The sequence below is a fragment of the Pseudophryne corroboree genome, chromosome 1 (assembly GCF_028390025.1).
Source record: "Pseudophryne corroboree isolate aPseCor3 chromosome 1, aPseCor3.hap2, whole genome shotgun sequence".
NCBI classification, from domain to species: domain Eukaryota; kingdom Metazoa; phylum Chordata; class Amphibia; order Anura; family Myobatrachidae; genus Pseudophryne; species Pseudophryne corroboree.
Window position 1 is genome coordinate 800,226,507 of NC_086444.1, and position 576,716 is coordinate 800,803,222.

Below are 576,716 nucleotides of genomic sequence, written 5' to 3' on the forward strand. Positions count from 1 at the left end.
AGTGCTTTTTTTCCATTTAATTATAAAACAAACATGCTGCATTGCTGTATAAAAGCAGTTGGTGGTGGACGACAGGGGCATGGGGAGGCCCTGTGATAGAGGAGCCTGGGGGAATGTACCCCCTGTATCCACCCTTAATCCAGCTCTGGTGGTGTGAACTTTGTGAAGTGTTCTGCAGTTGCTGTCAATGGTTGCTGTGGCCTAGGCCCTAGAAAGAGGTGCCTGATGTCAACATCTAGTAGTACTATTGAGGCACTGTTAGAGGGGAGCAGAACATTAGGACAGGAAAGATATTTCTTTTATGGGCCACACTTATGGAATGCAGTGGAGTGCACAACTATAACAGGCACATCTGGGAAAAAGTTATGTGTAGTTGTGCACATCTTTTGTGGGTCATAAATTATGCAAATAAAGTTAGTACAGTATCTAGAGGTCTCTGTGTGTTACAGTTAACACTGCTACTTGATATCTCTTTATATATATATAGATCAGGATGCAATCAATTTGACGGCTGACGGGACCTCGGTGATCAGGATACCGACGCTGGAATCCGACAGCCGGAATCCCAACAGCTGGAAAACACTGGGGCACAGGAGCTATTCCCACTCGTGGGTGTCCACGACACCCTTAGAGTGAGAACAGAACCTGCACGAGCCACCAAGTCCGCAGCGTGATGAGTGCAGTGAGCCCGCAAGGGGACTAATTGTGTTCGTTCTGCTGCCGGCATTCTGGCGGGCGGGATGCCACTGTCAGGATCTTGACAGCTGGCATCCCACCCGCCGGTAAATAGTATGTAACCTTATAGCTCTGCCTGCAGCTTGCTATCTGATTTATCCCAATCAAGGGGCCATACATAGTTTCTTGCTGTGATGACCTGCGTTTTTTGTAGTGATCGTTGGAGTTCTTTGTATCATATGTTCTCTGCATTATATGGCACTCACTGTGATGCACTCTGTATTATATGGTGGTTACTGATATTTTTTGTAATTTATAGCTGACCAAACATTACAGGTTTCACAGGAGTTGGGGAGGGGGGTTAAACAGAGAGTAAAGCCAAATCCTTTACTAGCCGAGTCTTGGGTATCGAACAGCGGCTATGAGACACGCTGAACTGCCAATCCCTAGGGGAACCATCCAGCACATATATTACATACACCATAAAATGGATGTTTATATGTGTTTAATTAAAAAGTAAAACTGAGAGCCCAAACCAGCTCACGCATGCACATCTGAAATGCAGGAAGTTAAACCTTACTGCACTTGTCCAGTATTTCCAATGCAGCTCTTTATTTTTCTAAAAAGACAGCAGCTAAGAAGGCAGTTAACTTATTAATTTAATACAGTGGCTATAAAGCTCTGCAATAAAGTAGTTGAAGGTGTGCACCAGCTATGCCCTCCATAGAGATAGCCACACCCACAGCACAGACCACATCCTCTGTAGACCACACACCCCTAGTACTGGTCACACTCCCACATCAGTAATTTTGCCGCAGCAATTGTCCCACCCCCTGTAGCGGCATACAATAGGCCCTTCATAAATTTCAGCTCCAGGCCCATGTCAACATTAATCTGGCACTGCCGGTATACTGGAAAGCAACTGTAAGTAGAACGATGATTGTGGCTGTGACTTTAAGACAAGGCTGAAGAACACTGCAGCTGGGTCTTTAAGATGAGACTGAAGAATACTGTGGCTGTGGCTTTAACATGAGACTGAAGAATACAGCTGTGTCTTTAAGATGAGACTGTAGAATACTGCCGCTGTGTCTTTAATACAAGACTGTGGAATACTACAGCTGTGGCTTTAAGATGAAACTGTAGAATACTGCAGCTGTGGCTTTAAGATGAGACTGTAGAACACTGCAACTGTGTCTTTAAGACGAGACTGGAGAAATACTGGATATCAATGGTAACACAACTGTAATCCAGACTGGGTAGCAAAAGAGCAGAGTTTTACAGGAACCAAAGTACAAGTGTTACCTTATGGAGCTTGGCTTCTAAGCTCACACAGAGCTGTGTGTGACACAAGGAACTGGCAGAGTCTGCAACTCAAGTCTCCAGACTTATACTTCCTGGTCCTTGATGATTGGTGAGCAGAGACAGGTGATTCAGAGAGTCTCAGGCTGGCTCATGATTGGATAGCTCCAGGTCAGGTGATCAGACCCTGTCACGTCAGTACTTTAGATTAGGCTCTGATGTGGAGTGAGGCCTAGCAGGCCGAAAGAACCCTGAAGCCTGAACTTCTACAAATGAACAGAGGATGCTGGCTTTTAGGCCTAAACTCCAGATTGCTAAGCACAGTGGAGAATGTATCTGGTGACCCCTGGAGTCAGAGAGGCATATAGTAGAATGACAACAATGATTGCTGTGTAGGCACAGCATACAGAGACTTGCTGAATTCACACAGAAGGTTAATCACCACAGGTGGAGCTCATTAACTCTTACCTTCCAGGCAGAGAACTCAGCACACAGGAAACTCATGGTACTGGTAAGCTGTTTTACCCAGTGAGCAGAAAAGACGCAGGATCCAGGACAGATGGCAGAGGTAAGTCACCAAATATGAGAACTAAAGTCAGGATCATGACAGTTAGGAGCTGATTGGCTAATACTTTATCACCGTGCTATTTATCACTCTCCAAGGCTTGATAAATGGGGCCATAGGGCCTTATCCAGAGCAGGATGCATGCACGAAAACCTGAATTACTGCATACTGCATTACATGCATATATTATCTTCAGTGTAACACATCTCATGGTGCATCTAGCTCTGCAACAATAGCATATGTGGCAGGTTTACCTCTGGAGCCACAAGTGTCTATATTATATTACTATAGCATAAATAATACATAATCATGGTTCAGAAATATGGCTTGACAATGTTACCTGTAGTGGTCAATGCAAAAGTCACATTATCCTATTTATATTTAACATAATAATGTAATTAAATGTCTACACAACAGAGAATATAATCTCATGAGACATAAGTGGAATACAATTGGTCAGCTTTAATATTTAATTATAGTATTGTGGTGGTGGAAGAAAAAATGGTCTGGTGATCAGTGGAGCCGAAGATTACCAACCAACCACCCACTGTAAACCTGTAGACACACTCAGACTCTGCCACCACACAACACTAGACAGATCAACTTGACACCACGAACAATCACAAAAAAGAAAACCATAAAATAATAACATTTTACTCACAACATGTCTTAGCCTTGCGGTTTATAGGTCATCACACTTATAAAATCATTATTTTATTTTTACCTCAAAATTGTTATTAATAGTTGCAGGTTGTATTCATCATATTCAATCCAAGCACATATACAGTAAAATTTAAACCCAATTCAATTAACTGAAATTAGATTAAATTTAAATATCTGTTATTTTCCCCTTTACGAGACAAATGTAAATCTTCTAAATGGAAAAGCCAAGTTAATAATGCAAATAGAAAGTTGCATCTTTATATAATATAATACTAGCCCCTGGAATGGTCAATCTACAACCAACTTCATCTAGACAGTGCTGCTGGTTGTCAGCTTGCATATTGTTGCAATGGATCTCCAGCACCTGCAAAATATGGTTCTGAAAGCAATGCATCTGTGTCCATGTCTAATTCATAATTGTGTAAATCCTGCTCTTTTTGCAGATGGTATAAATTTGCATATTATGCCTCTGCAGTCACTATTAGTGGCAGATGCAGATCAAAACTGCGTAATTTAAATAAATGAAACAGACATGCATCTGCACCTCTACATAAGGTCCAGAATTGGAATAAATATGTTTTTATGCTGCATTATCAGTGTGTCTTACTGAAATGTATACCTTTGCTTCATAACTTCCAAACACTTGATAGGAAACAGCTCTATGCACAAATCCCCCCCCCCCCCCAAAAAAAAAAAAATGATTATCCAACGGTGGACATTATTTTCTGTGTAAAAAGTGAGTATATACAGTAGTACCTCATTTTTAAAGACAGTGTTGCATTTATACAAATGACATCATGAGCAAATTACCAACTAAAAATGGGTGGTAACACAGGGCATGATTCAGAGTTGCATTCAAAGTAAAAAAAATAAAAAAAATAAAAAAGGGAGCAAATTTGCACCCTAGCCAACCATGGTGGTCATTCCGAGTTGTTCGCTCGTTGCCGATTTTCGCTATGCTGCGATTTGTTGCTAAATGCGCATGCACATGGTACGCAGAGCACATGCGCTAAGTTATTTTATACAAAACTTAGTAGATTTGCTGGTGTTCGTGCAGCGCTTTTCAGTCGCACTGCTGATCGGTGAATGATTGACAGGAAAGGGGCATCTCTGGGTGGTAACTGAGCGTTTTCCAGGAGTGTGCTAAAAAACGCAGGCGTGTCAGGGAAAAACACGGGAGTGTCTGGAGAAACGGGGGAGTGGCTGGCCGAACGCAGGGCGTGTTTGTGACGTCAAACCAGGAACTAAACGGACCGAGCTGATCGCAATCTAGGAGTAGGTCTGGAGCTACTCAGAAACTGCAAGAAAATATTTAGTAGCAGTTCTGCTAATCTTTCGTTCGCTATTCTGCTAAGCTAAAATACACTCCCAGAGGGCGGTGGCTTAGTGTTTGCAATGCTGCTAAAAGCAGCTAGCGAGCGAATAACTCGGAATGACCCCCCATGTGCAGAGATTAGAGTTGTGAGCTGTGAGTCCTCGCAGAACTTTGCAGAGCATGCACAAAAATAAAGGTAAATACCCTGCAAAGTTCAGCTAGGAGTCTAGGACACACCACTCACAATTGTAATCTCTGCACATTTTAATTCTGCCCCACCTGCAGTGCAATATGATACTACCAAGGTGTAAATTTACTTTCTTTTTGTTTTATTTTTTTGTGCCCCCCAAAGTTGTTAGAAATCTCTTTTGTCCAGAGCTTTTAAGCTATAATTAAGGAGACACATCAAATTAGTATAAACACAAATTAGTATAAACACCCAATAACATAATTATGGAGTTGCTGTCTAGTAATTGCCTAAGGTCACTACTTAATTTGGCCCATCCTTACAAGTTATAACAGAAATTCGTAATTCCTTAGGCACCAAAAATAAACAAAAACACATTGTTGTTCTATTTTTACTCATGAAATAACCCCCTTTTTCCATAAACTGATACAGTATATAGTGAATAATTGTAAAATGAATCCTTATATTTATACACTTGTTTTAAAGAATATTTTCTTTGCACCACTCATTATCTATTTAAAATCAATCATGGATTTTTATTGTATTTTTTCTGTTGTTTAATTATTACTTCTGTTATGTCCATGATCCTGTGGTGTGGACTCAGAAACAAGCAGCAAGATCACAATCCAATTAAGCCACAAAAGTAGGTGGTCAAAGTAATTGAGGATTTGTGTTGGCCATTGGCTTTATCACTTTTCTGGGGAATAGTAGTGTGACTATAAATGATACTATCAACTTTGTACTTGGCCAGTAAAGATACTTGTACCAGCTGCATACTGAATATTACAATTATAAATTATTTCTAAAATGTTTATATTAACTGGATTTCTCAAGATTAAGTTCAATTATTTAAGTTTCTTGATTTTTTAAATTTATTTTTAATTGTATCAAGTATTTGAACCTACGTTTATCATGTTCAAGTTGGTCCACATACTTAATACATTATTGTGTTTTTAAATTGAGGGGTAGTGAAAGTGACCTCATCCAGAAAGTGTTTCCCAAGAGGATAAATAGGTGTTGCTAAAGATGCTATCTTTGTGAGGAAAAAATGTTTCACCCTCTGGTGCCCAGGATTGGTAAACATTGTTTTGCATAGTTTTTCCGTAATTACACCTTGTGGACTAATAACCAGGGCCACATTTTACCCTAAGAAGCTTTCTACACTATAACTGTGACAATTGGCTTCAAGATGGAAACTCTATTTGATACCTATATGTGAAGAAATAGAATTATTAATTAGAGTACAAACTTTGTTCTGCACATCAGTAACCCAGGTCTTGTCATCATTGCATCTAGCCCTTGTTTAGTGATTTCTGAATGGCAGCCCTACACTTCTCATAAATACTTTGTGAAACTCCTGATGTACAGTGTTTATTGAGATTCAGTGTTATCGTTAATTTTTCAGCAGTTGTTTAGTTATGGTATTTTATTGCTGTTATTCTTTGCCATCATGATTTTCAATACTGTTCCTACTTGTAACAGTTTAAACATACAGACATGGACAAATTTGTTGGTACCCTTACAATCATTAAAACAATGCTTAATTCTTCCTGAGGTGGTGGTGAAATTAAAAGCTGTTGTCTCATGTATACCTGCATTTTCTATGTCATGGCATAAAGCAAAGAAATTGTGAAAACAGATAAATTATTGCTAATTGTGCAAATATATTCTAAAATGGCATAGGCAGCTGGGATATTTCAAACTTGAATTAGCATCACACATGTCATCAATATTCTAATCATTCATTCAGCTTATTTAAATGGAGAAAAATAGTCACTCTGATGTTTGGTTTCATTGTGTGCACCAGTCTGAACATAGACCAGAGAAAGAAAGGAGAGAGTTGTCTGAGGATATCAGAATGAAAATTATAAAGAGAGTTGTCTGAGGATATCAGAAAGAAAATTATAGACAAGCACGTTAAAGGTAAAGGCTAAAAGACCATGTCCAAACAGGATGTTGTTCCTGTGACTACAGTTGTGAATATCATTAAGAGATTTAAAGTCCATGGGACTGTAGCCAATCTCTCTGGATGTGGCAACAAGAGGAATATTGACCCCATATTAAACAGAAGAATAGTGAGAATGGTAAAAAAGAGCTAATGTTAACTTTGAAAGAGATGAAAGCGGAAGCCCTAACTCAAGATGTGTCAGTGTCCATCTGATACTTATGAGTAGGTCCTTTGGAACTTAGGAGGACTCCACTTTTGGAAAAACAAATAAACTGGAATTTTCTAAAATTAATATTGACACAATGCTTCTGGGAGAATGTCCTTTAGACAGTTTAGGTAAAAACTGGAGTTTCTGGCAAGTCACATTAGCTCTAGGTTCACAGATTAAAAAAATTAGATTTAAAAGAAAAGAACACCCTACCTATTGTTAAAAACTGGAGGAGGCTCGGTTATATTTTGGGACTGCTGTGCTGCGTCTGGCACAGGGCACCTTCAGTCTCTATGGGGTGCAATGAAATATCAGGACTATCAAGGCATTTTGGAGTGAAACATACTGGCCAGTGTCAGAAAGCTCTGCCTCAGTCTCAGGTTAAAGGTCCTCCAACAGGATAATGACCCAAAACACACTGATAAAAGCACTCAAGAATGGATAAGAACAGAACATTGGAGTGTTCTGAGATGGCATTCTGTGAGCCATGATCCTAATCCTATCGAACATCTATGGAAATATCTGAAACATGCAGACTTGAGAAGGCACCAATCAAACTTGAGCTGGAACAGTTTACTTAGAAAGAATGGGGCAATCTTCTTGTTGACAGGTACAATAGTCTCATTGAGCACTACAGAATAGCTTGATTGCAGTTATTTCCTCTAAAGATTGTGCAACACAATTTAGGGTATGGGTCCCATCATTTTTGTCCATGCCATCTTCATTTGTTTAATTATTTAAAATCTTCTTTTGACTCAAAAATATAATGAAAAATATGATTTCTATTAAATACGGTCTAAACAATGCTGGATGCCAATTATTTTTGTCACTTTCAAGTCTAAATGACTGACACATCAGTAATTAGGGCACTGTCTTTGACCTATAAAAATATTTAACCTTTCTCATGTTGCTTTAGGAAAACACATTTTACTGTTGTTTTTCAGAGGTTTTTAATTTCATATTGTTAATTAGTATTTTAACTAATTTTATAAAACCCATAAGTACATATTTTTAAATTGAAGTTTATGTAATGAATTCATTGTCAGATGATGTTTTAATTACACTGTTTCCTCTTTTCATGAAGAAAGTGGAAGCCTGGGATGCCCATAAAATACTATAGGTTAAACCACTGAAATCTGGACAGAATTTTATGGATCGGAATGCATCCAAGAAAAGGAACCAGTCTTAATGAAATTACCATATTTCTGTATGTACAGTAAATAACAATTTACAATTTAAGTACAGTAAATAACAATTGGAGCAGGCCATTGTTAATCACAAAAGTTTTGTTAGAGAGAGAATAATAAGTATAACCAGTTGTCATTCCGAAACAGACATCCATCATCTGTGAAACAGCAGAGACAACCTTCCTATCACATTTAAGATCCATATTCACTTTAGAATCTATTAGGCTACTTGGAGAAATGAGATTATTAAAGTATCCCTTTGGCTGTAAATCAGCATCTCCGCAATGCTTCCATGTACTATGTATAGGAAGTAAGTCTTGGTTGTGAGTGTGATCTAAATGTCCAGTGCAAAGTGTAAGAACAAGGGCTTCCCACTTCATGTATTCCAGATGGCATTAAGGCAGAGATAAAGCATTCCCACAAGGCACAGCTCACTCTATGTGCTGCAGAAGAACTGCAGTTGAACTCACTACTAAATAACCATGTCATGTGTGATGGGTGTGTGACCTTTTAGAGTCTTAGAAAACTTTATAGAGTTGATGTGTTGTTTGTTTAGTGAGGTTTGTGGGCTTCTGTTTCAAGACCTTTATTGGTGTTATAGGTAACACAATCAGTATGAAAAATAAAATAATAATGTACCTTTTTTGTTTCATGGTGAGTTCACTTTAATATACTGTAGTATATATGAAATTATTTCTTGTACAAGCAAATACTGTTTTTAATATAATAAAGATGTGATGTGATGAATAGTTCATGTGTAGTTATCTTCTGACAAATAGGATGTTGAAAGGTAAGAGAACATGGCAGCAAAGGTAATTATGAATTCTTGATAAAATTATTTATTGACATGTGTCAGTAAACATAAGTGGTAATGTATGATGTCATTTAAGTTTGTATATTCTAAAATATTGTGCAGTCTTAATATGTATATAAGGTTTCTCTAGCATCCATAAGGGATATTGGGGATTCTAGTACGATGGGGTATAGATGGAGTCCAAAAGAGCCAGTGCACTTTAAATTTCATCAACTGGATGTTCTGCAGTTTAGAAAAAAGTCCCCTCAGGAGAGGATGCACATCTCTGAGCTCCAGAAAGTTTTCTTCAATTTCTTTTTTTTTTCTGTTTGTTATTCTGTTTGTTATTTTCGGTATGCTGTCTGGGGGACAGCATACCTGCAACATTGGGAGTTGGGGGGGGGCGGTCACTGGCCTTACGAGGTGCAGAGCCGCTGCCCCGCTGCAGGACCACCGTCCTGAGGGGTTGTTGTTCAGTGGGGCACTGCGCCTTGGCTGTCACAGCATCAGCACGCCGCACACCCCTAACACTGCCTGAAGGTGAGGGGTCCCTCGGTTCAAGTGCGGCTGACCACGAGCGTGGCGTACGGGACCCTCCCGGGGGGTCCCATTAAAACTGGCACAAAACCGCTAGAACTAGCACTTGTTGTGATGTTTTTTAGCTGAAAGGAGACTTTGCCAGTATAATATATATCTGTAGCTCCAGCGCCATTGGACTCATTGGAGCTACATCAGCGCGGGACCTGAGGCATTTTGGATCCTTCCTCTGCTTACTGCAGCCATTCTCAGCACACACAGCGCTTCCTGATTCCTCAGCCACGCTGGATAACTGGTACAGGGTGTAGCAAAGTGGGAGAGCCTCATGTATACACTATCTGGGTCTTCTTTAGGACAGGAATTGTTAGTGTTTACTGTAATATAGTGAGCTGACAGCCTCACTAAGGCTGTACAGCTCAGGGTGTGCTGGTGTCCTCTTTCTCTGTGTCTTATCTCACATACAGTAGGGCAGGCTTGCAATATAACTGTCTGTATGGGTAAACACAAGCTGTGCAGTGTATGTCACACAAGATTCTATCCATTATTTACTGATTCTGTTTCCTGTGAACAATGCAGCCAATCTCCACAAATCAGTGAAGGGGCTGGGGGAGAGGGTCCAGAGCCCCACTGGTTAGGGTCTCTTAAAACTATGATGTCAGATATGTCATCCCAGCTCGCTGCTAATGTGCAGAAGACTCAGCTACTACAAGAAGCTGTTGCAGATTTAGCTGCTGGGGCAGATGCACATGCCCCCCTCTCTCATGCAGGTCCACAAAAGTGTGGGTTACCTGCTCTACTCTACAGATGTTGATATACAGGAGGATGGGGATGACTTGGATCCCATTAGTGGGGATCCTGATTCCGCTCAGGGTATTGAACCCTTAATTCTGGCTATACGGGATGTGTAAAAGCTCCCTCTAGGGGACGCTGCATCACAGCAGTCATTTTTCTTTATTCAAAACAAGCCTAATGTCACTTTACATAGTAACATAGTAACATAGTATCTAAGGTTGAAAAAAGACAAATGTCCATCGGGTTCAACCTATTTGTGGTCTCCTATGCACGATTATTTTGTATAAAATTTTGACTGTAGTTGCTGACTGCCGTTCCGATTAACCCCTCTTTTTTATAATAACCATAGTGCGTGACTATGCCCCGTAACCCTGGATATCCTTATCCATTAGGAATTAATCTAACCCATTCTTAAAGGTGTTGACTGAGTCCGCCATTACAACTCCCTCAGGCAGGGAATTCCAAACACGTATCGTCCTTACCGTAAAAAAGCCTTTACGCCGTATTGTGTGGAATCTCCTCTCCTCTAACCTGAGCGAGTGTCCACGAGTTCTCTGTGTTGATCTAACAAAAACAGGTCCTGCGCAAGATCTGTATATTGTCCCCTTATATATTTGTAAATGTTGATCATGTCCCCTCTTAATCTCCTCTTTTCCAGTGTAAACATGCCTAGTCTTGCAAGCCTTTCCTCGTATTCCAGCGTCTCCATGCCCTTAATTTGTTTGGTCGCCCGCCTTTGAACCTTTTCTAGCTCCAGGATATCCTTTTTGTAGTAAGGTGCCCAGAATTGTACACAGTATTCAAGGTGTGGCCTCACAAGTGATTTATATAACGGGAGTATAATACTCTCGTCCCTAGCATCAATTCCCCGTTTTATGCATGCTAATATCTTATTAACCTTCTTTGCTGTAGTCCTACTTTGGGTACTACTGCTTAGTTTGCTATCTATGAGGACACCAAAGTCCTTTTCCAGTACAGAATCCCCTAATTTTACCCCATTTAGTAGGTAGGTGTTATTTTTGTTGTTACCACAGTGCATTACCTTACACTTGTCTGTATTGAAGCGCATTCTCCATTTCCCTGCCCAAGCTTCTAATTTAACTAAGTCATTCTGAAGCGACTCAGCATCCCCCTCCGCATTTATAACTTTACACAATTTGGTATCATCTGCAAAAATTGACACCATGCTCTCTAGACCTTCTGTTAGGTCCTTAATGAAAATATTGAACAACAGCGGTCCTAATACTGAGCCTTGCGGCACACCACTTAGCACTTCAGTCCAAGTTGAAAAAGATCCATTAACCACAACGCGCTGCTCCCTATTATCTAACCAGTTTTTGACCCAAGTGCATATTGTGCTTCCTAGCCCAGATTCTTGTAGCTTGTAGGATAAGTCTCATGTGTGGTACAGTATCGAACGCTTTGGCAAAATCTAAAAAGATTACATCCACCTCTTTACCCTGATCTAGGTTTGCGCTTACTGTTTCCTAAAAGCCAAGTAAGTTGGTTTGACAGGATCTGTCCTTCATAAACCCATGTTGATTCCTTTTAATGACCTTATTGACTTCAAGGAACTTCTGAATACTATCTCTTAGAATACCTTCCAATACTTTCCCCACTATAGATGTAAGACTAACTGGTCTATAATTACCTGGTTCAGATTTACTTCCCTTTTTGAATATAGGCACTACTTCCGCTATACGCCAGTCTTTGGGAACCATACCTGATATTACTGAATCCTTAAAGATCAAAAATAGTGGTTTTGCAAGTTCAGAATGAAGCTCCATTAGAATCCTTGGGTGAATACCATCGGGACCTGGTGACTTATTAATCTTTAAATGTTTTAATCGGTCACAGACTACTTCCTCGCTTAAATAAGTACCTATCAGTGGGATATTCTCATTATTGAGATTATGTGTTAGTCCCTGAATTGGGTCCTCTCTAGTAAATACTGTTGAAAAAAAATCATTTAGTGTGTCCGCTATGTCATTATCATTTTTGCTTAAGACTCCCAACTTGTCTTTTAAAGGGCCTATACTCTCCTTCTTTAAACTCTTGCTATTAATGTATTTAAATAATTTTTTGGGATTCGCTTTGCTTTCGCTTGCTACTAGTTTTTCAGTTTCTACTTTAGCCGCTCTTATTTCCTTTTTGCATATTTTGTTAACATTCCTTATAGTGCTGAAATGACTCTGCTTCCCCGTCAGATTTGTATTTTTTAAATGCTCGCCTTTTCTTGCCCATAAATTCCTTAATCTTTTTGTTAAGCCACATCGGTTTATGATTTTTATTCCTTTTTTTGCTGCTCGTAGGAATAAATTTGAGTGTATTTTTAGCTAGCAGGAATTTTAGTACCTCCCATTGCTCCGTAGTATTTTTTCCTAAAAACAAGCCTTCCCATTCAATATCCCTGAAAAATACCCTCATCTTTTCAAAATTTGCTTTGCTAAAGTTTAGAGTCCTAGTTGAGCCAGTATAGGGCTGTTTATGGAAACTGATATTGAATGTGACCATATTGTGGTCGCTGTTTCCTATGGGTTCCCCTACTATAATACCTGATACCAAATCCCCATTGTTTGTTAATACCAGGTCTAAGATTGCATTGTACCTAGTTGGTTCCTCAATTAGTTGAACTAAGTAGTTATCATTAAGTGTGTTTAAAAACATATTGCCCCTAGCAGTATCACATGAATCGTTTTTCCAGTTTATCTCTGGATAGTTAAAATCTCCCATCACTACTATGTCTCCTACTCCTGCTGCTCTTACAATTTGCTTTAGTAACAATTCCTCATCAGATGCGTTGATACCAGGCGGCCTATAGCATACACCCAATACTAACTTTTTTTATTCCTTTTTCCCCGCATGCAATTTCTACCCATAATGTCTCGACAGTGTCTACAGTCCCCTCCTGAATATCTTCCCGTATATCAGGTTTTAAAAACGGCTTTACGTAAAGACACACCCCTCCACCCTTTTTATTTAGTCTGTCTCTCCTAAACAGTGTATAGCCCTCTAGATTGACTGTCCAATCATGAGATTCGTACCACCAAGTTTCAGTAATGCCTATAATATCATACTGTTTGCTTGCTGCAAGTATTTCTAGTTCACCCTTTTTACCAGTAATGCTTCTGGCGTTTACATACATACAACTAAGATAAGTATTTTCCATTGCGTTAGGGACATCTTTCACCTTATGTAGCAATGATGATCTGTAATCATCATTGGTTAGTGCTTTGGTAAAATCTCTTTTAGTACCCATGTTAGTAACCTTACCGCCTGCTCTTACCCTCCCCCCAACTTCTCCCCCATTTCGTCTGCAGAATTAGATGACCTAGCCTGGCCTAGAAAAATCCAGACAAAAAATTCCAAGTGTCCTCCTGAAGGTAGGAAATTTTGGGAGAAACCCCCTGGGGTGGATGTATCAGTCTCTCACCTGTCCAAAAAGGGGGTGCTGCCTGCCCTGGGCTCCTTTACTATGAAGGATCCCAGGGATAGGAAGATAGAGACTGCACTCAAATCTATTTACATGGCAGCAGGTGTCTCACAAAGGCCGATCATTGTGGGTTGCTGGATGACCCATGTCAATCATTCCTGGGCCACTGAAATTCGGGGGGGGGGCTCTCGGGGGATATGCCCTTGGTCACTATGGTGACCCTCCTAAAACACATTCAGGACACTACACGTGTCCTCTGTGATTCGCTCAAGGAGATGGGGAACATTAATACTAGGACTTCTGCCATGGCAGTGTTGGCGCGCAGGGATTTGTGGTTGCGTCAGTGGATTGAGGATGCAGAATCCAAATGTAGTGCAGAATCCCTCCCCTTTTCTGGGGAATGGCTCTCTGGGGTTGAATTGGATACCTGGATTTCCAAAGTTATGGCTGGGAAATCTACGTTTCTCCACTCTGGGGCCCCGCCAGCGAGACCCTCCTATCCAGGGCCATCTGTCCAGTCCTTTTGGGCTCACATATTTTGATCTAAGGCCAGAGGTACCTCCAATGCGACTAGAGGCACCAGAGGTAAGTCCAGAAAATCTGCATGCACCAGCTCTCAGGAATAGACCACCAGTTCTGCTCCTGCTAAGGCCTCAGCCTGATGGTGCCCACCCCGAGGTGATCTCGAGGTGGGAGCTTGACTGCATCACTTCAGCCACATCTAGGAGACTTCTTGCCAGGATACCTGGGTCAGAAATCTTGTTTCTCAAGTCTACAAGCTGGAGTTCGACAATACTCCTCCCCAACGATTTTTCAAATCAAGCTTACCAGCTTTGGAGGTTACGTTGCAACAGGCCATCCAAAATTTGGTCCAGTCCCACGTCATTGTTCCAGTACCAATACCGCAATGCGGCAAGGGGTTTTACTCCAACCTATTTGTAATGCCGAAACCGGTTGGTTCGGTAAGACCCATCTTTAATCTAAAATCCTTCAATCCTTATTTTGAAGGTGTTCAAGTTCAAAATGGTATCTTTGCAAGCAGTGATTGCAGGCCTGGAAGAACAGGAACTCATGGTCTCCTTGGATATCAAGAACGCCTACCTCCATATTCCGATTTGTCTGCCTCATTAGGCGTACCTGCGGTTTGCTCTGCTTTACGATCACTTCCAATTAGTCACTACCCATCGGCCTGTCCACAGCCCCGATGGTATTCACGAAGGTGATGGCGGAGATGATGTTCCAACTCTGGGTCCAGGGGTCAATGTTGTCCCTTACCTGGATGATCTTCTGATAAAAGCAAGATCCATGGAGCTTTTATTGCTCCATATCGACCGCACTATCCATCTTCTGTCACACCATGGGTGAATACTCAACTTACAGAAGTCCCACCTGGAGCGAACTCAGATGCTTCTGATCCTGGGGATTTTGCTGGATACTGTGGCCCAGAAGGTGTTCCTACCAGAAGACAAGGCGAGAACACTTCAGGAGATGGTCCACATGGTACTCTGGCCTGCTCTAGTGTCCATCCATCTTTGCATAAGATTGTTGGGGAAGATGGTCACCTCCTATGAGGCGATCCAATATGGCAGGTTCCATGCCAGAACTTTTCAGCTGGATCTCCTGAGCAAATGGTCCAGTTCACATCTTTTGATGCACCGGATGATACAGCTGTTGCCTCAGGCCAGAATTTCCCTCCTGTGGTGGCTGCAGTCCTCCAATCTACTGGAGGGCCGGAGTTTCGGAATTCGGGATTGGACCCTCCTCATGACAGATGCGAGTCTACGAGGATGGGGAGCTGTCACCCAAGAGGCGCAGTTCCAGGGCAGGTGGTCAGCCCATGAAAACCTTCTTCCAATCAACATTCTGGAACTTTGGGCAATCTACAATGCTGTGCTTCAGGCCTCTCCTCTGCTCAAGGATCACGCAATCCAGGTGCAGTCGTACAACGCCACAGCAGTGGCGTACATCATTCGACAAGGAGGGACAAAGAGCAGAGCCTGCATGCAAGAGGTGTTGAAGATACTCCTATGGGCTGAAAGAAATGCAAGAGCAATGTCAACAATCTTCATTCCGGGTGTGGACAACTGGGAAGCGGATTTCCTGAGTCGTCATGATCTCCACCCGGGGGAGTGGGGACTCCACCAGCAGGTGTTCCAGCAGGTCATCAACCGGTGGGGCTGCCCACAAATAGACATGATGGCTTCTCATCTCAACAAGAAGCTTCACTGGAATTTCTCACGAACCAGGGACCCTCAGGCAAGGGCAGTGGACGCACTGACGTCGCCTTGGCCTTACCGGCTGGTCTATCTGTTTTCTGCGATTCCGTTGCTCCCAAGGGTGCTCAAGCGCATCAGACATCACGGAGTCCAGGCAATTCTAATTGCCCCTGATTGGCCTCGGAGGGCGTGGTACGCGGATCTTCTGGACATGTCTGTCGAAGACCCTTGGCCTCTACCACTACGAAGAGATCTTCTTCAACAAGGACCATTCGTCTACCCGGACTTACGGCGACTTTGTTTGACAGCATGGAGGTTGAGCGGAACATCCTAGCTCACAAGGGCCTTTCCAAGAAGGTTATTGCTACCATGGTTCAGGCCAGGAAACCTGTGACGTCAAAATACTATCATCACATCTAGAGGAGATATGTCTCTTGGGGGGTCATTCCGAGTTGATCGCTCGCTAGCAGTTTTTAGCAACCATGCAAATGCTATGCCGCAGCCCACTGGGGAGTATATTTTAGTTTAGCAGAAGTGTGACCCCATGTGCAGCCGAGCGCTACAAAAACAGTTTGTGCAGTTTCTGAGTAGCTCTGAACCTACTCAGCGCTTGCGATCACTTCAGCCTATTCGTGCCCGGATTTGATGTCATACACCTGCCCAGCGAACGCCCATCCACGCCTGTGTTTTTTCAGACACGCCTGCATTCAACACTCCCTGAAACCGGTCAGTTGACACCCAGAAATGCCCCCTTCATGTCAATCTTCTTGCAACCGTCAGTGCGAAGGAAAACTTTGCTAGAACCTGAGCACAGCCACAAAGAGCTTTGTACCCGTACGTCAAGCGTGCACATTGCGGGCCATACGCATGCGCATAAATGCCATTTTTTCACCTGATCGATGCGCTGCAAAAATCGGCAGCGAGCGATCAACTCGGAATGATCCCCTTGGTGTGAGGAATGCACGTTTCCACCTGTTGAATTTCACTTGGGACGTTTTTTACATTTCCTGCAGGCTGGTGTGGATAAGGGCTTACGTCTGGGTTCCATTAAGGTCCAGATTTCAGCCCTCTACATTTTCTTACAGAAGAAATTGGCAGTGTTCACACCTTCTTGCAAGGGGTACTCCACATCCAACCTCCTTTTGTGTCGCCTATGGCACCCTGGGATCTGAATGTAGTGTTAGAATTTCTACAGTCCTCCTGGTTTGAACCTCTGATGATGGTAGAAGACAAGTACCTCACGTGGATGACTGTGATGTTACTGGCCCTGGCTTCTGCTCGACGTGTCTCAGAATTGGGGGCCTTGTTGTGTAAAAGTCTATACTTGGTCTTTTACGAGGACAAAGCAGAGCTCCACACTAGGCAGCAGTTCCTGCCGAAGGTTTTCTCTGCGTTTCACTTTAATCAGCCTATTGTGATTCTGTCCAATTCTGGCGCTTCTGCTCCTCCAGGGGCATTGGATGCTATGAGAGCCTTGAAAATCTATGTCAAGAGAATGACTCGGATCTGAAAGATGGATTCTTTGTTTGTGCTCTATGATGCACAGGAAAAGTGTTGTCCTGCTTCAAAGTAGTCCATTGCTCATTGGATTAGGCTTACTATTCAACAGGCCTATGTGTTAGCAGCCTTACCTAAATCTCTGAAAGCCCACTCTACATGATCAGTGGGTTCTTCCTGGGCAGCTTCCCATGGAATCTCGGCCTTAAACTTTGCAGAGCTGCTACCTGGTCGGGGAAGAACACTTTTGTGAAGAGCTACAAGTTTGATACCCTGGCCAAAGAGGATACCCAGTTTGGGCAGGCGGTGCTGCTGCAGTCTCCACACGTTCCCGCCTGTTCTGGAAGCTTTGGGACGTCCCCATCATACTAGATTCCCCAATATCCCTTATGGATGCTAGAGAAAATACCTACCGGTAAATCCTTTTCTCATAGTCCATAAGGAATATTGGGCGCCCGCCTCAGTGCCTTGACTTTTCTGCAAGTTCTTGTTATATGGTTACCTGTTCAGCTGTTGCTGTTGTTGTTGCCAGCCATTGCTGGTTGTTATATGTTAGTGGTGTGCTGGTATGTAAATCTCACCACTCTTTGTTATCATATTTCCTTCTCTCATATATGTCCTTTCTCCTTCGGGCATGTTTTTACCTATAACTGACTGTGGGAGGGGGCATAGAGGGGAGGAGCCAGCTCCTTTGGGCCCCGTCTATACAGTTTGGGCCCCGTCTTCTTTGGACCACATTGTACTAGATTCCCCAATATCCCTTATGGACTACAAGAAAAGGATTTACCAGTAGGTAATTAAATTCCTATTTTTGTGAGCGCACCTGCAATGCCTTGTATAAATGAGACATTCGTGGATGTCATAATAATAATAATAATAATAATAATAATCTGTAATTTAAGTCCATTTATGACAAATTTTAAAACACATTAACTACATGAATATGCCTGCAGTATTAGTCATTGATTTACTGTGCCACACTCGGAGAGTATTCTATCTATAAAAACTATTAACAAGTAATAGCCTGCTAACAGGGCAGAGAACTAAAGCTATTAGCAAAAACAAAATGCTAAAGAAAAAAATAATCTTTTCCTACCACATACGTCTTTTCTGCACAATAGCTCAATTAAGCCCTATTGCTCTTTAGATTTAAGCAGAGATATATAGTAATGCCACATATATTACACCGCATTAGAATAACATATAGTATGATCACATATAATTCTACATTATACAAAATGCCCAAGGAAAAATAACTATTTCAGTAAGTCTCAGTACACACTAGCCTGCCAATAATAAAAAGGGTATCAAACATATCAGACACTGGTTTGGCTAGGAAGCCTAAGTGCCCCCTCAAGCTGGGGCAATGTTTTCACCTGCTGTTCTGTTATCTGTCTTTATGGTTTCTGGCTACACGCAGCTCTGCAAACCACTGAGCCTGCTGCTATAAATACTGAATCACCAGACTGAAGATTTTTACTGATACACTGTAGCATATTGATAAGCTAATTATCATTCAATCAGAGGATTCTTGAACCTTCAAACTGTAGTCGGCTTACTGTCTACTATTGTATTACAATCATTGTATTAGCACAAACTCAAGAGTGTTACCACTTTTTCAGGGTAGGAGTTCTATAACAGTTACAATAAACTACCATGTTATGCAAAATTAAAAAAAGCTCTTCTAGGGGTACTGATTATAGTACCCCCATTTACATAATTTATTCTTGATCTATTTTTGAGGTCTCCTACCATTAACTTACTTGAGATGGAATATGATCTCAAATTATTTATCTGTTCAGTAGAAACTAAGTAGTCCTAGTACATACTGCACTTATAGTATGTGTTTATCTATTTCTGCAATTGTGGAGATGCGCTGCAGAGAGATAATTTTGCAGATAAGTCAGGGACTTGTTAAGCTCTCAAAACATTTGCATGGGAATTATCCCTGTCATGTGCTAAGTATTTGTTTTGCAGTCACTGGACTAGTGTACTCCAGTAACATAAGTGCTTTGCAATTGTCTTTAGGGAATTCAGGTAGAACACCTTAAAGTGTAGACTAATAGGTTTCGGCACCGCACTGGATTTGAGATCGCAAGGAGTTGTATATATACCCTTGTGAGTGGACCAACAGTGTGTAACAATACACCCTGATAGGGGTGCTTGATGTAAAAGTTGGTGGTGCTCCCAGAGTCAGTGGTATAAATTATAGTGTACAAAGAAAAAAGAAAGACTATGGTGGGGCATACTTGATGGATATAAAATATGCTAAAACTTAACTTTTATTATGGTTAATCATAAAAGAAGAATGGACACAGACTTACATACAAATAACAGTCACCTTAGGTGGAATTGAATTGTATTAGTATAAGGGATTGACATGCCCCATGTTGACACCAAGCAAATTGCTAAGAGGTTGTTGTCTGAAAATTGGCAGCCAAAAGCCAGAAAAGTAGAGGAAGAGTGTCCTGCTTTTATATAGCTAACTCTCTACACTGCAGTCTGTGGGCAAGTACTTTAGAAATTCAGACTATGATTTGGCAACACAGCCTCTCTGAGCCATACAACATTGTGTATTCAAGACACTATTGAGGATACCTCCATCAGGATAACTGAAAGGACTCTATTAACCTGTGGGGTGCCATCCAGGGATTTCCATAATAAAGGTCCTTAAGTATTTTTTTAGAAAATGTCAAGTTCTATACTGAAATCAGAAATGCTATTATCCTTGCCTAGAAAGGGGGCATAGAGGGGAGGAGCCAGCACACCCAGTTGAAGAAATTTAAAGTGCACTGGCTCCTTTGGGTCCTGTCTATACTCCATCGTACTAGAATCCCCAATATCCCTTATGGACTACAAGAAAAGGATCAGGGCCGTTTCTAGACCTTGTGGCGCCCAGGGCGAAAGTCTCCTGTGGCGCTCCCCCCAGGTAAAATAGAGTTGGTGTGCACCAAAAATAGGGGTGTGGCTTCTTCATAGGGAAGGGGCATGGCCACAGTTATCCCCCTGTACTTGTGCCCCCCTGTAGCTGTGCCCCCAGTAGATGTGCCTCCAGTAGCTGTACCCCCAGCAGCTGTGCCCCCTGTAGGTGTGCACCCTGTAGCTGTGCCTCCAGTAGATTTTCCCACAGTAGCTGTGCCCCCTGTAGCAGTGCCCCCAGTAGATTTGCCCCCAGTAGCTGTGCCCCCAACAGCTGTGCCCCCAGCAACTGTGTACCTTGTAGCTGTGCCCCCAGTAGCTGTGCCCCCAGCAGTGCCCCCTGTAGGAGTGCCCCCTAGCTGTGCCCCCCAGTAGATTTTCCCCCAGTAACTTTGCCACCTGTAGCAGTGCCCCCAGTAGTTTTGCTCCCTGTAGCTGTGCCCCCAGTTGATTTGCCCCCCGTAGCTGTGCCCCTTGTATCTGTGCCCCCAGTTGATTTGCCCCCAGTAGATGTGAACCATGTAGTAGTGCTCCCTGTAGTAGTGCCCCCAGTAGTTGTGACCCCTGTAGTAGTGCTGCTTGCAAACACACAAAAAAAAACCTAAAAAACAATACTTACCAGCCCCGCTCCTGCTTCCGGACCGCTGCTGCGCTGTCCTCCATCACCGGCCACCGGGTCCTCTCTATGGGAGAGACATCATGACTGGTAGGTAATTAAAATCCTAGTTTTGTGAGCACACCTGCAATGCCTTGTATAACTGGGACATTCATGGATGTCATAATAATAATAATAATAAGACCTGACACTTCTTGGCTGTTTCTCTCCACTACTGAATTATGACTCTGATTCGGTGTTTGCTAACCAACCACTGTATTAGCACTATTTAGCAGATTGGGTGCCCCTAACAGAATAATTCCTTGCTTTCATTGCTGCATTCTAAAATTTGATTTGCACAAGCTGTAAGAGATGCATGTGTAATGATCAGCACCGTAATGAACTTAAATGAATTTAAATTGGACGGCAGCATGGAGACCTTCCGCTACTATAAAGCGTGTAATAAACTATGCAAAAAGGAAATTAGAGCAGCTAAAATAGAAAATGAAAAACTGATTGCAAAGGAAGTTAAATCTAACCCCAAAATTTTTTTTAAGTATATCAATGGTAAAAGGATAAAAAAAAGACAGCATAGGACCCCTAAAAAATTAACTGGGTGAATTGTTAAATAGTGACTATGAAAAAGCAGAGTTATTGAATAAATTCTTCTTATCGGTATTTACTATAGAGGAAAAAAAATGGTAGGAATAGAACAAGATAAAAGTAAGGTTAAGGACCAAAATTACTTCTAGTGTTTAAGTGAGGATGTAGTCAAAAAATTACTGAATAAAATTAAGATCAATAAATCACCGGGGCCAGATGGACTGCACCCAACGGTTCTCAAGGAGCTAAGCTCAGAGATAGCAAGGCCATTTCATTTAATCTTTAAAGCTTCCATCATGACAGGTGAGGTTCCAAGGGACTGGCGAATTGCAGATGTGGTGCCACGTTTTAAAAAGGGAACTAAATCTAAACCAGGGAATTACAGACCAGTAAGCCTAACATCTATAGTGGGGAAATAACGGAAGGAGTATTAAGGGATAGCATTCAGGAGTATTTGGGATGCCTTAACATAATTAGTGCGAACCAGCATGAGTTTGTGAAAAATAGGTCATGTCAAACTAACTTAATTAACGTCTATGTAAGTGCAAATTTAGACAAGGGAAATGCTGTGGATATGGTCTTTTTAGTTTTAGCAAAAGCCTTCAACACAGTACCTCACTCAAGGTTGTGTCTTAAATTAAGACAGCTGGGGCTTGTTGACAGCATTTGTACTTGGGTCAAAAATTGGTTGGAAAATAGAGAACAGCGAGTGGTAGTCAATGGAACATTTTCGAGTTGGACTACAGTATTAAGTGGTATACCTCAAGGGTCTGTACTACACCCACTGCTGTTTAATATATTTATAATTGATATTGGAAATGGTATTGAGAGTAATGTATAAATTTTTGCGGATGATACTAAACTGTGTAGGATAATTAGATCAGATCAGGACATTGACTTTCTTCAGAATTATTTAAAATGGGGGTTGGGCAACAAAGTGGAATATGAGGTTTAATATAGAGAAATGTAAAGTTATGCTTTTCAGGATCAAAAACAAACAGGCATTCTATACACTGAATGGGGTAATTATTGGGAAATCAATATTGGAGAAAGATTTGGGGGTGATCGTTGACAATAGACCTATCAGTAGTCCGCAATGTCAAGATGCTGCAGTAAAGGCCAATAGGGTATTAGCATGCATAAAACGGGGAATAGAGACCAGGGATGAAAGTTTAATCCTGCCACTGTATAAAGCGTTGGTACAGCCCCATCTAGAATACTGTGTACAATTTTAGACTCCGCACTATAAAAAAGACATAATTGAACTAGAAAGGGTTCAGGAAAGAGCTACAAAATTAGTTAAGGGCCTAGAGTCATTGGATTATGAGGAAAAACTGCTTAGGCTGGATATGTTTACACTGGAAAAAAGGCGCATAAGAGGGGACATGATTAATATCTTCAAATATATCAAGGGGCAATATAAGGAACTTTCAGGCGATTTACTTATTAAGAGCTCTGTGCACAGGACACGTGGTCATCCCCTTAGGTTGGAGGGGAGGAAGTTTAAGACCAAGCGTAGGAAAGGTTTATTCACAGTGCGGACAGTGAGTTTCTGGAATTCACCGCCGGAGAGAGTGGTAATGTCGGATTAACTCGAGGCATTTAAAAAAGGATTAGACAAATTTTTAGCGGAAAATAGCATTGAAGGTTATAAGTAAATTGGAGATAATACAGCATATAGCACTATAGGTAGAACTCGATGGACAATTGTCTTTTTGCAACCTCAACAACAATGCCAATATGTAAATTAACTGAAGAAGAAGAAATTCCAGGGAAGGAACTGATATAAATGAAAGAATAGGTTAATTGTGAGATTATGTAGAGAGTACAATGACTGAAGCAACACAGCTATAGTTGGAGTAAAGACAAGGAGAATTGTCAAACAGACCAGAGTAGTCATAGAGGAGGTCATATTTGGACTTGAATTTGTTTGTGGAACTGGGATCGAGTCTGGGGCTGGAATGGAGTCTGATGCTTATTATGGTAAACTGCGCGGCTTTAAGTAACTTCAACTGAACCCTAAATGTGTATGAAAGCCACGTGGCTGTAGAAAGTGCAAATATATATATATATATATATATAGTGTATGTGTATATATATATATATATATATATATAAAAACAACCAGGTTTCCTCAAACTTGGGGAAGAACATACGGTCCTCAAGGACTACTGAGAAACAAAGAATTTCACTTTAAAGTAAAATTCTTCTGATTCTCAGCAGTCCTGCAGTGCCGTGTGTTATTCCTCAAGTTTGAAGATGGGGAGACCTGGACGTTATATTTTATTTCTACAAGGTCATGCTATACTAGCTGTTCTTTGCACTGGAGTTTCTAATTTTCACGGTTGTAAATATAAATGAGAGTTAAAAATTTGGTAAATCTATAGAGATGTAAATTTGAGATGTCTTAATGTAAGTAAATATTAATCCATGGTTCTTGGCATTACCCGAAGAGCACCCATAGCAGATATGGTAAAAAGTGACATGACCAATTTTGTAGTTTATGAAATTCTACCCACTGGAGGTGCAATCCAATTTTTGATCCGATTGTCCATTTGGGCACTATCGTTCATGCAACGCAAGCCACGCATTGGTAATGTTATCATTATGTCAACACCCTTTTCATCCCCTTAAGGGAGGTTTATTAAAATTCTAAGTACTTTGTTTTCCTATTTCCCACCTGAAGAATACCTAAATTTCATCTTCCTAACATATTGGAAAGTAAGTGAATTAGTGATGAGTCAGTCAGTGAGTGAGTGAGGGCTTTTGCATCTATACATACCTCCAGCACCAGTAATGCATTGGGCAGTTATAATGTTAGGAATTCTGCAGCTATTTGTGTGAGACCCTTAGACCCAGAGAGAGGGTCTTCCACCAATAACAGCCCCCCATTGTTCCCTCAGTACATGACACATACATAGGTACTTAGGTTGCCACCTGGACTCAAACTTCTAGCAGCAGGAGCTCACACAATAGACTTGAGATCATGAGATATGAACTAGGGTTCACACACAGGAGCATGGACAGTAAGGTCAGATCTGGGTCAGGATCTCAGCCAGAACAGGTTTGGTGCTGCAGAAGGGAATAGGGGTACTGTGCAGTGGACTTGCAGGCACTGTACAGATGACATGCAGATGATGTTCAGTTGTATATCTCTGCAGACTGGAGTGGCAAATAAAGGTATAACACACTAGACTGGAGGTAGGTACAGGAAGGGCGGGGACCAGGACATTAATGAGTAGGAAATCTGTCAGAGTATCCACAGGACTAGTAAGGTCAGGAGACAAGACCCAGCACTCATACTGCTAGGCACAAGGTATGGGATCAGTACATAATCCCGCTGGACGGGATCCCGATGGTCGAAATACAGACGCTGGAATCCCGACCACACAATCCCGACAGGGGTGGCAAACGGAACGCAGCCCCTTGCGGGCACGGTGTCTCGCTACGCTTGGCACACTATTATATTCTCCCTCTATGGGTGTCGTGGACACCCACGGAGGGAGAATATGTCGGGATTGTGGCGGTCGGGATTCCGGCGTCGGCATTTTCGACCGCCGGGATCCCGTCCAGCGGGATGTTGACTGCATCCCCAAGGTATAACTGACACAGAGAGCTGGGCTGGCATTTTAACAGTAGTACTAACCAATGGAAAAAGCCAGCCTGAGAGTGCATAACTAATTAACAACTGTACGCAGCTGCAGTGCTGCACAAACATCTCTCACTGACAGCGAGCAGCTGCATTTCTAGGCAACCAGGGGCGCAGTAGCTGAGTGGCGCCCTGGTTTCCTAGAAAAGGGTGGGGACCGGCGGCCCTTCTGGCCAAAAGACTCAACGTCCCGGTTGTAAGGCAACAATGGGACTCAGGAGGGGATGTGGGGAGGGGAGGGGAGGGGGGGAGAAGCCACTCGTTGGCTTGTGACACTGTAAAACACCCTTTCAAGCTTGAAATAATTGAGAGACAGAATTATCTCAATAAGGACCAATAAAAATTTACAGGTAGACCCTGATATTTTTCATTTTTAGATAGGGGTTCTTTAATTGCCACTAATCCTGCTTGATAATGTTTGCAGGTGTATGAACTAGTTACATCTAATGTCACAAGTGTACATTAGTCAGTTGGGAAGATGAAATTATTCACCATATTCAGAAAGCCAGGGATATCATAGTTTAACCAAAGCAATATTTTCACAATAGACTGTAAAATATGCTCCCTATAGCTGTCAGAGGCTGAATTCATGATCATCCTGCTTAGGGCAGCAGTGGAGTTTTTAAATACCTTGCTCCACTTTATTTGAAGAGTGAAAAAGTACCAGCCAATCAGCTCCTAACTGCCATTTTTCAAACACAGCCTGTGACATGGAAGCTAGGACCTGATTGGCTGGCACTTTTTCTTTCTCCATTTTATCACTCTCCAAGCAATGATGCATCTAGCCCTCTGTATGATATTGTATTGTACACCCTACGTGGCATAAGACGCGCGCTTAACATCATATTGCCAATAGGTGTCAATGCTGCTACGACTGGCTTGCGTGGCCGAGCGGTTAATACCAGCGCCTTATGTAGTTGACGTCTTGGGTTCTGCCTCTCCAGATCTTTCCTTAACCCCGTCATCCCCTATTCTATCTCACTGCCTCCAACACAATCCCTCTGTTCATCATTTCTACCACTCCTTCCTTCACTGTCTGCTCCAGGCTGCACATTTCTGTGTCTGTCTCCCTATTTCTCCAATTGTGGGCATTATATGTGTAAGGGGCACTTCTTTTGTCTGTAGGTATTATGTGTAAGGGACACTACAACTGTGGGAACTATGTGGATAACGGCCACTACCAGGGGCTTAGCCAGAACATTATTTGCCCCATAGCAACATTTTTAAGAGGCCTATGTCCCAGCGCTTCTAGAGAGACACCTCTCTGATGCAGTTGTTAATTTTTTTGTCCCATATTAGTGCCATTATTCATTTTCTGAATCATAGAATTGCCTTAGTTAATGTTATGTCTTATAGTAGTGTCTCAGTTTATTTTCTGAACCATAGTAGTGCCCTAGTTCACATTATGTCACATTATAGGGCTATGCAAAACAGTACCCCCAATTCACATTATGACATACATCATTCCACGTTCATATTATGTCACATTACAGTGCCCCAAATTCATATAATGCCACACTATCATGCCTCCACTTCACATTGTGCCACATTACAGTGCCCTATAGTAGTTCATATTATATAACATGCCTTCTAGTTCATTAGATACCACATAACAATGAACAGATCCATGGATGTAACTAAATATATGATAAGTCCCTAGAGAAAGGCCCCTATGTACCACCCATTGGTGAAAAATATATATACTGTAACAATGTAACTTTGATGGAAACGTAGGCCCCTCTCAGCTCTAGGTCCCATAGCAGCTGCACTCCCTGCACCTATGGTAGCTATGCCTTGGGCACTACTACTGTGGGCACTATGGGCCTAATTCAGCATGGCTCACTATTGAGAGTAATCCCAAATCAAGTGATTATCGAGCAACTGCGCATGCATGGCATTTGCATTGTGCATGCACGAGGGGTAATAGCGACAGAAAATGCATACACATCATAATGTAGCCGCTGTTTGACTCACAGGAAGCCAGCGCTTCTGGGCAGAAACCTGCCATTTTCTGGCTGTGTCAGAAGAAACGCCAGCATGCCCAGGCATTTTTAGGGAGGGTATCTGATGTCAGCGCAGACCACTTCCATGCCATCTCAGTTGCAGATTAGTGGCAGCCTCAGAGCTACTCACATTTGCTCAGGTGGCAAAAAATCTTTGATGTTCCGGGAATTGTGAATGCATCTGCGAGTGGATAGCAAACTGCAATGCATTCGCAGTTTTGCACAGGGCATTTTTTCTTCCTGTCAGGGCGGCGCCTTTATACTTGCAGACAACTGCAATTTCTCACAATAACGGTCCATGCTGAATTAGGCCCTATGTGTGTAGGGGGAACTATTACTGTGGGCACTATGTGTATAAGGGAAAAGATTACTGTGAGCACTATGTATGTAAGCACTTCTACTGTGGACACTATATGTGTAAGTGGCACTACTACTGTGGGCATTGTGTGTACAAGCAGCACTACTGGTGTGGGCATTATGTGTAAGGGGCACTACTACTGTGGGTATTATGTGTCTAAGGGGCACTATTAATGTGGGAATTGTGTGTGTAAGTGGCACTACTACTATGGGTATTGTGTGTGCAAGCAGCACTACTACTGGGGGCATTGTGTGTAAGCGGCACTACTACTGTGGGCTTTATATGTGGCACTACTACTGTGGAGATTGTGTGTGTAAGTGGCACTTCTACTGTGGTCATTGTGTAAGTGGCACTACCACCGTGGGTATTGTGTGCAACCTGCGCTACTACTGTGGGCATTGTGTACGTATGCGGCGCTATTACTGTGGGCATTGTGTGTAAGCGTCACAATTGTGGGCATTATATGTGTAAGTGGCACTACTACTGTGGACATTGTGTGTGTAAGTGGCGTTACTACTGTGGGCATTATTTGTAAGCAGCACTACTACTTTGGGCCTTCAGCATGTGCTGTACCTGTACAATGTGTGGGAGGGAGGGCGCAAATTTATAGGACACCCTAGCATCTGCCCTGGTTGCAATGCTAAGAATGTGCAGGGGGTGTCTGATCAAACCTGTTTCTCCAGCATATTTTATAGCTATGTGTCATACTATACATGAACATTACATACACTGCATGTCACTCATTCCTATGGCAGCTACAGCCTTGGACACTAATACTGTGGGCACTATGTGCATAAGGGACACTACTGCTGTGGGTTCAATGTGCATAAGGGGCAATATTACTATGGGCACTATGTGTATAAGGGGCACTACTAGTGTGGTCATTATGTGTAAGGGGCACTACTACTGTGGTTATTATAAGTGTAAGCGGAACTACTACTGTGAGCATTATGTGTATAAGGGGCACTACTACTGTGGTCCTTGTGTGTGTAAGCAGCACTACAATATGGGCATTGTGTGTGTCAGCTGCACTACTACTGGGGGCATTGTGTGTAAGCAGTACTACTACTGTAGGCATTGAATGTGTAAGTGGTGCTACTACTGTGGGAATTGTCTGTGTAAGAAGTGAAACTACTGTGGGCATTGTGTGTAAGCGGCACTACTACAGTGGGCATTATATGTGTAAGTGGTGCTACTAATGTGGGTATTGTGTGTGTAAGTGGCATCATTACTGTGGGTATTGTCTGTGTAAGTGGCAATACATGTAAGTGGCAATACAGTGGGCATTATATATGTAAATGGCGCTACTTCTGTGGGCATTGTGTGTAAGCGGCACTACTACTGTGGGCCTTCAGCGCACACTGGCCCTTTTACAATGTGTGCAGGGGAGAGCGCAAATGTATAGAACACCGTAGCATCGTCCCTGGTTGCAATGCTAAGAATGTGCAGGGGGTATCTAATAAAACCTATTTCTCCAGCATATTACAATATATAGATTTGTGTCATACTATACACGCACATTACATACATCTGCATGTCACTTAGTCTGTATTCCAAAGCAGGAACATACATAGTGCAATATTAAGAAAATTACTTTGATCTGAGGGACACATTGTTTTCCTCACAGTTAGCCTACCAGTATTTAGATAACAGATCTTTGCTGAATAATTTTTATTCTAAGAAACCCTCAAACTCTTGATAATATATTGAAATAAATGTATTTATAATGATTTTAGGATTAAATTTTGCTGACTGAGATGAGATGCAGTGTCCACAATTCATAATATGTCACCAATTGATAATATCAAAAAGTAGTGCCCCCAACTTTTAATATACAACACTAAGCCCCCTACAGTATATCATTCCCCTTTATATGCCAGTGTCACACCTTCTTTAGTCTTGCTCCTTTATATGCAAACCTCAGAGCCTCCTCAGTCAATCCCTTTTATGTGCTCAGAGCCCTCTCATGCTCTAAAATGCCAGCCCAGAACCCCCTAACCATGTCTTACATTTAACATCAAAGTACTCTCCAATGACGGTCCCCAATTGTTGCTTCTTTATGCTTGGCATCTGTGAGACCATCCACAACTGTCCCACACCACTGATTCTAGATATACCTGTGCAATACTCAAAGGAGGCAGTGATGGGGCAGATTGGATGTGGAGCATCAGAGAGGGCCAGCACAGCAGTGAAGTTGTCGGGCTGCTCCAAGTGGCATACCACTTCTCAACAAAGCTGTCTGGAGGAATTCAGCCCCGGACATGGGCCGGAAATACAGTCAGGGTGGGCTGAGTCTGGTCCTCGTGCCCTGCTCCAGAGCTTACTGCAATAGTATATGATCCCAATAATGCTAACACACAGAATTGTTTGTTCACACTGCTAGTAGAATTCCCCTCTTCCCCCTGTTAATAGTGGGCATAACCAGTTCTCTCCTAGCATAAACATGCTCTGTTACCTGTAGCATCACCACAACCCCAACAATCAATTTGGAACCCGAGACTGACATACAGGGTACTAGATGTAACAGGGTGTGAGTTTTTAGTGCGAGTCAAACTCAAACCTTCTAACACATTTATCAAGGTGCGAATTTGCTCCGCAACTCGCATATGTTATAGGGTGTGAGTTTGAAGGGACAAACATAACTTGCATGCAAATTCATCTGTGATGCTGGCGTCACATCGACATCAGCATTCCGGCATTCCACAACTCGGATTGCCGATGTTGGGATCCTGACGTTCGGCATCCCAGGCGTCTGGATCTCATACCAATCCCAAACACAGAACACATACACAGATATACACATACTGTAGAACACACACACACACACACACACACACACACACACACACACACACACACACACACACACACTAACTACTGGAGTCTCCTGCAGAAGGAAGTCATTGATGCAGGGTCTGGGCACTTAGCCACTTAGCACTCGATATATATCCAGACTAAGGGAGCCAGCATGATCAATCTTTGTACTGCTTTGCCAGGATCAAAGATTTTTGATTATGCTGATTGTTTCAGTATGGATCAGCAACATACAATGCACAGACTGGACTCCTGAGGGTCCAGGACCCCCAAGGAATCATGGGGCCCATAACAAGTTTTTCCTTTGACCCCCCCCCCCCTTCCTGTCACAGAGCCTGCCTGCCTCTCACTACTTCCCTCCTCCTCACTCTCAGTCACTGCATGATCCTACGTTGGAGGGATGGGGGCCTGTGCGGAGGAGGAGAGTGAAGATGAATAGCCAGCTGGACCTGCACCCAGGGTGAGGTGCACTGGCATAAATGTCAGGTTCACTTATGAGGAAAACTGCGCTCTGGTCCATGCCATGGTTGCAGTTTTCCCACACCACCTCAGTACCCTGGCACACAAGACACCAGCAACACGGATGAAGGCAGTGTGGCAGCACATATTAGACACAGTAAATGCGGTCAGCTCATGCCGGAGTGATCTGAAGAACATTAAAAATGTTTTAATGACGTGAACAGGGTATTTAAAGCAAAAATATCCAAGGAGCACCGTGAGGCACTAATACACAGTGGCCCATGGAACCGCACCCGGATGGCCAGCAAGATGAATCTCTGGATATTTTAAATTGACAAAAGCCACCAGCCCCCATATGGCATCACCGGTGACTCCCCCGAGGCGTAGTGTACATAAGCGGGTATGTGCACTTATAGGGGCAAGGAGGGGCAGAGACATTTCTGCCTCACAGGAAATTGTTTTATTTTCTCTGTTGTTGCTTTTATGTTTTTTTCCCCAGTTCATGTTCAGTAAACTATTTAAACAAATATTTGTGTCTGTCTTTCGTTTTAAAGTAAGTTAAGTTCTTTGTGAAAATTGCTTTGTAATTTTTGGTAATTTTTTTTATATTGAAGATGTGTGTACACTATTTAGGGGTTCATTAATGTAAACATTTTTACATGTAGGTACATTATTTAGGGGGTACATTATAGGCAATGGCTTTAGGTAATGGGTTTTTAACACTTGCATGTAGGTACACTATTTTTAGAGGTTAAATTATTGTAAATGTTTTTTGTAACTAAGATAACTATTTAGATATGTTTAGTTAGTAAAAATAGGCTTTTACAGTGTATTTTTATTTTTTTAGCAAGTGTCACATTGAACTCGCCTATCTGAACAAGATTACATTTGTTGGCGATTTTTTTTGGTAAGGTTACAGGCATTACTTTGGCTGAGTTGTATGTTTTGCTTTGGAAAACATCTGGATGCGAGTTTGGACATTGCAAGTTTTTGGATTGCAGGAAACATGTGAATTTGCATGTTCTCCCATCCTATTACATTCTCAGGGCCAAATGTAATAGAGTGAGAATTTCATAAAGTGAGAGATTTGGTAAGGTTTTTCAGTTTTTTTAAAGTGGCAATCATTTACAATGCAAAACCAGGTTGATCTTGCTGTGTAAATGACTGCAAAACCTTACCAAATCTCTCACTTTTTGAAACTCTCACTCTATTACATTTGGCCCTCAGAGTTCTAAAAATGTGCTAGTTTTAAGGTAAGCTCGCAAATTTCCTAAACTCAGATCATATTACATTTAGCCCATAGTATTCTGTTAGCTTGGCGCATAGTTTGTGCATCTTGGATGTCATTCATGGAGCAAAGAGGATATTGGTGTTAGTTTCTTACGTTTGTATATGATACTGTTTTTGGTTTGAGTTTTCCTTTAAAATTGTGTTTATTATTGTTTGCTAGTGAAAGTAGGCTGTGTATAGCATAGAACATGTGGCAGTAGATAACTAGGTTACACGTGATATCAATTTTTATCAGTCTATTTATTCTGGGCATTAACTGCAGTAAAACTGTTATAACTACATTTTCACACTGATCCTGGGGATCCAGATTCATCAGAAGAATAATAAGTGCAGTGTCAGAAATGTCTAAATCGGTAGAGGCAAAAAAATGAGACCATCGGGTTTATTGATTTAACTTCAGTGGGTGCAGGGGGTGTTGTTGCCAAGGGAGCCCAAAGCTACAGGGAGCCCGTCTCCCCTTGTTCTGTGTTTGCGTTTGGTAGACAGCATCGCAGAATTCAAGGCACTTTTCCAATTTTGCCCTGAGATCATTTTATTGGGCTTAATTGATTTTTTGGAGGTGTTATTACAGGTTGAGTATCCCTTATCCAAAATGCTTGGGACCAGTGGTATTTTGGATATCGGATTTCTCCGTATTTTGGAATAATTGCATACCATAATGAGATATCATGGTGATTGGACCTAAGTCTAAGCACAGAATGCATTTATGTTTCATATACACCTTATACACACAGCCTGAAGGTAATTTAATACAATATTTTTAATAACTTTGTGTATTAAACAAAGTTTGAGTACATTGAGCCACAGAAAACAAAGATTTCACTATCTCACTCTCACTCAAAAAATTCTGTATTTCGGAATATTCCGTATTTCGGAATATTTGGATATGGGATACTCAACCTGTACTAACATCACTTTTTGAGGAAACACAGTCAGTGGTGGCTTTTATTAGATTAAGAAAATTGAATGAGAGGGTGAGGAGAGAGTACATGTTCCTCCATAAACAATGTATTGTGTGCCAATTGTGTGTTTATTTTTATTACTTTTCTTTTTATAGGTGGGCAGGATGTTGGTACAATGATTTGCTTGCTGCATCACAGTGAGGAGGCTTGTGGTAAGTCCAGTAATATGGATTGTAAGCTCCATTAGAGATGGGACTGATGTGAAGGAAAAAATTATGTGTAAAGCGCTGCAGAGTACAGTATGTGTGCACTAAATAAATTACTGTTAATAAATAAATATAGGGGTAACTGCAAGAGGTCCTATTTATTTAGGTTGTGTTCCCTGCCCCCCACAATAGAAGCACCAGCCTTGCACTGACCAGCCTAGAAACTGTTTTTCATTATTACAGTGAGAAAGCCAACACTTGTTGTTCCCCTGTTATAATGAGAATAACCTGGCTGGCTAGCACTACTATTTATTTTTTCAACAGCGCTGATCCTTTTATTAAAGCAGGATCTGCGATGTGCTCCCCATCCATATTAGGGTTAGTGTTACTAAGTGTTAATATGACTTATTTATAGCTCAGGTTTTTTATACTGATAGTCATTTATTGAAGGCTTTTTCAGAATGACTTCTCTAGCACTAGAGACAATTTGGATCTTGGATAATTAGAGTAAATTAATTAATTAACTGAAAAATGACAGAAAAAAAATGTTAATAAGCAATACAAGTTTCATAAATGAACCCTTTATTGGGAAAACCTGAAAACACAGCAACATTGTAGTGAGAGAACATAGACAGTACATATAAGGGATTTCTTTCCTCATGTGCCTTTCCTTTTCTTACTTATACTATCTTATACTCCATACTCCCTCTGATGGCACCTAACCCCGGGTTTTCTATACCTGTCCTATTATGTCCTGTACTGTAAGTGCTGTTTTCTTGTTTGCTCATTTCATTATGTACTATGTAATGGGCTCTGCGGATCCCTTGTGGCGCCATATAAATAAAGGATAATAATAATAATAATAATAATAATAAAAAAAAAATGTATATTTTACCTGCATAGCTTGCCAAATATTACTTGGCGCATCCTAATTAAATATTACAATCATGAAATAACCCCCCAATGGGTAGACATAGTATATTTAGTGGATCTGCATATTTTTCTGGCATACACCCTATGAGGGTTTTCAGTCATGTGCAATATCAGAGCACAATAATGATATAATATATGTAAGCAATGTGACTGGTAATATATATTGAGTTACTTTAAGTTGTATGTCTTCGGCTGGCTCATACTCCATAGCTTTGAGACTTCTTCCTCATGAAATTCCGTCTCATGTCCTATGTTGAAAGAATGAAGGTACCTTTAAGAAATAAATGGTAAAACGAAAACAAGATATTAAATTACTAAATACAAAGCAAAACACAAGCTGAGAAAGCTAAAAAAATGTGCTGTACTGGAAAGGAAAGGTGCAGGAAAGCTGTCATTTAAAATGTTCTAAATGCTTTAAATCTTTTAGAGGAGATGTCTCTCAATTTTCAGCATAAATTGGCCACTACTCCAGACCTTTTAGTCTTAAAACGACATAAGACTAGCATGTAACAGCAGTTACTGTTGATCTTTTATACTAATTTTGGATTAATTGTGATCTGCAGCAGTGTGTAAACACACTAACCTAGTGCTTCAGCTTCACCACAGATAAACATTAATCCTTCTTAATGCTCTAAGTCAACTTTTAGTCCTTAGCAGAGTTTACCTTAATCTCAGGCTAGGAAGCAAACTGATTTGCAAAACATAATCCCAGGTCTTCCGAAACAGGCGATATAAATGGTCAGCTGCCGGTTTCCATGATGACAGCACTGTGCTCTGCCATGGCAACTGCAATTGTAACAGTCTCTTGTAGTAAAAGAAATGTAACTTCAAATCAAACAGCTATTTTACTCACAAGCTTTATTTTTTCCCCAGTCGCTGATTAGTATTTTACATTTTTAAGTACAATCCGTTTTAGAATGTTTATTATCTAAGCCTGAACCTGTTGCAATTAATCAAAATAATGTAAACTGTAATTACTGTGGGTAGCTTGATACAAAATATAACAAGAAGGTATAAATACTTTGGGTGGCTTATGGGGGAATTAATGAAGTTTATCTATTTTTTTAAATAAAATTATGTGTTGGCATTTTAATGTTATATTAAATTAGTTTTAAAGCTAGTATATCAAGGTCTATGGTTGATGTTTAATATGTGAATTTGGGCATGCTTTGAGTGGTCACTATGGTACTTTGGATGCATATATATCAAAAAAGTATCGCTTGGATGTATGTACATAGGACTGTATCAGGTATCAGAAATAACTTCTGTGGTCCCCCATTTTCTTCCGCAATAGAATTAGCAATAGGGTTTTATGGTGGCTGCTGTAATACCAAATATAACAATAGGGGTCATTCCGAGTTGTTCGCTCGGTAAATTTCTTCGCATCGCAGCGATTTTCCGCTTAGTGCGCATGCGCAATGTCCGCACTGCGACTGCGCCAAGTAAATTTGCTATGCAGTTTGGAATTTTACTCACGGTTTTTTCCTCGTTCTGGTGATCGTAATGTGATTGACAGGAAGTGGGTGTTTCTGGGCGGAAACTGTCCGTTTTATAGGTGTGTGTGAAAAAACGCTACCGTTTCTGTGAAAAACGCGGGAGTGGCTGGAGAAACGGAGGAGTGTCTAGGCGAACGCTGGGTGTGTTTGTGACGTCAAACCAGGAACGACAAGCACTGAACTGATCGCAGATGCCGAGTAAGTCTCGAGTTACTCAGAAACTGCACAGAGATGTCTTATCGCAATATTGCGAATCTTTCGTTCGCAATTTTAATATGCTAAGATTCACTCCCAGTAGGCGGCGGCTTAGCGTGTGCAAAGCTGCTAAAAGCAGCTTGCGAGCGAACAACTCGAAATGAGGGCCAATGTTCAGAGGACGTTAGCCATGGTAACCCACTGGCTATATTCTATAGAGTTTTCCAGAAGATCGATTTGAAAGATCACTCCCTGGCAATGACGACCACACATTGGTTGATTCAATTTGCCATGTTAAGCGAAGATCTAAACATGGGTCACATTAACGCACATTTTACAGGATATTTTCAGCATGCGTGCTGAGATGACCATCGCTATTCGTGGCTTACGATCCCGGAAGTAAAGTGAATGCATTAACTATAGATTTACTCGTAATCCATTACCGGAACAGGCCCCTATCCCTGCATGAGTTAATGGTACATTGGTGCAATATTAAATTTCTTTTTACCACAATGGCCCTCATTCCGAGTTGTTCGCTCGCTAGCTGCTTTTAGCAGCCGTGCAAACGCTAAGTCGCCGCCCTCTGGGAGTGTATCTTAGCTTAGCAGAAGTGCGAACAAAAGGATCGCAGAACGGCACCAAAATATTTTCGAGCAGTTTCAGAGTAGCTCCAGACCTACTCCTAGCTTGCGAACACTGCAGACTATTTAGTTCCTGTTTTGACGTCACAAACACGCCCTGCGTTCGGCCAGCCACTCCCCCTTTTCTCCAGGCACGTCTGCGTTTGTATCTGACATGCCTGCGTTTTTACACACACACCCCGAAAATGGTCAGTTACCTCCCAGAAACACCCACTTCCTGTCAATCACTCACCGATCAGCAGTGCGACTGAAAAGCATCGCTAGACCTTGTGTGAAACTACTTCGTTTGTTGTGAAAGTACATCGCGCGTGCGCATTGCATCCCATATGCATGCGCATAAATGCCGCTTTTTAGCCTGATCGCTGCGCCAATAAGCGGTGATAAAAAAATTCTAATTATTGGTACCAGTTCCTGATAATTAATAAATATGCCTCTTAGACACTTAAGATGAGACTTGTGGCTCTTTCTGAAAAGTGATTGGGCATTAGATATAGGTGTAGTGATGCCTGCTGCTCTGTGTGTTGGGGCAGTGATTTTGATAAGACTATTGGTTTGTGCTATGATTGAAGTAATGGGCTTGGGTTTTGTTTGGGTGGGCATGTCTGCAGGTAGCTCTACTGGTGGAAGTCATTTCAGCATGAAGGATACTGGTAAAAATCAGACTAAAGAGCTGATTCAATTTGCCATGTTAAGCGAAGATTTAAACATGGGTCACATTAACGCACATTTTACAGGATATTTTCAGCAAGCGTGCTGAGATGACCATCGCTATTCAATTACAAAATGCATCTTGTGGAGGTTGTACAGTAAATCTGCATGGTTTTACCCATGTGAGAAGAAGTGGGGAAATCACCCTGAACCCCTAAAAAGTGGTCAATAAGATAGCTAGCTAGAGTAAAAGACTGTTAGCGGGCATACCCAAAATGGAGCTCTTAAAAGGTGTCAAATGGTGATTTTGGCATTTGTTTATTAATAATGGAAAAATCCTATTAAGCAGTGTCGGACTGGGGCATGTAGGGCCCACCGGGGGAATGCAGTGGTAGGGGCCCATGTTTAGGGGTGTGGCCAGTCTTCTGAGGGGGTGTGGTCTGCCACCTCATTGGTTTGATTAACCATTAGAGAGTACAATGTCTGGGCCCCTTCATAAATATATACAGTAAATTCACATGCTGCATGCATGATAATGAACCAGATTAATAACAGATTAATAACAGTAATGCACTGCAGAAAATACACCATAGTCCAGTATAAGGTAACATATGTATAATGTATAATTCATGTGCACAATCTGGAATCTGATCCTTAGAGCAGGAGGTGGGGTCCCAGGCAGTGGGGCCCACCGGTGGTTTCCCCTGTTCCCCTGTGGGCCAGTCCAAGCCTGCTATTAAGCATGTGTTTTTCAGCAAATTAAAATGACTGTAAGGTGATTATGTATTTAAAAACAAGTGCCTTTTAATAATTAGGGTGATGGGGTGGGGGATTGGGAGTGTTGCAGAGGTTCTGAACCAAGTCTTGACATTTTTAGCTTAAAAGAGAGATTTCTTCCTACTTTGCAGCCTCTGTACACAGGAGGTGCAATCTAAAATTAATTTTAGCTTCCACTGAGAACTACATTAACTTAACGCAGACTTCCAATTGAATACGAAAAAGTCGTGGACACAGGTATTTGACCTGCGATAACCCACAATCACTGCCGAACCTACAGCTAATGGAATTTGGGCCTGAAAGTAATGATACAGGGGCTAATTCAGGTTGGATCGCAAATCGCGATCCAACCGGAGTTATTGTGATTACCTTGCGGATGCATGTGCACTGGCAATCAGGCAGAGGTGGTCACGGGGCGGGGTTGGTGTGGCATGAACGGGTCAGCGGCGGACAAAGAGGGGCGTGTCGGGGCATGATCACGGCAGCTGCGTGACATCACACGCAGCTGCTGTGATCAAGATGATGGTGGTGGGCCTCCTGCGAGTGCAGCACCAGCCTTGAAGTGCAGGAGGCTTCACTAATTTCTATGAAGCGATCACAATTTCTGCTTCATCAAGGGGCAAGTCGGCGGTCAGCATGCTGGGTGGCCTTGCCCTGCGATGGGCGGCTGCCAGCATGCTAGGAAAAGGATTGCAAATTCTGCTAATTAGGAGAATTTGCAATCCTTACTGAATTAGGTCCACAATTCCAATCTTTGATTTTGTTAAGGGCGAAGTTTATTTGTGTTTTGGTGAGCCTTTGGGAGCTCAATTAAAGAAAGTATGTAAAGAAAGAATTTAGAAGGCAGAGTACAGTATGATGGAATATTTTGTTTATTGCTACTGGAGAGATTTCATTTGGATAAGAGCAAAAGAGATGAAAGTAGAAAAGTGGAAGAAAAACAAGGGAGACTGTTTAGATTGATTTGTAAAACTTTTGCAAATTAGTTTCAAGCATTTTTAACTTTAGTCAGAATGATAGGGTAAAATCTACCATACACTTAAACACCATTTTTTTTCTTTTGTTTTTGTTATCAGTTGATGACATTAGGGAAGCATAAAAACTTATGTCAGAAAACTAGGCTATGGTATGACTCCATAAAGGAAGAATGCATGGCCTGAGATGAGGTGGGACCATTGTGATATTGCCTTATGGATGAAAGTATTAGTTCCCAATAGGTGTAATTTCAAGCATAGTATGGTATTACTTGGAGCCATTACAGAAAAGTAATGAATGGTACTTAGCTAATCAATTGTGTGGCTGATTGGGACAATCCTGAAAGTGGGACAGCATGTACAGATCAGGAGAGTTGGGAGGTACAGGTACTGCAGAGATACTGTATCAACATGAAACCATAAAAATCAAGGAGGCTTCCAGTGAGCTACTGTATAATGAAATATATTCTTGTGACCAATTTTCTATTCAGATTTTAGTGACCGTTGTGAATACAGAAATCTTTCTTGTGACCATTATACAATGCTAATCTTGTTCTTTAGACCACTACATATTGCAGACATAAGCGGAAATTTGTAGTTAGAGTGATTATATTGAATTTAGGGATCAAATAGACACTTTTGGAGACATTGGAGATATTTATCCACACAAATGAATACTTCAAAATTAAATGAGAGCCTGTTTGGAGGGGAATATAGGCAGAGACTTGTGTCCACCCCCAGAAAATACTTTTAAAAAAAAAAAATAAAAAATAAAAAGATTTTTAATTAAGATTGCAAAAAGTAAAAAAAATACTACTGTTAACTATATTTTTTGTATAAAAATGTTGTAAATAGTGAATATCTTCATAAATAGGATTGCATGAATTAAAACATAACTTTTATTCACATACTTTTAAAACTATTTTCAAGTAGTAATATCTATATTCATTCATCTATGCATATGGGGGATGCAATAGGGTGCAAGAATCAGGAAGTGAGAGATTTTGTTAGAGTTCTTTTTTTTAAAGTGACAATCATTTACATGGCAAATTCAACAAGGTCTTGCCATGTAAATAATTGGCACTTCTCTCACATACTGATTCACACACCCTATTATATTCCCCCCAAAAAAGTATAATGCACACTTTTATAGTGTATTAAAAGGCTGAAAGGCTCAAACTAGCTCAATCGTGGTTGAACTGTCTCGAACATAGTCATATCTGTTTGCACTTCTTGCAATTAGTTTGATTTTTTTTTATTGGTCAGTACTTTAGAGATGTCATTACATTTTGACATTTCTGTACTGATTCATTGAAATAGAGAACATCGGCGGCTATTTGATCAACTCTACTTAGGAGATAGCCATGGTTGCAGCAGAGAGTAAAGACTTACATGGTGATCTAGCTGCTGTACAAGTAAAAACAACTCTGTAACCTGGACAGTGAATTAGAAACAAATTAGGGTTTATTACCAAGCAGTGGTGGCTTCAGAAGTGGGGCTGCAGTGCAGTCCAAACTTCAAATAGGAGAGCCACCCCAACTATCAGTGAGTCCCAGCCAGTGAAATTTGGCATTGTTTGGGATAGCAGTTGGTGTGGTTCCCCTATATGAATTTTGTGCTGCCACTGTTACCAAGAATGGGTAAACCTGGTTAAGTGGTTAAGTCTTGCTCCTGAGTGAGCAAAACTCAAACTGTTGAGATTAATTAAGATGCACATACTGTATTTATGGATATTCTTATAACATGACTTGTAGATGGACCAGAGTTGACAAAACCATAATATCATGAGCTTGTATTATTGCATTTTTTAACTATCACGAAGTAAACTAGAAACTCAAGAAATTGTAAGAATATACTGTAACAAGTGGAGATTGAAAAAGTCCGAACAAAATGTGTTACTCAAACATTATGGATAGGTATTTACTATCTGTTGAAGTTAGTGGTCATCATGATAAATTCTCAATTTTCTCATTTGCCTGTCTGGCAGCCACTGAAAGGGAACATATAGCAACTGAGCCAAGATTTTGATAAAAAAATAGGATCTTTTTCTAAATACTTTATCTGTCATGTAGTGGTTTAGTCTTTCTAAAATTGTTGATATGGATATGCACTGCAGATAAAGGTCACTTCTATACAGACATAAAACAGATATCAGCAGTCAGCAGTAAGGCAGTTGAAAGCTTCACTCCATAATGTGAGGTTTTAAAACTATGATGTCAATAGACTAGACAATACTGTACACTGCTGTAATGCTCAGGCTTCTCTGTCTCGGCGTGAACAGATTACTCTTCCTTTGACAGATTTAAATTAGGTTATACAACTGAAGAGCATCACTTGAACAGAAGTAATGTGGGGTCGGGTCAGGCACGTTTTGCATACTGTGGTGATCACTGTAATAACTATTAAGGTGGAATGTTGATAGGACAAGGTGATTTATTCAATAGCCAAAATAATGATGATTCAAAAAATCCATGGTTGCAACCCTCAGTTATAGGAAATATAATATATTTTTACTATCCACCCTTTAACACCAACTTCTCTTACAGGGCTTGCGTGGTGCGGTACATCCCATCACTTACCGCCACTATACTAATTGCATACGTACTAACATATGCTATTAGTAACGCAGAAGACAACTCTCCTGATAAGAGCTATCCTTTGCGGTGACAGGATTTCTGGGTTTTCAGCCCAGGAGTCCCTATGCGCATGCGCAGACGGACGCAGTGGCTGTGGAGAGTGCTGGGAGGGATTTGTTTGGATCCCTCTCAGGGGGAATGTGAAAAGACGCCCATAGGCTTCTATAGGGTAACGCCATCAAAAGCTGGCATTGCACACCGCAATGAAGCCTTGGGAAGTAGGGCTTAGTACATATGGAAAATGAGTCCAAATTCTGAAAAAGTGAGTTTTCTGGGTTTTTGATGGATTTTCACTTTAGTACATCCCGCCAACAACCAGCTATTTTATGTGCACAGGAGTATATGAGACTGTACTGATATCATTGTATTCCATAATCTCTATAAATAACCTTCTCAATCATTAGTGCTTTGACTAGTGTTTAAAGCTGATGATAAAGAAGACAAATAAGTGGATGTTTTTCGTCTGAATGCATTTAGGTCATTCCATGTCAATTCAACCAGGGGTGTTCACCACCCATCTCAGATTTCTACAAAAAGTTTTTAGTTAAGAGAGGATGTAAAAAAAAATTGTTTCTGCCAAATATATAAAGTGTCTGACAATTAGTTGATTATATACTGATTTTTCAATTTATTAAATAATTTACTAATCGTGGCTTCTTTATACAGTTTATTTGAAGTATCATGGGTGGTTATTTATAAATCACCATAAAATTTGGACCCCTAAGGTAACATTTCCCCCGAATCCAAAAATCTAAACCAAATTAATTTATATGCCTCATGTTTTGTGCTACGGCAAAAACGCATGTTTTTCGAATCAAATTAAAACGCTAGGTTTAGTCGACATTAGGAATCCTATTTTTTGGGGGGTGCTTAAAAAAGGTATACATTACTACCACAAAAAAATCAGCAATGTACTCTGTTTAATAGTGGAGAGAAAAAAATAATGAAGTTGATGTTCGATTACTGTTGTATACATCATTAACACAAGAAACCATGACATTTAAAACCTTTAACATAATTTTAGTCCATAACTGAAGTTGAGTCAACAATCTCTTTATTTTTCCCTTATTTGGAACCTGTTGTAATAGTCTGTAATTTTCCTTAAAGTGTCAGTAGAAACTGTATACTGCCTTCCAGTACTTCCTTGGATAGTAGGCACTTCCGCTACACAAAGAACGTGAATAAAAGGAACAAAACACTTATCTCTTGAAGGCCAGGACAGCATATTTGTTGAATGGTTTCGTTTCATGAAGTATAGCAGCACATCTTGTTCCTCCTCATTACATTTCATAATGCTGATTATCTTTACAGGAATGAAAGCTAAACCTTAAACACACCTTAAATACACTTTAAACCTTTAGCCGCTGCGGCCGCTATACTTAATTCACACTACGCACCTTTTACGCTTTTAGCGTAAAAGGGTTCCGTAGTGTACGGACTTTGCATACAGACGCCGCGCTGACGGTACAAAGTACTCACAGCTCATACACACCCAGAGATACACTTTAAACCTTCTACAGCAATGCTATGCAATAATAGTACACTTTAAACCTTAGCAGGGCAATGAGGACACAACACCAATTGTGATTTTACCGCTGGGTTCCGACACCACAGTGGATTATTTCTGAAAGGGGGTTTACTATACAAATTATACACTACAATACAAGACAATATAACAGAATAATGGCTACAGTCAATGTACATACGTGATTGGAATCGCTTGCGCAACCCGGCCGGTCCCCGGTCATCTGATAGATAACTTTGTGAGTCTTGTGTGTGGCCAGGCTGCAGCAGGCTTTATTTATACAATTCTTCCAAAAGCAATACAATGGATACTGTAATCCCTTTGTCCATTGGACACAGGAATGCACTTTTACAGTACAGGAGAGGTCATAGGTTGATAGGAAAAGGTAGGCAATGTCTTTCTCAACTGCTCTTGTGGGTGGTCTCCTCTGGATTCCCGCCGCATACATAATATACAGTAAATACAGTTTATATCTATATTCTGCTTCTGCACATAACTATCCGCAGGAACATGCGATCTTCCGCAGACCAACACCGGAATGTTACCCTTAAAATACCCTACAGCTGGATACCAAATACCACCTTATAACCTTAGTCTGTCCCCTCTTATCCTGTAAAGGTGAATCCCTTTGTTTTGCAACCATTTAAACAGCTATAACTTTCTGATGTGGTGCAAGGAGACTATGTGTACATTGGGGGTAATTCCAAGTTGATCACAGCAGGACATTTTTTAGCAGTTGGGCAAAACCATGTGCACTGCAGGGGAGGCAGATATAACATGTGCAGAGAGAGTTAGATTTGGGTGGGTTATTTTGTTTCTGTGCAGGGTAAATACTGGCTGCTTTATTTTTACACTGCAATTTAGATTGCAGATTGAACACAGCACACCCAAATCTAACTCTCTCTGCACATGTTGTATCTGCCTCCCCTGCAGTGCACATGGTTTTGCCCAACTGCTAACCAAATTCCTGCTGCGATCAACTTGGAATTACCCCCATTGTGCACTATTTGGATAAACTATGTAATGTGTTCTGATGGCCCTCCATGCGTACACAAACTCTGCCGTAAATACCCATACCACGCGCCGATGCGCAGGACCGCGGGAGCGACCATACGCAAAGTGCATACATGTGCACGCACTGCAGAACAAGTGCACGCGCAGTGGGCATGTGTGTGCAGTTTGTACGTGATGTGTGTTCTGTAATATTTTTCGACTTTGACAGTCCACCCTTTGGCAGTCACCAATAACTGCCATTATCTAATCACTAAACAGAAAAATATCAATACAATATCTACAGACAATTGGATGGTCGGAGGAGAGTTGTAGGCGGGAAATGTATGACCTAGTGGGATAGTAAAAAGCATGTATGTATGAATCCATGTCTGAGGGGCATGTATCATCGTGCCGTATATATTTTAGATAAGCTTCGAGGTATTGCGAAGTATACATTAAATCCTTCTTATCCCGTATTAAGTGTCTGTAAGTGGGCCGACAAACACTACCGAGCTCTTTTCGGCTTCTTGTTTCAACAAATGGGGTGCACATTTAGTTGATGATACATGGAGGGGGAACATATGTGAGTGCTAATATATGTGGATATCACCTGTCGACTATGTGTGTCATTAACTGAAGGTTGTAGAGATGAAGATAAGACACATATCTAAAATACATTCACATAACATTTACATAAACATTCTTGGGTAGGGCTGATGTCTTTTCCGGATGGGTGTATCTGGGCAGAGGGGGAGACAAAGGAAAAACGGGTGAAAGAAACAGGCCATGGAATTCATTTGCAATCCTTATCATAACACTGTCTTTATGGATGGGTCATAAATTAAATCTGCTGCTATGACAATGCCCTCGCTCCTTAAACTCATCAAATTTGTGCCGTGCTTGCGCCGCGTCAGAATTCGAACACACCTAAATATCAAGCCAATAATTATGAAGACTCCCAGGATACAAAGGAGAAATTTCCCTACACTCATAATAACATTTTGAGCCCACTCTCCTAATCCTGAGAACCAATTTCGTGGGTTCAACCATGAGACCCAGCCAGTCAGCTCATTACCCACAGCGGTCAGGGTAAGGTTGTGTCTCCTCCGGAACTCCCACTTCAACTGCAATATATCATCCATCTTTTGATCGATAATCTCTGTGGGGTCGTCAGTGCTGTTTGTAATATACGTACAGCACACCATACTGAGTTGCCAAAGTGACACAGTACCCACCCGTCATGGCTGTGATATAATTAAGGACCATCCTGTGCTGGATCAGTTCCGTCTTGTTAAGGGAAGAGAAGGGAAACAAGAAGGGGGGGGGGGGGAAAGAGAAGGAGGGTAGTGGGAGATGGAGAGAAAAAAAAAGAAAAAAAAAACTGGTGCGACACCCGCTTCTGGTCTTGTTGTTCTCCGCGCTCAGGTGCCATCTCAACAGTCCTGCCTCTCAACCTTCCCAGAACAGACACTCCAGTGATACGATGTTCTCTACACTCTGCTCTTTGTCACGGGTTCTCTCCGGGTCAGCGACCTTCTTACAGTGGGACGAGTGGACCCAAGTCTCTCTTTCGGCAACGTTTAATGCTGTCGTGCTGGTTAGCAAGACTTGGTACGGTCCTTCCCACCTGTCAATGAGGCAACCTGAGCGTAGAAAATTTTGAATCTTTATATATTCCCCAGGTTCAACGTCATGACAATTACTGTTCAGTAGGTCAGGAATCACCAGCTTTAGATTTCTATTTTGATTCCTCAGCTGCTGGCTCATCCTAACCAAATATTTTACAGTCACTTCGTTACTGCATTTCAAATCATCCTGGGGGTCTGTCATTACATGAGGTTGTCGGTCAAAAAGAATCTCAAAGGGTGATAGGTTAAGGGGAGACCTGGGAGTGGTTCTGATGCTGTACAATACTAGTGGCAAAGCTTCTGGCCACAACAATCCAGTCTCAGCCATCACTTTGCTCAGCTTGTTCTTAATAGTGCTGTTCATTCTCTCCACCTTCGCACTTGCCTGTGGTCGGTACGGAGTATGCAGCTTGCTATTAATTCCCATCAGTTTGCACATTACCTGAAAGACTTCACCTGTAAAATGGGTACCCCTATCGCTTTCAATTATTCAAGGGATACCATATCTACACACAAATTCCTGCACAATTTTCTTTGCAGTGAACGTAGCAGTATTTGTGGCAGCAGGGAACGCTTCTACCCAATTGGAAAACACATCATTACAGACTAACACATATTTTAAATTCCTACAGGGTGGTAACTGTATGAAATCAATTTGTATTACCTGAAAAGGGCCGTCTGTCGGAGGGATATGGGATGGCACTGTTGGTATTGACTTTCCAATATTCTTCCTCAAGCAAGTAAGACATGTCATTGCTCTCTTACCCGCATGAGAAGAGAATCCTGGCGCACACCAGTAGGCTCTCACCAGCTTACACATACCCTCTTTACCCAGATGAGTCAGACCGTGTGCAGCCTCAGCTAAGCTTGGAAGATATGCTCTGGGGGCCACTGGCTTACCGTGTCCACCTGTCCAGAGTCCTGAGGACTCCTGGCCCTACCCCTTTGACCTCCAGACTGCCTTTTCCTGGAGAGAACACAAATTTTGCAATTCAATTGTGTTTAACTGTTGTGTATTATCAGTTGTGTGGAGTAAACCATCTGTGGAAAGTGAAAAGAGAGGGGAAATAATAAAAAGAAAATTTGTCGGATTTGCGTTCACCATCAGGCTGTCACACAATCATGTATATCGGTATCTATGCACAGTCTCCCTTCACCAGTATTCCCATTCTCCACCCTTTGTGCATGACCAGGCACACTGATACTGGTGTCCCTATGCTGGTGAGATACTGGATTTGGGCAGAGCTCTGAAAGACCGAGTAGGCATGTGGCGTTTGAACTATAATCCTGTCAGTGAACGTAAGAAATGAAGGGGGAGCTTTTGAAAACCAATCACATAGAGTTTAGTAACAGGTAAGCTTGTAAAGGCAAAGAAGATTTTACAAAGTTTGACATCTGGATTGGGCACTACGGGGATTGATTCCCTAATCGGTCTGTTCCCCTTAAAAAAAATTCTATGTGTGTTATATCTCTACTGGGACTATCCCCGCCATCAATCCAGTGTCCTGTCCATTCTAAGTTCATAGGGAACCCGGTATCTTTGAGATAATTTCCTCTACCTGTGATGGACATGCATCTAAAACAGTGAAATGCAACATTAGTCTTTGTGCTTCCTGGGTGGGAGCACTCAATATGTTTACTATCTCTAACAAAACTCCTGTTAAGTTACTTAGAGGTCACTTCTGCTAGAGAGAGAAGCAGAAGTTTAGAGGCCTCCTCCTAACCCCAGTAGGTTCTGTCAAAAGGGTAAAGTTACATTTATTCTGTTCTTCCCGTTAACCGAATCTGTGTTCTTCTATACTGTATCGTGATTCCTTACTATATGTCCCTTGATCCCGTCTATGTGTTTAATAACGTGGCTTGTTTTCTGTGTCTAGGGGTCTATATTGGCTAAGTGTTCTACTATACCTACAATCTCTGGCAAAATGCCCTTCCTTCCTACAAATGTAGCATTTTCTCGGTCTTTTCCAAACAGCAGGAGTCTGGGGTTTAGGCTGATGAGACTTTGGTGTTCGAGCTAGAGATGAGCGCCTGAAATTTTTCGGGTTTTGTGTTTTGGTTTTGGGTTCGGTTCCGCGGCCGTGTTTTGGGTTCGAACGCGTTTTGGCAAAACCTCACCGAATTATTTTTGTCGGATTCGGGTGTGTTTTGGATTCGGGTGTTTTTTTCCAAAAACACTAAAAAACAGCTTAAATCATAGAATTTGGGGGTCATTTTGATCCCAAAGTATTATTAACCTCAAAAACCATAATTTACACTCATTTTCAGTCTATTCTGAATACCTCACACCTCACAATATTATTTTTAGTCCTAAAATTTGCACAGAGGTCGCTGTGTGAGTAAGATAAGCGACCCTAGTGGCCGACACAAACACCGGGCCCATCTAGGAGTGGCACTGCAGTGTCACGCAGGATGTCCCTTCCAAAAAACCCTCCCCAAACAGCACATGACGCAAAGAAAAAAAGAGGCGCAATGAGGTAGCTGTGTGAGTAAGATTAGCGACCCTAGTGGCCGACACAAACACCGGGCCCATCTAGGAGTGGCACTGCAGTGTCACGCAGGATGGCCCTTCCAAAAAACCCTCCCCAAACAGCACATGACGCAAAGAAAAAAAGAGGCGCAATGAGGTAGCTGACTGTGTGAGTAAGATTAGCGACCCTAGTGGCCGACACAAACACCGGGCCCATCTAGGAGTGGCACTGCAGTGTCACGCAGGATGGCCCTTCCAAAAAACCCTCCCCAAACAGCACATGACGCAAAGAAAAAAAGAGGCGCAATGAGGTAGCTGACTGTGTGAGTAAGATTAGCGACCCTAGTGGCCGACACAAACACCGGGCCCATCTAGGAGTGGCACTGCAGTGTCACGCAGGATGTCCCTTCCAAAAAACCCTCCCCAAACAGCACATGACGCAAAGAAAAAAAGAGGCGCAATGAGGTAGCTGTGTGAGTAAGATTAGCGACCCTAGTGGCCGACACAAACACCGGGCCCATCTAGGAGTGGCACTGCAGTGTCACGCAGGATGTCCCTTCCAAAAAACCCTCCCCAAACAGCACATGACGCAAAGAAAAAAAGAGGCGCAATGAGGTAGCTGACTGTGTGAGTAAGATTAAGACAATTTTATTTTAGGTTTTGGAGTCCTTTTTTTACTGATATTTGGTGTTTTGGTTTTGACATGCTCTGTACTATGCCATTGGGCATCGGCCTTGGCAGACGACGTTGCTGGCATTTCATCGTCTCGGCCATGACTAGTGGCAGCAGCTTCAGCACGAGGTGGAAGTGGATCTTGATCTTTCCCTAATTTTGGAACCTCAACATTTTTGTTCTCCATATTTTAATAGGCACAACTAAAAGGCACCTCAGGTAAACAATGCAGATGGATGGATTGGATACTAGTATACAATTATGGACGGGCTGCCGAGTGCCGACACAGAGGTAGCCACAGCCGTGAACTACCGCACTGTACTGTGTCTGCTGCTAATATATAGACTGGTTGATAAAGAGATAGTATACTCGTAACTAGTATGTATGTATAAAGAAAGAAAAAAAACCACGGTTAGGTCACTGGTATATACAATTATGGACGGGCTGCCGAGTGCCGACACAGAGGTAGCCACAGCCGTGAACTACCGCACTGTACTGTGTCTGCTGCTAATATATAGACTGGTTGATAAAGAGATAGTATACTCGTAACTAGTATGTATGTATAAAGAAAGAAAAAAAACCCACGGTTAGGTCACTGGTATATACAATTATGGACGGGCTGCCGAGTGCCGACACAGAGGTAGCCACAGCCGTGAACTACCGCACTGTACTGTGTCTGCTGCTAATATATAGACTGGTTGATAAAGAGATAGTATACTCGTAACTAGTATGTATGTATAAAGAAAGAAAAAAAAAACACGGTTAGGTCACTGGTATATACAATTATGGATGGGCTGCGGAGTGCCGACACAGAGGTAGCCACAGCTGTGAACTACCGCACTGTACTGTGTCTGCTGCTAATATATAGACTGGTTGATAAAGAGATAGTATACTCGTAACTAGTATGTATGTATAAAGAAAGAAAAAAAAACCACGGTTAGGTGGTATATACAATTATGGACGGGCTGCCGAGTGCCGACACAGAGGTAGCCACAGCCGTGAACTACCGCACTGTACTGTGTCTGCTGCTAATATATAGACTGGTTGATAAAGAGATAGTGTACTCGTAACTAGTATGTATGTATAAAGAAAGAAAAAAAAACCACGGTTAGGTCACTGGTATATACAATTATGGACGGGCTGCCGAGTGCCGACACAGAGGTAGCCACAGCCGTGAACTACCGCACTGTACACTGGTTGATAAAGAGATAGTAGTATACTCGTAACAACTAGTATGACGACGGTATAAAGAATGAAAAAAAAACCACGGTTAGGTGGTATATAATACAATTATGGTTGGACGGACTGCCTGCCGAGTACCGACACAGAGGTAGCCACAGCCGTGAACTACCGCACTGTACACTGGTTGATAAAGAGATAGTAGTATACTCGTAACAACTAGTATGACGACGGTATAAAGAATGAAAAAAAAACCACGGTTAGGTGGTATATAATACAATTATGGTTGGACGGACTGCCTGCCGAGTGCCGACACAGAGGTAGCCACAGCCGTGAACTACCGCACTGTACACTGGTTGATAAAGAGATAGTAGTATACTCGTAACAACTAGTATGACGACGGTATAAAGAACGAAAAAAAAACCACGGTTAGGTGGTATATATTATAATACAATTATGGATGGACGGACTGCCTGCCGAGTTCCGACACAGAGGTAGCCACAGCCGTGAACTACCGCACTGTACACTGGTTGATAAAGAGATAGTAGTATACTCGTAACAACTAGTATGACGACGGTATAAAGAACGAAAAAAAAACCACGGTTAGGTGGTATATATTATAATACAATTATGGATGGACGGACTGCCTGCCGAGTTCCGACACAGAGGTAGCCACAGCCGTGAACTACCGCACTGTACACTGGTTGATAAAGAGATAGTAGTATACTCGTAACAACTAGTATGACTATGACGACGGTATAAAGAAAGAAAAAAAAAACCACGGTTAGGTGGTATATAATACAATTATGGATGGACGGACTGCCTGCCGAGTGCCGACACAGAGGTAGCCACAGCCGTGAACTACCGCACTGTACTGTGTCTGCTGCTAATATAGACTGGTTGATAAAGAGATAGTATACAATACTACTAATATACTGGTGGTCAGGCACTGGTCACCACTAGTCACACTGGCAGTGGCACTCCTGCAGCAAAAGTGTGCACTGTTTAATTTTAATATAATATTATTTATCATGTACTCCTGGCTCCTGCTATAACAACCTGCAGTGCTCCCCAGTCTCCCCCACAATTATAAGCTTTATATACAATACATTGATGTGCAGCACACTGGGCTGAGCAGTGCACACAGACTGAGTCACTGTGTGACTGTGTATCGTTTTTTTCAGGCAGAGAACGGATATATTAAATAAAACAAACAACTGCACTGTCTCTGGTGGTCACTGGTCACTGTGGTCGTCAGTCACTAAACTCTGTCTGCACTCTGCACTCTCTTCTAATCTACAGTATCACAGCAATCTCTCTCTCTCTCTCTCTTCTAAATCTAATCTAAATGGAGAGGACGCCAGCCACGTCCTCTCCCTATCAATCTCAATGCACGTGTGAAAATGGCGGCGACGCGCGGCTCCTTATATAGAATCCGAGTCTCGCGATAGAATCCGAGCCTCGCGAGAATCCGACAGCGTCATGATGACGTTCGGGCGCGCTCGGGTTAACCGAGCAAGGCGGGAAGATCCGAGTCGCTCGGACCCGTGAAAAAAAAAGTGAAGTTCGTGCGGGTTCGGATTCAAAGAAACCGAACCCGCTCATCTCTAGTTCGAGCCTGTATACTTTCAATCCTCAGCCTCTCCTCCTGTTGTTTTCTACGCCTAACAATATTCTTGTGGTGTACAATTGCTCACTCTCTAAGGCAAGCTACTGTGACCCCTCTCCAATTAGGCAAAGATGTTTGTACTCTGTCCCTTACTGTCTTATCGAGTCCGTCCATTAGCACAGAGACAGCCACCTCCCTGTAATTCGTATCGTTCCCTGTATCTGATACCCCAATGTATCTATCCATTATTTGCAGGGCCCAATGGAAATATTCAGATGTCATTTCATTTTCCCTCTGCTTTATGGAGAAAATTCTTCTCCACTTAACAGTTGTGGGGAAATACAACTCTAGTTGCCTGTTAATTTGCTCTAAGTTCTCCTGATTGTGTTTGTCAGGCATAAGACTATCCAACTCTAATCTACAATCAGTGATACATTTTTGGGTGTCAATATTAGGGGGTAGGCACGCTTTCAAAAATATCCGCCAATGTTGGTTTGTCGGTTCATACGCATTACCCAGATCTCTGATAAATTTCTGACATTTGGCTAAATGCTTCCGAGGGTCGGGGAATTCTGAAATGATTGATCGCAGCTCATCTCTGGGCCACGGGCAATACATTGCATTATTCCTGGTGAGGACTACTCCCTGACTATCGGTTCCCCCATTGGGAGTTACTATTTCCAAGACAGGGTGTAATCCTACCGTTCCGTTCCTAATCTGTTTACTGTGTGGTGTTGTTGTCTCTGTGCAATGAACTGTCTCATACTTACCGGTAGCTGTGACCTCACCAGTTCTTTCATTGGGGAATATTGTTACTGCACTACCTGGTTGGACAGGCCCCACCTGATTGTCCTGCAAAGTGACTGCTTGGAGGAGAGCTGCGATTTGGCTGGATCCTTCATCTTCCTGTGACCTATAACCTGGAAAAGACTTCAAAACAGGATACATCTTGCAAAAATTAGGGTTAATACATTGTTTTTGCATACTACTATCGTTTACGGATATATCATTGACTGTAGCCATCTCTTCCCCTTCGACCTGTGTCGACACTGGTGTGTTTGTGTTCTCATTCCTGCTAGGTCTTGAACCTGTTTTGCGAATTTGTTCTCTTTGCATATCCCCCTCCTGTTGCCATAATTTTAAACAATCATTATGTCTAATCCTTTGTTTTCTGGATTGTAGAAGACATATTTTACTGCTTACATTCTGCAGTGCCTCTGGTTCAAAGCTGCCCACCTTAGGGAATGGTTCCCTATCTTTGTCAGTCACACGTTCCCATTCAGACAAAAAGTCTTCAATACTTTTTCCTTTAAACTCCGCTGACCCCATGGGCCGCGGCTCTACAACCTGAACCCTGGTTAAACGTCCCTTACTTGAGCAACTGGCTCCCATAATTGTGGGCCTTTTCCCACAAACACCAATATACTCAATATAAGGTAACGGTGAAAGTTCTCCGAGCGCTCTTCACCCACTCACTGCCCACGTTGGCCAGTACTACCATACACTGTCGATAGCGAAGGCAATGTACCCAACTTATGGCCCTATGTGACCTATATTTATTGGAAGTTTTTAGGAATAACTTACCCTTTCCAGTAAAGTATCTGCCGTTGGAGATTTTCCTGAGAGAGACCAGCGAAAACTCCCTATGCACTTTATTATACACAAATCACGCTTGTGTATGCTCTATACAGCGCTGATGATACCGCGATTTTACGCAAAAGCTCGTAAAAAGGATATCACGTTGCGCTATATATCGCACCCACAAACGCGCGGTCCAATCGCACAGCGTATAGATACTTGTTACTTATCTGCCGTACGACCACTGGAATCGATTTTCAGGCTGTGAAACCTCAGCCAGAGCGTATCAAAAAAAAAACTACATGGGTCACACAGTTCCTAATTCACAATTCCCTACCATGCACCTGTGTAAGTCTCCTCACGACTTACGTATTAAACCTTATACTAAAGTGAGTCAGCCGCCTCACGCCACCAAGTCTCCACTCACTTCATGTACCACACAACGAGATTCCAAATTCCGGGGTTCAAATTTCTACTCGCTCCTACGTTCGCTCACTCAATTACACTTTGATTTTTCTGTACAGAAAATTATCATTCATTCAGACAAGCAGCTTTACTCCCAGAGGCAATACAGTACATAAGAGTTTTATACTAAACTTTGGAAACTGGGCAATTTTGTGCTATTGTAGCGTGGCTACTGTCCCACCTTTAAACTAAACGAACTATCGTGTGGTTTTATTATGCGCACACAACGCTACGCAAGCTTGCGTAATTACACAACCGTGCGTACCTCTATGCCACGTGTGCGGCCTTGCGCTACGTGCACTTTTTTTTTTTTGGTACGCTGTCCTCACGTTCCGTACCATGTATACCAATGTGAATATGCAATAAAACAGATCACACAACTTCTATAAATGTGAGCAATATTAACTATAATCGCTCACTTAACACGCCACACAGTTTCTTTCTGTATAAACCTTTACGCAGAACTGCGTTTGTGTCTTTACGCTTACTTACTCTAGCAATAATCAATAATTTAAATGATATGATTCAAATTGGATAGCTATCTTGCAGAACATACACTGATATAAATATACACATAATTATAATAATTATATATATATACCATTCACTGGTCTCCTGAGACTCTTTTACCCATTCAGTGCTTCTAATTTGCATATGAAAGCTATGTGCTTTTGGCTGCCTGTAAACGTGGTTTTCACTGCTAAGAAAAAGCAGTTACACAAGTTAATTTGCATTTCAATAGCTATCTTATAGCAAGCAGAGTTAACTGAATCCTAGAGGTAGAAGGGGAAAAAAACTTTGTTTTTATCTGTGTGTAATTCTTACATCAAGTATTCATCGTACTATTAACTTTTACTAGACCCCATTGAAACTATTTGTAATTGACTATGGCATGGGTTAAATAATGCATTGGTAACTCATAAATCGTGTTTCATGTGACCAAGGAAAGCTGATTATTCTTGAGCAGACTGAAAATCAGCCATTTAGAAAAATGACCTTCCCAAAATGGCCGCTGCTCCTCCCCCTTCCACATCCATGAGGGTTACACAAAATGGTGGACAGGCCATGCGGTTAGTCCAAAATGGAGGACAGGCCATGCAGCTTCCTTTGTCACAAATAAATCACACACCATGCAAGCACCTGAAGTTATTTTAGGCCTGAGTTAAACATAAAAACTATATCAATGCTATGCAGCAACTTTTAAATGTACTTTTAACCCTACTTAACAGATAAGCAATCCAGTCTGAATCAAACACAATATGACTTATTTGAACCTTGTTTTGCAACAATGTGAGAGAGTATGCAAAGAGTATGGGTGCTGTGTACGCTTTTTTGCACCAAAAAGAATTTCACAGATTTTAAATAGCTTTTTTTTCCTGCTTACCGTACGAGTTCTACCAGCATCTCTACAAACCATACAGAGCAGACTCCATCTAATCAACAATTAAGTAGGGTTTTCAGTGTCTCCACCGACCAAGAAAAGGATACGTAGGATCCCTGTCCACCTTTATGCTGATAGATTAAGTCTGCTTGTGACCTATTAAGCAGTAAAAAATGTGGAAAACCGGATGATGCCCCCAATTGATAATGCTGATTATCTTTACAGGAATGAAAGCTATGCCTTTAATACACTTTAAACCATTAGCCGCTGCGTCCGCTATACTTAATTCACACCACGCACCTTTTACGCTATTAGCGTAAAAGGGTTCCGTAGTGTACGACTTTGCGTACACACACCGCGCTGACGGTACAAAGTACTCACAGCGCATACACACCCAGAGATATACTTTAAACCTTCTACAGCAATGCTATGCAATAATAGTACACTTTAAACCTTAGCAGGGCAATGAGGACACAACACCAACTGTGATTTTACCGCTGGGTTCTGACACCACAGTGGATTATTTCTGAAAGGGGGTTTACAATACAAATTATACACTACAATACAAGACAATATAACAGAATAATGGCTACAGTCAATGTACATACGTGATTGGAATCGCTTGCGCAACCCGGCCGGTCCCCGGTCATCTGATAGATAACTTTGTGAGTCTTGTGTGTGGCCAGGCTGCAGCAGGCTTTATTTATACAATTCTTCCAAAAGCAATACAATGGATACTGTAATCCCTTTGTCCATTGGACACAGGAATGCACTTTTACAGTACAGGAGAGGTCATAGGTTGATAGGAAAAGGTAGGCGATGTCTTTCTCAACTGCTCTTGTGGGTGGTCTCCTCTGGATTCCCGCCGCATACATAATATACAGTAAATACAGTTTATATCTATATTCTGCTTCTGCACATAACTATCCGTAGGAACATGCGATCTTCCGCAGACCAACACCGGAATGTTACCCTTAAAATACCCTACAGCTGGATACCAAATACCACCTTATAACCTTAGTCTGTCCCCTCTTATCCTGTAAAGGTGAATCCCTTTGTACTGCAACCATTTAAACAGCTATAACTTTCTGATGTGGTACAAGGAGACAATGTGTACATTGTGCACTATTTGGATTAAATATGTAATGTGTTCTGATGGCCCTCCATGCGTACACAAACTCTGCCGTAAATACCCATACCACGCGCCGATGCGCAGGACCGCGGGAGCAACCATACGCAAAGTGCGTACATGTGCACGCACTGCAGAACAAGTGCACGCACAGTGGGCATGTGTGTGCAGTTTGTACGTGATGTGTGTTCTGTAATATTTTTCGACTTTGACACATTGAATGATATACCCAATGTATCAGATGTTATCATACACTGATGCTTCCGGGTTGCAGATCACTTTTGTCTACATTTTTTGTGACTTTGGTCATAGTGACTCTAACTCTGTCTGGTTCCTGCTGTCTTCATGTCGTCTGATGACAATCGATATACAGTATGTGTAGCTCATCATTCCAATTATAAAGCACAACGAAATTTGCTGCGAAACAAAAGAAACTGTTAATAAATAATTATTAATATGCCGGATCTGTGATGAGTATGTGTTCCTGCCAGAGTCTTTGCTGTTTCTAGACGGCTATGCAGCTTGGTTTTGCAGTCTTGTATTTTGTTTTATGACCTGTAACAAAACATTATGCAATGTACATTTTCATTTGCCCAGCTATACAGGTCGAAAAATGTCAACATGTGATGGGTTTCCACTGCTTGCAGACTGGTGCGTGTGGCTAGATATTTAACTGGTCCTTCAATGCCATCACACGAACTCACCATGAGATGTGGCAAAAAAATTAATTGTGCTTAAATGTTGAAGTCATCCTTATGGGATCCGGATTGAAAGTCGACAGTAACTAGGTCGACAGGGTGTCTAGGTCGACAGGGTCTTTAGGTCGACATGTTCTAGATCGACAGGTCAAAAGGTCGACATGAGTTTTTCACAATTTTTTTCTTTTTTTGAACCTTTTCATACTTAACGATCCACGTGGACTACGATTGGAATGGTAATCTGTGCCGAGCGAAGCGGTAGCGGAGCGAAGGCACCATGCCCGAAGCATGGCGAGCGAAGCGAGCCATGCGAGGGGACGCGGTGCACTAATTGGGGTTCCCGGTCACTCTACGAAGAAAACGACACCAAAATAACATTAAAAACTCATGTCGACCTTTTGACCTGTCGACCTAGAACATGTCGACCTAAAGACCCTGTCGACCTAGATACCCTGTCGACCTAGTTACTGTCGACCAATAGTTGTCGACCTAGACATTGTCGACCTAGTTACTGTCGACTTTCAATTAGAGATGAGCGGGTTCGGTTTCTCTGAAACCGAACCCGCACGAACTTCATGTTTTTTTTACGGGTCCGAGCAGACTCGGATCCTCCCGCCTTGCTCGGTTAACCCGAGCGCGCCCGAACGTCATCATGACGCTGTCGGATTCTCGCGAGACTCGGATTCTATATAAGGAGCCGCGCGTCGCCGCCATTTTCACACGTGCATTGAGATTGATAGGGAGAGGACGTGGCTGGCGTCCTCTCCATTAGAAATTAGATTAGAAGAGAGAGAGAGATTGTGCAGAGTCAGACAGAGTTTACCACAGTGACCAGTGCAGTTGTTGTTAGTTAACTTTTATTTATTTTAATATAATATATCCGTTCTCTGCTATATCCGTTCTCTGCCTGAAAAAAAACGATACACAGCAGCAGCCAGTCACACAGTGTGCTGCACATCAATGTATAAAAGGCAAAGCTTATAATAATTGTGGGGGAGACTGGGGAGCACTGCAGGTTGTTATAGCAGGAGCCCCCAGGAGTACATAATATTATATTAATTTAAAATTAAACAGTGCACACTTTTGCTGCAGGAGTGCCACTGCCAGTGTGACTAGTGGTGACCAGTGCCTGACCACCAGTATAGTAGTATATTGTTGTATGTATTGTATACTATCTCTTTATCAACCAGTCTATATTAGCAGCAGACACAGTACAGTGCGGTAGTTCACGGCTGTGGCTACCTCTGTGTCGGCAGTCGGAACTCGGCAGGCAGTCCGTCCATCCATAATTGTATTACAATATATACCACCTAACCGTGGTATTTTTTTTTCTTTCTTTATACCGTCGTCATAGTGTCATACTAGTTGTTACGAGTATACTACTATCTCTTTATCAACCAGTGTACAGTGCGGTAGTTCACGGCTGTGGCTACCTCTGTGTCGGCAGTCGGCAGGCAGTCCGTCCATCCATAATTGTATTATTATTATAATATATACCACCTAACCGTGGTTTTTTTTTCATTCTTTATACCGTCATAGTGTCATACTAGTTGTTACGAGTATACTACTATCTCTTTATCAACCAGTGTACAGTGCGGTAGTTCACGGCTGTGGCTACCTCTGTGTCGGCAGTCGGCAGGCAGTCCGTCCATCCATAATTGTATTATTATTATAATATATACCACCTAACCGTGGTTTTTTTTTCATTCTTTATACCGTCGTCATAGTGTCATACTAGTTGTTACGAGTATACTACTATCTCTTTATCAACCAGTGTACAGTGCGGTAGTTCACGGCTGTGGCTACCTCTGTGTCGGCAGTCGGCAGGCAGTCCGTCCATCCATAATTGTATTATTATTATAATATATACCACCTAACTGTGGTATTTTTTTTTCTTTCTTTATACCGTCGTCATAGTGTCATACTAGTTGTTACGAGTATACTACTATCTCTTTATCAACCAGTGTACAGTGCGGTAGTTCACGGCTGTGGCTACCTCTGTGTCGGCAGTCGGCAGGCAGTCCGTCCATCCATAATTGTATTATTATTATAATATATACCACCTAACTGTGGTATTTTTTTTTCTTTCTTTATACCGTCGTCATAGTGTCATACTAGTTGTTACGAGTATACTACTATCTCTTTATCAACCAGTGTACAGTGCGGTAGTTCACGGCTGTGGCTACCTCTGTGTCGGCAGTCGGCAGGCAGTCCGTCCATCCATAATTGTATTATTATTATAATATATACCACCTAACCGTGGTTTTTTTTTCATTCTTTATACCGTCGTCATAGTGTCATACTAGTTGTTACGAGTATACTACTATCTCTTTATCAACCAGTGTACAGTGCGGTAGTTCACGGCTGTGGCTACCTCTGTGTCGGCAGTCGGCAGGCAGTCCGTCCATCCATAATTGTATTATTATTATAATATATACCACCTAACCGTGGTTTTTTTTTCATTCTTTATACCGTCGTCATAGTGTCATACTAGTTGTTACGAGTATACTACTATCTCTTTATCAACCAGTGTACAGTGCGGTAGTTCACGGCTGTGGCTACCTCTGTGTCGGCAGTCGGCAGGCAGTCCGTCCATCCATAATTGTATTATTATTATAATATATACCACCTAACCGTGGTTTTTTTTTCATTCTTTATACCGTCGTCATAGTGTCATACTAGTTGTTACGAGTATACTACTATCTCTTTATCAACCAGTGTACAGTGCGGTAGTTCACGGCTGTGGCTACCTCTGTGTCGGCAGTCGGCAGGCAGTCCGTCCATCCATAATTGTATTATTATTATAATATATACCACCTAACCGTGGTTTTTTTTTCATTCTTTATACCGTCGTCATAGTGTCATACTAGTTGTTACGAGTATACTACTATCTCTTTATCAACCAGTGTACAGTGCGGTAGTTCACGGCTGTGGCTACCTCTGTGTCGGCAGTCGGCAGGCAGTCCGTCCATCCATAATTGTATTATTATTATAATATATACCACCTAACTGTGGTATTTTTTTTTCTTTCTTTATACCGTCGTCATAGTGTCATTCTAGTTGTTACGAGTATACTACTATCTCTTTATCAACCAGTGTACAGTGCGGTAGTTCACGGCTGTGGCTACCTCTGTGTCGGCAGTCGGCAGGCAGTCCGTCCATCCATAATTGTATTATTATTATAATATATACCACCTAACCGTGGTTTTTTTATACCACCTAACCGTGGCAGTCCGTCCATAATTGTATACTAGTATCCAATCCATCCATCTCCATTGTTTACCTGAGGTGCCTTTTAGTTCTGCCTATAAAATATGGAGAACAAAAAAGTTGAGGTTCCAAAATTAGGGAAAGATCAAGATCCACTTCCACCTCGTGCTGAAGCTGCTGCCACTAGTCATGGCCGAGACGATGAAATGCCAGCAACGTCGTCTGCCAAGGCCGATGCCCAATGTCATAGTACAGAGCATGTCAAATCCAAAACACCAAATATCAGAAAAAAAAGGACTCCAAAACCTAAAATAAAATTGTCGGAGGAGAAGCGTAAACTTGCCAATATGCCATTTACCACACGGAGTGGCAAGGAACGGCTGAGGCCCTGGCCTATGTTCATGGCTAGTGGTTCAGCTTCACATGAGGATGGAAGCACTCAGCCTCTCGCTAGAAAAAACTGAAAAGACTCAAGCTGGCAAAAGCACCGCAAAGAACTGTGCGTTCTTTGAAATCCCAAATCCACAAGGAGAGTCCAATTGTGTCGTTTGCGATGCCTGACCTTCCCAACACTGGACGTGAAGAGCATGCGCCTTCCACTATTTGCATGCCCCCTGCAAGTGCTGGAAGGAGCACCCGCAGTCCAGTTCCTGATAGTCAGATTGAAGATGTCAGTGTTGAAGTACACCAGGATGAGGAGGATATGGGTGTTGCTGGCGCTGGGGAGGAAATTGACCAGGAGGATTCTGATGGTGAGGTGGTTTGTTTAAGTCAGGCACCCGGGGAGACACCTGTTGTCCGTGGGAGGAATATGGCCGTTGACATGCCAGGTGAAAATACCAAAAAAATCAGCTCTTCGGTGTGGAGGTATTTCACCAGAAATGCGGACAACAGGTGTCAAGCCGTGTGTTCCCTTTGTCAAGCTGTAATAAGTAGGGGTAAGGACGTTAACCACCTCGGAACATCCTCCCTTATACGTCACCTGCAGCGCATTCATAATAAGTCAGTGACAAGTTCAAAAACTTTGGGTGACAGCGGAAGCAGTCCACTGACCAGTAAATCCCTTCCTCTTGTAACCAAGCTCACGCAAACCACCCCACCAACTCCCTCAGTGTCAATTTCCTCCTTCCCCAGGAATGCCAATAGTCCTGCAGGCCATGTCACTGGCAAGTCTGACGAGTCCTCTCCTGCCTGTGATTCCTCCGATGCATCCTTGCGTGTAACGCCTACTGCTGCTGGCGCTGCTGTTGTTGCCGCTGGGAGTCGATGGTCATCCCAGAGGGGAAGTCGTAAGCCCACTTGTACTACTTCCAGTAAGCAATTGACTGTTCAACAGTCCTTTGCGAGGAAGATGAAATATCACAGCAGTCATCCTACTGCAAAGCGGATAACTGAGTCCTTGACAACTATGTTGGTGTTAGACGTGCGTCCGGTATCCGCCGTTAGTTCACAGGGAACTAGACAATTTATTGAGGCAGTGTGCCCCCGTTACCAAATACCATCTAGGTTCCACTTCTCTAGGCAGGCGATACCGAGAATGTACACGGACGTCAGAAAAAGACTCACCAGTGTCCTAAAAAATGCAGTTGTACCCAATGTCCACTTAACCACGGACATGTGGACAAGTGGAGCAGGGCAGGGTCAGGACTATATGACTGTGACAGCCCACTGGGTAGATGTATGGACTCCCGCCGCAAGAACAGCAGCGGCGGCACCAGTAGCAGCATCTCGCAAACGCCAACTCTTTCCTAGGCAGGCTACGCTTTGTATCACCGCTTTCCAGAATACGCACACAGCTGAAAACCTCTTACGGCAACTGAGGAAGATCATCGCGGAATGGCTTACCCCAATTGGACTCTCCTGTGGATTTGTGGCATCGGACAACGCCAGCAATATTGTGTGTGCATTAAATATGGGCAAATTCCAGCACGTCCCATGTTTTGCACATACCTTGAATTTGGTGGTGCAGAATTTTTTAAAAAACGACAGGGGCGTGCAAGAGATGCTGTCGGTGGCCAGAAAAATTGCGGGACACTTTCGGCGTACAGGCACCACGTACAGAAGACTGGAGCACCACCAAAAACTACTGAACCTGCCCTGCCATCATCTGAAGCAAGAAGTGGTAACGAGGTGGAATTCAACCCTCTATATGCTTCAGAGGTTGGAGGAGCAGCAAAAGGCCATTCAAGCCTATACAATTGAGCACGATATAGGAGATGGAATGCACCTGTCTCAAGTGCAGTGGAGAATGATTTCAACGTTGTGCAAGGTTCTGATGCCCTTTGAACTTGCCACACGTGAAGTCAGTTCAGACACTGCCAGCCTGAGTCAGGTCATTCCCCTCATCAGGCTTTTGCAGAAGAAGCTGGAGGCATTGAAGAAGGAGCTAACACGGAGCGATTCCGCTAGGCATGTGGGACTTGTGGATGCAGCCCTTAATTCGCTTAACAAGGATTCACGGGTGGTCAATCTGTTGAAATCAGAGCACTACATTTTGGCCACCGTGCTCGATCCTAGATTTAAAGCCTACCTTGGATCTCTCTTTCCGGCAGACACAGGTCTGCTGGGGTTGAAAGACCTGCTGGTGACAAAATTGTCAAGTCAAGCGGAACGCGACCTGTCAACATCTCCTCCTTCACATTCTCCCGCAACTGGGGGTGCGAGGAAAAGGCTCAGAATTCCGAGCCCACCCGCTGGCGGTGATGCAGGGCAGTCTGGAGCGACTGCTGATGCTGACATCTGGTCCGGACTGAAGGACCTGACAACGATTACGGACATGTCGTCTACTGTCACTGCATATGATTCTCTCAACATTGATAGAATGGTGGAGGATTATATGAGTGACCGCATCCAAGTAGGCACGTCACACAGTCCATACTTATACTGGCAGGAAAAAGAGGCAATTTGGAGGCCCTTGCACAAACTGGCTTTATTCTACCTAAGTTGCCCTCCCACAAGTGTGTACTCCGAAAGAGTGTTTAGTGCCGCCGCTCACCTTGTCAGCAATCGGCGTACGAGGTTACATCCAGAAAATGTGGAGAAGATGATGTTCATTAAAATGAATTATAATCAATTCCTCCGCGGAGACATTGACCAGCAGCAATTGCCTCCACAAAGTACACAGGGAGCTGAGATGGTGGATTCCAGTGGGGACGAATTGATAATCTGTGAGGAGGGGGATGTACACGGTGATATATCGGAGGGTGAAGATGAGGTGGACATCTTGCCTCTGTAGAGCCAGTTTGTGCAAGGAGAGATTAATTGCTTCTTTTTTGGGGGGGGTCCAAACCAACCCGTCATATCAGTCACAGTCGTGTGGCAGACCCTGTCACTGAAATGATGGGTTGGTTAAAGTGTGCATGTCCTGTTTTGTTTATACAACATAAGGGTGGGTGGGAGGGCCCAAGGATAATTCCATCTTGCACCTCTTTTTTCTTTTCTTTTTCTTTGCATCATGTGCTGATTGGGGAGGGTTTTTTGGAAGGGACATCCTGCGTGACACTGCAGTGCCACTCCTAAATGGGCCCGGTGTTTGTGTCGGCCACTAGGGTCGCTAATCTTACTCACACAGTCAGCTACCTCATTGCGCCTCTTTTTTTCTTTGCGTCATGTGCTGTTTGGGGAGGGTTTTTTGGAAGGGACATCCTGCGTGACACTGCAGTGCCACTCCTAGATGGGCCCGGTGTTTGTGTCGGCCACTAGGGTCGCTAATCTTACTCACACAGCTACCTCATTGCGCCTCTTTTTTTCTTTGCGTCATGTGCTGTTTGGGGAGGGTTTTTTGGAAGGGACATCCTGCGTGACACTGCAGTGCCACTCCTAGATGGGCCCGGTGTTTGTGTCGGCCACTAGGGTCGCTTATCTTACTCACACAGCGACCTCGGTGCAAATTTTAGGACTAAAAATAATATTGTGAGGTGTGATGTGTTCAGAATAGGCTGAAAATGAGTGTAAATTATGTTTTTTGAGGTTAATAATACTTTGGGATCAAAATTACCCCCAAATTCTATGATTTAAGCTGTTTTTTAGGGTTTTTTGAAAAAAACACCCAAATCCAAAACACACCCGAATCCGACAAAAAAAATTCGGTGAGGTTTTGCCAAAACGCGGTCGAACCCAAAACACGGCCGCGGAACCGAACCCAAAACCAAAACACAAAACCCGAAAAATTTCAGGCGCTCATCTCTACTTTCAATACCACACCCCATCCTTATGGTGGTATAAGTTCAAAAAGTTTATGCAGTTCTTATATTGTGCACTAGCACTATTACTAAAGTAGTATAGTAGTAGTATAGTTTTGTTAAGTGTTTCATAACTACCGTAATGAAGGTATGCACAGTTATGGCTACATGGTCATGGGTATCGCTAATAATGCACAGGCTCACACAGTTTAAAGTGTCAAACTCATCTTGCCTAAAATATACAACAAATGGGTGGAGTGTTGCTTTTGAAGTGTCCCAGTGGAATCCTTGAATTGCATCCTGACACACGAATGAATAATTTTCTACAAAATCTAGTAATACAATAGCTTCTGTTTCTGGGTGAATGGTTTCCTTCAGCTGGCGTAGGTATTTAGCCTGTGACTTTGCTGTATACAATTGGGCTGTTGCATCATCAACAGCACTACAAATAACTTCACGGAATGGTTCCACATTATTAGTGATTGTAACCAATTTACTTTGGTCAGTGTGGACCCACTGCTTATAAACAATTGTGTCCTCATTATCCATGTCACTATCATGAAAAAGTTTTTCAACTATTTTCTGAAGTGCTTCCAGACCTGGGCATTTGTCACATCGATGAAGCATACAAGTTTTTGAAACTGAAGAACAAACAAGGATTTCAATTAAGTCTTTGTAGCCCATCTTTAGTGGTAGAGCAGCAACCAATAATTTTTAGTTTTGGTGTGTTTCGCTAACACACACAGAATGCATACCCCTTGCCGCAACATTAACACACCACGTAGGTCGTAAGGAACAAAACCTAGACAATCAAAGTTTAATGTCTGGCAAAAGGGTTTAAATTTCATGATTTTTTGTGTAAATTATGTATGTGGTACACCAGTAATCAAGTGTCAAATTCATGATTTTTTTTCTCCAACCCCCCCCCCCCAAAAAAAATGGGATCCCTAATGTCGATTGAACCTAGCGTTTTTAACGCTATTCGAAAGATGGGTGTTTTTACCCTAACGCAAAACATGAGGCAGATAAAGTAATTTGGTTTGGATTTTTGGATTCAGGAGGATAAGTTACCTTAGGAGTTCAAATTTCATGGTGATTCCCTAATAAACACCCATGATACTTCAACTAAACTGGATAAACAAGCTGTGATTAGTAAATGATTTAATAAATTAAAAAAACAATATTTAATCAACTAATTGTTAGACAGTCGAGATATTTGGCAGAAATAGTTGTTTTGACATCCTCTCTTAATAAAAATTTTTTTGGTAAAAATCTGAGATAGGTGGTGGACATTTAATTTTTTTGGGGGTTGATCTGATGTGGAATGACCCATTTCCTTTTACATTAGTGTTTTCTGCTTCAAAATTCTTAAGAGCTAGGCATCAACTCTAGTGAGCATCATGTACCATTGTTCCAGTTTCCAAGGGGGATATTTGAGTGTTGTTAAGGTATAGGCATCTTCTATCCAAAAAGTAGTTCTAGACAAGGCTTTGGAAGGTGATGTTGGTGTGGGATGTTCAACATAGACCATGAAACAAGGAAATAGCCAATGTACAATGCTGTTTTTACAATCCAATAAAACAATCCTTGGGTTTTTAAACGACAGCTCTGCTAATTTGTGCTTCATTAATGAACTATTTCATTCTTATTTGGTTGTCATTGTGAATACATTCATGTACCTCTTAGTTGTGCAATCCCCTTTAAAACTTCCTGCACATCTTAAACAGACTTAATCCCTGAATTCTTTATAGAATGTTCAGACCCACAAAAAAGGTTTCCCTTGGTTTCTGTATTTAGCTTCAGATGGCAGCTATCAAATGTGTCAAACTACAATCTATACATTTTCTCCCTAAATAACGTCCCGTCTCAGCATTTTTTAGGAATCATTTTCATATGTGTGTCAAATATTATTTATCATTTACTGTATATGTAATTGAATCTCAAAAACACGCCTTACTGATGACAGTACAGCAACCAGATTCTAGACATAATTATAATAAGCGTCATGGTTAGATAATGACCAGAGCCCACTATATTTATGTAGATATTTCTTCCTTTGAGGATTTGAATGTTATAAAAACACATAACATTAGAAATTGATATATATTTGCCTGGAGGTTCTACATTATTGCTTAAAACCTTTAAGGCTTCTTATTGGCGTATTATCCTGACATGAGCTCAGATGCAAACTCTCTTGGTAATCAGGGATGAATCTCTAATAGTGTACTTGGTATTGCTAGAAGATATGCTACGCAGGAGCAGCAGAACGTATCATCAACAGGAACTCTTTATATATAGACAGGATCAAACACGTGCTGCAAATATAACAAGCTGCTTTCAAAATGGAGGAGAGAGAAGAAGGAATGTGTGTGGGTTAACAGATAGACAGTCAATAGGTCAACACCATATGGTCAAAAGTCAATAGGTTGACAACAGAAAAAGTCAAAAGGTCGACATGAAAATTGTTGACACAAAAAATGTTGACACAAGTTAATTTTTAGGTGTTATTTTTTATGTTTAACTATATGTGACCCAAATTAGAAGAAGCATATCCCCTTGCAGGCTTGCTTCGCTTGCCAAGGTTACTAAAGGTAATAGTTTGTGGCATGGATAATAAATTCAGCAAGTGTAAAAACATGAAAAACAAACCCAAAAGCATGCATCAGCCATGCGCGTCAACCATTGTCTCGTCTGCTAGAGTTGAGTAGGTTCGGTTCTCACAGAACCGAACCCCTCTGAACTTCACGATCCAAGCAGGGAACCGAGTCCGGCTTGGGAATTACCCCAAGACTCGAATCCCAAAACGAGGAAAAACGTCATCCTGCTGTCGGATTCTAGCAGGTTTTGGATTCCATATAAACAGCTGTGCGTCACCGCCATTTTCACTCCGGACTTGGAGAGTGAGGGAGACAAACCTCTGTCTCTCTCTGTGGGTGGTGGCGTTGAGTGGGGTCAGTGTGTGCTTTCTAGTGGTGCTGTCCTGTCACTGTGCTGTCCTGTGCTGTTAGGGGTGCTGTCCTGTGACTGTGGTGTCATGTGCTGTTAAGGGTGCTGCAGCTGTACTTGGGTGTTACTGTCCTGGCTGTCCCTGTGCTGTATAGGAGCACTGTCCTGAATGCTTCGTAAGAAGCCACCATTTTCTCCAATAAGCGAATGCATAGATGGACTGAGACCCTTTGAAACTGCAAAACCAGTCGCACCATGGACTGGATTGCAGTAGCCTTTTCCAAAGGAAGGAATACTCGATGCAACACTGTATCGAGGATCATCCCCAGGAATTAGAGTCTCTGAGTCGGTTCCAGATTTGACTTCTGTAAGTTCAGGACCCAACCATGATGTGTCAATAGACTCATTGTTGCATCGATACTGTGCAACAGTTGATTTCTGGACCAGGCTTTTATTAGGAGATCGTCCAGATACGGGACAATGTCCATTCCCTGCAGTCAGAGTTGTACCATAATCTCCACCATCACCTTCATAAAGATTCTTGGAGCTGTTGAAAGTCCCAAAGGTAAGGCCTGAAACTGGTAATGCTCCTCCAGCAAGGCAAACCGCAAATAGGCCTGATGCGGGGCAAGATCGGGATATGGAGATAAGTATAATTGATGTCCAAAGTCATCAGGTATTGGTCTTTTTCCAATCCCGCAACCACTGCTCTCAGGGATTCCATTTTGAATATCTTCAAAAATGGATTCAAAGACTTTAGGTTGAGGATGGGTCTTACAAAACCATCCGGTTTCGGTACCACAGATAGGTTTGAATAGTACCCTTTTGTTCGCAGATGTGAAGGCACTGGGACTATTACCTGAGCCCGAACCAGCCTGTCTATTGCCAAACTTAACGTTGACTGCATTTCTGCAGAAGCTGGCTAGTTTGACTTAAAAAACTTTTGAGGAGGCAGAAACTCAAAGTCCAGTTTGTATCCCTGGGAAATGATGCATTCTACCCAGGCATCCCGACAGGAAACTTCCCAGATATGGCTGAAGCACCTTAACCGGGCTCCAAACGGGATATCCTCCGGGGTTTGAGATCTGGCGTCATGCTGTAGGCTTGGGGGAAGCAGAGGATCCACTCTGATCCTGGCTTCCTGCTGCTGCAGGCTTGCGGCTCTTGTTGCATTAGAGGCACCTCTGCCTTTTGTACGAAACCTGGCTGATCGAAAGGACTGCAAAGAAGGACCCTGAAAGGGTTTTCTAGCTGGCGGATCAGCAGAAGGTAAAAAATTAGATTCCCCCCAGAAGCCACTTACTTAGCTCCTCACCAAATAAGGTCTCTCCAGTGAAAGGCAAACCTTCAACTCCTTTTTTAGAGTCTGCATCTGCTGACCATAGTAGCAGCCAGAGAGCTCTCCTTGCTGACACTGTCATGGATGACATATGCGCATTGAGAGAATCAATTTCTTTAAGGGCTTCACACAGAAATCCTGCAGATTCCCATAAGTGAGCCGCCAATCTGAGAAGTTCTGCTATATCCCTGCTCTCCTGTATACTGGAGCCGAGATCAGCAGCCCATTTCTCCATAGCCTTCATAATCCAGCAACCGGCAATAAGCGGGTGTTGCGACATACCAGCAGCCACGTAGATGGATTTGAGAGTATTATACATTTTCCTATCCACTGGGTCTTTCAGAGATGTTGCACCCGGAACAGGTAACACCATTTTCTTTGAAAGACGTGACACCAAAGCGTCGACAGCGGGAACATTTTCCCATAACTTCCTATCTTCAGGAGGAACCTGAAATTTCTTTTCTGGGTGGTTCCAACACTTTTTTAACATAGCGTTCAATTCTTCAGACACAGGAAACGTAGACTGTTACCTTTGTGGCTTTGCAAAGAACACCGGTGCTGCCTGAACTTCCGAATCAGGAATCTGTAGCACCTCTCTGATAGCAACAACTAGAGCTTCAACCCCCTGGGCCCGGGGTAATATCCCCCGTGTCCTCCACCTCCTCCTCCTCCTCCCCCTCTAACTCAGATAACTCTATTTCAGAGTCTGAGATCAGAATGTGCGACAACCCCAGCTTCTGCGGAGCTGATCTGGGAGTCTGAGTGGTCAGCATCTGACTGGTTGCTAACGCACTAACAGATGCCTGTAACTCTGATCTCTCCTTCTTAGCTATAGCTAATTCTGCAGAGATATCAGCCATAACCCCTTTAAAAGTGAGGAGCCAGGCAGGGACAGACTCATGAGATTTGTTGCTGCTACCTTGCGAGGAGTCATTACATAACCCACACATAAGAATCCCCACCCCAGTTGGTGCAAATTCTTGGTAACATGAAATACATTTAAATGTTTTGCCTGCCATTCTGATACCACAATCACACAGGTAATAGAAATAAAACAGACACAGCCTTATCCCTCCCAACTCTAAGGAAATGGCACACAGGGGAAAGGAAACCAGCACACTGCTCAAAGAGCTGTATAAATGAATATATATATATATATATATATATGCTAGAAACAAATAAGGAGAGCGCACCGGTAAACGTAAAATCATTCACTTTATATAGAAAAAGTAATATCCACATACATTGCAGTAAAAGTATCCAAACTCAGCGAGGTCCACACGACCATCAGAATTGACGAAGACTGTGATAGGTCGAAACGCGTTGGGCGTAGCTATCTGCTGAGGACGTTGTGACGTCACCCGCCGGGTCCGGAGCCGACGAGACAGTTCCAGCTCGGTTGAGCACAATTCTGATGGTCGTGTGGACCTCGCTGAGTTTGGATACTTTTACTGCAATGTATGTGGATATTACTTTTTCTATATAAAGTGAATGATTTTACGTTTACCGGTGCGCTCTCCTTATTTGTTTCTAGCACCAATACCAATTACTCCCTGGCTGGGAGTGGGATCGAGCAGCACTGAAATAACAATTTATAGAGACTCTGGAAACATGGACATGCAGCGCAGGAATTGATTCCTGTTTTTATATATATATATATATATATATATATATATATATATATATATGGACAGAAACGATTCCTTAATAAGGAAACGTTCTCTAGAGCACTCCCCCCTTTATATGTCCCCACTATGCCACCACCGTAGCTTGAGGAACTCCTGGAGGCTCTGTAGCTGTGCTTCTGCAGACACTGTGAGGGATGTGAAATGGCGCGCTGCTTGTCCCGCTCTGAGGAGAAGCCCTTCCCCCAACATTGCACGCTTTCTCCTCAGTCACACTGACTGAAAAAAAGGAGAATTATGGCCCCCTCACCCTCCACGGACATCTAGTGGCCCAGGGTGTTGTTGTTCCCACCCCCCGGTGCAGCGGTGCCTCTGGTGGAACCGTGAGCCGGGGAGCGCCTAATGTGCCAAAATCGCCTGGGGACTTTGCTTGTCGGGGTCCCCAGCACACTCACCAAACATCATCCCTCTGATGGATCTTTGGCTGCTCAGGGTGGCGGTATGGCTCCGTGCCCGTGCACAGTGATGTTTCACACCGCGGTACAGCACCCTCAGGATGAATCCTGTAGCCAGGGTAATGGACATTAACCATGGCTGAGGTTGTCTCAAACCCCTTCCTACGCTCCCTCGGTGTAGCACAGACAGTGTGCCACACTGTCTGGCTGTAACAAAACAAACTAAAATTTTTTTTTTTTAAAGAACTCTGGAGCCCACCAGAGAAGCGACCGGCTCTTAGGGCACATTATTGTAAACTGGCTTGTGGGAGGGGGCATAGAGGGGAGTAGCCTGCACACATACTGTAATTTGAGTTGTTTAAGTGCACTGGCTCCTTTGGACCCATCTATACCCCATCGTTCTAAGAACCAATTCCCAGTATCCCCTAAGGATGTTAGAGAAAGTCATCAAATATGGAGGTAGTATGTTTGTAGTTAGCTATGAATCAGAGAACTTTGCGAGATTTTTCCAGGGGGACCACCTGTCGCTGAAATGATGGGTTTATTAAACTGTGAATGTCCTGTTTAAACAATATAAGGGTGGGTAGGATGGCCCAAGGACAATTCCATCTGGCACCTCTTTTTTTTTCTTTGCAGTATGTGCTCTTTGGGGCCTAGTTTTTAAAACTGCCATCCTGTCTGCCACTGCAGTACCACTCCTAGATGGGCCAGGTGTTTTTGCTGTCCACTTGTGTCGCTTAGCTTAGTCATCCAGCTGCAGTACCTCAGTGCAACCTTTTGGCCTAAAAACAACATTGTGAGGTGTGAGGTGTTCAGAATAGACTAGAAATGACTGGAAATTAGTGGAAATGAATGTTATTGAGGTTAATAATACTGTAGGATCAAAAATGCCTCCAAATTCTTTGATTTTAGCTGTTTTTAATGTTTAAAAAAAAAAAGATCCAAATTCAACACCAAAACTCGAAAGGGTGGTTTTGGCAAAACCAATCCAGAGCCAAAACACGAATGGAGATCCAGATCCAAAACCAAAACACAAAACCAGAAAAGTGTCCGCCGCACTGTCTACATTTGAACCTGCTGACCTAATGTACTTGTTGACCTTTTGTACTATCTAACTTTTGCATGTCGGCCTTTTGACCCTGTCAACCTTTTGTGCATGTTGACCATATGGTGTCGACCTGTTGACTGTAGACCTTTTGACTATCTATCACCCAACACCCAGAAGGAACACCTTCTATATCAGAATATGGATACTCATACCACTTAGCTACCTTCTTTTTTTATCTAACTTTATCAGCAGCTGAACACTGATGGCATCTGCCTGTATATTAAACACTGTTAACAAAAGTGGTTGAAATACCCAAATGACACATATCAAACAGTATACCCCACACACAGTTTAATAGTCATCACTAGTCAACCTTAAAAGTATAATGTCCACTTATATTTGCAAGCAGAAACTCCCATGTGTGGTCAGTAGTCAAATGATCTTAATTAAGAAGCAATGAAGAAGAATAACCCTCCCAAACTTGATTAGATATCAATAGGTTTGTGTTTTAATACAGCTCAAAAATCGGTTCCTCCCTACTGAATAAATGTTTGATCAACTTATTAGTTAAGAGGGAAGATGTACTAACTACTAAGCCTTCAAGAGTGATAAAGTGGAGAGAGATAATCTATCAGCCAATTAGCTCCTAACTGTGTATTTGAAACATGACAATAGCTGGTTGGTTGGTACTTTATCTCTCTCTACTTTATCACATCTGCCCCTAAGTGAATAATGGCTCCTTTGAAAAAAAGCACAGGATATTATCAATAGGTTTCTTATTTTTTGCAGAACTCTAATATCTACTGTATCTATCAACTACTGTATATAAACAATTTAGCATACCTTCTACAGTAAATCCAAGCCCAATTTTATCCATACTTAAGAAGGGCAATAGTAAGAATTACATGCTGGTGTCAATTCTTATGTCTTAATACCCATCATCCAAGTTCTCTGTTCAATTCATACAGGAGAAAGAGATTCACTGCAGATCAAAGAGATAATATTTACATCACTTCCCATTATATGAACATTTCTAAAATGAAAATGTTTAAAGTGAAACTATCAAATAATGAACTGAGGACAGAATATGTCAGCGGGGAATTTGAAGCACAAGGATGGTGACTGGCCTAAAGGTGCATACACACGGTGAGAAATTGTCTATGCCCGATTTTGACTATGTGATTTCCCTTGAACTCCCTCAGAGCCCAGAAGCACTGATATTGTCTATACACACAGTGCGATTTTGACTATGGCATACTTTGAACTAGATAGTCAAGATTGATTTGCCTGCACAGTCTATTTTTTCTTGCGATACCGATCCTGCAGGGTCACACATCGGTATCACAAGCTGTGTACACACGGTGCGATTTGTACTAACTTTCCTTACGATTTTGACTATATAATCAAAATTGTAAGGTTACACTACACCGTGTGTATGCACCTTTAGTGTCACTCACATAGGGTTAGCCAAATTGGTTAAGCCAGTACAGGTAGGTGCTCAAGAGGTGTGGTGCAGTTTGCTGCAGTGGTACTGTAGATCTAGTCCTCTTTATCTGCTGGATCTGACATGCCTGCCCTTACCTGTTTGTTTCTTTTGTGGTTGTTTTTGTTGATTATCATGTTTGGAAGAAAAGTACTGTTCAATGGAGCAGCAAACCAGATGCAACATTACAGTTGCTGTTATTTATTAGTTTGGATACATCCACATTTGTGACTATGAAGTGAGCTGCACCACCTTTATGGGGCAGACACATTCCCCTCACAGAATGGGTAGTTTAGGAGTTTAGGAGGAATAGATGAATATAAATGTTCTTGTTGTCTCAACCCACAATGCGTGTTTGGTTATGGTTAGCATAGACAAACACGGTGGGAGGGGGGGGGGGGGGTCATTGCCTTGAAACCCCCTCTCCAGCTTACACCATCACCTCATAGCAATAGTATATAATACAATTTTACTTGAGCTGCATGTTTTAAAGATCTCCTCCGTATCATAAATTAAATAATAAGCACCATCTGTTGCTCATGATAATAGCACATACAAAAATATAGCTTCCTTTTTAACTTCAGTTTACACAGGAATAGATAAGACATGCATTTGGAGTGCTTGGCGGTTCATATGGTGCCATTTGGGGGACCTGGGGGTGGTTCCTGGCAAGCTGGCTCTCAATTTTGATATTTTTTAAATGTGCTATTATCATGTAGCCTTACAGTAGACAATTATATGGCCTAGAGTGAGTAATGTTATCATGCAATATAGGGACCTTCCAGTGGCGGAACTAGCGAGCGGTGGGCCCAGGTGCGACAAAATGCTTTGCGCCCCCCCCCCACATCCCCCCCACACACACATCCCATCCAAGTCCACCCCCTCACCCCTGGAGAGGATCTGGTGAGGGGGACCTGCTCAGGGCCAGAGAAATGGATACCTAGCAACAGTGCCGTAACTAGACATTTTAGCACTGTGTGCAAGAAACGGCATCGGTGCCCCACCACTGCATGCAAAACAGGGTCAGTGCGCGCCGTAGGCGCGCGCAAAAATACATAGTGGCGTGGCTTCGTGGGGAAGGGGTGTGGCCACAAAATAATACCAATTCATAAAACGGTACACAGTAGTCTCCATTATTCAAATTACGCCGCACAGTAGCACCACTACACCAGGTAGAGACCCTTTTACACCTTACAGCGGACAGATTCCTCTTTTTACACATTACAGCAGACAGCGTGCACTTTTTACACATAACGGCAGACAGCGTGCCCTTTTTACACATAACGGCAGACAGCGTGCACTTTTTACACATAACGGCAGACAGCGTGCCCTTTTTACACATAACGGCAGACAGCGTGCCCTTTTTACACATAACGGCAGACCGCGTGCCCTTGTTACACATAGCGGCAGACAGCGTACACTTTTTACACATAACGGCAGACAGCGTGCCCTTTTTACACATAACGGCAGACCGCGTGCCCTTGTTACACATAGCGGCAGACAGCGTACACTTTTTACACATAACGGCAGAGAGCGTGCCCTTGTTACACATTACGGCAGACAGCGTGCCCTTGTTACACATTACGGCAGACAGCGTCCCCATTTTTACACATTACGGCAGGCAGATTCCCCATTTTTACACATTGCGGCAGGCAGATCACCCATTTTTACACATAGCGGCAGGCAGATTACCCCTTTTTACACATAGCGGCAGGCAGTCCCCCATTTTTACACATTGCGGCAGGCTGATTCCCCCTTTTTAAACATTACGTCAGGCAGTCCCCCCTTTTTACACATTGCGGCAGGCTGATTCCCCCTTTTTACACATTACGTCAGGCAGTCCCCCCTTTTTACACATTGCGGCAGGCTGATTCCCCTTTTTACACATAGCGGCAGGCAGTCCCCCATTTTTACACATAGCGGCAGGCAGGCCCAAGAAAAAAGAAAGAGAAAGAAAGAAAGAAAAAGAGAAAAAGAAAGAAAGAAGAATTATACTTACCCTCTCCGCCGGCTCAGGCTCCTCGGTGCAACCGCGTCAGATGATTCCCGGGCAGTAGAGGAGGTGGAGGACGGAGGTGAAGAAGGGAGCCGCAGCAGCGCTTTGTTACTGGTGGAGGCGCTGCTGCTGCTGCCCCTCTGCTTCCCTATAGGCTGTTCTCGGAAGACAGCCTATAGTGAAGCAGAGGGGCAGCAGCAGCAGCGCCTCAACCAGTAACAAAGCACTGCTGCAGCTCCCTCCTTCTCCTCCCTCCTCCTCCTTCCCCCGTCCGTGCCGCTGCTCCTCTCCTCTCCGGGCGGCTGTGCGCTGCGGGCAGCGGTTGCCTGCAGCGCACAGCGGCATGTAATGAGTCAGTTTGACTCATTACATGCTTGGGCCCCTGGACAGAGGCGGGCCCCAGTGCAACGCACTGCTTGCACTGCCGGTAGTTCCGCCTCTGGGACCTTCAGTATCAGAGAGGCCTCGACGTTTGGCCTGGAGGCTTCCCATATCTTTGCAATTTTATGTAACTAAGATCTTTTAATTATCTACTACCATGTAGTTTTTCAAATCTTAATGCTAATGCCTCTTGGTGTGCTGCAGAAAATCTGTTTTGTGTATCTTTCTAGTCTAGAATAACCCTCACTTTCAGCACCTGGGAGGCATTACTAATTTGACTGAGCAACTTTAATTTTAACTCAATTTTAACTTCATGGAGCCATGATGCTATTTTTAACTACTCAATACCATAGATATATTTTTCCTCCCCCCCCCCCCCCCCCTCTCAGTCCTCAGTACTCACCAGTAACCTGGTCTGTCCTGGAGCCAGGTGCCGGTGCCAGTGTCAGAGAAAACCATGATGCTAACTGGAGGTGGCTGCAAAAACAGGCAGCCCTAAAGGCCATGCTTAGTCCCAAATGAGAAGGAGACACTGCATCTGCCTTAGGATTATGCAAGTGTCGATGGAGAAGGTGATGATGCGCTGATAGTGGATTGTTTAGAACCACCGGCAGAATTACACCCTCCACAGACATTGAAAGTGATCACCTTAGTGCTTGCACATTCCACTGTACACAAGGGTAAAGCCAAAACTATTTGCATAGTAACGCAGTATGTCACTTTCATAGCCAGGTTTTTACGTTGATCACGAGGTGCAAATCATCCACAGATAAACTATATGGACAAAAGTATTTGGATGACTGACCATTGAACCAACAGGGACTGTTATGACATTGTATTCAAATACATATACTTTAATATGGAGTTGGTCCCCCTTTTGCAAATATAACAGCTTCCACTCTTCTTGGAAGGCTTTCCAAGATTTTGGAGCGTTTTTGTGGCAATTTGTGCCCATTAACTCTGTAGATCATTTATGAGGTCAGGCACTAATGTTGGACAAGAAGGCCTGGCTCTCAATGTCCATTCCAGTTCATCCCAAAGGTGCTCGATGAGGTTGAGGTCAGGGCTCTGTGCAGGCCAGTCAAGTTCTTCAACACCAAAGTCATCAAACCATGTTTTTATCACCCTTGCTTTGTGCACTGAAGCACAATTATGTTGCAATAGAAAATTGCCTTCCCCAAACTGTAGTCTCAATTTGGAAGCATAGCATTGTCCAAAATATCTTGCTGAATATGCTGAAGTATTAAGATTTCCCTTCACTGGAGATAAGGGGCCTAGCCCAAACCTGAAAAACAGCCCCATACCACTATCCCTCATCCACCAAACTTCACAGTTGGCATAACGCAGTCAGGCAGTTAACGTTCTCCCAGCATCTGCCAAACCCACTCACCCATCTGACTGCCAAACAGAGACAAGTGATTTGTCACTCCACGGAATATATTTCCACTGCTCCACAGTCCAAAGTTGGTGTGCTTTACACCACTCCATCCGATGCTTGGCAATGCACTTGGTGGTGTGATTGCATGCAGTTGCTCTGCCATGGAAACCCATTCTACTAAGCTCCCACCACACAGTTTTTTTGCATACATTAATGCCAATGTAAGTTCGGAACTCTTCAGCTATGAAATTAGCATTGGCAACTTTTACGCACCATGTGCCTTAGCAGTCGTTGACCCCGCTCTATGATTATACATGCTCTTGTTGCTGTTGTTCCTAAATGCTTCCACTTTCTAATAATCACTTACAGTTTTCCATGGAATATCCAGCAGGGATTAAATTTATTGAACCATCTTATTGCAAAGGTGGCATCCTATCACAGTACCACGTTTAAAAGTCACTGAGCTCTTCAGAACTACCCATTTTTTTGTACCACAAATGTTTGCAAATGGTGACTGCATTGCTGGGTGCTTAATTTTATACACCTGTGGCCATGGGTCTGTTTGAAACACCTGAATTCAATAATTAACTGGTGTAGCCAAATACTTTTGACTATTTAGTGTATTACAGAATTTATCTGGATGGTTGACAGAGGCTCATTTCTTTTCTTAATAGTGAGCTGAAAGAAAAACATGACAAATAAATATTAGGATTCCAAGCAGTCTGCAAATCGTGGCATTTGTCGTGAGGGGGTGGGGCCAAATGACACACAGTGCTGGGCTTCTTCTGAAGGGAAGAGCTGAAAAGTATATAAGTTTGATCTGCACTAAATACTCCTCTCTCCTCCTAGGTCCAACTGGCTGATTCATTTCTCACCTTAATTTGTTACTCAGTATGGTATTATAGTCTGACTCCAAATATAGGGGGATGACAGGCGCCTCTTCCCTGGGTAGGTTACATTGAGGTTATATGCCACAATTCCAACTATCACTGTGTCCTCCATTTAAACCTTAAACCTCCTGGCTCATGCCCTGTTTCCATGGCAACCTTCCCCAGAGTGACCCCTGCTCTATTGGATTAGCATTAACTAAGCAATCTTCAGCACAAAAGGTAATGAAGCCTACATATATATAACTGTAAATACTATTGGGTCAATTCACATAGGTCTGATAGACACAGTACATTGACTCACTGCACAGATGCGCACATATTTGCCTATTATGGGGGGTCATTCCGAGTTGTTCGCTTGGTAAATTTCTTCGCATCGCAGCGAATTTCCGCTGAGTGCGCATGCGCAATGTTCGCACTGCGACTGCGCCAAGTAAATTTGCTATGCAGTTAGGAATTTTACTCACGGCTTTTTCATCGTTCTGGCGATCGTAATGTGATTGACAGGAAGTGGGTGTTACTGGGCGGAAACAGGCCGTTTTATGGGCGTGTGGGAAAAAACGCTACCGTTTCCGGAAAAAACGCAGGAGTGGCTGGAGAAACGGGGGAGTGTCTGGGCGAACGCTGGGTGTGTTTATGACGTCAAACCAGGAACGACAAGCACTGAACTGATCGCAGATGCCGAGTAAGTCTGGAGCTACTCAGAAACTGCTACGAGGTGTGTAATCGCAATATTGCGAATACATTGTTCGCAATTTTAAGAAGCTAAGATTCACTCCCAGTAGGCGGCGGCTTAGCGTGAGCAAATCTGCAAAAATCAGCTTGCGAGCGAACAACTCGGAATGACCCCCCTGGTACCATCTAGATCGCTGATTTTCCTATGCACCTCTGTGGGAGGAAAAAGAGGTGATGTAAACAGACGCAATATGCCATTCTGGTATCGTACATTGCCGTCATTAATTTAATTGACCCTTATTTGTATTGTGTGACATGAACGCACTGCTAAATCACATTACAGTGTTATATACTTATAATATATACTTACCTGTAAACATTTTTTAAATAATAAAAAGAAACCCGGTTAAATAACTTTCCTATAAAAAAGTATCCTGTTTATTTTTTTTTCTCTACTGAAGATATTAGTTTTAAAAATAACATTAACAGTACATTTTGCCTTCTTTTTTTTATTCACCACTGGAGACACTAATCCAATAAGGAGAACGAAATGACAGGCTTGGGAATGGAGAGAGTTAAACCTCCTGTGATGGGTGTGGACCAAATTGTTATGAAAGGTTACAGCCAATGGCATATAGGGGAGGGATCAGCATATATAGGGATGTATAGGTCATCTAGGGGTCTCTGTTAGTTTGCCTTCCCGCCCTCCCACCCTAATTTGTAGATTGTTTGACACGGAGTGTTTTGGCTTTGGGTTGTTAGTTGTGGTTTCTCGTTGGCTATTTGTTGGCGAAAAAGAACGGCAGGTTCTAGTTTGACTTGTTAGTCACAGTTTTTACAGTATTGGTGTGGTTTAGATGCACTCACCTCCATTGACTTTTAAGGCCGCTAGATCACCCAACAGGGGGCAGTGTCATCACCCATCAGGGTGGGCAGTCAGCGTGGAGGTATGAGTCGGGCACCTATTACCTATGTATGGTTTTTGTGGTAGATTAGGATTGTTTGAGTTTTAAGGTTTCTGAGGTTATCTTCAGTGGGTTGTAGCCGTTCTTTTTTCTGACACCATATTTCGGTTGATATGACATGCTAACTTAATATTTCCTTTACAGGTTTTTCTAGTGGTTAGGGTACAATAAATAGCTAACAATTTTCTGCCAAATTCAAGTCTCCGTGTCATTATTTCTTGGTAATAAGGGTATAGTATGTTTTACTTTTAGAATGGAGGTCCACACATTAGCATTAGGAGGTTTACACACATTTAGAGCCACACAATCAGAAATCACATTTGAATCTGTGAATAAAAAAAATACAGAAATGATGGTAATGTAGTCAGTCCTGATACACATTTTCTGATATGTTTACAAAAGTGTCAAAGGACAAGGGCTTTGCATGTTTTTATTAAGTGATTTATATCATCAGTCTTATGTATAAAATAGAACGAAACCCAACACGACTTCAGAGGAAATTTTTCTTGAGCAACAGCTGTCGGCAAAAGTCTATCTGACATATTACACGTACAGTAAATTAGATGAAATTGAGAATAATTGCCTCACCACACAATCTAACATACTGTAAAGTGACTGTGAATTGCTAAAGCAATGGTGCAGAATAGTGTAATTAAATACTTGTACTTGGAAAGAGTTTGTCCACTTCTTTTGTGCTAGCTTTACCTTATTTTATTTTTTATGTCCTTTTTATTCAAGCTTTTAAATATCCATATCTGAAATAGTCTGTCAGAGGAAACAGTATAGGAGGTGGTGTCTTGTGCTGCATCAGTCCAGTCACAGTGGTGGTGCTGTGTGCTGCAATAAGTCCAGTACTGCTGTATAAGTCCAGTCCAGTGGTGCTGTCTTGTGCTGCATCAGTCCAGTGGTGGTGTCCTGTGCTGCCATAAGTCCAGTGGTGGTGTCCTGTGCTGCCATAAGTCCAGTGGTGGTGTCCTGTGCAGCCATAAGTCCAGTGGGGGTGTCCTGTGCTGCCAAAAGTCCAGTGTTGCGGTATAAGTACAGTCCAGTGGTGCTGTCTTGTGCTGCATCAGTCCAGTGGTGGTGTCCTGTACTGCCATAAGTCCAGTGCTGGTGTCCTGTGCTGCCATAAGTCCAGTGGTGCTGTATAAGTCGAGTCCAATGGTGCTGTCTTGTGCTGCATCAGTCCAGTGGTGGTGTCTTGTGCTGCATCAGTCCAGTCACTCCAGTGGTGGTGTCTTGTGCTGCCATATGTCCAGTGGTGCTGCTGTATAAGTCCAGTCCAGTGGTGCTGCCATATAAGTCCAGTCCAGCGGTTCTGCTGTATAAGTCCAGTGATATTGCCGTATAACTCCAGCGGTACTGCCGTATAAGTCCAGTGGTGCTGTATTAGTCCTGTCCAGTGGTGCTGTCTTGTGCTGCAAAAGTCCAGTGTTGGTGTCTTGTGCTGCATCAGTCCAGTCACTCCAGTTGTGGTGCCCTGTGCTGTCATAAGACCAGTGGTGCTGCTGTATAAGTACAGTCCAGTGGTGCTGCCGTACAAGCCCAGCTCAGTGGTGCTGCCGTGTAAGTCCAGTACAGTGGTGCTGCTGTATAAGTCCAGTCCAGTGGTGCTGCCTTATAAGTCCAGTCCAGTGGTGCTGCCATATAAATCCAGTGGTACTGCCGTATAAGTCCAGTGGTGCTGCCGTATAACTCCAGCGGTACTGCCGTATAAGTCCAGTGGTGCTGTCCTGTGCTGTATATTATGTACACCAAATAAAATGGTTCTTATTATTATTTAATCCAAATAATTTTATAGGGTTTGCCCTGTATGGTGTAGGGGTACACTCTCCTGTGACGCATATTGTTATATAACTCCCGAAAAATAATAGAGAACAAAAATTTGGAGGATAAAATAGGGAAAGATCAAGAACCACTTTCTCCTAGTGCTGAAGCTGCTGCCAATAGTCATGACATAGACGATGAAATGCCACCAACGTCGTCTGCCAAGGCCAATGCCTAATGTGATAGTAGTGGGCATGTAAAATCCAAAAAGCAAAAGTTCAGTAAAATGAACCAAAAATAAATACATTTTAATGGTCTGAGGAGAAACGTAAACTTGCCAATATGCCACTTATGACACAGAGTGGCAAGGAACGGCTAAGGTCCTGGCCTATGTTCATGACTGTTGGTTCAGCTTCACATGCCAATGGAAGCCCTCATCCTCCCGCTAGAAAAATGAAAAGAGTTAAGCTGGCAAAAGCACAGCAAAGAACTGTGTGTTCTAAGATGTTATCACAAATCCCCAAGGAGAGTACAAGTGTGTCGGCGGTTGCGATGCCTGATCTTCCCAATACTGGATGGGAAGAGGTGACTCCTTCCACCATTTGCACACCCTCTGAAAGGAGCACCCACAGTCCAGTTTCTGATATTCAAATTGAAGATGTCACTGTTGAAGTACACCAGGATGAGGATATGGGTGTTGCTGGCGTTGAGGAGGAAATTGACGAAAAGGATTCTGATGGTGATGTGGTTTGTTTAAATTAGAGATGAGCGGGTTTGGTTCTCCGAGATCCGAACCTCCCCGAACTCCACGTGTTTTACACGGGTCCGAGGCAGGCTTGGTTGTTCCCGCCTGATTTGGAAAACCCGAATGAGGCAAAACGTCAACATCCCGCTGTTGTTTTCTCGCAATATTCGGATTCCATGTAAAGAGCCGCGTGTCGCCGCCATTTTCACTCGTGCATTGTAGAGAGAGCAGAGAGGACGTGGCTACGTTCTCTCAGTGGCAAATCTCAATATCAGTGCTCAGTATCAGTGCTTATTGCTGCTCAGTAATACAAGTACAGTGTCTCTCTTGTGCTGCATCTTGCTGCTCAGTGTCAGTTCTCAGTAGTATCATCATCAGTGCTCACTATCACTGCTCATTGTCTTGTGCTGCATTGTGGTGCTCAGTAATACTACAGTACATTACTAATACTAGTACAGTGTCTTGTGCTGCATCTTGCTGCTCAGTGTCAGTTCTCAGTAGTAACATCATCAGTGCTCAGTATCACTGCTCATTGTCTTGTGTTGCATTGTGGTGCTTAGTAATACTACAGTACATTACTAATACTAGTACAGTGTCTTGTGCTGCATCTTGCTGCTCAGTGTCAGTTCTCAGTAGTATCATCATCAGTGCTCAGTATCACTGTTCATTGTCTTGTGTTGCATTGTGGTGCTCAGTAATACTACAGTACATTACTAATACTAGTACAGTGTCTTGTGCTGCATCTTGCTGCTCAGTGTCAGTTCTCAGTAGTAACATCATTAGTGCTCAGTATCACTGTTCATTGTCTTGTGTTGCATTGTGGTGCTCAGTAATACTACAGTACATTACTAATACTAGTACAGTGTCTTGTGCTGCATCTTGCTGCTCAGTGTCAGTTCTCAGTAGTAACATCATTAGTGCTCAGTATCACTGCTCATTGTCTTGTGTTGCATTGTGGTGCTCAGTAATACTACAGTACATTACTAATACTAGTACAGTGTTTTGTGCTGCATCGTGCTGCTCAGTGTCAGTTCTCAGTAGAGATGTGCACCGGACATTTTTCGGGTTTTGTGTTTTGGTTTTGGATTCGGTTCCGCGGCCGTGTTTTGGATTCGGACGCGTTTTGGCAAAACCTCCCTGAAAATTTTTTGTCGGATTCGGGTGTGTTTTGGATTCGGGTTTTTTTTTCAAAAACCCCTCAAAAACAGCTTAAATCATAGAATTTGGGGGTAATTTTGATCCTACAGTATTATTAACCTCAATAACCACAATTTCCACTCATTTCCAGTCTATTCTGAACACCTCATACCTCACAATACTATTTTTAGTCCTAAAATTTGCACCAAGATCACTGGATGACTAAGCAAAGCGACCCAAGAGGGCGGCACAAACACCTGGCCCATCTAGGAATGGCACTGCAGTGTCAGACAGGATGGCACTTAAAAAAATTGGCCCCAAACAGCACATGATGCAAAGAAAAGAGAAAAAGAGGTGCACAGTGGTCGCTGGATGGCTAAGCTAAGCGACACAAACACCTCAATATCACAGGAATTATTAGTTCTAATCAATGGTATTATTGGTCCAAATCACTGGAAGAAAATGACAAAATCACTGGAATTATTCGTTCTAATCAATGGTATTATTGGTCCAAATCACTGGAAGAAAATGACAAAATCACTGGAATTATTCGTTCTAATCAATGGTATTATTGGTCCAAATCACTGGAAGAAAATGACAAAATCACTGGAATTATTCGTTCTAATCAATGGTATTATTGGTCCAAATCACTGGAAGAAAATGGAATGGATGAATACCTGCAGTGACACAGAGCTGCAAGATACAGCAATGGCCTACTGTACACAACTATATACTGTTGGGTCACCAAAATGCTGCACTGTAATACTATATATACTGCTCACAAAAGTGCTGCACAGATATGGAATGGATACTTGCAGTGACACAGAGCTGCAAGACACAGCAATGGCCTACTGTACAACTATATACTGTTAGTCACCAAAATGCTGCACTGTAATACTATATATACTGCTCACAAAAATGCCGCAGAGATATGGAATGGATACTTGCAGTGACACAGAGCTGCAAGATACAGCAATGGCCTACTGTACAACTATATACTGTTAGTCACTAAAATGCTGCACTGTAATACAATATATACTTCTCACAAAAATGCCGCACAGATATGGAATGGATACTTGCAGTGACACAGAGCTGCAAGACACAGCAATGGCCTACTGTACTGTACTATTATAATTATTATATAGATGACAGATATAAAGTTACATTGTGGGGGAATCCAGTATACGTTCTGTCACCAGGTACCAGTGAATGACCACATCATGTATATAGGTGACAGATATAAAGTTACATTGTGGGGGAATCCAGTATACGTTCTGTCACCAGGTACCAGTGAATGACCACATCATGTATATAGGTGACAGATATAAAGTTACATTGTGAGGGAATCCAGTATACGTTCTGTCACCAGGTACCAGTGAATGACCACATCATGTATATAGGTGACAGATATAAAGTTACATTGTGTGGAAATCCAGTATACGTTCTGTCACCAGGTACCAGTGAATGACAACATCATGTATATAGGTGACAGATATAAAGTTACATTGTGAGGGAATCCAGAATACGTTCTGTCACCAGGTACCAGTGAATGACCACATCATGTATATAGGTGACAGATATAAAGTTACATTGTGAGGGAATCTAGAATACGTTCTGTCACCAGGTACCAGTGAATGACCACATCATGTATATAGGTGACAGATAAAAAGTTACATTGTGAGGGAATCTAGAATACGTTCTGTCACCAGGTACCAGTGAATGACCACATCATGTATATAGGTGACAGATATAAAGTTACATTGTGGGGGAATCCAGTATACGTTCTGTCACCAGGTACCAGTGAATGACCACATGATGTATATAGGTGACAGATATAAAGTTACATTGTGGGGGAATCCAGTATACGTTCTGTCACCAGGTACCAGTGAATGACCACATCATGTATATAGGTGACAGATATAAAGTTACATTGTGGGGGAATCCAGTATACGTTCTGTCACCAGGTACCAGTGAATGACCACATCATGTATATAGGTGACAGATATAAAGTTACATTGTGGGGGAATCCAGTATACGTTCTGTCACCAGGTACCAGTGAATGGCCACATCATGTACATAGGTGACAGATATAGAGTTACATTGTGAGGGAATCTAGAATATGTTCTGTCACCAGGTACCAGTGAATGACCACATCATGTATATAGGTGACAGATATAAAGTTACATTGTGAGGGAATCCAGTATACGTTCTGTCACCAGGTACCAGTGAATGACCACATCATGTATATAGATGACAGATATAAAGTTACATTGTGGGGGAATCCAGTATACGTTCTGTCACCAGGTACCAGTGAATGGCCACATCATGTATATAGGTGACAGATATAAAGTTACATTGTGAGGGAATCCAGAATACGTTCTGTCACCAGGTACCAGTGAATGACCACATCATGTATATAGGTGACAGATATAAAGTTACATTGTGAGGGAATCCAGTATACGTTCTGTCACCAGGTACCAGTGAATGACCACATCATGTATATAGATGACAGATATAAAGTTACATTGTGGGGGAATCCAGTATACGTTCTGTCACCAGGTACCAGTGAATGGCCACATCATGTATATAGGTGACAGATATAAAGTTACATTGTGGGGGAATCCAGAATACGTTCTGTCCATGTATATAGGTGACAGATATAAAGTTACATTGTGAGGGAATCCAGTATACGTTCTGTCACCAGGTACCAGTGAATGACCACATCATGTATATAGATGACAGATATAAAGTTACATTGTGGGGGAATCCAGTATACGTTCTGTAACCAGGTACCAATGAATGGCCACATCATGTATATAGGTGACTGATATAAAGTTACATTGTGAGGGAATATAGAATACGTTCTGTCACCAGGTACCAGTGAATGACCACATCATGTATATAGGTGACAGATATAAAGTTACATTGTGGGGGAATCCAGTATACGTTCTGTCACCAGGTACCAGTGAATGGCCACATCATGTATATAGGTGACAGATATAAAGTTACATTGTGAGGGAACCCAGAATACGTTCTGTCACCAGGTACCAGTGAATGACCACATCATGTATATAGGTGACATATATAAAGTTACATTGTGGGGGAATCCAGTATACGTTCTGTCACCAGGTACCGGTGAATTACCACATCATGTATATAGGTGACAGACATAAAGTTACATTGTGGGGGAATCCAGTATACGTTCTGTCACCAGGTACCAGTGAATGACCACATCATGTATATAGATTACAGATATAAAGTTACATTGTGGGGGAATCCAGTAGACGTTCTGTCACCAGGTACCAGTGAATGGCCACATCATGTATATAGGTGACAGATATAAAGTTACATAGTGAGGGAATCCAGAATACGTTCTGTCACCAGGTACCAGTGAATGACCACATCATGTATATAGGTGACAGATATAAAGTTACATTGTGAGGGAATCCAGTATACGTTCTGTCACCAGGTACCAGTGAATGACAACATCATGTATATAGTAGAGATGAGCGCCGGAAATTTTTCGGGTTTTGTGTTTTGGTTTTGGGTTCGGTTCCGCGGCCGTGTTTTGGGTTCGACCGCGTTTTGGCAAAACCTCACCGAATTTTTTTTGTCGGATTCGGGTGTGTTTTGGATTCGGGTGTTTTTTTCAAAAAACCTTAAAAAACAGCTTAAATCATAGAATTTGGGGGTAATTTTGATCCCAAAGTATTATTAACCTCAAAAAACATAATTTACACTCATTTTCAGCCTATTCTGAACACATCACACCTCACAATATTATTTTTAGTCCTAAAATTTGCACCGAGGTCGCTGTGTGAGTAAGATAAGCGACCCTAGTGGCCGACACAAACACCGGGCCCATCTAGGAGTGGCACTGCAGTGTCACGCAGGATGTCCCTTCCAAAAAACCCTCCCCAAACAGCACATGACGCAAAGAAAAAAAGAGGCGCAATGAGGTAGCTGTGTGAGTAAGATTAGCGACCCTAGTGGCCGACACAAACACCGGGCCCATCTAGGAGTGGCACTGCAGTGTCACGCAGGATGTCCCTTCCAAAAAACCCTCCCCAAACAGCACATGACGCAAAGAAAAAAAGAGGCGCAATGAGGTAGCTGACTGTGTGAGAAAGATAAGCGACCCTAGTGGCCGACACAAACACCGGGCCCATCTAGGAGTGGCACTGCAGTGTCACGCAGGATGTCCCTTCCAAAAAACCCTCCCCAAACAGCACATGATGCAAAGAAAAAAAGAGGCGCAATGAGGTAGCTGACTGTGTGAGAAAGATAAGCGACCCTAGTGGCCGACACAAACACCGGGCCCATCTAGGAGTGGCACTGCAGTGTCACGCAGGATGTCCCTTCCAAAAAACCCTCCCCAAACAGCACATGACGCAAAGAAAAAAAGAGGCGCAATGAGGTAGCTGTGTGAGTAAGATTAGCGACCCTAGTGGCCGACACAAACACCGGGCCCATCTAGGAGTGGCACTGCAGTGTCACGCAGGATGTCCCTTCCAAAAAACCCTCCCCAATCAGCACATGATGCAAAGAAAAAGAAAAGAAAAAAGAGGTGCAAGATGGAATTATCCTTGGGCCCTCCCACCCACCCTTATGTTGTATAAACAAAACAGGACATGCACACTTTAACCAACCCATCATTTCAGTGACAGGGTCTGCCACACGACTGTGACTGATATGACGGGTTGGTTTGGACCCCCCCCAAAAAAGAAGCAATTAATCTCTCCTTGCACAAACTGGCTCTACAGAGGCAAGATGTCCACCTCATCTTCACCCTCCGATATATCACCGTGTACATCCCCCTCCTCACAGATTATCAATTCGTCCCCACTGGAATCCACCATCTCAGCTCCCTGTGTACTTTGTGGAGGCAATTGCTGCTGGTCAATGTCTCCGCGGAGGAATTGATTATAATTCATTTTAATGAACATCATCTTCTCCACATTTTCTGGATGTAACCTCGTACGCCGATTGCTGACAAGGTGAGCGGCGGCACTAAACACTCTTTCGGAGTACACACTTGTGGGAGGGCAACTTAGGTAGAATAAAGCCAGTTTGTGCAAGGGCCTCCAAATTGCCTCTTTTTCCTGCCAGTATAAGTACGGACTGTGTGACGTGCCTACTTGGATGCGGTCACTCATATAATCCTCCACCATTCTATCAATGTTGAGAGAATCATATGCAGTGACAGTAGACGACATGTCCGTAATCGTTGTCAGGTCCTTCAGTCCGGACCAGATGTCAGCATCAGCAGTCGCTCCAGACTGCCCTGCATCACCGCCAGCGGGTGGGCTCGGAATTCTGAGCCTTTTCCTCGCACCCCCAGTTGCGGGAGAATGTGAAGGAGGAGATGTTGACAGGTCGCGTTCCGCTTGACTTGACAATTTTGTCACCAGCAGGTCTTTCAACCCCAGCAGACCTGTGTCTGCCGGAAAGAGAGATCCAAGGTAGGCTTTAAATCTAGGATTGAGCACGGTGGCCAAAATGTAGTGCTCTGATTTCAACAGATTGACCACCCGTGAATCCTTGTTAAGCGAATTAAGGGCTGCATCCACAAGTCCCACATGCCTAGCGGAATCGCTCCGTGTTAGCTCCTTCTTCAATGCCTCCAGCTTCTTCTGCAAAAGCCTGATGAGGGGAATGACCTGACTCAGGCTGGCAGTGTCTGAACTGACTTCACGTGTGGCAAGTTCAAAGGGCATCAGAACCTTGCACAACGTTGAAATCATTCTCCACTGCACTTGAGACAGGTGCATTCCATCTCCTATATCGTGCTCAATTGTATAGGCTTGAATGGCCTTTTGCTGCTCCTCCAACCTCTGAAGCATATAGAGGGTTGAATTCCACCTCGTTACCACTTCTTGCTTCAGATGATGGCAGGGCAGGTTCAGTAGTTTTTGGTGGTGCTCCAGTCTTCTGTCCGTGGTGCCTGTACGCCGAAAGTGTCCCGCAATTTTTCTGGCCACCGACAGCATCTCTTGCACGCCCCTGTCGTTTTTTAAAAAATTCTGCACCACCAAATTCAAGGTATGTGCAAAACATGGGACGTGCTGGAATTTGCCCATATTTAATGCACACACAATATTGCTGGCGTTGTCCGATGCCACAAATCCACAGGAGAGTCCAATTGGGGTAAGCCATTCCGCGATGATCTTCCTCAGTTGCCGTAAGAGGTTTTCAGCTGTGTGCGTATTCTGGAAAGCGGTGATACAAAGCGTAGCCTGCCTAGGAAAGAGTTGGCGTTTGCGAGATGCTGCTACTGGTGCCGCCGCTGCTGTTCTTGCGGCGGGAGTCCATACATCTACCCAGTGGGCTGTCACAGTCATATAGTCCTGACCCTGCCCTGCTCCACTTGTCCACATGTCCGTGGTTAAGTGGACATTGGGTACAACTGCATTTTTTAGGACACTGGTGAGTCTTTTTCTGACGTCCGTGTACATTCTCGGTATCGCCTGCCTAGAGAAGTGGAACCTAGATGGTATTTGGTAACGGGGGCACACTGCCTCAATAAATTGTCTAGTTCCCTGTGAACTAACGGCGGATACCGGACGCACGTCTAACACCAACATAGTTGTCAAGGACTCAGTTATCCGCTTTGCAGTAGGATGACTGCTGTGATATTTCATCTTCCTCGCAAAGGACTGTTGAACAGTCAATTGCTTACTGGAAGTAGTACAAGTGGGCTTACGACTTCCCCTCTGGGATGACCATCGACTCCCAGCGGCAACAACAGCAGCGCCAGCAGCAGTAGGCGTTACACGCAAGGATGCATCGGAGGAATCCCAGGCAGGAGAGGACTCGTCAGACTTGCCAGTGACATGGCCTGCAGGACTATTGGCATTCCTGGGGAAGGAGGAAATTGACACTGAGGGAGTTGGTGGGGTGGTTTGCGTGAGCTTGGTTACAAGAGGAAGGGATTTACTGGTCAGTGGACTGCTTCCGCTGTCACCCAAAGTTTTTGAACTTGTCACTGACTTATTATGAATGCGCTGCAGGTGACGTATAAGGGAGGATGTTCCGAGGTGGTTAACGTCCTTACCCCTACTTATTACAGCTTGACAAAGGGAACACACGGCTTGACACCTGTTGTCCGCATTTCTGGTGAAATACCTCCACACCGAAGAGCTGATTTTTTTGGTATTTTCACCTGGCATGTCAACGGCCATATTCCTCCCACGGACAACAGGTGTCTCCCCGGGTGCCTGACTTAAACAAACCACCTCACCATCAGAATCCTCCTGGTCAATTTCCTCCCCAGCGCCAGCAACACCCATATCCTCCTCATCCTGGTGTACTTCAACACTGACATCTTCAATCTGACTATCAGGAACTGGACTGCGGGTGCTCCTTCCAGCACTTGCAGGGGGCATGCAAATAGTGGAAGGCGCATGCTCTTCACGTCCAGTGTTGGGAAGGTCAGGCATCGCAACCGACACAATTGGACTCTCCTTGTGGATTTGGGATTTCAAAGAACGCACAGTTCTTTGCGGTGCTTTTGCCAGCTTGAGTCTTTTCAGTTTTCTAGCGAGAGGCTGAGTGCTTCCATCCTCATGTGAAGCTGAACCACTAGCCATGAACATAGGCCAGGGCCTCAGCCGTTCCTTGCCACTCCGTGTGGTAAATGGCATATTGGCAAGTTTACGCTTCTCCTCCGACAATTTTATTTTAGGTTTTGGAGTCCTTTTTTTTCTGATATTTGGTGTTTTGGATTTGACATGCTCTGTACTATGACATTGGGCATCGGCCTTGGCAGACGACGTTGCTGGCATTTCATCGTCTCGGCCATGACTAGTGGCAGCAGCTTCAGCACGAGGTGGAAGTGGATCTTGATCTTTCCCTAATTTTGGAACCTCAACTTTTTTGTTCTCCATATTTTATAGGCAGAACTAAAAGGCACCTCAGGTAAACAATGGAGATGGATGGATTGGATACTAGTATACAATTATGGACGGACTGCCACGGTTAGGTGGTATAAAAAAACCACGGTTAGGTGGTATATATTATAATAATAATACAATTATGGATGGACGGACTGCCTGCCGACTGCCGACACAGAGGTAGCCACAGCCGTGAACTACCGCACTGTACACTGGTTGATAAAGAGATAGTAGTATACTCGTAACAACTAGTATGACACTATGACGACGGTATAAAGAATGAAAAAAAAAACACGGTTAGGTGGTATATATTATAATAATAATACAATTATGGATGGACGGACTGCCTGCCGACTGCCGACACAGAGGTAGCCACAGCCGTGAACTACCGCACTGTACACTGGTTGATAAAGAGATAGTAGTATACTCGTAACAACTAGTATGACACTATGACGACGGTATAAAGAAAGAAAAAAAAATACCACAGTTAGGTGGTATATATTATAATAATAATACAATTATGGATGGACGGACTGCCTGCCGACTGCCGACACAGAGGTAGCCACAGCCGTGAACTACCGCACTGTACACTGGTTGATAAAGAGATAGTAGTATACTCGTAACAACTAGTATGACACTATGACGACGGTATAAAGAATGAAAAAAAAACCACGGTTAGGTGGTATATATTATAATAATAATACAATTATGGATGGAAGGACTGCCTGCCGACTGCCGACACAGAGGTAGCCACAGCCGTGAACTACCGCACTGTACACTGGTTGATAAAGAGATAGTAGTATACTCGTAACAACTAGTATGACACTATGACGACGGTATAAAGAATGAAAAAAAAACCACGGTTAGGTGGTATATATTATAATAATAATACAATTATGGATGGACGGACTGCCTGCCGACTGCCGACACAGAGGTAGCCACAGCCGTGAACTACCGCACTGTACACTGGTTGATAAAGAGATAGTAGTATACTCGTAACAACTAGTATGACACTATGACGACGGTATAAAGAAAGAAAAAAAAATACCACAGTTAGGTGGTATATATTATAATAATAATAATACAATTATGGATGGACGGACTGCCTGCCGACTGCCGACACAGAGGTAGCCACAGCCGTGAACTACCGCACTGTACACTGGTTGATAAAGAGATAGTAGTATACTCGTAACAACTAGTATGACACTATGACGACGGTATAAAGAATGAAAAAAAAACCACGGTTAGGTGGTATATATTATAATAATAATACAATTATGGATGGACGGACTGCCTGCCGACTGCCGACACAGAGGTAGCCACAGCCGTGAACTACCGCACTGTACACTGGTTGATAAAGAGATAGTAGTATACTCGTAACAACTAGTATGACACTATGACGACGGTATAAAGAATGAAAAAAAAACCACGGTTAGGTGGTATATATTATAATAATAATAATACAATTATGGATGGACGGACTGCCTGCCGACTGCCGACACAGAGGTAGCCACAGCCGTGAACTACCGCACTGTACACTGGTTGATAAAGAGATAGTAGTATACTCGTAACAACTAGTATGACACTATGACGACGGTATAAAGAATGAAAAAAAAACCACGGTTAGGTGGTATATATTATAATAATAATACAATTATGGATGGACGGACTGCCTGCCGACTGCCGACACAGAGGTAGCCACAGCCGTGAACTACCGCACTGTACACTGGTTGATAAAGAGATAGTAGTATACTCGTAACAACTAGTATGACACTATGACGACGGTATAAAGAATGAAAAAAAAACCACGGTTAGGTGGTATATATTGTAATACAATTATGGATGGACGGACTGCCTGCCGAGTTCCGACTGCCGACACAGAGGTAGCCACAGCCGTGAACTACCGCACTGTACTGTGTCTGCTGCTAATATAGACTGGTTGATAAAGAGATAGTATACAATACATACAACAATATACTACTATACTGGTGGTCAGGCACTGGTCACCACTAGTCACACTGGCAGTGGCACTCCTGCAGCAAAAGTGTGCACTGTTTAATTTTAAATTAATATAATATTATGTATTCCTGGGGGCTCCTGCTATAACAACCTGCAGTGCTCCCCAGTCTCCCCCACAATTATTATAAGCTTTGCCTTTTATACATTGATGTGCAGCACACTGGGCTGAGCTGAGTGCACACAGACTGAGTCACACTGTGTGACTGGCTGCTGCTGTGTATCGTTTTTTTTCAGGCAGAGAACGGATATAGCAGAGAACGGATATATTATATTAAAATAAATAAAAGTTAACTAACAACAACTGCACTGGTCACTGTGGTAAACTCTGTCTGACTCTGCACAATCTCTCTCTCTCTTCTAATCTAATTTCTAATGGAGAGGACGCCAGCCACGTCCTCTCCCTATCAATCTCAATGCACGTGTGAAAATGGCGGCGACGCGCGGCTCCTTATATAGAATCCGAGTCTCGCGAGAATCCGACAGCGTCATGATGACGTTCGGGCGCGCTCGGGTTAACCGAGCAAGGCGGGAGGATCCGAGTCTGCTCGGACCCGTGAAAAAAACATGAAGTTCGTGCGGGTTCGGTTTCAGAGAAACCGAACCCGCTCATCTCTAGTATATAGGTGACAGATATAAAGTTACATTGTGAGGTAATCCAGAATACGTTCTGTCACCAGGTACCAGTGAATGACCACATCATGTATATAGGTGACAGATATAAAGTTACATTGTGGGGGAATCCAGTATACGTTCTGTCACCAGGTACCAGTGAATGACCACATCATGTATATAGATGACAGATATAAAGTTACATTGTGGGGGAATCCAGTAGACGTTCTGTCACCAGGTACCAGTGAATGGCCACATCATGTATATAGGTGACAGATATAAAGTTACATTGTGAGGGAATACAGAATACGTTCTGTCACCAGGTACCAGTGAATGAACACATCATGTATATAGGTGACAGATATAAAGTTACATTGTGTGGAAATCCAGTATACGTTCTGTCTCCAGGTGCCAGTGAATGACGACATCATGTATATAGGTGACAGATATAAAGTTACATTGTGAGGGAATCCAGTATACTTTCTGTCACCAGGTACCAGTGAATGACCACATCATGTATATATCTGACAGATATAAAGTTACATTGTGGGGGAATCCAGTATACGTTCTGACACCAGGTACCAGTGAATGGCCACATCATGTATATAGGTGACAGATATAAAGTTACATTGTGAGGGAATCCAGAATACGTTCTGTCACCAGGTACCAGTGAATGACCACATCATGTATATAGATGACAGATATAAAGTTACATTGTGGGGGAATCCAGTATATGTTCTGTCACCAGGTACCAGTTAATGACCACATCATGTATATAGATGACAGATATAAAGTTACATTGTGAGGGAATCCAGTATACGTTCCGTCACCAGGTACCAGTGAATGACCACATCATGTATATAGATGACAGATATAAAGTTACATTGTGGGGGAATCCAGTATACGTTCTGTCACCAGGTACCAGTGAATGGCCACATCATGTATATACTTATACTGGTGGTCCCCAGTCCCCACAATGCAGCACACTGATCAGATATTTACAGCACACTGAGCACAGATATGGAGCGTTTTCAGGCAGAGAACGTAGATATTTTCAGCACACTGAGCACAGATTATTAGCAGCACACTGAGCACAGATATTTGCAGCACACTGAGCACATATTACAGAGCTTTTCAGGGAGAGAACGCTGCCACGTCCTCTCCGTTCAATCTCCAAAGCACGAGTGAAAATGGCGGTGACGCGCGGCTCCTTATATAGAATACGAATCTCGCGAGAATCCGACAGCAGGATGATGACGTTCGGGCGCGTTCTTGTTAACCGAGCAAGGCGGGAAGATCCGAGGCTGCCTCAGAACCGTGTAAAATGGGTGAAGTTCGGGAGGGGGGGGGGGGGGGGAGGGTACGGATCCAGAGGAACCGAACCCGCTCATCTCTAGTTCTCAGTAGTATCATCATTAGTGCTCAGTATCACTGCTCATTGTCTTGTGCTGCATTGTGGTGCTCAGTAATACTACATTACTAATACTAGTACAGTATCTTTTGCTGCGTCTTGCTGCTCAGTGTCAGTTCTCAGTAGTATCATCATCAGTGCTCAGTATCACTGCTCATTGTCTTGTGCTGCATTGTGGTGCTCAGTAATACTACATTACTAATACTAGTACAGTGTCTTGTGCTGCATTTTGCTGCTGTAGGGTGCTGTGGTAGTGTCCTGTCACTGTGCATAGGTCATCATCATTTCAGTCACAGTGGTATCTGGTATCTATCTAGTGGTTTCTAATTCCAGACATTACTGCCGTCTAATTCTAGATATATTACTGCCATATAATTCCACAAATTCAAAAATGGAGAACAAAAATGTAGAGGGTAAAATAGGGAAAGATCCACTTCCACCTAGTGCTGAAGCTGCTGCCACTAGTCATGGCAGAGATGATGAAATGCCATCAACGTCGTCTGCCAAGGCCAATGCCCATTGTCATAGTAGAGAGCATGTAAAATCCAAAAAGCAAAAGTTCAGTAAAATGACCCAAAAATCTAAATTAAAATCGTCTAAGGAGAAGCGTAAACTTGTCAATATGCCATTTACGACACGGAGTGGCAAGAAACGGCTAAGGCCCTCTACTATGTTCCTCATGACTAGTGGTTCAGCTTCACATGATGATGGAAGCACTCATCCTCCCGCTAGAAAAATGAAGAGTTAAGCTGGCAAAAGCACAGCAAAGAATTGTGCATTCTAAATCACAAATCCCCAAGGAGAGTCCAAATGTGTCTTCGGGTGCGATGCCTGACCTTCCCAACACTGGACGGGAAGAGGTGGCTCCTTCCACCATTTGCACACCCCCTGCAAGTGCTGGAAGGAGCACCCACAGTCCAGTTCCTGATATTCAAATTGAAGATGTCACTGTTGAAGTACACCAGGATGAGGATATGGGTGTTGCTGGTGCTGAGGAGGTAATTGACGAGGAGTATTCTGATGGTGAGGTGGTTTATTTAAGTCAGGCACCCGGGGAGTCATCTGTTGCCCGTGGGATGAAAAACGCCATTGACATGCCTGGTCAAAATACAAAAAAATCACCTCTTCGGTGTGGAATTATTTCAACAGAAATGCGGACAACAGGTGTCAAGCCGTGTGTTGCCTTTGTCAAGCTGTAATAAGTAGGGGTAAGGATGTTAACCACCTAGGAACATCCTCCCTTATACGTCACCTGGGGCGCATTCATCAGAAGTCATTGACAAGTTCAAAAACTCTGGGTGACAGCGGAAGCAGTCCACTGACAACTAAATCCCTTCTTCCTCTTGTACCCAAGCTCCTGCAAACCACACCACCAACTCCTTCAATGTCAATTTCCTCCTTAGACAGGAACGCCAATAGTCCTGCAGGCCATGTCACTGGCAATTCTGACGAGTCCTCTCCTAACTGGGATTCCTCCGATGGATCCTTGAGTGTAACGCCTACTGCTGCTGTTGCTGCTGCTGGCGCTGCTGTTGTTGCTGCTGGGAGTCGATCGTCATCCCAGAGGGGAAGTCGGAAGACCACTTGTATTACTTCCAGTAAGCAATTGACTGTCCAACTGTCCTTTGCGAGGAAGATGAAATATCACAGCAGTCATCCTGTTGCAAAGCGGATAACTCAGGCTTTGACAACTATCTCAGTGTTAGACGTGCGTCCGGTATCCACCGTTAGTTCACAGGGACTTAGAGAATTACTTGAGGTAGTGTGTCCCCGGTACCATATCCCTTCTTGGTTCCACTTCTCTAGGCAGGCGATACCGAGAATGTACACAGACATCAGAAAGAGTGTCCTCAGTGTCCTAAAAAATGCAGTTGTACCCACTGTCCACTTAACCACGGACATGTGGACAAGTGGAGCAGGGCAGATTAAGGACTATATGACTGTGACAGCCCACTGGGTAGATGTATTGCCTTCCGCAGCAACAGCGGCGGCACCAGTAGCAGCATCTCGCAAAAGCCAACTCGTTCCTAGGCAGGCTACGCTTTGTATCACCGCTTTCCATAAGAGGCACACAGTTGACAACCTCTTACGGAAACTGAGGAACATCATCGCAGATTGGCTTACCCCAATTGGACTCTCCTGGGGATTTGTGATTTCGGATAATTCCACCAATATTTTGTGTGCATTACATGTGGGCAAATTCCAGCACGTCCCATGTTTTGCACATACAATTAATTTGGTGGTGCATAATATTCTGAAAAAATGACAGGGGCGTGCAGGAGATGCTGTCGGTGGCCAAAAAAATTGCGGGCCACTTTCGGCATTCAGCCACCACGTGCCAAAGACTGGAGTGCCAGCAAACACTCATGAACATGCCCTGCCATCAGCTGAAGCAAGCGGTGGTAACGAAGTAAAATTCAACCCTCTATATGCTTCAGAGGATGGAGGAGCAGCAAAAGGCCATTCAAGCCTATACATTTGCCTACGATATAGGCAAAGGAGGGGGAATGCACCAATGTGGAGAAGATGATGTTCATCAAAATGAATTATAAATTCCTCCGTGGAGACATTTACCAGCAATTGCCTCCAGAAAGTACACAGGGACCTGTGATGGTGGATTCCAGTGGGGACGAATTAATACTCTGTGAGGAGGAGGATGTACACACTGAAAGGGGTGAGGAATCAGAGGATGAGGATGAGGTCGACATTTTGCCTCTGTAGAGCCAGTTTGTGTAAGAAGAGATTGATTGCTTCTTTTTGTTGGGGGCCCAAACAAACCAGTCATTTCAGCCACAGTAATGTGGCAGACCCTGTCTCTGAAATGATTGGTTTGTTAAAGTGTGCATGTCCTGTTTATACAACATAAGGGTGGGTGGGAGGGCTCAAGGACAATTCCATCTTGCACCTTTTTATTTTTTATTTTTGCATCATGTGCTGTTTGGGGACTATTTTTTTAAGTGCCATCCTGTCTGACACTGCAGTGCCACTTCTAGATGGGCCAGGTGTTTGTGCCGCCCACTTAGGTCGCTTAGCTTAGTCATCCAGCGACCTTGGTGCAAATTTTAGGACTAAAAATATTATTGTGAGGTGTGAGGTGTTCAGAATAGACTGGAAATGAGTGGAAATTATGGTAATTGAGTTTAATAATACTATAGGATCAAAATGACCCCAAATTCTATGATGTAAGCTGTTTTTGAGGGTTTTTTGAAAAAAAACCCCACCCAAATCCAAAACGCACACGAATCCGACGAAAATACGAAAGGGTGGTTTTGCCAAAATGTGTCCGAATCCAAAACATGACCGCGGAACCGAATCCAAAACCAAAACACAAAACACGAAAAATGCCCGCTGCACATCTCTAGTTTAAATCAGGCACCCGGGGATACAGTAGTTGTCCGTGGGATGAATAAGTCCATTGTCATGCCTGGGCAAAATACCAAAAAGCCTCTTCAGTGTGGAATTATTTCTCCACAAATCTGGACAACAGGTGTCAAGCCATGTGCTGCCTCTGTCAATCTGTAATAAGTAAGGGTAAGCACATTAATCACCTAGGAACATGCTCCCTTATACGTCACCTGTTGATTATTCATCTTAAGTCAGTGTCAAGTTGTGAAACTTTGGGTAAGAGCATAAGCAGTCCACTGACACCTAAATCCCTTCTTCCTCTTGTACCCAAGCTCCTGCAAGCCACACCACCAACTCCCTCAACGTCAATTTCCTCCTCAGTCAGGAAGGTCAGTAGTCCTGCAGGCCATGTCACTGGCAAGACTGAGGAGTCCTCTCCTAGCCGGGGTTCCTTGAGTGGTACGCCTGCTGCTGCAGTTGCTGCTGGGAGTCGATCATCATCCCAGAGGGGAAGTCGGAAGACCACTTGAACTACTTCCAGTAAACAATTGACTATCCAACAGTCCTTTGTGAAGAAGATGAAATATGACAGCAGTCATCCTGTTGCAAAGTGGATAACTGAGGCTTTGACAGCTATGTCAGTGTTAGACGTGCATCCGGTATCGACCATTAGTGCAGTGGGAATTTTACTATTGATGGAGGTAATGTGTCCCTGGTACCAAATCCCATCTAGATTCCACTTTACTAGGAAAGCGATTCCCGGACTGTTCAGGGACATTAAGAAAAGTGTCCTCAGTGTCCTGAAAAATGCGGTTGTACCCAGTGTCCACTTAACCATGGACATGTAAACAAGTGGAGCAGGGCAAACTAATGACTACATGACTGTGACAGCCCACTTTGTAGATATATTGTCTCCTGCAGCAACAACAACAGCGGCACCAGTAGCAGTATCTCACAAACGCTAGCTCATTCCTAGGCAGGCTACGCTGTTTATCACTGGTTTTTGTAAGAGGCACACGGCTGACAACCTCTTATGGATACTGGGTGACATCATCACACAGTGGCTTACCCCACTTAGTCTCTCCTGGGGATTTGTGATATCGGACAACGCCACCAATATTGTGCGTGCATTACATCTGGGCAATTTCCAGCACGTCCCATGTTTTGCACATACAATTAATTTGGTGGTGCAGTATTTTTCAAAAATGACAGAGGTGTGCAGGAGATGCTGTCGGTGGCCCTAAAAATTGCGGGCCACTTTCGACATTCAGTCACTGCGTGCCGAAGACTGGAGCACCAGCAAACACTCTTGAACTTGCCCTGCCATCACCTGAAGCAAGAGGTGGTAATGAGGTGGAATTCAACACTCTACAGTATATGCTTCAGAGGATGGAGGAGCAGCAAAAGGCCATTAAAGCCTGTACATCCACCTATGATATAGGCAAAGGAGGGGGAATGTACCTGACTCAAGCGCAGTGGAGAATGATTTCCGTGTTGTGCAAGGTTCTCCAACCCTTCGAACTTGCCACACATGAAGTCAGATCAGACACTGCCAGCTTGAGTCAGGTCATTCCCCTCATGGGCTGAGGACTGTTTTGGTGAAGCTCTCCAGAGGTCAGATGGTACAGTGGGTATTCGGGGATGCCTGTGACACTGTTTAATAATACGCTTATGTCTACTTTTTACATGGTAGACCATATGACCAGGTGAGAGTCCATCCATAATTTGCTATTTGTACTGTGTTCTTTTTTTTTAATTAAATGTATTACACTATTGGAAGCTTTTCTTTTATTCCATATGCAGTGGATGAGTATTGAAAGAATATTAAAGGAAGGAGGGGATTCATAACAGGCTATAGCCACTCCAGTAAAAGTGTTATTGTCTACTTAGTCAGTAGACCACCAAATTCGGTAGGAGGCTATATTACTAACCCTGTGTGTGAAAATTATTGAAGGGGTGATACACTTTGAGATTTCCTCTTCTTTATCTCTTGAGCATATAGAAGCTGTGAGAATTTGTCCACTTTGGAGAAACACCTGAGGAGGCAGAGTTTAGAAACTGTCATTCATCCGATCTAAAAGCGCCGAAGGATAAAGTGGTGATATTGTTTGTTTGTGTATTGTTTAGTGGTTTGGGTAGAAGCCACTTCACCTGCTTGTCCATTGGGCTGCTGTTGAGCGCACTTGATCTTGTTACACAAAAATTTGTTCTCCATTCCCCTCATTAGGCTTTTGCAAAAGCAGCTGGAGAAATTGAAGGAGGAGCTAAGATGGAGCTATTCCGCTATGCATGTGGGACTTGTAGATTGAGCCCTTCATTCACTTTGCCAAGATTCAAGGGTGGTTAATTTATTGAAATCAGAGCACTACATTTTGTCCACCGTGCTTGAACCTAGGTTTAAAGCCTATGTTGTATCTCTCTTTCCAGAGGACACAAGTCTGCAGAGGTGCAAAGACCTACTGGTGAGAACATTTTTAACTCAAGTGGAACGTGACATGTCATCAGCTCCTCCTTCATTTTCTCCTGCAACTGGGGCTGTGAGGAAAAGGATAAAATTTCCTAGTGCACCCATTGGCGGTGATGCAGGGCAGTCAGGAGCAAGTGTTGACATCTGGTCCGGACTGAAGGACCTGCCAATGATTACTAACATGTCTACTGTCACTTCATATGATACTGTTACCATTGAAAGAATGGTGGAGGATTATATTGGTGGCAGCATCCAAGTAGGCATGTCAGACAGTCTGTATGTATACTGGCAGGATAAAGAGGCAATTTGTAGGCCCTTGCACAACTGGCTTTATTTTACCTAAGTTGCCCCCCATCCAGTGTGTACTCCCAAAGAGTGTTTCGTGCAGCTGGTAACCTTGTCAGCTATCGGCGTAGGAGGTTCCGTCCACAAAATGTGGAGAAGATGATGTTCATCAAAATGAATTATAAATTCCTCCAGGAAGACCTTTACCAGTAATTGCCTCTAGAAAGTACACAGGGACCTGTGATGGTGGATTCCAGTGGGGACAAATTAATACTCTGTCAGGAGAAGGATCAGGATTGGACTGGCCCACAGGGGTACAGGGGAAACCACTGCCCTGGGGGCCCACCTCCTGCTCTAAGGATCAGGTTCTAGACTGTGCACTTGAATTATACATTATACATATGTTACCTTATACTGAACTATGATGTATTTACTACAGTACATTGCTGTTATTAATCTGGTACATTGCCATGCATGCAGCAGCTGTGTTTACTGTATATATTTATGAAGGGGCCCAGACGTTGCACTCTCTAATAGTCAAACCAATGAGGTGGCAGGCCACACACCCTCAGCAGACTGGCCACACCCCTAAACATGGTCCCCTACCACTGCATTTCCCAGGTGGGCCCTACATGCCCCAGTCCGACACTGAGGAGGATGTACACACTGAAAGGGGTGAGGAATCAGAAGATGAAGACGACATCTTGCCTCTGTAGAGACAGTTTGTGCAAGGAGAGATTTATTGCTTCTTTTTGGTGGGGGGATAAATTGCTTCTTTTTTTGTCGGGGCCCAAACAAACCAATAATTTCAGCCACAGTCGTGTGGCAGACCCTGTCACTGAAATTATTGGTTTGTTAAAGTGTGCATGTCCTGTTTATACAACATAAGGGTGGGTGGGAGGGCCCAAGGATTCCATCTTGCACCTCTTATTTTTTTCTTTGCATTATTTGTTGTTTGGGGCTTAGTTTTTAAAAGTGCCATCCTGTCTGACACTGCAGTGCCACTCCTAGATGAGCCAGGTGTTTGTGCCGCCCACTTGTGTCACTTAGCTTAGTCATCCAGCAACCTCATTGCACCTCTTTTTCTTCTTTGCATTATGTGCTCTTTGGGGCCTAGTTTTTGAAAGTGCCATCCTGTCTGACACTGCAGTGCTACTCTTGGATGAGCCAGGTGTTTGTGCCGCCCACTTGGATTGCTTAGCTTAGTCATCCAGCTACCTCATTGCACCTCTTTTTTTTTCTTTGCATTATGTGCTCTTTGGGGCATAGTTTTTAAACTGCGATCCTGTCTGCAACTGCAGTGCCACTCCTAGATGGACCATGTGTTTGTGCCACCCAGTTGGGTCGCTTAGCTTAGTCATCCAGCGACCTCCGTGCAACCTTTTAGCCTAAAAACAATATTGTGAGGTGTGAGGTGTTCAGAATAGACTGGAACTGAGTGAAAATGAATGTTATTGAGGTTAACAATACCGTAGGATCATAATTACTCCCAAATTCCATGATTTTAGCTGTTTTTGTGTTTTTTTCAAAAATCATCCAGATCCAAAACCAAAGCCTGGAAGCAGAGGCGTAACTAGGGATTTTGGAGCCCAGGGCAAGATCAATAATGGTGCACCCCCCACAAAAAAAAAAAGGAAAAACAACCCAAAACAACTAAACCCTACAAAGGAAATAAGTGCGCACGCCACTAGCACGCACTGAAAAAAATGGCCATGGGCACATACCAGAAGGGGGGCGTGGACACTGAAAATTGGATGCGTCAACATGACAGGCCAGCTGTTTCATGTCATACTGGGAACATTCTTTTCAATTCCACATGCACCTTACCATCATCATCTCCTGCACAAATAGGTGTAATTTTTGAAGGAGGGTATGGAAAAGTGGAGGGTGAAATCATGCGCGTGCTCCGGAAAAGGGGGAGTGGCCACTAAACAGGGGGCATGTCCTTCAGTGTAGTAATACCCCTTATACTCTCTAGTACTGGTGCCCCTTTCAAATTTTAGCACACGGTATGAGCCGAAATTCACTTTGTGGCACACTGAATGAGCCGAAATTCACATTATAGCACATTGAATGAGCTGAAAGTCACATTATAGCACACTGAATGAGGCGAAATCCACATTATAGAACACTGAATGAGCCGAAATTCACATTATAGCACACTGAATGAGTTGAAATTCACATTATAGCACACTGAATGAGCCGAAATTCACATTCTACCACACGGTATGAACCGAAATTCACATTCTAGGACACGATATGAACCGAAATTCACATTCTAGGACACGGTATGAACCGAAATTCACATTCTAGTACATGGTATAAACCAAAATTCACATTCTAGAACACGGTATGAACCGAAATTCACATTCTAGGACATGGTATGAACCGAAAGTCACATTCTAGGACACGGTATGAACCGAAATTCACATTCTAGGACACGGTATGAATCAAAATTCACATTCTAAGACACGATATTCTAGAGGGGGGACATATGGGGAGATCGCAAGGGGGCATGGAGAGAGATGGGGCATTGGGAGGGAGAGAGGAGGGGTGCTTGGAAGAGAGGGGCATGAGGAGAAAGAGGCATATGGGGGAGAGAGTGCAAGGGAGAGAGGCAATGGGGAGAGAGAATTCAGCAGCAGCACAATGAGGAGAGGTGCTCTAGAGAGCAGTTACAGACAGTACCTTCAGGTCAGGAGGCAGCTCCGTGGTGTCACAAGCTGGGCGATCCGGTATTTGCAGTACTCTCAAAGGCTTCTAGACCCCGCAGCCCAACAAAACGTTAGGCAGCCATGGGGGGGATATAAGATAAGCGGGAGGAGGAGACGCGGGAGACGGAGACGTGGGAGATTGACGGGGATAGGCAGAGAGAAAGGGAGATTGGCGGGGATAGGCAGAGTTGCGCAGCGGCTGATCCAGGAGTCCAGGACAGACTCTTCAGACTTATACTGTCCTGGACTCCTGGATCAGCCGCTGCGCAACTCTGCCTATCCCCGTCAATCTCCCTTTCTCTCTGCCTATCCCCGCGAAGTGAAGAGGAGCCGAGCCCCAGAGGCGGATTTAGACCTCATGGGGCCCTAAGCAAGATATCAGTTTGGGGCCCCCCTCCCTCAACTGCATGCAATTTTAATCTGCATCTTTGTGTGGTTACCATAGGGAGGCATGCACAGTATGACTCAGGCATTTGAAGACTGAAGATAACGACCGCTTGCATCCAATGCATACACCTCCGAATGAGGATCTATATATATCACTATGCTATCTACCCACACTACATCCCTGCACTAGACCACTGAACTACCTCCCCACACTGCCTCACTATGCTACATTCGCTCACTATATCACTACGCTACCTCCCCACACTACATCCCAGCACTATATCACTGCAAAACCTCTCCACACTACATACTGTTCTACATCTCCACATTATATGAGTGCACTGCCTCCCCACACTACAAGGCCGTCTTAACAGCAGTGTAGGCCGCTGGGCAAGCAATTCACGAGGGCTCCTACCCATCTTCCAGCGGTAGGGGTGAGTGGGGTCTATCAGCAGCAGCTTTGATGTCCCATGGGTGGGAGGGGGTGTTCTATCTTCCGCTCAGCATGTAGGACCTGGAGCAGTAATTTCTGCTTATTACCGTTTTACTGCACAGATGGTGGGAGATGGGGCAGGAGGGAGAACACTAAACTGTAGAAGGGGCATTGGGCTGAATGATGAGGCCACTGTGTATGACTTCCACGGTGGTAGGAGGTGTTTAATGTGCAGGGGAGGGGGCTTAATATTCATAATTTTCTGGTGGGAGGGCAGCTTGCTTGACTGCAGATATCTCCAGTTCCTGGAAATAGTTTTCTTAGCTTTCAATGGAATAAAAAACTAGAGAGTCCCACCTTTCAGGGGGTACTGGGGACTTGGGGATCAGAGTTCAGAAGCCAGAGCAATCTATGAAAATATAAAACTGCATAGCAGGCGTGTGGAGCTGGAGCAGGGACCAGCTGCTGAAAGGCTGATATCTCTGGTTCTGGGCATAGTAGAGACAAGCTGCCAGTGTACACCAAATGGGAAGAGTCTCAGCTTTTGGAGTATACCCTCAGAAAATCTCAAAGTCAGGCAGAACCCGAGATATTCAGCTGGGAAGAACAATTAACAGGCTTGGATGGGGACCACTGCTTTGAAGTCAGATATCTCTTGGTTCCCCAGGGCCGATTTTCCAAAATCTGGTTCCCCTGGAAAAAGGGAACCCTCAGCTATCAGCCTAGGCCCTTATACTCTTGGGGCCCTTGGGCAACTGCCCATTGAGCCCATACAAAAAGAAGGCCCTGCCACACTACAGTACATCAGTACGCTACTTCCATACACTATATCTCTACACTATGGGCCTTATTCAGAGATGGATGCAGATCGCTGCATACGCAGCCAGATTTGCGTACATCTCCTTACATGCTGGGGGCTGCCCAACACAGGGCAAGGCCGCCCAGCATGTTTGAGGCTGCCTCCCGATGCGTCCGCAATTTTGATTGTGGATGCATCGGAACTAAGGTTGACCCCTGTGCCAGAGTCTTTGCTCTTTAGTGCACATCTTCCAAAAGTCACTGGGAAGATGGCGCTGCCGCCAGTGGCCGAGAAGGAGGGACCCGTTTCTGAGTAAGCAAGGTAGGAAGCAGTTGCCCTCCACTGTGCACTACCTGTCTCGTCCCCCCCTCCGCCGGTGTGGTTCTCTACTCTCCTGCCCAGTAGAGAGCATGGGGGGTGGGAAGAGGAGCAGCAAAGACCAAGGGCAGTAGCAGAAGTAGGGTCAGTGGGCACAGACTAGGAATTGCTGTCCATGTCCATGAAAATTTTTTTTGCTGGTGGTCAAAAAAAGCAGGGGAGGGGGGGGGGCAGTGTATATGTTACTACAGCAGCTCTTGCTGCTGTATTATGCTCCACTGTGCCCGCAACCCGCCCCAGACCCTCCTTTCCGCATCCTACGTGGCCGCAGCCTATATGGGGAGGTTGTTGGGGTCTTACCATTCAGCAGCAGCAACATCCAGCAGGGGGAGGGTTGCTGTAGTCCGCAGTTGCTGGGGGAGTGAGGGTGTCACCATTGGCGGCAGTGGCGTAAGTTTGTCCCAGGCGCCCAGAAGCAAGATAAATGTTGGTGCCCCCCTAGATAGACAAAAAGAGAAAGGTGTGGTGGGGGAGTTGAAGGAGATAGAGGAGGAGAAAGGGGAGAATGAAAGAGAGATTGATAAGGTAATTATCAAGGTAGAGAGAGAAGCAAGAGAGAGAAAAAGGGTGTCAGAGAGAGAGAGACAGGGGGGGTCAGAGAATGTGGCGGTAGAAGAGAGGGGGAGATAGCAAGACAGTGTCAGGGATAGAGATGGGGTGAGAGAGAGGGTCTCAGAAAGAGAGACAGAGAGGCATTCAAGAGAGAGGGTGTCAGGGAAAGTGAGGGAATGAGAGAAAGAGAAAGGAAAGCGAGAGTATCAGGGAGAGAGAGAGAGGGGTGTCAGGAAGAGAGAGACCAAGAGAGGAGCGAGAAAGAAAGAAGGTATCAGGGAAAGTGAGAGAATAAGAGATGGCAGAGCAAGAGGGTGTCAGGGATGGAAAGAGAAGAAAGCGCCCTCACTGACTTGTAGGTGGGGGTAGGTGGATCTTGAACACACAAGGGTGGAGACCAGTGGGGGTGGGTTTAATAATCCATATTTTCAGGAGGGGGGTGGTCACTTCTGCAGGGGATAGCTCTGCAGCCTGGGGGGTAAAAAATTTAGATTTCACCGGTTCCTGAATAAGAGGACTTAGCTATCGGATGGTACCTGGGTCAAGTATATCTGGCCGGTGTTTCCAGAGATATCAGGGGTCAAAGGTCAAACAAATGCTACCAAGGAAACTGGACTTATCTCTAGTGTGGAGGCGGAGCTGGCACTAGGACCCGGTGCTTGAAGGAGGATATCTCCGGTTCTATTAGGGGTAGAAACTTGGATCCAGGGTCACCTGGAATCTGAGAGTCTCCTTTAAAGCAAATTCTATGTTTTACAGAACCGGAGATTTCCAGCCAAGACAAGGAATAAATGTTCCACAAACAGAGAGCTCATTTAATTTCCCCATAGATAATGCATGGTCACGCCCACTTTGCAGCCAGATATCTCCACGACCCCTGGTCCTATCAAAAATCAGATAATGGACCATGGTTCCAAACAGCAGGGACTCTCCTCTTTCAGGGGACATCTGGGACACCAGGATCGGACAGGAAATGCCGGAATGGGAAGAGACTGACACGAGGGTCCCCATGGAGCCTGTCTCCGGTCAGGAAAAAATGCGATTTTATAGTTTTGCAGGCAGATATCTCCGCGGCCTATGGGTCTATCAACAAGCTGACAATGGTTCCCAAAATCTGGGATCTTCGGGATCGAACAGGATCAATCAAAATGGCTGGCCTTTCAGTATAGGGGATATCTACGGTCTTATGCCGGTCACTGTTATGCATCCTGTAACCCCTTCACAGCAGGAGCCCCATTGTCTCTGGCATTTCTGCCTCTGATCGGCGTTGTTTGTCCAGGAGGGGAAAGTGGGAAAGGTGACAATGTCCGTGGCTGGAGAAGGTATGTATGAGCATCAGGGGAGGCGGGTGAGCTGGCTGACACTGCTGGCGGGCGTTACACTGGGGAGCATTAGCGAATTTACTCCTAGACAATTAAGCACTGGCCAGGCCCCATGGACCTGCCGGGCCCTAGGCAGCTGCTTTGGTTGCCTAGCGGTAAATCCGCTCCTACCAAGCCCGCTTGCCTGTCCAGCTCCGGGAGCGTGACGCTGTCACTGCGGTCATGCTCCCGGCTCCCAGCAGCAGCACACATGGGATGGAGGCAGGGAGCTGCATAGTGCACCGGCGTGGTGTGGCGCAATGGTAATGGGCGGCAGCAGCGCTATAGTAATGGACGGCAATAGTGGGGGCGGGCGGGCATGATGCCCTGGCCAGCAGCGCCCCCCTCTGCTGGACTTTCTACGATGCCCAGGGCACGTGCCCTGCTCGACCCCACTTAGTTACGCCTCTGCCCGGAAGGGTGGTTTTATCAAAACCAATCCAGATCCAAAACACAAAAAGTGCCTGCTGCACATTTCTAACCTCATTATAGTTTTCTTGTTAATATTATATAAGTTACTACAAGTGCCAGCATGCCTATTGGCACAAGTATATACACATGCTTGAACTTCCCCAATAATGTGCGCTATAAGTATCACCTACCATGTATAAAATAATTCCCCAAATAAATATAGTATTTGCCTCCCATTATGTGCCACCATAGTAAATAAAGAACACTGTTGCCCCCATTATGAATAAAGAAAACTGTGCCCCTGTAAATGAAAAACAAAATCTGTGCCCTTGCCATTAGTAAAGAAATATTTTCCCCCTAAATAATTATTAGTAGGTTTGGAAAGTTTAGACACGGTGAAGACTCAGGGGCGGATTAACAATAGGGCGGATGGAGCTCCATTGAAAATAGGCCCACAGGAGTGACAGCGTTGACAGGAAAACACTTTTTCCTGTTACAGACTGCCAGCGGCTGTCCTCTCTCCCATGCACCTCCTCCTCCGGCTCAAGCAGTGAGCACTCTCTCACCTGAGATTTGTGCAGGCAGTGTAGTGACTGCCCATCCAGACTAGTTTCTCCTTCATTCTGGGTCCTGAGCATGTCCCTCACAGTCCCAAGCTCCACCCCCAGACTATATGGGGAGCTGCTGTATGACGCCTGCTAAGTTTAATGTCTTCTTGATTAGTAGCATTGATTAGTGTGTGTACTGTATGTGTGGTGTGTGTGTGTGTGTGTGTGTGTGTGTGTGTGTGTGTGTGTGTACAATGGCGTCACAATATAGGTGCGGGGGGTGAGGCCCGCACTCGGGTGTGACCCCTGGAGGTGGTCACACCAATATGGTGGGTCCTCCGCAGTGACAGGAGCTAGGTGCTGCAGTGTGAAAGTCTCTTACAGCACCTGACTCCTGTCATAGAAGAGGAGACGACAGCGCAGGAAGACTGTCTCCAGAGGCAGCTCAGTACAGCCCAGCATCTCCGGAGATGTTGGCCACGCACCGGAGTGACAATTTTGGGATCCCAGGGAGGCCACACCCTTTATATATTGTAACACTGCCTTTTCTCCATGATTGCACTACTGCCAAACATACTTTTGCCCCCTGTGAGCAGGTACATTAAGGGTGAGCACCAGGTGTCACCCCACCCGGTGATGCCTCTGTGTGTGTGTACTGTATGTGTGCCTTCTGTATTTGTGGGGTGGCGCATGCATGCTAGAAGCGATGAAAGATATTGGACTCTTGAGTTCACAAGCCGCTACCATGGCAGCATCGGCTCGGCGGGCATTGTGGATTCGCCAGTGGAACGCGGATGCAGATTCCAAAAGAAATATTGAGGCTCTCCCATATAAAGGTGAGGCCTTATTTGGCAATGGACTGGATGCGTTTATTCTCGGCGGCTACCGCAGGTAAGTCAACATTTTTGCCCTCTGCAGCAGCACCGGCAAAAAAGACATATCACCCGCACATGCAGTCCTTTCAGCCCAATAAATACAAAAAAGCGAGAAGTTCCCCCTTCTTTGCGGGTAGGGGAAGGGGAAAGGGAAAGAAGCCCACAGCAGCTTCAGGTTCCCAGGAGCAGAAGTCTACCCCTACTTCTGCCAAATCTTCAGCATGACGCTGGGGCTCCTTTGTGGGAGGCCGCTCGGGTGGGGGCACGTCTCAAACTGTTCAGCCTAGGTTGGATTCTGTCTGGCCTGGATCCCTGGGTGTTGCAAATAGTGTCCCAGGGATACAAGCTGGAGTTTAAAGACGTTCCCCCATGCCGATTTTTCAAATCGACCTTGCCAGCTTCTCTTCCAGAAAGGGAAGCAGTAACAGCGGCATTCCAAAAATTATGTCAGGATCAGGTCATAGTCCTGGTACCTTTGTCACAAGGGGAGGGGTTTTATTCAACCTTTTTTGTAGTTACGAAGCCGGACGGCTCGGTCAGACCGATCCTAAACCTGAAAAATCTGAATCTCTACTTGAAACGATTCAAGTTCAAAATGGAATCACTGAGGGCAGTGATTTCCAGTCTGGAGAAGGGGGGCTACATGGTGTCTGTAGACATAAAAGATGCTTACCTGCATGTTCCCATTTATCCTCCTCACCAGGCTTATCTGAGATTCGCGGTTCAGGATTGCCATTACCAATTCCAGACGTTACCTTTCGGTCTCTCCAAGGCGCCGAGGGTATTCACCAAGGTGATGGCGGAGATGATGGTTCTCCTGCATCAAAAAGGAGTCAATATAATTCCTTATCTAGACGATCTCCTGATAAAGGCAAGATCCAGGGAGCAGTTGTTACAAAACATCACACTCTCCCTGTCAATACTCCAACAACACGGTTGGATCATAAATTATCCAAAATTGAAACCATCGAGTGTGTCGATCCATCAGTGCATTCCGTTGTTGGGGAAGATGGTGGCGGACTACGAGGCCATACAGTTTGGCAGGTTCCATGCCAGGGTATTCCAGTGGGACCTGTTGGACAACTGGTCGGGATCCCACCTACACATGCACCGGAAGATAATTCTGTCGTCAAAAGCCAGGATTTCACTCCTGTGGTGGCTACACAGTTCGCACCTACTAGAGGGACGCAGGTTCGGGATTCAGGACTGGGTCCTGGTAACCACGGATGCAAGTCTCCGAGGCTGGGGAGCTGTCACTCAGGGGGAAAGCTTCCAAGGAAAATGGTCAAGTCAGGAAGCCTGCCTTCACATAAACGTGCTGGAATTGAGAGCCATTTACAACGGCCTTCAACAAGCGGTACATCTTCTTCAAGATCATTCCGTGCAGATCCAGTCCGACAAAGTAACAGCAGTCGCGTACAGAAACAGGCAGGGTGGAACGAAAAGCAGAGCAGCAATGGCAGAGGTGACGAAGAGCCTCCTCTGGGTAGAAAGACATGTAAAGGCTCTGTCGGCAATTTTTATTCCGGGAGTAGACAACTGGGAAGCAGACTTCCTCAGCGGACACGATCTCCATCCAGGAGAGTTGGGCCTCCACCTGAAGTGTTCACAGAGGTGACAAGTCTTTGGGGAGTTCCTCAAGTAGACATGATGGCATCTCGTCTCAACAAGAAGCTTCAGAAATATTGTTCCAGGTCGAGAGACCCTCAAGCAATAGCAATGGATGCACTAGTGGCCCAGTGGTTGTTCCGGTCGGTGTATGTCTTCCCTCCACATCCGCTGATCCCAAAGGTGCTCAGGATCATAAGGAGAACAAGAGTTCAAGCAATCTTCATTGCCCCAGACTGGCCAAGGAGGGCTTGGTACCCAGATCTTCAGGAGTTGCTCATAAAAGATCCTCGGCCTCTTCCTCTTTGCGAGGACCTGCTGCAGCAGGGGCCGTGCGTGTATCAAGACTTACCACGGCTACGTTTGATGGCATGGCTTTTGAGAACCGGATACTAGCCCATAAGGGTATTCCCAAGGAAGTCATCCCCACCCTTATTCAGGCCAGGAAAGGAGTAACGTTGAAACATTACCACTGTATTTGGAGAAAATATGTGTCTTGCTGTGAATCCAAGAAGGCTCCTACGGAAGAGTTTCAGTTGGGACGTTTTCTCCATTTTCTGCAGGCTGGTGTGGAGGCGGACCTCCGATTGGGGTCAATCAAGGTCCAGATTTCGGCCTTGTCAGTGTTCTTCCAAAAACAATTGGCCTCTCTTCCAGAGGTTCAGACCTTCGTGAAAGGGGTTCTGCACATCCAGCCTCCATTTGTGCCTCCAGTGGCACCATGGTACCTTAATGTGGTGTTGCAGTTTCTTCAATCGGATTGTTTGAGCCTCTACAAGAGATAGAGTTGAAGTTTCTCACTTGGAAAGTGGTGATGCTTTTGACATTGGCATCCGCACGGCGGGTGTCTGAGTTGGGGGCCTTGTCTCACAAGAGCCCTTACCTGATCTTCCATGAAGATAGGGCAGAGTTGAGAACTCGTCAACATTTTCTTCCAAAGGTGGTTTCATCTTTCCACATAAACCAACCTATTGTGGTGCCAGTAGTTACTGACACATTCACTGAGTCAAAGTCTGTAGATGTGGTTAGAGCTTTGAAAATTTATGTCGCTAGAACAGTTCGAATACGGAAAGCAGAGTCTTTGTTTGTCCTGTATTCTCCCAACAAGATTGGCTGTCCTGCTTCCAAGCAGACTATTGCGCGTTGGATCAGAAGTACGATTCAGCACGTTCATACTATGGCTGGATTGCCGTTACCGACGTCGGTGAAGGCCCATTCCACTAGGAAGGTGGGCTCATCCTGGGCGGCTGCCCGGGGGGTCTCGGCATTGCAACTTTGCCGAGCAGCTACTTGGCGGATACATTTGCAAAATTCTACAAGTGTGACACCTTGGCCGGTGAAGACCTCAAGTTCGGTCAATCGGTGCTGCAGGGTCATCCGCACTCTCCCGCCCGTACTGGAGCTTTGATATAAACCCCATGGTCATGAAGTGGACCCCAGCATCCTCTAGGACGTATGAGAAAACAGGATTTTGATACCTACAGGTAAATCCTTTTCTCCAAGTCCGTAGAGGATGCTGGGCGCCCGTCCCAGTGCGTACTTTACCTGCAGTTTTGTTTATTTGAGTTACACATGTTGTGTTTTATTAGTTTCAGCATGTTTGCTGTAATTGGTTCATGCCTGTTGGCGTGTGTTATGTTGAATGTCATGTTGTGCGGCATGGTTGATGTGTGAGCTGGTATGTATCTCACCATTAGTATTAAAGTAAATCCTTTTCTCGAAATGTCCGTCTCCCTGGGCACAGTTCCTATAACTGAGGTCTGGAGACGGGGCATAGAGGGAGGAGCCAGTTCACACCCATTGAAAAGTCTTAAGAGTGCCCATGGCTCCTGCGGAACCGTCTATACCCTATGGTCATGAAGGGGACCCAGCATCCTCTGCGGACTAGGAGAAAAGGATTTACCGGTAGGTATAAAAATCCTGTTTTTGTGCGCATTGGGGCTGATTTCAGTCCACGAAGGGTGCAAGATTGGATGCCACTGCCTGCGTTGAAAAGTAGTGGCAACAACACATCGAACCCTTCGCAGCTAATATATTTAAAAGGATGATATCTACTGTAGGGTAACTGAATAAAATGGGTTAAAATTACCTATTTTATTTTTTTATTATTATTATTATTATTATATGACTACCTCTATGACTGTTTGTTATTACTCAGTTTTGTTTTATTATTGTGTACAATTGTAAAGTGCAACGGAATTTGCTGCGCTATATAAAAAACTAATATAGAGTCATATAGCTAAACATAGTAATAGACTAACAATTCAATATAAAAAGGTATAAACAGACAGAAAAAGTGAAAATTCAAATACTGTAGTTACATAACAACAAATGAGAAACAGTTAAAACGTAAACACATTATCACTCAATGGGGGTAATTCAGACCTGATCGCTGTGCTGCTAATGTTGCTGCCCTGCGATCGGATAGTCGCCGCCCAAGGGAGAGTGGAAATTCGCCCGTGCAAGTGTGCGATCGCATGCGGCCAGCTGCAAATCATTTCACAGCTCACTCAGTGTGTGCAGTTTGTGCGCAGCCCAGGACTTATTCCTAGAGTGCGATGAGAACATGCTGATCGGGGCCGGAGCTGACGTCACACACCCTCCCTGAAAACTAGGGATGAGCGGGTTCGGTTTCCTGAGAACCCGCACTCCCTCGAACTTCATGTCCTGAGCCCGGATCCGAGCTCGGAACTTCCCGCCAGACTCGGAAACCAGAACGAGGCAAAACGTCATCATCCCGCTGTTGGATTCTCGCAAGCTTTGGATCCCATATAAACAGCCGTGCGTCGCCGCCATTTTCACTTGGAGAGTGAGGGAGACAGAACTTTGTCTCTCTGTGGGTGGAGCCGTGGGGTTAGTGTGTGCTCTGTTGGGGTGCTGCTGCAGTCACTGTGTTTTATCTGTGCTGTGTTAGGGGTACTGTCCTGGCTGTCCCTGCTGTCCTGGTTGTCACTAGTGTTACTGCCGAGTGCTGCAGCTGTACATGTGTGTTGCTATCCTGGCTGTCACTGTGTTGTACAGGGGGCAGGGGCACTGTGAAATATAGGGGTGCTGCTGATGTCTTAATAACATTACACTGGCCCTGTCTGCTATAAAAATTTGGGTGCAGTTCTTACAAATTAAAAGCACACTGTTCCTGTATGCTGTGAAATATAGGGGTGCTGATGTCTTAATAACATTACACTGGCCCTGTATGTTGTATATATTCAGGGGTGCTGCTTCTGTTAAAATAACATTACACTGGTCCTGTATGCTATAAGAATACAGGGGTGCTGTGAAAATAAAGGGGTGCTGTGAAAATAAAGGGGCACTGTTCTGTGTGCTGTAATAATAAAGGGGCACTGTCCTGTGAAATGGAGAACAACAATTTGAAGGAAAAAATAAAACAAAGGACAGCACTCCTTACTTTGAAAATTTTCTAAAAAGGAAATACACATAACAATAATAATAAAATAGATACCGGCCAGTATCACATTAGAAAAAACAATTGCAGAATCATTTTAAAACATTAAAAAAATCTGTATATACATATATTAGATTTTATACTTTTATGGGATATATCTCTGAAGACAACCACCAAACCTGCTTTCCTATAAACAGGACAATTAAGCATGCAAATCTTTCCTTATTTAGAGCACTTTCCTCAGATGTTTAGCTGAAAGCACATCAACCATGCAAATTAGCAAATGAGTCCAGCACAGACATGGGTCATTTAGTAGATGTTAGTATGGATTAGATCAGCAGTTAGTATGGATTAGATAGTTTTAATAGGCAGTTCATTGCAGACAATTCATAGCCTTATACAGTCCACTTAGAACTCCAGCAAGCAGTTCAATAGAGAAAAGTAGTGGCTTTATAAACGGTGAGTATTCACTCATAAGCACATAGCCATGCAGCCAGTAGCGGATCTTGCCACGGGCAAGCATGACTTTTGCCCGGAGCGCCGCCTTCCGGAGGGCGCCGGCGCCATTCGGAGGTCGCCGCACCACGGCAAGATCCGCTGCTGCTGTGCCCCCCGCTGCCGCTGGCAGCTGTCCCGCTGCCCGCTGTGAAGGGAAACTAGACGCTACGCGTCTAGTTTCCCTTCGTGGAGAGGACCTTTTCTGTAATGATGTGCGGTGCGCGTTGACGTCATCGCGCACCGCACAGCAAAGGTCCTCTCCACGAAGGGAACTAGATTTCAGCGGCGCTACTACTGTACAGAGGGCGTAACTGACCACGCCCCCTTATGAAGCCACGCCCCCTATGGCCGCCCGGGGGGGCAAAAAGACCCTGAGCCGGCCCTGCATGCAGCGCAATTAGAACTCCAGCAAGCCTTTAGAGTACAGTCAACACTGCACTCATAATTTGATACCTTCCTGCCATGTCAGACACATTGGCCCTCATTCCGAGTTGTTCGCTCGCTAGCTGCTATTAGCAGCCATGCAAACGCTAAGCCGCTGCCCTCAGGGAGTGTATCTAAGCTTAGCAGAAGTGCGAACGAAAGGATCGCAGAACGGCACCAAAATATTTTCGAGCAGTTTCTGAGCAGCTCCAGACCTTCTCCTAGCTTGCGATCACTGCAGACTATTTAGTTCCTGTTTTGACGTCACAAACAAGCCCTGCGTTCGGCCAGCCACGTCCCAGCGTTTCCCCAGGCACGCCTGCGTTTGTATCTGACACGCCTGCGTTTTTACACACACTCCCCAAAAATGGTCAGTTGCCTCCCAGAAACACCCACTTCCTGTCAATCACTCTGCGGCCAGCAGTGCGACTGAAAAGCATCGCTGGACCTTGTGTGAAACTGCATAGCTTGCTGTGAAAGTACGTTGCGCGTGCGCACTGCGTCCCATACGCATGCGCAAAATGCTGCTTTTTAGCCTGATCGCTGCGCTGCGAACAACGGCAGCTAGCGATCAACTCGGAATGACCCACATTGTCTACAGCTGCTGTGGAACTACACATACCAGCATAACCTGCTACAGATTAGCTGTTAGGACATGATAAAAACGTGGCAGGGAATGCTGGCATATGTAGTTCTACAGCAGCAGGACTGCCACAAGTTGCTTTCTGTGGTAAAAGCGTATGCACAAACACTGATTCTATAATGTCACCCATACAGACAGATTTGCCTAAATGTTACATAAAATAATTGTTACAACCAGCGGTGACTCCTTACCTCTCTGTCTGCCGCTGATCTCCTCCATGGCTCCCTGCCCTCCTGGTGATTGAATGCTGACCTCACTGGGAGGTGGGCTAAAGGCCGCTTGAAGCAGGGGTGGGGCTTAAGTTCGGTGGCAGCTAGGAAACAGCCTGGCTTCTATGGACTGCATTGGCTGCAGCCGGTAGAAGCCAGAAAGGGTTGCCATATTAGCAGGGGAGTGGCTTCCCATGGGAAGCACTCTCTCTTCTATCGAAGTTGAGATCGGCCTTTCCTGGCACTGTCTGTCTGTGATTAGCAGGGAACGCTTCCAATTGGAAGTCACTGCCACTTCTAGGCAATCCCTGTGGGTGCAAATTTTACAGGGGATTGGGGAGGGGGGGGGGGAATGGGTCGTTGGGTCGACTTAATGTAGGTCGACAGTCATTAGGTCGACCATGGAAGGTCGACATGCATTAGGTTGACAGGGGCAATAGGTCGACATTGTCATTAGGTCAACATGTACTAGTTAGACAGGTCAAAAGGTCGACATGGATTTTTGGACTTTTTTCTGTGTGGTTTTCTTTGTATAGTGATGGGGAACCCCAATTAGTGCACCGTGTCCCCTCGCATTGGACAAGGTGCCTCGCTCCACTACCGCTGTGCTCGGTACAGTTACCATTCCCAATTGTAGTCCACGTGGATCGTCAAGTATGGAAAAGTCCAAAAAATGAAAAGAAATGTGAAAAACTCATGTCAACCTTTTGACTTGTCGACCTAGTACATGTCGACCTAATGACCACGTTGACCTATTGACCATGTTGACCTAATGCATGTCGACCTTCAGGGGTCGACCTAATGACTGTCGACCTAATGACCATATCCCGGAGGGGGGGAGGCTGTGTAAAATATGCCATTGGTCCCTTGCTAGAGAACTTTGCACTGACACACCCATTATGTGCCACACTATAAATTAATTGCTGCCACCGCTGTGCTATAAGGTACCCCTTCATAGTAGCATTAACCCCCTTCATAGTTTCTGTACATATGTAGACCTGCCTATTGTTTGACTGCAGGCTAAACTAAGTTCAGTTATTTATCATTTAAATGTCAACTTTTTGATTGTCGACATAGCCAAACATGGCCAAATTGTCAACAGACAATATATGGGCAAGTCTATATTTGAATATGGACATTTTGACAATATCGACATTTTGAAATGGTCAACATATAAGATATAGACATCTAGGTACAACACGTGGACATGGTTTTTATTGGCACAGCAATACTATCAGTAAATAGTATATGTCTTAGGTTAAATATACAGTAGCTTAAGTACCATACATCCCTCTGCCATAGCTCTTTCCTTGTCCCTTAATTCTATATTTCTATGTTTAATACCCTAACCCTCACCCTCACCCTTAATCCTAAACTTTAACACTAATACCCTAACCTTTACCCTTAATCCTATACCCTAACACTAATACCCTAATCCGCACCATTAATCATAAACCCTTAAGGCCCATATGGACGGGCCGATGCAGGAGAGATGTGTGCTGAGCGAACCGCGGGTGAAGTGAGCGACCCGCTAGATTGCAGGCCAATCTAGCAGCAGCGATAGCGATGCGCAGCTATCGCTGTAGGGTGTACACATGGAGCGATAATGCTGAAATTCTAAGCAATCTAATCAGATCTAATCAGATTGCTTAGAATATCGCTCCGTGAGTACTGTCAAAGTCAGAAAAATATCACGCTACACACTGCCATATATGCACCTCATGCGAGTGCCTGCTGCGTGTGCATGAGCCCTCCCGTGCGTGCGCATACTCTCAGTTGCGTGCACCCGCAGGCGCACGGTATGCGCATTTACGGTAGAGTTTATGTGCGTCTAGCGGGCGACTCAATCGTAACATATTTTAGTCATATAATGTATTTTGTAGATTATGGTCCCTTTGATAGAATCTGAAAGTTTAGTTAATATAGCATGTTCGGGGACAAAGAGATTCCTCTTTGTTTGATACGAAGGGTCAGACAGGGGTTACACAGTGGTGTTTAGTATCCATCGGAAGAGAATATAATTAGCAATATTCCGGTGTTGGTTTGAAGCGGATTACTCGCTCGTGCGTATAGTTATGGACATGAGAAGTTTATGGACATTTACTATATTTGCACTTTATTACCCATGCGGTGGGAAACCCAGTTTCCCTCCCACCTGAGCAGTTTGAAATAGTCACAGCCCACCTGTATGAATCAACCTATGACCTTTTGTTGTAATACAGAGACGAATTCCTGTGTCCAATGAACAATAAGAATGTAGGGACCATTGTACTGTACTGTGTGTAAGTGTATATAAAGACAAGCCGATCTGGGCTAGCTCTCTACTCTCTTCAACGGTTCTCATTGCTGATAATCGGGAGCTGGATATCCAGAAAGGCGCTTGCGATTGTTTCCCCTGGTGCGTAAGTTCTCTGCAACCATATTGTCTCTTATTTAATGTTATAAGCCATTCTCTCTCTCCTTCCCCTCCTTTAAATGTAATTGTATCTTTATTGTATTTTATGTGTAGTTATCCGGTTAGGTATTTTATGTTATCTTGGTAGTATATAACTTGTATTGTATTATTCTTTTTGCGATTGAACGTTCATTCATTTCCTTAAAATGCGTTAGACCCTTAGACCGGTATTTGAGTGTTTATTATATTGCTAAGGGGTTCTCAGAGCGTCACATACGCTCATACAGCTTTTAAACTAACAAGGTTACACTGTGTTGCATTTACACCTTATCACTGCACAAGGGTTTACAGTATAAGTACATTGTTTATGGTATAGTTATAAAGGTTTAACTCTGTGAGCGTCAGCGCCGCTTGTGATCTCCTCGTGGTCCCAAGCGTCCGCTACGCTGATAGCGTATCATTACGTTAGTCGGCAGCCTATAGCGTGCTTGCCTTTACGCTCTAAGCCGTGAGCGAACGTGACGCTCGTGCGTCTCGTCCACGGCTAAGCGTTCGTTACGCTACGTGTGTACTCATACGGTATTCCATACGCCAATTGCGTACTGTGTTCATTAACCTTTTAGAGTGTTTTATACAAGGTATAGAATAGGCATTGTCAATTGGGGACTCGCCCGCTCTTCACATATCTGCACTAGGTAATTCCAGCAGACATTATCGGTCAGCAAAAGGCGGGAGGTAATATTCCTCGTAGTGCTGACCAGATAAGCGTCTGCTTCGCTTAGTAAGGAGTGCTGAAGGAATCCGGAACCAAAAGGTAGGAACAGTACGTTATTGTCTTTTAAAACCTGTTTAGTTTCTGTTTTGAGAACGTAAGCAATAAGCATATACATCTGTATTTCTTGTTTAGTATTGTTTTCGTGCCTCATTCTCCTGATTGCCACGTGTTGAGACATTTGTTGTTATTAATAGTTAAAAGTAATATTTAAGGGAATAATTGTAAAAGGCACGCACACAATCTCGCCTAGAATACAAGGGAGATTTGAGTGGTGGTCAGTGAAGGATTACTGTTAAAAATCATTCACATTGATAAACGTGTAGTGTGTAACTGTGGACGTACTTGGTCTGTGTACACGTGTCCTTACAAGGGCAGGGCGTACGCATCAAGGGTCGACACACGGAGCGTGTATTACGCAACGGAGCGTACGGATACGCCCACATGATACAAACCGCACGATAGTATTGTTTAGTAAGCGATAAGGAAATAACGCGAAAAATAACACAAATTTATCTCAAATCCAAAAGTTTAAAAGTTAAAAGAAAAAGACTTTCTCTGTTGCAATTCTTCTGGGTTAGACTATTACTGAATGAAAGGATTTCTGCGCAGAAATAAAAATTAAAGTGTACATGTGGTAAGAGTGTGTGTATATATAAGATTTCTCTTTTATTACGGAAGTGGGAACCATAGGCCTGTAGAAAGAGATACACCAGCGAGAGTGACATCGTGGGGTGGCTTGGGAGGCGTCCCTTGTTAGACTCGACACATTTATGAGCAGTAGAGTCTGCTGTACATAACAGACCAGGAGGTCACAGACCAGGAGGTCACAGAACAAGAGGTTCAGGTACAGCAGACTAGAAGTAGAGAAGCACAACCGAAGAGGGTTGGTGCTAGACCCATATAGGCCAAAGAAGCTCATTGCTGAAGGAATTCGCAGCCGAAATTTTCGATTCCACTGATCGTTCCGCACATAAGATTAGTTGCTTATGTGCAGATACGATTGTACCGCATGTGATTGTGTGCATTAGCGTGTCTTAAATTCAAAAGAAAGCTACTTGCACATTGTTAACGTGATTTGAGTAATTTTTTTTATTTTAAGGGAAGTAGCCTGATCACTCGGGGACATTCCAGCGACTGACACTTGCTGGGGAGGGTAAGACACTCCCACACGCCCGAGCAAGTAGACGTACTTAGGTGCCCTAGGCTGGGTACGGAACCTCTGGGAACTTTGGTCGCCGTATTGGCCAGCGTGGACGGGAGTTAAGTGGGCGGACTTCGGAGCAAAACCCCCACCGCAGCCTTACCCCGAACATTTTGGTTTTCTGTGAGGGTTGCCGGAGACCCTGATTGGAAGTCAGAGGTAGTGAAAGCAACGCCTGCAGAGATGGGGGCCACTTGTTCAGGTAAGGGGCGATCAACCCAGGTTCAGGTTGATTTGGTAAACCGACCAATCGGGTCGGCAAGGTATATCATGTGTGAGAAATATGGTCATCACACAGAAATGTTGTGCAATGAATGGGAGAGGATGACTGTGCATGACGGGGAAAAGTTTCCCCGGGTAGGTAGTTTTAACCCAGAAGTGTTACAGAATTTAAGGAGAAGAGTTTGTCTGATTAAGTCTTCAAAAAGGCGTATTAGACATTATGATTATTTAACATTGTGGCAACAGGAAGGTGAAATACAAAGGGGGTTGGCGCAAGCCACTGGATCTAACCCTATCAGGAAACTGATAGCCACTGCTCCCCCACCACCATACATACCTGGAGAGAAATTGGTTGCAGAGAATGGCACTCAGGGTCATGTTAAATGTGTAGAAGTTAAGGATAATGTAACCAAAGTGTCATGACTGAGGTTTTTGTGAACCCGGTATAGTGAAGTCTGTGCGGGCAACTGGAGGATTATGTGAATACTACCACTGACCTGGTTTGGAAATGTTGTGGACTCGAGTATTCTTCCGATGACTGGGAAGAGGAACCGCGGCAGAGATGGCCGAATCTAGGCTCTCCTCATACAGGATTAGGTCGGCAGACAGGAAGCACGTGGGGGCGCTGAAGGTCTCCTGAAAGACAGAACTGGAAAGGCGCTGATGAATCAGTGAAGAATACCAGGTTCAACTGTGCTAAAGGGCACGGGATGCTTGGAGACACTGAGGTGCTTGGAGACACTGAGGTGCTTGAGGACACTGAGGTGCTTGAGGACACTGAGGTGCCTGAGGACACCGAGGTGCTTGAGGACACCGAGGTGCTTGAGGACACTGAGGTGCTTGAGGACACTGAGGTGCTTGAGAACACTGAGGTGCTTGGGGACACTGAGGTGCTTGGGGACACTGAGGTGCGTAGAGGCACTGGGATGCGTGGAGGCACAGAGGTACTAAGGCACGGAGGTGCTGAGGCACGGAGGTACTGAGGCACGGAGGTGCTGGAAGCACGGAGGTACTGAGGCACGGAGGTGCTGGCAGCACGGAGGTACTGAGGCACGGAGGTGCTGGAAGCACGGAGGTACTGAGGCACGGAGGTGCTGGAAGCACGGAGGTACTGAGGCACGGAGGTGCTGGAAGCACGGAGGTACTGAGGCACGGAGGTGCTGGAAGAACGGAGGTACTGAGGCACGGAGGTGCTGGAAGCATGAAGGTACTGAGGCACGAGGTGCTGGAAGCACGGAGATGCTGAGGCACGAGGTACTGAGGCACGGAGGTACTGAGGCACGGAGATGATGAGGCACTGAGGTACTGAGTCACGGAGGTGCTGGAAGCACGGAGGTACTGAGGCACGGAGGTGCTGGAAGCATGGAGGTACTGAGGCACGGAGGTACTGAGGCACGGAGATGATGAGGCACTGAGGTACTGAGTCACGGAGGTGCTGGAAGCACGGAGGTACTGAGGCACGAGGTGCTGGAAGCACGGAGATGCTGAGGCACGAGGTACTGAGGCACGGAGGTACTGAGTCACGGAGGTCCCAACTACAACAGTAGTAAAACTGAAACACGACTTCTGTGGTTTTCAGTGGAGAACACGGAATTCAGTACTGTGCCTTTAAGACGAAACATTGCAGCTGTGCCTTTACATTGAGACTCAGGGAAAATGATGAAATCAAATGGCAACACACAAGTAAACCAAACGGTAACAAGGGAACAGAGTTCCCACAGGAACTTAGGTACAAAGGTTACCTTAAGGGAGCTCAGCATAAGACTCACACAAGGCTGTATGTGACATGAGGAACTGGCCCAGATTCCAACTCAGCCTCCTGATTTATACTTCCTGGTCCCTGATGATTGGTGGGCAGGATTAGGTGATGTAGAGAGTCTCAGGCTGGCAGAGGATTGGACAACTCTGGGTCAGGTGAAGTCACTGTCATGTGACTACTCTAGAGGAGGCTGTGAAGTGCAGCGAGGCCTAGCAGGCCGAGAGAACACTGAAGCCTGAACTTCAGATTACTGAATTCAGCCTCACACAGGAGATCACCACAGGTGGAGCTAATTAACTATTACCTCTCAGGCAGAGAACTCAGGAAAACTGACAAGCTGTTTAACTCCGTGAGTGAAAAGACACAGGATCCAGGACAGATGGCAGGGGTAAGTCACCAAATATAAAACCTACAGTCAGGATTGTGACACAAAGTAATTAATGCTAACACTAATCCGTGCAAGTTGTACCCTGTTTTGAACTTTCCCCAGGACTGTGACCAAGAGGATGAGCCCACAACAATATCAGCACTCTCCCTAGCAGCCACCATATCAGAAACAGCAGTAGGCACGACTCAACCCGTAAGATTAGTATCAAAGGCCCCTAGCGGAGGGACAGGTGAGGTCGTATCGACTGGTAAGTACGGCACCATACACTATGCTGAAACCATTTCACCACATGTTGTAGAATCTACTCAGAATGATGTTATTGGACTTAATCCTGTTAGGGTAATAGCAGTGCCAAATGGGAAAACTGAAGCTTCAGGAGCAACTCCTGTCAGGACATCGCCATGCACTGTCCCTTTTCCCAAACGGAATTAAGGTCAATGATGTCTGAATTCCCTGATCCTAGGAAAGACTTAGTTGCATGTCAAAAGTATATTAGGGAACTAGGAAATTCTGCAGAGCCAAATAACAAAGATTGGAGGACAGTTTTGAGGGCATGTTTACCCCCCAGTGTTGATCCGTTAAAGTTTATCGCTGATTGCAAGTTAGATGAGGAAGTACCACTAACAGACGAGTATAATCAGGATAATGTAAAGAGAATCAACTTACAGTTAGGGGTATATTTTCCTGCAGTAGTAAAGTGGAATAAAATCTTTACAATAAAACAAAAAGAAGGTGAATCCACACCAGAGTATTTTCACCGGGCTCTGCAGGATATGGCTAGGTACACTGGTATAGATGACATTAAAACAAATGTACACCACAGGGAAGTAGCTGTTTCAGTATTAATGGACGGTCTAAAAGAGGTTTTAAGGAATAGAATACAAACCACTAGGCCTGATTGGAGAGGTATGTCGGTGGATGCATTGGGAGAGGCTGCTGCTGGGCATGATCGGAATATCATCAGACACAGGGAGTCACAGAGTGATAAGTTAATGGCTGTGAGCATACAGGCCCTCACTACCTGGCCACCTCAGCCCAGAACTGTGACCCCTGTGAGTAAGTCAAGAGGTATAAAATGTTTTAGTTGTCATAGAGAGGGACACATGTCACGTGATTGTAAAGCAAGACAAATACAAAATTCATATCAACCCTATAGACAACGACCTGATACGAGACATTGGGATCAAGGACCGAAGGGGCGGAGCTATGAGCCACATGCAGGGGAAACAAAAAGGTATCTCCAAAGAAGAGAATGGCAAATCTCTGATAGTTCCCATCTACCCCCACCACAAGTAATTGCTGCCAGCGCAATTCAGGGAGGTCACCATACCCAATAGGGGTGTGGCCACACCTGTAATCTGCAGCCAGTGAAATTGATTGCAAGTCTTGGAAGTGAACCCGAGATCACAATTGATGTAGCTGGTAAATCATTAAATTTCCTTGTAGATACGGGGGCGGCCAAATCAGTGATAAATTCGACAGTGGGCATGAGAACCACTAGTAAAACAATTCCAGCCATGGGAGTAACGGGAGTAGTACAACACTACCCTGTTAGCAGACCAGCAGAGATTACAATAGGGCCTTTGCATACCAAGCATTCCTTTTTGCTGGCTGCATCGGCACCGACTAATCTCCTGGTAAGAGATTTACTGTGTAAAATGGGGTGTGTCATTTATTGTACTCCTGAAGGTGTATTCTTAGACATACCTGAGAATCACGCTCAGGAAGTACGAGACATGCTAGACTCCCCATCAAAATTAATGTCACAGACCGTTTTGATAAATAGGAGTTCATCCCAGGTAGAAGAAATGACATCCCAAATACCAGAGTCACTTTGGACTAAAGATGGACAAGACACTGGATTAATGGCAAACGTAGCTCCAGCAGTTGTGCAAGTAAAAGATGGTAGGATAGCTCCAAAAATCCCACAATACCCTCTGAAGCCAGAGGTGGAGTTAGGAGTGTACCCCGTAATAGAGCGCTTGCTACAACAGGGCATTCTGGTAAGAACATCCAGCACTGCCAATAGTCCCATCTTCCCTGTGAAAAAGAGTGGGGGGAGGGGTTACAGGCTAGTGCAGGATCTAAGGGGGATTAATAAAATAGTTGAGAGTCAGTTCCCCGTAGTGCCAAATCCAGCTGTCATCCTTATGCAAATCCCTCCCACTGCGAAATTTTTCACTGTTATTGACCTCTGCTCCGCCTTCTTCTTGGTACCTCTACACCCTGACAGCCAATATTTGTTTGCATTCACATACAGAGGAGTCCAATACACATGAACTCGATTACCACAAGGTTTCATAGACAGCCCAAGTATATTTTCACAGGCTTTGCATGATTGTTTACAGTCTTTCCAACCAGAGAGTGGATCAGTATTGATCCAATATGTGGATGATTTACTACTATGTTCAGATTCACTGGAAGCGTCCCTGAAAGATACGAAACAGCTCCTGTTTCATCTTTCAGACACAGGACACAAGGTTTCCAAAGACAAGTTGCAATTATGCCAGACTAAAGTAAAATATCTGGGACATTGTCTGACACAAGGACTGAGACACCTGACCGCTGATAGAATTCAAGCAATTCAAGACATGACTCTGCCACAAACCCAGCAACAGATCAGAACATTTCTAGGAATGTGTGGGTATTGCCGTAACTGGATCCCAGGTTTTTCCATTCTAGCATTACCTTTGCAGGAGATGGTCTCATCAAACAAACCTGATCGGATTTCGCATACAGACGAATCCGAGATGGCATTTGAGAGACTTAAACAGTGCCTAATGCAGGCACCAGCATTAGGTATGCCAGACTATGGGAAACCCTTTGAGCTGTACGGAACAGAAAGTGCTGGTTGCGCGGCAGGCGTCCTAACCCAAAAGCACGGTGATGCCAGCAGGCCGGTAGCATACTACAGCGCTCAGCTAGATACGGTAGCGCGATCCCTCCCCACATGCTTGCGAAGTGTTGCAGCGATAGCATTGCTAGTTACAAAAAGCGAAGATGTAGTGCTAGGACACAACCTCACAATCCATACACCGCGTGCAGTGTCAGCCTTGCTGAATTCTGCCCAAACCAGGCACGTCTCATCAGCGCGGTTTACAAGATGGGAATTGGCATTAATGGCCCCCGTAAACATCACCATAAAGAGATGCAGTGCATTAAATCCTGCAACATATCTCCCAGGTGTGCCTGGACAGGCACAAAGGGTGGAGGATGAGAGTGATGGGGAAGGAGGATTTAATATAGGAGATGACATGCATGATTGTATGGAGTATTTGACCCAAAATTTCACGGCAAGGCCTGACATCAGTGACAACCCACTGGAAGATGTAGATCTTACTTTCTACACTGATGGTAGTTGTCACAGACAGACGGACTCGGGAGACTTGTGTACTGGACACGCAGTCGTAGATGACCAAGGCACCATAGAAGCAGAACCGCTAGGCCCACCTCACTCAGCCCTGGTTGCTGAACTGGTTGCCCTGACCAGAGCATGTGAATTGGCTAAGGGCAAGTCAGCCAATATCTACACCGATTCTAGATACGCCTTCGGGGTAGTCCATGATTTCGGAGCCCTATGGCGCCTCAGAAATTTCATGACGGCAGCTGGTACACCGGTAGCGCATGCAGCTCACATCAAAAGGCTTCTAACAGCGATACAGGAACCCGACAGAGTGGCTGTTATCAAGTGTAAAGCACATACATATAGCCAAGACCCAATATCACTTGGTAACTGCCGAGCAGACGAGGCTGCTAAGTTAGCAGCTGGTACTCCCAGACAGACAGACACCACACAACTGATGGTATTTAATACCGTCAACACACAGAAATTGTGTGAAATGCAAAATTTGTGTTCCACACAGGAAAAGGCAGTTTGGAGGGCAAAGGGATATGGCCAGGAGTCCTCAGGACTCTGGACAGATGGACAGGGTAAACCAGTGGCACCCAGAGCATACCTTCCAAGTTTGGCTGAAGCAGCACATGGGCTGACTCATCTAGGCAAGGAAGGGATGTGCAAGTTGGTAAGAGCATATTGGTGCGCCCCAGGATTTTCTTCCCATGCGGGAAAGAGAGCAATGTCATGCCTCACCTGCTTGAGGAAGAATATCGGAAAGGCAATACCAACAGAACCATCTCATATCCCACCCACAGGCGGTCCTTTTCAGGTAATTCAGATTGATTTCATACAATTACCCCCTTGTCGAAATTTGAAGTATGTACTAGTTTGTATAGATGTGTTTTCAAATTGGGTCGAAGCATTTCCTGCGGCCACAAATACCGCAATGTTTACTGCTAAGAAAATTGTACAGGAATTTGTGTGTAGATATGGTATCCCTAGAATAATTGAAAGTGATAGGGGTACCCATTTTACAGGTGATGTCTTTCAAGGAATGTGTAAATTGATGGGAATTGATAGTAAGCTGCACACTCCGTACTGCCCCCAGGCGAGTGCGAAAGTAGAAAGAGTGAACAGCACTATTAAAAATAAATTGAGCAAAGTTATGGCGGAAACAGGATTAACATGGCCAGAAGCTTTGCCCCTTGTATTATACAGCATCAGAACCACTCCCAGGTCCCCTCTTAATCTGTCCCCTTTTGAAATTCTGTTTGGTCGACAACCGCATGTCATGATTAACCCTCAGGATGATTTAAAGTGTAACAATGAAGTGACTGTAAAGTATTTGGTTAAGATGAGTAAACAGCTAAAGAATCAGAATGATAATTTGAAGTTAGTGATTCCTGATCTGCCAGATAGTAATTGTCATGACATTGAACCTGGGGATTATGTAATGATACGGAATTTTCTACGCTCAGATTGCCTTATTGACAGATGGGAAGGACCATACGAAGTCTTATTGATTAGCACGACAGCATTGAAGGTTGCCGAGAGAGAGACTTGGGTTCATTCGTCCCATTGTAAGAAGGTTGCTGATCCAGAGAGGTCCCGTGATAAGGAACAGACGGTAGAGGAAGTTGTATCACTGGAGTGTCTATTTCAAGAGGACTGAGACGGCACCTGAGCATTGAGAATAATAAGATCGGAGGCAGTTGTCGATTCCCTGTTCCCTTTTATTGTTTTTCTCCACTTCCCATCCCATCTCCCTCAATTGTTTCTTTCCCCCTTCTCATTCTTCTCCATTTCCTCCTATAAGATGGACTTGCCCCAAGAGACTGTGATCCGGATTTTCCTGTTGACCATGATGTTGACCAGAGCAGTCTGTTCCGGTGAGAGTACCATGGAGGTCGAGAGAGGTTCTGGAATGGGTTCTGATGACAGAGATGGAGGCGTAGATTTCCAAGAACAACATAATCACAGAGTAAAGGCGAGTATCAGAAAACGATCTGGTAGCATTGACAATAGAAGAAATTGTGAAGGATTGTTAGCTGAAGAGAACTGTATCTGTAGACTCTGTGACAGTGTAGTTGAGGATGGGTGTATCAAGAAATGCCAATCCAGTTTTAATATCCACATGGACCGGCATCCATTGAGTGACTATCACTCCTTAGTGGGTAAAGTGTTAAATCAGACAGATTGTTGGGTATGCTCTCAAGTACCTCAAGGCCATAGCAAATCAGGATTAGTGCCCTTCCCTTTAACTATAGGGGAGGTACTTGAGCTAAGTGGTGGGAGGCCGGTGGACAGGAGGTTTAATATCTCCAGTCCTCCTAGTTTGAAGCTCCACCAATATCATGTGGATAGATCCCTAGTATGTTTTAACATTTCCAATCCCCGAAAGCCGGGAAATTGGGAAGTGTCATGGAATAACCAAACCATGACCTTTTCATACAGAGCCGATAGAATGCCTACAGATACAGAACTTATACGCCTCATAGCCGGTAGCGGAAAATATTTCCGATATAGGTATACCCTAGGAAGTAGGACCATGAGAGTTGGAGAGGTATCACCAGGATACTGTGCACATATCGTACAAACTGATACGTGTACTAAACAGATGGGAGAATTAGGGTTAGGAGATTCCATATGGAAAGTGTGTAATATGGTAATGTCCTACTCCATCCCATATGTTCTCCCCGATGATGCATATTTCATATGCGGGAGGAAGGCGTATAAGTGGCTTGCCCCAAACTCAGAAGGGTTATGTTATATTGGAAAAGTACTGTCTGAAGTAATGACCGTATCCCACACTAAAATGAAGGATATTCACCGCAGTGCCCAAGCTCCTTATACTCACATTCATTACGAGCAAATCGTTAAACGGCACCTGATAGAAAGAACAGAGCATCCGGCCTCTGACCTGATCCATGAATCCACCGGGATTCAATTCCTAATCGCGTTAGATATCACTCGTACCGCCAGAGGAGTGATAAATTATAAATATATATCTGCGCTTGCAAATTTATTAGACAATATCACTGAAATGTATGATGACACATTCAGGTATACCGGAAGGGAGCTCCAAGCTTATAAAACAGAACTGGTTCAGCATAGGATGATTCTCAATTATCTCACAGCTGTGACAGGCGGGTATTGTGTTACCCTAGCGACTCAGTATGGAATAAAGTGCTGCACATATATTACAAACAGCACCGAGGACCCGGCCGAGGTCATAGACCAAAAGATGGATGACATTTTGCAATTAAAATGGGAGTTCCGAAGGAAACACAATCTCACCCTTGCCGCTGTGGGTAATGAGCTGACCAGTTGGGTGTCATGGTTGAACCCACGAAATTGGTTCTCTGGTTTAGGAGAATGGACTCAAGGAATTATCATGGATGTAGGGAAATTTCTTTTGTGTATTCTGGGTATCATCATATTGATCGGTCTGATATTTAGATGCGTTCGGGTTTTAACAAAGTGTAAACGTAGCGCACGAGTGATGAGTTTAAGAAGTGAAGATACTGTAATAACAACGACTGATTTGGTTTATGACCCAACGATAGAGACAATGTTGTGATGAAAATGTGATTCCACGGTCCGTTTCTTTCACCCGTTTCTCCTTTGTTTTCCTCCAAGGTACAAAGACATCCGCTTGGAAGAAGAATTTGACAACCTTTTACACAGACAACTGATGGACTATGCCATAGACCCCCATATCCCTAGTACCTTTAATTTTACGCTAGCCCAACATTTTTTGTAAGTCTATGGACATTGAGAAAGCTTTTTGCTTGCATTGTTGGCAAAAGCCTAAGGAGACTACAGTCAACATGTACATCGAGACAAGACAAGACAAGACACAAGACAAGACCTCAATCGGCAAATGTATATTAAACTCACATAGTTTATCACTGCATTTACCATAATTGCTTCTTATCTTCATCTCTACAACCTTCAGGTAATGACACACATAGTCGATAGGGAATATAGGCACAGATATCAGCACTCACATATCCCCCTATTCATGTATCATCAACTAAAATGTGCTCCCCCATTTTGTCGCAACCAAAAGCCGAAAAGAGCTCGGTAAAGTTTGACAGCCCATCCACAGACCCTTAATACGGGATAAGAAGGAATTCAAATGTATACTTCGCAATACCTCGAAGCTTGATTTAAAACACGTACGGCACGATGATACATGACCCCCCAAACATGGATTCATACACACATGCTTCTGCTATCTCACTAGGTTATACCGTTTTCCCACCTTCTCCTCTTCTCCCCTACCCAATCATAGAAATGTATTATACATGACATATATTTTTCTCTTTTGAACTGTTTTAGGGAGTGGCAGTTATTGGTGACTGCCAAAGGGTGGACTGTCAAAGTCAGAAAAATATCACGCTACACACTGCCATATATGCACCTCATGCGAGTGCCTGCTGTGTGTGCATGAGCCCTCCCGTGCGTGCGCATACTCTCAGTTGCGTGCACCCGCAGGCGCACGGTATGCGCATTTACGGTAGAGTTTATGTGCGTCTAGCGGGCGACTCAATCGTAACATATTTTAGTCATATAATGTATTTTGTAGATTATGGTCCCTTTGATAGAATCTGAAAGTTTAGTTAATATAGCATGTTCGGGGACAAAGAGATTCCTCTTTGTTTGATACGAAGGGTCAGACAGGGGTTACACAGTGGTGTTTAGTATCCATCGGAAGAGAATATAATTAGCAATATTCCGGTGTTGGTTTGAAGCGGATTACTCGCTCGTGCGTATAGTTATGGACATGAGAAGTTTATGGACATTTACTATATTTGCACTTTATTACCCATGCGGCGGGAAACCCAGTTTCCCTCCCACCTGAGCAGTTTGAAATAGTCACAGCCCACCTGTATGAATCAACCTATGACCTTTTGTTGTAATACAGAGACGAATTCCTGTGTCCAATGAACAATAAGAATGTAGGGACCATTGTACTGTACTGTGTGTAAGTGTATATAAAGACAAGCCGATCTGGGCCAGCTCTCTACTCTCTTCAACGGTTCTCATTGCTGATAATCGGGAGCTGGATATCCAGAAAGGCGCTTGCGATTGTTTCCCCTGGTGCGTAAGTTCTCTGCAACCATATTGTCTCTTATTTAATGTTATAAGCCATTCTCTCTCTCCTTCCCCTCCTTTAAATGTAATTATATCTTTATTGTATTTTATGTGTAGTTATCCGGTTAGGTATTTTATGTTATCTTGGTAGTATATAACTTGTATTGTATTATTCTTTTTGCGATTGAACGTTCATTCATTTCCTTAAAAGGCGTTAGACCTTTAGACCGGTATTTGAGTGTTTATTATATTGCTAAGGGGTTCTCAGAGCGTCACATACGCTCATACAGCTTTTAAACTAACAAGGTTACACTGTGTTGCATTTACACCTTATCACTGCACAAGGGTTTACAGTATAAGTACATTGTTTATGGTATAGTTATAAAGGTTTAACTCTGTGAGCGTCAGCGCCGCTTGTGATCTCCTCGTGGTCCCAAGCGTCCGCTACGCTGATAGCGTATCATTACGTTAGTCGGAAGCCTATAGCGTGCTTGCCTTTACGCTCTAAGCCGTGAGCGAACGTGACGCTCGTGCGTCTCGTCCACGGCTAAGCGTTCGTTACGCTACGTGCGTACTCATACGGTATTCCATACGCCAATTGCGTACTGTGTTCATTAACCTTTTAGAGTGTTTTATACAAGGTATAGAATAGGCATTGTCAGTACCCCCCCCCAACACAAATACCTAGAGGGCCCAGATGGTTTTTATTTGCCGTCAAATACTGTGTTTCTATGTTACTATTTACAGATTATTGCATTTTAGTCGCAAAATAATAATTTATGTATTTTTTCATGACCTAAAAATACATAAAGAGCCTGAAATAGAGGTACATGTAGTGATGATGTTGGACGTGTTAGATGAGATATCAGGATATCCAGACGTATGTGGCCAATGTTTTCTGGCAGTGCATGCGTCCTTGTCACACTGCGCATGTGTCTCGATGGTTATTCAAGTTTGTAAGCAAATTAACAAAAGCACACAACTGGGTAAAACCATGTGCAGTGCAGGTGGGGCAGATATAACATGTGCAGAGAGAGTTAGATTTGGGTGTGGTGTGTTCAAAATGAAATGTAAATTGCAGTGTAAAAATAAAGCAGCCAGTATTTTACCATGCATAGAAATAATATAACCCACCCAAATCTAACTCTCTCTGCACATGTTACATCTGCTCCACCTGCAGTGCAACATGGATTTTCCCAGTTACTTGCATTTTTGGTTTGCTTCACATCTGAATAACCCCATGAGATACAGAATGAATTTGCCAGGCTAGTGTAAGCTTTGATGTTGTGACTGATGGTGCATCCAAAGCCGGATTAAGGGGGGGGGGGGGCTGGGGGTAAGTACCCTGGGCCCCCCAATCTAAAATAGCCCCCCGCCGCAGATCGGATCTCTCTTCATTCCGATCTGCGGCGCTGCGCTCACGGCCCCGATGCCCTGTCCCTGACTCCCTCCTCCTTCTTCAGTGCAGCCTGCGACACGTCAATGACAGAGCCACAGGCTTGCAGAGCCGGACAGCAATTGGACAGCTGCCCTGACTAAGAGTGCTCTATGGTGGTCATTCCGAGTTGTTCGCTCGCTGCTATTATTAGCAGAATTGCTAATAGGCTAAAATCCGGCAGTTCTACGCATGCGTATGCACCGCAGGGCACACGCGCTAAGCAATTTTACACAAAACTATGCTATTTTACTCACGGGCGAACAAAACTTTTCAGTCGCTCTGTTGATCGGAGAATGATTGACAGGAAGTGGGTGTTTCTGGGCGGAAACTGGCCGTTTTCAGGGAGTGTGCTAAAAAACGCAGGCGTGCCAGCAGAAACCGCAGGAGTGGCTGGAGAAACGGGGGAGTGGCTGGCCGGACGGTGGGCGTGTGTGTGACGTCAAACCAGGAACTAAATGGACTTAGGTGATCGCAATCTAGGAGTAGGTCTGGAGCTACTCAGAAACTGCAAGAAAATACTTAATAGCAGAATTGCTAATCTTTCGTTAGCAATTCTGCTATGCTAAGATACACTCCCAGAGGGCGGCGGCTTTGTGTTTGCATTTCTGCTAAAAGTAGCTAGCGAGCGAACAACTCGGAATGACCACCTAAGAGCGGTCGTCAGGGCAGCTGAGCGACGGCTCAGTTGTCCAATTACTGTCCGGCTCAGCAAAGCCTGCGGCTCAGTCATTGGCGCGCCGCAGGCTGCACTGAAGAAGGAGGAGAGATGCGTGGAGCCCCGGAGGCTGTAGCTGTGACTGTGTTTGCGTCCCTGGAGGAGAGACTGAGAGAAGCCAGCTCTCGGTCTCCAATTGAACAGTACTGCCTGCCAGCAGCATAACCAAAAATGTAAGGCTGGCTATATTTTAATTTATTTTATTCTTGGTCATATGTTATTTTTATATATATATATATATATATATATATATATATTTATTCTATAATCAAATAAAAAAGATGGAGCGCTCCATAGTGCGTATCAGTTTTAAAATTGTAATTTATTACCCCGATTTGACACACATATTGTAAGAACACGTACCGCAGGCGGTGGTATAAACCACCGTAAGTATAACACATGCAAGATCAAAAAACGGACTTCACCGCATATAGAAGGTGCTTCTTGACTGCACGGTGATCCTCACGCTAGGCCACGCCCCTACCGGTTTCGTCACTCAGGACTTCATCAGAGGGCTCTGACGAAGTCCTGAGTGACGAAACTGGTCATATGCACTATGGAGCGCTCCTTCTCATTTATTTGATTACAAAATAAATGATCAACTGTGGATATTGGTGTGTAAAGGAGCTGCCGATTTCAAAAATCTTAGTGCAAAATTTTGGATGGTCTCCTTTTAAACAGCTGAAGCTGGGACTTGTTGTTCCACAAAAAGAACTTGCAAAGAGGACTGGTATTTGTGCATAAACTGTTTCTTGTTGTAATATATATATATATATATATATATATATATATATATAGATATAGATATAGATATAGATATAATATAGATATATATTATAGATATATATATATAGAGAGAGAGAGAGAGAGACTGGAGAGTGCTGCGTCGATCTTTCTATAGTGGAGGTCGCCATACCCAGAGCTGGATTAAGGAGGGACACTAGGGGTATGTACTTTTGGGCAATTTTAGACCTTAGGGCCCCCCTGTCTTAAATACCCCGAGCCCCCCACAGCCTTAGTCCAGCTCTGGGTGCATCGATGGTGCATCTAATAGTGATGTGCGGTAAGGTCAACGGATGCTGAGACACTGGCTAGTATCAGAGCAGAAACTCGGCAAAGAGCGAACAACTCGTCAACTCGGCAACGAGCGAACAACTCGGAATGAGGGCCCATGGCCCTCATTCCGAGTTGTTCGCTCGTTGCCGAGTTTCGCTATATTGCGATTAGTTGCTTACTGCGCATGCGCAAGGTTCGCAGAGCACATGTGCTTAGTTATTTTACTCAAAAGTTAGGTATTTTACTCACGGCATAACGAGGATTTTTCATCGTTTGGTGATCGGAGTGTGATTGACAGGAAGTGGGTGTTTCTGGGCGGAAACTGGCCGTTTTATGGGAGTGTGCGAAAAAACGCTGGCATTTCTGGGAAAAACGCGGGAGTGTCTGAAGAAACGGGGGAGTGTCTGGGCGAACGCTGGGTGTGTTTGTGACGTCAAACCAGGAACGAAACTGACTGAACTGATCGCAATGGCTGAGTAAGTCTGGAGCTACTCAGAAACTGCTAAGAATTTTCTATTCGCAAATCTGCTAATCTTTCGTTCGCAATTCTGCTAAACTAAGATTCACTCCCAGAGGGCGGCGGCCTAGCGTGTGCAATAGAGATGAGCGCCTGAAATTTTTCGGGTTTTGTGTTTTGGTTTTGGGTTCGGTTCCGCGGCCGTGTTTTGGGTTCGAACGCGTTTTGGCAAAACCTCACCGAATTATTTTTGTCGGATTCGGGTGTGTTTTGGATTCGGGTGTTTTTTTCCAAAAACACTAAAAAACAGCTTAAATCATAGAATTTGGGGGTCATTTTGATCCCAAAGTATTATTAACCTCAAAAACCATAATTTACACTCATTTTCAGTCTATTCTGAATACCTCACACCTCACAATATTATTTTTAGTCCTAAAATTTGCACCGAGGTCGCTGTGTGAGTAAGATAAGCGACCCTAGTGGCCGACACAAACACCGGGCCCATCTAGGAGTGGCACTGCAGTGTCACGCAGGATGTCCCTTCCAAAAAACCCTCCCCAAACAGCACATGACGCAAAGAAAAAAAGAGGCGCAATGAGGTAGCTGTGTGAGTAAGATTAGCGACCCTAGTGGCCGACACAAACACCGGGCCCATCTAGGAGTGGCACTGCAGTGTCACGCAGGATGTCCCTTCCAAAAAACCCTCCCCAAACAGCACATGACGCAAAGAAAAAAAGAGGCGCAATGAGGTAGCTGACTGTGTGAGTAAGATTAGCGACCCTAGTGGCCGACACAAACACCGGGCACATCTAGGAGTGGCACTGCAGTGTCACGCAGGATGTCCCTTCCAAAAAACCCTCCCCAAACAGCACATGACGCAAAGAAAAAAAGAGGCGCAATGAGGTAGCTGTGTGAGTAAGATTAGCGACCCTAGTGGCCGACACAAACACCGGGCACATCTAGGAGTGGCACTGCAGTGTCACGCAGGATGTCCCTTCCAAAAAACCCTCCCCAAACAGCACATGACGCAAAGAAAAAAAGAGGCGCAATGAGGTAGCTGTGTGAGTAAGATTAGCGACCCTAGTGGCCGACACAAACACCGGGCCCATCTAGGAGTGGCACTGCAGTGTCACGCAGGATGTCCCTTCCAAAAAACCCTCCCCAATCAGCACATGATGCAAAGAAAAAGAAAAGAAAAAAGAGGTGCAAGATGGAATTATCCTTGGGCCCTCCCACCCACCCTTATGTTGTATAAACAAAACAGGACATGCACACTTTAACCAACCCATCATTTCAGTGACAGGGTCTGCCACACGACTGTGACTGATATGACGGGTTGGTTTGGACCCCCCCCAAAAAAGAAGCAATTAATCTCTCCTTGCACAAACTGGCTCTACAGAGGCAAGATGTCCACCTCATCTTCACCCTCCGATATATCACCGTGTACATCCCCCTCCTCACAGATTATCAATTCGTCCCCACTGGAATCCACCATCTCAGCTCCCTGTGTACTTTGTGGAGGCAATTGCTGCTGGTCAATGTCTCCGCGGAGGAATTGATTATAATTCATTTTAATGAACATCATCTTCTCCACATTTTCTGGATGTAACCTCGTACGCCGATTGCTGACAAGGTGAGCGGCGGCACTAAACACTCTTTCGGAGTACACACTTGTGGGAGGGCAACTTAGGTAGAATAAAGCCAGTTTGTGCAAGGGCCTCCAAATTGCCTCTTTTTCCTGCCAGTATAAGTACGGACTGTGTGACGTGCCTACTTGGATGCGGTCACTCATATAATCCTCCACCATTCTATCAATGTTGAGAGAATCATATGCAGTGACAGTAGACGACATGTCCGTAATCGTTGTCAGGTCCTTCAGTCCGGACCAGATGTCAGCATCAGCAGTCGCTCCAGACTGCCCTGCATCACCGCCAGCGGGTGGGCTCGGAATTCTGAGCCTTTTCCTCGCACCCCCAGTTGCGGGAGAATGTGAAGGAGGAGATGTTGACAGGTCGCGTTCCGCTTGACTTGACAATTTTGTCACCAGCAGGTCTTTCAACCCCAGCAGACCTGTGTCTGCCGGAAAGAGAGATCCAAGGTAGGCTTTAAATCTAGGATCGAGCACGGTGGCCAAAATGTAGTGCTCTGATTTCAACAGATTGACCACCCGTGAATCCTTGTTAAGCGAATTAAGGGCTGCATCCACAAGTCCCACATGCCTAGCGGAATCGCTCCGTGTTAGCTCCTCCTTCAATGCCTCCAGCTTCTTCTGCAAAAGCCTGATGAGGGGAATGACCTGACTCAGGCTGGCAGTGTCTGAACTGACTTCACGTGTGGCAAGTTCAAAGGGCATCAGAACCTTGCACAACGTTGAAATCATTCTCCACTGCACTTGAGACAGGTGCATTCCACCTACTATATCGTGCTCAATTGTATAGGCTTGAATGGCCTTTTGCTGCTCCTCCAACCTCTGAAGCATATAGAGGGTTGAATTCCACCTCGTTACCACTTCTTGCTTCAGATGATGGCAGGGCAGGTTCAGTAGTTTTTGGTGGTGCTCCAGTTTTCTGTACGTGGTGCCTGTACGCCGAAAGTGTCCCGCAATTCTTCTGGCCACCGACAGCATCTCTTGCACGCCCCTGTCGTTTTTTAAAAAATTCTGCACCACCAAATTCAAGGTATGTGCAAAACATGGGACGTGCTGGAATTGGCCCAGATTTAATGCACACACAATATTGCTGGCGTTGTCCGATGCCACAAATCCACAGGAGAGTCCAATTGGGGTAAGCCATTCCGCGATGATCTTCCTCAGTTGCCGTAAGAGGTTTTCAGCTGTGTGCGTATTCTGGAAAGCGGTGATACAAAGCGTAGCCTGCCTAGGAAAGAGTTGGCGTTTGCGCGATGCTGCTACTGGTGCCGCCGCTGCTGTTCTTGCGGCGGGAGTCCATACATCTACCCAGTGGGCTGTCACAGTCATATAGTCCTGACCCTGCCCTGCTCCACTTGTCCACATGTCCGTGGTTAAGTGGACATTGGGTACAGCTGCATTTTTTAGGACACTGGTGACTCTTTTTCTGAGGTCTGTGTACATTTTCGGTATCGCCTGCCTAGAGAAATGGAACCTAGATGGTATTTGGTACCGGGGACACAGTACCTCCAACAAGTCTCTAGTTGGCTCTGCAGTAATGATGGATACCGGAACCACGTTTCTCACCACCCAGGATGCCAAGGCCTCAGTTATCCGCTTTGCAGTAGGATGACTGCTGTGATATTTCATCTTCCTCGCAAAGGACTGTTGAACAGTCAATTGCTTACTGGAAGTAGTACAAGTGGGCTTACGACTTCCCCTCTGGGATGACCATCGACTCCCAGCGGCAACAACAGCAGCGCCAGCAGCAGTAGGCGTTACACGCAAGGATGCATCGGAGGAATCCCAGGCAGGAGAGGACTCGTCAGACTTGCCAGTGACATGGCCTGCAGGACTATTGGCATTCCTGGGGAAGGAGGAAATTGACACTGAGGGAGTTGGTGGGGTGGTTTGCGTGAGCTTGGTTACAAGAGGAAGGGATTTACTGGTCAGTGGACTGCTTCCGCTGTCACCCAAAGTTTTTGAACTTGTCACTGACTTATTATGAATGCGCTGCAGGTGACGTATAAGGGAGGATGTTCCGAGGTGGTTAACGTCCTTACCCCTACTTATTACAGCTTGACAAAGGGAACACACGGCTTGACACCTGTTGTCCGCATTTCTGGTGAAATACCTCCACACCGAAGAGCTGATTTTTTTGGTATTTTCACCTGGCATGTCAACGGCCATATTCCTCCCACGGACAACAGGTGTCTCCCCGGGTGCCTGACTTAAACAAACCACCTCACCATCAGAATCCTCCTGGTCAATTTCCTCCCCAGCGCCAGCAACACCCATATCCTCCTCATCCTGGTGTACTTCAACACTGACATCTTCAATCTGACTATCAGGAACTGGACTGCGGGTGCTCCTTCCAGCACTTGCAGGGGGCGTGCAAATGGTGGAAGGCGCATGCTCTTCACGTCCAGTGTTGGGAAGGTCAGGCATCGCAACCGACACAATTGGACTCTCCTTGTGGATTTGGGATTTCAAAGAACGCACAGTTCTTTGCGGTGCTTTTGCCAGCTTGAGTCTTTTCAGTTTTCTAGCGAGAGGCTGAGTGCTTCCATCCTCATGTGAAGCTGAACCACTAGCCATGAACATAGGCCAGGGCCTCAGCCGTTCCTTGCCACTCCGTGTGGTAAATGGCATATTGGCAAGTTTACGCTTCTCCTCCGACAATTTTATTTTAGGTTTTGGAGTCCTTTTTTTTCTGATATTTGGTGTTTTGGATTTGACATGCTCTGTACTATGACATTGGGCATCGGCCTTGGCAGACGACGTTGCTGGCATTTCATCGTCTCGGCCATGACTAGTGGCAGCAGCTTCAGCACGAGGTGGAAGTGGATCTTGATCTTTCCCTAATTTTGGAACCTCAACTTTTTTGTTCTCCATATTTTATAGGCAGAACTAAAAGGCACCTCAGGTAAACAATGGAGATGGATGGATTGGATACTAGTATACAATTATGGACGGACTGCCACGGTTAGGTGGTATAAAAAAACCACGGTTAGGTGGTATATAATACAATTATGGATGGACGGACTGCCTGCCGAGTGCCGACACAGAGGTAGCCACAGCCGTGAACTACCGCACTGTACACTGGTTGATAAAGAGATAGTAGTATACTCGTAACAACTAGTATGACGACGGTATAAAGAATGAAAAAAAACCACGGTTAGGTGGTATATATTATAATACAATTATGGTTGGACGGACTGCCTGCCGAGTGCCGACACAGAGGTAGCCACAGCCGTGAACTACCGCACTGTACACTGGTTGATAAAGAGATAGTAGTATACTCGTAACAACTAGTATGACGACGGTATAAAGAATGAAAAAAAAACCACGGTTAGGTGGTATATATTATAATACAATTATGGTTGGACGGACTGCCTGCCGAGTGCCGACACAGAGGTAGCCACAGCCGTGAACTACCGCACTGTACACTGGTTGATAAAGAGATAGTAGTATACTCGTAACAACTAGTATGACGACGGTATAAAGAATGAAAAAAAAAACCACGGTTAGGTGGTATATATTATAATACAATTATGGTTGGACGGACTGCCTGCCGAGTGCCGACACAGAGGTAGCCACAGCCGTGAACTACCGCACTGTACACTGGTTGATAAAGAGATAGTAGTATACTCGTAACAACTAGTATGACGACGGTATAAAGAATGAAAAAAAAACCACGGTTAGGTGGTATATATTATAATACAATTATGGTTGGACGAACTGCCTGCCGAGTGCCGACACAGAGGTAGCCACAGCCGTGAACTACCGCACTGTACACTGGTTGATAAAGAGATAGTAGTATACTCGTAACAACTAGTATGACGACGGTATAAAGAATGAAAAAAAAACCACGGTTAGGTGGTATATATTATAATACAATTATGGATGGACGGACTGCCTGCCGAGTGCCGACACAGAGGTAGCCACAGCCGTGAACTACCGCACTGTACACTGGTTGATAAAGAGATAGTAGTATACTCGTAACAACTAGTATGACGACGGTATAAAGAATGAAAAAAAAACCACGGTTAGGTGGTATATATTATAATACAATTATGGTTGGACGGACTGCCTGCCGAGTGCCGACACAGAGGTAGCCACAGCCGTGAACTACCGCACTGTACACTGGTTGATAAAGAGATAGTAGTATACTCGTAACAACTAGTATGACGACGGTATAAAGAATGAAAAAAAAAACACGGTTAGGTGGTATATAATACAATTATGGTTGGACGGACTGCCTGCCGAGTGCCGACACAGAGGTAGCCACAGCCGTGAACTACCGCACTGTACACTGGTTGATAAAGAGATAGTAGTATACTCGTAACAACTAGTATGACGACGGTATAAAGAATGAAAAAAAAACCACGGTTAGGTGGTATATATTATAATACAATTATGGTTGGACGGACTGCCTGCCGAGTGCCGACACAGAGGTAGCCACAGCCGTGAACTACCGCACTGTACACTGGTTGATAAAGAGATAGTAGTATACTCGTAACAACTAGTATGACGACGGTATAAAGAATGAAAAAAAAACCACGGTTAGGTGGTATATATTATAATACAATTATGGATGGACGGACTGCCTGCCGAGTGCCGACACAGAGGTAGCCACAGCCGTGAACTACCGCACTGTACACTGGTTGATAAAGAGATAGTAGTATACTCGTAACAACTAGTATGACGACGGTATAAAGAATGAAAAAAAAACCACGGTTAGGTGGTATATAATACAATTATGGTTGGACGGACTGCCTGCCGAGTGCCGACACAGAGGTAGCCACAGCCGTGAACTACCGCACTGTACACTGGTTGATAAAGAGATAGTAGTATACTCGTAACAACTAGTATGACGACGGTATAAAGAATGAAAAAAAAACCACGGTTAGGTGGTATATATTATAATACAATTATGGATGGACGGACTGCCTGCCGAGTGCCGACACAGAGGTAGCCACAGCCGTGAACTACCGCACTGTACTGTGTCTGCTGCTAATATAGACTGGTTGATAAAGAGATAGTATACAATACTACTAATATACTGGTGGTCAGGCACTGGTCACCACTAGTCACACTGGCAGTGGCACTCCTGCAGCAAAAGTGTGCACTGTTTAATTTTAATATAATATTATTTATCATGTACTCCTGGCTCCTGCTATAACAACCTGCAGTGCTCCCCAGTCTCCCCCACAATTATAAGCTTTATATACAATACATTGATGTGCAGCACACTGGGCTGAGCAGTGCACACAGACTGAGTCACTGTGTGACTGTGTATCGTTTTTTTCAGGCAGAGAACGGATATATTAAATAAAACAAACAACTGCACTGTCTCTGGTGGTCACTGGTCACTGTGGTCGTCAGTCACTAAACTCTGTCTGCACTCTCTTCTAATCTACAGTATCACAGCAATCTCTCTCTCTCTCTCTCTTCTAAATCTAATCTAAATGGAGAGGACGCCAGCCACGTCCTCTCCCTATCAATCTCAATGCACGTGTGAAAATGGCGGCGACGCGCGGCTCCTTATATAGAATCCGAGTCTCGCGAGAATCCGACAGCGTCATGATGACGTTCGGGCGCGCTCGGGTTAACCGAGCAAGGCGGGAAGATCCGAGTCGCTCGGACCCGTGAAAAAAAAAGTGAAGTTCGTGCGGGTTCGGATTCAAAGAAACCGAACCCGCTCATCTCTAGTGTGCAATGCTGCTAAAAGCAGCTAGCGAGCGAACAACTCGGAATGAGGGCCCATGTCCATTGTGTTAGAAGCAATTCTCTGTTCCCGAGTTTCCTGTGTCTGTTCTAGTTCCTCTCTAGTGTTATTCAGAATGCTACTATTTCTGCTACTGATTCTGCTATTCTATAGTAGCCTCTTGCATGCAGTCTCCAACACTATCAGCTAATGCTACCATTGACTGTTAACAGTTCTTCAAATGCCACAGCCGACAAACATGTTCCTAGTGCGTTACAGACTGAATCATCTTGTATTTATAAGCACTCACGTGCTGAAGGTTATATTAGTTTAGCTGCCACTCCCAGATAATGTACTTGCTTTAAACTACTGTAGTTTTGTTCTATTCTCCTGTGTCCAGTCAAGGGTGATACTGAATTAGGAGAATTATGATTCAGAAGTATAATTCTCCTGGTTTCAATCACTCTAGTCCTGGGGCCCTAGTACAGAGTACAATACAAACTCAGAATCTGACACCAGGGATGTTTAGGAGGCAGTATATTATGGTTGTGCTCTCAGGGATATTTGTACCCTAATTTTATATCTTATGTTTTGGTTTTCATTGCCGTCGGCATGCTGTGAAACTTGGAATACTTCAGGTGTTTGGATTTCACTATTTTATAAAGCGTGTTCAGTGGTGACTCTCTCTCTGGCTCAAATTATAATACTGTGTCAGTAACTTGAGGCTGATACTCCAGCTTGCAACTTCAGCTATACATGTGTTCTCAATTCTAAATCCTTAGGTCAGGTGCCTCTTTTTACTCTTGGTCCTTAAAAAATCTTGATCTATCTGTCATCCATGAGGTTATGCACATCCACACTGTCGTCAAGGGCTTATTGGTGATATAATTTTACAGGAGTTTTGAAGACTATAGCATACTTATTAATGTTCCAGAATGTACTTGAGATGCCTGGATTTTGAGGGCTGTCCTGGACTTCCAAGAGAGGAGCCAGCCTCCTGCATGCCTTCCACATCCAGAGTGAAGGGGGTACTCTGGGGTCTGTTGACACATTGAGTTTACATTGAGTTGCATCATCATTGCACCTGATGATGCTATTACAGCAACACCCCCCACCACTCCCACATATATGCCCCTTATGGGATTCTCCCAAAGGTTTTTTTCCAAAGTTGCCATGTATGGGGAACAGGATTCCAATAATATCAAATAACTAATATACTCCCCTTCTAGAGATATACTACATTATATAATCAGCTACTGTACAACTGCCAAGAATACCAGTGCTAATTGAGCAAAAACGTGAGGAGTGGGTCTTGGCGTAAAGGTCCACTAGCAGCCCAAAGGAAGGAAGAATGCAGTAGAAAACTAGTGGAGATCAGTGTGCTGAACCTGAATCTAACCTAATGTGAAGTAATATCTATAGTATACACACATACATAGTCAAGTCACATTATTATGACCACCTTCTACATTTGACGTCGGCAGTGCGTAGCCTACAAAGTACGTCAGGTGTGATGCACTGGCTTGGTGGGAATACAAGGTGTTACAAAAAAGATGATTATCGACTTTCGGGTCAAGGTGGCAGTATTTCTGACAGCGCAGTTTGTGCGCATGCTGCTGTGGTGAAGGTGTATCGTGACTGGACAAATGGCACCATTGTGAATAACTGACGTGGATACTGCGGAGCACCATGTGCCATTGATGTAGGAGGTGAATGTTGGCTATGAAGGTGCGTGAGGGCCGACCAACATGCTACAGTGGAGCAGCTCACCATCAAAATGAACCTGGGGGCTACCAGACATGTGACTAAAATGACAGTTCAGCCTGTCTAGCTGCTGTCCGTGCTGCACACGGCAGTTACTTTGGCTATTAGCTGGTGCTCATAATAATGTGACTTGACCATGTATATTTTATACATATATATATATATATATATACAGCAGCATAAGGGGGCAGCACTCGGAGACTTGTAATGTGTGAAAAAATTTGTGGTTTATTACATGAATGTTTCTGGGATGTACTCCTCTTCTTCAGTATCAAACAAGTGTACAGAGCAAAATGAACAGATTAAATAGCTTACCCTTCTTTCCCCTGCCATCACATCAGTGCCAACTGAACTTAGGGGGTAATTCAGACCTGATCACTGCTGTGTGTTTTCGCACAGCGGGTGCTCAGGCACAAACTGCGCATGCATATGCACCGCAATGCACAGGTGTGTCGCATGGGTACAAAGCGGAAAGCGGCTCAGTGATGGGTATGTGCGACAGATCCGTTACCACGGGCGATCGCAAGGAGATTGACAGGAAGAAGGCATTTGTGAGTGTCAACTGACCGTTTTCAGGGAGTGTCTGGAAAAACGCAGGCGTGTCCATGCGTTTGCAAGGAGGGTTCCTGACATCAATTCCGGTCCTGGACAGGCTGATGTGATCGCAGTGGCTGAGTAAGTACTGGGCTGCGTAGAGACTGCACAAAATCTGTTTGTACAGCTCTGCTATACATGCGTTCACACACTTGCACAATTAAAATACACTCCCCCTGTAGGCGTGACTATCTGATCGCAGCAGTGCAAAAATCGCTTGGTAGCGATCAGGTCTGAGTTAGGCCCTTAGTGACATTGTAATTTAGTGACACTAAATAACCATGGAGATGTTTGCTTATTTTCAGCACCAGCCCTGTGCGCCGGACGGGGCTGGATGACATCACTGCTGGAGTTGGAGCGGGTGATGCGAACGGAAGTTTATGGACAGGAACCAGGGACGGTGTTCAGATGGCGCTGAAGGCAGGGGAAAGGAAAGTAAGCTATTTCAACTTTTCTTTTTGCACTGTACACTTTTTTGATCCTGAAGAAAGGGGAATACATCCTGAAGAAGGGGTATTTGAGATCAGTGTTCACAACTCTGTATAAACCTTGAGTAGTTCAAGTTCCATGAAGGATGGTACCAAGACAGGTTTCATTCCATCTTGACAGAAAAAAAAGTGACACTTGGGGCCGGATGCAATGACACCCGAGTTTGGCAGCCGTGCAGGATGCCAGCCAATCTCAGAAGTTTTTTAAAGGGGCAATCATGCACAAGGCAAAACCATGCCTTGTAAGTGATTGCCCCTTTAAAAAATACCTGAGTTCGACCAGCATCCCGCACGGCTGTAAAACTCAGGTGTCATTATTTCAGGCCCTTGACCTCCAACAACTCTAACACAGGGGGTGATTCCGAGTTGTTCGCTCGCTAGCTGCTTTTAGCAGCATTGCACACACTAAGCCGCCGCCCTCTGGGAGTGTATCTTAGCTTAGCAGAATTTCGAAAGAAAGATTAGCAGAATTGCGAACTTGAAAATTCTTAGCAGTTTCTGAGTAGCTCGAGACTTACTCCTACACTGCGATCAGCTCTGCCCGCTTCGTTCCTGGTTTGACATCACAAACACGCCCTGCGTTCGGCCAGCCACTCCCCCGTTTCTCCAGACACTCCCGCGTTTTATCCTGGCACTTTTTATATACTTGTATATATTCTGAAAGACGCGCATTAGGACCCTTTGTAAATTGTGTGTATATAATAATAATAATAATAATAATAATAATAATACTTTTAGGTGCAGTGCCTTAGATCTCCACTTTTTTACCAGTGCTAATTACGTATGTGTAACTTTACTCAATATACAATGCAAGAACTGTAGCAAAGGTTGTGCTGATGACAAAGATACTGTATGCATGTTTGATGTAATCGTTTTTATATATGATATGGTCGGTCATGACTGCACATAGAGTCAAGTACTTAGAGTGAAATGTTGGTATCATTTAGGGCATGTACAGTATGGCCTTCTACATAATGTCACCTACTTTTACATGCATGTGCGCAGTGGCGGAACAAGCAAGCGGTGGGCCCAGGTGCGACAAAATGCTTTGGCCCCCCCCCCATCCCATCCAAGTCCACCCCATGGGCAGTGCGCGCCGTAGGCGCGCGCAAAAATACATAGTGGCGTGGCTTCGTGGGGAAGGGGTGTGTCCACAAAATAATACCAATTCATAAAACGGTGCACAGTAGTCTCCATTCTTCAAATTACGCCGCACAGTAGCACCACTACACCAGGTAGAGACCCTTTTACACCTTACAGCGAACAGATTCCCCTTTTTACACATAACGGCAGACAGCGTGCACTTTTTACACATAACGGCAGACAGCGTGCCGTCGTTACACATAGCGGCAGACAGCGTGCACTTTTTACACATTACGGCAGACAGCGTCCCCATTTTACACATTACGGCAGACAGCATACACTTTTTACACATAATGGCAGACAGCGTGCCCTTGTTACACATAGCGGCAGACAGCATCCCCTTTTTACACATTACGGCAGACAGCATACACTTTTTACACATAATGGCAGACAGCGTGCCCTCGTTACACATAGCGGCAGACAGCGTGCCCTCGTTACACATAGCGGCAGACAGCGTGCACTTTTTACACATTACGGCAGACAGCGTCCCCATTTTACACATTACGGCAGACAGCATACACTTTTTACACATAACGGCAGACAGCGTGCCCTTTTTACACATTACGGCAGGCAGATTCTACCTTTTTACACATAGCGGCAGGCAGATTCCCCATTTTTATACTTAGCGGCAGGCAGATTCCCCATTTTTACACATTGCGGCAGGCTGATTCCCCCTTTTTACACATTGCGGCAGGCAGATTCCCCATTTTTACATTGCGGCAGGCAGATTCCCCCTTTTTACACATTGCGGCAGGCAGATTCCCCATTTTTATACATAGCGGCAGGCAGATTCCCCATTTTTATACATAGCGGCAGGCAGTCCCCCCTTTTTACACATTGTGGCAGGCTGATTCACCCTTTTTACACATTGCGGCAGGCAGTCCCAACAAATAAAAAAAGAAAGAGAAAGAAAGAAAGAAAGAAAGAAAGAAAGAAAGAAAGAAAGAAAGAAAGAAAGAAAGAAAGAAAGAAAGAAAGAAAGAAAGAAAGAAAAATTATACTTACCCTCTCTGTTGGCTCAGGCTCCTTGTGCAGCTTCCCGGGCAGTAGAGAAGAAGGAGGAGGGAGGTGGAGGAGGGAGCCGCAGCAGCGCTGTGTTATTGGTGGAGGCGCTGCTGCTGCTGCCCCTCTGCTTCACTATAGGCTGTTCTCAGAGACAGCCTATAGTGAAGCAGAGGAGCAGCAGCAGCAGTGCCTCCACCACTAACAAAGCGCTGCTGCGGCTCCCTCCTTCACCTCCGTCCTCCACCTTACCCCGTACCGCTGCAGTGCGCGCCGCTCCTCTCCTCTCTCTCCGGGCGGCTGTGCGCTGCGGGCAGCGGTTGCCCGCAGCGCACAGCGGCATGTAATGAGTCAGTTTGACTCATTACATGCTTGGGCCCTTGAACAGAGGCGGGCCCCAGTGCAACGCACTGCTTGCACTGCCAGTAGTTCCGCCTCTGCATGTGCGTGACAACAGTTCCTTTATCGTTTTCTTTACTGATTGTAAACAAGCTTTGTAATAAATTGCTTGTTTAGTTATTATTTCCTTTAAACTTATTTTCTCATACGTCCTAGAGGATGCTGGGGTCCACTTCATGACCATGGGGTATAGACGGTTCCGCAGGAGCCATGGGCACTCTTAAGACTTTTCAATGGGTGTGAACTGGCTCCTCCCTCTATGCCCCTCCTCCAGACCTCAGTTTTAGAAATGTACCCAGGCAGACTGGATGCACTCCAGAGGAGCTCTACTGAGTTTCTCTGAAAAGAGTTTTTTTTATTTTCAGGGAGAACTGCTGGCAAAAGTCTCCCTGCTTCGTGGGACTGAGGGGGCAGAAGTAGGAACCAACTTCCTGAAGAGTTTAATGGCTCTGCTTCTGGCTGACAGGACACCATTAGCTCCTGAAGGGAACTGAACGCTAGCCGTGTCTAGATGCTCACTCCCACAGCGCGCCGTCACACCCCTCACAGAGCCAGAAGTCAGAAGACAGGTGAGTGTAAGAAGATAAATCTTCAATCAAGTAAAGTGACGGCTGAGGTACAGCGCGGCGCGCTATTGCTGCCCACACACACAGGCGCTGCAGGGTGCAGGGCGTGGGCGGGTGGCGCCCTGGGCAGCAAAATACCTAAATAAACTGGCTAAAAGGGGGCATAAGATGCCCAGGCACAGCCCTACCCCCGCCAGTATAAATATTATGTAAAATCTCTGAGGTAAAAACGCGCCATTGCGGGGGCGGAGCTTCTTCCTCAGGCAGCCAGCACACTGTTCAGCGCCATTTTCTCTCTCTCCTCAGTATCAGGGTGCAAAACGGGGGGGGGGCACAAGCGAATTTGGTGCTTTACAAGCCATTTTAGGGACACAGTCTTGTAATGTGGTGGCGCTGACACTTCAGGAGCCTGCATGGGTGAAAGAAATACGTGATAGTATGCATCATATCAATAGGAGATTAGATAAGTCTGAATCCCATGCAGAATGCTGGAGAAAATCTGTGGAAGATGTGATATTTCAGGGTTCTGTTCTTCCATCCACAGGCGACCCCTCTGGGTCACATAAGAGACTGTTTGCAAATATTGGCAATACTGATACTGACACGGACACTGATTCCTGTGTCGACGATAGTGACTCCAGGGAAATAGATCATAAATTGGAAAAAAATATACAATATATGATTGTTGCTACTATAAGGGAGGTTCTGGAAGTCACGGAAGCCACTCCTGTACATCAGGAGAAGGCCTATTTCTATAAAGAAAATAAATCTATGGTCACTTTCCCTCCTTCCCACGAGCTGAATACTCTCTTTGAAGGGGTGTGGGTGAATCCCGAAAATAAATTTCGTATTCCCAAGAGGATTCAGATAGCTTATCCTTTCCCTGTGGAGGACAGGAAAAAATGGGGGTCACCCCCTGTATTAGACAGTGCACTGTCCAGGTTGACAAAGAAGGTAATTCTCCCTGCACCTGGCACGGCTTCACTAAAGGAGCCGGCAGACCGCAAAATGGAGACTACATTGAAATCCATTTATGTTGCCAATGGTACGCTACTCAGGCCCACAATTGCTTGCGCATGGGTGAGTTGCGCTATTGAAAAATGGTCAGAAAGCCTGTCATCGGAAATTGACACGATTGATAAAGATGAGATACTCCTTAAGTTAGGGAATATCAAAGATGCTGCCGCATACATGCTAGAGGCGATGAAAGATATTGGACTTTTGGGTTCAACTGCCGTTACCATGGCAGTATCGGCTTGGCGGGCGTTTTGGATTCGCCAGTGGAACGCGAATGCAGATTCCAAACGGAACATGGAGGCTCTCTCATATAAAGGTGAGGCCTTATTTGGTGATGGACTAGATGCGTTAGTCTTGGCGGCTACCGCAGGCAAGTCGACTTTTTTGCCCTCTGCTCCTGCACAGGCAAAAAGACATATCACTCTCACATGCAGTCCTTTCGGCCCAATAAATACAAAAAGGCAAAAGGTTCCCCCTTCTTTGCAGGTAGGGGAAGGAGAAAGGGAAAGAAGTCCACAGCGGCTTCAGGATCCAAGGAGCAGAAGTCAACCCCTACTTCTGCCAAATCTGCAGCATGACGTTCAAGACGTTCCCCCATGCCGATTTTTCAAATCGACCTTGCCAGCTTCTCTTCCAGAACGAGAGGCAGTAACAGCGGCAATTCAAAAATTATGTCGGGATCAAGTCGTAGTCCTGGTACCTTTATCACAACAAGGGGAGGAGTTTTATTCAAGCCTCTTTGTAGTTCCGAAGCCGGATGGCTCGGACAGACCGATCCTAAACCTAAAAAATCTGAATCTCTACTTGAAACGGTTCAAGTTCAAGATGGATTCACTCAGGGCAGTGATTTCCAGTCTGGAGAAGGGGGATTACATGGTGTCAGTAGACAAAAAAGGATGCTTACCTGCATGTTCCCATTTATCCTCTTCACCAGGCTTATCTGAGATTCGCGGTTCAGGATTGCCATTACCAGTTCCAGACATTGCCTTTCGGTCTATCCACGGTGCCGAGGGTATTCACCAAGGTGATGGCGGAGATGATGGTCCTCCTTCGTCAAAAAGGAGTCAATATAATTCCTTATCTGGATGATCTCCTGATAAAGGCGAGATCCAGGGAGCAGTTGCTATAGAACTTCTCACTCTCCCTGTCCATACTCGAACAACATGGTTGGATCATACATTTTCCAAAGTCACAGTTGGAACCGATGACAAGATTGTATTTTTTTGGGATGATTCTGGACACAGAAGTTCAGAGAGTATTTCTTCCGGTGGAAAAGGCTCTGGAAATCCAGAAAGTGATAAAACAAATATTGAAACCATCAAGTGTGCCGATCCATCAGTGCATTCGGTTGTTGGGGAAAATGGTGGCGGCCTACGAGGCCATACAGTTTGGCAGGTTCCATGCCAGAGTATTCCAGTGGGACCTGTTGGACAAGTGGTCAGGATCCCACCTACACATTCACCGGAAGATAGTCCTGTCATCAAAAGCCAGTATTTTGCTCCTGTGGTGGCTACACAGTTCGCACCTACAAGAGGGACGCAGGTTTGGGATTCAGAACTGGGTCCTGGTAACCACGGACGCAAGTCTCCAAGGCTGAGGAGCTGTCACTCAGGGGGAAAGCTTCCAAGGAAAATGGTCAAGTCAGGAAGCCTGCCTTCACATAAACGTGCTGGAATTGAGAGCCATTTACAACGGCCATCAACAAGCGGTACATCTTCTTCAACATCATCCCGTGCAGATCCAGTCAGACAAAGTAACAGCAGTCGCATACATAAACAGGCAGGGCGGAACGGAAAGCAGAGCGGCAATGGCAGAGGTGACGAAGATCCTCCTCTGGGCAGAATGACATGTAAAGGCTCTGTCGGCAATTTTCATTCCGGGAGTAGACAACTGGGAAGTAGACTTCCTCAGCAGACACAATCTCCATCCAGGAGAGTTGGGCCTCCACCAAGAAGTCTTCGCAGAGGTGACAAGTCTTTGGGGAGTTCCTCAAGTAGACATGATGGCATCTCGTCTCAACAAGAAGCTTCAGAAATATTGTTCAAGGTCGAAAGACCCTCAAGCAATTGCAGTGGATGCTCTAGTAACCCAGTGGGTATTCCGGTCAGTGTATGTCTTCCCTCCACTTCCGCTGATCCCAAAAGTTCTCAGGATCATAAGAAGAACAAGGGTTCGAGCAATCTTCATTGCCCCACACTGGCCAAGGAGGGCTTGGTACCCAGATCTTCAGGAGTTGCTCATAAAAGATCCTCGGCCTCTTCCTCTTCGCGAGGACCTGCTGCAGCAGAGGCCATGCGTGTATCAAGACTTACCCCGGCTACATTTGACGGCATGGCTGTTGAGCGCCGGATCCTAGCCCGAAAGGGTATTCCAAAGGAAGTCATTCCCACACTTATTCAGGCCAGGAAGGGAGTAATGTCGAAACATTACCACCGTATTTGGAGAAAATATGTGTCTTGGTGTGAGTCCAAGAAGGCTCCTATGGAAGAGTTTCAGTTGGGACGTTTTCTCCATTTTTTGCAGGCTGGTGTGGAGGCGGGCCTTCAATTGGGGTCAATCAAGGTCCAGATTTCGGCCTTGTCAATTTTCTTCCAAAAACAATTGGCCGCTCTTCCAGAGGTTCAGACCTTCGTGAAAGGGGTTCTGCACATCCAGCCTCCATTTGTGCCTCCAGTGGCACCATGGGACCTTAATGTGGTGTTGCAGTTCCTTCAATCGGATTGGTTTGAGCCTCTACAAGAGATAGAGTTGAAGTTTCTCACTTGGAAAGTGGTGATGCTTTTGGCATTGGCATCCGCAAGGCGGGTGTCTGAATTGGGGGCTTTGTCTCACATGAGCCCTTACCTGGTCTTCCATGAATATAGGGCAGAGTTGAGAACTCGCCAACATTTTCTTCCAAAGGTGGTTTCATCTTTCCACATAAACCAACCTATTGTGGTGCCAGTAGTTACTGACACATTCACTGAGTCAAAGTCTCTAGATGTGGTTAGAGCTTTGAAGATTTATGTCACTAGAACAGCTAGGATACGGAAAACAGAGGCTCTGTTTGTCCTCTATGCTCCCAACAGGATTGGGTGTCTTGCTTCCAAGCAGACTATTGCGCGCTGGATCAGAGGTACGATTCAGCATGCACATTCTACGGCTGGATTGCCGTTACCTACGTCGGTGAAGGCCCATTCTACTAGAAAGGTGGGCTCATCCTGGGTGGCTGCCCGGGGGGTCTCGGCAACTTTGCCGAGCAGCTACTTGGTCATGGTCAAACACATTTGCTAAGTTCTGCAAGTTTGACACCTTGGCCGATGAAGACCTCAAGTTCGGTCAATCGGTGCTGCAGGGTCATCCGCACTCTCCCGCCCATATTGGAGCTTTGGTATAAACCCCATAGTCATGATGTGGACCCCAGCATCCTCTAGGACGTATGAGAAAATAGGATTTTTTTTTATAACTACCGGTAAATTCTTTTCTCCTAGTCTGTAGAGGATGCTGGGCGTCCGTCCCAGTGCGTACTTTACCTGCAGTTTTTTGTTCATTAGAATTACACATGTTGTGTTATATTAGTTTCGGCATGTTGCTGTAATTGGTTCATTCCTGTTGGCGTGTGTAATGTTGAAAGTCATGTTGTGCGACATGGTTGATGTGTGAGCTGGTATGTATCTCACCACTAGTACTAAAGTAAATCCTTTCCTCGAAATGTCCGTCTCCCTGGGCACAGTTCCTATAACTGAGGTCTGGAGGAGGGGCATAGAGGGAGGAGCCAGTTCACACCCATTGAAATTTCTTAAGAGTGCCCATGGCTCCTGTGGAACCGTCTATACCCAATGGTCATGAAGTGGACCCCAGCATCCTCTACGGACTAGGAGAAAAGGATTTACCAGTAGGTATCAAAATCCTATTTTCTTATTTATTTACCTATTGTTTTTATCCACCATTATTTAGATCAAACTCTAATGGGTTACCCTAAAATTTAGAAACATTGGCTAATTCTAAATAATATTGACTAGTGTTACAGTGTGAAATCTTCTGCAATGCTCCTCTTAATTGGTGGATGACATAATGAAGTCTGTCCATTCTATGCAAGCTTTAGAATTGTCTGTACCAGTCATATTTCTAGGAATATTCTCTATAGGGTTAGCGGAAACTGATGAGCAGTGATTCACACTATACATTACTCAGACTGGAATTCTCCATCCCTTATCTTCAAACCATCTCAAGATGAAATAGTTTATATGTTGTCTAATCAATCTCTGTTTCCAGTGCTGAGAATATTTTCCTAGCTACACACTGAATTACACACTTCAGTATGATTTTTGTGCAAACCCCACTGCATCACACATCATTAATATGTCAGGCTTCTGCAACAACAATGGCTCATGTCTCTGGGAGCTTTGCAAAGAGATTATGAGAAATCTCACTGTCATCAGTGTGCAAAGGCTACACTCATTTTAATTCTGCTGTAAACCTTCTCTCTGAAAGATGTAGATAATAAGAGAAAGAGTATGGTCACTGGGATGGTAAGCATATAAATTGTATGTCCCAATTAGGTTATTGTTGTAATCTCACCTGAATTTACCATTGGACTGACATAAGGATTCGAGCAGGGTCACATCAATACAGTCACATAGGGGTTCATTCCGAGTTCATCGCTCGCTGCCGATTTTCGCAGCGCAGCGATCAGGTGAAAAAATGGCATTTATGCGCATGCGTATGGGCCGCAATGCGCACGCGTGTCGTACGGGTACAAAGCCCGTTGTAGTTGTGCACAGGTTCTAGCAAAGTTTTTCTTCGCACTGACGGCCGCAAGAAGATTGACAGAAAGAAGGCGTTTCTGGGTGTCAACTTAACGTTTTCAGGGAGTGTTTGTAAAAACGCAGGCGTGTCTGAAAAAATGCAGGCGTGGCTGGGCGTTCGCTGGGCGGGTGTATGACGTCAAATCCGGACACGAATAGGCTGAAGTGATCGCAAGCGCTGAGTAGGTACAGAACTACTCTGAAACTGCACAAACTGTTTTTGTAGAGCTCAGTTGCACATGCGTTCGCACTTCTGCTAAGCTAAAATACACTCCCAGTGGGCGGCGGCATAGCGTTTGCATGGCTACTAAAACTAGTTAGCGAGCGATCAACTCGGAATGACCCCCATAGTCTACTCATATACTTTATACCTGCGCCCAGCTTGTGTGTTGTAAATGTACAGATGTGTAAATACAGTGCTTTATATTTGTATGGTGATTACCTTTTATCTTTTGTTTGGTGATTACAGTGATTGAAAAATATTTCACAAGTTGTTGATGTATTCATTTGCCATTATTGCCCTGGATTTGCAGCTGGTAAATCTATCTAATATAATACATTGGGCAGGATGTAATAAATCTATCTAATAATATATTGGGCGGGATCGCTGGAGTTGCTGGATGCCGCATGATATTGGATGTTTTTTTAAAGGGGCAAACACGTAAAAGGCAAAACCATGCCATGTAAATGATTGCCCATTTAAAAAATGTCTGAGATCGGCCGGCATCCCGCACCTCCGGTGATCTTGGACTCCATTACATCCCGCCCAATAACTATACATAATTCAATATATTAACTTGCACTTTTGTCACAAGCATGGGGTCAATTTAATAATAATAATTGCTAAATTCTCCACTTCACCGGCAGCCAATGTCCCCAATGCCAGGTATAGTGTAACGTCATTTCAAGATGAAGAACAAAGCTTTCTGATGGTTGATTGTGTAAAGCCTCAGTCCTCATTGAGGTATATAGGGATGGAGGTAATTAATGCTAAATAAGTGATAAACTGTGAAAAACTATTTGGTCAGTGAAAACACAGGAGAAAGGTTTTTTCTCAGCTAAATAAATAGATCACAATGTTGTATCATCATTATATTTTTTTATATACCATTATTATAATCCTTTATTTTAGTGGTGCTATAAGGGGTCCGCAACACCTTACAAAGGGTGTCATTCAGGCGTCCGCACCTGAATGACATCGATCAATGTTTTCGCACTGCGCATGCATCTGAGCCACAGTGCGTACGCGTGATTTGCGAATGAGGTCGCAACAAGATTTTAGTCGCAAAGTGAGTGACAGGAAGTCAGTGTTTGGGGGTGGTAACAGGGAGTGTCATGGCCATTCAGATGGCGTTTTCCAGGTGTGATAGATTAGCAGCTGCAAACACATGCTACTGGAGAGGTCTGTGCGTGCTGGGAGAGCAGCTCACCCTGCGTGTCTTCAGAGTCACTCAGGCTCAGTGTGGCGACCTGATGTGCGACAATGTTACCAATGTTTCTACAATCATGCGGCGCCGTACACAAAAGATGCGATTGCAGTGGGCGTCCTGCTGCATGGATTAGCTTCTGCCCATATTAGTATATAAATCGCAATTGCATATGGCAAATCATTGCAACAGAAGTAGGAAAAACAAACGCACCTGATCGCCATCCACAGTGCGCAAGCAGAAACAGAGCAACCCTGACAAGAACAAAATGTAAAAGTCTTGCTATACCATACATTGCAGAGCATGGTATACTAGCTGTATAAACATTTTTAGACGCAGCAGTGGATCAGAGAAATGCCAGAAGGCATCTATTTTCACAAGACACTTCCTCCGGCATTAGCATATTATCTCACAGCCGCTGCATACAAAGACGCAGCTGCTGTGTGATCTGTGTCCATCTCTAAATCAGGCCCAGAGACAAAATATTCACCGAACTGTATGTTTGATTGATATGGCAGTTCATAATGAGAGGCCCAATCTATTAGTATTGCATACCTCCTAACTGTCCCTATTTCACCGAGACAGTCACGATATTCGGATACTGTCCCTCTGTCCCTCCGGGTGGATGTTATGCACAGCAAAGCAGCAGGTGATCTCTGGATGCCATGCGCATACACGCAGTATCAAAACAGTGCATTGTAGTGAGCCAGAGGGCTGCCCAGCTGTTCAGGAAACTCTTGGCACTCCACTAAAATGATTAAAACATTTGAGCGTGATCCGAGACCATGTCCACCCACCCAAAGCCACACCCCTTCTCATCGAAGGCCCTGCCCCCTTTTGGACTCGGGCAGTTTTGCAGCACAAAGGACCGGCATCAAAAAGCTTTGTTTACAGTCTTTAGAGCTCTACAGCATCTCACTCTACAATGCACTGGTGCTGTCTGTATAAACAGAGGGGTTCTTTTTGCTTTAGTTACCTGACTTAGAGGGTCTGTGTACTAAGCCTTGGAGAGAGATAAGTACCAACAAATCAGCTTCTAACTGCCATGTTGCAGCCCGTGTTAGAAAAATGACAGCTAGGAGCTGGTTTGTTGGTAGTTTATGTCTCTCCACTTTTTCTTTCTACAAGGCTTAGTAAATAGACCATTTAATAGGATGGCAGTTACTTGACTACACTGCTACTTGTTAGATTTGTTGCCATGAAGGGTTTTGCAGGGAATGTATGTTGCTGATTCACATTAGCTCTAAAAAAACTGCTCTTAAAAACTTCTGATCTCTCCTTCTCACAGCATGGCTTGGAAAGGTAGACGGCTGTGAACTGCTCTTTCATTTCTCAGTGGTTAGTGCTCAAACTTTAGTCTGACTTTAATAGGCCAGGATGATTTCAGCTTATAAATCTTCAACCGGAGGATAAAGTTCAAGTAGATAAAATCAAACAGATGTTGGTGGGAGGATTTCTTCATGACCCATAAAAGTGCTATCATCAAAGCCTAGAATCATTTGTTTTGAATTATTACATTGTTATCAAAAGGTCTGTAGCGGTCTGCTTGTTAAGAAACTGGATCTGTTTATCTGAAAACAGAGCAAAGATGCCATGCTAAAGAATCCTTGGGAAAATAGAGTCTGACACTATACGGAAGTTGTTAGACTGTACTGATTGACAGCTGTCACGTTATAGAGAACTAGTTTATTTTCTTCAAATAATTGTTTCTTTATTGGTAATAGATGTTTAATTTGAGATCAACATTGTACAGCATTGGGGGTAATTCCAAGTTGATTGCAGCAGGAATTCTGTTAGCAATTGGGCAAAACCATGTGCACTGCAGGGGAGGCAGATATAACATGTGCAGAGAGAGTTAGAGTTGGGTGTGGTGTGTTCAATCTGCAATCTAATTTGCAGTGTAAAAATAAAGCAACCAGTATTTACCCTGCATAGAAATAAAATAACCCACCCAAATCTAACTCTCTCTGCAAATGTTATATCTGCCCCCCCTGCAGTGCACATGGTTTTGCCCAACTGATAAAAAATTTACTGCTGCAATCAACTTGGAATTACCCCCATTATGCACAATGACATTGCTTTATTTTTACCTGGTTCTTGTGTAAGTCTAGGAGATGTTTTATTGTGTGGTCTTCAGTATGCTGCCCGCTGGAATCCCGGCGACCAGCATACCGGCGCTGGGATCCCAACCGCCGACATGCGGACACATATTCTCCCTCTTGGGGGTCCACGACCCCCCTGGAGGGAGAATAAATAACGTGGCCCGCATAGCACGCCACCGTGCCCGCAGTGTGGCGAGTGCAGCGCGCCCACAAGGGGCTCATAAGCACTCGCCTAACTGTCGGTATGCCGGCGGTCGGGATCCCGGTGCCGGTATGCTGGCCGCTGGGATCCCGGCTGCCAGCCACTCATACTACACCCGTTTTATCATTAAATATGTTAGACAGCTGCCATCGCCACTGGCATGATGAGAGGAGTGGGTATGAAATCACCAGTCACCGTTAAAGCTTGCCAGTTTATATGACTCTAACTTGGTAGATACTGTACAAGATCTCAGATGCATCCAAATAATCTATACAGTCTTGTCTACCTTCATTCACACATAGAGGTCCAGCGCTAATATTTTAAAAACAGCATAGTACCCCTGCTTCTCTCATGCTGATCTCACTCTATGGACCGTCATAATGGACATCTATCATCCCAACTGGTAGTCCAATATAGCATAGATGGGGTTCATTTTAGGTCACAGTTAGAGTCATCCATAACTAATTGCATTGGCTGAGTAGTGAAATGGTATAAAGCATTCACAGTGCTGTGTTAGCCCTGTATCCATGTTTTGCTGAACATGACTACCTGTCCTGAAATATAGTAAAGTGTGGTTATTCCAGGGAGCATGGAAGGCTGTAATGTTGATTATAGGTTATATAACTTATAACGTAAGTCGTTTACATTTATTGCAGCTTCAGACAATGGCCCTCATTCCGAGTTGTTCGCTCACTAGCTACTTTTAGCAGCATTGCACACGCTAAGCCGCCGCCCTCTGGGAGTGTATCTTAGCTTAGCAGAATAGGGAACGAAAGGTTAGCAGAACTGCTACTAAATAATTCCCTGCAGTTTCTGAGTAGCTCCAGACCTACTCACAGATTGCGATCATCTCAGTCCGTTTAGTTCCTGGTTTGACGTCACAAACACGCCCTGCGTTCGGCCAGCCACTCCCCCGTTTCTCCAGCCACTCCTGCGTTTTTACCTGGAATGCCTGCGTTTTTTTGGAACACTCCCTGAAAACGGCCAGTTTCCTCCCACAAACACCCACTTCCTGTCAATCACACTACGATCACTCAAGCGATGAAAAAACGTTGCTCGAGCTTGTGTAAATCTACAAAGTTTTGTGTGAAAGTACTTAGCGCATGCGCGCTGCGTACCATGCACATGCGCATTTTTGCAGTTTTTCACTTAATCGCTGCACTGCGAAAATTGGCAGCGAGCAAACAACTCGGAATGACCACCCATGTCTGCAAAATTTTCTTACATTTATAATTTTAGACTCATATTACTGATTATAAGTACACCAACTGTACTAACATTATGTTAAAATGGAAAATATGCTTGGATTAATCTTAAATTTACTTTTTATTTTACTGTTTTACAGTTTTGATTAAAATATTTGTAAAATGGGGCTTGGCCAATATAATAGTTACTTTACATAAATAGTATGAAAGCATACTCACTCTGTATAAATTATATACAGTAAAAAAGACATGTGTGCAACACACATTCACACACACTGTCTTTCTCTCTCCTTTTCACCTGCATATACAGTATGTTAAAAAGCAAAGCGGGATGGAGTATTTTCTTTGCTGCCATCACGAGTTTCAAAAACCAAATTTCTGCAGCATGGAGTGCCGTGTGTTCAGATAAACTTTTCTGTATACCCTTGTTGTAATGTATGGTTATAGGCATTACTGTTGCCAGGGCCATCTTTTAACACTGTTATTAATACATCTCACCTATCAGTGTGTGCGGTGCACATAGGGTCTCGGGGGGGCCTGCACCCATTAATTTAAATACTCACCCTCCGGAATCCCTCAGCGCAGCAGCGCTGCTGCAGAAATCACTGGGTAAATGGTGTGGCATACATGCGCAGTAGGAAAATCACTGGGAAAATGTCCGCCGCTCCATTTCTAGTGACCCTAGTGCCCAGAGCTGTACACTGCTGCCGGCAAGAGAGGAGGGGGCCGAGACAGAGCCTGCACACTAGCCTCCTCCTCTCTAGAAACACCCGTGCTGATGAGGTCACCTGGATATAGTAGGTAGGCCCATACTATTGCCCAAACTTATGCAAAGAACCTCAATTTTACTTGATATTAAATTGCAGAATTTATTAAAATTATTCTGATTAGTAATAAGACTCACCTCTAGTCTCCAAGCCTTTAAACGTTCCCTGAAAACTCACCTCTTCAGACAAGCCTATCAAATTCCAGACCCACTCACATAACATTCAATGCTTCCCTATCTAATTACATCCTCTCTGTACAGTACACATAACCTCACATACAGTATCTTGACTTTCATATAATACAGCCATTAAGAACTTTTGCAAGCTGGTCGACCATTATACAATAGGTAGCATCAATCCTTGTGTATCAATGCCTATTTCCTATAGATTGTAAGCTTGTGAACAGGGCCTTCCTACCTCTATGTCTGACTGTTTTTGCCCAGTTTTGTTCTATTACTGTTGTTCTAACTGTAAACCACAACGGAATATGCTGCGCTATATAAGAAACTGTTACTAAATAAATAAATGTAAATGTTTGGAGTGTGTACCTGCATTCTCTTGTGTGTTTGTGTGTGTGTTTGTGTGTCACTACAAGTCTCAACATGGTAGCTACTCTCATTGTGTTTAAAGTTAGGGTGTGCAGTATTGTAGATCATTATGTAACACTTAATTTAGCATTCTTGATCGCCCAATTTGTTTTTTTTAATCAATGTAATACTTTTAACACTTTTATTAATGTCTCTCACCTATGTAACAGTCTTAACACATAGTAGTGCTTGTTACTTATCTAGCACCTTCTAATACTTTACTTGCTATCTCTCACCAGTGTGGTGCCATGGGGCAGTTTGGTTGGGCTGGCCTGGGGAGTACCATACCCTGTACTTGAACATTAGGAATGTTAGGGACCTACCTGATGAGGTCATCTGGGTGTGGTTGGTAGGCCCATACTATTGGCCAAACTTACTGTATGCAAAGAACCTCAATTTTACTAGATGTTAAATTACATCATTTATTATAATTATTCTGATTAGTAATGTTTGGAGTGTGCATGTGCACTCTCTTTGTGTGTGTGTGTGTGTGTGTGTGTGTGTGTGTGTGTGTGTGTGTGTGTGTGTGTGTGTGTGTGTGTGTGTGGCACCAACAATCATTTCATGGTCAAAGTCACAGATCATATATTTCCCAATTCTAGGATTTGATCTGAACAAATCTGAACTTGAAATCAGAACTGTCTAAAGACAGCACAATATGACAGGCCATCCCTACTGCACTGTTAGTGTAGCTGCAGGTCATACTGCCAGTAACAATAAGCAGTCTCCCAGTACTATAGTCTAGGTGTACTACGATTGGCCGGCTGTCGGGATCCTTGCACCCAGCACACCGCCGCCGGGATCCCGACCTCCGGATTGCCAGCAGTGGGGCAAGCACAAAAGAGCCCCTTGCAGGCTAACTGCGCTTGCCATGCATGGTGTGCTACGCACACCACAGTATTTATTCTCCCAAGAGGGAGAATAGTTGACGGTATCCCGCGCAGTCAGGATGCTGAGTGCCGGGATCCCGACAGCCTGCATATCGAGTGCCGTCTACACCAACCACCTGTAATGCAGTCATGTGCAGGACCATCTTAATGTATAGGCACACTAACCAGCAGCCCAGAGCTGGGGGGGGGGGGAGGGGGCTGGTGTCTCCAGAACATCTTAGGAGGCATGCAGAGAATGCTGACATTTTCAACTATGAATTACGCACACTCAGAGCAACCAGGCATTTTCTACTTGCCTTCCAGCATGCAAACAGACAATTAATGTCTGAAAAAAAGAGAGACATTGTTTCCCTCAGCACCCTGAATGATAACAGTAACCAGATATAAATCCCACATAATATTAGAATTCAGAGATCTTGGTTACACATATTTGTGCAAATGTGTGAATAAGCCCCAAAGCCGCTTAGACATATTGTAGTAAGGAGCCATTATCATGTGGCTCCTTGCTGGTTAATCATAGACCCACATTGGGGTAATGGAGGTGTGGGGTGTGGTGCCTCTGGACTGGCTGAGCTGGATGGCTTTTGTGTGGCATACCTTTACATTCTATTAACACTTTTCACTTATTAATTTTTTAACACTTTTTCTCTATTTTAATTACATTTCATTTTTGTATCACCTTTTTTATAGCTTCAGCTTCCTAAATACTAATTTATAAACACTATAGTTTTTTCACTGGTATGCTGCCCGGGGCTTTCTGGCTTATGCTGGTGTTTTGGGGTGCCAGACGCTGCACCTAGATATAACACTAGGGACCCCTAATATACAGAGATGCCTTGATGCGGCTTTGGGGCTTATTCACACATTTGCGCAAATATGTGTAACCAAGATCTCTGAATTCTAATATTACGTGGGATTTATATCTGGTTACTGTTATCATTCAGGGTGCTGGGGGAAACAATTTCTCTCTTTTTTTCTTGCTTAGAAATACCCCTCCCTTTCAAGCACCTGAATGATATCATTAAGCTGATTGAGCATCTACCATTATATAAGACAATTAATGTCTGTCAGTAGGCTGATTGGTAGATGGCTGGAACATTTCTAGAATGAGGTGAAATATGTTACTACAGAAGTAAGCAGGGTGGGACAATGTGTTACTATAGAGTTGGGTGTAGGAATTGATTACAAGAAACTTGTAGGGTGAAAAAAAATGCATTTTAAAAGGGGATGGGTTACAGGGGACAGATGAGGAAGAAATATGTTACAAAGTTGAAGGGGGCCAAATGTAGTTTGGTTGGGGGGATATGCATGTGGCGTGCCCTATGTGATGCAACCAAGACCTCTTTTGCATAATCCTTAACCAAGTACCTGATGATTTGATGATCTGTTTTCCCAAAAACCGCTCAGAAATTGTTGTGTATTATTTGTACAGCAGAAAGTCTCTCATGCTGAGATAACTACTCTACTTACGATCAGCACTCTGATGCAGGGGCTCTTCTAGAGAGGAGGAGGCCCAGGAAGGAAACAGCAGTGATAGCTACTGCGTCCATATCTGAATTAGCCCCAGTAGTAGGGAAATGCTGGCAGGTTGTGATTTATCACTTTAGTAAAAAGTCAACATCATTAACAGCTTTTATGATGTTACTACTTGGTATAGAACTGTATATAACGGCCACATTTGACTTCTCACACTGTAAGTTAAGCTTGTTTTAACTAGAGATGTGCATCTGACCATTTTTAACTTTAATAACATTAATTTACAGTCATTTCCACTAAATATTGACTACCTCACAACTAACAATATTGTTTTTACCAATATTTGCCAAAGGCTGCAGTGAGCTGGCTGGTTACTAAGCGACAGAGCAGTGGTACAAACACACGGCAGTTTAAAGCATATCTATGAAACATTGCCACACAGTAGTGGAAGAAATGAAAGATGGTGCAAAATAGAATTGTCCTTGGGCCCTCCAACACACCCTTATGTTGGATATTAAAAAGGACATGCAAACTTTAACAGACCGTTCCAGCGACAGGGACTGATACTTTTGTGCTGAAGTGCTTGCTTTGTTTGTGCCCCCACAAAACAAACTACCAATCGGACAGCTTAAGGTAACAGCTCTACAGTGGCAAGATGTCACCATCACTGCCATCCTCATCCTAAACAGTGTCTACATCATCCTCACACAATATAAATTTATCCCCACTGAAATCCACCATTATAGAAGTCTCTATACTTTGACGTAAATTGCCGGGAAAGGTTTTCCTCATGGAATTTTGAGTTCTTTTTGATGTACATAATTTTTTTCACATTTTGAGGAAGTATCCTCCTATGCTGTTTGCTCACAAGGTTCCAGGCTGTGCTGAAAACGCTCTTGGAGTAAATACTGGCAGGTGGGCAGCTTAAGTAAGGCAAAGCAAGTTTATACAAAAACCTTTAGATAGCCTTTTTTTCCTTCCAGTACTCAAAGGGACTCTGTGACATGCCTATTCATACAGTGTCATGAAAATAATCCTCCACCATTCTTTAGATGGTGACCGTATCAGATGGAGTTACGGTGTCGCTAATGTTGGACAATTCTTTGAGACTTGACCATATGTCAGAATGTTGTATTGACTTATCTGCATCACCACTGTGTCATTTTGGGAAAGCTGAATTTTTTCCTCGTTGCTGCTGAAGAAAGTGAAAGAGGAGACGTCGTAGTGCCATGTGTCACTTGAGCTGTGAACTTGTTCACCAGAAACTCATTGTATCTCTTAAGATCTGGGTCACTTGGAAAGAAAGACACAGCATATGACTGTTGCCAAAATGTAGTGATATAATTGGCAATCTTTGGATCTTGGTGAAGCGAATAAAGGACTTGATCTACAAGTCCGGCATACTTTGCGGATTCACTTTGTTTCATCTCCTTCTTCAATTTCTCCAGCTGATTTTCCAAAAGCCTAATTAGGGGAATCGCCCTGACTCAAGCTAGCAATGTTGGAACTCACTTCAGAGGTGGCTACTTTGAAGGCTTTGAGCACTTTGCACAAGACAGAAAGTACTCTCCACTGCACTGGGCTAAGGTTCACTTACCCTCCTCTCCCAATGTCATGGCTTGTTGTATAGCTATGGATGGCTTTTTGCTGTTCCTCCATCCACTGAAGCATATAAAGGGTGAAGTTCCACCATGTTACCATCTCTTGCTTCAGTTGATGGTAGGGAAAATAAAACTGTTGTTGCAGGTGCTGCAATTTCCTGCTTGCTGTTGCTGAATGACGAAAATGACTTGAAATTTGGCTACAGACAGAATCTCCTGCAAGCCCCTGATGTTTTTAAAAAAACCCTATACCACAAAGTTGATCATGTGAGCAAAACATGAGATGTGTTGGAATTCACCCTGCTGTAATGCTATAACAATATTTGTGGCATTAACAGAAATCACAAATCCTGAGGAAAGTCCAAGTGGGGTAAGCCATACTGCTATGACATCCCTTAGTTTATCTAAGAGGTTGTCAGCAGTAAGCCTTTTATTGAAGCTGGTGATTCACAGAGTAGCCTGCATCTGAATGAGTTGGTGTTGTTTGTTAAATACTGCTTCTGCTGCTGCTGATGAAGGTGATTCACCCACCCAGTGGGTTGTCACAGTCATGTAATCTTTAGTTCGCCCACTACCGCTTGTCCACATATCTGCGGTGGACAGTGGGTACAATGGCATTTTGTAGACCAATATATATAGTTTTTTTAACATCCTGGTACAGCCAAGGAATGGCTTATCAGCTCACATGGAACCAAGGTGGAATTTGGTACCGGGGACACAGGACCTCAATTACCTGTGTAAAACCCACTGCATTAATGGTGGATATTGGATGCAGATCTAATACTAGCATAGCCATGATAGTGTCAGTGATCCACTGTGTGACTAGGTGAGAGTTGTAATACTTGCTTCCCCTTGCAAAGGATTGTTTAAAAGTACTTTTTTTTTTACAATACTACTAGTAGTTGTCTTAGTTCCCTTCTGGGATGAAGACCCATCCCCAGAAGCAGAATGCATAGCACTCAAGGATTCTTCTGAGGAATCCTAGAATGGGGAGGAGTCACCTAACCTTAACAAATTGGATCAGGACTACCTCTGATCATTACTGAGGATATTAAGGATGAAGGTGTTAGAGATGTGTCGAGATTGCAGGTGCTAAGTTCTAGTTGAGAAAAGAGAGCTCGCTGATGCTGGACTGTTTGTTGTTATTATCTTAGCACCAGTTTCTGATGTTATAAAAAACTTGTTATGAACTCACTGCAAATTCCATAACAGGGTGGAGGTTAACGTCCCTACCTCTATTTTCTGTGGTTCCAGAAAGGCTACAGATGGCTTGACAAATGTCTGGAATTGGGTAAAAATTATTCCACACATAAGAGGTGGATTTGTTGGTGGGTTATTCTACACTAAATCAACATGGGTTTCAGACTTACTGTTTCAGATTGTAATAAAATTTGGTATAATAAAGGCTGCCATAGGTGTAAAGAAAACCCCAACATTTTAAGCTGATATGTTCAACGGTTTTGAAGTTATTTGCCTTTAAAGCTGCAATTGCTTCACTTAATTGATCTAGAGACTTGGACAAGGTCTCATTTTAAACCTCTTTTTGCAAGTGCAATTTAAAAAAATTGCAGCTTTAAAGGCAACTTCAAAACCGTTGAACATATCAGCCCAAGATTTGGGGGTTTTCTTTACACCCATGGCAGCATTTTTTATACCAAATTTCATTACAATTTCAAATGGTCAGTCTGAAACCTGTGTTGATTTGGTGTGGAACAACCCTGGTCCTATGCCAAGGCATGACAATGGCTATCTTCTTATCATGGCCTGACTTAGACAAACAACATCTTAAACTACAACATCCTCATTAGTAACAGCATCAGCTACACAAATATCCCATTTATCCTCTTGCAATTCCACGGTGGCATCCTCAATTTCTGTGTCATCAGCCATATTTCTGCTGCTCATCCCCACATTTGCAGAGGGAGCAGAAATGTTGAAAGGTGGCTTTTCTGTGACTACTGTATCAGAAAGGTCAGGCTCACACACTGAACTTGAGGACACACTTACAACTCAAGGACACACTTAGACTAGCCCCAGGAATTTCTGTCCCAATAACCCAGTATTTTAACCCAATAACATTAATTTCCAATCATTTCCAGTCAATTTTTGACCACCTCAAAGATCACAATATTGTTTCACCAATATTAACCAAAAGCTGACTGGCAAAACAAAGCAACAGAGCAGCAGCACAAATACATTAGAGTTTAAAAGAATATAACACATCTACAGTAGTGTCTGTTATCAGGGCTGGACTGTCCCACAGGGAAAATCCCCGGTGGGCCCCACTGTCTGTGGGCTCACCCCTTCCTTAGGACTCAGGTTCCAGATTGTGCACTTAAATTAAATATTATACATATGTATGTTACAGTATACTGCACAGGGCTATGGTGTACTTTCCAGTAGTATATACTGCTGCACCTTTGTATAATGCTCACATGAACCCTCATGCTCATATATTGTGTGTAAATCTGGCTCTGGTACTAGCCAGTGCCTCCACAGCCATTTACCTCATTGCGCGTCCCTGCCTTATACACGTTACTCTAGACAGCAGTGCTCCTTATACATATTATGCCACACAGTAGTACTCCTTATACACATTATGCCACACAGTAAAGCCCTTTACGCACATTATGTACTTTAAATCATGACAGCATCTGAATTAGGTTTGTGTAAATTATGGGTGCAGCACAAACATTTGAATATAAAGACAATCCAAAGGGGTTAGATTGGGGGCAAAGGGGTCAGAGTGGGGCCACAGGGGGGATAGTAAGGGGCACATGGGGGAGAGTAGGGGACACAGGGGGGAGATAAGGGAACACAGGGGGGATATATAGTATAAGGATAACACAGAGGGTGGGGATAGTATGAGGATCACACAGAGAAGTTGATCTATAGTATGAGGATCACACATAGGGGTGGAATATATAGTATGAGGATCGCACATGGGGATATATGCAGTATGAGGATTGCACAGAGAGGAAGATCCGGTGCTAGGGAGTCTGGAATTACTTCAGCGGAGTCTCGGGAGACGTGTTGGCTGATGTATCTCAGGGCAGGACTGTGTTTCCCAGGCTCCTCCTCCCTTCGTTGTTTCTCCGCTGTCTCCAACTTCCATCTCCACACACTGAGATCGAGACCCCCATTAATGCACATTGTTCTGTGTCAGTTACAATTAGCAGCCTGTTACTTTGGTAACAGGTCGCTGGTTGGCTGAGAGACAGCCATTCTCAGAGACACAGCTTTCCGAAGCAAAACTCTAGATAGAAGTGGTAAAATGCAGGCAGACTGACATTTATCACCTCAGTAGGCTGATCATGTAAATGGCTAGATAAGCTGAATTTGCTGATAATAATTTGCACAGTGTAACATAAGCTTGATAGATTTGTTAATATCATAGTCTTTGCTTATGAAGTCACTGTTTGGTATAGAACTGTCAGTTATTACCTGTATTTTCTGATTTGCCTTCCCACCTGGATAGTGGCGGATGGCATGACTGATGGAACGATATGTCAGTTGGCCTTTCCCACCAAATTATATATTGCGCGACTGATCAATATATTGTTCAATGTTCACATCCAGGAGCATGCTGTCATTAAAGATCTCATGTGATGAATGATGCACAGGAGAGTGAAGTAGTGTATAAACAATAGACAATGTGGTTGATCTGTTGTTCCAATTTGGCTCAAAATGACAAATTGTCCAATATATTGTCTCATGTGCAGAGGCTAAAGTGAGCTGGAATGGGGCGTAACTGTGTTCTGTCAGTTTCATTTGGAGATGGTAACAGTTCCACCTCTTCCGGCTCATCTAACCCAGTGAGATACCTGGAGCCGCAGGGAGATGCCAGGCACCCGCTGAGATTGTGTTACCAGTGGGCGCCGGCTCCTTCCCCTCAGCGGCAGCCGGAGGCGCTCCTGCTTCTGTCTCAGGCAGTGTGTGTCTGTGCATTATGGGAGAGATGATATTACGTCTCTCCCATTGTTCTAAGGAGCGGACGGCCAGGCGGAGGGCAGTGGTCCGAAAGCAGAAGTGGGGCTGGTGAGTATTGTGTTTTGTTTTTCTATTTGTGTGTGTGTGTGTAAGCGGCGCTACTAGGGTGTGGGGTGAAACCAACTGGGGGCATATATCTACTGGGGGCATAACTACAGCAGCCATATATACTCAGTGGGCATATATACTGGGGTCTTATCTACTGGGGGCATAACTGCAGCTGGCATATCTACTGGAGGCATAACTACAGGGGGCATATCTTCTGGTCGCATATCTACTGGGGGCATAACTACAGGGGACATAACTACAGGGGACATAACTACATGGGGCATATCTACTGGGGACATAACACTAGGGGGCATAACTACTGGGGGCATAACTACAGGGGCATTACTAATGAGGGCATTGCATAGGGGGCACTTAATAAGGGGCATCACTCCTGGGGACATAAAGGGCACTACTGGGGGCAGTGTATAAGGGGTACCAATACTATGGGCTCTACATAAGGGGCACTATAACTGTGGGCACTACCACTACAGTGGGCATTGCATAAGGGGCACTACTACTGAGGACATTGTAAAAGGGGCACTACTGCTGTATGGTAATGTGTATATGGGGTGCTACTACTGTGGGCTTTGTGTATAAGGGGCACTAATGTGTGTCATAACATGAATAAGGGACACTACTATGTGGTGTAATGTGAAAAAGATTGTGCTACTGTGCAACGTAATTTGAATTGGGGATACTGTTGGGTGATCACGTCCATTTCTTTTAGTGACCACGCCCTTTTTTTTTGCATTGCACGCAATCCCTTTATTGCACAAGCATGGGGGGGGGGCACTTTAAGCACTACTCATGTATCCAGCTTTAGGTTCTGTAAGCTTGGATATTTAGATAGATAGATAGATAGATAGATAGATAGATAGATAGAGAGAGAGAGAGAGAGAGAGATAAAATTAGTGGAATGCTGGCAGTTTGTGATTTATCACCTTAGTAACCAGTCACCATGTGACTGGTTAACATCATCACCTTTGTGATGTCACTGCTTGATATGGAACTTGCAGTTGCGTACTTCACTTCTCACACTGTAAGTTAAGCTTGTTTTACCCTAAATGTAGATGGATAGATAGATAGATAGATAGATAGATAGATAGATAGATAGATAGATAGATAGATAGAGGTAGCATGCAGGCAGACTGACAGTTATCACCTCAGTAGGCTGATTATTTGACTGGCTAGCATAATAATCAGCCATTGTTTATGCAGATTGGGATTGAAAACCAGCCCAGGAAATGTATGGAAGCATCCCTAATGGAGGTGGGGTCACTTGAGAGGGTGGGGTCTGTCAAGGGGGGTGGGATTCCTCATAAGGCCCCAATGTTCATCGAAAAAACAAAAATGTGCAACTAATTAAACAGCTCCATAGCACTACATACCCACCAAAAATGCTGCACTATACCACTAAACTACTTCTCTCCCACTATAAGGTCCATTTCTCTTCAAACTTCACCCAATCATTAGCACTGCATCCATTATACTACATCCCACTACAACACGGTGCACTTTATCAGTACTCTACTTCCGCCTTCCCTAAATGCTATACTAGTTCCTTATACAAAGCTTTACCAAAAAAAAACTTCCCCTAAGCTTCAGCTAAACTACCCTACAAACATATACGTTGCCCCAAAACATTACACTTGTAACCTCTGCCTATATGCACTTCTCTACTGCACTACAAGCCAAACACAAAACACTGCACTTCACCATTATACTCCCCCCCCCACACACACACACACTATTCTCTGATCCGCAACAGTGCCTCTACAACTAAAATTAAAATGGATGACCCCAATCCCCCCCACCCTTCCAATCCATCCCTCCCTAGTACACACACTAAAAAGTAGCTGCATTTAATCAGTGCTGCTGGTAGGGTTGCCACCTCATCCCTTTCATTCAGGACACGTATTAATTACACGGGTTCTGTGGCTGATTAATTAAAACCAGGTGAAATTAAGTCTTGAAGTCAGCCAGCCACAGAACCTGTGTAATTAATATGTGTCCAGAATTAAAGGGATGAAGTGGCAACCCTAGCTGCTGGGGTCTGTCTGTCCACTGGGACCCCCGCAAAGTACCTTGGCAGGCGTACCCAAGGCTGGGCATACTCAGCTGCCCTCCCACACCAATCTTACCAAAGGGCACACAGAGTTTCTGCGCACGCGCAGAAGCTGCCCCCTGCTTGGTAAATGGTAGGAGCCAAGCTCTGATCGGGGCATCCAGCTGGCCAGTGGATCATATGGTGAGTGTAGGTCGACCATTGAAGGGACAGTGGGACTGGATGACCGGGGACCGGACTGGCAGACCACACTGCCAATCTGTCCCTGTTGTGATGTCACTGTATGGCGTACAGCTTTCAGTAATCAGTTGTATTTGATATTTTGACTTTGCACAGTATACAATAAGCTTGTTTTAATCTATATGTAAGATAACTAAATAAAGAATATTACTGAAATGCTGCAGAAAGCTGATCACATGATTTGTTTACATCGTAAAATGTCACTGCTTGGTATAGAACTGTCAGTTACAGTGTCACCTGTATTTAATGATTTGACTTAGAGTAAGGTAAGCTTGCTTTAACCTATTAGATAGATAGATAGATAGATAGATAGATAGATAGATAGATAGATGTGGTAAAGCAGGCAGATTGAGATGTATCACCCATAGCCAGATTAAGGGGGGGATGCAGGGCATACTGTAACCCGAGCCCCCCTTTGTGAGGGGGCCCTCTGTCCAGAGCACACTAACATCACTAGCTTTCCCTCTTAAGCAGCAGCAGAACCAGCAGCCAGAATGTGAGCAGGACAGTATGCAGTGCAGGCATAGACACAGGAATATCATGTTTCATGAGCTACCGACAGAGCTTTCTGACCAGAGGAGAGATAGAAGGGTTGAGAGAGCTGTAAGTGGCACAGGGATCCCAGCTTCTCCTCCTCCCCACCTGGGTATCTGAGTCCTGTGTAAACTGTTATGCTACTAAACCATTTGGGTCTAGAGATCGAGACACACACACAGAGTCCTCCTGAGTCCTGTCCCAGTGTGTAAGTAGTACAGAGGCTGCTGCTATTCTTGCATGTGACAAGATAAATTATTTTATTTTTCTATGTGTATTTTAAGGTTAAGTTGTCTTTGTTCCACTACAAGAAAAATTTATAAAATAGTTGTCTTTCTATTAGGTGGAGCTATTAGCAGTACCCAGGCAAAACTAATATACACCATTGGTTTAAATTTAATATACACAATCTATACCTCCCACCATGACCTATTCCAGGAAAGACAAAATGCTCTCTACCTGGACTTCCTTCTTAATTTATAATTGCAATCACCTGTGTTGAAATACCTTTCTTATCAATTAAACAGTTAAACACAGGTGACGCCAATCATATATTAAGTGGGAAGTCCAGGTAGAGAGCATTTTGTCCCTCCTGGAATGGGACATGTTGGCAGGTATGCATAATTTAATATACATCCCCCACCGTCCATAAGAGCCCCCCTGTCTTAAGTGCCCCGGGCACCCCCAAGGCTTAATCTGGTCCTGGTATCACCATAGTAGCCTGCTTATGTGACTGGCTAGCATCATAATCAGCTTTCGTGATGTCACTGTTTGGTATACCACTTTCAGTAATCCACTGTATTTACTGATTTGACTTTGCACAGTGTAAGGTAAGCTTGTTTTAACCTACAGTATTGTAAATTAGCAAGATAGAGAATATTACTGAAATGCTGATAGGTGGTGATTTATCACCTTAGAAAGCTGATCATATTTGTTAACATCATAAACAGTCTTTGGTGGTCATTCTGAGTTGATCACAGCCAGCAACTTTTTGCTGCTGCTGCGATCAACTAGTCCACGCCTATGGGGGAGTGTATTTTAGCTTAGCAGGGCTGCGATCACTTGTGCAGCCCTGCTAAGCTAAAAAAATTTCAAGCACAACATGACTAGCCCTGGACATACTTACCCTGTGCGACGATCTCTGCGATGCTGGAGCCGGCTTTGACGTCAGACATCCGCCCTCCGTTCTCCTGGACACGCCTGCATTTTCCTTACCACTCCCCGAAAACAGCAGCCAACGGTCCGGATCCGCCCAGGAATGCCTTCTTCCTGTCACTCTTCTTGCGGTCGGTTCTTCGACCGCTTTCTTTGCAGGACGCAACGTAACCCGGCGACCGCGAGTAACCTCACCGCTGACCGCAAAGTTCCCACCATTGGATACAATGTAGTGCCTATGCACTACATTGTATCTCTGCCGTGCGCAGCCTGACTGACAGCTCAGGAGCGCACAGGCAATCAGGAGAGTGCCACGACGTGGCAATCCCTGATTGGCTGAAGGGACCCTCTGTGACAGGAGTCACGGGGGGTCTCGGCAGTCGGGGAAAGGGGTCCCATGTGTAAACATGGGACCCCTTTCAGTGCGTGGTTCGGGTTTTTCGGTTTGTTTTTTTGCCAAGTACGTGGATTACAAGCTCAGAAGAGGACCGATCTACACTGGATTTTTGTGAGTATAATTTTATTCACAGGTACCCCATGGATTCTACTTGGAGAAGTGGACCGACCCTCGTGTGAACATAGGTAAGTATGTGTGAATGTAGGTGTGCATGTATGTAATAAAGTTTTACTTTCAAGGTGTGTGAGTTCTGTTTTTATTTGGGTATTTTTTTTGTAGTAGTACTACTACAGGTACCAGCGGGCCCGTTTCCCCCCCGCATGCTGGTACTTGTGGTTCTCCAAGTACCAGCTTGTGGGGGAGACTTGCTGGGACTTGTAGTACTGCTACAAAAAAACAATATTCTTTTTTTTACACATGGCTATCAGCCCCCCATCCGCAGCCCTTGGATGGGGGGGACAGCCTCGGGCTTCACCCCTGGCCCTTGGGTGGCTGGAGGGGGGGGACCCCTTGATTGAAGGGGTCCCCACTCCTCCAGGGTACCCCGGCCAGGGGTGATTAGTTAGTGATTTAATGCCAGGGCCGCACGGACCTATATAAAAGTGTCCCCCGGCTGTGGCATTATCTCTCTGACTAGTAAAGCCCGGTGCTGGTTCAAAAAATATGGGGAACCCCTACGCTTTTTGTCCCCCGTATTTTTGGCACCAGGACCAGGCGCAGAGCCCGGTGCTGGTTGTTCAAATATGGGGGAACCCCTGTCAATTTTTTTCCCATATTTTTGCAACCAGGACCGGCTCAAAGAACCCGAGGCTGGTTTTGCTTTGGAGGGGGGACCCCATGCAATTTTTGTTTTGAATTTTAACACTTTAAAAAAAATTTAAAGGTGCACAATGAAGCCCTGCACGGATCTCACAGATCCAGCCGGGATTCCTTGTGTTTTGTCAGGCAGTGTTTTACTCATCACTCCCGTAAAACACTGCCTGACATTACGAATCACATCGACATCGGAAAAGACGAATGTTGCAAACTCGGCAGATTAGTAAATGACCGTATCAGGATTCAAAAAGTTGCAGTAAAATGCACCCGATACCATTCGAGTTCAAACACCCTTAAAAATGGCAAAAACACGAATATTAGTAAATATACCCCCAAGTGTATCCGAGGTTGCAATGTCTAGGCCTGACCTTCCCAAGACTGTATAGCTCCTACCAACATTTGCATGCCCTCTGCAAGTGCTGGGAGGAGCACCGCCAGTGCAATTACTGATATTGAGATTGAGGATGTCACTGTAGAAGTACACCAGGATGAGGAGGATATTGGTGTAGCTGGTAGTGAGGAGGAAGTTGATAATGATTATTCTGATGGTGATGTGATATGTTTCAATAAGGCACCAGTGGAGACAGTTGTTGTCCATGGGATGAAAAAGCCCATTGTCATGCCTGGGCAAAATATCAAAAGAGCCACCTCTTTGGTGCGGAATTATTTGTCCACAAATCCGGACAACAGGTATCAAGCTGTGAGTTGCCTTTGTCAATCCATAATAAGCAGGGGTAAGGATGTTAACCACCTAGGAACATCCTCCCTTATACGTCCCCTGCAGCGCATTCATCATAAGTCATTGTCAAGTTCAGAAACTTTGGTTAAGAGCGTAAGCAGTCCACTGACACCAAAGTCCCTTTTTCCTGTTGTATCCAAGTTCCTGCAATCCACACCACCAACTCCCTCAACATCAATTTCCTTCTCAGTCAGGATTAGAAGTAGTCCTGCAGGCCATGTCACTGGCATGACTGATGAGTGCTCTCCTATCCGAGATTCCTTCAGAGGATCCTTGAGTGCTATGCCTACTGCTGCCGCTGCTGTTGTTGCTGCTGGGAGTCGATCATCATCCCAGAGAGAAAGTCGGAAGACCACTTGTACTACTTTAACTAAGCAATTGACTGTCCAACAGTCCATTGCAGAGAAGATTAAATATGACAGCAGTCACCCTGTTGCAAAGCGGATTACTGAGGCCATAACAACTATGCTGGTGTTAGACGTGTGTCCGGTATCTACCATTAGTGCAGTGGGATTTAGACAGTTGATGGACATACTGTGTCCCCGGACCAAATCCTGTCTAGATTCCACTTCTCTAGGCAAGTGATTCCCATACTATACAGGGACATTAAGAAAAGTGTCAACAGTGTCCTCAAAAAATGCAGTTGTACCCGCTGTCCACTTAACCACAGACATGTGGACAAGTGGAGCAGGGCAGACTAAGGACTACATGACTGTGACAGCCCACTGGGTAGATGAATTGCTTTCCACAGCAACAACAGCAGTGTCACCAGCAGCAGCATCTCACAAACGCCAACTCTTTCTTAGGCAGGCTACGCTGTGTATCACCGGTTTCCATAAGAGGCACACTGCTGAGAACCTCTTACAGAAACTGAGGGACATCATCGCACAATGGCTTACCCCAATTAGACTCTCCTGGGGATTAGTGTTATCTGACAATGCCACCAATATTTTGTGCGCATTACATCTGGGCAAATTCCAGCATGTCCCATGTTTTGCTCACACAATTAATTTTTTGAAAAATGACAGGGGCGTGCAGAAGATGCTGTCGGTGGCCCGAAAAATTGCGGGCCACTTTCGACTTTTAGTGACTGTGTACCAAAGACTGGAGCACCATCAAAACACTCTTGAACCTGCCCTGTCATCATCTGAAGCAAGAGGTAGTAACGAAGTAGAATTCAACCCTCAATATGCTTCAGAGGATGGAGGAGAAGCAACAGGCCATTCAAGGCTATACATCCACCTATGACACAGGCAAAGGAGGGGGGAATGCACTTGACTCAAGCGCAGTAGAAAATAATTTCCGTCTTGTGCAAGGTTCTCCAACCCTTCGAACTTGCCACACGTGAGGTCAGTTCAGACACTGCCAGCTGGAGTCAGGTCATTTCCTTCATCAGGCTTTTGCAGAAGTAGCTGGAGAGGAGGAGCTAAGACGGAGCGATTCCGCTAAGTATGTGGGACTTGTGGATGGAGCCTTTCATTCGCTTTGCCAGGATTCAAAGGTGGTCAAGCTGTTAAAATCAGATCACTACATTTTGGCCACCATGCTCAATTCTAGGTTTAAAGCCTATGTTGTATCTCTCTTTCCGGTGGACACAAGTCTGCAGAGGTGCAAAGACCTGCTGGTGAGAAAATTGTCAGCTCAAGTGGAACGCGACACGTCAACAGCTCCTCCTTCATTTTTTCTCACAACTGGGGCTCAATAAAATTTCCTAGCCGACCTACTGCAGGACAGTCAGGAGCAAGTTTTGACATCTGCTCAGGACTGAAGGAGCTGCCAACAATTACTGACATGTCTACTGTCCCTGCATATGATGCTGTCACAGTTGAAAGAATGGTGAAGGATTACATTGGTGACAGCATCCAAGTAGGCATGTCAGTATGTATACTGGTAGGAAAAAGAGGCAATTTGGGGGCCCTTGCACAAACTGGCTTTTTTTTTACCTAAGTTGGCCCCCCTCCAGTGTGTACTCCGAAAGAGTGTTTAGTGCAGCCGATCGGCGTAGGAGGTTACTTCCACTAAATGTGGAGATGATGTTCATCAAAATGAATTATATATTCCTCCAGGAATACCTTTGCCAGCAATTGCCTCCAGAAAGTACATGGGGACCTATGATGGTGGATTCCAGCGGGGACGAATTAATACTCTGTGCGGATGAGGATGTAAACACTGAAAGGGGTGAGGAATCGGAGAATGAGGATGAGGATGGCATCTTGCCTCTGTAGAACCAGTTTGTGCAAGGAGAGATTAATTGCTTCTTTTTTGGTGGGGGCCCAAACAAAGCAATAATTTCATCCACGGTCATGTGGCAGACCTTGTTGCTGAAATTATAGTTTTGTTAAAGTGTGCATGTCCTGTTTATACAACATAAGGGTGGGTGGGAGGGCCCAAGGACAATTCCATCTTGCACCTTTTTGTGTGTGCATTTTGTGCTCTTTGGGGCCTAGTTTTTAAAACTGCCATCCTGTCTGCCACTGCAGTGCCACTCCTAGATGGGCCAGGTGTCTGTGCCGCCCACTTGTGTCGCTTAGCTTAGTCATCCAGCTACCTCGGTGCAACCTTTTGGCCTAAAAACAATATTGTGAGGTGTGAGGTGTTCAGAATAAACTGGAAATTAGTGGAAATTAATGTTCTTGAGGTAAATAATACTGTAGGAACTAAAAAAAAAAAATTCTGTGATTTTTATGTTTTTGTCAAGAAAATACAGATCTAAAGCCAAAGCCAAAACCAAAACCCGACAGGGCAGTTTTGGCAAAACCAATCCAGATCCAAATCACAAACGGAGATCCAGATCCAAAACCAAAAAACACAATCTTATCTTACACTGTGCAAAGTCAAATAAGCAAATGCAACAAATTAATGAAAGTTGTATACTGAATAGTGACATCAGAAAGGCTGATTATGATGCTAGCCAGTCACATGATCAGGCTAGTAAGGTGATAAATCTCAATCTATACCAAGCAATGATATCACAAAGAATGTTTATGATGACTAAGGTGATAAATCACAACCTGCCAGCATTTCCCTAATCTATCTATCTATCTATCTATCTATCTATCTATCTATCTATCTATCTATCTATCTATCTATCTATCTATCTATCTATCTATCGAACTGTCTGTCTATTACATACTGGGGGTCATTCCGAGTTGTTCGCTCGTTATTTATTTCTCGCAACGGAGCGATTAGTCGCTAATGCGCATGCGCAATGTCCACAGTGCGACTGCGCCAAGTAAATTTGCTATGCAGTTAGGATTTTTACTCACGGTTTTTTCTTCGTTCTGGTGATCGTAATGTGATTGACAGGAAGTGGGTGTTTCTGGGCGGAAACTGGCCGTTTTATGGGTGTGTGCGAAAAAACGCTACCGTTTCTGGGAAAAACGCGGGAGTGGCTGGAGAAACGGAGGAGTGTCTGGACGAACGCTGGGTGTGTTTGTGACATCAAACCAGGAACGACAAGCACTGAACTGATCGCAGATGCCGAGTAAGTCTGAAGCTACTCAGAAACTGCTAAGAGGTGTGTATTCGCAATTTTGAGAATCTTTCGTTCGCTATTTTAATATGCTAAGATTCACTCCCAGTAGGCGGCGGCTTAGCGTGTGCAAAGCTGCTAAAAGCAGCTTGCGAGCGAACAACTCGGAATGACCCCCACTGTACGTTACAGCAAGCTTACCTTACACGGAGAAGTCAAATCAGCAAATATAGGTGATACTGTAACTGACAGTTCCATACCAAGCAGCAACATATCAAAGACAGTTTATGACGTTAACAGATCCTGTGATCAGCTTTCTGATGTGATAAATCACAACCTGCCAGCATTTCAGTAATATTCCCTATCTAATTATCTCCTATATAGGTTAAAACAAGCTTATTCTACACTATGCAACGTCAAATCATCAAATACAGCTGATTACTGAAAGCTGTGTCAAGACTGATTATTATTCTAGACAGTCAACTAATCAGCCTACTGAGGTGATATGTCAATCTGGCTGCATGCTACTGTCTGTATCATATTACAGTGCACTCCAGTATACATTACGCCACATTACAGTATCCCCAGATCTATCTATCTATCTATCTATCTATCTATCTATCTATCTATCTATCTATCTATCTATCTATCTATCATCTATCTATCTATCTATCTATCTATCTATCTATCTATGTTACTAAAGTAATAACTCACAACCTACGATTATTTCAGTAATATTTTCTCTCTAGCTATCTTACATATACTGTAGGTTAAAACAAGCTTACCTTACACTGTGCAAAGTAAAATCATCAAATACAACTGATTACTGAAAGTGGTATACCAAACAGTGACATCACAAAGACAGATTATGATGTTAGCCAGTCATATGATCAGGGTACTAAGGTGATACACCTGCATTTTACCACATCTATCTATCTATCTATCTATCTATCTATCTATCTATCTATCTATCTATCTATCTATCTATCTTACATTTAGGTTAAAACAAGCTTAACTTAAGGCCCGTATTCTGGCAGATCTGGCGAGAGATGTGTGCTGAGTGATCTGCTCAGCACACATCTCTCCCCCCGCTCAGCACAGCGCGATGTGAGCGTGTGGAGGGGGGGGGGGGGAACACACGCTCATTTCACCCGGCAGCTGAAATGAGTGACCTGCTAGATTGAGTCTGCATGCAGGCCAGTCTAGCACCAGCGATAGCGATGCGCGGGGCTGCGCATCGCTATCGCTGTGGGGGGTACACATGGAGAGATCATGCTTACAATCTAAGCAGTCTGACTCCGTGAGTACCCCCCTGTACAGTATGAGAAGTGAAATAAGCAATTGCAGTTGATTACTGAAAGTACAGTACCAAGCTGTCACATCATAAAGGCAGATAATGATGTTAGGCAGTGGAGAGAAACCGGGGTAAAGGATGTGCCAATGTGGGGAGGGAGGAAGGAAGAAGACACTGGGAGACAAGATGCATGGAGGGAAAGGAGGCATTTGGGAACGTCTTTGCGGTGGTGATTAATATCATCTGGAGCCAGGGGAGAAGCAGCATCAGGGAGAACTGTTCCTGCAGACAGGAGGACAGACCCCGCAATCAGTGCCGGATCCTTGTAATGGAGCTCCAGAGAATCAGGGGATGCATTTCACTCAGGGCCGGTTCCGGGGCTTCTGGCGCCCCGGGCGGCATTAGGGGGCGTGGCTTCGTACAGGGGGCGTGGTCATTTACGCCCCCTGCACAGACTGAAATGATGTGCGGTGCGCGATGACGTCATCGCGCACCGCACAGTAAAGGACCTCTCCACGAAGGGAATCTAGATGCGTACGCTTCTGGTTTTCCTTCCCAGCGGCAGCGGGGGGGCAGCGGCCAGCGGCAGCAGAGGGACAGCGGGCAGCGGGGGCACACAGCAGCAGCGGATCTTGCGCTGGTGCGGTGCCCTCCGGATGGCGCCCTGAGCCCTCTGGAAAGGCGGCGCCCCGGGCAAAAGTCCTGCTTGCCCGTGGCAAGATTCGCTACTGATTTCACTCCTCCAAAAAACTGTCTCTGCAAAAGGACCATCTTTTCGGAAGTGATAATTAAGTACAGGAGGCATGATAAGTTTAATCCTTAATTAGCACAGCACATTTACTAAGCCTTGGATGGAGATAAAGTCACCGGAGATTAATAACCAGCCAATCGGCTCCTGTCATTTTTCAAACACAGCCTGTAACATAGCAGTTAGGAGCCGATTGGCTGGTACTTTATCTCCAGCGTCTTTATCTCCATCCAAGGCTTAGTAAATAGACCCCTTAGTCACATAACAAACTTAATCTTATTTAACCCATACCAACTAAAGGTGCATACACACGGTGCAATGTAACCATATGATTTTGATTATATAGTCAAAATCATAAGGAAAGTTAGTGCAAATTGCACCGTGTGTACACAGCTTGCGATACCGATGCGCGCTCCCGTGGAGTCAGTATCGCAAGAAAAGACAGACTGTGCAGGCAAGTCAATCTTGACTATGAGGGCTGTAACACACGCGCCCGCTTTTGCCGGCCGGGAAAAAGCCGGATATCTTTTTCCCGTGCCGATATTGTAATGAACAGTGTAAGGGGTAGGGTCCTTTCACACTGCACGATCCTGGCCCAGATGCTAGGTTGCAGCCGAAAATATACATTGGAAGGTCCGGCTGCTGAGCCGGGGTCGTGCCGTCTTTGAAGGCAGAAAACTGTGTGTGTGAAGGAGAGCTTTCACACACAACGGGTTTTTTTCAAGCCGTGTCTGCTGCTGCGCATGCGCACAACATTACACACGGCTCAAAGCCGTTGTGTGTGAAAGACTCTGCCGGATGGCAAAAAGCCGGACAAAGTTTGTCTGGCTTTTTGCCATCCGGGGAAAACCGGGTAGTGTGTTACAGCTCTATTGTGTACTATCTAGTACAAAGTAGAGGTATAGTCAAAATTGGCATTTTGTCAAAATCTCAAGTAAAGATAGTCAGTATCGGTGGTTCAGGGCTCCAGGGAGTTCAGGGAAAATCACAAAGTCAAAATCGTAGATAGTCAATATCTCACCGTGTGTCTGCACCTTTATTCTAAATATTACCTTCTGTAAGCTTTATCCCTTACGGCGCTCTCATATGATTTTCCTCTTCTTGCATACATAGCATACAGGAAGCAGATTCCGCCAAAGCTGTGAGGAAGAGGGGCCATCAGAAGAGAAACAGGGGCCATGCAACTTATTGCTGCAGCGCTCATAGGTATTTATAAGATGGATACTGCTGACTGACCGAATCCCTCCATTCCTCGTTCCCCAGTTTGACATTAAATAAAATCCTGATAAACTTTCTATCGGCCGATGTCGGACCGCATGACATCATTGCACAATAACCTTTCTACTAAATATAAACTAACTTAACTTATCTAGAAATAACGACACAGACCACTGAAATGCCATTAAAATCGGTCAACCGTTATTTATTTAATTATAATATTTAAACTAAGTATGGTGGCAATAAGAAAGAATGGCCAGATCAACAGTGACATTGCGACTTATTGCCGCTACGCATGTCCACGACATGACTTTATTTATTTCATTGGCTACGCCAATAAGTACTGAGTCTCCAACTCTCTCCCCAATACACCATAATAGGGCCGGCCAGACAGCCAAGCCCAATGACCCCCGATAATACAATGTATTGGGCAAAGAGTGCACCCAAAAAACAGCGGCGCAATAGCCACTGTAACTGCCGTTCTTTCCCGCCACACACCGGCCCGAAAGAAGCTGGTGCCGCCACCATACTCTAGCTCCTCACTACAACACAACGGACTAAGCGCTAACTAACCTAAACTAAGCTACGAAAAACCTGAAAAATGCATTCCTAACCAGCAACGAACGGAAAGGACGGGCCAGGGGCGGGGAGGGGAACGACCTGTCCCGAAGTGAAAACCTGCAAAACCTGCCACAGAGGGCGCGAGCCAATAGCACCCCCCGGGTTCTCAGGAGAAAAGCAGGGCAAAATCCAACGGGACCCCCACCGTTGAAACGGTGACGAGTTGCCAAAAAAGGCTACAGGTCGAGTCCAGTCGAGGAAAAACGAAAAGACAGGGAAACAAGCTGGAGCCGAGGCACCTCAGCGGAGCACCGCCATAAAAACATAGCGACCAGAGCGAAGGCACCCCAACACCGACCCATTGGCCCGCCCTCCCGTTGCCCCCCGAGCGAACTGAAAAGATAACAAAAGCAGAAAAATTGAGCCAAACAGTGGAGTACCAGACATAGCGGTGGGAGGCATTGGATTTCCAACGAACAAGCGATTAAATCTCAGTCTCGCCAAAAACCCAATGAAGCGGCGAAAGGAATGTGCGCCATACAGTGATGGGGACAATCCCAACACAATGATGCAGTGCTTAAATACCCACCGGAATTGGTACATAGTCAAAGGAGACCCATAGAGGAGGACGAGCCACGCTCTGCCACCACGTGGCTGGGACTCAGCAGACACGTGTGCAAGGTCACGGGACAGGCGCTGGAGTTGGTGCAGGCAGGCAGGGCAAACCAACGCCCACGCCCCAACTGATCCGTCATAGCACTGCACAATATGCTGAGTAAAGCATCCGCCATTAACACTTATACTAAATCAAAGGGGGGGAACAGCTGACCAACGCCACAACAGTTCCAGCAACAAAGGTTGCAGGTTCCGGCCAAGGGGCAGCGGACCATGCACCAGCGAGGTTTGCCCTGAACCCCCGTCGCCCGCTCCAACTAGTGACAAAAATAGTTTACCCCTGGGAATGACCCTGTATGCAAAAGTGGAAAGACTGAGAAGGGACCGGCATCGGCGCCAGGTAACTTTGCCACCTGCCAATGCCCTCTCAATCACCCCCACGCAGTTGGGCAACTTAGTCCAAAGGCAAACGGCAGCAGCCCGCCTCAGTATCAATTTCAATGCCTAGATACAAGAGACGAGTGCAGGTACCCTCACATTTGTCTGGAGCGATCGGTACCCCGAACTCAGAAAACAGTGCTTTTAGGAAAATAGCAGCCGTGCACACCTGTCTGAGTTGGAAGGCCCCGCATGCCTGAAATCGTCCAGGTAGTGGGCGACTCCCGGTTCGCCCATCTCAGCACAAACGCACCAATAGCAATGAACTAAACGCCTAGAAAAATTAAAAGCACAGGAGACGGTAAGCATTTGTCGATGTAAAATCCGTCGTCCAGACGAAATCCCATGAAACGAAACAAATCAGGGTGCAATGGCAAAAAACAAAATGCAGATTCCACATCAACATTACCCAATAACGTACGGGGGCCCGCCGCTCGGACTAATTTCAAAGCATAATAGAACAACTGATACGTAACTGGGAACAGCGCCTAGGGGATAGCATCGCTAGTAATGCCGGAGGATCTGCCACCCGATCCCGCACCGGCAGGCTCGGGACATTCCTTAGCCGGGTGGGACGCTCCGCAGCGCAGGCAGCAGTGTCAGAAATGACATTTGGACCCGGATCCACAATTGCCGTTGTTAAAGGCAAAACAACGACCCTTGGACCTGCTTTCTGTTTCGAGCCAAAAGTCTCGGCCGGAGAGGCTTCCGGAAGCTCGAGGGAGCTCCCTGTAAACTCCAGCCACACCTTAATGTCCTTCGCGCCGAAGGCCATGATGTGCAGCCCGTGTTGCTTGCGCCTAAACTCTGTGTCATACCGAAGCCATGTGAGAGGCCTGTTAGAAAGGAAGAGACCATGAATCATGTGCAGATAGCGCACGATGTTCAGAGCCTCCCCCGGGCGAGTCTCCAGGTAACATGCTGAGAAGGTGTAGAACCCCTTAAGCCAGTTAACGTAGGACCTCACCAATCCCACTCTTTTTCTTGGCCACCACCAACGCCTTGCGGGTCTTGGATGTTAACGCAAAGACATCTACGTACGACCCACTATTGATACGATCTCGTATCCGTGGGCGGAGACCCCGCAAAACCTTGGTGTATGGGCAACGCACAACGTCGCTGGGGCTGCCCTCTTCCGGACTGTTGCTACTGCTCCCGTGCCTATGGCATCGCAAACGCTTACTACGCTTGCGGGAACGCCCATGCCTCCGGCGTTTACCCTTGGAAAGCTCCACATGCCGTTTGCCACGTGCAGCCTCGGCCACCTCACCCAGCAGCCCTAGTGCGCAATCACCATCAGTCTCACCTGACGAGGAGTCTTGGGAGTCCCGTCTCGCGGACTGGTCGCTGTCGCCGGAATCACTCTCCACCATCACTGCTCCCATGCCTATGGCGTCGTGAATGCTTATTACGCTTGCGGGAACGCCCATGCCTCCGGCGTTTACCCTTGGAAAGCTCCGCATGCCGTTTGCCACGTGCAGCCTCGGCCACCTCACCCAGCAGCCCTAGTGCGCAATCACCATCAGCCTCACCCGACGAGGAGTCTTGGGAGCCCCGTCTCGCGGACTAGTCGCTGTCGCCGGAATCACTCTTCGCCATGTCCACCGGATCTGAAACACGAGAGGGAAAAGTAGGTGCCAGCGAAGAGCCTGGCAAGAGGTTATGAGCAGACGCAGGTGCACCGGAGACATCGGTAACCGGCGGTTGCTGTCCTGCAGCAGATGCAGGAGCTGCGCATAGCGACGCCAGTTGAGTGACAAGTGGGGTCAGCGAAGAATGCAAGTCACTGAACCATGCCACCGAGCCACTCGCAGACGCTTGCGCAGTCAATAGAGGTGTCAAAATCCCTATCACGGAGACCAGTAGTGCGGAAACAGCCGCCTCGTCTCCGGCAACAAGCCCGGGTCCTGCCGCTGGCTTAACAGGGAGCACAACGCCAAGAGTCGAAGGTGCACCAACGGCAAAAGGCCCTGCACCACCATCTGGATGTGCAGGGCCGAGATCCGATAGTAGTGAACTACGCCCAGGGACCGGCCAAGGCAGACCGGAATCACAGGCCGACGGGGGGCGCCCGAGCACGGAAACCCGGAGTGGCCGCCGACTCCCGAGAGTCCGCCACAGGGAACTGAACGCTGAGGACACCTCAAAACTGGGAACAACAGCACCACGCCTCCTGACACGCCTAGCCCGGGCCCAGGCGCCGCGTGACCAGAAGGGCGCACGCGCCGTTGCCCCCGCAGGTAAACCACTACCCGGAGAGGACCCATCTACAGCGCCAGTATTAGGGACTGAACCCACGGAGGCCGTCACAGCACGACCTCTAGGGGTCAGCCCCTGCCGTCCCCACGTGGCACCTCTAGCATGTGTGCCCCTACCCCTGGGGGTTGACGCATCAGCACCTCCAGTGGCAGAACACCACTAGTACCGTTCGCAGGACAGACCCTGCCGCTCCCCTGTGGCCCCTACAACATGTGCGGCCAGACCCCTGGAGGCTGCCGCAGCAGCATCGCCAGGGGTCAAACGCCACTGAGCCCCCACAGGGAAAATCCCCTGCCTCCCCCTAGTGGCCCCTACAACAAGTGCGGCCAGACCCCTGGAGGCAGATACAGCAGCATCTCCAGGGGTCAAACGCCGCTGAGGTCCCCGTGGGGACAGCCCCTGCCTGCCCCTTGTGGCCCCCTCAAGCTGCGCGGCCAAACCCCTGGATGCTGACACAGCAGCAGCTCCAGGGGTCAAACTCCGTCGGGATCCACCACGCACTCCCCCCCCCCCGGGCCCGACCCACGCAGCACGTGTGGCAGCGGGGACTGAGGCCAATGTGGGAGCAGCGCTGGTGGTAGCCGGGACCCGCCGGAGGCCACCCGAGCGCGTCGCGGGTCCCCCGGCGGAAGTAGACACAAGACCGCCGGGGGAAGCACCCGCGAGCGCTCCAGCGGCAGCAGGTAACCCTGGAGGGCTGGAGGACTGGCGGCGGCGGCCAGCGGGAGGCTCCGCCGAAGCCGCCCCAGCGGTTAGGAAGCGGGCAGGGGGGAGCGCCCTTCTGCACGGGCGAGCGGCCATTTCAGCAGGGGAGAGAAGAGGGGAGGACAGAAAAGGAAAAATAGGGAGAAAAGGAAGAATAGGGGAATAGCAAAGAAAGCAAAGGTATGAAAGGGGATAGAGAGGATTAAGGAAACAATATAGGGGGTAATTCCAAGTTGATCGCAGCAGGAAATTTTTTAGCAGTTGGGCAAAACCATGTGCACTGCAGGGGGGGGGCAGATATAACATTTGCAGAGAGAGTTAGATTTGGGTGGGTTATTTTGTTTCTGTGCAGGGTAAATACTGGCTGCTTTATTTTTACACTGCAATTTAGATTGCAGATTGAACTCACCACACCCAAATCTAACTCTCTCTGCAAATTGTTATATCTGCCCCTCCTGCAGTGCACATGGTTTTGCCCAACTGCTAAAAAAAATTCTGCTGCGATCAACTTGGAATTACCCCCATAGACAAGAATGCACAAAATTGTAAAAGAAAAGACAAGTGCAGCATAAGTAAGATCCAGTGGATGCTCACAGGCACAACCTTCTCTGGGGAAAATCCTGAGAAAAAGAGACAGAATGAAGCTCCTGTCTCCTCAAAATGTCCGCTAGCTCCTCCCTAACACTCCCACTATTCTAATTAAATCCAACCCCCCAAGCCTATTAACTGTTTGATAACCTACTCATTGTGCAAAGCCCATGCAGTCCTAACCACCTTGAAGTTTACGCTCGCTTGCGCGATTTGCACTCGCTCTTCATTCCCAACTTGGATTGTGACTGGGATTGTGTGCTAACTTTAGGAGAAGTGCATAATAACTTAAAAAAACAACAATCCAGCAGTAGCATGGAGAGTGGGTCAGGGCCGTCTTTTCGTATGGGCTCAATGGGCTCTTGCCCAAGGGCCCCAGGAGTAAAAGGGCCCTAGGATGATAGCTGAGGGTCCCCTCTTTCCAGGGGTACCAGATTTTTGAAAATCGGCCCTGAGGAACCAGAGATATCCGACTTCAAAGCAGTGGTCCCCATCCAAGCCTGTTAATTGCTCTTCCCAGCCAGATATCTCGAGTTCTGTTTGACTTAGAGTTTTTCTGAGGGTATACTCCAAAAGCTGGGACTCTCCTCTTCTGGTGAACAATGTCAGCTTTTCTCTACTATGCTCAGAACCAGAGATATCAGCTTTCAAGCAGCAGGTCCCTGCTCCAGCTCCACATGCCTAATATGCAGTTTTATATTTTCGTCGGTGGATTGCTCTGGTTCCTGAACTCTGATCCCCAAGTCCCCAGTACCTCCTGAAAGGTTGGACTCTCTGGTTTTAAAGTTAGGAAATCTACTTCCAGGAACTGGAGATATCTGCAGTAAAGCAAGCTGCCCTCCCACCAGAAAATTATGAATATTAAGCCCACTCCACTATTGACCCCTCCCCTGTGTATTAAACACCCCTGCCACCCTGGAAATCATGTACCGGGCCCCTTCATTCAGCCCAATGCCCCCTTCTACAGTTTAGTGTTCTCCTTCCTGACCCATCTGTGCAGTAAAGGAGTAATTAGCAGAAATTATTTCTCCAGGTCCCACATACTGAGCGAAAGATAGAACACCCCTTCTGCCCGCGGAACTTCAAAGCTGCTGCTGATAGAACCCCCCACCCCTACCGCTGATGGGTGGGTAGGGGGCCCAGTGCATTGCTGTGCCCAGGGGCCTACACTGCTGTTAAGACGGCTCTGGAGTGGGTCACATGGTATTATTATTATTATTATTATTATTATTATGCCCATGTGCAAGAATGAATTTAAAAAATACCTACATAATTAAAGCAGGATTAGAGTGACAGAGAGTAACAGTTTTGCATCAAGTTTTTTTTCTAGAATAGCATGTGATATGCTGATAACTGTAGATTGCAATTAGTTTTCACACATGTATAGATTATAGAATAAATAATTATGAAATAAAATCTGTTATGCTGCTGAAGGGTAAATTATTTTTAATTATGTCCTTATGTAAAAACACAGGTTTGCAAGAGAGGTACTTTAATTTTCTCATGCCTGTATTAAGATAGATAGATAGATAGATAGATAGATAGATAGATAGATAGATAGATAGATAGATAGATGTTCTGTGCAGACATTCTATAGTTTATATTTCTTGTTATATTTAAGTAAAATATTTTTTTTTTTGTAGATTACAATTACCCTGCAATAAATTCAATCATCTCTTTTTCTGTTGATATTTATCTACAATAATTGATTTGTAATTTTTAGGTGTATTGCTGGGAAATTGTATCGCTTTTTGTCTCACTCAGTAATGGAGAGGCTGCCTTTAATTATGAAATGCATGTGGTGTGTGGCTGGACCCTGTGGTACGCTTATCCTTGATGCTCTTGTCATTATTTCCATTAAGAAATAATGGCTGTTGAAGAGATGTGGATCGTGCAGAAGAGGTTCTAATCTGATTCTGCTGCTGAGTAGATAGATTCTCTGCTAGGTAAAAGTAAATGTGTGTGTGCATGTCAGCTAACTGAGGAGGAGCACGAATGATAACAGGCAGTGCATTGTTCTGTCATGCCTGTTCTGGTGTGAGCAGTTCTTTTTTTTTTCACCTTCTAAAACTACATTATTTAAAAAAAAAAAAAAAAAAGAAATAGTTTCTCCATGAGGAGTTGTTGTAATGGTGGTGAAAATAGAAGCTGGACGGCAAGTTCTTCGGGAAATGTTTTTTAGAGTTCTGACTATATATATATATATATATATATATATTTTGCAGAAAAATGGGGTCCCTTGACGGGGGCCGCAAGCTTAAATGTATTGATCAATATATGAACTAAAACCGCATTGTTTATTATGCACGAGTCTCCGTTATATATTATCAGTGGAAGTCATTAGCTTTCTGTATTGACTCCTTTCCCATATGGAGCAGCCGAAGTATTGTAGGTGTCTGTTTGCCCTCATCTAGCATAGAGGAACCTATTTTCTGAGGCGTCACCAGGTATCACCCCTCACGCGGCCACCCAAAAGGGGGCATGGCCTATCCAAAGAGGGTGTGATCACAGGGGTCTCCGTTTCTTCACTCTATGAGCGTGTCCTGCATCCCAGGAGATGCTGGTTGCCCCCGGAGCCTGGGCTGAGTGTGGTGCCGGCTTCTCATAAGAGACAGGAGCTGAGTGCTGCAGGTGAACATTCCACTGCAGCACTCTGCTCCTGTCACTGCAGAAGAGCCGGCACTTTGGTGTCACCCCTTCCGAGGGTGACACCTGGGTGCGGGCTGACGCCCCATACCCGGCTTGTGATGCCAGTGCCTATTTTTGAAAAAGTAATAAAAGGAAAAAAAAACGTTAATGGGTTTCAGCACATCCAGTGCACTGCATCTAATCTGTAAAATAAATAGTGACACCACTATCACTATATATGTGAATTATATAAAATAAATGAATTTTTCCCTTTTTCAGCCCTGTGACAAATGAAATCTTATGTAAACTTGAAATACTACAAAACAAAAAGAGGATCACCAATAGAGTATTGAATCCTCACTTATCACTTTAGTGAGGCTACTGGCATTCCTATTGGAATTAATTTTTTTCAGTTTTCATCACTTATTTTGCACACAGATGCTTATTATTATATTTATGTTTACACTATTGTTTTTGCTATATTTTATTTGTAGCATTTCAAGTTTATATAAGATTTATTTTGTCACAGCACTGAAAATGGTAAAATGGTATTTATTTTAATTTGGGACCTGTGTGTGTGGGGAGGGGGGTTTGGTCAGAGGTGAGACGAAGAGAATGGTGGCAAAGCATATGTCAGAAGGGGAGAGGGCATATGTCGTACATGCCTTTACCCAGGGGTTAAAGTGGGGGGGAACAAGGTGGAACTGAGTTCCACCACCTGTAATGGTAGGGGGAACTAGTTCCACCATCTCCATTGCCCTGCACAGTAATTCCAACAGAAATGCCTGCCCCATCATCTGCGTCAATCGATGATACAGGCGGCACTAAAGTTGCTGATGAGCTGCAGCCAGCTACTCCTTCCTCAGGTCTTGATGCCTCCATGGTCCTCCTCTATGAGTTCCACCACGTCTCCAGGACCACTTTAAGCCCTGCCTTTACCCTTTCATTTATAGTATTCAACCATTCCCCTTGTCTCACATGAGTAGGATGGCCAACTACAATCATTATACACAGGCCCACTATACTGTATTCATAAAATGTACCTGCATTGTGTACTATATGTTACAGAACTTTCTGTATAGCAGCTAGAAAAAGTAAACATTTCATGATGTGTTTCATTTATTTGTATTTTTCCAACTGCCCTCATGTCAATATACTGTAATTAAAACTAAGTGTTGGAATATTTACATATTTGTCCATTATAGCAATAAAAGCCTTTGCATTAAGATGTAGAGATACTGTGTGATGTTAATTATATGGGTCCAGTATGTTATACCGGCGCTCAGGATCTCGGGTGTCAGCAGACCAACGCCAGAACCTCGACAGCCAGAATCCCGACAGCCGGAATCCCGGCGGTGAGCGTAGTGGTGTAGCGGCGGTGAACTTGCCACGCTTCAGCTGTATATTATATTCCCCCTCGGGTGGTGGCGTGGACCACCACCTGAGTGGGAACTAGGGGCTTTGGTCATGATTCCAACCGTCTGCATTTCGCCAGCTGTCAGGAGTCCGGCGTCAGTCTCCTGATCGCCGGTAAATTAACTGCATCCCAATTATACTTATTGCAGAACACAGTTATAACTTACCATTTAGATAATATTATTCACTAAGTTATATATACGTTATTAAACAGAAATATTTGGCAGTATTCCCTCAATGGTCTATAGTATGATAGAACTTTTTTTCACTTGCCTTCACCAGACTCTTCATTTACTGTAGGTATCTTCTGCTGTTCTACATCTCATGAACATTCACAGTTTTGAGATCTCCATGAAGAGGGGTTATCAGCAAGCAGGAGCTTTGTGGGCTCCATAGCACCATTTTTGAGGGGTCCCAGTCCCAATGCTTCTAGAGAGGCACCTGTAGTAGCTATTTTATGTCTCAAAATAGTGCACTAGTTTATTTTATGAACCGTAGCAGTACCTTAGTTAATGTTATGTCCAATATTAGTGCCCTAGTTTATTTATCAACTATAGTAGTACACTAATTCACATGATGTCTTATTGCAGGGCTCCCACTAAACATTATGCAACACAGTACCCCAAATTAACATTATGACCTACAATATGTCCAGTCCATATATTGTCACATTACAGTGCCCCCATTCATATTATGCCACATTACAGTGCTTTCACTTCATACTGTGCCACATTACAGTGCCCCAGCTCATCTTATAATGCCCTCCAGTTCATTTTATACCACACTACAACGAGCAGGCCCAGGTGCGTAACTAGATATATTGATGGCCCCAAGGAAAAAGTTTATAAGGACCTCTAGGTACCACATGTAACTTGTGACATTGACAGTGAAGATGGGCCCCTCTCAGCTGTGGTCCCCATAGTAGCTGCACTCCATGCACCTATGGTAGCTACGCCCTTGATTTAGACACAGAAGTAGGAAGTGTGGGAGGTAGAGTAAGAGGTATTTAGAAAGTGAGAGAGTGTGCAAGGGAGACAAAGTAGGCAGGAGGGAGGTAGTGTAGGTGGAAAGTATTTAGGGATGGAAGTGTAGGAGGGAATGAAAGAGGGCTGGAGGGATGTAGGCATAAAGAGAGGGATAGTTAGCTAGACTAAGGGAGTGTTGAAGGAAGGGTGGGTAGAATGGAGGGTGGAAGTGTGGGAGGAAGGAAATGTTGGGATTTAGTAAGGGAGGGAGTATGGGAGGGAGGGTTTTAGGGATGGAGAATGGACCTCATTCAGGTCCCGTTGTTTGTGCTCCCTGATGCGCAAAGTACCGAAGTAAGATTTGATCAAAGACATATGTATTTTTGGCCTGTATTGGTGAAAACAACATTGTGAGCTGTGAGGTGGTCAAAATTGACCGGAAATGACTGGAAAGTACTGGTATTAAGGTTAGTAATACTGTAGGAACAAAACAACAACAGGCCCAAATTACACGATTTTACGGGTTTTTAGCATTTAAAAAAAAAAAATACATGTGAGGTTGGTTTTGCAAAACCAGCACCAAGATCAGAATGCAAAAATGAATACAGATCCAAAACCAAAACACATGGGTCAGTGCACATCTCTAGTTAACACATTATATAGTGTTCCAGACTTTAAAGTTGTAATATTGTACATACAGTATAGAGAAAGGTGATCAGGAAAGGTAAGGTTTGGAATGGATTTAGAAGCATATAGCAAAATCATAGGGTTGGTAAATATAATAATGTATGTGCAAAGGAATACGCTGGTGCTATATGAGTAACTTAAAAAATAAATATTTTTTGTTGAGTAAGGCAAAGTTCAACTTGACTCTTGGCCTATCATCATAGTCAGGTAGATCACCTGATGAGAGGCTTCAGTCCATTCAAAGCTCATACTATAAATGTTTTTGTAGTCTTATGATGGATTTTGTCTCTCCAGCTATGTTACATTTGCCCTGCATTACACAGTCATCCTTGCTATTAGAAACATCAGGATGGGTTTATGGGGCTGCTTCCCCAGTTAGCAGTTTTGCAAATCACAGTCATTCATAAGTACATGAAATACGAGGCGCACACAAAGCAGGCCCACAGCTGGATTTGTATAACTGTGAATATCTTCTTCATAAAAACAAAATGCTTTCTACGTTGTCTGGCAGCCTCCGTCAACTTGTCAAGAAAATAGTTATGTCTATTTCTCAGCCTTTAAACGAGAGTGATGAAAACTAACAGTCTCATAGGGAATTTGAATGTCTTTAATGGAAATAGTGAGGAAAAGTAGTTTTGTGTTTGCTTAATTAGGGATTGTTTAAAGAATGTTAAATTGTGTCAAATGCTCTGCGTGAAAAAAAGAAACATGAAATAGTGTCACAATAGTTATTACATCTGGTTATTTAAATAAAAGTTAGGACTTACTAACTGGAAGGATATAAGTGCATTCGGCAACTGACAATGGCGTTTAAGACTATGGCATTATGAAGTTACCATGCCTTGTTACAATTGCCATGTATTAATTTAACACTATTTAGTATAATATAAGCCATATGAGCCATATGATGCAAGACTGCCTGCCCTGTGTCACCTGCTTTTCCCATGTCCAATTACTTCTCCCCTGAGTACCCCCACCTTTCCCTGACACTGATTCTGAGTGGGGGTGTGGATACTCCATTTCAGGTGACTCTAAAGAAAAGTATGCATGCCGAAAAGCGGAGAGGGGTTCATTGCAGTGTCATCTTAAAAGGAAAGGTTACTCCTCCCACAGAGTCTTGGTTACTTTATACCCTCCCCACAGCACCACCCACTACCTCTCCCTCATGTCTCTGCGTTGCTTCACCTTAGTGTTTTCCAAGTGCCTACAGTTCTCTCATCTCTTTTGTGTACATTTTCCCTTATACTGTATACTATATCTCATATTCCTACAGCTTTCCACAATGTCTCCCCTATTTCATCAACTCTGTTTTATGAATTCTTGGTCTGCCGTCTGCTTTTACATTTTTTGTTTCCTCTCTTTGCCTGCTCTGTTATTAAAGCATTAGTTGTGGCTTTATTAAATGGACTCAGGGGATTTATTTTGAGTAGTGTTTCTAAGAACTTAGGGGTAGATGTATGACAGGTTGTTATGGAGGAGAAGCGGTATCAGTGCCGTTATGTGTGCTGATACTGCTTCTCCTCCATGTATGAAGGAGAACATGTGTGCTTAACTATGCGCGCCTGTCTATAACTGAGCTGCTACCTATCAGATAGCACGCCGATATTGCGGGCAATGTATGAACGGTCAGTGCGCACCTGCAGTTATCGATTTCGACAGCTGCAGGTCTCGATGCCCATACACCACTGTCAGGGGCTGCGATGTCCCTGGCTGCGGCGGGTGTCGGCTTCGGCTGCACGTGAGATTGCATGAAAGTAGCAAGATCTCACACATGCATACTGGAGCCGGCAGGGGGAGAGACATGCCATATCAGCACTAAATTGCTCTCTGGAGGGCAAAGTTTTTACTGCCCTACTTAGGTATCTGAGATGTTAATACATCTCGGCACTGCTGCTTCCTGCTTTTCCTCGGTAAAGAGACGAAGCAGGAAGCGTTATACCCGCATGATAAGTGCAGATATAATACATTCCCCCCTGAGTGTTAGTAGGTTATGGCTGATTAACACACTGCGGCCAGGATGTATCCTACATCACATATTACATACGATGCATCCCGCCACTTATCAGCCTATAGATGCCTATGGTCTTCTTTATGCAGAATTCCCCTTTGAAAACCCCTTAGGCTTCTACAGGCAACACCATCTATAGATGACATTGCCTATCGGCTACAAGCTCTTTCAGGTTTTGCTGGGGGGGCATTCTTTTTACTACAGTCTTCATCATCAGTCTTCAAGTCCTGCAGCTCTCCGATTACTTCTAGCCAGATTGTATCAAATCATTGGAATACTCACAACATCGCTAATTATATCTTGAGCATTTTGGGATTGGCCTACCCATGTCTGTAATAAAGGGAGTGAGGATGGTGCTACATCGGAAACAAAGAATGTCATAATGCGAGGAAGTCAAAGGCTGAAATTTAGATAGTGGACAGATCAGGCTCTTCAACAGCAGTGTGAAGGTATAGGTCCTACTGATACACAGAGATTTCAGTGTCATATACAGTACAGTTTCTATGAAATGAGGTTGACATATCCAACATGTTTCTTTCTGAATATCAGATGTATTCTACATGTATTTGCTCCTGACGCTGTTGTTTAAAAAGTTTTACAAACTTGACCATCCCATTACCTGCAACAGCTGTATTGTTACCCTTTAAGGGTTATTCATACAAAGTATGAGAAAGGAAAAATGTCGTCAAAAATTAAAAGTAATGGATTCAAAGTACATTTTTGGTTGGATCAAACCACATAAAAGAATAGAATGTCTGATTAAACAAAAAGTATTTGGCTTAATCAATTATACAATTTTTTTTTTATTGTTTTATATTATTTCACAAACAAATATAGTATCTGTTACCTGTACCACAAGAAAATATATGCCATAAAAGCCTAAAATTTAGTTTTAGCTATTCGTTGTAAGTTAACGTACATCCAACATATTCCTATTGCCATAAATGGCATTTGTGTGTATAACTAAAAAGTCAGAGTTGAGATCTGTCAGACCATTTCTGCTTTTTTTAGGATTGAAATAACTGTTCTGTCATGGCCAGTTTGTGCAGCTGCTTATCTTATTGAGTCTGGGGGCTTAGCAGTTCTAAGAATGTTATTAATAAGCGAGGAACTTAAAAGAATACTAGTCCATATCATGAGTTCTCAAATTTGTTGAAAATCAAAGTATGATTGTTTCAGTCAAATCGCATGTCTAATTGGTAGCGACAATATAAACAAATGTTGTCAGAAAATCTGTAACAAATCGCTTGGGATTGGAAATGCGGGACACTGAATGGGTTAAGAACCAGACTAGTATTTTGTTCACAGAGAGTAATTAAAAGTTTTCATATGCATACCAAGAAGTTAATTTTTGTTTGAGGTGGCAGTAATCAAAGGACTGTCTAGGAAAAAAAGACAAGCACAGACATATGTTGTCCATACAATCAGCTCATAGCAATGAAGAGACTAAACATGGTCAGGGACACTAAGTTCAAGGGTAGTAGATTATTGTGTTACAGCTGGACAGGAAAATCTTTAGAAAAAGACAGCAAAGGTGACGTCAAATATGGGAACCAAAGCTAACAATTAGGCTCAATCAGTTGCATGAGTCGTTCAGTATATTTACAGAGGAAATAAAATGTATCAAATCAAATAAACAAATCTGTCATTTGTCAATAATACCCTTTCACACCGCTAATGCCGATTCGCACTTTGGATTTGTACACAGGTACATCCCGGGTGCAACCTGGCTGAGACCTCTTTCTGACTGATGACCCTGGCTTGTTGCCAGGTCGATGATGTCACCATGTCAAGTGTGGAGGTGGCACTTGGAGATGACATCATCCATTACCCATTCACACTGCACCATGGTCTGGGTTGCTGCACGTTCACGTGCAATAACCCAGGATATTGTTGGCAGTCTGAAAAGGGTATTACCACATGATGTGAAGGGCTTCATGCATGTGGGCCATCCTGTTAAGATGACCTGTTATCTACAGAAAACCATGGCATAAAGCAACATACTGTTATAAAAAAAATGAAACAATCTGTCTCAAGTGTATCATTTGCTGAATTCATACTTGTAAATATCAGTATATAACATTCAAAGAGAATCATCCTGTCTTCAACCATTCATGGTTTTGATGGTATGTTAACAATACTAATTATTATTATTATTATTATTATTATTATTATTATTATCTTTTTTTAATAACAAACCAACATATTGTTCAGCCCTGCATATTGAAGGGATCATAAAGTAAATAAATTAATACCATACAATTGCATGATACAAAAGGTAAAGATGACCCTGTCCAAATGACCTTACAATACTTGTATGACTCAGTGGATACATCAGGTAGGAGAATAACAATTGTAATTGGTTGTTGGGAACCGTATGGATGGCTACCACAGAAGCATTATCAGTCACCAAATCATAAATGGTCATTGGTAACTGCCATTTCTCTACTGTTAGTGGTGGTGTGGTAATGAGGAGGGATGTGAGGAGGTAGAGACATTAAAGATGAACTATAGAAATATTAATATAGATGTTCTTCAATATTTATCTGAACATCTTTACTCTTATGTTTCACGAGAAGGCTTTTACTTTTGTACTGCATATTGGGGGTCATTCCGAGTTGATCGTTAGCTGCCGTTGTTCGATGGGCAGCTATCAGACTAAAAATCTGCATTTCTGCGCATGCGTATGGGCCGCAATGCGCGCCCGTGTTGTACGAGTACAAAGCCCGTTGTGGTTGTGCACAGGTTGTAGCAAAGTTTTCAGTCGCAGTGTATCTTGACAAACGGAAGGATGCTAAGAAAGTGATCAGACGTGCAAAGGCAGAAGCTGAGGAGAAAATGGCCCAGTCAGTAGATAAAGGGGGCATAACTTTTTTTAAGTATATAAGCGAAAGGAGAAAATCAAATGGAGGAATAATAAGACTTAAGACAGAGAGTGAGCATTTGGTGGAGGGAGACAAGGCAATAGCAGATCACCTAAATAATTATTTTTGCTCAGTATTTACTACAGAGGAAGGGATGGGGCCACAGTTAAGTTGCAAGGACATTCATAAAAATAAGGTAGATGAAAGTACATTTACAGAGGAGAAGGTCCAAACAGAACTTTCAAAACTAAAAGTGGATAAATCAATGGGACCAGATGGGATACACCCAAGGATACTCAAAGAGCTAAAAGATGTGCTGGTTACACCTTTAACAGAATTATTTAACCAGTCACTAAATACAGGTGCTATTCCAGAGGACTGGAAAAGAGCAAATGTAGTTCCACTGCACAAAAGTGGAAGCAAGGAAGAAGCAAGTAACTACAGACCAGTAAGCCTTACATCAGTAGTAGGGAAAGTAATGGAAAAACTATTAAAAGAAAGAGTTGTGGAATATCTTAAATCAAACAACTTACAGGATCCAAAACAGCATGGATTTACTGGTGGGAGATCATGCCAAACAAATCTTATTGACTTTTTTTACTCTGTGATGAAAATAATAGATCAAGGGGGAGCTGTAGATGTAGCATATCTAGACTTTAGTAAGGTATTTGAAACGGTTCCACATCGCAGACTGCTAAATAAACTTGAAAGCGTGGGGGTGGATTATAAAACGGTTAAATGGATAAGAACCTGGTTGCAGGATAGGAAACAGACAGTTGTAGTGAATGGAGTTCAATCTATGGAGGGAAATGTTACCAGTGGAGTGCCCCAGGGATTTGGTCCAGTTCTCTTTAATATCTTTGTTGGTGACATTGCAGATGGTATTGAAGGGAAGGTATGCCTTTTTGCAGATGATACAAAGATATGCAACAGGGTGGACACACCGGGAGGGGTAAAACAAATGATTGATGACCTAGGTAGGCTTGAGAAATGGTCAAAAATGTGGCAACTACAGTTTAATGCAAAAAATGCAAAATCATGCACTTGAGTCTCAAAAACCCAAAGGCTAAATATAGTATCAAGGGTACTATAATGGAAACCACTGAGGAGGAAAGGGATTTAGGAGTCACTGTTTCAAGTGACTTGAAGGCAGGAAAACAATGCAACAAAGCAATGAGGAAGGCAAGTCAGATGCTTAGTTGCGTAGGGAGAGGAATCAGTAGCAGGAAAAAAGACGTGATAATGCCACTGTATAGGTCATTGGTGCGTCCCCATCTGGAATACTGTGTCCAGTTCTGGAGACCATATCTCCAGAAAGATATAAATACATTAGAGAGTGTACAAAGAAGGGCAACTAAAAAGGTACATGGCCTACATCACAAAACTTACCCGGAAAGGCTGAAAGATCTTAACATGTATAGTTTGGAGGAGAGAAGGGAAAGGGGAGGCATGATAGAAACTTTCAAATATATCAAGGGTTTTAACAAAGTTCAGGAGGGAAACATTCTTCAAAGGAAGAGAAGTATTAGAACTCGAGGACATACACTGAGACTGGAGGGGGGAGGTTCAGGGGAAATTTAAGGAAAAATTACTTCACAGAAAGGGTAGTGGATAAGTGGAATAGCCTCCCATCAGAGGTGGTAGAGGTTAAGACTGTAGAGCAATTTAAACATGCTTGGGATAGGCATATGAATATCCTTGCAAAGTATTAAGGTTCAAAAAGGGTTGAGATTGCCTAAAGGATAAAAAAGGGGCAGACTAGATGGGCCAAGTGGTTCTTATCTGCCGTCAAATTCTATGTTTCTATGTTTCTATGTTTCTATAAGCGTTTGCTCTTCTGCTAAGCTAAAATACACTCCCCAGTGGGTGGCGGCATAGCATTTGCACTTCTGCTAATACTAGCTAGCGAGTGATCAATTCGGAATGACCCCCATAAACTCTTGTGGTAATCTGCCAATTTATAGTACTTGTGTGTGCCCCATTATTTTCCTTTGACATTATGTTTGCTACTGGACACCGAGGGGTTGTTTCCCATATTCTCAGAAGGAAAGGTGGGAGGAAAAGATACTGCAACAGTGTCAGCTGAACTCACTGGGTCCATCAGATGCACTGAGATGGTATTAAATTAGATCTTTGAAAACATTATGTTCTTAATGTGATGGCACTTTTTGGAATCACTTTGTAGTACTCTCTTGCCTTCACAAGTTAACAACTCCAAACATATCTCTAACTTTGGTTCATGATCTTTGTTGACATTTTCTGAAGTCTTCAAGTGACACAAACTGAAACTGTGAGGTTCTCCTTTTCAGTCATGTCACAATGTGTTTTTATATAGAGTTAAGAGCAAATCCATCTGGAAGGTGCAGTGTTGCAGCTTGGCGAAATAATGCTGAACTGTGCAGTAGATGGGAGGGGCAAATGTATAACGTGCACACCAGTGATGAGCGGTGGGGTGAGGCAGAGCCTTTCCTGTTATACTAACGTTTGTGCCAGAGTTTTGACTGTATAAATTATATGAAATATACAAAGAATTTGTTTGAAATATCTTTACATTATTAAACTCACCAAATGTTCTAGAAGTTTATACTGCTGCACCTGTGTATAATGCCCAGATGCACCCTTTGGGTCATATATTGCATATAAATCTGGCTCTGGTGCTAGCCAGTGTTTCCTGAGGCATTTAGCTCACTGCACGTCCCTGGTGCACACCTACATCCACTCTAAATAAAGCTAGCCAGTAATTCTGTGCTGTATGCAAAAACAAAATTTCCTCCCCTGGTATGTCATAATGATTTCTACATGTGCAAGTTTGCACCCTTTACCTTTACTTGCTTCCAGCTGTAAATGAGACAGTACATGCAGCATATGTATAGCATATAAGGGGCGTGAGGCTCACACTCTCTGGCAACAAATATTGCAGAGGACAGACTGCTGATCTGCTTATACTAGGCCATTTACTGTAGGTATTTGTAGCAACCAGTGGTGCAAGTAGAAATATTTTTTTAGTGGTACTGAGTGACGAAAAATGCAATGTTAGGTAGCTTAGGTTTGCAAACAAATTATCAGAACAGAATCAGGATATTTTTGAGTATTTGGGTATTGGGCAATTCTACCTGCAACATAATTACCTTTTTACAATGATAAACTCTATTCGTCATGCAACTGTCATCAGTAATGTGAACACACAAATCATCAAAAACCAACATCAAAATATTTTAAGTGTTATCTTGTATAAGTTATCCTTGATATCCTTGAAAAATCAACCTACTTTCAAAGTCAGTAATGGAATCACCATTCATGAGACATGTTACTTTGTGTGTGCACACAGAATTGATAAATTCAGATTCCAGAATTAACTTCATTTTCACAATTTTATGCAAAATGAGGACATTCTGGTGATGCATCTATATAGATTTGGTCTGACAAATTGTGTACCCTGGGCACATTCTTTAACAAAGTAACAGAATCACCATGATGTGGTAATGGCAGGGCCGGTGCAAGGTCTCTCTGCACCCTAGGCAAAGCTTCAGCCTAGCGCCCCTTAACCTGCAAACCTCTGCATTTTTTTTTACTTTGTTCACAGCATATTTAACTTTAAAAGTACTTCAGTGCCGTCTATTCTTTATATACTGTAAAATACTGTATTTGGTGTCTGGTGGGGATAATTAATTGGGGTTGGGTATGTGATGCCACGGTCAAAATACCGACAGTGGCATCCTGACCACCACAAAACCAACATTTTCAATGAAATTAATTAACCTTACACTAACCCTTCCTCCCCACAGCCTAACCCTAACCCTCCCCAGCATATTACAATTCAGTATGCCGACTGTCGGGATTCCGGCGTCAGCATTCTGAATGCTGGTATGCCAACATCCCTTTAATTGCATATGTATACATGCATACTGTAACACAGATATGCAGATATTTGTATGCTCCTTATGGTGTTCCATCCCCCCATCTGTAAGTTCATTACTGACTTGCATACAGAGAAATCCGGGTGGTCTTCAGTATGCCAAATGTCGGGATCCCGGCGCACAGTATACCGGCGCCGGAATCCCGACACCCGGCATACAGACAGGTATTCTCCCTCGTGGGGGTCCACGACCCCCCTGGAGGGAGAATAAATAGCGTGGCATGCGTAGCGTGCCACCATGCCCGCAAGGGGCTCATTTGCGCTCGCTATGCTGTCGGTATGCCAGCAGTCAGGCTCCCAGCGCCGGTATGCTGGTTGCCGGGAGCCCGGCCGCCGGCATACCATACTACACCCGAGAAATCCTTTAGTTTTTTGCTGGATAATTTCAGTAGTGCTCTCCAGTGGTCGGCGCCCCTAGGCAGTCGCCTAAAGCTGTCTAATGATAGAGCCGGCCCTGGGTAATGGAATGAGTAATGAGTATGGTAAAGTTGACTGATTTTAATATGTTTGCTACCTAATAATGCAACTACTACTACTTATATTTCCTACTATGTTTTACAAAATATTTGACACAATTTGGAATCTATAACATGGCTTAATACTTGGAATACATATGAATAAAATTTGACATAAACATTCAAACATAGATTCAGATACACAGAAGTGCAAATCAAAAATATTAACTACAAATTGGTACATTCAAAACAAAATCAAGACTAATCAAGTAGTACATTCATGAAATGTAGCCTTTACTGAGCCTCTGGAACTCATCAGAAATATGTTGATATTTATTGACGATAATATAAAACAGGATTATTTAAAAAATGACTCAGCACATTGGGCCTAATTCTGAGTTGATCGCAGCAGCAATTTTGTTAGCAGTTGGGCAAAACCATGGCCCTCATTCCGAGTTGATCGGTCGCAAGGCGATTTTAGCAGAGTTACACACGCTAAGCCGCCGCCTACTGGGAGTGAATCTTAGCTTCTTAAAATTGCGACCGATGTATTCGCAATATTGCGATTACTAACTACTTAGCAGTTTCAGAGTAGCTCCAGACTTACTCTGCCTGTGCGATCATTTCAGTGCTTGTCGTTCCTGGTTGACGTCACAAACACACCCAGCGTTCGCCCAGGCACTCCCACCGTTTCCCCGGCCACTCCTGCGTTTTTTCCGGAAACGGTAGCGTTTTCAGCCACACGCCCCTGAAACGCCGTGTTTCCGCCCAGTAACACCCATTTCCTGTCAATCACATTACGATCGCCGGAGCGAAGAAAAAGCCGTGAGTAAAATTACTTTCTTCATAGTAAAGTTACTTGGCGCAGTCGCAGTGCGAACATTGCGCATGCGTACTAAGCGGATTTTCACTGCGATGCGATGAAAAATACCGAGCGAACAACTCGGAATGAGGGCCCATGTGCACTGCAGGAGGGGCAGATATAACATGTGCTGAGAGAGATAGATTTGGGTGGGGTGTGTTCAATCTGCAATCTAATTTGCAGTGTAAAAATAAAGCAGCCAGTATTTACCCTGCACAGAAACAAAATAACTCACCCAAATCTAACTCTCTGTGCACATGTTATATCTGTCCCCCTGCAGTGCACATGTTTTTGCCCAATTGCTAACAAACTTGCTGCTGCGATCAACCCAGAATTACCCCCATTGTTCATTGCAGCCTGTGTAATAATTGACTGAGATCAACTGTATAAATGGTGGCACTTCCTCTTTAGATCTACAATACTACCTGATCGAAGGAACAACCTACAGGTGTGTCCTTATAAATTATTGATGCAGTCACGCTAAACAGCCCCTTTCGGTGTACCAGGTCCCATGTGATTCTAGCACTGGGCGTATTTTTAGCTGCCTTTTTACCTGAAAAATCAATTCTAGTAAAAATGCAAAACCACTAAGTTCCACCTGGAAACTGATCGGATTAATTTCATATGCGACATTTGTATTTCTTTGAGTGTGACTGAGTCGAAATATGTACACATACTGCAACTCTGCAGCAGCTTTTTCCATGCCAAGTTCCATTGTGCTATGTGTATAGACTCAGTCGTAAACAGATACACAAGTGTTGCATAACAAATTAATCAGCGCAGTCTCCTGGAACATCCAACTTCCATTGCATTATGATTAAGATGCATTTTTTGGTAAATAGATGCCCAGCAGTAGCTCAGCTGCATGGGACTTGGCGGCTCACTTGCGCCAGGTGTCTCGTGTCATATGGCATATTCAGGCAAGTTGATGATGACACATCGGTAATGTAATGTGATTCCTTTACCAAAAATATAGTGATTCCGTTACCTCAAATTACAACCTGGAAAAAAATGTTAGGATCATCTTCTTTTAAAAACGAGCATGTTTTTATAAACTTTAATGTAAAACTGAATTCTGAGGAAATATCCCAAAATCTGAATAAATAATCATACTTTTTTAATCTTTTTTGATAATGGAATTACCTTTACCATTGTACGTTTTAATTTAACCATATCTACCATTTTGGTAACGGATTTACCTTTACTATTATGGGGTATATTCAATTGAAGTCGGATCCATCCCGACATGCATTTGTCGGAAAGGATTCAACAACCCCTATTCAAATCTCATCTCAATTCGACTTTTTCAAGTCGAATTGAGATGAGGGACCCAGAGGAGGAGGGTTCCGGTATGAATGGTCGACCATGTTATGGTCGACAGTCATTAGGTCGACCCCTATTGGTTGACATTGACATGGTCGACATGGACACATGGTCGACACATGAAAATGGTCGACACATGAAAGGTCGACACATGAAAGGTCGACATGAGTTTTTTAACTTTTTTGGTGTCGTTTTTAGCGTAAAGTGACTGGGAACCCCAATTAGTGCACCGCGTCCCCTCGCATGGCTTGCTTCGCTCGCCATGCTTCGGGCATGGTGCCTTCGCTTCGCTCGGCACAGATTACCGTTCCAATCGTAGTCCACGTGGATCGTAAAGTATGGAAAAGTTCCCCAAAAGAAAAAAAAGTTAAAAAACCCATGTCGACATTTTCATGTGTCGACCTTTCATGTGTCGACCATTTTCATGTGTCGACCATGTGTCCATGTCGACCATGTCAATGTCGACCAATAGTGGTCGACCTAATGACTGTCGACCATAACATGGTCGACCATGTGAACGGATACCGAGGAGGAGGGGGGGAGCCGCGGGGAGACCAGCGGGGATAGCCGCCGGCAGACGGAGGAGATCAGCGCTACAGTAGCGCTGCAGGAGGATGTCACACAGCCACCCGACCTCACAGCAGTGTCCACCTGGCTCCAGCAAGCGTGACCTCACTTGCTGGAGTCAGGTGGAAGCTGCCGTGAGCGGCGCGGCTGTGTGACATCCTGCTGCAGCGCTATGCTGTAGCGCTGATCTCCGCTATATGCCCACGGCTGTACCCCGTCTCCCTGCGGCTCCCCCCCCCCCTCCTCTGGGTCCCACATCTCAGTCCGACTTTTTTTATGTCAGACTGAGATGGTTGAAAAGGGGGCCAAACCTGTTGGTTTTGGCCCGTCGTCGACACAAGCATGTGGATCGGCAGCTATTCCGCGATCCACGTGCTTTTCGACAAGTCGAATTTATTGACTTGTCGAAAATTTTTGGGATATATTGAATAGGTCGAATCACGATTCGACCTTAAAAAGTCGAAAACTGCCGTCTTTTCGACAGACGGCAGTTTTCGACTTTAATTGAATAATATACCCCTATATGTTTCAATTTGACCATATCATGGAGAGAGAATTATTTCTGGCTGTTAAATTGCCTTTTTTCCATTATATTAACCCTGATAGTATGTGATAATTTAATCAAACACCTACAGTATAATTTCATTGATTTATATGCAACTGAATGAAAGCCTGTCCATTATATTGTTATCATTCAGTGAACACTGATAGTTTAAACAGTCCTAAGTACTAGATCACAAATCAAAATTAATTTCCTCTATAAGCAGAGCACTTCAACTGATTAATTACACCAACATCTAATAATAAGTGATGGGCACACTGATAAAGCAAAACTACAATGATATGTTTAAACTCATATAATTGTATTGTAATAGAATGTTATTGCTACAACACAGAGACAATGTGAATTGAAGTTGTACAGTGGAATTATTGTACTGTTTGTCAGCTTTCTATATGGGCAATATGTTTTATGTACGCAATGACAGATAATTCAATGCAACCAATGAGATCATGATGTATTGTAAACCAATGAATTTCTCCTACAATAAACCTTGCCAAGTGTGTACTGTGCAATACAGGAGTCTCAATATAATCCATGGATTTATAGGTCAATTTGTTGACTGGCTTTTCCATCAAATGCCATTTTCCAAACCTTAACATTCCTCATTCCTTAAGATCCTTCTGCAAATTAGAAATATTTTGCCATGTGTGGAAGATATAGCATTTCTTAGGTATTTGTATGTGATTTGGTACTATGAAGTGTATTTATTAGTGATATTTCTCTATGCATCTTAATGTACATTTTCATAAAACCAAGAAACAACTAAATAATAAAATATTGGATTAATAGCAATGTTTTATTAGTTGCTGACTGCCGAATGAATTGCAATGCCAGGTAGGTAATACAGTGAGTACACCATGTACTATATGATAAAGCATCACAGTACGCTGCCACACGTTTCTGTTTTAGATTTGTATTTAACTAAGAAAAAGCGAAACTATTTTTATTATACAATGCAGAGTATTTTGTGTTGATTAATAGTAAAAAATTAAGGAATACATATATTTTGATTCTACTGTATGATGATATGAAAAAATAAAATCTAAAATATACCAAAGTAAATACTTTTGATAACCAATGTGCAACAAAAATATCTATTTTTCAATATGCTACCAAAATTAGTCTATATGTTCCTTGAGAAAAAAAACATAACCTGGTAAAGCAGGTAAACGAAAAAAATAAATTGAAGTTATTTCTAATGAAACAAAGGCACTTCTTATAGTACCTAAATACAGGTCCATTCAGGGGCCCCATCAGGGTTCCTCAGCTTCTAGCTGTTTTGCTCCAGGCTCCGCTTCCCTCTGCCATTTTGTCTGAGAACTGCACTGCTCCATTTAAAGGAGAATAGCAAGACATTTTTTAAACAAAACAGAAAAAAAAATATGCATGCGCTCAGTTTTTCCCATATTGTACATGGTAACAGCTGCATGTCAATTTTAATGCTATTTATCAATGCAAAACAGAAAGGCATTTGCTGGCAGCACTAACAACAGTATACTGCAAATCCTGGTGTATGCTGCTATTAAAACAGAGGAAATTTTGTCATATTTTGATAAAAACAATTCAGCTAGCAGCACATCATCAAGGGATCCCAGTTTTCTGCAAGTCCCAACACTAGCATATATGCTCAGCACACCATTACATTTCAGTTAAATCTACTCACTTCCCAAATACAGAGGGAAATATCTATGCACGGATGGGTTTGTGAGTCACACTCAACTAGGGGCGGGATGTACTAACCTCTCCCGCTGCAGTATTAGGGTTATTTCTGCGCTTCCGGTGTTTACTCCTCGATAGCTGTTTTCCGCCCGCTGCCCGGCGCTCCCCAATGTTCCTTGTAGTTTCAGCATCACACTAGCCATCACTGCGGTCTGCCTAATCACCGCCGCTGCCACTGATCTCTCCGCAGCGGATGTTCAGCTCCCCCTGTCAGTGAGTCGCACATGCACAGTAGTTTGTGCTTCCTACTACTGCGACTACTGTCAGAGGCGTCACTGGGAGTGGTGACACCCGGAGCGCACTCTTTATTATCACCCCCGCTCAGACCGCTGGAGCTGTGGGCGTCCAAAAAGGGGGCATGGCCTAATTTAAAAGGGGTCTTGGCCTCGTTGGCCTTTTCTCCTTCGTTCAGGGGGCATGTCCAGCTTCCCCAAAGATGCTGGCTGCCCCCCGAGACAGGTCAGCTTGCAGTGCCGGCTCTTATCTGTGACAGGAGCCGAGTACTGCAGATTATCTCACTGCAGTACTCGGCTCCTGTCACTGCAGAAGAGCTGACACTTTGGTGTCACCCCTTCCGAGGGGGACACCCGGGTGTGGGCCGCACCCTCGCACCCACCTTCTAATGCCACTGACTACTGTGCATGTGCAACTCACTGAGAGGGGGAGCACAGCACTGAACAACCGCTGTGGAGAGATCAGTGGCTGCGGCAGTGATTAGGCGCACCGCAGTGACGGCTAGTGTGACGCGGAAACTACAGGCAGCGTTGGGGAGCGCCGGGCAGTGGGAGGAAAACAGCTAATGAAGAGTAAACACCGGGAGCACAGAGATAACCCTAATACTGCAGTGGGAGAGGTTAGTACATCCCGCCCTAGGCCTGTTATAGCTTTAACTGAAAGCTGCCATGATAACACAAGATAATATTTTTGTTAAACAATTCAGAAAATAATAAGTTCGCACTCAGTTTTAGACATGGTACCAGCTGTATGGCTCTTTTATTTACTACATACACACAATTTGCAGTATACTATTGTTAACACAGATAGCAAAAGTCTATTTAGAATAGCAAAAGGCTTAATGAGTACTGACACTGTAAGTATTGGAAACCCCATAATTATTATTATTATTATCCTTTTTTTATATGGCGCCACAAGGGATCTGCAGCGCCCATTACACAGTACATAATCAAATGAGCAAACAAGAAAATAGCACTTACAGTACAAGACAATATAGGACACGTATTGAAAACCTGGGGTTAGGTGCCATCAAAGGGAGTATGGAGTATAAGATAGTGTAAGTAAGAAAAGGAAAGGCACATGAGGAAAGAAGTCCCTGCTCTTGCGAGCTTACAATCTAAAAGATGAGGGGCTAACAGACCAGAGTGACAAAGAAGGGGTAGATAGTGAGCATAGACAAGAGGGTTAGGAGGAGAGTTGGTTGGGTTTGGTGAAGAAGTGGGTCTTGAGAGCCCGTTTCAAGTTTTGTAGAGAGGTGGAGAGTTGAATGGGGAGAGGTAGAGCATTCCAGAGATAGGGAGCAGCACGTGCAAAATCTTGTAGGTAGGAGTGGGAGGAGATAATCAGTTGGCAGGAGAGATGGCGTGCATTAGCAGAGCGAAGAGTACGGGTGGGAATGTAAAGAGAGATAAGGTCAGAGATGTAAGAGGGAGAAGAGTGGATGAAGGCTTTGTAGGTGAGTGTGAGAAGCTTGAATTGGATTCCTAATTGGAAGGTTATCCAGTGAAGGTCCTGCAAGAGAAGGGATGTGGATGTAGTACGTTTGGTGAGGAAGATGAGTCGGGCAGCCGCATTAAGGATAGATTGAAGTGGAGATAATGTTGTGCACATGAGCCATCATTCTAGAGTTAGAAACTAAAAGTCTGCTCAGAGGGAAAATGGGACTCAGATATGGCATGCTAAAGGTTAACTCTGTAGTTTGGTTCCAGAGAGTATTATTTTCCATTGCATGTTTTAAATTACTATTTCACCAAGCTTTACAGACTTATTATGTTAAATTCTACAAATTTTTTTTCTTGGGTTCTTCAAGGGTTAGATTTAAGGTGCCAATCAGTAGATGAGTAAAGTCCAATATCCAAGACCCCAGGAGTATGAGATTCCATGGAGACTCTGTACACACTTTTGTCTCTGGGTCAAACGGCTATATCACAACTAAAATATACACTGCACACAGCTTACCTTCAATCACTTTTAAGCAGGTAGAACTGAAGACAGTTTGGGTGAAGACATCAACAAGGTTGATGATCTCCCAGGCCTCCTGAGTATGACACCACCATATTCTCCTCTGGAATAAATGTCTTTGTCTATTAGTATCAACTAAAATATATTTTTAATAAATTGATATATCAAGAGTCTCTGATTTAAGAAGCATTCTTTATCCATCAGAAAAGACTCTATAAAATATGTCAGTAGAATGATACATGGCATGCACTGTCATATCCTAAAATCCATGGGATATTTAGATAATTCTGTAGACTAACTGCTTGAAAGCAGTACATCTCTGGTGTTACTGGACACAAAGCGAAAAAAACAACAATTTTCAATTAAATTATCTGTCTGCAGGATTGAAGAGGCATTTTATTATGACTTATGCTATTCCTATAGCTCTTTGATCCTCTATGAATTGGAACTATATTCTACAGACAGCAAAAATAATAAAAAAAATGATATAAAGTTCTAGTCAGTGTATTTATCTAGACTATTACTGAATACTGTACGGTGTCCAAATGTATCTGTGAATAAATCTGTTCATATTTTTTAACAGTTCTATGTAATTTATTTGATTTCATTTTATTTATGCTTTTAGTAACTAACCACACATTTATAATTCCTCTTTTGCTATAACAATACTTTTACATTAATTGTATTGTTTTATTTTTCTTTACATTGATTTCACAGTTAATGAAATGTGTTATATATGAAGTTTTAGAAATTTTGTGATTCACTATTATATTCAATTTATTAAAAACAAATGTATTGACGCTAAGATGACATGTAATTATGAAAAAATACATGTGGATGTTGCCGTTTGTGCACATCAGTTTCAAGATTGTTGGTGTGTGCTCATGGGAGCCCATTGCCTTTACAAAAATCATGTTTTTTACAGGGCAGCAAGGTGCAACTGAAGGATGAAAAAGGAGCTATTTAATCAACTGTGTGACCTGTACTTACCTGTATATACAATTGGTATTTTCTGAAAAGTTTTATATTTTATGTTTGATTTACATAACTTTTTCCCCAGTTGGCGGATCTGTGTCTGTATCCAACATTCGTTCAGCTCAGTAAAACAAAATAATAATAATAATAAAAAAAATATTATTTAAATATTACCTAATCTATGTGTTCCAGACAAATTCAGAACTGGCAAACTGAAGGATCATACACCTTGAGAAACTAACACTCTTGTGATCTGGATAAAAGAGTAAATTTGGACCTTGGCAAAACCATATTGCACTGCAGGCGGGCCTGGTTTAAAATGTGCAGCGGGATCAGAGTTAGGAGGGGCATGTTCTAGCTCAACTCTAAATCACATTGTAAAAGTAAAGCTGGCCAGCGTATAGATATAGTGCCTTGCTAAAGTATTCACCCCCTTTGCATTTTTCATGTTTTGTTGCCTCACAATCTGGAATTAAAATGGATTGTTTGAAGGTTTGCATCATTTCAGAACATGCCTACAACTTTATAGATGTTTTTTGTTTTTTTTATTATTGTGAAGCAAACAACAAAGAGGACAAAATAACAGAAAACTTCAGCGTGCATAACTATTCACCCCCCTAAAGTCAGTACTTTATGGAGCCACTTTTTGCGGCAATTACAACTGCAAGTCGCTTTGGATAGGTCTCTATGAGCACATCTTGCCACTGGGTTTTTTGCTCATTCCTCAAGGCATTCCTCAAGGCAAAACTGCTCTAGCTCCTTCATGTTGGATGGTTTCCGCTTGTGAACAGCAATCTTCAAGTCTGACCACAGGTTCTCAATTGGATTGAGATCTGGGCTTTGACTAGGCCATTACCACACATTTAAATGTTTTCCCTTAAACCACTGAGTGTTGCTTTAGCAGTATGCTTTGGGCCATTGTCCTGATGGAAGGCGAACCTCCATCCCAGTCTCAAATCACAGGCAGACTGAAACAGGTTTTGTTGAAGAATATCCCTGTAGCACCATCCATCTTTCCCTCGACTTGAAACAGTTTCCCAGTCCCTGCTCCTGAAAAACATCCCCACTGTATGATGCTGTCACCACCATGTTTCACTGTGGAGGTGGATTTCTTGGAGTGATGGGATGTGTTGGATTTTGCGACAGACATAGCATTTTCCTTGGTGGACAAAAAGTAAAATTTTAGTCTCATCTGACCAGAGCACCTTCCTCCATACATTTGGGGAGTGGTCCACATGCCTTTTGGCAAACTCAAAACGTCCCTTCTTATTTTTAAAACTAAGTAATGGCTGTTTTCTGACCACTCTGCCATAAAGCCCAGCTCTATGTTGTGTACGGCTTATTGTGGTCACATGCGCAGATACACCAGTCTTTGCTGTGGAACTCTGCAGCTCCTTCAGGGTTACCTTTGGTCTCTGTGATGCCTCTCTGATTAATGCCCTCCTTGCTTGGTCTGTGAGTTTTGGTGGCCGGAACTCTCTTGGCAGGTTTGTTGTGGTACCATGTTCTTTCCATTTGAAGATGATGGATTTAATGGTGCTCTGGGGGATCATCAAAGATTTGGATATTTTTTTATAACCCAACCCTGACTTGTACTTCTCAACAACTTTGTCCCTGACTTGTTTGGAGAGCTCCTTGATCTTCTTGGTGTGATGCCTCTTGCTTAGTGGTGTTGCAGCCTCTGGGGCCTTTCAGAAAAGGTGTGTTTATACTGACAGATCATGTGACACTTAGATTGCACACAAGTGGACTTCATTTCATTATATGACTTCTGAAGGTAATTGGTTGCACCAGAACTTTTGAGGGGCTTTATAGCAAAGGGGGTGAATACATATGCACATGCCAATTTTAAAATTTTTATTTCTAAAAAATATTTTTTACAGTATATACATTTTTCTCATTTCACTCCACCAACTTAGACTATTTTGCATATATCCATAACATAAAATTCAGATAAATAAAATTTCATAAATTAAATTACAGTTTGTAATGTAACAAAATAGGTAAAAAGTCAAGGGGGTTAATACTTTAGCAAGGCACTGTGTATATATATATTTATAAATGAATAAATGTTTTTTTTCTCCCCTTAAATTGCTAACATTTCATTGCCCCCACCCCCCCACCCCTCACCCCCACCCCTTGGTGCATTTAATGCACATTCAAATGTACGTATATTCTAATGGCACCATACAACATAGTATACTTGGAATCAATAATAACAAAACATATAGCTCAATTTATGTATTCACTTCAGTTTTTTATGTTACGCGTTGGAAGCTTATAGCCATATTTTCATTTGATCATTTATTAAACTAAATAAAATAAAGTTTCTGTGCTTAGTGTACAAGAATAACGCATGACTGAGGGGATAAATGATATTTTATTACCTTTCTTATGTCTACTGATTATGTTAATGTTAAGTAGGGGGAACTCACTGTGTTATACAATTCAACGCTGTCATTGTACATATATTTCTATTTCACACATAGTATTGAGATGCTGGTAGGAAACAGGCTTCTCAAATACCTAATCCAGAGAACAAACATACATTAGAGCTTTTCCACAGAATGAGCTGAACCAGAAGCTCAAATGGAAGTTTTGTGATTCACTGGACAATATCATGTTTAGCTGATGCTTGCGCAGGTCTCATAAAACGTTTAGCAGAGTTTTATAAAATGCTCCCTCTGCAAACACACATAGAAAAGTATAATAAATAGTGAAAATTGAAGTCCTTCTACTGCTGCTTTACTTCAGATTCTGAACAACTTTCATTTTGAGGTGAAATTAACCTCTTAGCCTAATAAGTGACCTTGACCTTTCAATTTTCAGTTTCCCCCCTTGGGAATACTGTTAGGTCAACCATTTATTTACAGGTCACTTTCAAAACACAAATGTCACTAGGACATTTTTTTTTAATCGACTCTGTTCTGTGGCACCAGAATTTATTAAATATCTACAATTCTGCAATATTTTTTTCTCTAGTAGATGTATTCTTAATATATCCAAATAACATCAGTATTATCCTTGCACTTTTAGTTAACTGGCAACTATATTCCACCTACTGGAAAACACAGGAGATGGGAGTAGGAACGTTTGAGTGTCACTGTTTTAGACCTGCTTTGTTGTGAGATTTTCTTTAAAAAATCCTCAAAATCACTAATTATACATGAAGATTTTAATCTTTTGCTGATCTTAGTCTTAACCCTAATACTGTAGTTATCCCAGCTGTATATAAATTTGTATTAGATATCTTCCCAATGGATTACATTTATTGATAGACATGTTGAGTAATGCAACATTATAAGTATAATGTCAGCCTTATCCACAACATTATTACAACAAATACAGACATTCATATAAGATAGCATTAGTGGAGTAATTTTATAAAGGCACAACTTTCATGCAAAAATTCTGTTTTTTCAGAAAAACATTTTGAAAGTCTATTGAAAAAACAATGGTCGGCCTTATAACATGAATTTGTTGAGGCAATTTAAAATGTATGCCTTTTGTAAATATCGCAATAAGTCCTTAATGTGAGATCTCTGTTGGAAAATCTGTGGCCCACTATGAAATATTGTAGAGATCATAGTACATTCATCATTTCAGCTGTCATTATAACAGAGATGCTTCCCTGGGTGTTACATAATCACTGGAAAACGCTAATAGCTTCTGTTATGGTTGTATTGACATATAATATATCCGATAGCTGCCCAACACAGTCTGTAAGGGTCACAGCCAGTTAGAGTTGACTTTGTCTTTAACCAATTAACATAACATTAGATGTCATGCCACTGTGCAATACAATTAGATAATGTCACTTATTCTTAGTTTTTAAATGTGTTCTGTCAGCAACACTGGGGGAAATTTCTGCAGGTGGACAACATATTGTGTTATGTAAGGTGAACTTAACAGTATCTACTGTATATTGTATACTGTATATTGTTCTTTTAGTGAATGAAATAACTGCATCCTGGTGCTAAGAGCAGTGTATTGCACACACACACACACACACACACACACACACACACACACACACACACACACACACATTCATGCAACTATATATATATATATATTTACAGTATATACATTAAATACATATTACCATTTAATAATGCAATCAGATAGGGTTGATCTCCTTAAAATAAGTGAACAAATGAATGGATGAGCAAGTGAATGGTGGAGTTGTAGAATCATTTTGTTGTTTTACTACAATTTACAAAGCACCAATTATGGTATACATTGATTAAAGTTTAAGAGTGTTTCATTGGAGGAAAGAAAAGTGAATGTGGAATGTTTGTGAAAGAGCAGAACCAAACATGTTACCTGGGCAGCAAGATCGAGAGGTAAGCCAAATTGATGAGAGAGTCAAGTGGTATTGTACAGTTATTATTAAACAGTTTGTGCCTTAAGATTTTTAAGGTCCATGATCCAGATATATAACAAACACAGAGTAATTCACAGAAGTGCCACTAAAGGACAAATTATTAAAGACACAAAAAGTACCAGTGATCAGCCACTGAAAGATCTAAACATAGATTAACTCTCGGGTCGATTGGCCATAGGAAAGTCATCGATGACCTGTATGAAAGCAGTTTCTCTTGAGTGACATGTGAAATTAGAGAAGGTCAAGTAAGCTATCGGAGTTCTGAAAAGTTAGCGGTATGTGAGTAACTGAAGTTTAGAGCAAATAATTGAGCGTATTTCCCTGTGCTCTTTGGTGTGATCCTTATCAGCAACTGTGTAGTCACTGACTTAAGCTGTGGCATGTGAATTTGGTGTTTCTAATGTATGAGGCAGAGAATCATATTAGATTTGGATGTGTAATGCAATAAGATATTTCACTAATGGGATGAGATGTTGCTGGTGCACAAAAGCAATACCCTGTGCACTGTTATTGGCTGGCCCTAGCAGGATTCTCCTAGCTGCATTTAAAAGTACCTGATTACACTAGCACCCAAGGGTGCACTATCTGTAATTTGATTATGTAAGTGTGAGATTAAACACTATCTTTTAACATTATACAACATGTATGAAAATGTCACTTATGGCTTTTTATGCCTTTAACAAGCTAATACGAATCCTGTTCACAAGAGGAAAACATGTTACATCTTTATTATTATTACTTGAATTGAGCTTATACGATATTAAGAAATACAAGATACCAGGTTACAATTTAATAATACTGTGTTTTTCATTCTGATTCTCTTAGCGCAATATTCTTATGCATGAGAAAGACTCTTTTTGTTTTCCTATGACTTCTGATCCACAAAAAGAGAAAATAAAAGTGATAACTTTATTATTTTTATCACTAAGTTTTATAACCTTTAAAGAGTATTAAATAGTACATACTAAAATAAAGTCACTCATATTGATCTTCCCCTGGGAAAGTCTTCAATTTAAGAAACTTTTTTTTCATTAAAGATTGGTATTGCAAATAACATCTATCATGACTATATGTAGACCTGTTAAAAAAAAGAAAAAAAATATTATTATTAAAACGGGACCTTGCCCTGTTTTTTTCCAATCATTCTATGAGATATTAAACTGCATAAGCAGCAGCTGTACGAAATAGAGGAAGGGATTTTGAAAGGGATTTGTGTCTCCCTGTCTCACTGCCTATAGTGATCATATTATCATACCTATCACACATAACAAAGCTCTAAATCTGGAATTCAGATAAACTAGTCGGATCTTTGAAATACAAAAATCCAAACATATGCTGCTACATTACTTGTCTGCGCTAGCTTCTTTAACACGGATTTTGCAAAATAGGAGATAGGTGATCAGCAGACTTTGTACACAACACACGTTAAATAAAAATTATTATCTCCCTATGTTGACACAGACTAAAATTAAGGTGGGCGGAGGGCATTCTAGTTATTTTTTTCTCCATCGGTTCTATAAAACAAGCACTCCAGAAACTAGAAATCAAATGATCATCATAATACAAAAAAAGGTTAATGAGTGTGAGGTTAGAGGCTTGTTTAAAATGAGTAATGGAGACTGCTGCGGTGGTGTGGAAATAATATCTATGTACTTCTCTATTCCTGAAGACACAGCTCATTACCAAGTGCTTTGTTTAACATGGTAAGTGATGAACAGCAAGTTCACTTTAAATAGCTTGCCATTTCAGATGGAAAAAAATAGATCATACACAGATTGTGTTGTGGGCGGAAAAGGGTCTTCATAACACTGGCAATATCTCTTGTTACATTACTATGTTATGGGGAAGAAGAGTACAAACAGCTAATAAACATTTTCTATTCTTATGGTATAAGTGATTTGCCATAAACTACTTTATTTCCTTGTAAATACATTATGTTACTGTATAAAGTTACTGTAACAGTGCCTTCTGCTGGTCATCTTTCATTTATTATTTGAGTACATCTTTTATTATATGTTTGAGTTTTGCAGCCTGAATCAAATCTTAGGATGCATATATTAAAAAGAAGAGGGAGTGCATACATTTTCCTTCTTTTCTGTTTAGATGGTCCAGTAGCTCTGCACCTGATTAATGCATTAATTATGTAATAACATTACACAAATGAATACTTTTATTTTGTTGTCTTTTTTATATGCATTTTATATATTTTATAACTGTAATATAAAGCTTTATATTGTGCTGTATATTTTGCATTTACAGTATATTTCAGTGTGCTCAGACAGGAAAGAATAAAATAATTAAAGTATAGAAGCACATGGAAAAAAAAACATTTAATTATCAGAGAATATTTAATTGAATTGAAATTTCTGAACTTTATTTGCAAACTTTTACATTTTAAAGATAGTGAAGAGGATAGTCAAAACTATTGCAAATTCTAAATTCTTGCACTGTTATGTTAAGATGGTCTGAAAACATCATTTTAAATAAATAGGACAATATAATTAGTACAACTTTGATTTCAAGAAGGAGAATTTTTGAATTTTTTAATAAGTGTAGTCGAATTGTAGTTAGACACTTTAAGTTATCTAAAATATGTGAACATTTTCTTTTTTGAACCTCTGCATTTGGAACAGTATTGCATGCATCTATACTGCCCGTAGCAGAATTAATTAGTGATTGCATTCAGTAGCGTGGGAAAAAAAATTCACTTTGTTTTTCCTCTACAAGTCAAACTTTGGATACATTGCCTAAGGCAAAATTTTAAAGCACCCCTATCATGAAAGAATTGAAAATAAGCACTTGGTATCACAGACAATGAATTAAAAAAGTACATTGGTTTAAAAATTAAAACCATAATTCCCCAGTAGGTTTTTATTCTGCTTGATATGTATACATAAATAATGAAGCTACAAGACATTGTTTTAAAATATGTGCATATTAATATTAATTTTCCCTGTTTATTTTAGTTAAAGTTATAATTAGAAAGAAAAACTGCATACTTTTTTATCTTTGTCAATATATCTAAAAAAAATTGTAGCAGGTTTAAATATGTTATAGGTCTAACAAACATTTATAGCAATAATAATATGTATATTGTAATACATGTATTGCATATTTTTGGGACTATATTTTGGGTGTCAGCCAAGAAAAAACACTTTTGATATGAAATAAACTTATATTAGCTGGTAAAAACATACATCTCCTTTGCTATAAACACAAAACATAGTCTCATTCCCCCATCTCTCTTTGTTTTTCTCTCTACATCTTGTTCCAAATCTTAGCAATTTATGTCTATATTCATACTTATCTAAGCAGCACATTAGTTATACCTTGCTAACACTGAGACACACCCTGATGTTATGCAGACTGTACATATGTTTTGTATGCACATGCTAATTTTAGCCCCATATTTATTCTCACATAGTTGCGACCAGTTATTACAATGGATTTAAAAATGATGTGACACAAGTTTATTCATTTTATAAAAATGATGTGTTTTCAATATACAATTCCTATGTAATCATTAGGAAAGGCTAATTGCTTGGTTTGTACTTTGTTTGGGTTTTTCTTCAGTCTTAATTGGATTGACTTTCCAGATGTACAGTAACTGTTGTGTAGACCATGAATATGCTATAAATAGTTAATTGCATCTGTCTGCAGTTTTGGTGAAGCTGTCTATTATGTTGTCAGAGCTGCAATGTACAAGATAGATAGATAGATAGATAGATAGATAGATAGATAGATAGATAGATAGATAGATAGATAGATAGATAGATAAAAAGATAGATAGATAGATAGATAGATAGATAGATTAGATAGATAGTTGATAATCCAAATTAGAAAATATAATTTTATTAACTAAACAAAACATATGTTTCTGTGGAATTCTGACCTGAAAGGTGATCCTGAAATCTCTGTCCCTCTACCTGTCACACTGATTGTTATCTTTACCTTCTGAATATGTACAGGTTTTCAATTTATTTTACTTTTTTCACATCTATTGCATAAAATGTATGTTATTTTATGTTAACCCAAAATAATTATCTATCTATCTATCTATCTATCTATCTATCTATCTATCTATCTATCTATCTATCTATCTATCCTAGGCTAGTATCTATTATAAACATGTAAAAAAAATGTACACATTAATAAACAAAATATCACAGTTTGAGATGGTTCGACTAGGAATCTGTGAGGATATTCTAAGACGATATTTGATTGCTTGTACTTCAATTCAGCCTACCTATCATGTAACAATTTGAATAGGTAAGTAACACTGATTTAATACTGGTTATAAATAACAACATAAAACTATATACAAATATTACAATATCGAAATATTTACTGTATATACTGTTCTTTGTTGATTGGTAGAATATTTTATATTTTATAAACTGCTCTTAGTTTCAAATGCCACATGACCCATGGAGTAGCTGTATATAATATACAGTAAATTAATGAGGACACATAATGTCTTAAACAAATAGTAAAGTATATAGCAGTAGGTACTCTGTTAATAATATTCTTATTTCATATTGCATGTGGAATTACCAGGGAATTTATATCTGAACAGGTGGATTAGATAATAGGTAAATAAATCAATAATTTATAAATATAAAGGGATGCCCTGTTGATGCCATTTACAATAAAGAGTGGTGCCAATTATTATAAGTATAAGAGAAGTATATTACAAACAATTTTCATACTGAGTAATACAGTATGTAGATATTTAAGGAGATATGCATATTCATTCAGTTAACTCATAGCCAAACTATACATCTTGATAATAAAAACTAAATTTTTTGGAAAAGTGACATGTCGAAGTGGTACCACTATTAGAGATGTGCAGGTTCTGATTAACTCGGTTCTTAACGCCAAAATTACCGCGAGTTCGGATTTATCTGGATTTTTCTTATTGGCTATCCGAAACACGTGACATCTGAGATCCAATAAGATGTCATTTTGAGATCCGGGTAAATCCGGGTAAAACCTGGTAAAACCAAACCCGCACATCTCTAACCAGTATACATTTATTTTTATTCATTAGATTTTTTATATGATATCTTTGATTATGCCTTCTATGCTTGAGCAAGTAATTGCTTACTCTATCATAATCAGTCAAATTCAAATTGGTAAGAAACACATTCATCCAAATGTATAACAATTTACCAGGTCATTATCAAAGCTACTGTGTTATACAAGTGAAAGTTCAGTAAATCTAATTTACTCTCCTTACCAGTTTCACTTTAGTATGAAACTGAAACTGAAATTAGTTTGATATGACAGTGGAAACACTGTGGTTGCCTGACGTATTTAACTTGTTTGCTGCCCTGTTATTCTTTATAGCTCAGTTACTTTTTACAAGCCACTGCTGGCTTCTCAAAGTCATTCATTTCTTATGTTAAGACATAATTTGAGCCATGCTGGTTCTTATTTCCATCATCTTAATCACTTTATACTGACAAAAAAAAACAATTCCCACCTAATTTCTTGAAATGTTCATGTGTGTTATGTTAGTACAAGTATCGTTGACTGTTTCTATAATAATATGCAAAGAAAATGAGCAATGTTTCTCAGACTAGTATGAGAGCAGCTACGTTATAGGGCTACAGGAAAGTTGCAGTCATTGACAGATCATGAACATAACTGTCGTGACGATTGTTAGATAGGTATTTTTAAACAGTCAGTTTCAGGTTTGTCTTGAACAACACAAATGCTTTTGCGCCACGTCTTAAAGCTTCAAGGATAAAATGAGTTGTGACATAGCAGTGAAGATTAAATTTGTAACAGATACAACCGCGCTAAAGAACTGGCTTATGATTTCACAGTGGTATTACCAGACTTAGTGCAGTATTTAAGTGGATGGAATGAAAGCCCATTACTAGCGGTTGCTTTTTATATTAGAGTACTGTAATTTCTTTGAAAAGCCAAAGCAGCAATTGGGTTTTATGCCTATACTTTTGGTTTTATGACCATTTTACGTTGTTATAAGTGCACATTTTCATCGTTTTATTTAGATCTTTATTTCATAATTTCAATTTCATCCCTCTCCTACTTCCTTTGTAAATGGCTGTTTGGTTGTATGCCCTCGTAGAAATACTTTCTGTAGTAATCGTGCCATGGAAAGTGACTATTTGCATTTGCAGCATTTATTATGAGACTATTAGAGAGTCAATTAAAGGATCAGATGGATTTTGGACTTGTGTGGTGCCATCTTAATGTGCTGTGATTTGTAATATTACAAATACTGTATTTATATTTTGTAACTCTTCATTAGAAACAATGCGTACTTTTCATTTATTACATATATTGTTTTTATCTTGCTGAATAAACCTTCTGTTAAGTTTATAAAGGATTTATTGCAAAATTTTTTCACAGTACAAGACTCAACTATTATAAAAGAGTCATACACATTATGGATTATTTACTAACATTGCATTTTTTTGCAAAACTTGTACAGAATTACAGTGTCCTGTCAACAGTTAGCTGTTTACTATGTAGGGCAAGATAAACAATAAAACCAATTATCTGGTTTGGTGGAACTACTACAAAATATTTATTTATTTATTTATTTAATTATTACCAGATATTTATATAGTGAACACATATTCCGCAGCGCTTTACAGAGAATGCTATAGCTGAAATAACTCAGTATTTTCACATTTGATAATGTAAACAAATATAAATAAAAACAACATTAAATCATAAAACTAGATACAACTTAAGGCATAAATTTATCTCTTTGATCGGATTATACTTGTAACGGAGTTCAGTATATTACTTTGCATACCGTATGTCACTAGTTATTTCTTACTAATGTAGTGTTTAGTTATCCAGCACAACCAACAATCAGCAATTAATGGACTTTAGGCAACTAAAGCTGATGTTAGATTTGGTTCTTTGGGTTCATACATTTTACTTTATTAGTATAGAAACCTCACTGTATAATGGCTTGAGTATGGGAGGTTGACACTCACAATATGTATGCCGGTGCTGCGATCTTGATTTAGATGTAATGTTACGTAGTGCATTTTATCTGTGCAATTGTTATAAATAAAACATGTCAGTAAGCAGCATGTTTGAAAGTATAACACTAAGTAGCATTACACCAATGTCGGGATCTCGGTGCTGGCATGGTTTGGGGGACATACTCATTGGTGACTTTGTGAGCGTCGACCTCCTGACTGCATACCTGTTGACCTTCTGACTGCATCCCATATATAACAATTATGATGTCTAGAGCTGACTATAGGCAGCAGTAGAGCTGAGTGACATTGCAACTGAATTTTAGGTGAATCAAATTTTGCAATCAAAGAGAAGGTTTGAAGATTTAATCTTTGAGTTCTGATTTTGGTTGGCATTCAGTGGAATTGCCATTTGGAACTGTATTTATCAATTTCACATTCCGAAGAATTTGCAGTCCATAAATAGAACTGGGATGATGACAATGTCAATTCATTCTGCACTGTGGTGTGGTTTAAATTTTGTGTGGAACAAAAATGATTGGAGGAATTCCATCAACAACACATAAACCAAGTGCCACTGGAGCTATACACAATATTTGGGGAGCAAATTCAATGAAAAGTTTTGAAAACTTGCTGGCTGTGATAACAGATGAAAGGCATAACTCTACCCTAAATATATACACAATAATAAGGTATTATATAAATGTTTATTTACTTTTACATTTTATTTTCTTCTTTCAAAGTTATGATTGCTGCTTTTCACACTGCTCTTTCTGAGCCTATAACTGCTTAATGGCTGCTTTGGTTGGCAGCCTCCTGCCCGATTTAAAATCAGCTAGAGTGGTATTTGACTCCTTCCTTCGTGAGTCACTTCATGGAAGCAGTTTCTCCATATCTGTGATGCATGCCAAGAGTTGTAGTGCTCAGAAGAGTAGGCAGCAACCAACCCACACCATCAACATTTCAAATTGAGTGTTTGATGAAGGCTAGCAAAATAGCTTTAAAAAAAATCATTGTTTTACATTATAACATTACAGTAGACTGTATAAATAATTTTGTTTGAAAACAATTTAGAGTGAAATTAGATTTAAAAGCAAATACAATTTAAAAACTAACCGTTAGGACTTAATTCAATTAGCCGTGAGTCCATAGTGTAAAGTCCCATATTAATATAGCAAGCAGTTTGCAAGATATTTTCAGTGCTGTCTGGATAACTCCACAATTCAATAACTAGCGGCAAGTCGCACACACTGCAGCAATGTCATGCATTAACTCTGCCATGCATGACCTATTTGAAGTGCATGAAAGAGTGGGGAAATCAGATTGAAAAACAGTGTAGAAAGCTGTTAGTTGTCATAAGCAACATACTGGTGACAGTTAAATGGTGTCAATTGGTTGATTTTGCAACTTTATAAATTATGAAATATGGTTGTGAGTGTATTTCTGCAAATAAAAATGTTTAGATTATTTTGGGACACAATAAAATGCCTCTCTAGTGATCTCTATATGTTTATGTAGAAGTTTGTAAAAAGTTGCAAAGAACACTTGCAACTCCCTTCTGCAATAAAAAATAATAATTTTCCATCAGAAAATGACATGGCCATACAGGATATGCACAATTAAAAACCTATAAATAAACTATTATTCATTGGGAGTGGTGTATCAGAGTTACTGCATTGTTCCCTGACATTTTTATAAATAAGGATTTTTTTTCTAGATTTATGGGTATATTCAATTAAAGTCAGATCCATTCCGACATGTATTTGTCTGAATGGATCCGACAACCCCTATTCAATCCCATCTTAATTCGACTTTTTCAAGTAGAATTTAGATGGGATGCAGAGGAGGAGAAGGGGGGCGAGCCGCGGGTAGACCAGCGAGGGGACAGCCGGCAGGCATACAGGGAGATCAGCGCTACAGTAGCGCTGCAGCAGGATGTCACACAGCCACCCGACCTCACGGCAGCTTCCACCCGGCTCCAGCAGCGTCCCATCTAAATTCGACCCTGTATGCCCGCCGGCTGTCCCCCCGTCTCCCTGCGGCTCCCCCCGCTCACCTCCTCTGGGTCGGCATCTCAGTCCGACATCATTTTGATGTCGGACAGAGATGGTCGAAAAGGGGGACAAAACCGGTTTTGGCCCCATTTTCGACACAAGCACGTGGATCGGCAGCTATTCCGCCGATCCACGTGCTTTTCGATAAGTAAAATTAATTGAAAAATTTACGGAAATATTGAATAGGTCGAATCAAGATTCGACCTTAAAAAGTCGAAAACTGACGTCTTTTCGACAGACGGCAGTTTTCGACTTCAATTGTATATACCCCTTCACCTATTTTGGAGATTCAGTCTAAAGATGTTATAACTCCTATTAATTTGATTTAGATTTCTAATTGAATAGCAAAGCTTGGTGGCAGTGGTGTATCTATAATGGGTGCAGAGTGTGCTGTGCACACCGGCCACACTGCATTCCCTGCCCCCATTTTTGTAATACAGCGCTGCAGAAATCACTGGGAAAATTTTCCGGCATTTTGCGCATGTGCAGTAGATAAATTGCTGGGAAAATGGAGACCTACGCATGTGCAGTAAACTCTGGCATAGTGCCAGAGTCTACTAGCACTCATTACTGCGCTGCCAGCTGAAGAGGAAGCGGCCAAGTTGAAGACTGCACAGGGTCCCCACCTCTCTTAATACGCTCATGCTTGGAAGATTTTACCAGCGTTATAAAGTTGTGCAACTTATTTATCTGCTAATAGAATTGGCCCCATGAGCTTTAAAATAGCCCTTATAAGGAACTCATTATGATGTAAATGCTAAACCTTTATGGCACAAATATAATAATAATATACAAAACACGTTACCTGTATCTCTAAAAAGATTTCCTGTCGTGCACTCTGCATAGTTCTGAAGACCATATAGCCAAAAATACATTAATAAAATCATAGTTACTATAATTAGAGCTGGTGCCTTCGTTAGACAGCTTTAGGCAGATAGTTAGGGTGCCAGGACCTGAGGGGTGGCAATGGAAGAGACATGCTTCTACCTAATGCTTCTTTGGGCGGAAGATCTTATAAGTCAGAGTGTGTGATACAGTATGCAGGCAATCACCCCACCCACAGCACAGATTTATGGTGAGTGCTGCTGTCAGGAAGCCTCACTCCTCATTTGGTAACTCCGCCTCCCTGAAAACCTATACAAGCCCATGGAAGTATGGCTCGCAGTTCATCTTAGATGGCAGAGCTGAGTGAGATACCTCAGACCATCTAGCAATTTGTCCAATAACCCCATATTCTGGCTCATTCTCATCATCCATTGGTTATTCTGCAGTGTTAAAGCCCTCTTTTTGATCGGTGTCATATTCTGAAATAATCCCCACTTTCTGCAGGCTTTAGCATAATCCATCGTATAGTCTCTTTTAACCTCTCCCTGTCCATCAGCCTCTAAAGGTATACATGTTCTTCTAGATTCCCTACCTCCTGGACACACACAATAGGGTTCATTTTGTCAGAACCAATTAACCTACCTATTATGTTTTTTGTAATGTGGATGGAAACAGACACAAACACTGTAAAAACATACAAACTCCAAATAGTAGGGGCTTTTTTTCCAAATCAAACACATGACCCCAGTGCTATTAGGCAGCAATGCAAACAACCATGTCAAAGTCAAGTGTATGAGGGTATTGGGAGGAGGGGGTGCTAGGCTGAAGTATTGCCAAGGGTGCCAGAAATCAGCTCTGACTAATATGTACTCATTAGGAAGACTTCAAGAGCTGAACATGGACAGCTTAAGGAGAGAAATGAACAGATGTGAAATGATGACAGAAACATTCAAATGTATTAATAGCGTTGAGGAAGGCAGAATGTTTAAAAATAAGACCTTAGAAAAAGACACACCTTGAATTTGGGGGGCAAAATAATGAGTAGTAATGAAGACATTTTTCTGTTCACAGAGGTGGTGATAGATAATGGAATTGTCTCCTTGGGACATCCTGCCTCCCACCATGTTGTTCTATGCAAACAGTATTTAAATAAATCATTTGTGTCCCCTTTCTCATTCACTTCAATTCACTTTTAACAACAGAATTAATCACAACAACAAATGTGATCTGTGTCACAATAAATAAATTGCACTTGCTTTATTTACTATAAGTCTATCCTCCGGTTATTTTATATTGGCTTGATTTATTTCAACATACAAACTGTAATAAGCTTTTAAATTAAAATATATCACAAGAATAAATGGGGTTTATATATTAACTGTGGTTTCCTATAAATGATTAGAAAACACATTTGCGTAATATAAGTTTTAGTTCATGCATGCTTTTTCTTATTCATGTTTGGGATCTGTGAGTCTGCTTGTATGAATGATTTCAGTTTAAATACTGGAACATGCGTTTTAAAACATTTCTTGTCAAGTGTAAAATCTACCGCACATTCCTGGAAAATGCATACAGTTTGGTGATTTGCTTATATCTGTCACTTGCTGCTTGTGCCTGAAGAGGCAGAACAGGGGAGCAAAGGAATATTCTATGTAGGCTGAGTACAGTAAATTCATGTTCCTGTAATTTACAAACATGTACAGCCAGGGCTTAAAGTGGTCATGGAGAGGGGGTGGAACTCCTTTCCCCCGCCACTTACCCCCCCCCCCTTCCTCTTCATTAGGTGGAGCCAAAGCTAGTGCTAGGGTTTTTGGCACCCCCCTGCAAACTATAAATTTGTGCCCTACCTCTCATACTTTATAAAGGGACAGTGGTCTCACAAGTAAGGGGCGTGGTAAACAATAGTAGCCCCAATTCAAATTATACCACACAGTAGCACAATCTTATTCATAATACACCCCACGTAGCATATTACATAACATAGTACCCCATCTTCACATTACATCACTCAGTAGTGCCCCTTATTCATATTATGACACTCAGTCGTGCCGCTTAATCACATTACGCTACACAGTGGCACCGATTATACATGTTATGCCACACAGTAGGGTTAGGGTTAGGTTGTGGGAGTGAAGGTTCAGTTTAGGTTGTGGAAAGGGAGGGTTAGGTTTAGGCTGCGGAGAGGGAGGGTTAGGGTCATGCAGCAGCCATGGGAGATTAGGGTTAGGCTGCAGGGAAGGAGGTTAGATTTAGGTTAGGGGGAGGGAGAGAATTAGGGTTTGCTGCCTCCTGTGCCTCTGCCAGGATTTCAAACAGTCAGGATGCCGGTGTTTAAAGGAGCCGCATCCAGGATCTCAGCGCGATTGCATGCCCTTTGCCACAATGTCTGCAATAAAGTGGAAATATGTTGAATTAATACAAAAATTAGTTGTGTATATTGGTAAAAAAAACATTTACATGGTACTACATAGCTTGCATAAAGCTGGATGAAGCGGAACCTTCTTCAGGTCGAACATTACTTTCAGGAACTGATCCTACATTGACGCTGAAAGTAATCTGTACAGATGATTACAGAATCTACAAATATATATTGTACATAATCCATATATTGGATTCCTCTTTGTGCCCCGAAACGTCACATTAAAGCAGCCCTGCGGGGCTTGTTCACTGTTCAACCAGCGTGTGAAAGTCTCTGAGTGCCACCCAATATATGGATTATATACAGCAGGAATTGGACTGATGGGAAGGCACCCGAGCAAGGTGACACGTAAGACCTGAGTACCAGGGTCCTATTTTGGAAACAATATATATTGTACAATATATATTTTTAATTGTTTGTACTGTGGTCAAAATTGCCTGGAAATGCCTGGAAATTAATGTTGAAGTTAATAATACTTCAGGAACAAAAAAAGGCCAAATCATGTGATTTTAGCTGTCTTTGTAAATTTTGAAAAAAAAATAAAGGAAACCAAAATCAGCAAAAATGGACTGACACAGATCTTTATCAATAACTAGATTAGGGGCACAATGGAGGTAGAGTATGTATCTAGTGGAAGGAAGGATTGATTAGTCATTTCATTTTATTTGTTTGTTTTTAAAAATGTAAATTAATCATTGGGGGCATCGGTAACGGTCTTTAATGCATAGACAATAATTTTTATTGGTTATATTATTGCACTAATCTGACTTTTACTAATCCGACTTCTACTTTTTCTTTGGTTTTACATGCACTGACTAAAGCCGTCTATGCCTCTCCTCTCAGTTGTTTATCCTCCATATTTATCAACAAACACGTACCAAGTGGGGTACAGCACAAACCGCAATATGTACAAAGCATGTACCACCTTTAGTGTCACATTACGTGTATGAGACAGAGATAATGATCGAACGCTACAGTTTAATTTCACCAACAGTGTCGAACAACACGTGTATGAGTAGGAAATAAAATGTATTACTGTGGTACTACCTTCACCCACCACGTCACACAATACGTGTATGAGTACAAAATAAAATATACTACACTGCGTTTAAACTTCACCAACAGTGTTGCACAATAAGCGTATGAGTCAGAGATAATAATCTAACGCTACAGTTTAATTTCACCAACAGTATCGCACAATATGTGTATGAGTAGGAAATAAAATATATTACTGTGGTACCACCTTCACCCACAGCGACACACAATACGTGTGTGCATCAGAAATAGTAATCGAACACTGCGTTTGACCTTCACCAACAGTGTGGCACAATACGTGTGTGACTATGAAATAATAATATACTGCAGTCTGACCAGCAGTGTCAAAGTACTTAAGAAACTAAAATAAAAATTCTATAGTACACTGGGGTACAGCACAAAAAATATATATATATTTTAAATTGTATTTGTAAGCTTTTTGTTTTTAGGTTTTATTATTTTCATTTTACACTGGGGCGGAGCCCCAGGATGGATGCACAGAGCTGGTATGAACTTCTGCCCCTACAATGAGAGGTAGATTTGGGTGGGATGTGTTCAAACTAAAATCTAAATTGACGAGTAAAAATAAAAGTGTCTAACATTTGTGGCCTACATGCAAAAGCAACCAGTACTTAGCCTGCACAGAAAAATATAAACCGCCCAAATCTAAATCTCTCTGCACGTTACATCTGAACCCCCCACCCCTTTCTTCTGCAGTGCAAAATGGTTTTGCCCGGTTGCATGCTTCTTTGCTTTACTTACAAAACATGAATCAGGCCTATTGTATGCACTAAGCAATATTCACCCGTATGCAGAGCAGTACTCATCCCAGCAGTGCACCTGCCTATTATCAGTACACTTAGGGTAAATTTACTAAAAGCTTCTAAGACAGAGGATCGGTGATGTTGCCCATAGCAACCAATCAGATGCTGTCTATTATTTTATACAAGGTCAAGGCAATAGAGAAATGATAGAGAGCATCTGATTGGTTGCTATGGGCAACATCACCAATTCTCTGTTTTAGAAGCTTTAGTAAATTTACCCCTTAGGGGCTGAATTGGAAGCAAAACAAAAAGAGAGCAAGTAACATTTGTGTCTAGAAGAAACCATGTCACACTGCAAGGTGTGCAAATACATTTATAATAGTATTTTTTTGCATGCAGGGCAAATCATCATCATGGAGCTGTTGCACAAACCTGCAGATTATCCAAAGGAAAATGTGACTAAAATTCATATAACCCTGTGTTGCCCATACAGTACTTGTGTGCCCTAGTTCTGGAGCATACTGCACATATTGTGGAAATACGCAAGGAATGCACTGCACATGGGTGAAGTTTAGGATTCTAAATTTGGGGAAAGTAATTCATGTTTTCATTTATTAATGTGTAAACATTCATGTGCATCCATACAAAAACATAGATAAACATCTGTGGTGGTGGTGGTGGTGGTATGTGTGTGTGTGGGGGGGTAAGGTTCAGTAGTATCTGTCTTGTTTTACTCGAACTGTATGTTTTACGGATCTCTTCAGTATCACAAATGAAATGATTAGCAACACCTGTGAATCTTTAAAAATGTAATGTTTACACATGTGCACCTACTAGGAGATCTGAAAAACATGTACTGTACACTACTGTAGACCAGTGGCAGAACTGGCGAGTGGTGGGCCCATGTGCAACAATATGCATTGGGCCCCCCATGTACACAATTATATAAACATATAGCATTTCCATTAAGTTGTTTCAGCGGGTTGCTGCACCCTGCCCAATTTAAAGCACTAAAATGCTTCCTGCCCTTATGGATGTGCCAAGTTGATAATACAATGACCTCGACAGCTCCTAGCTGGTACGCATGTACAATATTGCCGCATACACAGTAGCACCCGCAATTCACATTACACCACACAGTAGTGCCCATAATCATATTACATCACACAGTGGTGCCCACAATTCATGTTATATCACACAGTGGTGGCCACAATTTACGTTACATCACACATTGGTGCCCACAAACATATTACATCACACAGTGGTGCCCAGAATTCACGTTACGTCACACAGTGGTACCCACACCACACAGTGGTGCCCCCAATAATGTTATGCCACACAGAGGTGCCCACAGTCAGGTTACGCCACACAGGGGTACCCACAATCATGTTACACCAGACGGGGTGCCCACAATCACGTTAAATCACACAGGGTTGCACACAATCACGTTACATCACACAGGGGTGCCCACAATCATGTTACACCACACAGGGGTGCCAACAATCAGGTTGTGCCACACAGGGGTGCACACAATCATGTTACGCCCCACAGGGGTGCCCACAATCATGTTACAGCACATAAGGGTGCCCACAATCACATTACGCCACACAGGGGTGCCCACAATCATGTTACGCCACACAGGGGTGCCCACAATCACGTTATGCCACACAGGGGTGCCCACAATCACGTTATGCCACACAGTGGTGCCGCTTATTCACACTTCACACCAGACTGGAAAGGAGTTGCGGTGAGGACAGAAGTGACAGTGATGGCTGGCTGGCAGGTGCCTGGATATGATGGAGGACAAAGAAATTAAAGCCACAATGCAGAAGACCCACCCCTCCCTATCCCCTGGAGGTCCCTGTCTTTACTTTTACAACAGGATGGCTCCACAGAAGCATAATTTCCTCAAGAGCATGGTTCCAAGTCAGGGTGCATTCAGGCAGCAGCATGCAGGATGGCTCCTCTCCTCCCTCCTGTTTTTCATGCCGCGGGCGCCTGGGACGTCAGTAGATTAGCAGCAGCAACAGCAGGAGAACCACCCCAGGGAGAAAAAGCCAGTATAGAGATGGGGGAGGGGCCCCTCTCTCCTCCAGCAGGACCACCTCCTACCTCTACTATGTCCGTGACGTGTCATGACCCTTGTTGCGCGGCAGCCACTGGTGTGCTATAATGAGTCAGCATTGCAGTTCTCCGGTAATGCTGTAAGCATTGGTACCCTTAACTGTGGCGGGCCTCGGAGCACTGCACCGCCTGCACCACCACAAGTTCCACTACTGCTGTAGACCATCAATATTGTTAATTATTAATACTGTATAACACACTATCCAGTGTATAAGGAGCCCAATGTGTACATATATGTTCAGGATCTTCTGCTGTTCCAATGTCCCACAGAGCAGGTAACTAGGATTGTGGAATGGTGTCCACTTACAGAAAAATACATTCAGCATGGGCAGGATGTCCCTACTGCCATATCTAATGGCTTACTGTGATCTTTGGTCCTGTAAATGTCTGAAGTACTGCAGATGATAGCTGGTTAAGTGGTAATTATGCCCATTTCATGGGTGGCCACACTCACTCTAAAATCAAGCATTTGCAATCCCTCCTCCCAAGAAAATTTGCATTTGTCCATGAACAATATTACAAGGTCCTCTTGCTTGACATTGCTAAAATGCATCCACATCCAGTAATGACACCTACAGTATGTGTTTACAAATAAAATATGCCTTTAGGAGAATATTCAAAATAAAAGCATCTATCCATATTGGTGCAAGTACGTTAACAAATTAGTTTTATATTGAGTTACAGTGGTATTCAGCAGGTATTCATTTTTATCTGTTCATATGTCCATAGCCTTGGATAGACATGGGTTGTCTTGCCCTGTCTACTGTGCCAGAGAGATAGAGTTTCAGCCTTTTGAAAACCAATCATATCTCACTTGAGGACACGGCGGTGTGAATTTCATACCAGACCCATTGTCGTAAAAGTAACTGGTGCGGCTGTGCTTTGAATATAACTTCATAGAGGTTAAAAAAAGCTTCTGTTCAGAATATTTTTTTCTGTTTCACAGACAGTGTACAGTACAGTTTGCAGCTGTCTGACATTCGACAGTGATATAGATCTGGCTACATACATTGTATTGGGGCCCATGGATGCAGCTGTAATGAAGACTGTACATTTGAAAAACAATGCAGTGTTCTGCTCATTAATTGGTGACTAATAAAAGAAAAATTCAATGGTTCCTAACTGTGGGAGCCTGTGTCACTGTATCTGATATCACAAATCCATAAACATCACACAGTTTCAGTGATTCAGACCACAACTAATGGAAATATGAAGCATACTGATCAAATTTAGTGTTACCAGCATGCTCTCTGTTTGGGGACTTTATGGTAGCAAGGTAGAATGTATTACTTCTCTGTAGCATAGTGATTTAAATAGCTAACCATGTTGTCATTGAGGCCCAGCTGTGTAGTAGTACATTCAGCGAATCATTACATAGCGGTTGGGTACATTTTCACTTACTGAACCAAACAGATGCCTTTATTTGAAATCTGAAAGACTTCTTAAAGGTTTGCCAACACTTAATTAAGAGACAGAAATCAAAAGAATTCAAAATACACAGTAGTCAATTCTAGCTGAATTTTAAGACACATAAACAGAAAGTATATATATATATATATATATATATATATATATATATATATATACACACACACAGTATATGACAGCAGATCCCCGGCACTCTGGACTTATCATGTACTTGCTCCAGTGCCCTCCCTGTGGATGGTTAGCAATCCCACCAATTTATCCAGACAGCAAATCGGGCCGCACTCAGAAACTCAACAACTAGGTGAAATGCATAAAACTCCTTAGGGTGTGCTTTTTAATGGAAGTGACATTTTGGGGTCTTGCCCCTTCTTCAGGATTAATGAAGTTAAAATTTTAAGACACAAAAACAAATATATATATATATATATATATATATATATAAATGAGATGTATATTGCTGCAGTGCCCTCCGAGTGATATAGTATCACAATGCAGAAGTGATGTAGTATAGCGGCGGCACTCGTCAGACTCAATAGTAGTTAATAAAGCTGTGTGGTTTTATTCAGCATTGGCTGCTATGCTGAATAAAACCACACAGCTTTATTAACTACTATTGAGTCTGATGAGCGCCGCCGCTATACTACATCACTTCTGCATTGTGATATTATATCAGTCGGAGGGCACTGCAGCAATATACATCAGGGGCATTAGTAGTGGCGGGTTACATTGGACTCTCTCTAATATATATATATATATATATATATATATATATATATATATATATATATATATATATACGTACGTTGATCCTGCACTCTCATCTCATTAGATCCAACGTTGCGGGTGCTCCTAATGAACCCAGGTAGGTCCACTCAAACAACAGAAATTCCACAAAGTGGAAGGTGCACTCTCGCTATAATGAATGAAGTCCGTTCATAAAAAAGACTTTTATTGGGAAAGTCGAAAACCCTTATGTGTCGACGTTTCGGTCCGTATAACGAACCTTTCTCAAGACTAGTTACTCTTTAGGTAAACATCGTTCATCAATTCGTAATCAAATGTCTATAAGATAAACAAAGTACAGACAAATTCACATATACAGGGAACTAAGCCTCCCAGGCCAAATAACATCTGATCAACACTACATAGTGTATTAAGTGTCATGGATGAGTATAATAATATCCATTATTATACTCATCCATGACACTTATGGCTGTGTCCGGAATTGCTACCCTTGTTGTGCTAGAAAGTTTTTGATGACATGAATCTGACCTTAGGTGAGCTGTTTTACATTATATGGTGTTGAGTTTGAGTAGCTATGTCACAGGTGACGGTGGTATATTCTTGTAAAGTAACTTGGTCACACACACTGGAATAGGGTGACATGGTGAATCCATGGAATTTAATACACCATGTAGTGTTGATCAGATGTTATTTGGCCTGGGAGGCTTAGTTCCCTGTATATGTGAATTTGTCTGTACTTTGTTTATCTTATATACATTTGATTACGAATTGATGAACGATGTTTACCTAAAGAGTAACTAGTCTTGAGAAAGGTTCGTTATACGGACCGAAACGTCGACACATAAGGCTTTTCGACTTTCCCAATAAAAGTCTTTTTTATGAACGGACTTCATTCATTATAGCGAGAGTGCACCTTCCACTTTGTGGAATTTCTGTTATATATATATATATATATATATTTATATATATATTAGAGATAAGCAGGTCCAGTTCTCCGAGATCCGGACCAACCCGAACCTAGCATTCCATGCCTGGATCCGAGACCGGCTTAGGTTTTCCCACCTGACTTACAGTAGATCCCAAAACGAGGTAAAACGTCATCCTTCTGCTGTCAGGTTCTCAAGTTTTGGATTCTAGGCCCTCGGGGATCGCGCCATTTCACTACTGCTATAGAACATGTATTGAATTGTTCTACAAAAAAAAAAAAATCAGAAAAAGAGCTAAAATCAAAGAATTTGGGGGTGTTTTTGTTCCAACGATATTATTAACCTCAATAACATTAATTTCCACTCATTTCCCAGTCTATTTGAATACCTCACAGCTCACAATATTGTTTTTATCCAGTTTAGGCCAAAAGGTTGCACCGAGGTAGCTGGATGACTAAGCTAAGTGACAGAAGTAGGTGGCACAAACACCTGGCACATCTAGGAGTGGCACTGCAGTGGCAGACAGCATGGCAGTTTTGTAAACTATGCCCAAAAAATGCTCCAAAGAGCACATAACACAAATAAATAATATGCAAAATGGAATTGTCCTTGGGCCCCCCTCCCACCCTTATGTTGTATATATTAAACAGGACATGCACAGTTTAACAAAGCAGTCATTTCAGCAACAGGGACCAATACTTGTTGCTAAAATGACTGGTTTGTTTGGGCCCCCACAAAACATTTTTTTTAGAAGGACTTTCTTTGTTAAGTAATTACTCCGAGGATGTTGATAATGAGGTGTTAATTATATTATAATCTTGTACAATACATTTTTATGTCTTCGCCACAAATGATGTAACATGGAGGATGTGCCTAGATGAGTAATGTTCCTACCTCTACTAAATTGGCCTCACGAATGGAGCAGATGCTTTCATAAACATTGTCAGGTTTGGGGTAACAAAATCCCACACCCAAGAGGTGGCTTTTTCGGTCTTATGCCCAGGCATTTCAGTGGCTTTCTTTTTATCATGGTCAAAATCTGGTGGCTGACTCACACAAACAACATCATCTTCAACATACTCACTGTCAGATAGTACACACATATCCCCCTTCATCCTGTCCCACTTCCACACATGAATCCTCAATTTGTATTATGTCCTCCTCATCAGATTCATCACCCTCCTCATCAGATTCATAACCATCTTTACTTGTATTGCTTCCCACATGTGCAGATGGTTCAGAAATGGTGGAAGGAGGTGAAAGAGGCTTCTCTATGAGGACTGTGTGAGAAATATCAGACAGACATAGCTGACATGGACACCCCTAAATGTTCCTCATGAATGTCTGATGGTTCTGATTCTGAATACTCAGTTTGTCTCGCTGCCTTTGCAGCTAACTTTCCTTTTGATTTTTCTTTCTTTACTACTCTAAAATTAAATGATTTTATATACCCTGACTTAATCCCTCTATGCCCCTGGGCATCTGCATTAGCAGATTACGTTGATAGACTTGCATTGTCAATGTCATGACTAGTGGCAGCAGCTTCAGCACTAGTAGTAGCCTCCATTTTTTACAACACAAAGTGGGGTTGACTTCACCAACAGCGTCACACAAATTAGTCAGAAATATGTATAATAATTATACACTGCGGTTGATTTCACAGATAGCATTGCACAAATGAGTCAACTATATATAATAATAGTTACACACTGCGGTTGACTTCACTATCAACATTGTACAAATGAGTCAGAAATATATATAATAATAATTACACACTGTGGTTGACTTCACTGACAGCGTCGCACAATATGTGCATGAGTAGGAAATAATATACTACGGTCTGACCAGCAGTGTCACAGTACTCATGAAAATAAAATAAAAATTGTATAGTACACTGGGGTAAAGCACAAACAAAAACAATTAAAAAAATAATAAGTTTAGGCTTTTTGTTTTAGATTTATCATTTTCATTTTACACTGAGGCAGATCACCTGGATGGATGGACAGATCACGGCCCCTTTCAGATACAGCAGACAGAGGGCAACCCTTTTTCAGATACAGCAGACAGAGAGCGCACCCCTTTTTCAGATACAGCAGACAGAGAGAGCACCCCTTTTTGAGATACAGCAGAGAGCACCCCTTTTCAGATACAGCAGACAGAGAGAGCACCCACTTTAGATACAGCAGACAGAGCACCCACACCACACCATGCCACACAGTACTGAGACAGACACGTCCATTCAGTACACTATCCAATGCCGGAGTGAAGATGGCGCCGATCACCGGGGGCTTTATATAGAATCCAAAACTTGCGAGAATCCGACTGCGGGATGATGACGATTTGCCTTGTTTTGGGATCCGAGTAAGGCGGGAAGTCCTGAGCTGTACTCATATCCCGGCTCGGATCAGGAAGTTCGTGGGGGGGGGGTTTAGTTTCCCGCCGGGAAACCAGACCCGCTTATCCCTAATATATATATATATATATATATATATAAATATTCAAGGATGGCTGGCACTCCGTAATACTTGTCCAATATTTGCCCAGGTGCCTTCCTTACCACTCAAAGTGGAAATGTATAGATGGAAGATGCTGGCGGCACTCATAGGACTTAGTAATAGTAGTAATAAGCAAGGCTTGCACGCCTATGTAGATCAACGTTTCAGTTTTATTTTGAAAACTTTCGTCAGGATACATAACAAATGAAAAACACATACCTTTATAGATAAAGACCACACAGTGTTAACTCGTGGTTCCAGAGCCGCGGTCGACAGCGGCTGACGTCACATGCAATGCGACGGGTGCCCGGTCTGCACCACCTGACCGCCAGCCGTTGCCTGGAGACTGGTGTAAACAAATTGTGTAGAGAAAAAAAAAAAAAACATACAAACTATAATCTAAAGAAAGTACTTGTTAATCCAATGGAATAAAGTAGAATAGCAAAAATACCGTACATTCCACATATAAATGTTTAAACCAATATGCTAAATAATATGCTAGGGTATGAAAATACGTGGAGAACAAAAAGGGATCCTAAAGCGGTGTGCCAGCATACGGACTGTACTACAAGCAAATGGACAGTTTACTTATTCATGTCACATAAAGGAACAATCAAAAGAACACAGCAATATGTGATCAAATCCAGTCCACATGTGTTGTAAATACATCGACCCTGTAAAGGGCGTCTCAGGTATGGGTAGCGCCATTTCATGTCACAGTCTAGTGCAACCTGTCCGTAATAATATGCCATCAGACCGCATATTCCTTTATGTGACATGAATAAGTAAACTGTCCATTTGCTTGTAGTACAGTCCGTATGCTGGCACACCGCTTTAGGATCCCTTTTTGTTCTCCACGTATTTTCATACCCTAGCATATTATTTAGCATATTGGTTTAAACATTTATATGTGGAATGTACGGTATTTTTGCTATTCTACTTTATACCATTGGATTAACAAGTACTTTCTTTAGATTATAGTTTGTATGTTTGGGTTTTTTTTCTCTACACAATTTGTTTACACCAGTCTCCAGGCAACGGCTGGCGGTCAGGTGGTGCAGACCGGGCACCCGTCGCATTGCATGTGACGTCAGCCGCCGTCGACCGCGGCTCTGGAACCACGAGTTAACACTGTGTGGTCTTTATCTATAAAGGTATGTGTTTTTCATTTGTTATGTATCCTGACGAAAGTTTTCAAAATAAAACTGAAACGTTGATCTACATAGGCGTGCAAGCCTTGCTTATTACTACTATTACTAAGTCCTATGAGTGCCGCCAGCATCTTCCATCTATATATATATATATATATAAAATACATTCTGGTCTGGCACTCCCATCAACGGAACTTCACCTGCACGGGTGCCTTCATACAGTCACTATGCACTCCTTGAAGATGCGGTACTCAGGTTCACTTAAAAAATGAAGACGGACGTGGACTCCGATAGACTGTCAACGTTTCAATATTTATTCATATTGTCATTAGGATAAGTCACAATAAACCAGAACATACCTTTATAGTGAACCTGCACCACGTGGATGCCGGCGTTGGGAGCGGGACCGCTCACCCGTCCCATAGCCGCGTTAAAAACTGACGTCACAGACAAGGGCCACATCCGTCCACAACATTAGCACCATGGCAACACATAAACCTTTGATACAAACAAAGCACAATGTATAAACTTAAGCAGCTATGCTATGTAAAGCTCAATTACCCCCTCTAATATTAAGCGAAACCGTATCTATCATACGGTATCGGAGACTGTTTAAGCGGTGTTTCAAGGGTGCAAAATGACGGGCTACTGACTGGTCACTAGTACCGGATAAAGTAGCCACACATATAGCGGCTCGATGGTTACCCATTCGTTCTTTAAATTTACTTTCAGTTTTGCCGATATACGACAATCTACAAGGGCATAGATTTGGTACACAACAAAAGTTGAATTACATGTAAAATAGGGTCTAATGCTAAACTTTTTCCTGGAATGGGGATGGAAAAAGAAATCTCCCGTGAGGAGAAATTGACATGTAGTGCATGTACATTTGAAGCAGCCCACCCTAGTATCAGACAAAAACGTAGTTTTCTTGATTATGGATGTCACAGTTATAACTAATGAGTCCTTTAGATTACGACCCCTTGAAAATCTTGGCATTAGATCATGGTCACTTAAATTAAGTTTGTCATCATTTTGAATGATCGGCCATAATTCTTTAGCCGTACTCATGATAACAGGTGACATATCATTATATTTATTTACCTAGGAAGTTTGTTCTTTTTACGCTGTTGCCTGGGAGTAACAGAATTAGACAGAAGAGTTGCTCGATCAAGCGCCAGGACCTTATTTTTACACTCCAACAGCAATTTAAGATTATAGCCTTGTTCCAAAAAACTCTTAATCATTATATCCAATTGCTCTTCTGCTATCAACCTGTCATTATTGATCCTAACAACTCTAATCATCTGTAAAATAGGGAAGGCCGTTAATCAGGGACCTGGGGTGACAACTCTGGGGCTTCAATAGCATATTCCTGTCTGTTTCCTTTGCAAAAAGTTTGGTGTGGAACCGCCCGTTCTGTATCGATATGTTAACATCCAAAATATTGATGCTGTCTCTACTGTAACTGTATGTTGTAAATTTGATAGGGTTATCAGAACCATTGTGGGTATTGATAACTTTGATCAAGGCAGACACATCCCCTTTCCACAAAGAAACAAGTCGTCTATATACCTAACAAACAAAATAGTTTTTGAAGCAATGAATTCATCAGAAAAAAATACCAACTGTTCAATCAAGAACATTACCACATTGGCATACGACGGGGCCATAGAGCTACCCATCGCAAATCCTTTTGTTTGTAAGTAGAACCTGTTGTCATACAAAAAGAAGTTATTGTGCAAAATGAGACTAAACATGTGCAAAATCAATTCGACCACTTCATTAGAATAATTGCTCTTAGCATGCAGAAATCTCTTTAATGACTCCAGGCCCAGACTGTGCGGGATAGACGTGTAAAGGCTAACTACATCTGCCCCCACCAGCCAACAATCTTCCGGGACCTCCAAGAAAGCATCTAGAAGTCTAGAAAAGGAAGTGCCCTGATCAAAGTTATCGATATCCACAATGGTTCTGATAACCCTAACAAATTTACATAGTTACAGTAGAGACAGCATCAATTTCTTGGATGTTAACATATCGATACAGAACAGGCGGTTCCACACCAAACTTTTTGCAAAGGAAACAGACAGGAATATACTATTGAAGCCCCAGAGTTGTCACCCCAGGTCCCTGATTAACGGCCTTCCCTATTCACAGATGATTAGAGTTGTTAGGATCAATAATGACAGGTTGATAGCAGAAGAGCAATTGGATATAATGATTAAGAGTTTTTTGGAGCAAGGCTATAATCTTAAATTGCTGTTGGAGTGTAAAAGTAAGATCCTGGCGCTTGATCGAGCAACTCTTCTGTCTAATTCTATTACTCCCAGGCAATAGCGTAAAAAGAACAAACTTCCCTAGGTAAATAAATATAATGATATGTCACCTGTTATCATGAGTAAGGCTAAAGAATTATGGCCGATCATTCAAAGTGATGACAAACTTAATTTAAATGACCATAATCTAATGCCAAGTTTTTCAAGGGGTCGTAATTTAAAGGACTCATTAGTTAAAATTGTGAAATCCATAAACAAGAAATCTACGTTTTTGTCTAATACTAGGGTGGGGTGCTTCAAATGTACATGCACTACATGTCAATTTCTCCTCACGGGAGATTTCTTTTTCTATCCGCACTCCGGGGAAAAGTTTAGCATTAGACACAATTTTACATGTAATTCAACTTTTGTTGTGTACCAAATTCTATGCCCTTGTGGATTGTCGTATATCGGCAAAACTGAAAGTAAATTTAAAGAACGAATGGGTAATGTAAGCACATAAACTGTGCAGTGGGAGCTTAATGGAATGGGTTCCATGGCTGAGCAGATGCATGCATGCCTCACATCACCAAGTCCAATGTTAAGCGTCGGATGGAGTGTTGTAAAGCACAACGACACTGGACTGTGGAGCAGTGGAAATGTGTTGTGTGGAGTGACAAATCACGCTTCTCTGTTTAGCAGATGGGTAAGTTGGGGTTTGGCAGATGCCGGAAGAACATTACCTGCCTGACTGCACTATGCCAACTGGCAAAAAAGACACCTGACTTTAACAGTTGCATGGGACATGGTGTTTCACTCTACCCAAGCATCTTGCACTGCATGGCTTATTGCTGCTAAATGTATGAGGACACATATGCAAGTGGGCAGAATCCTGAGTCAGAAGGCGGGGTGGTAAGCTAGAATGGAAAGTATTTTTTTTCATGCAGGTTTGAAGCTTGGGAGGCTGAAGGAAAGTCTATTAGAGTATGGGAGTGCAATACAAACGTTAGATACAACTTGGAAAAAATTCTAAACATGAGAATGGAAAGTTGGGGTCATCAGCATAGTGATGAAGATGGGAAGAAAAAAGGTTAAGCAATGATGCTGTACATGTAAGCAGTAGTGGTGAGGTTAAGAGCTTTGTAGTTGAGATAGATAAGTTTATTTCACATTTTTAGTGGCATACGGAAAAAATGGGGTGATTGGCAAAGACTGAAAACAACAGAAGAGGTAGAGCACCAGAGGGGTCAGTTGAGGAAAAACAAGAATGGGATGGGAATAGAGTTTGCAAGGCCAGAGATGAGCCGATTACAGTAATCAAGTCAAGTAATAATGACTGCATGAATGAGAGTTTTCGTAGCTTCCAGGGAATTTGTTAAAAGCAAATAACTTTGCACATGGTCAAACTATGTTGCAATGCATAATAATAATTACTGGTTGCTTTGTGTGTAGCCCACAAATGCCATATAGGTTTATTTTTACACTGCAATTTCAATTTAAACTAGAACACCCACTACCAAATCTAAATCTCACACATTCTAAATCTGCCCCACCTGCAGTGCAAAATGGTTTTAGCAAGGTGCAACTCAGAATCAGCCCCAATGAAATCAGTTTTTGAAATTTTGAGTTTCAGGGGAGCACAGAGGGAGAGAGGTAAATTTGTCTATCATTGGCATGGTGGTGGTACCAAAGGCCGGAGAGACTAACAAGCTTGCTAATGGAAGATGTGTAGAAGGAGAAGAGAAAGGGTCCATTGACATAACTTTGGGGAACCATGATGGTAAGGGGAGGTAGAGGGGAGATGAAGGTGGATGTAGATACTGAGGAGTGATTTGACAAGTATGAGGTGAAGGAGGGCTGAGACATAAAATGCAGTGGAGTGGAGTTTTTGGAGGAGGAAGGGGTAGTCAGTGGTGTCAAATGCCATTGTGAAATCAAGTATTCTGAGAATAGAGAACTGGCTATTGGACTTGGTTTACCGGAGGTTACAGTGACATTGGCGGGAGCAGTTTTGGTGGAATTAAAAAACCAAAATCAAGGTTGGCATGGGTTTAGGGGAGAGTGGGTGGTCGTACTGCTTCTGCTGAAACAAAAGGGAGAAGTGATATGGGATGGTGGTTAGAGGGAGAAAGGGTAAAGGGAGACATGAAGCAGACCAGGGTATGCTTGAAGGATTAAGGGAAGGTGCCAGATATGAGAGATAAGTTGACTAGGTGAGAAATATGGTAACATGCTCAAGGGGAATGTATATAAAGAGGAGAGAGGGGATTATGGCAAATGGGTTGGAGGAGAGGAGGTCCTGGATTTCAGTCCCGTAGACCAGGGCAAAGGAGGACAAGGCTGGACGTACTGAGGGAATATTCTTTGGAGGAGACAACTTGGTCAGGACAGGTGAAGGTAGTGATGAAGAAAAAAAGGGAGTCTAGAGAGTAGGAGAAACTATACGGGCAAGGGCATCAAGATTCAGCCTAGTAAAAGTGTTGACGGATTGATGTGGGAAAATAGCACAATACACTGACTACACTGGACTGGACAGCACAACACAGCACCACTTTATACAGCTACACTGGATATATGGCAGCAGAGGACACCAACACTGTGACTGGCTGGACTGATGCCGCACAATACACTGACTACACTGGACAGCACAACACAGCACAAGACTCGCCACCCCACTTTCCCGCCCCCACACAGATACTAAACACTGAGGACACGTCCTCTCAATACACTCTCCGAGACTGGAGTGAAAATGGCCGCGACGCATGGCTCCTTATATAGAATCCAAATCCCAAGAGAATCCGACAGCGGGATGATGACGTTTTGCTGCGTTTGGGTTTCCGAGTCAGGCAGGAAAACCCGAGCCTGGCTCGGAACCGAACTCCGAAGGCAAAGTCCGGTAGGGTTTGGTTCTCTGAGAACCGAACCCGCTCATCTCTAATAAAAACAGCTAAAATCAAGTAAACTCAAACCACTCGGACCACTCAGATCCCCAAACGTTTGGGTATGTTTGTTTTCAACAAAACGTAACCGCTCATATCTACGGCCAACATTCACAATATCGCATAATGACCATGTCAACATTATGTCCATGTTGACACTGTGAATGTTGACAAAATCACTGTCAAAATAATGTCCATAATGATATTTCAAATGTTAGATTTCAGACCATGTCAACATCTTAGTGTTGACATTGTGAATGTCAACATAATGACTACATACGGCACCTTTGTGCAGTGTACAATAATCAAGGGGGTCATTCAGAGTTGATCGCACGTAGCAACTTTTTGTTGCTCGTGTGATCAACTTGACGCCGCCTATGGGGGAGTGTATTTTAGCATAGCAGGGCTGCGATCACTTGTGCAGCCCTGCTATGCTAATAAAGTTTACTGCAAAACAAGACCAGGGTCAGACTTACTTACCCTGTGCGACGGATCCAGCAACAAAGGTCCCGGGATTGATGTCAGACATCTGCCCTCCAAACGCCTGGACACGCCTGTGTTCGGATCTCTACTCCCAGAAAACGGTGAGTAGACACCCCGGAACGCCTCCCCGCCGTCAATCTTCTTGTGATCGCCGCTGCGATCACTTTCAGTGCTGGCAGGCAGCCGCAGTCCCGATCCATTCGCACCACAGCGAAGAACTGCTGCGTGTGAACGGGTCGGAATCACACCCCATGTGCCACATCAACTGCAAGTGTATATACTTGAAAAGCAGGAGTGAATAGGATTCCGAAAGCAATATGGAAAAATGGGGTTCACTACGGCTGGCCGGCGGTCGGGCTCCCGGCGACCAGCATCCCGGCGCCGGGAGCCCGACCGCCGGCTTACCGACAGCTTGGCGAGCGCAAATGAGCCCCTTGCGGGCTCGCTGCGCTCGCCACGCTACGGGCACGGTGGCGCGCTACGCGCGCCACACTATTTTATTCTCCCTCTATGGGGGTCGTGGACCCCCACGAGGGAAAATAAGTGTCGGTATGCCGGCTGTCGGGCTCCCGGCACCGGTATACTGAGCGCCGGGAGCCCAACCGCCGGCAAACAGAAGACCACCCGGAAAAATGTACAGTATATAATAGATATTCCCAATGCAAACATTAAGAGGGGTATTTATCAAAGCTTGAAGAGAGATAAAATTGTGAGAGCTAAAGTACCAGCCAATCAGCTTCTGCGTTACATTTTATAGACTGTGGAGGTTATGCAGAGATTGACGCAGATCTTGCTTCTGCAGCAAAATCTGTACCCATATACTCAGATTCTGGGGGGCCGCCCAGCACAGAGCAAGGCCACCCAGCATGTGTGGCACCGCCCCGCAATGCGTTCGCATTTGAATTGTCTGGTTCGTTATCACCTTCCACTTAGCACTTCTTTATCACTGCTTTATCACTTCTCCAGGCCTAATACATGTGGCCCTATGTTTGAAAAACTACAGTTAGGAGCTGAGTGGTTGGTACTTTAGGGTCTATTCATAAAGCAGTGAAAACTGTGGAGAAGTGAGCTAGTGGAAAACAACCAATCAGTATTGAAGTAACATTTGTAATTTGCATACTATAAAATCATATAGAGCAGCTGATTGGTTGCCATGGGCAACTTCTCCACTGGCTCACTTCTCCACTCTTGTCACTGCTTCATGAATAGACCCCTTTATCTCTTACGGGTCTATTCACTAAGAAAACGAAAACGGAATTGCTACTTATATCACTATACATCGCATCGCTTCGATGCAATGTATAACTGTAATAAGTAGCAATTCATGTATACTCACCCTTCCGACGATGAGCTGCGGTGTCTTGGGCTCCTGCAGTGAGGTAATCTCCAGCGGTCCCTTCCTGCGATGCGCGGAGTCTGGTGGCGGGTCCCTTTGCGCATGTGCGGCTTGTTGAACTCCTGGTAGGCTACAGTGGCTGCTGGGAGGTTGGGGGGCGGAGCCAGCACCGGGTGCCGAGCAGAGAGCAGGGAAGCATTGAGCTTCCATGCCGTCTCCGCACCATAGTTCAAGTTACGCCATCCTGAGATGGCGAACCTAAACCCCATGGAGAAGCAGAAAGCAGAGCTTTCCGCAACTTCATGAATCGCACTCACCATACAAAGGTACGGTGATGCGATTCAGGCAGAGAGCGGGGGTACCGCTGGAGAAGTCAGAGACTCTGTGAATTGCGCTAGGCAGAGAAAAGCCCTGTGTAATGCAAAACAGGGCTTTTCACTGCTACATGAATAGACCCCATACAATTTTATATATTCAAACTTTGATAAATACCCGCTAAAGCAGTCTCTGAGGCAATCTATAAAATTGAACACAATGACTGACAAATCTGTTGCAACAACAGAGTAATTGATAAGCAAAAGATGTAAAGATATTCTGACCATCACCAAAATAGCACAAATATTCAATTCTATAAAAAGGTAAGGGAGCACGGAGAACAGAATATCTGGTTACAATAAGCAGACAGTATATGGACATACAGTATGAATTCTTTGCAGGCTCTGGAAATAACACCCATTATTGTGAACACCCTTATGGCAGGTGTTAGGGGATATTTGGACTAATAAAGTTAAACACAACAATTTTCAAGTCCTAAACAATTAAGGGCTTTTATTCTGGTCAATCGATTACAGAATGGGTTATAATAACTTAGAAATGGGTTATTTTATAATACAATTTTTCTTCTAAGGGGCCTATTTATCAGCATCCGCATCCAGGAAGCGGATGACAGGTGATAAAATTGGCCCAACTCGCACTGCGATAATTGATTACATCGCAGGGATGTATAAATTATCGCGTGCAGGGACAGAGCTTGCGGTCAAGCTCTGTCCCTGCGATGATACTCCGCAGCATCATCGGGGTATTTTTCGGAAAAAATACCCGATGTCCTGCTACGCATGCGCCGCCCCCGCCGACATCGCCGCTACCCCCGCCGCCCGGTCGCCCCCCCCCCCATCCAGACTACCCCCGCGCGCCGCAGCCCCCTCCAGGAGATCAATATACTCACCTGTCCAGGGAGCCGGTCCGCGCTGTTCCTGTTGGGCTGCCGGGTGCCGAATCCTGTGTGCCGCGGTGACCCCCGGTGCTGTAAAGTGCGCTGCCGCTTTGCAGAGTCACTTTACTGCACCGGGGTTACTGTGCAGCACATGGGGGACCCTGCGCCCAGCAGCGCTCACCGGAGCAGCGGACACCGGCTTCCTGGACAGGTGAGTATTAGAGATGAGCGGGTTCGGTTCCTCGGAATCCGAACCCCCCCGAATTTTAGCCTTTTTACACGGGTCCGAGGCAGACTCGGATCTTCCCGCCTTGCTCGGTTAACCAGAGCGCGACCGAACGTCATCATCCCGCTGTCGGATTCTCGCGAGGCTCGGATTCTATCGCGAGACTCGGATTCTATATAAGGAGCCGCACGTTGCCGCCATTTTCACACGTGCATTGAGATTGATAGGGAGAGGACGTGGCTGGCGTCCTCTCCGTGTAGAATAGATTAGAGAGACACTTGATTTACTACTTGGGGAGCATTAGGAGTACTCAGTACAGTGCAGAGTTTTGCTGATAGTGACCAGTGACCACCAGTTTTATTTATAATCCGTTCTCTGCCAGAAAAAAAACGATACACAGTCACATACCATATCTGTGCTCAGCCTCAGTGTGCTGCATGATAATATCATCTATGTATATCTGACTGTGCTGAGTGCTCACTTCTCACACAGCTGAATTGTGGGGGAGACTGGGGTGCAGTTAATAGCAGGAGTACAGGTCACACTTTTGCTGCCAGTGTGACTGACCAGTGACCACCAGTATATTGTCTGCCTGAAAAAGTTAAACAAACACTCCTGTGGTGTTTTTTTTTTTATTCTATAAACGCATTCTGCTGACAGTGTCCAGCAGGTCCGTCATTCATTATATTATATAAATATTTACCTGCAGTAGTGTTATATTTTTTTTGTTCATCTCTATCATCTTTATCATCTCTATATTAGCAGATGCAGTACGGTAGTCCACGGCTGTGGCTACCTCTGTGTCGTCAGTGCTCGTCCATAATTGTATACCTACCTGTGGTGGGTTTTTTTTTTCTATCTTCTTCATACTAGTAGTTTAGGAGTCTGCTGACAGTGTCCAGCAGGTACGTCATTATATTATATATACCTGCAGTAGTGATATATATATATTTTTTATATCATTATCATCTCTATACTAGCAGACGCAGTACGGTAGTCCACGGCTGTAGCTACCTCTGTGTCGTCAGTGCTCGTCCATAATTGTATACCTACCTGTGGTGGGGTTTTTTTTCTATCTTCTTCATACTAGTAGTTTAGGAGTCTGCTGACAGTGTCCAGCAGGTCCGTCATTATATTATATATACCTGCAGTAGTGATATATATATATTTTTTATATCATTATCATCTCTATACTAGCAGACGCAGTACGGTAGTCCACGGCTGTAGCTACCTCTGTGTCGTCAGTGCTCGTCCATAATTGTATACCTACCTGTGGTGGTTTTTTTTTTTCTATCTTCTTCATACTAGTAGTTTAGGAGTCTGCTGACAGTGTCCAGCAGGTCCGTCATTATATTATATATACCTGCAGTAGTGATATATATATATTTTTTATATCATTATCATCTCTATACTAGCAGACGCAGTACGGTAGTCCGCGGCTGTAGCTACCTCTGTGTCGTCAGTGCTCGTCCATAATTGTATACCTACCTGTGGTGGTTTTTTTTTTTCTATCTTCTTCATACTAGTAGTTTAGGAGTCTGCTGACAGTGTCCAGCAGGTCCGTCATTATATTATATATACCTGCAGTAGTGATATATATATATTTTTTATATCATTATCATCTCTATACTAGCAGACGCAGTACGGTAGTCCACGGCTGTAGCTACCTCTGTGTCGTCAGTGCTCGTCCATAATTGTATACCTACCTGTGGTGGGTTTTTTTTTCTATCTTCTTCATACTAGTAGTTTAGGAGTCTGCTGACAGTGTCCAGCAGGTCCGTCATTATATTATATATACCTGCAGTAGTGATATATATATATTTTTTATATCATTATCATCTCTATACTAGCAGACGCAGTACGGTAGTCCACGGCTGTAGCTACCTCTGTGTCGTCAGTGCTCGTCCATAATTGTATACCTACCTGTGGTGGTTTTTTTTTTTCTATCTTCTTCATACTAGTAGTTTAGGAGTCTGCTGACAGTGTCCAGCAGGTCCGTCATTATATTATATATACCTGCAGTAGTGATATATATATATTTTTTATATCATTATCATCTCTATACTAGCAGACGCAGTACGGTAGTCCGCGGCTGAAGCTACCTCTGTGTCGTCAGTGCTCGTCCATAATTGTATACCTACCTGTGGTGGTTTTTTTTTTTCTATCTTCTTCATACTAGTAGTTTAGGAGTCTGCTGACAGTGTCCAGCAGGTCCGTCATTATATTATATATACCTGCAGTAGTGATATATATATATTTTTTATATCATTATCATCTCTATACTAGCAGACGCAGTACGGTAGTCCACGGCTGTAGCTACCTCTGTGTCGTCAGTGCTCGTCCATAATTGTATACCTACCTGTGGTGGGGTTTTTTTTTCTATCTTCTTCATACTAGTAGTTTAGGAGTCTGCTGACAGTGTCCAGCAGGTCCGTCATTATATTATATATACCTGCAGTAGTGATATATATATATTTTTTATATCATTATCATCTCTATACTAGCAGACGCAGTATGGTAGTCCGTGGCTGTAGCTACCTCTGTGTCGTCAGTGCTCGTTTATAATTGTATACCTACCTGTGGTGGGTTTTTTTTTCTATCTTCTTCATACTAGTAGTTTAGGAGTCTGCTGACAGTGTCCAGCAGGTCCGTCATTATATTATATATACCTGCAGTAGTGATATATATATATTTTTTATATCATTATCATCTCTATACTAGCAGACGCAGTACGGTAGTCCACGGCTGTAGCTACCTCTGTGTCGTCAGTGCTCGTCCATAATTGTATACCTACCTGTGGTGGGGTTTTTTTTTCTATCTTCTTCATACTAGTAGTTTAGGAGTCTGCTGACAGTGTCCAGCAGGTCCGTCATTATATTATATATACCTGCAGTAGTGATATATATATATATTTTATATCATTATCATCTCTATACTAGCAGACGCAGTACGGTAGTCCACGGCTGTAGCTACCTCTGTGTCGTCAGTGCTCGTCCATAATTGTATACCTACCTGTGGTGGTTTTTTTTTTCTATCTTCTTCATACTAGTAGTTTAGGAGTCTGCTGACAGTGTCCAGCAGGTCCGTCATTATATTATATATACCTGCAGTAGTGATATATATATATATTTTTTATATCATTATCATCTCTATACTAGCAGACGCAGTACGGTAGTCCACGGCTGTAGCTACCTCTGTGTCGTCAGTGCCTCGTCATCCATAAGTATACTAGTATCAATCCATCTCCATTGTTTACCTGAGGTGCCTTTTAGTTGTGCCTATTAAAATATGGAGAACAAAAATGTTGAGGTTCCAAAAATAGGAAAAGATCAAGATCCACTTCCACCTCGTGCTGAAGCTGCTGCCACTAGTCATGGCCGAGACGATGAAATTCCATCAACGTCATCTGCCAAGGCCGATGCCCAATGTCATAGTACAGAGCATGTAAAATCCAAAACACAAAATATCAGTAAAAAAAGGACTCAAAAATCTAAAATAAAATCGTCGGAGTAGAAGCGTAAACTTGCCAATATGCCATTTACCACACGGAGTGGCAAGGAACAGCTGAGGCCCTGGCCTATGTTCATGGCTAGTGGTTCAGCTTCACATGAGGATGGAAGCACTCAGCCTCTCGCTAGAAAAATGAAAAGACTTAAGCTGGCAAAAGCACAGCAAAGAACTGTGCGTTCTTTGAAATCACAAATCCACAAGGAGAGTCCAATTGTGTCGTTTGCGATGCCTGACCTTCCCAACACTGGACGTGAAGAGCATGCGCCTTCCACCATTTGCATGCCCCCTGCAAGTGCTGGAAGGAGCACCCGCAGTCCAGTTCCTGATAGTCAGATTGAAGATGTCAGTGTTGAAGTACACCAGGATGAGGAGGATATGGGTGTTGCTGGCGCTGGGGAGGAAATTGACAAGGAGGATTCTGATGGTGAGGTGGTTTGTTTAAGTCACGCACCCGGGGAGACACCTGTTGTCCGTGGGAGGAATATGGCCATTGACATGCCTGGTGAAAATACCAAAAAAATCAGCTCTTCGGTGTGGAAGTATTTCAACAGAAATGCGGACAACAGGTGTCAAGCCGTGTGTTGCCTTTGTCAAGCTGTAATAAGTAGGGGTAAGGACGTTAACCACCTCGGAACATCCTCCCTTATACGTCACCTGCAGCGCATTCATCATAAGTCAGTGACAAGTTCAAAAACTTTGGGCGACAGCGGAAGCAGTTCACTGACCAGTAAATCCCTTCCTCTTGTAACCAAGCTCACGCAAACCACCCCACCAACTCCCTCAGTGTCAATTTCCTCCTTCCCCAGGAATGCCAATAGTCCTGCAGGCCATGTCACTGGCAATTCTGACGAGTCCTCTCCTGCCTGGGATTCCTCCGATGCATCCTTGCGTGTAACGCCTACTGCTGCTGGCGCTGCTGCTGTTGTTGCTGCTGGGAGTCGATGGTCATCCCAGAGGGGAAGTCGTAAGACCACTTTTACTACTTCCACCAAGCAATTGACTGTCCAACAGTCCTTTGCGAGGAAGATGAAATATCACAGCAGTCATCCTGCTGCAAAGCGGATAACTGAGGCCTTGGCATCCTGGGCGGTGAGAAACGTGGTTCCGGTATCCATCATTACTGCAGAGCCAACTATAGACTTGTTTGAGGTACTGTGTCCCCGGTACCAAATACCATCTAGGTTCCATTTCTCTAGGCAGGCGATACCGAAAATGTACACAGACCTCAGAAAAAGACTCACCAGTGTCCTAAAAAATGCAGTTGTACCCAATGTCCACTTAACCACGGACATGTGGACAAGTGGAGCAGGGCAGACTCAGGACTATATGACTGTGACAGCCCACTGGGTAGATGTATTGACTCCCGCCGCAAGAACAGCAGCGGCGGCACCAGTAGCAGCATCTCGCAAACGCCAACTCTTTCCTAGGCAGGCTACGCTTTGTATCACCGCTTTCCAGAATACGCACACAGCTGAAAACCTCTTACGGCAACTGAGGAAGATCATCGCAGAATGGCTTACCCCAATTGGACTCTCCTGTGGATTTGTGGCATCGGACAACGCCAGCATTATTGTGTGTGCATTAAATCTGGGCAAATTCCAGCATGTCCCATGTTTTGCACATACCTTGAATTTGGTGGTGCAGAATTATTTAAAAAACAACAGGGGCGTGCAAGAGATGCTGTCGGTGGCAAGAAGAATTGCGGGACACTTTCGGCGTACAGGCACCACGTACAGAAGACTGGAGCAACACCAAAAACGCCTGAACCTGCCCTGCCATCATCTGAAGCAAGAAGTGGTAACGAGGTGGAATTCAACCCTCTATATGCTTCAGAGGTTGGAGGAGCAGCAAAAGGCCATTCAAGCCTATACAACTGAGCACGATATAGGAGGTGGAATGCACCTGTCTCAAGCGCAGTGGAGAATGATTTCAACGTTGTGCAAGGTTCTGCAACCTTTTGAACTTGCCACACGTGAAGTCAGTTCAGACACTGCCAGCCTGAGTCAGGTCATTCCCCTCATCAGGCTTTTGCAGAAGAAGCTGGAGACATTGAAGGAGGAGCTAACACAGAGCGATTCCGCTAGGCATGTGGGACTTGTGGATGGAGCCCTTAATTCGCTTAACAAGGATTCACGGGTGGTCAATCTGTTGAAATCAGAGCACTACATTTTGGCCACCGTGCTCGATCCTAGATTTAAAACCTACGTTGTATCTCTCTTTCCGGCAGACACAAGTCTGCAGGGGTTCAAAGAACTGCTGGTGAGAAAATTGTCAAGTCAAGCGGAACGCGACCTGTCAACATCTCCTCCTTCACATTCTCCCGCAACTGGGGGTGCGAGGAAAAGGCTCAGAATTCCGAGCCCACCCGCTGGCGGTGATGCAGGGCAGTCTGGAGCGACTGCTGATGCTGACATCTGGTCCGGACTGAAGGACCTGCCAACGATTATGGACATGTCGTCTACTGTCACTGCATATGATTCTCTCACCATTGAAAGAATGGTGGAGGATTATATGAGTGACCGCATCCAAGTAGGCACGTCAGACAGTCTGTACGTATACTGGCAGGAAAAAGAGGCAATTTGGAGGCCCTTGCACAAACTGGCTTTATTCTACCTAAGTTGCCCTCCCACAAGTGTGTACTCCGAAAGAGTGTTTAGTGCCACCGCTCACCTTGTCAGCAATCGGCGTACGAGGTTACTTCCAGAAAATGTGGAGAAGATGATGTTCATTAAAATGAATTATAATCAATTCCTCCGTGGAGACATTGACCAGCAGCAAATGCCTCCACAAAGTACACAGGGAGCTGAGATGGTGGATTCCAGTGGGGACGAATTGATAATCTGTGAGGAGGGGGATGTACACGGTGATGAATGGATGATGATGAGGTGGACATCTTGCCTCTGTAGAGCCAGTTTGTGCAAGGAGAGATTAATTGCTTCTTTTTTGGTGGGGGTCCAAACCAACCCGTCATTTCAGTCACAGTCGTGTGGCAGACCCTGTCACTGAAATGATGGGTTGGTTAAAGTGTGCATGTCCTGTTTATACAACATAAGGGTGGGTGGGAGGGCCCAAGGACAATTCCATCTTGCACCTCTTTTTTCTTTCATTTTTCTTTGCGTCATGTGCTGTTTGGGGAGTGTTTTTTGGAAGGGCCATCCTGCGTGACACTGCAGTGCCACTCCTAGATGGGCCAGGTGTTTGTGTCGGCCACTAGGGTCGCTTATCTTAGTCACACAGCTACCTCATTGCGCCTCTTTTTTTTCTTCTTTGCGTCATGTGCTGTTTGGGGAGTATTTTTTGGAAGGGCCATCCTGCGTGACACTGCAGTGCCACTCCTAGATGGACCAGGTGTTTGTGTCGGCCACTAGGGTCACCTATCTTAGTCACACAGCTACCTCATAGCGCCTCTTTTTTTTCTTCTTTGCGTTATGTGCTGTTTGGGGAGTATTTTTTGGAAGGGCCATCCGGCCTGACACTGCAGTGCCACTCCTAGATGGGCCAGGTGTTTGTGTCGGCCACTAGGGTCGCTTCGCTTACTCACACAGCTACCTCATTGCGCCTCTTTTTTTCTTTGCGTCATGTGCTGTTTGGGGGGTGTTTTTTGGAAGGGCCATCCTGCGTGACACTGCAGTGCCACTCCTAGATGGGCCAGGTGTTTGTGTCGGCCACTTGGGTCGCTGAGCTTAGCCATCCAGCGACCTTGGTGCACCTCTTTTTTTCTTTGCATCATGTGCTGTTTGGGGACTATTTTTTTAAGTGCCATCCTGCGTGACACTGCAGTGCCACTCCTAGATGGGCCAGGTGTTTGTGTCGTCCACTTGGGTCGCTTAGCTTAGTCATCCAGCGACCTCGGTGCAAATTGTAGGACTAAAAATAATATTGTGAGGTGTGAGGTGTTCAGAATAGACTGAAAATGAGTGGAAATTATGGTTATTGAGGTTAATAATACTTTGGGATCAAAATGACCCCCAAATTCTATGATTTAAGCTGTTTTTTAGGGTTTTTTGAAAAAAACACCCGAATCCAAAACACACCCGAATCCGACAAAAAATATTCGGTGAGGTTTTGCCAAAACGCGTTCGAACCCAAAACACGGCCGCGGAACCGAACCCAAAATCAAAACACAAAACACGAAAAATTTCCGGTGCACATCCCTAGTGAGTATGGGTTTTTCTTTTTTTTTTTCTTGTTACACATTGATCAGCTTGTGTGTCCATTGGACACACAGAGCTGATCACTGGAGCCGGGTCCCGCTCAGCTTTTCCTGCCAGGTACAGAGAAAGCTGGGCAAAACGGTGCTTTTCACAGTTTTTTTTTAAAGTAAATCTGGCCACATCACATTTCCCATTATAAGTATGGGGAATGCGATGGGGGTTACTAAAAAAAAAGTTAATTAAAGGGTTTGGAGCAGTTTTTCATGAAAACTGCTCCAAATGCCCTTTAATACATTCAAGTGATACTAAAATAATGTGAAAAAGGGTGTTTTAACACCCTTTTCACATTATTTTAGTAAAAATAATTTTAATAGATAGACCCCTTAGTCTTTATCTGTGAGTTAAAGCAAACCTGAGGATTTTTTTAATCCATCTTGTAATAGAAAAAAAAAATGGAATGATCATCAGTTCAGGATAGTCAGGTTTGACGATTTGATTTAACGTAAATCATCCTATGTAGGGACCATGTAGTGTCAGACTGGGACATGAAGGGCCCACTAGGAGCATGCAGTGCGGGGGGGGGGGGAGGGTAGAGGGGGTGGAAAGTCTCCCGAGGGGATGTGGCCAGAGCAACATTGGTTTACCTAACCATGAAAGAGTTCATGGTCTGGGCCTTTTGATAAATATATATAGCAAATACTGCTAGTACATGCATGATAATGTATCAGATTATTAACAGCAATGCCCTGTAAAAAATAAACCATAGTCCTGTGCAGTATGAGGTAATATATATAGTTCAAGTACACAGTCTAGAACCGGATTCCTAGAGAAGGAGGTGTGGGCCCCAGGCAGCGGGGCCCACTGGGGGTTTTCCCTGTGGGCCAGTCCAACCTGGGACCATGCAATCTGTTGCCGCAGTGCACAACCTCTATTTCCTCAGTGACACTTACTTGCCAGACATGAGATAGACAACAGATTATCACTCTGTCCCAGAGGTGGCTCATGAAATGTGGTGAGTAATGAAGTAAATTGGTACTGGTCAATAGTGATGGGGACAGTGAGATGAATGGCCAGTGAATGACATTAGGATAAATGTTAGGGATGGGGCCACTGACATAAATGAGCAGCAATCGAGACTCAGTTGTAAATGGACAGTAATGGTGACAGCGGTGTAAATGGGCAGTGATGGTGGCAGTGAAGTGACTGGGAAGTGATGGGAGCACTAGGCTGAATGGAGGTTAGTGGAGTCAGTGAAGTTATTGAAAATGATGGAGCAATGGGATGAATTTCCAGTGAAAGAAGCAGTGAGGTAAGCGATCAGTGATGTGGACAATGAGCTGAATGAGTAATGATGGAGGGCAGTGAGGTGAATGGCTGATGATGCAGACAGTGATTTGAATGAGCCAGATAGGTATTCAGTAAAGTACATTAGGAGTGATGGGGACATTGTGGTGTAGAGCTAGTCATGGGGACAGTGAGCTGAATAGCCACTAATGTCTTTATTGAAATCACTTGGCAGTGAGGTGAATAATGAAGGATTGGGCCAGAGATGAGAATCGGCAGTGATTAATAATCTCTTTGTTTTCTCTTGCATTAATAATTTTTCTCTGTTTTGTATGGTAGTCACTGTGATCTCTATATTATACAGTATATTGTTCACTGGGATGCTTTGTGTACTGTATATACTTAACTAGGATGTTTTCTGTATTGTACAGAAGTCACTAGTATGCACTCTGATATGTATGACAGTCAATAGAATGTTCCCTGGATTGTATGCAACTAGGATGCTCTTTGCTTTGGGTATAGGTAGGCAAAGGCAATGTGATTTATGTTTTTGTTTACACTAGGGGCGGATTGGGAACAAAAATCGGCCCTGGAAAAATTTGTACTAGTAGCCCCACATGGGCAGCACCAGAGGTGTACGGTCTAGCCATGGGCCATGGCAGCAGCACCCTCCCCCCAAGACTTTCCAGATAGTGGGCATGTCCAGTATCAAGGGGGAAGTTAAAAAGAAATAAAATTAAATATTATGAGCACATTATATGATATACCTTCAGAATTTAGGAAACTATATAATTCTTTAGAAAGATATATTTTCTTGCTTATTACACCAACCGTATCCCAATCACTATTCACTCAATCTTATATGTCAGCCAAGCAGGCAGACAGAGCAAACACTAGTTCATCTGCAATCACAGGCTAAGTGGCAAGGTAATTTTCATATATGCAAATTATTTTGCATCTTATTCATTATGTCTATAAAAAGGACCACATGTCCTCAACAAAACAGGCCCTGCGGGTGTGCCGGCCCACCGGGAATCTTCTCTGTAAACCCTATGGCCAATCCGCCTCTGGTTTACACTGCTAGGGCTGTTTTAAGTTCCCAGTCCATCCCTTCTATGAGTATGACATATAATCAGTTGTCTGGCCCGCCACACACAGCTGTAACTTGCCAACAAGTTTATTTCTTCATTACAACTGTAGAAGGTGTCTGCTCTTTATGTTAATCAGTACAAAGGTGTTAAATTTGAGAAAATGGGAGTTACCGCACATGTCCTGCCGCAGCAACTCATCCCATCGACCATTGTGAAGCTTAAATGTAATGCATGAGGCACAGTTAGAGAGGCTAGTAATAGTTCTCTGCTGTCCAAAATACCCCCTCTAACAACTATAATATAATGGTTACAAATGTCCAAGTAGCAGTTGTGCACTAGAGCTGAAAGAGAGGCCCCATCCACTCACAACTCTCATTGGCTGTTAGGGACAAGTTGGTGTGAGTCCCAGCTCCCTACTCACATACACTAAAGGATGGGGCAGTGAAAGATATATGGAGATGACTGTGCACACCTCCTCTCCCCTCCCCTCCGAGCTTTCACTAGCCTCCACAATGGAGGTACAGGAGGTGATAAATGTGAAGGGTACAGATGAGAGAGGTGAGTAGGAAAATACTGGAAGGGGAGAGAGATTAAAGAGGCATGGGGGACAGACATGAGACAGAGAAGGGACATAGATGAGAGAGACGGAGGGTAGGGATGTGGACAGGGAAGAGAAAGACTGCGGGAGAGGGGATCAAATATGAGAGCGATAGAGTGACAGATGGGGAAGTGGATGAAGATGAGAGAGAGAGAGAGAGAGAGTAATGGGAAGGTGGATAAAGGTGAGATAGAGAGAGAGAGACAGACAAAAGGGTGAGAGAAACAGAGATGAGAAATATGTGGGAACGGAGGACACATGAGAGAAAGATACAGGTGGAGGAGACAAAGATGAAAGAAAGACAGAGGGGGAGAGGGACAGAGATGAGAAAGAAAGAAAGAAAGAAAGAAAGAAAGAAAGAAAGAAAGAAAGAAAGAAAGAAAGAAAGAAAGAAAGAAAGAAAGAAAGAAAGAAAGAAAGAAAGAAAGAGACTGAGGGAGGGGGTCAGAAATGGAAAGGTGGAGGAAGACAGAGGAGAAAAAAATACAAGCTCTATTGCTAGTGCCTCTGCAAATGATGGGTCCAAGATGTTATCATTTCTTTGTTGCATTCTAGAAAATGATAGAAGCAGGGGTGTAACTAGATATTTGTAGGCCCAATAGCAAAAGTTGTAAGGGCCCCTATGTACTAACTAATAGTGATAAATGTATATTACACATGTAACTTTCACAGGGAAGATGGGCCCCATAGCAGCTGTACCTCCTGCACCTATGGTAAATGCATCCTTGGACAAATCTGAGTGGTTGCTATGGACAACACCACCAGTTATCTGTTTTAGAAGCTTTAGTAAATCTACACATCAAAATCTAATGATGAGTTCCTTGGTATGATCAGATATGTATGAGGATATACACTATAACAAAATGTAGATGCAATAAAAGCTTTAATGGCTGATTTGTTTTCTTTTTACAAAACACAAATTTATTTTCCAATATTATACTGTAATTCAAAATGTTCCTTTCCAGCAACAAAAAAGTAAAAAATAAAAATAAAATAACCAGCCTATGTTTTTCTTTTCTTTTTTGGATTTGGGGTTTGTAAATTGGTAGGAAAAGAGTTGCCAGCCTTCTTATATGAGATGTGATTGGTAAATTAGAGCTGTACTGATTATATGTTCAAAGTATTGAATAAGTATGGCATTATTCAAATCAAAATAATATGTTAAGAGAAATTGGGTTGATCCTGTTACTAAAAAATAAAAGTATAGGGTTGCTAGATTTTTGCATAAAAAGTGGCACTTGCAGTTTCAACAATGAAAGAAAAAATGTTAAATGAAGTTAAGCAAAAGCTGTAATCTAAATAACTGCTATGAGATTCTTCCAATACATCACAATTTGTCCTGCTTTTCTCTCAGATTACACGTGTGTTGCATGTTTGCATGGGGAAGCTGTGACAACTTTACTATATCCGGTTACTTTATAATCGGATATTCCATAAGGAAGCTTTTCCTTCAATAAAATCCCTCAAAGTATTCTTCATATTCCTTTTGAGCACGGCAATCATATTAAGCTGGTGATGGAGTGGTCCTAATGTACTTTTCATCCAAAAAGTTTTGCTGTTGCAATCCAAAGAACATAAAAAAATATCAGCTGTGGCATTTTCAGTCATATTAGGTTTCACATTGCTTTTTATTTGGTGGTTTTATGAGCAGTTGCTTGACAATAATAAATATTGCAGCTCAATATGAGCAATCCTTTGTACATTTGGTGCTACAGCCATCCCATTTTCATACCATATGTAGATATGTAGACAGTAGTTTCCAACTGAGACAGAATTTTATTGCTTTGTATTTTTATAGGTTGAAATGGTGTTTACATTAAATGCTCCATATGATACACTCCTCTTCTATGACTGAAACTATTTAAAGATGTTTTACAGTCTTGGTAGACTACATTACATTTTGCAATCAATATATGCCTACACAGAAAAACTATATCATAGTACATCTCTGCCCTGGGAACCTATTGGTCATACAAGAATTTCCCAGGCTCTTATGTATAGTTTATCAATGGCAAGACGTACAGTACCTTTTACAAAACCAAGATATGTGTGGTTTGTTTGCTTTCAATTAATATCTACTTGCATCAATAAATCATCCTGAATTTCATTATAATGTATAATATATATATATATATATTAGAGATGAGCGGGTTCGGTTCTCTGGTTTCCGCCAGACTCGGAAACGAGGCACAACGTCATCATCCCGCTGTCGGATTCTCGTGGGTTTTGGATTCCATATAAGGAGCCGCAAGTCGCCGCCATTTTCACTCCAGTCCTGGAGAGTGTAGCGATAGGACATGTCTCTCTCCTCAGTGTCTCTCTGTGCAGGAAAGTGGTGTGGCGACCTGCTCTGTCTTATATGTGTCATTCCAGAGCTGTCTTGTTCTGCATCACTCAGTGGTAGTGCCTTGTGCTTCATCAGTACAGTCACAGTGGTGGTGTCCTCTGCTGCCATATGTCCAGTGCTGCTGTATAAGTGCAAACCAGTGGTGCTGTGTTGTGCTGTATCAGTCCAGTGGTGGTGTCTTGTGCTGCATCAGTCCACTCATAGTGGTGGTGTCCTCTGCTTCCATATGTCCAGTGCAGCTGTATTAGTCCAGTCCAGTGGTGCTGTGTTGTGCTGCATCAGTCCAGTGGTGGTGTCCATGTGCTGCTGTATGAGTCCAGTGGTACTGTCGTATAAGTCCAGTGATACTGCCGTATATGTCCAGTGGTACTGCCGTATAAGTCCAGTGATACTGCCGTATAAATTCAGTCCAGTGGTACTGCCGTATATGTCCAGTGATACTGCCATATATGTCCAGTGGTACTGCCGTATATGTCCCGTGGTACTGCCGTATAAGTCCAGTGATACTGCCGTATATGTCCAATGGTACTGCCATATAAGTCCAGTGATACTGTCGTAAAAGTCCAGTGATACTGCCATATAAGTCCAGTCCAGTGGTACTGCTGTATAAATCCAGTGATACTGTCATATAAGTCCAGTGATACTGCCGTAAATGTCCAGTGGTACTGCCGTAAAAGTTCAGTGATACTGTCATGTAAATCCAGTCCAGTGCTACTGCCGTATAAGTGCAGCGAAATTGCCATATAAGTCCATTGGTACTGCCGTATAAATCCAGTCCAGTGGTTCTGCCATATAAATCCAGTGGTACTGCCGTATAAGTCCATTGATACTGCCACATATGTCCAGTGGTACTGCCGTATAAGTCCAGTGATACTGCCGTATATGTCCAGTGGTACTGCCTTTTAAGTCCAGTAATACTGCCGTATAAATCCTGTCCAGTGGAACTGCCATATAAATCCAGTGGTACTGCATTATAAATACAATGGTCTTGCCAAATAAATTCAGTGATACTGCCGTATATGTCCAGTGATACTGCCGTATAAGTCCAGTGATACTGCCGTATATGTGACCAGTGGTACTGCCGTATAAGTCCAGTGATACTGCCATATACAGTATGTCCACTGGTACTGCCATATAAGTCAGTGAAACTGCCATATATGTCCAGTGGTACTGCCGTATAAATCCAGTGATAATGCTGTATAAGTCCACTGTTACTGCCGTATAAGTCCAGTCCAATGGTACTGACATGTAAGTCCAGTGGTACTGCCGTATAAGTCCAGTGATACTACCGTATAAGTCCAGTGATACTGCCGTATATGTTCAGTCCAGTTGTACTGCCGTATAAGTCCAGTGATACTGCCATATAAGTCAATTGATACTAGAGATGAGCGCCTGAAATTTTTCGGGTTTTGTGTTTTGGTTTTGGGTTCGGTTCCGCGGCCGTGTTTTGGGTTCGACCGCGTTTTGGCAAAACCTCACCGAATTTTTTTTGTCGGATTCGGGTGTGTTTTGGATTCGGGTGTTTTTTTCAAAAAACACTAAAAAACAGCTTAAATCATAGAATTTGGGGGTCATTTTGATCCCATATTATTATTAACCTCAAAAACCATAATTTCCACTCATTTTCAGTCTATTCTGAATACCTCACACCTCACAATATTATTTTTAGTCCTAAAATTTGCACCAAGGTCGCTGGATGACTAAGCTAAGCGACACTAGTGGCCGACACAAACACCTGGCCCATCTAGGAGTGGCACTGCAGTGTCACGCAGGATGTCCCTTCCAAAAAACCCTCCCCAATCAGCACATGACGCAAAGAAAAAAAGAGGCGCAATGAGGTAGCTGACTGTGTGAGTAAGATAAGCGACCCTAGTGGCCGACACAAACACCGGGCCCATTTAGGAGTGGCACTGCAGTGTCACGCAGGATGTCCCTTCCAAAAAACCCTCCCCAATCAGCACATGACGCAAAGAAAAAAAGAGGCGCAATGAGGTAGCTGACTGTGTGAGTAAGATTAGCGACCCTAGTGGCCGACACAAACACCGGGCCCATTTAGGAGTGGCACTGCAGTGTCACGCAGGATGTCCCTTCCAAAAAACCCTCCCCAATCAGCACATGACGCAAAGAAAAAAAGAGGCGCAATGAGGTAGCTGACTGTGTGAGTAAGATAAGCGACCCTAGTGGCCGACACAAACACCGGGCCCATTTAGGAGTGGCACTGCAGTGTCACGCAGGATGTCCCTTCCAAAAAACCCTCCCCAATCAGCACATGACGCAAAGAAAAAAAGAGGCGTAATGAGGTAGCTGACTGTGTGAGTAAGATTAGCGACCCTAGTGGCCGACACAAACACCGGGCCCATTTAGGAGTGGCACTGCAGTGTCACGCAGGATGGCCCTTCCAAAAAACCCTCCCCAATCAGCACATGACGCAAAGAAAAAAAGAGGCGCAATGAGGTAGCTGACTGTGTGAGTAAGATTAGCGACCCTAGTGGCCGACACAAACACCGGGCCCATTTAGGAGTGGCACTGCAGTGTCACGCAGGATGTCCCTTCCAAAAAACCCTCCCCAATCAGCACATGACGCAAAGAAAAAAAGAGGCGCAATGAGGTAGCTGACTGTGTGAGTAAGATTAGCGACCCTAGTGGCCGACACAAACACCGGGCCCATTTAGGAGTGGCACTGCAGTGTCACGCAGGATGTCCCTTCCAAAAAACCCTCCCCAATCAGCACATGATGCAAAGAAAAATAAAAGAAAAAAGAGGTGCAAGATGGAATTGTCCTTGGGCCCTCCCACCCACCCTTATGTTGTATAAACAAAACAGGACATGCACACTTTAACCAACCCATCATTTCAGTGACAGGGTCTGCCACACGACTGTGACTGATATGACGGGTTGGTTTGGACCCCCCCAAAAAAAGAAGCAATTAATCTCTCCTTGCACAAACTGGCTCTACAGAGGCAAGATGTCCACCTCATCATCACCCTCCGATATATCACCGTGTACATCCCCTTCCTCACAGATTATCAATTCGTCCCCACTGGAATCCACCATCTCAGCTCCCTGTGTACTTTGTGGAGGCAATTGCTGCTGGTCAATGTCTCCACGGAGGAATTGATTATAATTCATTTTAATGAACATCATCTTCTCCACATTTTCTGGATGTAACCTCGTACGCCGATTGCTGACAAGGTGAGCGGCGGCACTAAACACTCTTTCGGAGTACACACTTGTGGGAGGGCAACTTAGGTAGAATAAAGCCAGTTTGTGCAATGGCCTCCAAATTGCCTCTTTTTCCTGCCAGTATAAGTATGGACTGTGTGACGTGCCTACTTGGATGCGGTCACTCATATAATCCTCCACCATTCTTTCAATGGTGAGAGAATCATATGCAGTGACAGTAGACGACATGTCCGTAATCGTTGTCAGGTCCTTCAGTCCGGACCAGATGTCAGCATCAGCAGTCGCTCCAGACTGCCCTGCATCACAGCCAGCGGGTGGGCTCGGAATTCTGAGCCTTTTCCTCGCACCCCCAGTTGCGGGAGAATGTGAAGGAGGAGATGTTGACAGGTCGCGTTCCGCTTGACTTGACAATTTTCTCACCAGCAGGTCTTTCAACCCCAGCAGACTTGTGTCTGCCGGAAAGAGAGATCCAAGGTAGGCTTTAAATCTAGGATCGAGCACGGTGGCCAAAATGTAGTGCTCTGATTTCAACAGATTGACCACCCGTGAATCCTTGTTAAGCGAATTAAGGGCTCCATCCACAAGTCCCACATGCCTAGCGGAATCGCTCCGTGTTAGCTCCTCCTTCAATGTCTCCAGCTTCTTCTGCAAAAGCCTGATGAGGGGAATGACCTGACTCAGGCTGGCAGTGTCTGAACTGACTTCACGTGTGGCAAGTTCAAAGGGCATCAGAACCTTGCACAACGTTGAAATCATTCTCCACTGCGCTTGAGACAGGTGCATTCCACCTCCTATATCGTGCTCAATTGTATAGGCTTGAATGGCCTTTTGCTGCTCCTCCAACCTCTGAAGCATATAGAGGGTTGAATTCCACCTCGTTACCACTTCTTGCTTCAGATGATGGCAGGGCAGGTTCAGTAGTTTTTGGTGGTGCTCCAGTCTTCTGTACGTGGTGCCTGTACGCCGAAAGTGTCCCGCAATTTTTCTGGCCACCGACAGCATCTCTTGCACGCCCCTGTCGTTTTTTAAATAATTCTGCACCACCAAATTCAAGGTATGTGCAAAACATGGGACGTGCTGGAATTTGCCCATATTTAATGCACACACAATATTGCTGGCGTTGTCCGATGCCACAAATCCACAGGAGAGTCCAATTGGGGTAAGCCATTCCGCGATGATCTTCCTCAGTTGCCGTAAGAGGTTTTCAGCTGTGTGCGTATTCTGGAAACCGGTGATACAAAGCGTAGCCTGCCTAGGAAAGAGTTGGCGTTTGCGAGATGCTTCTACTGGTGCCGCCGCTGCTGTTCTTGCGGCGGGAGTCCATACATCTACCCAGTGGGCTGTCACAGTCATATAGTCCTGACCCTGCCCTGCTCCACTTGTCCACATGTCCGTGGTTAAGTGGACATTGGGTACAACTGCATTTTTTAGGACACTGGTGAGTCTTTTTCTGACGTCCGTGTACATTCTCGGTATCGCCTGCCTAGAGAAGTGGAACCTAGATGGTATTTGGTAACGGGGGCACACTGCCTCAATAAATTGTCTAGTTCCCTGTGAACTAACGGCGGATACCGGACGCACGTCTAACACCAACATAGTTGTCAAGGCCTCAGTTATCCGCTTTGCAGCAGGATGACTGCTGTGATATTTCATCTTCCTCGCAAAGGACTGTTGAACAGTCAATTGCTTACTGGAAGTAGTACAAGTGGGCTTACGACTTCCCCTCTGGGATGACCATCGACTCCCAGCAGCAACAACAGCAGCGCCAGCAGCAGTAGGCGTTACACGCAAGGATGCATCGGAGGAATCCCAGGCAGGAGAGGACTCGTCAGAATTGCCAGTGACATTGCCTGCAGGACTATTGGCATTCCTGGGGAAGGAGGAAATTGACACTGAGGGAGTTGGTGGGGTGGTTTGCGTGAGCTTGGTTACAAGAGGAAGGGATTTACTGGTCAGTGGACTGCTTCCGCTGTCACCCAAAGTTTTTGAACTTGTCACTGACTTATTATGAATGCGCTGCAGGTGACGTATAAGGGAGGATGTTCCGAGGTGGTTAACGTCCTTACCCCTACTTATTACAGCTTGACAAAGGGAACACCCGGCTTGACACCTGTTGTCCGCATTTCTGTTGAAATAGTTCCACACCGAAGAGCTGATTTTTTTGGTATTTTCACCAGGCATGTCAACGGCCATATTCCTCCCACGGACAACAGGTGTCTCCCCGGGTGCCTGACTTAAACAAACCACCTCACCATCAGAATCCTCCTGGTCAATTTCCTCCCCAGCGCCAGCAACACCCATATCCTCCTCATCCTGGTGTACTTCAACACTGACATCTTCAATCTGACTATCAGGAACTGGACTGCGGGTGCTCCTTCCAGCACTTGCAGGGGGCGTGCAAATGGTTGAAGGCGCATGCTCTTCACGTCCAGTGTTGGGAAGGTCAGGCATCGCAACCGACACAATTGGACTCTCCTTGTGGATTTGGGATTTCGAAGAACGCACAGTTCTTTGCGGTGCTACTGCTTTTGCCAGCTTGAGTCTTTTCATTTTTCTAGCGAGAGGCTGAGTGCCTCCATCCTCATGTGAAGCTGAACCACTAGCCATGAACATAGGCCAGGGCCTCAGCCGTTCCTTGCCACTCCGTGTGGTAAATGGCATATTGGCAAGTTTACGCTTCTCCTCCGACAATTTTATTTTAGGTTTTGGAGTCCTTTTTTTACTGATATTTGGTGTTTTGGATTTGACATGCTCTGTACTATGACATTGGGCATCGGCCTTGGCAGACGACGTTGCTGGCATTTCATCGTCTCGGCCATGACTAGTGGCAGCAGCTTCAGCACGAGGTGGAAGTGGATCTTGATCTTTCCCTAATTTTGGAACCTCAACATTTTTGTTCTCCATATTTTAATAGGCACAACTAAAAGGCACCTCAGGTAAACAATGGAGATGGATGGATACTAGTATACAATTATGGACGGACTGCCGAGTGCCGACACAGAGGTAGCTACAGCCGTGAACTACCGTACTGTGTCTGCTGCTAATATAAACTGGTTGATAAAGAGATGTCGTAGTATGTATGTATGAAGAAGAAAGAAAAAAAAACCACGGTTAGGTGGTATACAATTATGGACGGACTGCCGAGTGCCGACACAGAGGTAGCCACAGCCGTGAACTACCGTACTGTACTGTGTCTGCTGCTAATATAGACTGGTTGATAAAGAAATGTCGTAGTATGTATGTATGAAGAAGAAAGAAAAAAAAACCACGGGTAGGTGGTATACAATTATGGACGGACTGCCGAGTGCCGACACAGAGGTAGCCACAGCCGTGAACTACCGTACTGTACTGTGTCTGCTGCTAATATAGACTGGTTGATAAAGAGATGTCGTAGTATGTATGTATGAAGAAGAAAGAAAAAAAAACCACGGTTAGGTGGAATACAATTATGGACGGACTGCCGAGTGCCGACACAGAGGTAGCCACAGCCGTGAACTACCGTACTGTACTGTGTCTGCTGCTAATATAGACTGGTTGATAAAGAGATGTCGTAGTATGTATGTATAAAGAAGAAAGAAAAAAAAACCACGGTTAGGTGGTATACAATTATGGACGGACTGCCGAGTGCCGACACAGAGGTAGCCACAGCCGTGAACTACCGTACTGTACTGTGTCTGCTGCTAATATAGACTGGTTGATAAAGAGATGTCGTAGTATGTATGTATGAAGAAGAAAGAAAAAAAAACCACGGTTAGGTGGTATACAATTATGGACGGACTGCCGAGTGCCGACACAGAGGTAGCCACAGCCGTGAACTACCGTACTGTACTGTGTCTGCTGCTAATATAGACTGGTTGATAAAGAGATGTCGTAGTATGTATGTATAAAGAAGAAAGAAAAAAAAACCACGGTTAGGTGGTATACAATTATGGACGGACTGCCGAGTGCCGACACAGAGGTAGCCACAGCCGTGAACTACCGTACTGTACTGTGTCTGCTGCTAATATAGACTGGTTGATAAAGAGATGTAGTAGTATGTATGTATAAAGAAGAAAGAAAAAAAAACCACGGGTAGGTGGTATACAATTATGGATGGACTGCCGAGTGCCGACACAGAGGTAGCTACAGCCGTGAACTACCGTACTGTGTCTGCTGCGACTGGATGATAAATAATGATATAAAAAATATATATATATCACTACTGCAGCCGGACAGGTATATATATTATATAATGACGGACCTGCTGGACACTGTCTGTCAGCAGAATGAGTTTTTTATAGAATAAAAAAAAAAACACCACACAAGTGAAGTCACACGACGAGTGTTTAACTTTTTCAGGCAATCACAATATAGTATACTACTAACTATACTGGTGGTCAGTGTGGTCAGGTCACTGGTCAGTCACACTGGCAGTGGCACTCCTGCAGCAAAAGTGTGCACTGTTTAATTTTAATATAATATGTACTCCTGGCTCCTGCTATAACCTATAACTGGCACTGCAGTGCTCCCCAGTCTCCCCCACAATTATAAGCTGTGTGAGCTGAGCACAGTCAGATATATAATATATACATAGATGATGCAGCACACTGGGCTGAGCAGTGCACACAGATATGGTATGTGACTGTCTTGTACTCCTGGCTCCTGCTATAACCTATAACTGGCACTGCAGTGCTCCCCAGTCTCCCCCACAATTATAAGCTGTGTGAGCTGAGCACAGTCAGATATATAATATATACATAGATGATGCAGGCATGCAGCACACTGGGCTGAGCAGTGCACACAGATATGGTATGTGACTGAGTCACTGTGTGTACCGTTTTTTTCAGGCAGAGAACGGATATATTAAATAAAACAACTGCACTGCTGGTGGTCACTGTGGTCAGTCACTAAACTCTGCACTCTCTTCTACAGTATCAGCCTCAGGTCAATCTCTCTCTCTCTCTCCTTATCTAAATGGAGAGGACGCCAGCCACGTCCTCTCCCTATCAATCTCAATGCACATGTGAAAATGGCGGCGACGCGCGGCTCCTTATATAGAATCTTCGTCTCGCGAGAATCCGACAGCGTCATGATGACGTTCGGGCGCGCTCGGGTTAACCGAGCAAGGCGGGAAGATCCGAGTCGCTCGGACCCGTGAAAAAAAACATGAAGTTCGTGCGGGTTCGGATTCAGAGAAACCGAACCCGCTCATCTCTAATTGATACTGCCATTTATGTCCAGTGGTACTGCCGTAAAAGTCCAGTGATACTGCCTTATAAGTCCAGTGGTATTGCCATATAAATCTAGTGATACTGTCGTATAAGTCCAGTGGTACTGCCATATAAATCCAGTGATACTGTCGTATAAGTCCAGTGATACTGTCGTATATGTCTAGTGTTACTGCCAAATAAGTCCAGCAATACTGCCGTATAAATCCAGTCCAGTGGTACTGCCATATAAATCCAGTAGTACTGCATTATAAATACAATGGTAATGCCATATAAAGCCGGTGATACTGCCGTATATGTCCAGTGATACTGCCATATAAGTCCAGTGATACTGCCGTATATGACCAGTGATACTGCCGTATAAGTCCAGTGATACTGCCGTATAGGTCCAGTGTTACTGCCATATAAGTCAGAGAAACTCCCGTATATGTTCAGTGGTACTGCTGTATAAGTCCAGTGATACTGCCGTATTAGTCCAGTGTTTATGCTGTATAAGTCCTGTCCAGTGGTAGTGCCATATAAGTACAGTGGTCCTGCTGTATAAGTCCGGTGATACTGCTGTATAAGTCCAGTGATACTGCCGTATATGTCCAGTGGCACTGCCATATAAGTCCAGTGATACTGTCGTATAAGTCCAGTGATACTGCCGTATAAGTCCAGTCCAGTGGGACTGCCTTTTAAGTGCAGTGATACTGCAGCATAAGTCCAGTGATAATGCCGTATATGACCAGTGATACTGCCGTATAAGTCCAGTGATACTGCCGTATATGTCCAATGGTACTGCTATATAAGTCAGAGAAAATGCCGTATATACAGTATGTCCAGTGGCACTCCCATATAAGTCCAGTGATACTGTCGTATAAGTCCAGTGATACTGCCGTATAAGTCCAGTCCAGTGGTACTGTCTTTTAAGTGCAGTGATACTGCAGCATAAGTCCAGTGATAATACCGTATATGACCAGTGATACTGCCGTATAAGTCCAGTGATACTGCCATACATGTCCAGTTGTACTTCCATATAAGTCCAGTGATACTGTCGTATAAGTCCAGTGATACTGCCGCATAAGTCCAGTCCAGTGGTACTGCCATCTAAGTCCAGTAATACTGCCATATAAGCCCAGTGATACTGCTGCATAAATCCAGTGATACTGTCACATATGTCCAGTAATACTGCCGTATAAATCCAGTCCAGTGATACTGTCGTATAAGTCCAGTCATACTGCCATGTAAATCAAATCCAGTGGTAGTGACCTATATGTCCACTGATACTGCTGTATAAATCCAGTCCAGCGGTGCTGCCGTATATATGTCCAGGGTTACGGCCGCATATATCTAGTGGTTCTGCAGTAGAAGTCTAGTGATAGCTGTATAAATCCAGTGATACTGCCATATAAGTCCAGTGATGCTGCCGTATATGTCCAGTGGTACTGCCGCATAAGTCCAGTGATACTGCTGTATTAATCCAGTCCAGTGGTACTGCCGTATAAATCTAGTGGTACTGCCATATAATTCCAGCGATACTGCAGTATATGTCCAGTGGCAATTCCGTATAAGTCCAGTGATACTGCCGTATAAGTCCAGTCCAGTGGTACTGCCGTATAAGTCCAGTGATAATGCCGTATATGTCCAGTGATACTGCCGTATATGTCCAGTGGTACTTCCGTATAAGTCAAGTTGTACTGCCCTATAAGACCAGTGATACTGCCGTATATGTCCAGTAGTACTGCCAAATATGTCCAGTGATACAGTCATATAAGTGCAGTGTTACTGCCGTATAAGTCAAGTCCAGTGATACTGCCGTATAAGTCCATTTATACTGCCGTATATGTCCAGTGGTACTGCCGTGTAAGTCCAGTGGTACTGCCGTATATGTCTAGTGGTACTGCCGTAAAAGTCAAGTGATTCTTCCATATATGTCCAGTGGCACTGCCGAATAAGTCCAATGATACTGCCGTACAAGTCCAGTGTTACTGCCGAATAAGTCCAATGATACTGCCGTATAAGTCCAGTGTTACTGCCGTATAAGTCCAGTGGTACTGCTGTATAAGTCCAGTGATACTGCCATATATGTAAAGTGGTACTGCAGTATAAGTCCAGTCCAGTGGTACTGCCATATAAGTCCAGTGATACTGTGTTATGCACACCAGTGCCAGCAGGAAAGTACTGGTGTCAGAACTGTTATGCACTCCAGTGTCTGCAGGAATGTACTGGTGTTTGAACTGTTATGCAAAACAGATGGACTCACAGACAAACTGGGGGATATGACATAACGTACACAGAAGGTGATAGGGTAACAAAATACACACAAAGTGAACAGAGAAGCCCAGAGGCTAAGGAACTGGGTATCTCCCTTGTATTAGAACTGCTAAGATGGAAAAAGCAAGATGTTGTGTTTTAATACGTAGAGTACCCGAAATGCTGTTGCTAAGGGCAACAGCAAAACCCTAAAGGGTTACCAACGGGTGTGGCAGTAAACTCCTTGGTCAGAGATGGAATGATAGACACAAGGAGAATCTCCACAATCCAAATTCTCACTTGCAGTGCACAGGTTTTAGCTTACTGCCACTAAACTGACCCCTGACACCTAGCACAGTGAGACAGGATTAGACAGGCAAGTCTTAGAATACAGCCGCAAACTTGCTAAGTTCACAGAGTAGTAACAGAACCCCAGCAAGCTAAACGACTGACTCCAGTCTTACTGCTAGGTCTGGATTGGCAGAGTGTAATACCAAATTCCCAGGCCTATTTGCAGTAAGCAACAAACAAATACAAAGCTACACAGTACTGGCTAACGTTCATGAACTGACTAACCAACAAAGATTCAGCAGCATCTGCTTACCCTGAAAAGAGGCCTTATAAAGCAGGTGCTGTCCACGCCCCACTCAGACCTCACAGACTGTGAGCACAAAAACCAGCACCGGATCCCCTGCCGTGCACAGAGCCTATAACCACTGCACAGCAAAAGACCCGAACCGGAGTATCAGCTGCGCTCAGGTTACTCCACTAGCACTTGTCTCCCGGTTGCCATGACGACGTGGCAGCACAGGGCAGGAGACCCTAACATACTGCTGTATACGTCCAGTGATACTGCCGTATATGTCCAGTGGTACTGCCATAAATGTCCAGTGGTAATGCCGTATGTCAAGTGGTACTGCCCTTTAAGTCCAGTGATATTGCCGTATATGTCCAGTGGTACTGCCGTAAAAATCCAGTGATACTGCCGTATATGTCCATTGGTACTGCCGTATAAGTCTAGTGATTCTTTCGTATAAGTCAATTGATACTGCCGTATAAGCCCAGTCCATTGGAACTGCCATATAAGTCCAGTGAAACCGCTGTATAAGTCCAATGATACTGCCGTATATGTCCACTGGTACTGCTGTGTAAGTCCAGTGGTACTGCTGTAAAAGTCCAGTGATACTGCTGTTTATGTCCAGTGATACTGCCATATAAGTCCAGTGATACTGCCGTATATGTCCAGTGGCACTGCCGTATAAGTACAGTGATACTGACATATATGTCCAGTGGCACTGCTGTATAAGTCCAGTGATACTGCCGTATAAGCCCAGTGTTACTGCCGTGTAAGTCCAGTGGTACTGCTGTATAAGTCCAGTTATAGTGCTGTACATGTCCACTTTTTCTGACAAATAAGTCCAGTGATACTGCCGTATAAATCTTGTCCAGTGGAACTGACATTTAAGTCCATTGATACTGCCGTATAAGTCCAGTGATACTGCCTTAGATGTACAGTGGTACTGCTGTACAAGTCCAGTGATACTGCTGTAAAAATCCAGTCCAGTGGTACTGCCATATAAATCCAGTGGTACTGCCAGATATATCCAGTGGTACTGCCATATAAGTCCAGTGATACCGCCGTATATGTGCAGTGGTACTGCCATATAAGTCCAGTGATAATGCAGTATATGTCAGTGATACTGCTGTATAAGTCCATTCCAGTGTTACTACCAAAGAAGTCCACTGGTACTGCCGTATAAGTCCAGTGATACTGCCATATATGTCCAGTGTTACTACCGTAATAGCCTAGTGATACTGCCGTAAAAATCTAGTCCAGTGTTACTGCCGTATAAGTCCAGTGAAACTGCCATATACGTCCACTGATACTGCCGTATAAACCCAGTGCAGTGGTACTGCTGTATATGTCCAGTGGTACTGCCGTACAAATCTAGTGATTCTGCTGTATAAGCCAAGTGATGCTGCCATATATGTCCACTGGTACTGCCATATAAGTCCAGTGATACTGCCTTATATGTACAGTGGTACTGCTGTACAAGTCCAGTCTTACTGCTGTAAAAATCGAGTCCAGTGGTACTGCCATATAAATCCAGTGGTACTGCCAAATATATCCAGTGGTACTGCCATATAAGTCCAGTGATACTGCCATATATGTCCAGTGATACTGCCTTATTAGTCCAGTCCAGTGATACTGACATATATGTCAAGTGGTACTGCCGTATAAGTCCAGTAATTCTGCCATATAAATCCAGTCCAGTGATACTGCCGTATAAATCCAGTCCAGTGGTACTGCCATATAAATCCAGTGGTACTACCGGAGGCGGAACTCCGGGAGACAACGGAGTCTTTTGCCGCCGGGCTCCAGGAGTGTAGGGGCACTTCCTCCATTGTACCCCAGCGCTGCGCACACATCAACATGCAGCCCGAATCCCAACACTCACTATCTCACTCAGCACGGCTGTCAGAAACTATCCCCGTGGTCCCTTGCCTTGGATCAGCCCTGCATGCAGTGAGAGCAGAAAGTGAAAGTAAACTCTCTCTCAGTCTCTGCACTTCTGTTTCTCTTATCTCCACAGTGTTGTCTGCAGCCCAGCACTGTCACACAGTGGTGAGTTAACCCTTCAAAACATTTGACATTGTCAAAAGTAATTGATTATATATAATTCTGCTGCAAGGGTGTCCCTCCAATGTATATTTACAGTGTTTTTTTTAATTTTCTTATTTGCCAGAGTTATGTGTGTGCATATAATATATACATGTGTCTGTGTAGAGGGGTGTGTGTGTGTGTGTGTGTGTGTGTGTGTGTGTGTGTGTCCTCGGAATCCTAACCCTCCCGAACTTCACCCATTTTACACGGGTCCGAGGCAGACTCGGATCCTCCCGCATTGCTCGGTTAACCCGAGCGCGCCCTAACGTCATCATCCTGCTGTTGTATTCTCGCGAGATTCGTATTCTATATAAGGAGCCGATCGTCGCCGCCATTTTCACTCGTGCATTGGAGATGATAGAGAGAGGACGTGTGCAGCGTTCTCTCAGTTGTGTTCAGTGTGCTGCAAATATCTGTGCTCAGTGTGCTTGCAAATATCTGTGCTCAGTGTGCTGAAAATATCTACGTTCTCTGCCTGAAAAACGCTCCATATCTGTGCTCAGTGTGCTGCAAATATCTGTGCTCAGTGTGCTTTATTGTGGGGACTGGGGACCACTAGTATTATATAGTAGGAGGACAGTGCAGAGTTTTGCTGACAGTAGTTCACTGCTCTACCTACCTCTGTGTCATCAAGTATACTATCCATCCATACCTGTGGTGCATTTTAGTTGTTGTGCGCAGTAGTAGGAGGACAGTGCATAATTTTGCTGACCACCAATATATAATATATAGCAGTACGGTACAGTAGTCCACTGCTCTACCTACCTCTGTGTCATCAAGTATACTATCCATCCATACCTGTGGTGCATTTTAGTTGTTGTGCGCAGTAGTAGGAGGACAGTGCATAATTTTGCTAACCACCAGTAAATAATATATAGCAGTACGGTACAGTAGTCCACTGCTCTACCTACCTCTGTGTCGTCAAGTATACTATCCATCCATACCTGTGCTGCATTTTAGTTGTGCGCAGTATATAGTAGGAGGACAGTGCATAATTTTGCTGAACACCAGTATATAATATATAGCAGTACGGTACAGTAGTCCACTGCTCTACCTACCTCTGTGTCGTCAAGTATACTATCCATCCATACCTGTGGTGCATTTTAGTTGTGCGCAGTAGTAGGACAGTGCATAATTTTGCTGACCACCAGTATATAATATATAGCAGTACAGTACAGTAGTCCACTGCTCTACCTACCTCTGTGTAGTCAAGTATACTATCCATCCATACCTGTGGTGCATTTTAGTTGTTGTGCGCAGTAGTAGGGGGACAGTGCATAATTTTGCTGAACACCAGTTTATAATATATAGCAGTACGGTACAGTAGTCCACTGCTCTACCTACCTCTGTGTCATCAAGTATACTATCCATCCATACCTGTGGTGCATTTTAGTTGTTGTGCGCAGTAGTAGGAGGACAGTGCATAATTTTGCTGACCACCAGTATATAATATATAGCAGTATGGTACAGTAGTCCACTTCTCTACCTACCTCTGTGTCGTCAAGTATACTATCCATTCATACCTGTGGTGCATTTTAGTTGTTGTGCGCAGTAGTAGGAGGACAGTGCATAATTTTGCTGACCACCAGTATATAATATATAGCAGTACGGTACAGTAGTCCACTGCTCTACCTACCTCTGTGTCATCAAGTATACGATCCATCCAGCGACCTTGGTGCACCTCTTTTTTTCTTTGCATCATGTGCTGTTTGGAGACTATTTTTTGATGTGCCATCCTGTCTGACACTGCAGTGCCACTCCTAGATGGGCCAGTAGTTTGTCGGCCACTTGGGTCGCTTAGCTTAACCATCCAGCAACCTTGGTGCACCTCTTTTTTTTCTTTGCATCATGTGCTGTTTGGGGACTATTTTTTAAATCTGCCATCCAGTCTGACACTGCAGTGCCACTCCTAGATGGGCCAGGTGTTTGTGTCGGCCACTTGGGTCGCTTAGCTTAGCCACACAGCTACCTCATTGCACCTCTTTTTTTCTTTGCATCATGTGCTGTTTGGGGACTATTTTTTAAATCTGCCATCCTGTCTGACACTGCAGTGCCACTCCTAGATGGGCCAGTTGTTTGTGTCGGCCACTTGGGTCGCTTAGCTTAACTATCCAGCGACCTTGGTGCACCTCTTTTTTTCTTTGCATCATGTGCTGTTTGGGGACTATTTTTTAAATCTACCATCCTGTCTGACACTGCAGTGCCACTCCTAGATGGGCCAGGTGTTTGTGTCGACCACTTGGGTCGCTTAGTTTAGCCACACAGCTACCTCATTGCACCTCTTTTTTTCTTTGCATCATGTGCTGTTTGGGGACTATTTTTTAAATCTGCCATCCTGTCTGACACTGCAGTGACACTCCTAGATGGGCCAGGTGTTTGTGTCGGCCACTTGGGTCGCTTAGCTTAGTCACACAGCGACCCTGGTGCACCTCTTTTTTTCTTTGCATCATGTGCTGTTTGGGACTATTTTTTGAAGTGCCATCCTGTCTGACACTGCAGTGCCACTCCTAGATGGGCCAGGTGTTTGTGTCGGCCTCTTGGGTCGCTTAGCTTAGTCATTCAGCGACCTCGGTGCAAATTTTAGGACTAAAAATAATATTGTGAGGTGTGAGGTGTTCAGAATAGACTGGAAATGAGTGGAAATTATGGTTATTAAGGTTAATAATACTATGGGATCAAAATTACCCCCAAATTCTGTGATTTAAGATGTTTTTGAGGGTTTTTTGTAAAAACCCATCCAAATCCAAAACACACCCGAATCCGACAAAAAAATTTCAGGGAGGTTTTGCCAAAACGCGTCCGAATCCAAAACACGGCCACGGAACCGAATCCAAAACCAAAACACAAAACCCGAAAAATGTCCGGTGCACATCTCTAATTAAAAACCATGTCCACGTGTTGTACCTAGATGTCTATATCTTATATGTTGACCATTTCAAAATGTCGATATTGTCAAAATGTCCATATTCAAATATAGACTTGCCCATATATTGCCTGTTGACAATTTGGCCATGTTTGGCTATGTCGACAAACAAAAAGTTGACATTTAAATGATAAATAACTGAACTTAGTTTAGCCTGCAGTCAAACAATGGGCAGGTCTACATATGTATAGCAAATATGAAGGGGGTTAATGCTACTATGAAGGGGTACATTATAGCACAGCGGTGGCAGCAATTAATTTATGGTGTGGCACATAATGGGTGTGTCAGTGCAAAGTTCTCTAGCAAGGGACCAATGGCATATTTTACACAGCCTCCCCCCCTCCGGGATACGGTCATTAGGTCGACAGTCATTAGGTCGACCCCTGAAGGTTGACATGTATTAGGTCGACATGGTCAATGGGTCAACGTGGTCATTAGGTCGACATGTACTAGGTCGACAAGTCAAAAGGTTGACATGAGTTTTTCACATTTCTTTTCATTTTTTGGACTTTTCCATACTTGACGATCCACGTGGACTACAATTGGGAATGGTAACTGTACCGAGCACAGCGGTAGTGGAGCGAGGAACCTTGTCCAATGCGAGGGGACACGGTGCACTAACTGGGGTTCCCCATCACTATACAAAGAAAACAACACCAAAAAAAGTCCAAAAACCCATGTCGACCTTTTGACCTGTCGAACTAGTACATGTCGACCTAATGACAATGTTGACCTATTGCCCCTGTCGACCTAATGCATGTCGACCTTCCATGGTCGACCTAGCGACTGTCGACCTACATTGAGTCGACCCAACGACCCCCCCCCCCCCCCCCATCCCCTGTAAAATTTGCACCCACAGGGATTGCCTAGAAGTGGCAGTGATTTCCAATTGGAAGCGTTTCCTGCTAATCACAGACAGACAGTGCCAGGGAAGGCCGATCTCAACTTCGATAGAAGAGAGAGTGCTTCCCATGGGAAGCCACTCCCCTGCTAATATGGCAACCCTTTCTGGCTTCTACCGGCTGCAGCCAATGCAGTCCATAGAGGCCAGGCTTTTTCCTAGCTGCCACCGAACTTAAGCCCCACCCCTGCTTCAAGCGGCCTTTAGCCCACCTCCCAGTGAGGTCAGCATTCAATCACCAGGAGGGCAGGGAGCCATGGAGGAGATCAGCGGCAGACAGACAGGTAAGGAGTCACCGCTGGTTGTAACAATTATTTTATGTAACATTTAGGCAAATCTGTCTGTATGGGTGACATTATAGAATCAGTGTTTGTGCATACGCTTTTACCACAGAAAGCAACTTGTGGCAGTCCTGCTGCTGTGGAACTACATATGCCAGCATTCCCTGCCACATTTTTATCATGTCCTAACAGCAAATCTGTAGCAGGTTATGCTGGTATGTGTAGTTCCACAGCAGCTGTAGACAATGGGGGTCATTCCGAGTTGATCGCTAGCTGCCGTTGTTCGAAGCGCAGCGATCAGGCTAAAAAGCAACATTTCTGCGCATGCGTATGGGACGCAATGCGCACGCGCGACGTACTTTCACAACAAGCTATGCAGTTTCACACAAGGTCTAGCGATGCTTTTCAGTCGCACTGCTGCCAGCAGAGTGATTGACAGGAAGTGGGTGTTTCTAGGAGGCAACTGACCGTTTTTGGGGAGTGTGTGTAAAAACGCAGGTGTGTCAGATACAAACGCAGGCGTTCCTGTGGAAACGCGGGGACGTGGCTGGCCGAACGCAGGGCTTTTTTGTGACGTCAAAACACGAACTAAATAGTCTGCAGTGATCGCAAGCTAGGAGTAGGTCTGGAGCTACTCAGAAACTGCTCGAAAATATTTTGGTGCCGTTATCCGATCCTTTCGTTCGCACTTCTGCTAAGCTAAGATACACTCCCAGAGGGCAGCGGCTTAGCGTTTGCACGGCTGCTAAAAACAGCTAGCGAGCGAACAACTCGGAATGAGGGCCAATGTGTCTGACATGGCAGGAAGGTATCAAATTATGAGTGCAGTGTTGACTGTACTCTAAAGGCATGCTGGAGTTCTAGTTGCGCTGCATGGCTATGTGCTTATGAGTGAATACTCTCCGTTTATAAAGCCACTACTTTTCTCTAATGAACTGCTTGCTGGAGTTCTAAGTGGACTGTACTGCATTTGTGCATATAAGTGATATTTATGCAGGCTTGCCTACCCTCCCGCATTTAGCGGGAGGCTCCTGTTTTTTAATTTACCCTCCCGCCGCTCCGCAAACCTTGCTTAGCCTCCCGATTTTTAACAGGTCCCTCTGTGAAAATATGGACTGCGCATGAGCGAGTCCAGAACGGCTGAGGGGCGGGGCCTGCATGAGATCCATCCTATAGGCAGTGGACCGATGGCTGAGTGACTGACTGTCCTGCAGAGACAGTCAAACACTCTTAACTGCAGCCGTCATGGGTGCAGGACAGAAGCTTCACGCACAGACTGTATCCTGCCACAGCTTTGCAAGGTGAGCTTTGGTCCCAGCAGTGTGGGAACTATCAGCTGCTGCAGAACAGCAGTCTCAGTGCTGATCTCCCTGGCCGTATCTCCACTCACCCTTTCAAAGATGGTAAAAGGGATTTTTCCTGATACAGCTGCAGTAGCCATCCCACTGCCGAGGACCGGCCCTCTCCTGCGATCTTCCTCCTCCCCTCAGAGACAGGAACAGAATTCCCTGCTGCAGCAGGCAGCCAGAAGCAGAGGTCCCGCCCATCTCACTGGCCCTGCCCCTAGAGCAATCCTCCTCCTCCTCTCAGAGACAGGAACAGAATTCCTGCTGCAGCAGGCAGCCAGAAGCAGAGGCCCCGCCCATCTCACTGGCCCCGCCCCAGCGATCTTCCTCCTCCCCTCAGAGACAGTAACAGATTTATTCCCTGCTACAGCTGCAGCAGGCAGCCAGAAGCCGAGACCCCGCCCATCTCATATGCCCCCACCCCCTTCCAGCCCCAGCTATGCAGATCCTGCACAGAGATACTACAGGTAAGAGCTCTCAGTACTTTTTATTTTCAAAGCTCTGCCACCAATATATTAGAGCATGACAAGCCTAGAAAACATAATATTGTCACTGAATGGGTCCAATATTTTTCTTTCAAAATAACCTGACACCAGTGGTGCCGACAGTTCTGCCGCTCCCGGTAATGAGAGGGGACGTGGTCAATGGGGGAGGTGTGGCCAGACCCTGCTTTTTCAAAAATATTTTAAAAAAAAATTCTGTGTGGCGACGTAGTGGGCATGTGCTGCACAAGGTGGGAGCACCAGTGTCAGAATCAGGCGCGATCGCTCTCCTTCCTCTCATGCAGGGAGAGAGGACTGACTGCTGCTGCAGCCTCCTCCCCAGTACACAGCAGCCTGTGCAGTGCTGGGCTGGGGAGAGAGGCTGCTGCTGCAGGAGCAGTCAGTCCCCTATCCCTGCCCTACGTTTAGCTGTCAGCAAAGGGGGAGGGTAGCAGGACCCAGGCCCCTCCAACGAGCCCGGGTAAAAAGTACCCGCTCCCCCACCTCTCGGCGCCACTGCCTGACATAGGATGGAGCACTAAGTAACTCAAACAGCACATACCGGAAAGTGATTTACAGACCATGTAGACAGGGCCGGAGTGATGTGCTCAGCAAGGGCAGCAATGCACTTTGCTGTAGAGGCATTCTCCCCACTCTGCTGCTATCCCAGGCTTGCCTACCCTCCCCGTATTGAGCAGGAGGCTCCCAGTTTTTAATATAGCCTTCCACTGCCCCACAAATCTTACTTGTCCTCCCGGTTTTTCACTGTCCCCATGAGAATCTGGACTGCACATGCGCAAGTCCGGAAATGTCGGAGGCAGTGCCTGTATGGGAGACATCATGACACATGACGTCATGTTACTTAAAGGCCGATCACCGCAGGTTGTGGGTAGCGGTGGCCGTCTAGCAGTGCACGTTCAGAAAGGCACAACTCACAGTCACTGCCATTGCCATGTCTAACTCCGCTCTGAGCCTCACTGCGGCAGCCTCATCAGAGAGAGCCACTCTGCCAGTCTCAGATGCCGCTAAGCTGCCTACATTGTCCTTGAGCACCAGCTTCAGACCCTACTACTGTCCAAATGCAGCATCAGATCACTCTCAACTGCTCTCTCCTGCCGACCACTGCACTGTAAGCACTGTGAGATTAGCAGTAGCAGCAGAGTTAAGTCTAAATCCTATCTGGCTAAAGCACCCCTGACATCACAAGCATGTGACACTCAGCAACAGGGGGAGGATCAAGGTCCAAACATGGGAGCCCAAATGCATTCATGTAGGCTTGCTTCGCTCGCCACGCTTTGGGCACAGTGGCTCACTTTGCTCTCCACCTGGTTACCAAAGGCAATAGGTGGTGACGCGGATAGTGACAATGCTATCCAAACTTCCTTGCCCCTTCCACTGCCGGCAGGTGTCACGTGGTTGAGAAGCCAGAGGTACTTTAGCCCACTTGGATTTAGCAACAACGGTAGCAGCAGCTTCTATTCTTACACTAGCTTCCTGGGTCTGCATGCACCACTTTCAATCACTCTTTGCGGGAATCCACAGGTGCCATATAACCAGTCCTGGCAAAGTAAATCATCTGATCATTAACAGCATCAGGGCTTGGCTGTGCAGGTGAGCAGTTTATTTGTGTCCCATGACTAAACAGGGAGACTTGGCACACTGGTCAGAGGGGATGTAGTCCGCATTCCGACAGAATGCCAACAGTCACAATACTGACAGTGGCATCCGGACTGTCATAATCTTGACACATTCCACCAATAAGCATTAGGGTTAGGGTGAGGCTGCGGGAAGGGGAGGGATGGAATAGGGTTATGCTGTGGGAGGGTTAGGGTTAGGCTGCGGGAAGGGTGGATGGGAGGGTTAGGCTGTGGGAGGGGAGGGTTAGTGTTAGCACTAGGAGGAGGGTTAGGCTGTGGGAGGGGAGGGTTAGTGTTAGCACTAGGAGGAGGGTTAGGCTGTGGGAGGGGAGGGTTAGGTTAAGGCACTAGGAGGAGGGTTAGGCTGTGAGAGGGTTAGGGTTAGGTTAAGGCACTAGGAGGAGGGTTAGGCTGTGGGAGGAGAGGGTTAATGTTAGCACTAGGAGGAGGGTTAGGCTGTGGGAGGGGAGGGTTAGGGTTAGGCTGTGGGAAGGGTGGATGGGGGGGTTAGGCTGTGTGAGGGGAGGGTTAGGTTAAGGCACTAGGAGGAGGGTTAGGCTGTGGAGGGGAGGGCTAATGTTAGCACTAGGAGGAGGGTTAGACTGTGGGAGGGGAGGGTTAATGTAAGCACTAGGAGGAGGGTTAGGCTGTGGGAGGGGAGGGTTAGTGTTAGGCTGTGGGAAGGGTGGATGGGAGGGTTAGGCTGTGTGAGGGGAGGGTTAGGTTAAGGCACTAGGAGGAGGGTTAGGCTGTGAGAGGGTTAGTGTTAGGTTAAGGCACTAGGAGGAGGGTTAGGCTGTGGGAGGGGAGGGTTAATGTTAGCACTAGGAGGAGGGTTAGGCTGTGGGAGGGGAGGGTTAGGGTTAGGCTGTGGGAAGGGTGGATGGGAGGGTTAGGCTGTGTGAGGGGAGGGTTAGGTTAAGGCACTAGGAGGAGGGTTAGGCTGTGGGAGGGTAGGGTTAATGTTAGCACTAGGAGGAGGGTTAGACTGTGGGAGGGGAGGGTTAATGTTAGCACTAGGAGGAGGGTTAGGCTGTGGGAGGGGAGTGTTAGGGTTAGGCTACGGGAAGGGTGGATGGGAGGGTTAGGCTGTGAGAGGGGAGGGCTAGGCACTAGGAAGAGGGTTATGCTGTGGGTGGAGGAGGTTAGAGTTAAGCTGCGGAAAGGGTGGATGGGAGGGGAGAGTTAGTGTTAGCACTAGGATGAGGGTTAGGCTGTGTGAGGAGAGGGTTAGGGGAAGGCACTAGGAGGAGGGTTATGCTGTGGGAGGGGAGGGTTAATGTTAGCACTAGGAGGAGGGTCAGGCTGTGGGACGGGAGGGGAGGGTTAGGGTTAGCACTAGGAGGAGGGTTAGGCTGTGGGAGGGTTAGGGTTAGGCTGTGGGAAAGGTGGATGGGAGGGTTAGGCTGTGGGAGAGGAGGGTTAGGGTTAGCACTAGGAGGAGGGTTAGGCTGTGGAAGGGGAGGGTTAGGCACTAGGAAGAGGGTTAGGCTGTGGGAGGGGAGGGTTAGGTTAAGGCACTATGAGGAGGGTTAGGCTGTGAGAGGGTTAGGGTTAGGTTAAGGCACTAGGAGGAGGGTTAGGCTGTGGGAGGGGAGGGTTAATGTTAGCACTAGGAGGAGGGTTAGGCTGTGGGAGGGGAGGGTTAGGGTTAGGCTGTGGGAAGGGTGGATGGGAGGGTTAGGCTGTGTGAGGGGAGGGTTAGGTTAAGGCACTAGGAGGAGGGTTAGGCTGTGGGAGGGGAGGACTAATGTTAGCACTAGGAGGAGGGTTAGACTGTGGGAGGGGAGGGTTAATGTTAGCACTAGGAGGAGGGTTAGGCTGTGGGAGGGGAGGGTTAGTGTTAGGCTGTGGGAAGGGAGGATGGGAGGGTTAGGCTGTGTGAGGGGAGGGTTAGGTTAAGGCACTAGGAGGAGGGTTAGGCTGTGAGAGGGTTAGTGTTAGGTTAAGGCACTAGGAGGAGGGTTAGGCTGTGGGAGGGGAGGGTTAATGTTAGCACTAGGAGGAGGGTTAGGCTGTGGGAGGGGAGGGTTAGGGTTAGGCTGTGGGAAGGGTGGATGGGAGGGTTAGGCTGTGTGAGGGGAGGGTTAGGTTAAGGCACTAGGAGGAGGGTTAGGCTGTGGGAGGGCAGGGTTAATGTTAGCACTAGGAGGAGGGTTAGACTGTGGGAGGGGAGGGTTAATGTTAGCACTAGGAGGAGGGTTAGGCTGTGGGAGGGGAGTGTTAGGGTTAGGCTACGGGAAGGGTGGATGGGAGGGTTAGGCTGTGAGAGGGGAGGGCTAGGCACTAGGAAGAGGGTTATGCTGTGGGTGGAGGAGGTTAGAGTTAAGCTGCGGAAAGGGTGGATGGGAGGGGAGAGTTAGTGTTAGCACTAGGATGAGGGTTAGGCTGTGTGAGGAGAGGGTTAGGGGAAGGCACTAGGAGGAGGGTTATGCTGTGGGAGGGGAGGGTTAATGTTAGCACTAGGAGGAGGGTCAGGCTGTGGGACGGGAGGGGAGGGTTAGGGTTAGCACTAGGAGGAGGGTTAGGCTGTGGGAGGGTTAGGGTTAGGCTGTGGGAAAGGTGGATGGGAGGGTTAGGCTGTGGGAGAGGAGGGTTAGGGTTAGCACTAGGAGGAGGGTTAGGCTGTGGAAGGGGAGGGTTAGGCACTAGGAAGAGGGTTAGGCTGTGAGAGGGGAAGGTTAGGGTTTGGCTGCGAGAAGGGTGGATGGGAGAGTTAGGCTGTGGGAGGGGAGGGTTAGGGTTAGGCTGCGGGAAGGGTGGATGGGAGAGTTAGGCTGTGGGAGGGGAGGGTTAGTGTTAGGCTGCGGGAAGGGAGGGTTAGGGGTAGGGTAAGGGTTACAGTACCAAAATGTGTAAGGATTATGACTGTCGGGATCCTCTACCCAACCTGGCCACAGCTTTTTAGACTATTGAAACTAATGTGCAGTGCTTTTAGCTAATTACTATCTTTAAGGAGAACTCTTCATTGGATTACAGGCCTCTTCTCTAATTGTTTACTGCACTCTTTCTTATATAGTCCTACTTACCCGGTCTGTTGGTTGGACTTTCAAAGACGCTTTTTTTATTCAGTTAAACCTGAATAGATATTCTATATTTGTAGTGGTCACAAATGTGTAAGTTGGTTGCAACTATGTAGCATACAACTATTTTGATGGATGGGAATATGGTACATGTTGCATTGTAACTTTTTCGATTTTTTTATAGACTAATCTTGTTCAGGTACCAGCAGTTTACATCTGATTAATACATTTATGTTGTTTTTCTGTTTAAATAAATTGCTATATCTACTTAAATAATAGAGTTGAATTGAATTTTATTTAATTTTTATGCAAATGTCGGTGCTGCTTAAATTGTTTGTTTTGTTTTGTTGTTACCATTTATTGGGACTAGTATCCCTTTCAGCAGCTGCTGTATAAGCATATTTCCCAGTGGCAGCAATGTGGAAGGTTTGTGGGCAAGGTGAGGTCACTTAAATTAATTTAAAAATTACCCTTTGCTCCCTTCTATAATTACGCTGGTAAATTATACACAACAAATGAGAATTTGCATATACGACTGTACAAATAACATTTATTCATTTTAAGTTGGGCCACTGTGAGATTGGCTTCCATTGTACCCTAACCCAAGACCCAAATGCTGACAGATGAAAGGAAAGAAACTGGGTGCCGAGTGTCACAGGCATTACCCAGAGAAAGCACTCACTGATAGCCATGGATGACTGTCAGTCACTGCCCTTTCAGAGTGCAGTTAATGCCTGTGACACTCCGCACCCAGTCCCTTCCCTTTCTCCTGCCCAACCACCACGGACCGTATGATGCAGTTCTGGTTTACTTAATTCCCTTACATTCTAACAGACCACCGTGTGGGGAGAAGAGGCCACCACTACAGCTGACACTGACACTACCATAAAGCACACTAGCCTCCGCTTAGGCTGCACACTAGAAGATATGAAATAATTCCAGGCACACAGCAATCCACACAGATGCTAAACTCAGCAGCTCTGCTGCAGGACACACCCCTGAGTGGCAATAGATACGCCCATAGGCGGATCTAGGCACGCCCTTTGGGTTGTACATGACACACCCCCTCAACAGCACGCTACACATTCTGCTACCACTTGCAATCTCCCTGAAACTAGTTTTCAAAAGTAGGCAAGTATGTATTTATGGCTTATAAGGCTATGAATTGTCTGGAATGAACTGCCTATTAAAACTATCTAATCCATACTAACTGCTGATCTAATCCATACTAACATCAACTAAATGACCCATGTCTGTGCTGGACTCATTTGCTAATTTGCATGGTTGATGTGCTTTCAGCTAAACATCTGAGGAAAGTGCTCTAAATAAGGAAAGATTTGCATGCTTAATTGTCCTGTTTATAGGAAAGCAGGTTTGGTGGTTGTCTTCAGAGATATATCCCATAAAAGTATAAAATCTAATATATGTATATACAGATTTTTTTAATGTTTTAAAATGTTTCTGTAATTGTTTTTTCTAATGTGATACTGGCCGGTATCTATTTTATTATTATTGTTATGTGTATTTCCTTTTTATAAAATTTTCAAAGTAAGGAGTGCTGTCCTTTGTTTTATTTTTTCCTTCAAATTGTTGTTCTCCATTTCACAGGACAGTGCCCCTTTATTATTACAGCACACAGAACAGTGCCCCTTTATTTTCACAGCACCCCTGTATTCATATAGCATACAGGACCAGTGTAATGTTATTTTAACAGCAGCAGCACCCCTGAATATATTAGTGATGTGCACCGGACATTTTTCGGGTTTTGTGTTTTGGTTTTGGATTCGGTTCCACGGCCGTGTTTTGGATTCGGACGCGTTTTGGCAAAACCTCACCGAAATTTTTTTTATCGGATTCGGGTGTGTTTTGGATTTGGGTGTTTTTTACAAAAACCCCTAAAAACAGCTTAAATCATAGAATTTGGGGGTCATTTTGATCCCATAGTTTTATTAACCTCAATAACCATAATTTCCACTCATTTCCAGTCTATTCTGAACACCTCACACCTCACAATATTATTTTTAGTCCTAAAATTTGCACCGAGGTCGCTGGATGGCTAAGCTAAGCGACAAAGTGGCCGACACAAACACCTAGCCCATCTAGGAGTGGCACTGCAGTGTCAGGCAGGATGGCACTTCAAAAAAATAGTCCCCAAACAGCACATGATGCAAAGAAAAAAAGAGGCGCACCAAGGTCGCTGTGTGACTAAGCTAAGCGACACAAGTGGCCGACACAAACACCTGGCCCATCTAGGAGTGGCACTGCAGTGTCAGGCAGGATGGCACTTCAAAAAAATTGTCCCCAAACAGCACATGATGCAAAGAAAAATGAAAGAAAAAAGAGGTGCAAGATGGAATTGTTCTTGGGCCCTCCCACCCACCCTTATGTTGTATAAACAGGACATGCACACTTTAACGAACCCATCATTTCAGCGACAGGGTCTGCCACACGACTGTGACTGAAATGACTGGTTGGTTTGGGCCCCCACCAAAAAAAGAAGCAATCAATCTCTCCTTGCACAAACTGGCTCTACAGAGGCAAGATGTCCACCTCATCATCATCCTCCGATACCTCACCCCTTTCACTGTGTACATCCCCCTCCTCACAGATTATTAATTTCGTCCCCACTGGAATCCACCATCTCAGGTCCCTGTGTACTTTGTGGAGGCAATTGCTGCTGGTGAATGTCTCCACGGAGGAATTGATTATAATTCATTTTGATGAACATCATCTTCTCCACATTTTCTGGAAGTAACCTCGTACACCGATTGCTGACAAGGTGAGCGGCTGCACTAAACACTCTTTCGGAGTACACACTGGAGGGAGGGCAACTTAGGTAGAATAAAGCCAGTTTGTGCAAGGGCCTCCAAATTGCCTCTTTTTCCTGCCAGTATACGTACGGATTGTCTGACGTGCCTACTTGGATGCGGTCACTCATATAATCCTCCACCATTCTTTCAATGGTGAGAGAATCATATGAAGTGACAGTAGACGACATGTCAGTAATCGTTGGCAGGTCCTTCAGTCCGAACCAGATGTCAGCACTCGCTCCAGACTGCCCTGCATCACTGCCAGCGGGTGGGCTCGGAATTCTTAGCCTTTTCCTCGCACCCCCAGTTGCGGGAGAATGTGAAGGAGAAGATGTTTACGGGTCACGTTCCGCTTGACTTGACAATTTTCTCACCAGCAGGTCTTTGAACCTCTGCAGACTTGTGTCTGCCGGAAAGAGAGATACAACGTAGGTTTTAAATCTAGGATCAAGCACGGTGGCCAAAATGTAGTGCTCTGATTTCAACAGATTGACCACCCGTGAATCCTGGTTAAGCGAATTAAGGGCTCCATCCACAAGTCCCACATGCCTAGCGGAATCGCTCTGTTTTAGCTCCTCCTTCAATGTCTCCAGCTTCTTCTGCAAAAGCCTGATGAGGGAAATGACCTGACTCAGGCTGGCAGTGTCTGAACTGACTTCACGTGTGGCAAGTTCAAAGGGTTGCAGAACCTTGCACAACGTTGAAATCATTCTCCACTGCGCTTGAGTCAGGTGCATTCCCCCTCCTTTGCCTATATCGTGGCCAGATGTATAGGCTTGAATGGCCTTTTGCTGTTCCTCCATCCTCTGAAGCATATAGAGGGTTGAATTCCACCTCGTTACCACCTCTTGCTTCAGATGATGGCAGGGCAGGTTCAGGATTGCTTGGTGGTGCTCCAGTCTTCTGTACGCGGTGGCTGAATGCCGAAAGTGGCCCGCAATTCTTTGGGCCACCGACAGCATCTCTTGCACGCCCCTGTCGTTTTTTAAATAATTCTGCACCACCAAATTCAATGTATGTGCAAAACATGGGACGTGCTGGAATTTGCCCAGATGTAATGCATGCACAATATCGCTGGCGTTGTCCGATGTCACAAATCCCCAGGAGAGTCCAATTGGGGTAAGCCATTCTGCGATGATCTTCCTCAGTTTCCGTAAGAGGTTGTCAGCTGTGTGCCTCTTCTGGAAAGCGGTTATACAAAGCGTAGCCTGCCTAGGAACGAGTTGGCGTTTGCGAGATGCTGCTACTGGTGCCGCCGCTGCTGTTCTTGCTGCGGGAGGCAATACATCTACCCAGTGGGCTGTCACAGTCATATAGTCCTGAGTCTGCCCTGCTCCACTTGTCCACATGTCCGTGGTTAAGTGGACATTGGGTACAACTGCATTTTTTAGGACACTGGTGAGTCTTTTTCTGAGGTCTGTGTACATTTTCGGTATCGCCTGCCTAGAGAAATGGAACCTAGATGGTATTTGGTACCGGGGACACAGTACCTCAATCAAGTCTCTAGTTGCCTTTGAATTAACGGTGGATATCGGTACCACGTTTCTCACCGCCCAGGCTGCCAAGGCCTGAGTTATCTACTTTGCAGCAGGATGACTGCTGTGATATTTCATCTTCCTCGCAAAGGACTGTTGGACAGTCAATTGCTTACTGGAAGTAGTACAAGTGGTCTTCCGACTTCCCCTCTGGGATGACCATCGACTCCCAGCAGCTACAACAGCAGCGCCAGCAGCAGTAGGCGTTACACTCAAGGATGCATCGGAGGAATCCCAGGCAGGGGAGGACTCGTCAGACTTGCCAGTGACATGGCCTGCAGGACTATTGGCTTTCCTGGGTAAGGAGGAAATTGACACTGAGGGAGTTGGTGGTGTGGTTTGCAGGAGCTTGGTTACAAGAGGAAGGGATTTAGTGGTCAGTGGACTGCTTCCACTGTCACCCAAAGTTTTTGAACTTGTCACTGACTTATGATGAATGCGCTGCAGGTGACGTATAAGGGAGGATGTTCCGAGGTGGTTAACGTCCTTACCCCTACTTATTACAGCTTGACAAAGGCAACACACGGCTTGACACCTGTTGTCCGCATTTCTGTTGAAATAATTCCACACCGAAGAGCTGATTTTTTTTGTATTTTGACCAGGCATGTCAATGGCCATATTCGTCCCACGGACAACAGGTGTCTCCCCGGGTGCCTGACTTAAACAAACCACCTCACCATCAGAATCCTCCTTGTCAATTTCCTCCCCAGCGCCAGCAACACCCATATCCTCCTCATCCTGGTGTACTTCAACACTGACATCTTAAATTTGACTATCAGGAACTGGACTGCGGGTGCTCCTTCCAGCACTTGCAGGGGGCGTGCAAATGGTGGAAGGCGCAAGCTCTTCCCGTCCAGTGTTGGGAAGGTCAGACACAATTGGACTCTCCTTGGGTATTTGTGATTTAGAAGAACGCACAGTTCTTTGCTGTGCTTTTGCCAGCTTAAGTCTTTTCATTTTTCTAGCGAGAGGATGAGTGCTTCCATCCTCATGTGAAGCTGAACCACTAGCCATGAACATAGGCCAGGGCCTCAGCCGTTCCTTGCCACTCCGTGTTGTAAATGGCATATTGGCAAGTTTACGCTTCTCCTCAGACGCTTTTAATTTTGATTTTTGGGTCATGTTACTGAACTTTTGTTTTTTGTATTTTACATGCTCTCTACTATGACATTGGGCATCGGCCTTGGCAGACGACGTTGATGGCATTTCATCGTCTCGGCCATGACTAGTGGCAGCAGCTTCAGCACGAGGTGGAAGTGGATCTTGATCTTTCCCTATTTTAACCTCCACATTTTTGTTCTCCATTTTTTAATGTGTGGAATTATATGCCAGTAACTATCAATAGCAATGCCCTACTATTATATATAACACACTATTACTATTATATATGCACAACTGAAATGCACCACAGGTATGGATGGATAGTATACTTGACGACACAGAGGTAGGTAGAGCAGTGGCCTTCCGTACCGTACTGCTATATATACTGGTGGTCACTGTCAGCAATCTGCAAAACTAAAATGCACCACAGGTATAGAATGTAGATGGATAGTATACTTAATGACGACACAGAGGTAGGTACAGCAGTGGCCTTCCGTACTGCTATATATAGTATACTGGTGGTCACTGTGTCAGCAAACTGCAAAACTAAAATGCACCACAGGTATAGAATGTAGATGGATAGTATACTTAATGACGACACAGAGGTAGGTACAGCAGTGGCCTTCCGTACTGCTATATATAGTATACTGGTGGTCACTGTGTCAGCAAACTGCAAAACTAAAATGCACCACAGGTATAGAATGTAGATGGATAGTATACTTAATGACGACACAGAGGTAGGTACAGCAGTGGCTTTCCGTACGATACTACTATATATAGTATACTGGTGGTCATTGTGTCAGCAAACTGCAAAACTAAAATGCACCACAGGTATAGAATGTAGATGGATAGTATACTTAATGACGACACAGAGGTAGGTACAGCAGTAGCCTTCCGTACCGTACTGCTATATATAGTATACTGGTGGTCACTGTGTCAGCAAACTGCAAAACTAAAATGCATTACAGGTATAGAATGTAGATGGATAGTATACTTAATGACGACACAGAGGTAGGTACAGCAGTGGCCTTCCGTACCGTACTGCTATATATACTGGTGGTCACTGTGTCAGCAAACTGCACAACTGAAATGCACCACAGGTATAGAATCTAGATGGATAGTATACTTAATGACGACACAGAGGTAGGGTACAGCAGTGGCCTACTGTACCGTAATGCTATATATTATATACTGGTGGTCACTGGTCAGCAAAACTCTGCACTGTACTCCTCCTATATAATATTATACTGGTGGTCCCCAGTCCCCACAATAAAGCAGCACACTGAGCACAGATATGGAGTGTTTTTCAGGCAGACAACGTATACTGGTGGTCACTGTCAGCAAAACTCTGCACTGTACTCCTGCTATATAATACAGCTGCTTCCCAGTCCCCACAATTAAGCAGTGTGAGCACAGATATATGCAGCACACTGAGCACAGATATGGAGCGTTTTTTTCAGGCAGAGAACGGATAACTGGTGGTCACTGATCAGCAAAACTCTGCACTGTACTCCTCCTATATTATACAGCTGCTCCCCAGCCCTCCCCACAATTAAGCAATAGTGCACAATCAAGGTCAACAATAACGGAGAGGACGCCAGCCACGTCCTCTCCCTAACATTTCCAATGCACGAGTGAAAATGGTGGCGACGCGCGGCTGCTTATATAGAATCCGAATCTCGCGAGAATCCGACAGCGGGATGATGACGTTCGGGCGCGCACGGGTTACCCGAGCCATACGGGAGAATCCGAGTATGGCTCGGACCCGTGTAAAAAGGGTGAAGTCCGGGGGGGTTCGGTTTCCGAGAAACCGAACCCGCTCATCACTAGAATATATACAACATACAGGGCCAGTGTAATGTTATTAAGACATCAGCACCCCTATATTTCACAGCATACAGGAACAGTGTGCTTTTAATTTGTAAGAACTGCACCCAAATTTTTATAGCAGACAGGGCCAGTGTAATGTTATTAAGACATCAGCAGCACCCCTATATTTCACAGTGCCCCTGACCCCTGTACAACACAGTGACAGCCAGGACAGCAACACACATGTGCAGCTGCAGCACTCGGCAGTAACACTAGTGTCAGCCAGGACAGCAGGGACAGCCAGGACAGTACCCCTAACACAGCACAGATAAAACACAGTGACTGCAGCAGCACCCCAACAGAGCACACACTAACCCCACGGCTCCACCCACAGAGAGACAAAGTTCTGTCTCCCTCACTCTCCAAGTGAAAATGGCGGCGACGCACGGCTGTTTATATGGGATCCAAAGCCCGCGAGAATCCAACAGCGGGATGATGACGTTTTGCCTCGTTCTGGTTTCTGAGTCTGGCGGGAAGTTCCGAGCTCGGATCCGGGCTCAGGACATGAAGTTTGAGAGAGTTCGGGTTCTCAGGAAACCGAACCCGCTCATCCCTAGTTTTCAGGGAGGGTGTGTGACGTCAGCTCCGGCCCCGATCAGCATGTTCTCATCGCACTCAATAAGTCCTGGGCTGTGCACAAACTGCACACACTGAGTGAGCTGCGAAATGATTTGCAGCTGGCCGCATGCGATCGCACACTTGCACGGGCGAATTTCCACTCCCCCTTGGGCGGCGACTATCCGATCGCAGGGCAGCAACATTAGCAGCACAGCGATCAGGTCTGAATTACCCCCATTGAGTGATAATGTGTTTACGTTTTAACTGTTTCTCATTTGTTGTTATGTAACTACAGTATTTGAATTTTCACTTTTTCTGTCTGTTTATAACTTTTTATATTGAATTGTTAGTCTATTACTATGTTTAGCTATATGACTCTATATTAGTTTTTTATATAGCGCAGCAAATTCCGTTGCGCTTTACAATTGTACACAATGATAAAACAAAACTGAGTAATAACAAGCAGTCATAGAGGTAGTCATATTATAATAATAATAATAATAATAATAATAATAATAATAATAATAATAATAAAATAAGTAATTTTAACCCATTTTATTTAGTTACCCTACAGTAGATATCATCCTTTTAAATATATTAGCTGCAAAGGGTTCGATGTGTCATTGCCACTACTTTTCAACGCAGACAGTGGCATCCAATCTTGCACCCTTTGTGGACTGAAATCAGCCCCAATGCGCACAAAAACAGGATTTTTATACCTACCGGTAAATCCTTTTCTCCTAGTCTGCAGAGGATGCTGGGGTCCACTTCATGACCATAGGGTATAGACGGTTCCGCAGGAGCCATGGGCACTCTTTTCAATGGGTGTGAACTGGCTCCTCCCTCTATGCCCCTCCTACAGACCTCAGTTAAAGGAACTGTGCCCAGGGAGACGGACATTTCGAGGAAAGGATTTTCTTTAATACTAATGGTGAGATACATACCAGCTCACACCTCAACCATGTCGCACAAAATGGCATTCAACATAACACACGCCAACAGGCATGAACCAATTACAGCAAACATGCTGAAACTAATAAAAAAACGACATGTGTAACTCTAATAAACAAAACTGCAGGTAAAGTACGCACTGGGACGGGCGCCCAGCATCCTCTACGGACTAGGAGAAAAGGATTTACCTGTAGGTATCAAAATCCTACGTCCTAGAGGATGCTGGGGTCCACTTCATGACCATGGGGTTTATACCAAAGCTCCAGTATGGGCGGGAGAGTGTGAATGGCCCTGCAGCACTGATTGACCGAACTAGAGGTCTTCACCGGCCAAGGTGTCACACTTGTAGAATTTAGCAAATGTGTCCGCCAAGTAGCTTCTCGGCAAAGTTGCAATGCCGAGACCCCCCGGGCAGCCGCCCAGGATGAGCCCACCTTCCTAGTGGAATGGGCCTTTACCGATGTCGGTAACGGCAATCCAGCCGTAGTATGAGCGTGCTGAATCGTACTTCTGATCCAACGCGCAATAGTCTGCTTGGAAGCAGGACACCCAATCTTGTTGGGAGAATACAGGACAAACAAAGACTCTGTTTTCCGTATTCGAGCTGTTCTAGCGATATAAATTTTCAAAGCTCTAACCACATCTCGAGACTTTGACTCAGTGAATGTGTCAGTAACTACTGGCACCACAATAGGTTGGTTTATGTGGAAAGATGAAACCAGCTTTGGAAGAAAATGTTGACGAGTTCTCAACTCTTCATGGAAGATCAGGTAAGGGCTCTTGTGAGACAAGGCCCCCAACTCAGACACCCGCCGTGCAGATGCCAATGCCAAAAGCATCACCACTTTCCAAGTGAGAAACTTCAACTCTATCTCTTGTAGAGGCTCAAACCAATCCGATTGAAGAAACTGCAACACCACATTAAGGTCCAATGGTGCCACTGGAGGCACAAATGGAGGCTGGATGTGCAGAACCCCTTTCACGAAGGTCTGAACCTCTGGAAGAGAGGCCAATTGTTTTTGGAAGAACACTGACAAGGCCGAATCTAGACCTTGATTGACCCCAATCGGAGGCCCGCCTCCACACCAGCCTGCAGAAAATGGAGAAAATGTCCCAACTGAAACTCTTCCGTAGGAGCCTTCTTGGATTCACAGCAAGAAACATTTTCTCCAAATACGGTGGTAATGTTTCAACGTTACTCCTTTCCTGGCCTGAATAAGGGTGGGGATGACTTCCTTGGGAATACCCTTATGGGCTAGTATCCGGTTCTCAACAGCCATGCCATCAAACGTAGCCACGGTAAGTCTTGATACACGCACGGCCCCTGCCGCAGCAGGTCCTCGCAAAGAGGAAGAGGCCGAGGATCTTCTATGAGCAACTCCTGAATATCTGGGTACCAAGCCCTCCTTGGCCAGTCTGGGGCAATGAAGATTGCTTGAACTCTTGTTCTCCTTATGATCCTGAGCACCTTTGGGATCAGCGGATGTGGAGGGAAGACATACACCGACCGGAACAACCACTGGGCCACTAGCGCATCCATTGCTATTGCTTGAGGGTCTCTCGACCTGGAACAATATTTCTGAAGCTTCTTGTTGAGATGAGATGCCATCATGTCTACTTGCGGAACTCCCCAAAGATTTGTCACCTCTGTGAAGACTTCAGTTGGAGGCCCAACTCTCCTGGATGGAGATCGTGTCTGCTGAGGAAGTCTGCTTCCCAGTTGTCTACTCCCGGAATGAAAATTGCAGACAGAGCCTTTACATGTCTTTCTGCCCAGAGGAGGCTCTTCGTCACCACTGCCATTTCTGCTCTGCTTTTTCGTTCCACCCTGCCTGTTTATGTACGCGACTGCTGTTACATTGTCTGACTGGATCTGCACGGAATGATCTTGAAGAAGATGTTGAAGGCCGTTGTAAATGGCTCTCAATTCCAGCACGTTTATGTGAAGGCAGGCTTCCTGACTTGACCATTTTCCTTGGAAGCTTTCTCCCTGAGTGACAGCTCCCCAGCCTCGGAGACTTGCATCTGTGGTTACCAGGACCCAGTCCTGAATCCCGAACCTGCGTCCCTCTAGTAGGTGCGAACTGTGTAGCCACCACAGGAGTGAAATCCTGGCTTATCTTCCGGTGCATGTGTAGGAGGGATCCCGACCACTTGTCCAACAGGTCCCACTGGAATACCCTGGCATGGAACCTGCCAAACTGTATGGCCTCGTAGGCCGCCACCATCTTCCCCAACAACTGAATGCACTGATGGAACGACACACTCGATGGTTTCAATTTTGGATAATTTTTGATCCAACTGTGTTGTTGCAGTATTGACAGGGAGAGTGTGATGTTTTGTAACAACTGCTCCCTGGATCTTACCTTTATCAGGAGATCGTCTAGATAAGGAATTATATTGACTCCTTTTTGATGCAGGAGAACCATCATCTCCGCCATCACCTTCGTGAATACCCTCGGCGCCGTGGAGAGACCGAAAGGAAACGTCTGGAATTGGTAATGGCAATCCTGAACCGCGAATCTCAGATAAGCCTGGTGAGGAGGATAAATGGGAACATGCAGGTAAGCATCTTTTATGTCTACAGACACCATGTAGCCCCCCTTCTCCAGACTGGAAATCACTGCCCTCAGTGATTCCATTTTTAACTTGAATCATTTCAAGTAGAGATTCAGATTTTTCAGGTTTAGAATCGGTCTGACCGAGCCGTCTGGCTTTGGAACTACAAAAAGGCTTGACTTAAACCCCTCCCCTTGTGACAAAGGTACCAGGACTATGACCTGATCCTGACATAATTTTTGGATTGCCGCTGTTACTGCTTCCCTTTCTGGAAGAGAAGCTGGCAAGGTCGATTTGATAAATTGGCATGTGGGAACGTCTTTAAACTCCAGCTTGTATCCCTGGGACACTACTTGCAACACCAAGGGATCCAGGCCAGACAGAATCCAACCTTGGCTGAACAGTTTGAGACGTGCCCCCACCCGAGCGGCCTCACGCAAAGGAGCCCCAGCGTCATGCTGAAGATTTGGCAGAAGTAGGGGTAGACTTCTGCTCCTGGGAACCTGAAGCTGCTGTGGACTTCTTTCCCTTTCCCCTTCCCCTACCCGCAAAGAAGGGGGAACCTCTCGCTTTTTTGTATTTATTGGGCCGAAAGGACTGCATGTGCGGGTGATATGTCTTTTTTGCCGGTACAGGTGCAGAGGGCAAAAATGTTGACTTACCTGCGGTAGCCGCCGAGACGAACGCATCCAGTCCATTGCCAAATAAGGCCTCACCTTTATATGGGAGAGCCTCAATATTTCTTTTGGAATCTGCATCCGGGTTCCACTGGCGAATCCACAATGCCCGCCGAGCCGATGCTGCCATGGTAGCGGCTTGTGAACTCAAGAGCCCAATATCTTTCATCGCTTCTAGCATGTATGCGTCAGCATCTTTGATATTCCCTAACTTAAGGAGTATCTCATCTTTATCAATCGTGTCAATTTCTGATGACACGCTATCTGACCATTTTGCAATAGCACGACTCACCCACGTGCAAGCAATTGTGGGCCTGAGCAGCGTACCATTGGCAACATAAATGGATTTCAATGTAGTTTCCATCTTTCTGTCTGCCGGCTCTTTTAGTGAAGCCGTGCCAGGTGCAGGGAGAATTACCTTCTTTGTCAACCTGGACAGTGCACTGTCTAACACAGGAGGTGACTCCCATTTTTTCCTGTCCTCCACCGGGAAAGGATAAGCTATCTGAATTCTCTTGGGAATACGAAAAAATTTTTCGGGATTCACCCACATCCCTTCAAAGAGTGTATTAAGCTCGTGGGAAGGAGGGAAAGTGACCATAGATTTCTTTTCTTTATAGAAATAAGCCTTCTCCTGAGGTACAGGAGTGGCTTCCATGACTTCCAGAACTTCCATTATAGCCACAATCATATATTGTATATTTTTTTCCAATTTATGATCTATTTCTCTGGAGTCACTATCGTCGACACAAGAATCAGTGTTGGTATCAGTATTCACAATATTCGCAAATGGTCTCTTATGTGACCCAGAGGGGTCGCCTGCAGATGGAAGAACAGAGCCCTGAAAAATCACATCCTCCACAGATTTTCTCCAGCACTCAGCATGAGATTCAGACTTATCTAATCTCTTATTGATATGATGCATACTATCATGTATTTCTTTCACCCATACAGGCTCTTGGTGTGCCGGCAGCGCCACCACATTACACTTCTGTGTCCCTAAAATGGTTTCCTCCAGGGAGGAACTCCCTGCCTCTGACATGTCTTACACACGTGTACAACACCACACAGACACACTGGGACTTATAGGGGACAGACCCAGAGTAAAATCTGTCAGGGGGACACAGTTTAGGAGCAGCCAGTTCACAACCCCAGCGCCAGTATCTAATGCCTGTGAACACAGAATGCCCACTGACATGCAGCGCTTTTTACACAGTAAAATACACTTGTAAAGCACCAAATTCGCTTGTGCCCCCTCCTATTTTGCACTCTGATACTTGTACTCAGAAGTGAAGGAGGACCAGCGATGTCTCTACAGCCTGAGGAGAGAGAAAATGGCACTGAGCAGTGTGCTGGCTGCCTCAGGAAGAAGCTCCGCCCTTTTTACCTCAGAAACTTTTCATAATATTTATACAGGCGGGGTATGGGCTGTGCCTGGGCATCTTATGCCCCCTTTTTGCCAGTTTATAGAGGTGTTTTTGCTGCCCAGGGCGCCCCCCCCCCCCCCCCGCGCCCTGCACCCTGCAGTGCCTGTGTGTGTGGGCAGCAATGGCGCACTGCGCTCCCGCCAGCCGCGCTGTACCTCAGCCGTCACTTTTATTGATAGAAGATCTGTCTTCTTCTTCTCACCTGTCTTCTGACTTCTGGCTCTGTGAGGGGGGTAACGGCGTGCTGTGGGAGTGAGCATCTAGACACGGCTAGCGTTCAGTACCCTTCAGGAGCTAATGGTGTCCTGTCAGCCAGAAGCAAGCTATGAAACTGTTCCTACTTCTGCCCCCTCAGTCCCACGAAGCAGGAAGACTGCTGCCAGCAGTTCTCCCTGAAAACAAAAAACCTATCATAAGTCTTTTCAGAGACACATAAAGTACACACACACACACACACACACACACACACACACACACACACACACAGTACATACTACACATACATACAGTATACTGTATACACACACACACACACACACACACACACACACAGTACACACACATACAGCCCACACAGCACACAAATAGTATACACACACATACAGAACACACACAGTACACACACATACAGTACACACACCACACAGTACACACACATACAGTACACACGACACAGAGTACACATACATACAGTGCACACACACACACACACACACACACACACACACACCATATAGAGTATACACACACACATCCAGTACACACACCCCACAAATAAAGAAGACACACATACAGTACACACACACAGAGGCATCACCGGGTGGCGTGACACCTGGTACTCACCCTTAATGTACATGCTCACAGGGGGCAAAAGTATGAGTGGCAGTAGTGCAATCATGGAGAAAAGGCAGTGTTACAATATATAAAGGGTGTGGCCTCCCTGGGATCCCAAAATTGTCACTCCGGGGGCGTGCCCAACATATCCGGAGATGCTGGGCTGCACTGGGCTGCCTCTGGAGACAGTCTTCCTGCACTGTCATCTCCTCTTCTATGACAGGAGTCGGGTGCTGTAAGAGACTTTCACACTGCAGCACCTAGCTCCTGTCACTGCGGAGGCCCACCATATTGGTGGAACCACCTCCAGGGGTCACACCCGAGTGCGGGCCGCACACCCCGCACCTATATTGTGATGCCATTGTACACACACACACACACCACACATACAGTACACACACTAATCAATTAGAGATGAGCGCCTGAAATTTTTCGGGTTTTGTGTTTTGGTTTTGGGTTCGGTTCCGCGGCCGTGTTTTGGGTTCGAACGCGTTTTGGCAAAACCTCACCGAATTATTTTTGTCGGATTCGGGTGTGTTTTGGATTCGGGTGTTTTTTTCAAAAAACCCTAAAAAACAGCTTAAATCATAGAATTTGGGGGTAATTTTGATCCCAAAGTATTATTAACCTCAAAAACCATAATTTACACTCATTTTCAGCCTATTCTGAACACATCACACCTCACAATATTATTTTTAGTCCTAAAATTTGCACCGAGGTCGCTGTGTGAGTAAGATAAGCGACCCTAGTGGCCGACACAAACACCGGGCCCATCTAGGAGTGGCACTGCAGTGTCACGCAGGATGTCCCTTCCAAAAAACCCTCCCCAAACAGCACATGACGCAAAGAAAAAAAGAGGCGCAATGAGGTAGCTGTGTGAGTAAGATTAGCGACCCTAGTGGCCGACACAAACACCGGGCCCATCTAGGAGTGGCACTGCAGTGTCACGCAGGATGTCCCTTCCAAAAAACCCTCCCCAAACAGCACATGACGCAAAGAAAAAAAGAGGCGCAATGAGGTAGCTGACTGTGTGAGAAAGATAAGCGACCCTAGTGGCCGACACAAACACCGGGCCCATCTAGGAGTGGCACTGCAGTGTCACGCAGGATGGCCCTTCCAAAAAACCCTCCCCAAACAGCACATGACGCAAAGAAAAAAAGAGGCGCAATGAGGTAGCTGACTGTGTGAGTAAGATTAGCGACCCTAGTGGCCGACACAAACACCGGGCACATCTAGGAGTGGCACTGCAGTGTCACGCAGGATGTCCCTTCCAAAAAACCCTCCCCAAACAGCACATGACGCAAAGAAAAAAAGAGGCGCAATGAGGTAGCTGTGTGAGTAAGATTAGCGACCCTAGTGGCCGACACAAACACCGGGCCCATCTAGGAGTGGCACTGCAGTGTCACGCAGGATGTCCCTTCCAAAAAACCCTCCCCAATCAGCACATGATGCAAAGAAAAAGAAAAGAAAAAAGAGGTGCAAGATGGAATTATCCTTGGGCCCTCCCACCCACCCTTATGTTGTATAAACAAAACAGGACATGCACACTTTAACCAACCCATCATTTCAGTGACAGGGTCTGCCACACGACTGTGACTGATATGACGGGTTGGTTTGGACCCCCCCCCAAAAAAGAAGCAATTAATCTCTCCTTGCACAAACTGGCTCTACAGAGGCAAGATGTCCACCTCATCTTCACCCTCCGATATATCATCGTGTACATCCCCCTCCTCACAGATTATCAATTCGTCCCCACTGGAATCCACCATCTCAGCTCCCTGTGTACTTTGTGGAGGCAATTGCTGCTGGTCAATGTCTCCGCGGAGGAATTGATTATAATTCATTTTAATGAACATCATCTTCTCCACATTTTCTGGATGTAACCTCGTACGCCGATTGCTGACAAGGTGAGCGGCGGCACTAAACACTCTTTCGGAGTACACACTTGTGGGAGGGCAACTTAGGTAGAATAAAGCCAGTTTGTGCAAGGGCCTCCAAATTGCCTCTTTTTCCTGCCAGTATAAGTACGGACTGTGTGACGTGCCTACTTGGATGCGGTCACTCATATAATCCTCCACCATTCTATCAATGTTGAGAGAATCATATGCAGTGACAGTAGACGACATGTCCGTAATCGTTGTCAGGTCCTTCAGTCCGGACCAGATGTCAGCATCAGCAGTCGCTCCAGACTGCCCTGCATCACCGCCAGCGGGTGGGCTCGGAATTCTGAGCCTTTTCCTCGCACCCCCAGTTGCGGGAGAATGTGAAGGAGGAGATGTTGACAGGTCGCGTTCCGCTTGACTTGACAATTTTGTCACCAGCAGGTCTTTCAACCCCAGCAGACCTGTGTCTGCCGGAAAGAGAGATCCAAGGTAGGCTTTAAATCTAGGATCGAGCACGGTGGCCAAAATGTAGTGCTCTGATTTCAACAGATTGACCACCCGTGAATCCTTGTTAAGCGAATTAAGGGCTGCATCCACAAGTCCCACATGCCTAGCGGAATCGCTCCGTGTTAGCTCCTTCTTCAATGCCTCCAGCTTCTTCTGCAAAAGCCTGATGAGGGGAATGACCTGACTCAGGCTGGCAGTGTCTGAACTGACTTCACGTGTGGCAAGTTCAAAGGGCATCAGAACCTTGCACAACGTTGAAATCATTCTCCACTGCACTTGAGACAGGTGCATTCCACCTACTATATCGTGCTCAATTGTATAGGCTTGAATGGCCTTTTGCTGCTCCTCCAACCTCTGAAGCATATAGAGGGTTGAATTCCACCTCGTTACCACTTCTTGCTTCAGATGATGGCAGGGCAGGTTCAGTAGTTTTTGGTGGTGCTCCAGTTTTCTGTACGTGGTGCCTGTACGCCGAAAGTGTCCCGCAATTCTTCTGGCCACCGACAGCATCTCTTGCACGCCCCTGTCGTTTTTTAAAAAATTCTGCACCACCAAATTCAAGGTATGTGCAAAACATGGGACGTGCTGGAATTGGCCCAGATTTAATGCACACACAATATTGCTGGCGTTGTCCGATGCCACAAATCCACAGGAGAGTCCAATTGGGGTAAGCCATTCCGCGATGATCTTCCTCAGTTGCCGTAAGAGGTTTTCAGCTGTGTGCGTATTCTGGAAAGCGGTGATACAAAGCGTAGCCTGCCTAGGAAAGAGTTGGCGTTTGCGAGATGCTGCTACTGGTGCCGCCGCTGCTGTTCTTGCGGCGGGAGTCCATACATCTACCCAGTGGGCTGTCACAGTCATATAGTCCTGACCCTGCCCTGCTCCACTTGTCCACATGTCCGTGGTTAAGTGGACATTGGGTACAGCTGCATTTTTTAGGACACTGGTGACTCTTTTTCTGAGGTCTGTGTACATTTTCGGTATCGCCTGCCTAGAGAAATGGAACCTAGATGGTATTTGGTACCGGGGACACAGTACCTCCAACAAGTCTCTAGTTGGCTCTGCAGTAATGATGGATACCGGAACCACGTTTCTCACCACCCAGGATGCCAAGGCCTCAGTTATCCGCTTTGCAGTAGGATGACTGCTGTGATATTTCATCTTCCTCGCAAAGGACTGTTGAACAGTCAATTGCTTACTGGAAGTAGTACAAGTGGGCTTACGACTTCCCCTCTGGGATGACCATCGACTCCCAGCGGCAACAACAGCAGCGCCAGCAGCAGTAGGCGTTACACGCAAGGATGCATCGGAGGAATCCCAGGCAGGAGAGGACTCGTCAGACTTGCCAGTGACATGGCCTGCAGGACTATTGGCATTCCTGGGGAAGGAGGAAATTGACACTGAGGGAGTTGGTGGGGTGGTTTGCGTGAGCTTGGTTACAAGAGGAAGGGATTTACTGGTCAGTGGACTGCTTCCGCTGTCACCCAAAGTTTTTGAACTTGTCACTGACTTATTATGAATGCGCTGCAGGTGACGTATAAGGGAGGATGTTCCGAGGTGGTTAACGTCCTTACCCCTACTTATTACAGCTTGACAAAGGGAACACACGGCTTGACACCTGTTGTCCGCATTTCTGGTGAAATACCTCCACACCGAAGAGCTGATTTTTTTGGTATTTTCACCTGGCATGTCAACGGCCATATTCCTCCCACGGACAACAGGTGTCTCCCCGGGTGCCTGACTTAAACAAACCACCTCACCATCAGAATCCTCCTGGTCAATTTCCTCCCCAGCGCCAGCAACACCCATATCCTCCTCATCCTGGTGTACTTCAACACTGACATCTTCAATCTGACTATCAGGAACTGGACTGCGGGTGCTCCTTCCAGCACTTGCAGGGGGCGTGCAAATGGTGGAAGGCGCATGCTCTTCACCTCCAGTGTTGGGAAGGTCAGGCATCGCAACCGACACAATTGGACTCTCCTTGTGGATTTGGGATTTCGAAGAACGCACAGTTCTTTGCGGTGCTTTTGCCAGCTTGAGTCTTTTCAGTTTTCTAGCGAGAGGCTGAGTGCTTCCATCCTCATGTGAAGCTGAACCACTAGCCATGAACATAGGCCAGGGCCTCAGCCGTTCCTTGCCACTCCGTGTGGTAAATGGCATATTGGCAAGTTTACGCTTCTCCTCCGACAATTTTATTTTAGGTTTTGGAGTCCTTTTTTTTCTGATATTTGGTGTTTTGGATTTGACATGCTCTGTACTATGACATTGGGCATCGGCCTTGGCAGACGACGTTGCTGGCATTTCATCGTCTCGGCCATGACTAGTGGCAGCAGCTTCAGCACGAGGTGGAAGTGGATCTTGATCTTTCCCTAATTTTGGAACCTCAACTTTTTTGTTCTCCATATTTTATAGGCAGAACTAAAAGGCACCTCAGGTAAACAATGGAGATGGATGGATTGGATACTAGTATTGGATACCTGCCGACTGCCGACACAGAGGTAGCCACAGCCGTGAACTACCGCACTGTACACTGGTTGATAAAGAGATAGTAGTATACTCGTAACAACTAGTATGACACTATGACGACGGTATAAAGAATGAAAAAAAAACCACGGTTAGGTGGTATATATTATAATAATAATACAATTATGGATGGACGGACTGCCTGCCGACTGCCGACACAGAGGTAGCCACAGCCGTGAACTACCGCACTGTACACTGGTTGATAAAGAGATAGTAGTATACTCGTAACAACTAGTATGACACTATGACGACGGTATAAAGAATGAAAAAAAAACCACGGTTAGGTGGTATATATTATAATAATAATACAATTATGGATGGACGGACTGCCTGCCGACTGCCGACACAGAGGTAGCCACAGCCGTGAACTACCGCACTGTACACTGGTTGATAAAGAGATAGTAGTATACTCGTAACAACTAGTATGACACTATGACGACGGTATAAAGAATGAAAAAAAAACCACGGTTAGGTGGTATATATTATAATAATAATACAATTATGGATGGACGGACTGCCTGCCGACTGCCGACACAGAGGTAGCCACAGCCGTGAACTACCGCACTGTACACTGGTTGATAAAGAGATAGTAGTATACTCGTAACAACTAGTATGACACTATGACGACGGTATAAAGAATGAAAAAAAAACCACGGTTAGGTGGTATATATTATAATAATAATACAATTATGGATGGACGGACTGCCTGCCGACTGCCGACACAGAGGTAGCCACAGCCGTGAACTACCGCACTGTACACTGGTTGATAAAGAGATAGTAGTATACTCGTAACAACTAGTATGACACTATGACGACGGTATAAAGAATGAAAAAAAAACCACGGTTAGGTGGTATATATTATAATAATAATACAATTATGGATGGACGGACTGCCTGCCGACTGCCGACACAGAGGTAGCCACAGCCGTGAACTACCGCACTGTACACTGGTTGATAAAGAGATAGTAGTATACTCGTAACAACTAGTATGACACTATGACGACGGTATAAAGAATGAAAAAAAAACCACGGTTAGGTGGTATATATTATAATAATAATACAATTATGGATGGACGGACTGCCTGCCGACTGCCGACACAGAGGTAGCCACAGCCGTGAACTACCGCACTGTACACTGGTTGATAAAGAGATAGTAGTATACTCGTAACAACTAGTATGACACTATGACGACGGTATAAAGAATGAAAAAAAAACCACGGTTAGGTGGTATATATTATAATAATAATACAATTATGGATGGACGGACTGCCTGCCGACTGCCGACACAGAGGTAGCCACAGCCGTGAACTACCGCACTGTACACTGGTTGATAAAGAGATAGTAGTATACTCGTAACAACTAGTATGACACTATGACGACGGTATAAAGAATGAAAAAAAAACCACGGTTAGGTGGTATATATTATAATAATAATACAATTATGGATGGACGGACTGCCTGCCGACTGCCGACACAGAGGTAGCCACAGCCGTGAACTACCGCACTGTACACTGGTTGATAAAGAGATAGTAGTATACTCGTAACAACTAGTATGACACTATGACGACGGTATAAAGAAAGAAAAAAAAATACCACGGTTAGGTGGTATATATTGTAATACAATTATGGATGGACGGACTGCCTGCCGAGTTCCGACTGCCGACACAGAGGTAGCCACAGCCGTGAACTACCGCACTGTACTGTGTCTGCTGCTAATATAGACTGGTTGATAAAGAGATAGTATACAATACATACAACAATATACTACTATACTGGTGGTCAGGCACTGGTCACCACTAGTCACACTGGCAGTGGCACTCCTGCAGCAAAAGTGTGCACTGTTTAATTTTAAATTAATATAATATTATGTACTCCTGGGGGCTCCTGCTATAACAACCTGCAGTGCTCCCCAGTCTCCCCCACAATTATTATAAGCTTTGCCTTTTATACATTGATGTGCAGCACACTGGGCTGAGCTGAGTGCACACAGACTGAGTCACACTGTGTGACTGGCTGCTGCTGTGTATCGTTTTTTTTCAGGCAGAGAACGGATATAGCAGAGAACGGATATATTAAAATAAATAAAAGTTAACTAACAACAACTGCACTGGTCACTGTGGTAAACTCTGTCTGACTCTGCACAATCTCTCTCTCTCTTCTAATCTAATTTCTAATGGAGAGGACGCCAGCCACGTCCTCTCCCTATCAATCTCAATGCACGTGTGAAAATGGCGGCGACGCGCGGCTCCTTATATAGAATCCGAGTCTCGCGAGAATCCGACAGCGTCATGATGACGTTCGGGCGCGCTCGGGTTAACCGAGCAAGGCGGGAGGATCCGAGTCTGCTCGGACCCGTGAAAAAAACATGAAGTTCGTGCGGGTTCGGTTTCAGAGAAACCGAACCCGCTCATCTCTATAATCAATGCTACTAATCAAGAAGCCATTAAACTTAGCAGGCGTCATACAGCAGCTCCCCGTATAGTCTGGGGGTGGAGCTTGGGACTGTGAGGGACATGCTCAGGACCCAGAATGAAGGAGAAACTAGTCTGGATGGGCAGTCACTACACTGCCTGCACAAATCTCAGGTGAGAGTGCTCACTGCTTGAGCAGGAGGAGGAGGTGCATGGGAGAGATGACAGCCGCTGGCAGTCTGTGACAGGAAAAAGTTTTTTCCTGTCAACGCTGTCACTCCTGTGGGCCTATTTTCAATGGAGCTCCATCCGCCCTATTGTTAATCCGCCCCTGAGTCTTCACCTTGTCTAAACTTTCCAAACCTACTAATTATTATTTAGGGGGAAAATATTTCTTTACTAATGGCAAGGGCACAGATTTTGTTTTTCATTTACAGGGGCACAGTTTTCTTTATTCATAATGGGGGGGGGGGGGCAACAGTGTTCTTTATTTACTATGGTGGCACATAATGGGAGGCAAATACTATATTTATTTGGGGAATTATTTTATACATGGTAGGTGACACTTATAGCGCACATTATTGGGGAAGTTCAAGCATGTGTATATACTTGTGCCAATAGGCATGCTGGCACTTCTAGTAACTTATATAATATTAACAAGAAAACTATAATGAGGTTAGAGATGTGCGGCGGGCACTTTTTGTGTTTTGGTTTTGGATCTGGATCCCCGCTCGTGTTTTGGATCTGGATTGGTTTTGCTAAAACCACCCTTCCGGGCAGAGGCGTAACTAAGAGGGGTCGAGCAGGGCACGTGCCCTGGGCTTCGTAGCAAGCCCAGCAGAGGGGGGTGCTGCTGGCCAGGGCATCATGCCCGCCCACCCCTGCTATTGCCGCACATTACCATAGCGCTGCCTCAATCCCATGTGTGCTGCTACTGGGAGCCGGGAGCATGACCGCAGTGACAGCGTCACGCTCCCGGAGCTGGACAGGCAAGCGGGCTTGGTAGGAGCGGATTTACCGCTAGGCACCCAAAGCAGCTACCTAGGGCCCGACAGGTCTAGGGGGCCTGGCCAGTGCTTAATTGTCTAGGAGTAAATTCGCTAATGCTCCCCAGTGTAACGCCCGCCAGCAGTGTCAGCCAGCTCACCCGCCTCCCCTGATGCTCATACATACCTTCTCCAGCCACGGACATTGTCACCTTTCCCACTTCCCCCTCCTGGACAAACAACGCCGATCAGAGGCAGAAATGCCAGAGGCAATGGGGCTCCTGCTGTGAAGGGGGTACAGGATGCATAACAGTGACCGGCATAAGACCGTAGATATCCCCTATACTGAAAGGCCAGACATTTTGAATGATCCTGTTCGATCCCGAAGACCCAGGTGTCCCCTGAAAGGTGAGATTTCCAGCTTTTGGGAACCATTGTCAGCTTGTTGATAGACCTATAGGCCGCGGAGATATCTGCCTGCAAAACCATAAAACCGTATTTTTTCCTGACCGGAGACCGGCTCCATGGGGACCCTCGTGTCAGTCTCTTCCCATTCCGGCATTTCCAGTCCGATCCTGGCGTCCCAGATGTCCCCTGAAAGAGGAGAGTCCCTGCTCTTTGGAACCCTGGTCCATTATCTGATTTTTGATAGGACCAGGGGTCGTGGAGATATCTGGCTGCAAAGTCGGCGTGACCATGCATTATCTATGGGGAAATTAAATGAGATCTCTGTTTGTGGAACATTTAATCCTTGTCTTGGCTGGAAATCTCCGGTTCTGTAAAACATAGAATTTGCTTTAAAGGAGACTCTGAGATTCCAGGTGACCCTGGATCCAAGTTTCTACCCCTAATAGAACTGGAGATATCCTGCTTCAAGCACCGGGTCCTAGTGCCAGCTCCACACTAGAGATAAGTCCAGTTTCCTTGGTCGCATTTGTTTGACCTTTGACCCCTGATATCTCTGGAAACACCGGCCAGATCTACTTGACCCAGGTACCATCCGATAGCTGAGTCTCTCTTATTCAGGAACCACCCCCCAGGCTGCAGACCTATCCCCCGCAGAAGTGACCACCCCCCTCCTGAAAATATGGATTATTAAACCCACCCCCACTGGTCTCCACCCTTGTGTGTTCAAGATCCACCTACCCCCACCTACAAGTCAGTGAGGGCGCTTATCTTCTCTTTCCATCCCTGACACCCTCTTGCTCTGCCATCTCTTATTCTCTCACTTTCCCTGATACCTTCTTTCTTTCTTTCTTTCTTTCTTTCTTTCTTTCTTTCTTTCTTTCTTTCTTTCTTTCTTTCTTTCTTTCTTTCTTTCTTTCTTTCTCGCTCCTCTCTTGGTCTCTCTCTTCCTGACACCCCTCTCTCTCTATCCCTGATACTCTCTCGCTCTCCTTTTCCCATTTCTCTCATTCCCTCACTTTCCCTGACACCCTCTCTCTTGCGTGCCTCTCTGTCTCTCTTCCTGACACCCTCTCTCACCCCATCTCTATCCCTGACACTGTCTCGCTATCTCCCCCTCTCTTCTTATCCCACATTCTCTGACCCCCCTGTCTCTCTCTCTCTCTGACACCCTTTTTCTCTCTCTTGCTTCTCTCTCTACCTTGATACTTTATCTCTTTTTCATTCCCCCCCGTTCTCCTCCTCTCTCTCCCTCAACTCCCCCACCACACCTTTCTCTTTTTGTCTATCTAGGGGGGCACCAACATTTATCTTGCTTCTGGGCGCCTGGGACAAACTTACGCCACTGGGTACTGCCATATAAATTCAGTGATATTGCCGTATAAGTCCAGTGAAATTGCCGTATATATATGCCCAGTGGTACTGCTGTATAAGTCCATTGGTACTGCCGTAGAAATCCAGTGGTACTTTCATGTAAATACAGTGGTACTGCCATATAAATCCAGTGATACTGCCGTATATGTCCAGTGGTACTGCCGTATAAGTCCAGTGATACTGCCGTATAAGTCCATTGGTACTGCCGTATAAGTCCATTTGTACTGCCTTATAAGTCCAGTGATTCTGTCATATAATTCAAGTGATACTGCCGTATAAGCCCAGTCCAGTGGAAATGCCATATAAGTCCAGTGAAACCGCCGTATAAGTCCAGTGATACTGCCGTATATGTCCACTGGTACTGCTGTGTAAGTCCAGTGGTACTGCTGTAAAAGTCCAGTGATACTGCCATATAAGTCCAGTGATACTGCTGTATATGTCCAGTGGCACTGCCATATATGTCCAGTGATACTGCCGTATATGTCCAGTGGCACTGCCGTATAAGCCTAGTGTTACTGCCGTGTAAGTCCAGTGGTACTGCTGTATAAGTCCAGTTATAGTGCCAAACATGCCCATTGGTTCTGCCAAATGAGTTCAGTGATACTGCCGTATAAATCTAGTCCAGTGGTACTGCTATGTAAGTCCAGTGATACTGCCGTATAAGTCCAGTGATACTGCCTTATATGTACAGTGGTACTGCTGTACAAGTCCAGTGATACTGCTGTAAAAATCCAGTCCAGGGGTACTGCCAGATAAATCCAGTGGTACTGCCAGATATATCCAGTGGTACTGTTATATACGTCCAGTGATACTGCTGTATATGTCCAGTGGTACTGCCATATAAGTCCAGTGATAATGCCGTATATGTCAGTGATACTGCTTTATACGTCCAGTCCAGTGTTACTACCATAGAAGTCCAGTGGTACTGCCGTATAAGTACAGTGATACTGCCGTATATGTCCAGTGGTAATGCCGTATAAGCCTAGTGATACTGCCGTAAAAATCTAGTCCAGTGGTACTGTAATACCCTGGAACTGCAAGCACAAATCAACTGTGGCACTACAGGTGCCAGCATGGCTGTGTAATATAGAACAGAGCCAGCAGCCTACAGCTTGCAGTACAGAAGGAGTTAGCAGCCCAGCTCACAGCAATACAGATCAGTCTGCAAAATGCAAAGGGCATGACTCACCCATTTGCAAACTGAGAGCGGGAAACTCAGAGCGGGAGATCCCAGATGGAATGTGTCCCTGGGAATGCAAGGTTATAAAAAGGTTGTCCTGCAGTGAGAGAGGACACAACTACAGCAGAGAACAGAGAGCAGACAGACAGTGAGGAGACAGTGAGGAGAAGCACGTGTATTAGCTAGCAGAAGTGTGGTGGATTAGCTAGAAAGATGTAGCCCCAGTGAGGGCTCCCCACATGTTTTGGTGGGGAGTGATGTCAGCCACAGCAAGGCACTTGACAGAGGGAGACATCGCAGTGTGAGAGCAGCAGTATTCAGAATGCAGTGAAAGGGTGATGCCAGGAGAAAAGTGTGCTAAAGGTGTGAGTCTCGAGAGGTATCTGGGTGAAGTGGCCGGAAGCCACGCGGCGTGATTAAAAGCCCCCATGGAAAAGAATCTCGAGAGGTATCTGGGTGAAGTGGTCGGAAAGCCACGCGGTGTGATTAGAAGCCCCCCATGGAAAAGAATCCTCGCTAAGTAGGAGAGAGAGAGAGAGACGGCAACCTGATGTGTAGCACTACTGATCACAGAATGCCCTGGTACGTAATGCTGTTCGCCATGTTTATGCCGCTGCGACTAAGCGATGCGCTGGAGGAGGTGCCCTGATATGGGATCCACTGTAACTGTTATACTTTGTGCTGGAGGAGTGTTCACAAGTTTTCCCTGCAATATCCCAGTTTGATGTTAAAATAAACTTTATGCTGTTTTTCTGAGATGGCCTGGCGCCCAATTCTTTATGCGCTGCACCGACACCTGTAGTCCACACCCACAATGCACATGTAATTAAACACCTGATTATTCAGGGCACCCTCTGGTATCCGTGCCTGAACCCATGACCAGCCGGGGCAGAGTAAGTGTGATGCACTATACGCAGTGACTGCAGATTTTGCATACCTAAGAATCCAGTGGGGTGTTACAGTACTGCCGTATAAGTCCAGTGATACTGCCGTATAAGTCCAGTGATACTGCCGTATATGTCCAGTGATACTGCCGTATATGTCAAGTGGTACTGGCCTATAAGTCCAGTGATACTGCTGTATATGTCCAGTGGTACTGCTCTATAAGTCCAGTGATGCTGCCGTATAAGTCCAGTGTTACTGCTGTATAAGTCCAGTCCAGTGGCAGTGCCATATAAGTACAGTGGTACTGCCATATAAGTCCGGTGATACTGCTGTACAAGTCCAGTGATACTGCCATATATGTTAAGTGGTACTGCCATAAAAGTCCAGTGATACTGTCGTGTAAGACCAGTGATACTGCCGTTTAAGTACAGTGATACTGCCATATATGTCCAGTTGTACTTCCATATAAGTCCAGTGATACTGTCGTATAAGTCCAGTGATACTGCTGTATAAGTCCAGTCCAGTGGTACTGCCATCTAAGTCCAGTAATACTGCCATATAAGTCCAGTGATACTGCCACATAAGACCAGTGATACTGCCGTATAAATCCAGTCGTCGTACTGCCGTATAAGTCCAGTGATACTGTCGTGTAAGTCCAGTCATACTGCCATATAAATCCAGTCCAGTGGTACTGACCTATATGTCCACTGATACTGCTATATAAATCCAGTCCAGCGGTACTGCCGTATATATGTCCAGTGTTACGGCTGCATATATCTAGTGGTACTGCAGTATAAGTCTAGTGATAGCTGTATAAATCCAATGATACTGCCGTATAAGTCCAGTGATGCTGCCGTATATGTCCAGTGGTACTGCCGCATAAGTCCAGTGAAACTGCAGTATAAGTCAAGTGATACTGCCGTATATGTCCTGTGGTACTGCTGTATAAGTCCAGTGATACTGCTGTATAAATCCAATCTAGTGGTACTGCCGTATAAATCTAGTGGTACTGCCATATAAGTCCAGCGATACTGCAGTACATGTCAAGTGGTAATGCCGTATAAGTCCAGTGATACTGCTGTACAAGTCCAGTCCAGTGGTACTGCCGTATAAGTCCAGTGATACTGCCGTATATGTCCAGTGATACTGCCGTATATGTCCAGTGGTACTGCCGTATAAGTCAAGTGGTACTGCCCTATAAGTCCAGTGATACTGCCGTATATGTCCAGTAGTACTGCCATATATGTCCAGTGATACAGTCATATAAGTCCAGTGTTACTGCCGTATCAGTCCAGTCCAGTGGTACTGCCATATAAGTCCAGTGATACTGCCCTATAAGTCCAGTGATACTGATGTATAAGTCCATTTATACTGCCGTGTATGTCCAGTGGTACTGCCGTGTAAGTCCAGTGGTACCGCCGTATATGTCTAGTGGTGCTACCGTAAAAGTCAAGTGATTCTGCCATATATGTCCAGTGGCACTGCCATATTGTTAGGTTCCTGGTGCTCAGAACAAGGGAGATGTTATGAAGAGAGTCCAGAGCACCAGGACGTAATGCTGAATTAGGTGAAATGGAACAGGAATTGCCCCTGGCACCCTACCTCCGTTGTTTTACCCGTGTTGTCAATTCACGCTTGCATGACTATGGTTTCTTGGGCCCATGGCAGCCACGTTTGAAGGGCGGATTAGGTCTGCCCAACTCCGATGCCCCCTCAGGTCTTAAAGAGAGACAAAGCGTGAACTGAGACAGGGTAATAACAAGGGGCCCTCTAACTGAAACAACCAAAGCCAGGGGCTACTGACTAGCCTAAAACTAAATGTATGTGCGGCTTGCCGCCAAAGGAAAAGAACAACAAAGGAAATGCTGTCCACACGCCGACACAATACTTTTGTGTACCGGCGGTGACAGCATAAGCAGAACCCTCTGCAAAACACCAGTGACAGATATAACCAAGGAATACAGCGGTCTAGGCCGACGGACGCGGCAGAGCCGCTACTCACGGAACCGGTACAAATACTGTCAAACGGACAGGAACCCCCAATGCTGCCGACACAGACTCTCAGAACTGGAGGACAGGCAGAATCCCAAACGACAGACCGGTGGACACCAAGAAGCTAGAAACTCGACCAGGCACAGGCAAAGCCACAGGACTTCTGGACAGGAACGCTTCATGGCAGGACACGGGATCAGACACAGGAACTGACAGAGGAATCGACACAGGAACTGACACAGGAATCGACACAGGAAGCAGCTAGACAAACACTGCTAGACAGGAGCTCAGGAACTGGCAGGAACACGCTCAGAACTCAAGCACTCTGGAAGACTGGAAACCTAGAAGTATCACCAGCGTCTGTGAATTGCACTGAGCCAGCATATAACAGAGAGGCCTAATTAATTATGTCGTGCAGCTGCCCTGTTGCATGACTCCAAACTGACAAGATGCAATTAGCAGACAGGTGAGGCCAACCACATGGAAACAGGCTGCAATTACACAGACTCACCACTAACAGCAAACAATAATCTTCTAAACCAGAGCAAAGGGAAATCCTGACCTGCAAGAGAACTATAAACATAAAATAGGAATGAACCACTACCTGTGGTTCATAACAGTATCCTCTCCTTAAGGGTGAGCTCCGAGCACCCCATGACACCCACGGGGAACATAAACAGAAGTATAAACATAAAATACAAAACAGGAATGAGCCACAGCCGTGGCTCATAACACGTATAAGTCCAATGATACTGCCGTATAAGTCCAGTGTTACTGCCGTATAAGTCCAGTGTTACTGCCGTATATGTCCAGTGGTACTGCAGTATAAGTCCAGTCCAGTGGTACTGCCATATAAGTCCAGTGATACTGCTGTATACGTCCAGTGATACTGCCTTATATGTCCAGTGATACTGCCATAAATGTCCAGTGGTAATGCCGTATGTCAAGTGGTACTGCCTTTTAATCCAGTCATTCTGCCGTATATATCCAGTGGTACTGCCGTATAAGTCCAGTGATACTGCTGTATAAGTCCATTGGTACTGCCGTATAAGTCCAGTCCAGTGGAACTGCCATATAAGTCCAGTGAAACCGTCATATAAGTCCAGTGAGACGGCCATATATTTCCACTGGTACTGCTGTGTAAGTCCATTTGTACTACTGTAAAGGTACAGTGATACTGCTGTATATGTCCAGTGATACTGCCAAATAAGTCCAGTGATACTGCCGTATATATGTCCAGTGGCACTGCCGTATAAGTCCAGTGATACTGCCGTATATGTCCAGTGGCACTTCTGTATAAGTCCAGTGATACTGCCGTATAAGCCCAGTGTTACTGCCGTGTAAGTCCAGTGGTACTGCTGTATAAGTCCAGTTATAGGGCCGTACATGTCCACTGGTTCTGCCAAATAAGTCCAGTGATACTGCCGTATAAATTTAGTCCAGTGGTACTGCCATATAAGTCCAGTGATACTGCCGTATAAGTCCAGTGATACTGCCTTATATGTACAGTGCTACTGCTGTACATGTCCAGTGATACTGCTGTAAAAATCCAGTCCAGTGGTACTGTGATATAAATCCAGTGGTACTGCCAGATATATCCAGTGGTACTGCCATATAAGTCCAGTGATACTGCCGTATATATGCAGTGGTGCTGCAATATAAGTCCAGTGATAATGCCGTATATGTAAGTGATACTGCCGTATAAGTCCAGTGTTACTACCAAAGAAGTCCAGTGGTATTGCCGTATAAGTCCAGTGATACTGCCGTATATGTCCAGTGGTACTGCCGTATAAGCCTAGTGTTACTGCCGTAAAAATCTAGTCCAGTGGTACTGCCGTATAAGTCCAGTGAAACTGCCATATACGTCCACTGATACTGCCGTATAATCCAGTGCAGTGGTGCTGCCGTATATGTCCAGTGGTACTGCCACATAAGTCCAGTGATGTTGCTGTATAAATCTAGTGATTCTGCTGTATAAGCCAAGTGATGCTGCCATATATGTCCACTGGTACTGCCATATAAGTTCAGTGATACTGCCTTATATGTACAGTGGTACTACTGTACAAGTCCAGTGATTCTGCTGTAAAAACCCAGTCCAGTGGTACTGCCATATAAATACAGTTGTACTGCCATATTTATCCAGTGGTACTGCCATATATGTCCAGTGATACTGCCGTATATGTCCAGTGGTACTGCCATATAAGTCCAGTGATAATGCCGTATATGTCCAGTGATACTGCCGTATAAATCCAGTCCAGTGATACTGCCATATATGTTAAGTTGTACTGCCGTATAAGTCCAGTCATTCTGCCATATAAATCCAGTCCAGTGATACTGCTGTATAAAACCAGTCCAGTGGTACTGCCATATAAATCCAGTGGTACTGCCATATAAATCCAGTGATATTGCTGTATAAGTTCAGTGATAATGCCGTATATATGTGCAGTGGTACTGCTGTATAAGTCCATTGGTACTGCCGTAGCAATCCAGTGGTACTTCCGTGTAAATCCAGTGGTCCTGCCATATAAATCCAGTGATACTGCTGTTTAAGTCCAGTGATACTGCCGTATAATTCCAGTGACACTGCCATATATGACCAGTGGTACTTCTCTATTAGTCCAGTGGTCCTGCCTGATAATGTCGATATTATCTTACACCATAAAGCTATACCTTTAAACACACTCTTACCATGGAGCCACTACGGCCGCTATACTTAAGATACACGCTACGCACTTTGTACGCTATTTGCGTACAGAGTCCCATGCGTTGTATGGACTTAGCGTACACACGCCGCTCTGGGGTACAAAGTACGCACAGCGTGCGCACACACTCTTGATAAACTTTAAACCTTGTTAGTAATGCAATGCAATGATGTTAACCTTAAACCTTACGCAGCGCTGATGGTATAAAGTACCCGCAGTGCGTACACACCTTATCAATACACTCTTAAACCTTATACAGTTAAATAAACTTTAAACCTTAGCAGGGAAATGAGGACACAACACTGATACGTAGTTAACCGCTGGGTTCTAACGCCACAGTGGATTATTTGAAAGGGGATAACAATACAAATTATACTCTACAAGGCTAACAAGATAAATCTACAACAGAATAATGGCTACAGTCAATGTACATACGTGAGAATATTCGCTTGCGCAACCTGGACCAGTCCTCCGCTCATCAGGTAGATAGCGTTCAGAGTCTTCTGACCGGCCAGGCAGCAATGGGCTTTTTATACACAACTTCCATAAACAATACAATGGTTACAGTAATCCCTTTTTTCATTGGACACAGAGATGCATCTTTACATTACAGGAGAGGTCATAGGTTGATTTGAAAAGGTGGGCGATGTCTTTCCCAACTTCTCTTGTGGGTGGTCTCCTCTGGATTCCCGCCGCATACATAATATACAGTAAATACAGTTTATATCTATATTCTACTTCTACACATAACTATACGCAGGAACATGCAATCTTTCTCTAACCAACACCGGAATGTTACCCTTAAAATACCCTACAGCTGGATACTAGACATCACCCGATAACCTTTGTCTGTCCCTTCCTATCATGCAAAGGTGAATCCCTTAGTCCTGGAATCATTTAAACTGTTGATACTTGCTGATGTGGTGCAGGGTGGCTATGTGTACAATGTGAACTATTTGGGTTAAATATGTAATGTTCTGATAACCCTCTATGCGCTCACAAACTCCGCCGTAAATACCCATACCACGCGCAGGAACGCGGGAGCGACCATACGCAAATTGCGGATATGTGCACGCACGGCGGAACAAGTGCACGCACAGCGGGCATGTGTGCGTGGTTAGTACATGATGTATGCATTACAATATTTTTCGACTTTGACAGTCCACCCTTTGGCAGTCAACAATAACTGCCACTATCTAAACATTAAACAGAAAAATATACAATACAATATCTACAGATGATTGGATGGTAGGAGGAGAGGTGTAGGTGGGAAATGTATGACCTAGTGGGATAGCAAAAGCATGTGTGTATGAATTCATGTCTGAGGGGCATGTATCATCGTGCCGTATATGTTCTAGATAAGCTTCGAGGTATTGCGAAGTATACATTAAATCCTTCTCATCCCGTATTAAGGGTCTGTAAGTGGGCCAACAAACACTACCGAGCTCTTTTCGGCTTCTTGTTCCAACAAATGGGGTGCACATTTAGTTGATGATACATGGAGGGGGAACATATGTGAATGCTAATATATATGGATATCACCTGTCGACTATGTGTGTCATTAACTGAAGGTTGTAGAGAAGAAGATAAGACACATATCAAAAATACATTCACATAACATTTGCGTAATCATTCTTTGGTGTTGATCGAAGTCTTCTCCGGATGGGTGTATTTTTGCTGAGGGGGAAACAAAGGAAAAACGGGTGAAAGAAATGGGTCGTGGAATTCATTTGCAATCCTTATCACAACATTGTCTCTATGGATGGGTCGTAAATTAAATCTGCTGCTGTAACAATGCCCCCGCTCCTTAGACTCCGCAATTTTGTGCCGCGCTTGCGCCGCGTTAGAATTCGAACACACCTAAATATCAAACCAATAATTATGACGACTCCCAGGATACAAAGGAGAAACTTTCCTACACTCATAATAACATTTTGAGCCCATTCTCCTAAACCTGAGAACCAATTGCGTGGGTTCAACCATGAGACCCAGCCGGTCAGTTCATTACTCACAGCAGTCAGGGTAAGGTTGTGTCTCCTTCGGAACTCCCACTTCAACTGCAAGATATTGTCCATCTTTTGATCAATGATCTCGGTTGGGTCATCAGTGCTGTTTGTAATATACGTGCAGCACTTCACACCATATTGAGTTGCCAAAGTGACACAGTACCCACCCGTCACGGCTGTGATATAATTGAGGACCATCCTGTGCTGGATCAGTTCCGTTTTGTAAGCTTGCAACTCCCTACCCGTATACCTGAAGGTGTCGTCATACATCTCAGTGATATTATCTATCAGGTTCGCTAGCGCATGGATGTACCTATAATTTATAATTCCTCTGGCAGTACGGGTGATGTCTAATGCGAGAAGGAATTGAATCCCGGTGGATTCGTGGATCAAATCAGAGGCTACGTGCTCTGTTTTATCTATGAGGTGTCTCTTAGCAATGTGTTCATAATGAGTATGAGTATTAGGAGCTTGAGCACTGCGGTGAACGTCTTTCATCTTATCATGGATTATGGTCATGACCTCTGGCAACACTCTTCCAATGTAACACAATCCCTCTGAGTTTGGGGCAAGCCACTTATACGCCTTCCTCCCACATATGAAATAGGCATCATCGGGGAGAACATATGGGACAGAATATGACATTACCATATTACAAACTTTCCAAGTGAAAAACCCTATCCCTAGTTCTCTCATCTGTTCAGTATAAGTATCAGGCTGTATGATATGCGCACAGTACCCTGGTGATACTTCTCCAACCCGCATGGTCTTACTTCCTTGAGTATACCTATACCAAAAATACCTTCCACTGTTGGCTATTTGGCGTATAAGTTCAGAGTCTACGGGTATCCTATCAGCTCTGTGCGAAAATGCCATGGTCTGGTTATTCCATGTCACCTCCCAATTTCCCGGCTTTCGGGAATTGGAAATGTTGAAACACACTAAGGATCTATCTACATGATACTGGTGGAGCTTCAAACTAGGGGGCCTAGAAATATTAAATTTCTTGTCCACCGGTCTCCCACCCCGTAATTCGAGTACCTCATCTATTGCTAAAGGGTACGGTACTAATCCTGACTTGCTCTGACCTTGAGGTACTTGTGACACACCCAGCATTCTGTCTGGTTTAAGACCTTACCCATTAGTGAGTGGTAATCACTCAATGGATGACTGTCCATGTTGATATTAAGGCTGGACTGACATCTCTGGATGCACCCATCCTCAACTATGTTTTCACAATTCCTACAAATGCAATTTTCCTCAGCCAATAACCCTTCACAGTGCCTCCTAGTTTCCTGACTACCAGATCGTTTTCTGATACTCGCCTTTGCTCGATTGATGTGTTGCTCTTGGAATTCTACAAATCCGTCCTTGCCATCAGAACCTATTCCAGATCCTTTGTCGACCTCTCTGGTACTCTCACCGAAACAGACTGCTCTGGTCAACAACAGGGTTAACAGGAAAACCCGGAACGCAGTCTCTTGGGGTAAGTCCATCTTGTTAAGGGAAGAGAAAGGGAACAAGAAGGGGGAGGAAAGGAGGGTAATGGGAGATGGAGAAAATAATAATAAGGGAAAAAGAAAACTGGTGCGACAACCGCCTCTGGTCTTGTTGTTCTCCGTGCTCAGGTGCCATCTCAACAGTACTGCCTCTCAGCCTTCCCGGAACAGACACTCCAGTGATACAATGTTCTCGACACTCTGATCTTTGTTACGGGTTCTCTCTGGGTCAGTGACCTTCTTACAGTGAGACGAGTGGACCCAAGTCTCTCTTTCGGCAACCTTTAATGCTGTCGTGCTGGTTAGTAAGTCTTGGTACGGTCCTTCCCACCTGTCAATGAGGCCACCTGAGCGTAGAAAACTTTGAATCATTACATAATCCCCAGGTTCAATGTCATGACAATTACTGTTCGGTAGGTCAGGAATCACCAGCTTTAGATTTCTATTTTGATTCCTCAGCTGCTGGCTCATTTAACCAAATATTTTACAGTCACTTCGTTATTGCATTTCAAATCATCCTGGGGGTCTATCATTACATGGGGTTGTCGACCAAAAAGAATCTCAAAAGGAGATAGGTTAAGTGGGGACCTGGGAGTGGTTCTGATGCTATACAATACAAGTGGCAAAGCTTCTGGCCACAACAATCCAGTTTCAGCCATCACTTTGCTCAGCTTGTTCTTAATAGTGCTGTTCACTCTCTCCACCTTCGCACTCGCCTGTGGGCGGTACAGAGTATGCAGCTTGCTATTAATTCCCATCAGTTTGCACATAACCTGAAAGACTTCACCTGTAAAATGGGTACCCCTATCGCTTTCAATTATTCTAGGGATACCATATCTGCACACAAATTCCTGCACAATTTTCTTTGCAGTGAACGTAGCAGTATTTGTGGCAGCAGGGAACGCTTCTACCCAATTGGAAAACACATCTATACAGACTAACACATATTTTAAATTTCTGCAGGGTGGTAACTGTATGAAATCAATCTGTATTACCTGGAAAGGGCCATCTGTCGGTGGGATATGGAATGGTTCTGTTGGTATTGACTTTCCAATATTCTTCCTCAAGCAGATAAGACATGTCATTGCTCTCTTACCCGTATGAGAAGAGAATCCTGGCGCACACCAGTAGGCTCTCACCAGCTTACACATACCCTCTTTACCCAGATGAGTCAGACCGTGTGCCGCCTCAGCTAAGCTAGGAAGATATGCTCTGGGGGCTACTGGCTTACCCTGTCCATCTGTCCAGAGTGCTGAGGACTCCTGGCCATACCCCTTTGACCTCCAGACTGCCTTTTCCTGTGGAGAACACAAATTTTGCATTTCACTTAATTTTTGTGTGTTGACGGTGTTGAATATCATCAGTGATGTGATATCTGTTTGTATGGGGGTGCTGGCTGCTGATTTAGCAGCTTCGTCTGCCCGGCTGGTCTGCCCGGCTGTTACCAAGTGACACTGGGTCTTGACTGTAAGTGTGGGCTTTGCATTTGATAACAGCCACTCTGTCTGGTTCTTGTATCGCTGTTAGAAGCCTTTTTATGTGGGATGCATGCGCTACAGGTGTGCCAGCTGCCGTCATGAAATTTCTGAGGCGCCATAGGGCCCCGAAATCTTGCACTACTCCAAAGGCATACCTAGAATCTGTATATATATTGGCTGACTTACCCTTGGCCAATTCACACGCTCTGGTTAGGGCAACCAGCTCAGCAACTTGTGCTGAGTGCAGTGGGCCCAGGGGTTCAGCTTCTATGATACCTCTGTCATCTAGGACTGCGTATCCAGTACACAGGTCTAACGAGTCTGTCTGTGGCAACTACCGTCATTGTAAAAAGTAAAATCTACGCCTTCCAGTGGGTTGTCACTAATGTCGGGTCTTGCAGTGAAAGTTTGGTCAGATATTCCATACAATCATGTGTGTCAGTGTCTGTACTAAATCCTCCTTCACCATCATTCTCATCCTCCACCCTTTGTGCCTGTCCAGGCACACCTGGCAGATATGTTGCAGGATTTAGTGCGCTGCATCTCTTTATGGTGATGTTTACAGGGGCCATTAGTGCTAATTCCCACCTTGTAAACCGTGCTGATGAGACATGTCTGGTTTGGGCAGAGTTCAGTAAGGCTGACACTGCATGAGGTGTATGAATGGTCAGGTTGTGTCCTAATACTACGTCTTCGCTTTTACTCACTAGCAAAGCTATCGCTGCAACACTTCGCAAGCATGTGGGGAGAGACCGCGCTACGGTGTCCAACTGTGCACTGTAGTAAGCTACCGGCCTGCTGGCATCACCATGTCTCTGGGTTAGGACACCTGCCGCGCACCCAGCACTTTCCGTACCGTACATTTCAAAGGGTTTCCCATAATCTGGCATGCCTAATGCAGGTGCCTGTGATAGGCACTGTTTAGGTTTCTCAAATGCCAGTTCGGACTCATCTGTGTGAGAGATCCGATCTGGTTTGTTCGAGGAGACCATTTCCTGCAAAGGTAAAGCCAGTATGGAGAACCCTGGGATCCAGTTTCGGCAGTACCCACACATTCCAAGGAAAGTGCGGATCTGTTGCTGGGTTTGTGGCAGAGTCATGTCGCAAATTGCCTGTATTCTATCAGCGGTGAGGTGTCTAAGTCCTTGTGTCAAGCAATGTCCCAAATATTTTACCTTGGTCTGGCACAACTGCAACTTGTCCCTTGAAACCTTGTGTCCCGTATTAGAAAGGTGAAACAGAAGCTGTTTCATGTCTTTCAAGGACGATTCGAGTGAATCAGAACACAGCAGTAAGTCATCTACATACTGTATTAATACTGATCCGCTCTCAGGTTGAAAGGATTGTAAACAGTCATGCAAAGCCTGGGAGAAAATACTTGGGCTTGGGGTAGGAAACCTTGGGGTAGGCGAGTCCAGGTGTACTGTACTCCCCTGTATGTGAATGCAAACAGGTATTGGCTGTCAGGGTGCAGAGGGACCGAAAAGAAAGCAGAACAGAGGTCAATGACAGTGAAAAATTTTGCAGTAGGGGGGATTTGCATGAGAATGACAGCTGGATTTGGCACTACGGGAAATTGGCTCTCAACTATCTTGTTTATCCCCCTTAGATCCTGCACTAGCCTGTAACCCCTCCCCCCACTCTTTTTCACGGGGAAGATGGGACTATTGGCAGTGCTGGACGTCCTAACTAGGATGCCCTGTTGTACCAAGCACTCTATGACTGGGTACACTCCTAATTCCACCTCTGGCTTCAGAGGATACTGTGGGATTTTTGGAGCTATCCTACCATCTTTTACTTGCACTACTACAGGAGTTACATTTGCCATCAATCCAGTGTCTTGTCCATCTTTGGTCCAGAGGGATTCCGGTATCTGGAAGATCATTGCCTCTACCTTGGATGGACACTTGTCTATAACAGCAGAGTGTGACATTAACCTTTGTGGGGTATCCAACATATCCTGCACTTCCTGAACGTGATTCTCGGGTATATCCAAGAAGACACCCTCAGGAGTACAATATATGACACACCTCATTTTACACAATAAATCTCTCCCAAGTAGATTAGTCGGAGCCAATGCAGCTAGCAAAAAGGAATGCTTGGTCTGCAAAGGCCCTATCGTAATCTCCGCTGGTCTACTTAAAGGGTAGTATTGCACTATTCCTGTTACTCCCATTGCTGAAATTGTTTTACCCGTGGTTTTCATACCTACCCTTGAATTTAACACTGACCTGGCCGCCCCTGTATCTACAAGAAAAGGTAGTGATCTACCAGCTACATCAACTGTGACCTCAGGTTCACTACCTAGGCTAGCAATCAACTTCACTGGCTGCAGACTACAGGTGCGGCCTAAGCCCTATTGTATATTGTGACCCTCCTGCAGCGCGCTGGCAGCTACAATATGTGAGGGGGGTAGCTGGGATTTTTCAGAGGTCTGCCAGTCCCTCCTAGGTGGGTACCTCCTTGTTTCCCCTGCATGCGGCTCATAACTCCTCCTATGCGATCCCTGATCCCTATTATGTGTGTTATAATGTGGTTCATATCCTGGTCTAGGGGGTCGATATACCTTATGTGTGCCTTTATAATTACAGTTCCGTGCAAAATGTCCTTCCCTCTGGCAGTTATAACATACTACTACATGCGACTTACCATCAGGGGTCTGGGGTTTTGGCTGATGCGGTTTGGCTGTAAGGGCACTTATACTTACTGTCATCAGCTTATCCCCCTGTGACTCCCTGTACTTAACGATGTTCCGATCGTGCTCGATAGCAGACTCTCTTAATGCAGCCACCGAGATACCTCTCCAATTAGGTAGAGAGGTTTGTACCCTGGTTCTTAGTGTGTCTTTTAACCCGTCCATTAATACTGACACAGCTACCTCCCTGTGATGTACATTTTCCTTAATGTCCTCGACCCCTGTGTATCTAGCCATTTCCTGCAGTGCTCTATGGAAATATTCAGACGCCGTTTCACCTTCTTTTTGTCTTATGGAAAAGATTTTATTCCATTTGACAACAGTAGGGAAATATACTCCTAATTGCAGATTGATCTGTCGTACATTCTCCTGAGTGTATTCATCAGTGAGAGGTACTTCTACGTCCAATTTACAATCAGTAATGAATTTTGCGGGGTCAATATTGGAGGGTAAACATGCCTGTAGCACTGTTCGCCAATCTTTGTTTGTGGGTTCGGTGGCATTACCTAATTCTTTAATAAACCTCTGACATGCGGCTAGATCCTTTCTGGGATCGGGAAATTCAGACATAATTGTCCTCAATTCTGTCCGGGACCAGGGACAGTGCATAGCAATGTTTCTGATGGGAGTGATTCCCTGAGCGTCAGTCCTCCCATTGGGGACTGCGATCACCCTGACAGGATTTAGTTCAATTACATCATTCTGAGTTGACTCTACAATCTGAGGTGCTATTGTCTCTGCATAATGTACAGTACCGTACTTACCTGTGGACACGACCTCACCTATCCCTCCGCTAGGGGCCTTAGCTACTGCTCTTACTGGTTGGGCCGTGCCCACCTGGGTGTCTTGTATGGTGGCTGCTAGAGAGAGTGCCGATATCGTTCTGGGCTCATCTTCTTGCTCGCAGTCCTGAGGGAAGTTTAAAATGGGATACAACTTGCACGGGTTAGCATTAGTACATTTATCAACTTTACTCTTATCATATACCAGTATGCCATTGTCTGTAGCCACTTTCTTCCGTACAATATATGGTGGTGGTGGTGCGGTTGCCATCAGTTTCCTGCTAGGTTTGGAACCTCTGCATATCGCCCTCTTGCTGCCATAAATTTAAACAGTTTGTGTGTCTGACCCTTTGTTTTCGGGATTTTATCAGACATATCCTAACCCTTAAATTCTGCAATACCTCTGGTTCAAAACTGCCTACCTTAGGGAATGGTTCCCTATCTTCCGCAGTCATACGTTCCCATTCATTGCATAAAACCTCTGTGTGTGATCCATACTTCTCACACATTATGTACCGAGCTGACCCCCTGGGTCTCGGAATGTCAACCTGAACCCTGGTTGACCGTCCCTTACTTGAGCAACTGGCCCCCATATTTTGCAGGTATTGCCTTCTCAGCTAATTCCCACAAAAAAACAAAATACTCAATATAAGGCAACAGTGAAAGTTCAACGAGTGCTTTCACCCACTTACCGCCCACGTTGGCCAATACTACCAAATACTGTTGTCAGCGAAGTTAGTACCCAACCTAGGGCCCCTATGTAACCTCTATTCACTGGAAGTATATGGGAGTGACTTACCCTTTCCAGTAAATATTGGTTGTTGGAGATTTCCTGAGTGACCAGCGAAACTCCCTTAAAACAAAAAAAATGTTACACAAATCACGCTTGCGTATGCTACACCCAGCGCTAATGATCCCGCGATTTTACGCAAAGCTCGTAAAAAGGGTATCACCTTGCGCTAAGTATTGCACTCAGAAACGCGCGGTCCAATCGCACAGCGTATAGGTAACTGTTACTTATCCGCCGTACGACCAATGGAATCGATTTTTCAGGCTGCGAAACCTCAGCCGGAGCGTATCAAAACGGGCCTATATGGGTTTCCTCGCTAACCCCCTGGGCTGCGGTCTCTAAACAAAACCTCGCTGACCTTTGGTCTGCGGTACTCTAAACCTTCGCTGACCTTTGGTCTGCGATATCTAATACTTTGCTCCTTTGTACTTTAATCTATGTTAACGTGAGCAAGCTACTCTCACGCCACCAAGTTTTCACTCACCTGGTGGGATCCCGAATTCCCTGGGTCCACAAAACCTTTATTATGTTTGCACACTCACGTTCGTTCACTCAAATACACTTTGGTTTTTCTGTACAGAAAATTAACTTTCATTCAGATAAACAGCCTTAGTACCAGAGGTAATACAGTAAAAAAGGTTTTATTTAAACTAAAATCTTGGACACTGAGCAATTTGTGCTATTATCGCGTGGCTACCGTCCCGCGCCTAAACTAAACAATGCTATTGTGTAATTTGTACTTAGCGGCCGTACCCTTTACGCACGTTGCTTAAACACGCGACCGTGCGTATGTCTTCACGTTGCGTACGCAGTCCCGTACTTTGTCCGAGGAGAGGGTCATGTTGAGAGGTATGCATTATGGAAGTTATTGATGTGCAGCAATCTCTCTGGGTGGTGATGGGAGATTTCGACAGAGACGTGGACTAAAAGACCAGGGGATCGATAGGCATTGAGTCAAACCGTAATCCGGTACGCAATATTATTCTTGCGTGTGACAAAAACTAATTTAAAGGATACTACACTATAGGCGCTCTGTTGTTTCTTCCTCTATTTTCAGATTCCCCTTTGGACTACGCATACCTAGTGGCACTTTTTGAAGAACTGAGCAGCCACCCATTACAACGGGGAAAGTGTGGACTGTTTGGCAATTAAACCAAACACGAGTTTTGGAAGAACTCATTTATTGGACTGGTCATTTGACCAAATTTATTTGTGACTTTAGATTGCACTTTTACAGTAAGGAACTTTGCATAATTTGGACAAGCGCACTGATTTACTCATTTACAATATATATATATGTATATAGAGAGATATGTATATATATATTAAAGATGCTGTCTTAAGAGATATATATAATCAAACATGCCCAAAGAGACATGAGTATACTGGGTCCTAGAGTCAAAGCTATGTCGATTTCTGCTTGACGTGTCCTGTAGAATATGCAATGGACAGATGATGCCAACTTAAGTGGCATATGGAAGGCTGAGGATTGTGTGGAGAAGGGTTCTCGGACCTGGTCTCCACGGCTATAGCTGGTAATTTGGATATTTTGCCTTATATTCCTACACAGCCTAGGAAAGCATGTCATTATCAAATGCAGCTTTTCGAACAAAGAAACAAGAAAGTCCGAGGTGCGTCCTTTCTTGCCAGAGGCGGGGCCAGAGGAAAGAAGCTGCACAGCACAACTAGTTCCCAGGAACAGAAGTCCTCCCCGGCCTCTATGAAAATCCACCGCATGTCGCTGGGGCTCCACAGACGGAGCTAGGCCCGGTGGGGGCACGCTTTCGTAAGTTCTGCAACAAGTGGGTTCACTCCCTGTTAGATCCCTGGGCAATAGATATTGTGTCTCAGGGATACAAGCTGGACTTTGAGAAGATGCCTCCTCACTGACGGCTCTGACGGCTTCACCCCACGAGAGGGAAACAGGGTTAACTGCAATTCACAAATTGTATCTTCAACAGGTGGTGGTCAAGGTTCCCCTCCTTCGACAAGGAGGGGGTTATTATTCGACCATGTGGTAGTCCCGAAACAAGACGGTTCGGTCAGACCCATATTGAATTTAAAATCCCTGAACATATACCTGAAAAGGTTCAAGTTCAAGATGGAACCGCCAAGAGCGGTCGTTACAAGCCTGAAAGGGGGAGATTTTATCGTGACTCGGGACATAAAGGAGGCATACCTTCATGTCCCCATTTATCCACCTCATCAGGCGTACCTCAGAATTGCGGTACGGGATTGTCATTACCAATTTCAGACGTTGCCGTTTGGTCTCTCCACGCAAGGTAATGGCGGAAATGATGGTGCTCCTGCGGAAGCAAGGTGTCACTATTATCACGTACTTGGACGATCTCCTCATAAAAGCGAGATCAAGAGAGCAGTGGCTGAACAGCGTATCACTTTCTCTGGAAGTGTAACGGCAACACGGCTGTATTCTATATATTCCAAAGTCGCAGTTGGTTCCTACAGCTCATCTGCCTCTCCTAGGCATGATCCTAGACACAGACCAGAAAAGGGGTTTATCTCCCGATAGAGAGAGCTCAGGAGCTCATGACACTGGTCAGGAATCTATTAAAACCAAAACAGGTATCAGTGCATCACTGCACTCGAGTCCTGGGAAGGATGGTGGCATCATACGAGGCCATTCCTTTCGGCAGGTTCCATGAGAGGACCTTCTAATGGGACTTACTGGAGTTTCCAAGGGCTGTGGTCAAGTCAGGAGACTTGCCTTCACATCAATATCCTGGAACTAAGGGTCATATACAACGCCCTAAGTCAAGTGGAGACCCTGCTTCGCAACCAATCGGTGCTGATCCAATCAGACATCACCGCAGTGGCTCATGTAAACCACCAAGGCGGCACAAGGAGCAGGGTGGCGATGGCGTAAGCCACCAGAATTCTTCGATGGGCGGAGAATCACGTACGAGCACTGTCAGCAGTGTTCATTCCGGGAGTGGACAACTGGGAAGCAGACTTCCTCAGCAGGCACGACCTCCACCCGGGAGAGGGGGGACTTCATCAAGAAGTCTTTGCGCAGATTGTAGGTCGGTGGGAACTGCCACAGGTGGACATGATGGCATCCCGCCTCAACAAAAAGCTACAGAGGTATTGCGCCAGGTCAAGAGACTCTCAGGCGATAGCTGTAGACGCACTGGTGACACCGTGGATGTTCCAGTCAGTTTATGTGTTTCCTCCTCTTCCTCTCTTACCCAAGGTGCTGAGAATCATAAGGAAAAGAGGAGTGAGAACAATACTCATTGTTCCGGATTGGCCAAGAAGGACTTGGTATCCAGAGCTGCAAGAAATGCTCACAGAGGACCCATGGCCTCTGCCTCTAGGGCAGGAGCTGTTGCAGCAGGGACCTTGTCTGTTCCAAGACTTACCGCAGCTGCATTTGACGGCATGGCGGTTGAACGCCGGATCCTAGAAAAAAAAAAGGGATTCCGGATGAGGTTATTCCTACGCGGATAAAGGCTAGAAGGACGTGACGGCTAAACATTATCACCGTATACGGTGAAAATATGTTGCTGGGTGTGAGGCCAGGAATGCCTCTACAGAGGAATTCCAGCTGGGCCGTTTCCTTCACTTCCTACAGTCGGGAGTGACTTTGGGCCTAGAATTGGGGTCCATTAAGGTCCAGATTTCGGCCCTATCCATTTTCTTTCATAAAAAACTAGCTTCTCTACCTGAAGTTCAGACGTTTGTAAAGGGAGTGCTGCATATTCAGCCCCCTTTTGTGCCACCAGTGGCACCTTGGGATCTTAACGTGGTGTTGAGTTTCCTGAAATCTCACTGGTTTGAGCCGCTTAAGACCGTGGAGTTAAAATATCTCACGTGGAAAGTGGTCATGCTATTGGCCTTAGCTTCGGCTAGGCGTGTGTCAGAATTGGCGGCTTTGTCATGTAAAAGCCCCTATCTGGTTTTCCATATGGACAGGGCAGAATTACGGACTTGTCCGCAATTTCTGCCAAAGGTGGTGTCATCTTTTCATTTGAACCAACCTATTGTGGTGCCTGCGGCTAATCGTGACTTGGAGGATTCCAAGTTACTAGATGTAGTCAGGGCTTTCAAGATTTATGTAGCCAGAACGGCTGGAGTCAGGAAAACTGACTCGCTGTTTATCCTGTATGCATCCAACAAGCTGGGTGCTCCTGCTTCAAAGCAAACTATTGCTCGCTGGATCTGTAACACGATTCAGCAGGCTCATTCTGCGGCTGGCTTGCCGCCTCCAAAATCAGTAAAAGCCCAATCCACAAGGAAGGTGGGCTCTTCTTGGGCGGCTGCCCGAGGAGTCTCGGCATTACAGCTTTGCCGAGCAGCTACTTGGTTGGGTTCAAACACTTTTGCAAAGTTCTACAAGTTTGATACCCTGGCTGAGGAGGACCTTGTGTTTGCTCATTCGGTGCTGCAGAGTCATCCACACTCTTCCGCCCGTTTGGGAGCTTTGGTATAATCCCCATGGTCCTTACGGAGTCCCCAGCATCCACTAGGACGTTAGAGAAAATAAGATTTTACTCACCGGTAAATCTATTTCTCGTAGTCCGTAGTGGATGCTGGGCGCCCTTCCCAAGTGCGGACTTCTTTTGCAATAGTTGTATATAGTTATTGCTTAAATAAGGGTTATGTTATGGTTGCATCAGGTTTGTCTGATGCTCTGTTGTTGTTCATACTGTTGACTGAGTATGTTATCACAAGTTATACGGTGTGATTGGTGTGGCTGGTATGAGTCTTACCCTGGATTCCAAAATCCTTTCCTTGTAATGTCAGCTCTTCCGGGCACAGTTTCCTTAACTGAGGTCAGGAGGAGGGGCATAGAGGTAGGAGCCAGTGCACACCAGTAGTACTAAATCTTTCTTAGAGTGCCCAGTCTCCTGCGGAGCCTGTCTATTCCCCATGGTCCTTACAGAGTCCCAAGCATCCACTACGGACTACGAGAAATAGATTTACCCGTGAGTAAATCTTATTTTTTCGACATTGACATGCCGTATTAGTCCATTGGTACTGCCGTAGAAATCCAGTGGTTCTTCCGTGTAAATCCAGTGGTCCTGCCATATAAATCCAGTGATACTGCTGTATAAGTCCAGTGATACTGCCGTATAAGTCCAGTGACACTGCCATATATGACCAGTGGTACTTCTCTATTAGTCCAGTGGTCCTGCCGTATAAATTCAGTGGTACTCCCATGTAAATCCAGTAGTACTGCCATATAAGTCCAGTGATACTGCCGTATAAGTCCAGTGATACTGCCGTATAAGTCCAGTGACACTGCCATATATGACCAGTGGTACTTCTCTATTAGTCCATTTGTACTGCCGTATAAGTCCAGTGATTCTGCCGTATATGTCCAGTGAAACTGCCGTATATGTCCAGTGATACTGCCGTATAAGTCCAGTGATACTACCGTATATGTCCAGTGGTACTGCCATATAAGTCCAGTCCATTGGTGCTGCCATATAAGTTCAGTGGTGCTGTCCTGTGCTGTATATTATTTACTCCAAATAAAGGGGTTATTAATATTTAATCCAAATAATTTTTATGGGGTTTGCCCTGTGTGGTGTAGAGGTGTGCTCTCATGTGCTCCATTTTGTTATATAACTCCAGAAAAAAAAATGGAGGACACAAATTTGGAGGCTTAAATAGGGAAAGATCAAGAACCACTTCCTCCTACTGCTGCTGCTGCTGTGAGTCGATCGTCATCCCAGAGGGGAAGTTGGAAGACTACTTGTACTACTTCAACTAAGCAAATGACTGTCCAACAGTCTTTTGCGAGGAATATAAAATATGACAGCAGTCATCCTGTTGCAAAGCGGATAATTAAGGCCTTGACAGCTATGTTGGTGTTAGACATGCCTCCGGTATCCGCCATTAGTGCAGTGGGACTGCAGTCCCACTCCTAGATAGGCCAGGTGTTTGTCCCGCACACTTGTGTCACTTAGCTTAGTCATATAGCTATCTCATTGCACCACTTTTGCTTCTTTGCATGATGTGCTGTGTGGGGCCTAGTTTTTTTAAAGTGCCATCCTGTCTACCACTGCAGTGCCACTCTTAGATGGGCCAGATGTTTGTGCCGCACAATTGTGTCGCTTAGCTTCACCATACAGCTACCTCATTGCACCTCTTTTACTTCTTTGCATTATGTGCTGTTTTGGGACTGTTTTTTTTTTAAGTGCCATCCTTTCTGTCACTGCAGTGCCACTCCTAGATGGGCCAGGTATTTGTGGCGTACACTTGTTTTGCTTAGCTTAATCATACAGCGACCTCGGTGCAACTTTTAGGCCTTAAAACAATTTTGTGAGGTGTGAGGTGTTCAGAATAGACTGGAAATGAGTGAAAATGAATGTAATTGAGGTTAATAATACTGCGTAGGATCAAAATTACCCCCAAATTCTGTGATTTTAGCTATTTTTATGTTTATTTCAAAAATCAAACAAAAACCCAAAAAGGGTGGTTTTGGCAAAACCTATCCAGATCCAAAACACAAGCAGGGATCCAGATCCAAAACCAAAATACAAAACATGTTAACATATATATATATATATATATATATATATATATACACACACTGGTCAAAAAAATAAAGGGAACACTTAAACAACACAATGTAACTCCAAGTCAATCACACTTCTGTGAAATCAAACTGTCCACTTAGGAAGCAACACTGATTGACAATCAATTTCACATGCTGTTGTGCAAATGGAATATACAACAGTTGGAAATTAAATGCAATTAGCAAGACACCCCCAATAAAGGAGTTGTTCTGCAGGTGGTGACCACAGACCATTTCTGAGCTCCTATGCTTTCTGGCTGATGTTTTGGTCACTTTTGAAAGCTGGCGGTGCTTTCACTCTAGTGGTAGCATGAGACGGAGTCTACAACCCACACAAGTGGCTCAGGTAGTGCAGCTCATCCAGGATGGCACATCAATGCGAGCTGTGGCAAGAAGGTTTGCTGTGTCTGTCAGCGTAGTGTCCAGAACATGGAGGCACTACAAGGAGACAGGCCAGTACATCAGGAGACATGGAGGAGGCCGTAGGAGGGCAACAATCCAGCCGCAGGACCGCTACCTCCGCCTTTGTGCAAGGAGGAACAGGAGGAGCACTGCCAGAGCAATGCAAAATGACCTCCAGCAAGCCACAAATGTGCATGTGTTTACTCAAACGATCAGAAACAGACACCATGAGGGTGGTATGAGGGCCCGACATCCACAGGTGGGGGTTGTGCTTACAGCCCAACACTGTGCAGGATGTTCGGCATTTGCCAGAGAACACCAAGATTGGCAAATTCGCACTGGCACCCTGTGCTCTTCACAGATGAAAGCAGGTTCTCACTGAGCACATGTGACAGAGTCTGGAGACGCCAAGGAGAACGTTCTGCTGCCTGCAACATCCTCCAGCATGACCAGTTTGGCAGTGGGTCAGTAATGGTGTGGGGTGGCATTTCTTTGGGGGGCCGCACAGCCCTCCATGTGCTCGCCAGAGGTAGCCTGACTGCCATTAGGTACCGAGATGAGATTCTCAGACCCCTTGTGAGACCATATGCTGGTGCGGTTGGCCCTGGGTTCCTCCTAATGCAAAACAATGCTAGACCTCATATGGCTGGAGTGTGTCAGCAGTTCCTGCAAGACGAAGGCATTGATGCTATGGACTGGCCCGCCCGTTCCCCAGACCTGAATCCAATTGAGCACATCTGGGACATCATGTCTCGCTCCATCCACCAACGCCACGTTGCACCACAGACTGTACAGGAGTTGGCGGATGCTTTAGTCCAGGTCTGGGAGGAGATCCCTCAGGAGACCATCCGCCAACTCATCAGGAGCATGCCCAGGAGTTGTAGGGAGGTCATACAGGCACGTGGAGGCCACACACTCTACTGAGCCTCATTTTGACTTGTTTTAAGGACATTACATCAAATTTGGATCAGCCTGTAGTGTTTTTCCACTTTCATTTTGAGTGTGACTCCAAATCCAGACCTCCATGGGTTAATAAATTAGATTTCCATTGATAATTTTTGTGTGATTTTGTTGTCAGCACATTCAACTATGTAAAGAACAAAGTATTTAATAAGAATATTTCATTCATTCAGATCTAGGATGTGTTATTTTAGTGTTCCATTTATTTTTTTGAGCAGTGTATATATATATATATATATATATATATATAGTCTGCAACAAGTCCGGCACTCACTGTTACTTGATATGCTGTCCCTGTTGCCTTCCGTGAAATACAGCTCACACTGTTAATGTAACGAAGATAGGTGACGGCGGCACTCAGGAATAAAGACACAACCACAGCCAGTAGTATCAGCCAACGTTTCAAAGCATGTGCTTTTTCGTCAGGGCAATAACAAACATTAAAAGAAACTCACGTTTATATGTGCTCCCCCTCACCGTCAAAGTCCGCGCCTCAGGCTCCACTTCCGCTATACAGGCGCTCACTTATGATGTAACCCAGTGCGCCCATCACCATAACAACCAAATCAACATGAATACATCCAATTCTGCACATAATCCTTTGCATAAGAAATCTACGTATCAGCTACTACATTTTAGCATGCGTCCTGTGTCTTACATAGCTACGATATTTACTGCAGTAATGCATATGACTTTATGGACAAATCTAACCAGAGAATCAAATAAAGCAATTATAACCAGTTTGTTCATTGAGCCCACGTGGACTTAGTGTGTCCAAACGGAATATCCAGCGTGACTCACACTAAGTCCACGTGGGCTCAATGAACAAACTGGTTATAATTGCTTTATTTGATTCTCTGGTTAGATTTGTCCATAAAGTCATATGCATTACTGCAGTAAATATCGTAGCTATGTAAGACACAGGACGCATGCTAAAATGTAGTAGCTGATACGTAGATTTCTTATGCAAAGGATTATGTGCAGAATTGGATGTATTCATGTTGATTTGGTTGTTATGGTGATGGGCGCACTGGGTTACATCATAAGTGAGCGCCTGTATAGCGGAAGTGGAGCCTGAGGCGCGGACTTTGACGGTGAGGGGGAGCACATATAAACGTGAGTTTCTTTTAATGTTTGTTATTGCCCTGACGAAAAAGCACATGCTTTGAAACGTTGGCTGATACTACTGGCTGTGGTTGTGTCTTTATTCCTGAGTGCCGCCGTCACCTATCTTCGTTACATTAACAGTGTGAGCTGTATTTCACGGAAGGCAACAGGGACAGCATATCAAGTAACAGTGAGTGCCGGACTTGTTGCAGACTTTGTATCGTGTGAACGTCCTAGTGCTAAGGGACTTATCACACCTTTCAGTCAAGGCACCCTGCAAAAAAATTTGTACATTGTATTGTGGCTTTCGTCTTGCTGTTTTATTATTTTTTATCTTTCGACTCATAAGGTGTATACGCCTGAGTGGTGATACTACAACATCCAATTATTGAGTTTGATTTTATGACCACTGAATAATTTCAAATCAATATGAATGAACAATTCACACGTGTTGCACTTGATATTGGAGAGACATTGTCATTTTCTGATATAGATGCTGCAAGCATAGTATACAAAGGTGCCATTTTCTCTGACGTGACCAGTATTCCTGCTAAAGATATTTACAGGGACTTATTCAGATTGAAGAAACGGGAGGTTGATTTTTATTATCATGGTGCAACACTTTCAGAATACTTTAAAGAAAAGAAAATACCCCGGGGGTTTCGAGTCAGGAACATACCGACCATTGGTCGACACAATGTGGCCTTTTGTAAAAGATGGTGTGCCATTTTAAACAAATGCTCCCTTGATTTGGTACTTCTGGTAATAGAGGAGGCCACTAGAGAAATGAATATTACCAAAGCCAAGGTTGAGGCCTTTGAAGCATTGCACACACAGACACTTGTGGATGACAAATCTTGTAATTGGATAGAAAAATTGTCCAAACAAATTGAAGATTACAAACGTGATTTACTCAAATATAAACGTGAGAAATTCACTAAAGTTAATAATGACTATGAGTCGAATAATGTCTACGGCTGGTTAACTGGTGGAGCCCAAACATCCCAGCAGACTCTGAGGGGAGGTCGACGCTATGGACGCAATTCCAACTATAAATCTACCCAAGACACTATCACTTCTGCCAGTGATAGTGATCAAGGGTCTAGAAGAGGAAAGCGGTTCAAATCACTCCCTTTAGGGATGAAGACAAGGGCCAAATACCGTGCAGCAAACGTAAATACAACAGACGAGGAGGCCAGTGGAAGCGAAGCACGCAAAAAACCGCCACTGCCAACCAGGAATTAATATTCAATTTATCTTCAGTCCCACTCACTGTTGAAGAAACCCAAGTATTAATGAAAGGACTCAGTTTTGTACCAACTACGACTTTTGATCCATTCTTATGGAAAACGGAAGTATTCAAACTTAATCGGCAATTAAAGCTCCAGGAATATTTTGGATCACGTCCGCCTATAGAAGGGGAGAACCCGATACCAAGTGAATTAAAGAAATTAAGTCCAAGATCGAACTTTGATCCCAATTCGAACAATGCTTCTATAAAGAGCTTTATTAGGATGTTGGATACCACTGTTGACACTGCTGACACCAGATCCTATAAGGGACATTCCAATCTAACAGGAGCAGAGTTTAAAGCACTAAAGGCATTAAGTGCAAGAAAAGATATAGTTATCCGCTCTGCGGATAAAGGGGGATCAGTGGTTATACAGGACCTAGTAGATTACCGACAGGAGATATTACGTCAGTTATCTGATTGCTCCGTATACCGTCCCTTAACCACTGATCCTACCCTAGAATACAAAAAATTGCTTGATCAAATGTTGCAAGATGCTGTAGATGTGGGGGTTATTTCGAGTGATATAGCTAAATTACTTAAAACTGATTTTCCTGTTAAACCCTTACTTTACACGCTCCCAAAGGTGCATAAAGATTTGGAGCACCCTCCCGGTCGGCCGATCATATCGGCCAGAGGGTCTATTTTTCAGCCAGTGTCCATATACCTTGACACCTATTTACAGCCGTGTGTCCAGAACTCAGAGTGTGTTTTAAAAGACACCACTGATCTTCTGATTAAATTGAATAATCTAACCAACATTCCCCCTGAGTGCATCTTATGCAGTATAGATGTGAGCTCGTTATACACCTGCATCCCTCATGGTGAGGGGATTGCAGCTACTAGGAGATTGATTACCGATAATGTGTGGTATAAGGGGCCCAATATTGATTTCTTTTGTGCTTTGCTAGAGATGGTTTTGAGTAAAAATTATTTCTATTTTGATGGAAAACATTATCTCCAGGTATCTGGGTGTGCCATGGGGGCGTCGGTCGCCCCGGCATACGCTAATGCATATATGATTTCAGTGGAGAGAGACATTTTTTTCATTGACCCCGAAATTCAGCAGAATGTCGTCTATTATACTCGGTTTATAGACGACATGCTGCTATTGTGGAAAGGCGACGTTGAATCTTTGGAAAGTATATTGTCACATCATAATTGCAGTAATAGTCCCGTTAAACTTACTTATAAAATCAACAAATCAACGATTGATTTTCTTGATGTAAGAATTAGTTTGATGCAGGGAGTTATTAAAACTTCACTCTTTGTTAAGCTAACGGACCGCAATACGTTGCTTAGTGCACAGAGTCACCATCCAATTACTATTCAAAAGGGGCTGCCCTTTTCCCAGTTCTTACGGGTGAGACGCATCTGCACAGATGAATGCGATGCCTCCGCCCAACTAGATCTCATGATAGAGAAATTTGTTGTTCGAGGGTATAATAAACAAACTCTCATTGAACTTAAAAATAAGGTCATGTCTATACCCAGAGAAAGCACTTTAAAACCTAAAGGTAAAAAGAATGTTACCAATAAAATAATTTGGCCCAATAGATACAATGTTGCGAGCAGTAAGGTGAGAAAAGCGATTCGTTCCCACTGGCCCATTGTATCCAGTGATAAAGAATTACCCAGTATAACTAACAAGCGGATCATGTGTGGTTATTCAAGGGGAAAAAACATACGTGATTATGTCGTACACAATGATATAACTAATTTTGACAAAAAAATCCCTGCAACATTTCTGGGGAGACCAAAAAATGGTTGCTACAAGTGCACTGGTTGTGTCACTTGTGGATACATGCAAACAGGAGATACGATTAAAAATCCGTTCACTGGTCAGATCTTTAAAATCAAACACAGACTCTCTTGCATGTCTAAATTCATTGTGTATGTGTTAATTTGCCCATGTGGCAAATATTATACCGGGAAAACAGAATGTGCCTTTAAAGTTAGAATGGGTCAACACCGATATGCAATAAGGGAAGCTGTGCTAGCTGGAAATAGTGACCAACCAGTGGCAAGACATTTTGCCCTGGCTGGTCATTCACCGACTGCATTAAAACATATGATCATTGATCACATACCGCCGCTGGTGAGAGGTGGGAATAGATCCAAACGCTTACTACAGTGTGAGTCACGCTGGATATTCCGTTTGGACACACTAAGTCCACGTGGGCTCAATGAACAAACTGGTTATAATTGCTTTATTTGATTCTCTGGTTAGATTTGTCCATAAAGTCATATGCATTACTGCAGTAAATATCGTAGCTATGTAAGACACAGGACGCATGCTAAAATGTAGTAGCTGATACGTAGATTTCTTATGCAAAGGATTATGTGCAGAATTGGATGTATTCATGTTGATTTGGTTGTTATGGTGATGGGCGCACTGGGTTACATCATAAGTGAGCGCCTGTATAGCGGAAGTGGAGCCTGAGGCGCGGACTTTGACGGTGAGGGGGAGCACATATAAACGTGAGTTTCTTTTAATGTTTGTTATTGCCCTGACGAAAAAGCACATGCTTTGAAACGTTGGCTGATACTACTGGCTGTGGTTGTGTCTTTATTCCTGAGTGCCGCCGTCACCTATCTTCGTTATATATATATATATATATATTAGTATCTTAGTAACAGTCACTTAGGAAAGTGCAAATCATATTTTATGCACCTGCATATTTCGTAGTCCATAGATGGCTTAAGTGATGGAAAAACACCTCCAAATATAAAGGTCAACTCATAAAAACAATTTGTAAAACAGAAATGAAGAAAAAGAGACGCTCATTGCAGAAGAGAAATACACTCACTCATTGCAGAAGAGAAATAAGTAGGAAAATAAGGACTGTTTAATTTTTTTTTTTTAAGTAACAAATGTGTAGTTAGCATTGCAATGGTTCCAATGCTGAACCTTTTAGTGTTAGTAAATCAGTCAGCAGCTGTCAGCAGGGCACCTTTCTTTTTTTTTATTATTCTTGTAAGTTGCAAGGGAATGAAGTTTCTCCAAGTAGAGTTGCCAGACTGTCCACGTCATGCCTGTATTCCCAGTTCCTTTCTAGACTTCTTACTACCTGACCGAATGTGGATAGTTAGACTCTCCTACTGTGCATGTGTATCAGTTGTAAACTTGTAAGTCACTTTTTGTCATTGGCTATTAAATCAGATGCTGCACTGTGCACCAGTAAAGTTGGACTCGATGGGCCAAATGTAAAAGCCTACTGCGGGTTGAACTGCTGAGATTTCAGTAATGTATCTGCAACATTTAAACCTGGTATTGCTGCTTTGTTATGCAGCTAAATCACTGAAATCTCTGCTCTTGGCTAAACTTGCAGGCTTTTCATTTTGGCCATTCATAAAATGCACTGTGAAAAAGCATCAATGGCAAACTTACTGTACACTGCCTATTGGAGAAACAACGATATATAAAATTATTATTAGTGATGTGCACCGGAAATTTGTCGGGTTTTGTGTTTTGGTTTTGATTCGGTTCCGCGGCCGTGTTTTGGATTCGAACGCGTTTTGGCATAACCTCCCTGAAATTTTTTTGTCGGATTCGGGTGTGTTTTGGATTCGGGTGTTTTTTTTTCAAAAACCTCTAAAAAACAGCTTAAATCATAGAATTTGGGGGTCATTTTGATCCCATAGTATTATTAACCTCAATAACCATAATTTCCACTCATTTCCAGTCTATTCTGAACACCTCACACCTCACAATATTATTTTTAGTCCTAAAATTTGCACCGAGGTCGCTGGATGACTAAGCTAAGCGACCCAAGTGGCCGACACAAACACCTGGCCCATCTAGGAGTGGCACTGCAGTGTCAGACAGGATGGCACTTAAAAAAATAGTCCCCAAACATCACATGATGCAAAGATAAATTAAAGAAAAAAGAGGTGCAAGATGGAATTGTCCTTGGGCCCTCCCATCCACCCTTATGTTGTATAAACAGGACATGCACACTTTAACAAACCCATCATTTCAGCGACAGGGTCTGCCACACGACTGTGACTGAAATGACTGGTTGGTTTGGGCCTCCACCAAAAAAGAAGCAATCAATCTCTCCTTGCACAAACTGGCTCTACAGAGGCAAGATGTCCACCTCCTCCGAGTCCTCCGAGTCCTCACCCTTTTCACTGTGTACATCCCCCTCCTCACAGATTATTAATTCGTCCCCACTGGAATCCACCATCTCAGGTCCTTGTGTACTTTGTGGAGGCAATTGCTGCTGGTGAATGTCTCCACGGAGGAATTGATTATAATTCATTTTGATGAACATCATCTTCTCCACATTTTCTGGAAGTAACCTCATACGCCAATTGCTGACAAGGTGAGCGGCTGCACTAAACACTCTTTCGGAGTACACACTGGAGGGGGGGCAACTTAGGTAAAATAAAGCCAGTTTGTGCAAGGGCCTCCAAATTGCCTCTTTTTCCTGCCAGTATACGTACGGACTGTCTGACGTGCCTACTTGGATGCGGTCACTCATATAATCCTCCACCATTCTTTCAATGCTGACAGAATCATATGCAGTGACAGTAGACGACATGTCAGTAATCGTTGGCAGGTCCTTCAGTCCGGACCAGATGTCAGCATTCGCTCCAGACTGCCCTGCATCACCGCCAGCGGGTGGGCTCGGAATTCTTAGCCTTTTCCTCACAGCCCCAGTTGCGGGAGAGTGTGTAGGAGGAGCTGTTGACGGGTCACGTTCCGATGGAGTTGACAAGTGTCTCACCAGCAGGTCTTTGCACCTCTGCAGACTTGTGTCTGCCGGAAAGAGAGATACAACGTAGGCTTTAAACCTAGGATCGAGCACGGTGGCCAAAATGTAGTGCTCTGATTTCAACAGATTAACCACCCTTGAATCCTGGTTAAGCGAATGAAGGGCTCCATCCACAAGTCCCACATGCCTAGCGGAATCGCTCCGTTTTAGCTCCTCCTTCAATCTCTCCAGCTGCTTCTGCAAAAGCCTGATGAGGGGAATGACCTGACTCAGGCTGGCAGTGTCTGAACTGACTTCACGTGTGGCAAGTTCAAAGGGTTGCAGAACCTTGCACAGCATTGAAATAATTCTCCACTGCGCTTGAGCAGGTGCATTCCCCCTCCTTTGCCTATATCGTTGGCAGATGTATAGCCTTGAATGGCCTTTTGCTGCTCCTCCATCCTCTGAAGCATATAGAGGGTTGAATTCCACCTCGTTACCACCTTTTGCTTCAGATGATGGCGGGGCAGGTTCAGGAGTGTTTGCTGGTGCTCCAGTCTTCGGCATGTGGTGGCTGAATGCCGAAAGTGGCCCGCAATTCTTCGGGCCACCGACAGCATCTCTTGCACGCCGCCTGTCGTTTTTAAAAAAATTCTGCACCACCAAATTCAATGTATGTGCAAAACATGGAATGTGCTGGAATTTGCCCACATGTAATGCACGCACAATATTGGTGGCGTTGTCCAATGTCACAAATCCCCAGGAGAGTCCAATTGGGGTAAGCCATTCTGCGATGATGTTCCTCAGTTTCCGTAAGAGGTTGTCAGCTGTGTGCCTCTTATGGAAAGTGGTGATACAAAGCATAGCCTGCCTAGGAATGAGTTGGCGTTTGCGATATGCTGCTACTGGTGCCACCACTGCTGTTCTTGCTGCGGGAGGCAATATATCTACCCAGTGGGCTGTCACAGTCATATAGTCCTTAGTCTTCACTGCTCCACTTGTCCACATGTCCGTGGTTAAGTGGACATTGGGTACAACTGCATTTTTTAGGACAATGATGACTCTTTTTCTGAGGTCTGTGTACATTCTCGGTATCGCCTGCTTAGAGAAATGGAACCCAGATAGTATTTGGTACCGGGGACACAGTACCTCAATCAATTGTCTGATTCCCTGTGAATTAACGGTGGATACCGGACACACGTTTAACACCACCGCAGCTGCCAAGGCCTGAGTTATCCACTTTGCAGCAGGATGACTGCTGTGATATTTCATCTTCCTCGCAAAGGACTGTTGGACAGTCAATTGCTTACTGGAAGTAGTACAAGTGGTCTTCCGACTTCCCCTCTGGGATGACGATCGACTCCCAGCAGCAACAACAGCAGTGCTAGCAGCAGTAGGCGTTACACTCAAGGATGCATCAGAGGAATCCCATTTAGGAGAGGACTCGTCAGACTTGCCAGTGACATGGCCTGCTGGACTATTGGCTTTCCTGTCTAAGGAGGAAATTGACACTGAGGGAGTTGGTGGTGTGGTTTGCAGGAGCTTGGTTACAAGAGGAAGGGATTTAGTTGTTAGTGGACTGCTTCCGCTGTCACCCAAAGTTTTTGAACTTGTCACTGACTTATGATGAATGCGCTCCAGGTGACGTATAAGGGAGGATGTTCCTAGGTGGTTACCCCTACTTATTACAGCTTGACAAAGGCAACACATGGCTTGACACCTGTTGTCTGCATTTCTGTTAAAATAATTCCACACCGAAGAGGTGATTTTTTTTGTAATTTGGCCAGGCATGTCAATGGCCATATTCATCCCACGGACAACAGGTGTCTCCCCGGGTGCCTGACTTAAACAAACCACCTCACCATCAGAATCCTCCTTGTCAATTTCCTCCTCAGCACCAGCAACACCCATATCCTCATCCTGGTGTACTTCAACAGTGACATCTTCAATTTGACTATCAGGAACTGGACTGCGGGTGCTCCTTCCAGCACTTGCAGGGGGCGTGCAAATGGTGGTAGGCACCACCTCTTCCCTTCCAGTGTTGGGAAGGTCAGGCATCGCAACCGACACAATTGGACTCTCCTTGGGGATTTGTGATTTAGAAGAACGCATAGTTCTTTGCTGTGCTTTTGCCAGCTTAAGTCTTTTAATTTTTCTAGCGAGAGGATGAGTGCTTCCATCCTCATGTGAAGCTGAACCACTAGCCATGAACATAGGCCAGGGCCTCAGCCATTTCTCTCCACTCCGTGTCGTAAATGGCATATTGGCAAGTTTACGCTTCTCATCAGACGCTTTTAATTTTGATTTTTGGGTCATTTTACTGAACTTTAGTTTTTTGGATTTTACATGCTCTCTACTATGACATTGGGCATCGGCCTTGGCAGACGACGTTGATGGCATTTCATCGTCTCGGCCATGACTAGTGGCAGTAGCTTCAGCACGAGGTGGAAGTGGATCTTGATCTTTCCCTATTTTACCCTCCACATTTTTGTTCTCCATTTTTTAATTTGTGGAATTATATGCCAGTAATATATCAATAGCAATGGCCTACTGTACCATACTGCTATATATATACTGGTGGTCAGCAAAATTCTGCACTGTCCTCCTACTATATACTGCGCACAACTACAGTGCAGCACAGGTATGGATGGATAGTATACTTGACGACACAGAGGTAGGGCAATGGACTACTGTACCATACTGCTATATATATATATATATATATATATATATACATACTGGTGGTCAGCTAAATTTTGCACTGTCCTCCTACTATATACTGCGCACAACTAAAATGCAGCACAGGTATGGATGGATAGTATACTTGACGACACAGAGGTAGAGCAATGGACTACTGTACCATACTGCTATATATATATATACTGGTGGTCAGCTAAATTCTGCACTGTCCTCCTACTATATACTGCGCACAACTACAATGCAGCACAGGTATGGATGGATAGTATACTTGACGACACAGAGGTAGAGCAATGGACTACTGTACCATACTGCTATATATATACTGGTGGTCAGCTAAATTCTGCACTGTCCTCCTACTATATACTGCGCACAACAACAATGCAGCACAGGTATGGATGGATAGTATACTTAACGACACAGAGGTAGAGCAATGGACTACTGTACCGTACTGCTATATATATACTGGTGGTCAGCAAAATTCTGCACTATCCTCCTACTATATACTGCGCACAACTACAATGCAGCACAGGTATGGATGGATAGTATACTTGACGACACAGTGGTAGAGCAATGGACTACTGTACCGTACTGCTATATATATACTGGTGGTCAGCAAAATTCTGCACTGTCCTCCTACTATATACTGTGCACAACTAAAATGCAGCACAGGTATGGATGGATAGTATACTTGACGACACAGAGGTAGAGCAATGGACTACTGTACCGTACTGCTATATATATACTGGTGGTCAGCAAAATTCTGCACTGTCCTCCTACTATATACTGCGCACAACTAAAATGCAGCACAGGTATGGATGGATAGTATACTTGACGACACAGAGGTAGAGCAATGGACTACTGTACCGTACTGCTATATATATACTGGTGGTCAGCAAAATTCTGCACTGTCCTCCTACTATATACTGCGCACAACTACAATGCAGCACAGGTATGGATGGTAAGTATACTTGACGACACAGAGGTAGAGCAATGGACTACTCTACCGTAATGCTATATATATACTGGTGGTCAGCAAAATTCTGCACTGTTCTCCTACTATATACTGCGCACAACTAAAATGCAGCACAGGTATGGATGGATCGTATACTTGACGACACAGAGGTAGAGCAATGGACTACTCTACCGTACTGCTATATATATACTGGTGGTCAGCAAAATTCTGCACTGTCCTCCTACTATATACTGCACACACAAAAAATGCAGCACAGGTATGGATGGATAGTATACTAGACGACACAGAGATAGAGCAATGGACTACTGTACCATACTGCTATATATATACTGGTGGTCAGCAATAGTCTGCACTGTTCTCCTACTATATACTGCGCACAACTAAAATGCAGCACAGGTATGGATGGATAGTATACTTGACAACACAGAGGTAGAGCAATGGACTACTGTACCGTACTGCTATATATATACTGGTGGTCAGCAAAATTCTGCACTGTCCTCCTACTATATACTGCACACAACTAAAATGCAGCACAGGTATGGATGGATAGTATACTTGACGACACAGAGGAATAGCAATGGACTACTGTACCATACTGCTATATATATACTGGTGGTCAGCAAAATTCTGCACTGTCCTCCTACTATATACTGCGCACAACTACAATGCAGCACAGGTATGGATGGATGGTATACTTGACGACACAGAGGTAGAGCAATGGACTACTGTACCGTACTGCTATATATATACTGGTGGTCAGCAAAATACTGCACTGTTCTCCTACTATATACTGCGCACAACTAAAATGCAGCACAGGTATGGATGGATAGTATACTTGACGACCCAGAGATAGAGCAATGGACTACTGTACCTTACTGCTATATATATACTGGTTGTCAGCAAAATTCTGCACTGTCCTCCTACTATATACTGCGCACAACTAAAATGCAGCACAGGTATGGATGGATAGTATACTTGACGACACAGAGGTAGAGCAATGGACTTCTGTACCATACTGCTATATATATTCTGGTGGTCAGCAAAATTCTGCACTGTCCTCCTACTATATACTGTGCACAACTAAAATGCAGCACAGGTATGGATGGATCGTATACTTGACGACACAGAGGTAGAGCAATGGACTACTGTACCATACTGCTATATATATGCTGGTGGTCAGCAAAATTCTGCAATGTCCTCCTACTATATACTGCGCACAACTAAAATGCAGCACAGGTATGGATGGATAGTATACTTGACGACACAGAGGTAGAGCAATGGAGTACTGTACCATACTGCTATATATGTATACTGGTGGTCAGCAAAATTCTGCACTGTCCTCCTACTATATACTACAATGCAGTACAGATATGGAGCGTTTTTCAGGCAGAGAACGTAGATATTTGCAGCACACTGAGCACAGATATTTGCAGCACACTGAGCACAGATATTTGCAGCACACTGAACACAGAAACTGAGAGAACGCAGCCACGTCCTCTCGCTGTCATCTCCAATGTACGAGTGAAAATGGCAGCGACGCACGGCTCCTTATATAGAATACGAATCTCACGAGAATCCGACAGCAGGATGATGACGTTCGGGCGCGCTCGGGTTAACCGAGCAAGGCAGGAGGATCCGAGGCTGTCTCGGAACCGTGTAAAATGGGTGAAGTACGGGGGTGGGGGGTGGGGGGTTTCAGATCTCAGCGAACCGAACCCGCTCATCTCTAATTATTATTATTATTATTATTGTTATTACAGAGACACATACATTGTAGAGAGATACATAGTATGCAAGCAAATACTGTAGTACAACGGGATATGGTTACAATACCGCTAATTGGGATCCCGGACGTCGCAATGGCGATGCAGGAATCCCAGAGCCGCAGGCTTTTCTCCCTATATAGGTATTCACGACAAAAACCTGCCAGAATTACTTATGACATATTTTTGGTGGATTATTAGCTATCTTTGTAGTGGATGTTCACACATGAATCAGTACAGGAATCAAAACAATGCAACTGCATTGTAAAAAGACATGATTTAAGAACAAAATACAATCACAAAGAAAAGTTAAATACTTTGGTTATCATTTTCTAACAGAATGCAAGTTTACCTAGATCTCAATCAAGCAAACCATATATTAATAGGCATGATATTTAGAAAATTAAAACAATGTAAGTTACCAGTACCCTTTCTTTTTGGCACGTGTTTCACATAGAGGAAAATTTATAAAATATTGTCAAGAGATAAAGCTGTCGGTACTTTATCTCTCTCCAAGATTTTATAAAAATCCCCAATATAAGCTTATATACACGGCTGCCAAGAGAAATCCTGGGCCCCGGTACAACAACTTCCAGCCCAGCCCCCACCCCCCAGAGTGGGTGTGGCCACAGTATGTATATTTATCTATTTCTATATATAGCTAAATATATATATATATATATATATATATATTTATATATACAGTATATAATACTAACACTACTGGTAATGTATGGATGCATGTATTATAGAATATTTATATAGAATTTATAAGACATAGTGCTGTGTCTGTCACTCACAGTCACAGTTCTCAGCTCAGTGTCACAGCCTAACAGGGTAGCTCACGACAAGGTGACCAGCCCTGCTGCTGATTCTTACAGCTGAGCTGAGCTGCGCCACTTCTTAAACAGACGGGCCACGCCCAGCCAGGTGAATGCCAGTCCCTGCCCACCTCCCGGAGCTTTCTTATACTGAAGAGGCCATCCAGAGCCGGCTGCAGAGATTGACTCACAAAAAGATGATATCATCTCACGAGATCTTAGCAGAGGTGCAACGGCTGAAAGTGGCTGTGAGGGACGTCCACAACAAGTGACTAACAGCCAGGTGACACACACATACATCCCCCCTCCTGGCGCCCCGCCCCACCGCTTGCACGCACGCACGCCCACTAATTTATAATAAAGGGGAAAAAAGTATCCACCAAAAAAAATGGCTCTGGTCTGCTCTGGCCCGGGCCCCATGGGTAATCTGTACCTCCCCCCCCCCTCTCTCACAACACCACTGCTTATATATAGTGCACACTTGGTATTGAATTAAATATACATTGGTCACCCTTTTACAATTGTCTACAACAGTAGAGCTCAATGAACCCTGTGCCTGCAATTTTCTCATTCCAATTTAATTCCATGTCTGTCCTGCATAGAACAGTACATAAAGCTCATGGATGATCTGACGACACATACTTCACTTGTAACACTTGTCTAAGCTAAGACACAGAAAAAAACTGCTCAATGCAAGATCTTGATGACTACACTATTTGGTTATCCTGATATATCCTGTATATTTTGTCATCTTGACGGCATCATCATAAGCATATACAGTATGTGTGGCTACACAATGCAGAAAGTACCAGCATTTATGCCATATTTTTATCCATTCATAAATTACCCTAGTAAGATGCTTGTGTGAAACTATAAAAGCATTTATGAATGGAGGCCAAACTGACGTTCAGCGGTTCAAATTATGAAGTGATTTTCAAATATGAGATTGGGAACATTCTTCTAGTTTGTGAAACTGATGTTTTAATGTATTGCATTGGTATCATAAAAGTTGCTAGCAGCATTAACTCATTTAAAGAGAACTTTGGCCACAGAATTACAGTATATATAGCACCTATCTCTTGTCTATATAACGCCAATTAATCATAGTAAAATGTAATATTTAATCACCCAAATACATCTATATTATTATACTGTCTACTTGCTTGTGAACATCAAATTTGCATACATAAACCGTGAAATTCGACAAGGTGCTGCAGAAGTCTTGTAATATTCCCAGAGTGTTTAAACCATGCCTTGCCAACCGGTGGCTCTCCAGCTGTTGTGAAATTACAAGTCCCAGCATGCCCTGCCACAGTCTTGCTATTGGGGAATGATAAAACTGTGGCAGGGCATGCTGGGATGTGTAGTTTCACAACAGCTGGTGAGCCACAGGTTGACCAAGCCTGGTTTAAACTAATAGCAGCAAATATACACAGTAACTATTTACGGTATGAGCCACAGCAACTGCTTCTGGTTTGTCTAGAACGTTCCACTGATTTGGATATTATTGATGACTAATGCCTTGATTAATTGATTAATTTTATGACTTCAACCTAATTTATAAATATCAACCCAGTTTAACCAAGGGAATGCCCACAAATTCACAGTAAAGCTACTGTAGGTACACACTATACAATTATCTGGCAGATTATCTGCCAGATCTAGCTGGTTGGAATGGAAAGCTGGTAATGGATGAGAGCAAATGACAATATGCCAGTTGCTCCCAAACACTGCAAAACGGACAAAACCAGTTGTTCATACAAGTTGGTTAAGTTTGCGTTTAACCAATTTGTCTGAACGACAGGTTTTGTTTGTTTTCCAGTGTTTGGGAGGAAATGGTTGATTGTCATTTGCTCTCATCCATTACCAGATTTTCATTACAACCATCCAGATAATTGTATAGTGTCTACCTAGTTTAAAGCAAATATCTGTCTATGACCAACCTCAAACCCATGTAGCAAATGTATGAGGCATTCATGTTTACTTTCAATATTAGAGAAGTGGTTCCCTAACTATCTGCCATGGGGGAACCATGGGTGTCACATGTTGGTGGTCTAGAAGCAAATTTTATTATTTATGGTCAATGTTATAGGCCAAAGTTTCCCAAACTATGCCATTACAATCCTGGTTTTAATGATTTCCATGCTTGAGCATTAAAGCGCAACGGAATTTGCTGCGCTATATAAGAAACTGTTAATAAATAAATAAATTGAGCACTGGTGACTTAATTGGTAGAGATGTGCAGTTCGGTTCTCCAGAAATCCGAATCCATCGAATCCTGTGGATCCAAACCGAACCAAAACTCCAGAGGAGATCCAATCTGAACCGAGTCCCGGTTCAAATCTTCCTGCATTTTGGAATTCGGATTTTACATTCTTATATCAGATTTTCGATTGCAAAAATGACTGTAAAATTTTGTTTTTGTTTTTACAGCTATTTGTTACTGTTACTCTTTTAAAAAGGATTTAATCTTAACAAAAGAACATTGCAACATTGACATTCTTATTATTTCTTATGAAAAGTAAAGATTAACTTTTATGTATTTTGCAGAATACATAAAATCTTGAGTATTTATGATAAATATCACAAGTCAGGTGGTATATATTTAGAAGGTAACATGAATTATCAACAGGAATATGGAATAAACAGAAATATATAAAATAAGAATGTACAATATTAAATAAGTATTCTTTCTGAAAAATCCACTTGATAATGAATAATGCTACTGAGTAATTTAAGAGCCAAATATAATATGCATGAAACTTGTTATTACATGGTTTAACCATTTATAAATAATCTGGTCAAGATTTGGTCAAGCTTTGCAGGAATGAAATGCTTTATCATACTTTGTCAACTAGTTTTTGCACGGTTGTAAGCAGGTTTCTTGTTAAATACCAATTGCTTTCACCATTATCAGCCATAATTAGTACTGAACTAAATTAGCGAACAAAGAGGTATAGGGGGTCATTCCGAGTTGATCGCTCGCTAGCTAGTTTTAGCAGCCGTGCAAACGCTATGCCGCCGCCCACTGGGGAGTGTATTTTAGCTTAGCAGAAGTGCGAACGCTTGTGCAGCCGAGCTCTACAAAAACAGGTTGTGCAGTTTCAGAGTAGCTCTGAACCTACTCAGCGCTTGCGATCACTTCAGACTATTCGTGTCCGGATTTGACGTCACACACCCACCCACCCAGCGAACGCCCAGCCACGCCAGTGTTTTTTCAGACACGCCTGCGTTTTTGCAAACACTCCCTGAAAACGGTCAGTTGACACCCAGAAATGTCCCCTTCCTGTCAATCTTCTTGCGGCCGTCAGTGCGAAGGAAAACTTCGCTAGAACCTGTGCACAACCACAACGGGCTTTGTACCCATACGATGCGTGTGCGCATTGCGGCCCATATGCATGCGCAGAAATGTAGCATTTTCACCTGATCGCTGCGTTGCTAAAATCGGCAGCGAGCGATCAACTCGGAATGACCCCCATAAGGGTTTGATTAAAACTAGGGCCTCATCTGTGTTCAGTTTATATGTTCTCATTATATTTACATGGGTCTCCTCCCATACTCTGTGTGTGTTTGTGTGTCCTGGTGGTAGGCAATATAGACTAGTAGCTGCTCTTAATCAGGTACTGATTTGAGTAACTATACTCTGTAATGCACTAATATGTAGTCACTACTTGAAGAACTGTTAATAAATAATCTGTTACATTTGAAACTCATATATTTCAAATGCTGAAAGGCCAAATACAATACATTCAGTATTCTACAGGGGAAATCACTTGGCTACTTTCTATTATGTGTGACAGTAATAGGACCATTATCATTCATATCGCTCAATTTGTAGGCACCAACGATGAACGATTCCCGGGCTCCCCGTTTATACATGCAAGCCAATATTGACAATATTGTCCATATTAGCATGCAGGGCAATGGGGCTGGGTGACATCACGGAGTGAAAAAACTTCACTCCCCCCTTTACCCCCCCTCCGCCACCAGGTTGTCTGTCGGCTGTATCGGTCATCGAGCACCTCGGCGGAAAATGGCCAGTGCATAGGGCCCTTAAGTATGGAAAGAAAATCACAAAAACTGCTGGACATAACAGATCAGCAGGAAATTAATAACAAAATGGTCTAATTTATAAACTTGCACTGCCAAATTTAATAAAGGCATATCCAACAGCACCTTACTGTATTTGCACAGAAGATATAGGTTCACATTAATTCACATACAATTAAGTTAGTTTATGAAGTACATATCATGGGCACAGGAAAGCACCTTTGCTTTGCGTCTGTGCGCCAATTCATTACTTTAAGATAGTAGCCTGCAATAATCTCAACAAGGTAGACGTCCAAAGAAGTAGAACTTTCTAAAGTTTACCCGACAACCTTTTGTAACTGTCAACCTAATGCCAACCATATGGTGTCGACCTGTTGACTGTCTAACTAGACAGTGGAGATCTATCATCCGAAATCCATACTGACTGGCCAGGGAAAATCCAGAACATGTTTAGACAAGAAATTAAATCTTAAATTGGGACTACAAAGGAATTAAGTGGTTTCTTGACAATTTTTAATAGTTGGATATAAGTTTTCTCAACTAGAACTTTGTTTCACACCCTTCAAGAAAGTAGCTCAACAGCAAATAAATAGGTATACATTGTTATTAAATGATAAAATACAATATAATTACATGATTTTTAAAACAGTCTCAAAATGAAATATGTTACCAGAAAATCACAAGCCGGGTCTTAAATAAGGACAGACACATTTTAGGACTTCTTTCTCAAGGGGTGACAATAACATTCAGGAATTTGAAGCATCGCTTTAACAGAAGCCTCCCGCGGTTTTTCTGTCTTAGGCCTGATAAATGTCTGCACGTGTGTAAATGCGTAATTATGATGTCATTATTTTAACACTTAAAAGATTAAACAATGGCGTAACATATCAAAATACCCTTTTGCAAATGATGGCTCCACCCCAGTCTTGCTTTTTTTGCTCACTGCCAATACCACTCTGCTGACAGTTCTAAATTATACTTACAGAAAAATGTCTTTTTCAAACCATCCTCCAATATGAAAAGAATGCAAACAAAAACAGAGATGGAATCAAACCAAAGGCAGAGCTGTAAAATAACTTTTTTTTCCAGCAGCAGTTGTTTGAGTCCAGCACTTCTTTGAGAGACAGTCCCTGCATCTGTTTGCATTCTTCAAATTGTGCTGTGCGGGTGACCTGGATATTGTTCCACATTAAAGAATTCTTTGCCAGAGCATAAAAGCATATTTGTCTTTCTTGTCCCAAAATAATTTTGCTCTTCTAAAGAAATACTGCCATACAGGTCAGAATGCAGTAGATTTATACAAATGAAAAAAGAGATGAAGGTTGTATGTAGAGAAATGATATATACAGTACATGGAGGACTGTCTGCCCCATGATGACAGATGTAAGCAATATACTCCTGATTACAAATACATGTGTGAAACCCTACATATAAAGGACAGCATTCAAGCGAAATGTTAGTGACACTTTATGTTTGCTTACAGGTTACATATAGTGCCCACTACAAATTCACATGTATTTTTATGTATTTACATATTATTTAAATAATAAACTTTATTGTTTAAATAATACGCTTTTTTTATTTTAGAAAATGTGTTTCTTGCACTGCTTCCTGGCAACACTAGGCAGTGACAGTCAGAGTAGTCTTGCCGCTAGCCAAGTCAGTTAGGTGTTAAACAGGACATGAATGATTTGGCGGATTGCCTCCAGCATATGCACTGGGACTGCACTATGTGAAAACAAAATCAATAATATCTTTATTTTAATAATAAAACCTTTTATTCTAAGAGCACCCCCATCTTGATATAGCATTAGCAAGCTGAGGACAGCTACAGTACTAATCCACAATAAACAGACTTTTCCATGCATGGGGAAGCATTGCAGAATGCCCCTCCAGGAAGGATGGCCCTCATTCCGAGTTGTTTGCTCGCTATCTGCTTTTAGCAGCATTGCACACGCTAGGCCGCCGCCCTCTGGGAGTGTATCTTAGCTTAGCAGAATAGCGAACTAAAGATTAGCAGAACTGCTACTAAAAAAATTAATGCAGTTTCTGAGTAGCTCCAGACCTACTCCTAGACTGCGATCACCTCAGTCCGTTTAGTTCCTGGTTTGAAGTCACAAACACGCCCTGCGTTCGGCCAGCCACTCCCCCGTTTCTCCAGCCACTCCTGCGTTTTTACCTGGCACGCCTGCGTTTTTTAGCACACTCCCTGAAACGGCCAGTTTCTGCCCAGAAACACCCACTTCCTCTCAATCACACTCCGATCACTCGAGTGTTGAAAAAACGTTGCCCGAGCTTGTGTAAATCTCCAAAGTTTTTTGTTAAATTACTTAGCGCATGCACGCTGCGTACCATGCACATGCGCATTTTCCACCTAATTGCTGCGCTACGAAAAACGGCAACGAGCGAACAACTCGGAATGACCACCGAAATTCTGTAGGATATACGGCGATGGAGTTTGATATATATGTTCCTTAATACTTGAGTCAATAGTACAGAACATGGAAAATTCTGCCTTTGAAATTATGATGATGATGATGATGATGATGATGATGTTGTATTATTTATATGGCACCACAAATGATCTGCAGTACTGTACATATGGGCAAAACTTACAACAAAGCGTATAAATACAGTATGATACAGACAATGACATAACATTACGTACATTACATAATTGCAGTGCTCAGATTACGTAATGATAGTAGAGAATATAGAGAGGAGAGGGCTTGTGAGCACCTAAAGTTCTAGAGTAGCTGTAGGCATACATATAAATGGGACGGTTCAGATGTAGCTTTCTGAACCACGTAGAAAAAGTACACAAAGTTAAAATGTAATGAGCAGTATACGCTCTCAAAAGCATGTAGCATACAGAGCAATATACCTTATACTGTACCTCTTACACTGATATTCTGTTGTTACCATGAATTGTTCTAGGCTATTTAATTACTGGCAGCTGTTGGTTGTTTTCATTTTCTAAGGATCTGCAATGCTTTATTAACCTGTGTGATCAATGTGTTCCTTAATCCACACGATATGTATGATGATTTTTGGGCCATGAGTTTCAGGTAATTACAGTATGGCCATTTTCTTTAAGACTCATGTGAAATTCATGACGTGAAAATGTAAAGCATCTCATGAGCAACATGTTTGAAAATTACTATCTATGCATATATGTGGACTACAATACAAATCTATGTAAAGGTATGGAGGAGCTTTAGTAGTTGCAGAGTAAAACTGAATAATGCAAAGCTGTTTCTATGACAACAGAATGACCAGCTGTTTAAAACAATGATACATTTTGTACACCAACTCCATTCATTGAGCTGCTGTTGAATTATTACTAGAAATGTGCGGCGGCCCATGTCATGGGCTTTGGTTTTGGATCTATATCTCCTTCGTGTTTTAGATCAGTATTTGGTTTTGCCAAAACTGACCTTGTGGGTTTTTGTTTTGGATCTGTATTTTTTTTATAAAACTCATAAAAACAGCTAAAATTACAACATTTGGGCCTGTTTGTGTTCCTACATTAATATTAACCTCAATAACATTAATTTCCACTCATTTCCAGTAAAATTTGATCAGCTCACAATGGGCCTAATTCAGACCTGATCGCAGCAGCAAATTTGTTAGCTAATAGGCAAAACCATGTGTACTGCAGGTGGGGCAGATATAACATGTGCAGAGAGAGTTAGAAATGGATGGTTTATATTGTTTCTGTGCAGGGTAAATACTGGCTGCTTTATTTTTACACTGCAATTTAGATTTTAGTTTGAACAGACCCCACCCTAATCTAACTCTCTCTGCACATGTTATATCTGCCTCCCCTGCAGTGCACATTGGTGGTCATTCCGAGTTGTTCGCTCGTTGCCGATTTTCTCTATATTGCGATTAGTCGCTTACTGCGCATGCGCAAGGTTCGCAGAGCGCATGCGCTTAGTTATTTTACACAAAAGTAAGGTATTTTACTCACGGAATAACGAGGATTTTTCATCGTTCTGGTGATCGGAGTGTGATTGACAGGAAGTGGGTGTTTCTGGGCGGAAACTGGCCGTTTTCTGGGCGTGTGCGAAAAAACGCTGGCGTTTCTGGGAAAAACGCGGGAGTGTCTGCAGAAACGGGGGAGTGTCTGGGTGAACGCTGGGTGTGTTTGTGACGTCAAACCAGAAACTAAACTGACTGAACTGATCGCAATGGCTGAGTAAGTCTGGAGCTACTCAGAAACTGCTAAGAATTTTCTATTCGCAATTCTGCTAATCTTTCATACGCAATTCTGCTAAGCTAAGATTCACTCCCAGTAGGCGGCGGCTTAGCATGTGCAATGCTGCTAAAAGCAGCTAGCGAGCGAACAACTCGGAATGAGGGCCATGGTTTTGCCCATTAGCTAACAAATTTGCTGCTGCAATCAGATCTGAATTAGGCACAATTTTGTTTTCATCTAGTTTAGGCCAAAAGTTTGCACCGAGGTAGCTGAATTACTAAGCTGAGCGACAGCAGTGGGCGACACAAACATGTGGCACTTAAACTTTCAACAAGGCACATCTAGGAAACAGAGTGGCACTGCTGTGACAGACAGGATGGTAGTTTAATAAACTATGAAATTGTCATCTACAGAAGAAGACAGTCAGCAGTGCTCCAAACAATGCATAATGCAAAGAAAACAGGTGCAAGATGGAATTGTACTTGGGCCCTCCCACCCACTCTTCTGTTGTATGTACTGTATCACAAATCCTGAGGAGAGACCATTTTGCAATGACTTCCCTGAGTTTTTCTAAGACGTGTTCTGCAGTATGCCTCTCAGTGAAACCGCTGCTATAGGCCCACATTTGGATGGCCTGCCTACCCTGTGGTTAAGTGGACAGTTGGTACTATACAACGGCATTTCAAAGGACACTAATAAGGTTTTTTTTAATGTCCTTGTACAGACCGGTAATCACTTTTCTAGTGAAGTGGAATCCAGATGGGATTTGGTATAGGGGACACAGAACCTCAATTAAATGTCTAAAACCCACTGCATTAATGGCGGATACTGTATGCACATCTAATAGCATCATAGCTGTTATGGCATCAGTAACCCGCTGTGCAACTGGGTGACAGCTGTCATACTTGCTCAACCTTGCAAAGGATTGTTTAACAGTCAACTGTTTTGTTAAACTACTGCAAGTAGTCTTCCTTGTCCCCTTTCTGGGATGAAGATCTGCTCACAGCAGCAGCCGAAGTCATAGTGCTCAAGGATCCTTCTGAGGAAGCCCAGATAGGAGAAAAGTCAGTCATGCTTATGAAATTGGATGCAGGACAATATGAGGAAATTGACGATGAAGGTGTTGCTGGTGGAAATTGCAGGCACTTGGATCTAACAGAACTAAGGGAACTAGGTGACGCTTGACTTGCTGTCACATTTTAGCCAATGTTTCTGAATTTGTCAAAAACTTTTGATGAATGTGCTGCAAGTGATGTAACAAGGTGGAGGTTCCTAGATGGTTACAATCCCTACCTCTACTTAATATGGCTTTACAAAAGGTACAGATGGATTAGCACTTATTGTCTGGAATTGGGTAGAAATAAATCCACACATAAGAGGTGAATTTTTTTGTCTTTTGCCCAGTCATGACAATGAGCTTTTTTCATATCATGGGCAACAACTGTTTCCACTGCTGCCTGATTTACACAAACAACATCCTCATCATCAACATCCTTATTAGCGCCAGCTACACAAATATACTCCTCAGTCTTGTGCAGTTCCACAGAAGCACCCTCAATTTCTATTTTAGCATGTTGACTTGTGCTGCTCATCCGCACATTTGAAGAAGGCACACAAATGGCGGAAGAAGCCTCCTTTTCGAGTACAGTATTGGAAAGGTCAGGCTCACACATGGCACCCGTGGACATACTTGGACTCTCCCCAGGGATTTTTGAGGTTTCTGAGCACACACTTGGTTCCTGTGCCTTAACAAGTTAAATTTTTTTGACACTTCCACAGAGAGAAGGGCTTACATCATCATAAGAGGCAGAACCACCAGTCATAAATAAAGGCCAAGGCCTTAGCCTTTCCTTGCCACATCGTGTGGTGAATTGCATATTGGCAATTTTATATTTCTCTGTAACTAACTTGACTTTTGATGCTTTTTTCTTTACCACTGTAAAATTATGTTGCTTTTTTGATTTTACATGCCCTGACGTAAGCCCTCTATGCCCTTGGGCATCGGTCTCAGTAGATGATGTTGATGGACTTTTATCATCATGACTGGTGGCAGCATCTGCACCACTAGTATGTGCTATCTGCTCTACTCTCAAATGTTCATCCTTCATATCTATTACCAAACACGAACGAAGTGGGGTACAGCACACCACAATTTGAACAAAAAATATACCACCTACAGTGTCACAATATGTGTATGAGTCAGACAATAATATAATACAGCTGTTCACTTCTACCTACAGTGCCACACAATACGTGTATGTGTCAGAAATAATAAAATAACTCTGCAAGGGACCAGTGAATGGAGGGCTGCCGGTCTTCGGATCCACTTTCTCCTGTGACCCCCTGTACTGTAAAGTGAGCTGTCGTTTTCTAGGAAATGTGATCTGACTTTTTTTTTAAAGGGGCAAACACTTACAAGGCAAAACCATGCCTTGTAAGTAATTGCCCCTAGAAAAAAAAAGTACGAGATCGGCCAGCATCCCGCACCTCCGGCAATCTCGAACTCCATTTTATCCTGATTGTCTTAAAAATCTGCAAACATATAAGTTTGTTTTCTTTTTTTTTAGAATCTCACAAAAAGATGATTCTTTGTAGATCAGGCTGTATTCAATATAATGTTTCTTTTAATATAGTTACACCATTTTAACTTGTCTTTTCATCACCTGCAGATGTTTTGTACATGTAAATAATACCAACCCTACTGATAATGAGCGTAATTTATCTGCCAATCTCAGCAGCATTATCTATCCAAACTACCATTGCCAGCTCACAAATCCCGTCATAAATACATCTCTGAACTGTATCACCATCGCGGATTCCCATTTTAAAGATAGATAGATAGATAGATAGATAGATAGATAGATAGATAGATAGATAGATAGATAGATAGATAGATAGAACAGACAGACAGACAGCACATTGATGTTCTAATGAGTTACAGCCTGCAGTAACAGATTCTGCAACACATTATTATGCCATATGAATTTGTATAGACAGTAGTATCTGACATAAGAAGTCGTTGTCTTACAATCATACATAATATAAGGCTAGTCGGCAACAGTTTGCTTTCAGTCATACTATACTAAGCTCTCAGGTGAAGGATTACTTTTGCTGGGCAAAAAAGATGTATATAGGACACAGCTGTTATTCCCACTGAGCTAAACAGTCGTGAAAAGCTTTAAACACAATTATGTGATATGTAATTTAAAGATCAACTTTAAAGCATAGGGACGCTATTAATAACCCCTCTGCCAACCATAATCTTTAAAATGTCAAATTTTAAAAAAATGATACTTATGAAAGCCTAAGTTCTGTTTAATTTATCAAATGTAAGTAAACTAATTTTTTTATAACAATAAAAAGTATATTTTTACATATTAATTAAGAACTTTAGGTACATGTTAGTGATGCTGTTAGCAACACTGAAATGATTTTTTAATTTGCATTTTTTTAACATACAGTATAAATATATAGTTGATAAAGACATGGCCCTGCACTTCCATGCCATCTGCTTTAGTGTCCTTCCTATCTTGTCCCTTGTTTCAAGTTATACTCTTTGTATCTCACTTTGGTATGGTTGTGCCTGTTTCCTATATCCCCAACATTATGTCACAATATTTTATGCTCCAGGTTTTTGTTTACATATTTTTTTTTCACAGTGTTTTTTTCCATGTTTTTTTTTGTAGCTGGTTTCAAAATATCTGCCTGTTTTTGTACATTATGGTACCTTCATAACTGCACTGTGTTGCCTGAAATGGCGCTGTTTTTTTGTGTGCTTGGTGTTGCTTTTTCAACTAGAATGCAGTGTCTTCTTTGAACCTCATGTTTTTATTCATCTAGCACCCAGGAATTATATATGTGTGCAGGAGCAGATTGGGATGGAAAACCAGTGGGGGTGCGGTTTGATGAGGGGGTGGGTTTGGTTGAGAGGAGCAGGATCCCTCCTCATAAGGCCTGATTCTATGCCATTGTGGCCTTTCTCACGTCTTTTGCTTCAGTTGTGTCTGAGACAAGGGGCAGATTGGGAACTAAAAGTGACCCTGTAAGTTTTTATAGAAGTTGCCCGACATGGGTAGCACAAGAGGTATAACATACCGTGTAACCGTGGCAGCATAACTGGATGGCAGAGTTTCTGTACTGCAGAGATGGAATAACAGAATGAATGAGAATAATGCAGTGTACTGAGTGTGGTGGGCTGTCTGTCATGTGGGTGGTGGCCCCAAAACAGACCCCATAAACATGTCAGCCTACCAGGAAACTTCCTGGTGAGGCCTATGGCCAATCAACCCCTGTATGTGTGTGTCTCTGTGGAGGATGTAAAGTGTGTAAAGATTGTATAAGATTGTGCTGCAACACTCATGAGGAAGTCACAGATACAATGAAAGGCGTTGGGTGATACGGGTGGATGAACATCATATACAGTACAGCAGAGGATCCACAGGGAGCATACACACTTTAGGGGTTTCTTGTGGTTTTTAGTCAATGCTGTGGGTGTTCACTTCTGTGCAGACAAAAAAAAAATATAAATAAGAGTACATAAGCTGTTTTTATAAAGTGTATTTATTATACTGCACAATGATTGGCTGCGGCCCTTATTTATATTAGGTTCATTTGGTGTATATATGTGTACACACACATACACTCTATATACTAGTATGATATTCTCCCCATTTAGCCCCACCCCCTCTCTGGCTCTCTATGCTATTCCTCACCCCCCCCCTTTTCTGCCTTCCAGTTCCGTCACCCCCAACAGCTCCATCCCGACCCTTCCAGGGCTCCGACTCTACCCCTCTGACCCTGCTCCCATACTTACTTCAGCGGCCGGACTCATCTTCCAGGTCTGTCCTTTCTCTCTCTCGCAGTGAGAGCCATTGGGACCTGCGCCCAGGCTTCCACGGTTCACGTATTGTGAAAAAATGGGACAGCCTTACACATTTTATATATATATATATATATATATATTCAATTGAATGAGAAAGTGTGTCCAAACTTTTGACTGGTACTGTATATATATATATACACATATATACTTTTACATTGTTTCTGTATGCACTCATCTGCTTCATCATAATTGTCTTAATGTTTTGTAATCACACGTTTCCGTTCTCAGGTTTAACTGTGCTACTTTTATTATCGAGCATATTAAAATGTTTTCTACTTTTCTAGTTACACAGAAGCACGTCTCAGCTTGTAAAAATGATTCACACAAAAGGGCATGCACAAACTATCCAATCTATAATTACATGCTGTCACTGATATCCTAGATCTTTTTATGAAGCAGTTTTTTGATGATAAAATGAGTCTATGCAAGCATTAAATGTTGTGGCAACAGAACAACAGGCCACATAAAATATAAGTTAGGTTAGCAGAAACTTTTTCTTACTTAAAGACCATAGCTAAACTAAGGTACAAATAGACTTTGTTATAAACTTTTTCTGACTTGGAAATTTATATTAGGTATAAATGAAACTTTTTTATAAAGTATATTAAAATTTTAGATGTGTTGGCCCATTTTTATTCTAATTCATCGACGGGTTTTGATTTGGTTTTGCCAATACCGCCTCACTGGTTTTAGTTTTGGATCTATTTTTTTTTTTTACATGATTAAAAAACAAACAATTCCTAAAATTGCAGAATACAACCTTTATAACATTCAAATTAATTTCCAGCATTTTCCAGCTCAAAAATAAGATTTTACTCACCGGTAAATCTATTTCTCGTAGTCCGTAGTGGATGCTGGGTACTCCGTAAGGACCATGGGGAATAGACGGGCTCCGCAGGAGACTGGGCTCTCTTAAAAGAAAGATTAGGTACTACATCTGGTGTGCACTAGCTCCTCCCTCTATGCCCCTCCTCCAGACCTCAGTTAAGGAAACTGTGCCCGGAAGAGCTGACATTACTAGGAAAGGATTTGGAATCCAGGGTAAGACTCATACCAGCCATACCAATCACACTGTACACCTTGTGATAACTATACCCAGTTAACAGTATGAACAACAACTGAGCCTCATTTAACAGATGGCTCATAACAAAACCCTATAGTTAAGCAATAACTATATACATGTATTGCAGAAAGTCCGCACTTGGGACGGGCTCCCAGCATCCACTACGGGCTACGAGAAATAGATTTACCGGTGAGTAAAATCTTATTTTCTCTGACGTCCTAGTGGATGCTGGGTACTCCGTAAGGACCATGGGGATTATACCAAAGCTCCCAAACGGGCGGGAGAGTGCGGATGACTCTGCAGCACCGAATGAGCAAACTCAAGGTCCTCCTCAGCCAGGGTATCAAACTTGTAGAATTTTGCAAAAGTGTTTGATCTCGACCAAGTAGCAGCTCGGCAAAGTTGTAAAGCCGAGACCCCTCGGGCAGCCGCCCAAGAAGAGCCCACCTTCCTCGTGGAATGGGCTTTTACTGATTTAGGATGCGGCAGTCCAGCCACAGAATGAGCCTGCTGAATCGTGCTACAGATCCAGCGAGCAATAGTCTGCTTAGAAGCAGGAGCACCCAGCTTGTTGGGTGCATGCAGGATAAACAGCAAGTCGGTTTTCCTGACTCTAGCCGTCCTGGAAACATAGATTTTTAGGCCCCGGACTACGTCCAGCAACTTGGAATCCTCCAAGTCCCGAGTAGCCGCAGGCACCACAATAGGTTGGTTTAAATGAAACGCTGATACCACCTTTGGGAGAAATTGGGGACGAGTCCTCAATTCTGCCCTGTCCATATGGAAAAGCAGATAATTGCTTTTACAGGACAAAGCCGCCAATTCTGACACACGCCTAGCTGAGGCCAAGGCCAACAGCATGACTACCTTCCACGCGAGATACTTCAACTCCACGGTCTGAAGTGGCTCAAACCAATGTGATTTTAGGAAATTCAACACTACGTTGAGATCCCAAGGTGCCACCGGAGGCACAAAAGGGGGCTGAATATGCAGCACTCCCTTAACAAACGTCTGAACTTCAGGCAGTGAAGCCAGTTCTTTTTGAAAGAAAATAGACAGGGCCAAAATCTGGACTTTAATGGATCCCAATTTTAGGCCCAAAGACACTCCTGACTGTAGGAAGTGCAGAAATTGACCCAGCTGAAATTCCTCTGTTGGGGCCTTCATGGCCTCACACCAAGCAACATATTTTCGCCATATGCGGTGATAATGTTTTGCTGTCACATCCTTCCTAGCCTTTATCAGCGTAGGAATGACTTCAACCGGAATACCCTTTTCCATTAGGATCCGGCGTTCAACCGCCATGCCGTCAAACGCAGCCGCGGTAAGTCTTGGAACAGACAGGGCCCCTGCTGTAGCAGGTCCTGTCGGAGCGGCAGAGGCTAAGGGTCCTCTGAGATCATTTCTTGTAGTTCCGGGTACCAAGTTCTTCTTGGCCAATCCGAAATGATGAGTATAGTTCTTACTCCTCTCTTTCTTATTATCCTCAGCATCTTTGGTATGAGAGGAAGAGGAGGGAACACATAAACCGACTGGTACACCCACGGTGTCACTAGAGCGTCCACAGCTATCGCCTGAGGGTCCCTTGACCTGGCGCAATATCTTTTTAGCTTTTTGTTGAGGCGGGACGCCATCATGTCCACCTGTGGCCTTTCCCAACAATTTACAATCAGCTGGAAGACTTCTGGATGAAGTCCCCACTCTCCCGGGTGGAGGTCGTGCCTGCTGAGGAAGTCTGCTTCCCAGTTGTCCACTCCCGGAATGAACACTGCTGACAGTGCTAGCACGTGATTCTCCGCCCATCGGAGAATCCTTGTGGCTTCTGCCATCGCCATCCTGCTTCTTGTGCCGCCCTGTCGGTTTACATGGGCGACAGCCGTGATGTTGTCTGACTGAATCAGCACCGGCTGGTTTTGAAGCAGGGGTTCTGCTTGACTTAGGGCATTGTAAATGGCCCTTAGTTCCAGAATATTTATGTGTAGGGAAGTCTCCTGACTCGACCATTGTCCTTGGAAGTTTCTTCCCTGAGTGACTGCCCCCCAACCTCTGAGGCTTGCATCCGTGGTCACCAGGACCCAGTCCTGAATGCCGAATCTGTGGCCCTCGAGAAGATGAGCACTCTGCAGCCACCACAGCAGAGACACCCTGGCCCTCGGGGACAGGGTGATCAGCCGATGCATCTGAAGATGCGATCCGGACCACTTGTCTAACAGATCCCACTGAAAGATCCTTGCATGGAACCTGCCGAAGGGAATTGCTTCGAAAGAAGCTACCATCTTTCCCAGGACTCGCGTGCAGTGATGCACCGACACCTGTTTTGGTTTCAGGAGGTCTCTGACCAGAGAGGACAACTCCTTGGCCTTCTCCTCCGGGAGAAACACCTTCTTCTGTCCTGTGTCCAGAATCATGCCCAAGAACAGCAGACGCGTCGTAGGAACCAGCTGCGACTTTGGGATATTCAGAATCCAGCCGTGCTGTTGTAGCACTTCCTGAGATAGTGCTACTCCGACCAGCAACTGCTCCTTGGACCTTGCCTTTATAAGGAGATCGTCCAAGTATGGGATTATTATAACTCCCTTCTTTCGAAGGAGTATCATCATTTCAGCCATTACTTTGGTAAATACCCTCGATGCCGTGGACAGACCAAACGGCAATGTCTGGAATTGGTAATGGCAGTCCTGTACCACAAACCTGAGGTACTCCTGGTGAGGTGGGTAAATGGGGACATGTAGTTAAGCATCCTTGATGTCCAGTGACACCATAAAATCCCCCTCTTCCAGGCTTGCAATAACCGCCCTGAGCGATTCCATTTTGAACTTGAACTTCCTTATATAAGTGTTCAAGGATTTCAAATTTAGAATGGGTCTTACCGAACCGTCTGGTTTCGGTACCACAAACATTGTGGAATAGTAACCCCGTCCCTGCTGAAGGAGGGGAACTTTGATTATCACCTGCTGAAGGTAAAGCTTGTGAATTGCAGCCAGTACTACCTCCCTTTCCATGGGAGCAGCTGGCAAGGCTGATTTGAGGTAACGGCGAGGGGGAGACGTCTCGAACTCCAGCTTTTATCCCTGAGATACTACTTGTAGAACCCAGAGATCCACCTGTGAGCGAACCCACTGGTCGCTGAAGTTCCGGAGACGGGCCCCCACCGCACCTGGCTCCACCTGTGGAGCCCCAGCGTCATGCGGTGGACTTAGTGGAAGCAGGGGAGGATTTTTGTTCCTGGGAACTGGCTGTCTGGTGCAGCTTTTTCCCTCTACCCCTGCCTCTGGGCAGAAAGGACGCGCCTCTGACCCGCTTGCCTTTCTGAGGCGGAAAGGACTGTACTTGATAATACAGTGCTTTCTTAGGCTGTGAGGGAACCTGAGGTAAAAAAGTCGACTTCCCAGCTGTTGCTGTGGATACGAGGTCCGAGAGACCGTCCCCAAACAATTCCTCACCCTTATAAGGCAAAACTTCCATGTGCCTTTTAGAATCTGCATCACCTGTCCACTGCCGAGTCCATAATACTCTCCTGGCAGAAATGGACATTGCATTAATTCTAGATGCCAGTCGGCAAATGTCCCTCTGTGCATCCCTCATATATAAGACTACATCTTTAATATGCTCTATGGTTAGCAAATTAGTATCCCTGTCAAGGGAATCAATGTTATCTGACAGGGAATCAGACCAAGCTGCTGCAGCACTACACATCCATGCTGAAGCAATAGCAGGTCTCAGTATAGTACCTGAGTGTGTATACACAGACTTCAGGATAGCCTCATGCTTTCTATCTGCAGGCTCCTTTAAGGCGGCCGTATCCTGAGACGGCAGTGCCACCTTTTTTGATAAGCGTGTGAGCGCCTTGTCCACCCTAGGGGATGTTTCCCAATGCAACCTGTCCGTTGGCGGGAAAGGGTACGCCATCAGTAACCTCTTAGAAATCACTAATTTCTTATCTGGGGAACACCACGCTTCTTCACACAATTCATTTAACTCATCAGATGGGGGAAAAGTCACTGGCTGCTTTTTCTCCCCAAACATAATACCCTTTTTAGTGGTAACCGGGTTAATATCAGAAATGTGCAACACATTTTTCATTGCCGTAATCATGCATCGGATGGCCCTTGTGGATTGTACATTTGTCTCATCCTCGTCGATACTGGAGTCAGACTCCGTGTCGACATCTGTGTCTGCCATCTGAGGTAGCGGGCGTTTTTGAGCCCCTGATGGCCTCTGAGACGCCTGGGCAGGCGCGGGCTGAGATGCCGGCTGTCCCAAAGCTGCGTCATCGAACCTTTTATGCAAGGAGTTGACACTGTCGGTTAATACCTTCCACATATCCATCCACTCTGGTGTCGGCCCCGCAGGGGGCGACATCACACTTATCGGCACCTGCTCCTCCTCCACGTAAGCGTCCTCCTCAAACATGTCGACACAGCCGTACCGACACACCGCACACACACACAGGGAATGCTCTGACTGAGGACAGGACCCCACAAAGTCCTTTGGGGAGACAGAGAGGGAGTATGCCAGCACACACCAGAGCGCTATTTATAACAGAGGGATTTACACTAATACAAAGTGAAATTTCCCCCAATAGCTGCTTATATTACCTTTTGCGCCTAAATTTATGTGCCCCCCCCTCTCTTTTTTACCCTTCTCGTAGTGAATACGGCAGGGGAGAGCCTGGGGAGCGTCCTTCCAGCGGAGCTGTGAAGAGAAAATGGCGCTGGCTGTGCTGAGGAAGATAGCCCCTTCAGCGGCGGGCTTCTCCCGCTTTTTTAATAATATTTATGGCGGGGGATTAGGCACATATACAGTTTATAACTGTATTATGTGCATTTTGCCAACCAAGGTATACATATTGCAGCCCAGGGCGCCCCCCCCCCCCCCCCCCAGCGCCCTGCACCCACCAGTGACCGGAGCGTGTGGTGTGCTGTGGGAGCAATGGCGCACAGCTGCAGTGCTGTGCGCTACCTTATTGAAGACCGGAGTCTTCAGCCGCCGATTTTCTCCTGGAATCTTCCGTCTTCTGGCTCTGCAATTGGGACGGCGGCGCGGCTCCGGGAACGGACGATCGAGGTCGGGCCCTGTGTTTGATCCCTCTGGAGCTAATGGTGTCCAGTAGCCTTAGAAGCACAAGCTAGCTGCAAGCAGGTAGGTTTGCTTCTCTCCCCTCAGTCCCTTGTAGCAGTGAGTCTGTTGCCAGCAGATCTCACTGAAAATAAAAAACCTAACAAATACTTTCTTTTTTAGCGAGCTCAGGAGAGCCCACTAAGTGCATCCAGCTCTGGCCGGGCACAGATTCTAACTGAGGTCTGGAGGAGAGGCATAGAGGGAGGAGCCAGTGCACACCAGATGTAGTACCTAATCTTTCTTTTAAGAGTGCCCAGTCTCCTACGGAGCCCGTCTATTCCCCATGGTCCTTACGGAGTACCCAGCATCCACTAGGACGTCAGAGAAATATTGTTTTTATCTAGTTTAGGCCACATTGCAGCAAACTGGCTGGTTACCAAGCGACAAGGCAGCAGTACAAACACATGGCAGTTTATAGCACATCTATGAATCATTGCCACACAGCAGTGGCAAAAATGAAAATGTCCTTGGGCCCACCCTTATCCAGTGTATATATATTGGTGTGGTGCACACGGGCCCCTGGGTCCAGAGGGGGCCCACACTGCACCCATTGCACCCATTTTAATACTTACCTTTCTGGAGTCCAGTGCCGGGAGCTGTGATCGCGCCGGAAATCGCAGCCAGAATGGCTGCCACGCATGCGCGCTAGCCAAATTGGTCTCCGAATCATGGTGGGCACCATGTTTCTGGAGACCTGCGCATGCACAGTAGACTCCGGCACAATGCCACAGTCTACAGCACCGTGCAGAGGAGGGGGACCACCCGGAGGTGCGCACGGGCCCCCTCCTCTGTAGAAATGCCCCTGTGTATGTATATATATATAGTAATAGCTATATTAAGTTTGAACAATTATGAGTATATTATTTGCAGAGATGTAAAAACTTAGCTTCATTTATCTTAAATATTTATTTCCTTTTGCTGATGCCATATTTTTTGTAAGTCCACTAAACAATAAAAACATTTAATAAAGTAAAGGCATCTCTATAAAAGAATGCAATATACCGTTTTATTTGTACAGTATGTGCTGGCATTAGAAAAAATGTCTGTAATTTGCGTGCTTGTCCCAGTGGAGAGTATGGTGAATTTGCATATAGTGGGCGAGATTCAATAGTTTTTGCTACTGACAGCCAGTAGATGGCGTCCAGTAGAGCAATTACATTTTTTCTTGGTACGGGTGTGATTAGCTGCTGGGGGTAGTCCACCGAAATGACCGAAAATTGATCCGTTTGGGCGCCCAAATGGGACTTTTCATGTCAAGCCCATTACATTGGTCGGGTTTAGCTGTTTTAGGCGGTTAAACATCTCTGGGCGCGTTAACCTTGATAAAAACCCCCATTGATTATCACCCTCCTGTGTGTTGATTTACAGTGCGGCAAATGTTATGAGCTTCATTCCCTCGTAATGTTGACTAACCTTTCTGTTCACTTAACTATTGCTATGTTATCTATGTCACTTAAAAAATGTCTAAACCAACTTACAGTATTTTACCTTGCAATTATGAATAGCCTTGCTTCTCATGTGTAGTTGGTGGGGCAGGCAATTTATTTAGGCTTGATACAACATTGAAAGCAGTTTCTGAAGATAAGAAAAATTGTTGCGATGCCATTTTGTGAAATGGCATTGCTACAATAAGCGAATACAGATTGCTATGCATTGCACACAACTGATAGATGTTTTCCACCTATTACTGCAAATTTCAATAACTACTAAGTGGGAATTCAATTAACCACAGTAAATTACTATCCAATTAGCCCTGAATGCTGGCTGCTTGCAGCTGTTATCAGTGTTTTTTTGGGACCTCAGCAGGCTCCGAAAAAATACCCATTAACTAGCCCATTTTTGCGTTGTCAGCAGTGTTAACACATACTGTAGGTCCCTGAACGTATCACAGACTCTGGGGGTAATTCCAAGTTGATCGCAGCAAGATTTTTGTTAGCAGTTGGGCAAAACCATGTGCACTGCAGGGGAGGCAGATTTAACATGTGCAGAGAGAGTTAGATTTGGGTGTGGTGTGTTCAATCTGCAATCTAATTCGCAGTGTAAAAATAAAGCAGCCAGTATTTACCCTGCACAGAAATAAAATAACACACCCTAACTCTTTCTGCACATGTTATATCTGCCTCCCCTGCAGTGCACATGGTTTTGCCCAACTGCTAACAAAAATCCTGCTGCGATCAACTTGGAATTACCCCCTCTATGGGGTAAATTTACTAAGATGGGAGTTCTATTTAAGATGGGATGTTGCCCATTGCAACCAATCAGATTCTAATTCTCATTTATCTAGCACCTTCTAGAAGATAATACCTGTATTCTGATTGGTTGCTATGGGCAACATCCCATCTTAAATAGAACTTCCATCTTAGTAAATTTACCCCTATGTGTTAACATATGAAAACAGAAAATTTAACAGGCACCATAACAGGCTTTAATTGAAAGGCCCAAAGCTAAAAAGTGGGAAAAAGCTCAAGGCTACCCCTATTTTTCGAGGCTAATTAAATTCCCTACTAATTGTTGTTGTTTTTTTTTAAATATGGATCAGGATGCAGCAGCAATTATCTTTGCTTCATTACTGCTTTATACTATATTAAGGGATGTTTTGTCAACTTAGCATATTTGCAGTTTTTTAGAGAATGCCAGATTTAAACTTATCACTATTTATTACATTTCAGTCCTCTGGGGATATCACACTGTATTACTATTGTCTTATCATGTTCTTCAAATTCAACTGTAATTTCAGTTGCACTTTTTCGTCTCTGCCAGGATCTGCATACTATCCTCTAAGAGGATCAGATGCCCTTGAGCGGGAATTGTCAGTATACATTAGAACGAGATTAATGAAGGACGGAACGATCATGTTCCATCCTTCATTAGCATAAACAATGTTGCTAGCGTTATCACTGGGTTTGATGTGCAACACATTAAACCTAGCAACGATCGCTAGTGACCATAGGAGTGCACAATCACACTCATCGAGCAATGTAGGCAATTTGTCGGTATGAAATGGTAAAATGGCCCAACATCGCTCCAGTAGGTACCCAGCTAAAGATTGTGTTTATCTGTATATTGCACGCTTGTTTACTCTGTTTTAAATGGTTAGAGAGTATATTAGTGAGTATGGCTTTCATCGTTAACAGATGTATGGTTACTTATTGGCTGATTGACTGGTAATTTGTTTTTTCAAAAATATATTGGGTGTGGGGTTGCTAATTTTTTTTTACTGAGAGTGATTTGGGAAATGAGTAATGTTTAATAGGGGTCTGATATGACACAGCCTTATGGGGAGTGTTATCTTAGGGATCTACTGTATTTATGAAGCAGTGAAAAGAGTTGCGAAACAGACTAGTGTCAACCAATCAGCATATCCCTTACATCTTATAGAATGTACTTGATAAAGGCTTCTTTCAAAGCTGATTGGTTACCATAGGCAACTTCTCCACTGGTCCTTTTCTCCACTCTTTTCACTGCTTCATGAATAGACCCCTTTGAGAGGAATAAACAAAAGCAAATATTGTCCCTCACCACCCAATTGAACCTAAAGATGACATATAAAACACAATTTACTTAAGAAATTGACTTAATTTAACATTTCTTTCTAAATTTCTCAATAAGAAACTTCAAAAAAAATTCTGATACTCTTGGGCACTATGGTTCAAAAAAGTTTCAGAACCACTGATTTATGAAATGATAGAAAGTGTTGCTGTGGACAACTCCTTCCCCTTAAAGAGTACTTGTCAGCAGAGGCGGTTTGGCCATAGGGCTTACAGGGAAGATCCCCGGTGGGCCGACGCACCCGTGGGGCCTGTTTTGTTTGAGGACATGTGGTCCTATTTATAGACATAACGAATAAGATGCAAAATAATTTGCATATATGAAAATTTCTTTGCCACTTGCCTGTGATTGCAGATGATCTAGTGTATGCTCTGTCTGCCTCCTTGGCTGACATATAAGATTAAGTGAATAATGATTGGGATACGCGGTTAGTGTAATAAGCAAGAAAATATATCTTTCTAAAGAATTCTATAGTTTCCTAAATTCTAAAGGTGTATCATATAATGTGCTCATAATATTTAATTTTATTTCCTTTTAACTTCCCCCTTGATGCTGGACATGCCCACTATCTGGAAAGTCTTGGGGGGAGGGTGCTGCTGCCATGGCCCATTTCTAGACCTTACACCTCTGGTGCTGCCTATGTGGGGCCACTAGTACAAATTTTTCCAGGGCCGCTTTTTGTTCCCAATCTGCCCCTGCTTGTCAGTAATAACCACGTTGATCATATTGTCCCCTATAAAGTCTGCACAATTTTCCCAAACTTAATAAATACAGATGTATAGATGGACTAAGGCAAATATAAGGGGGACTCTCACAGAACCAAATTTACCAAGAAAAAGTATAATGACCTTGATACACATCAAGAATCCTGCAGTTTTCATAAAGAAAAGCTTAGAAGGCCAACAAAAATACTGTGTACCTTTGTAATAAAAAATTGTTTGTTTAATATTTTTCTCTAATTAGCTGCCTAAAGCCTAATATATATATATAAAAAAAAATATATATATATATATAATATAAATACTTTCTGTTAAATGTAACCAGTGAATGTTTCATTGATTGATTGATTAATTGCTGAAGAAGTAAAGTAACACATTTTCTATCAAAGTATTTCTCTTTGCTTTTAAAATGAAGCAATGGGTGTTCTTTTTAAATGCAGTTATTTCAAATAATATATTTCTTTAAAAATTCCATACTTTTTTTTAGTTTCTATATTTGTAATAAACATTAAACTAATAAAGTATCATCTCCTACTCTATAATAAATACCCTTGAAAACGTGCAGTATAGGTAGAGATGTGCACCGGACATTTTTCGGGTTTTGTGTTTTGGTTTTGGATTCGGTTCCGCGGCCGTGTTTTGGGTTCGAACGCGTTTTGGCAAAACCTCACCGAAATTTTTTTGTCGGATTCGGGTGTGTTTTGGATTCGGGTGTTTTTTTCAAAAAACCCTAAAAAACAGCTTAAATCATAGAATTTGGGGGTCATTTTGATCCCAAAGTATTATTAACCTCAATAACCATAATTTCCACTCATTTTCAGTCTATTCTGAACACCTCACACCTCACAATATTATTTTTAGTCATAAAATTTGCACCGAGGTCGCTGGATGACTAAGCTCAGCGACCCAAGTGGCCGACACAAACACCTGGCCCATCTAGGAGTGGCACTGCAGTGTCACGCAGGATGGCCCTTCCAAAAAACACTCCCCAAACAGCACATGACGCAAAGAAAAAAAGAGGCGCAATGAGGTAGCTGTGTGAGTAAGCTAAGCGACCCTAGTGGCCGACACAAACACCTGGCCCATCTAGGAGTGGCACTGCAGTGTCAGGCCGGATGGCCCTTCCAAAAAATACTCCCCATACAGCACATGACGCAAAGAAGAAAAAAAAAGAGGCGCAATGAGGTAGCTGTGTGACTAAGATAAGCGACCTTAGTGGCCGACACAAACACCTGGCCCATCTAGGAGTGGCACTGCAGTGTCACGCAGGATGGCCCATCCAAAAAACACTCCCCAAACAGCACATGATGCAAAGAAAAAAAGAGGCGCAATGAGGTAGCTGTGTGAGTAAGCTAAGCGACCCTAGTGGCCGACACAAACACCTGGCCCATCTAGGAGTGGCACTGCAGTGTCACGCAGGATGGCCCTTCCAAAAAACACTCCCAAACAGCACATGACGCAAAGAAAAAAAGAGGCGCAATGAGGTAGCTGTGTGACTAAGCTCAGCGACCCTAGTGGCCGACACAAACACCTGGCCCATCTAGGAGTGGCACTGCAGTGTCACGCAGGATGGCCCTTCCAAAAAACACTCCCCAAACAGCACATGACGCAAAGAAAAAAAGAGGCGCAATGAGGTAGCTGTGTGAGTAAGCTAAGCGACCCTAGTGGCCGACACAAACACCTGGCCCATCTAGGAGTGGCACTGCAGTGTCAGGCCGGATGGCCCTTCCAAAAAATACTCCCCATACAGCACATGACGCAAAGAAGAAAAAAAAGAGGCGCAATGAGGTAGCTGTGTGACTAAGATAAGTGACCTTAGTGGCCGACACAAACACCTGGCCCATCTAGGAGTGGCACTGCAGTGTCACGCAGGATGGCCCATCCAAAAAACACTCCCCAAACAGCACATGATGCAAAGAAAAAAAGAGGCGCAATGAGGTAGCTGTGTGAGTAAGCCAAGCGACCCTAGTGGCCGACACAAACACCTGGCCCATCTAGGAGTGGCACTGCAGTGTCACGCAGGATGGCCCTTCCAAAAAACACTCCCAAACAGCACAAGACGCAAAGAAAAAAAGAGGCGCAATGAGGTAGCTGTGTGAGTAAGCTAAGCGACCCTAGTGGCCGACACAAACACCTGGCCCATCTAGGAGTGGCACTGCAGTGTCACGCAGGATGGCCCTTCCAAAAAATACTCCCCAAACAGCACATGACGCAAAGAAGAAAAAAAAGAGGCGCAATGAGGTAGCTGTGTGACTAAGATAAGTGACCCTAGTGGCCGACACAAACACCTGGCCCATCTAGGAGTGGCACTGCAGTGTCACGCAGGATGGCCCTTCCAAAAAACACTCCCCAAACAGCACATGATGCAAAGAAAAAAAGAGGCGCAATGAGGTAGCTGTGTGAGTAAGCTAAGCGACCCTAGTGGCCGACACAAACACCTGGCCCATCTAGGAGTGGCACTGCAGTGTCACGCAGGATGGCCCTTCCAAAAAACACTCCCCAAACAGCACATGACGCAAAGAAAAAAAGAGGCGCAATGAGGTAGCTGTGTGAGTAAGCTAAGCGACCCTAGTGGCCGACACAAACACCTGGCCTATCTAGGAGTGGCACTGCAGTGTCACGCAGGATGGCCCTTCCAAAAAACACTCCCCAAACAGCACATGACGCAAAGAAAAAAAGAGGCGCAATGAGGTAGCTGTGTGAGTAAGCTAAGCGACCCTAGTGGCCGACACAAACACCTGGCCCATCTAGGAGTGGCACTGCAGTGTCACGCAGGATGGCCCTTCCAAAAAACACTCCCCAAACAGCACATGACGCAAAGAAAAAAGGCGCAATGAGGTAGCTGTGTGAGTAAGCTAAGCGACCCTAGTGGCCAACACAAACACCTGGCCCATCTTGGAGTGGCACTGCAGTGTCACGCAGGATGGCCCTTCCAAAAAACACTCCCCAAACAGCACATGACGCAAAGAAAAAAAGAGGCGCAATGAGGTAGCTGTGTAAGTAAGCTAAGCGACCCTAGTGGCCGACACAAACACCTGGCCCATCTAGGAGTGGCACTGCAGTGTCACGCAGGATGGCCCTTCCAAAAAACACTCCCCAAACAGCACATGACGCAAAGAAAAAAAGAGGCGCAATGAGGTAGCTGTGTGAGTAAGCTAAGCGACCCTAGTGGCCGACACAAACACCTGGCCCATCTAGGAGTGGCACTGCAGTGTCACGCAGGATGGCCCTTCCAAAAAACACTCCCCAAACAGCACATGACGCAAAGAAAAAAAGAGGCGCAATGAGGTAGCTGTGTGAGTAAGCTAAGCGACCCTAGTGGCCGACACAAACACCTGGCCCATCTAGGAGTGGCACTGCAGTGTCACGCAGGATGGCCCTTCCAAAAAACACTCCCCAAACAGCACATGACGCAAAGAAAAAAAGAGGCGCAATGAGGTAGCTGTGTGAGTAAGCTAAGCGACCCTAGTGGCCGACACAAACACCTGGCCTATCTAGGAGTGGCACTGCAGTGTCACGCAGGATGGCCCTTCCAAAAAACACTCCCCAAACAGCACATGACGCAAAGAAAAAAAGAGGCGCAATGAGGTAGCTGTGTGAGTAAGCTAAGCGACCCTAGTGGCCGACACAAACACCTGGCCTATCTAGGAGTGGCACTGCAGTGTCACGCAGGATGGCCCTTCCAAAAAACACTCCCCAAACAGCACATGACGCAAAGAAAAAAGGCGCAATGAGGTAGCTGTGTGAGTAAGCTAAGCGACCCTAGTGGCCAACACAAACACCTGGCCCATCTAGGAGTGGCACTGCAGTGTCACGCAGGATGGCCCTTCCAAAAAACACTCCCCAAACAGCACATGACGCAAAGAAAAAAAGAGGCGCAATGAGGTAGCTGTGTAAGTAAGCTAAGCGACCCTAGTGGCCGACACAAACACCTGGCCCATCTAGGAGTGGCACTGCAGTGTCACGCAGGATGGCCCTTCCAAAAAACACTCCCCAAACAGCACATGACGCAAAGAAAAAAAGAGGCGCAATGAGGTAGCTGTGTGAGTAAGCTAAGCGACCCTAGTGGCCGACACAAACACCTGGCCCATCTAGGAGTGGCACTGCAGTGTCACGCAGGATGGCCCTTCCAAAAAACACTCCCCAAACAGCACATGACGCAAAGAAAAAAAGAGGCGCAATGAGGTAGCTGTGTGAGTAAGCTAAGCGACCCTAGTGGCCGACACAAACACCTGGCCCATCTAGGAGTGGCACTGCAGTGTCACGCAGGATGGCCCTTCCAAAAAACACTCCCCAAACAGCACATGACGCAAAGAAAAAAAGAGGCGCAATGAGGTAGCTGTGTGAGTAAGCTAAGCGACCCTAGTGGCCGACACAAACACCTGGCCTATCTAGGAGTGGCACTGCAGTGTCACGCAGGATGGCCCTTCCAAAAAACACTCCCCAAACAGCACATGACGCAAAGAAAAAAAGAGGCGCAATGAGGTAGCTGTGTGAGTAAGCTAAGCGACCCTAGTGGCCGACACAAACACCTGGCCCATCTAGGAGTGGCACTGCAGTGTCACGCAGGATGGCCCTTCCAAAAAACACTCCCCAAACAGCACATGACGCAAAGAAAAAAGGCGCAATGAGGTAGCTGTGTGAGTAAGCTAAGCGACCCTAGTGGCCAACACAAACACCTGGCCCATCTAGGAGTGGCACTGCAGTGTCACGCAGGATGGCCCTTCCAAAAAACACTCCCCAAACAGCACATGACGCAAAGAAAAAAAGAGGCGCAATGAGGTAGCTGTGTAAGTAAGCTAAGCGACCCTCGTGGCCGACACAAACACCTGGCCCATCTAGGAGTGGCACTGCAGTGTCACGCAGGATGGCCCTTCCAAAAAACACTCCCCAAACAGCACATGACGCAAAGAAAAAAAGAGGCGCAATGAGGTAGCTGTGTGAGTAAGCCAAGCGACCCTAGTGGCCGACACAAACACCTGGCCCATCTAGGAGTGGCACTGCAGTGTCACGCAGGATGGCCCTTCCAAAAAACACTCCCCAAACAGCACATGACGCAAAGAAAAAAGGCGCAATGAGGGAGCTGTGTGAGTAAGCTAAGCGACCCTAGTGGCCAACACAAACACCTGGCCCATCTAGGAGTGGCACTGCAGTGTCACGCAGGATGGCCCTTCCAAAAAACACTCCCCAAACAGCACATGACGCAAAGAAAAAAAGAGGCGCAATGAGGTAGCTGTGTAAGTAAGCTAAGCGACCCTAGTGGCCGACACAAACACCTGGCCCATCTAGGAGTGGCACTGCAGTGTCACGCAGGATGGCCCTTCCAAAAAACACTCCCCAAACAGCACATGACGCAAAGAAAAAAAGAGGCGCAATGAGGTAGCTGTGTGAGTAAGCTAAGCGACCCTAGTGGCCGACACAAACACCTGGCCCATCTAGGAGTGGCACTGCAGTGTCACGCAGGATGGCCCTTCCAAAAAACACTCCCCAAACAGCACATGACGCAAAGAAAAAAAGAGGCGCAATGAGGTAGCTGTGTGAGTAAGCTAAGCGACCCTAGTGGCCGACACAAACACCTGGCCCATCTAGGAGTGGCACTGCAGTGTCACGCAGGATGGCCCTTCCAAAAAACACTCCCCAAACAGCACATGACGCAAAGAAAAAAAGAGGCGCAATGAGGTAGCTGTGTGAGTAAGCTAAGCGACCCTAGTGGCCGACACAAACACCTGGCCCATCTAGGAGTGGCACTGCAGTGTCACGCAGGATGGCCCTTCCAAAAAACACTCCCCAAACAGCACATGACGCAAAGAAAAATGAAAGAAAAAAGAGGTGCAAGATGGAATTGTCCTTGGGCCCTCCCACCCACCCTTATGTTGTATAAACAGGACATGCACACTTTAACCAACCCATCATTTCAGTGACAGGGTCTGCCACACGACTGTGACTGAAATGACGGGTTGGTTTGGACCCCCACCAAAAAAGAAGCAATTAATCTCTCCTTGCACAAACTGGCTCTACAGAGGCAAGATGTCCACCTCATCATCATCCTCCGATATATCACCGTGTACATCCCCCTCCTCACAGATTATCAATTCGTCCCCACTGGAATCCACCATCTCAGCTCCCTGTGTTCTTTGTGGAGGCAATTGCTGCTGGTCAATGTCTCCACGGAGGAATTGATTATAATTCATTTTAATGAACATCATCTTCTCCACATTTTCTGGATGTAACCTCGTACGCCGATTGCTGACAAGGTGAGCGGCGGCACTAAACACTCTTTCGGAGTACACACTTGTGGGAGGGCAACTTAGGTAGAATAAAGCCAGTTTGTGCAAGGGCCTCCAAATTGCCTCTTTTTCCTGCCAGTATAAGTACGGACTGTCTGACGTGCCTACTTGGATGCGGTCACTCATATAATCCTCCACCATTCTTTCAATGGGGAGAGAATCATATGCAGTGACAGTAGACGACATGTCCGTAATCGTTGTCAGGTCCTTCAGTCCGGACCAGATGTCAGCATCAGCAGTCGCTCCAGACTGCCCTGCATCACCGCCAGCGGGTGGGCTCGGAATTCTGAGCCTTTTCCTCGCACCCCTAGTTGCGGGAGAATGTGAAGGAGGAGATGTTGACAGGTCGCGTTCCGCTTGACTTGACAATTTTGTCACCAGCAGTTCTTTGAACCCCAGCAGACTTGTGTCTGCCGGAAAGAGAGATCCAAGGTAGGTTTTAAATCTAGGATCGAGCACGGTGGCCAAAATGTAGTGCTCTGATTTCAACAGATTGACCACCCGTGAATCCTTGTTAAGCGAATTAAGGGCTCCATCCACAAGTCCCACATGCCTAGCGCAATCGCTCTGTGTTAGCTGCTCCTTCAATGTCTCCAGCTTCTTCTGCAAAAGCCTGATGAGGGGAATGACCTGACTCAGGCTGGCAGTGTCTGAACTGACTTCACGTGTGGCAAGTTCAAAAGGTTGCAGAACCTTGCACAACGTTGAAATCATTCTCCACTGCGCTTGAGACAGGTGCATTCCACCTCCTATATCGTGCTCAGTTGTATAGGCTTGAATGGCCTATTGCTGCTCCTCCAACCTCTGAAGCATATAGAGGGTTGAATTCCACCTCCTTACCACTTCTTGCTTCAGATGATGGCAGGGCAGGTTCAGGCGTTTTTGGTGGTGCTCCAGTCTTCTGCACGTGGTGCCTGTACGCCGAAAGTGTCCCGCAATTCTTCTGGCCACCGACAGCATCTCTTGCACGCCCCTCTCGTTTTTTAAATAATTCTGCACCACCAAATTCAAGGTATGTGCAAAACATGGGACGTGCTGGAATTTGCCCATATTTAATGCACACACAATATTGCTGGCGTTGTCCGATGCCACAAATCCACAGGAGAGTCCAATTGGGGTAAGCCATTCTGCGATGATCTTCCTCAGTTGCCGTAAGAGGTTTTTAGCTGTGTGCGTATTCTGGAAAGCGGTGATACAAAGCGTAGCCTGCCTAGGAAAGAGTTGGCGTTTGCGAGATGCTGCTACTGGTGCCGTCGCTGCTGTTCTTGCGGCGGGAGTCCATACATCTACCCAGTGGGCTGTCACAGTCATATAGTCCTGAGCCTGCCCTGCTCCACTTGTCCACATGTCCGTGGTTAAGTGGACATTGGGTACAACTGCATTTTTTAGGACACTGGTGAGTCTTTTTCTGAGGTCTGTGTACATTTTCGGTATCGCCTGCCTAGAGAAATGGAACCTAGATGGTATTTGGTACCGGGGACACAGTACCTCCAACAAGTCTCTAGTTGCCTCTGCAGTAATGATGGATACCGGAACCACGTTTCTCACCGCCCAGGATGCCAAGGCCTCAGTTATCCGCTTTGCTGCAGGATGACTGCTGTGATATTTCATCTTCCTCGCAAAGGACTGTTGGACAGTCAATTGCTTGGTGGAAGTAGTAAAAGTGGTCTTACGAGTACGACTTCCCCTCTGGGATGACCATCGACTCCCAGCAGCAACAACAGCAGCGCCAGCAGCAGTAGGCGTTACACGCAAGGATGCATCGGAGGAATCCCAGGCAGGAGAGGACTCGTCAGAATTGCCAGTGACATGGCCTGCAGGACTATTGGCATTCCTGGGGAAGGAGGAAATTGACACTGAGGGAGTTGGTGGGGTGGTTTGCGTGTGCTTGGTTACAAGAGGAAGGGATTTACTGGTCAGTGGACTGCTTCCGCTGTCGCCCAAAGTTTTTGAACTTGTCACTGACTTATGATGAATGCGCTGCAGGTGACGTATAAGGGAGGATGTTCCGAGGTGGTTAACGTCCTTACCCCTACTTATTACAGCTTGACAAAGGCAACACACGGCTTGACAAATGTTGTCCGCATTTCTGTTGAAATACTTCCACACCGAAGAGCTGATTTTTTTGGTATTTTCACCAGGCATGTCAATGGCCCTATTCCTCCCACGGACAACAGGTGTCTCCCCGGGTGCCTGACTTAAACAAACCACCTCACCATCAGAATCCTCCTGGTCAATTTCCTCCCCAGCGCCAGCAACACCCATATCCTCCTCATCCTGGTGTACTTCAACACTGACATCTTCAATCTGTCTATCAGGAACTGGACTGCGGGTGCTCCTTCCAGCACTTGCAGGGGGCGTGCAAATGGTGGAAGGCGCATGCACTTCACGTCCAGTGTTGGGAAGGTCAGGCATCGCAAACGACACAATTGGACTCTCCTTGTGGATTTGTGATTTCGAAGAACGCACAGTTCTTTGCTGTGCTTTTGCCAGCTTGAGTCTTTTCATTTTTCTAGCGAGAGGCTGAGTGCTTCCATCCTCATGTGAAGCTGAACCACTAGCCATGAACATAGGCCAGGGCCTCAGCCGTTCCTTGCCACTCCGTGTGGTAAATGGCATATTGGCAAATTTACGCTTCTCCTCCGACGATTTTATTTTAGATTTTTTAGTCCTTTTTTTACTGATATTTGGTGTTTTGGATTTTACATGCTCTGTACTATGACATTGTGCATCGGCCTTGGCAGACGACGTTGCTGGCATTTCATCGTCTCGGCCATGACTAGTGGCAGCAGCTTCAGCACGAGGTGGAAGTCGATCTTGATCTTTCCCTATTTTTGGAACCTCAACATTTTTGTTCTCCATATTTTAATAGGCACAACTAAAAGGCACCTCAGGTAAACAATGGAGATGGATGGATACTAGTATACTTATGGATTGACGAGCGACTGCCGACACAGAGGTAGCTACAGCCGTGGACTACCGTACTGCGTCTGCTGCTAATATAGACTGGATGATAATGATATAAAAAATATATATATATATCACTACTGCAGCCTGACAGGTATATATTATATAATGACAGACCTGCTGGACACTGTCAGCTCAGCACTGCAGACTCCTAAAGTAAGCTACTAGTATCAAGAAGATAGAAAAAAAAAAACACCACGGGTAGGTGGTATACAATTATGGATGGACGAGCGACTGCCGACACAGAGGTAGCTACAGCCGTGGACTACCGTACTGCGTCTGCTGCTAATATAGACTGGATGATAATGAGATATAAAATATATATATATCACTACTGCAGCCGGACAGGTATATATTATATAATGACGGACCTGCTGGACACTGTCAGCTCAGCACTGCAGACTCCTAAAGTAAGCTACTAGTATCAAGAAGATAGAAAAAAGAAAAAAACACCACGGGTAGGTGGTATACAATTATGGATGGACGAGCGACTGCCGACACAGAGGTAGCTACAGCCGTGGACTACCGTACTGCGTCTGCTGCTAATATAGACTGGATGATAATGATATAAAAAATATATATATATATCACTACTGCAGCCGGACAGGTATATATTATATAATGACGGACCTGCTGGACACTGTCAGCTCAGCACTGCAGACTCCTAAAGTAAGCTACTAGTATCAAGAAGATAGAAAAAAGAAAAAAACACCACGGGTAGGTGGTATACAATTATGGATGGACGAGCGACTGCCGACACAGAGGTAGCTACAGCCGTGGACTACCGTACTGCGTCTGCTGCTAATATAGACTGGATAATAATGATATAAAAAATATATATATATATCACTACTGCAGCCGGACAGGTATATATTATATAATGACGGACCTGCTGGACACTGTCAGTTCAGCACTGCAGACTCCTAAAGTAAGCTACTAGTATCAAGAAGATAGAAAAAAGAAAAAAACACCACGGGTAGGTGGTATACAATTATGGATGGACGAGCGACTGCCGACACAGAGGTAGCTACAGCCGTGGACTACCGTACTGCGTCTGCTGCTAATATAGACTGGATGATAATGAGATATAAAATATATATATATCACTACTGCAGCCGGACAGGTATATATTATATAATGACGGACCTGCTGGACACTGTCAGCTCAGCACTGCAGACTCCTAAAGTAAGCTACTAGTATCAAGAAGATAGAAAAAAGAAAAAAACACCACGGGTAGGTGGTATACAATTATGGATGGACGAGCGACTGCCGACACAGAGGTAGCTACAGCCGTGGACTACCGTACTGCGTCTGCTGCTAATATAGACTGGATGATAATGATATAAAAAATATATATATATCACTACTGCAGCCGGACAGGTATATATTATATAATGACGGACCTGCTGGACACTGTCAGCTCAGCACTGCAGACTCCTAAAGTAAGCTACTAGTATCAAGAAGATAGAAAAAAGAAAAAAACACCACGGGTAGGTGGTATACAATTATGGATGGACGAGCGACTGCCGACACAGAGGTAGCTACAGCCATGGACTACCGTACTGCGTCTGCTGCTAATATAGACTGGATGATAATGATATAAAAAATATATATATATATATCACTACTGCAGCCGGACAGGTATATATTATATAATGACGGACCTGCTGGACACTGTCAGCTCAGCACTGCAGACTCCTAAAGTAAGCTACTAGTATCAAGAAGATAGAAAAAAAAAAAACACCACGGGTAGGTGGTATACAATTATGGATGGACGAGCGACTGCCGACACAGAGGTAGCTACAGCCATGGACTACCGTACTGCGCTTGCTGCAGTGCTAATATAGACTGGATGATAATGATATAAAAAATATATATATATCACTACTGCAGCCGGACAGGTATATATTATATAATGACGGACCTGCTGGACACTGTCAGCTCAGCACTGCAGACTCCTAAAGTAAGCTACTAGTATCAAGAAGATAGAAAAAAAAAAAACACCACGGGTAGGTGGTATACAATTATGGATGGACGAGCGACTGCCGACACAGAGGTAGCTACAGCCATGGACTACCGTACTGCGTCTGCTGCAGTGCTAATATAGACTGGATGATAATGATATAAAAAATATATATATATCACTACTGCAGCCGGACAGGTATATATTATATAATGATGGACCTGCTGGACACTGTCAGCAGAATGCGTTTATAGAATAAAAAAAAACACCACACGACGAGTGTTTAACTTTTTCAGGCAGACAATCACAATATACTGGTAGTCAGTGGTCACTGGTCAGTCACACTGGCACTGGCAGTGGCACTCTGGCAGCAAAAGTGTGCACTGTTAAAAATATGTACTCCTACTATAACTGCTCCCCAGTCTCCCCCACAATTAAGCTGTGTGAGCAGTGAGCATTCAGCACAGTCAGATATACAGTATTACATAGATGGTGCAGCACACTGAGGGCACACTGAGGCTGAGCACAGATATGGTATGTGACTGTGTCACACTGTGTATCGTTTTTTTTCAGGCAGAGAACGGATTAATTAAACTGGTGGTCACTGGTCACACTATCAGCAAGTAGTACTCCTAATATGCTCCCCAAAATTAGTAAATCAAGTGTCACTCTCTACTACTCTCTAGTCTACTCTAAACGGAGAGGACGCCAGCCACGTCCTCTCCCTATCAATCTCAATGCACGTGTGAAAATGGCGGCGACGCGCGGCTCCTTATATAGAATCCGAGTCTCGCGATAGAATCCGAGCCTCGCGAGAATCCGACAGCGGGATGATGACGTTCGGGCGCGCTCGGGTTAACCGAGCAAGGCGGGAAGATCCGAGTCTGCCTCGGACCTGTGTAAAAAGCGTGAAGTTCGGGGGGGTTCGGTTTCCGAGAAACCGAACCCGCTCATCACTAGTGTTGATGCGGGTTGGTGAGCGCAGTGGGAAAGGGGGCTGAGCACGGGCCGCAGCCGGGTAGCAGTAGTGGAAAAGAGGTATTAGTAATCAGTGTATATGCTGGCACATGGGATCCCAGTGCTCATAATACTGATACCGGGATCCCGATGAATGAAATCCTGACAGGGGTGAGTAGAGACTATTTCCCTCTGTCGCCAACCCCCTAACCCTAACGATCTGTTCCCGCAGCCTAACTCTGACTTCCCCCCTTAGTGCCTGAACCTAACAACCCGCCGCAGGCGCCTAAACCTAACACCGCATCCCTGCTGCCTAAACCTAACCCCTCCCTCCCCCGCAGCATGACCCTATTTACTAGAGATGAGCGGGTTCGGTTCTCAGAGAACCGAACCCTAACGGACTTCACGGCACGAACCAGAATCCGAGTCAGGCTCGGGTATTCCCGACTGACTCGGAAACCAGAACGATGCAAAACATCATCATCCCGCTGTCTGATTCTCGCGGGATTTGGATTCCATATAAGGAGCTGCGCGTCGCGGCCATTTTCACTCCAGTTTCGGAGAGTGTAGTGAGAGAACGTGTCTCCGTCTTCAGTGTCTGTGTGGGCGGGAAAGTGGGGTGGCGATTCTAGTGCTGTCTTGTGCTGCTCAGTCCAGTGTAGTCAGTATCTTATGCTGCATCAGTCCAACCAATCACAGTGTTGGTGTCCTCTGCTGCTATATGTCCCCAGTGCTGCTATATAAGTCCCTTGCAGTTTTGCTGTGTTGTCTTGCATCAGACCAGGGGTAGTGTCTCTCTTGTGCAGCATCAGTCCAGTGACCAGTCACAGTGATGGTGTCCTCTGCTGCCATATATCCAGTGTTACTGGCGTATACAGGTTGAGTATCCCTTATCCAAAATGCTTGGGACCAGAGGTATTTTGGATATTGGATTTTTCCTTATTTTGGAATAATTGCATACCATAATGAGATATCATGGCGATGGGACCTAAATCTAAGCACAGAATGCATTTATGTTACATATACACCTTATACACACAGCCTGAAGGTCATTTTAGCCAATATTTTTTATAACTTTGTGCATTAAACAAAGTGTGTGTACATTCACACAATTCATTTATGTTTCATATACACCTTATACACACAGCCTGAAGGACATTTAATACAATATTTTTATAACTTTGTGTATTAAACAAAGTTTGTGTACATTGAGTCATCAAAAAACAAAGGTTTCACTATCTCACTCTCACTCAAAAAAGTCCGTATTTCAGAATATTTGGATATGGGATACTCAACCTGTAATACCAGTGATATTGCCGTATAATTCCCGTGATATTGCCGTATAATTCCCGTGATACTGGCATATAATTACAGTGATATTGCCGTTTAATTCTCGGGATACTGGCGCATAATTCCCGTGATATTGCCATATAATTCCCGTGATACTGGCATATAATTACAGTGATATTGCCGTATAATTCCAGTGATATTGCTGTATAATTCCTGTAATACTGGCGTATAATTCCTGTGATACTGCCGTATAATTCCAGTGATACTGCCGTATAATTCCAGTGATATTGTCGTATAATTCCCGTGATACTGGCGTATAATTACAGTGATATTGCTGTATAAATCTCGGGATACTGGTGTATAAATCCTGTGATAATGCCGCATAATTCCAGTGATATTGCTGTATAATTCCAGTGATATTGCCGTATAATTCCTGTGATACTGGCGTATAATTCCTGTGATACTGCCGTATAATTCCAGTGATACTGCCGTATATATATATACCCTGTTGCAAAGCGGATTACTGAGGCCATAACAACTATGCTGGTGCTAGACGTGCATCCAGTATCCGCTATAAGTGCAGTGGGACTGCAGTGCCAACCCTAGATGGGCCAGGTGTTTGTTGCGCACACTTGTGTCACTTAGCTTAGTCATACAGCTACATCATTGCACCTCTTTTTCATCTTTGCATGATGTGCTGTTTGGGGCCTTTTTTTTATATCTGCCCTCCTGTCTGACACTACAGTGAACCTCCTAGATGGGCCAATTGTTTGTGTCGCTTAGCTTAGTCATACAGCTACCTCATTGCACCTCTTTTACATCTTTGCATGATGTGCTGTTTGGGGCCTTTTTTTATATCTGCCCTCCTGTCTGACACGACAGTGCCACTCCTAGATGGGCCAGGTGTTGGTGCCGCACACTTGTGTCGCTTCGCTTAGTCATACAGCAACCTTGGTTCACCTCTTTTTCATCTTTTCATCATGTGCTGTTTGGGGCATGGTTTTTTAAAGTGCCATCCTGTCTGACACTGCTGTATAAGTCCAGGGGTACTGTTGTATTAGTCCAGGGGTACTGCCGTATAAGTCCACCAATTGAAGATTTTTTTAAAAATCACAGGGGCATGCAGGAGATGCTGTCAGTGAACTGGAAAATTGCGGGCCACTTTCGACATTCAGCCACTGCATGCCACTACTAGATGGGCCAGGTGGTTGTGTCGCTTAGCTTAGTCATACAGCAACCTCGGTGCACTTCTTTTTCTTCTTTGCATCATGTGCTGTTTGGCGACTAGTTTTTTAAAGTGCCATCCTGTCTGCAATTGCAGTGCCACTCCTAGATGGGCCAGGTGTTTGTGCCGCACACTTGTGTCGCTTAGCTTAGTCATACAGCTACTTAATTGCACCTCTTTTTCTTCTTTGCATGATGTGCTGTTTGGGGCCTATTTTTTAAATCTGCCATCCTGTCTGCCACTGCAGTGCCACTCCTAGATGGGCCAGGTGTTTGTGCCGCACACTTGTGTCGCTTAGCTTAGTCATATACTGTAGCTACCTCGGTGCAACTTTTAGGCCTAAAAACAATATTGTGAGGTGTGAGGTATTCAGAATAGACTGGAAATGAGTGGGAATGTATGTTATTGAGGTTAATAATACCACAGGAGCAAAATTACCCCCAAATTATGTGATTTTAGCTGTTTTTATGTTTTCCCCCCAAAAAAATCATCCAGATCCAAAACCAAAACACGAAAGGGTGGTTTTGGCAAAACCAAGCCAAAACCAAAACACGAGCGGGAAATTAGAACCAAAACCAAAACACAAAACATGAAAAGTGCCCGCCACACATCTCTACTATTTACCCACCCCCGCAGCCTAACCCTAACCCCTCGTGTGGTGCCTAAACTTAACTCCCCCCTTCCTGTCCCTAAACCCAACACACCGGCTGTACGTACGGTCGAGATGCCGGCAGTCGGGATTCCAGCATTGGTACCCTGGCCCTTTCAGAGTTCCGGAGGCAGGATCCCAACAGCCGGCATCTTGACTGAATTCCATTATTTATTACTGGCGCTAGCCAAAGTTTCAGAAAATGAAGTCAAGTAAGGGATCATACTTTTGAAATCCAGTCCAAACTTTATTGTCATCAGCAATTCACATACATGAATAGTCAACAAAAAGAATGCATGTGCATAAGAGAAATATAAATCATGTGAGTACTGTAAATGTGCTTTATATACTGTATATATTCTTTCTCCACTGCGGTCCTTAAAACATCATTTTTTGCTAAAGTCTTTTTGCAGTCTAAACCCTCCCTCTGGAATGAACTTCTATAAACCAAAATGAAATAAAATAAAGGTGAGTAAAAATAAATAGATTTTCCTATTGAATGTTATTACTTCAGAATGAAGGAGATGGATATTGATCTGTACCATCTTTTACCATTACAGTCAGGTCCACAAAGAGAGCTCGGGCACACTGTTCTAGGAAGACAGCTGTTTTGCTTTAGTTTTCATTGAGAATGAAAACATTTTTTTAAATTGTAATTCACACTGACTAATAATGTTTAGGATTATGATCTAGTAGCATGACTGACACTATGGGGGAAATTGAGCAAAGCTTGGAGAGAGATAAAGTACCGACTAATCGGCTCTTAGTTGTCATTTTTCAAACAGCCTGTCACATGACAGTTAGAAGATGATTGGTTGGTCCTATTTCACTCTCCACTTTATCTCTCTCCAAGCTTTGATAAATATCCCCTATGTTTTTCTATGTTACAGTACCTGTTTTTGCATATCCGGTTATGTGTGTCCATCAGGTCTGGAGGCTCTCTGTGTCCTGCAGGCGAAGGTTGGGGAACCTTTGATCACTGCTGCTCTGTACAGCAAAGCAGCGGGTGATCCCTGAATAGATGGTGGGGGTAATTCCAAGTTGATCGCAGCAGGATTTTTGATAGCAATTGGGCAAAACCATGTGCACTGCAGGGGGTGGCAGATATAACATTTGCAGAAAGAGTTAGATTTGGGTGGGTTATTTTATTTCTGTGCAGGGTAAATACTGGCTGCTTTATTTTTACACAGCAATTTAGATTGCAGATTGAACTCACCACACCCACATCTAACTCTCTCTGCACATGTTATATCTGCCTCCCCTGCAGTGCACATGGTTTTGCCCAATTGCTATCAAAAATCCTGCTGCGATCAACTTGGAATTACCCCCGGTGTGCGCATGTGCATGGCATCTTAACAGCGCAGAGAAGAGATCCTGTGGACAGTCCAGCTGCTTAGGGAGCACCAGGCATACCACTAAAGTGACTTAAATGGGGGATGTGCTGCAAAGCCACACCCCCTTTCCCCCAAGGCCATGCTCCAAGTTTTGGGATGTATGATACACTTGTGGTTTGAGGGATCAGAGGACCGTACAGTGAATTTCCATACACCAGGTGCAAGTGATTATGGCGTAAATAGAACAAATTGATTTCAATCCCATTTACATGCTTTTACTAGCATTGTACATACATTTTAAATAAAAGTATGATTTTTACGCCAGTAAGTAAGGTACCTTAAAAACTACTGAAACAAAAGTACTAAAATGTAAAATAAAGTATGTTGGACACAAAATCGGAAGTTACAGTTAAACACTGAGTCAAAATGGTGATATGATATGAATAATGGCAGAGTAAAGGGTTCTGAGGGTCAATTTACTAATTAAACTAAGGGTTTGGCGTAATTTAAATACTGAATGGCATCACAGTTTGGGATGTCAGAATACAGTGTTTACAAACCATCGGTTTTGACTGTTTTGACAGCCGACCGCGATGCACACAGATTTATAAGCCTCTATCCCACCACAAACCAGCAGTAAATCTGCAATAGTTTGCAAGCACTGCACAGATCCAAAGTATTAAGTGCGTATCTTGCGATTATTCTCTGGAGCCAAGCGTCTGCAAGCACAGGCGATACAGTGAGGTGTGTTGATGGAACGGTGGGCTTTGTGAACTTAGACATAAGTGTAAGTACACTTACATGTACATTTCTGCATACTGATGAGTATACGCATTTATTTCTGCATTTATTTAACGGTTATTTTTGGGGTATAGTACGCACATATTCTGCAGCACATTACAGAGAATATTAGTCGTTCACATCAGTCCCTGCCCAGGTGGAGCTTACAATCAATATTACCTATCACATGTACTCACACATTTGGGCCATGACTTGGAACTGACCTCATGACCTCAGTGTTGTGAGGCTTTAATGCTAACCACTGTGCCACCCATGCTTCCCAACTCAGCATCAGGCACAATATCTTCAAAAATATATGTTTCAAATGGAAAACATTAGAACGGTCACTAAAATTGTGTATTAGCCATTTATATTGTCCCATCATCAGTTGTAAGATGGCAGTGATGGTGAAAACATGGACAAACATTGAGGTGCGTAGTGTGATCAGATTTCTGCATCTAAAGAGCACATCGGCAACTGTAGTTCATCGCCAGCTTGTCGAGGTATAGGGTGATAACTAGAGATGAGCGCCGGAAATTTTTCGGGTTTTGTGTTTTGGTTTTGGGTTCGGTTCTGCGGCCGTGTTTTGGGTTCGACCGCGTTTTGGCAAAACCTCACCGAATTTTTTTTGTCGGATTCGGGTGTGTTTAGGATTCGGGTGTTTTTTTCAAAAAACACTAAAAAACAGCTTAAATCATAGAATTTGGGGGTCATTTTGATCCCAAAGTATTATTAACCTCAAAAACCATAATTTACACTCATTTTCAGTCTATTCTGAATACCTCACACCTCACAATATTATTTTTAGTCCTAAAATTTGCACCTAGGTCGCTGGATGACTAAGCTAAGCGACCCTAGTGGCCGACACAAACACCGGGCCCATCTACGAGTGTCACTGCAGTGTCACGCAGGATGTCCCTTCCAAAAAACCCTCCCCAAACAGCACATGACGCAAAGAAAAAAAGAGGCGCAATGAGGTAGCTGTGTGAGTAAGATAAGCGACCCTAGTGGCCGACACAAACACCGGGCCCATCTAGGAGTGTCACTGCAGTGTCACGCAGGATGTCCCTTCCAAAAAACCCTCCCCAAACAGCACATGACGCAAAGAAAAAAAGAGGCGCAATGAGGTAGCTGTGTGAGTAAGATAAGCGACCCTAGTGGCCGACACAAACACCGGGCCCATCTAGGAGTGTCACTGCAGTGTCACGCAGGATGTCCCTTCCAAAAAACCCTCCCCAAACAGCACATGACGCAAAGAAAAAAAGAGGCGCAATGAGGTAGCTGTGTGAGTAAGATAAGCGACCCTAGTGGCCGACACAAACACCGGGCCCATCTAGGAGTGTCACTGCAGTGTCACGCAGGATGTCCCTTCCAAAAAACCCTCCCCAAACAGCACATGACGCAAAGAAAAAAAGAGGCGCAATGAGGTAGCTGTGTGAGTAAGATAAGCGACCCTAGTGGCCGACACAAACACCGGGCCCATCTAGGAGTGTCACTGCAGTGTCACGCAGGATGTCCCTTCCAAAAAACCCTCCCCAAACAGCACATGACGCAAAGAAAAAAAGAGGCGCAATGAGGTAGCTGTGTGAGTAAGATAAGCGACCCTAGTGGCCGACACAAACACCGGGCCCATCTAGGAGTGTCACTGCAGTGTCACGCAGGATGTCCCTTCCAAAAAACCCTCCCCAAACAGCACATGACGCAAAGAAAAAAAGAGGCGCAATGAGGTAGCTGTGTGAGTAAGATAAGCGACCCTAGTGGCCGACACAAACACCGGGCCCATCTAGGAGTGTCACTGCAGTGTCACGCAGGATGTCCCTTCCAAAAAACCCTCCCCAAACAGCACATGACGCAAAGAAAAAAAGAGGCGCAATGAGGTAGCTGTGTGAGTAAGATAAGCGACCCTAGTGGCCGACACAAACACCGGGCCCATCTAGGAGTGTCACTGCAGTGTCACGCAGGATGTCCCTTCCAAAAAACCCTCCCCAAACAGCACATGACGCAAAGAAAAAAAGAGGCGCAATGAGGTAGCTGTGTGAGTAAGATAAGCGACCCTAGTGGCCGACACAAACACCGGGCCCATCTAGGAGTGTCACTGCAGTGTCACGCAGGATGTCCCTTCCAAAAAACCCTCCCCAAACAGCACATGACGCAAAGAAAAAAAGAGGCGCAATGAGGTAGCTGTGTGAGTAAGATAAGCGACCCTAGTGGCCGACACAAACACCGGGCCCATCTAGGAGTGGCACTGCAGTGTCACGCAGGATGTCCCTTCCAAAAAACCCTCCCCAAACAGCACATGACGCAAAGAAAAATTAAAGAAAAAAGAGGTGCAAGATGGAATTGTCCTTGGGCCCTCCCACCCACCCTTATGTTGTATAAACAGGACATGCACACTTTAACCAACCCATCATTTCAGTGACAGGGTCTGCCTCACGACTGTGACTGAAATGACGGGTTGGTTTGGAACCCCACCAAAAAAGAAGCAATTAATCTCTCCTTGCACAAACTGGCTCTACAGAGGCAAGATGTCCACCTCATCATCATCCTCCGATATATCACCGTGTACATCCCCCTCCTCACAGATTATAAATTCGTCCCCACTGGAATCCACCATCTCAGCTCCCTGTGTACTTTGTGGAGGCAATTGCTGCTGGTCAATGTCTCCACGGAGGAATTGATTATAATTCATTTTAATGAACATCATCTTCTCCACATTTTCTGGATGTAACCTCGTACGCCGATTGCTGACAAGGTGAGCGGCGGCACTAAACACTCTTTCGGAGTACACACTTGTGGGAGGGCAACTTAGGTAGAATAAAGCCAGTTTGTGCAAGGGCCTCCAAATTGCCTCTTTTTCCTGCCAGTATAAGTACGGACTGTGTGACGTGCCTACTTGGATGCGGTCACTCATATAATCCTCCACCATTCTTTCAATGGTGAGAGAATCATATGCAGTGACAGTAGACGACATGTCCGTAATCGTTGTCAGGTCCTTCAGTCCGGACCAGATGTCAGCATCAGCAGTCGCTCCAGACTGCCCTGCATCACCGCCAGCGGGTGGGCTCGGAATTCTGAGCCTTTTCCTCGCACCCCCAGTTGCGGGAGAATGTGAAGGAGGAGATGTTGACAGGTCGCGTTCCGCTTGACTTGACAATTTTCTCACCAGCAGGTCTTTCAACCCCAGCAGACTTGTGTCTGCCGGAAAGAGAGATCCAAGGTAGGCTTTAAATCTAGGATCGAGCACGGTGGCCAAAATGTAGTGCTCTGATTTCAACAGATTGACCACCCGTGAATCCTTGTTAAGCGAATTAAGGGCTCCATCCACAAGTCCCACATGCCTAGCGGAATCGCTCCGTGTTAGCTCCTCCTTCAATGTCTCCAGCTTCTTCTGCAAAAGCCTAATGAGGGGAATGACCTGACTCAGGCTGGCAGTGTCTGAACTGACTTCACGTGTGGCAAGTTCAAAGGGCATCAGAACCTTGCACAACATTGAAATCATTCTCCACTGCGCTTGAGACAGGTGCATTCCACCTCCTATATCGTGCTCAATTGTATAGGCTTGAATGGCCTTTTGCTGCTCCTCCAACCTCTGAAGCATATAGAGGGTTGAATTCCACCTCGTTACCACTTCTTGCTTCAGATGATGGCAGGGCAGGTTCAGTAGTTTTTGGTGGTGCTCCAGTCTTCTGTACGTGGTGCCTGTACGCCGAAAGTGTCCCGCAATTCTTCTGGCCACCGACAGCATCTCTTGCACGCCCCTGTCGTTTTTTAAAAAATTCTGCACCACCAAATTCAAGGTATGTGCAAAACATGGGACGTGCTGGAATTTGCCCATATTTAATGCACACACAATATTGCTGGCGTTGTCTGATGCCACAAATCCACAGGAGAGTCCAATTGGGGTAAGCCATTCCGCGATGATCTTCCTCAGTTGCCGTAAGAGGTTTTCAGCTGTGTGCGTATTCTGGAAAGCGGTGATACAAAGCGTAGCCTGCCTAGGAAAGAGTTGGCGTTTGCGAGATGCTGCTACTGGTGCCGCCGCTGCTGTTCTTGCGGCGGGAGTCCATACATCTACCCAGTGGGCTGTCACAGTCATATAGTCCTGACCCTGCCCTGCTCCACTTGTCCACATGTCCGTGGTTAAGTGGACATTGGGTACAGCTGCATTTTTTAGGACACTGGTGAGTCTTTTTCTGAGGTCTGTGTACATTTTCGGTATCGCCTGCCTAGAGAAGTGGAACCTAGATGGTATTTGGTAACGGGGGCACACTACCTCAAGAAATTGTGTAGTTCCCTGTGAACTAACGGCGGATACCGGACGCACGTCTAACACCAACATAGTTGTCAAGGCCTCAGTTATCCGCTTTGCAGCAGGATGACTGCTGTGATATTTCATCTTCCTCGCAAAGGACTGTTGGACAGTCAATTGCTTACTGGAAGTAGTACAAGTGGTCTTCCGACTTCCCCTCTGGGATGACCATCGACTCCCAGCAGCAACAACAGCAGCGCCAGCAGCAGTAGGCGTTACACGCAAGGATGCATCGGAGGAATCCCAGGCAGGAGAGGAATCGTCAGAATTGCCAGTGACATGGCCTGCAGGACTATTGGCATTCCTGGGGAAGGAGGAAATTGACACTGAGGGAGTTGGTGGGGTGGTTTGCGTGAGCTTGGTTACAAGAGGAAGGGATTTACTGGTCAGTGGACTGCTTCCGCTGTCACCCAAAGTTTTTGAACTTGTCACTGACTTATTATGAATGCGCTGCAGGTGACGTATAAGGGAGGATGTTCCGAGGTGGTTAACGTCCTTACCCCTACTTATTACAGCTTGACAAAGGCAACACACGGCTTGACACCTGTTGTCCGCTTTTCTGTTGAAATACCTCCACACTGAAGAGCTGATTTTTTTGGTATTTTCACCAGGCATGTCAACGGCCATATTCCTCCCACGGACAACAGGTGTCTCCCCGGGTGCCTGACTTAAACAAACCACCTCACCATCAGAATCCTCCTGGTCAATTTCCTCCCCAGCGCCAGCAACACCCATATCCTCCTCATCCTGGTGTACTTCAACACTGACATCTTCAATCTGACTATCAGGAACTGGACTGCGGGTGCTCCTTCCAGCACTTGCAGGGGGCGTGCAAATGGTGGAAGGCGCATGCTCTTCACGTCCAGTGTTGGGAAGGTCAGGCATCGCAACCGACACAATTGGACTCTCCTTGTGGATTTGGGATTTCGAAGAACGCACAGTTCTTTGCGGTGCTTTTGCCAGCTTGAGTCTTTTCAGTTTTCTAGCGAGAGGCTGAGTGCTTCCATCCTCATGTGAAGCTGAACCACTAGCCATGAACATAGGCCAGGGCCTCAGCCGTTCCTTGCCACTCCGTGTGGTAAATGGCATATTGGCAAGTTTACGCTTCTCCTCCGACAATTTTATTTTAGGTTTTGGAGTCCTTTTTTTACTGATATTTGGTGTTTTGGATTTGACATGCTCTGAACTATGACATTGGGCATCGGCCTTGGCAGACGACGTTGCTGATATTTCATCGTCTCGGCCATGACTAGTGGCAGCAGCTTCAGCACGAGGTGGAAGTGGATCTTGATCTTTCCCTAATTTTGGAACCTCAACATTTTTGTTCTCCATATTTTAATAGGCACAACTAAAAGGCACCTCAGGTAAACAATGGAGATGGATGGATACTAGTATACTTATGGATGGACTGCCGAGTGCCGACACAGAGGTAGCTACAGCCGTGGACTACCGTACTGTGTCTGCTGCTAATATAGACTGGATGATAATGAGATGAAATCAATATATATATATGTATGTATATATAATATCACTAGTACTGCAGCCGGACAGGTAGATAATATATTTATTAGGTAATGATGACTGATGACGGACCTGCTGGACACTGTCAGCTCAGCAGCACCGCAGACTGCTACAGTAAGCTACTATACTATAGTAGTATGTACAAAGAAGAAAGAAAAAAAAAACCACGGGTAGGTGGTATACAATTATGGATGGACTGCCGAGTGCCGACACAGAGGTAGCTACAGCCGTGGACTAACGTACTGTGTCTGCTGCTAATATAGACTGGATGATTGATAATGAGATGAAATCAATATATATATGTATGTATATATAATATCACTAGTACTGCAGCCGGACAGGTAGATAATATATTTATTAGGTAATGATGACTGATGACGGACCTGCTGGACACTGTCAGCTCAGCAGCACCGCAGACTGCTACAGTAAGCTACTATACTATAGTAGTATGTACAAAGAAGAAATAAAAAAAAAACCACGGGTAGGTGGTATACAATTATGGATGGACTGCTGAGTGCCGACACAGAGGTAGCTACTGCCGTGGACTAACGTACTGTGTCTGCTGCTAATATAGACTGGATGATTGATTAATGAGATGAAATCAATATATATATGTATGTATATATAATATCACTAGTACTGCAGCCGGACAGGTAGATAATATATTTATTAGGTAATGATGACTGATGACGGACCTGCTGGACACTGTCAGCTCAGCAGCACCGCAGACTGCTACAGTAAGCTACTATACTCTATAGTAGTATGTACAAAGAAGAAAGATAAAAAAAAAACCACGGGTAGGTGGTATACAATTATGGATGCACTGCCGAGTGCCGACACAGAGGTAGCTACAGCCGTGGACTAACGTACTGTGTCTGCTGCTAATATAGACTGGATGATTGATAATGAGATGAAATCAATATATATATGTATGTATATATAATATCACTAGTACTGCAGCCGGACAGGTAGATAATATATTTATTAGGTAATGATGACTGATGACGGACCTGCTGGACACTGTCAGCTCAGCAGCACCGCAGACTGCTACAGTAAGCTACTATACTATAGTAGTATGTACAAAGAAGAAAGAAAAAAAAAAAACCACGGGTAGGTGGTATACAATTATGGATGGACTGCCGAGTGCCGACACAGAGGTAGCTACAGCCGTGGACTAACGTACTGTGTCTGCTGCTAATATAGACTGGATGATTGATAATGAGATGAAATCAATATATATATGTATGTATATATAATATCACTAGTACTGCAGCCGGACAGGTAGATAATATATTTATTAGGTAACGATGACTGATGACGGACCTGCTGGACACTGTCAGCTCAGCAGCACCGCAGACTGCTACAGTAAGCTACTATACTCTATAGTAGTATGTACAAAGAAGAAAGAAAAAAAAAAAAACACGGGTAGGTGGTATACAATTATGGATGGACTGCCGAGTGCCGACACAGAGGTAGCTACAGCCGTGGACTAACGTACTGTGTCTGCTGCTAATATAGAGTCTAGACTGGATGATAAATTATTGATAATGAGATGAAATCAATATAATATCACTAGTACTGCAGCCGGACAGGTACTATATATATTTATTATGTAATGACTGATGACGGACCTGCTGGACACTGTCAGGTCAGCACAGCACCGCAGACTGCTACAGTAAGCTACTATAGTAGTATGTATAAAGAAGAATGAAAAAAAAAAAAACACGGGTAGGTGGTATACAATATTATATATATATATATATATATATATATATATATATTATATACAATTATATATATATATATATATATATATATATATTAAACTGGTGGTGATTGATTATTAAACTGGTGGTCACTTCAGGTCACGTTGCAACTTGCAACTAGTACTCCGAGGCCTAAGCAGACAATCACAAAATATATTATTATTATACTGGTGGTCAGTGTGGTCACAACAATGGCAGTGTGGCACTGACTCTGGCAGCAAAAGTGTGCACTGTACGTTATATGTACTCCTGAGTCCTGCTCTCAGACTCTAACTGCTCCCCACTGTCAGTGTCTCCCCCACAAGTCAGATAATACACTTACAGTCACACTATCTAATCTATAAATATCACTTCAGCAAGTAGTATAGTAGTATACAGTATAGTAGTACTCCTAATAATGCTCCCCAAAATACTGTGTCTCTCTCTTCTCTAAACGGAGAGGACGCCAGCCACGTCCTCTCCCTATGACTCTCAATGCACGTGTAAAAATGGCGGCGACGCGCGGCTCCTTATATAGAATCCGAGTCTCGCGATAGAATCCGAGCCTCGCGAGAATCCGACAGCGTGATGATGACGTTCGGGCGCGCTCGGGTTAGCCGAGCAAGGCGGGAAGATCCGAGCCTGCTCGGACCCGTGTAAAAAACCTGAAGTTCGGGCGGGTTCGGATTCAGAGGAACCGAACCCGCTCATCTCTAGTGATAACATCATGTCATGGAAACAGGTTTTGGCCGGCCGGATTGCTGCTCATCTTGTATGTCTGCAACCCGTTATTACTAGAAACCTTTTCAAGCAGACTTCATTCTAATAGCTAGTTCTCAAAACAGGAAGAAATCATTTCAGAAATAAATAAAAGAAACATCTGAAGTCTGACGTGGTAATTCAGACCTGCTTGCTCCTCTGCGAATTTGCAGGTTTGCGATCAGATAGTCGCCTCCCAGAGTGAAAACCCGCCCCATGCAAGTCTGCGTACGCCTTGCAAAAATCCCTGGGAACGCTGGTCAGCTGTGAATCCGTTCGCAGCTCACTCACCATTGAATGATTCTTCCAGTCTGTGCAGTCTCTGCGTAGCCCAGGACTTACTCCTACCGTGTGAAAGAAATAGGCTGATCGTTTTTCCTGAGGCTCCCAGAAAACGTCCAGTAACCACCCCAAACGTCTGCTTCCTGTCAATCAATTTGCGTACGCCTAGCGATCAAAAAATATGCTGGACTTTTTCACAGTTTGGCCTCGCGTGTGTGCACTATGGCCCTCATTCCAAGTTGTTCGCTCGCTAGCTGCTTTTAGCAGCATTGCAAACGCTAGGCCGCCGCCCTCTGGGAGTGTATCTTAGTTTAGCAGAATAGCGAGCGAAAGATTAGCAGAGCTGCTACTAAATAATTCCTTGCAGTTTCTGAGTAGCTCCAGACCTACTCCTAGACTGCGATCACCTCGGTCCGTTTAGTTCCTGGTTTGACGTCACAAACACGCCCTGCGTTTGGCCAGCCACTCCCCCGTTTCTCCAGCCACTCCCCCGTTTCTCCAGCCACTCCTGCGTTTTTACCTGGCACGCCTGTGTTTTTTAGCACACTCCCTGAAAACGGCCAGTTTCCGCCCAGAAACACCCACTTCCTGTCAATCACACTACGATCACTCGAGCGTTGAATAAACGTCGCTCGAGCTTGTGTACATCTCCAAAGTTTTGTTAAATTACTTAACGCATGCGCGCTGCGTACCTGTTAGGTTCCTGGTGCTCAGAACAAGGGAGATGTTGCGTAGTGAGTCCTGAGCACCAGAACGTGACGCTGAAATAAGTTGTGGTGTGGAAATAGCCCCTAGCACCCTACCTCTGTTGTTTTACCCGTGTGGTCAGTTCACGCCTGAGTGACTATGGTTTCTTGGGCCCACGGCAGCCGCGTTTGAAGGGCGGATTATGTCTGCCCAACTCCGATGCCCCCAGGTCTTAGCGTGAGACAAGGCGTGAACCGAGACAGGATAATAACAAGGGGACCTCTGACTAAAACAACAGAAAGCTAGGGGCTACTAACTACCCTAAAACTAAATATATGTGCGGCACGCCGCCAAAGGAAAAGAACAACCAAGGAAATGCTGTCCACTCGCCGACACAACACCGTTGTGTTCCGGCGGGGACAGCACAAGCAGAACCCTCTGCAAAACACCAGTAACAAAATATAACCAAAGAATACTGCGGCCTAGGCCGACGGACGCGTCAAAGCCGCTACTCACGGAACCGGTACAAACACTGGCAAACGGACAGGAACCCCCAATGTAGCCGACACAGACTCTCAGAACCGGAGGACAGGCAGAATCCCAAACGACAGACCGGTGGACACCAAGAAGCCAGAAACTCGACTAGGCACAGACAAAGCCACAGGACTTCTGGACAGGAACACTTCACGGCAGGACACAGGAACCGACACAGGAATCGACACAGGAACCAACACTGGAAGCAGCTAGACAGACACTGCTAGACAGGAGCTCAGGAACTGGCAGGGACTAGCTCAGAACGCAAGAACTCTGGAAGTCTAGAAACCTGGAAATATCACCAGCGTCTGTGAATTGCACTGAGCCAGCATATAACAGAGAGTCTTAATTAATTATGTCGTGCAGCTGCCCTGCTGCACAACTGAGAGGTGCAATCAACAGACAGGTGAGGCTGAACACATGGGAACAAGCTGCAATTACACAGACTCACCACTGGCAGCAAACAAGAATATTCTTAAACCAGAGCAACGGGAAAACCTGGCCTGCAAGACAACTATAAACATAAAATAGGAATGAACCACTACCTGTGGTTCATAACAGTACCATGTGAATGCGCATTTTCCACCTAATCACTGCGTTGCGAAAAACGGCAATGAGCAAACAACTCGGAATGACCCCCTATGATCCGTACGCAGTCGATCGATAATCGACCGCATTGCAAATTCGCACAACAGTGATCAGGTCTGGATCGGGCCCTGAGAGTGGAAGCAACTATAAAACTTGTATCCACATCTAACTTTAGATAAGTATTGGCACCTTACTGCATAAGAGAAAAGCATTGATCATAGCAATTTTTAAAAGATATACTATGTTCATATAACTTTTAGAACCATTACAATGTTGTATCCGTGTTGTGAATTACTAGTGTTTTCCATCATCTCAATTTCCTGTATACAGTATTTGCAAATCTATTATTCTGTGTTCTATGGTCTTGCCAGTTCATTTGATATAAAGCCCTATAGCTTTACGTTTTAAAGGATAAAAACATGATACAAACAGCTAAGGATTAAATGATCATCTGAACAATTAGATTCCTCCCGATGTAGCTAAGTACAGATATTCTTATAATGATATCCAATATTCCATCTTACTTATTCTGCTGTGAGTACATTCATCTTAAGGCCAGTACTCACCAGCCGATGTCAGAGAGATGTGTGCTGAGCGAACCGCTCAGCACACATCTCTCCCGGCGCTCAGCACAGCGCGATCTGTGCTGAGCGTGCGGGGGGAGACGGGGGGGGCCGCTCACTTCACCCAGCGGGTGAAGTGAGCGACCCGCTAGATTGGCCTGCATGCAGGCCAATCTAGCAGCAGCGATAGCGATGCGCGGGGCTGCGCATCGCTATCGCTGAGGGGGCTACACACGGAGCGATCGTGCTTAAAATCTAAGCAATCTAGTCAGATTGCTTAGATTTTAAGCAGCGATCGCTCCGTGAGTACCCCCCTTTATAGTACCAAGATAAGGAAGGGTATTTATTCCTTTATGTGCATATTACTGTATAATTACCAAGATTAAGGGGATCATTTTTGTAGCTCTATAATTTTGCAACCAAAATCACTTAAATAATTACCTTTTCTGACCAGTTTTATTGACTATGTAGTAGGATAAAAAGTAATCTTTTTTATTTTGAATGGCATAAAGCAGCCCCAAACACCGTTAACAGAGTGTTACATTTCCTATTTCGCGAAGATTGTGGAAGCTTAAAGGAATAGATAAAATAAATGTATGAATTCATAAACACTGTGTAGAAATATTCCAAATCATTGCCAGTTGACTCTTACTTCCCCCTGCCAAAATATGTGGAAGCATGCATGGATTGTGCTAGATTAGTGAAAGGGGTTCGCTCCTGCAACATTAGCCAGGTAACCTAGCAACAGGATCATGCTAGATTTTCCCAGGTTTCTATGGTGCTGTATGTAATATCTTGGACATAATCTGTCTTTTAATTTTCTTTGGCTTGTAGTAATATTACAGATACATGTGTTCAGTTACAGATCTTTATTTAATAAGAAGAATGCCTTAGCAGGAGATTTGTTCTATGTCAGAAGTGGGAAGATAGCAATAAAGTTCTTTCAGGTTTAGCCCAGAAACATCCTTGTATCAATTTTCAGATTGACAGGGAAACTTAGAGCCTTCATTAAGAAGTATTTGGTAGTTCATGTCTTGATGCTGTTAAAATGAAAATGCTGCCATAATTCATAACAACGGGAACGTTATATAATGTCAGATAGGATGCAAATTGCTAGTACAATTGAAATGTCATCTAAAACATGCCATCATATGCAAAACCACTTTATTAAAGTCACCTGAGCAACATCTTAAATTTTGGATTGCTTTAAACTCTCATCTGCTTTTTCTTTACCTTTGATCTTTCATAGAGATGCTGAATTTACTTTCAGATAAAATTTGCATGTTATGACTGTCGATTGTCTGATACAATGTGGAATAATAAAAAGCAGCTTCCTTTGTCTAGTCAATTCCCTAGCCATGTTATTCATACCTCTTGCAAAGATATATCTGTTATCCAAGTGGGAAAACATATTTATTTGCAGCGCTTTTGTAAATCACAGTATTTATCATATGTAGTTTATTGACTTTTGAAAAAAATAAAAATAATAATAATAACAACAATATGTAAGGCTTTAAATGTAAAAAAACATTATTTTCTACTCAAAATTTTGCATGTCTACGGTCAGCCACCCTGACATACGGGGGGACGCCCAGCACAGGGCTAGTCCTCCCCGCATGTCTCGCTCTCTCCCCTGCCACACAGGTACAAAAGCATTGCACGGCGCTGCCGCCCAAAATGGCGGCCTAACGCACAGCAGCGGTCAGGTCTGAATTAGCCCCAATGTGTGCAAGACCTGTAATTATTTGGCATTGATTATTATTATGTCACTATTAAATATTTGAATATTTATGCATCACTCAAATGCAAATTAGTCAAAATTGGACTCATTCCTTGAACAAAGCAAAAACAAGGCACATGATATCAAGAAACATAATTTATCCTATGTTCCCACAGTTTTGCTTTTTAACGCCATATCTTCATCAGTTTTGACCGCTGGATTTTAACAGCCATAATATTAAATATAACACATGACTGGTTTTCTATTTAATATTATTGCTCCTTTAAATTTAAATTATTATTGGCCAACAATGTCAAAGGCACTTGACAAGTGCTGTATAGTACATTTACCTCTTATTGTTCATTTAAATTATTTAGAACTCATAGATTTATATATATATAATGGTAAATAGAGCATTTAGGGGCTCATTTACACTTGAACACATTTGTTCTTACAGTGAAAGTCCATTCATATGGTGTTATCTCAGTATGGGTCCATCTGAAAACCGGGTGCATATCTTACATCCCATGATAGCACAGGGGTAGCATACATAAAGTGGAGACAATGTAATTAAGTTAAATCAGAAACACTGGTAATTTTCCTCTTTCAAATTCCAATGGCAATTGACTTTTCTGCCATAGCATCCTGTAGACCAAATATAAATGTCAATGATGTAATGCAAATTGATGTTCATCGTTTTATATAATATAGGTGCAACATTGATTAATCTGCTGCATATTATTCAATGGCCTATCTTAGGTAACTAGACAGTGTCACTGGTAGTCAGCACAGTTATTACTATTTGTTCCAGTCCCCTAGCAGTGACAAGAGATAGTTTTATTGGTGTGGAAGTTATCTAGTCAAACTGTTGACACATGAATGTTTACATGATCTGAATGTTGACATTCAGAATGTTATATTGACAGTCAAAGTGTTGTGACACTGACATTGGTGGTCATTCCGAGTTGATCGCTAGCTGCATTCATTCGCTGTGCAGCGATGAGGCTAAAAAATGGCACTTCTGTGCATGCGTATGCGGCGCAATGCGCACGCGCGATGTACTACTACAATGAACGATGTTGTTTCACACAGGGTCTAGCGAAGCTTTTCAGTCGCACTGCTGGCCGCAGAGTGATTGACATCAACTGGGCGTTTCTGGTTGGCAACTAACCGTTTCCCGGGAGTGTTCGGAAAAACACAGGCGTGCCAGGAAAAACGCAGGCGTGGCTGGCTGAACACAGGGCGTGTTTATGACGTCAAACCAGGAATTGAATAGTCTGAAGTGATCGCAAGCGCTGAGTAGGTATTGAGCTACTCTAAAACTGCACACAAAAAAATTGCCGCCGCCGCTCTGCGATCCATTCGTTCGCACTTCTGCTAAGCTAAAATACACTCCCAGTGGGAGGCGGAATAGCGTTTGAACGGCTGCCAAAAAACTGCTAGCGAACGAACAACTCGGAATGACCACCATAGTGTCTTTATTGTTAGACTGGCAATTATGTGACTGTCAACAGTCGGCTTGTTGACATAGCGCTTTCAGCACATTTTCAGTCCTAACCCTACCCTAAAGGCAGCCTAACTATAACCCTAACCATATTGTGAATGTCAACAGGCAAAATGACTGACAGGTCATTTTAGGGTAGGAGTTAAACTTTAGTTAGGGTTGAAATGCATTGAAAATGCTATGTTTATAAGCTGGTTGTCAACATTCGCAATGTTGACGTTCTCTCAATCTCTATATTTCACATGTCGCAATATGTCCACGTTGACATTCTGAACGCCAGCAGTCAGACCAAGTTGACATTCTGGTGTCAACATTCGGAATTTGCATCACACCCATGCTTAACCGTGGTTTTTACGGTCATTTTAAAAAAGTGCAAAAATGTTCACACATTGGGGGTAATTCTGAGTTGATCGCAGCAGGAACTTTGATAGCAGTTGGGCAAAACCATGTGCACTGCAGGGGAGGCAGATGTAACATGTGCAGAGAGAGTTAGATTTGGGTGGGTTATATTGTTTCTGTGCAGGGTAAATACTGGCTGCTTTATTTTTACACTGAAATTTAGATTTCAGATTGAACACACCACACCCAAATCTAACTCTCTCTGCACATGTTATATCTGCCTCCCCTGCAGTGCACATGGTTTTGCCCAATTGCTAACAAATTTCCTGCTGCGATCAACTCAGAATTACCCCCATTATTTGTCCAAACACATTTATTTATTGGCCTTGCACATACACACGTGCACAACTGTGGATTTAGGTAATGCCATAATGAAATCATACTGTGTTTACTTCTGTAAGTTATGGGTCTGGCTGAAACAGTAAAACTGCAAACTTATCACTACTAGGGAGGCCAATCCCGTATCGGTTTTTTTAACCCCGGGATTCGGGACTGAAATATGCTAAATCCCGGGTGTTGAACTGTACTTCGATTTACACCCACCCCCCCCCCCCTTCCATTTCAAGTTCAGCATAGAAAAATATAAAAAAAGAACATATTAAATATGGATAGGGTTCAGAGGCAGGCAGCAGCACAGTCTGGCGTCCTCCTCCGCTTAAAATGATGGTGGGCGGGCTGGAGGGCAGGCGCGCTAAATGGCAGACGTGGCTGGCCGGAGGGCAGGCATGGGGCTGTGCAGCGTGAACTCACTGATGTCATGGCGTGGGCAGCAGGGGCATCTGAGACTGAGCCCAGTGCTAATGCTCAGCGGCACTACCCGGCCAAAAAAAAACATTTAAACATTCAAATAATGCATGTGCAGCTTAACCCCATGATTCCAATCCCAGCATTTTTGGCCTGAAATCCCAGGATCCTGCCACCCTAACCATTACAAAGCCTACCTGCCATTTAGTATTATCTCCATCGCCCTTTTCAACATTTTGTTTTTTATTCTTACAAATAACTTATAGGACTCACATTTTATGCCTTCAAATATTTATGAGAATGATTGAATAAGACCCTAGGCCCAATGGCATAGCCAGCTTTTCACATAAGGGTGGCAAGCATGGTAAATTAGGCTTCTGTGGTCCAGCATTTTTTGCAGCAAGCCATGTTGCACCACGCTGCATCACAGCAAAGGTGAGCATTGCTACATCTGTAAGTATATTTCTACTTAAAGTGTAATTAGAGCCTATAAAATCTATTGATCCCCCTTCCCCCTTGATATTATTCGTAATACTGCAGGAGTTGTCCAAATTTAGGGTGACTCAGAAAAGTAGATTTAGGCTGTGCTGTTACTCTTGACATGTCTGAAAATATATTGTTGATCTTTTCTAAGCAAAAGAAATATATCAGGAGTAGGAATTTCAGAACAGCGGTGAAGTGTGAATAAATAAATTTATATTTTCAGCCAGCTTGTCATAAATTACTGAAACAAAAACATTTGATTAAAGTAAATTGTGTGTCTATTGTTGTCAAAAGAACATTTCAGTTGCTTATGATACAGGCCGAATATCCCATATTCGGAATGCTCAGGACTGGTTGCATTCCGGATATGGGATTTCTCTGGATAACAGAATACCTGTTATCCGGATGGGCAGATAGGATCCACAGTGGGTCTGGGGGGTCAGTGGCGAGTTCTGCCATGTAGGCGGGAGTCTGCGGCGGGTCCTGGGAATAGTGACAGTGAGAGAATGGCTCCAGAGCCACTCCCCACCTGTCTGTGATTGGGCACGGACTCCATTGGCGTCATGCCGGTTGTGTCATGAAGCCGCTACAGGGCTGAAATATTCCAGTTTTTGGAATATTTTGGTTAACGGGTATCCGGATAATGGATCGCATTTGCAAACAGTTTCTGGTAAACATGTTGGGGGAGGCTGGCAAGGATAGCAGGGATCCACTAACAAACTGGGCCACTGTCCCCCCATCATATTAGTGCTATGCATTCCTATGAACTGTCTTGACTGCCTCCCGGCATGAAATGACCCTGAGCAGCCATGGCTGCCATTTACTGTACATTTAGGGCAATAAACTAGGTCAGCCATTATTAGGAGGGATTATATTACAGCCATGTCTATTACTGCTGTGATCCTATATTTTATGGGCAATGCCACTTTACAGAAAAGATCAATGAGTCAGGCTATTCATTATATTTATTATCTGAGTAATTTCCTGTTTGTGCCAACACAATTTTTTGCATTAAAAATTTGTTGGCCATTCATGCCATTGTGTCACAATATACAGTTGTGATTTTGATGCAGTCTGTGTCAAATATTTCACTATATTTCCTCATGCTCAGAAACATGCCAATTATCTTCATTATATACACACAGCTGTTTCAAAGCACATGCCTTTATCCTCATTGCAAAATTCCCAATGCAGTATCACAGATATTTAAAATAAAATGACATCACAAGAACAGTATATACAGGTAATGACATTACACCAAAACAATTAGTTAAAGCAGAATGAAGAATAATGTAGACTAGCTGATGTGCCCGATTTCAGTCGGGCAAAGGTTTGCTGGATGGAAAATTTTAACACTTTTCAACCCCTTGGAAGCAGAATTTTGAAAAATCTCTGCTTAGCGGGTGGCTACAAATAATTTTCACAGTTTCCAGATCACCCAGAAGGTCACATATTCCAGGTCACCCAGCAGGTGCACAGGCAGAGTTCATCAACTCTCACATTTTCCAGAGCACAATGGTGGTGCATTGGCAGGTGGACGTTTTGCCACATAACTCCGAAACAAAGCAATCAAATACAATGCCAATATTTTTCGGCAAATCTATGGGCTAAGACATTTAAATTGGTATATGATGTGCCCATGACAATGCCATCATAGAAATATGTCACTCATAAAAGTCATCATTTGCTAATACTTTATAGATTAGCACCACATAAATCAAAAGCATTGTAAATTATGAAAGTTCCATTAGAAACCTGAATCAAAGGCCCATGGCAAACCATGCAAACAAATGGACCATCAATCACATGATAATGATAATAAAGACATATAAGGGGATGTGTATCAAACCTTGGAGAGAGATAAAGTGGAGATAAGTACCAGCCAATCAGCTCCCAACTGTCATTTTGCCGCATGTGTTTGAAAAATGACAGGAGCTGATTAAAAGTCCTGTGACCTGCTGCTGCTTGACAGTTCCTTCATATCTCCAACACTGACATCTGTTCCTTTCTGAGGAATGTCACCTTCATACTGCTTGTGTCCAATAATACCTAGTGATCCATGCATGGCCTTCTGTGTTATATACTGTAGCTATGCTTCTGATATAACATTATAAGTAGAGGGTTGGTAAGAGTAGAACTGTCAACCCATGCCTGAACTTTTGTCAACCAAATCATGTGAAAATTATATTTTGTTTAGCAATTCCTTGTCCCAGAGGTCAACAACCAACCTCTGTATTGTGTCTGTAAAAGCCCCAGTTGTCACTGTATATTTTGGCTTTGTATCACACAAAATGAAATACCAAGTCAGAGAGAAAATTTAATTTGTACAAATTCAAAAAGCACAGAGAGCCCACTCACCAACTATTGGTTTGCAAACCTCTAAGACTATAACACAAGGGAATATATTTACTAAAAGTCAATTTGGGTCAATGTTGATCAATTTTTTGTAGATGTTGGATCAATTGTTGATACATTTTGTGTTTCAGGGTCTAAATCACACTTTTACTAACATATGTGTTTTGACATCCTTTTAAAAAAATATGTCAAAAATCATCTGTTAGTAAATGTGGGATTTAGGGGTATATTCACTAAAAATCAATCTGGGTCGAGTTGTGGTCAATATTTGGTAGATTTTGTATTTTAGGGTCTAAATCTCAAATTCCCTAACAATATTTTTTATTTTTTTTAAACAATTGCAAAAATCATCTGATGGTAAATGTGTGATTTAGACCCTGAAACACAAAATCGATCAATAATCAGCTAAATATCCACCAAAATCGACTTTTAGTAAATATACTCCAATATGTCTCTGTGGTTTCTCTTTCCATGTAGATAGATATGGGACAAAAAACCTCAGTCTTCTGACAATGCAGGTTATCAAGTCCATTTTCAAAGAGGTTTATAAATTCCAGATGAGAAAGAGGATGGCATTCTCGTAAATCAACAATGTTGTCTACTTTCACAGAATTTCACAAAGCAATGAATTAGGTATGTGATTATGGAAACTGTTACGTATAACTTAATGTGAAAAGCAAAATAGGGTATAAGTAGCTCAAAGTGACCGGTTTCCGATGCTCTATTGTCTTCTAAAATAACATTTATTAGACTGGGAATCTGTAAACTCCTTGGTAATGTATCAGCAACCTAATTACGTAAATAAATAGTCCAAACCCCAGAAATGCTGACTTTCAGAAACTCGATATGTGGCTCACAGAATGATCCATAACAATGAACTTTAGGGACATCCAGATTACAGCCCATCACATATTTCCCCAGGTACTCTCTGTAATGGATATTGAAATGTCCACTAAAAATGTACAGATGCTAAAAGTACTTGGATACAGTTATCTTATTTTTTTCTGCTGATGGTACCAATGAAGATAAGATGGCCTGGAAAAGTCTACAGCATTAATGCCTAATGTACATCTCAAAAGCAAGTACAAATATTTTAATAGTCTCTATGATCTATGCATGTAAATATGTTCTGTTTTCAAAGAAATAGGTAAAACCTTAAATATGTCATGTTTTTGGTGAGTCAACTCTTAAGGTCATGGATTGATTTGGAGGGTCCTCACAGAAGAAACTTGTATTGCTGCACATACTAAAATATTTCATCTTAGTTGAACATAAACATAAGACAGCTACACCACACTTACTACAGCAGGTATCTAAGATTATTTAAAACATTTTTGCAATCCAAAATAGGCTGCAGAGGACCTCAAGTTTTTTGGCAACCAAAGAGACCCTAAATCTGTATGCAACTATAGACCTTATGGTTGTTATATATGCCCAAGATTATGGTTATTCTGTGGGAAGAAATGTAATTGTCCTTTGCATACTTGGTGGTTTATCGCCTTCCTATAAATACAAGACCTGTTTAGCATTTGTTCCGTTCATTCAGGAATAGACTTATTCTACCTTTCTATAGCAGCACATACAGAATAGTGTATAATAATGTTTAGTTTCAAACTACCAACTTGCAAAATATACTCTAAAATGTGTTTGCAAATATAACCCCAGTAACCCTTTAACATATACACTTTCAAAATGTTTATAGCACTGTAGCTCTTATACTCCTACAACTACTGTCATCATCACTTTGCTGGCCTTACTGAGCCCACTGCATCATTTTAACGACATCATCAAGTGATGTTAGGATTGTCAAGTGGATGTGGCCTTTAGAATATTTAAGAGCTGTATTCTGTACATTCTACTAGATAGTAACAGTATATACAGGGACAAACACAGCATTTTTAGACAACGTTTTAAAAATGCTTGATTTTAGTGCGAGTATGACCATACCATCAAGAGGGTCATTTTAGCACTTAACAAGCTTTAGTCTGACTCATATAGGTGCAATAATACATCGATCAGACATATACAGGGCCAGTGATCTCAGTAAGGAAACAGGTTAAAGGTTATACTATACTATAGGATCATGCCGTGCAAGTCTAATTTTTAAGGGAGTCATGCAACGTTGACTACCTGGGGCATTTTTTGAAAAACACATTTAAGCACATTTAAGAACCTTAAAATTTTGAAACATTATAATTTTAGCTATATTTATAGCTGTCATTTTTTATACAACAGAAACATTTTTATTGTTCAATATTATAACTGGAAATATTGTCATGAACTCTCACATTATATATACTTGATAAACCTGCTACTTTTTGTGTGTTGATCATTTGAACACAAATACTAAAGTGATGTCTCTTTTGGTGCAATGTTTTTCATATAAGCAATGAAACCGTATGTGGATCCAAGTTCCAACCTCCCCCGTATCCATTGGGTATCATCTGTGCAAATATCAACAGAGTGTTCCCATGTGAACTCTTGTGCAATCACATATAAATTAGTATTCTGAGGATTTCCCTGCTGCAATTCGAGATACTGTATGTATATTAGCAAGTCTTATGTGTCAAAATGCAAGCACAATAAGTAAACCTCTATAGATTTCTACTGTCATATAAAAACAAAAAATTCAGATACCTTTCTTAAGGGCCCTACACATTGGCCGAGGTGCCCGATGGCCGATACGGCTGACAGATGATGCGGCGGGAAAAGGGGGGGATGGGGTGACGGGGGAGTGAAGTATCTTCACACCCTGATGTCACCTGGCCCCATAGCCCTGCCTGCTAATATGGACGAGATTGTCCATATTGGCTCGCTTGTATAAACAAGCCGACTCCAACGATGAATGAGTGCGGGACCACTCATCGTTCATTGTTGGTGCCTACACACTCAGCGATATGAACGATATCACGTTAATTAATGAACGAGATCATTCATATTGCTCAGTGTAATCGGTAAGTGTGTAGGGCCCTTTAGCCTATTTTTGTACTAATGATTACAATTCCTCATATTGTTACTTCTTATACAGTTCTCTTTAAAGTACATTAATCAGTTGTTTTATTTGCATTAGGTGTATTTTTCAGTAGAAGCTACATTAGAATGCTTTTGTCATGAACATTCTAATTTACCCATCACTGTAAATGATGATGTACTTTATAAACTAAGGTCCTGATTTAGAGATGGACACAATGTACATGTACGCAGAGGAGCGATTTTCTGTTACTGCATCTGAGCCGCACTTGGCATGTGCCGCAATGGTCTTGAGACGGCAGGCACAGTGAGTATTTATTTGCAAAGTGATTGACAGAGCGCGTTTGTTGGAGGTAAAAAGGGAGTGGCGTCTCAAACGCAGGATTGTCGCAGCCATTTTGGCAGCATGTCACAGCATGAGACTGCAATTCTGTATGCAGTTATGATACAGTAGCTCCGCATTCTTACTTCTGATGACCATGCTGCGCGACCATTGGGTTACTCTGATATCTGCATCTTCATACATAAGTGATGGATCTCAGACGCCTTCAGTGGGCATCTAAACACAAGTCTCAGCAGGTGCAACATTTGCATATTTTCGCACTAAATCGCAGGCAAAGGCATTTGTGTCTATCTTTGAGTCTCTGCCTTGCAGGTTCTGTCCAACCCATAAAAGAATTGTCCTTCAGTTTTCATGTTATGTTATACTGCTTTTTGCAAGACCAGTTGATTGTATGTTCTGTACATGTTGAGTTAAATTTTTTTTTAAAGAATATTTTAAATACAGTTATACTTCTGGGGGGAAGTGGAGGCTTCAGGCGTTTTGGTTACTGAAATGTGCTTGGCTTTCAAAAAATACTCTCTCATCTTTTATGTCATGAAAGCAATGTACTGTATTTAACCCATTTAGAAGATGAGTTTTAAAGACCAACATTTGTTTTAGTATCTACTCACATCAGGTACGAGCAGTCAGGGGAGGCAGGGGACAGGAGCGGTTCTTGGTGCGGGCAAGCAGTGCCTGTGCATGGGGCGCTACGGCCTGGGGGCACGGCCGCAGTCACCCCGCAGGCGCCCACCCCCTACCCGCACCCCGCTCCTCGGCTACACCAGACACTGTGGGATGTGTGGGCGCCCACTGCAGCCGGCGCACCTGTCAAATGCTAGAGGTCATTATTGACCTCTAGTGTCTGTGCGGCGCTGCTATGGGAGAGACGTCATGACGTCTTCCCATAGAGAGGAGCCGCGGGCAGCCAGGCGGAGCAGCAGCAGCAGCAACAGTTGGGAAGCAGGAGCGGGGCTGGTAAGTATTGGTTTGGTTTTTTTTGTGTGTGTTTGTAAGCTGCTACTAAGGGGCACAGCAACAGGGGGCACAACTACTGGGGGCACAGCGACAGGGGGCACAACTACTGGGGAAAATCTACTGGGGGTATAGCTATAGGGGCACAACTACTGGGGCAAATCTACTTGGGCATAGCTATAGGGGCAAATCAACTGGGGCACAACTACTTTGGGCACAGCTACAGGGGGCACAACTGTGGCCACACCCCTCCCCTATGAAGCCCCTCCCCTATTTTTTGCCACGTGACAAGGGCGCTCACTGTTTTACCACTGGGGGGGGGTGCCAGTGGAAACTTTCGCACTGGGCGCCTCAAGGTGTAGAACCGGCCCTGGAAGGAGAAGCAATGCCTCCCCTGTCATGAATGATTAAAATAATAGGAAGAATATACTTATATGACACATATTATGTGTTATAAGAATGTGCATCAGCCTTTATATTATGTTAATCATCTTTTCTGTTTCAATAAAACTGTTTTACATGTGAATCAGAGGCACCGCTCTCGGTGCCTCCAGCTGTCTATGTGAAAGTGCCGGCAGCGGTGGGTGGGGCCAGGCATCAGGCAGTAAAAGCCCATAAAAAAAGCCCTGCAAGTTCCACCTAGTATAAGTGCCTCTTTGACAAGGGTCATGATTTTAGCTCATTTGAGAGCATGCCCCTGTCACTGAGGCTTATTATGATTGGGCAATGGGCAGATCAAAACTGTGCTCGGCGGCAGGGGTGGATTGTTCTGGCAGGACACCAAACCACCCCTCTCCTGGGATGACTGCCGTGAACAATAGCCACCCCCTCACCCCGCTGATCTTACACCAGTGGCGGCCGATAGTGCTCTCCACTTGCCCCCCTCCCCCCGCTGCAGCTGGAGATTACAGCTGTGGCATATTTAGGGAGAGCAGGACTGCAGCAGCGCCCAAACCACCTTTCCAGGGTCGCACACCGACGCCAATTGTCATGCAGGGAACTGGGACAGACAGCACCAGTGACGTGGAGGGCACTGCTGCGGGCAGCCAGGAATCATGAAGAGCCTTATGTACAGCTGGTGTGGAGGTCCGGCCCTGACCCCACACCCAACCCGATCGCAGGCCACCTCCATGCTCCCCTAGACTATTCAGAGAACAGACTGGTGCGAGCTACCAGAGGAGCAGAACCCATAACTTCTACTCAGGCTGTCTGTTCGTGCTGTGTGAGCTTGCATGAAAGTAGCAATGGTGGCTGGGACCCGGGAGCTGCCTAAGAGGAGGTGAGATCCCATACTGCCCACTTTTTTCCACCACTACTCCCATCCTGCCCTTCCCCTTTCTATTACTCCCTGCCTGTCCCCCTATTCTGCACTACTGTTACTCCAATCCTGTACCCCACTCTCCACTACTACTCTCAGTCTGCCCGCCTGCTCCTCCTCCCCCTCTCTATCTAGTCTCCCCTTATTCCTCCTCTCTTTCTCTGCCATATGCCTCTATTCCTCTCTCTCCTGTTTCCTCGCTACTCCTCTTTCCCGTATACCCCTATTTCTCCTCTCTCTTTGCCATCTCCTCTATTCCTCCTCTCCCATCTCCCCCTATTCCGTCTCTCTTCCTTCTCACCCTATTCCTCTCTCTCTGTCTGCCGTCTTCCCCATTCCTCCTCTCTCCCTCTGCGTTGTCTCCCCCCTATTCCTCCTCTCTCTGCCATCTCCCCCTATTCCTACTCTCTCATATCCCTATTCCTCCTGTCTCCATATTTCTCCTCTCTCTCCCATCTCCCCATATTTCTCTTCTCTCTCCCATCTCCCCATATTTCACCTCTCTCCCATAAATTTATAAAAATTGACAATATATTAGCCGCCTGCTCATCACAAGTTTGATGAGCAGGAAGGCTTCAGGCACTGGTGGCATCAGACTGGTGGTCGGACAGCTGATGGCGATTTTGTAGGCCATTGGCAGGGCCGGCACCCATTAGTTGCGGCAGTAGTGGGCATTGGCACGGCAGAGGTAGATGACATTGACGGGACTCCACAGAGATAATGGCTGCAGTGCCTCACCAGCCACTGACCTCACCGCACGCCACTGACTCACACCACATGGGACTGCAAATACTGTACATGCATTGCCTATTTCACCTATATAAGAAACTGGACATGACATGTTTGGGGAAGGGATATTATTGGGAAGGGTAAAAAGTTCTGAAGGATATAGCATATAAAAAAACATATATTAAAGAATTCTATTAAGGTTATTATATAACACAATAGAGACTTGCAGGCTAAGTACAATGTCAAACAATATATTAAAGAGATAGGTAGTTTTTTTTTGTCTATAAATCAATACAGCATATACAACAAGTAATAAAAAGCAGGGTATAAGGACCATCTGATTTGCTGGGTTTTTTTTTTAGAAGAAATTTATGTCCAGCATTCATAAACGTGATGAGTGAATTAACAGATAGTGGGCTCACTGATATGCTTCAGACATTATTCAAGCAATTGACAGAATGGGTCTGTGGCAAGCAGCAGTCCAAGTTATCAAGTGAGCCCTCTGCTGAGGTTCTTGCACATAGTTTGATGTATCCCGGCTAGGGCCGGCCTGAGCTTATTTTTTTGGATAAGCAAATCTAAATTTTGGTGCCCCTTGATGGGATAAACTTCTTAAAGGGACTTTGCCCGCCTTCAGCATGCATTGCAAAAAGTAGTGTAGTCACACAATAATGGGGCATGGTCACACAATTGTACCCCAGCCCAAGGGAACAGGGAGATAGTAGGTAATTGAGGAGGCAGGGATGGCAGGTAGATAGTGGGTGACTGATGAGTCAGGGGTGACAGGGGGATAGTGGGTGACTGGAGAGACAGGTAAATAGTGGGTGACTGGTGAGACAGGGATGACAGGGAGATAGTGGGTGACCGGTGTGGCAGGGGTGACAGGGAGATAGTGGGTGACTGATGAGGCAGGGGTGACAGGGGGATAGTGGGTGATTGGGGAGACAGGTGTGACAGGTAAATAGTGGGTGACTGGGGATGCAGGGGTGATAGGGAGATAGGTGACTGGTGAGACAGGGATGACAGGGAGATAGTGGGTGACCGGTGTGGCAGGGGTGACAATGAGATATGTGACTGGTGAAGCAGGGGTGACAGGGAGATAGTGGGTGACTGAGGCAGAGGTGACAGGGAGATAGTGGGTGACTGAGGAGGCAGGGGTTACAGGGAGATAGTGGGTGACTAATGCAAAGGTGACAGTGGACGTCAGTCCCTTGTTGAAGTTAGATATGACCTGTTTCCCTCTCTGTGTGAGGTGCAGTACCCATGGTCTGTGCTTTTCAATGTGGCTGCAGATACACACATGTCACATAAAGTACACAACAGGCAGCAGGCACTCACCTCAGACCGGGAGCAGGCAGCAGAAGCACAATGCCCAGATGAGCTCTTATGTTCTTTTCCTTCCTCCTTCCCGGCTCTGTCTGCTCTCTTTGTCCAGCAGCTCCGAGTCCAGCCACACGGATGCAGCGCCCTCATCATCCTCATCAGTCTGGTGCTCTACACAGCCACGTACCATCACATATGCGTTAGGCCGGCCCTGATCCCTGCAGAAACTGGTGAGCAGTAAACCATGAAGATTGGTGTAAAGGTGTATGGTCCAGTATGTGCAACTATTCTGGTCAATACAAACAGCAGCGGGCATGAGAGCCAAAAAATGTCCACCCCCTCCATCGCAGCAGATGTGACAAATATAGTCCATAATGAATTTGCTTGTTGGAACTAGGAGGTGTACCATCATCTGCACAGTTATAGATTCACATTTCTGTTTCTTGTCGTGACTGTCGCATTTTTAAAATAAAAAATAAATACTAAATAATAAAAAATGAAGGCTGCATGTTGTCATGTAATACTCTCCATAGACGTTGCCATCAACAACCTGATCCCCCACTCAACCCCACCCCGAGAGGGGGGGGGGAGTTATTCCAGGTGCTGACATCCAAAGATCTATAGAGCATTGCACAAGCAGCATGAAGCTTTTGTTTTTAAGAAAATGAGTAAGGGGTGGGGCTGCAAGGTGAGAGGACTATTCTCACAAGTCTGCAGCAAAGTCGAACATTATTAATCCTTGCTGATGATGATGCCCATAATAAAGACTTGGTCCCCCAATGGGAAGACAAGCAAAAGGTATGAAGGTGACTACAAGGGTACGACAAACTGGACAAAGACAAGACAATTACTGTTACTGTGTACAGACAGTGTCTACAATATGATGATCTGGTCATTCATTCTGCAAGTACAAGTAGCAAATAAAAATGATCATTTGAAAATTGATTTACAAATGGAAAAAAAATATTTACCACAAAATAATCCAGCCAATAATGTTTTAGACTTTTTTCTTTTTACTAACTGATAAGGATAATGGCCACAATGTGTCTTAGCACCTTGTGTGTGTGTGATTTATCATCTGCCTCTTTTTTTTTTTGTTCTTCAAATCAGTCTCAGCCCTTGAGGCAATTTTTTTTTTTAAACATACATCATACAGCCAGAAAATAGGAAGGTTGCTGCTGGTACCAGCTAACCTGGACCACCAATTAGTTCTTTTGAGAGGATTTAAGTGCCCTAATTTTGATTACTAGCATTATGCTGACATGTGGTGTCATTCTTTTTATTGGTCTTAGGACCGGACTGGGAGGAGCTACATCCCCTATCAGCTAGTTAACTGCAGACATTTTAATTTATGCTAAGCAAAAGATGGGGAGTGGGGAAGGGAATGGACTACAGCCAAAAAGTTGTCTGCCCAATTGGCGCCAGCTGCACTGGAGTCTGAACCACCATTTTAATCTTCTTTCTTATTTTCAATGATGATTATTTTTCTTTTATATTTATTAATTAACATATAGTGTTAAATATTTAATATCATACAGAGAAATTTTGGCTTTTCACATCAGTCCCAGCACATGAGGAGTAAAAACATGCATCCAATAAATAGAAATGCTGCTTCTGGCACCAGCCTTCCACTAATAGATGCTCTTTACTGGGTTTATATTGTCCTACTGTAATTCTGACCACTGTCCATAATTTCTTGTCAGTGCCAGGGAGTGGAGACATACAGCCAAAACAGTCTATCACGGTTTTACTAGCTGAAGCTGGTGATTCCGAGCTGGGTTCGGGTTGAGAAGCGGACTCAACGGGCTGGAAGTGAGCTGGCTGAATAACGTTCCTTTGCATGAAGTGAGACAGTACTCAGGAATAGTGTGGTTTGAGAGTTGGGAAGAATATAAGAAGATAGCATTAGGCAGTGCATTCCAACTGGGCTTTGTCCTTGGCCTTGCGAGTTACAAGTCTTACTGGAGCTGGTATACCATGATCCTAGGTGACGCCGGGTGCCTACGGCCTGACACGGTTAGCGGAGGCAGTTAGACTGAGGCTGTAGCTGACAGTTATGGCAGCTGAATGAGAATTGGAGTAACAGCAGACACCCGGGGGTGCGTAAGCATACGGGGTGAATGCCTTCAACAGAGCTGAGAAATACGAGCAGAACCAGGTTCTATGAGCAGAACTCTAGATTCTGGGAGCACGGAGCACTAGAATACAGGCTAGCTGTGGCAGACGTTGCACTTGCGTCTGACTGCACAGAGCAGGACACAGAAATAACCTGCCCTCACCTGAGATTGGCCACCAGAGTTGGTTGGATGAGCTGCCACTGGATTGGTCACATTGATCATGAGATCAGCATCCAAGGTGGTGTTGCCCAAACCCCGGAGTTGCCGGAGCTACAGCACACACAGCACTACACCCCCGCACCCCTCTGACCCCCCTCCTGGCCGCTGAACCTCCCGCTGACGCACAAACCGCTGCCCGCCAGCCACCCACACTCACCGCCCGCCAGCTGCCGCAGAAACATAAATTAATTGTGTGAATGTACACACACTTTTGTTTAATGCACAAAATTATTAAAAATATTGGCTAAAATTACCTTCAGGCGGTGTGTATAAGGTGTATATGAAACATAAATGCATTCTGTGCTTAGACTTGGGTCCCATCACCATGATATCTCATTATGATATGCAATTATTCCAAAATACGGAAAAATCCAATATCCAAAATACTTTTGGTCCCAAGCATTTTGGATAAGGGATACTCAACCTGTAATGATAAGCATTTAACTTCAGTTGTCACCACACAAAGCATACAATGAGATTTAATAATACATTTGGGAACACTTTAGTTTGAGAGGTAACCTGTTTACCCACTTGGAATGAATGTTTATTAAACATTTACCAGTATAAGACATTTGACCTAGTCCATGGATAGAGTCATTTCATTCAAATGCATAATTCATAGACACCATCAGTTTTACATCAGCTTGTAGGGTTGGTGTGTGATATTGGGAGTAACAAGGGGTAACAAATTAATAAGTTAACATCAACACTACATAAATTACAGTGTATAAGGAAAATAATGACCCAATTTGAAAAAGGAAGAAGAGTACATAAGAGTACATCATAGTACATAAGGCCTAATTCATAGTTACATGGTATTGCCTACAGGTTCCTCAGAAAAGGAAGGTTTTGTCCTTGAGAGTGCCTTCTGATCTGGACTCCTTCTGTGACTCTCTTGCCATTCCTAAGATGAACATCTCTGGCAGGTTTTCTTTCTGCTCCAAATTGGATGTCCCTCCTCTTCCTTCTTGGGGAGAGCAATAGTAAACAGTGTCTAAAGTGGTAGCTAATCTGTTTTCCTGCATACATCTATTGACTAACATTTCTTCCATATTCTCAAAGAAGGCAGAGGATTATTGCTCACTTGTTCTATATTTAATACAGATTTTATCGTTGTGTCCCTCTAAGCTCCAAAACAGGACCAACCCTCCTTCTTTTCCCATGTCCTGGAGAGAGTGGATGAACAAAGGTATCCAGAACCCAGGTGGTGATCTGAACTGGCCTCTGTAACCAATCTTGGATACTTCTAGGGGACACTCCAGGACTGCCTTTCAGGTTCATCGCAAAGTACGACTCTGGGGCTCGCAACTCCCACATGATAGGTAATACAACCTATTGTCTGCCCCCCACAAATTATATTGCTGCATTGACTACTTGTTTGAAATCTTCACTTCTTCCGTGACTCCTCAATTGGTCGGGTTATCTGGTCAGACCATGCCCCAATTTCAGGTGTAATAGACATCCCAGATTCTACCCCCAATCAGTGGTAATGGCGGTTTAACAAACTTCTCCTACAAGACTCATCAAGCAAACTTGAATTGGAGGAGACTTTGGCCGACCATATGTCAACAAATTATACTCATGTGATCTCTCTCACCTCTATTTGGGAAGCACATAAATGCATGGTGCGGGACAAGTGTATGCAAATAGGCTTATGCCTTAAAAAAATAGAAGGTGATACAAATCAGGGAAACGCAGGACCAAGGAAACACAGTGGACGTGGACGTGGTGTATTGAGATTTTGCTAAGCCTTTGACACAGTGCCACATAAGAGACTGATCTTCAAATTAAGAGAGCTTGGTTTAGGAAACACTATCTGTACTTGGGTAAGTAATTGGCCGGATAACAGGGCACAGCATGTGGTGGTTAATGGGATGTTTTCTGACTGGACATTAGTGCTTAGTGGAATACCGCAAGGGTCAGTACTCGGGCCGTTACTGTTTAACATATTTATTAATGACCTAGGAGTGGGTCTGGAAATCACAGTGTCAATTTTCGCAGATGATACTAGACTGTATAGCATAATTAATTCAGACATGGATGTTGAGTCTCTACAGAATGACTTATTTAAACTGGAGGTTTGGGCAGACAAATGGAGAATGAGGTTCAGTATAGAAAAATTTAAAGTTACACACCTTGGGACTAAGAACTATTGGGCAGCCTATAAATTAAATGGGGAAATTGTAGGGGAAACAGTAGTTGAAAATGATTTGGGGGTGCTCATTGATAATAGACTTAGTAGCAGATCCCAATGTCATAGTGCAGCAACAATCCTGCCACTGTACAAATCATTGGTACGGCCACACCTTCAATATTGTGTACAGTTCTGTGCACCACACTATAAAAAAGATATCTTGGAATTTGAAAGGGATCAGAGGCGAGCCACCAAACTGATCAAGGGATTAGAGGCCCTAAACTATGAGGAAAGGCTTACTAGGTTAGATATGTTTACACCTGAAAAGAGGCGTCTAAGAGTAGACATTATTATTTACAAATATATAAAGCGACAATACTTGTACAAGGATCTATCAGGCAATTAGTTTATCGAAAAAGGCTCTATACAGGACACGTGGGCACCCTCTGAGGTTGGAGGAGTGAAAGTTTCATACCGAATGAAGAAAAGAGTTCTTTACAGTAAGGGCAGTAAGAATGTGGAATTCTCTGCCAGAGAAGGTAGTCATGGTGGACTCAGTTAATATGTTTAAAAATGGATTAGATAAATTCCTAGCTGAACAAAATATCCAAGTATGTAGCATTTAAAGGAAGAGAATATTAGAAAAAGCATGAATTATAGCTGTTATTTAGACTTATAAACATAACTTAATTTGGGTTATTATAGTTAACTAGTTATATACAAAGTAGTGTAAGAATTATAAAACAGGTTGAACTTGATGGACATTTTGTCTTTTTTCAACCTCATCTACTCTGTTACTAAATAACTCTCAGATAAATTCAAGGCCCTTGCATGCACAAGCAATCTCTGACTTTTAGCCAGAGCTCTCTATAAGCAGAGAAGCCTGTCTTATACTAAAAAATGAAAAATGCCACAGGCATTCACTTCAGGTGAAATAATGGCCTTTTTTCAGCGATAATTTGAGGGTTTGTACAATCTACCCTTGCCTCCCTCCTCTCAAAACATTGTTGATCAGCAAATTACCTCTTAGCTCGATGAGGTCTCCTTCCCTTGATAACCAAAGAAATCTGCAGTTCTGTTAGACAGGCCTTTTATGATGAAGGGATTGATTGTAATTTTCTTTCAAGATTAAATTAATAATATTTTGATCTGTTGTGCAGGGCCCTTAAAAGACGCGGGCCCATAGGCAGGTGCCGACTCTGCCTATTTGGTAATCCAGCACTGTCCATATGCAAAGCTGCATGCATCTATGCAACTGCACTGCCTCATATCCAAATGCCACAGAGGAGACAGGTTGGATATGACCTGATCACAAGTTGCTACAGTACATTCTTTAACAAGATGAGAGAGCATACTGTTATGGCAATGCACAATGCTAATTATGAAGTTACACTTTTTGCCTTTACTATACAGGATAAATGGCTCATACAGTAAGTCATTTTCAGAATTTACAAATGCATTTACAGTTATACACAAATGTAAGTGAAATCACAAGTATGTCACTGCTCATTCACTCTCATCTTCCTTCTTCTTTATTCTTTCTTTCTACTGCACTGTTATTCACAATTTTTATTTTCTTTCTTTGGCATTTTAACTGTTTCTTTATACCTACATTTGCACATTTCTTACAGTAGCAGCCAGTAAGGCAGAGCTTGTTATAGTGTGCGACACATGATACATCAAGTAAAACAGAATAAAGGAAAGTCTGGATGGAACAAAAATGTACTGCAGATTCCACGTTGAAAACGAAAGTATTCCACCAAAGAAACATGTAGATTTCTGCAGCGAAATGTATAAAACAAATATACTACAGAATAACTTAAAAAAGGATCATCTTTAATATAACCAAATTCATAAAATTCCCCTATAACAATATTATTATTTTACGAAACAAAACAAAAAAATTAATTTGTAACCCTTCGGCAATTGTACATCCACATTTTTTTTGTTTGATGGCTGATACAGTATACAGAGAGAAATGTTAATCTATGGACAGTAAAAATGGTACAACATCTTTCTGGAGCATGATGTTTGTCCATTACATTTGTGTCTCCAACAACAATTCCCAGAGAAGAACATCACAGAGTAGCTATATGCAATTAAAAAGCAACTTTTATGACTGGTCAGCGGTGATCTACCTATGCCACATAAATGACATACAGTACATCCAAGCCCCTGTACAACAATGACAAAATGGGGTAAATTTACTAACACTCTTGTTAGTGACCTCAATTAACCTTGCGGCCTACCGCAGACAACTGGTTCCCACCATAGGCTATAATGGGGATTTATTTCCCTATTACTGCCTATGCGCTCTGCTTGATTGGCAGGCCGGGAGCACACAGCCAATAAAGAGAGCACTATGATGTGGTGCTCCCTGATTGGCTGGCGGGTCTCCAAGGGACAAAGAGTCATGAGGGGTCCCGCCATTTGGGGATAGGGGATCCATGTGTATACATGAATTCCTTTAAGTTGCTTGGATCAGGTTTTTTTCCATGTTTTTTTTAACCCCTGGATGCCTACATGGAACGAAGAGGACCAATCTCCACCGGATTAAGTGAGTATAATTTTTTTATTTACAGGTAGAAACACAGAAACATAGAATTTGATAGCAAATAAGAACCACTTGGCCCATCTAGTCTGCCCCTTTTTTTACTCTTTAGTTAATCTTAACTCTTTTTGAACCTTAGTTCTTTGTAAGGATATTCATATGCCTATCCCAAGCATGTTTAAATTGCTCTACAGTCTTAGCCTCTACCACCTCTATAGAAACATAGAATTTAACGGCAGATAAGATACCCTGTAGATTCTACTTGAGAAGGTGCCCGAGGGGCTCAGTGGGACACTAGGTAAGTATGTGTGATTGTGTAAGTGTGCATGTATGGTTAAATAAAATTTCACTTTCATGGTGTGGGTGTATTGTGTTTTTTTATATTTATTTTACTGTGGAACTACAAGTACCAGCGGGCCCTTTAATGCCCCGCATGCTGGTTCTTGTGGTTATCCAAGTACCAGCATGTGGGTGAAGCTTGCTGGGACTAGTAGTTCCACCGCAAAAGACAATATTCATTAATAAAATTTCTACATGTTTAACGGCTATCAGCCTGCCATCCACAGCCCACAGATGGCAGGGACAGCCCCAGGCTTCATCCCTGGCCCTTGGGTGCCTAAAGGGGGGGGGACACTCCCCCAGGGAACCCCAGCCAGGGGTGACTAGTTGGGGGAGTGAGGAGGACCTGTATAAAAGTGTCCCCTGGCTGTGGCATTACCTCCCTGACTAGTGAGGCATGGTGCTGGTTCAAAAAATACAGGGGACACCTACGTCTTTTCCACCACATATTTTTTGAACCAGGACTGATCCAAGAGCCCGGTGCTGGTTGGTAAAATACTAGGAACCCCTACGCAATTTCTCCCAGTATTTTAACAACCAGGGCTGGTTGAAAGAGCCCGTGGCTGGTTATGTTCAAGAGGGAGGACCCCAAGAAATTTTTTATTTTTAACTCTTTAATTTAAAATAGAGAAGCATGCATGGCTCTCACTGATACATGCATGATTCTACAAACCAGCCAGCCCAAGCAGCTCTATTTGAAATTTCTATTTCTGTATGAATTCCATGCTTTTCCAGCAGTGTATGGCTATTGTTGGCAGTTATTGAGAATAACATTTTTTAGTAAATTCCCATGTTGTATGAGGTGTATGTGAACAAACAACTTTGACCGATGGTCTATTGATTTGTATTTGTGTGGATGGCAGTGTATCTCAATACGAATTTGCCCAACACTGCCGAGAATTGTGTTTAGTAAATTTCTGAGTTGCATTTTCAGGGTGCAGCTAAATTGCTGACAGTTAGGATCCTGGCGGTCAGGATACCAACACCAAAATCCTGACTGCTGACAATGCCACCAGCCGGAATCCCAGCTCACAGGGGCTATTCCTACTCGTGGGTGCCACAACACTCATAGAGTGTGAATAGAACCTGTGGAAAGCGCAGTGAGGGAAACTCATAGCGCTCTCCCTGCTGCCAGCATTCTGACAGCCGGGATGCCGTTGTCTGTAAACTGATGGCCGGCATCCTGACCATCGGTATTTCATAATGATCCCGCATTTTTGTATGAAAATGCAGTCTTTAATCAAATCGGGACTTTAGTAAATTTCCACCATTGTCAGAAAAGGCATGATATTGTACAGTAGTTTTGTTTTTTTTAGATGCTGTAGACCAGTGGTTTTCAACCTCGGCCCTCAAGCACCCCCAACAGTTCATGTTTTCCAGGTCACCTAGCAGGTGCACAGGTGTATTCATTACTCCCTGACACATTTTAAAAGACCCACAGGTGGAGCAAATTATTTCACTTGCAATCCTGTGAGGAGACCTGGAAAACATGAACTGTTGGGGGTACTTGAGGACCGCGGTTGAGAACCACTGCTGTAGACTATCCCAAATCCCCTTCATCTTCTCAAAAATAAATGGTGGGGAAATCATGCACACCAGTGGAAGGTGCAAGCAGCACTATAACCTGTTGACAGGACGAGACAGCTGGACAGTTCCCACATACAGATGGGTCCATGTTTATCTTGACCTTTAATAGGATTAATTGAGACTGGGCAGTCAGACTTAATCCCCTTCTGTATTGTTCTCTGTATTGTATTGCTGCTGAGAACAATAGATGAAGGGTTTATATTAATAAACCATGTTGTGCCTAGGCGCAGCAAACTTGCCAAGATAACCGTGGACTTTTCTGTATCTGAACTACTGTATACTTCTAAAGTGAGATGTCTGGGAGATTTGAAAATAGCAGTTGCTCTCTGTGGCATTCACAATTTAAATTAACAGTAGATTGGCGGAATTGCCCCCAAACAGTACTGTACTGTTGTGCACTGTCACACATATTATCTTCCACCACTCTCCTGATTTTAGGCAAAGGACCCAAAAATAATTAGTTACAGAAATGTACCCACTGATAGACACAATGCTCTTTTTTAGTTAACAGTTAACACACCAGCATTCAAAAGGTTAACACACCAAGTACTAAGGGTGTGTACACACGGTGAGATATTTTCTTTTGATTTTGACTTTATAGTCAAAATCGCAAGAAAAGTTAGTGCAGATCGCAAGGTGAAAGTCACCATGCGATCCCGATTCGATCCCGATGCGCGGTCCCACCAGGTCGGCATCGCAAGAAAAGATAGACTGTGCAGGCAAGTCAATCCTTGCTAGATCTGTGTACTATCTAGTTCATCTCACATGTCAATGACATCTCACATAAGCCAAAATCTCACATAAGCCAAAATCGTAAGCACACATTGTCCATATCTCAAGAAAAGTTAGTCAAAATCGGTGCTGCTGGGCTCCAGGGAGTTCAAGGGAAATCGCAAGTGAAAATCGGGCATAGCAAGGATCTCACCGTGTGTACACACCCTAAGAGTTAGTGCAGTCAAGTAATAATAATAATAATAATAATAATAATAATAATAATAATAATAATGGTAGCATGGTCAAGCATTCATTCTTTTCATAAAAGACCTGCAGATTCTCAAGAGCAACAAGGACAAAAATCCTTACATTTCAGATTTTGTATAAGGTACAGGGCATTGGATGTAATTTAAAAGAAAATAACAAACGACATGCAAAAGTACAAATGCAATAATTAACCAAAGTTTAAAAAAATGAAATGAATGTTCCTGGACAAGGCAGAATAAAATGAACAGTTCTTCAATTTGGAGTGCATCCACAGATCTGCCAAAATGACATTTTATCCACATGATATGTAAACATTTTACATTAGTCAGTCAATAAAAAAAATAATTATATATGATAATTGCCACTACTATTTTCCAAATCCTGAAATTTACAGAAATGTACATGTATAGGTTCATATTAGGGAGGCCAATCCCGGGCCGTTTTTTCAATCCCGGGAATCGGGATTGAAAAACGGTCAATCCCGGGATTCCCGGGATCCCGTGATTGCAGTAGGGATCAGAGAAAGTTGTAGGGACAGCGCTGGAGGGAGGGTGTAGGTAGCGGTGCGGGAGGTAGGGAGGGGGTAGTTAGCAGTGCGGGAGGTAGGGAGCGTGTAGGTAGCGGTGCGGGAGGTAGGGAGGGTGTATGTAGCGGTGCGGGAGGTAGGGAGGGTGTAGGTAGCGGTGCGGGACTCAGGAGGGAGGGTGTAGGTCGCGGCAGGGAGGGTTTGTAGCGGTGCGGCAGGGAGGAAGGCTGTAGGGAGCACCACTAAATGCACGGAGGGAGGGAGAGAGGGTGGGTGTAAGTAATAGTACTTACTATTAGATGGGCGGCAACCATTAACACACTGAACGCGGCGGCATTTCAAATGAAGCGCCGGCAGCCAGCCAACCAGAGCTGGCGGACCGGCAGCCAATCAGGGAAGCTCCTGATTGGCTGCTGCTGCAGCTTCCCTGATTGGCTGCCGGTCCGCCAGCTCTGATTGGCTGGCGGCCGGCGCTACATTTGAAGTGCCGCCGCATTCAACTTGTCCATGGCTGCCGCCCGTCTAATATTAGTAAGTACTATTACTTACACACCCACCCTCCCACTGCCGCGCATGCGCAGTATAATCCCGTGAATCCCGGGATTGGATGCTCCAATCCCGGGATTCAAATCCCGGCATTTTTGGGCCCAAATCCTGGGATCCCGCTGATCCCGATCCCGGGATTGGCATCCCTAGTTCATATTTCTGTGCTAACTGTATAAAGCACTGTATTATGAGTGTTTTCTCTGAGTCACATCTTCTTGTTTATAGGAAGAAATGACCCCTGCTGAAAGTCCTCTCATTGTAGACTAGGGGAAATTGATATGAAATTCATAGGCCTGTGGTTATATGGCAATTGACACAAATATGTTAAGATAATTATCTGACCATTTGTTCCCTTTGAAATGACTAAATTATAGCTGGGGGAGAATTAGACTTGATGACTCTTGTTGGTATTGTGACATTCATATGTTAATCTGATTTCCTAAAAGACATTCAACTGAGCTCGTTGGGAGTATTTAGCATTCTACTACTACTACTCTATTACTCCTGATTTACTAGAAAATAGCTGAAAGAATATCTACAGCATGAGAAGGAAAAAATGTTTTATACACTTATCTACTGAGACAGAATAAGTAATTGCTGGACAGATTTTTTATTTTTTATTCTTTAATTGGACCTTTCCTCACAGCAATAGTGATAGCAAATATAGGACAAGAGCCTACATGCACAATAAAACTCGAGATGAGCGGTTTGTATTTACTCTGTTCTTTTCGCCAAAACTAGAGCAAATTCGGATTTTCTTATTGGCTATCGAAAACATGTGACAACCAGATAGCCCATTAGATGCCATTTTCAGAAATTAGATACATGCCAGTTATGAGTATAGCTTATACAATTATTAGCCCCAATAAGCATGATTGGACTGCTTGCAAAAAAGACCTGGGCCCACCCACTGATGAAGTCCCAAGTGTGATAAAACCCGTTTGGAGTGAGGATTGCTAGGCGGAAGTGGAAGTGACGCTTATGGCACCTAAAACGAGGCTTGGACTGCATCTTCTTCCAGATTGATCTGGAGTTGCTCAGAAAAGGTGGCTCGAATTATGTTACAACTTCTGATACATATGCAGACAAGTTTTTTATATGAGTCTTTTATTACAGTAAAGTGTTGCTTTTACTACGTTCACCTTTGTGCGTCATCTATGTTCTTATATCCCATGTGCAGATATGGCCCCTGAGGAGGGAAAGAGGAGTGCTGCACTACAAGTGTGTGCGAACTGGTTCCAGAAACTTGGACTGATTGACTTAAATAAAATCAATTAAATATATACATAGGCAGTTATGAATTATTCATGAGATCGATCTGTCTATCTATCTATCTATCTATCTATCTATCTATCTATCTATCTATCTATATGCAGCTTTATCAGACAGTGGACCTGGTTCAGAGGTGGATGTAGTGTGTACACAGCGGCGCAAGTATGCTGGTACGCTTGGGTACGGAGTACCCTTAAGAATTTGGCAGCAGGTACGCAGTACCACCTGCCACACACTTTGCCATTACCACAATTATAATGTGCCACAAAGCAACAAGACCATGGTGCTTGGCAGCATGATGGCTCCTCCCACTTTGTCAGGGTTACTGGGAGTGCGACAGTGGCTGCATTTGCCTGTTATAATGGAGGCCACTCCCACTAGCAGCATGTGGCCACACACCCTCACAACACATGGTCACGCCCATTTTAGGCACTCAGTACCACTAAGAAAATATTTCTACTTGCACTACTGTGTGCAATTGTGATAATTCAGCAGACGGCATCTATTTACTACAAACTTCTGTGATCAGCTGTGCATCCAAAGCTGCAGTATCGGATCACTTTGAAAGAATATCATCCATCTGAGTAGTCAGAATGGGTCTCTCAGATCCATAGTCAAAGCTAGTAAGTCTGGATTGGAAGATGCAGACACTGTCCTTGGCAATCCCAGAATACGGGGGCTACATTTACAGGAACACTGCTCAGCGCCACCCTGTCTCAGACACCAAGTGGCTGCAGCATGTCAATCGACTGTGTATGATGACACAGGACCTGTTCTACCCATGCACGGAATGGGTCCTGCGCAGTTCTCCCTCCATCGTTGTTGTACGCAACTCATCTGATTTGCATACTAAACTGAATTATACCCCAATGTTAAAATATCTATAGCTCAAATGCACTATGTACAGAATTATGAATCTAAATTGAATAATCTCAATCTAAATTGAATTGCAAAATAAATTAGCTCACAGGAAATCTCTAAAATTCAGTCTAATCGAATAGCTCCATCACTAGTTAATAAGAGATTCTAACAGTAATAACATGACTGCAACTGTGGGCTCATAAAGACAATCCATTTCTAAAGCCATCTGAAAAGCTGCACTACATAAATTAAGCCTGTATATTGCGGCTATTGAGGCTATTATGGGATTTGAAATAAAATCTGATTGCTGAAATGTATAAATAATTAGATTATCATTTAAACATATATTATAAACATGATTGCTTATTAAAAACATAGACTACATTGAATGTTTGTTGATTTGTGTTACTTGTCCTCTGTCAGAATATTAATGCATATTGTTTTATAGAGATCAAAACAAGCTTGCAAGCATCTTTCACTTTTTTATGAAGTGTACAGCACTGTTTGATTTGTGGGTGGCACATAGTCCTTGTACAAAATATATATCCATAAGATAGACTATATGAGAAAGTTGACTTTAGGGACCCATTTATTCCAACGGCAAATGCAACTTTCATGTTTTCTAATATAACTGTGACAGCTGTGATTTCAGATTAAAGATTTTTCATTCACATTCCCATCCTGATTGCTCTGCATGGTCCTTATATTACCTTATTGTCAATAGCAAGTGTTGATCCAACTGGGAGTCATGTAATAACCAGCTGCCACTTAATGTGTAGACAGAACATTTGTCTCAGCCAGCTCAAGTCTAGTTTCCCCTCATGGAGAACTGGGACTTCTTCAAGAAAAACAACAGCTGGATCCCAATACTGTCCTCTTCTTCACATCTTTAGTAGCGGTCCAGATAAAATAAACATTTTGCACCCTTTGCAGGAATGGGTTAGGCGAGGGTGCTGTATGTTTTGTAAGGAGATATGGCTTTTGTAGCTCAAACACTCTTATCCTGCAATATCATTTTCTTTCATCTAAATATTTATCTCTATGTTTTTTGGTTTATTTCTCTTAATTGAAGCATTAAGCATTCAACAGATACAACCTATTTAACATTGTTTCGTCAAGATGTATGATGTACTCATGTAGATTCAAAATGACAGTTAATCTGTTATTTTTTTTCTTAAGGAAAAATATACATTTTTTTTGTTTGATATAAAGAATACTTTAAATTCCTTATTATGTGTTCTCAAAATACAGATACTATAGTTATTTCCTAGCAAATGCTAACTGAATAAAAAAAGAGTGATTTTTGTTGTACAGGGAAAAAGATTGCCCATTATTGTAAATATTTTGTTTAATTATTTTAAAATACACTTAATTCAGGATTGACTACAAAACCAAAATCTTCCTGTAATGGGCAAATCCATGTGCACTGCAGGTGGGGCAGATATAATGTGCAGAGAGAGTTAGATTTGGGTGGGGTGTGTTCAAACTGAAATATAAATTGCAGAGTAAAAATAAAGCAGCCTGCACTATTTACCCTGCACAGAAACAATATAACCCACCCAAATCTAATTCTCTCTGCACATGTAATATGGCCACCCCTGCATTGCACATGGTTGTGCCCATTAGAGGAAGATTTTGCTTTTACAATCAGCCTTGAATTAGGCCCAATTTATGCAGTATTTGAAGTTGCCTGTCACTGTCTGCATTCAAACTTTAAAGAACTTATTATTATTATTATTATTATTATTATCCTTTATTTATATGGCACCACAAGGGTTCCGCAGCGCCCAATTACAGAGTACATAAACAAATAATCAAACAGGAAAACAGCAACTTACAGTTGATGACAGTATAGGACAAGTACAGGGTAAATAAACATAGTTACATCAGCAGATGACACTGGAATAAGTATCAGGTGGCAGAAGACTGCTGGAGTTGGTGCAGTTGAAGATTATTAAAGTAAGGAAGGATAAGCACATGAGGGAAGAGGGCCCTGCTCGTGAGAGCTTACATTCTAAACTTAGGTGGTCATTCCGAGTTGTTCGCTCGCTAGCAGTTTTTAGCAGCCGTGCAAACGCTATGCTGCCCCAAACTGGGAGTGTATTTTAGCATAGCAGAAGTGCGGATGAAAGGATCGCAGAGCGGCTACAAAGTTTTTTTGTGCAGTTTTAGAGTAGCTTGCGATCACTTCAGACTGTTCAGTTCCTGTTTTGAAGTCACAAACACGCCCTGCGTTTGCCCAGCCACGCCTGCGATTTTCCTGGCAAACCTGCGTTTTTTTGAACACTCCCTGAAAACGATCAGTTGACACCCAGAAACGCCCACTTCATGTCAATCACTCTGCGGCAACCAGTGCGACTGAAATGCTTCGCTAGACCCTGTGTGAAACTATATCGTTCGTAGTAATAGTACATCGCACGTGCGCATTGCGCCGCATACGCATGCGCAGAAGTGCCGTTTGTTCGCCTCATCGCTGCACAGCGAATGAATGCAGCTAGCGAACTACTCGGCATGACCACCTTAGACAGTGACTTTGCATCTTTATATGGTTATATGGCTACCCAGATTATCTATTATTATACATAACAAAAGAGCTACATTATCCCACATAACTAGAGATGAGTGCAGCTTTCAAAACTTTTCAGCTGATTATCCGCCTCAGTCTGCTTTTGGATGTAAAATTAGGCACACATAAATTTCTCTTTAAATGTTCTTCCCCGACAAAAACACACAGAAGAATCAATTAGACAATTTTAAATTAGACTTTAAAATCTGAGAAAGCTGAAAATAATAAAATTAGCACATTTGCACAACCTGTTTCTTTGCTATGATTTCAGTCATCACTAAATGTTAAAATTTTCTGTTAATGATAAAATGTAGGTAAATGGCTGACTGGACATGTTTCTGTGATCTATAAACTATATTTATTTTTCACTTTATGTGCAGCAAATCATATAGCTACATAAGCAAACACGTGGAGTGCGGGTGGGGGTGTTTAGGTTTGTTTCCAGTTTCACAGAAACTCACTTCCTCTCAGCCCATTACTCAAGTAATGACCACAATAGCAGCATATACTGTATAATACAATTCAAGCTGCTGCACATGCCGAATGGTAGTAGATTCTTCTACTAAGTTTGCTGTTTGTGTGTGGATTTGAGAGCTCAATCAGTACACTTGGCCAAAGAGTAGATGCCAGGAAAAAGAGACAGGCACCTTACCATGAGGTGGGAGAATATGTGCTTAGAAAGTGCAGTTCTGTCTCTTACTGGTTCTATTATGTTTGTGTATATATTTATTAGAGATCAGCGGGTTCGGTTCGTCGAGATCCGAACCCCCACGAACTTCACCTATTTTACACAGGTCCGAGGCAGCCTCAGATCTTCCCGCCTTGCTCGGTTAACCCGAACGCGGCCGAACGTCATCATCCTGCTGTCGGATTCTCGCGAGATTCGTATTCTATATAAAGAGCCGCGCGTCGCCGCCATTTTCACTTGTGCATTGGAGATTGAACGGAGAGGACGTGGCTACATTCTCTGTCTGAAAAGCTCCATATCTGTACTCAGTGTGCTGCAAATATCTGTGCTCAGTGTGCTGCAAATATCTACGTTCCCTGCCTGAAAAGCTCCATATCTGTGCTCAGTGTGCTGCAAATATCTGTGCTCAGTGTGCTGCATTTTGGTGACCAACAGTATATAGTTGTACAGTACAGTAGGCCATTGCTGTATCTTACAGCTCTGTGTCACTGCAAGTATCCATTCCATATCTGTGCTGCATTTTTGTGAGCAGTATATATAATAGTACAGTGCAGCATTTTGGTGACCAACAGTAAATAGTTGTACAGTACAGTAGGCCATTGCTGTATATTGCAGCTCTGTGTCACTGCAAGTATCCATTCAATATCTGTGCTGCATTTTTGTGAGCAGTATATATATAGTAGTACAGTGCAGCATTTTGGTGACCAACAGTATATAGTTGTACAGTACAGTAGGCCATTGCTGTATCTTGCAGCTCTGTGTCACTGCAAGTATCCATTCCCTATCTGTGCTGCATTTTTGTGAGCAGTATATATAGTAGTACAGTGCAGTATTTTGCTGACCAACAGCATATAGTTGTACAGTACAGTAGGCCATTGCTGTATCTTGCAGCTCTGTGTCACTGTTACACAAAGGGGGCGACCCGGCACCGGTCTGAAAATAGTTTTTGATTACAGAAAAACCAAATTTGGACAATTTTCAAGTAAAATCTTTAATATAATGTCCAGTTTGGGGGTGCGCCCAGAGCCAGTGACATATGCATAAACAAAAGGGAGAAAGAAGAAGGCTCTTGTGTGGGCGCACTCATTAATGGTAGTTAAATAACTAGAATGAATAACACTAGGTTGATTAGTCAGCAGATAAAACAAAATTTATTTGGAAATATTAAGAATATAATTGCCCCTGGTTGAGGAGATGTGAATAATCCCAGATAAAAATGTTCTGGTCCTGCCTCAGGAAATGAGATGGAGAGGGGTAGAGACACTGCAAGTCATAAACCCTTTCTCACCCGGCCAGTACAGATGATCTGTATTAATGAGATCAATTAAGTCAATTGATTTTAGATTCTGTCATAATCCTAATGAAGGAATAACAGCTGTTTGGCAATAAGTAATAATAGAAACAAATCAAAGGATATACCAGGGTAAAGAAAGAAAAGGATAGGAACAAATGGTGATGCTGCTGTTGGAGTCACATACCACACATCATATGCAATGATTGATGTTCTACAACACTGAGTATTCCCTGTGAGTCTCCACCTCAGGTACTAACTCAGCCCACACTGTTTCGCTTCCAAGATCGGACGAGATCGGGCATTAGCAGTGTGGTTTGATAGTAGAAGGATTTGGTCAGACGTCCAATGAGAGTGCACCTATATAGGGGGGGATAATTAGCTGGGTCTTATAGATATAGTGTGGATCTGCTTTTTGTGTTAGGCAGGAGACATCAAGTCCCACACCGGTGGTATTGTGTCCCTGGATCACAAATGAGAGTCCACGAAAAAGGAAGATATATGGATTTATGAGAAAAAAACGAAGATATATAGATTTAGGAAAAAAAAAAAAAAAAAAAAACCCTAAAAAGGATAATGGAGATCAATTAGGCTGTAGTTATTAGGAACGGGTAATAAAAATTACCCGTCCGTATAGATACAAATGGATAAAGAAACACGGATCAATTTTTTTTTTTTTTTTTTTATATATATGTGTACATTGGTACTGGTGTAAGGAACAGAAAATATGTCAAAGATAATTGTAGATACAAATAAATAGTACTGGTATATGCAATGAAATAATCACTAGTGACATGGGTGTCATTAGAAACACTTTGTGTGAATTGGAGCTGTTATAATCATTAGGATATAGGGAAATAGACATGAAATTCTCATATAACCCATGCAGCAATATGACAACAGGATCTGCAGGAGGAAAGTCAAAGAAGAATGCAGTATTTCTTTCCTATAAAATGCAGTTTTTAATCCTGATGAAATAAACTAAGATGCATAAGCCTGGAAAAAGGCATAAATGAAGCTGCACGGATATAGATACAATTTCTATGACAGCTGGGCAAAAATTAGCCCAAAATGGCAGGATGGAATGATCTGACCTGAGGCTAGGAGTGAATCACTTGCAGTTGGACAAAACAGGACCCATTGGAATGGAAAACATGTTTCACCCCTGTGGGGCTTGCTCACTTCCTGTATCCATTCGATATCTGTGCTGCATTTTTGTGAGCAGTATATAAAGTAGTACAGTGCAGCATGTTGGTGACCGACAGTATATAGTTGTACAATACAGTAGGCCATTGCTGGATCTTGCAGCTCTGTGTCACTGCAAGTATCCATTCCATATCTGTGCTGCATTTTTGTGAGCAGTATATATAGTAGTACAGTGCAGCATTGTGGTGACCAACAGTATATAGTTGTACAGTACAGTAGGCCATTGCTGTATCTTGCAGCTCCGTGTCACTGCAAGTATCCATTCCATATCTGTGCTGCATTTTTGTGAGCAGTATATATAGTAGTAGTACAGTGCAGCATTTTGGTGACCAACAGTATATAGTTGTACAGTACAGTAGGCCATTGCTATTGATATAATAATATTACTGGGTAAAATTCCACACATTAAAAAATGGAGAACAAAAATGTGGAGGGTGAAATAGGAAAAGATCAAGATCCACTTCCACCTAGTGCTGAAGCTGCTGCCACTAGTCATGGCAGAGACGATGAAATGCCATCAACGTCGTCTGCCAAGGCCGATGCCCAATGTCATAGTAGAGAGCATGTAAAATCCAAAAAACTAAAGTTCAGTAAAATGACCCATAAATCGAAATTAAAAGTGTCTGAGGAGAAGCGTAAACTTGCCAATATGCCATTTACGACACGGAGTGGCAAGGAACGGCTGAGGCCCTGGCCTATGTTCATGGCTAGTGGTTCAGATTCACATGAGGATGGAAGCACTCATCCTCCCGCTAGAAAACTGAAAAGAGTTAAGATGGCAAAAGCACAGAAAAGAACTGTGCATTCTTCTAAATCACAAAGCCCCAAGGAGAGTCCAATTGTGTCGGTTGCGATGCCTGACCTTCCCAACACTTGACAGGAAGAGTTGGCTCCTTCCACCATTTGCACTCCCCCTGGAAGTGCTGGAAGGAGCACCCACAGTCCAGTTCCTGATAGTCAAATTGAAGATGTCACTGTTGAAGTACACCAGGATGAGGATATGGGTGTTGCTGGCACTGAGGAGGAAATTGACAAGGAGTATTCTGATGGTGAGGTGGTTTGTTTAAGTCAGGCACCCGGGGAGACACCTGTTGTCCGTGGGACGAATATAGCCATTGACATGCATGGTCAAATTACAAAAAAAATCACCTCTTCGGTGTGGAATTATTTTAACACAAATGCGGACAACAGGTGTCAACAAGCCATGTGTTGCCTTTGTCAAGCTGTAATAAGTAGGGGTAAGGACGTTAACCACCTAGGAACATCCTCCCTTATACGTCACTTGGAGAGCATTCATCAGAAGTCATTGACAAGTTCAAAAACTTTGGGTGACAGCGGAAGCAGTCCACTGACAACTAAATCCCTTCCTCTTGTACACAAGCTCCTGCAAACCACACCACCAACTCCCTCAGTGTCAATTTCCTCCTTAGACAGGAAAGCCAATAGTCCTGCAGGCCATGTCACTAGCAAGACTGACGAGTCCTCTCCTGACTTGGATTCCTCCGATGGATCCTTGAGTGTAACGTCTACTGCTGCTGGCGCTGCTGTTGTTGCTGCTGGGAGTCGATCATCATCCCAGAGGGGAAGTCGGAAGACCACTTGTACTACTTCCAGTAAGCAATTGACTGTCCAACAGTCCATTGCGAGGAAAATGAAATATCACAGCAGTCATCCTGTTGCAAAGCGTATAACCCAGGCCTTGGCAGCTGTGTTGGTGTTAGATGTGCGTCCGATATCCAGCGTTAGTTCACAGGGACTTAGAGAATTTCTTGAGGTAGTGTTTCCCCGGTACCAAATACCATCTAGGTTCTACTTCTCTAGGTAGGCGATAGCGAGATTTTACCAATTAATATCAGTGATTTATAAGTAATTATTAATTACAGTGATCTTGTCAAATGATTCCAGTGATTTTGTCATTTTCTTCCAGTGATTTGGACCAATAATACCATTGATTAAAACGAATAATTCCTGTGATTTTGTCAGTTTCTTCCAGTGATTTGGACTATAATACCATTGATTAGAATGAATAATTCCAGTGATATTGAGGTGTTTGTGTCGCTTAGCTTAGCCGTCCAGTGACCACAGTGCACCTCTTTTTCTCTTTTCTTTGCATCATGTGCTGTTTGGGGCCAATTTTTTTTAAGTGCCATCCTGTCTGACACTGCAGTGCCACTCCTAGATGGTCCAGGTGCTTGTGCCGCCCACTTGGGTCGCTTAGCTTAGTCATCCAGCGACCTCGGTGCAAATTTTAGGGCTAAAAATAATATTGTGAGGTGTGAGGTGCTCACAATAGACTGGAAATGAGTGGAAATTGTGGTTATTGAGGTTAATAATACTATAGGATCAAAATTACCCCAAAATTCTATGATTTAAGCTGTTTTTGAGGGGATTTAAAAAAAAAAACACCCGAATCCAAAACACACCCGAATCCGACAAAAATTTTTCAGGGAGGTTTTGCCAAAACGCGTCCGATTCCAAAACACGGCCGCGGAACCGAATCCAAAACCAAAACACAAAACCCGAAAAATTTCCGGTGCACATCTCTATTATTTATAATGGGATGTTTAACATTGTCCTGACCACTTACAGTATGTTATTTTTATTAGTTAAATATGCTTGATATAGCCTATACTATAGACCATCTGTAGTGTTAATTCAATGTGTACATAAATGTCCAGGGTCAGTCCTAGTTTTTTCTACTGCTTCCCCAGACTGCCAAACTTTTCCACAAATATTTTCTACAGAGCAGCAGACTGTGAATTACATTTGGCAACTCCTCTTTAGAAATCCCCCCCCCTGCCCCCTGAAATCTTGGGGAAAGACAGTGGGGAAGAGTGGACAGGAGCAGACTAAGGTGACTGTAAATATGTTGGTCCCTTTACTAGTCTTTACAATAATTGGCTAAATCTGACCTGTCTCTGACATGCTCCATAGGTGTTGGAACTCCCATATAATGACATCACTGATACTGGACGAGATCAAAGCTCAGATCAAATGCCAGTTACTTTAATGTAGATGTTACTTAGTAAAGGTGTTGCACTGTGACTCCCCAGGCCATACACCACTGCATTCACTTAAATAATATAAGTACTGTCCCTCCACTGTGTGAATTGTACAATTTGTGTTCATTGTACCCCACTGGTAATTTGTTCACACAGTTGGAATTTGCAAAAAGTTTTAAAAATTATTCTTTTTTTGTACAACTTGTGTACGCTGCACCCTACTGCAACTTTGTTCACTTAAATATTAGTGGTGTGATCCCTGCAGTGCGAGTTACTTACTAAAAATGTTTTCATTTTTTTTTTACTTTTTGGGCACAACTTATGTGTGCAGTACCCCACTGCATTCACATGACATAAGCAGTGTGAGTGGTTTTTTTTAAAGTTCATGTAAATAAATAATACTGTTATATTAAACTTTTATTTTGGTATAACTTGTGTGTGCTGTACCCCACTGCGTTCACGTCACATAAGCATTGTGAATTATCATTTTTGAAAAAAAAGTTCAAGCAAATAAGTAATACTATTATACTATACTTGTTTTTTGTACAACTTGTTTGTGCTGTACATGCTGTACCTCACTGCATTTACATAAATATAAGTGTGAATATGGATTACGATCAGTCGATAAAAGAGCAAGAGCAGCAACCAAGTACTACTGCCGCATCAGTCATGATAGTACTACAACATCTAGTAAAAGTGGTCCAGGAGGCCAAAAGTTTAAAAATAGGCACCTGAAATAAAAAAAATTCACACTGTGTGTTCAAAAATCCCTGAGTCTAGGGGTGTTCACATTAGCTATGTGTGAGTCTGACAGTTCTCAGACTGTACTCATAGAGAAGCCTCCTTCACCTCCTTCCACTATTTATGCGCCATCTGCAAATGTGGGGATGAGCAATACAAGTAAAGATGGAGATGATTATGATATAATAGAAATTGAGGATGCTACTGTGGAAGTGGAACAGTATGAAGGGGTATTTGTATACTAACTGATGCTACTGAAGATTATGAGGATGTTGATGATATTGTTTGTGTAAGTCAACCACCAGTGGCAGCAGTTCTTGCCTGGGAAAAAAAGAAATCCATTGTTGTGCCTGGTCAAAAGACCAAAAAAGCCAACTCTTGGGTGTGGGATTATTTTTACCCAAATCCTGAATTTTTAAATGCACCTGATACATTTGTGATTCCAAAATTAGTAGAAGTAGGGACATTAACCATCTAGCAACCTCCTCCATGTTATGTCATTTGCGGCGAGTTCATTACATTTATTTTGCAAAATGGGAATTTGTTGTAACTAACATCTGCATCATCAACCTCCTCATTAGTGATCAGAGGTAGTTCTTCATAAAAATTGGAAGTCGCTGTTATTGAAGTGTTTGGTTTGTTAAACTGTGCATGTTCTTCATAACAGTGGATGAGATGTCTCAAGGAAAATTAAATCTGGCAAAACTTTAGTTTTCATAATGGGCTGTATTTTGGGGAGAAAATTGGGGATGTTCTTTGCATTACAAATTTGCAACACATTATTAACAAGAAATTATGTGGTGCCTCACACTTGTTAAATTTAATTAATCAATCAATTAGTTAATCGATCATTCTTGTATTTTATTACCTTTTTTCCACTTGCCAAACAGACTACAGCTCTTGATGGAAGCCTTACACATGTTAATTTAATCAATCAATTGATCATTGTATTATTTTATGTTTTTTTCTCCTTACTTGCTTCATACAGAAGGTCGATCTAGCACTCATCTTAATTTTTTTTAGTAATCAATCAATCAATCAATCATTCGTGCATTCTTTTATGGCCTTTTCTATCCTGGCTTTTTTTTTAAATAATCAATCTATCATTCTTTTACATACCTTTCACTATTTACCCCACCTCCATTTCCCTGTACTTTTCTCAGGTCTCTGAGCTAGTCCTTCATTAATGAAAACATTTCTAGTTACTTTATATGGGGTCATATAGTTTATTTACCTGTCATCCTGTATGCCACTGCAGTAACACTCTGCTTCCTAGCTGTACCATGTTTGAAGTGGAACTGGCACATGTTTGTGCTGTCCATTTCTGTCGCTTAGCTTATTCAGCCAGCTAGTTTGATGCAACCTTTTGGCCTAAACTGGATGAAAACAATATTGTGAAGTTTGAGTTGGGCAAAATTGAGTAGAAATGGCTGGAAATTAAAGTTTTTGAGGTTAATAATACTGTACGAAAAAAGTGGCCAAATTCTGTGACTTTAGCTGTTTTTACAGATCCAAAACACCTATATATATGTGCAGAGGGAAATTGGCGGGACTCGCAGGACTTATTAAAATTATTAATAACGTGGAGGCAACAAGTGCCTACTATGGATCAACGTTTCAGTTTTATTAAGCAAAACTTTTCGTCCAAAATATGGGATTTGATGCACATCTCTAATAAACAAATAAATAAATATATATATATATATATATATATATATATATATAGGATCAGTATGTAAATCCGACAGTCAGGATTCCGGCCATCAGTATACCAACAATGGGATCCTGACCACAAGTATGCCGGTAGTGGGGCAAGCGCTAGCCAGCCCCTTGTGGGCTTGCTGCGCTCACCATGCTGTGGGCATGGTGGCTCGCTTTGCTTGCCACAGGATTTATTTTCCCTCTATGGGTGTCGTGGACACCCATAAAGGGAGGAAAGCCTGTGGCGCCTGGATACCGGCATCTGTATCTTCCTGCTAGTCGGGATTCCAACGTCAGCATTGTGATGTTCGGGATCCCGACTAGCGGTATGGTGACCGCTTCCCATATATATATTTATATATATATATATATATATATATATATATATATATATATATATATACATATATATATATATATATATATATATCTATCCCTGTGGAGTGCTCTTATTTGTCAATATGTTCAATTTATTTTTATATAGATATAAAACGAGGATGACTTTATCTGTACCTCATAAATATACACCCAGATGTTAAAAAACACACCTTTTTATTAAAAAATAAAAAACAATAATACATTTCTGTACTTCTTTCTTTTATAAAACAATATTGATCATTAAGTAAACATATGTTTGTTCAGTTTTTGTTCATACAATAAAAACATTAAATTTTGTTTGTTTCCCCCATCGCATTTCGTCTTATAGCGACTTCTTCAGGGGTGTTTATTTGAGCAACAATAATTTTCTTAAAGTAACGCCCAAGTGATTTTAGGATGAATTTTCTTCTTAATTGGTGACTAAATAAATGTAGTCATGAGTAAATCCAATTATTTTACTGGAAACATATTTGAAATGAGCTTGATTGAATTCTACAATCTGAGATCAAAGATTTCACTACTGGAATCCCATGCATACAGACGTATGGGACTGCTGCTGGAAAAGAAACTCTGATAGCAATCAAAAGCTGTTTTGATACTAATATAAGTGCTCAGAGTTTTCAAAAAATAGTCCTACCCAGTCATATCCGTTACTAAGGTGTGGAAACCAATTAAGACTATCTCATTAAGTTGTAGAATTCAATCAAGCTCATTTCAAATATGTTTCCAGTAAAATAATTGGATTTACTCATGACTACATTTATTGAGTCACCAATTAAGAAGAAAATTCATCCTAAAATCACTTGGGCGCTACTTTAAGAAAATTATTGTTGCTCAAATAAACACCCCTGAAGAAGTCGCTATAAGACTAAATGCGATGGGGGAAAACAAACAAAATGTAATGTTTTTATTGTATGAACAAAAACTGAACACCCCTTGATGAAGTCCAGATAGGACGAAACGCGTTGGGTGCTGCCTTGATCTAAACCTGAACTACTAAGTTAAGACATTTTACTCCTCTATTTTCTTAATTTTTTACTTTTTTGGTTTTTTATTCCTATATATATTTTAATATCCTATGTACCGTTTTTTATGGTGTTTATGTTATTTTGTAATCTTTTAAGCGCTTTTTACCCCCTTGTGCATGTTATTTTTATCTTATCAACTTCCATCTTTTTACTCGGGCTTGTTTTAGTGCTTCACAGTTTAAATAAATTTTATTTACTTTTTATATAACTGCCTATTCTTTACATTCGATTGACACCAGTGGTCGCCTTTATCACCTCATTCTTCGTCCAAACATATGTTTACTTAATGATCAATATTGTTTTATAAAAGAAAGACGTACAGAAATGTATTATTGTTTTTTATTTTTTAATAAAAATATATATGTTTTTTAACATCTGGGTGTATATTTATGAGGTACAGATAAAGTCACCCTCATTTTATATCTATATAAAAATAAATTGAACATATTGACAAATAAGAGTGCTCCACAGGGATATATATATTTTGTGTATCTATCTTACTTTTGGTCCTTATCGGCAAGGGATCTTTTTCCTGTGTTGAAGCTGCCCAAAGAGAGTAGTGTTAAATTATATGAAATAAAATAATTGATCTCAAATTTATAATTTTATAATTCTACAATTAGAGCGCATTAAGGAACTTCTTTGATATATATATATATATATATGTTAGAGATGAGTGGGTCTGAACCACAGAGAACCTGACACACCTGAACATTGCGAAACTAAGGGGGATCCGAGTACAACTTGGGTTTTCCCGCTTTACTTGAAACCCAAAATGAGGCGAAACGTCATCCTCCCACTGTCGAATACTCATGGGTTTTGGATTGCATAAAGGTCCCCGGTGATCGGCGTTTAACTTCACTCCAGCTGTGGAGCTTCAACAGTGCCGTATGTCCAGGTGTGCTGTGTCCATCCAGGGGTGCTATGTCCAACCAGGGGTGCTGCGTTGTTCATCCTGGGGCTTTGTTGTCCTCCATGGGCTGCTGTGTCCATCCAATTGCTGCTGTGTCCATCCAGGGGCTGCTGTGTCCTCCAGGGGCTGCTGTGTACATCCAGGGGCTATAGGCTGTGTCCGTCCAAGGGGTTTGCTGTGTCTGTCCAGGGGCTCAGCTCCAGTGTAAAAAAAGGAAAAATATAAGTTCAAAAAGGTTGTACATTTTTTTGTGCTGTACCGGCAGTCTAATATTCATACAAGTACTGTACACACATATTGTGACGCTGCAGGTCAGACTGCAGTGTAATATTCATGCACACATTGTGACGCTGTAGGTAGTACCCCAATTTCATATTACAGTATTGTGACACTGGTTATACTGCACATTGTGCACTGGATCCATATGGTAACACACTGGTTATATCGCTACACTTTTGTATAATAGCTTTGATACTAGCTAGTGACTCCCCAGCCATTGACCTCACCCAGGCCCAGCAACAGGGGGGACAATGTGGACACCCGTATAGTGCCCCGTGGGTCAGAGGGGCCCCAATGTACAGTAACACAAAACTGCTCAACACTTTTTAAAGTACCCACTCTGTCCACCTACTAAATAACTAAAAAACTACCATCCTGCTGGAGCATCCCTCAATGCGCAACCTCTGAATACCTGTTACTTGGTTTATTCCCTGTGGTGTCTGCATCACGACGCTGACACCATGCTGCACCAGTACTTCCTTGTCTCCACCACCACCGAGGAGCAGAGCTGAGTCCAACAGGTGTGCTGCCCAGCCTCCCACAGGACACACTATCAGTGTCACAGACTCGGTGAGTGATGGGGGATTTACAGACAGTAGCAGACACCTTGGCTATTTTTCCTTGCACCCTCACCACTCTGACAGTCTATAATGGTTTCATTATACAATATAAATCACTTGAACGATGTGTGTGCGTGTGTGTATATATATATATACTGTATATCTATATATCTATATATATATATTTGTATATCTATGTCTGTATATGTGTATATGTATGTACTGTATGTATACTGTATATGTATGTATATAGATAGATGTATGTATATAGATTGTATGCTTGCGAGCAGGGCCTTCCTACCTCTATGTCTGTCTGTTTTTGACCAGTTTTGTTCTATTACTGTTGTTCTAATTGTACAGCGCAATGGAATATGTTGTGCTATATAATAAACTGTTAATAATAATAATAATAATATTAATGTACATAGGGATACTTGGAAGAGGCCCAGAGATATCAGTGTACCGGGCTCCAAGATTCTGTTGCCGACCCTGACCTCACCATACATCACTGAGACATAGTGCACCAGACCTAGGACAATTTGTCAAAAAGTAAAAAAGTCAATACATTGACCTCCAAAGAGCACAATATGTTCATCAAGTAAGGCACCTTACAAGTTGAGAACCTGAGTCTAAGTGCACAAAATTCCTATGCAAATAACAGAAGTTACAACAAAAAACACACCTGCTGCAAAAGAAACAGTGAAAAAACAGGGCCCAATGGTAAGTATTTTACATTAATGGGTGATGGACAGTCATACAGTAAATAAATCCAACACATTGCATTTAAATGCCATATTATGACCTCCTGGAATACAAGAACCTCTCAAAATACAAATTGCTGATTAACTGCTCCTGAAATATAGTATAATGTTCATCCTTTGGTAAAATATGAAGTACAGTATGTTGGCTATCAATCAGAATAATCACTGGACTAGCATTTAGATAAATCACGGTTTGTGGAGCAACATTACAGTGGTTCTCTAACTATACCTATTGCAGACTGTCGTCTTAGTATAGGAATGGAGTTGTTTAACATAGCAACCAATCAGCTTTTAGCTGTCATTTTCAGAAATGTACTTTATAAATGATAGCTAAAATTATATTTGTTACTATTACCATCACCTACATGCAGGGGCGGATTTAAAGGTCAGGCCACCCCTAGGCACATTATTGGCCATCCCTGCCCCATCACGTCACTACTCCTTCATTTCTGGTCCAGTCCGGATGCCTCAAAACTGGCTATGGTGCCTCTTGGACCACAGTCTGCTGCCCATTGTCACACTCCCGTCAGTTGCAAAATTAAATATTTAAAAGAAAAGTCGTAATGACAAAAAAAAATCACCTGACCTCATCAGTCTGGTGTGCCACCCTCCAGTAAGTGCCCCCCCCCCCCCCCCCGTGGCACATGCATCACATGACTAGTTGGAAATCCACCACTGCCTCCATGTTTCTTTTTTAGAAATTTTTATATATCTACACCTTAACCCCCAGCTTGAGGACTGCTTCTTGGCATCTAAGAGGCTCCAGATGAAGCTTCCGCAACTCCCATTACTATAGCAGCACAACTCATGGATTACACTCTTCTACCAGTTTTCTTTCCCTCCTTGATTCTTTTTTTTCCATATCCTAATATGTTTCATTCTAGATTTTTATAGTAATATCTGTTTCAAACTATCTGTACAAAATATCACAAATAACAGTACTGTTATAATTTTGGTTGTGGAACTTACATAATAAAGATGAACAGACAAACAATTTGGCAGCTGCTCAATCATTCCTGGAGATAATTATATATCAGGTGCTGGAAGGGGGAGGGGTCACAGACAAACAACAGACAAAGAGGGGGCATGTGCAAATCCCCACCCCTAAATTCCCTTCCGCACACTGAAAATTACCTGTAACCATCCCTGAACCTATCTGGTAATAAAATTCAGAGAATTAGTCACAAATGTTTGCAAACACATGTTTAGCTGCTGGCCACTTCACGGCTTCTCTGATACAGCAGTCCTAACCTACATAATAGCAGTGCCCACATAGGGCCATCTAATTTGTCACAGTAGGCCTCATGATAAAGGCTAATAAATATAAATAAATAATAAAGATGAAATAAAACAATGACACATTTATTAAGAAAAACTGCACAATTTACTTTGCAACAACTCATCAATGTAAATAAAATAAAATACATAAGTATTACAACAATAATGCAGTTTTCATAGTGTGCAACGCATTTTACTACAAGTCTCTCTTTTGACTTAATACTCCTTTTATTGCATGGGACTAGTGGTGTGGAACACAACTTTTGTCCTGTCAGTAAATCAGGACAACAAATCAGCCAGCTGGGATATCTGATGGTTTTACTGCTTCTTGTTTCGCTCTCAATGTGTATACAACTTGTATTGATGCATAGAATATTTTTAAGTTGATTTTAGCTTCCTTTAATCTATAATATTGATTACATTTAGTCAAACGCCTAACAAGGCTTTGATTATATATAGTATGTTTGTAGAAAGTTTAGTGGAACACGCATTAGAATGGTTATATGGATGGTTACACTTAATTTTGAAAATAAATGTAACTAAATGTGTAGGAAGTGTTGTGTTTGTGTGTGTAATGGCGTCTTAGCACTCTAAATAAATACATTACATACAGTATTTAATTGGAATGAGAGAATTTGAACATTTATGTGGTGACAATTTGCATAAAGTTATAAATGTGTCTATGATTACAAATGTATTAAATGCTTTTATTTATCATTTAAATATGTATAACATGCAGGAAAGTCATCATCATATTTTCAAACATTTCCAACATTTACAGAGCATTTTTATACTATGTATGACATAGCAGAAAATGAATATAAATGTACACTGATTATTTTTTGCAATATGACTAAGTAATAATACTATATGCTTATAAAGAAACCTAGCAGCCAAAATGCAAAAAAAAAAAATAATTTGCACTAAGAACCCACACTATTGACTATGATTTATAGCCTTAAAATGTTACCAATTCCACAAATAATATCTTAAATTGGTTGCTTTAAATAATTATTTTTATTTTCTAAAAGTGATCTCTTAAGTATTGCTAATATTTGATATGTATGAAGCATATGATATCTTAACTGTTAACAAAGGGGCATACAGTATACAAATTAAACCTATGTAAAAACATTTGTATATAGATATAGAATATCATAAAATATAGACTAATCATTATGAATCCTTAACCACAACAGTTTGTATGTATTAATATTAAGGAAATGTAATCAAAACCAAAGATTTAAGAAACCATTGCAATATGAACAAATACGTATGTCATCCATGAATTAATATGTTTAGTGGCCTGAGAAATTTAGCTTATTAGAAAAGGATTACAGGGCTAGTTAAGCACAAGGACGGAATTAGTCGGAGATAGATTTCCAACTGGGAATTTAAAAACTGTCAATCTCTTCAAAATGAGACAGCCTGATGCAATTTGAATTACATGTTGTCAGCTAGCCTTTTTGTGCTTGCCTTGAATAAAAATGTCAAATTTGCTTTGATCTCTATATCTGTAATAAGAATATTGATTCTTAGGCCATGTTTCAAAGTATGCTTTTACAAAATCACAAATTTAAATTGCACATCAAGAAGTCATGTTTTAAACTGGAAGATCACACACCACATTAAGGGTCTGATTCATAGGTTAGACAAAATGCTGATGTTAAGCAATTTTAAGCTACTGCACATGCAAGAGAAATCAAGAATACTCCTACTGTACATGCATTCCCATGACCATACACAATGGGGGTTATTCAGAGTTGTTAGCAAACCAAAAAAGTTAGCAATTTGACAAAACCATCTGCAGGTGGGGCAGATGTAACATGTGCAGAGAGATTTAGATTTGGGTGGGTTATATTGTTTCTGTGCAGGGTAAATACTGTCTGCTTTATTTTTACACCGCAATTTAGATTTCAATTTGAACACACCCCACCCAAATCTAACTATCTCTGCACATGTTGTATCTGCCCCCCTTGCAGTGCCCATGGTTTTGCGCAATTGCTAACTTTTTTGGTTTGCTAACAACTCTGAATAACCCCCAAAGACCACTGTTGCATATAGAGTTGCTGGCATTAGAAATGGTGGCCCAAAACCATGAGCGTTTCTGTGCGATGACTGGGAGGGCCTAATGTGAATGTAAAAAAAAGCATCTCATGGGCGTGTCATGGGAGTGTCAGGGGTATTTCAGTGAATGCAGCTATGTTCCCAAATGCAGATCCATAGTCACAGAGACCACATTAAGAAGAAGAGACACTGCGTCTGCCATAGGCTGGTGCAAGTGTTAATAGTGCACATTATTTTGTGCCAATGGTGGAGTATTCAGAACTGCTGGCCCCAAGTGTCAGTTTGTAAGCTGCATGGAAGACCCACCAGAATTGTGATTAGAATGCACCAAATATATTGCAATTTGATTATAATACCTTAAAAGGATTCTTATTAGATATGTGCAGGTTCGGATTTACTCAGTTCTTAACGCCAGAATTAACGCAAGTTCGGATTTTTCTTATTGGCTAACCAAAGCACATGACATTCGAGAGCCAATAAGATGCCATTTTGAGAACCGGGTAAATCCAAGTAAATCCGGATAAATCCGAACCTGCTCATCTCTAATTCTTATATAAAGTTGTTGGTAAAAATGTGTCCCAAAAGTTGCAGCATGAAACAGTGTGGACATGTACAGTACATCAAGATATGTGTGAGCCAAAAAAGCATGGCAAAGCGGTGTGGTTAACTATTGTCTGCATGCCCTTACCTTACTGCACTTACATGCGAATACCCCCTATCTGTCATTTACAAGTATAAGATATGCTAAACTCAAATTCCTGGGTCATAAGCAGCATGACAAAATTGATGAGACATACAATTTGTGCTGCACAGATTGTACATAACCCTTTATGTCTGGCACAAGCAGACTTTATATGACATTCTGTTCGGAAAACAGCAGTTTACTCTAAACTGAATGCTGTTAGCTACAGTTTGCATGTGATTTACTATAATACGGTAGTTTGCTATAGAATACATATAGTTTGTATCTCTTAAAACTGCCAGGTACAATTTTATGCAAACTGTACTTAAATAAATTACGAGGTTTGAGTGTATAAACCACAATGTTGCACAGTGGCACATCCCTGGGTTAGGCACATAAAGAAATCCATATATCAAATAATGTGGACATCCACTGCTTTCTTATTGTTTTGCAGGTTATAGATGCATCTGACTAACCTTGTAAGCATTTTGTATGTTTTATTTAAAAAATCTATCATATTTACAGCTACAGCAGTTCTATAATGATGCTTTCTTTTTATATATATTTACTAATATTAGGCAAATGTCAACATTGTTTATTTTTAGTACTTTAAAAAATGTTTTCTCCTTTTCCTGACATACAGTTGCTTCCCAATTGGTCTGTTATATTGTCCCATTATAACAACATTGTTATCTGCACTGGCAGCAGCAATGACAATAACTTTGTTCCAGATACTGTAGCGTTTATTCAGGTCACGTACATGCCAGACACAGAAGTGATATATTAGTTTTGGTTGCAACCTTATGTCATCATGGATACATTGCAGATTGTACAGGTTTACCTAAAACCTATGATCAGCATCTATGCAGCAATACGACTATTGGCAAAATTATTGGCTGTGTTTGAGATGTACTAAGCAGTGATAAAAGTGGAGAAGTGAGCCAGTGGAGAAGTTGCCCATGGCAACCAATCGGCTGCTGTATATACTTTTGTAGTATGTAAATTATAAATGTTACATCAACGCTGACTGGTTGCCATGGGCAACTTCTCCACTGGCTCACTTCTCCACTTTCATCACTGCTTAGTACATCTCCCCCTATGCTCCTAAATCATTTCAGACCATAGAAGCTATTATGGCAGTAAAGTACAATACTGATTTCATTGGGGTACTCAAACTAAGTAATGCTGGCATTCCTATCATATATCAACCAGTTTATCGTAACTCAGTGATTCTCAAACTCAGTGCTCAGGACCTCAAATAGTTCATGTTTTTCAGGTCACCTGGGGATCTTTACGGTGTGATAGTTATGTCCCCCATACATTTAATCCAATTTACTCAACCCAACCGGAACATCCGATCAGCCATTGATGACCTGCTGTCCATTGGGAAATTGTGGAAATTCTTCATTTTAAAAATTCACAATTTTCTGACCCAGAACATTTTTGGTCAAGATTGGGGAATCGAGATTTTTAATCATGTTTAATATTCCAGATTCCCAGACCTACCCATTGGTGGATAGTAAAATAGAGGCAATCCATATCTAATATACAAGTGCCTTGCTTAAGTATTCACCCCCTTGGCTTTTTACCTGTTTTGTTACATTACAACCTGTAATTTAATTTTTTTTTATCTGAATTTTTTATGTGATGGATATGCACAAAATAGTCTAAATTGGTGAAGTGAAAAGAGAAAAATGTATCTAAAAAATATTTTTTATAAATACAACTTTGAAAATTGGCATGTGCATATGTATTCACCCCCTTTGCTATGAATCCCCTCAAAAGTTCTGGTGCAACCAATTACCTTTAAAAGTCACATAATATGTGAAATGAAGACCACCTGTGTGCAATCTAAGTGTCACATAATCTGTCAGTATAAACACACTTTTTCTGAAAGGCCCCAGAGGCTGCAATACCACTAAGTAAGAGGCATCACACCATGAAGACCAAGGAGCTCTCCAAAGAAGTCAGGGACAAAGTTGTTGAGAAGTATAAGTCAGGGTTGGGTTATAAAAAAAAATGTCCAAATCTTTGATGATCCCCCGGAGCACCATCAAATCCATCATCTTCAAATGGAAAGAACATGGTACCACAACAAACCTGCCAAGAGAGAGGGCCGGCCACCAAAACTCACAGACCGGGCAAGGAGTGCATTAATCAGAGAGGCATCACAGAGAACCCTGAAGGAGCTGCAGAGTTCCACAGCAGAGACTGGTGTATCTGCGCATGTGACCACAATAAGCCGTACACTTCATAGAGCTGGGCTTTATGGGAGAGTGGCCAGAAAAAAGCCATTACTTAGTGTTAAAAATAAGAAGGCACGTTTTGAGTTTGCCAAAAGGCATGTGAATGACTCCTCAAATGTATGGAGTAAGGTGCTCTGGTCAGATGAGACTAAAATTTAACTTTTCGGCCACCAAGGAAAACGCTATGTCTGGTGCAAACACATCCAACATCATCCCAAGAACAACATATCCACAGTGAAACATGGTGGTGGCAGCATCATGCTGTGAGCATGTTTTTCAGCAGCAGCAGGGACTGGGAAACTGTTTCAAGTCAAGGGAGAGATGGATGGTGCTAAATAAAGGGATATTCTTGAGCAAAACCTGTTTCAGTCTGCCTGTGATTTGAGACTGGGACAAAGGTTCACCTTCCAGCAGGACAATGACCTGACGCATACTGCTAAAGCAACACTCAAGTGGTTTAAGGGGAAACATTTAAATGTGTTGGAATGGCCTAGTCAAAGCCCAGATCTCAATCCAATTGAGAATCTGTGGCCAGACTTGAAGAGTGCTGTTCACAAGCGGAAACCATCCAACATGAATGAGCTGGAGCAGTTTTGCTTTGAGGAATGGGCAAAAATCCCAGTGGCAAGATGTGGCAAGCTCATAGAGACTTATACAAAGCGACTTGCAGCTGTAATTGCCAAAAAGGTGGCTCTACAAAGTACTGACTTTAGGGGGGGTGAATAGTTATGCACGCTGAAGTTTTATTATTTTGTCCTATTTGTTGTTTGCTTCACAATAAAAAAAAAAAATCTTCAATGTTGTAGCCATGTTCTGTGAATTAAATGATGCAAACCTTCAAACAATCCATTGTAATTCCAGGTTGTGAGGCAACAAAACATGAAAAATGCAAAGGGTGGTGAATACTTTAGCAAGGCACTGTATGGGTAATACTGCTGTACACCTTCTGGGTGGTCTATAAAATGTGAACTGTTAGGAGTCATGAGGACCAAGATTAGAAAAGACCAGGCTAGTTAACACAGTGTGTATATGGGCACAGGCATATTACCAAGTGTCACAATTTAAAGATCAGAAAAAACACAAAATTTCCCCAGCACTCTGTAATTGACTGGTAAATGAGATTTACATCCTATATAATAGCAGAAAAGTCGAGTTCTCAGTTACATATATTTTTGTAAAGATATAAATAAGCCACCAGCCACTTCATCTCTGATATGTTGGTAACACTGTATGATAATTAGACACACTCACTTTGGATCATACAGTTGTGTATTGCTACATTATAATAGCACATACATTTATATTGTATATTTATAAATTGAGAGCTAACTCACCTTGTATAGGCTTTATATTGTAAGCCTATACAGTAATTGATGATGATTATATAATTTAAAAGGGTACAGGCAATACAAAATATATATAGAAAACCCCAGTCCTATTTAGCAAAATGATGTATGTAGCGTGCAGTTATGGAATATTTAATTAGTGAACAGGCAATACAAAATATATATAGAAAACCCCAGTCCTATTTAGAAAAATGATGTATGTAGCGTGCAGTTATGGAATATTTAATTAGTGAAAATAAATATTCATTTGAAATATATAATATTGAAACAATATTTTTTTTTTCCAGATCCACAGATGTGCTGAAAAGAAATTCCTTTTAGCTACAAAATTAAAAAAAGAGTCAGGTAAACCTGGATTGTCTGCACCAGTAAATTAGCACCACAAATGACAAACCTAGATTTGAATGAACCAAGCCTTTAAAATGTTACACTTAACTGACAATTTTTCCCTTCAAAACTGTTAATAACATTGTTTTTTAAAATTTATTTTATTTAATAAAGTTTAAAAAGTATTTTTCTAAATATTTAAACATTATATTATGCACATTTGCAGAATGGATCTCCTCATCAAAAACGGGGGGACAGGGTGGGACGGTGCAGTCGCATGAAATCTGACCATGCCAGTTAAGTGGTTAAAATATATATTTTTTGTTAAAAATATTTCTTGTTCAAATACTGCTATTTTTTTTAAACAATTGTACTTTGGAGAAGAAATAATACAGACATTAATTAGAACAATAGTTCAGAACATGGACATATTTTTACATGCAATTACAAAGGAAAAAGCTCATGGCTTGATTCAGTGGTGGACACTGTTGCCGGAGAGCCAGCTGCAGTAATTTGCAAATTCTAGTGTCAGCCTTCCCCTTGTGTACTTGTATGCCTGAATGTGCAAGCAGTGAGACACCTACTTTTAGTGCCTGTGTATGATGTAACGCCATCGGTGGTTATAGGTAGTCCACCATCGGCGCACCATTGCATGCATCATCGATGCAGCTGCAATTTCTCCATCTAAACATGACCTTTGTGGACCTAAGATAACACTGTCACTTTCACTGACACGTACATGACACTCCCATAACACACCTATGAGATGGATATTTTTACTTCAGGCCACCTCTCAGTGCAAAGGAACGCCAATCGCTTAACCACTCCATTTCTAATACCATAGGTCCTGTACACAATAGCACCTTTGAGCATACACTCAGGGTAATGAATGTGCCATAGGTAGCGCCGGACTGGGACTACAAATAGGTCCTGGCATTTAAAGCACATAGGCCAACCTTAGTGTCAGAATCTGTTTCCTGGCATAGACTCATCCCTTTACTATTAGTGACTCCTACTTCTTAGTCTATGTTCTTACAAATATAATGATATTAGAATAATATTCAAGTGTACATCATTCTCTATATTCCCTTATACACATTATATCACACAGTAATAGTGCCCATTATACCACATTATGCAATGCAGTAGTAGAGCCCCCTATACATTATGCCTCAAACTAATGCCCCTTACACATTACACCACACACAGTAATGCCCCTCACACATTATGTTGCACACAGTAATGCCCCTTACACATTATGTTACAAAGTACTGCCCTTACAAATTGACATGCAGTAGTAGTGCCCTCTATAACACAATATGGCAAACAATAGAAGTGCAGTACTCTTCTGTTCCCCTGTGTCTCTGCAGCAGCCTTCTCCCCTCCTGTGTCTCTGCAGCAGCTTCTATTCCCCTGTATCTCTGCAGCAGACCTCTTGTGTTTCTACAGCAGCCTCTTTTCCTCAGCCTCACTTTCCTGGATCTTTCCCTTGCTCCTCCTCATGACAGCTGCATGTTCCTCTAGTCTTGGTGGCTCACTCTGTGCTATGGCACACTCTATATCATGACATCACACACACACACACACACACACACACACACACATATCAGGGAATACTTTTTTTATTGTGCCGGGTTATCCTGGCTTCTCCATGCCTGTGCTCTGTTGATTACGCCAGCAGTTGCGGCATGGGGACCGGACAGCAGCAGCAGCCAGAGCTGACCCCTCCCCCCTTAATCCCGTGCTCTTTGACCGAGCACAGCACCAGGAATTTTATGTGCTCAGCCGGCATCTCAGCCCTACCAGAACTGCCAGATAGACTGCGTTTGGCAGTAGGGCTTTTCTAGATGTGCAGTAGCAAATAATCGCTCAGCTAGTGCTACAGGAACATTTAAGTAATGGGTGCAGTGGCAAACGCAGGATTTGCATGGGGGGTTTTTCAGAACTGGGTGGAGCCAAGCATGGGGGTGGGGACTGAGGTGACCCAGTATATGCTGGGTCCTTAAAACTAGTGTGTCTGTGTGTGTATATATATAAAGGCCAAGCTCTTAGATTCTTGGCAATTAGCGTAGTTAAATCACACACAAAATAGCAACACTACAATGAGTAGTGCAGTGAGCATTAGTGCTGTTGGTTTTCACCAGGGACAGCTTTGACAAAAGCGAGAGTGTTTTCCTATGAGTAGAGCCATCCTTGCCTTTCCACCTCTAGCTAATGTTGATTGAGCTCTAGATTTAGCTGCACTAGAGAGTTGGAAACTGAAAATCTCCATTTGCGTCAGATATAGTGTGTTGTAAGTTTTATGTAAATGTATGTTGATGTCTTATATTTTTATTATGCTTGTTTTATCACATATTTGCTTGTTTTTATTGACACACTCTAGCTCTGTGTGAGCGCTTTTGAGATGTGTGTCGTTTTTATGACACATTGCTACTTTTGATGTTTGATAAGTGCTGTTTTGTCTTTGTTTACATGCACAGTGCTCCCTGCGCATTGCCATGGTGACCGGTGAAGCCTGAACGTGTCACTTCCGGTCGGGCTGTGACGTCAAGACCGGAAGTGCGGGACGGGGGACGCCGAGACACGCCGTGGTCCGCGCAGCTGGGAGTCGTGATTGCGGGGGTAAGTGGGGTCAATGTATGTTATTTATACACGTTTTTTTGCACTATTGAATTGTCTGAGGAAGGGGACACGTCCCCGAAACGTTACCTGTTTTTCATTAAAAATCTTCACGGGGTGAAGTTTGTTTCTATCCAGCTACAAATCTGTGAGTGCCACCTGATTTTGTTTGGTATATATATATACACATATACATATCTACACACATTTATATATATATATATATATATATATATATAAATAAATATACATACATATACACATATACATATACACATAGCATATTAAACATGCATACATATATATATATATATATATACACAGTATATTTACATACATACATACAGTACACGTATATATGCATGTGTATATATATCATATGTGTGTTCATATGTATGTATATACATGTGTATATATGTATGCACATGGATATATATGTACTATAATTAAAATAAAGTAAACTTTTATTAAGCACTTACAAGTGCCACCAGCAAGACACCAGGACGCTAGACAGCCATTAATAATACTCATGCAGCCAAAAAAAGAATATATATTTTTTTTTTCAAGGTGGAGGGGGGTTTCTGGGTGCTCGGACCCCCCCCCCCCCCCCGCGTGCGCCACTGCTGGTTTGTGTGCGCCTCTGAATTAAGCTCTCAGTGTCTTAACTTAAAATGAGTGAAAGAATACCAAGTCAAATGTTTGACAAATGAGCATTGTAAAGAACAACATAAACAAAAAAAGTACTTTGAAACAATAAAGGCGAGCATGAGGGAAAATAAGAGGATAGTGGTATGTATCTGTTGTACTCCCACTCTGTAAATCTGATTATACAGGTATGCATTGTAGGAGAAAGGAGTCGGGGGAGGGCTCTCTTTAGGGGAGCACCTTTTGCATGCGGCTCTACCTCATGTGTCCCCAGCTTATATTAACGAGAAGGCTTTTTCAATCACTCAGTGCTCCACTATGCATTATCTCAGCTTAGTGACGTTGAAGTCAAAGGGTTAAATATTAACCTCAAGAGCTTTACTGAGAAACATAGTGCAGCACAACTGTACACAATATAATTTCCAGATCAATTCATTTTAAGCACATCCTAATTTCATGCAGGTTTAAAAATACTGTGTATCACAATTACAAGGACAAGTAAATTATATGGATGTATGAAACTATTCATTATGATGTAGAATATTGGTAGCCTTAGTTTTTGTGAAAAAAAGAAAGTCGTTTTAGAGCATGGCTGACATGTTTACAAAGGATGAATGGAGGATAATAGACTTTACAGGGATTATTTCAGTAAGTAGCACGGTTAAGGAAGGTTTGAAGTAAGGATGTCTCACAGCAAAGAGACGAGAGCCATATGTTTGAGTTTGGGAATAAGCAGTTTGTAGCATAAAATCATTTGGTATTAGGGGAAATAAGTGAGAAAAAGTTCTGGATGGAAACCATGGTCAGGGGAAGAGGTGGTATACTTAGGGTTACCAAAATTTTTTACATAATAGACCCATGGCTGAGAGTAGTCACAGCCTAGTGGATCATAGTGCTGCCACAATGTGTGTGCCCATGCATATGCCCGCACTGTAAAAGGACACATCTGTATATAAGACAGTTTTTGCCTGGAAGTACATATAGAAATAAAGACGCAAATGCGAAATAAAAGTACTAAAACTATTTTATGGAAAAAAAAAACCATACTCACATCCAACTGTACCTCAGGCCTTGAGTTACAGTATTAGCTAATAGCATGTTGATTCCTCATTTGCCCTTAGAACTACCTGACTTTGGACCTAATTCAGACCTGAGTGCAGCAGCAAATTTGTTAGCTAATGGGCAAAACCATGGGCCTGATTCAGACTGGATCGCTGCAGCGGCAGCGATCACAGTCTGAAGCCCTTGCTGGAGTGCGAATGCTCACCCTGGGAGCCCAGCGAGATGCTAAAAGCATCTCTGGGCAGCGATCGCCTCTGCAGAGGCAGTTGCAGGGCAGGAGGGAGCATGCCAAAGGCGTTAGAATGCCGTCGTTGGGGTGCAGTCCGGACAACGCAGGTGTGTCTGGGCCATTGAGGGGGCAGGCCACGGTGTCTACGTGACGTCACATGCAGACGCTGCGACCCGAGATGCGGTGGGTAGTGGCCTGCCAGCGAGCAGAGGCTGTGCTGGTATGCAGCTACTAGCCAGGTGCAAAAGCTTTGCCGCTGTGTGATGCTTTTGCACCTGTGTGGGGGGTGTAGTACTGACATGCGGGGCAGACTAGCCCTGTGCTAGGCTTCCCCCTGCATGTCAGAGTAAATGATCGTAGATGTGCTAAATTTAGCAAATCTACAATCAGATCTGAATCACCCCCATGTGCACTGCAGGTGGGACAGATATAATATTTGCAGAGAGAGTTAGATTTGGGTGGGTTAAATTGTTTCTGTGCAGGGTAAATACTGGCTGCTTTATTTTTACACTGCAATTTAGATTTACACACCCCACCCAAATCTAACTCTCTCTGCACATGTTATATTTGCCCCCCTCCGCAGTGCACCATGGGCCCTCATTCCGAGTTGATCGCTAAGATTCATCGCATCGCAAATGTACGAAAACTAAGTGTCTGCGCATGCGCAAAAGCGTAAATACGCATGCGCGAGTACATACGTACGACATTAGTGCAAAACTGCCAAATTTAAACCAACACGTAACTGGCAAACGAAAACGAGGAGTGGCGGAGGCGTGGCGGAGGCGTGGCGGAGGCGAGACTTCGCAATGCTCCGACATGGGCGTGAAAGTGGGCGTACAGTGTGGGAGTATGCAACTCGCAATGGGCGTGTTTTTCGCAATTATACCTTGTCGCTGTTAAATCTAACATAGGAAACCGTAGCAACCTTCATGCAGCAGCCGAGTAGGTCTGCAGTTACTCTACATTTGCGAAGTACTGTTACCAAGTGTGTATGCAGTAATTAGCTGTTAATTGGAGAGCACATTCATCTGATGGACAATTACTAGCTAATTACTGCGCAGATGAAAGTTAGCAAATAGCAATTGTCTGAACCCACATTACATGTTTATTCTACTCACATATAAATCACACACACTGCCAAATAAGGTTGTTTGTAGTGTTATTGTTGGTGTGTAAACTTTTTTTTTTTTATTAAAAATGTTTGTAAGAATAACAAATACAAACAAGTGAAATAAAAATTTAAATGTAAAGCTGCAACATTTTTGCTAAAGAAACCGACAACCAAATAATGCAGCATACTCTTTCATTTTGTCAGAAATGTAACATTATTTTGGGTTTATAATATTTGACAATGTTTTAAATGATGTCCTGTTGATCAATACATAAATCTAAAAAGTGTTGTGTCAGTTTACTTAATATGGACATTAAAGTGTGGTGCAAAGCATACCTGTATTTGTTGGATGATGCAATTTTGTTGGCGAAATTGCAGATTGGTCCACAAGTGTCTATATGCTGACCTAATTTTTCGGGAACTAACATTTACCTGATGCATTACCTTGAAGAAATAGCACAATTTTTGTTTTTTGTTTTTTTTTATTAATGTAGTAAGATTTAACAACATGAAAACATGGATACACGTGAGTCTCACAGGCAGAGATGGACCAAGCAGCAAGCATATGGCACTGACACAAATGATAGAGCAGAACTTAGTACTCTGCAAAAATCAGCTTCTGACTAAATTATAATTTGTAATCATAAATAATACATATTACACACCCTGCCACACAAACATTTTGACACAACTGAGAAAGAATTAGGATCCACCACACAAACACAACAATACATAGCACACTAGTAAGAGGAAGATGGCTCAGGTGTTTATACCCAAAAACTCACAGGCTACAATACCTCCAAACATAAATAATACATTTCACTAAGAGGGAGTTATCCATTCTGGCCACACAAGCCAACTCCAAAATAACATAGAGGCAACATCAAAAACATGGGTGCTGGCCATCTGGAGAGACATCACTTTCTTTTTTTTCTCCCCGCCTGAGGCTGTTCTTCTTGACTTGGTCTGCGGAGCGACCTTCGTTGGGCCTGCCCAGTGGCCTGTTCTTCCTGGGCAGGGGCAGGGGAGGGCGCCGATGTGGGTGGCTCTCTGCCACTGTGGGCAAGGGAGACAGCGATGGCCTGGAGCCCTTGCAAGATGTTATTTGCAAGGGTTTGGAATGAGGAGGCAAGTTGTTCTTGGCCCTGCCTGATCTCTGCCAGACCTTGGCAGAGTTGAGCAACACCTTGCTCAACACTGGTTCGGTGCTCAGTGAGCCAGACAGCTATCTGGCTTACCTCCCGGAGGATCCCGTCTTAAAACGCATTTAGGCTCTCACCATACCTAGCGATTTCAAGCAGGATCTCCGGGATAGCAGAGGGTTGGGTGGGGGGGCCAGTAGGAACCTGCAGAGGTGGGATTTGTGTCCCCACACTGCCAGACCCACTAGGTCCCTCCACCTCAGCCTCAGCCACATAACCCTCCTGTGACTCAAACTGATCATCCCCCTGTGCTGTGTTTAGTGGCAAGCAAATAGAAGAATGTGTGGGAAAAGAGTACAATAAAAAATTAGATTTAAGTTTATAAATACTGTTTAAATTGCAGACAAATACATCTGTAAACTTACCTGGCAAGTCATGTCCCGTCAGGATCTCAGGCAGGTCCGTGTCCATATTAGACACCCCTTGGCCCTCCTCATAACTGACACAGGCCATCGCCATCTCCTCCAAGTCTGTAAACTCCACAGCGACAGATGGTCCTCCCCCTGTAGCCCTTGAGGCATTCCACTTCGCAGACCTCTTTGCCTTCAGGCGGGATTTGAAGTCGGCCCACCTACATATGTATTGTGAAAGAGGGGCAAAGTAGAGTATTATTATTTGTGTATGTAAATATCTAGGACACATGTTCTGCTTCTGTTTGCTATACATAACATCACATGTCACTACATTTTTAAGACAACTTAGCACCGAAAAAGGACTGGCAAGATGCACTTACCGTCGTCTAACTTCCTGCGAGGTTCTGACGACAGAGCCAACTTCATTCACAGAATGTGTGATGTCCCTCCAGATGATATCTTTTGTAGCAGCACCCATGTTTTTGGGGCCTCTATGTACTTTGGACATGGCTTGCGTGACCAAGACACGCAACTCCCTCTTAGTGAATGCTGGCTGTCTTTTCTTACGTCTGGAGGTAGCCTGTGAGGTTTCTTCCTGCTGCTCCTCACCATCTTCCTCCTCACTAGCAGCTTCTGTCTGTTGTGTTTGTGTGGCTAATGCTGATTCCTCCTCAGTTTGTCCAGTATGTGTGTGTGGCAGGGTATCCCCACTCAATTGTTGGGGCTCAGAAGCAGACATTTGCAGAGTACTAGGTCCTGCCTCTTCACAATCCGCAGAGGCGTATTCCATCATCCGTTTCTGGCACTCTAGGCGTTTTTTCGCCAATGCCATCTGCTGCTCTGCAATGCGGGCCATCTCTGCTGCTATTTCCTCATGAGAAGCCATGTTTGCGATGACGTGTGTACGCCGAGGTGTGTGCTTATTTATACCTACGGGCGGGGCGTTCATTCACACAGGTGTACAGTGTTAATCTTGGTAATGATTGCACTGCTTATTTAAGGGCCTACTTTGCACGCTGTGAGTGTTGGTAGTTTGGAGTTTGTATTTGTCAGTTTGGAGTTTGTTGTGCTGTGCGTTAAGGTGCTATTGTGCTTTTCAGAGTGAGTAATTGTCAAGCATACATTTGTCCGTTTGTTCGCGTTTAGAATATAGACGGTATAGCAGTATTTTTGCGAAAATCCGTTTGTGAGTATTCGTGCATTCGTCTGGTTCCTAATGTTTTTTACAAATTATATTTTTGAAGATTATTTGTAAATATTTTTTACACATATATATTTGGTTTCTCCATTTTTTAAACTAAACCTGTGCTTCAGTGTTGCTGTTGTGTGGACTAATGTTAGTATGTTGTTTTTAATGTCATTTTTGTTCTCTTGTAGGTGTATTTATCTGGGTGAAGTAACCCCTTTTTTTTGTTTTCAAAGAGTGTGATTTAGAACACAAATTTGACTGTTGTTTTCTTTGGAGCAGGTAAGTGCCCTTGGCCTGTGTTGGTGCCTGTTTGTGTTAATGGTCTCTATGTTGTTTTTAATGTCATTTTTGTTCTCTTGTAGGTGTATTTATCTGGGTGAAGTAACCCTTTCTTTTTTGTTTTCAAAGAGTGTGATTTAGAACACAAATTTGACTGTTGTTTTCTTTGGAGCAGGTAAGTGCCCTTGGCCTGTGTTGGTGCCTGTTTGTGTTAATGGTCTCTATGTTGTTTTTAATGTCATTTTTGTTCTCTTGTAGGTGTATTTATCTGGGTGAAGTAACCCCTTTTTTTGGTTTTCAAAGAGTGTGATTTAGAACACAAATTTGACTGTTGTTTTCTTTGGAGCAGGTAAGTGCCCTTGGCCTGTGTTGGTGCCTGTTTGTGTTAATGGTCTCTATGTTGTTTTTAATGTCATTTTTGTTCTCTTGTAGGTGTATTTATCTGGGTGAAGTAACCCCTTTTTTTTGTTTTCAAAGAGTGTGATTTAGAACACAAATTTGACTGTTGTTTTCTTTGGAGCAGGTAAGTGCCCTTGGCCTGTGTTGGTGCCTGTTTGTGTTTGTTCAAAGTGTTTTGCTTATGTTTGTCTGCCATCTTGATAAGAAATGTTAAATATATTTCATGGATTGTTGGGCAAAGTAGTGCTGTTCTTGCCTGTACTAGCTACTAAAGGGATAACTTTGGTTGTTGTGTTGTAATGTTTTTTTTGCCTATTTTGCTTTATTTGTTTGAAGGTGTTTGTGATGTGTTTGATGCTCTGAGTATATTGTTTTTTGATATTTATATTAAAATGTTTTTAAAATATGTAGCTTTCTAACTTTTATATTTTTTATACCCTTTTTGTTAACATTTTCATTTGGATCCGGAATTGAACACAGAAAATATGTCTTATGCTCCTGCAGTAAGTTGACACTCCCTTTTTAAAAAAATGTTTTGTTGTATATTTTTTGAGGTTTGCTTTTGTCTTATTCAACATATCTGTTATATTTTTTTAAAGTGTGTGATGTCAGTGTTTATCGCAGCAGAAGCCCTACCTCCCCAACCCACGGCAGCACTCCCACCCCAACCGCCAGCCCCACAACCACAACCGGCTCCTCATCAACCAAGGCAACGGAGGCGTGCTAGGCCACCAATTTTCCAACCCCGTGTCCTACTTTTTGGGATGCCAGATGATGTTGTTGTGCGTAGATACAGGCTGCCACCACATCTAATCCTAGACACTCTCTCCATAATAGAGAGTGATCTGGAGTCTTCAATTCGGTATCCTACAGCAATACCACCATTGACACAATTCCTTGCTGTGTTACATTTTTTGGCTACAGGCTCTTATCAGCATGTGGTTGGAGACCTGGCTGGCATGTCGCAGGGCCAGTTCAGTAAGGTCCTGCGGCGTGTCTGCCAGGCTTTCCTAAAGCGTGTGAAGCAATTTATTGCTATGCCTTTGGATGTTGGTGCCCTAGATGTGGTGAAGCGGCAATTTGAGGAAGGTGGTAGTCGCTTCCCACATGTTATTGGGGTTGTGGATGGCACACATGTAGCTATTCAGCCACCAAGACATAATGAAGAAATTTTTAGAAACAGGAAACTGTTTCATTCTCTGAATGTAATGGTTGTTTGTGGGCCATCCCTCCAGATCCTTTCCCTGAATGCAAAGTTTCCCAGAAACTCCCATGATGCGTATGTCATTAGACAATCAGGGATATGGCACAGATTAAGATCAAGTCAACGAGCAGACATGTGGTTATTGGGTGAGTTGGCCCACTATTTTTGGCCTGAAATTACTAATTTTAAAAAAATATACTCTTTCTAATTTGTTATTCTCATCAAACAGGAGACCGTGGATATCCTTGCACCCCCTGGCTCATGACTCCTTACCGTAATCCCAGGCCAGGACCACAGACGGCATTTAACTCCGCGCTTACTGCCACTAGGCAGCTGGTGGAGCGCACAATTGGGGTCCTTAAAGGGCGGTTTCGTGTGCTCCACCGCACTGGTGGCGACATCATGTATTCGCCGGAGATGGCAAGTAAACTAGTGGTCCTGTGCGCTATACTACACAACATCGCGGTAAGGAGTAGCGTAGAGCTTCCTCAGACAGAGGAATTGCCTGATGAGGAGCCAGGGGTTGTCCGACACTTCGGTGGGGGGAGTGTTACACGGAAGGGGAGCCAAGTCAGGGCAAGCATTGTTGCGGAATATTTCAGGTATGGTGTTTTAAGATTCTCTTTTTTAATCAAAATAAAACCACAGTATGCTTTTGTTTTTTGAATAATTTTGTCATTTTGTTTGCTATTGTAAGGCCATTGTGTAATTAATTTTTTGCGTTGGAATATGTAATATTTATTTGCCACAAAATCCGTTAACACGTTAAGCTTACAATGTGTTATTTGCAAAAACAATACTGTGATGTTGCTAAATAGTGTCCTTATTTGTTTTCTATCCTAAAATCCTGTTTATTTCAACAAACACACAAACAAATGAAACTTAATGTTGTCCACTTTGTGACTGTCCAGCTGAATGATCACACAAACTGTGGTGAGTACACAGATATGAATCTAAATTTACCCAAAACTGTGTGTGTGTCTGTGTCTGTTTGTTTTGTTTTATGTTTTAATTTTTTTTAAATTCCTTCTGCGAATGCGTATTTCCGCTCGTGCTAATTAACACTCTGCTCTTCCCAGCATTGCAAAGATCAATAAAGTTATTAGAAATTACAGCATAGATTTTGGACCAATCACATGCTAGCAGACACTATAAATATATGCCCAAATAAGGAAAACGCCATTGCCATGATGCGTGCGGCACCTTTCACCCGGCGGGAGCTCCACGTCCTGGTTGCGGTGATGGACCGCCGCGTAGGCCGCGTTGGGCGATTCATCCCAAATCGGGTTAAGCGCAAGGCCTACGCGGAGGTCCACCACCTACTGCGTTCTCGCGTCCGCAGCAGGCGGACAATCATCCAGCTGGAGAGGAGATGGAGTGATCTCCGCAGGAGGACTCCAGAGCTGTTGGCGGAGATCCGCCAGCAAATCCGGGAAATGCATGCACGCAGTAAGTTACATTACATAAGATTATTTGCATAATTTGTGCAAATTTACACTAAGTGGTAGGCTAATTGCAACACTGAGTGAACAAATTAAAAAAATAGGACAGTGTGTGTGGTTAGGGCAAACAGTACTGACTGTAGCAAAGTGTCACCAAACAAGTGCATGTTGTCCTGAATTAATACCCAGGCAGGAAACTGAACACAAAAACTTGATTAGTGGTGTCTAGATAATAGGGTGGATTGAAGCGTGATCTGGTGATGTTGCCTAGACCAATCAATATGACTCTATGGAATAGATTAAGGAATGAGCGTCCCAAAAATAGTTTGAACTCATTTTGGTTGCTCTGGCCAACATGAAGAGGTTTTTAAAATGTATTTTGTAAAAAAAAACAAAAAAAAAACAGTGTCTTTTACATGGAACAGAACAGTGAATTTTACATCTGTTTAGTATGTAATTTAACATGCAAATTAAAATTTGTCTTAAATATCATTATAGGACGACCACAACGGCAACGAACACAACAGGCACCTTCTCAGCCCCCTTCCCCTTCTCACTCCCCCACCACTTCCCAGTCCCCCTCCCATTCTCACTCCACCTCCACTTCCCAGTCCCCCTCAGCTTCCCAGTCCCCCTCAGCTTCCCAATCCCCCTCAGCTTCCCAGTCCCCCTCAGCTTCCCAGTCCCCCTCAGCTTCCCAGGCACCCTCAGCTTCCCAGGCCCCCTCAGCTTCCCAGGCCCACTCCACTTTCCACTCCCCTTCTCAGGCCACCTCTCCTTCTCTTTCTGTGACCCCTTCTCCTCCTTCCCATTCCCCTTCTCCTTCTACTTCCAACTCCCCTTCTCAGCCCCCCTCACCCTCTAATGGCCTAACATTCTCTCCGCCCCCCTCGCCCTCTCAATCAGACCCTCCCTCAGAAATTAGATTACCAAACCCTCCTCCTTACCCCATCTCTCCTCCTTCCCCAAACCCTCCTCCTTCACTCATCCAGCCTCCTTCCCACATCCCTCCTCCTTCCCCAATCCCTCCTCCTTCCCCCATCCAGCTGCCTTCACCACCCACAGAATGGGCAGAAGAAGCCCCTGATGGGGCCAGTGGTGACCCTAATGTTGCTTTGGAAAGTAAGTGTTTTTAATTTTCAAATCAAAATATGACCTACTTACACTTACAATGTACAAACATGCACTGCTGTACTGTTGCAAATCATCTAGCAAGGTACACATTTTGAGCTCTTATTGCTGGTGTTCATGTTGCCTTGATAATTTTGAGAGTATCATTATATGTAGTGTTTATGTGTGCAATGTGTTGTGTGTCCACTCTAGGTCGACACTAATTCGTTGGACAGGGTTGCCAGGACTACATAGTTTAATCTGTTTATTTAAATCTAAAAAACATTTATAGATGAGTGCAGTTTAGTATGTTGTTAGTCTTTTACAATTGTGCCTCTCTATTCATAATGTTTGCACTTTCAAAACACATGCTTCACTTTGTTAGCCAGCAGAACAACACAATGATTTGTGGTGTTAAAGTAACACTCAGAAAATGCAAAATTACAAATAATAAACCTGTTTGACCTTATTTTTGGAACTGGATTTACATGGATTGTGGGCATGCTAGGATATGTAGTCCTTCGGAAGATGTTGATATGCTGTGTGATCATGCAGGAACAAACCTCCTTAAAATTATTTTTCAACAGTCCAGATGTGAATGAATGACAACATAGTGTTACATTTACTAAGATGGAAGTTATGTTTAACATGGGATGTTGACCATAGCAACCAATCAGATTAACTATTAAATTATGTCCACTTTTACAAGATAACATGTTTAATTTGTTTGTTTGCTATGGTCTACTTCCCATCTTAAATTGAACTCCCGTAGTAGTAAATGGACAACATGGTGTGGTTCACTTTCTAGTGAAATTAAAAAACATTGCTGAGCAGGATTGTGTATTATGCTACTGATTTAGCCTTAAAGCAGCCATGATGTAGTCACTTAGGCATTAAAGCAGGCCTGGCCAAACTGCGTCCCTCATGCTGGAGAAATAATAAACATCCCAGCATGCCCTGACACACATTTTGCATTCTCTGACCACAAAACAGGGAAAAGACATGCTGGTAGATGTAGTTTAACAACAGCTGGAGGCCAGCTGTTTTGACATGCCTGCATTTAAGTGTGCTTTGTGCCTTTATTGGATAATAAGTCATGTAATTCAGTTATTAATGTTTCTGTTGCATCTTAATTTCAGATGTTGCAGTTGGAGATCCTGGAAGTTTCCGAGGCATTATTGGCACAATGCGTCAACACCTTGCTGGATTAATACGGTGTTTGGACGAATTAGAAAAATTTGCATGAATTTCTTTTATTGTAAAGAATTATTAATGTTTTAAAAACAAAATCAAAATAAAAATAAATGTTTCAAGTTAACCGGGGGTTGTGCTTATTAATGCAAAAAATGATCAGCAGAATGGCAGGCCAAAATAGTTTTCATTAAACATTACTCACATGTCACGTTAGTTTTTTATAAAACAAACAGTTAGGAGATTATTGTGTTAATAAACATGTAAACACCTTCATTCCCAAACAACATCTTTTAAAAAAGAAAAATGTTTTTAGAAAATGTTCAAAAATTATTCATACAACACTTTTACATGTTGATGGCCAATTAGGGCAACAAAGTGTTAATCAGGTTCTTTGGCCTGACTTAATTGTTTAGGAACATTAACAATCATTACACTAATTGGATTCGTAATTGACAAGGGCTTGTTGACTATAAAATGAAAGGGGTAAGTTCACTTAATGGGCAAAAAAAAAAAAAAAAAAAGCGTTTTACCCTAAAAGTGTGCAATTTAAAGGAAAAATGAGTAAATGTACTACAACTTAGTATTTTTACGATTAAATATGTATTTTTGCGAAGGCTTCGCAATGCTGCGATGGTTTCGCACTACTGCGATGTCATTTTGCGTACGCCCACTTTGTGTAATACTGCGTACGAATGTGCAAAAATACGTTGGGGGCGGATGTTCGCAAATTTACTATACTAACGCAACTTTGCGAATATGTTGTGCGTACGAAAAACTGAGCGATCAACTCGGAATGAGTTTTGGTTTTGCCCATTAGCTAACAAACTTGCTGCTGCGATCAGGTCTGAATTAGGCTCTTTATCCATTACATAATGAAGAGATAGAAGTGGAGGGAGCTGATCCTTATCTGTTAGAAATTATCTGGTCATGGATCTGGTCAGTGGCGTCACTAGGGCATTGCGGGGGATGCAGACTTCACCGGGTAACATCATCTGAGGATGTCTCACCAAAATAACAGAGCTGCTCCGCTATTTTGATGTCAACCCCTTGGATGTGTCACCTAGCAGCGGTGATAGCTGTGATGGATGAAGTACACATGTCTGCTTTATCCAGTGGCGTGCGGTGAGGTCATTGGCTGGTGAGGCACTGCAGCCATAATGATCCGCAAAGTCCGGCGATGAACCTTACCGCCACTTGTGATGTCATGGAAGTAGGCTGACAGTGCCTGCCTACTTCTATTTTTTTATTTAAACATTTATTTATTTTTTGCAAATATGTGTTTTAGGTAGCCCTTGAGTTGAAATAGTTGGGCATTGGGATCAGAGTTAGGTACCCCTTTTTTACACATTACGGCAGACAGCGTCCCTTTTTACACATTACAGCAGACAGCGTCCCTTTTTTACACATTACAGCAGACAGCGTCCCCTTTTTTACACATTACGGCAGACAGACCCCCTCTTTTACTCATTACGGCAGACAGCGTCCCCCTTTGTTACACATTACGGCAGACAGCGTCCCCCTTTTTTACACATTACGGCAGACAGCATCCCCTTTTCTCTGACGTCCTAGTGGATGCTGGTAACTCCGTAAGGACCATGGGGAATAGCGGCTCCGCAGGAGACTGGGCACATCTAAAGAAAGCTTTAGGACTATCTGGTGTGCACTGGCTCCTCCCCCTATGACCCTCCTCCAAGCCTCAGTTAGATTTTTGTGCCCGACCGAGCAGGGTGCAATCTAGGAGCTCTCCTGAGCTTCTTAGAAAAAGTTAGTTTTAGGTTTTTTATTTTCAGTGAGACCTGCTGGCAACAGGCTCACTGCATCGAGGGACTAAGGGGAGAAGAAGCGAACCTGCCTGCTTGCAGCCAGCTTGGGCTTCTTAGGTTACTGGACACCATTAGCTCCAGAGGGACCGAACACAGGCCCAGCCTCGGAGTCCGGTCCCAGAGCCGCGCCGCCGGCCCCCTTACAGAGCCAGAAGCAAGAAGAGGTCCGGAAAATTGGCGGCAGAAGACATCAGTCTTCACCAAGGTAGCGCACAGCACTGCAGCTGTGCGCCATTGCTCCTCATGCACACCACACACTCCGGTCACTGAGGGTGCAGGGCGCTGGGGGGGGGGCGCCCTGAGCAGCAATATAAACACCTTGGCTGGCAAAAATACATCACATATAACCCCCAGGGCTATATGGATGTATATTAACCCCTGCCAGATTCCATAAAAATGCGGGAGAAAAGTCAGCGAAAAAGGGGCGGAGCCTATCTCCTCAGCACACTGGCGCCATTTTTCCCTCACAGCTCCGTTGGAGGGAAGCTCCCTGGCTCTCCCCTGCAGTTAATACACTACAGAAAGGGTTAAAAAAAGAGGGGGGGGCACAATTTAGGCGCAGTATACAACATATAGGCAGCTATAAGGGAAAACACTTTTTTATAGGTGCTATCCCTGTGATATATAGCGCCCTGGTGTGTGCTGGCATACTCTCCCTCTGTCTCCCCAAAGGGCTTTGTGGGGTCCTGTCCTCTATCAGAGCATTCCCTGTGTGTGTGCTGTGTGTCGGTACTGCTGTGTCGACAGGTATGTGGAGGATAATGAGGTGGAGGCGGAGCGAATGCCTGTAAATATGTTGTCACCCCCTGGGGGGTCGACACCGGTGTGGTTGAACTTATGGAAGGATTACGTGAAAGTGTCAACTCCTTACATAAAAGGCCGACGACACGGAACTGCCGGCTACTCAGCTTGTGCCTGTTCCAACGTCTCAAATGTCATGGGGGGCTCTAAAATCGCCCGCTACCTCAGATAACAGACACAGATGTCGACACGGACACTGACTCCAGTGTCGACATCGATGAGACTGGTGTACCCTCTAAATAGGTCCACCCGTTACAGGATTGAGACAATGAAAAATGTATTACACATTTATGATTATACCCCAGGTACCACATAAAAGGGTATTGTGTTTGGTGAGAGAAAACTATTAGTAGTTTTTCCTGCATCTGAGAAATTAAATGAGGTGTGTGAGGAAGAGTGGTCTTCCCCCGGTAAGAAATTGATAATTTCTACAACGGTTATTGGCAGCGTACCCTTTCCCGCCAGAGGATAGGTCACGCGGGGAAACACCCCATAGGGTAGATACAGCGCTTACACGCTTATCAGAAAAGGTGGCACTACCGTCTTCGGGTACGGCCGCCCTGAAGGAACCTGCTGATAGAAAGCAGGAGGTTACCCTATAAGAAAAAACAAAGAAAAAGCGCCCTACTGAGCCTAAGTTGAAAATGCTGCCTGCTGCTCTCAAGGGAAAAGGGTATTAGCACACCCTAAACAATTGGAAGAAAAAAAGAAGAAGAGAGAGCGCAAGCAGACTACATGTACATTTGAACAAATTTATTCATAAAATAAGTTAAATCACAATCAGTTAAAAAGTGACATTAGTTAGAACTAATAATATATTCAATTCAACAAAGAATCCACACTCGGCATATGATATATAATAGTCCCACAGTACTAGTGCACTAGTAAATGATGCAATATTCGGTATACGTTCTTTGTTAGAACCAATGATCCATCAGTCTGGTTTGATTAATAGTGGCTGATAATTTGATATGCAAATTTTAAAAAAAATATATAGCACTTTAGAAACAGTTCCAAAATGAATGTTTTCCTTTATTCTATATAGTAGTGATATTCTTGCTATTGGATAAACCGGTTTGGTAAAGGTATCATACTGGAATTAGGTTAAGTAAAGTGCATGAGCTCCGTCTGTCACTCTCTCACTGTGACTAGTATCCGGAGCTGAATTGCTTACCGCTTCCACAGATGTCCCAGCGGTACTGACCATAAACCGGGCGCCGCTCTTTCTAGCGGCTCGACCTCCCGTTCTCCTGCCGGACCAGTATGGCAGGATATCTCTTTCACTGCCGCCTCCAAAACGGATCGCTGGTGCTCCAGATGATTTGAGCACTGTAGATTCCGAATGAATCAAATGAAAGCCACGGTCCCCGTATAGCAAGCGGGACCAATGCAGGTGGCTACGGAGCTGGTCAATCAATTCCGGCAGAGATTGAGGGTATAGAATAAATAAACTCGCAGGACTGACGAGTGCCTGGATCCTTTGAGCCCTGACGCGTTTCTCGACCGACAACGCTGGTCGTTTCCTCAGAGGGTTGAAGGGTCTTTGTTGAATTGAATATATTATTAGTTCTAACTAATGTCACTTTTTAACTGATTGTGATTTAACTTATTTTATGAATAAATTTGTTCAAATGTACATGTAGTCTGCTTGCGCTCTCTCTTCTTCTTTTTTTTTTTTACCCTATAAGATATGGTCACACACTAGGGCACTATATTGCGACCAGCCGTTGCTTCGGCATGGATGGGCAGTGCTCCCGCTGCGTGGTCAGATTCCCTGTCGGAAAATAACTATGGATAGGGACAATATTTTGCTGAAAATAGAGCATATAAAAGACGTGGTCTTATACATGCGTGATGCACAGAGGGATATTTGCCGGCTGGCATCAAAAATAAGCGCTAGGTCCATTGCCGCCAGACGGGGGTTATGGACTTGGCAATGGTCAGGCGATGCCGACTCGAATCGGCACATGGAAGTTGCCCTATAAGGAGGTAAAACTGTTTGGGGATAGTTTTTCAGACCTCGTTTCCACAGCTACTGCTGGGAAATGAATTTTTTTTGCCACAGGCTACCCCACAACAAAAGAAAGCACCGTATCATCAAGTACAGTCCTTTCGGCCCCAGAAAAACAAGTGGGCTAGAGGCTCATCCTTTCTGCCGAGAGGCAAAGGTAGAGGAAAAAAGCTGCAACACACAGCTAGTTCCCAAGAGCAGAAGTCCTCCCTGCGTCCGGTAGGGCCACAGCATGGTGCTGGGGCTGCTCAGGCGGACCCGGGTACGGTGGGGGCCCGTCTCAGATATTTCAGCGGACAGTGGGCTCTCTCACATAGATCCCTGGGTCCTTCAAGTAGTATCTCAGGGGTACAGGCTGGAGTTCGAGACGTTCTTCCCCCCGCCGTTTCCTAAAATCTGCCTTACCGGCACCTCCCTCTGCCAGGGAGACGGTGTTGGTGGATATTCAACACTATAATCACAACAAGTGATTGTCAAGGTGCACCTCCTTCAGCAAGGAAGGGGTTACTATTCCACAGTGGTTGTGGTACCGCAACGGTTCGGTGAGACCCATCTTGAAATTAAAATACTTGAACTTTTATATCAGAAGATTCAAGTTCAAGATGGAATCGCTCAGGGCGCTTATTACGAGCCTGGACGAGGGGGATTACAGGGTCTCCCTGGACATCAAGGATGCGTACCTGCATGTCCCCATTCCCCCCCCCCTCACCAGGAGTACCTCAGATATGTGGTACAGGACTGTCACTATCAGTTCCAGACGCGTCCGTTGGAGTTGTCCACGGCACCGAAGGTCTTTACCTAGGTAATGGCAGAAGTGATGATACTCCTTCACAAGAAGGAAGTTTTTATTATCCCGTACTTGGACGATCTCCTGATAAAGGCGAGGTCCAAAGAACAGTTGGTAGTGGGGGTAGCACTCTCTCTGGAAGTGCTACAACAGCACGACTGGATTCTCAATATTCCAAAGTCACAGCTGGTCCCGACGACACGTCTTCTGTTCCTGGGAATGTTTCTGAACGCAGACCAGAAAAGAGTGTTTCTTCCAGTGGAAAAAGCCGAGGAGTTGTCATCTCTAGTCAGAGACATCCTAAAACCAGGACAGGTGCCGGTACATCAATGCACACGAGTCCTGGGAAAAATGGTAGCTTCGTACGAAGCATAATTCCATTCGGAAGACTCCACGCAAGGACGTTCCAGTGGGACCTGTGGGACTAATGGTCCGGGTCCCATGTACAGATACAACAGCGGATAACCCTGTCAGCAAGAAACAGGGTGTCGCTGCTGTGGTGGCTGCAGAGGGCTCATCTACTAGTGGGCCGCAGATTCGGAATACAGGACTGGGTCCTGGTGACCACGGATGCCAGCCTTCGGGGCTGGGGTGCAGTCACACAGGGAAGAAATTTCCAAGGAGATTTCACTTCACATAAATATTCTGCAGCTAAGGGCCATTTACAATGCCCTAAGACAAGCAAGGCCCCTGCTTCAGAACCAGCCGGTACTGATCCAATCAGACGACATCACGGCGGTCGCCCATGTACACAGACAAGGCGGCACAAGAAGCAGGATGGCGATGGCAGAAGCCACAAGGATTCTCCGATGGGCGACCTACACCCAGGAGAATGGGGACTTCATCCAGAAGTTTTCCAAATGCGGGTAAACCGTTGGGAATGACCACGGGTGGACATGATGGCGTCCTGCCTCAACAAGAAGTTGAAAAGATATTGCGCCAGGTCAAGGGACCCTCAGGCGATCGCTGGGGACGCTCTAGTGACACCGTGGGTGTACCAGTCGGTTTATGTGTCTCCTCCTATACCTCTCATACCCAAGGTACTGAGAATAATAAGAAGGCGAGGAGTGAAAACCATACTCGGGGTTCCGGATTGGCCATGAAGAGCTTGGTACCCGGAACTTCAAGAGATGCTGGCAGAGGACCCTTGGCCTCTGCCGCTCAGACAAGACCTGCTGCAGCAGGGACCCTGTCTGTTCCAAGACTTACCGCGGCTGCGTTTGACGGCATGGCGGTAGAACACCGGATCCTAAAGGAAAAGGGTATTCCGAAGGAAGTCATCCCTACCCTGATCATAGCCAGGAAGGATGTCACCGCAAGACATTATCGCCGCGTTTGGCAAAAATTTGTTGCTTGGTGGGAGGCCATGAAGGCCCCGACGGAGGAATTTCAACTATGTCGATTCCTGCACTTCCGGCAAGCAGGGGTGACGTTTGGGCCTCAAATTGGGGTCCATCAAGGTCCAGATTTCGGCTCTGTCGATTTTCTTCCAGAAAAAACTGGCTTCACTGCCTGAAGTTCAGACTTTGGTTAAAGGAGTACTACATATTCAGCCTCCTTTTGAGCCTCCTGTGGCACTTTTTGGATCTCAACGTGGTGTTGGATTTCCTAATGTCACATTGGTTGAGCCACTTAAAACCATGGAGCTAAAGTATCTCGCGTGGAAAGTGGTCATGCTGTTGGCCTTGGCCAGGCGTGTGTCAGAATTGGCGGCTTTGTCATGTAAAAGGCCTTATCTGATTTTCTGTATGGATAGGGCAGAGTTGAGGACTCGTCCTCAGTTTCTCCCGAAGGTGGTCTCAGGTTTTCACTTGAACCAACCTATTGTGGTGCCTGCGGCTACTGGGGACTTGGAGGATTCCAAGTTGCTGGACGTAGTCAGAGCCCTGTAAATTTTATTTTTCCAGGACGGCTGGAGTCAGGAAAACTGACTCGCTGTTTATCCTGATGGCACCCAACAAGCTGGGTGCTCCTGCTTCTAGGCAGTCTATTGCGCGCTGGTTTTGTAGCACTATTCAGCTGGCGCATTCTGCGGTAGGATTACCGCAGCCTAAATCAATAAAAGCCCATTCCACAAGGACGGTGGGCTCATCTTGGGCGGCTGCCCGAGGGGTCTCGGCTTTACAACTTTGCCGAGCAGCTACTTGGTCAGGGGAAAACACGTTTGCAAAATTCTACGAATTGATACCCTGGCTGAGGAGGACCTGGAGTTCTCTCATTCGGTGCTGCAGAGTCATCCGCACTCTCCCGCCCGTTTGGGAGCTTTGGTATAATCCCCATGGTCCTTACGGAGTTCCCAGCATCCACTAGGACGTCAGAGAAAATAAGAATTTACTTACCGATAATTCTATTTCTCGTAGTCCGTAGTGGATGCTGGGCGCCCATCCCAAGTGCGGATTGTCTGCAATACTTGTACATAGTTATTGTTAACTAATCGGGTTCTTGTTGTGAGCCATCTATTCAGAGGCTCCTCTGTTATCATGCTGTTAACTGGGTTTCATATCACAAGTTGTACGGTGTGATTGGTGTGGCTGGTATGAGTCTTACCCGGGATTCAAAATCCTTCCTTATTGTGTACGCTCGTCCGGGCACAGTATCCTAACTGAGGCTTGGAGGAGGGTCATAGGGGGAGGAGCCAGTGCACACCAGATAGTCCTAAAGCTTTCTTTAGATGTGCCCAGTCTCCTGCGGAGCCGCTATTCCCCATGGTCCTTACGGAGTTCCCAGCATCCACTACGGACTACGAGAAATAGAATTATCGGTAAGTAAATTCTTATTTTTACACATTACGGCAGACAGTCCCCATCTTTTACACATTACGGCAGAGAGCGTCCCCCTTTTTTACACATTACGGTAGACAGCGTCCCCTTTTTACACATTACGGCAGACAGTCCCCATCTTTTACACATTACGGTAAACAGCATCCCCTTTTTACACATTACAGCAGACAGACCCCCTCTTTTACTCATTACGGCATACAGCATCCCCCTTTTTTTTACACATTACGCCAGACAGCGTCCACCTTTTTTTTACACATTACGGCAGACAGACCCCCTCTTTTACTCATTACGTCAGACAGCGTCCCCCTGTTACACACTACGGCAGACAGCGTCCCCCTTTTTTACACATTACGGCAGACAGCGTCCCCTTTTTACACATTACGGCAGACAGACCCCCTCTTTTACTCATTACGGCAGACAGCGTCCCCCTTTTTACACATTGCGGCAGCCAGTCCCCCTTTTTTACACATTGCAGCAGACAGTGTCCCCCTTTGTTACACATTACGGCATATATTTTTTTTACACATTATATCAGCAGAGTCGAGAGAGAGAGAGAGGAGAGAGAGAGTGAGTGAGTGAGTGTGTGTGTGAGTGTGTGTGTGTGTGTGTGGTACTCGCCTTGTAGGGGGGGTACGATCCACCAGCCACAGACACACTCTCCTCGGGTCCTGGCAGCTGCGGCGACGCTCCGGAGTGGACAGCCGGCGGCAGCAGGAAGAACCAGGTCTCAGGTGCTGAGTAGGTATGGCGGCGGCGAGATTCAGGTGCGACAGTGGCGGCGGGACAAGGGGAAGGCGCACCTCACACTTGTTACAGCGGCGGGACAGAGACCGGGACTCGCAGCTCCCCTCCTGCTCTGTGGATTCCGGCCTGACAGAGGCAGCCGGCAGGTTCCCGCTCCACCGCTGCTGCTGCTGCTGGTCAGTCTTGGCGACAGGGGCGTGCTATGGGTTGAAAACACGCCCCTGTCATTCCCTGTCAAAGCGGCACTTCCACTAAGTGCCGCTTCAGCTTCATTTTTTAATGGGCTTTTACTGCCCAATTCTTAGTCCTGCCTCCCCGCTTCCTGCCCTTTTGCACTGAAAGCGGGAGGCACCGACAGCGGTGCCTCCTAAACTCATTTAAACTAATATTTTAGACACTAGGAATCATTAAAATAATATAAAGCCTAACGCATATACTTATGACACAAAATATGTGTCATAAGTATTTTCTTTATATTATTTTAATGATTATGACAGGGGAGGCACTGCCTCCCCTGACTGCACATCCCTGGCTTTATCCACACTGTGCCAAGCATAGGCGCCGATTCCATGGGTGCTCCCGGGCCCAAGCACCCACGGACAATGAGGAGCACCCTCTGAACCAGCCACCTAGTAGCGCTAGCCGCCGCAGCCCCCACAGTAGATTGAGTCGCGCTGGGAGCTGTGGAAGCACTTCCGTACATTGCAGTGTAAAAAGACCCACGAAAATGGCCGCTGCCAAGGAGGAGACAGATGCTAGAGGTCACATTTGGCATTTTAAGGTTTTTTATTTCACTGCAATGTACGGAAGTGCTTCCGCAGCCCCACTGCACATCTTAATCCACTGCGGGGGCTGCGGGGGCTAGCAGTAGAGTTAATGATGCCCGCACCCACCCTCTTATACTTTACTGGGGCTGAGGCCAGGAGACCCCTGGAAACGCACATTAAACCCCTGGCAACGTTCATGAAACCCCTGTCAATGCACATTAAACCACTGGCAATGCACATGAAATCCCTGGCAACGTGCAGGAGACCCCTGACAATGTGCATGAAACCCCTGGCAATGTGCTGGAGACCCCTGGCAATGCACAGGAGACCCCAGCAAGCATGGAACCCAGAGCATGAAACCCCTGAAAACGTGCATGAATCCCTTGGAAACGAACATGAGACCCCTGACAACAGGCATGTAATTTAAAAGTAATTAGAAACCTTACTGTGTGGCATTATTTGTAAGGGGCATTCTTTTGTATGGGGCATAAAATGGTGTCTGACCATAATTGTGTGTGGCATAAAATGTAATTGATGTTACAGTGTGTGTCATAATGCATAATGGGTGTTATGGTGTGTAGCATAACGTGTAATAGACATTACGGTGTGTGGCATAATGTGTAATAGGCATTATGGTATATGGCATATTGCATAATGGGCATTAAGGTGTGTGGCATAATGTGTAATAGGCATTACGGTGTGTGGCATAATGTTTTATGGGCATTACGGTGTGTTGCATAATGTGTAATAAGCATTATGGTGTATGACATAATGTGTAATAGACATTGCGGTGTATGGTATATTGTGTAATGGGCATTACGTTGTGTGGCATAATGTGTAAAAGGCATTATGGTGTGTGGCATAATGTGTAATGGGCATTACGGTCTGTTGCATAATGGGCACTACAGTGTGTTGCATAATATGTAATGGGTATTACGGTGTGTTGCATAATGTGTAATGGGCGTTAGTCACTGCCGTGGCCGCCCGTTCATTCCCGCTGCCGCCTCCCGCCGAGCACACAGCAGCAAAAACATGAATCGGCACCTATGGTGCCGTAAGAGGCTGGGGGTTACCAAGCAGCTACTGAAGTGTTGGGAAAGCCCCAACTTGAAACATCATACACCAGGAGGTGTGGCCTTGCTGACACAAGGTCATGCTCCCTTTAGTGCACACAATCCTCCAATGCATGTGCAATGCGCATTGGGTGACACCAACCCCAGTGATGCCACTGGATTTGTGCAACAAATAGCTTGTTTTACCTTACACAAGCTTAATTGGTCAAATATTATTTGCCTGGGGACTCTTCTAGTTTCTGACATTTGTTGTCCCTTTGCAAAGCTATGCACTGTTGCCATTAAGGATGCATCTGATCAACAACAATGTTCTGATATCCTGTATCATTTAAACATTGGTTAGTTAAATGTGTGTCACTAAAACACACACTGTGCCATCATTCTGCCAGCCTGTATTGTTGCCATATTGAAGGTTGGAACCATGGAGCTGTGCAATTGTCACTGTATCCTGATGCTTACTTCAATGTAAGACAGCAGCAACTGCAATTGAATTGGCTTGACTATGTGATACCCCGTTAGTGTAATCATCTGTAAATACACTGCTCAAAAAAATAAAGGGAACACTTAAACAACACAATGTAACTCCAAGTCAATCACACTTCTGTGAAATCAAACTGTCCACTTAGTAAGCAACACTGATTGACAATACATTTCACATGCTGTTGTGCAAATGGAATAGACAACAGGTGGAAATTATAGGCAATTAGCAAGACACCCCAAATAAAGGAGTTGTTCTGCAGGTGGTGACCACAGACCACTTCTCAGCTCCTATGCTTTCTGGTTGATGTTTTGGTCACTTTTGAAAGCTGGCGGTGCTTTCACTCTAGTGGTAGCATGAGACGGAGTCTACAACCCACACAAGTGGCTCAGGTAGTGCAGTTCATCCAGGATGTCACATCAATGCGAGCTGTGGCAAGAAGGTTTGCTGTGTCTGTCAGCGTAGTGTCCAGAGCATGGAGGCGCTACCAGGAGACAGGCCAGTACATCAGGAGACGTGGAGGAGGCCGTAGGAGGGCAACAACCCAGCAGCAGGAACTCCGCCTTTCTGCAAGGAGGAACCGGAGGAGCACTGCCAGAGCCCTGCAAAATGACCTCCAGCAAGCCACAAATGTGCATGTGTCTACTCAAACGATCAGAAACAGACTCCATGAGGGTGGTATGAGGGTCTGACGTCCACAGGTGGGGGTTGTGCTTACAGCCCAACACCATGCAGGACGCTTGGCATTTGCCAGAGAACACCAAGATTGGCAAATTCACCACTGGCGCCCCGTGCTCTTCACAGATGAAAGCAGGTTCTCACTAAGCACATGTGACAGGCGTGACAGAGTCTGGAGACGACAAGGAGAATGTTCTGCTGCCTGCAACATCCTCCAGCATTACCGGTTTGGCAGTGGGTCAGTAATGGTGTGCGGTGGCATTTCTTTGGGGGGCCGCACAGCTCTCCATGTGCTCGCCAGAGGTAGCCTGACTGCCATTAGGTACCGAGATTAGATCCTCAGACCCCTTGTGAGACCATATGCTGGTGCGGTTGGCCCTAGGTTCCTCCTAATGCAAGACAATGCTAGACCTCATGTGGCTAGAGTGTGTCAGCAGTTCCTGTAAGATGAAGGAATTGATGCTATGGACTGGCCCGCCCATTCCCCAGACCTGAATCCAATTGAGCACATCTGGGAAATCATGTCTCGCTCCATCCACCAACATTGCACCACAGACTGTCCAGGAGTTGGCGGATGCTTTAGTCCAGGTCTGGGAGGAGATCCCATCAGGAGACCATCCGCCACCTCATCAGGAGCATGCCCAGGCATTGTAGGGAGGTCATACAGGCACGTGGAGGCCACACACACTACTGAGCCTCATTTTGACTTGTTTTAAGGATGTTACATCAAAGTTGGATCAGCCTGTAGTGTGTTTTTCCACTTTAATTTTGAGTGTAGCTCCAAATCCAGACCTCCATGGGTTAATAAATTTGATTTCCATTGATAATTTTTGTGTGATTTTGTTGTCAGCACATTAAACTATGTAAAGAACAAAGTATTTAATAAGAATATTTCATTCATTCAGATCTAGGATGTGTTATTTTAGTGTACCCTTTATTTTGTTGAGCAGTGTATATACAGTACGTGGGACATTACTGTGCATATATGAACATTTGTTTAAAAAAAAACAACTGTTAGGACACTAAAGTTCCTGGAGACATACAGGTATCCCTTGAAGAGGGGAGATTGAGGGGTGGAGTTACAGAGTGCAGGGTGTGATCGGTCTCTGAGGAGAGTGATTTGATTCGGAGGGTGTGGGAGCTGCACTGTGAAGTACTGCAGCACTGACGGGCTCCGTAAGTGCTGTGAGGTGGATCTCTCCCTATGAAGGACAGACCTGAGGTGGCTCCTAACCTCGTATAAGGAAAGTAGTGGGCAGCAGCTGAGGAAAAGCCCACAGGATTAGACACAGGATCCCACTTTGAGAATTGCTGACAGACTACTGGAAAGGTATCATAGCTATACATCCTGACACCACATAATAGCTGCAGTTTATCACAGCAAATAGAGACTGGTCATATAAAAGTGCAGACTATTCTGAAAAACTGTATACAAGTGGATTAGTTTCACTGCAACACCCCTTTCTCATTTATTGACAGCCACCGTTATAGTCCAGCTGGGTCGATATCTGAGTCAGGTCTGGAATGTACCACCCAGCAGAGCCCTTAGCCCTAGTACACAGAGTATATTAAACCTCTACAGACCCCAATAGTAGGGGTCCTTATTCTCCTACCCACTGTAAAGAACATACACCCCATAGTCAGCTGCAGTCTCCGTTATATTAGCTACAAGGATAAACAGCAGAGCAGATGTTCAGAGCTCTTAATATTGCAGGAGAAAGTATTCCGCTAGGTTACAGACATAAAAAGGAACTCTACTGTAACTTGAAGAAGAAAGTCATTTTGCAGGCTGCAAGATAGTAAAAACATTCCTTCACCTTTTCTTTAACCTGGTCAACAATTTACATGGGAGCTCATATCAGCAGTCATTACATTACCATTGACTAGGCAAAAGAGACAGCACCAAGTATCTATGTGCACTGACTGTAAGGGACATAATAAACTTATTGCTAGCAATAGTTGCATGCATGCTAAGCCTGGGGTAAAAGCAAAATTCTAAATACAATCAGATCTTAAAACATTGTTTAAGGTTATTGGTTAAATCATTTAGTTAAGGTTAAAGACATACAGTATCTGCACAAAGTGACACTTTAAGGGTGATGTACATTTAATGTTATTTATAATGTACTGTGTTTTATTTCATTCTCTGCAATGTTGTAATAGTTAAATTCTTTAGAAAACCGCTTTGATCTTATGATACCAAATTTTCGGGAAAACTAACTTTAATTTCAGGTGTTTCAAATAGCCCTCAGAAGCGACATTTCTTCCCAAGTTTCCAATGTAATAAAGTTGTATGTTTTTTTTTTGCCATTTACTACTGTTATAAGATTGGAGAGTAATCAAGCTTATTCTTCAAAGGACAACCAGTGATTTATCTTATTCAGTAAACTGAATTCCATTTCAAATTTCCTGTTATTCATTCCCTGATATTGGACTCCTCCCTTTACCTCTCCTACTTACTTCACACAACCTAAATCAGGACAGCAAGTTCTTTCAAGCCTGGTAAGAGGGAAAAGTATTCTATTGTACATGTCTATACTTACCTGGGTGTTACTCCTATGCTTTTCCATTCCTACAGTGTTTAATGTTTAGTATATGTTTGCCTCATTAACTGTACCAACACCTGCTTGCTTTGCATAGACTGGATTTGATCTCACAAGGGTAACTATACACATCTGGACAAGATAAGAAAAGTTGTGTATTGTAATAAAACTCCTTTCAACAACAATTTTATTTCCAAAAGTAGGACTGCTATTCAATGGGATGTGGTTATGTGACCGGAGGACGGGAGACCGCCGGTCACCATACCAACTGCAAAATCCAGAGCGGAGGAAAGCCCAACAGTCAGCATGCTGACTAACAGGGACTATTCTGACGCCTGGGTGTCCACAACACCCATAAAGTGGGAATAGAACCTGTGGTGAGCGCAGCTAGCCACCAAGCCAGCTGCGTGGCTAGCGCAGCAAACCTGTAAGGGGCTTAATTGAACTCCCCCCCCTCCCCCCCTTGCCAGCAATCTGGAGAACGGGATCCCGGGGTCGGTATGGTGACCTTCGGGATCCCAAACATCAGTCTCACAATATCAACCCATTCAATGACCACGTCTGTTGGTACACACTGGACACCACGGACACTGACGAAGAAACATGCTGCCGATTTTAGCACACTTGGCCACCAGTCTGATAATGCAAGTCCATATAGACCAAGGACACCTTGCAGCTCCGCGCCGGTCTCTTTTCCCTAGAGATATGCGGCGGGCACTTTTCGTGTTTTGTGTTTTGGTTTTGGTTCTGGTTCCATGCTTCTGTTTTGGATCCGGATTGGTTTTGCCAAAAACACCCTTGCGTGTTTTGGTTTGGATCTGGATGATTTTTGAAAAAAAACATAAAAACAGCTAAAATAACAGAATTTGGGGGTAATTTTGATCCTACGGTATTATTAACCTCAATAACATTCATTTCCACTTATTTCCAGTCTATTCTGAACACCTCACACCTCACAATATTGTTTTTAGGCCAAAAGGTTACACCAAGGTGGCTAGATGACTAAGCTAAGCGACACAAGTGTGCGGCACAAACACCTGGCCCATCTAGGAGCTGCACTGCAGTGGCAGACATGATGGCAGATTTAATAAATAGGCCCCAAACAGCACATGTTGAAAAAAAAAAAGAGATGCAATGCGGTAGCTAGATGGCTAAGCTAAGTGACACAAGTGTGCGGCACAAACACCTGGACCATCTAGGAGTGGCACCGCAATGGCAGAAAGGATGGCAATTAAAAAAAACTAGGCCCCAAACAGCACATCATGCAAAGAAGAAAAAGAGGTGCAATGAGGTAGCTGTATGACTAAGCTAAGCGACACAAGTGTGTGGCACAAACAACATGGGACATGTTGGAATTTTCCCAGATATAATACACACACAATATTGGTGGCACAGGAGAGCATACCCCTAAACTACACACACACACACACACACACACACACACACACACACACACACACACACACACACACACACACACACACAGCAAAGCATATAAAATTTATTTGGATAATAATAACCCTTTTATTTGGAGCTATTATAATAATATGTTACACAGGCAAGCGTACGCTTACACCACACAGGGCAAACATTGTAAAAATGATTTGGATAATAACATAAGTACTGTATATAACCCTTTTATTTAGAGTAAATAATATACAGCACAGAACACCACAACTGGACTTATGGCAGCATAAAACACCACCACTGGACTGATGCAGCGCAAGACAGCATCACCGGACTGGACTTATACGGCAATAACCCAGGACTTATACGACAGTACCCCTGGAGTTGTATGGCAGAGTCAGACAGGATGGTACTTTAAAAAACTAGTCCCCAAATAGCACATGATGCAAAGCAGAAAAAGAGGTGTAAGATGGAATTGTCCTTGGGCCCTCCCTCCCACCCTTATGTCATATAAACAGGACATGCACACTTTAACAAACCAATTATTTCAGCGATAGGGTCTGCCACATGACTGTGGCTGAAATGACTGGTTTGTTTGGGCCCCCTCCAAAAAAGAAGCAATCAATCTCTCCTTGCACAAAGTGGCTCTACAGAGGCAAGATGTCGATCTCATCCTCATTCTCTGATTCCTCACCCCTTTCAGTGTGTACATCCTCCTAATCACAGAGTATTAATTCGTCCCCACTGGAATCAACCATCACAGGTCCCTCTGTACTTTCTGGAGGCAATTGCTGGTATAGGTCTTCCCGGAGGTATTTATAATTCATTTTGATGAGCATCATCTTCTCCACATTTTGTGGAAGTAACCTCCTATGCCGATCACTGACAAGGTTACCGGCTGCACTAAACAATCTTTCGGAGTACACACTGGAGGGGGGCAACTTAGGTAAAATAAAGCCATTTTTTGCAAGGGCATCCAAATTGCCTCTTTTTCCTGCCAGTACACATATGGACTGTCTAACAAGCCTACTTAGATGCTGTCACTCATATAATCCTCCACCATTCTTTCAATGGTGACAGAATCATATGCAGTGACAGTAGACATGTCAGTAATCATTGGCAGTTCATTCAGTCCGGACCAGATGTCAGCACTCACTCCTGACTGCCCTGCATCACCGCCAGCAGGTGGGCTAGGAAATATTATCCTTTTCTTCGCAGCCCCAGTTGTGGGAGACAATGAATGAGGAGCTGTTGATGTGTAACATTCCACTTGAGTTAACAATTTTCTCACCAGCAGGTCTTTGAACCTCTGCAGACTTGTGTCTGCCGGAAAGAGAGATACAATGTAGGCTTTAAACCTAGGATCGAGCACGGTGGCCAAAATGTAGTGCTCTGATTTCCACAGTCCCACATACTTTGCGGAATCGCTCCATCTTAGCTCCTCCTTCAATTTCTCCAGCTGTTTCTGCAAAAGCCTGATGAGGGGAATGACCTGACTCAAGCTGGCAGTGTCTGAACTGACTTCATGTGTGGCAAGTTCGAAGGGTTTGAGAACCTTGCACAAGGCGGAAATCATTCTCCACTGCGCTTGAGTCAGGTGCATTCCCCCTCCTTTGCCTATATCATAGGTGGATGTATAGGCTTAAATGGCCTTTTGCTACTCCTCCATTCTCTAAAGCAGTGATTTTCAACCTTTTTTTACTCGCGGCACACCGAACAATATTTTAAAATTGCCAAGGCACACCATCAGTTCACCCACAGGAAAAACAAAAACAAAACACACATTGGCCCTCACAGCAAAAATAAAAATAAAAAAATCCATACATACATTGGCCTACACAGAAAATACAAGGAGAAATAACATAACAAATATTAGCCGCTACCGGTCAGCTGTCCTCCTCCCTGTCCATCAGTAGCGGGGGTTATTCATAGTGGAGTGCTGCAAATACTGAGCAGCGGGCGGTCGGGCAGGTGTGGATGTGGGTGGGCAAGGAAAGCTGTGGATGCAGGCGGGAACTGGAAGTTGTATATGCAGGCGGGTGGGCTGACTGAGTGATGAGACGCGGTGGCCGTGACCTAGGATATCATGCCGCCGCGTCACAAAGGCATAGGTCATGGCTGGAGCATGACTGATCCTCTAAGAAGAGCCCGGGCCAACAGTTCATTCTGAAGGTGCAGGAAGCTGCTCTGGCTCCGCGGCACACCTTGCAACTGGTCGCGGCACACTAGTGTGCCACGGCACACTGGTTGAAAAAGACTGCTCTAAAGCATATAGAGTGTTGAATTCCACCTCGTTACCACCTCTTGCTTCAGGTGATGGTAGGGCAGGTTCAGGAGTGTTTGCTGGCGCTCCAGTCTTCGGCACGCGGGGTGATTGAATGTCGAAAGTGGCCACAATTTTTTTGCCCACCGACAGCATCTCCTGCACGCCCCTGTCATTTAAAAAAAATTCTGCACCACCAAATTAATTGTATGTGCAAAACATGGGCCAGCTGTAATGCACGAACAATATTGGTGGCATTGTCTGATATCACAAATCCCCAGGAGAGTCATTGTGCGATGATGTCCCTCAGTTTCCGTAAGAGGTTGTCAGCGGTGTGCCGCTTACGGAAAGCGGTGATACATAGCGTAGCCTGCCTTGGAATGAGTTGGCATTTGTTAGATGCTGCTACTGTTGCTGCTGCTGTTGTTGTTGCTGCGGGAGGCCATACATCTACCCAGTGGGCTGTCACAGTCATATAGTTCTTAGACTGCCCTGTTCCACTTTTCCACATGTCCGTGGTTAAGTGGACAGTGGGTACAACTGCATTTTTTAGGACACTGAGGACACTTTTTCTGACGTCTCTTTACATTCTCGGTATCGCCTGCCTAGTGAAGTGGAACCTAGATGGGATTTGGTACTGGGGGGACACTACCTCAATCAATTCTCTAAGTCCCACTGAACTAATGGCGGATACCGGATGTACATCTAACACTAACATAGCTGCCAAGGCCTGAGTTATCCGCTTTATAACAGGATGACTGCTGTCATATTTCATCATCCTCACAAAGGACTGTTAGACAGTCAATTGCTTACTGGAAGTAGTACAAGTGGTCTTCTGAGTTCCCCTCTGGGATGACGATCGACTCCCAGCAGCAGCAGTAGGCGTACCACTCAAGGATCCTCCGGAGGAATTCCAGTTAGGAGAGGACTCCTCAGTCTTGCCGGTGACATGGCCTGCAGGACTACTGATGTTCTTGACTGAGGAGGAAGTTGATGTTAAGGGAGTTGGTGGTGTCGCTTGCAGGAGCTTAGGTACAAGAGGAAGAAGGGATTTAGGTGTCAGTGGACTGCTTACGTTCTTTCCCAAAGTTTCACAACTTGACTTCTGATGAATCCGCAGCAGGTGACGTATAAGGGAGGATGTTCCTGGGTGATTAACTTCCTTACCTCTACTTATTACAGATTGACAGAGGCAACACATGGCTTGACATCTGTTGTCCGGATTTGTGGAGAAATAATTCCACACCGAAGAGGTGGCTTTTTTGGTATTTTGCCCAGGCATCACAATGGGCTTCTTCATCCCATGAACAACAGGTGTCTCTTCCAGTGCCTGATTTAAACAAACCACATCACCATCAGAATCCTCCTCATCAACTTCCTCTTCAGCTCCAGCAACACCCATAACATTTTGTGCAGTTTCAGAGTACCTGTATGACTGGACTTACTCAGCCCTTGCGATCACTTCAGCCTGTTCGTGTCCAAAATTGACGTCAGACACCCGCCCTGCACACGCTTGGACACGCCTGCATTTTTCCAAACACTCCCAGAAGACGGCCAGTTGACACCCATAAACGCCTTCTTCCTGTCAGTTTCCTTACGATCAGCTGTGTGAATGGAATCTTTGTTAAATCCATCGCCCAGCACCGATCCTCTATGTACCTGTACGATGAGCCTGCGCATTGCAGTGCATATGCATGCGCAGTTTTTCTGGGTTTTTTACCTGATTGCTGCGCTGCGAAAATCGGCAGCGAGCGATCAACTCGGAATGACCCCAGTGTTGGGAAGGTCAGGCATCGCAACCGCCGACACACTTGGACTCTTCTTGGGGATTTGTGATACCATCTTAGAACGCACAGTTCTTTGCTGTGCTTTTGCCAGCTTAACTCTTATCAATTTTCTAGCAGGAAGATGAGGGCTTCCATCGACATGTGAAGCTGAACCACTAGTCATAAAAACATAGGCCAGGGCCTTAGCCATTCCTTGCCACTCCATGTCCTAAATGGCATATAGGCAAGTTTATGTTTCTCCTCAGACCATTTCAATTTATTTTATTGGGTCTTTTTACTGAACTTTGGCATTTTGGATTTTACATACCCTCTACTATCACATTGGGCATTTGGCCGTGGCAGACGACATTGATGGCATTTCATCATCTATATGATGACCAGTGGCAGCAACTTCAGCACTAGGAGGAAGTGGTTCTTGTACTTTCCCTATTTTATCCTCCAAATTTTTGTTCTCCATTATTTTTATGGAGATATATAACAATATGCTGTATAGGTTGGTGTACCTCTACACCACACAGGGCAAACCCTATGAAAATGATTTGGATTAAATATTAATAACCCCTTTATTTGGAGTAAATAATATACAGCACAGGACAGCACCACTGAACTTATATGGCAGCACCACTGGACCGAACTTATAAGGCAGTACCACTGGAATTATACGGCAGTATCACTGGAATTATATGCCAGTATCACTGGAATTATACGGCAGTATTACTGGAATTATACAGCAGTACCACTGGACTTATACGGCAGTACCACTGGACTGGATTTATACGGCAGTATCACTGGACTTATACGCCAGTACCACTGGAATTATACGGTAGTATCACTGGAATTATATGGCAGTAGCACTGGAATTATACGGCAGTACAACTGGACTTATACGGCAGTACCACTGGACTGGATTTATACGGCAGTATCACCGGAATTATATGGCAGTACCACTGGACATATATAGCAGTATCACTGGATTTATACGGCAGTACCACTGGACATATACGGCAGTATCACTGGATATATATGGCAGTATCACTGGACATATACGGCAGTACCACTGGACATATACAGCAGCATGTGGATACCACCACTGGACTGATGCAGGATAACACAGCACCACTGCAATGGACTGGACTTATACAGCAGCATTGGACATATGACAGCAGAGGACACCACCACTGTGACTGGACTGATGCAGCATAAGACACCACCACTGGACTGATGCAGCACAACACAGCACCACTGGACTGGATTTATACAGCAGCACTGGACATATGACAGCAGAGGACACCACCACTGTGACTGGACTGATGCAGCACAAAACACTACCACTGTACTGATGCAGGACAACACAGCACCACTGTAATGGACTGGACTTATACAGCAGCACTGGACATATGACAGCAGAGGACACAACCACTGTGACTGGACTGATGCATCACAAGACACCACCACTGTACTGATGCAGGACAACACAGCACCACTGTAATGGACTGGACTTATACAGCAGCACTGGACATATGGCAGCAGAGGACACCACTACTATGACTGGACTGATGCAGCACAATACACCACCACTGAACTGATACAGCACAAGACAGCACCACTGGACTGGACTTATACAGCAGCACTGGACATATGGCAGCAGAGGACACCACCACTGTGACTGGACTGATGCAGCACAAGACACTAACACTGAACTGATGCAGGACACTGAGGACAGAGACACGTCCTCTCGCTACACTCTCAATGAGTGAAAATGGTGGTGACGTGCAGATCTTTATATGGAATCCAAACCCCACGAGAATACGACAGCGGGAGGATGACGTTTTGCCTTGTTCTGGTTTCCGAGTCAGGCGGAAAAACCCGAGCCTGACTCGGATCCGGGCTCAGGTAGTGAAGTTAGGGGGAACCGAACCCGCTCATCTCTACTTTTTTCATTGTCAAACTGCCACTAAAGGTCAGTGCAGCCCCTTTTATCTCCTTCTCTCCCATGAGCTTTTTACTGCTGCCAGGAACCTCAAGGTGCTGACACTGCTCACTGTCACCAATGTAAATGAAGCAAAAAAGTACACTATGACTTTAAATAAATATACATGAATTGGTTGGTACTCTTAGTGAGGTGCCACATAATAACAGACACTTCAAGTATCATATAACATACACAGATAAATCAAATATGTTATGTACAAATTGAATATGTAGACAACTGTTATGTGATAAGCTGATCAGGTTTTCTGCCACCTGTGGTAAAGAATCACTTTAGCGTGTCACAAAGAAAAAAAAATAGGACCTGCTCCAGCCAATCAGCAAAGCAAGGGGATGAGAGTGTTCTTTCACGGTCCCTCTCCTGCTCCACTGACTACTGCGTGGACTTGTAAAAACAAAGGGCCTAGGCCCTCATTCCGAGTTGATCACACGTAGCAACTTTTTGCTGCTCGTGCGATCAACTAGACTCCGCCTATGGGGGAGTGTATTTTAGCATAGCAGGGCTGCGTTCACTTGTGCAGCCCTGCTATGCTAAAAAAGTTTTCTGCAAAACAAGACCAGGGTCAGACTGACTTACCCTGTGCGACGGATCCAGCGACGAAGGTCTCGGAATTGATGTCAGACATCCACTCTCCAAACGCCTGGACACGCCTGCGTTTGCCTCACCATGCCTGGAAAATGGGCAGTTGACTCCCCGAAACGCCTCCCGCCTGTCAGTCTTCTTGCGATCGCCGCTGAGATCACTTTTTCCGCTGGCAACGCCGCGCGTGCACAATGCGTCCGCTGCGTATGCACAGTTCCGACCCGTTCGCACCGATGCGACAAACTGCAGTACGCAAACAGGTCGGAATGACCCCCCTAATTCAGACCTGATCACAGCAGCAAATTTGTGCACTGCAGGTGTAGCAGATATAATATTTGCAGGGAGAGTTAGATTTGGGTGTGTTATATTGTTTCTGTGCAGGGTAAATACTGGCTGCTTTATTTTTACACTGCAATTTAGATTTCAGTTTGAACACACCCCACCCAAATCTAACTCTCTCTGCACATGTTATATCTGCCCCCCTGCAGTGCACATGGGGGTTCATTCCGAGTTGATCGCTCGCTAGCTAGAATTAGCAGCCGTGCAAACGCTATACTGCCGCCCACTGGGGAATGTATTTTAGCTTAGCAGAAGTACGAATGCATGTGCAGCCGAGCCCTGCAAAAAAAATTTTGTGCAGTGTCAGAGTAGCTCTGAACCTACTCAGCGCTTGCATTCACTTCAGCCTATTCGTGTCCGGATTTGACGTCATACACCTGCCCAGCGAACGCCTAGCCACGCCTGGGTTTTTTCAGACACGCCTGCATTTTTGCAAACACTCCCTGGAAACGGTCAGTTGACACCCAGAAACGCCCCCTTCCTGTCAATCTTCTTGCGGCCGTCAGTGCAACTGAAAACTTTGCTAGAACCTGTGCAAAACAACAAATGCCTTTGCATACGCATGCACAGAAATGCCAATTTCTAGCCTGATCGCTGCGCTGCGAACAACGACAGCTAGCGATCAGCTCGGAATGACCCCCATGGTTTTGCCCATTAGCTAACAAATTTGCTGCTGCGATCATGTCTGAATTAGGAACAAGGTCCCATCTGCTCCCTGGATTCCGCAGCAGGCAACCACAGCAGCAGGAAAGGAGACCTAAGATAAGTAAAGTACAATGTTTAAATATAACAGAGGGAAAATGGCTTGGTATGTGAAGAACTACAGAGGAATTTGTTTTTTCTTAGCCTCTAACAGTTTACTGCTTGCCTTTGTACCATTTCACTGGACTGAAATTGCTTCATTTTTAACAAAAACTGAAAAAATACGGGTGTTCTAAACTTTGTGGCTGGTAGTGTATATACATTTCCCATGTAGGGTTCCTGCATCATGTAAATCTTCAAATGTAGTTTTCTTTTAACTCCGTTGGAGGTATACAGTATAAAAGATGGTCTAGACATGACAATGGATTAAAAAATAACTAGCTACTTGATTAGGCCAAAAGAAAGGAAATCTTAATCTCCAGAATACTTTGTTGGGCTTACTTTTTAAATCATATGTCAACTGTTTCCTTGGATAGCTTGTTAAAACAAATGTTCTATTCATGGTTAAATCTTGACTTTGCATGAAACAATTTAAAAGGTAGAATTCATTGGCTATTAAAGGGTGTGCCCAAACTGTCAAAGAAAATGTAAATACTAAACTCAACCTTTCTAGACAAATAATGACATCTTGTAAATGTTTTAAAATAAATAATACAATTTGTTAAGTTTTATTATTTTGCTGTTTACTTTTTCTTTTTTCTGAGCAATGCACAGGTCACCAGGCAAATGTAATTATTTGTTTATTGTGCATATAGTAAAAAGCCACACCCAAGTACCATCCTGATTCTTAGGGGAATTCCAAATCTTGGACTAAATCTGGCCACACATTCACAATTATCGTTCCTAACCAGCCAAATAGCTGGCTGGTTGGAAAGGTAATCATGTAATATATGGTACCAAGTTGTCTGGTTGCTAAAACCGCTCAGAAATGTTGCAACAACATGTTTCATTTGGATGTGATACGAGTGACGGGTGTTAAGGATGCCGTCAGTCAGAAGACCGATAGCACCATCACGATGGAGGGAATCCCGATTATATACTTAGTATACTTACTCTACCACCTATCCTACTAACCCTTCCTTCTTGTAGCCTAAACCTAACCCCCTCCCCACAGCCTAACCTTCACTGGTGATACCTAAACCTAACCCTCTTTTCCACAGCCTAACTCTAACCCTCCCTTCCCAGTTGCCTAACCCTATCCCTCATCGTTGGTGTCTAAACCTAACCTCCACCCCCCGTGGACTAACCCTTACAGTCCTCTGCATACTAATGTTTAGGATGACGGCTATCGGGATTCCAGCCTCTGCATTTCGACTGATGTTGGTATTTCCGCACCGGTGTTTGTGCCACGTGTCGGGATGCTGGTGCTGGGATTTTGAATGCATTCTAAACATATCCCTTTCATTTAACTGCCTACTTCTGCATATTTAAAAGAAAATGTAAAGAAAATGCTGATTACCCCAAAATTGGGAGATTACCCCTGCTGACTGGTGCAACCGCGTATGGGTACTATCAGATAAAAAAAACCACTTTAATAAATCAGAGACAGTTTAGTTATAAAACATATTTCATTAAATTCTTACCTAGTCTCAAGGTCCAAATGGTACAGTACCTGTCAACCCCCACTTTTTTTTTTTTTTCATTGGCATACTACTGGCCCTGATGCCATATCTAACCTCATCAGCCATTTTGGCAAATGGGACCAAAAACAAAATTATTTTAATCTATTTTTATACTTTATTACATCCTACTCACATCCTTAGTGTATTTAGAAGAGCCCTGATGCTATTGGCACCAGGGCTGGTTATACCCAGGAAGGGGGCCCACTCACATTTTTGCAGAGCTGACTGCCCATAGTAAACTAGCCCAGGTACTAACTGACCTGGGGCTGGATGGAATCATGATAGTTTAACCCACACATTGCAGGTACTACCTCTTTAGTGCCACCCAATGGTGGGTTTTCCTATGGGCTGCAGGACTGTAGCTAGCCCCAGGTAAAATCTACAACCTCAATCGGTGTCGGTGAAGCCAGATGCAGTCTATGACAGCACTAGCTTCACTGTGACTGGCAGTGACTTCCTATTGGAAGTCCTACCTGTCAGTCACAGACACTAAGGTGTTTCCTCTCCCTGGGACTGCCAGACTGGGCTGCGATATGCAGATAGCTGACTTCTTATAGGAAGCAACTCCCTGCCTTTGGTGCAGCTCAATCTGATCCAGCTTCTATGGGCTGCAGCCGAGGGTTTGCGTCTGCGCAGTCACACTGTGGCATCTGCGCATGTGCTGATCCCGGCACCCATATCACTTTTTCTCTTGATGTTAGTGTATACTTACTGTATAAGTATATGAAGAAAAACAATGGTTAGAAAAACTTCCTTATAAAATAGCAACTAACAAATGGAATTGAACATCCAGACATTTTGTCCAGAGTCAAAGTCTGTATGGAAAAGGAAATTGCTATTTAATTTATGTTTCCTGGAACATAAAGGGCTTTTAACATTTTTTGATACCGTATTGCCCTGAGTCGAATCTGTAGAGCTTCTTGTATAGAATAATGGAACGGGAACTTCACATCCTGCTAATGTATAATATTGGGGCATATTGTTTACAAAAAGTATGATAAGATAGGGAACTTGGAACCATAGACTGGAGAGTTACTTGTTTGCTTTGAGATTTAATACATTTACATGAAGCTGGGATTATTTTAGAGACTGTTCTTCCCTTATGGATCTGTCCTGAGTGATAGCTCCCCAACCCCAAAACTCTAGTTGTGATTGTGAGATTTTGAAAGGGAACTATGGGGGTCATTCCGAGTTGATCGCACATAGCAACTTTTTGCTGCCCGTGCGATCAACTAGACGCCGCCTATGGGGGAGTGTATTTTAGCATAGCAGGGCTGCATTCGCTTGTGCAGTCCTGCTATGCTAAAAAAGTTTCCTGCAAAACAAGACCAGGGTCAGACTTGCTTACCATGTGTGACGGATCCAGCGACGAAGGTCCCGGAATTGACGTCAGACATCCGCCCTCCAAACGCCTGGACATGCCTGCATTCACCTCACCACGCATGGAAAGCGGTGAGTTGACAACCCAGAACGCCTCCCGCCTGTTCTTGCGATCGCCGCTGCGATCACTATTTTTGCTGGCATTTTCGCATTTGCATTTCTGACCCATTCGCACCACAGCGATGAACCGCTGCGTGCGAACCGGTCGGAATGACCCCCTATAAGTGATTTGCATTGTAGGACAGGATGGGGGATATTCAATTGTTTAAAAAGTCAGTTGGGTGTCTGTTTTTCCCCATCTATTAGATAGGGAAAAAACAGACAACCAACTGACTTTTAAAACAATTGAATATCCCCCGAAGATTGCACCAATGGAAATCTCCAAAATAACCTGTGGAGTCCTATGTATTGCATTTGACCAAGTGTAGATTTATGTATTGCATTTGACCAAGTGTCCAAACTTAAAGGGGCTTTCTAGCGCTCTCTCCACTACCGGCATACTGGCAGCCGAGATGACGCTGTCAGTATACTGACGGCCAACATCCCGCCCGCTGGCAAATAGCGTGTATTCCATTGGTATATCTATCCCCCTCTATTTGTTTTCTTTTTTTTCTTTTAAAGTGCCTCAAACAAATCCTCTGATATCTCCTTAAAATGGCCTTGGGAGTACCTCATTAGGCTTGTCATTTTAGACCACAACTCTCTTTCGCTTCATTCCGTTTAATATTACAATGAAACAGATTTAAATTTAATTATCTGTCTCTTATATATTAGAACCAATCGTAAGTGTTCCTACTCATCTTATCACTATAAACCTGTCTATATTTCCTTGGCCTTAAGACGGTACAGTATATTACAACAAGAGATGTGTCCAGGCCATTTTTGCTGGTTTTGGCTCTTCTAATTCATCATCCTATTTTGGTTTTGCCTAAACGCCGTGACTGGTTTTGGTTTTGTATTTCTTCAAAAATATAGAAAAAAAATAAAATTACAGAATTTTTGTTCCCACAGTATTAATAACCTGATTAACATTAATTTCCAGTCATTTCCAGTCTATTTTGACTACCTCACAGCTCACAATATTGTTTTCATCCAGTTTAGATAAAAGACTGCAACGAACTGGCTGGTTACTAGGCGACAGAGCTGCGGCACAAACAAGTGGCAATTTATAGCACATCTAGGAAAAATTGCCACAAAGCAGTGGCAGAAATTAAAAATGGTGCAAGATGGAATTGTCCTTGGGCACTCCCACTCACCATTATGTTGGATATTTTAAACCAAACACTTCAGCATCAGGGACTAGCACTTTTGTGGCAGATGTGCTTGGTTTGTTTGGGTCCCCACAAAACCATCTACCAATGGGCTTAAGGCAGCTAAGCTAACAGATCTGCAGTGGCAAGATGTCATTGTCACTACCATCCTCATCAATGTGTACATTATCCTCATGCAATTTCAATTCATCCCTGCTGGTCTCTGTACTTTAATGTAATTGCTGGTAAAGGTTTTCCTTGTGGAATTTGTAGTTAGTTTTGGTAAACATCATCTATTCCACATCTTATGGAATTAGCCTCCTACGCCGATTGCTGACAAGGTTCCTGGCTGTGCTGGAAACTCTGAGTACACACTGGAGGGTGGGCAGCTTAAGTAATGCAAGGGTCTCGAAATTGCCTTTTTTTCCTTCCAGTATTCAAAGGGACTCTGTGACATGCCTATTTGTATAGTGTCATGAAAACAATCCTCCACCATTCTTTGGATGGTGACCATATCAGATGAAGTTACGGTAGAAGTGTCACTAATTTTTGGCAATTCTTTTAGACCTGACTAGATGTCAAAATTATACAACAATAATTTTGGTTCTTTTTTCTTTTTTTAACTGTCAGCTTGCCTCACAATGGCCCTCATTCCGAGTTGTTCGCTCGCAAGCTGCTTTTAGCAGCATTGCACACGCTAAGCCGCCGCCTACTGGGAGTGAATCTTAGCTTAGCAAAATTGCGAACGAAAGATTCTCAAAATTGCGAATAGAAATTTCTAAGCAGTTTCTGAGTAGCTCGCCACTTCCTCTGCCACTGCAATCAGTTCAGTCAGTTTAGTTCCTGGTTTGACGTCACAAACACACCCAGCGTTCGCCCAGACACTCCCCCGTTTCTCCAGCCACTCCCGCGTTTTTCCCAGAAACTGCAGCGTTTTTTCACACTCTCCCATAAAACGTCCCGTTTCCACCCAGAAACACCCACTTCCTGTCAATCACACAACGATCACCAGAACGAAGAAAGAACCTTGTAATGCCGTGAGTAAAATACCAAACTTCTTAGCAAATTTACTTGGCGCAGCCGCAGTGCAAACATTGCACATGTGCAGTTTGCGGAAAATCGCTGCGATGCGATGAAAAAGAATGAGCAAACAACTCGGAATGAAGTCACAGGGCTTACATGTGCGAAGTCACAGGGCTTACATGAAGTGAAGTCACAGGGCTTACATGAAGTCACAGGGCTTACATGAAGTGTGTGAAGTCACAGGGCTTACATGAAGTGAACAAAGCACACTAGGGTACAGACTATATGGGGGTAGGTAGAGTTAAAAGAAAGTATAAACAAATTAGACAATATATTTTGATTTTTTTTTCACTGGCAGCTGTGCTCACACTGTAGTCTACATGAACTGGGGTTCAGAGTGTACTGGGGTAGGTAGAGTGCACAGTACAGTACAAACAAATTAGACAATATATTTAGATTGTTTTCACTGGCAGCTTTGCTCACAGTGTAGAGTCACAGTACCTACATGAACTGGGGTACACAGTGTACTGGGGTAGGTAGAGTGCACAGAACAGTACAAACAAGTTAGACAAGCTCAGCTTACACTGCATGGAGTTAGACCACTTTTATATGTGTACGTGAATAGGCCAAAGCCCACTAATACAGCTCACACAGGTTGTATAAAATGTAAAAAAAAATATATATATTTTGTGTCTAATTTTTATTTTTTTCACTTATTTTAAGTGTTTTTAATATTGTAACTTTTTATTTTTCATTTACATTTTTTCACAACTGACAATACGGTCACACTGCTTTTATGTGAATGCAGTGGGTGGGGTATGGTCTGCGGAGTCAGTGCAGAACCACTTTAACAGAAATGTAATTACCCACCACTTCATGGACACAGCAGAACCACTTCTCCATGGACACCTCACAGTCACTTTTGGATGGACCCAGTGACAGCAGCACAGCCACTTGTGGATACACACAGTGACAGCAGCACAGCCACTTCTACATGGATACTTTGCAGCTACTTTAAGTATAATTACATAACAGTACAGCCACTTGTGGATTAACACAGTGACAGCAGCACAGCCACTTGTGGATGGACACGGTGACAGCAGCACAGCCAATTGTGGATGAACACAGTGACAGCAGCACAGCCACTTCTGCATGGACACCTCACAGCACAGCCACTAAGTTGTGGATGGACAGCAGAGCACATTGCAGCACACCTCAGCATGCCTGGACTGGAGTAAAATGGCACTGGCTCACCGCCGTGGCGTCTTTATATGCAATCCAAAACTCACGAGAATTTGGTGCCAGGAGGATAATGTTTTGCCTTGATGTAGAAATCCAAGCCGCCAGGAGGATTAACTCAGATCCCAGAAGTTCAGGCAGACTTGGATTTCAGGTGATCCGAATATTTTATCTCTAATTCCAGCTATTATCATTACAATGAAACCCCAATTTGCCTTCACTCTCATTCATTCTCTACCCCATAGGTTCTCAAACTTGGCCCTCAGGACCCCAAATGGTTCATGTTTTCCATGTCTCCTCATAGAATCACAAGTTAAATAATAAGCTCTACCTGGGTGTTCTTAGAATGGAAAGGTAATAATAGCTTTGATGTCCTGATTCCTTTTTAATTCTCCATGCTATTTTAAAGGTCACTTTCCCTGACCCTTTTTGCTTTCATAGTCTGTTAAAACTATTGTTAAATTTAATAGAATATTGAGAGAATTTTCCCTTAAGGGTATCGTTCCTGTGACTGTTAGAGATTATGGTAAAAATATAAGTAGCTGGAGTAGAACTAATTTACAGCATATAGGCTAACATAAAATATAGTATGAACAATGAGTTTATCTGATGCTGCAATCCCGACACCACTCGGGAGACCGATTCTGGGGAACCGACACCTGACATCCTCAAGGTAAGTATCGAGGTCTCTGTTAGGGTTAGGGCCTGGGAGAGGAAGGTTAGGCACAAGTGGGAGTTAGCCCTAGCTGCAACCACCCATGGGTTTTCCCTAGCCACCAGCCCAGATGGTTAGTCCTAGCCACCACAACCAGAGAGTTAGGTTTAGGGTAGGGGAGAGGGGGTTAAAAATACTTACCCTCTCAAACATTTAGATCGTCAATGTTGGGATGCCGGTGTTGGTCATGTGACCGCTGGCATATCATACCAAACCTGTCTATCCATAGCATATTTCCTTAAAGTAAATACATGCAACTTATTAGATATAACATCTTAACTTGCATGAGGGGTGATGTGTAGTGCAGATAACTTACAGACCACTCACAATGGTCTCCAGAACCCAATGCCTGGATATTGCAACAGACCAGTTCTCAGCAATGCTCAATTCCTATAGCAGAGGAGCCTAGGTATTCCCCCGGACCCTAGAGCAACTGCAAGGGGTCATACCCATCTCTAAATCTCCTCCCCAGCAGTCACAGCTGACGTACTCTCAGCTGCACCTCCTGGGCTGTGCCCTGAATCACTGCTGACATGCCAAAAGAACAGCTGAGCAAAGTGGGGGGTCTGTCTTTGTACTCCAACACAGCAGCAGGTATGATCTAGTGCTCTAATAAGTTACTTCATGCTAAACTACCATCTCTGCCCTCAGGTATTACCTTATATCTGTTCTCCTTCAAGGCTCCTATCTTGATCACGAACCTCCTCTTCCAAGGCTGCAGACCTGGTGCAAGGGCTTCTTGAAGCACCGAGAAGTCTCTCACACAGTAACACCATTAACAAAGTCCTAATACACCTATACAGCACAATAAAACTAATGCCTAATATTTTTATTATTACAATGCATCAAATTTCTCTTAATATAGCTGTGGCTCCCATTTTTTTTAAGGGTATCTCAAGGGGTAAATAGTTTTTCTTAATGTAAGGTCATTGAGGACAGGTGATCTGAATGTCTTTAGTTTATTTGTATCTTATAGTGCCCCTGGAAGGTTTTTATTGGCGTGTATTGTAAGTCACACTCAGAAACCTTAAGGGTGAGCAGGACAAAGTTATTTTCTGGACAGGACATGGGTAAACTTAGCCTTTTGTCTAGGCATGTATATAGATTTGTTGAAGATCTGTAGCTGGCATCTAGACTTATGGTTTCAGAGAAAGGAGGTTTCTACACAAGCAAGCATCACCAAACAGTCACCTTTGCACTCATATTATAACTTTAATAATAGAGATTAATATGAGCATGCCATATTTCATGTAGCTACTACATGGAGGAAATTATGTACAGTTATTTGTACTGAAGTTAAAAGTTACATGGATTGATCTGATGTGTTCCCTGAGTTAATCACTAGATCAGCCAGTCATCAGAGACTTGGTCAAGAACGGTAGGTGAAACTTTTTGTTGTAGGTCAAATTTTGGGGTAAATCTAATAGATAGACTGCACCTTTTCCAACTGTGCAGCCAGTCGGAATAGGCTGTACATTGTATTCTGTGAGTTTTTTTTTCTTTTTCTTTTAAATTGCAACACCTTTGTGTGGCTGTCTACTTGCAATAATAAACCCAGCCAGACATTACAGAAGTTTGGACCTAAGTATATTGGGCCTTTCCTGATTGTCAAGCAGGTGAATCTCAAATTGGCCAAATACTTGAGATTTCCAAACACCTTTCATTGCTCTTTATTAAAACCTGTGGTTATTTCCAAGAGATTCAGGTCAGTTCGCCCCAGAAGACCTTCTCCAGTTTTGATTCAAGGTCATCAAGAATATGTTGTGGAAAAAAAACCTGGACTCTAAGCTGAAGAAAGAGCCTGATTAAACAGGGTCTAGGGGTTATAAGGAATGCATGGTGTCGGCGATACCAAGTCGTGGAGGGGGGAGTACACAATGCTCCGTTCCTGGACTTCCTTGACAGTGGCAGTTGCAGAGCAGTCCATTATACAAATAGGGGAGCCACATTAACTGCCACCTATATGTCAAACATTGCTGGGTGTGAATATTATATGACTAATGGACTGCTGTGTAACTGCCACTGGCAAGGAAGTCCAGCCTTATGTTTCAGTAGATTTTGTGATGAGTCAATGGTATTTGCCTTTTATATAGATTTCAGATATAAGTACTTAACCAACCTAATTCCAGTCAGGAGAGGAAAGTGTCTCAATTATCAGAGGTTAACTTGTCACTTGAACTAAATTTTGCCGAACCTCTCAGTGAGCAATAGGAGGAAAGGAGACATAGATATTTTGACTTTTAAATGCATTAAAGGAACGCTTGAGAGTCAGAAACTGCTTATCTGCTGTGTAAAGGGTACCGACAGCTCTCACAGTGACCTTAAGTGTTGTGTGAAAATATTTACCTTTTTACCAAAGGAGTTAAAACTCTAGAGGTCTAATATAATTGTTCAGGTGTTTCATATCATTGGGTTAGCATAACAATTGTTTTCATTATATCACAGTATTGTTAGAATTTGTGCTGGTGACCCCTGTTTCTTTCTATATTATTTATTATCAACATATGTACTGGTGTTTCATTGGTGGCTGCCATCTTGTATTATTGTTTTTCATCTACTGAAATATCACATTTAATTTATTTAACACTTATCACTAAGCACTGTAGCCTATTCTATTTTTATGTATACAGCTCATGTTCATAAATGCACAGTAAGACCTGTATTTTCCAAGAGTATGCTGGATGCCATTTTTAGTACCTAATATCAATATACAGTATAGGCCTGCTTCAGAGATGGTCACAATGCCAATGCTTATACAGTATGTACAAAAGTTTTATATTTTTCTACTGCTCATACGTCTGATTCGCACAGCGCTTGTACCACAATGGATTGCAAATGTTGCTTGCAGAGAGGATTTGGATGCAGAGTTATTGACAGGGAGGACTTGTGGGAGATAATATGGGATGGTTGGATGCAGAGTTATTGACAGGGAGGACTTGTGGGAGATAATATGGGATGGCAACAGAAGTCAGACGTGCCATGATCATTTGGGGGGTGACACAGATGACTGCATCTTTGGACACAGTTCCACTGGCCTCAGCATTTTAGTTGTGTAAGCATATGGTTTCTCAGAAGACCGAACGTGCCACTGATGGTTGCAACTGATTATTGCATCAGATCTGAAAAGCGGTAGATCTGCAAAGCCGCTGGTGGTGGTTTCATTATAAATCCTGGTGGCTGCAACTTCATATTTTCGCACAGTGGAGCTGATTCAGATTTGGAAGCAAGGCAGAAAAACCACATAAGTTTGTATTGGTAACAAATGATTTTGCAATGCAAGGGTAAGAAATATATTTATATTTTTTCTGTGCAGGGTAAATACTGGTTGCTTTTGCATGTAGCCCACAAATGTTAGGCAGCTTTATTTTTAAACTGCAATTTAGATTTCAGTTTGAACACACCCAACCCAAATCTAACTCTCTCTGCACATGTTACATCTGCCCCACCTGCAGTGCAACATGGTTTTGTCCAGTTGCCCCCATCCCCCCGTATTTGCGTACAAAGACGCAGTAGCATCTGTTACAACCAACTCTAAATCAGGCCATGTGTTCACTGCATAAGACAACTTATCTTAATTTGTGTTCTGCATATTGTTCTCAGTATGTCTTTTTTATACTGTATTTGTGCAATACCACATCTCTTGTTTAGTAAGCTGGAAATATGTACTGGCAATATACAAGAGTTGGACCAGAGCAGTTCAGAATATATACCATGTATGCCTCTCATTCCTGTTATGTAAGCTCATTGTCCATTTGCACACCCAGTGTGCATGATCTGAGAACACTTTGTGCATCTGAAAACTCATGATAACTGATAATATTATGTTTCAATCTACTTTAATCAGATGCATGACATATTATGCATGACACTATTAACTATTAATATTTTTGATCATGGTTTTTGGAATACCTAAAATCATTGTAAAACAAAAAGAATGCATTCATTAATTTAAACCAAAGGAAAATGGATATGTAGTATTTATCAAGGATTAATTGTGCATGTAGTTTTATCATAGCTAGCTGCTGACAGTGTTCCCTGATTGTAATTTCATACCAACCAATCATTCATTAGATCAGCCTCGGATATCTGTACAAACATTTGTCATCCTTCCTGTGACTTGGTGTAAGTTAATAGAGGTGAACCTGAAGTTAACAGAACAATATTGTAGCTATTGTCAAGCCATCACTCCAGAACCAAAGTGGACATCAAAGGGAGAAACACATATGGTTTTGATATTTAAAAATATGGTAGGTGCATATGAAAAAGATATTTGGAAATTTATATCCAAGGAATGAAACAGGAGTCTTTACAAAAGTATGAGAAGGAATAATCATTTTTAATTTAGAATTAAATGAAAATTAAACAGTTTTTTAAAATACCCAAAAAAAATTTGAAGGACATCTAGTAATGTTTACTAGAGGATCTTTATGGAGATCCTGGAAAGTGCTCGGTAGCTTGGAATGTTCGGTCGGGACACCCAGTTGTTATTGTGCAGAACAAATCCTGATGACATCCCTGAATGGGGGGAGCTTATTGATGCGTTCTCAGCCTATTCTCTATGGCTGTTTCAACAGAATTAGATCTCTTGGCCCTGAGACTCTCTTTTAGACATCAGATAACCAATCCGGAGCCAGTCTTTTTGATTATTAAACCTACAATATACCAGCTGCATTTTTCCTTTAGTCTAATTTATAGTTTTAATACTATAATAAAATATATTTAGCACTATGAATACCTAAACTCAGTGCATATTCAGTAGGTGAACCGATGCAGTGCATAGAAGCCAGGGTTTTACATATACGCAGTACCGCCACCACTACTGCACATGCGCTGGTCCTGGCACCTGTCAGCTATGTTGTGCAGGTGCAGGGACCCAGCCGGCAGCGGGAGCAGGTGGTGGGGACAAGGCTGCGGAGACCAAGCAGCATGGCCACTTACAAACCCCCTCTTCCATCCAGGTAGGAGCCACTGCTGTGATTGTTGGTGAGTCATTGCAATGTCCCTCAACCAAGTGCTTCAAGCTAGGAACCTAATAGCAGATTTATACTGTTATATTGCCCCACCTCAAACAGTACCACAATTAAGGTACTAATTTACATTTAACATCATTACAAGTGGTGCAAGGTAACTAGGCTGCCAGCCCCAGCATAGGGATGTAAGATTCAAAGCTTGCGAGCAGGGCCTTCCTACCTCTATGTCTGTATGTTTTTACTAGAGATGTGTGGCTGGCACTTTTCGTGTTATGTGTTTTGGTTTTGGTTCTAATTCCACTTTCGTGTTTTGGTTTTGGCTTGGTTTTGCCAAAACCACCCTTTCATGTTTTGGTTTTGGTTTTGGATCTGGATGATTTTTGAAAAAAACAAACATAAAAACAGCTAAAATCACAGAATTTGGGGGTAATTTTGCTCCTACGGTATTATTAACCTGAATAACATTCATTTCCACTCATTTCCAGTCTATTCTGAACACCTCACACCTCACAATATTGTTTTTAGGCCTAAAAGTTGCACCGAGGTGGCTGTATGACCAAGCTAAGCGACACAAGTGTGCGGCACAAACACCTGGCCCATCTAGGAGTGGCACTGCAGTTGCAGACAAGATGGCACTATTCAAAAACTAGTCCCCAAACAGCACATAATGCAAAGAAGAAAAAAAGGTGCACTGAGGTTGCTGTATGACTAAGCTAAGCGACACAACTGCCTGGCCCATCTAGTAGTGTCACGCAGTGGCTGAATGTCGAGAGTGAGCCGCAATTGTTTAATCTACTGACAGCATCTTCAGCATGCCCCTGTCATTTAAAAAAAAATCTGCAATATGGCAGTACCCCAGGACTAATACAGCAGTACCCCTGGACTCATACGGCAGTGTTAGACAGGATGGCACTTTTCAAAAACTAGGCCCCAAACAGCACCTCGTGCAAAGATGTCGAAGAGGTGCAATGAGGTAGCTGTATGACTAAGCCAAGTGACACAAACAATTCCCACTGAAATTATACGTCCAAATCACTGGAATTATACGTCCAAATCACTGGAATTAAATGGCAAAATCACTGGAATTAAATGGCAATATCACTGGAATTATACGTCCAAATCACTGGAATTAAATGGCAGGACCACTGGAAATATACGGAAGTGTTACACAGGATGGCACTTAAAAAAAAAATAGTACCCAAACTAGAGATGTGCACCGGAAAGTTTTTGGATTTTGTGTTTTGGTTTTGGATTCGGTTCTGCGGCCGTAATTTGGATTCGGACGCGTTTTGGCAAAACCTCCCTTAACATTTTTTGTCGGATTCCGGTGTGTTTTGGATTCGGGTGTTTTTTTCCAAAAAAAAACTCAAAAACAGCTTAAATCATAGAATTTGGGGGTATTTTGATCCCATAGTATTATTAACCTCAATAACCATAATTTCCACTCATTTCCAGTCTATTCTGAACACCTCACATCTCACAATATTATTTTTAGTCCTAAAATTTGCACCGAGGTCGCTGGATGACTAAGCTAAGCGACCCAGGTGGGTGGCACAAACATCTGGCCCATCTAGGAGTGGCACTGCAGTGTCAGACAGGATGGTACTTAAAAAAATAGTCCCCAAACATCACATGATGCACAGAAAAAAAGAGGTGCACCAAGGTTGCTGAATGGCGGTCGCTGGATGGCTAAGCTAAGCGACCCAAGTGACCGGCACAAACACCTGGCCCATCTAGGAGTGGCACTGCAGTGTCAGACAGGATGGCACTTAAAAAAATAGTCCCCAAACAGCACATAAAGCAAAGAAAAAAAGAGGTGCACCAAGGTCGCTGGATGGCGGTCGCTGGATGGCTAAGCTAAGCGACCCAAGTGGCCGGCACAAACACCTGGCCCATCTAGGAGTGACACTGCAGTGTCAGACAGGATTGCGCTTAAAAAAATAGTCCCCAAACAGCACATGATGCAAAGAAAAAAAGAGGTGCACCAAGGTCGCTGGATGGCAGTCGCTGGATGGCTAAGCTAGGCGACACAAACACCTCAATATCACAGGAATTATTCGTTCTAATCAATAGTATTATTTATTGGTCCAAATCACTGGAAGAAAATGACAAAATCCCTAGAATGAAAAGCCACTATCACAGGAATTATTCGTTTTAATAAATGGTAATATTGGTCCAAATCACTGGAAGAAAATAACAAAATCACTGGAATTAAATGGCAGTAATGTCGGGAATTATATCAAATGGCAGTACCACTGGACATATATGGAAGTGTCAGACATGATGGCACTTTAAAAAAACTTTTTTTTTTATATGACAGGGACAAACCCACTGTCCTAACAATTGGCAGGGCTGATTAAACAAACATGAGGGGGAAACTCCTGAATCCAGTTTGTAACCCTTGGTAATAATTTTTATTACCCGGGATATAATTATAATCACTAAGGCTCCCCTGTAGTGATGTAGATGAGATCCCCCCCAGTGGACCCCCACATGGGAGTTCTTCCGCGTCACGCTGAGGACGCTAAGGGAGTAGAATCCAACCTCTGAACGCGTGCACCTGTAGAGGGTGCAGACTTTCTGCTCTTTCTATGGCCTAGCCTCGTGCATAAGTAGGCCCTCCTGAATTTTCTTGATCTGGCAGCCCAAGGGGACTGCATCAGAGAAGCAGAGTTATGTCTTCTCACAGGTGGTGCTGCGGAAGGATTTGTATTCAGAGTGTCCCCAAGCGGTGTCTCACCTGCGAAAGGGAGGTACCTCTTGGATTTGGCTTCTGCGTTCCATTGGCGGATCCAGAGACCTCTGCGAGCCGCTACTGCCATGGAGGATGCTCTAGAATTTATCAGCCCAATGTCCCTCATGGCTTTCACCATGAATTTAGCCGAATCCTTTATGTGACCTAGAATCAAGACAACATCGTCCCTATGGATTGTATCAAGGTCTTCTATTAAATTGTCTGACCATTTTAACATAGCCCTATCTACCCAAGTGCATGCAATAGTGGGCCTAAGGGCGGCTCCAGTAGCCGTGTAAATGGATTTTAGAGTTGTCTCTAACTTGCGGTCAGTCAGCTCCTTTAACGAGGCCGAGTCTGGTACAGGTAATGTAATTACCCCTGATGGCCTGGACACCGAAATGTCCATTATGGGAGGAATCTCCCATCTCCTTCTATCCTCCTCAGGAAGGGGATATGTCTTAAGTACTTTATTGGGGATGTGAAAAACCTCTTCTGGGTTTAACCAGGATCTTTCAATAGGGTATTCAACTCTTCCGAAATCGGGAATGTCACTAATGATTTTGCAGGTAGCATACAAGAATTTTCCTCTATTTGTATAGGTATTTCTAACACATCCCTAATGGCATTGATAAATTGCTGAATTTTATATTCCAATCTATCATAGTGCCCCCCTCTAACTTCTGTGTTGAATCCTGTGTCGGCATCAATGTCCGTGTTGGCCTGCAAGACCTGTGTATCAGGAGCTGAGGGGGTCCTAGATGAAATGGACAGATTCATATCTAGAGCATTCTTCGTAGCTTTTTTCCAGCAACTTAATAGAGTATGCCCTAATGAACTCTGAGGAATCTTATTTCCTAGGCTATCCAGCCATTCTGTCTCCATCCTAATGGGATGAAACCACTCAAGGCAATCCTGAGTACCTGGTACAGACTCCTCTGAGGAAGACACCTCCACAACCTCCAAAACATTTTGTTCTGACATGACACTGACCAGTGATACTGAGCACTGTTCAGGATACTAGAAGTGACATGGAGCTGCAAGATACAGCAATGGCCTACTGTACTGTACTACTATATACTGGTGGTCACCAAAATGCTGCACTGTACTACTATATACTGCTCACAACAATGCAGCACAGATATGGTTACTTGAAGTGACATGGAGCTGCAAGATACAGCAATGGCCTACTGTACTGTACTACTATATATACTGGTGGTCACCAAAATGCTGCACTGTACTACTATATACTGCTCACAACAATGCAGCACAGATATGGATACTTGAAGTGACATGGAGCTGCAAGATACAGCAATGGCCTACTGTACTGTACTACTATATATACTGGTGGTCACCAAAATGCTGCACTGTACTACTATATACTGCTCACAATAATGCAGCACAGATATGGATACTTGAAGTGACACGGAGCTGCAAGATACAGCAATGGCCTACTGTACTGTACTACTATATATACTGGTGGTCACCAAAATGCTGCACTGTACTACTATATACTGCTCACAACAATGCAGCACAGATATGGATACTTGAAGTGACACGGAGCTGCAAGATACAGCAATGGCCTACTGTACTGTACTACTATACTGGAGGTCACCAATGCTGCACTGTACTACTATATAGTATATACTGGTCACACAACAATGCAGCAGATATTGAGCACTGATCAGGATACTGTCTATAACTGAGTCTGACACAGAGCTGCAAGATACAGCAATGGCCTACTGTACTGTACTACTATAATATACTGGTGGTCACCACAATGCAGCACACTGAGCACAGATATTTGCAGCACACTGAGCACAGATATTGAGCTTTTCAGGCAGAGAATGTAGTCACGTCCTCTCCGCTCAATCTCCAATGCACGAGTGAAAATGGCGGCGACGCATGGCTCCTTATATGGATTACGAATCTCGCGAGAATCTGACAGCGGGATGATGACGTTTTGCCTTGTTTGGGTTAACCGAGCAAGGCGGGAAGATCCGAGGCTCCCTCGGACCCGCGTAAAACACGTGAAGTTCGGGGGGGGGGGGGTGGGTTCGGATCTCGACGAACCGAACCCGCTCATCTCTAACCCAAACAGCACATGATGATAAGAATAAAAAGAGATGCAAGATCGAATTGTCCTTGGTCCCTCCCACCCACCCTTATGTTGTATCAAAAGGACATGCACACTTTAACAAACCAATCTTTTCAGTGACAGGGTCTGCCACACGACTGTGGCTGAAATGATTGGTTTGTTTGGGCCCCCACAAAAAAAGAAGCAATTAATCCCCCCACCAAAAAGAAGCAATCAATCTCTCCTTGCACAAACTGGAACTACAGAGGCAAGATGTCGACCTCATCCTCATCCTCCGATTCCTCACCCCTTTCACTGTGTACATCCTCCTCCTCCTCACAGAGTATTAATTCGTCCCCACTGGAATCCACCATCACAGGTCCCTCTGTACTGTCTGGAGTCAATTGCTGGTAAAGGTCTTCCTGAGGGAATTTATAATTCATTTTGATGAACATCATCTTCTCCACATTTTGTGGAAGTAACCTCCTACGCCCATCGCTGACAAGGTTACCGGCTGCACTAAACACTCTTTCGGAGTACACACTGGAGGGGGGGGCAACTTAGGTAAAATAAAGCCAGTTTGTGCAAGGGCATCCAAATTGCGGCTTTTTCCTGCCAGTATACATACGGACTGTCTGACATGCCTACTTGGATGCTGTCAGTCATATAATCCTCCACCATTCTTTCAAAGGTGACAGAATCATATGCAGTGACAGTAGACATGTCAGTAATTGTTGGCAGGACCTTCAGTCCAGACCAGATGTCAGCACTCGCTCCAGACTGCCCTGCATCACCGCCAGCGAGTGGGCTAGGAAATCTAATAATTTTCCTTGCAGCCACAGTGGAGGGAGAAATTGAAGGACGAGCTGTTGACGGGTCACGTTCCACTTGAGTTGACAATTTACTCACCAGCAGGTCTTTTCACCTCTGCAGTCTTGTGTCTGTCGGAAAGAGAGATACAATATAGGCTTTAAACCTAGGATCGAGCACGTTGGCAAAAATGTAGTGCTCTGATTTCAACAGATTGACCACCCGTGAATCCTGGCAAAGCGAATGAAGGGCTCCATCCACAAGTCCCACATACTTAGCGGAATCGCTCCGTCTTAGCTCCTCCTTCAATTTATCCAGCTGTTTCTGCAAAAGCCTGTTGAGGGGAATGACCTGACTCAAGCTGGCAGTGTCTGAACTGACTTCACGTGTGGCAAGTTCGAAGGGTTGGAGAACCTTGCACAAGACAGAAATCATTCTCCACTGCGCTTGAGTCAGGTGCATTTGCCTTTATCATAGGTGGATGTATAGGCTTTAATGGCCTTTTGCTGCTCCTCCATCCTCTGAAGCATATAGAGTGTTGAATTCCACCTCGTTACCACCTCTAGCTTCAGGTGATGGCAGGGCAGGGTCAAGAGTGTTTGCTGTCTTATACTCACTTCTCTGCACCTCACCAACATTACTCTCGGATCGATATGATCCAAGTGTCTCAATCACTCACGACAATGATTTCTGATACAGGTATCACCCCTTGCTCATGGACAGACCATGCGGGGGTCTATGTCCTCATAGAAATCTATAGATCCCCTAATAAAACACGTAAATGGTGTCTAGATGACACCCTTCTTACACATTCCTCCACTCTTTTAGACACCAAATCAACTTTGGAATTTTTTTTTAAGGAAAACGCCTCCCCAGAAGTCTCTCCTAGTCTGGTTTGGGAAGCACACAAAGCCACTATCCGTGGTCACTTCATGTCCAAGGCCTCTGCTATACGTAAGAAGGCAGCACAGGAAATTTCCTCATTAGAATCAAAAATTTCTGCGCTCTTAACCCAACATAAAAGTACCCCAAGCGACTCCCTACGCTCCCAGATTGATAGCTTCAGAGGTCAGTTAAATGCCCTTTTATCGCGACGCGCAGCTGCTATACTACAGAAGCTCCGTCAGAAATTCTATGATAAAGCGGATAAAATTGATAGTCTCTTGGCCAACAAATTGAGAAGCAAGCGTGCTACGGGAATGATAGAAAAACTTCACTCCAATACATTGAATATGCCTACTTATGACCCAAGACAGATGGTAGAAGAATTTCGGGAGTTTTATAGTTACTTATATAACCTTCCTGCCCCTCCTCTCTCCTCTGATGGTCCAGAGGGTATATGCTCATACCTATTAAACACCACCCTGCCACGTCTGACAGAGAGACAGATCTCTCTTCTTAACGAGTCTATCTCGTTGGAAGAGACAGTTGCCGCTATCAAATCCATGCGTTCGTCTGCCGCACCTGGCCCAGATGGCTTCACCGCCCAGTATTACAAAACTTTCCACGCAGAATTGGCCCCTTACCTTACCTCGCTCTTTTATAAAGTTTTAGAGGGGGCATCGTTTGCGCCGGCAACTGTGCACGCTGACATTATCGTGATCCCGAAACCGGAGAGAGACCCCACACAATGTTCCAATTATCGCCCGATATCATTACTAAATGTTGATCTTAAGATCTACGCAAAAATCTTGGCCAACCGACTAGCTCCCCTGCTTACACAATTGATACACCCAGACCAAGTGGGCTTTATTCCTGGCCGACAAGCCTCCGATAATACCAGGAGAGCTATAGATCTGATATGTTCTATTCATAAACAAAAACTACCCTCATTGTTACTAGCACTAGATGCCGAGAAGGCATTTGACAGGATATCTTGGTCCTTCACCTTCTCGGTACTCCGAAAGATGGGCTTCTCTGGCAAATTTCTGGAAGGTGTCTCGGCGCTTTATAGATCCCATACTGCCACGGTTTCTGTCAACCGCCTCACCTCCGCCGTTTTCGGAATCACTAATGGCACCAGACAGGGATGCCCACTCTCCCCCCTATTATTTGCCCTGGTTATGGAACCACTAGCAGCAAGGATCCGAACTAATACAGACATAGCTGGAGTGCGGGTAGGCCAATCTGAGCATAAAATTGCATTATACGCAGACGACGTCCTCTTGTCCCTTGGATCCCCGACTCAGTCGCTGCAGCCGCTTCTCTCTGAAATTGACCTCTACTCTAAGCACTCAGGCTACAAAATCAACGCGAGTAAAACCGAAGTATTGAATTTTTACATTCCTGGCCCGGTTAAGCTCTCTTTAGAAAAATCCTTTCCATTTCAGTGGCACAAACAAAAGATTAAATATTTAGGCATTTTCCTAACACATAGCCACCACCAACTATACCAGGCTAATTTCCCTAGACTTTTAGACCGCATAAAATCGGATTTATCCTCTTGGTCCGGCCTTTTTATCTCTTGGATAGGTAGAGTGAATTCTGTAAAGATGAACGTGCTCCCTCGGATACTATACCTATTCCAAACTCTCCCGATATTTATCCCCCCATCTGCCTTCAAATTCCTACAGTTTCACACATCACAATTTATATGGGCGAATAAGCGTCCCCGAGTCAGACTGAAACTATTACAACGCCCCTCATGTAGTGGCGGTTTGGGCATCCCAGATTTTAGAAGATACTACTTAGCCGCGCAGCTCTCACACTGTGTGCAATGGTGTAATCCAGAGTCACAGAGGGTCTGGGTATCTATAGAAGCTGCTGAATTGGGTCTCTCTACTCTCTCTTCTCTCCTTTGGCTCCCGAAACCCCGCCGCCCTAAAACTGTGGCCTCTCACCCTTTGGTGTCTCGCTCACTCACGATTTGGGACTTTGCCAATAAAAAATACAGCTTGGCCCCGGCCCCCTCCCCCATCATCCCTATATTACACAACCCAGCATTTACCCCTGGTACACACAAATCACTATTTGCCCCTTGGCAAGATTGAGGTATTCTATATCTGAATGATATCACCAAAGACACTAGTTTTCCTCAGTTTTCCCAGATTCAGGAAGATATTGATATCCCGCCCAAATATTTTTACCAATATTTACAACTTCGGCACTTTCATTCCGCAATGAGCCACATCCTCTCTAGCAGACCTCTGACCACGTTCGAGGCAGTGTGTTTCAGACGTCACTCAACAAAAGGTTTAACTTCCCTCCTATATGCCGCCCTCGACAGAGAACCACCCTCTCAACGTGATCCTCACGAGAGAGCATGGGAACTGGATCTGGGCTCGGCCTTAGATGATGAGGAATGGACTGAGGCCTGGGGTAACGCCGCATCTAGCTCCATTTGCGTCCGAATCAAAGAAAACGTCTACAAATTATTATATAGATGGTACTACGTGCCGTCTCGCCTAAGCAAAATGTACCCGGATACATCGGATAGATGCTGGAGAGGATGTGGCGCAGAGGGCTCTTTCCTACATATATGGTGGTCGTGCCCTAAAATTGTAAATGTTTGGAGAGAGGTGATTGATCTCATTACTAATTTGCTACAGATTTCCATCCCTTATGATCCTAAATACATTCTACTCCCCCTAAACCTGCCAACGCTGTCAAGCCACCAAAATAAACTACTGCGGCATATAGTTTCGGCAATGACATGTCAATTAGCCGCGGATTGGAAGAACCCCACTCCACCTTCCGTGCAGTCTATAATTACCCGCATATGGTACGTTTACCGCATGGACTATATGACTAGTATCATTAATTGCTCCTCCAAGTCATTTGATAAAATATGGGGTCCTTGGCTGACTACACAACACGCCCCTTCACCTTTCAACTAATACCCCATGTTATACCTGATGGAACCCTCCCGGGGATCCCAATCTACCATACTCTACCCCTCTGTATCTTCCTCTTTCTCTTCTCCTTCTATCTCTCTTTTCATATCTTATCCTATACTATTTCTCAGTATTAGTCGGTTAGACTGCTGGCCGACTGCTATTCTATATGTCTTATTATACCCGCTTTCAGGGTCAAAAATAGATCATTTTTTCTTGATTCTCTGTTTGTACCAACTGTTAGGTTATACCTGTACTGTATTACGCTATAATTGCCATCTGTTGGTTTCTGTTTGCTGTCTATGATCTCAAGAATAAAAATTACATTTAAAAAAAAAAAAAAAGAGTGTTTGCTGTCGCTCCAGTCTTCGGCATGTGGTGGCAGAATGTCGAAAGTGGCCCGCAATTTTTTGGGCCACCGACAGCATCTCCTGTACGCCCCTGTCATTTAAAAAAAAATTCTGCACCACCAAATGAATTGTATGTGCAAAACATGGGCCGTGCTGGAATTTGCCCGCACAATATTGGTGGCGTTGTCCGATATCACAAATCCCCAGGAGAGTCCATTTTAGGTAAGCCATTCTGCGATGATGTTTCTCAGTTTCTGTAAGAGGTTGTCAGCTGTGTGCGTATTCTGGAAAGCTGTGAAACATAGCGTAACCTGCCTAGGAACGAGTTGGCATTTGCGAGATGCTGCTACTGTTGCCGCTGCTGTTGTTGCTGCTGGAGGCCATACATTTACCCAGTGGGCTGTTACAGTCATATAGTCCTTACTCTGTCCTGTTCCACTTGTCCACAAGCCCGTGGTTAAGTGGACACTGGATACAACCACATTTTGTAGAACACTGGTGACTCTTTTTCTGACGTCTTTGTACATTCTCGCTATCACCTGCCTAGAGAAGTGGAACCTAGATGGGATTTGATACCGGGAAAACACTATCTCCATCAATTCTCTAAGTCCCACTGAACTAATGGCAGATACCGGACGCACGTCTAACACCAACAGGACACAGCCCTTACTTGGTTCTCATCCTACCTATCTAATCGATCTTTCAGTGTTCACTTCCCTGATTCTACCTACCTATTCTCTACCTCTATCAGTTGGAGTACCGCAAGGCTCAGTCTTAGGTCCTCTGCTTTTCTCAATCTATACCTCCTCTCTTGGTAAACTAATCAGCTCCTTCGGATTTCAGTATCATTTGTACGCTGATGATACTGAAATCTACCTATCCTCCCCAGATTTATCACCATCTGTATTGGCTCGTGTCACTGGAAGCCTGTCTGCCATTTCATCTTGGATGTCATCTTGCCACCTCAAACTCAACATTTCCAAAACAGAATTAATTATTTTCTTACCAGCTAAGGGTAGTTACCAACCTGATATTGCCATAACTGTTGACAATGCAACTATCCACCCTACCCCACAAGCTCGCTGCCTAGGTGTCATCCTTGACTCTGAACTGTCGTTTGTTCCACACTTTCAATCTGTCTCTAAATCATGTTACATGCACCTTAAAAACATATCCAAAATACGCCCTTATCTTACACAAGACACTGCAAAAACTCTAATCCATGCACTCATCATCTCCCGCATTGATTATTGTAATAGTCTCCTTACTGGTCTTCCCAAACATAGGCTCTCACCACTTCCACTTCAATCCATTTTAAATGCAGCTGCGAGGCTAATCTTCCTCGCCAGATGTACTTCATCTGCTGAACCGCTCTGTCAGTCCCTCCATTGGTTACCGGTATTCTACCGTGTCAAAAAATAAAATACTTTTACTTACATACAAGGATTTTAATCAAACTGCACCATCATACATCTCCTCACTCATCTCAAAATATCGCCCTACCAGACCCCTCCGCTCTGCACAAGATCTGTGTCTCTCATCCAGATGTATTACCTGTTCCCACTCACAATTACAGGACTTTACCCGAGCTTCACCCACTCTGTGGAATGCCCTCCCATGCACAATAAGACTCTCCACTAGTCTCCAAACCTTTAAACGTTCCCTGAAAACTCATCTCTTCAGACAAGCCTACCAAATTTCTGACCCACCCACATAACCTTCAATGCTTCCCTATCCAGTTACATCCCCTCTGTACAGTCCCTATAACCTCACATTTTGTCTTCCAACATTGCTGGGTGATCATATCATACAACCCACTAAGAACCTGGCAATCTGGTGAACCATTATGTAACAGGTTGCATCTATCCTTGTGTATCAATGCCTATTTCCCTATAGATTGTAAGCTTGCGAGCAGGGCCTTCCTACCTCTATGTCTGTCTTTGCCCAGTTTTGTTCTATAACTGTTATTCTAATTGTAAAGCGCAACGGAATATGCTGCGCTATATAAGAAATTGCTAATAAATAAATAATAAATAATAGCTGTCAAGGCCTCAGTTATCCACTTTGCAACAGGATGACTGCTGTCATATTTCATATTCCTCACAAAGGACTGTTGGACAGTCAATTGCTTACTGGAAGTAGAACAAGTGGTCTTCCGACTTCCCCTCTGGGATGATGATCGACTCCCAGCAGCAACAACAGCAGCGGCAGCAACAGCAGGTGTACCACTCAAGGATCCTCCGAAGGAATACCGGTTAGGAGAGGACTCCTCAGTCTTGCTTAGTGATGTGCACCGGAAATTTTTCGGGTTTTGTGTTTTGGTTTTGGGTTCGGTTCCGCGGCCGTGTTTTGAGTTCGGACGCGTTTTGGCAAAACCTCACCGAAATTTTTTTGTCGGATTCGGGTGTGTTTTGGATTCGGGTGTTTTTTTCAAAAAAACCTAAAAAACAGCTTAAATCATAGAATTTGGGGGTCATTTTGATCCCATAGTATTATTAACCTCAATAACCATAATTTCCACTCATTTTCAGTCTATTCTGAACACCTCACATCTCACAATATTATTTTTAGTCCTAAAATTTGCACCGAGGTCGCTGGATGGCTAAGCTAAGCGACCCAAGTGGCCGACACAAACACCTGGCCCATCTAGGAGTGGCACTGCAGTGTCAGACAGGATGGCCCTTCCAAAAAATTGTCCCCAAACAGCACATGATGCAAAGAAAAAAAGAGGTGCAATGAGGTAGCTGTGTGACTAAGCTAAGTGACCCAAGTGGCCAACACAAACACCTGGCCCATCTAGGAGTGGCACTGCAGTGTCAGACAGGATGGTACTTCAAAAAAATACTCCCTAAACAGCACAAGATGCAAAGAAAAAAAGAGGCGCACCAAGGTCGCTGTGTGACTAAGCTAAGCGACACAAGTGGCCGACACAAACACCTGGCCCATCTAGGAGTGGCACTGCAGTGTCACACAGGATGGCCCTTCAAAAAAATACTCCCCAAACAGCACATGATGCAAAGAAAAAAAGAGGCGCAATGAGGTAGCTGTGTGACTAAGATAAGCGACCCAAGTGGCCGACACAAACATCTGGCCCATCTAGGAGTGGCACTGCAGTGTCAGACAGGATGGCACTTAAAAAAAATACTCCCCAAACAGCACATGATGCAAAGAAAAAAAGAGGCGCACCAAGGTCGCTGTGTGACTAAGCTAAGCGACACAAGTGGCCGACACAAACACCTGGCCCATCTAGGAGTGGCACTGCAGTGTCACGCAGGATGGCCCTTCAAAAAAATACTCCCCAAACAGCACATGATGCAAAGAAAAAAGAGGCGCAATGAGGTAGCTGTGTGACTAAGATAAGCGACCCAAGTGGCCGACACAAACATCTGGCCCATCTAGGAGTGGCACTGCAGTGTCAGACAGGATGGCACTTCAAAAAAATACTCCCCAAACAGCACATGATGCAAAGAAAAATGAAAGAAAAAAGAGGTGCAAGATGGAATTGTCCTTGGGCCCTCCCACCCACTCTTATGTTGTATAAACAGGACATGCACACTTTAACGAACCCATCATTTCAGTGACAGGGTCTGCCACACGACTGTGACTGAATTGACTGGTTGGTTTGGGCCCCCACCAAAAAAGAAGCAATCAATCTCTCCTTGCACAAACTGGCTCTACAGAGGCAAGATGTCCACCTCCTCCTCATCGTCCGATTCATCACCCCTTTCACTGTGTACATCCCCCTCCTCACAGATTATTAATTCGTCCCCACTGGAATCCACTATCTCAGGTCCCCGTGTACTTTCTGGAGGCAATTGCTGCTGGTGAATGTCTCCACGGAGGAATTGATTATAATTCATTTTAATGAACATCATCTTCTCCACATTTTCTGGAAGTAACCTCGTACGCCGATTGCTGACAAGGTGAGCGGCTGCACTAAACACTCTTTCAGAGTACACACTGGAGGGAGGGCAATTTAGGTAGAATAAAGCCAGTTTCTGCAAGGGCCTCCAAATTGCCTCTTTTTCCTGCCAGTATACGTACGGACTGTCTGACGTGCCTACTTGGATGCGGTCACTCATATAATCCTCCACCATTCTTTCAATGGTGAGAGAATCATATGCAGTGACAGTAGACGACATGTCAGTAATCGTTGGCAGGTCCTTCAGTCCGGACCAGATGTCAGCACTCGCTCCAGACTGCCCTGCATCACCGCCAGCGGGTGGGCTCGGAATTCTTAGCCTTTTCCTCGCACCCCCAGTTGCGGGAGATTGTGAAGGAGGAGCTGTTGACGGGTCACGTTCCGCTTGACTTGACAATTTTCTCACCAGCAGGTCTTTGAACCCCTGCAGACTTGTGTCTGCCGGAAAGAGAGATACAATATAGGCTTTAAACCTAGGATCGAGCACGTTGGCAAAAATGTAGTGCTCTGATTTCAACAGATTGACCACCCGTGAATCCTGGTTAAGCGAATGAAGGGCTCCATCCACAAGTCCCACATGCCTAGCGGAATCGCTCTGTTTTAGCTCCTCCTTCAATGTCTCAAGCTTCTTCTGCAAAAGCCTGATGAGGGGAATGACCTGACTCAGGCTGGCAGTGTCTGAACTGACTTCACGTGTGGCAAGTTCAAAGGGTTGCAGAACCTTGCACAACGTTGAAATCATTCTCCACTGCGCTTGAGACAGGTGCATTCCACCTCCTTTGCCTATATCGTGGCCAGATGTATAGGCTTGAATGGCCTTTTGCTGCTCCTCCATCCTCTGAAGCATATAGAGGGTTGAATTCCACCTCGTTACCACCTCCTGCTTCAGATGATGGCAGGGCAGGTTGAGGTGTGTTTGGTGGTGCTCCAGTCTTCTGTACGCGGTGCCTGAACGCCGAAAGTGGCCCGCAATTCTTCGGGCCACCGACAGCATCTCTTGCACGCCCCTGTCGTTTTTTAAATAATTCTGCACCACCAAATTCAAGGTATGTGCAAAACATGGGACGTGCTGGAATTTGCCCAGATGTAATGCACGCACAATATTGCTGGCGTTGTCCGATGTCACAAATCCCCAGGAGAGTCCAACTGGGGTAAGCCATTCTGCGATGATCTTCCTCAGTTGCCGTAAGAGGTTTTCAGCTGTGTGCGTATTCTGGAAAGCGGTGATACAAAGCGTAGCCTGCCTAGGAACGATTTGGCGTTTGCGAGATGCTGCTACTGGTGCCACCGCTGCTGTTCTTGCAGCGGGAGGCAATACATCTACCCAGTGGGCTGTCACAGTCATATAGTCCTGAGTCTGCCCTGCTCCACTTGTCCACATGTCCGTGGTTAAGTGGACATTGGGTACAACTGCATTTTTTAGGACACTGGTGACTCTTTTTCTGAGGTCTGTGTACATTTTCAGTATCGCCTGCCTAGAGAAATGGAACCTAGATGGTATTTGGTACCGGGGACACAGTACCTCAATCAAGTCTATAGTTGGCTCTGAATTAACGATGGATACCGGAACCACGTTTCTCACCGCCCAGGCTGCCAAGGCCTCAGTTATCCGCTTTGCAGCAGGATGACTGCTGTGATATTTCATCTTCCTCGCAAAGGACTGTTGGACAGTCAATTGCTTACTGGAAGTAGTACAAGTGGTCTTCCGACTTCCCCTCTGGGATGACGATCGACTCCCAGCAGCAACAACAGCAGCGCCAGCAGCAGTAGGCGTTACACTCAAGGATGCATCGGAGGAATCCCAGGCAGGAGAGGACTCGTCAGACTTGCCAGTGACATGGCCTGCAGGACTATTGGCTTTCCTGGGTAAGGAGGAAATTGACACTGAGGGAGTTGGTGGTGTGGTTTGCAGGAGCTTGGTTACAAGAGGAAGGGATTTAGTGGTCAGTGGACTGCTTCTGCTGTCGCCCAAAGTTTTTGAACTTGTCACTGACTTATGATGAATGCGCTGCAGGTGACGTATAAGGGAGGATGTTCAGAGGTGGTTAACGTCCTTACCCCTACTTATTACAGCTTGACAAAGGCAACACACGGCTTGACACCTGTTGTCCGCATTTGTGTTGAAATAATTCCACACCGAAGAGCTGATTTTTTTTGTATTTTGACCAGGCATGTCAATGGCCATATTCCTCCCACGGACAACAGGCGTCTCCCCGGGTGCCTGACTTAAACAAACCACCTCACCATCAGAATCCTCCTTGTCAATTTCCTCCCCAGCGCCAGCAGCACCCATATCCTCATCCTGGTGTACTTCAACTGTGACATCTTCAATTTGACTATCAGGAACTGGACTGTGGGTGCTCCTTCCAGCACTTGCAGGGGTCGTGCAAATGGTGGAAGGCGCAAGCTCTTTCCGTCCAGTGTTGGGAAGGTCAGGCATCGCAACCGACACAATTGGACTCTCCTTGGGGATTTGTGATTTCGAAGAACGCACAGTTCTTTGCTGTGCTTTTGCCAGCTTAAGTCTTTTCTTTTTTCTAGCGAGAGGATGAGTGCTTCCATCCTCATGTGAAGCTGAACCACTAGCCATGAACATAGGCCAGGGCCTCAGCCGTTCCTTGCCACTCCGTGTCGTAAATGGCATATTGGCAAGTTTACGCTTCTCCTCAGACGCTTTTAATTTTGATTTTTGGGTCATTTTACTGATCTTTTGTGTTTTGGATTTTACATGCTCTGTACTATGACATTGGGCATCGGCCTTGGCAGACGACGTTGATGGCATTTCATCGTCTCGGCCATGACTAGTGGCAGCAGCTTCAGCACGAGGTGGAAGTGGATCTTGATCTTTCCCTATTTTTTTAACCTACACATTTTTGTTCTCCATATTTTAATGCGCACAACTAAAAGGCACCACAGGTATACAATGTAGATGGATGGATACTAGTATACTTATGGATGACGAGTGACGACACAGAGGTAGGTACAGCAGTGGCCTACCGTACTGCTATATACAGTATAATGGACCTGGTGGACACTGTCAGCAGACTGCGTTTATACTTAGTATAAAGAAAAAAAGACACCACAGGTATACAATGTAGATGGATGGATACTTAGTATACTTATGGACGACGAGTGATGACACAGAGGTAGGTACAGCAGTGGCCTACCGTACTGCTATATACAGTATAATGGACCTGGTGGACACTGTCAGCAGACTGCGTTTATAGTATAAAGATAAAAAGACACCGCAGGTATACAATGTAGATGGATGGATACTTAGTATACTTATGGACGACGAGTGACGACACAGAGGTTGGTACAGCAGTGGCCTACCGTACTGCTATATACAGTATAATGGACCTGGTGGACACTGTCAGCAGACTGCGTTTATAGTATAAAGAAAAAAAGACACCACAGGTATACAATGTAGATGGATGAATACTTAGTATACTTATGGACGACGAGTGACGACACAGAGGTAGGTACAGCAGTGGCCTACCGTACTGCTATATACAGTACAATGGACCTGGTGGACACTGTCAGCAGACTGCGTTTATACTTAATATAAAGAAAAAAAGACACCACAGGTATACAATGTAGATGGATGGATACTCAGTATACTTATGGACGACGAGTGACGACACAGAGGTAGGTACAGCAGTGGCCTACCGTACTGCTATATACAGTATAATGGACCTGGTGGACACTGTCAGCAGACTGCGTTTATACTTAGTATAAAGAAAAAAAGACACCACAGGTATACAATGTAGATGGATGGATACTCAGTATACTTATGGACGACGAGTGACGACACAGAGGTAGGTACAGCAGTGGCCTACCGTACTGCTATATACAGTATAATGGACCTGGTGGACACTGTCAGCAGACTGCGTTTATACTTAGTATAAAGAAAAAAAGACACCACAGGTATACAATGTAGATGGATGGATACTTAGTATACTTATGGACGACGAGTGACGACACAGAGGTAGGTACAGCAGTGGCCTACCGTACTGCTATATACAGTATAATGGACCTGGTGGACACTGTCAGCAGACTGCGTTTATACTTAGTATAAAGAAAAAAAGACACCACAGGTATACAATGTAGATGGATGGATACTTAGTATACTTATGGACGACGAGTGACGACACAGAGGTAGGTACAGCAGTGGCCTACCGTACTGCTATATACAGTATTATGGACCTGGTGGACACTGTCAGCAGACTGCGTTTATAGTATAAAAAAAAGACACCACAGGTATACAATGTAGATGGATGGATACTAGTATACTTATGGACGACGAGTGACGACACAGAGGTAGGTACAGCAGTGGCCTACCGTACTGCTATATACAGTATAATGGACCTGGTGGACACTGTCAGCAGACTGCGTTTATAGTATAAAAAAAAAGACACCACAGGAGTGTTTTTCAGGCAGACAAACTTATACTGGTGGTCACTGTCAGCAAAACTGTGCACTGTACTCCTGCTATAGCTGCTCCCCGGTCCCCACAATTAAGCAGTGTGAGCACTCAGCACAGATATATCATGCAGCACTGCACACTGAGCACAGATATGGTATGGAGCGTTTTTTTCAGGCAGAGAACGGATAAAAAACTGGTGGTCACTATTAGCAAAACTCTGCACTGTATTCCTCCTAACAGCTGCTCCCTAGTCCTCCCCACAATAAGCTAAGCAATCAGATCAACTGTGTAGTATATAACTAGTATATAAACGGAGAGGACGCCAGCCACGTCCTCTCCCTATCAATCTCAATGCACGTGTGGAAAATGGCGGCGACGCGCAGCTGCTTATATAGAATCCGAATCTCGCGAGAATCCGACAGCGGGATTATGACGTTCGGGCGCGCTCGGGTTAGCCGAGCAAGGCGGGAGGATCCGAGTCTGCTCGGACCCGTGTAAAAAAGGTAAAGCTCGGGTGGGTTCGGTTTCTCGGAAACCGAACCCGCTCATCACTAGTCTTGCTAGTGACATGGCCTGCAGGACTACTGACATTCCTGACTGAGAAGGAAGTTGACGTTGAGGGAGTTGGTGGTGTGGCTTGCAGGAGCTTGGGTACAAGAGGAAGAAGGGATTTAGGTGTCACTAGACTGCTTACTCACTTACCCAAATTTTCACAATTTGACACTGACTAATGATGACGTATAAAGGAGGATGTTCCTAGATGGTTAACATCCTTACCCCTACTTATTACAGATTGACAGAGGCAACACACGGCTTGACACCTGTTGTCCAGATTTGTGGAGAAATAATTCCACACCGAATAGGTGGATTTTTTGGTAGTTTGCCCAGACATTACAATGAGCTTCTTCATCCCATGGACAACAGATGTCTTCCCCGGTGCCTGACTTAAACAAACCACATCACCATCAGAATCCTCATCGTCAACTTCCTCCTCAGCGCCAGCAACACCCATATCCTCATCCAGGTGTACTTCAACAGTGACATCTTCAATTTCAATATCAGGAACTGGACTTTGGGTGCTCCTTCCAGCACTTGCAGGGGTGTGTGCAAATGGTGGAAGGAGCCACCTATTCCCGTCCAGTGTTGGGAAGGTCAGGCATCGCAACTGCCGACACACTTGGACTCTCCTTGGGGATTTGTGATACCATCTCAGAACGCACAGTTCTTTTCTGTGCTTTTTCCAGCTTAACACTTTTAATTTTTCTAGCGGGAGGATGAGGGCTTCCATCGTCATGTGAAGCTGAACCACTAGTCAAGAACATAGGCCAGGGCCTCAGCCGTTCCTTGCCACTCCGTGTCATAAATGGCATATTGGCAAGAGTACGTTTCTCCTCATACCATTTAAATTTATTTTTTTGTGTCTTTTTACTGATATTTGGCTTTTTGGATTTTACATGCCCTCTACTATCACATTGGGCATCAGCCTTGGCAGACGACGTTGATGGCATTTCATTGTCTATGTCATGCTAGTGGCAGCAGCTTCAGCACTAGGAGGAAGTGGTTCTTGATCTTTAATAACTAATATAATTTATATAATTAGACCACATAAGAGAGCGCATTAATAAATGACAATTTATTCTGATTTTAAAAAATGGGATATATAATATCCAAACATGAATAAAAACAATTGTATCATATAACAAAACCACAACGATAAGTCCTTGATTACCACATGTATAGACCACCAGAAATGTATGGACAATGGAATCCCTATTGGAGCGTGCTTATAGTGTCCAAAGTTCCAAAAAATATATAGATGAATTTGTATTTCAGCGTAATTCCCGCTGACAGATGGACTTCAGAAATTGTATATATTTAATGGCAATGATGGAACATAGTTCTCCTTAGTAGTAAATCACAAATGTGTGACAGATTGTATCAAGTTGTCCGCCTGGAGGTGCAGCTGTCCCAATGCTGTGGATTATCACCAGGGCTATCAAAGATATGGTTCAACCCTTTGATAGCCCTGGTGATAATCCATAGCATTGGGACAGCTGCAACGCTGAAATATCACCACCGTCATCAGCCGCGTCCTCCCACCCCGAGACCTGCATCACGGTCACCGCCGCTCCAGTTACTGCCGCTTCGTCCCGCTGCAGGGGGACACTGCAGTTAAGTCCACATCTACGGTGAGCAACGCTGCCTTGGCGGCGGGGGGGTCGTAGCACAACGCCGACCGGGAGGTGATGTCCTTACCACCTCCAGGCGGACAACTTGATACAATCTGTCACACATTTGTGATTTACTACTAAGGAGAACTATGTTCCATCATTGCCATTAAATATATACAATTTCTGAAGTCCATCTGTCAGCGGGAATTACGCTGAAATACAAATTCATCTATATATTTTTTGGAACTTTGGACACTATAAGCACGCTCCAATAGGGATTCCATTGTCCATACATTTCTGGTGGTCTATACATGTGGTAATCAAGGACATCGTTGTGGTTTTGTTATATGATACAATTGTTTTTATTCATGTTTGGATATTATATATCCCATTTTTTAAAATCAGAATAAATTGTAATTTATTAATGCGCTCTCTTATGTGGTCTAATTATATGGATTATATTAGTTATTAAAGATCAAGAACCACTTCCTCCTAGTGCTGAAGCTGCTGCCACTAGCATGACATAGACAATGAAATGCCATCAACGTCGTCTGCCAAGGCTGATGCCCAATGTGATAGTAGAGGGTATGTAAAATCCAAAAAGCCAAATATCAGTAAAAAGACACCAAAAAATAAATTTAAATGGTATGAGGAGAAACGTACCCTTGCCAATATGCCATTTATGACACGGAGTGGCAAGGAACGGCTGAGGCCCTGGCCTATGTTCTTGACTAGTGGTTCAGCTTCACATGACGATGGAAGCCCTCATCCTCCCGCTAGAAAAATTAAAAGTGTTAAGCTGGAAAAAGCACAGAAAAGAACTGTGCGTTCTGAGATGGTATCACAAATCCCCAAGGAGAGTCCAAGTGTGTCAGCAGTTGCGATGCCTGACCTTCCCAACACTGGACGGGAATAGGTGGCTCCTTCCACCATTTGCACACCCCCCTGCAAGTGCTGGAAGGAGCACCCAAAGTCCAGTTCCTGATATTGAAATTGAAGATGTCACTGTTGAAGTACACCAGGATGAGGATATGGGTGTTGCTGGCGCTTAGGAGGAAGTTGACGATGAGGATTCTGATGGTGATGTGGTTTGTTTAAGTCAGGCACCGGGGGAGACACCTGTTGTCCATGGGATGAAGAAGCCCATTGTGATATCTGGGCAAACTACAAAAAAATCCACCTATTCGCCTATTCGGTGTGGAATTATTGTGGTTTTGTTATATGATACAATTGTTTTTATTCATGTTTGGATATTATATATCCCATTTTTTAAAATCAGAATAAATTGTCATTTATTAATGCGCTCTCTTATATGGTCTAATTATATGGATTATATTAGTTCTTAGTTTTTCTTATTGGGTATATCAGAATACCTCATGAGAGCTGCTAATTGCACATTATATAGGTTGCAATATTTTATTAGTATGGTTTATTGATTTTTGGAGTGCCTGATTAATATCTATTTTTGGTATTATATCTTACGTTCTTGATCTTTCCCTATTTTATCCTCTAAATTTTTGTTCTCCATTATGTTTATGGAGTTATATAACACAATATGCGGCACAGGAATAACTGATGGCTGATGGCCAGGACACTATCACTGGTCTGATGCAGCACAACACAGCAACACTGTGAGGGACTTGTTGTTGTTGTTATTATTATTATTATACGGCAGCAGTGGACATATAGCAGCAGCGTATACCACTGTGATTGCCTGGGTACTGGAATGACTGATGGGCAGGACACTACTACTGGTTTGATACAGCACAACACAGCAACACTGTGAGGGACTTGTGGTTGTTATTATTATTATTATTATTATTATACTGTAGCAGTGGACATATAGCAGCAGCGTATACCACTGTGACTGCCTGGTCACTGGAATGACTGATGGCCAGGACACTACCACTGGTCTGATGCAGCACAACACAGCAACACTGTGAGGGACTTGTAGTTATTATTATTATTATTATTATTATTATTATTATTATAATACTGTAGCAGTGGACATATAGCAGCATCATATACCACTGTGACTGCCTGGTCACTGGAATGACTGATGGCCAGGGCACTACCACTGGTCTGATGCAGCACAACACAGCAACACTGTAAGGGACTTATTATACAGCAGCACTGGACATATGACAGCAGAGGACACCACCACTGTGAATGGACACTGGACTGACTGATGCACAGGACACTAGCACTGGTCTGATGCAGGACAACACAGATAATTATACAGCAGCACTGGGCATATGGCAGCATATGACACCACCACTGTGAATGGTCACTGGACTGACTGATTCCCAGGACTAGAACAGGTGATGGTAATCTGCGCACTGAGGTGTTAGGTGTAGCTGGGTCGGGGTGTGCTGCAAGTTCAGGGGATGTCCAGTCCCTATTGTAACAGTCTTAAAGAATGGGTACACATTGCAAGAACACAATGTGAGAAATTTAACTGCGCTCTACCCCTGATGTTCATATGTCTCAATCTGTTTAAATCGGAAATACCTGTGCTGTTTCTTAGCTTGAGATCAATAATACCAGTGAGTGGAAAAGTATAACTAAAAGGTGTTTTATTGATTGCTAATTGGACAGGGTATGCGTTCCAAACAAAGTCCAAATGCTGTCCTTCTCTTAAGTGAAAGTCCAACAAGCTCTTTCTATTACTGAAAGTGCCCTTTTTGATGCAAGGAGTAATAACTTCAAAACGTCCTTTTCCTAGTAATAGTTCACATTGAATTGACAGTCTTTGATCCTTAATGAAGTAACAGAGACCGGCGTCCCATGTCTCTGTTGAGGTCTAGTGGATTAAAGTCCTTACCGTTGTGGCCGTGTTCATGAGGAGTCCGGGTGCGGGTCTGCGCCGAGATTCTGGAGGGGCTCTGGACCGGTCAGCTAACGGCGATCAGCACTTGCTCGCTCGGTTCGTCCATGAACAGATTCACCGTGAGCCTGCTGTCTTCACCGTGCCGATCCTGTGTCCATGGAGAAGGTGCGCCGCTGTGGAACCTGTCCGGGAATCCACAGCGAGGCACACCAGTCCACTTGTCGAGCCGCACCTGCAGTCTCCCTCCTCGCCGCCCGTCCGCCTGCACTCACTTACCCGTCTTGCTGCGCTGTTACTGCAAGCTCCAAGGAAAGCAAACTCCAAGGAAAGCAACTACATCAAAGCGGTCAGTGGATGCAAGAGGAACCCCGGAGCACCGACGACGAGCTTGCAGTAACAGCGCAGCAAGACGGGTAAGTGAGTGCAGGTGGACGGGCGGCGAGGAGGGAGACTGCAGGTGCGGCTCAACAAGTGGACTGGTGTGCCTCGCTGTGGATTCCCGGACAGGTTCCATAGTGGCGCACCCTCTCCATGGACACAGGATCGGCACGGTGAAGACAGCAGGCTCACGGTGAATCCGTTCAAGGACGAACCGAGCGAGCAAGTGCTGATCGCCGTTAGCTGACCGGTCCAGAGCCCCTCCAGAATCTCGGCGCAGACCCGCACCCGGACTCCTCATGAACACGGCCACAACGGTAAGGACTTTAATCCACTAGACCTCAACAGAGACACGGGACGCCGGTCTCTGTTACTTCATTAAGGATCAAAGACTGTCAATTCAATGTGAACTATTACTAGGAAAAGGACGTTTTGAAGTTATTACTCCTTGCATCAAAAAGGGCACTTTCAGTAATAGAAAGAGCTTGTTGGACTTTCACTTAAGAGAAGGACAGCATTTGGACTTTGTTTGGAACGCATACCCTGTCCAATTAGCAATCAATAAAACACCTTTTAGTTATACTTTTCCACTCACTGGTATTATTGATCTCAAGCTAAGAAACTGCACAGGTATTTCCGATTTAAACAGATTGAGACATATGAACATCAGGGGTAGAGCGCAATTAAATTTCTCACATTGTGTTCTTGCATTGTGTACCCATTCTTTAAGACTGATTCCCAGGACACTACCACTGGTCTGATGCAGGACAACACAGCAACACTGTAAGGGACTTATTATACAGCAACACTGGACATATGGCAGCAAAGGACACCACTACTATGACTGATGCAGCACAACACACCACCACTGAACTGATGCAGCACAACACACCACCACTGGACAGCACTGGACATATGACAGCAGAGGACACAAGCACTGTGACTGGTCAGATTCAGCACAAGCCACGGACACTGAGAACACTGAGAGAATGGAGACACGTCCTCTCTGTACACTCTCCAATGCCGGAGTGAAAATGGCGGGGACGCGCGGCTCCTTATATGGAATCCAAATCCCGCGAGAATCCGACAGCGGGATGATGAAGTTTTGCCTCGTTCTGGTTTCCGAGTCAGGCGGGAAAACCCGAGCCGGGCTCGGAACCGGGTTCAGTGCGTGACGTTCGGTACGGTTCGGTTCTCTGAGACCCGAACCCGCTCATCTCTAGTTTGTACCCAGTTTTGTTCTATTACTGTTGTTCTAATTGTAAAGCATAACGGAATGTGCTGTGCTATATAAGAAACTGTTAATAAATAAATATTAAATAGGGATCATTGCACTGAGCTATCATTTACCGTATGATGGGTGAAGGGGGGGGGGGCTACAATTTCATTCTAATTCCATTCAACTACTATCTATTTTATTGTATCCATGCCCTATGTCACACTGCAAGAGCCAGAAATTGTTCAGGTCCTTTGGAATTTACCTGGCTACCCATCAGCTAAGGTTTTCAGCAATAGAAGTGGCATCATATTTGTATTTTATATTATATATTGTGGCGGTGCTACTCACTTTCTTGCTTTGGCAACTAGACAACATCTCAGTTTAATAAGAAGAGCAACAGAATATGTTTTTCACTTACCAACAGTGTTTAAAACAGCACACCATGTTTTCATCTAACTGCAGTATGTATTGTCAGACAACCCTTGGCCACTGTTTTATTGTACACTTCTTTGAGTGATGTACTGTACTATACCTGTCAATCAATGACTAGGCGCTATTGCTATTTCTCTGACGTCCAAAGTGGATGCTGGGGACTCCGTCAGGACCATGGGGAATAGCGGCTCCGCAGGAGACAGGGCACAAAAGTAAAAGCTTTAGGATCAGGTGGTGTGCACTGGCTCCTCCCCCTATGACCCTCCTCCAAGCCTCAGTTAGGTTTTTGTGCCCGGCCGAGAAGGGTGCAATCTAGGTGGCTCTCCTAAAGAGCTGCTTAGAGTAAAAGTTTTGTTAGGTTTTTTATTTTCAGTGAGTCCTGCTGGCAACAGGCTCACTGCAACGAGGGACTTAGGGGAGAAGAAGTGAACTCACCTGCGTGCAGGATGGATTGGCTTCTTAGGCTACTGGACACTAGCTCCAGAGGGACGATCACAGGTACAGCCTGGATGGGTCACCGGAGCCGCGCCGCTGACCCCCTTGCAGATGCTGAAGAGAGAAGAGGTCCAGAAATCGGCGGCTGAAGACTTCTCAGTCTTCATGAGGTAGCGCACAGCACTGCAGCTGTGCGCCATTGCTCTCAGCACACTTCACACCAACGGTCACTGAGGGTGCAGGGCGCTTGGGGGGGCGCCCTGGGCAGCAATGAAAGTACCTATGCTGGCTAAAAATACATCACATATAGCCCCTGGGGCTATATGGATGTATTTAACCCCTGCCAGGTTGTCAGAAAAACGGGAGAAGAAGCCCGCCGAAAAGGGGGCGGGGCCTATTCTCCTCAGCACACAGCGCCATTTTCCTACACAGCTCCGCTGCTAGGAAGGCTCCCAGGCTCTCCCCTGCACTGCACTACAGAAACAGGGTTAAAACAGAGAGGGGGGGCACTTATTTGGCGATATTATTATATATTAAGATGCTATAAGGGAAAACACTTATATAAGGTTGTCCCTGTATAATATAGCGTTTTGGTGTGTGCTGGCAAACTCTCCCTCTGTCTCCCCAAAGGGCTAGTGGGGTCCTGTCCTCTATCAGAGCATTCCCTGTGTGTGTGCTGTGTGTCGGTACGTGTGTGTCGACATATATGAGGACGATGTTGGTGAGGAGGCGGAGCAATTGCCTGTAATGGTGATGTCACTCTCTAGGGAGTCGACACCGGAATGGATGGCTTATTTAGGGAATTACGTGATAATGTCAACACGCTGCAAGGTCAGTTGACGACATGAGACAGCCGGCAAACTAATTAGTACCTGTCCAGGCGTCTCAAACACCGTCAGGGGCTTTAAAACGCCCATTTACCTCAGTCGGTCGACACAGACACAGACACGGACACTGACTCCAGTGTCGACGGTGAAGAAACAAACGTATTTTCCATTTGGGCCACACGTTACATGTTAAGGGCAATGAAGGAGGTGTTACATATTTCTGATACTACAAGTACCACAAAAGAGGGTATTATGTGGGGTGTGAAAAAACTACCTGTAGTTTTTCCTGAATCAGATAAATTAAATGAAGTGTGTGATGATGCGTGGGTTTCCCCCGATAGAAAATTATTGGCGTTATACCCTTTCCCGCCAGAAGTTAGGGCGCGTTGGGAAACACCCCTTAGGGTGGATAAGGCGCTCACACGCTTATCAAAACAAGTGGCGTTACCGTCTCCAGATACGGCCGCCCTCAAGGAGCCAGCTGATAGGAGGCTGGAAAATATCCTAAAAAGTATATACACACATACTGGTGTTATACTGCGACCAGCGATCGCCTCAGCCTGGATGTGCAGCGCTGGGGTGGCTTGGTCGGATTCCCTGACTAAAAATATTGATACCCTTGACAGGGACAGTATTTTATTGACTATAGAGCATTTAAAGGATGCATTTCTATATATGCGAGATGCACAGAGGGATATTTGCACTCTGGCATCAAGAGTAAGTGCGATGTCCATATCTGCCAGAAGATGTTTATGGACACGACAGTGGTCAGGTGATGCAGATTCCAAACGGCACATGGAAGTATTGCCGTATAAAGGGGAGGAGTTATTTGGGGTCGGTCCATCGGACCTGGTGGCCACGGCAACAGCTGGAAAATCCACCTTTTTTACCCCAAGTCACATCTCAGCAGAAAAAGACACCGTCTTTTCAGCCTCAGTCCTTTCGTCCCCATAAGGGCAAGCAGGCAAAAGGCCAGTCATATCTGCCCAGGGATAGAGGAAAGGGAAGAAGACTGCAGCAGGCAGCCCATTCCCAGGAACAGAAGCCCTCCACCGCTTTTGCCAAGTCCTCAGCATGACGCTGGGGCCATACAAGCGGACTCAGGTGCGGTGGGGGGTCGTCTCAAGAGTTTCAGCGCGCAGTGGGCTCACTCGCAAGTGGACCCCTGGATCCTACAAGTAGTATCCCAGGGGTACAGATTGGAAATTCGAGACGTCTCCCCCTCGCAGGTTCCTGAAGTCTGCTTTACCAACGTCTCCCTCCGACAGGGAGGCAGTATTGGAAACAATTCACAAGCTGTATTCCCAGCAGGTGATAATCAAAGTACCCCTCCTACAACAAGGAAAGGGGTATTATTCCACACTATATTGTGGTACTGAAGCCAGACGGCTCGGTGAGACCTATTCTAAATCTGAAATATTTGAACACTTACATACAAAGGTTCAAATCAAGATGGAGTCACTCAGAGCAGTGATAGCGAACCAGGAAGAAGGGGACTATATGGTGTCCCTGGACATCAAGGATGCTTACCTCCATGTCCCAATTTGCCCTTCTCACCAAGGGTACCTCAGGTTCGTGGTACAAAACTGTCACTATCAGTTTCAGACGCTGCCGTTTGGATTGTCCACGGCACCCCGGGTCTTTACCAAGGTAATGGCCGAAATGAGGATTCTTCTTCAAAGAAAAGGCGTCTTAATTATCCCTTACTTGGACGATCTCCTGATAAGGGCAAGGTCCAGAGAACAGTTGGAGGTCGGAGTAGCACTATCTCAAGTAGTTCTACGACAGCACGGGTGGATTCTAAATATTCCAAAATCGCAGCTGTCTCCGACGACACGTCTGCTGTTCCTAGGTATGATTCTGGACACAGTCCAGAAAAAGGTGTTTCTCCCGGAGGAGAAAGCCAGGGAGTTATCCGAGCTAGTCAGGAACCTCCTAAAACCAGGAAAAGTGTCAGTGCATCATTGCACAAGGGTCCTGGGAAAAATGGTGGCTTCTTACGAAGCGATTCCATTCGGCAGTTTTCACGCAAGAACTTTTCAGTGGGATCTGCTGGAAAAATGGTCCGGATCGCATCTTCAGATGCATCAGCGGATAACCCTGTCTCCAAGGACAAGGGTGTCTCTTCTGTGGTGGCTGCATCTACTAAAGGGCCACAGATTCGGCATTCAGGACTGGGTCCTGGTGACCACGGATGCCAGCCTGAAAGGCTGGGGAGCAGTCACACAAGGAAAAAATTTCCAGGGAGTGTGATCAAGTCTGGAGACTTCTCTCCACATAAATATACTGGAGCTAAGAGCAATTTACAATGCTCTAAGCTTAGCAAGACCTCTGCTTCAAGGTCAGCCGGTATTGATCCAGTGGGACAACATCACGGCAGTCGCCCACGTAAACAGACAGGGCGGCACAAGAAGCAGGAGGGCAATGGCAGAAACTGCAAGGATTCTTCGCTGGGCGGAAAATCATGTGATAGCACTGTCAGCAGTGTTCATTCCGGGAGTGGACAACTGGGAAGCAGACTTCCTCAGCACGACCTCCACCCGGGAGAGTGGGGACTTCATCGGGAAGTCTTCCACATGATTGTGAACCGTTGGGAAAGACCAAAGGTGGACATGATGGCGTCCCGCCTGAACAAAAAACTGGACAGGTATTGCGCCAGGTCAAGAGACCCTCAGGCAATAGCTGTGGACGTTCTGGTAACACCGTGGGTGTACCAGTCGGTGTATGTGTTCCCTCCTCTGCTTCTCATACCTAAGGTACTGAGAATTATAAGACGTAGAGGAGTAAGAACTATACTCGTGGCTCCGGATTGGCCAAGAAGGACTTGGTACCCGGAACTTCAAGAGATGCTCACAGAGGACTCATGGCCTCTGCCGCTAAGAAGGGACTTGCTTCAGCAAGTACCATGTCTGTTCCAAGACTTACCGCGGCTGCGTTTGACGGCATGGCGGTTGAACGCCGGATCCTAAGGGAAAAAGGCATTCCGGAAGAGGTCATTCCTACCCTGGTCAAAGCCAGGAAGGAGGCGACCGCACAACATTATCACCACATGTGGCGAAAATATGTTGCGTGGTGTGAGGCCAGGAAGGCCCCACGAAGAAATTTCAACTCGGTCAATTCCTGCATTTCCTGCAAACAGGAGTGTCTATGGGCCTCAAATTGGGGTCCATTAAGGTTCAAATTTCGGCCCTGTCGATTTTCTTCCAGAAAGAATTGGCTTCAGTTCCTGAAGTCCAGAAGTTTGTCAAGGGAGTACTGCATATACAACCCCCTGTTGTGCCTCCAGTGGCACTGTGGGATCTCAACGTAGTTCTGGGATTCCTCAAATCACATTGGTTTAAACCGCTCAAATCTGTGGATTTGAAATATCTCACATGGAAAGTGACCATGATGTTGGCCCTGGCCTCGGCCAGGCGAGTGTCAGAATTGGCGGCTTTGTCTCACAAAAGCCCATATCTGATTGTCCATTCGGACAGGGCAGAGCTGCGGACTCGTCCCCAGTTTCTCCCTAAGGTGGTGTCAGCGTTTCACCTGAACCAGCTTATTGTGGTACCTGCAGCTACTAGGGACTTGGAGGACTCCAAGTTGCTAGATGTTGTCAGGGCCCTGAAAATATAGGTTTCCAGGACGGCTGGAGTCAGGAAAACTGACTTGCTGTTATCCTGTATGCACCCAACAAACTGGGTGCTCTTGCTTCTAAGCAGACGATTGCTAGTTGGATGTGTAGTACAATTCAGCTTGCACATTCTGTGGCAGGCCTGCCACAGCCAAAATATGAAAATGCCCATTCCACAAGGAAGGTGGGCTCATCTTGGGCGGCTGCCCGAGGGGTCTCGGCTTTACAACTTTGCCGAGCTGCTACTTGGTCAGGGGCACACCCTGGCTGAGGAGGACCTGGAGTTCTCTCACTCGGTGCTGCAGAGTCATCCGCACTCTCCCGCCCGTTTGGGAGCTTTGGTTTAATCCCCATGGTCCTGACGGAGTCCCCAGCATCCACTTAGGACGTCAGAGAAAATAAGAATTTACTTACCGATAATTCTATTTCTCGTAGTCCGTAGTGGATGCTGGGCGCCCATCCCAAGTGCGGATTGTCTGCAATACTTGTACATAGTTATTGGTACAAAAATCGGGTTATTATTGTTGTGAGCCATCTTTTCAGAGGCTCCGCTGTTATCATGCTGTTAACTGGGTTCAGATCACAGGTTGTACAGTGTGATTGGTGTGGCTGGTATGAGTCTTACCCGGAATTCAAAATCCTTCCTTATTGTGTACGCTCGTCCGGGCACAGTATCCTAACTGAGGCTTGGAGGAGGGTCATAGGGGGAGGAGCCAGTGCACACCACCTGATCCTAAAGCTTTTACTTTTGTGCCCTGTCTCCTGCGGAGCCGCTATTCCCCATGGTCCTGACGGAGTCCCCAGCATCCACTACGGACTACGAGAAATAGAATTATCGGTAAGTAAATTCTTATTATTACCCGTATTATAGTAATAGGACATCTTAATGACACATTAAATTTTAATCACGAAACCAACAGTGGCTGCTGTTTTTATTAGAGTATCGATGGTGAGATTTCTTTGCAGATCACTTTCATATAAACAAAGTAAATGTCAGTAAAGTAGTTTGTAGTTAAACTACAAATTAAAGATGTGCGCATCACCATTTTCGCTGGTTTTGCTTTTAATTCATCGCCCAGTTTTGGTTTTGGTTTTGCAAAAATGTTGTCATTGGTTTTGCATTTTTTTTCCAAAAATTTACAAAAAAAGCTAAAATCACATAATTTGGACCTTTTTAGTTTCTCAATTTTAACCACCCACAGCTCACAATATTGTTTTCATCAAGTTTAGGCCAAAAGGCTGCTCAGAGCTAGCAGGGTGAGTAAGCTACAGTAAGTGACAGTGAGGTGAGGCCCAGCGGCAAAAAGACAATAAAAGAATTTAAAGAAATTGATTGATTAATTGATTATGGTAGACAACTGTGTGGTTGATGTTATCCATATAGATCAACATATAGACTCAACATACACAAGTTGTACAATTAAAAATAGCAATTCTTTTTACTTTTTTTTTTACAAATGACAACTCAGAGCAGCGAATCATCTGTCTTGTATTTATTATGTCAACAATAAAAGAATAATAATAAAAAAATATTGATTGATTGTGGTCAGGCATTGGCAACTGTATGGTCTACTAGGGAAGACACTGATGTGAATGAACTTTTCTCTGTGAGGCCTAGCAGCAAAAAGACAATTAAAAAAGAATAAAAGTGGCATTGACACTGTATGGTCCACTAGGGAAGAGACAGATGTGAATAAATGAATAGTCACTGCGAGGTGAGGCCTAGCAGCAAAAAGGCAATAAAATAATTTAAAAAAAGGATTGATTGGGGTAGGCACAGGCAAAAGTATGCTCCTTATTCTCTGTGAGGTGATGCCAAAAAAATATTGATTGATTGATTGATTGTGGTAAGCAACTGAATGGTCCATATTCTTTGTGAGGTGAGGTCTAGTGGCAAAAAGACTATAAAAGAACAAAACAGTCACAAAATCCCTCTAAAATGGAGTCCATAATTAACATAGAGCTATAACCAATTAAAATATCTATGCAAAAAAGACCATCCATAATGCCCCTACAGCCCATTTTGAAAAGAAAAGTGGTGTAAGATGGAATTGTCCTTGGTTCCTCCCACCCACCCATATGTTGGATATGAAAAAGGACATGTGCTATTTAACAAACCAAGCACTTCAGCAACAGAGACTGTCACTTTTGTAGCTGAAGTGCTTGGTTTGCTTGGGCCCCCACAAAACAAGCTACCAATGGGCTTAAAGCAGCGATGCTAACAGCTATGCAATGGCAAGATGTAATTGCCACTACCATTCTTACCCGCATCAGTATGTACATTATCCTCACACAATATCAAGTCATCCCCACTGGACTCCACCATTACAGAAGTCTCTGTACTTTAATGTAATTGCTCATGGAATTTGTAATTCATTTTGATGAACATCATATTTTTCACATTTTGAGGAAGAAGCCTCCTACACTGATCGCTGACAAGGTTCCTGGCTGTGCTGAAAACTCTGAGTACACAATGGAGGGTGGACAGCTTAAGTAATGCAAAGCCAGTTAGTATAAGGGCCACCAAATTGCCTTTTTTTCTTTCCAGTAGTCAAAAGGACTCTGTGACATGCCTATTTATATGGTGTCATGAAAATAATTCTCAACCATTCTTTGGATGTGACCATATCAGATGGAGTTATGGTAGAGGTGTCACTAATTTTGTTTAATTCTTTTAGACCCAGCAAAATGTCAAAATGTTATGTTGACTCAAACTCATCACCATTGGGTCTTTTGGGAAAGCTGAGTTTTTTCCTGGCAGTCGCAGTTGCAAAAGAAACTGAAGGAGGAGATGTTGTCATGTGCCACTTGACCTGCCAACTTGCTCACAAGGAGCACTTTGCATCTCTTAAAATCTGTGTCAGTTGGAAAGGAAGACATTACATACAACTTAAACCTTAGATCAAGCATGGTCGCCAAAATGTAGTGATCCGATTTCAAAATATTTGCAATCCTTGGATCCTGTCACAGCGAATTAAGGACTTGATTTACAAGTATGAAATACTTAGGGGAATAACTTTGTTTCATCACCTCCTTCAATGTCTTCAGCTGTTTTTCCAAAAGTCTAACTAAGGGAATCACCTGATTCAAACTGTCAGTGTCCGAACTCACTTCACAGGTGGCTACTTTAAAAGGGTTTTCAGCAGCACGCACAACGCAGAAAGCATTGTCCATATTTCATGGCTTGTTGTATAGCTCTGGATGGCATTTTGCTGTTCCTCCATCTGCTGAAGCATATAAAGGGTGTAATTACACCTTTTTATCACCTCTTGCTTCAGTTGGTGCAAGGAAAATTTAACGGTTCTTGCAGGTGCTGCAAACTCCTGCATGCTGTTGCTAAATGCCAAAAATGGTAAGTATACAGATGTGGATAAATCCACAGGGAACCAGCGCTCAAACCCTATTTGTAGTGGTGAATGATACGGGTATAAAGTGAAACTAAAATCAATAATGAAAAAGCAGGTAATATACTTAAGGTTGTTTATTCTAAGATGCTGAGATACTTTCTTTCCCAACAGGTATAAATTCGGTTTAAAAGTCAATCAGTGATTGGGGCACGCTCCTGGTTTGAGCTTAAATTCTGAAGTGCATGGTTCAATTGAAAGAACAAATGCTGTAATCTTTGTAAAGTCGAAAAAAAGAAAAAGAAAAACAAAAATGCCACAAAAAAATATTAATGATAATATGTACTAAAGTCCAAACGGTTTACAAGTCTATACAGACAGCGGCGTCCCGCTAATCTGTGCTCTGAAGTGAAGGATTCTCTTGTGAAGTGATGAACAGTTGACAGCGGTAGTGTATGCTTTGGTTAGAGTGGAGAATAAGGACCCTGGACTGGCGCTATTCCTCCTGCAGCACGTCCCACAGTAGAGCGCCCGAATCAGGCCCGCTCTGTGGGGCCGCTGACCTGGGGTGTGCGCCTGTCACAGAGGCGAAGTGGACCCGGCCGGAGCTCTCCGAGCGGCTGGCCGCCCCTCTCTTCCTCCTACAGGGACTTACCTCCTCCCTTCCCCTCCGCCTTCCACTCTCCACTGTCTCGGGCTTCTTCCGTCGCCTGGCAACCGGTTGCTTCCGGAACTCCGGATCACGTGACCGGATGGTTTGCGGAAAGGATTAGCAGTACTGTCCTTCTTTGTAGTGAATATTCGTCCTCAGTCCAATGTAGTATAGATGGGAAGACCCTAACAGGTCGAAACGCGTTTGCGCTACCCATCTATACTACATTGGACTGAGGATGAATATTCACTACAAAGAAGGACAGTACTGCTAATCCTTTCCGCAAACCATCCGGTCACGTGATCCGGAGTTCCGGAAGCAACCGGTTGCCAGGCGACGGAAGAAGCCCGAGACAGCGGAGAGTGGAAGGCGGAGGGGAAGGGAGAAGGTAAGTCCCTGTAGGAGGAAGAGAGGCGCGGCCAGCCACTCGGAGAGCTCCGGCCGGGTCCACTTCACCTCTGTGACAGGCGCACACCCCAGGTCAGCGGCCCCACAGAGCGGGCCTGATTCGGGCGCTCTACTGTGGGACGTGCTGCAGGAGGAATAGCGCCAGTCCAGGGTCCTTATTCTCCACTCTAACCAAAGCATACACTACCGCTGTCAACTGTTCATCACTTCACAAGAGAATCCTTCACTTCAGAGCACAGATTAGCGGGACGCCGCTGTCTGTATAGACTTGTAAACCGTTTGGACTTTAGTACATATTATCATTAATATTTTTTTGTGGCATTTTTGTTTTTCTTTTTCTTTTTTTCGACTTTAGCATTTGTTCTTTCAATTGAACCTTGCACTTCAGAATTTAAGCTCAAACCGGGAGCGTGCCCCAATCACTGATTGACTTTTAAACTGAATTTATACCTGTTGGGAAAGAAAGTATCTCAGCATCTTAGAATAAACAACCTTAAGTATATTACCTGCTTTTTCATTATTGATTTTAGTTTCACTTTATAACCGTATCATTCACCACTACAAATAGGGTTTGAGCGCTGGTTCCCTGTGGATTTATCCACATCTGTATACTTACCATTTAAGGGGGGGTGGGACACCCCTCATTACCAGCAGCACACCCCGCCTCAGATTAACACCTCAGTGCGCAGAGAACCCATTTCTGTATAAATGCCAAAAATGTCAAAATTTTTTCACCGCATAGACAGTATGGCCTACATGCCCTTGTTGTTTTTGAAAAACCCAGCACCAGAAAGTTGATTGTGTGAGCAAACTTGCAGCAAGTTGGAATTCAACCATCTATAATGCTTTCACTATATTTTTGGCATTATCAGAAATCACAAAGCCTGAGGAAGGTCCAAGTTAGGTAGGCCCTTTTTATAATGACATCCCTTAGTTTTTCTAAGAAGCTGTCAGTGGTATGCCTCTTAGTGAAGCCAGTTGTACACAGAGTAGCCTGCCTCTGAATGAGCTGGTGTTCATTGTTAGATAATTTTCCTGCTGAAGGCAATCCACCCACCCAATGGGCTGTCACAGTAATGTAATATTTAGTTTGCCCACTAACGATTGACCACATATCTGTTATTAAGTGGACAATGGGTACAAACGCATTTTTTAGGCCAATAATTAGTTTTTTTTTATTATGTCCTGGTACAGCTAAGGAATGGCTTTTTGGGTAAAATGGAACAGAAATGAAATTTGGTACCAGGAACACAGGACCTCAATTAACTGTGAAGCTGTGTGCAGATCTAAAACTAGTATAGCCTTGATGGCGTCAGTGATCCACTGTGTAACTGAGTGTCGTACTTGCTTCCCCTTACAAATGATTATTTCACAGTATTTCATTTTTAAATAGTCTGCTTGGTCCCCTTCTGGCATGAAAATCAATTCCCAGCAGCAGCAGCAGCAGCAGGTCTTGTACTAAAGGATTCTTCTGAGGAATCCTTGATAGGGGAGGATTCACCGAGCCTTAACAAATTGGATATAGGACTACCTCCAATCATTAGTGAGGATTCTGAGGATGACGGTGTTGGCGGTGAAGATTGCAGGTGCTGGGATCTAGTTTAAAGAAAGGAACTAGCTTATGCTGGACTGTTTGTTGGTATTTTTAACACCATTTTCTGATTTTGTTAAAATCTTTTAATGAGCTTGCTGCAAATGACAAGGAGGAGGTTCCTAGATGGTTAACGTCCCTACCTCTACTTACTGTGGTTTTACAAATGCTACAGATGGCTTGACAATTGTTTTCGGGGTTTGGGCAAAAACAATTCCTCACATAAGAGGTGGATTTGTTGGTCTTATGCCAAGGTATGACAATGACCATCTTCTTAGCATGGCCAAGAGCTGCTTCCACTGGTGCCTGACTTACACAAACAACATCCACATTCTAAACATCCTCATTAGTGCTGGCATCAGCTACACAAATATCCCCCTCATCCTCTTGCACTTCTGTAGTGGCATCCTCAATTTTTATGTCAACAACTCTATTTCTGCTGTGAATCCCCACATGTGCAGGGGGTGCAGATATGATGGAAAGCGGCTTCTCTGCAAGAACAGTATCACAGAGGTCAGACTCACATATAGCACTTGTGGACACACTTAGACTCAATGCAGGGACTTGTGACATTTCTGTTTCTGAATGCAGTTTGTTCTACTACCCTAGTTCTACTACCTTTTCATTTTTTTACACCTCTTCTAGTTTCTGAGTGAAAAGGTCTTGCATCATCATGAGAGGCAGAAGATGCCTCACTGACAGTTGCTGAACCACCACCCATAAATAAAGGCCAAGGCCTGAGTCTTTACTTACCACTGCGTGTGATGAATTCCATGTCCTTGCCACTATGTGTGGTGAATGGCATGTTGCCAATTTTATAGTATGTTTTTCTGCCCTAGACTTTCCCTTTAATAGAGGGTTTTTTCCACTGTGTATATATTCACTCACTCACTGACTGACTCATCACTAAGTCTCTTACTTCTCGATATGTTAGGAAGATGAAATTTAACATAGATATTCCGCAGATGGGAAATAGAAAAACTACATAATTCAAACTTTAATAAACCTCCCCTAAGGGGATGAAAAGTGAGTTGACATAACGGTGTCATTAACAATGTGTGGATTGCGTAAATTTGGATTGCACCTCCAGTGTGTAGAGTGTGTAGAATTTAATAAACTAAAATTGGTCCTGTCACTTCTTACTGTATCTGCTACACACTGGCGCAGTTATAATGGGTGCAGTGTGTGTGGTGCACATGGGCCCCCTAAGTCCAGGGTGGGCCCACACTACACACCCAGCACCAATTATTTTTCATACTTACCCTCTGAAGTCCCGCAGCACAGCAGCAGTACTGCAGAAATCACTGAGAAATAGCGTGGAACCATTTTCCCGGTGTTTTGCACAGTAGGAAAATCACTGGTTAAATGAATGCCACACCATTTTCCTGGAGACTTGCACATGCGCTCTAGACTCAGGGACAGCGCTAGGGTCCCCTAGGGACCCTAGTGCCCAGAGCAATGGGATACAGTTGTTAGGTCAACACAAATTAGGTTAACAGTCATTAGGTCGACCACTAAAGGTCGACATGCATTAGGTCGACAGGAACACTAGGTCGACATGCACTAGGTCGACAGGTCAAAAGGTCGACATGAGATTTTCACTTTTTTCAATGTTTGGACTTTTTCATACTTTACGATCCACGTGGACAACAATTGGAACCAGTAGCCTATGCCGAGCGCAGCGGAGTGAGGCACCTTGCCCGAAGCATGGTGAGCGAAGCGAGCCATGCGAGGAGACATGGTGCACTAACTGGGGTTCCCAATCACTTTACGTAGAAAACGAAACCAGAAAAAGTCCAAAAACACATGTCGTCCTTTTGACCTGTCGAGCTAGTACATGATAACTACTTAGTCCAACTAATTGAGGAACCAACTAGGTACAATGCAATCTTAGACCTGGTATTAACAAACAATCAGGATTTGGTATCGGGTATTATAGTAGGGGAACCCATAGGAAACAGCGACCATAATATGGTCACATTCAATATCAGTTTCTACAAACAGCCCTATACTGGCTCAACTAGGACTTTAAATTTTAGCAAGGCAAATTTTGAAAAGTTGAGGGTATTTTTCAGGGATATTGAATGGGAAGGTTTGTTTTTAGGAAAAAATACTACGGAGAAATGGGAGGTACTAAAATTCCTGCTAGCTAAAAATACACTCAAATATATTCCTATGAGTAGCAAAAAAGGGAATAAAAATCATAAACCGATGTGGCTTAACAAAAAGATTAAGGAACTTATGGGCAAGAAAAGGCGAGCATTTAAAAAATACAAATCTGACGGGGAAGCAGAGTCATTTCAGCACTATAAGGAATGTAACAAAAATTGCAAAAAGGAAATAAGAGCGGCTAAAGTAGAAACTGAAAAACTAGTAGCAAAGGAAAGCAAAGCAAATCCCAAAAAATTCTTTAAATACATCAATAGCAAGAGATTAAAAAAGGAGAGTATAGGCCCTTTGAAGGACACGTTGGGAGTCTTAAGCAAAAATGATAATGACATAGCGGACACACTAAATGAGTTTTTTTCAACAGTATTCACTAGAGAGGACCCAATTCAGGGACTGACACACAATCTCAATAAGGACAATATCACACTGATAGGTACTTATTTAAGCGAGGAAGTAGTCTGTCAACGATTAAAACATTTAAAGATTAATAAATCACCAGGGCCCGATGGTATTCATCCAAGGGTTCTAATGGAGCTTCACTCTGAACTGGCAAAACCGCTATCTCTGATCTTTGAGGATTCAGTTATATCAGGTATGGTTCCCAAAGACTGGCGTATAGCGGAAGTAGTGCCTATATTCAAAAAGGGAAGTAAAGCTGAACCAGGTAATTATAGACCAGTTAGTCTTACATCTATAGTGGGGAAAGTATTGGAAGGTATTCTAAGAGATAGTATTCAGAAGTTCCTTGAAACCAATAAGGTCATTAAAAGGAATCAACATGGGTTTATGAAGGACAGATCCTGTCAAACCAACTTACTTGGCTTTTATGAAACAGTAAGCGCAAACCTAGATCAGGGTAAAGACGTGGATGTAATCTTTTTAGACTTTGCCAAAGCGTTTGATACTGTACCACACATGAGACTTATATACAAGCTACAAGAATCAGGGCTAGGAAGCACAATATGCACTTGGGTCAAAAACTGGTTAGATAATAGGAAGCAGCGCGTTGTGGTTAATGGATATTTTTCAACTTGGACTGAAGTGCTAAGTGGTGTGCCGCAAGGCTCAGTATTAGGACCGCTATTGTTCAATATTTTCATTAACGACCTAACAGAAGGTCTAGAGAGCATGGTGTCAATTTTTGCAGATGATACCAAATTGTGTAAGGCTATAAATACAGAGGAGGATGCCGAGTCTCTTCAGAACGACTTAGTTAAATTAGAAGCATGGGCAGCCAAATGGAGAATGCGCTTCAACACAGATAAGTGTAAGGTAATGCACTGTGGTAACAAGAACAAAAATTACACCTACCTACTAAATGGGGTAAAACTAGGGGATTCTGTACTGGAAAAGGACTTAGGTGTCCTCATAGATAGCAAGCTAAGCAGTAGTACCCAAAGTAGGACTGCAGCAAAGAAGGCTAATAAGATATTAGCATGCATAAAACGGGGTATTGATGCTAGGGACGAGAGTATTATACTCCCATTATATAAATCACTAGTGAGGCCACACCTTGAATACTGTGTACAGTTCTGGGCACCGTACTACAAAAAGGATATACTGGAGCTTGAAAAGGTACAAAGGAGGGCGACCAAACTAATTAAGGGCATGGGGACGATGGAATACAAGGAAAGGCTTGAAAGACTAGGCATGTTTACATTGGAAAAGCGGAGACTAAGAGGGGATATGATCAACATCTACAAATATATAAGGGGACAATACACAGAGCTTGCGCGGGACCTGTTTTTGGTTAGATCAACACAGAGGACTCGTGGACACTCGCTCAGGTTAGAGGAGAGGAGATTCCGCACAATACGGCGTAAAGGCTTTTTCACGGTAAGGACAATACGTGTTTGGAATTCCCTGCCCGAGGGAGTTGTAATGGCGGAATCTGTCAACACCTTTAAGAATGGGTTAGATAAATTCCTATTGGATAAGGATATCCAGGGGTATGGTGCATAGTCATACATTATAGTTACTATTTAGTCAAATCATCATGCAGAGGACACCACAAATAGGTTGAACTCGATGGACAATTGTCTTTTTTCAACCTCAGATACTATGTTACATGTCGACCTATTGACCATGTCGACCTAGTCTCTCTGTCGACCTAATGCATGTTGACCTTTAATGGTCGACCTAATGACTGTCGACCTAAGTTGGGTCAACCCAACGACCTATACCCCAGAGCAACAGTGCTGTTGGCTAGAGAGGAGGGGGCCCAGATGGATCCTGCACACGGGAATACTCCTCTCTAGATACACCCTTGCAGTTATGGGCGCTCCTCGAGTAATGCCAAGAACCATAGATTAATATTTACTTACATTAAGACATCTCAAATTTAACATCTCTATAGATTTACCAAATTTGTAACACTCATTTATATTTACAACCATGAAAATCATAAACTCCCGTGTGTAGAACTAGTAGAACAGCTAGTGTGTTTTACTATGAATATACTGTAAGAATGTTATCAATTTTACTTGTGAATGAATGTCCTAAATATCATTTTCTATGATTGTAGATGTACACCTGATGAAGTCTTGGCATGAGATGAAACGCGTTGGATTTTTCTATGCATTTATCGTGACCTCTAATAAAAGGAGGAGATTATAAAGAAATATCTTTACATCTGTACATCAACATATATGGGGATTTTCAAACTGTGTCAATACTGGGAAGGATTTTTTTTCCTGTGTGATTATGGACATGTGTTTTATGCTTTGTGAATTTTAATAAATTGTTAAAAAAGACACATTATATACCATTACTCTCCTTGTTAAAGGTTTTATTTCCCTTTGTACTTATGGGAATCCATTCGTGGATGTGACATTCAATTTGGCGTAGATTGAACCCCTAGGCGCCAATCTCACTATTTTTGTGTGTGTGTGTGTGTGTGTGTGTGTGTGTGTGTGTGTGTGTATGTATATATATATATATATATATATATATATAATGTCTGTATATCGTTTGCCACATGGATAAAACATACTATACATGGATTTTACTTTTTTTCCATATTGCCGTTAATCTGAGTTTTCTTTGAAATAAAACACAAAGGTGCTTATATAGAGTTGTAAATTATATGATTTGTTTCCCACCTGTAAAATGTGTATTTTAGTATTGCGCTTGCACAGTAGAATGGAGTACATCTCAGTCTGCATGTAGGCTGAGCTGTATTTCCCTTTTGTGAAGCTCTGCGCTTATAGAGGCAGAATGGTGGATGTAATGGACAGGCTGATTTACTCTACCCTGAATATAGTAGATGATTTTTCCACTCTGTATGTTCGATTTAGAATGAAAGCATACACAGTCACACCTTTTAGTAGGAGTTTGTTGTGGCTGCCTCTCTTTTTGTGATGATGACCACCAGCATGGACCTTGCTTTACATGTAAAAAAAAAACACTTATAAAATGTGTGCAACCACCCCACCTAAAAGCATGGGGTCTCCCAGAAATGTCCACTACCAACCGTGCTATTCTTTGTCATGCAGGGTTGGTGCACTATAGTAGGAAAATGTGAAGTGTGGGGTCCCCTCACCGTAGATCCAACCAGCACTACTCCGGTCAGTATGGGTCTGTATACTCTAGGTTGACCAGGCCTGCATCCCCTCATTGACTAACATTCGATTTGCAAATCAAATTCAAATCGAACTCAAAATCGAACTTCAAATTCCCTAATGAATAGAATAATAAGAGACAGGAAATTTGGGCTTCTAAACAGCATTCTATTGTTTGGAAATTGATTGTGATGCCTTTAAAAGTTCCCAAAAGCATGCTGGCCAGTGTGGCTGTAGGAATAATGGCTTTCCAAAGCTATGCTATGCTGTGCACCTACCTGCAGTATGCAAATCACCACCAGACTCCGATAACCCAGGAGCACCAATCAGAGCAACATCAGCAGCTTCATGAGGTACCCCGCAACCTACGCAGGTCTAAGTTCTTTCATTGTCAAATAAACCTGAATTCATTTTCTTCTGGTAAGGTCATTCAGATGTTTTGACTCTCACGTACCAACATAATGATGCTGTATGACCTCATCAGACACTGCATGGTCACATGGTCACATGCCGTGTCAGGTCTGCACGGCATGAAAGCATACACAGTCACACCTTTTAGTAGGAGTTTGTTGTGGCTGCCTCTCTTTTTGTGATGATGACCACCAGCATGGACCTTGCTTTACATGTAAAAAAAAACACTTATAAAATGTGTGCAACCACCCCACCTAAAAGCATGGGGTCTCCCAGAAATGTCCACTACCAACCGTGCTATTCTTTGTCATGCAGGGTTGGTGCACTATAGTAGGAACTATAAAAAAAACACTTATAAAATGTGTGCAACCACCCCACCTAAAAGCATGAAGTGTGGGGTCCCCTCACCGTAGATCCAACCAGCACTACACCGGTCAGTATGGGTCTGTATACTCTAGGTTGACCAGGCCTGCATCCCCTCATTGACTAACATTTGATTTGCAAATCAAATTCAAATCGAACTCAAAATCGAACTTCAAATTCCCTAATGAATAGAATAATAAGAGACAGGAAATTTGGGCTTCTAAACAGCATTCTATTGTTTGGAAATTGATTGTGATGCCTTTAAAAGTTCCCAAAAGCATGCTGGCCAGTGTGGCTGTAGGAATAATGGCTTTCCAAAGCTATGCTGTGCACCTACCTGCAGTATGCAAATCACCACCAGACTCCGATAACCCAGGAGCACCAATCAGAGCAACATCAGCAGCTTCATGAGGTACCCCGCAACCTACGCAGGTCTAAGTTCCTTCATTGTCAAACAAACCTGAATTCATTTTCTTCTGGTAAGGTCATTCAGATGTTTTGACTCTCACGTACCAACATAATGATGCTGTATGACCTCATCAGACACTGCATGGTCACATGGTCACATGCCGTGTCAGGTCTGCACGGCATGAAAGCATACACAGTCACACCTTTTAGTAGGAGTTTGTTGTGGCTGCCTCTCTTTTTGTGATGATGACCACCAGCATGGACCTTGCTTTACATGTAAAAAAAAACACTTATAAAATGTGTGCAACCACCCCACCTAAAAGCATGGGGTCTCCCAGAAATGTCCACTACCAACCGTGCTATTCTTTGTCATGCAGGGTTGGTGCACTATAGTAGGAACTATAAAAAAAACACTTATAAAATGTGTGCAACCACCCCACCTAAAAGCATGAAGTGTGGGGTCCCCTCACCGTAGATCCAACCAGCACTACACCGGTCAGTATGGGTCTGTATACTCTAGGTTGACCAGGCCTGCATCCCCTTATTGACTAACATTTGATTTGCAAATCAAATTCAAATCGAACTCAAAATCGAACTTCAAATTCCCTAATGAATAGAATAATAAGGGACAGGAAATTTGGGCTTCTAAACAGCATTCTATTGTTTGGAAATTGATTGTGATGCCTTTAAAAGTTCCCAAAAGCATGCTGGCCAGTGTGGCTGTAGGAATAATGGCTTTCCAAAGCTATGCTGTGCACCTACCTGCAGTATGCAAATCACCACCAGACTCCGATAACCCAGGAGCACCAATCAGAGCAACATCAGCAGCTTCATGAGGTACCCCGCAACCTACGCAGGTCTAAGTTCCTTCATTGTCAAACAAACCTGAATTCATTTTCTTCTGGTAAGGTCATTCAGATGTTTTGACTCTCACGTACCAACATAATGATGCTGTATGACCTCATCAGACACTGCATGGTCACATGGTCACATGCCGTGTCAGGTCTGCACGGCATGAAAGCATACACAGTCACACCTTTTAGTAGGAGTTTGTTGTGGCTGCCTCTCTTTTTGTGATGATGACCACCAGCATGGACCTTGCTTTACATGTAAAAAAAAACACTTATAAAATGTGTGCAACCACCCCACCTAAAAGCATGGGGTCTCCCAGAAATGTCCACTACCAACCGTGCTATTCTTTATCATGCAGGGTTGGTGCACTATAGTAGGAACTATAAAAAAAACACTTATAAAATGTGTGCAACCACCCCACCTAAAAGCATGAAGTGTGGGGTCCCCTCACCGTAGATCCAACCAGCACTACACCGGTCAGTATGGGTCTGTATACTCTAGGTTGACCACGCCTGCATCCCCTCATTGACTAACATTCGATTTGCAAATCAAATTCAAATCGAACTCAAAATCGAACTTCAAATTCCCTAATGAATAGAATAATAAGAGACAGGAAATTTGGGCTTCTAAACAGCATTCTATTGTTTGGAAATTGATTGTGATGCCTTTAAAAGTTCCCAAAAGCATGCTGGCCAGTGTGGCTGTAGGAATAATGGCTTTCCAAAGCTATGCTATGCTGTGCACCTACCTGCAGTATGCAAATCACCACCAGACTCCGATAACCCAGGAGCACCAATCAGAGCAACATCAGCAGCTTCATGAGGTACCCCGCAACCTACGCAGGTCTAAGTTCTTTCATTGTCAAATAAACCTGAATTCATTTTCTTCTGGTAAGGTCATTCAGATGTTTTGACTCTCACGTACCAACATAATGATGCTGTATGACCTCATCAGACACTGCATGGTCACATGGTCACATGCCGTGTCAGGTCTGCAGAAGCTGCTGTGTACTTTGCATTTCTTTGCTATGGGCTCCTTTCAGTCAGTTTCATGTAGAGTGCTAGGCATGTCCAAGCCTATCTTTAGCAGGCATCTGACCCAAGTAATGAGGGCATTGATCCCCCTGTGCAACACCTACAACAGCTTTCCCAGCCAGGAGTCACAGTGGCATGAACTTATGGTAGCTTCCTATAGTCTCTCAGGCATGCCTAATATTGTGGGAACTATAGATTGCACACACATTGTCCTAAGACTACCCAGGAATACTGCACATGTATATACGAACAGACATCATACATATTCCATGAATGTGAAGGTGGTCTGTGACAAAACTAAAAATTATGTGACTGGCTTTCCTGGTTCGTGCCATGATGCCTACATCCTCAGCAATTTGTCTGCAAAATTTGAGACGGGACAAATTTGAGGCGGGACAAATATCAATATGGTTGTTGGGTAAATTATTTTTTTGTGTTAATGAAGCCCCCCAACAGGTGATTTAGACTATGGCTGTTGCTCCTCGCTTCTGACTCCATTGTCAGATCTACAAACTTCTACAAGGTTTGTTACCAACAACTGACTATGTGAGCACAGAAAGTGGAAGACAGATTAGGGCTACACTTTTTGCCAACTACTGTATTTCAGCTGTAATTATTTTTCTTTTTTACAATGAAATAACACGAAATATGAATAATTATATTCTACAGTAAAGTGTTCATGTATAAAACAGTGTAAAGACAGATTTAGATTTTTTGGGGTAATTTTCTAATTTTGTATGGGCAAAAATCAGCCACTTTAAAGTTATATGCTTATCTAAAATTAATCAACAAACATTAGTTTTGTAACACGCAATCCTTATTTGTTGTCACAAGCAATCCTTATTTGATGATTTATGAAGCCAGAGTGCCCCACATGCTTCTCTCCCATGTTTTTGCCAACATATTGAGGCTTCAGATAATTCCACATGATTTAAAATCAATTAGAACTATTTCTGAAGGTTCTATTAAAAATGGTGATTTGTGGTCGATTTTGAGTCGATTTCCAAATCGACTATTAGTAAATATGGGTTAGGAATTGAAGTCTATGTTAAAGTATTGAAGTTTCTATAGTAGTTATAGTTAAGTGTAAAGTTCTATTACAGTAAATTTTGAGTCGATTTTATTGTTAGTAAATACCTGATTGTCAAATGCACCACCAAATCACCTCAAAATGGACTGAAACTGTAAATTGACTTTTATGAAATATACCCCCATGTTCCTGTGCCTTCCTGTTATATGCATCTCTACTAGAGGTGAGCAGGCCCGATACTCTGAAAACTGAGCACACCTACTTTCCGAGGAAATCTGAGTGCCGGCTAAGGTTTTCCCACCTTGCTCGAATTTCAAAATGAGACAAAATGTCATCTTCCAGACATCAGATATTGTGTGTTTTGGATTCGATATAAGTCACTCCCGTGTTGATACAGGTACTATATCACATATGACCACTGGAGAACTGTGTGCTGCTGAGCTAGATAATTTATAGGCAGTTAACAAAACATTTATTTTTATTTTTATATTGCAGGAACTTACATCTATATTGTTTGAGTGTGTCACACTGATGCTGTAACACTAAGTGTGTCACACTGGTGCTTAGCATTAATCATTTATGCAACTGCACACTGGTGTTTTTTGTGCACAATGAAGTTTTGGTGAAGTTGTCATTTGTGAAAAAACAGATTTTTTTTGTACAACGTGTGTGTGTGTGTTCAATAAAGCTCAGTAGGTGTCATGCCACTGCAATAATAAATATGAGCACTGAGTCCACAGTGTGAAGTTGTAGTTTGTGAAGTAACTGAAATAGTTGGTTGTTTTTTTACAACTTGTGTGTGTTCAACAAAGCTCAGTAGGTGCCATGCTACTGCATTAACATATATACGTACTGTGAGTCTGCAATATGAAGTTGTCATTTGTGAAAAAATAAGTATAAAACGACAAAAAATATAAAAAAACACATAAAAAAAAGTGTGTGTTTTAAGGGCCAAGCCATGAAATCGCATTAATAATATTTAAGTGATCTTAAAGTAGCAGTGTGAAGTTATCATTTGTTAAAAAAAAGGTGTTTTTAAACAAAAAAAAAAACTTGTGTGTGTTCAGGGCCAAGCTGTACCACCGCATTAATAATACAAGTGCAGTGAGCGGATGATCAGTTGATGGAAGAGCAGGAGCATCAATCAAGTACTAGTGCTGTGGCTACTGACAATAATGATGTTCCTTATATTAATACTTTAACATCTACTAAAGTCAGTTCTCAAGGGCATAGAGGCAGAGCCGGTGCTACCCACTCAGCAAGGGTAAGCAATGCAGGGAGGCATCCGGCTGCGGAGGTGCTCTGCCTGCTTTGATACCCTGCTACTGCTGCCGGCTGCTGTTGCACCTGTCAAACTGTTTGACAGGCAGTGGTGCCGGCAGAGGGAAGTGCGACTCTGGGCTCCCTGTGTTAGATCTCTCTGGCTCCCTCCTCTTTCCTCCCTGCTGCTCTCCCCCCCCCCCCCTACACCGCTGGCCAGAGCACACTGCTGCTGACAGCATGGTGGAAGAGGCTGGACACAACACAAGCTGTGCCTGCTTTGATACCCTGCTACTGCTGCCGGCTGCTGTTGCACCTGTCAAACTGTTTGACAGGTAGTGGTGCCGGCAGTGGGAAGTGCGACTCTGTGCTCCCTGTGTTAGATCTCTCTGGCTCCCTCCTCTTTCCTCCCCGCTGCTCTCCCCCCCCCCCTACACCGCTGGCCAGAGCACACTGCTGCTGACAGCCTGGTGGAAGAGGCTGGACACAACACTAGCTTTGCCAGAGCTTGGAGCGGAGCTGCAGTGCTCCAACTGCGGTGGCCTGAGCATATCCGGTCCGCCCCAACTCATCGTCCTGTCCAAACTCTGCCAGCAAAACAAGGCATGCTGGTGGACAAAGTTTAAGAAATTCAGAGGGACTGTGTCCCTACTGAGCTTCAATGGGGCAAAGTATTGGTATGCAGGGGACTCCCTTAAGGGGGGATCCCAGGGAAAGAAGGAATTACAGTATAGGGTGGTTGGGTGCACAGAGCATTATATGGCCGGTTCCTAGTGATGGATGCTAAACTATCCCTGCAACTCTGTGGTAATGGGCCCAATTCAGATCTGATCGCTGTTGTGCAAAATCACAAAGCGGGCGATTATCGAATGACTGCGCATGCCTATGCACCACAATGTGCTGGCGCATCACCAAACAGCGACGGGATGGTGAAAAATTTTTGATCGCAATGCGTTCACAAGGTGATTAACAGGAAGGGGATGTTTGGGGGTGGTAACTGGCCTTTTCTGGGTGTGTCAGGAAAAACACAGGCATTCCCAAGTATTTTCAGAGAGGGTGTGTGACGTCAACTCCAGTCCTGATCAGCCTGTTTGTATCGCACTGTAGGAGTAAGTCCTGGGTTACGCACAGACTGGAAGTTGCGATTAGATTTGCAGCTGTCCACTGTGTGGCGGAATTTTCGCACGGTGTATACATGCATTTGCACGCTTGCACGGGGCTGGTTTTCACTCTCTATGGGCAGCGGCTATCTGATTGCACAATAACGAGCAAATCTGAATTAGGCCCAATGTTTGGGATCAATTGATTTTATACTATATAGAAGGGATTTTCCATATTGTACTGTATATTACATTTCAAGAGTGATCATTCCGTTTCAGACCCTTTGGTGTTATATAGGGCACTCTTTTATCTGTTGTTCAGAAGGGTGTTTGTCAAGTGAATGTGCGTGTTAATGGGGTGTTCGCTGGATTATTGCAAATACTGTGAGATTCTGGTTGGCCAGTACAGTCAGCTTAACAGATTGTCTTAACATTGGGCTTGATTCAGAGGTTTATGCAGTAGCACAGTTTGTGAATCTTTGTAAGCAGCGGCAGCGCCGAAATATGTTAATTCTGCAAGAGACTTCAGAGCCCAGTTTTCTGGAACATGGTCATTGTGGGCCCTTCCTGCCCCCAAATGGCTGCAGCATATCAGTCATGCTGTGGCTTAAGGAGTAATGTGACCATCGTCGCAGACACAGATCTGCCCATGCACAGTACAGATCCTGCATTTACATTGATTTGAAAACATAAGTTATTTATGCAAACCATCAGGTTTGTGTATATCTCTGACTCTGAAAAAGAGTTTGTGTACTCAGCGCTAGTTGTGTACTGTAAAAATTTTTTATTGTTTAAACCTGAAATATAAATAAAAATACAACTAAAGTGTGCGGTCTGTCATATCGAATGATTGACTCAGTAAACTGTATGAATAAATATCAATAAGTACTTTATCAAATGATTGTTAAAAATAACATTACAAACGACACAAGCAGCATTTACTTAATAACAATTACTCAGTTATTTTACCGATAAATATGGCAAACAATATAATGAGGTTTCTTAGTTATAATACTGTATAAAATACAATTGCACTAGCGTCCCAGTGTTTAGTAAAAATAGTCCCGCAAGAATTTATAACAGTCTTATTGGAGGTGGACTTCAGATATGTAAGAACATATAATTACCCGTGTGCTGATTCCTTTTGTTGGGCACGGCTGCACTCCAGATAATTGGAGGCTTTTTGATGTTCTTAAGATATAACTTCACAGACTCGCTTACTTGTCACGGATATTTAGACCCCTCTGCGGAGGTCAGCAGCATTCAATCAGTGCGGGTAAGCAAATTACCGGACATTAGCGGCACAGCACTGCGGGAATCAGCAGCATTCAATCGGTGCAGGTAAGCAGATTACCGGACATTAGCGGCACAGCACTGCGGGGATCAGCAGCATTCAATCGGTGCAGGTAGGCAGATTACCGGACATCAGCGGCACAGCACTGCGGGGATCAGCAGCATTCAATCGGTGCAGGTAAGCAGAGTACCGGACATCAGCGGCACAGCACGAAGATCGATGTCTGTGCTCCTGGTGAAAAGCCGCCGGCTGCAGCGCCTGGCGTCTGGCAGATCGTAGAGTATTGTAGTATGGAAAGCCGTTAGCCGGATCAGACAACGGGTAATACTGTTCGGTAATTATATGTTCTTACATATCTGAAGTCCACCTCCAATAAGACTGTTATAAATTCTTGCGGGACTATTTTTACTAAACACTGGGACGCCAGTGCAATTGTATTTTATACAGTATTATAACTAAGAAACCTCATTATATTGTTTGCCATATTTATCGGTAAAATAACTGAGTAATTGTTATTAAGTAAATGCTGCTTGTGTCGTTTGTAATGTTATTTTTAACAATCATTTGATAAAGTACTTATTGATATTTATTCATACAGTTTACTGAGTCAATCATTCGATATGACAGACCGCACACTTTAGTTGTATTTTTATTTATATTTCAGGTTTAAACAATAAAAAATTTTTACAGTACACAACTAGCGCTGAGTACACAAACTCTTTTTCTGTCCTATAAAGTCGGCAACCTAGCTAGTTGCCGTACTCAGCTGCTGTTGTTACACAATTAATTAATTCCTTTTTTAAATTAGCGCCGGTTGAATATCCGATAGGGACAGGTGTCCTGATTTGGTTGTTCTTGGAAATCTTATTTATATCTCTGACTCTGGCCAAATGTACTGTATTTGGACTCCTCATACAGCGTATAAACCTTATTAAAATCACTACTCTGTTGTAATGTAAATAAGATACACTACTATGTGGTGCATTATGAATCAGGCACTACATACGGTATAATGTGAATAAGATTGTGTTACTTTGAATGGTGTCATTTGAATTGGGGGTACTATTGTCTGTCCACACCCATTCCTTGGTAGACCACACCCCTTTTTACGGCACTCACCAACGTTGTGCGCTGTCCCTTTATTATGTGAGGGAGGGCGCAAATGTATTGTTGCAGGGGGGTGCCAAACATCCTAGCACCGGCCCTGCATAGAGGGTTTAAGAAAGGGCACTGGAAATCAAAACAATATTTCACACAACACAGGGTAAGTTTACTGCCAAAAAAACATAAAATTGCCAACATGCTATTCACCACATGCAGTGGCAAGGAAAGGCTCTTGCCTTGGCCTTTATTTGCAATTGGTGGTTCTGGAACTGCTGTCAGTCAGGCATCTTCTTCTGTAACCTCACCTGATGATGCAGCACCTTGTTACTCAGAGTCTAGAGGTGTTAAATATAAAACAGGAAAATCAGTGCAAAAACCCCCCACTAAGGCAGAAGAAAAAACTGTGTTCAGAAACATCATAAATCCCTGAAAACAGTCTAAGGGCATCCATGTTACTGTAGCTATGTGAGAGCCTAACATTTCTGATACTGTACTCATAGAGAAGCCTCCTTCCACCACTTTTGCATCCTCACAAATATGAGCAGAACACAGATATTGAAAGAGAAATTGAGGATGCCACTGTGGAAGTGCAACATGATGAGGGAGGGGGTTATGTGTGTAGCTTACACCTTTTTTGAGGATGTTGGGTGTGTAAGTCAGGCACCAGTGGCAGCAGTTCTTGCCCGTGATAAGAAGGCCATTGTCATGCCTGGGCATTAGACCAAAAATTCCACCTCACATGTATGGAATTTTTTTTGCCCAAATCCTGACAACAATCGTCAAGCCATCTGTAGTGTTTGTAAAGCCATACTAAGTAGAGATATGGATGTTAACTATCTAGGAACTTCCCCACTTCTACATTATTTGCAAGGAGTTCATAAAATAGTACCGTGCAGTCCAGCATTAGCTAGCTCCCATCTCTCAGTAAGATCCCAGCACATGAAATCTCCACTGCCAACACCTTCATCATCAATATCCTCACTAATTATCAGAAGTAGTCCTCTTGCATTCAATTTGCTAAAACTAACTGACTCCTCCCCTATCCAGGATTCCTCAGACAAATCCTTGAATGTTACTGTAGGCCTGCTGCTGCTGCTGGGGATGAATCTTCATCCCAGAAGGGGACCAAGAAACCTACTAGTAGTTTCAAACAATTGACTGTAAAACAATCCTTTGCAAGAGGAAGCAAGTATGAAAGCTGCCATACAGTTGCTCAGTGGATCACTGAAGCCATGACAGCTATGATAATAATACACCTGTGGCCAATATCTGTGATTAGTGCCTGTGGTTTTAGACAGTTATTTGAGGTCCTCTGTCCCTGCTACCAAATTCCATCTCGGTTCCATTTTACTCAAAAAACAATTCCTCACCTGTACCAGGATGTTAAGGAAAAAAAATATTGACCTACAAAATGGCATTGTCCATTTAACAACAGATATGTAAACAAAGAGGTACTATACTATATAAACAAAAGATGCCATGACTGTGACAGCCCATTGGGTGGGTGTATCTCCTTTAACAGCAGCAACAGTATGTAACACAAAACACCAGCTCATTCACAGGTAGGATACTCTGTATCATAGGCTTCACTAAGTGGCATACCAGTGCCAACCTACTGAAAGCTAAGAGATGTCATAGAAAAATGACTTACCGCGATAGGACTCTCCTCAGGATTTGTAATTTCTGATAATGTAACAAATATTGAGAAAACATTACAATTGGGTGATTTTGAACATTTAACATGTTTTGTGAACACAATCAATTTGGTGGTACAGAATTTTTTTTTAAATGACATGGTCATCCAGGAAATGCTGTCTGTGGCCCATGTAGGAGATTGCAGCAGCTGCAAGAATAGTTAAATTTGCTATTCCATCAACTGAAGCAAAATGTTTTAATGAGGTAGATTTCCACCCGTTAAATGCTTCAGGGGATGGAGGAACAGCAAAAAGCCATCCAAGCTTACACAACAAGCCATGGCATGGGGAGAGGAGAGGGAATGTATACATACCTTAGTCTAGCACAGTGGAGAATAATTTCCCTGTTTTGCAAAGACGGGGTGTCTTTGCAAAACAGGGAAATTATTCTCCACTCCACTGAGTCAGGCAATTTCCTTACTTAGACTAATGGATAGGCAGCTTGTGAAACTGAAGGAGGATATGAAACAAAGCACTAAGTATGTTGGATTTATAGCTCAAGATCTTTATTCACTTCACCAGGACCAAGGGGTTGTCAACATCTTGATATGAGATCACTACATTTTGGCGACCAGACTTGATCCTAGGTTTAAGTCATAATTAGTGTCTATCTGTCCAAATGACACAGATATGAAGAGATGCAAAAAAACTCCTTGTAAGTAAATTAGAAGCTCTAGTGGCACTATGGCATCTCCTACTTCAATTTCTACTACAACTGCTGTTGCTGCCAGGAAAAAGTGAGGTTCACCAAGAGACCCACTGGAGATGAGGATGAGTCAACTCAATGCACCAGAGTGACACAACATTTTTGCATCTGGTCATTTCTGAAAGAATTTCCCAACATTAGTGTACCATGACTCAATCTGATACAGTAACCATAGAATGGTGGAGGATTATTTTAATGACAGTGTTCAAATAAGCATGTCAGACAGTCCCTTTGACTACTGGGAGGGAAAAAAGGCTATTTGGAGCCTATTGTACAAACTTGCTTTGGTGCATTTAAGCTGTCCACCCCCAGTGTGTACTCAGAAGATTCAGTATCCGCTGAATCGGTGTATCGGCTGATCAGCATAGGAGGCTACTTCCTCAAAATGTGGAAAAGATGATGTTCATAAAAAGGGATCTACAAATTCCAAGAAAAAGACCTTTCCAGCCAATTAAGTCAAAGACAAAGTACAGAGACTCCAGCGAGTATGAGTTCATCTTATGTGATGATGATGTTAACAATAATGAGAGTGAGGATGAGGATAAGAATGACCTTTTAGTAAACCCATTGGTAGGTTGTTTTGTGTGGGCCCAAACAAACCAAGCACTTCAGCCACAAAAGTCTCAGTCCCTGCTGCTGGAGTGCTTGGTTTGTTAACCTGTGCAAGTCCTTTTTAATATCCAACATAAGGATGGGAGGACACTTTCAAGAGCAATTCCATCTTGCACCACTTTTCTGTTCGGCCACTGCTTTGTTGCAATGTTTCATAGATGTGCTATAAACTACTGTGTGTTTGTGCCACTGCTCCATTGCTTAGTAACCAGCCACCTCACTCCAGCCTTTGTGGCTGACCTATTGGTGCTACATGTTTGATTTGTAGGCAAGGATTTATAAATGTTCATTTAATAAAGCTGTAGTCTAAAGCCTACTAGCTTTCCTTTCCCCAAAAACTGTTATCCAGTTTGTATTGTGAGTGTCTTGAAAGAGGTTCATTTGTTTAGAATCGCAAATTTGGATTCCAGGGTCCAAGAATGAGACACGTCAGTGGATGAAGTTAGTCCGGAAAGTCTGCAAATACATTTTCAGGTAGTGCATTTTGTACAAGTGGAACTTAAATAGTAAACCATTGCTACCATCAAGAGAGACAGCTGCATTTGGCATCTATGATTCAACTCATGAGTGACATACTGTAATGTCACTTTTTCAGTGATTTTAATGTGTTGCATCAGCTATGAGCCATTGTCCTAATTTGAGTAACCAAGGGGGGGGGGCATCCTTTCTTCCCACCTGCCATGGGAAGAAGAAGTGGTAATGGGATCATTGCATCCAACTTGGGGCTTGCACCCTCCCTGATAGTAAATAATAACAAGTTAGAACTGCTGTTCTGTACAGTTTGACATAACACATGCACTAAACGCTTGGGTGGCCTTGATAAATTGACTAATAGTTATATGAGTACCAAATCAAGTAACCTTGCATTACATATCTTTTGTGTCATTATTTAACATCCAAGAGTTTCTTGGAATATTATTATTATTTATTACCAGTTATTTATATAGCGAACACATATTCCGCAGCGCTCTACAGAGAATATTTGGCCATTCACATCAGTCCCTGCCTCAGTGGAGCTTACAATCTATATTCCCTATCACATGCACACACAGACACATTCACACTAGGGTTAATTTTTGTTGGAAGCCAATTAACCTACCAGTATATTTTTGGATTGTGGGAGGAAACCGGAGTACCCAGAGGAAACCCACGCAAGTACACCCCGTACTTACAAACTCCGCACAGTTATGGCCATGGTGGGAATCGAACTCATGATCTCAGTGCTGTAAGGCAGTAATGCTAACCATTACACCATCCATACTGCTATGTTAATTTTACAAGTTTTTATGTATTTCAATAGTTTTAAATAGTTTTTTGGTTTGTTTGTTTTTTTAATTTGACCCAGAGTGGATAGTCAACCATTTATTTTTATCCCATACAGTATGTGCTTTTTTTATTGTGTTCCATACAGTTGACTACTGAATTATGCATTGCTTTGATATTAGTTTTGTTAGGATTAATACATTAAAAGCTTTAGTTTATTTGTACAGGTTGAGTATCCCTTATCCAAAATGCTTGGGACCAGAGGTATTTTGGATATGGGATTTTTCCGTATTTTGGAATAATTGCATACCATAATGAGATATCATGGTGATGGGGCCTAAATCTAAGCACAGAATGCATTTATGTTACATATACACCTTATACACACAGCCTGAAGGTCATTTTAGCCAATATTTTTTGTAAGTTTGTGCATTGGACAAAGTGTGTGTACATTCACACAATTCATTTATGTTTTATATACACCTTATACACACAGCCTGAAGGTCATTTAATACAATATTTTTAATAACTGTGTGTATTAAACAAAGTTTGTGTACATTGAGCCATCAGAAAACAAAGGTTTCACTATCTCACTCTCACGCAAAAAAGTCCGTATTTCGGAATATTCCGTATTTCGGAATATATGGATATGGGATACTCAACCTGTATGTGTTTTCTGTAGTATTTTTACCAATTCTACTATTGTTATATAAGCAGGTCACATACTGTCATCATTTTGGTTATTTGGATAAATCAATACATAAGCCTAGTGGCTTAGTTTGGACATTGTTTACATATGAGAACTTAAAATGCAGTTTCGGCTGAACACAATATTAAAATTAATAACAAATGAAAATTTAGATGTATGACTGACATTGAATTATGCTATAAAGTATAGGCAACACTAAGAACAGCATCATTAAATATCTCTAATTCATATAACCCTACCATGATGACAACATAAAAGCTCCAACCCTCGTGTTTAAAAAAAAAAAAAAGCACGAAAAAAAAAACATATGGTATTGCTGAAGATTGGAAAGAGAGCTCAGGGTTAGAGGTCGACACAGTGAGAGGTTTTGCTGTTTAATAGGTTATCTGTGGATCTGCAAAGCCAAAGTGTAATTGGGTTCTGTGGTATGATTTTGGTCTGTAATTGATATGATCTTTGACAGTTTTCAAATTTAAGCTTGTGAGATTTTTTTAAACTTGTTGCCAATATAAATTTCAATTGGAATGTAATGTACTAGACTGCAATTTGCTTGAATACAAAAATAATAATTATTTTAATAAATATATTTTATTCAGTCAGGTTCTATACTTATCAAGGTAAAACAAGATTTCAACTGCGTGCAAAAAAAATTCACAATTCAAATTATTTGTTATAAAAATTTGGGGCCTTTTATTCAGAGGTGCACGGAGACACGCCAGCAGCTACGTCATTTGCCACACAGCGGGCCTAATTTAGTTCTGATCGCAGCAGCAAATTTGTTAGCTAAAGGGCAAAACCATGTGCCCTTTATATATATATATATATATACATAAATATACATATATATATATATATATATATATATATACAAACATATTATATATACATATACATACATATATATGTATATATACATACATATATATACACACACACATCTATATACAGTATATATATATATATATATATATAAAGATTCACAATAGTATACATACAGTACCCAGAAGCTGCAGAGGACACAGTGAGGAGGACATATGGAGTTGCTATGCATGAGCAGCAGCTCCCTCTCACTGACAGACGCTGTAGGGAGACTGCTGGCAAGAGCTCCCTGCAGCGGTAGCTGCGATCGCGGCTTTTCTTGAGACGGAGACACAGCTGTCTCCATCTCTAAAAAGTAAATTCAATTCATCAGGGGGGGTTTCTGTGCAACCAGAAACCCCCCTGCGTGTGCTACTGATCTTGGCGTGCACTTAGATGCACAATTGGTGCATCATTGCTTGCAAATGAAGAATGCATCAGACATATTTCTTCATCTGAACGTGGCTTCCTCTGTCTGTACTACTGCTTCTTTAGACGCAGGTGCTGTCAGCAACATGACCGCATTGTGCACAGTATCTGGCTGGCCACCCCCAGGAATGTCCACTGAAAATCTATCTCTTGGCATGCAATTTTGAACTGCACCTCAGAGCGCTACCCATCAGGATGCATGTACAGAATGGAAACATCAGGAGCTTACGTGCGACATCGCCACTGTGTCCAACTCTGAATAAGGCCCTTTATGAGCAGGTGTCTCACTTAAGGATCCATATGTACTCTCTGGAAAGAGATAAATGACAAGCCAATCAGCTTCTAACTGCCCTGTTACAGGCTGTGTTTGAAAAAATGACAGGAGCTGGTTGGTTGGTGTTATGGGCACTATGGGGTGTGCAGAGCCTTGGAGAGAGATAAAATGGGTGGAGATAAAGTACCAATCAATCAGCTCCTAACTGCCATTATTCAAACCCAGTCTGTAACATGGCAGTTAGCAGTTGATTGCCTGGTACCTTATCTCTTTCCAAGGGTTAGTGCATTGACACCTGTGATAGTTACATAGTTGCTTAAAAACAAAAATATAGCCATCTAACTATACAGAACTGAAGAAAATGATTAGATATATTTGAATTCTAATGATATGACAGTATTAATCACACAAAATGTCAACAGCATAAAAATAGCATATCATCTGTTAACTCAAAATGGTTTGTTTTACAGGTTAAAAACTTTATATTTTTGAATAATTCACAGGGCTGTGAAACAAATATTTTTCTAATGTTTTAGTCTCCATGATTAAGCAGTCAATGCTGTCAGTTATGTTCTTATAAGCCTAGTTGGATCTATTTCATGTTAGAGAAAGAGCTCAGATAAATCCGGGAAAGCTTAATGTTTATCCAATGTGAAAATAATTACTCAAAGTGTTATTCTTAATCCAGATAATTAGAGCGAGGAAGGGAAGATCAGTGTCATTGTGAATTATTCCCTTGCAATTGACTCTTGGTCCTTGTAAGTTTCAGGTGAAGATGTGAATGGATAAAGGTTAGATTAGATATAATCCAAAGTAGCTGCAACCTTAATCTGTTATGATACAAGGATGATCACTTAAAAAGAGCTGGATTGTAGGAATGTTTCTGGTTGGATAAGATGCTGTTCAGCAGGGACTAGCCTTAAACAGTGCTTAGCTCCATGTCACAGCGTCTGTAAGTACTTGTGCATGACTGCATAGTATCATATAATATTATAAGACAGTCCCTAGGACTTCACTACCCAGGACAGCACTAAACACAAACACACACGTTTTCTAATTAAAAAGATATGTATAGGAAAAAACAGAGTTTGGATATTTGTACCCATCTGAACTACAATCCGACTAGAGAAATCAACTATCTCTTATGGCAGCTTGCAGAACATGATGGGAAATGTAGTTGGACAACTGAAGGAGCACATTGAAGTTTCTGAACTCTATATATGATACTGTATGATCTGAAAACATGCCAGAAACTAGAATCTATTTACATCTGCCCTTTGGAGAAGCACGTCTGATTATTTACTTCCATACTACTGCTATATTTAGTTTATGCTTTGCTATGATTCAAAGGCAAGCTTTTGTTTGAGTGCTGTATTCCAGAACTACATGCTGTATGTCTTTTAACACTTAACACGAAAGGTTACTCTGGCCTCTGACATGTGTGTGACAGGGTACATTCAGATGAATTCATAAAAAAAATAAAAATTGTGGGGTCTGTGATTGACAAAATAGGCAGGGCCCACTCCCGGGGGCTGGAGACTGTGAATACTGTGGGCGGAGCTATAGCAGGGATGGAGCATAAAGTCGAGTGCAATCCGTAAACCAGTTTAAAAATAAAAATTGTCAAAGTTTGGGCTGTGGGGGTGGGTTTTATTATAACATGTCCATCTATAATATAAATTATGTTATACCCTAGTCCTGCCTCAGTCACCTCAGGATAAGTACATAAATACACTCAGGGTTGCTCCATCTCAAACACACATAGTGTATATACCACAACCTTCCTCTCACACACATATATATCTCCAGGCCTGCCCCAGCCATCTCCATCTCACATCCATATACCCAGCCACCTACCTCCCATGCATATATGCTCCTGCCCCATCTTATACCCCAGCCCTGTCCCATCCACCTCAATCTCTCACACACACACACACACACACACACACACACACACACACACACACACACACACACACACACACACACCAGCAATCTACACTTCACCCAAATATACCCAGTCCTGTGCCCATTCACCTCCCTCTCTCACACATATTCCTCAGCCACCTACCTCTCACACATATATAGTCCAGCCACCTCCCTCTCACACACATATCCTTCAGCCACCTACCTCTCACACATATAACTCAGGCACCTCCTACTCACACATAAACCCACATATCCCTCAGCCACCTAACTCTCATACATATATGCTCCTGCCGCTTCACCTCCCTCTCACACGTGTATACCCCACCTCCCTCTCACATATATATATATATATATATATATATATACACCCTATCCCTTCCTAACCAATGTCAGATTAAGTTTTCCAGTGTGATAGTTGGTCCGCCTCGATCCTGCACACACTATGTTGCCTCACCTCTAACTGCTGTTAAACATTATGCTTCCTTGTGTTCCTATGTATTTGTTAGTCCATATTGTCAGCGGTTTTGTCACCTCCATTATGGCAGCCATTTTGTTGAGGAAATTTATATAGTTATGCACTCATCAGCAGCTCCTGTCTGGGGCCTGCGCATGTGCGATAAAGTCAGATGGCAATGAGACATTACTGTCTCCTGAAATCTTGTGTAAAGCTGATGTTGTATTGGGAATGTTTAGTTTGTAGAGTCCTTATTTACCGCAAAAGAAATCCCTTGGTGCTAGTCAGTGTCGGACTGGGGCATGTAGGGCCCACTGGGGGGGTGCAGTGGTAGGGGCCCATGATAGGAGTGTGGCCAGTCTACAGAGGGGGTGTGGCCTGCTACCTCATTAGTTTTACTAACCATTAGAGAGTGCAACGTCTGGGCCCCTTCATAAATATATACAGTAAATTCAGCTGCTGCATGCATGATAATGTACCAGATTAATAACAGCAATTCACTGTAGAAAATACACCATAGTCCAGTATAAGGTAACATATGTATAATGTATAATTCAAGTGCACAGTCTGGAACCTGACCCTTAGAGCAGAAGGTTGGGCCCCAGGCAGTAGGGCCCACCGGTGGTTTCCCCTGTACCCCTGCGGGCTAGTCCAAGCCTGGTGCTAGTAAAGTTTAATGCTATAGTATCCGTGTATGAAAGTGCAAAACAGCAGCTCATTTAGTGAATTATAAATTAATCCAACTAAAATACCAGACTTGTAAAAAATATGACAAGGCACATCAGTGCAAAAATTAGCCATTTAAGATAAATATAATGCATAAAATATGCAATAAACGCTAAAATACAAGTTCAGAAATAACATCTTAATCAAATTATTTAATAAGGTCACTGGCCTTTTAAAATGTAAACATGCTACAAGAATTTGTCAATAGTAAAAACCATCTGGAGTTTGCATTCTAAACAGTCCCAGTGATAGTGTCATAGGAATGAACAGTCGGATTCAGTAGGATTTCCCGACAGTCTGGTACCCGGCGGTCGAAATATCGATGGTGGAATCCCGACAGTCAAAATTCCGACATTGAGTGCAGCGTGTCCTCTCACTGGCTCACTGAGGTCGCCATGCTTCAGGCTCGGTGGTGAGCTTTACCTGCCACACTGTTATATTCGTCCTCAGGTGGTGGTGTGGACCACCACCCTAGTGGGAATGCCGAGCAGCCATCAGGATTTCGACCACTGGGATTTTGTCTGCTGTTGGTATACCGGCTTCGGTATTTCGTCCACCGGGACCCCGACTGTTGGGAACTTAACTGCATCCCGAACAGTCAAATAGTCTGTTATACAGAAAAAAAAGTATTGGGTTTTTTGGGGTGCTCCTTTTGAAATACTTTGCTACCCCTTGACTACACCAAGGATCTATCCCTGAAGATCCAACACGTAAACATATATATGGAGTGGAATTGGAAGTGCAAGTTGGCGCTGAGATGTGGAAGGTGATAAAATATGTTATGGGAAAAGTGGAGATGGGGTGAATAAACTGGAGAGAATATTTATCCGGCAGAGGATGAGTTTGATGATGTGTTCTGGGTCTTTGATTGTCGTCTGATGTGGAAATTTCCTCAGATTCTCGTCAGTAATATGCAATGGAATTTCAGGAGACTAGGGTCTGTGAATAGGCTGCAGCCTCTTTAATAACGGTAAGTGAACGTTCTATTTTGATCGACTTCTTTCTGGCTCAATCGTAATTTTATACTATTCTTTCATGGAATGAGGTTTAATTGATAAGCCGAGAGTTTATTTGTTCGATATAATAGTAGGTGCGCACCGCAATTTACACAGGGTGCGGTGTGGATAAACCTATCATGGTTTCTTTAACATTATAAAGGGACGTCAAAAATCCCAGGTGGGATGGACTCTGGGATAAGGGTACACTTCAGTGCGTACCTAAACTCACATGGAAAAAAGATGATATGCTCCTATAAAGGTATCTTTTCGTACAGCAGAAAATGTGTACTGGTACTCACGGATAAGGTGAAGTTTTTCGTCACATCAAAGTATCTTTTCCGCTCACAAACACATAGTGTGTATAAAAGTAAAAAATGTAAAACAATAATATAATAGGATACCAACAATTTCTAAAAACAAAATTTTCCTTTAAAAAAGAAACACGTTGTCCGTGTCATACTCCGCCCTATCCGGAGGGCAGGATTGACCCAAACTATATTCAACCAATAAATGGACCAGTTCCAAAAAAGGTTAAACAGAATGCATAGAGTCATACCTTCCTCCAGATGCGTAGAGTCACTTCACAGCAGCCAAGGGGTTTTCCACCAATGCGTTTCGAGTTAACAACTCTTTATCAAGGCTACTCATCTGTAGTAAGGTATGACCCCTAAGCATTCTGTTTTAAATTTTTGGAACAGGTCCATTTATTGGTTGAATATAGTTTGGGTTAATCCTGCCCTCCAGATAGGGCAGAGTATCACACGGCAAACGTGTTTCTTTTTTAAAGGAAAATTTTGTTTTTAGAAATTGTTGGTATCCTGTTAAATTATTGTCTACATTTTTAACTTTTATACACACCATGTCTTTGTGTGCTGAAAAGATACCTTGATGCGACGAAAAACTTCACCTTATCCATGAGTACCGGTTTGCATTTCCTGCTGTACAAAAAGATACAATTATACGAGCATATCATCTTTTTCAGATGTGAGTTTAGGTACGCACTGAGTGTACCCTTATCCCAGAGTCCATTCCACCTCGGATTTTTGATGTACCTTTATAACGTTAAACTATGATAGGTTTATCCACACCGCATCCTACATCGGGCTACATCAAAACGCCATTACACACTACTTAATCTTCTAGATCTCTCTGCTGCATTTGACACTGTTGACCACTCACTTCTCATACAAATACTACAATCCCTAGGTCTACAGGACACAGCCCTTACTTGGTTCTCATCCTACCTATCTAATCGCTCTTTCAGTGTTCACTTCTCTGATTCTACCTCTTCTTCTCTACCTCTATCAGTTGGAGTACCGCAGGGCTCAGTCTTGGGTCCTCTGCTGTTCTCAATCTATACATCATCTCTTGGTAAACTAATCAGCTCCTTCAGATTTCAGTATCATTTGTACGCTGATGATACTCAAATCTACCTATCCTCCCCAGATTTATCACCATCTGTTTTGGCTCGTGTCACTGAATGCCTGACTGCCATTTCATCTTGGATATCATCTCGCCACCTCAAACTTAACATTTCCAAAACAGAATTATTTTCCCACCAGCCAAGAGTAGTTACCAACCTGATATCTCCATAACTGTTGCCAATGCGACCATCCACCCCACCCCACAAGCTTGCTGCCTAGGTGTCACCCTTGACTCTGAACTGTCCTTTGTTTCACACATTCAATCTGTCTCTAAATCATGTTACATACACCTAAAAAACAGTTCCAAAATATGCCATTATCTTACACAAGACACTGCAAAAACTCTAATCCATGCACTCATCATCTCAGATTCTGTGATAAATATCTTCTTTTATTATTTTAATCATTTCCCCCCTGGGAATATGGCTGCATATTGGGGTGGGAGGCAGCAGGCGAGGTGCCTCCCACTGCTAACACTATGTTCAGGTAGCGGGGAATGGGCAGTGGGGAGGGTCAAGCCATGGGCTGTAAAAGCCCATTGAAAAATCAATGTAAAGCGGCACCTACACTTGTGCCTTAATGACAGGGACGTGCATTCAGCCTACCTGAATGCACGCTCCTGTCAGTCCCATAATGTGATTGGCCCAGCGGATCCAGTGGATCTTCTGGCCAGTGGGCACATGCAGTGGCGTGACGCTGCGGGCATTGTGGTGGTGGGACCCGGTGGAGAAAGGGTGGCTGGCGGCGGACCTGGATCCGAGAGGATCCAGTCCCTGCCAGCCATTCTGCAGAGTTCGGCAGCAGAGAGCGGCTTCCCATTTCAAAAATGGCGCCTCAGCATCATTGTTGAATTTCAAGATGCATCATCGCACTGCACTGGTCAGTCCGGCAGCGGGGAGGGAGCAGGCAAGAGCTCCCGAAGACGCCGGAAGCCCTGGGGTGGTGGCGGCCATGAAAAGAACTTAAAGGCCACCGCCCCACAGGTGAAGACGCCAGAAGCCCTGGAGTGGCGGCGGCCATGAAAAAGAGCTGAAAGGCCGCCGGCCCCAGGTGAAGGTCCAGCACAATAAATTATTTAAACATCAGGCGTTGTGTTTTTATTTTAATATTTTCTTTACAGGCGGACTACAGGTGCCAGTGGGCCCTTAATGTCCGGGCATGCTGGCACTTGTGGATCTCCAGGTGCCGGCATGCTGGGGCAGGCTTGCTGGGACCTGTAGGCCAACTGTAAAGAACAATATTATTATGCCATGAACCCTGCACCCCTGGTGGCGGTGGGTGCGGAGTTCATGGCATAATAATATTGTATTGAGAGGCTTGGGATGGGAATGAGAGATGCAGCAACAAGCAATGCACTGTGGATATGATTAGGGCAGGAATACCATTATCCTAATAATTGAAATAAAAGGCATAGACGCTATTATATATTTTAGTGTCTATCCATACTGCATATCAAGTAGGAAAACTACCTCCATGAAAACATTTGGAGTGATAGATACACAATTGCTGCCACTCAATTCTAATGCCCAATATTATACATGTTGAATTAATGAGGAAATCTCTCCTATAAGAATCATGTTATGATTTTGAGAACCATGTGGCAAGAAACAGTGAGGCTATAGTTATTATATACAGAATCAATGAGCCAGCGCTGTTTAGTAAAAGAAACATAATAACAGCTCAGCTGGACGCATATTTTCTCCTAACTGTTCAATGCTATCTAAGGTAGTGTACAGTTGTATTATTAGTATTGGATAGCAACATAGAAGGCAGCAATGTGAATGGTGCTTATTCATTTCTGTGCACAAAGAGATGATTGAGCCAGCACTGTTTAATTAAAGATACACAGCAACAGTTTGGCTGGACACATATCTCTGTGCAATCCTCATTGCTACTTACATATTTATACTGTCAGTATTAGATAGGTAACAAAAAAGTAACAATGTGAATGGCGTTTACTAACTCAGGGCATAGAGAGCTGATGAGCTATAATGATTAGTGGCCATATCGCATGGACTGAGAATGAAACAATAATATAAATAGAGGTACCTCATTATAAAGTTACCAACCAATACAGATATTGTATGTATCAATTTGAATAGACATATGTTTTTGAACTGCAGTTCTGTTTTTTTATACTGGTCTGGTAACAGATGGGGTTTGTTTAAAATAAAGGTGAACAATAGTGGCAACTATAAGCCGTTAGGCTAGCTATTAAAACAACCTATTATAAAGCTAACACTACAGTCAGCAGACAATATTGGGATTATAATTATCAGCAGCAATTAACAAATCTGTTCAGCAGGAATATTACAGATTGTGGTGATGCATAAAGCCAGAGAAGCTTTTAATCACAAACCGAGGATATAGGGTATAAATACTGTATATACTACCATAGAGAATACATATGTGGCAAATAACTGCATATATATTTGTCAACAGTCTTTGTGGAGCAGATGTTTCTTCTCTATATTGGATCATCTATACAGATTGGACCTGCATAATAGACATGGCCTAATTATATATAAAAGCTGAAATCAGCTATAGGACTAAGAATTTTATGGCCATTTGTCAGCAGAGTCACTCTACATTATCTGAATAATATAACTATATGATATTATTACATTTGTCTGCAATAACAAACCTCACATGGAGGCACATTCCCATGATTAGTCTGCATAATAGAAGTAGTTTAGGCATTATTTTATGGGAATAGGAGTTTACTCTAAGATATTGGATACATAATAATCTTTATACTAGTGATGAGCGAGGTTCGGTTTTACTCGGTTTTACTCGGTTTTACTCGGTTCTCAAAACGGCATCTTATTGGCTATCCAAAACACGTGACATCCGTGAGCCAATAAGATGCCGTTTTGAGATCCGAGTAAAACCGAGTAAAACCGAATCCGCTCATCACTACTTTATACACCATCTAAGGCCAACATATTGTTCACCATTCAGTGGTTTATGAAGAATATTGAAATCAATACCATTCATAGATAAATCTTTTTGAGAACCTCACCAATGCTATCCAATATGGGTTATTTCGGAAGTACACACCATTGGTTCTAATCGACAATATAGTTAATAATTACTAATAGACCCTTGAGGAAAGTCCCAGTTACAAGCATGAAACAAAATAAAATTACTGGAATCAAAATAAACGACAGCACACAGTAAACCATGTTTTAACAAGTTGTGATATATAATTTATTTAGTATACATTTTTTCTCACATATATATTTTTTCACATTGAAAATATTAAAAGTTATATTTTAGATACATTTTTTCTTCTTAGAAGTGCACAAAGAGACAATCCTTTTCTATCCAATGTTGCTTGTCATTTTTATTGTCTATGGCAGCACCCCCTACTATTGACTGATGCATAAAGGTCCTATGCCAGGCCTGGCCAACCTGTGGCTCTCCAGCTGTTGTAAAACTACAAGTCCCATCATGCTTTGCCACAGTTTTGCTACTAGGGAATGCTAAAACTGTGGCAGGGCATGCTGGGATGTGTAGTTTCACAACATCTGGAGAGCCACAGGTTGCCCAGGCCTGTCCTATGCAATAATAAAAATTGGGGACTCTCCTTTTAAAAAAATTAAAAAATATATACAAATTGACTGGTGCAGAAGACATGTTTCCCTTTATTCAGAACTACATATTGAGAAGCAATACATATAGGTATTCTCTCTGTCTTTATCATTTTTTACCCTTCTCTCCTCTTAATACTGTACATGTACTTCTAAGTTTTTTATACCTGTTCTCCCATTGGTGGTCATTCCAAGTTGACCGCTAGCTGCTTTCGTTCGCTGCGCAGCGATTAGGCAAAAAAATGGCACTTCTGCGCATGCGTATGCGGTGCAATGCTCATGCGCGACGTACTATTACAACATCCGAAGTAGTTTCACACAGGGTCTAGCGAAGCATTTCAGTCGCACTTCTGGCCGTAGAGTGATTGACGTGAAGTGCGCATTTCTGGGTGTCAACTGACCGTTTTCAGGGAGTGTTCGGAAAAACGCAGGCGTGGCTGGGTGAACGCAGAGCGTGTTTGTGACATTAAAACAGGAACTAAACAGTCTGAAGTGATCGCAAGTGCTGAGTAGGTTTAGAGCTACTCAGAAACTGCACAAAAAAACTTTGTAGCCGCTCTGCGATCCTTTCATTCGCACTTCTACTAAGCTACTAAGCTAAAATACACTCCCAGTGGGAGGCGGCATAGCGTCTGCACGGCTGCTAAAAACTGCTAGCGAGCGAACATCTCGGAATGACCACCTTTGTCCAAGTGGACTGCATCAAACTTCTACTTTCTTCTCTGTAGATATGTCTCTACAACACTGACATGCGGTGAGGGCAGTGACTGGTGAGGCACTGGTGGCACCTCCTCGCAATACAAAACCACACAAATAAAAGAAAAACAGCATAGAGTTCCCCTTACTTAAGCAAAACCAGCACTGGGCTGGACCAGCCAGGGGAAATAATGCCATAGCAGGGGAGACACTCAGTGTGGGTTTCCCCCCGCCATAGTATTAAACACGCCCCTAACCAGTCAGCCCAGGGTTGGAATTCCTCAGGAAGTGGAGACCCCAAAAATTGAAGGAGGTCCCCCCTCCTGAGCAACAACCAGCGCCCAGTGCAACCGTGTGTGCCAAGAGGTATAACAATTTGTAGACACACTCTGCAAATGTGTACAACATCACATCAAACGTTCTACCTCATACCACAGTACCGTATTTATTAACATTATTTTTACCAAATTTTTTTGAAAAGGGTTGTTTTCACACTCTTTTCACATTATTTTAGTATTACTCAAATTAGTTTTGTGAAAAACTGCTCCAAATACTTTAATTAACTTTTTTTAGTAATTAGATTGCATTCCCCATACTTATAATGGGAAATGCGATCTAGGCAAATTTACTTTAAAAAAAAAATGTGAGTGCATGAAAATCGCAATGAGCCCTGTGATAATTATGCCAGCTTCAGTTTGCATCATCACAGTGCTAACTGTGATGTCCCTTCTTCACAGCTTTCTCTGCGCCCCGGCAGAGAAAGCTGTGTGGAGACCAGGGTCCGGTGATCAGCTCTGTGTGTCCGATCGACACACAGGCTGATCACAGTTACAAAAAAGTATATAAAAAAAAACTTACCAGTGCCAGGAGCCGGTGATCAGCATGACAGCCCTACTGGAGCACCGATCATCTGCTCCTTGGACTGGTAAGTATAATTACCGGTGAGGGATCTCTGTGCAGGCAGGGGGTAGTCATGATGTGGGTGGGTATGCGGTGGAGGCACGTAAACAGAAAGGACTCAGGGTATTTTTTCTGAAAAATACCCTAATAATGCTGTGGAGGGCATTCGCAGGGACAGAGTTTTCTTGCAAGCTCTGTCCCTGCATGCTATTATTGATACATCCAAGAGCCACCACCTTCATTAACCACTTTATATATATATATATATATATATATATATACATATATATATATATATATATATATTATTATCATGCATCTGGGAACAGGCCTTTATAACATAGCAAAACATTGCACTTACTACTTACACAACCAATCCAGGATCTCCAAGTATGCAACATATGTACCAAAACGCATCCGTATTAGATTTTTTACTACTTTTCTAGAGCCTGAAAACAAGGGCGAGAAAGCATAAGTTGAGTTTACTAAAGTCATGTCTACATAAATACAGAACACCCTCTGCAGAGCTAATGAGGTTCGATTCATCACCAGATATACTTTTTAGGAGGTGTGTCTCTGTGAGCGCTGGCACCCAGGAACAAAGACATGTGTCTGTGATGATTATGGCGCTTGTGATGATGACGGCACTATCCAGCTGCTTCTGACGTTTTGCATTTTTACCACCTCCAACGCTTTATCCAATGCAGATTTACTATGGCAAGTTCCAGCCTTCTGTTCAGCATCTTATCTTCCATTTCCAATTGATATATTCACACTGAATTTATAAAGCATGGGGATGTTTGTACTGTATTTCATTATATTGTGTATGGAAAATGCAGCTTTTGCATTTATTACTAATTCTATTAAGATTAGAGATGTGCACCGGACATTTTTCGGGTTTTGTGTTTAGGTTTTGGATTCGGTTCCGCGGCCATGTTTTGGATTCGGACGCACTTTGGAAAAACCTCCCTGAAATTTTTTTTGTCGGATTCGGGTGTTTTTTCGCAAAAAACCCCCCCAAAAACAGCTTAAATCATAGAATTTGGGGGTAATTTTGATCCTATAGTATTATTAACCTCAATAACTACAATTTCCACTCATTTCCAGTCTATTCTGAACAACTCACACCTCACAATACTATTTTTAGTCCTAACATTTGCACCGAGGTCGCTGGCTGACTAAGCAAAGCAACCCAAGAGGGCGGCACAAACACCTGGCCCATCTAGGAGTGGCACTGCAGTGTCAGACAGGATGGCACTTCAAAAAATTGGTCCCAAACAGCACATGATGCAAAGAAAAGAGAAAAAGAGGTGCACTGTGGTTGCTGGACGGCTAAGCTAAGCAACACAAACACCTCAATATCACTGGAATTATTAATTCTAATCAAAGGTATTATTGGTCCAAATCACTGGAAGAAAATGACAAAATCACTGGAATTATTCGTTCTAATCAATGGTATTATTGGTCCAAATCACTGGAAGAAAATTACAAAATCACTGGAATTATTCATTCTAATCAATGGTATTATTGGTCCAAATCACTGGAAGAAAATGACAAAATCACTGGAATTATTCGTTCTAATCAATGGTATTATTGGTCCAAATCACTGGAAGAAAATGACAATCACTGGAATTATTCGTTCTAATCAATGGTATTATTGGTCCAAATCACTGGATGAAAATGACAAAATCACTGGAATTATTCGTTCTAATCAATGGTGTTATTGGTCCAAATCACTGGAAGAAAATGACAATCACTGGAATTATTCGTTCTAATCAATGGTATTATTGGTCCAAATCACTGGAAGAAAATGACAAAATCACTGGAATTATTCGTTCTAATCAATGGTATTATTGGTCCAAATCACTGGAAGAAAATGACAAAATCACTGGAATTATTCGTTCTAATCAATGGTATTATTGGTCCAAATCACTGGAAGAAAATGACAAAATCACTGGAATTATTCGTTCTAATCAATGGTATTATTGGTCCAAATCACTGGAAGAAAATGACAAAATCACTGGAATTATTCATTCTAATCAATGGTATTATTGGTCCAAATCACTGGAAGAAAATTACAAAATCACTGGAATTATTCATTCTAATCAATGGTATTATTGGTCCAAATCACTGGAAGAAAATGACAAAATCACTGGAATTATTCGTTCTAATCAATGGTATTATTGGTCCAAATCACTGGAAGAAAATGACAATCACTGGAATTATTCGTTCTAATCAATGGTATTATTGGTCCAAATCACTGGAAGAAAATGACAAAATCACTGGAATTATTCGTTCTAATCAATGGTGTTATTGGTCCAAATCACTGGAAGAAAATGACAATCACTGGAATTATTCGTTCTAATCAATGGTATTATTGGTCCAAATCACTGGAAGAAAATTACAAAATCACTGGAATTATTCGTTCTAATCAATGGTATTATTGGTCCAAATCACTGGAAGAAAATGACAAAATCACTGGAATTATTCGTTCTAATCAATGGTATTATTGGTCCAAATCACTGGAAGAAAATGACAAAATCACTGGAATTATTGGTTCTAATCAATGGTATTATTGGTCCAAATCACTGGAAGAAAATGACAAAATCACTGGAATTATTCGTAAACATTTGTAGAAAATCGCTGCTTTCACATTACAGAAATGCTCAGATATTCCTGCGAATCCACAATCCCTTCCCAGAGGAAAAAGAAATTGAGAAACCGTTGTTTGAGAACGTTTGTTCTCTTTCCCTTACAAAGGAACAAACCACTTTCCAAGAAGACTGACGTTTTTGGGATTATGGAGACATAATGTTTTTGAATATAAATCCTAAAGCAGGTGGTGTATTAGAGCAAAAGAGTGCAAGAGACCAGCCATGCAGTTTCTGAAATATTATGACAAAATGTTACTGTATTTCATAAGCACTCATTCCTAACTCTGTTAAGTACTGTTTGGTATACTGTATCTGGCTTCCATGAGGTAGTTGTCCATTATTTCAGCTTCCATTGACCTTTTTGAAAGCGGTAGAAGTTATCGATTCTTTTTTTTTTTCCCCTATTTTTAATTTTCTCCTGCATAGCCCAGTAAAATGTTGCAATGTTAAGTATTGACTTGTGCCTTCTGGGGGTCCACTTCTTCACCAAACCCAGCCAAATCTCATCCTAACCCTCTGTTCAACGTTCTCTATGTACCCCATCTGTGTCACCCATGTCTGTCTACCCCTCCCCTTTAGATTGTAAACTCTCACGAGCAGGGCCCTCTTCCCTCATGTGCTTATATACTGTTGGTCACCAAAATGCTGCACTGTAATACTATATATACTGCTCACAAAAATGCTGCACAGATATGGAATGGATACTTGCAGTGACACAGAGCTGCAAGATACAGCAATGGCCTACTGTACAACTATATACTGTAAGTCACCAAAATGCTGCACTGTAATACTGTATATACTGCTCACAAAAATGCTGCACAGATATGGAATGGATACTTGCAGTGACACAGAGCTGCAAGATACAGCAATGGCCTACTGTACAATTATATACTGTTAGTCACCAAAATGCTGCACTGTAATACTATATATACTGCTCACAAAAATGCTGCACAGATATGGAATGGATACTTGCAGTGACACAGAGCTGCAAGATACAGCAATGGCCTACTGTACTCTACTACTATAATTATTATATACTGGTGGTCCCCAGTCCCCACAATGCAGCACACTGATCAGATATTTGAGCACACTGAGCACAGATATGGAGCGTTTTCAGGCAGAGAACGTAGATATTTTCAGCACACTGAGCACAGATTATTTGCAGCACACTGAGCACAGATATTTGCAGCACACTGAGCACAGATTATGGAGATTTTCAGGGAGAGAACGCTGCCACGTCCTCTCCGTTCAATCTCCAATGCACGAGTGAAAATGGTGGCGATGCGCGGCTCCTTATATAGAATCCGAATCTCGCGAGAATCCGACAGCGGGATGATGATGTTCGGCGCGTTCTGGTTAACCGAGCAAGGCAGGAAGATCCGAGGCTGCCTCGGAACCATGTAAAATGGGTGAAGTTCGGGGGGGTTCGGATCCCGAGGAACCGAACCCGCTCATCTCTAATTAAGATGCTGCAGTATTCTTTTTTTTCTGACACTTCATTACATTGTACTGTGTAGGAATCGGATAATCCAAGTTTTATATTTATAACTGACACGGAAAAGCTATAGTTACAGTAGGTGGTATTCATGTGACCGGCGGTCGGGAGACCGACGGTCACATGACCTCCACCAACATCCCGCCCCCTTACTATCCCAACGGTCGGCATGCCGACTAAAAGGGACTATTTCCACTCGTGGGTGTCCACGAGACCTATAGAATGGGAATAGAACCCGTGGCGATCGAAGCGAGCCCGCAAGGGGCTTGCTGCACTCGCCCCTCCCCGCCAGGATCCCGGCGTCGGTATGCTGCCGGGATTCTGGCATCGATATGCTGACCGGCGGTGAGCCATACCACACCCAGTTACAGTATGTGTAAGTACCCTCTCTTCATACTCCCTGCCGCCCCCTACGGTTGACCGATGACCGTCGCCTCTCCACCGCCCTGGTCACTGCTTCCCATGCTCAAGTTCAATACTATTCCCGTGCTGCACCCCTTCAGTGGAACGCACTCCCCTGCTCCATTACACTGTCCTCTACCTTGCAAAGCTTCAAACGGGCACTAAAAACCCACCTATTCATCAAAGCATATCCTCCCGATGCATAACCTAGTCCTGAGGCTGCTCCTCCATCCCCCTGCCTCATGCCTTGAATATCTCAGCTTTGCTTGCATACTGCCATCAGGCTACCTCTTGCTTTTTTGCACCTCATCTCATCTGTCTGTCGACCCATCCCACTAGATTGTTAGCTCTTCAGAGCAGGGCCCTCTTTCCTCTTGTTATCTAAGCCCTCTTCTCAACACATTTCACTTGCAGCTCTCCCCTACTGAGCAACCATCTTTACCGCTTTTTCTCCTGCTGGTAAAGGCTCATCTCCATGTATGGCCACCAGCCCCTAGTAGTACGATGATCACTCCCTCACTACTTACATCTTAGCTGTATTATGTCTTGAGAATGTGTGGTGCTCCTTGTTACCTGTACTCTATTTTTGTTATTTATTTACTGTAATGCTAAATTTGTCTCCCTGTACTGTCCTTTGTACGGCGCTGCAAAACACTTGTGGTGCCTTATAAATAAAATGTAATAATGATAATAATAATAATAATAATAATAATAAGTATTTCTATATGTACATCTGATATATGACTAATTTAGAATATGGTTGTGTGTTTTTACCACATTTTTACTCATATGTTTGGGTTTCAAAATGAATCAAATTCTATGGGGCATATTTACCAATTATCAGCTTTTTATTCAAATTTGTAATCTCCATCATTTGCGGCATGTTCAGACTACTGACTAGGCATGTGTGGTGGCCATTACCAGGGAAGCCTTTCCTCGTAATTTCTGCTGGAAGTAGTCCATAGGCTACAGCTGCTAATGCCATCTACTTCACAATCCCAACCTTGGTAAATCCAACAACCTAGCAGCCCCCATAGAAACCTGTGGGGGCTATTTCTGGTGACAGAAATGGTGGAACCACATCAGATATCAGAGATATCTGCTGCAGTCCATCCATGTTACATTCAGGTGAACTTTAATATTTGCCGGTATTTACAAAAAACACCCGTTTCCCCACAAATATTACTTGATAATTAAGTAGGCCCCTATATCAGACCCGTAAACTACAGTCATTAAGTAATTTAAGTGGAAGGACATAAAAGTGCCTCTTGAATCATGATTTTTACTTACTTCTTATGAATACCTGCCAGCATAATAAAACCATTTATCATTTTGAATACATTTTTTTTTGTTTTATTTACCTTTTTTTATTTTTGCACGTATATAGATGATAGAGACTGTGGTTCTGGAGCTGTGTGGTGATGGAATCTTGAGAAGAGGCGCTGATAATTATGCGGCATAGGAGGTGTCAATTTACATTTGATCTGCCTATCTATTTAACTTTTGGATACTGATAGCTACATGAGCAACAAAATGGCTGCTGTAAAGTAATGGTGGCTTAATGAACAGAGCAGGCCAAAGAACCTTGGGGGCCCCACTCAGATCCCCCCAAACCCTAGGCAGACTGCTCAGAGACTCCGCTCCCCCAACATGATGCTCAGAGCAGGGCCGGTTCTAGACCTTGTGATGCCCAGAGTGAAAGTTTCCTGTGGTGCCCCCTCCCCATTCAAAAAATAGGAAATAGGGGTGTGGCATCATGGGGTAGGTGTGTGACTTCATGGGGAAGGGGCGTGGCTACAGAATAGTACTAATTCACATTACACCACACTGAAGTACTCCTTATACACATTATGCCAGGTAGAGCCCCTGATGCAACAGAGGAAAAACAAAAACAGGATGGAAAAACAACCTAATTTATGCCCTTTACATTATTTGTCATTTTTCCTTATAGTAATGCCCCTTACACATTATGCTACACACCATAATGCCGCTTACACATTATGCCATACACTGTAATGCCCATTACACATTATGCCACAAACGTAATGCCTCTTACACATTATGCCACACGCCATAATGCCCATTACATATTATGCCACACACTATAATTCCTATTACATGTTATGCCACACACTGTAGTGCCCATTACATGTTATGCCACATGCCATAATGCCAATTACAACTTATGTCACACACCGTAATGTCCATTACACATAATGCCAAACACTGTAATGCCCATTACACATTATGCCACACACCATAATACCCATTACATGTTCTTCCACACACTGTAATGCCCATTACATATTTTGCCACACAGTTATGCTCCTGACACCATTTTATGCTCCAAACAATATAATGTCCCTTACAAATTATGCCCCATAGAAAGGCTTCTAATTACTTTTAAATTACCTGCTCATTGCCAGGGATCTCATGCTCATTGCCAATGGTTTCCTCCTCTGGGTTCCATGCTCATTGCCAGGGGTTTCCTGCTTGTTGCCAAGGGTTTCATGCTTGTCAGGGATTTCATGCTGTGGGTTCCATGCTCATTGCCAGGGGTTTTCTGCTTGTCCCCAGGGGTCTGATGCCTATTGCCAAGGATTTCATGCTCATTGTAAGGGGTTTCATGCTCTGGGTTCCATGCTTGTTGCTAGGGGTTTCCTGTTCATTGCCAGGGGTCTCATGCTCATTTACAGGGATTTCATGCTCATTGCCAGGGGGTTCATGCTTGTTGTGAAGGGTTTACATGGGAGAAGATGCATTTCTGCATCTTCTCCCACCTCCAGCATTCCCGGAGCTATCAGACGCTAGAGGTCAAGTAGAACCTCTAGTGCTTGTCTGTCTCCCCCCTTGGTGTCGGCTGCCCACTGCAGCTATTTTTGTGTGTGGGGTGCGGGCAGGCAGCAGGCACCTGCACAGTGATTGTGGCTGTGCTCTCAGGCCCCAGCGCCATGGGCAGCCACCCTACTAGCTCGCACCTAAAACCGCTCCTAGCTCAGAGCCACCCCTTGTACACCCTTGTATTCAGCTTATAAAGGTTGCACAATACTTTTTCAGGCTGTTCGCTGATATTTGATACTGTACATTTATATATATATATATATATATATATATATATACAGTATATATATATATATATATATACAGTATATATATATATATATATATATATATATACATATTGTAGGTATCTACACAAGTGAACGTATATTATGGAAAAAAACTACTGGATACATTACCTGCACAATCTTATCAGAACTGATGTCTGGGCAGTACATACTGTACTAAATACCACTTACTATATTTTACTCTGCCACACTCACTAAATACAGCACTGTATGTCTATGTTAATAAGTCTCTGTTAGTTACCTAGCCCTTCACACTAAATCTGCTTTTCTCGGCAAGATGGAACATTAGGTACAATATACTGTATATGCTTATAGTTCCCATGTTAAATAACCTTTTGAATTCAATGCTAAATCGACCACCTTCCCCAATATAACCCTGCAATGACTGTATCTTTGTTGGCTGCATCATAGAGGTCTCATACATCGGCAGCTGCAATAATACTTTAATACCCTTGGACAACTAAAAAAGAGGCATATATCCTTAGACAACCATGAAACTGTTGAAATTTGTCATAGCTTAATCTGTACAATAGGTCAGACATGACATTTGTTTTTAGAAGAGAAAATTTCAAGCAAACAAAATTTGTAGCAGAAGTTTTCTGCATACTTATAAATTCCTGGGTTCTTTCGCTGTACACACAGAATCTTTAATTCAATTAATATTATTTTAGAAATATCAGTTTCCACTATATTATTGAGGTTTGTTTTGGCCATGTTCCTTTTCTCCAGAAAGTGAAAGGGTTAAGCTGCAGTAGTCTGCATCTTGTATATATTAGTAAAGGCCTGCTTTTACTGAGCTACAAATGTGCTTGACGGTTTATCATAGTGGCCAAATTTAGACACCATGATACATGTTGTTTGTAATTCCTTAGATTTATGGCAGGTAACAGAAACAGATAATGTAGGTTACAGAGCACTAAAAGGAAGGTGTAAAAGCCAAATAGGGCAAAAATGGCAGGTCCAGAGTTCAATAAATATAAACAAATAGGAGGTGGAGAATCCACAACTCTGCTATATAAAAAAAAATCCTACAATCAAATAGTAAAAATGAAAAGAATTATAAAATAAATAAAATATGTAAAATATTAATTACAATTTGTTTAGGTCCCAAAACACCATCTTTCGAAGAAAAAAAATGCATTCAATTGTTGGCACATGAAAGGCATCATACTATATTTTCTACACATTAATATGGAGAGCATCTGAGTCCTGACTAAAATGATGTGATCCATATATGTTTATGTATAACAAAGTGAGACAGTCATGGTATAGCGAAAAAAATAAATTGAACATGTTTGCTGCGGAAGGAATAATGGTCTGGGAAAATATGAAGGTGATGGCAAACAGTGACTTTCTAGACAATGGTGTGCTTCCATGTGCTTTCCTGTTTCAGCATGACTGTGCCCCGTGAAAAAAAGTGGGGACCACCTAAAAATGGTATGTCAGGTTTGGTGTGGTAGAACTTGCCTGGACTGCTCAAAGACAGGGGCAAACGCAAGATATCTTGATGGGGTTTCCAAACATGGGATTTTAGAGCAATTGTCATCAGCCCATGAAGGATGCATAATTAGCATGTAACAAGCTATAGTTTGCCCAAATAAAGTGCAGTTTATGTAATACAATACTTCAGACCTCTGCAGCCCAATGATCATGATAAGACACTTACCAGATTCTCTCTCTGGTGCAGTGATTGAGCACTCAGATCGATAGACACAGCAGACTTGGTAGGAAAATCTGCTGCCACTGGGCATGTGCAGCAGCTCTATTCCGCCCTATATACTGCATGTAGTGGCCATTGGCTGTGGGGAAGGGGGATTTCATGAAGGGGGAGGGGTTGCCTATGAAAGTCCTTCCCTTAACCCCATAGAACATCTTCAATATAATTGTATTTTTGATGCAAGAAAGGCCTCATTGTCCAAGTTGTGCCTGATCTCATTTATGCTCTTGTGGCTGAATGGATGCAAATCCCAAAAGTAATTTAGCAAAATGCAATGAAAAGCCTTCACAGAACAGTAAAGGCTGTTAAAGCAGCAACAGGATGACCATGATGTTTGGTTTTATAATTAAGGGGGAGATGTATTCTAATGGTGCGGATCGTGCCACTATGGCATAGTGGTAATGAAGCAAAGCAGCAATCCACACCAACAAGATGCATTCAAATCTTGTCTGGTGGAGCGAGGGAGTGAAAATGCCCCCTTCCGGAGATCCCTGCTAGAGCACACAGTGCATCAGCCTAGTGTCTCTCCCCCAGCAAGCTCCAGTGTGCATGCACGAGATCTCGCTACTATCATGAGATCTCACATGCAGTGCTGTCCCTGCTGTGTTGTATGGGCAATGACACCTGCAGGTGTCAAAATCGATAGCTGCAGGTGTCACAACAGTCAGTGCTACTGACTGTTTATAGATTGATTGCCTTCATATCGGTGTGCTATCTTGTAGATAGAAGTGCCAATAATGACAGGGGTACATAGCGCCACTGTCACTGAGCACACTTCCCAGCAGTCTTACATGGAGGGAATTGGTATCAGCGCACATAACAACACTGATACCACTTCTCTTCTCCCCCACAATGAGTATTCATACATCTACCCCTAAATGTTCAACAAGCACTTCTGAGTGTAATGTACAGGTGTACACATACTTTTGGTCATGTAGTATACATACTGTACATATAAATAAATGGTGGCAGTAATACTTCCATTGCATGTGGATGTACTGTACACACTTAGGTAAGTATTAGGTTTTAACTATACTCCTTGGCTTAATCATTACAAGCATGTTATCTGACTTCATTAATAAAGTCATCATCATGGAAGATTTTTCATGGTAACTTACGCTTTTTTTCTGTCTTTTTTTTCTTATGCTAATAGCAAACATCATCATAACCTCCAAAGTAGATACTGAAAAATATTTATTAGCAGGGACACACGTGTTGTGTTTTGATATGCCAGAACTTACCCTTGGGGTGCATTCCATCCCTGCCATATGTACATTCTACAAGTTATACTTTGCTCTGGACTGTCCTTCCTTTTATATACTGGACATTAATATAAAGCCATACCATGCCAGTGCCCCACAGAATGGGATGAAATTGTGCAATGCCCAGAGATTGGTCACAAAGATGAGGTCTCCAAGTGTCTAGGAGCCTAAATGCCACACTTTATTAATATTTTAATTAACAATATATTAAACTACACCAATAATTGTACAAACATTTACATGAACTTAATAGAAAACTGCAAAAATAATGTATAATTTCTCTGTGAACCTCAAAACTAATAATTCCGCAACTAGGGATTCTTTGGGTAATATAAATACATAAATCTTTTTCCATTAATTTACTATTGGTTTCATAGTGAAAAATCTAATCAAATTTATTAAATCAAATTAATTACTATATCAAATATTACAGCTGCTTAGGTAGTGACCCAAATGAATATGGTCCAAGTAAGTTAATTATATTTGCTTAATCAGAACTTAGCCACTGTGGAAGTAATGTATGACCTTGCATTTATTAGTAATATCATTAATTCTTGAATAATGAATTCCAAAATATTCAATGGTTGATTCGGGCATGGGGAGAAACAGAAATGTTTGAAAAAATAATAAGTAGTATTTTGAAAAGATTTTAAATAAATACTTGCACACAATTACAATAAAAGTATTTATACACAAATCCTTTTCATTGGTGGGTATTGTTGTTTGTTAACTTAAAATCCAATAACAGAAGCATAACATAAATTAAAAAGTGTTGGGTGCTTGTAGGGCAAAATGAAATGCAAAACGGAACTGGGTGACTTACGTATGAACTATGAAGTAATATATTTTTTGCCTCTAAAATTGAATTTGTTTAAACTGAATTGCCTGTTATTTTAACACATATTTGTTTCATACATCTCTGCTGGCCCAACCACAATTGTCTTGCAATGTAAAATGTAACGTAAAGAATTGCATCCAGAGGTGTCTAAAGGTTTAATTTCTGCTTAAAATTATATAAATTGATTGAATGAAAACTTTGCAATACTGTTTAATGTATTCATATCATAGGAGCTTATATTCCGTGTCAGATTTATTGTAACTGTACTTATCCAGTAGCTGCATCATATAAATAGATTATGCTATTTAAAGGAGGTATATGGGTACAGTGTGTGTCTAATATACATAGGAGGAACAGAAATCAAATTACTATGACTTTGACACATGACTCAGGTGTATTAAAAATTGACAAAAAAATAAATACATCTATCCAGTGTGGGTCCATTCATGGGAATAAGTCATGGAAAGTATTTATGGAAATTAATAGCACATTTCTACAATGAGTAAGCTAACAACACATGCAAACGTGACACTGACTCTGAGGGGGAAATGTTTCAAAACTTCTAAATAGTGGAGAACGGGACAAGTATGGAAGCTGCCCATAGCAACCAATCTGCTTGTACTGTACCTGTCAGTGACTGCGGTGAGGTGAGGCAGAGCCTTTCCTGTCATATTAACATATACGGCAA

At 43.6% G+C, this 576,716-nt stretch overlaps 2 long non-coding RNA genes across 2 annotated transcripts; both read left to right on the forward strand.

Annotated features, from left to right (window-relative positions):
• Nucleotides 1-215,470: 215,470 nt before the first annotated feature.
• On the forward strand, nucleotides 215,471-455,700 carry LOC134947998 (uncharacterized). Its single transcript, XR_010182897.1, has 5 exons — nucleotides 215,471-215,540; nucleotides 446,796-446,853; nucleotides 447,062-449,457; nucleotides 455,434-455,524; nucleotides 455,654-455,700. It is a non-coding gene; the product is annotated as an uncharacterized LOC134947998 (long non-coding RNA).
• Nucleotides 455,701-455,959: 259 nt separating this feature from the next.
• LOC134948062 (uncharacterized) lies at nucleotides 455,960-457,445 on the forward strand. Its single transcript, XR_010182903.1, has 4 exons — nucleotides 455,960-456,047; nucleotides 456,404-456,426; nucleotides 457,159-457,273; nucleotides 457,357-457,445. It is a non-coding gene; the product is annotated as an uncharacterized LOC134948062 (long non-coding RNA).
• The last annotated feature ends 119,271 nt before the right edge of the window (nucleotides 457,446-576,716 follow it).